This window comes from Callorhinus ursinus, unplaced genomic scaffold, assembly GCF_003265705.2.
Source record: "Callorhinus ursinus isolate GAN/ISIS: 27379988/994484 unplaced genomic scaffold, GSC_fseal_2.0 scaffold3, whole genome shotgun sequence".
Classification (NCBI taxonomy): Eukaryota; Metazoa; Chordata; class Mammalia; order Carnivora; family Otariidae; genus Callorhinus; species Callorhinus ursinus.
The window spans coordinates 22,238,372-22,815,087 of record NW_027397065.1 but is presented as its reverse complement, the minus strand read 5'-3'; the positions used below and the strand labels follow the sequence as shown (position 1 = coordinate 22,815,087).

General features: G+C 39.2%; 2 protein-coding genes and 1 pseudogene across 6 annotated transcripts; 2 read left to right on the top strand and 1 right to left on the bottom strand.

Moving 5' to 3' along the window:
* Positions 1–90,732: 90,732 nt before the first annotated feature.
* Positions 90,733–362,730, top strand: EFNA5 (ephrin A5). Of its 3 annotated transcripts, XM_073888917.1 has the most exons (6): positions 90,733–90,856; positions 91,710–91,839; positions 314,535–314,827; positions 352,416–352,481; positions 352,877–352,957; positions 358,221–362,730. In XM_073888917.1, the coding sequence occupies exons 2-6, from the start codon at positions 91,715–91,717 to the stop codon at positions 358,340–358,342; spliced, it is 687 nt and encodes a 228-aa protein (XP_073745018.1). In that variant the 5' UTR covers positions 90,733–90,856; positions 91,710–91,714; the 3' UTR covers positions 358,343–362,730. The 3 variants fall into 3 exon arrangements, with proteins under 3 accessions (XP_073745018.1, XP_025722394.1, XP_073745022.1); XM_025866609.2 differs by lacking the exon at positions 90,733–90,856 and having other exon boundaries at positions 91,569–91,839; XM_073888921.1 differs by lacking the exons at positions 90,733–90,856; positions 352,877–352,957 and having other exon boundaries at positions 91,569–91,839.
* Positions 362,731–407,573: 44,843 nt separating this feature from the next.
* On the top strand, positions 407,574–408,167 carry LOC112819683 (ubiquitin-conjugating enzyme E2 C-like). 3 transcript variants are annotated; one of them, XM_025866608.2, is made up of 2 exons: positions 407,589–407,724; positions 407,806–408,167. In XM_025866608.2, the coding sequence occupies exons 1-2, from the start codon at positions 407,589–407,591 to the stop codon at positions 408,126–408,128; spliced, it is 459 nt and encodes a 152-aa protein (XP_025722393.1). In that variant the 3' UTR covers positions 408,129–408,167. The 3 variants fall into 3 exon arrangements, with proteins under 3 accessions (XP_025722391.1, XP_025722393.1, XP_025722392.1); XM_025866607.2 differs by having other exon boundaries at positions 407,589–407,873; positions 407,946–408,167; XM_025866606.2 differs by having other exon boundaries at positions 407,574–408,167.
* Positions 408,168–575,155: 166,988 nt separating this feature from the next.
* Positions 575,156–575,938, bottom strand: LOC112819987 (lactoylglutathione lyase pseudogene; annotated as a pseudogene).
* Between the last annotated feature and the right edge of the window lie 778 nt (positions 575,939–576,716).

Genomic DNA, 576,716 nt, shown 5'->3' with positions numbered 1-576,716 from the left:
CTTGGTCTCCTTCAAACTTAATTCTTAAACCTGCAAACTTAATTCATACATGTCCCTATGGAAGGGCCTTGGAAATAACTGTCAACCAACCAGTACATTTTTCTGAGCCACGGACACCAAGAAATCCAGATGAAAAAGTAAGTCAATGTGGCATCAAGAGTAATGGCTGTTTTGTGCATTCACTTTGTGTGTTTTTGCCACAACAAAGAATAAAGCAAAAACTATAGGGGAATGATAAAATGTCTTCTTTAAAAATGTTCTCCATGAACTCTAGAAAAAGAGATAGCAAAACACCCCAAAACAAATATCTGTATTCTCTTCTACTCAATGGGCTATTTGTAAGGTGATAATGGAAAAGAGAAAGCTCAGAAAAGCCTTTGGAAAACCCACACAATGGAATTTCCAGCCCAAATTTCTCTCCTTTTCCCCAGTCCTCTCCGCCTTTCGCATCTCTCCTCTTACTTTGCTGAATTTGATTTATTTCGCTCTTGGTGGTTATTTGGACATTGAAGCATACTTCTTTGCACATTCTTATTGCAAATTTGTTTTCCTTCATTTTAAAAATCAGGCTGGGAAAACTAGTGTGTGTATGTGTGAGCTGCTATTACATAAAGGGGAGAGACGAGGAAGGGAGCTGGCGTGGTATATGAACTACACATGTTGAGAATATTCAGCATGGACTGTCTTGAAGCAGATGTGTTCGATGTATTCAAACACGTGCATATTCAAAAATCACAAGAGGTGTTAGGAAAGCTGATCAGTTCTCTCCATACTTCCTGCCCAGAATGTCAGAACAAAGGATCACTTGATGAAATTGAAGGGCAGAGATTTATGAGGGAAGGGGGTACAAAGTGAAAGGAAATTCCACTTCACATTACATTCATTCAACCTTCTGAATCTGCTTCTATGGAAAGCCCTGACTTCATACTGTAGTTGGATTTTAATAAGTTTAATTTTCTGACTGACTGTACCACTTGTACAAGCTTTTGCTAAGATTATGATAAAAAATAAGAAAATCTCTTGCTTTGGGTTATAGACCATCCTTGGAATGATTAACTTGATTCTGCGCATAGTGTTGGCAGAGTTATTTGAGGAAGAGTTGGATTTATTTTCCCTCCTCAGAAGCAGTGCTTTTGGATCATCATTGACTGGATGAACATTGTGCTTTAGAAAATCCTGTTCACGACAACCTGAAATCCACTTTGTTGAAGAGGCTGTTTCATTTGGTGTTAGCTGTCATTTTCTACAGCATTAGGGCTAGTCCCATTTTAAACATTTACTTTTTTTTTATTGTAAAAGTTATATATGCTCATTCGAGGAAATGCAGAAAATTAAGGAAAGAGGGAGAAAAAGTACTCTCATTCAGATATAGCTACTCTTAGCTTTCCAATAAATTTAATTCTGTATTTCCTCTACAAAGGAATTTTTTCCACCTTTTTTTGGCGGGGGAAAGGGCTGGCTGGCCGGCTGGCTTCTATAGTATATAATCATGCTTATTTAGAATTTTGCATCTTGCCTTTCTAACTACATTTTAGCATAAGTATTTTCTACATTATTGCATAATGTTTATAATCATTGCAATGGTTGTGTAACATTACACTGAGATCACAAACTGTGGTTTACTTAACCATTCTACTATTATTGGATATTTAACTTGTTTTCTATTTTTGCTATTGCTTAGAATTGTTTCCTTGGAGTAGTGGTGTTACCAAGTCAGAGAACATGAATATTTTAGAAGATCTAACTAATTTGAAATACAAATTACTAGAAAAAAAATAGATTGATAGGTTTGTTTGATTCCATGTTTCAATATTCAAACAGTAAGGGACCCCTTTAAGTAGAACAAGAACAAGGGCATCAGTTGTAAACCATTTTGAGTAAACTGATGTCTGCTTGTGTTAAAAATAGGACCTGAGGTCTACACCGTGTTTCAACACCCTTTATGGCTACCATTTCCAGCCAAGTGGCCACCATGTTTATGGGCCATCAGCTTCCAGACTGGTTTGTTGACTCTTCTTGGTAGCAATCTTTTGTCATTTTTTACAAAGCACATTCTCAAATTCCCTTTGTGGAAAACATCTACAATTGCTGCCCTGAAACTTCCTGGTGGTATTTTTCTTTCCCTACTTATGTAAAATTGAATTTGCTTTCTTTTGCCTCTCAGGTGACAGAATAAACTCACCCAGGCACACTCAAGGGCAAATCCGCTAACTTAAAGGGAGTTAGGTGCGTTTCAGAAAGAATATTTTAGAACGGGGGAAAAAAGATTTTAGACCATCTTAAGTGCATTTTTTAAGAAGGATAATGAGACCATTTTCAGATCTCTCACCCACAACTGCTTTGGCCTGAGTGCTCCTGTCAAAGGAACCAACATTCTACCAGGGAGGCACAGGGCAGGCGCTGTGACAGAGGGTACTAATTGTAGCCCTATAGCTCTAGGGGTCCCCTTATATTATCACAGCAGCAGGATCAGGAGGTCAAAATGCCCCTTTCTGTCTATGGCAAAATTGGGACTCTCCTCGTTCTGCCCCTGTCCCGCGCTCCTGCTCATCTTTTGCCCCGGGGTAGGCTTATACTTGTGTTGTGATGTTCCATCAGCACCAGCGTGCCTTGCAGGCTTCCCGTTGGGAGGGAGATGGGTAGGGGTTTTCAGCGCTTGTAGAGTTAAAGCAATGGGTGTCCTCTACTAGGAGGTTTTTATGAGAAAAAAATAAGGCCATCCTCTAAGGAAGCTTATAGGCAAGTTTCATTAGTCCAGTGTAGTTAAATCTGTTAACAAATTGCCAACATTTAAAAATTGGGCATATTTATATGAAAATTTAGGGTTTTTTTTAAAAAACATCTCATTAAGAAATCAAAAGTTAGCACTAGGCTGCATTTCCATAAAGCAGTAGTCTGAGGAGCAGCTACTCCCCACAGCATGTGCCCTTCATTCCTATTCACCGTGGTTCCCACCGTTGCCTCTTCACTTCTGTCACCTTCCCTCTTCAGTGACTCAGACTCCTTTCCTGGCCACTAGGCACCTGAAATGGTGACCTTCAAGATGTGAGAGCATGCCTGGGAAGAAATGTGGGGTATGGCATCCTAAATCAAGAGTGACAAAATCTTAGGTTTCTCGTGGATGTCGTGGTCTTTTGGCTAGGGGCCAGGTGTACTGGCTGCTCTACCCCGTTGACCATATCAACACTCTCCACAGCTGTGAGCTTTTCCCTCTATAGATTTTTGGTTGTTCACCTGCACAGTCACATACAGCAATCCTACTGATATTAACAATGAACCCGTCTTTGCATCATCTTAAAAGCACAGTATTGGAACTTCCCCTTTTTCGTTAACTAAAATTCTGTGAGATGTTTTGCTCATTGCTTTAGCGTGATGATAATTTAGTAAGAAAGTGTGGCCCAGTCACTAAAAGCTGATGTCTACAAGAAACCGTTGACATGGTTACTTAGCTCTGGGGAGCAAAACTGAGGTCTATGAAGGGAAGAAGAGTTCCTTCCCATCGTGTCGCATTTTGCAGTGAATTGATGTTTTTTTCCCCCATCATGTAAAGGTATAATTTTCATTTAAAGAAGTGAATGTTAATTGTTAAGTAACATGATAATGACATGGGAGAAGGGGTGTAATGTTGAATAAAAAATCAGAGTACAATATTGTGTATACAGCAGGAACCCAACTTTAGAAAAATGGCATTTAATGTGCAAAGAAAAAGCCTAAAAGGGAGTAGTTCACAGTGTTCATTGTGATTACCTTTAAGTGATAAGATACAAATAACTTTTCTTCCTTAAAGTATATTTTGATTATCACTTTGGGACCAAGGCTATTTTATGGGAGAATGTTGTTCTAGAAACTCTTATAATTATACAAATTGAAATAGCATTCTAAAATCTTTCTTGAAAAGATATCAGGTGTTAATATAATGAGACCATGCTCTATATTGGTGAAATTTGACGTTCATATCAAATACTTAAATATATCTATTTGTTTCTCCCCCTACAATAAGAGGAGTCATACTTGCTTTTGTATTTCCAAGTTGAATATGGGGCCAGCCTGTTTCACAGACAACAACAACTGAGGGAATGCCAGAAAATGGGAAGGAGAAGGGGAGACAGCATATCTGATATATGTTCACCTGTAATATTTTTTAGCCACCTGGCAATTCTATCTCACTCTGCCTTCTGGGTTTCAGGGAAGAGGGATACATAAAAATGGCAAAAGGAGTTGAACATAATTCATTCATTAGTATGGAAGGTGAGTTCTGTCTTCTCTCTTTATTGCCTGTGCCACGTGATGAAGCATTTCTAACAATACAGTGAGAAACCGGGATGCGTTTTACGATGAGAATATTACCAACGTGTGGACAGTCTTATATAGAACACTCTTATGTTTTATTTGATGAGGAAAAAAATAGGCATTGTGCTAATAAATTAGTCTTTCCCTTCAAACTCTTAGTAATAAATATTAAATTTCAACAGGACGACCAGACCTGAGATTTTCAAAAACCAACATCAAATTTAACAATATCCATTGATATTAATGAGTGGAGATGTCGAAGGGGAGAGTGTTCCAGAACTTTTCACTGATTTATTTATTCTACCAAGAAAAAACACTGCATTGGATCAAAGTTAAGCTAATTACCAGAATGTATTCAGACATCCCTAAACAGAGGCTGGGATCTTTATAAACATCTCTTGCATTCTTGTTTGGAAATGAAACAGGGATATACCATTTAGGAGCCCATGTAAATTATTTCTACTAAATCACTGAGCAAGTTTGAAATGACCTTACAGCAAAGTTTCTCCCTCAGGTATCAATTGTGTCCTGGTGCCCACAGAGCTCTGTGCCCCTGATCGGCCCTCTCAGTTCTCTGCCTGGCTTCATCTCTCTCTCAGCCCCTACTTCAAAAGCAGATGATAAAGGCCATTCTCTCAGGCATATTTTTTAGCTGCAACTATTAGCCTTTTCTTCTCATTCTTTTTTTGCAATTAGAAAAAAACAACAACAACTAGAGCTCTTTTCCAAAATCATTGCATTCCTTCCGGCTGAAGATGGGGCCACCTGCAAGTCATTCTGTTCACTCTCCTTTTCGACAGAGGGGGGAAAGGCAGCCATTGTGTTTTCTGCCCCTTGACTCCTCATCCTTGTGTCTATGGAAGGACACCCCAGAAACACGCTTGTCACATTTTAAGCAAGTGGGTGCAAAGTGAAATTTAGACATTTCCTACCTTTTTTTCTAATCAAGGGGCATTCTCTCTTGCCAGCTCCCCTCTGGTGGAAAAGGTGTTTGGGTCTGACAAGTGTCTCTCTCTTTATGCCAGGGAGGCCCAGGGTGATGCAAAGACGACAGAGATGGACCAGAGCTGACTTGTTCCTTCGTTAATTCAATGACCATGAAAAGTAAACTTTCCTGACACGGTGTTGTGGTTCACTGCTTTTATTCCCCCTGTCCTCCCTGAGCACAGAACAACTTTTAACATTCCCTCAGTAATTAGCTAGCCTCAGACAGCTGAAATTTAAATCCCTCTGAGAGGTGGTAAAAACATTTTAAAGAGCTACAACTGGGGGCGCCTGGGTGGCTCAGTTGTTAAGCGTCTGCCTTCAGCTCAGGTCATGATCCCAGGGTCCTGGGATCGAGCCCCTCATCAGGCTCCCTGCTCCGCTGGAAGCCTGTTTCTCCCTCTCCCACTCCCCCTGCTTGTGTTCCTGCTCTCCCTACCTCTCTCTCTGTCAAATCAATAAATAAAATCTTTAAAAAAAAAAATAAAGAGTTACGACTGAAACTGTTAGCCTATACCACATTTTTAGAAGCCTCTGAAATCCCTTCTTTTTCTTTCAAAAATCTTCCACTCTGAATTTGAAGAAACCTTGGCAGAGCAATAAATACTTAATTCTCGATAGATGGTTCCTAAATTGCTCAGGCCAACTTGTAAATAATCCAGCCTACAAAGAAAAATGAACTACTTGATCTGTTTACTGTGCCTGTTAACAATCTAATTCCTCGAAACATCACACTTTCAAAACTTCACCCTAAAAATCTATTGCTCTCAGGCAAAATGCCAGTCACCCTATTAAAAATCCTGAAAAACGGATTGGTGATCAAGACAAAAACCACGCTCTATATTAGGGACTAGCCTCTGACTTTCCATTTATTCCACAGGCAAAGACTGGCTTCATATGCGATCTATCAACCATGCTTTAAATGAACTGGGATAACACTGGCGGATGTCAAAATCACTAAGAAAGCCAACTTTGGAGAGAATTTACTGAGTAATGAACCCCCGTGGATTTCTCCGTGACTCCATTCTTCTTCCTCAAAAGCTCATCTCCTGGGTCTCTTTCCCTAAATCGGTTCCCAGCAGCCCAGGGCTTTCTTGTCAATCCTTCACCGGTTCTATTACCCTTGCTTCAAACCTCCTGCTTCTCCCTCCCTAATGCCACTAAACTCCCAGCCTCCCCCACCTCTCTTGAAACATACCCAAGATTCCTGCCACTCTCTTGATACAAACTACTAATCTAAGACACCAATCCTAATTCAAGTTCTAGGAGAGCATCTGAAAGGAGTCGGCTAGCCTTCTCTGTCTTCAAGGGTCTCCTAGAGAGGATACCCTGTCTTTACCCAAATCCTAGAAATGAGTCTAATAGTAGAGATTTCTCCCCAGCCCAATCACAAGAAGAAGGTGGCTGCCAATTTCTCCCATGTGGTGGGCTGGCCCCGGCCATAAGTATATGTGTGGGAAATTGAACTGAAGTTAGTAAACCTAGTATTTACCCTGACCTAAAATTATTTACTTGGAGGTCTTGTTGATGCTTCTTTTCTGTCATGCTTTATAAACACAATTCTCCAAACTATTTATGCTTGTTGTCTTTCAGCTACAGGAACTGTTCTCAGTGCTCTCTCCACACAGGTGTGTTGTGCTCAGTTGTGAGATGTCACAAGAAATTTGTTACCCGTAATAGTTTTTCTGAAGCTTGCAAAGTATTTGGTTTCTTTTTCTAAGAAGAGTTTTCCAGGCTATAGCAAACCATCTCCTAGTCTTGTTACAGCTAGAATAACCCTGACAGCACCCTGGAGAGTGTGTTGCCCGTGTAAAAGTCATCTACCGGGGACGAGAAGGAAGAAAAACCATTGACACCCTCCGTGCTACAGCACTGGATCCAGTAATTGAATATAAGGGAGATTACTGAATCATTTATTCCAATGGGCTCCTGTTCAATTAAACCATATGCCCAGAAGAGCAAGGCAGATAATTCACAGGGAGGAACAGGGCACTGCGCTCACCTCATGATCTAGAGAACATACCAGGTCAAACAAAAAGGGCAGTAGGTCCTCTGCTCTGGCTGACCGCTGCCATGGGAGAAATAGAGCCCAATGTTGCGAGCACTCTCAGTTTTTCCAAAGAAACTAGAAATGCAAATTTTAGTGTGGAATCTCTCCATTCATAAATGTAAATATGTTACACATCCAATCTAATTCACAATTTGTTAAATTCTGTTCGGGTCGAATGATACACAACCAGCCAGACAGGTCTGCAGGCCAGTTTGCAATCTCTCAATTCAGTGAAACATGAACTAGCAAGACTCAGCATTCAAAGATGAGTGTGACCCAGTCCCTGTTGCAAGGAATGGATGAGGAAGAGAGGGAAAGCGTCAAACGTGGGTAGCTTAAGCAACACACGGTAAACTGCTTTACAGGAAGCACGAAGTACCTTTTAGCCAGGAAGTAGAGCAAACAGAGTTGGGAGAGCTTGTGTGGAATCCCAAAGTTTGCTTGCAACTTAGGCTTCTGAACTGGGCCGAGAAAAGTCTGGCACCTGAGCCCTCCCCCAGCAGAGAAACCTCCTCCAGTAGATCCTGACAACACTGAGTGTTCTCTGAGGGTGCCAACATTAGCCTCAGCCCCACGTGCACAAGGGTTACAACGTGGGGGACATATTGACACAGAGCAGGATAAAGGCCTCCTCGTCTAAGCGGTTACAACCCCATGACAGGATGCTCGGCTTGGCCAACAGATGATGGGATGGATTTTGTTCCCCAGCCGTGCCTTTGGCTGGGGGCCTTTTCGCAGGACACAAAATGCGAGGCACATTCACTGAGCAGCCCAGCTTCTTATCAACCTAGGTGTGCGTCTCCAGATGTGCTTTTTCTGAGCCCAGTAAAATGTAGACTGTGTTGAAAATTATTTTCCTGCAGTCTTCCTACCTGCCGTGTAGATGGAAATCAGGAGCCCTTGGGATGTGGAGCTATTTAAAAATAAATGTGGCATATGTAACCATAGCAAGCGATTATATCAATTCTAAATGGACTTTGCCCTAAGAAAAATAAAAAGCCAAGCTTTGGGTTTTTATTTCATTTACCGAAACCCAAGTGAATTGAGCGTGATTGAAGTGCCTGTGTTTGGCTGGGCTCCTCTCTGTAATGCTGGCTTGTTGGACTGGTTTGAGTGGACCCAGCTGTAAAACTAAGAAGCCCCTCTGGACACAATCTCTTCCCAGATGCCAAAAATACCTCCTCTTTGAGAAGCTGGAGGAATAATTCTGCTCCAACAATAGGACATTCTTTCTTCTTGAAGGTTTTATTTTTTCAGGGAATAGGAATGGAGCAGGAGGTTATTCTCCACCACAAGGCAATGCCCAGAGCAGGGACAAAGTCCTAACCTAGTTAGGAGACTGGGAATTTGATCCAGCATCCCAAAGAGAAAGTCGTTCTATTTTTCTCTTTAGACACAGCACCCTTGTCCCTACGGTGCATTTACCGTGTGTGTGTGTGTGTGTGTGTGTGTGTGTGTGTGTGTGTGTGTGTGTGAGTGAGTGTTGCCAGATGGGGACGAGAATCACTCAAATTCTTGGAACCAGACTTTGTTTTTATTTCTGAGGGCATCTCACTCACAGAGTTCTTTCCAAAACCCCAGTGCAGAAATATTTCACCAAGCTGCATTACAGCAACATGGATTGGGCTGCAGGAGGCATGTACATTCTCTTCCTACCCATTGCGGATTGTGGTATGGCTGCAGCCTCCTATGGAAGCCTACCCCTCCTTTCTGTTTCTTTCAGGGTGTACTCAGCAGTTCTCCCACACAACCTTGTAAAGCGGATGTCTCCCGGTTTTATTTTAGCTCCCCACTTAGTTTGGAACTCTTGCTTCTTGATTCAATTTGAACAACTGTGAGAGTTCAGATTGAAACAAAACAAAAAAGCATTACCTCTCTGTCTGATGTTGACTTTCAAATTGGCTGGAGCGCTCCTGGGATTAAACAGAAGATGTGTGGTATCTTCTTGTAAGGATCATTTTTTCTTTCTTCCTTTTTAATAGAAAATTTCTGACTGAGACGGAGGCCGAGAGAGTCTGTTGAAAAATCAGAATATCTCATGTGGCTATTCCAATGGAAAATAAAAAAGAAATGCAAATCCTGTACAGCACCTCGGTCCCTATGCAGGAACCATGAATTTAGGAAGTTGGGAGTGGCAACTCACCTCACTGGGGAGCTAAAGTAATTAAACGGGTGTTGCAAAACCAAACTCTGAATGGATTTAAGCGTCACTAGGGACGCGCAGCCCCTTCCTTGGGAAGAAGGTGAAAATACGCATCCTGACGGCAAACAAGAAAGCCTTCCATTTGACTCTGTACTTACTGAGAGCGTTTGCTACCTTCTGTCACATCTGAGCTTATCTTCCCTCTTCTAGCCATACGGAAGCAATGTTACAACTTGTTATGTCGAAGTTGTGAAGGAAGTACGTACCTAGCTGAAGAAAGCATGTTGTTATTTTTCTTAATTATTTCAGAAATGTCATTTCTGATACCATCCAGTCTTTTGTAACTCTGAGAAGAAAATTGAATAACCGCCCATTTCCCGAGAACCACTTTAAAAAGTTTGCAGTCAATTTTTTCAGATGGCCATGAAACAATTCAATGATATGGGTAAGCTTGCAGGATGATAGGAGAGCCATTACATGTAATCAGGAAAAAAATATGATGGTGTATACAGGCAGACTGTTTCACATAGTTCAGTTAGTTTAGGTTAAGAAATGTTTTCTCTCAGGAAATGCCTCTAAACCAGGGCTACATTTTATTTAATGATGTGGAAAAATTCCACAAAATATCCTTATGAGAAATGTATTTAATTTTCTCCTTTTAAGCCAGTCAGCAAGTAAAGTGAGCTGCATATTGCTCGCATTACTAACACCGCCTGGCAGAGCACACTGAAATATGCCTGGTCATGCACATTCAGAGGTAATGTTAGTTGGGAGCACTTGGTATGGTTGCTTAGCACTTTCCAGAAACTGATTGACTTCAGCTGCTGGAAATTTCTACCGGGATATTGACAGATGTTGAAACCCAGAGTAGACTCCCTTTGCTTTTTTCTGTCCCTAAGTACAGAGGAATAAACAGATGTGCATCTTAGCATCACTACACAAGAACCTCACCTTCTCCCCGCTTACTGACTGCACTGAAGAAAGAGCATTTATGCCCTGATCCTAAAGAGCACTTATCAACTTGGCATCATCAGGGTAGGTGGAGGGATAAAAAGGCAATGGAACTGTGCTCTAAATGTGCATCTTTCTTCCCTCCCGCTCTGGCTGCTATCCTAACTCAATTGATCTTTTTTAGCAGGTTTAATTATGAATAGGTCACATTCTGTCCTTCACTGGATCATTTGGTTTCTCTCTCTGACCTTTGGTGGAGGTGGGCTTGGCTCCACTCTGCTCTATAAACACTGCAAAGCAGTAATGACATTCTCAAAATATGTGGGATTCGGTTATGAAAACCACTGAGTTGACAGCGATAAAACAGTGTGCTAAATTATCTTTTCCCCTCTATTTACAATTTGTAAACTCTAATTTTTACTTCAGGTAAAAAGTAAACGGTAAAAATAGGCTGATTTTTTTGATAGAGGTAAATGTGATGGAAAATTCTTGGTGCAAAATGAAATGTATCTGATTTGAGATTTCCTTTCTTATTTGACCTTCACTCTTGCTTCCAGCTCAAGGCTACTTGCTTGAGCACTACAAAGAGAATGTGTGTTTTTCAGAAGTCAGATATGCAAAGGAAGAATTGCATTGGCAGGGCTGTTTAGGCATTTTCATTCTATTAAAGCTGTCATAGGATAGTGTTTTTTATAGAATCGACTTCTACAAATTTTAAATATGTACACTGTCTCAAGTTCATACATGATCAGCAAATTAATAGAAAATTTAGTACTAACTAAGGATATGAGCACAATAAAACAGTAGTTCTTGACCCTGGTACAGACATTAATCACAATTGTTTATATTCCCCACCCCCCACCAAGGTTAATTGTTGCAAGTTTTCAATGTGCTAATAGCTCTTAAGGAGGCTGTCAGCTATCAGTTGAAAATGAAGTATTGTTGTTACATAGAAAGAGCTTCTGCCCTCCAGACTGTTGATTGACACTAGGCCATGGGTAAACGTTGGGATATAAGATAGGTGCAGGCAGTCACTTGAAGCCAAATGTCTATCTGATTTTATCTTAATCCAATGGGAACAAAAAGGAACCAGTGTCCTGCAACACTGTATATCATCTCTTTGACCTGGAGACAGATGTTATCTCATGCTTAATAGAGGTTATTTTACACAGAGCTTTCATTTCCCTGGAAAGTGTACTGGTCTTCCCAACCAAAGACTAGGAGCTTCTTTTAAAGAAAAATCTTGCAAGAAAAATAGGGATCTCCCATAAATGTTCAAATATATGGTCCCCAGACGAGGTGTCCTCTTTCATTCTTAGCCAATATCTAATAATACCAAAATAAGTGGCCATTGGCCCCATAATACAATAACCAATGGGTATGTGTGATATTGCTCAGCAAGGGAAATAAATGGAATCTCTTTTGTAGATACTCAACTAATATCCCCTTGCTTTTGATAGCTTCGGATTATGTATAAGAGATTGATAGAATAATTTTTTATACTTGTGGAGAAAAATACAATTAATGATCATAAAATATATACCTCCATGATTTTTCTACTGTAATCTTTGGCACAATATTCTATATTTTAGTTCTATGCAAAGTGAAAAGTAGTTTACATTTTTACTAATTTTTTTTGGTTATTAATTTCATAGTGTCCCTTTTCCTCCTTAACACAGGTTAAAATGCAGAGTTGCTTTGATTTCATTTAGGGTTTAAATAGCTCAATAAAGGCTCTAATAATTTTTCTCTATTCTAGTATAAAATAAGGCTAGACTGTTCAATTTCATACCATGTATTGGACCATCCATCTTACAGTCTCTATTTGGAGTCTTAATCCAGAGAGGTTACCTTAACTCTTATTATGCTTGACTATCCTAAATCTTTTTGAGTAAAGCCACGATGATTAATTATACTCTTAAAGATAAATATTTTAAGAAATGCTTTAATATTGGCATATCATAGTTATTTGTCTCAACCATCTCTCCTGTTATTATAGAAATAATACATATTCATAATAGAAAATTTGGGGGAAAAAGAGCAAAATATAAATAACTTTTAGAAAGTAATGTTGGATTAGTTATATTCTCCCCATTTTGTTGTACTTCCCCAGAAAGAATTTAAATTGAATATTGATTTCATTTTTTTGCTTCAGAATATATCAAGATTATAACTGCATATTGGTTCAATTAGTCTTTGAAGCAAGTGTTTTAGAATTCAAGAGGCTCAGAGTTCTTGCATCTCCTGAGGACAAAACACCTTTGTAATTTCCAGAAATAATCCCCCTGTGCTAATAGATGATGAGACCCAATTCTCAAACCTTTACTCAAGAAAAAACTCCCAGTGGAGCCCAATGTTTAGGTAAGAACGCGGCACTGAGGCTGTATTTTATGTCCTGACCAATGCTACGGCCATTCACATATGAGTCCTCCTGGGACCGCACAATGAATACCATCTGGCTTTGGAGAGTTGAAACACTTACATGTATTAAGTGCTACGTAATGACTTCCTGGAAGACTTTATTCTCCATCAACATTTTACGAAAAATGATTGCAGGAGAAATTTTTGTTTTACCTTAAACTTCTTTTGTTGAAATTTCATCTCTTGAATTCTCAGCTTTGTATCACATTCTTTGTGAAATTTATCTTTAGCAACAGACTTTTTCATCCAGCTTCTAAACTACAATATATAGTTTTCAAAAAGTTTCTCAACAATCTATCTTTTGTACCATCTGCTTATCTACCCCATCCCATCTGAATTTAATATATGTGCTTAATGCTATGATGACTATAATTAGAGCCAGGTAGGTTTTTATTTTCTACATTATATTTTACTTTATAGAATTTCTGTGTTTTTTTTTCCTGAAGAAATCATCTCTCTACTTCATCACACAGGGATTGCTCGTTCTTGCCCTTACACTTTACTTTTCAAAAGTAGAGTGACCTTCAGTGCCTTTAACTCAACATGTTTATACAATCTCAAGGCTGATTCTAGGCTGCTGAGTGTTTTTTATGTGTGTGTTTTTGTTTTTGTTTCTTGTGTGTACTACACTTGTCCACTGGGCTATTGCTGCTGTGGCTGACCATGCCAAAAATTATAGAATTATAGACTCTCTGTCACTATTGAAAGGCTTCTCTTAGGTTCATTTTGCACAGTGGTTCTTAATTTTGTGTATTTTTTGTTTTTAACCAATGGGAATAAATTATAAACTCCTTGAAGACAGGGACTGTAGCTTTTTAATATTAATCTCAACATTTGCAGTGCTTAGCACAGTGCCTGACATATGAAATACTCATAAGTATTGAATAAGAGACTGAATGAGTGTCCCTTGACCTTATCATGACTCAAAATGTTCACTTTTTCTCCAGTTGACTTTTATTAGCTTATGGTAATATATGTATTGTCTACAGATGGTTTTAAAGATATTAAAATGGCAAAAGTTCTTGGGAGTGAGCTTTAGTGCTTTTGCTAAAGCAAAACTAAAGATATTTCCATTTAGAGTATAGAAGTAGTCATGACACCGTTGCAAGTGGAAATAGAGATTACACAGAAGAAATTCTTTACGGGTCTTCTGAAATCCTGTGTCACCCTGCACTACTTCTCCAGCCCACAGGTGGTGTGCTGCTGAAATCCATCAGTCTGCCACCATTGCCCTGAGACCACATACAATTCCCGAGTAACTCTGGAATATTTGCATTAGATGGTGCTGCTGATATGTTGCAGACCTGTGGAAGAGATACATTTGAAATTAACAAAAACTGTCACCGTTTTCTAGGAGAGGTTTGTGATGTCAATGGGGTCACCACTAGACCAGGAACTATTGTAGAGATTTTGACACATCATCTCTTCGTGCTTGTTTGGTTTTTGGCTTTAAAAAAAAAAAAAAAAATCTACCAGTAGTAACAGTGCTTGCTGGCTTATCAGGAAGGTAAAATGATGAATTGATAATCAATGTACTTTAAAATGTACAAAACACCCAACGAATATTGTTATCAGGTAGGCTCAGTCGGCTAATCTCTTCCAGCCATGCTGGAGCAGCCAGGGATGGGGAGAAGTATGTGCCAATCATCTCCTCTTATATGTGTCACCAGGGCGTGTGGACACAGGAGGCCCTGGAAGTCAGCATGAGTATGAGTCTATCTTGTTGAAGAGACCTAAGTCTCATAAATTTCCCAAATTCCTATAAATTGAAGATTAGATAAGAAGGATCTTACCAAACAACAAACAAACAAACAAAAGCAAAAGCAAGTAAAGAAGCAAACAAAACCCTGAGAAGGATGTAAAGACTATGTGGGGGGAACTGTCCCTTTTCCTGGTATAACTAGTCCCTTCTGACAGGATAGACCTCCCCTAGAAGCTGACTCTGGACAACTGTGTGCCACCCCTTCTTTCCTGCAAACCTCAGCGGCTCTGAGTGTGGTCGTGGACCCAGCAGCATCGACATCATCTGAGATCTTACTAAAAATACAGATTTTTACTAAAAATACAGGCCGATACACACATACTGTATCAGACACCCAGGGAGTGGGATGCAGCAATCTGTTTTAGCAAGCACATCAGGGGCTTCTGTTGTGTAGTAATTGAAAACTACTGGTTTAAATCAAGGAGAAGTACAAAGACTGATCCTCCCAAACCCCACAACTCTATTCCAACAGTCTCATACTTGGTGAAAATGCCACATTTCAGCCTCTAAATGAGAGTCCAAAAGACATGGCCTAAAATCCCCTGAACAGTCTTTGAAATTTCAGGCCTATCATGTTGTTCCTTTTGCCTTTCTTTTATCTCCCTTGTTTGCATGGAAAACTCCTATTCACCCTTTACCCTGTTCAAATGACATTTCTTATGTGAAAACTTTCCTGACCTGCCTCCTTCCTACCCCAAAAGCCATAACAGGGTTATTTGTACCCTCCTCTACATGAATTTTGTCATTTGTACTTTTGAGAACCACAGCTAATTCTCTACATCTTTCCTCATTGGCCTCATTTGCTTTTTCCTCTTCCCCAGCTAACCCCTAAAGTGTCGGTAACCTCAGGGCTCTCTCATTTACGTTCTCTCCCTGGACAGTCTCATTCACTGGCATGGCTTCAACTACCATCATTTAGTTGATGATTTTAATGTCCATATCTCCAACCTAGATATCTTCTCTGAACTCTAGAGCCATATTACTAAAGCCACGTGGACATCTTCACCTCAGAGAACCACAGTGAACCTCAAAGTCAACATGTCTAATATGGAATGGAACATCTTTTCTCATCCCCTGCACCCAACCCCTCATTTGCTTAGTCTCTGTTTTCTGTCAGAGGCTGTCACTGCCATTCACTCTATGAACAATACCAGGAATCTGGGAGCCATCTTGAACTCCTTCCTTGCCCTCTCCCCCAATATTGAACTGTTACCAACTGTCATTTTATAGAATTTACCCTGTTAAATCTCTCACAAAGATACTGGAATAGTTTCCTAACTGGTCTCCTAGCCTGAAATTAGTTCCTACCCCTATGCCTATAATTCACCCTGTTCACTTCAGGCAGAAAGGTCTCTCCAAAATGTAAATCTGATTATAGCATTGCCTTCCTTAGAACCATCATGGCTCCATATTTTATATTCAACAGAAGAAGGACCAAACTCACTCATCTGGGTCTTGGCTACCCATTCAGCCTTAACTTTTCCCCCCGATATTTTATTAAGAAAATGTTCAAACTTATAGAAAAGTTAGAAGAATTTTACAGTGAACACTCTCATACCCTCTACTTAGATTACACCATTTACATTTTACTATAACTACTTTATCACATAACAGCCCATCTATCCATCCCTCAATGCATCTATCAGTTCATCTTATTTGTTGATGTGTTACAAAGCCAGTTCAAACTGACTCCCCAAACATTTCAGCATGCATATCATTAGCTGAGTTTCAGTATTTATTTACAGGGATTTTATTTGAGGCAAAATTTACATATAATGAAATGCACAAATCCTAAGTAAATGTTCCCTGACAAATGTATGTACTTGTTTAACCCACACCCCTACCCCAATATAGAACATTACCAACAACGCAGAAAGTCACCAAATGCCCATTCCCAGCATATTGTTGCTTAGCTCAGGCACTCACTTTTCTGACATTTTCCACTGTATATTAGTTTTGCCTTTTCTAAAATTTCTGTGAGTAGAATCTTTGTGTAAGGATTCTTTCCTTCTGCATTGATTTTGAGATTCATTCAATATAGTCCCCCACCCTTTTTTTTTTGAGAGAGAGCGTGAGTGGTGGAGGGGCAGAGGGAGAGGGAGAGAGGATCCTAAGCAGGCTCCATGCCCAGTGCAGAACCCACTCATGGAACTCTGATCTCATGACCCTGAGCTCATGACCTGAGCTGAAATCAAGAGTCGGACGCTAAAACGACTGAGCCACCCAGGTGCCCCTTAGTTTTCTCCCTTTTTATTGCTAAGTAGTATTCCATTGTAAGAATAGAGCAGAGTTCTTCTCTACATTCTTCTGTTGATGACCTACTTTCAGTGTTTAACTATTATGAATAAATCTATGAACATTATCATAGATGACTTTGTGGACACATGCTTTAATTTCTTTGAGTAAATACCTAGGAGTAGAATTTCTGTAAAATAAAGTAGCTTGTACCTACTCTAGATTGTACCATTTTTTTGCTCCTACCAATACCGTATGAGAGTTCTGATCACTCTATATCTTTGTCAACTTTTGGTGGTGTTTGTCTTTTTAATTTTAGCATTCGTTGTGGATATATAATGGCATTTCATTATAGTTTTAAGTTGCATTTCTCTGATGACTAATGATATTAAGCATCTTTTCATGTACTTTTGGCCATTCCTGTATCTTCTTTTTATTTATTTATTTATTTATTTATTTGACAGATAGAGACACAGTGAGAGAGGGAACACAAGCAGGGGGAGTGGGAGAGGGAGAAGCAGGCTTCCCACTGAGCGGGGAGCCCGATGTGGGACTCGATCCCAGGACTCTGGGATCATGACCTGAGCTGAAGGCAGACACTTAACGACTGAGCCACCCAGGCGCCCCATTCCTGTATCTTCTTTTGGAAAGTGTCTTCAAACCCCCTCCTTAATGAGTTGATTGACTTTATGTTACTGAGTTGTAAAAGTTCTTTATATACTGGATACTGGTCTTTCACCAGCTATATGCTTTACAAATATTTTCTCCCAGTCTTCAGTTTGCCTCTTCATTTTCTTAGCAGTGTCTTCTGATAAGAGAAACTTTTCATTTAATGAAATCGACTTTATCAATTTTTTTTCTTTCATGGTTAGTGCTTTTTTTATCCTATCTTAAAAAAAAATTAACCTACCCCCAAATCATGAGGGTATTCTCCTATCTTTCAAAATTTATCTTCTAAAAGTTTATGGTGTTAGCTTTTATGTTTAGGCCTAGTATCCATCTTGAATTAATTTATGTGTATAATGTGAGGGAAGGGCCAATGTTCACCTTTTCTCCATGTGGATATCCAATTTATTGATTTTTATTTATTATATCATTTATTGATAAGAATGTCTTTTTCCTATTGGAAGACTTTGGCATCTTGTTGAAAACCAAATGACCACCTAAGTGGGAATCTATCCCTGTGCCCTCTATTCTGTTCCATTGCCCTGTCAATCTTTTTGCCAGTATGACACTGTCTTGTTACTGTAGTTTCCCAGAATATTGAAATCAGGTAGTGTAAGTCCTCCAACTTTGTTCTTCTTTTTCAAGATTGCTCCGAATATTCAAAGTCTTTTGCATTTCCATATAAATTTTAGGATCAGCTTGTCAATTTCAAGCCTGTTCATTGAGCCTTAACTTTTGATCTGCCGCACTCCACTCTACTAGAGAGAGTGAAGAAACTGCTTTCTTTAATAAACTCTTAGCTATATAGGGTTTTAGCCAAAGGACAGAAGTTTTAAAATACTGCATTTAAGGTTTATTCTTAATTTTTGGTAAAAAAAAAAAAAATTCCTCTTTTCATTCTGACAAAACGCATATGGCCCCATTTTACAGTGACTATTTTTCTACAAGGACAGGGAAAGGAATGCACCTAAATGCTGCACTATAATACATTTTACCGTTAGTAAAAGAGGATTTTCCCATTTTGTTTTTACCAGACAGTTGTTTCTCAGGAGTCTCTCTCTAAAAATTTATTTATTTATTTTAGAGAAAGAGAGAGCACACGCACAAGGGGTGGGGCAGATGGCGGGAATCTCAAGCAGACTCCCCCTGAGCTCAGATCATGACCCATGAGACCATAGCCTGAGCCAAAACCAAGAGTCAGATGCTTAACCAACGAGCCACCCTGGTGCCTGTCTCAGGAGTCTCTTTTAAAAGGATTATAGATTTGGGTCTCGCTGATTTTCTTCTTCATTCTCTTCCTCCTTCCCCTTTCCATCATTTTCACCTTCATCATTACAACACCACAGTTGCCATTTATTGAGACCTTACTCTGTGCTGCCAAACCTGTGCCCAGGGCTTTCTTCATATCTCACTGAACTGTCACATCAGCCCCAGGTAGTTGGGCTTATTATTGTGTTCACTTTAAAGACCAGGAACCGAGAGCTCAGTGAGATGAAGGACTTTCCTGAGGTCCAGTCAAGGAAGTGGTGGTGCTAGGGCTTGACTCAAATGTTCCTTACTCCAAAGACTGACATTTTAGGCAAATTCTATAAAATAATGCTTTGCTAAATCTATGCAATAGTATTTCCCTTGTCCAGCCTAGGGTAATGTAAGACATGTATCATTATGGCTGCTGTTTCGGTAGCAAAATATAATGCATACCCTGAAATCTCCAGATACTCCTCCACCTTTGGCAATCATGCAGTTCTAATGGCATCTGGAAAACAAAGTTGGTTCAATTGGTTTTTGCATTACATGGGGTTTTAGAGCCAAAGTAATTTAACCTTCCCTTCTTCTCTTCCCAGTGGTAAACTATTTTCACAGTGATGAAGGATTCCTTTATACATCATGTATGTCTCATTCCAGTCCTAAGCTATCTTTATGTATAACTCAAAGGAAAGCTTATCATGCCCCACTGATTTCTATCACCCAAACATGTTGCTGAAATTCCAATTACGATGCCTCTTTCTCACTCAGCCATATAAATTCAATCCTATGATTTGGATTTTTTAATTTCACTATTAGCATAGAGATAGTCATCAATATATTTTCATATTAAGCTATATATAACAGTTTGTAGTGAACTCCTTGTTTTGCTAAGAATAGAACATATGCCTCATTATCCTTGTTCCTGAGAATCCAAACTTTCCTTAAAAAAGGAAATATTTATGTACATACACACACACATACATACATACACACACAAACTCTAATACAACCACATAGGTAGCATTCTCTGCTTTTTAACTGACTCTCAAATGGGGAATTGAAATCTTACCAGGTGTCTATATTGATATACAATAGCTACTGCCAAGATCAGAATGATGATGTCTTCACCTAATATAAACAGAGAAGAGTTAAAGGATTCACATACTGGGATCCTTGAGAAAATGGCTTTATCTGAAGGTAAATGGTAGAGGAAGACAGAAGCAATGACCGAGAGGAAAATATTCTTTGTTTATTAACTACTGTCTACAAATAGACCCTCTATCACAAGTTCATCAGGTGATGAGAAATACATTATAGCTCAAATTGAACATGAATACATTAGTTGGTATAAAAACTGTTTCTGAAGCTGTGAAATTAAATACAGGAATTTTTTCCTATATCCATTCATTTTGTTAAACAGACACCATATTTGTAAGCTTAATGGCTTCGGTTGAAAGCATAATGAAAAAAAGTTGGTACATTTTCAGCTTAATTTTATAAAGATCACATAATAATGGTGACAGGTGGAGCCACATGGGGGTGGAGGCAAATTGGTCTTCTGTCCCAGACGTCAAAGACGTGCTGCAGACATCAGGGAAATGTCTCATGGTTGGGAAAGGTACGGAAACTCAGCAGGCTGGTCTTTGATACCTAGGGCTTTCATTTTTAATTAAAGAACAGAACTCTGGTGAAAAGTCATCATATCATCCTATCTTATACAGGGCTTGGATGATAGCTCTGTAAAGGAGATGATTGGGAATATGCCTAATGTATCTAAAAGGTTCTACATATGTAATAAAATAATAAAAATTAACATTTATTGAATATCATCTCAGCAACTACTCATGTCTCTGTGAAGGAGGCACAACTGTTATCCCCGTTTTGCAGATGAGAAAATGGATTCTTAGAGCAGTTGAATAACTTTTCCAGAGTCACAAAGCTAGGAAGTGGGTGATCTAGAAGTAACCAGAATATCATCTTGAAGACTGTGCACCTACCCACAATGTCATATTCTTAGAACTTTCTCTCTTCCTTGAGGAGAGATTAGATTCCTAACTTATATTTTATGAAAGAGCTTTTTATATACTGTGAGGTAGAATTATTTCTTTCTCCATATGTATGACCTCATCAAAATACAACCCTAAATGAGCTTTATCTCCAGGATCTTTTCTTCCAGCCATGGAAAGATGTCTCTTCTTCCTTTCTTTGACAACATGCTATCATACCCCACAATTTTCCGAACTTTAGAGTCTTGGAGACTCTTCCTAATGTCTCTTTGTAATCTCTGTTGCAATAGCCCAAAGCATTTGTTCTCCTCTGAGTAGGAACATGAAACAGCTGCTCACTGTCACTCATATAATAGTTTTTTCAGACACTCAGAAACTAATTGCTAACATTTCCTGCCCCTACCTTTGCTTTTCTGAGTCCGATAATTTTCCCTCCTCCTTGTCTTTGTCCTCCTCCTCCTTCTTCATATATAAATTACTTCCACGTAGAGCCTATTTCCAAAATTGCTAATCATTTTTGTTCCGGTCCTCCAGACTCTTTCAGCATCTGGATGTTCAGTGGGTGTCATGAAGACATTGCCATACAGTACTGAAATTATGGCATCTGGGAAAAATTTTAAACATGTCCACGGGAATATTTTCTGTTGTTTTACAAATTACAGGCAAAACATTAAAGAAAATTATGGTTTTCCCAGTTCTCAGATGGTGTTTTGTCTAAACTAATGCGAGACAAGAAAGGTGGGGTGGTTTATATTGTTTTCACTGCGTAGAAAAAAATGTAGTCATTTTGGAAAGATGTTATGTTCTTTAAATTTAGTAATTATTCACATTTGTGTATCTGAATGTATAACATGAGGGATGCCAGTCAACTATAGAAATTTAGAGGGAAAAGAAGTTATCATTTAAAGGAACCCGGCAAGGCTTCACAGAAGTGGCATTTGTGATGGATCTTAAAGAATAAGTAGTATTATGACATAAAGAACTTGGAAGGAAGAGAAGTTCAAAGTGAAAAAGCAGCCTAAGCAAAAACTTGAAGAATTGAAAACATTTTCTTTGGAAAAGAGGAAATGATTCCATTTTGTGCCATCCACTGTGGTTGGTATGTCAAGGAACATTAGACAGTAAGGCTGGAAATGGATACTGGGGCTAAATTATTTAAGATATTTAAGCAAAGTTGAGTTTCTTTTAGGAAAATAACTCTGGCAATGGAACACATGATGAGTAGAGAGGTTATCAGTAGGGAGAACAGTTTTGAAGTTGACACTTTTATGATAACAGGACTGATACATATTGAGGACTTATGTGTCCAGGAGACAGTTAGGAATATAAAGTGTAACATGAAAAGGCTAAGTTTCCAAGAAAATGAAAAATAAGAAAAGGCCTTTGGATTTGATGATTAGGATATCATTGACTAGCTTTGAGTGGAAAGTTATCAGGAGAATGGAGAAAAATGAGTAGATAGGGGTGAAGCAAAAGAAAGTGACATGATGGCTACTTGAGGGTCAAGGGATGTTTTCTTGTTAGTTGGTTTGTAGGATGTGAAACTTAAACTTTTTTGGCTAACATCATAGGGCTAGTAGAGAGTGACACATTAAAGACTCAAAAGAAATGTTAAGTCCCGAAGCCGCTGAGAAAATGTGACAAAGATGAAGACATGGTCTTGGCAAGCATAAGAGGGACATCTTCTGAGGTAACAACAAAGAGGGAGTAGTAGAATCTAATTATGGAGAGATTTTGAGGTCAAGAAGAGGGAAGTTGAGAGAGCTCATACTGTCTAACATTAATACTTTTAGTTAAATGGATGGGGAGTCCCCTGTGGGGGTGGGTGATGGGAATAAATGGTGGCTGGATTTTAAGGGGTAAAAATCTGGTATAAGCTCCATGGGAAAACAATAAAGAACAGGTAAGAAATCAATTGCCAAGCAGCAGTGAGTGCCCAGCCAGGAAGGATGAATAGCACATATGCATAATGAGCATCTGTAGGATATTTAATGCAATGACAGCAAAACATTCGATAAATTCTTCATTTGCTTTGATGATAAGTTCATCTGTCATATATAGAGCAATTGACCAAGGAATTAGTAATCTCTTCTTAATTCTGATCATCAGGAACAGTGATTATGTCACCTGAAAGTATGTAGATAGTTGGACAGGTAGCCTGAATATTAAGCAAGGCAGTGTCTGGAAAGTTCCATGAGCTTAGCAATATATGAATATAAGAAGATAGGAGAAGCACATAACCATGGTAAATGTAGAAGAGAAGCATAAGTCTATTTTAAAACTGACACAAAGACCTAGCTAAGAATAAATTTGGGGAGACATGACTTAACAGGAGCATAAGTTAAATGATTTAAGGGAATTAACATATATCCCTTATATATCATTGACGTGATGTAGCCAATGTGAACTTGGACTGCATTACTAAAAGTAGCAGGCAGAATAAAGCACAACCATCCTATTGGATTGGGTTTTGGTTGCCATGTCCAAATGATATTAAATATAACTCTTCTCTTGTCTTGGATTTTAGTAACAGGCGTCAAAGACATGAATAATAGAAGAGGTATCAAGTTCTCCCATATCCCCATATCTCCCATATCCCAAAGGGATGTGCTAGATTACTTCTATGGAACATGCTGAGAAACCATAAGTCCAGTTTGGTCAACATGAGCCCCTCAGTAGAAGATAAGGGAGGAGATAATGTTGGGAGGGAACTCTACTGTCACTAGCTGTAGGGAAAGAGTAGTATCTTGGGCTACAGGAGATTTGTGAGCTCATCTCAGCAGGAAAACACAGAACTGGAGGTACAATGTGCCCAGAAACCTAGGGCATGACCAAGGTTGTAAGTGGTCAGCCAGAGGAGAGGAACCACCTTCTCAAACTTTAGCCTGCATTAGAATCATCCAGAGGGCTTATTAAAACAGATTCTCAGGCCATACTCCTAGAACTTCTAATTCCTTAGGATGGAGGGGCCCCAAAATGTTATTTCTAACAAGTTACCAGGTGATAATAACGTCATCATTTGTGGACCACATATTTGAGAAGTTTAGATGTCACCAGCAGGGCATCTCAGAGGAACATGTGAAAATACCACATATGAGAAAGAATAAGCTTTGCATATCCATTATGCCTAGAAGTCATCAACAGACTTAACTGCACCAACCAGTTTCCCCTAGTCTTTTCTCCCCCAGGGCAATCCTGGAGTGATTAAAAGCAGCAGCTAGGATGAAGGAGGAAGAGCTATGATACAGAAAAGGAAATAATCATACTCTGTCCCCCAACTCCACGTTTCAAAGACTGAGTTAGATCTGAGCAGGAGCAGGGGATAATCTCTTCTGGACACGTATGTGGAATTTTAACTAAACTGGGGTAGATTGGACTGGAGTTAGAAAGTTCTTAGATCTGTGGTGCCCAAACAAAGGAACTAATATTATTTCCAAAGTAGAAAAGCTATGGTGTCTGTTTCAGATTTTGTACCCTGATGGAAAAGAACTGGTTTGAGAAGAATGGATACAAGAATAAACTTAATTGAGGCAAGATTGTTTAATCAGTCAATTACACACATCTTAAGAATGGTATTTCTCAAACTCTTAGCAAATCCAGTAAGTACAGCTAGGACAACAGGACCCTGGAAACCTCACCAGAGAAGCATCCCTACAAGGTGATAGGGAGCCTCAGCCTGGAGAAGATTGAGGAAGCATAATGCCACGCTTAAAGTATTAATGGGCCATCTTGTCAAGGAAGGAGTAGCCTTCTGTGTAGTGGCAGAGGCCGCAATTAGCTTAAGTTAGGTGAAAGTCAAGAGAGGAGTCTGCTTAGGTTCCATGTAAGGAAGACATAACAAAGCCATATTAATGACACCAAGTGATGGACACTTGACTGGAATATCGAAGAGTTTTACACATGGTGGAGCGTAGTTTTGGATGGACTCTACGCATATCAACTCTCCAGCAACATTTTGCGGCAGGTATGGTGAAGGGCGGGGTGGGGTCATCAGGACCCACCTGGCTCCCTGTCCCTGCTTCCCTTCATGGACTTCAGCTGAGACTGCCTCAGTCTTCAGGACTACTCCCAAAGTAGCCTGGGGGTGACTCGGGGTTCTGATGAGGGCAATTGTTCACTCTTGGTTTTCGTCCCTGTTAGTTGAAATTTGGTAAATGGGCCTTTGCAGTCAGGCCTTTCTAAGGCAAAGTGGCAGACTGGTCAGGATGACTGGATCCTGCCTGGTATCCAAGGCTCTGCCCTGCTCTTGCCATTCCTCCCCCTGCCCTGTGCACTCAGGCATCTTGTTGAAATAACTGACTGGGGCCAGGGGGTGGGGGTGGGGCGGTCTAAGTATGATGAGACACCAGGGAAGTCAGAGACAAGAGGAGTTGACATGAGTCCTGGACACGTGGAGAGTCAAAGCGCAGGAGGGAAGCTGGAAAGACCGGGAGCATATGCAGTGACAGAGGTGGAAGGAAGAGAGGGTGACATGCTATGGCCCCTGACTGCAAACTGCAGAAGTTTATCTGTTAGGCCTGTTCGTACTATCACGGACAGGAACGGTGATGATAGTTATGCCAGTCAAAATTCTGAGCAGACAGAAAGGCATTGTGTCTCTCTTCCAAATGTTGACATAATCATATAATAATCCAGGATCAAGAAATTCCTAATCCTCCATCTAAAATAACTTCCAAATGCCCACAGGGGTGCAGGAAAATATTCATGGGGTCAGCTGACCACAGGTAAGTGATTGTGACAGCTGCAGGCCTTAGCGTTTACTCAGTGAAACTGGCTTTTAGACAGTGTCTTTCCGATTTGTTTTCAACATTGCAGCCAGAGTGCTCTCTTCAAAACACAAAGCTGATCATGTCACCAACCTCCCTAAAATCCCTGCATGGCTTCCTACTGTTCTTGGAATAAAGACCAAATCCTTAACAAGATGCTGCTTGGTCTAGGCCCCTGTGGGGGTTGAGTGTGGGGGTGGGGTCCTCCTCTGGGTATGCTCTTCCCCAGGTCTCAAGGGCTCCCCCCCTTTCTCTGTTAGCTTTAACTCAACCTTGCTTGTTAGATCTCAGCTCAAAGAGCCCTTTCTGCACCCCCACCTGGGCTCCTTTGTTCTTTACTTTTTATAGGACTCCATTCTTTTCTTTTAAAGCACTTATCTCAGTTGTAATTATGCATTCATCAGTGCCATGATTGGCTGACTGCTCTCCCATCCCCACTAGCCTCTCAGTTCCTTGAGTGAGAAAGGTCTCTTTTTGTTCATCTTCTAGAGCCTAACATTGTGCCTGGCTCACGGGAGGCCCTCAATGCCTTTTTTGCTGAATGAGTAAAAGCACTGCCTAAATTGTGCTTTCCTTCTGAAATTCTGAATTCTATAAAGGGAGGAAAGTGTTAAGCAGGCATCAGAGTAAAATTCTTAGTAATATTTCCTCTGCTTCCATGCAGTGATTTATTTTAAAATGCAGAACCCTCTGAGCTCTAATCTTCCTTTATATTATATAGAAATCAGTTCATCAAAATAACCCTCTAACTCTACCTGGTATTCTCATTTATTCCCCATTTTCTCTGGAATGAATTTAAGTAGTCTTTCTTAGGGTTCATCTTCTTTTGGGAACTTGTGTAGAGAACATTTTATTTTAGGTTAATTCAGTTGAGATTTTATTTAAAGGCACCCTAAGTTACAGACATTGACAGGTAAATGTTTATGAAGAGGTAATATACATACACTCTGTATTTGTGTATGTCTATCAATCCATCTAAAACTATGTGTTTGCACGACTTGAAATAGAAAAGATTGGATTTAGGTAAGGAAATCATTACAGTGTCGAAGTTTCCACCCCCAGACTCTTCCCCTCTCCAGCTAAATTCTGCAGGATTTGGTGGAATAAGCAGGCAGTCGTGATTTCCTGATGACTGACTGAGGGACGTGTTACTTCCTCTCCTAATGAAATCCTTAAATAGTGAGTCATAATGCCAGAGGCGCTGTTCTCCAAGATGCCATCCCTGCCTATTTTCTAATCCAAATTCTGAAAAGAGCACAAGCCTAGATCCAGCCCTTTAGATCTCTGTGTGGGACTGAAGTATACATTTCCTTTCCAACTTCTCATTTTCTTTCTGCAGCAGAACTGACAGCCATTGGGCAGGAGTGGTCAACGTTGATGACCATGATGGCAACATAGAATAAAGAATTCATTATTATTTGCTAACTGGGGCATGGTGGTGAATGTCTCTTTCAGAAAGTCACAAAAATGGACATTTACTGAGTCATGAAAGAGCCCAAGCCAAATAATCTAGACAAACAACCTCTCCTATGACTATCTACAAATGGCCACATGTTATAGAAATCTGGTTATTTCCTTTAAAGTATCAATCTGGTACATTTGCTCCTCGGAAAAGAAATTTTCTTAAGGTACATGGAAAGAGAAAACAATCCTTTGTTCGATTCTACAACACCCTCTAGTTATTGTCATATTTCTCGCCATGCTTTTAACTGCCAGGTTTCTTAAAGAGTGGGTTTACAAGCCCTGTCTCCTTTTCTTCACTACCTATTTTTTCCTCAACTCCTTGTTTGTCCTCCCCCTAAATGGTTCTTACAAAGATTCAAGAAATCCACCTAATCACTTTTTAATATTACTTCCTAACAATCTTCGGGAGTTGGCCATTCTCATTCTAGCCTCCCTAAAGCTTCCAGTTTCACCCACTCCAACTTGACCCTGAAGCTTCGGGGACAGTGCTTTGAGGAGATTCTCTTCTTCATCATGAGACAACTTTCTGGATTTTAGCTGTCTGTGCCCAAACACCATCCAACTTTAGTGCCCAGCTTTGTTTGGGTTTCCTTTTTCTTTCTTTCAGTTCTCATTCATCTTCACATTTTCGACTATCACCTTTTTCAAGTGAATCCCCAAATTTTCTTCCCTAGCACTTTTTCACAGCTTCAACCTCACAACTTGATCATCTAATTGAATATCCCTTTATAAATGGCTGTCTTGCTAACACTTCCCTATCATGTTCCCTGCATTCCCTTCCATCCCTCCAACTAATGTTTTCCCTTCCACTGAGACTTGAAAGCTCATGTTTGCCTTTGACTCCTCCTTCCCACACAATGTCTATATCCCATCAGTTACTGAAGTCTTCTGTTTTAAATTTTTTATTTCTATTCAAGTATAACTAACATCAAGTGTTATATTAGTTTCAGGTGTACAATAGAGTGATACAGTGATTCTATACATTACTCACTGCTCATCATGGTAAGGGTGCTCCTTAATCCCCATCCCCTATTTCCCCCATCCCTCGACCCACCTCCCCTTTGGTAACCATCAATTTGTTCTCTAGAGTTAAGGATCTATTTTTTGTCTCTTTTTCTCTTCACTTGTTTTGTTTCTTAAATTCCACATATTAGTGAAATCATATGGTATTCGTCTTTCTCTAACTTATTTCACTTAGCGTTATACCCTGTAGGTCCATCCATGTCGTTGCAAATGGCAAGATTTCATTCTTTTTTATGGTTGAATAATATTCCATTGTGTATATATACCACTTCTTCTTTATGCCTTTATCTATTGATGGACACTAGGATTACTTCCATATCTTGGCTACTGTAAATAATGCTGCGGTAAACATAGGGTACATATATCTTTTTGAATCAGTGTTCCATTTTCTTTGGGTAAATAAATGGTTTGTTGAAGAGACTGCTGTTGTCCCATTGTCTATCCTCTCCTTTGTCATATATGACTTGACTATATAGTCATGGGTTTATTCCTGGGCTCTCTAATCTGTTCCACTGACCTATGTGTCTCTTTTTGTGCCAGTACCATACTGTTTTCCTTACTACAGTTTGTACTACATCTTGAAGTCGGGGATTGTAATACCTCTAGTTTTAATCTTCTTTTTCAAGATTCCTTTGGCTATTTGGGGTCTTCTTTGGTTCCATAGAAAATTTAGGATTATTTGTTCTAGTTCTGTGAAAAATGCTATTGGCATTTTGATAGGAATTGTATTAAGTCTGTAGATTGCTTTGGGTAGTATGGACATTTTAAAATATTGGTTCTCCCAATCCATGAGTGTGGGATATCTTTGCATTTGTTTGTGCCATCTTCAATTTCTTTCATCAATGTTTTATAGTTTCCAGAGTATAGGTCTTTCACCTCCTTGGTTACGTTTATCCCTAGGTACTTTATTATTTTGGTGCAATTATAAATGGGATTGTTTTCTTAATTTCTGTTTCTGCAACTTCATTATTAGTGTATAGAAATGCAACAGATTTCTGTGTACTAATTTTGTATCTCTCAACTTTACTGAGTTCATTTATCTGTTCTAACAGTTTTTTGGTGGAGTCTTTAGGGTTTCCTATATATAGTATCATGTCACCTGTAAATAGTAAAAGTTTTACTTTTCTTACCAGTTTGGATGTCTTTTATTTCTTTTTCTTGTCTGATTGCTGTGGTATTACTTCCAGTACTATGTTGAATAAAAATGGTGAGAGTGGACATCTTTGTCTTGTTCCTGATCTTAGAGAAAAAGTATGAGTATGATGTTAGCTGTGGGTTTTTCATATGTAGCATTTATTGTGTTGAATTACATTTCCTTTAAACCTACTTTCTTGAGAGCTTTTATCATGAATGGGTACTGTACTTTGTCAAATGCTTTTTCTGCATCTATTGAAGTGATCATATGATTTTTACCCTTTCTCTTTTTTTTTTTTTCCTGAGAGAGGGAGAGCATGTGTGTGAGCATGAGTGGGGGTAGGGGCAGAGGGAGAGGGAGAAGGATCTTAAGCAAGCTCCACGCTCAGTGTGGAGCCTATGTGGGACTTGATCTCACCCTGAGATCATGACCTGAGCCAAAATCAAGAGTCAGATACATAAGCTACTGAGGCCCCAAGGTGCCCCTATCCTTTCTCTTTATAATGTGATGTATTACATCAATTGGTTTGTGAAAATTAAACCATCCTTGCATCCTTTGATTGTGGGCAATTTTTTTAAGGTATTGTTGAATTTGGTTTGCTAATATTTTGTTGACGGTTTTTGCATCTCTGTTCCTCAGAGATACTGACCTGTAGTTGTTTGTTTGTTTGTTTGTTTGTTTGTTTGTAGTGTCTTTGTCTGGTTTTGGTATCAGGGTTATGCTGGCCTCATGGAATGAATTTGGTATTGACTCTTTAAATGTTGGGCAGAATTCACCTGTGAAGCTACCTTGTCCTGAGCTTTTGTCTTTTGGGAGTTTTTTGATTACTGATTCAATTTCATTGCTAGTGATCAGTCTGTCCAAATTCTCTATTGCTTCCTGATTTGGGAAGTTAAGATGTTTCTAGGAATTTATCCATGTCCTCTAGGTTGTCCAATTTGTTGGCATATAATTTTTTATAATATTCTCTTATAATCTTTTGTATTTCTGTGGTGTTGATCATTATATCTCCTCTTTCACTTCTGATTTTATTTGAGTCCCCTCCCTCTCTCTCTCTCTTTTAATGAGTCTAGTTAAATGTTTATCAATTTTGCTGATCTTTTCAAAAAACTAGCTCCTGTTTCACTTATCTGTTCTATTGGTTTTTTTTTAGTCTCCATTTCATTTATTTCTGCTTTAACCTTTACTATTTCCTTCCTTCTACTGGCTTTGGGCTTTGTTCTTCTTTTCTTTCCTCCTTTAAGGTCTAATTTTAGGGGTTTATTTGAGATTTTTCTTGCTTCATGAGGTAGGCCTGTATTACTATAATCTTCATTCTTAGAATAGCTTTTGCTGCATCTCAAAGATCTTGGACTGTTGTGTTTTTATTTTTATTTCTATTTTTTAATTTCCTCTTTCATTTCTTGGTTTACTCATTCATTATTTAGTAGCATGTTATTTAACCTCCATGAATTTGTGTTCTGTCCTTTTGTTTTTTTCTTGTGATTGATTTCTAGATTCATACCTGGTGGTTGAAAAAGCTGCATGATATGATTTTAATTTTTTGAATTTGTTGAGACTTGTTTTGTGGCCTAACATGTGATCTCTTCTGCAAAATATTCCATGTGCACTTGAAAAGAATATATATTCCACTGTTTTAGGATGGAATGTTCTGAATATTTGTGTTAGATACCTCTGGTCTAATGTTCATTCAAAGCCACTGTTTCCTTGTTGATTTTCTCTATGGATGATCTATCCATTACTATAGTGGGATTGAAAGTCCCCTATTATTACTATATTACTGTCAATTTCTTCCTTTATGTCTGTTAATAGTTGCTTTCTGTATTTGGGTGTTCCCATATTAGGTGCACAAATATTTACAATTGTTATATCTTTTTGTAGAATTGTTCCCTTTATGATTATGTAGTATCCTTCTTTGTCTCTTGTTACAGTCTTTGTTTTAAAGTCTGTTTTGTCTGATATAAGTATTGCTACCCCAACTTTCTCTTTCCTTTCATTCATATTGAAATATTCTCCATCCCTTCACTTTCAATCTGTATGTGTCTTTAGGTCTGAAATGAGTCTCTTGTATGCAGCATCGATGGGTCTTGCTTTTGTATCCATTAATCACCCTGTGTCTTTTGGTTGGAGCATTTAGTCCATTTACAGTCAAAGTAATTATCAATGGGAATGTATTTATTGCCATTTTGTTACTAGTTTTATGGTTGTTTTTGTAGCTCTTCTCTGTTCCCTTTTTCTCTTGCTCTCTTCCCTTTCATTAGTGATATGCTTAGATTCCTTTCTCTCTCTCTTTCTCTCTTTTTTTTGTATATCTGTTTTAGGTTTTTGATTCGTGGTTACAATTAAGTTTATGCATAAAATCCTATGCATATTAGAGTCTATATTAAGTTGATGGTCACTTAAGTTGAAACCAGTCTAAGAGTACTAATTTTTACTCCTCCCTCCATGTTGTATGTGCTTGATATCATACTTTACATCCTTTTATTTTGTGAATCCCTTGACTGATGTTTATAAATATAATTAATTGTACTGCGTTTGTGCTTTAACCTCTGTACTGGTTTTTATAAATGATTAATCTACTACTTTTATTATGTTTGCATTTACTTGTGAAATTTTTTCCTTTCCTAATTTTCTTACTATTGATTGTGGCCTTTTCTTTCTACTCAAAAAATCCCTTTAACTTTTTTTTTTTAAGATTTTATTTATTAGAGAGAGAGCAAAGTGAGAGGGAGTGCACGAATGGAGAGAATGGGGAGAGTGTCAGAGGGAGAGGGAGAAGCAGACTCCCCGCTGAGCAGGGAGCCTGATGTGGAGCTTGATCCCAGAACCCTGGGATCATGACCTGAGCTGAAGGCAGACGCTTAACCCACTGAGCTACCCTGGTGCCCCCCCTTTAACTTTTCTTATAAGGCTAGTTTAGTGATGATGAACTTCTTTAACTTTTGTTTGTCTGGGAAACTCTTTCTGTCTCCTTCTATTCTGAATGGTAGCCTTGCTGGGTAGAGTATCCTTGGTTGCAGGTTTTTTCCCTTTCAGCCCTTTGAATATATCATGTCACTCCCTTCTGGCCTGCAATGTTTCTGCTGAAAAATCAGCTGATGGGGTGCCTGAGTGGTTCAGGTGTTAAGCATCTGCCTTCGGCTCAGGTCTTGATCCCAGGGTCCTGGGATCGAGCCCTGCATCGGGCTCCCTGCTCAGCGAGAGGCCTGCTTCTCCCTCTCACACTCTTCCTGCTTGTGTTCCTTCCCTCGCCATCTCTTTCTCTGTCAAATAAATAAATAAAATCTTTAAAAAAATCAGCTGATAGCCTTATCGGGTGTCCTTTGTATATATCTGTTTTCTTTTTTCTTGTTGCTTTTAAAATTCTCTCTTTAGAAACCAATATTACACTATATGTTAACTAACTAGAATTTAAATAAAAATTTGGAAAAAAATAAAATTATCTCTTTACCATTACCTTTTTGGACCTCCTTGAGCTGATTTTGGAGGGAGGGGGCTCTCTATGTTTCCTTCCCCAGATTAGAGTAGTTTTCATTTATTATTTCTTCAAATAAACTTTCTGCCCCCTTTTCTCTTTCTTCTCCTTCTGTAATCCCTATAATGCAAATGATTTTGCACTTGGTAATGTTGCTGAGTTTCTTAACCTATTCTCATTTTCTTATTATTCTTTATCCTTTTTGCATTCAGCTTGGTTGCTTTCCATTACTCTGTCTTCCAGCTCACCGATCTCTGCTTCCTCTAATCTACTTTTTATTCCCTCTAGTGTATTTTTAATTTCAGTTATTGAGTTTGACTCTGATAGGTTATTTTTTTATGTTTTCTCTCTTTATTGAATGTCTCACTAAGATCCTCCACTCTTTTTTTTTCTTTTTTTTATTATGTTATGTTAGTCACCATACAGTACATCATTAGTTTTTGATATAGTGTTCCATGATTCATTGTTTGCATGTAACACTCAGTGCTCCATGCAATAAGTGCCCTCCTTAATACCCATCGCTGGGCTAACCCATCCCCCCATCACCCTCCCCTCTAAAACCCTCAGTTTGTTTCTCGGAGTCCATAGTCTCTCATGGTTCGTCTCCCCCTCCAATTCCCCCCCTTCATTTTTCCCTTCCTTCTCCTAATGTCCTCCATGCTATTCCGTATGTTCCACAAATAAGTGAAACCATATGATAATTGACTTTCTCTGCTTGACTTATTTCACTTAGCATAACCTCCTCCAGTCCCATCCATGTTGATGCAAAAGTTGGGTATTCATCCTTTCTGATGGCTGAGTCATATTCCATTGTATATATGGACCACATCTTCTTTATCCACTTGTCTGTTGAAGGGCATCTTGGCTCTTTCCACAGTTTAGCTATTGTGGACATTGCTGCTATGAACATTGGGTGCATATGACTCTTCTTTTCAATACATCTGTGTCTTTGGGGTAAATACCCAGTAGTGCAATTGCTGGGTCATAGGGTAGCTCTATTTTTAATTTTTTGAGGAACCTCCACACTGTTTTCCCAAGTGGCTATACCAACTTGCATTCCCACCAACAGTGTAAGAGGGTTCCCCTTTCTCCACAACCTCTCCAAATTTGTTGTTTCTTGCCTTGTCAATTTTTGCCATTCTAACTGGTGTAAGATGGTATCTCAGTGTGGTTTTGATTTGAATTTCCCTCATGATCCTCCACTCTTTTATCAAGTCCAGTGTCTTTATGACCACTACTTTGAATTCTCATATCAGGCATATTGCTTATCTCTGTTTCATTTAGCTCTTTTGTTGTGATTTTGTTTTCATTTGGGACACAGTTCTCTGTCTCCTCATTTTGTCTAACTCTTTGTATTTGTTTCTATGTATTAGGAAAGTCAGCTACATTGCCTGATCTTGAAAGTAGTGGCCTTATGAAGAAGAGGTCCTGTAGTGCCCTGCACTGCAATGTTCCCTATTCACTCAAACGTGGAGCTTCAGGGATATCTCCTATGTGTGCTTCATGAATTCTACTATTGGGGTGGAGTCACTTTTGCCTTCAGTGCGGTCAGCTGCAATGACCCTCTTTGCCTGATGTGGGCAAGGTTTGGTTCCTGTGCTGTTAAGGGGTCAGTGTGGGGCCACCATGAGCTTGTAATTGGGTCAGACCTGGTGCCTGCCCTCAGCCTGTTTGCCAGGCCTGCAATTGCACTGAACTACAGGGCATTCTCCCTGTATTGTCCCCTGAGAGGCTTCTGTTAGTGGGCAGGGTGTGCAGTCAGGTCAGATGTCTGCCCCCCACCCCACCCCGCCGCAGCCCACTGCTGGGACTGCAGTTGAACTGGAATGTATGGTTATTTTCCCCTCTGCCTAGGGAAAGAGTCACTTTGGAGTGGGGCTGGTCACTGTTGGAGCTGCTTGCAGAATGAGAGATGTCAGGCATCCATTTGGAGGGACTCTTGCCAAATGGGGTGGGTTCAGTGGAATAGATCTGCAGGAGAACACAGGGGCAGGGTGTGCAGTATTGGCAAGCTATGTTGAGAGAGTTGATGTTGTTTCCCACAGGTGTCCAGGAGTCTAGGCTAGGGGAAGGGAGGAAATGGCACCTGCCAGACCTTCTCTTCTTAAAGATGTCTCCTAAGGATCCCTGTCCCTCCAAGGTACATCAGGATTAGTAAATAAATCTCCTTCCCATATACCCAAGGTGCTTTTCAAACTGCTGCTTCTATGTTGTATCTCAGAGGGGTTGTTTGTTATGCTGGCTCTTTCAGGGCAGGGACTCAGTTTCCTACCACTCTCCGGATCTCCCAGAGCTAAGCCCGCTGATTTGTAAAGTTCCCACTGGTAAGCCCCAGTAACTGTAAAATCTCACAAAGTTAAGCTCCTCTGGTTTTCAAAGCCAGATGTGATGGGGATTCATCTTCCCACGCAGGTACCCCATGTCTGGGGTGCCTGGTGTGGGGTCTGCTCCTGTCCCTCTTCTGTGCTTGTGTTGTCCTTCCCATTTGTGGTTAGTCTATCAGGTTAGTTTGGTTCCCACCTGGGACTCCGTCCTTCCTGCTGTTTTCAGTGTGGCCTCCTGTCTACCATTTACTGTGGAGTGTCTATTTTGTCAGTTTGGGGTTTTATTTTCTGGGTTAGTTGCACTAATATAGCTGTTGTCTAGGTGTATCCATGGGACAAATTGAGGTTAGAATCCTCCTACTCTGCCATCTTCCCAGGTCCCCTAAAGTTTCCTTTACATGCTTCTAATGTCTGCTCTGCTCCCCATGTCCACTGCCACCACTAAGTCTCTCACATCATGTCTAGATTTTGGCAATACACTTCTAACTGGCTTCCCAATAATGCCTTCTCCTCCCCAAAACATCCAAAGTCTATTATCGAAAGAATTATTTCACCTTATTGTCTATAAGGAAAATTTCAAATATCCAGGTGCAGCAGGAAAACACTTTGAGATATTAATTAACAGGGGTTACCCCATCCATTTTCCTCCTCCCCATTCCGAAAAGGCAGTCCAGGCTTTGGCTCTCTTCTTCCTTAGTAAGAAAGTTTGTATTAATGGGTGCCTGTAAGGCACTTCCTTAAAACCTGAGTTCCCTGAAGACTTTGAAGGTAGCTAAAAGAGACAGAGGGTGATTGCTTCAGATTTAGAAAAGGGCTTCAAGGTTACTGAGGTAGGGAATTGAGTGTGTCCTCCATGGCAACGGCCCCATAGGAGGTAAGACTTCAAAAACAACGGCTTGGGACACCTGGGTGGCTCAGTCATTAAGCATCTGTCTTTGGCTCAGGTCATGATTCCAGGGTCCTGGGATTGAGCCCAACATCAGCTCCCTGCTCAGCAGGGAGCCTGCTTCTCCCTCTCCCTCTTCCTGCCATTCCTCCTGCTTGTGCTCTCTCTCCCTGTCAAATAAATAAATAAAATATTTTTTAAAAAAGCAGTGGCTTTAGGGTCTATCTAGGAGGTGAGACCATGTTCACAGTCTTAGTAAAGATTCCTGTAAGCCACTGTGTCCAAAACAGGAGGGAGTCACAGGACTTTGAAGGAGCTATTATGGGCTTAGTAAATAAGAATGGTAGAATCCCCTCATACACATTTTTAATAGCATCTGTTAACTGTGTTAAGTGCTCCTAAGGAAAGGTAGTTTTACATTTATTTGAGTGATTATTTAATTTGTCAACTCCAACAAACTGTAAGTTCTATGAAGGCAAAAGCCATGTCAGTTTTTGAGCAATAAATGTTTGGAAGAAATGAAGGTCAAACTCAGGTGGGTCCTCAAAAGTCAGGTCAGGATCTTAATCAATTGTCATTTAAAAGACTTAGAAAAGACCTATAACAATGTGGAAGCTCACCTGGCATTCGTTGTTGGCCACTACTAGGGCAGTCAGGCAGGGAATGTTTGATGTTGACATTAAGAAATTGCAGCTGTGGCACAGTAATATTCATTTTGTAACCAAATTAATTAACTTTAAAGATTTTTATTTATATATTTATATGGCAGAGAGAGAAGGAACACAAGCAGGGGGAGTGGGAGAGGGAGAAGCAGGCTCCGCACTGAGCAGGGAGCCCGATGCAGGGCTCGATCCCAGGACCCTGGGATCATGACCTGAGCTGAAGGCAGACACTTAACGACTGAGCCACCCAGGTGCCCAAGTTAATTAACTTTAATATGATTATTTTTATTTTAATGGTAATAATAGCAAATACTTCTGAGAGCCTACTGTAGACCAGGCATTGTGCTTAGTGTTGCTTACATTATGATTGTCATGTTCATGTATGAGCATGGTCTATGATTACTTTCATTTTACAGATAGGGACCCAGATGGACAGAGACTTTATATAAGTTGCCTAATGTAACACAAATGATAAATGATGGGGTTATGATGTAGAGATAGCAGCCTAACTCCAAAGTCATACTGTCAACCACCTGGTCTTCAGCTTGATGCTGGTAAGAGATTGAAGAGCCAACCAGAGGGAGGTTTAAATACTGAAAGAATGTGAAGTGATGAGTAACTAAGGAAATTCCACGGATGAATGCAACTAAAATATAGAGCTATAGTTTCTTTTCATCAGGCAGGGAAGGACACAGGAGAAAAGAAATGCTCAAAAGCAAAGGCATTCACAATACCAAAACCAGAGCCATAAAGCAAATCCAAGACTCTTCATTCAGTTGTTTCACAGCATGGATTGAATGTCTCTTGTTCACACACACCCAGAAGGTCTGGCACTGATCAGTAGGAATGCTTGTTAATCTTAGCATATAATTGTTCCTAGCTACTTTTCTTAATTTATTTTAATTCCTTAAACTTTAATCCTGGAGTTGTGGCTCATTCAAAACACCCTTCAGAATTTCTGAAGGTACTCGCTTTCCTTCTTCTAAATACAGTATACAGTTTCACTTTATTGGGTTGTCTAATTTTCCAGTATGTTTCATTCTCCAAGTGATCTTTTTCATTATTGCACTGCTGGTTCTGTTGGACAGTCTGGGCTGCCCTCCAGTTACTGATTATTTGGTTAGAGGTCTTCTGGAAGTTGTTTGGAATGTCTCAGTGGCCATCCTCTGAGCAGCGCTCTGATGAGATCTCTAGAAAAATACACACCCACTTCCAGAAGACACATATTTTTAACTTATCAAGAGCACTCCCCAGTGCTTTTCTTCATCCAAAGACAGCTCCTACCATGTAGCTAAATCGGGGCTCTTTCACTGATATTATGTGAGTGCATGTTAGCTGAGGCCAAAAGGTGACCCTGTCATTTTCTTGACAGTTGAATTCAAATTCCAAAAAATCTCCCTTAGTTAATTCTACCCACTTGGAATCTCTTCATCTAGCTTGATAAATATCACATAGTGAGTTTGACTATGTAGCTCTCATGTTTGCTTTGAATATTTCCTAGATGATATACCTCTTGAAGACTAGAATTGTGTCTTCTACACCTTTCTTGTCTCTAGCTTTCTCATTACACTTGTGTAATAAAGTGTTCAATGGAAACCTGTGGAGCTGAAGTGAGTGGAGCTGATCTTTAAAATTGAAAGGGACAACCTTGCATCTGAATGGTTTTGTGTAGTTCTGCTATAGATGGACATCTCAAGACCCTGTTAGTTTCAGAACTCTAAAGTCTCCATTTCTCCCATGCATCTAGAGCACAGAGAACATTAATAGCCTCAAAAGTTTCAGAAAGCAACTTTAGCAGTAGCCACGCAGCCACGCAGATACTTTCTTTTATTCCTAAGTAGGAGCTATTGATAGTTTGGCCTCACATTAAAAATAGAGATTTTAAGGAAGTTCCTTGCTAAGTTTTGTTCATCTTTATTTGTGCCAAATGAAAACTTTCCAAGAATGTTCATTTAAAATCCAGAAAGATTTATTAAGTATGTATGTTTTAGTGTCAGAAAAATTAAATTCCAAAGAAAATCATTCATTATGTAATATGGAAAAAGAACAACTCGAAAGACAAAAGTCAACTGTATTTGAATGAATTATCCATTCATGTTGGGCTCTGTCTCCCTACTCGTCATTAAGAATTTATCAATTTCTTAGACGGAAAACCTACTATACAGTGATGCTATATCAATATTTAATGTAATAGTGCCTGGAGCACTGGATTGACTTTCTTATTGTGAAAATGGGAAAGGAAATTAAGACTCAGCCCTATTTTCTAATGGCAAGACACTCAGATAAATTACAATTTTGTTGTTGTTCTTTACATCCTAGGAGTGATAATGATCAGATTCTTTGTGTTCACGGATATGTTCTTGCTAGTTTCATTCTGTCAGACTTAACTGCAACGTTTAATGTTATTGATCAGTCTGGAAAGTGCTAGGATGTCCTAACATTCCCATGATTATATGGCTTGGCTCTAGCTTGTCCAAAAAAAGGAACAAAGTGGCTTGTTAGTCTTCTCCACTGCGTTCCTGAAATAGCCACTATTTTCCCTACATTCTCTGAGGGTAGTCCCTCATGTCTTACTATGCATAGCATATTAGCAAAATTCCCAATAGATTTTTGCTTTTATTTTCACATCTAGTATATTCAGTGAAAGTGTAATATATTCCTGACAACTGGCAGTCCTCTTGATATTTCTCTGCTGCTTGCCTACCTACCTTTCAAAATAAGATATAATGATTCTGCTACTATCCAGGTATGGACTCTGGTATAACATCAAGTTCACACAAAATCAGGGCATTCTATAAAGTAAGAACAGGAAAAAGACAGACACTACTCAGTATGTATAGAGGTATGCAGTTCAGGCCATGGCCATATTGTATTGTTTGGAGTAGTCAAGCAGGAGAAGTAGGGTCCTGATGGCATAGACATAAGAAAGCTGTTCTCATCAGGCAATCAGACCTGAAATGTCCTCATTTAACCATTGAGTCTGGTTACAAATGATTCTAGATCAACTCCATGATATAAAAATTTCCCAGATTTTCTCCCCCAAAAGCAGCCCTTAACATGTCTCCTAAGAGCATTTTCTCCAATGTTCACCATGGCATTTTCTCATTAGCAGGTTTGTACTAAGTGAGTGAGACTTCTCCATGGATTGAATGTTGTCAGAACATATAAAATTAAGTGTGTGGAAAAGTGCCTTGGTGAAAAACCAGTTAGACTATTACATGCACTTAGGGAATCCATCTAATAGTAGATCCATCTAATAATAGATTCTAATAGTTATATTAAAGCCAAAATACAGCTCTTATTCTTCTAGCTTTCAACCTGGCATTTTGTTTTGCTTTAAGACCACTATATTCTGGATCGTTTATTACCATTGTCATCCAAATGAATCAGGACCAAGAAATTATCTCTTCATAGCAGGACAGCTTGCCACAAAATGCGTACACGGTATCCCCATCCCTCATCTGTAGATGACTCTCTTGCCCAGATTTCTGTGGTGAGTGAGTTTGAGGTCAGTTGGCCAGCTGCAGAATGGAGAACACTTATTACTCATTCCTATAGAAATATACTTCTGATGGTACATTGTTTATCCAAGCAGAGCATCACTTCCAATTGCATAATAATTATGTGTGTGTGTGTGTATGTTTGTGTGTGTGTGTATAGTTATAGATAAATAAAATAACTGGCTATATAAATGTAGATATAATGTGAATGATCCTTGAATTGTGGGTAACAGTATGTTCAGGAGATAACTTTCTGGAACAATATGATCAGGAGGTACCACTGGGAAGTAAAACATTTTTCTTAGGTATAGGAAATATCCATTTGTTCTTCCTTTGATAACATCATTATCTTTGAGGTTTTCTCAGTTCCTATAATTTGGGTGGAGCAGATTCAAGTGACCCAGGGCTGGCCACTCAGATCATCACATCCCTGGGTTTGGTTTAGAGATGGGCTCATGACCCTGTCAGAGACAATGAGACTAGGTTCTCAAATGATAGAGGAGCTGTTAGGAGAAAAACCCTCTAGCTGCTGCTAGCCATCTTGATTTCAGGAATGGAGAGATGGCATAAGAATGAAGCCAACACAGAGGATGGTAGAGAGAACCAGTGCTCTGATGGCATAGAATATATAGTTAGGTGAACCTATAAATGATCTCTTTTGCCTAATCTAGTTTAAATTGAAATTCTGTCATTTGAAACTGAGGCAGAACTGAATAATACATGGATTTACTAATCAGGTAGGTCAAGGAAATGCTGCATACACCGTGTGTTAGTATTTCAGCAAGGAATCTGACAGTGTTTCTCAGGAAATCCTTGTGGATAACATGTAGAAATGTGGAATGGATGCAAGGACAGTCAGGTGACTTCATCAATAATTAAAGAGTCATGTCCAAGAATGCTAATTCCATGTCAACCTGGAGGAAATTTTATAGTGGTGTGCCTCGGGGTTCTTCCCTGGCCCTGTCCTTTTTGACATATTTATCAAAGCTTTGGATGAGTACACTGATGGCCTTCCTATCAAATTCTACAGATGATAAGATGATTGGAGCACTAGATAGAATGTTGGATAACAGAGACAAGTCTCTAAAACTCTTCATAAGCTAGAGCATCAGAATGGAAGTTTAAAAAGAACAAATGTAGAATCTTTGAATTAGATCCAAAAACTAATTATACAAATAACTGGGTAACCCTAGAAGTTTAGTTAAGTGTAATTTCAAAATGGATTAGCAATGTGATACAGCTGTCTAAATAAATAAATAAGGAAATAAAGCTACATTAGATTGCATAAATAGGATACAACAGTGATGGAGGCAGATGGCATATTGAACAAATCATGGTTAGGCTGGTAGGGCAGAAGCATATAGAGCCAAAGGAACTAAAGTTTTACAAGTATTTCTACCTGCATATCTAATGATCTGCCCCAGGGTGCTGAATCAGGTAAGCAGAATTACCAAATACAAATTACCAATGGGAACGTTCATCGCCCTTTTTCTGTTCCCACTTGTTATTTGGATATTCTGTTTTCTGCTTCCCAAAAAGGAAGGGTTGGTTGTTTTTCTCTGAGAGGTAAGTTATGCTACCTAATCAAGTAGGAAAGGAGGATGGGGAGAGGAAGAGACAGGAAAGCCAATGGGAACATGCTGAGAAAGAGTTTGGGGGTGTTTAAAGATAGCACTTTTTTCCAGAGCACTTTTAAGATGTAGGAGAATAGAGAGAAAAGAAGGAAGGGGACTCAATTTGGATTATGGTAACCACTCAGGTACACATAAAACCAAAATGCATCTTTACCGTAATTACCCAACTTTTGGTATGAGTCCCTGACTTTGTAAGTATTATTAGGACTCTTCATGTATTTCTTTCTCAGCCAGGTTCTGCCTCCTCCCCATTCCCTACCACAGGCATATGAAAGGCTTATGGGAAAAACTACCACATTCTTAACCAAGAATATATGATAGTGGATTTCGTGCCACAATATGACTGGGTCTGGAAGTAGACAAGGCTAATTTTTTCGAATGCTACTAAACAACATAGTACTGGAGGTTTTGGCCAGTACAATTAGACAATAAATTAAAATAAGAGGGACAAAGTTTGGAAGGAAGAAGACAAAATTGCCATTGTTTGTAGATTATATAATAATTTACATTTAAATGCAAGAGAAGTTACAAACTATGAAAATGAAGGGAGTTCAAAGTCAGCAAGGTTGAGAAATAAAAATATCATTAAACAAAGATAAATAGCATTCCTTTATACCAGCAATAACAAATTAGAAAATGTAATAGAAAATAAAACATTATTTACAATAACTCAAATGCTAAGAACTATGAACTTGCCTAATGAAGGTCCTTATAGAGGAAATTTTAAATTTAATAGAAGAGAGCAGATTTGAATAAATGGAAAGTCACACATATAAATGATGTGATAGCTTTACAATTTAAAGATTTGGATTTCCACAAATTGATCTACAAATTCAATGCAATTACAATAAAATCTTCAGCAGAATGTTTTGGGAAAATTTGATAAAACTGCTTCTTTTTTTTTTTAAAGATTTTATTTATTTATTTGACAGAGAGAGACACAGCGAGAGAGGGAACACAAGCAGGGGAAGCGGGAGAGGGAGAAGCAGGCCTCCCACAGAGCAGGGAGCCCGATGCGGGGCACGATCCCAGGACCCCCGGATCATGCCCCGAGCCGAAGGCAGACGCTTAATGACTGAGCCACCCAGGCGCCCTGATAAAACTGCTTCTTATATTAATATGGAACAATAAAGGCCCATAAACAACAAAGATAGTTTTGAAAAAGAAGAACAAATAAGGAGCTTGACCTAAGCAGATACTAAGAAATACTACATATATTAAGAAGAACTATAATAGTTAAAGCAATATACTACTGGTAAAAGAACAAATGACAAATAAATAACAGAGTTATGAAACAGACCCTGTATGAGAACACTTGAGACCTTAGGGTAGAAAAAGATGTTTTAAAATAGACCCTCAAAGTATAATCCCTAAAAAGAATTAAGGATGGAGTTTGGCTATATCAAAACAATGTGAAGTTCCTATTGAAAAGGGAATACTATATACAATATTTAAAATATTGTATATACATAAAATATTGTATAATACATAAAATATTGTATATACAATATAATAAAATATACAATATTTAAAAGTGACTCATATACTGGAAGATCTTTACAATATCTATAACAGACCATTAGTTTCTAGGATATATAAGGAATTCTCAACAATCTGCCAGGAAAAGACAGAAACCCAACAGAAAAATGGATGAAAGGTATGAATAGGCAATTCACTGAAAATCTAATCAGGAAAAAAAAAACATTTGAGATGTTTAATCTCACTTATAACTACAAAGTATTAAGACTATAGGAGATATCACTTGATACTATTCATATTGGCAAAATTTAAGCATTGAATATATCACCTGCTAGCAAAAATATGGAACCCTCTTGCAAACCAGGTAGGATCATAGGCTGGAATGACCATTTTGGATTGCCGTTTGGCAGGATTTAGTGATCCTAAGTATGTGTAAACCTTGTGATTCAGAAACTCCACTCCTGGTACAGTGGTGTACAGGGGCCATGCAAAGAGGACACTGCATTATTATTTTTGGTGGTGGGAGTTGGGGGCAACATGTGTGTCCTTCACTAGGGGAAGAATGGGACAGAGTACTTGTCTAAGATGGAATAATATGCGGTGGTCAAAAGAAAATGAGTTAGATCGTCATATAGTAGCACGGCTGGATCTCACAATGGTATATATGTACAATGCAATACTATTCAGCCTTTAAAAAGAAGAAAATTCCACAATATGTGACAACCTGGATGAACCTTGAGGACATTATGCTAAGTGAAATAGGCCAGTCATAGACAGACAAATGCTGCATGATTCCACTTACATGAGATATCTAAAATAGATTCATAGAATCAAAGAGTAGAATGGTGGTTGCAGGACTGGGGGGAGAGGAAAATGGGGAGCTATTAATCAACAGGCATAAAGTTTTTTTTTTTTTTTGAAAATCTACACTTTATTTTTTTTTAAGATTTTATTTATTTATTTGAGAGAGAGAGAATGGGAGACAGAGAGCACGAGAGGGAAGAGGGTCAGAGGGAGAAGCAGACTCCCCGCTGAGCAGGGAGCCCGATGTGGGACTCGATCCCGGGACTCCAGGATCATGACCTGAGCCGAAGGCAGTCGCTTAACCAACTGAGCCACCCAGGCGCCCAACAGGCATAAAGTTTTAATTAAGCAAGATGAGTAAGCTCTAGAGATCTAGGTACAATTCTGTACCTATAGTCAATAACGTATTGAACACTTAATTTGTTAGGAAGGTAGATCTCATATAAATGTTCTTACCACAGTAAAACAAATGAAATAAATGAGGTTCATAGCAAAATAACAATTGTGTAAATTTCTAAAAAACAATTTCACACATACCAAACAATATTTTTACAGCTACATTTATATACACGTAAACAAAGGTATACAAGTAGATTGGAAGTATTCACATTGCAAATAAAAGAATGGAGAATCTATGAAAGGATGGTAAATGGGACCAGGGATAAGGATGAAGGAAAAGAATAAATTAAAAGGCAAGAACTTGCATGGACCCATTAAGTGCTGAGAACTAGAGAGCATAATTAACTCAATTCTATATAGGCAAAGACCCCAGAAAAAAGGGAAAGTGGAGGGAAAAAAGACTACTTAAAGGATACCGACTTAGGATCTCCTTCTCTGTAAAACATTTAAATGAGGTTTCATTATCCAGATTTCAGGCAATAGCTACTTTTAAATATCTATGGAGGAAGTAGCCTTTTGTCCTGAGGTCCTAAGGTTCAAACTGTCTACACATCAAAAGCAATCAACTTAATTTATAAATTATGCATTCTCTCTTCCTTTCATATGTCTGTCCATCTAGTTATATCCTAAAGCATAATCATTTATAAGGTGCCATAATATATAAAGCATTTTCATGTGAACTATACCATTTTTTTGAACTATATGATTTGATCTTCACAAAAATATGTAAAGGTATTATTAAAGGTGAGTTAGGTATTATTATTGGTTTCTCCTTTTATAGATTGTAAGCACTCCCATTTTGCCCAAGTCACATTAGTGGAAAGGGCCAGAACCAAGGGTTGAATCCAGATTGCATGACATCAAAATCTCATGGTCTTTCCACTGAATCCGTTCTCCAGAGATGAATATGCCCGATACACTATTTTCCTCAATCATGGAGATCTCTGGGAGGAAGGAAATATTACAGAACAAGGAAACTGTAGCTCAGAAAGTTTTCTCCAAAGTCTGACATTAACAATTGCAGGACCAGAGACTCAAACTCTGTTTCTGTGCCTTAATCAGCAAAAGGCCAATGTTGAAACAACGTCAGACCAAAGATCTCTACAAAATGGGCTTCTCAAAAGTACAGAAGCCAGTGTTTAAAAATTTACTAGCAGCTCTGAGTCGTTTTGAGGGCCCACTGAGCCCTCCAGAGGCTCCTGCAATCTCTCAAACTCGACTTTGTCTTGCAAGGAAATGCTGTAGAGCAGTAGAGCTGGGCTCAGCACCAGGGTCACCTCCAAGTCTCTGTGCAGGGCCACCCAGCTCTCTGCTCCAAGAGCCAGAAATCAGGGATGATGTTTCCCTGGTATTGTTGAGCACATCTAATGGACAGGCAGGAGCTTAGACAGAATGTGTGTCTATATTTACAACATCTGACAGGGTCATTGAAACTTCCTAAATAGGTATTAACTCCTTAAACAGGGTTGGAAGGTCTGTAACCAAACACAGGAGCTGTGGTTCTCAACCCTAGCTAGGCAATAGAATCACCTGAGGAATTTACAAAAACGCTATGCCTTTACCCAGTAGACCAGTTAAATCAGAATCTCTTGAGAGTAGAACCCATTATCAGAACCTTGTTTAAAATCTCTCCAGATGGTGATGAATATGTTCTGTAATTAGATAGTGGTGATGATTGTGCAACTTTGTGAATAAGAACCACTGACTTGTACACTTTAGCAGGGTCATTTTCTTTTTTCTTGGTTTTGATCAATAAATGATTCTGCTTTCCACCTTCTGCAGCCATTTGAGAACGTTGTTGGAAAATCTTTGACATTTTAGAAAACACATTGTTTAGAATTTTGTTTTCTAAGTTTGTGATGAAAAACCTAGATTTAGGGCGCCTGGGTGGCTCAGTCGTTAAGCATCTGCCTTTGGCTCAGGTCATGGTCCCAGGGTCCTGGTATCGAGCCCCACATCTGTCTCCCTGCTCCGCGGGAAGCCTGCTTCTCCCTCTCCCCCTCCGCCTGTTTGTGTTCCCTCTCTCGTGGTTTCTCTCCGTCAAATAAATAAATAAAATCTTTTAAAAAAAACCTTACATTTAAATCTGTAGTGAAGATTTTAAGATAATTTTTTTCTACCTGCCAACCCACAGTTGTGAAATATGTTACTGCATCATTAATTATAGACTCTTAATGAAGCAGATTTCCCTAGATTTTCAGCATTTGTGGCAACCTCTTAACAATATTGATCTAAAATCAGTCTTTGAAGAAATGGCTACATTATTTGTCCTATGTTAGGTCACTTTGATATAAGGAAGTTGTTAATAATTTATCCCCTTAACACTAATTACTCCCAAATTACATATAGAAGACTCAGAACCTATTGTTAAGCCTAGTTTATTTGAGAGCATTACAGTATCTCTCTCTCTCTCTCTCTCACACACACACACACACACACACACACACACACTCACACACACCCCTACACATACGCCTCCAGGCTCATTAAGACAGGGATGACACAACAATATTTCTGGGGCCTGAATTCTGACCACCCTTTCATTTTAATAGAGAAGTTGCAAATCCAAGATTATGTCCTTGAAATAGTGCCTTAAATTTGACTTCCAAGGCCCGTCAGCATCAGAATGTAGTTTTGTATACCTCTGTCTACCTCTTACTCTCCCAACTAAGAAGACTTCAACTCATGCTGCTAGACATATGCCTCAGCCCTTGAGCCCTATGACATTCCCAGTGGGACCTTACCCTGGTACGCCATCACCATGGTGACATTCAGACATCCCTCATGAGGCCTGAGCAGGTGAGTCAATGCGTGGAGCTCATTATCCCACAGAGCCAGAAAAGAGAGTAATGCATAAAAGAGTAGTTGGAAACCATGGCAGATAAGTAAAAGATCGTTATTAGGACCATTTATAGTAATTCTTTAGATGATAGATAAGTAAAATCAGAAAAGAATGAGGTTGAAAATAATTGGAAATAAGGTCAGTGAATTGGGTATGAAGGAAATATTCTCTAGTGAAGAATGAATCTTGAAACACCAGATAATCATTTCTATAAATTTATTGGGAGTTACTTTCAAAAAATCCTGTGTGAAAAAATTCTCAGTGAGTTGGTAGGATCTTTCTGCCTTGGAGACCCTAGGAAGAACTTTTAAATGTGTTTCTCACTAGTTCTCAGGACTCCCTAAGTCTTGAAAATAGATTTATACTCATTCTCCATGGAGTTCATTGTCCAAATATTATTGGTAACATTTTTATAAAGTTATAATCACATATAGTGACTGATCCATTATCTTTCACTCATAACTCATCAATAATCTCCCAAAGTAGATAATTATATCATTATATGCAACATGATCTCTGAATATAACAGGTGTGGTTAGAAGGAGGCAGAGATGAGATGACAGCAAAAGGTCTGCTCAGGGATGAGCACTTTTTAAAAAATTGCCTAGTTTTTCACAAACATTACCACCTGAAGATAATAAAAAAATATAGCTGATAGCATATACTTTGTTTTTCTTCTGGTACTTGAATTACTCCTTCTGTGATAATTAAAAAAAAAAACACATTGAAAAAAATTTCATTATATAACCAATCTAAACACAGTGTATTATGTATTAGCATTAAAGTGAAATTACATACGGTTTTATACTCATGATAGCCTAAATAAAAGAGATTAATAAAATAATTGTTAACATATATTCTTTTTAGAGCCTTGGTAGAAATACCAAGAAGCTAGTTTTAAGACAGTTAATAAAATATTTTTCTCTCTAAAAATCATGGAGGATTATATAAAAATATGAAATGGAAATCTTTTAAATTATAATGGAAGAGGGTATATATTAACTCTCAAGTAGCATAAGAAGAGAATTTCTTTGTATTTCTGCTATGAAAAGAACTATTGCCTTAAGGCTCAAAAAATAAGAGACCTCGTGATGTTAATGATCCCAAAAGAAATTGAATAAAGCCATCTCTCTCTAGTTTTCACAGATAGTTCAATGTGTAGAGAAGATCTAAATATGAGTGTAAAAATTGGTATGTTTCCTGAAACTACTATTTTAAATTAATAAACCTTATTTTTTTTAGAGCAGTTTTAGGTTCACAGCAAAACTGAGCAGAAAGTAGAGTTCCAGGACACATTCTGCACCCTGCCCTATGCCACACAACCTCCCCTACTGTTGACTTCCTCTACCAGCATAGAACATTCATTACAGTTGATGGAATTACATTGATACATCCAACACATCCGTATCACCTAAAGCCCATAGTTTACATTAGGGTTCATTCTTGGTGATGTACATTCTATGGGTTTGAACAAGTGTATTATGACATGGGTCCATTGTAGTACCATACAGAGTAGTTTCACTGCCCTCAGAATCCTCTGTTCTTGGCCTATTCATGCCTCCCTCTTCCTTAACCCCCGGAACTACTGATCTTTTTATTGTCTCCATAGTTTTGTTGTCTTTTCCACAATGTCAGTCACATAGTTGGAAACACATAATAGGTAGCCTTTTCAGATTGGCATCTTTCACTTAGTAATAGACTTTTAGGATCCACTCATGTCTTTTTGTGGCTTGATAGCTTATTTCTTTTTTATTGTGAATAATTAATATTCAGTTGTCTGGATGTACCACAGTTTACTTATTCTTTCACCTACTGACAGATATCATGAATGCTTCCAGGTTTTGATGATTCTGAAGAAAGCTGCTATCAACATCCACATGCAAGTTTTTGTGTTAATATAAGTTTTTGGTTCATTTGGGTAAATACCAAGGAGAGTAATTGCTGGATAATATGGTAAAATATGTTCAGTTTTGTAAGAAACTACCAAATTGTCTTCCAAACTGACTGTATCATTTTGCATTCCTGCCAGCAATGAGTGAGATTTCCTATCGCTCCATGTCTTTGTCAACATCTGGTGCTGTCAATATTGCAGATTTTGGCCATTCTGCTAAGTGTGTAGTGGTATGTCATTATTTTATTTTGAATTAGTCCTGATCTTAGGGGGAAAGCTTTGAGTTTCTCACCATTAAATATGATGTTAGCTGTAGATTTTTTAGAAGATATTCCTTACCAAGTTGAGGAAGCTCCCCCTCTATTCCTAGTTTGCTGAGAGTTTTTATCATGTGTGAGTATTAGATTTTGTCAAATGCTTTTTCTACATCTGTTAGTATGATCACATGATACTAGAAGAAAAGAAAAATCACAAGAAAAATCATGTGATTTTTCTTCTTTAACCTGTTGACATAATAGATTACATCAATTGATATTTGAATGTTGAACCAAACTTGCATACCTGATATGCTAATCCCACTTGATCATGGTGTATAATTCTTTTTATACATTGTTGAATTTGATTTGCTTGTATTTTGTTGAAGATTTTTACGTTTATGTTCATGATATTGGCCTGTAGTTTTCTTGTAATAGTTTTGTCTGATTTTGGTATTAGGGTAATGCTGGCCTCATAGAATAAGTTAGGAAGTATTCTATCTGTTTTTATCTTTTGGAAGAAATTATAGAGAATTAGTATAATTTCTTCCTTAAGGGTGTGGTACAATTTACCAACAAATCCATCTGGTCCTGGTGCTTTCTGCTTTGAAAGGCTAATTATTGTTTCAATTTCTTTAATAGATAAAGGTCTTTTTAGATTGTCTATTTCTACTTGTGTGACTTTTGGCAGATTGTGTCTTTCAAGGAATAGGGTAGCCAAATTTGTGGCCATAGAATTGTTCACAGTATTTCTTTATTCTAGTGTCCATGGGATCTATAGTGATATCCCCTCTTTCATTTCTGGTATTAGTTATTTGTGTCTTCTCTCTTTTCTTCTTAGTTAGCATGGTTAGAGGCTTATAAATTTGATGATCTTTTCCAAGAACCAGCTTTTGGTTTTGTGGATTTTCTCTATTAATTTCCAGTTTTCAATTTCATTGATTTCAGTTCTAATTTTTTTTTTGGCTTCTTTTGGATTTAATTTGCTCTGTTTTCTAGTTTCCAGTTTCTTTTCTTTTTAAAGATTTTATTTATTTATTTGACAGAGACAGCTAGAGAGGGAACACAAGCAGGGGGAGTGGGAGAGGGAGAAGCAGGCTCCCTGCTGAACAGGGAGCCTGATGCGGGGCTCAATCCCAGGACCCTGGGATCGTGACCTGAGCTGAAGGCGGACACTTAACGACTGAACCACACAGGTACCCCTCTAGTTTCCAGTTTCTAAGATGGAAACTTAGATTGTAGGTTTCAAATATTTCTTCTTTTCTAATACATGTATTCAATGCTAAATTTCCCCCTTAGCATTGCTTTCATTGTATCCCGCAAATTTTGATAACGTATACTTCATTTCTGTTTAGTTAAAAATATTTTAAAATTTTCTCAAGATTTCTTCTTTGATGTCAATGTCATTTAGATATATGCTGTTTAATCTCCAAATCCTCTGAATTTTCCAATTATCTTTCTGTGATTGATTTCTAGTTTAATTCCATTGTGGTCTGAGAGCAGACGTAAATGATTTCTCTTCTTTTAAAATTTTAAGGTGTAGTTTATGGCCCAGAATGTGGTTTATCTTAATGAGTATTCCATGCAAACTTGCAAAAAATATGAAATCATCTGTTGTTGAATAAAGTAGTCTATAGATATCAATTATATCCAGATGATTCATGGTGCTGTTGACTTCAACCATATCCTTACTGATTTGCTGCCTGCTTGATCTGTCCATTTCTATCAGAGTGGTGTTAGTCTCCAACTAAAATAGTGGATTCATCTATTTCTCCTTGCAGTTCTTTCAGTTTTACCTCAGGTATTTTGATGTTCTGTTGTTAGGTGCATTCCCATTAAGAATTACTATGTCTTCTTGGAGGTATTAATGCCAGTGTCATTTATAGCACCCCTCTTTATCCCTAAAAACTTCCCTTATTTACAGTCTGTCTTGTCTGACTTTAAAATAGCTACTCCCCCTTCCTCCTGACTAGTGTATATCTTTCTCCATCCCTTTACTTTTAATCTATGTGTCTTTATATTTAAAGTGGGTTTTCTGTAAAAACCACACCATATAGCTGGGTCGTGTTTTTTAATTCATTCTGGCAATCTTTGTCTTTTAGTTAGTGTATTTAGACCACTGATATTCAAAGTGATAATCAATCATGGTTGGATTAATATCTACCATGTTTGTTACTGTTTTCTATTTGTTGCCTTTGTTCTTTGTGCCTTTTTTGTTTTCCACACATTTCCTGCTTTCTATGGTTTTAACTGAGCATTTTACATGATTCCGTTTTCTTTCCTTTCTTAGCATATCAATTATACTTTTTTAAAAACTTTTTTAGGGCGCCTGGGTGGCTCAGTTGGTTAAGCGACTGCCTTCGGCTCAGGTCATGATCCTGGAGTCCCGGGATCGAGTCCCGCATTGGGGTCCCTGCTCAGCAGGGAGTCTGCTTCTCCCTCTGACCCTCTTCCCTCTTGTGCTCTCTATCTCTCATTCTCTCTCTCTCAAATAAATAAATAAAATCATTTAAAAAAATAAATAAATAAAAAATCTTTAAAAAAAAAACTTTTTTAGTGGTTACCCTAGAATTCACATATATATTTGCAACTAATCCAAATACACTTTTAAACAAAACTATACTGCTTCATGGGTTGTGTGAGTACCCTATAATGACAAAAATATTCCTAATATCTCCCTCTTCTCTCTTGTTTTACTGTTGTATTCATTTCACTTATACATAAGCATACATAATCACATATGATACATACATAATTAAGTCTGATATATGTATATATATCCTCAAACATTGTTGCTATTATTATTTTGAATAAGCTGTTATCTATTAGATCAATTAAGAATGAGAAAAATAGAAAGTTTTCATTTTACTTTCACTTATTCTTTCTCCAATGCTCTTCCTTTCTTTAGGTAGATCCAAGTTTCCAACATACATCATTTTTTTTTTTTAAGATTTTCTTTATTTATTTGACAGACACACAGCAAGGGAGGGAACATAAGCAGGGGGAGTGGGAGAGGGAGAAGCAGGCTTCCCGCGGAGCAGGGAGCCCGATGCAGGGCTCGATCCCAGGACCCTGGGATCATGACCTGAGCCGAAGGCAGATGCTTAACGACTGAGCCACCCAGGCGCCCCTCCAACCTACATCATTTTTCTTCTCTCTGAAAAACTTTGAACATTTCTTGCAAGGCTGGTCTCCTGGCAAAAAAATTATTTAATTTCTGTTTGCCTAACAAAGTCTTTATTTCTCCTTCAGTTTTGAAGGACACTTTTGTAGGGTGTTAGGTGTTCTTTTTTCTCTCACACTTAATGTTTTACTCCACTGTCGTCTTGTTTGCCTAGTGTTTGAGAAGTTGGATGCAATTCTTATCTTTGCTCTTCTATAGGAAAGGTGTTTTTTTCCCCTTTCTTTCAAGATTTTTTCTTTACCTTTGACTTTCTAGTTTGACTCTTGTATCCCTAGGTGTAGGGGGTTTTTGTATTTATCCTTCTCCATATCTCTGTGTTTCCTGGATCTGTGGTTTGGTGTCTGACATTAACTTGGGGAAATTCTTAGTCATTATTGCTCCTTTTCCTTTTACTCTTTCTTCTCCCTCTGATGGTTCCATTATGCATATCTTACACCTTTTTTAGTTGTCCTACAGTGCTTGGATATACTGGGGTTTTGGGGGGGTTTTTTCTAGTTTTTTTTGTCTTTGCTTCTCAGTTATGAAAAGTTTCTATTGTCATGTCCTCAAGCTCAGAGGTTCTTCCCTCAGCCATGCCCAGTCTACCAAAGAACCTATCAAAGGTATTCTCCATTTCTGATACATTGTTTTTGATCTCTAGCATTTAAAAAATTCTTTCTTAGAATTTCTATCTCTTTGCTTACATTATCTATCTGTTTTTGCATGTTGTCTACTTTTTTCATTAAAGCCATTAGCATGTTATTTATAGTTTTAAAAAATTCCTTTCTGGTAATTTCAGCATTATTGCCATATCTTACTTGGGTTCTGATGCTTGTTCAGTCTCTTCAGACTTGTTTTTGTCTTTTAAATGACTTATAATTTTGTTGTTGTTGTTGAATGGTGGACATGATGTGCTCGAAAGGAACCGCAGTAAATAGGCCTTTAATAATATGATGTAAGGTGTAGGGGAGGGGAAGCATTTTATAGTCCTATGATTAGGTCTTACCCTCTGGTGAGCCTGTTTCTCTGGATTGTGTACTTCACCAGTGTTTCTCTCTCTCTCTCTCTCTCTATTCCCCTCCTTCAGTGGGGCAGGATAGCCAGATGGGTCTGGAGTTAGACATTTCCCTTCCCCCAGATAAGTTAGGCTCTGATAATACCCTAGCAGGTTAGGGTCTAATAAAATTGTTTCTCTTGAGGGCAGCCTGGATTAAGAACAACAGAATGCTTTGTTGTATTTCAAAATGATTACCTTTCCCCTCTCCCTGCCAGAAGCACAAGGGGACTTTTCTCTGATATTCACAATTAGGACCTGGTAAAACTCCTGGAGATACAAAAGTGTTGTACCACCTATGACTAGGTCTCTTGGAGTTTCTTAACTCTCAGACTTATCCACACTGAGCCTCCAGCAATTTGTGAATTACAATTTTGGTTTTCCTACCCTGGTACTGGTTCTGTCGAGGTTTCTGCTCATGAATTTCTGTTCCAGTATGTTGGGATTCTCTGTACCTTCCTGTCTGTCTCTCCAGTTTTGGGGCCAGTGGTTTACGTTATGATCTCACTTCTGTCACAAATAGGAAATAGGAAAGAGGAAAGAGGTGATGGGTCCCAAGCAAATCTCAAACCTAGCAAGGCAAATTCCATCAGTTAGATGTTCAGGGTCAAGAATAATCCCCTTTGGCTACATGTCCCACCTTCTAGGTCCACTAAAAGCCACAGCCTTGTCCCTGGACCTGTGGTAGGAGTGGCAGCCATGTGATCTCTGAATTGCCTTCTGGGTCATTCTTCCCTTACTTGAAAACTAGTGCACATTCATAGCCAAAAATCTCTACGGTCACATCATGGAGAATCCAAGAAATCTGACAGCCTGCCTTCATTCTGTTCTAGTTACTCTGTACCCTTTTGTTCAACCTGGCAGTGTCTCTGCTGGTATATTCCTATTTCTGGCCCTGGTTTCTGCTGCGATGTGCATGATTTGCACCTACAGTCTCTTTTAGCAAATGTTTGTTCAGCCACACTCTCAGTGTTCTCGTCCAAGCCACCTTTCTCATTTTTTGCTGTATGGATAGGCTGAGAATTTTCCATATCATCCATCAAGTTCTGGTTGATCACGTCTTCCCTCTCTCGTTTTACTATAAGCGGTCAGGAAAAACTGAGCCATGACTTCAAAACTTTGCTTAGAAATCTCCAAAGCTAAAGATCCAATTCCTGTACTTACAATTCCTACCTTCCACATAACACTAAAACACAATTCAGCCAAGTTATTTGCCATTCAGTAACAAGAATCACCTTTCTTCCAGTTTCCAATAACCTGGTCCTCATTTCTGTCTGAGATCTCACCAGAATGAATGGCCTTTAACATCCATATTTCTACTGACATTCTGTTTATAGAAATCTAGTCTTTTTCCTAGCATGCAATTCAAAACTTCTCCAGCCTCTATCTATTACCCAGTTTGAAAGCCGTGTCCACATTTTTAGGTATTTCTTATAGCAGCACCCCTTTTCTCAGTACCAAAATCTGTCTTAATCAGCTCAGGCTGCCATAACAAAACAGCATAGACTGAGTGATTTAAAGAACAGAAACTGGCTGCCTCAGTCGGCAGAGCATGCAACACTTGATCTCAGGGTTTTAAGTTCAAGCCCCATGTTGGGTATAGGGCTTACTTTAAAAAATAAAGAAAGAACAGATATTTATTTTCTCACAGTTCTGGAGGCTGGGAAGTCCAATTTATTGTCTGGTGAGAACTCCCTTCCTGGCTTTTAGACAGCTGCCTTTTCATTGTGTTCTCACTTGGCAGGGAGAGGGATAAAGGGGAGGAAGGGAGTGGAAAGAGGTGGAAGGAGGGTGAAGAGAAAGGGAGAAGAGATGGAGGGGAAGGAAATGGGGAGAGGAAAGAGAGAGTGATTGAGAGATCGCATATGCAACAAGTGCTCACCCAAGCACTGTTGTTATTTCTGGTGTGTCTTTTTATAAGGACACTGATCCTATTGGATCAGGATCCCACTGTTATGACCTCATTTAACCTTAATTACCTTCTTGTAGGTCTTATCCTTAAATGCAGTCACACTGGAGGGTGACTTCAACATATGGCTTCAACAAATGAATGGGTTGGGGAAAGCGCGCAATTCAGTCCCTAGCAACAGGGTTTTGACCTTGGCCCTTTTCTCTTTTGTATGTATATTAGCAGTTGACAACCTTCATTATTATTATAACCATCAGGGAAATTTTTTACAAATCCTGATTCCCAGACTACACCCCAGACCAATTAAACCAGATTCTCTGGGGAGGAAAACTAGACACTAATCATTTTTGGAGCTTTGCAGGGATTGTACTATGTAGCCAGGGTTGAGAGGCTCTGCCGTACTGTGTCATTGGGTGATCTCATTCATCCTGATAGGTTTAATTACCATCTATATCAGTGGCGGCTTATTAGAAATCCCTGGGGACAGATGTGCCTTCTTTTAAAATCACTGCTTATACCCCTCATTCCCAGAGCTTTACTTAGCCTCAGGTAGAGTATCCGCATGGGTCTTTTTCAAAGCTCTTCCATGTGATTCTAATGCGTAACCAGCGTTGACAACCACTGACCCACAGACTGTTGACTTCCCAATGATATATCCCCAGCCCAGATCTTTTTCCTGAACTTCAGCCTCTATGTCCAATTTCTACTAAACTGTACCATTAAATGTAATATGAGTGTGCCATTCATTTAGTAAATCCTCCTTGCTCCAAGATCCTCATGAAGCCATTCACCTTTGGTTCATCTTTGGCTACCTCCATTTCTGTGGATACAAGAAATGATTGCTCACCATGTCCTGTTAATTCATCCTCCTAATGAATTCAAAAGTTTATCTACTTTTCTTCATCACCATGCCATTATTCAATCATTTCAAAATTATTGCAACAGCTTCCTAACTAGTCATCTATCCTCTAGACTTGTACATGGAAGCTTGTGTAGTCTTGAAAAAGAGAAAAATTTGATCACTCACCCCACCCCCTTGCCTCAAACCCTTTAATAACACCCCTTTGTCTTTTTTAAAAAATATTTTATTTATTTATTAGAGAGAGAGCACGAGCAGGGAGGAGCAGAGGCAAAGGGAGAAGCTGCCTCCCCACTGAGCAGAGAGCCCGATGCGGAACTCGATCCCAGGACCCTGGGATCATGACCTGAGCCAAAGGCAGACGCTTAACTTACTGAACCACCCAGGTGCCCCAACACCCCCTTGTCTTAAAGACAAAATCCAAAGCTCCCACCTGTAAGTCTCTTTCTGTTCTGGTCCTGTCTATCTTCACCCCTCTTCACTTCCCATTTGTCATCTTTCCTCTATTCTAGGAAGTGGGAGGATGTCTTCCTAAGGGATACATAAGAATTTCTGGGATACGATAGTGTGTATTTTGAAAAGCCTGTAACTTTCTGATATATATTCCCTCATCCCTCTCTATGTGGAAATCACTGCTCTAAGCCTTAACTCCTTGGGGACAGAAATCGTGTAATTCATCAGAACATCATGCTTATCACATTACTTGGTACAACCAGCAAGATATTGTGAATGAATAAACATAATTAAATGAATAAATGAATGGCTGATTGAATGAATGTATCTGTTGTAGTTGTGGAAATCAGATGACCAAATATATTAGAAATGTGTTTGAAATAAGAACAAGTAGGCACTGAAAGAGAACCTGAGGAATTCTCTAATAAGTAAAATTAATTACTATTAGTGCATGGATTTTCTGATATAATTTGCCTGCTAATAATCTAATTTGCTTCCTTTCTGACAATTGCCCATATAATGTTAAAATGTGGGTGAGTAGCAGTCATATTTAAAAAAAAGAAACTTTATTTTTAAATAGACTCACAAGGAATGGCGGAATTAATATACAGAGTCCCATGAACACTTTACCTAGTTTCTCCCAATGGAGACATCTTTTTTTTTTAAAAGATTTTATTTATTTATTTGAGAGAGAGTATAGAAGGAGAGTGAGAGGGAGAAGCAGACTCCCTGCTGAGCAGAGAGCCCAACGACATGAGACTCGATCCCAGGACCCTGAGATCATGACCTGAGCCAAAGGCAGACGCTTAACTGACTGAGCCACCCAGGTACTCCCCAATGGGGACATCTTATTTAGCTGTAGTACAATATCCAAACCAGAAGACTGACCTGAGTGCAATACTATTCAAGACTGTAGATTTTGTTCAGTTTTCGCCAGTTTTTATGAGTAGTTATTTGTGTGTTTGTGTGTGTATATTGGTCTATGCAATTTTATCTCATGTAAAAATTTCTGTAACTACTACCACAGTCAAGATACAGAACTGTTCCAGCAACACAAAGAAACTCCCTTATGCTATCCCTTTATTAGTCACACCTCCACCCCTGATAACCACTAATCTTTCTCCATCTCTGTAGTTTGTCATGTCAAGGATGTTCTATTAATAGAATCATAAAATATATAACCTTTTGAGATTGGCTTTTTTTTTCACTCAGCATAATACCCTTGAGACAAATCCAAATAGTTGCATGTAATAGTGTTTTTTAAGTCAGAAATTGCAAGAGATATAAATGGAGTTCTGAAATTTGCATAAAACTTCTTTTATCTGAAATATATTGACTTGACTCTCTTAAAAGGCATCTGGGTTTATTCATCCTAGTTAGTGATAAAAAGTATATTTTAAAATTCAGGTGAGATTAATATTTACATTGTTGGAGAAATATTGATGGTTTCAGATATCATTTGGAAAGAAATATAAACTCAGATTGTGCAGTTTTGAAATTATGCTCTGCAACTTGATACATACTTTCAATATGAAAATTCACAAGGTAAACTCAATTTGCTATTGCTACCTACTACAAAGGGCCAATGAGTGTTTTATTGACTCTTAGGTTTGTTGGAAATACCAGTCTGGTAAGACTGATTTAGCAGCTTATTTAATCTGAAGAAAGTTTTCTTGATTTCCCTATTCCTGAGAATTTTTCTTGTCAGCCAGAACCTCTTATTATTGTCACCTCTCTACAAAATGCTATCATAGTTTTCATATTAAAATACATTTTCCATTTTATTCATATTTTTGAGCTACTGACAGCTATCAGTCTTGTGACAGGTAGCATTTATGATAATACACTCACAAATTGTTTGAAAGAAAAGAAAAGTGAGTGATTTATGTCTTGAGTTTAAGAGGTTAAATTTTATTTTATTGTAATAAGGCACTTTGAGGCAGACTTAGCTCTGCTGCTGTGAGCCTACTAGAGTTATTATGCCATTGAGTAAAAGCTTTTATCCATGTTTAGCCAAAAGACTTATTCATTCTGCAAAAGAAAGATTTCTATCATGGTTCAAAGAATTAAATTCTGAGTAGATTTTTGAGAGAGACTTTATCTTGTTAATGCTCTGCTTACATGATACAAATATATGGGGAACTCCCCAAAATACATCTTCTCCAGGAGAACCATTTTCTTCCAGCCTTTTTCCCCCTCTTGATTTGCTGATGCCATCTTCAGCTATGTTTTTCAAATGTAGCCTCATTAAGGTAGTATAAGCTTTCTGTCAATTCCTTCGACCCTGTTCTTCCACTTAATCTTTCTGTTCACAAACGTTCCTTCATGCAGACATGCATAATTCGTCAAAGAAAAACAACACAAAAGAGAAAAAACATTTAGACATCATTTATCTTAATAACCTTAATTTATTAAAGCTCTCACACATTAATAAGAAAAAGAAGGAAACCCCAAATGATACTTGGGGTAAATATCATGAATGGGCAATTCAGAAAAGAAGAAAATAAAAATACTGATAATCACACAAAGAAATGTCCAACAATATGATGAACAGAGAAATTCAAATTTAAAAAGCCCTGTTACTTTTTTTCTTTTCAATTGTTGAGATTTTATAAAAATGAACATTTCCAGATTTGGCTTGGGCTCCATGAAAACGACACTTCACTCAGAGCCTAATGTGAATGTAAATTTAGATAACATTTCTAAAAGGCAATTTGGCAATAAGAATCAGATGCCTTAAAAATGTACAAATGTTTTATGTTATTATCATAATTTATAGCACTTATAACATTTTTAAACTGACGCAAACTAAATGTCCCACAATAAGATAATGGTAAATAAATCATGGACTATCCATATGATGAAATATGATGAATTAAAAATGATTATATATATATAGAAAGATGACCACAATACATTATTAAGTGAAAAAAAGGCTCAAGCTTGTGTCTACAGTATGATCTCAATGCTGTCCCCCAAAATGTATTTATGGTGAGAGAGAAAGATTAGAGACTTTAAGAATTCCTAACTAGGGGCGCCTGGGTGGCTCAGTCGTTAGGTGTCTGCCTTCGGCTTGGGTCATGATCCCAGGGTCCTGGGGTCGGGCTCCCTGCTCAGCGGGAAGCCTGCTTCTCCCTCTCCCACTCCCTCTGCTTGTGTTCCCTCTCTCTGTGTGTCTCTCTCTGTCAAATAAATAAATAAAATCTTTAAAAAAAAAAAAGAATTCCTAACCAAATATCAATAGTGATTATCTCTGTGCAAAATAATCATGGTTGATTTCTCTATTTGTGTCTTACAGTATTACCCAAATTTTCCACAATGTATATGATTTATCTAAGGAAATAGGAAAGCGGAAATGATTTTGCAGTGATCACATACAGTATTCTAAAATGGATAATACAGAGGCTTAAATGATAAAAAGTGCTATGATATATCAAAAGACCTGTCTCTTATTTACAAAAGACTGTCTCTCTTACTGTTTTGTTTTTGCATTTTAACCACTAGGGACCATATTTATTATTTTCTCCCTCTCTAATTTTTTTTTCTTCAAATTTTTGTGTCAATGCCAGTGGGTTAACATACAGTGCAAGATTGGTTTCAGGAGTAGAAGTCAGTGATTCCTCACTTACATGCAACACTCCCTCCCTCTCCTATAGACTTCATGTTTTGAAATGTTTCATCTACCAAATAAAATTAAGTCAAGGTTAATTAACGTGTCTTCTCAATTTTCTTCAAAAAAATTATAGTTGTCAATCACTTTTCATGGGGAAATAGTTGTTACCAAGATGAGTTGATATAATCTTGTAAAAAAACCCTAAAAAAAAAAAACCCCAAAAAAAACAGTGTTGCAGTCACTGAGCAGCCTTGTTACCAAACACGACAGGTGCATCCCAGGCTCAGACTGAGCTTCTGGAAGGCAAGGACCTCTGTGGCCTGCAATGAGCACTTTTGCCTGGAGTGACTGAGTTGTTTAAACATCTTTTAACTTTTATTGACTATCTCCCATTTGTTTGTTCTGTTTTCTAGATAATTTCCTTAACTTTATTTTCTATGGAATTTTTACATTTTACTTATTTTTTTTTCTCAAAGACTATTTCTGGTTCTCTGTTCTTTGTTTTTTTGTTTTGTTTAGTTTTTAATTCCTGCTTTCTATTTCATAGATGTGTATATCCTCCTGACTCACTGGAAAAAATGATAGTCTGTTTTGTTTCATCTTGTTCTGTCTTAGAGATTTTCTTCAAATATGTCAAGATCCTTGCTGACACTTATTAAAAAAAACTTTCACATTTTTTTCATTGAGAATAACGTATATTCAGTCACGTGCACTTATATTAAATGTACAACTTGATGACTTTCTACACATGCCTGAATTCCCATGACCAATACACAGTCATGGTATGGAGCACTTCCAGTACCACAGATAAGACTCCCCCCGACCCCTTATTCTCACTGTAGTATCGTAGATACTTTGGCTTGTATTTAAACTTCATATACACTGAATCATGTAATATATACATTTTTATATCTGCCTTTCACTAAAAATAACTGTGAGATTTATCGATGTTGTTGCATACAGTAGTAATTTATTCTTTTTTTTAACTTTTTAAATAACTGTTTACTACTCCACCATATAAGTATACTACCCTTTTTCAATCCATTTTCTCACAAATGGTATTTTGATTATTTCCAATTTAAGGCCATTGTGAATAAAGTTTCAATATTCTTTTTTTAATGAAGATTTCATTTATTTATTTGAGAGAGAGAGAGCACAAGCAGGGGGAGCTGCAGGCAGATGGAGGAGCAGGCTCCCCGCTAATGCGGGGCTCCATGCTGGAGTGCTGGGATCATGACCTGAGCTGGAGGCAGACGCTTAACCGACTGAGCCACCCAGGCACCCCTCTATGAATATTCTTTTACATGTATTTTGATAGACATATAAACCCACTTCTTTGGGGTATATAGCTAGGAGTAGAATTGGTGACTTGTAGAATAAGTGTGGATTTAGATTTAATAGGTACAGCAAAACGGTTTTCCCAAGTGGTTGCCTCAATTTATACTTTTGTCAGTTAGTGATGTATGAGTTCAAATTGCTCATAATTCTCACCAAAACTTGATATGTTCTTTTTAATTTAAGCCCCTTTTGTGGCTTTACAGAGATTCCCACTGTCGTTTTAAATTATATATCCCTGATGACTGGTGATGCCAAGTGTCTTTTCCTGTGCTTACAAGATATTTGGATATACTCTTTTGTGATGTTTGTTTTCAAGTTTTCACTTAATTTTTACTTTAGGTTGTCTTTTATTTATTTGAAGAAGTTTTTTGCGTGGTCTCATAAGTATATTGTCTGATATCTGCATTACAGATATATTCTTCCTGTTTGTGTCTTTGTCTTTCACTCTCTTAATGGTGTTTCTTGATGAACCAAGTTCCTTAGTTTTAATAAAGTCCAATATATCTGTTCTTTTAGAATTAGGGCCTTTTGTGCCTTTTAAGAAATCTTTGCTACTATAAAGTCATGAATATATTTTCCTATCACTTCTAAAAGCTTAAATGTTTTATATTTAGTCTATGATACACCTTTAATTAACTTTGCGTGTGGTGTTAGGTAGGAGTCAAGGTTCATTTTTTTTTCCTATGGGTATTCAAACAAAATTGTCTTTAATCTCCATTGGTCTTCTGCATATACTGTGCCACATTCAGTCAAAAATCACACACACACACACACACACACACACACACACACACACACACACCCCAAAGGAAAAGCAATTTATTAACAAGAGATAAAGCAGTCAACAGAAACAAACATCAAGAGAGATGCAGTAAGATCTGACTCTAAGCTCTCATTATGTGGGTGGGATTGTAGACAGGCACAGGCACCACTGTGTGATATTGGGTGGCTATCTGGCTTTTTAATGGGAACCTACGATGTCAGTTATTTTATTTTTTCAAGGCCATTCAGTTTTTGCTGTTAAGAAGCCTCCAATCTTCTGACCCATTTGGGTGTTTAAAATCTCCTTTCACTTGGTGTGGTAAAGGGGAGCTAGTGGTCTAAATTTTTTCTCTCTAGTCTTTCAACCAGTGATTCAGTGCTACTTCTCACTCCTCTTAGATGGAGAGAATAATGCGACTTACCTCACAGTGTTGTGGGAGTTAACTCAATTAAATTATGTGAAGCTTTGGGCGCCTGGGTGGCTCAGATGGTTAAGTGTCTGCCTTTGGCTCAGGTCATGATCCCAGGGTCCTGGGATCGAGTCCCGCATCAGGCTCCCTGCTCCTTGGGAGCCTGCTTCTCCCTCTGCTTCTCTCTCTCTCTCTCTCCTCCTCTGTCTCTCATGAATAAATAAATAGAATCTTTAAAAAAAAAATTTTAATTATGTGAAGCTTTTATATAATGCTTAGCACATGATAAGTGCTCAAAAATTGTTAGCTATTATTAGCTTTCTCTATTCAACCCATTCAGTTACCATTCCATTTGCTTTCATCTTCCAAAAAATGAGTAGACATGTCTCCTTAGCTACTGTCTTCGCTCACATTCTCTTTGTTCTTTTAAGTATCTTTGTTGTAATTTTTACAAGATTTATGGAGGAATTTGATGTAAAAACATGTTCAATCAACGTATTTAACTAAAATTCCTCCAACTAAAAATTTAAAAATTTAAATTGCAGCACAGGCCCCCTATAATTTCTTAGACTGTGACCGTGTAATCACTGAGATAGATGATTCTAGTTCAAAGATTTCTAGCTCTAAGATTCCTTCCAGCTCAAAAATTTTTATGAATTGGTGACATTACAAATCATGCCCATGAAAATGGTGAATTCTATCTTTCTAAAGAAACCTCAGATCATTTATTTACATTTTTTCCTCCTTTTTCCAGGGTATTCATCTTCCTACCTGATTGGATATTCGTTGGTTGATTGACAGGTGTGAAAAACACTTCAGGGAAGCTCTTTGGCAAGGACAGGCAAAGCCATATACATTCCTTGATCAAATTTAAATACCCTTAAGCAACCTCCATTAACCTTGAATACCCCAAGCTGTTCCCTCAGGCTCTACAACTTACTCAAACCTCAAACCAAATTTAGAGTAAGAATGAGTCCATCCACAAAAAAAAAATGAGTCACTATTGTTTCAATGAGTGCAAAAAAAGTTTGAAAAAAAATAATTTCTGTAAATATATTTATGGCATTAGTACCTAATTGTGTATCCATATTATTTACACTGAATAAGCTATAGTAAACACGTTAGGAAAAGATCACATTATTTTACTCATTCACAATAAGTATAATATTCGCAAAGTGAAATAACATTTAGGTTTATTGTTTGTTGCTCCTTTATCAGTTAAAAGCAATTGATCATTGTTTCATTATAATAATTAGTGACCTAAAACTTAGGGATCTTTATTAATTTTTCTCATAAACATATTGCAGCTGTGTAATATTTTCTAATTGTGTATACGTGTGTACATATATAATGTGTATATGTTTGTGTGTGTGTGTATATGTATATTTAAGTGGGGGATTTGAGAGGAAGGGGGGAGAGAGAGAGACATTAGACAAAAAGACCGAGACTCAGCTGGGTTTGATTATTTAAATGTAGATTGTACCCATTTAAAATTAAATTCAATTAGCTTTAAGGTAGATTGGGGAAATACAAAATAGAATAATGGAAATAAGGCAAAAATATACATGGGGGGGCTCCCGTAGTAGTTAGCTACTTTAGACTGTGAAGTGATATCCCAGGAGAAGCCGAGAAGCCTCCATCACTTGAATCATTTAAAATTGGACTAGACTAAGCTTGGGAGAATATACCATTGGGAGTAATCATGCTTTGACAGAGAAAGACTGAGAGATCTTTTTCAATTCTAATTGCCATGATCCTGTGTAATTCAATTTGAAATGGCCTTGCTATTCTAATTCACAAAGATCCTATTTTTACTAACTCTTTTTCATAATCCTGCTTCTGGTATCACTACTCCTTTTTTAAAAGGAAAAAGAAAACCTCAAACTTGGTTCCCAAGTATTCATTGAATTACACTCCTTGTTTCCGTGGGGTGTGTGTGTGTGTGTGTGTGTGTGTGTGTGTGTGTGTGTGTGTCTCCCCTCCAGCCGGGCTGTTTTGCAGACTCAGGCACTGAGCTCACTCGGGGCTGGGCAGACAGTGATTATCATCACCCCCTGCTTTCATCCATTAGAGCTGGGTGTTAGCAGGTAAGGGTGAGGGCTGACAGAGAGGTTTTCAGAATGGGTCAGCATAAATGCTTCCAGGAGGCCAATTCAGGATAATCTATCGAAATATGGATCAGAAATATTGCCAGCTGAAGTTGAATACCTCTATCTGTGGCATTTAAGTCAAAGCAATAGAATGCTTTCATGGGGAAAAAATAACAAAAGCCACAATTACATGGGGAGAATCGTCTGTTCGCATCATTTGGGGGTTAATTTTGTGAAATGGTTGCCATTCTGTCTGGGTCCAGCATCTGTCTCAGCCACTTTATTTGTTTTGAGATGCTTCAGGGGTAAGGTCCCTGGAGACTTGAGTCCAGGAGGCCTTCTGGTTTCCAGGAGCCAATTTGTGACAAGATCAAAGGGGTCTCTAGTCCCAGGAGCCTGAGTTACACTTTGGAATTTATAGGTGCCCCTCATTTTAAACAGCACTTGCATGTTTGAAATGTATTGGAAAGTACATTTTAGTGAATTGAATTTTATTAACCCCCTCGCACTTTCAGTTGGCAGTGGCCTCTGATCATTTAATTAATGGTCAAAATTAAGAGGAGCCATTCAATGAATTTTTATAAGCTAAGAATGCTTTTGTGATATAGCTATCAGTGCTTCATGGCATTTCACTTCCCAGGTAATTTTTATTCAACAATTTCTGAAATGGAGAACTAAAACCAAAACCAAAAAAAAAAAAAAAAAGAAAGAAAGAAAGAAAGAAGAGAAAAACAAAACTCTGAAAATTTGAAGTAAAATTTCCACACATTGTCAAGACAGTACTTATAATTCGTTTAAATTCAGTTATACATAGGTAATATTTAAATTATAGAGTGATAACAATTTTCCCACTTTACCTTACTAACACCAATTCTTTATTTTGATATTTCAAACATACAGAAATATATAAATAGTAATATAATATTCATTACGCATCACTCAGATTTTCTTTATTGTTAAGAAAAATAAATGTAGGCACATACGGTTTAAGAATGTTTAAACCCTTTCCTGGTGTTATTTCTCTTCCTTTCTCTCTCCAGAATAACTCCTGTCCTGAAGTAGGAATATACCCTGCCCACCTATTGTCTACATTTTTACTACATGTATATGAATCCATAATTGGTATATGGATAGTATTTTTGTAAATTCTTAAAATGTTCATAAATGATGGTATCATACTTCAGTCTTGCTTTTTCATTCATTATTTTGTTTTTAAGTTCTATCCATATCAATGCATGTAGATCAAGGTTTAAATAAATTTAACAGGGCACCTGGGTGGCTCAGTCGTTAAGCGTCTGCCTTCGGCTCAGGTCATGATCCCGGGGTCCTGGGATCGAGTCCCGCATCGGGCTCCCTGCTCGGTGGGAAGCCTGCTTCTCCCTCTCCCACTCCCCCTGCTTGTGTTCCTGCTCTCACTGTCTCTCTCTGTCAAATAAATAAATAAAATCTTTAAAAAATAAATAAATAAATAAATAAATAAATAAATTTAACAGATATGAGAGTTCCATCGTTATTTACTTTACCCATTCCTCTACTATGTCTTTATGTTGCTTCCAATCTTTCACTACTGTGGACCATACAGCACATCTCCCTATGTACCAATGTTCAAGTTTCTTTAAAGTTTACAACAACAATTGGAGTTTCTGGGTCTAGAACACATGTATCTTCAGCTTTCCTGGATACTACGAGGTAGGCTTTCCAAATTTAAATCTCACCAACAATAACCTGAAATGCCAATCTTTTCCTTTATGATTTTTGCTTTCCGAGCTTGGTTTAAGAACTCCTTTCCTCTATAATTGATAAAAAGATATTTATTGTGTGTTCACATTTATGTCTTTAAGCCACTGGAATTCATTTAAATTTTTTTTTTTGGAAGTATGAGAGGTAGGATTCTAATTATATTGTTTTCCATATGGATAGTGAAGCTACTTAAAATGCCTGCTGGTTTTTAAGGTCACCTCTGCATGCATCAAAGTCCAATGTAAGATTGGGTGTTTTCATTCATTGATAGGTCTGGCTTCTTTTCCATTCATTGATAGGTTTATCTTCCCCTAACACCACATTATTTTAGTTGATATAGTGGTACACTAATCGTGATAGCTAATGGAACAAATCTTTGCTTCTTTTTTTTCTTCAAATTTGTCTTGGCTATCTTTGGAACTTTGTGGTCTTATATGAGTTTCATAATCATTTTTTAGAAAAACCTTTAAAATGATAAAGTGGTAATTAAAATGTATAATATAATCTATTCTTATATCAAATCACTAAATCTAATTTATTGCTCATTAGTCAATATTAATGATATCCTGCCATGTCCTGACACTTAACTTCTTTGAAAAATAAGCTTATCATGTTCCTTTTCTTCTACAAAATGATTACCATCTCTCGATTTCAGTAATTTTCATGTCATTCTCATTCGCCCAACTCATGGGCCTCTTAAGATCCATTCCTGCACCAAGTTAACAGATTCAGTCCTTCCTGATGCCCTGCTGTGAGAATGGCTTCATAAATGTAACTCTTTGTCTATCTTAGTCCTTCTCTGTCTATTTCCCATTCCAACACATTCTGCAAAGAGCTTGAGGAGCAGCTCTTTTCCTGGTTTAATCATGCCAGTTTTATGCCCAAGAACTTAAACTCTTATTTGCCACAGGTCTTGAGTGACCCTCAGAGACCACACATCCAATTTCACTGGTGAACAACTGAAGTCCCAGAAAGGATTTGCTCTGCCTGGAGTCAGAGTTATCAGGAGAGGAATTAAGACTTTAAGATAAAACTTAGTCTAGAACGCAGGTCTTCTGACTCCTGAACAATTCTCTTTCTACCTTTTGCTCTCCTCCACTGAACCTTCAGATACTATTTCCTAAACGATGTCAACAGTGCATTGATTTTATTTCATAAAATCCCCCAAAGGAACTTCCCTTTCTTAGTCTTACTTCAAAATGTGGCTCATTCTTTCCTACTGCTTTGGAAATACCAACTTTTACCTTGAAATCCTGTCTCCTTAATTTTCACAGAGCTATGTCTCGCCTTCTTGGAAACATGCACCTTTTTCAGGATACTTAACTATTGTTACCATTATCCCATCTCCTAATGATGATGATAAAACCACGACTTATTACACACCTACCATGAATCTAGCTCTTGAAAGACATGACCTCACCTTGCTTTGCTCCACAGATGCAGGATTTGAAAGCCAGAGAGGGGAAGTAACATGCCCAGGGTTCCACAACAGGGAGTAGAACCCCGGTCTTTACAGTCCAGAGCCCCCAGAGCCCACGAGTTTATGACCTTGTTCTGTGCCTCCTAACACTAAGGATTTGGCACTTTTTGCACTAGCTTACTCTTGGTTCAGTTGCATTTACTCTTAGCTGATTGGGTGTATTCTTAATGTTTGTCATCAATGAAAGCTCTTGCCTTTCAACTGGACTATATATCTTCTGAATATAGGGTCATTTAAAACTTTCTTTAGATTGCCCTCTTCCCTCAGAGCATCTAATGTGAAGCCCTGCTCTGAGCCCTCCTATGACTAGTAAGGGTCCAGTTAGCATGGAGAGCCTCTCACAACCAACCAAGAAGCTTCTATGTTGAAAAATCTCCCGTTAAAACTGGGACCAGTAGTTTTTATGACAGGGTGAAGAGAATGCCACTGAGCAAACATATTTACTCTATATTTTAGCACAACGACTTGTTTGCTGTTACATAGATAAAGTTCAAGAAAAAGCTCTCTGATTCATCATTATTTATAGTTTCCCTAGCCAATATTATATGCTGTTAATTAAAAACAAATTTGGCCTATCATGTGAAATGCATTATAAACCATTCTGAGTGAATTTTACTTTAAAAGTGATTTTGTGAGAAGAAAACGTAAAAGCATATGAAATTGCTGAGATGAAGAAAATGCATAAATATAATGCAATTTGAGGCCCACTATTCACAAAGCTCAAAGAGTATTTTCAACGAGTTTGAATGAGAGTACTCTGTGGCCAGGCGTGGACAAGGAAGAAAGCCTGGTCCTCCCTCTACTTCATCTTCAACAGTCATCTTCTAGCAGTGAATAAGTAGGGCATGGATCAATTTCCAAAAGGCCTAGTAAAAAAAAAAAAAAGGACACTTAAAGAATTTTAACATTGTTGGGCTTTTTATTATAAAATTTACAAGACAGGGGTGCCTGAGTGGCTCAGTCATTAAGCATCTGCCTTCAGCTCAGGTCATGATCTCAGAGTCCTGGAATCGAGCCCCACATCAGGCTCTCTGCTCAGCGGGGAGTCTGCTTCTCCCTCTCCCACTCCCCCTGCTTGTGTTCCTTCTCTCGCTGTGTCTCTCTCTGTCAAATATATAAAATCTTTAAAAAATAACAAATAAATAAAAATAAATAAAAATAAAATTTATAAGACAGACTTCTAACATTTCATAAACTTTATTTTTTAGAGCAGTTTAAGTTTTGTAGGAACAGTGAGCAGAAAGTTCCCATATACCCCCCTCCACCCACACACCTCTATGCACCCTCCCCAGATCCCCCTATTATTAACATCTTGCATTCATGTAATACATATTTTACAGTTGATGAGTCAATATTGATACATTATTGTTAGGTGAAGTCTATAGCTGACATTAGTGTTCATTCTTTGTATTGTACCTTCAACGGGTTTTGGCAAAAGGACATGTATCCACCATTACAGTATCATCAAAACAGATTTTATGCTAACAAAATATAAAAAGAAGGCTAGAAGATACCATTTTGAAATATTTAACTGGTGAAACAAGTTAAATAAACTCAAACTCAACCAAAAACTTAGTGAACTTATTCTTTATAGTTCCTACTAGACAGAAAAGCAATATAGTAAAAATTAAGTAGTCTTTTCTTTGAAAATTGTAGTTATTTTGATAAACAGTGCTGTCAAAACAGCAAACATGAACACCACAAACTCTAGCTCATTGTCTTTCGTGTACTGTTCTCAAGATTTGGTGTGAATACTTCATAGTTAAAGTATGTCTTCCCTTGAGGATCACATAGCCATTTAATTTCTGTTCTGGCATTTGGCCTATTGTGTTTATGAGGTTCTATTGAGAAATAGAATTGATGATTTCTTCCATAACCACAAAGAAAAATTGAAAGTTACTGTTTTCAAACCGCTATTATAACCTTTCATGTTTTTCTGGAAAAATGTTTTCTTTCCAAAATGGAAAAGAAAAAAAAAAAGAATTCCCTATTAAATGTCTAACCGTTCAATATCAACTCTTCTTTCAATATATTGAAATTCCACCTCAGACTTGGCCAGAGGAAGGCTGGAGTTTCCCATCTTTAGTTTGGAATCTACCAGATGTTGCTGCCTGGCCTGATAGATCTCTATTAGGTTCCTGCTTCTTGATGCATCATTGTCAAGGAAAAGAGTGGATTTCACATTTAGGGCCAACCCTGTCTGCCCCCCATGGCAACTTTCTTGTCAGTGTAGATTCACTGCTTTTGCCTCAAAGACTTCCCTCCCCAGCCCCCACAGTCCCTGAGGACTTAAATGAAGTCAGCAGTGATGCTTTTTCCAGTATCTTTCCCCTCGTGTGAAGTGCCATTTTAAGACTTTTTGGAAGAATCAAAATCCAAGTTGTGATATACAGAATTTCCTCTGAAGCAATGGTTCTCAGCTAGGGGCAAATTTGGCCCCCAGGAGGTATCTGACAATGTCTGGAGATACTTTTCTGTTGTTTCAAACAGGGGTTGGAGAGGGTACTGCTGGCCTCTAGTAGAGAGAGGCCAGGGATGCTGCTAAGCAGCCTGCAGTACACAGGACAGGCCTCCACTCAAAAGATTAACCAACACTAAAAGTCAATAGTACTGAGGTTGAGAAATCATGCTCTAAAGATTTAGTCATTCAGCCATTTTTGCCATTTTTGCATTTCAAAGTATTGCATTTGTTGAAATATTAAAGCATTGTGTCTTGATTAAAGCATTGTGTCTTGATAAAGTTAATGCCCAATAATAGTGGAAAGTAATGTGTTTTTTTATTACCTTGCTCAAGAATAAAGCTACCATGTTTGTAAAGTAGAAAACCTTAGTTGTCACTCAAAATGTAAACTGTCATAAGGGATAAGAGATTAACTGATTCCACTGCCAACTTTTATAATGTCATTATTTTCCCCTCTAATTACCTCCTTAATATCTTTACTGACGAAGATGTTTTAAAATGGAAGACGATTAGAGGCTTTTTGTTTATGAAAAATGAAGTGTTCAGGCACAAAAGCGTGCACAGTGGACCTCTTAAAGAATGTTTAAAATCTCCTTTCATTAAAAGATGTTCTTAAGTGGCCATTTGTCACTTAATAGGAATTCCTGTTGTTTCTACTGTTGTTTTTATGTATAAACACCAGCATCGATAGATTTCCAGGATATCCTCTACAATTTCACACCCCTTGATTTCACGTTGGCTTGATTTTGGCTTGATGATTTTTCCGTCTTAAAATCACATTCTGCATAAGTTTACCTGAGAATGAATGCACTAAAAAAGCCATTGTAAACCAGCAGCCAGAGAACCACATCCTAGGCACAGATGCATTTTGTTTAACCAGGAGAGAACTTAAATTTTTAAAAATTATTTGCCAGTATTTTTTTTTTTTTAAGATTTTATTTATTTATTTGACAGAGAGAGACACAGCCAGAGAGGGAACACCAGCAGGGGGAGTGGGAGAGGGAGAAGCAGGCTTCCCCTGGGAGGAGCAGGGAGCCCGATGGGGGGCTCGATCCCAGGATCCTGAGATCATGACCCGAGCCGAAGGCAGATGCTTAATGACTGAGCCACCCAGTTGCCTCTATTTGCCAATATTTAAAAAATTAATAGCTTGCTCACAAGAATCTGGATATCTCTTTTTTTTTTTCTTGAAAAATGGAGAGATCTAGCCCTTGGGACCAGTATTCCCGCATGGCAGCAGTTCACTTCAAGAGAACAGCTGCTGGACACTTTTGCCAGGCTCAGGTGCACGCCATCCATCCTACCTATTCATGCCCAGCCTGCTTCACTCGGTCACCCTGCCAGGCTGCCCTCAGCGACCTTTGGATCTGCCACCCCGGCTCCCTTACAACCAAGTTCTGCAAGTGCCAATGTTTGGTAGTTAGTAGAACCCAATCTTTGGCTCTTAACCCAGTGTAGCAACTCATATGTGAAGAAAGATGGAGAGCTGAGACAGTTCAGGAGGTTGCTAGGAAAGGTGACGAGGAGAATGGGAAACTTGAACTGTGACAGAATGCACGGGGAGGGAGGAGTCATGAAAAGAACTGTACTTGAAAGTGAAAACAGATTTGCTTCCTCAGATCAGCCCTGCACGGAAATCTTCTGAACTTTGGTGAGGAGAAGACAGGTCAGGTAGTAAATATGAAGAAAAATCAAGGACATTTATGGCCAAGTCAGAAGCTCTCTGTGTATCATCTTTGCTCCAAATGGTAGCTTCTAGTCCTGGCCTGCGTTCTTGAGGAATCACCAGAATTGGAAATGGAATCCAGGAAGAGCTCCAGGAGTCAGTCCAAGGAGGGAGGATGATAACGTGTTGGAATTATGATACAAGGCAAAGGTAGAGGGAAAGGCGAAGCCGGTACCAAAACACAAGGGGTGTCAGATACAGCATCAGGACCCACAGTATAGAGAGCCAAGCTAGGAGAAAGGTCAGGACAGGGAAGATGTAGATAGCAGTTTCTGGCCTCTGCGTTCCTCTGCGCAAAGTCTGTCATTTGGATGAATCTAGAAGACCCTGAGGGCTCCACGTTCTTCTGTCTGTAGTAGTCTGAGGTCCATGCCTTAGTGAGTCTCCATTTCTTTACGAATGTGGTGTTCGATAGACCTTTTTTTAGTCATCCAAGTTCTGGAGAAAAGCAAGGGGTGGTCTGACCACACAGAACTTTAGGTTACTTCCCTCTCTCCCTGCCCCCGAAGAGGACAAACAAGATAAAATCTTGAAGCTGCAGCCTCCAGCTGTGGTCTACAAATGTGAAGGCAAAGGGAAAAAATTCTTGGGGATATGGGGGTGGGGGGGTGGGGGGGGGGGAGGGAAGACTGAGGAAATGGACTGTTTGGAGGGTGTTTAAGCCTTATTTGATGCAAGAGAAAGAAGAAGGGACTAGGAAGAAAGACATTTGAGGAAGGAAGAGAGTAAAAGAATATTAAAAGTGTTGCTGGAAGGAATCTCAGAAAATACTACCCTAGGCTAGGCTGGGCTTTCCCTGTTCGTTATGTGTAGAGGGACCATATAATTCACCATCCAAATCTGTACTCTTCCAAGAGTGAAAGAGGAAACTCAGTAATTTTTCCAAGACCCCAGCAGGGCCTGGACTGGCTAGCAAATGTGCATCATGTCTCAATAGTTAAAGACAAAGTAAGGAACCTCCCTTGAGCTTCAGGGCCCCAGGCTACTGACTACATCCTAGGGGCCTGAAGGCCTCAGACTGAACCTGTTGTGTTATGATGTAGAAAGCAGAGACTCCATCTCAAGATGAAGAGAGAGTACTTCTCATTTCTCCCTAAGCCTCTCAATCACCCAGGAACTTTAAAAAATTACAGATGCCCAGAAATTCACTTTAATTATTCTGGATTGGGGCTAAACAAGGGTTTTTTTTTGTTTGTTTGTTTGTTTTGTAGTTTTTAAAGCTGCCTGGTGATTCTAATGTGCAACCTAACCAGAAGGCGACAGTTTCTCCCCAGCTTCTAGGGGACTGTAGCTTGCTCTTCCCTGTCCCCAGTGTTAGCCTATGCTGACAAGGTGGTGAGCATGCCCTACAACTAGGGAGTTTCCTCCCTGCTTCCCCACCCCCACCCACCTGCCCAGTTCTGGGTCGGGAGGAGGTAGGGGCTGAAGTACTGTGAGCTCGTGTATTTAAGCTGAAAATGTGTATTTCTTGCCAAGAACAATTGAATATTAAAAAATGAAACAGAACAAAACCTGAACAAAACCCCTTAACCAGGCGGATGACGGCTCTTGGCATCACACAACTGAAGACTGAAGAAGTCGTGTTTGGGCTAGTGCTTTATCACTACCTAGAGCCACACAGACACGGTTATTAAATTGGTGGCAATACCTATGTAGTGTTTGGAGATGGCAACATCGAATCTACCCTCAGACCACAAAGATTTCTCATTTAACCCATATTTCTGGAGCAAATGGTTGGGTTAGGGTGCTAGAGACTGCAGCTGCGCTCCAGAGGAACTCACAGAAGTCACTGTCAAGACAGTTACTGAAGTAACACATGGAACCCAGAGGGGGCCGGGCTGCTTTGAACTGTTAAAAGGTAAACTGAGGCACATTAAAAAAAAATTTTTTTTTTAAGAGTTTGAGCAGAAATCGATTGGAGAGAGGCAGGGCCAAGCCAGAAGTGGGTAGGAGCACTCTGTGGCAGGAGCTCGGGGAAAGACTTCTGTAAAGAAATTGCAGAAGCAAAGAAAGGAAATTCTTTGATTGGCTATAGCTTAAAGCCTGGCTGACTGTTCTTGATTGGTTGTCCTTAGTGTTTTTATTTCCCGAATGGGAGGCATTTACAGGCTTAGGTTTGGGTTGCTTCGGTAGGCCGCTGGGGCTTTAGAACCAGATCCATCTAACGGCCTCCTTGTTGAATTAACTTACCAGAACTCCTCTCACCAACATGTCCGTGGTGACACAACCAGGAGAAACACCAGCTGGACAGGCAAGAATTAATGAAAAGCATTTTAAATCCTCATTTCAGCCTCTCAGAAAATCACCGAGGGATTATATAACCCTCAGCCAGGCTTCAGTCCGCCTTCCTCTCTCTTCGCTCTCAGAATCTGTACCGCATCCTTTATCAATAGTCCAGGATTTCAATTTCATCTCACATCTCAATACCTAGCGCGGTTCACCAAGGTAACCGTTCTCTATTTCCTTTCTCTCTCTCCACTCCCCCAAACTCGGCTTCCCAACTCCCTCTTGGACGCCTTTTCTTCTCTCTCCTCTTTTCTGGGATCCGTTTCTGGGGCTGGGGCTCCTTTTCCTTTAAGATGTAAATCCTGCAGCTCAGCTCAGATTCTAATCAGCACGACAAAAGGCCAGGCCTGAAGCTGTCTGAGCAGCAAGACTCCTTCCTCTTAGAGCCTGGGGGTGGGAGAGCTGGGGAAATGCTGTGATGGCTCAAAAATGAACTTATTTGCTCTGGCTCTTGGTATGCAAACGTATTTGTATATATGCATATATACAAGCATAATTACAGGAGGGCCATAGATAGGTGTCGTGAAATACTCTGGAAGGATTCAGGAATCATCTTGTGTGAGAATGACATGTATGATATAGAAATACATGCCAGTGGAATGCTTTGAAAATAATTTTTGTTACTGACACATTCACAGTATCTTAAAAATGAAATTTTCACTGAAGGAACTAAAAATGCCTTTCAATATCCCACTACTGTTAATTTTCACAATAACAAAACAGAAATGATTGTTTCTTAATCTAATAAGGGTCAGATGTGGGGAGGTATGTACACATTCTTTGAAACATAATGTCTTATAGTTCCATAAGAATAACATAAATACAAAATATAAAAGTTTGCAAAATTTTTCTTTGTTGTTAATTCATATTAAGCTGTATACTCCTCATTACACTGGATTGTTTTGTTTGTCCTGTAACCCTAGCATCTAGTATGTGGCCTAAAATAAGAGAGGGAATCATTGAACTTATAAATAATACAAGCTAGCATTTACTGAGCATTTGCTAAGTGCCAGGCACTGTGCTATAAATATAGAATCCCAGGTTCTTAGATTTTCTGCCGTTGGTGTTATACATAGAAAGAACTTTTCCACTATAATATCTTTTAAGGCTTATATCTTTAAAAAAAAAAGATTTATTTATTTGAGAGAGCAAGAACACAAGCGGATGCAGGGGTTTGGGGAGAGGGAGAGAGAATCTCTAGCAGACTCCCAGCTGAGTGCAGAGTCATGTCATGGGGCTCCATCTCAGGACCCTGAGGTCAAGACCTGAACCGAAATCAACAGTCGGATGCTCAACCGACTGAGCCACCCAGGCGCCCCCTAAGACTTATATCTTCTAGTTCTTGAAGTTTCTTTTTTTTTCTTTCTTCCTTCCTCCCTCTGTCCCTCCCCCCCACCTCCCCTCCTTCCATTTCTCCCTTTCTTTCTTTCTTCCTCTCCTGTTGTAAATATTTAGACCAGTGCTGCCCAATATAAACATAATGCTTTCCACAAATGTGAGCAACAAAAATTTAATTTTCTTAGTAGCTACATTAAAAAAGTAAAGAGAAACAGATGAAATTCATTTTAATAATATATTTTATATAACCCATTATATACAAAATATCATTTCAATGAGTAATCGATATGAAAAAATTTTAATGAGATATTTTACAGTCTTTTCTTTCTACTGAGTTTTCAAGATCTGGAGTATATTTCACATATTAATATATCTCAACTTAAAATAGCACATTTTAAGTGCTCAATAGCCACATGTGGCTAATGGTTATTGTATTGGACAACACAGTCTTAGATCATCAAAGCTAGAGATAAAAATTACTAACCAGTAACTCCCAGCCATTCTCTGAAAAACCCTCTTTTCCCTACTTACATCCAAAATAACTTTCATTTATATACTGATATCTTTTATGTAGGCAGAGCACTCAATACACATTGTAGAATGAGTGAATGATAGGATGACATTATGATTTATTTTAGAAGGATAAGATATTAAGGAACTTCATTGAGGAGGAGGACTTAGCATTAATAACACCTACAGAGCTGAACACATGTTGAGTCCCTGACATTAGATCAGTTACTTGATACACGTTATCTCGTGTACTGCTCACCGCATATTTTATTGAGATTGTAGTGATCAGACTCACTTTCACAAAGAAATTGAAGCTTAGCAATGTTTAGTAACTTGCTCAAGGTTACAATCATAGTGAATTGCAGAGCCAGATTTGTAACTATGTTTGTCTGAGTCCAGACTGAAGCCTTCACCATCCCATACTGCTTTTGTAAGATAAGACCATCAGGCTAAAAAAATAGCAGAGTCTGTGTTTATTCTATCAAGTCAGAAAAAAGACCATCACTTATGGTAGTTGTTGACATTTTCTCTCTGATTTCACTAGACAGAATAATTTAGTTGAGAGTAGCAAATATTCTTTCATTTTCGCAAGGTTTTCAATTTGTTTCCAGAACATTTATTGGAAAGGCATTTAGAAAATCATTTTGTATTCCTTTAAAGATTGTGGGAGAGAGAGAGTACATGATTTACATTTTGTGGTTTGAAACCTTGAGTAATTAAATAGTCACACAAAGATAGTAGTAGTAGAACCAAGACGTTAACATCATTACATTTCTCTTCTGAACCTCCTCTAACCACCAAAAAAAGGCCTCTTTAGATTGAGGTTACAAATTAGGATGCTAAATTAGGTAAGAGTCTTCCTTACTTATTCTGTAAGGTAAGCTGCTTGTTGAAAGTCAGAAAATAATGCATTCCTGTGCATATGTAATTGTACAGATAATTGCCTCTATCATTTAAAAATATCATTCGCCAAAATGGTGTCTATGATTAATCATGTACATTTATCATTGAGTCGACTGGGGTACATTATAAAACCCTTTCCCTAAGCTCATGCATCTTTCCTCCCTTCTTGTTTTTTTCAGTGTAAGTAATTTAGTAGTTCAGAATTTTTTGTTACTCCTTGAGCCATAATGCACCTGTGCAGGAACCAGCAACGAACTTGCCCTTGGGCTGCAGAGGGCTTGTTTTTTGACTTGTGACGTCAAGGAATAAGGATGATGTTTAAAATCTCCCTTCTTTTTTCGTGGATGCTTCTAAAACTAAAATCCTGGAAGAAGGATCATTTATCAATATTAAGTATCTCCGTGACCATTTCCTCAGCCCAAAACTGTACCGTGTTGGACTTCAAAGTCAGATGGTACTAAGGAAAGAAAAAAATACTTAAGAAAGTAAATAGTAATCCTGAAATCCTGACATGTAGAACTTACCTAATGTAAATACAGTGTGCTTAGTGATAATAGCAACTGTCCGAGAACATTTTTGACATAAGGCCTTCTGACGGTCTGTTTCTGCTCTACCCTGGATTCTCAGAAAAACATCCAGACTGATGCTGTTGTATTTTTATTTGTTGAAGTTTAGCAATCCTGTTTTCCTGAGTAGGAAAGATGGTTGCTGTCAGCCCCGAACCTGTACCCACAGAATTCAAAATCCCCAAAGAAGTCCTCTCAATCCCAGCTCCATTTGTAAATCTAGCAAGAACCCCGGTTGCTTGATTGACCCCATAATGGTGATGGTGGTGTCATGTTGGTGCAGCACGCTGTTTCATGGCAGTGGATAGCTTCACCAGGATCGGAAGAATGAAAAAGGAGAGGTTCTCCAAAGAAAGAAAACAAGAGGTATTTGTCTGCTCTAGGACCCAAACTTTTATTGCTTTCTTGTCACTTGAAAAGACTGTATTTTAAGCTCTGTGAGGGCAGGGACCAGCTCTGTCTTGCTAACCACTGTATCCTCAAGGCATACTCATTATCAGATGCTTAATAAATTTATGAATGAATGAATGTCAAGCTACATAGGAGGAAAATTATTAAGTTTGTTTGGCAGCCTGAGAACAAAAGAGGGCACGATGTGGGTTAAATGGTGGTGTGCTGAGACAGCTGGGGGGAGCCATTTATAATTTGGATTTACCTGTCAACCCCTACCCCCACCACTCCTTGGGGAATAGAACTGAGAATGTGTCTCAGCTTATGTCACTTTCTTTGTACATCTTTGACTGGCTCCCTTTGAGGTTGGCACTCCCCTTCTTTAGAAGTGGAGAGACCTTGCGTTAGGTCTGGCTCTAGGTTGCAAATTCTTCTTTAAGGTTGGTTATATATATTTTCAATGGCGATTTGTTGGGTGCAGTTTCTCTGCTTAAAACTTCCCAGGGAAATCTTTCATTTCCAAATCTATGAGAGGCACTTGATTTCCTCCCTCTTATACCCACTGCCTTTGTATAACTCTGAAATCTGGTTCCTCATAGAAACGACATGGGAAAACACAGTGTAAAGTACTAGTATGGTATTTTCATTCATTCATTCCATTCATATTAACAGAGAGTCTACTCTGTGCTGTGCACAATGCTAAGCTTTGGAGAGGTGATCCGGAGCAATTGCCCTAGAAGAGGAAGCAGACAAAATGCCACACAAATACTCAATTTAAATCAGGAGACAGGTAGTATGAAGAAAAGGAGCTCAGGGCCATGTGGTTATTTAGAAGAATCCTCTATTCTACGTGATCCGAGGAGATTTCCCCAAAGAAGTGACATCTGAGCTGAGATTTGAAGGATGAATACAAGTTAAATAGGTGGGAGCCTAAATGTTTCAGGCAAAGGGGATAGCATAAGCAAAGACCCAGAGATAGGGAAACGTGTGGAAGAAGGTCAGAGTGGCTGGAGTTAGTGAGTGTGGGGAGGATTCTATGAGATGAGGTCTGAGAGGATGGTAGGGATAAGCTTATGTAGGGCTTTATAGCCATGTTGAGAATTTTATCTTTACTCTGCAAGGCATGTGAAGCCTTTAAGTGGTGAAGGATGATGTCTGTTTTCCCTCTGAATAGATCACTCCAGTGGCAGAATGAAGCAGATATTGGACAAGGGTAAAAATGGATGTCTGAGACCAGTTAGCAGCCAACTTGGTATAGAAATGAGAAATTAGGGGCGCCTGGGTGGCTCAATCGTTAGGCGTCTGCCTTCGGCTCAGGTCATGATCTCAGCGTCCTGGGATCGAGCCCCGCATCGGGCTCCCTGATCAGTGGGGACCCTGCTTCTCCCTCTCCCAATCTGCCAGCTTGTGTTCCCTCTCTCACTGTGTCTCTCTCTGTCAAATAAATAAATAAAATATTTTTTAAAAATTTTTTTAAAGATTTTATTTATTTATTTGAGAGAGAGAGAATGAGAGATAGAGAGCACGAGAGGGAAGAGGGTCAGAGGGAGAAGCAGACTCCCTGCTGAGCAGGGAGCTCAATGCGGGACTTGATCCTGGGACTCCAGGACCATGACCTGAGCCGAAGGCAGTCGCCCAACCAACTGAGCCACCCAGGCGCCCATAAATAAAATATTTTTTAAATAAAAAAAGAGAAATTAGGAAACTGATTTTTGCATTTCTTAACATAATACTGAGTCCTTTGTTTTATCAAGTCTGTCAGCTAGAAGTTCTCATCTGAGAACAGATGAAGGACTTCATCCTGACCTTGTCATGCTAGAGAGCACACCAGGAAAGAGCTGTCCGGGTGTGTTGAATGATCAGATGCACTTTTGGGGCTTGCTGTTTTGGAGGTATGAGAGTATAATCATGTAGAAAAATAAACAAGAAGGCTGGGAATATGGGTCTGATGATGGAAAAAAATAGATGCTAAAGCGGAAGGCTTGGGAGACTTCCACAAAGAGACTCTACTTGGAGCTGGGAGTATAAATGACTGTTCAAGATTATGTTAGGGAAGAAGGAAGAGATTGCTAAGGAAAACACCTATATTTAGGGATGGATATTCATTCCACAAATACTAAGTGTTCACTATATACCTGGCCCTGGGCTGTGACTCAGAATTGAGAGCCAGAAGAAGCTAGCTGGAGATGAAAAAAGAGGACTCTGAAAATGTGGAGTAACAAACAGCAAAGGATAAGAAAGTCTCAAGAAGGAAGGGTGGCCAATGGTTTAGTTCCTGTGGAGGATGGAAATACAATGAAGGCTGAAAAGACAACTCTGGGCTACTGGAGCAGTCTCCACCCGAGATGGTACACATTATAAAGCTGGTCTAGTCACCAGACTTAGAGGGAGTGCACATTAGGGACCTTGACAAAACCCTCTTCCCATTTAGAACTTTAAATTACAGGAAGATGAGACTCGATATATAAAATTTCACTTTGTATCTCACTTCCTTGAATCACAACTGTTCTATGGAAAGGGAGCTGTGCTTCCCCTGTCCTGCCATGGCTGTCAGCCAAAAGCAGAGATGTCACAATTTGAGGTTGACAGCAGGATGACCCTTACAGGGTCACTACAGCTTCTGTCCTGTGGCAGATCCTCCTGCTGAAATATGGAGGTGCCATGATGTTAAATCAATAGTCGTGAGTGATGTGGAGACTTGAGATGAAGCTAAACATAGCTTCCTTTGATTTTACCTTTTCATTTTTCCTGCTGGGCACCACATTCTTAGAAGAATGATTTACTGGGTAAATCATCTGCTCAGATTTGCTATTCTAACCAAATGATACTATCCTAAGAGGATCACAAGGGCCTGGATGTTAACTGTGCTCATTTAGGGTCCCATGTTAAATTTCTGGTGACAAAAAAAAAAAAATAGATTCCCCATGAAATTTATAAAGTAGTGGACACAAACATTTCTGTTAGAAATATTCAGGAAATTCTGATTGCCAATCACATATTTAACAGTGAGTAACTCAGTAATGGAAATCAAAGTTGTAAAAGAATAACATGTATTTGGGCTGAATATTCAAAATTTTATTCCCAATAACTTAAGAAGAAGATTGAGCTGTTATCTATTGCTGTATAACCACCCCCCAATTTATTGGTTTAAAACAAGAACCGCTGATTCAGAACATGATGCTGTGAGTTGGCAGTTTCGGCTGGGCTCAGCAGTACAGTTCTTCTAGCCTAGGCTGGGAATGTCTCACGCAACTTCCAGCAGTTGCCAGGCAGCTAGATAGCTCTGTTTCTGGGGATTAGTAGGGACAATGGGGTTAGAGGAGCTCTAGGTATCTCATCAACCAGAAGGTTAGCTTTGGCTTGTCCACATGGAAACTAGGCCAGCTTCCTAGATAAAGAGTGGAAGATAAAGAGTGGAAGGCATGGCTCAAAATTGGCACAACATTGTTCTGCCACAGTCTGTTAGCCAGAGCAAGTCACAAGTTCTGTTCATGTTCAAGGAGTAGAAAAACCAACTCCATCTATTGATGGGAGGGGCGAATTACAAAGTTATACTGTAACAGGGTAAGGACATTGGCCATTTTGCTATCTACCACAGATGATGCATCATTTTTATCTTATTTGTCTTACAGATAGGTAGGTAAAATGTATACTATTTAAATGATACCTTTGGAAGGGAAAGTATTTTCATTTTTTGCTTTGAGGGCCATATCAAACTAGAACCTCTCTCAAAGCAACCAGTTAGGATAAGATTGTGTTAATTGAATATCTTTGGCATCATTTTTATTTAAGTGTAAAGAAAATCCTCATGTTTTTAGTGGCTGTTAGTGTAGGTCTGTGTGACACCACTAATCACAGACAAAGCAGAACTTCTTAATGGAAAGGAACACTACCTAGCTGTTGGTCTAGTAATCCTACATAAAGATTTCACAACTGCCATTGGGAAAAGGCATTTACTTGACAAATGGTGCTATTTCTGTTTTTGTCTGCCCAGTTTTAAATTTCTTCTTATTAAAATGGCAAATTCAGGTCCCAGAATAAATTGAACAAATGAAGTACATAAATGGAAGATACACACTTCACCACTTCACTTTGTAATATGTAGACATCTTATGGATGCAAGGACATTTCATGGAAAGAGAGTTTTAAAATTACTTTGTATGCGTATAGAGAAAATAAAACTTTTTGATGTCTTGGCTCAAACTGAATAGGATCTCACTTAATAGCCCATGTAGTACTTTAAGATGATTTATTATTATGCTAATATTGTAATGTAATATTTATTAAGCATTGGAAGTGTGCAGAATACTAGATAGTCCACATAAAAGATCCTGGTGGATTTCAAGGAAAAGGGCTAAGAAATGCACTCTCCTAATCCACAGGAAAAGAGAGCAATTCAGAACCTAGCTGAACCAATGAATCCTACTTAATTTAGTATACAGCGTATGTCCAAAAAAAAGGTAGACTAATAGAAATGGAGGGTGAGCATCTCTGATTAGAAGGCTGTCATCTTAAGAGCACACTTTCCTCCCCAGACCTAATTTTCAAAAGGGTTAATTCAGTAAAATATTTCTCATTTAACAGAAGTTTTGGCCAATAATCCTTTTCATAATCATCTGATGTTCTAAGATCATAAGTTACAGTGGTTTCTATAGAGACCAGCTTTATAACTATTATCCCAAACTACAAGATGAAATGCTTTTAAAAAATTATACCTTAACTGTAACCTTACAGCATCACAATAAAATTTACAATGTTCGCATAAGGTATGTGGAAGTCTCAGAATAGAGTTATAAATTTGCTGTAAGAGAACAATTTCCCCCCCAAATTAATAGCATATTTAAGAATATCATCTTTACTGTGGCCAAGATAAATGGGGGGGGAACCCGAGACAATGATTTAGGTGACTACAAAGAAAAATGCACATTCCCAAATAGTAGGACCCAAATCCCTCCACTTTTATCTGAAAAAATGCACGTAATTTGAGGAAAGATTTTCTTAGTTTGCCATAATTCTACACTTTGCTTAGCCAGTTTAGATCTGGGGGGAAACGTAATGCCAAAGCTCAAAAGGGGCTTAGGAACATCATTTCCTATTTCATGAAATCATGTTCACTGACTAAGGGTTTTATCTTTTACTTGTCTTTAAATAGAATTCTCCCAGAAGTTGGTGAAAGTCTTGGGTGAAAATTGATTGGGGGTGCCTGGATGGCTCAGTCGGTTAAGCATCTGCCTTCAGTTCAGGTCATGGTCCTGGGATCCTGGGATCAAGCCCCACATTGAGCTCCCTACTCAACAGGGAGCTTGCTTCTCCCTCTCCCTCTGCCTGCCGCTCCCCCTGCTTGTGCTCTCTCTCTCTCAGATAAATAAATAGAATCTTTTTAAAAAAGAAAATTGATTGAAAAACAAGTTCTCTCTGTCTCTATATGCTCATATCAATGCTATGCATGTATGTGTGTATATATATACATATATATATAATATGGATATATATAATATGGATATATATCTAATATGGATATAATTATATATATATGGATAATATGGATAATTTTATATATATATAATATATATATATAATATGGATAATTTTATATATATATATAAAATGGCCTCAGTGAAGTAAAATATAGATATTCTAGCTTCTTTTGAGTCTCTAAGCAAGTAAAAGAATACAAAAATGCATACTTACATGCTTTTTGGTTGATGGTAGATAAAGCTAATGGGATAAAAGTATCCTAATTATTGGTCTGAATATAGAAAAAAAAGCACAAATTAACTTTATTTCTGAAAAGGTTCCTTATATTCTTTTTACTTAAATAAAGTTATACTGGTGTGCCTGGGTGGCTCAGCTGGTTAAGCGTCTGCCTTTGGCTCAGGTCATGATCTCAGGGTCCTGGGATCGAGCCCCGTGTTGGGCTCCCTTCTCGGTGGGGAGTCTGCTTCTCCCTCTCTCTCTCCCTCCACTGGTGCTCTCCCTCTCTCTCTCAAGTAAATAAAACCTTTACAAAAAATAAAATTATGCTGTAGATGCCTATGACTGCCATTGTAATAAAACATAAGTACAAGCTTCTTTTGGTAATATGCATTCATCTCCATGTATAGTCTTTTTTTTTTTTTAGATTTATTTGAGAGAGAGAGAGTGCGCGTGCGTTCACACACGAGCGTGGGAGTGAGGGGGAGGGGCAGACGGGGGGGGGAGAGAGAGAGAGAATCCTTAAGCAGACTCCCTGCTGAGCTCAGAGCCTGACCCTGAGATCACAACCTGGGCTGAAATCAAGAGTTGGCTGCTTAACCAACTGAGCCACACAGGCACCTCTACCATGTATGTTCTTTTAAGGAAAGAATGTAGTGTTATTTAATAATTCTCAAAGAACATTTTAGGACAGTATACTTTATGGTAGTTGATGGATTAGCTTTGTAAAATGCAGATACATTTTATTTGGTGATTTTTATTTAAAAGTTTGAAGAGGGGAAACAGAGCAGTGAAAAGTACATTCAGTTCAAGTAGTAAAGACAACATGAAACTTTCCTAGGGGAATAAAATCACTTACCAATTTCAGCGTTATAGTTAAAAACTGGTCACATAAGTCTATGGTCTATAGAATGAAGTTTAGACAATGAAAATGATATGGAAATTGGTTGAATCGACTAGTTCTTGTTGGCTTTTTAAATTACCTGTAAGCACATAGTCATCTGTAGTACATAGGAACGCAAAACGTATTTTCATATATGTCTAATTATAGGGTTAAGTTGTTTATCAAAATGACTGCCCAAGCTTCTGTATGTTTAAAAAGTTTGCTCTGTAGATCTTATTTAAACTATGTTTTCAAACAGGCAAAACAACAACAGACAGTTCATAAATGAAAAATTTTAAAAATGACTTTTTCAGAATATTGCAGCAACTTGTAAAACTCCTACTTATCCACAGACTTTCTGAGAAGGGATGCTGTGAACCAAACTTTAGGAAGCACCCAGAAAGTAAAGAAAGAATGAGCCAAGTAGAAAATTCATGATGGAAGTTGAAGGTCACAAGACAGAAGGTAGAGATGTGACTCTCTTTAGTAGATAGTTTTATTTTGCTTTGTTTTGTTTTTTTTCCCACTTTTAGGTTGTACACAGAAGAAACAGCTAGATCAGAAATAGAAAAGGAACATTTCCTTAGGTCTCCAAGGAGAGAAATGCTAGCAAATAGTTATTTCTAAAAGATTCTGAGAAACCTATTGGACAAAGGGGTGAGGAGGGGCAAAGGCTTTATTAAATAGTTTGGTGATAGAACCTGGGTTTCTTGGGGCTTTTGAATGAATTCTAAATGTTTTAGGAAGATAAATAGCAGGATTAGATTAAATGCCATTTTGTTAGTCATCTGTGAAAGTTTTGTGTCTAATTGTTATTTCTTTCATCTTTGTTCTTGAGTTTGTTTCCTTTATTATTTCTTCTGGGTATCAGTTCTAGTTTAACTACTGCATTAAACTACAGTCTGTGGACTGTGGGGTTTGATTCACCAGCTTGTTTCATTTCTTTGTCTGGACACCTGACCCAGCAGAACTCTACTTCAACCTGGAGACGACTAATGCAAAAATGAAGTTTAAACCTAGTCCAAAAAAGATTAACCCATATTTGAAAGCAAGCTTTACCCCTGCAACCCCATCTTGGAGATGGCATTCTCGTTAGTGCCATATGAAAACTACTTTTAAAGCATCACTCATTTTAATAAAGAGGATCATAAAGTTAAGTTCTCTAAAGTATCAACATTCTTGCCTTGACGGTTAATTGAAACATTTCAGACAAGTAAGTACAGAATTTACTTTTCTGCCTGAAATAGTGAAGTAATTAAGGTAAAAATAAATTACCTGATCAGTGATTCTTAGTTTTCTATGCTCCTTAGAATTCCCTGGGGAGCTTCTAAAAATTACAGATCCCAGGTCCCAGGTCCTTGACCCTAACAAACTAAAACAGGAAGTGGGGTCCTGGCATTGTTCTTTTTAAAACAGCTCCCTAGGTGGGGCACCTGAGTGGCTCTGCCTTTGGCTCAGGTCATGAGCCCTGGGTCCTGCTCAGCAGGGAGTCTGCTTCTCCCTCTCCTTTTGCCCCTCCCCCTTATTATGCTCTCTCTCTCTCTCTCTCAAATAAATATTTAAAAAAATACATAAATTAAAAAATAAAAAAGCTCCCGAGGTGGCTAATTTGTAGCCAAGGTTAGAACATCAATCTAGATAGTTCAAAGCCAAAAAATAATGAACAAATAAGTAAACAAACAAGTAAATCCATTCCTATTTGTATGTTGAGGCATAATGATTATTACCTCTATTACTTATCACTTGTTTTAAAACCACCAAAAAAAAAAAAAAAACCACCAGTGGGGGCACCTGGGTGGCTCAGTTGGTTAGGCATCTACCTTCAGCTCTGGTGGTGATCCCAGTGTCCTGGGATCGAGTCTCGCATCTGGCTCCTTGCTCAGCGGGGAAACTGCTTCTCCCTCTCCTTCTGCCTGCAGCTACCCCTGCTTGTGCTCTCTCTGTCAAATAAATAAATAAATAAAATCTTAAAAAAATAAAACCACCAGGGCATTTGGTTGCCTGTAGCTTTAAATTCAAACATTTGTAGATTGCAGTTAAGCCCTTCTACAGTCCATTCTTAACAGACTTTTCAGGTCTCAGCTCCCTACAACCCTGTTCAAGTCTTGTCAACTCAGAGCCTTCCAACACTCCCTACCCTTTTACTCTGTGTTTTTAGCTTGCTGTTTTCTTTCTCTCATACTTCAGCCTCATTCTATGCTTGGCAGAATGTTATTTCCCCTTCAAAGACCAGCTTAAGAGTCATTGCCTCTGTGACATTGGAGTAATCATAATATAGTTATTTTATATAATGCTGATTTGTATAAATTCAAATCCCCTAAATATTTTCCTGAAGAGACAAAGTCACATTGTCTAGCAATAAGTGAATGGTTAATAATACCTCCTCAAAGTCCATCTATCTAAGTATGTATCTATCATATTGCTGCTTAGTTATTCCAATATCAATAATTACCTAGGTATATGATCCCAGAAGGAGGCATTTGATTTAGGTTTATGAACTATTTCACATAGACATTTATGTTCTGAAACAGTTACAAATTCCAATGTCTTATTCCAACTCCCTGAATCATTTTAAGGAAGACCATCATGTATGATTTTTTTTCCTGCTTAAAATTGGACTATCCAGACTTTAAGAAAATTAGAGATATTGACAAGATTAGGACATCTATATTCTTTGATATGTTGAATTCTCACATTTGGAGTATGAGTTTCAAATAGGAACTAAGTGGATATAATTTCTTTTTCTTTACTCCTTTGGCTTTGATGCCACAGGAAGCCAGCTTGCTAACTCCCTGACACCTGATATTTCCCTGACTGAAAGGACTTTCTGATGAAGATCAGCATTTTCCCCAAGACAGGAGTGTGAATTCTCTTCTTCCTAAAGATACACATGTCCCTTAAAAGAGCCCGGAATATTTCCTGCAAAACTGCCTCAGTCATTTGAGCACTTATTAGAGCTACCATCAGAAAGGCTGAGGGAAGAAATGCGTCATTCCTGCAAAGGGAAAAACAAGTGCACCCTAAAATAGGCCAAGAACTTGAACATCAGCAAGATTACAGGCCAGAGGGTAAATCAAGCTTTAAATAAAAAATTGGTTTCAAAAATAAATACTTATCCTTTAGTTCCCTGGCTTAAGTTTTCCAACTTTCTCACTGCAGGAATTTTGTGAAATATACAAATGGTAGACAAGTAGTTGTGTTAATATTCTGAATTTACATTTTTTTAAATTAGGAATATGGTTGGTTTGTTGCGGTGGTCTGTTACGAGGTCTGTAATTATACAGATTACAATCTACACCTAGTCACAAATAGAGGAGTTACTCTCCTAGGACAATTTCAGGATCTCTTCAGGTAGGAAAATTCTCTGTAACTGAGGAACGACTCAACTTTTAGACAAGGGCTCATTATGTCCAGGTAATTCCATGCCGATGTGAGCTCCTCCTTTCCCCTCAAGTCTTTATTGATGTTGACCCCAGGTTCTCCGTCAAACTCAATCCTGACTGAGCTGCAGGCAACCCCGCTGGGTGTGGACTTCAAGCCCACCACTGGAGGGCGTCTGGACGCTTCCAAACAATTCCGAAGCTCCTGGAAAGTCTGATCTAGAAAACTAAAGCACAGGAGGGAGAACGTGATATTTGATTTTATTGGGCTAATAAGTAAAGGGGATAACAGGAAGGTTTGGGAGCAAAACTAAACCGCTTTCTTTCGTGGGATCAGCCCTTCCCACCGGGGCAGCCAACTCCCTAGAGGGCAGGAGAGACTAATGTTATGAAGGCCTGAGCCCTCTGAGCTCCGCAAGGGCAAGTCTCCGAGGGGTTGGTGCCCCACAGCGCCGAGCTCCTGGCTAGATTCCCGGGCGCTGGAGGACGGGCGACGCGTCCCAAGGCGCTCGGACCGCCTTGCTGTCAGGCCATTGTGCTTCCGAGGCCGCCGGGGGCAAAGTCGCAGCAACCTGCTCTATAAGTCCTAGAAGTCCGGGTACGCGCGAGTCATTTTCAAATAATAAAGGAACTCCCGCCCCGACCTGCGATTCTTGCCGCACCGGGTTCGTTGAAAGCATCTATCCTTTGGGGAGTGGGCAGTGAACGAACCTCCGGGTAGAAATGTAAAAGGTGTCATATATTTCTGATGGGCTCCCCTGCCGCATTCATTTCCTGCCTGCTGAAGGATCGCACTGAATTGCAATCACTTTACACTGATTTCCTCAATTTAAAAAAAAATTGTGTTTCAGAGCATCACTTTAAAGAAAAGTCTTGCTTCCTGCTCATGAACCTTTAAGTCCCTGGTAGGAAGAGGCGAATTTAAAGGCACAGGAGAGATGCTCAGGTTTCCAAGATAACCCAGCTCCGGGCAATGCGCGTCGCGAACAGCGCAGATTTACAAGAACACGAATTCATTGAGGCTCCCTGACAGCCTGTCTGCTGGGACTTCAAGTCACCTGCAGGGCCTCGGAGACAGATTTCGGCTTGCCGGCTACAAGATGGGAACCGGTTCCTGTGTAATTGAAAAACCTCACTCTCAGGTAAAAAGATGTCAAATCACTCCTCAGCCCAGACGGAATTCAGCATCCAAAGGGTTACGCGCGGCTGCTGGGTTCGGGCGGAGGAGAGGGCGCCTCGGCACTCCCAGTAATTCAATTAGTCAGGTTTCTGGAAGGTGGGGCCGAGGAGGGGGGTAGGAGGCGTGGGGAAGGGAGGAGATTAAGAAAACGCCTCTTTCTCGTGGAACAAACCAATCCTGTTGGAGTGAAGAGAGAGGAAAAAACCCCGACCTGTAAGCAAACAGCAGGCTGTTCACTGACTGGCTGCTCCCCCCCCCGCCCCCCCCCCCGCTCTCCCAGTAAACCGCAAGGGGGGGAAAAAAAAAAAAAAGAAAAAAAAGCAGCCCACATGACCCGGGCCGCGGCGGCAGCAGCGCTGGCTGGGCGCGGGCGGGCGGCGCCTCCCCCTGCTAGGTCCGGAGCTCACACCCGCGCTCGCGCAGCCCGCCTGCCCCGCGCCCTGCGCTACACGCCCGGGCACCGCCCCCCCCACGGCCGCACCGCCCACGTCCACGTTCACGCGCGTGGCCTTGCGCTCGGGGGCGGCGGCGGCGGCGGCTGCTGCTGGGTCGCCGTTGCTGTCGGCTTTACACGCAGGTCATTAACGAGGGGGCGTGCCCGAGGAGATTTTTCCCATAAAGCATTTTTTCTCTTTTTTTTTTCTCTTTTGCAAAACTGACTTTTACCTCTTTCCACTTCTCGCCAGTCATTTCAATCCCTCCTGGGCTGTTCGTGCTGCTGCACTCAAGTTTATTTTCCCGCCTGGTAGAGGTTTTAGGATTCGGTTGGTGCTTTTCACCTCTTGTTGCTGCTGTGCCCAAGGAGGGAAAGAGGAGCAGCTGCAGGAGGATCGGGAAGGTTTTCTGATGTAGTCATCGGGGAGGTGCCACTCGCTCCTGCGCGCTCTCTCTCTCTCTCTCTCTTTTTTTTCCCCTCTTTTCCCGTTTCAAACTGATTGATGCATCTCTACAAGTTGCCGGGCTTCGGGCAAGACCCGTCGGAGTCGCAGGGACACTTCTGAGCGCTCACCCGAGGCTCTTGGCACCGCGTCTGGGGGCTCAGTCTTGCTCCCGGAAGGCGATCGGAGACTGACATCAGCCCATCCAAGAGTTGGAGGGATTCATTTAAAAAGTGATTGTTTTCTCTCTCGCTCTCCAGCCTAACAGTTGGGTTGGCGTCGTCCTGCAGGTTTGGGCATCCCAGCTCCGCCTCGCTGGCTGGTTCGTAACCTCTGCTCTTCATTCACTCTGGTGCACCCACACCCGGCCAAGAAAAGCACGCGCGAGAAATCCCCGAGGCTCTGCCAGCGCCAGGGGTGTCGTCTCCCGCCGCCGCAGTCCGACTCCGCCGGGGGGACCTGCCGGAAGACACGGAGAGCCAAACTTTTCTTTGAGGTTTGCAAGGCAAGACCGCTCCTCGCCGGCTTAGCTGCCGCTTAAGCAGTTCCAGGACGCCGGCAGGGCTGGGTTTGTGGCTCCGGATCCCCACCCTTTTCGGCGCACCGCCCCGAACCCGCAGCACCTACGACTCCTCCGAGATTTCCAAGGGTCTCCGGGTTAAGGCACAGAGAAGGCGGGGGAAGGGGGTCCTCACACTCCGGGACCACAGGCGCGAAGCCCTCCATCCGCACGGAGCCCTCCTCCTGCAGTTTCTCACCCGCCGCCAAAGTAACTTGGAGCGAAGCGGGGCGCACTGCGAGGGCCCTGGGCGGCGGCGGAGCCGTGCGCAGCCCGCGGCGCCGACGCTGAGCCGGGCCCGGCGGGCCAGTGTATGTCTCCCCGCGGCTGCGGCGCGCAACTCCCGGTGACTGTGCAGCGTGCGCCGCCGCCTGCCCCAATCCGCGGTGCCGCCGCCCGGCCCGGTGCGCACCTCCTTCTCCCGGGGTGACCGGCCTGCCGCCGCCGCTCGAGACACAGCTTGGCACCCCTTCCCCCGCCCTCGCCGCCGCCACCACACACACGCATGCTTCTCTCCATCTTGTGATTCCTTTTTTCCTCCTGAACCCTCCATTGGGGGTGCGAGTTTGTCTTTGCCCCCTCCCCGACCACCCCCCCCGTCTCCTTTTCTCGTTCTCCTTCCCCTCCCCAGCTTGGTGTGCGCCTCTTTCTTTTCTCGCCACTCTTCATTCTTATTTATTCATATTTATTTGGCTCCTGCTCTCTTTCTCCCCTTCCCTCCCTCCCTCCCTCCCTCCGGATTCCTGTTCTTTCCCCGGAGTGGCTTGTCGGGGGCTCCGCCGCTGGCTAGGCGTGATGTTGCACGTGGAGATGTTGACGCTGGTGTTTCTGGTGCTCTGGATGTGTGTGTTCAGCCAGGACCCAGGCTCCAAGGCCGTCGCCGACCGCTACGCCGTCTACTGGAACAGCAGCAACCCCAGGTAAGGCAATAGGGGGAGCGGAGAGCGGGGATACTCGGGCCTCGGCGCCCTGCGGAAGAAGCGGCGGTGGCGGCGGGGACCAGCGCGCACCAGCCGCCGGCGGCGCGCACCCTCGGAACCTGCGTCGCCAGGGCGCTGATGGCTTTCGAGGCGCCCGCGGGAAGCGCTCCCGTCGCGCCTCTCTTTGTTAAGCTGCCTCAAAGAGACCAGGAGTCCTTGGGAGTCCCGGGGGCAGCCCAGACCCGCTGCCTCTGCGGAGCGCGGGGAGACTCGGAAAAGGCGGGAGCTGGGGAGTCGAGACTTCTCCGCTTCTTCACCGGGGCAAGCCGGCCAGCATCTCGATCCGGGCGTAGCGCTTGGGCACCAGGAGTCCCGGGTGCGCGCCGTCAGGAGTTCCCGCCTGGAGCGTGGTTGCGCAGGGGCTGCAGGGAGAACCCACCAAACATCCCCAAAGTTTTTTTTTTTGTTTTTTTTTTTAATTTTCTTCCCTTTTCTCGGTACGTTCAGGGAGCGCACGGGCTGGGGGGAAGTGAGGCGGGGGCGGGGGCTGGGAAGCGGAAGCTTTAGGCTTTTATTTTCTTCTAACTGCGAGGCAATCATCCGGCCCCAAGCCCAGTCTCGGCCCGGCGCGCCTGGCAGTGGAGAGGATTCTCCCACCTCCTTGCCCCCCGTGGGCTCAAGGTGCCAGAAAGTTTGATCTAATGCCGGATTACGTCATGTGTGCGGAGCGAGCTGCTGGAGTTGGCCGAGCCGGGAGGTGGGAGCCCTGTAGTTCACGGCCTGGCGGTGTGAAGCCGGAGGAACACGCGCAATTACCTGGAACCGTTTTGTGGGCGTCTCCAAAGCCCTCCGAGTACGCGGAAGGCTAGAGATGGGCGCCTGGGGCCGCCCTAGCGCGCCTGCTGGACTCTGGCCACCCGCAGACGTCCCTTGTTCAGGGATTCTGGAAGTGGGGAGGAGTGAGGGTTGTCCAGTGTGCCGGGCGAACCCCTCCGGATCCAGAGCAGCTCCGAGCCCTACTTTCTCCCCGGCCTGTGGGCAGCAGTCGGCCCCGCTGGGCCCATAATGTTCTGGCTCTCTGGGACTGAAGCCAGCTTCCAGGTGCGGGCTGGTTTCGGTGCCTGCCTAAGAGGGAAATAGCATCGATTATACCTGAAATCCCAGGTTTTTCTCTGGACTGGAGTGGAAGTTGGGAGGAGAGAGGCTGGAGACCGAGGGGATGATAGTTTGTGGTGGCTGCGCGCCCAACGTGTATGGGAGAGAGGGGGCTGGCGGGCGCCTCCAGTTCTTCCTATCCCTGGGTGGCCGTGTCCACTGGGTCCGTCCTTACCCCTTAATTCAGGCTTGGAAGGGAGTCCCCGCTTGAAGTAATGTCAGCTCAGATGAAGATGGGCAGATTTCCCCACCAGCGGTCGACCGGTTGCCGAAAGGAGAGTAGCCCCCCCGCCCCACTCCAGGAGAGAGAGTCACACCCAGGTAGCCCAAATTCTAAATTGCACCGCCTGGCAGAAGTGGAGACATCCCTGAAAGTTTGGTTAAAAAAGAAAAAAATGTCTTCTGGAGGTGGGTGGTGGGATGGGAAGCTATTTCTTCTTTGACATGCCACTTACCACTATTAGGAAAAGAAAGGGAAGCCATCCCGCCAGAGGAGATGCCTTTTATTAAAGCTGACAAGACAAATAGAGCAAGCTTTCCAGTTGGTGATGGTGTTAAAAGCAAGTCTCATTATGTTGGTTGGTTTTATACCCGCCCTGGGCTTTATTAAACAGCATATACGAAATACAGGAATTTATATTTCTAAACTTTAGTGCCCTATTAAATAAAATAACAGTGAACCTGGTTAGTTGAATGTGGGACATTTTGTGCTTAGTTGCTTTTCCTTCCCACTCCAAACTTCACAGTGTGATCTTTTCCTCACAGTTTTCATTTATTTGGATTCTTGGGTGTTCCAGTCATCCTAGGTTAAAACAGAAAGAATCAGCAACACCCCCACTTACCCTTCCTTCTTAACCTGTCAAGCTAGTCTGAGTTAGTTTGAGGACATTTTATCTTAGGTTATCTCTGTTTTATGCTTTTGATACTGTTGTTTGGTTTGAGATTAGCACATTGATTTTTGTCACAGGTCATGTTTTTTAATAGATTTGCCCTGCCTGTAGAAAACTCTGCTCAGGATGCCATGGTGGCTTTGAACCTGCCCAGACAAAGTTAATCTGTAGAATTTTAAAATACCAAGGGTATTCTTAAGTCTGTATTCTAATTCGAGGCTTGTGGAAATACCTTTTTATTTGATCGTTATCATTTTGATGATGTTCAAAAGAAAGGATAATGTACCCCTCTCCCAAGAGATTCAGCTCTAACTTTAGTATTCTTAGGGGTTTGTGGGTGCATTTATCTTCATATGTTGTCACAGTAAAACTTACTTTAAAAAAACTAACGTAACCGTGAAAGGCAGGCCTGGTAGGCAGATTTCTCTCTGAAATGTTGAATAAGATGGGGTTTTTTTTGATGTATTAAGAAAATTCAGCTTGGATGTGATTTAAAAACAGCCAATGCAAAATAACTAGTTTAGAAATAAGCACAGTTTATCTCAAAAGATAGGGAAGAAACATTTTAGAAAATTTTCAAGGGTTTACTAAATTTTATAGATTCAATGTTTTACATTTTACTTTCAGTAATGTTATTTTGTAAAGTAAGCTAATCATGCCTTCTGATTTTATATAAATCCTATTTTTTAGGACTTGTTAAACTAATAAGATCAGAAGACTTAATCTTTTGGAAAAAAGTTGAAAACTTTGATTTCAACTTAAACAGATTAATTTTTTTTTCTTAGGTAAGTTCAGTAGACAGGCTAATAAGGGATTCTGTGGCAAAATGAAGTAAATATATTTTTGCTTATACTAATGGAGGTGAATTTGAAATTATGTTTAAATACAATTAGAATTAAATATTACATCTTGATCACAGGATTTAAATATCTTATATTGTAACTTCTGTAGTCCTAGGAGTTCATTGTTTTCATTAATGACTCTTATTATACCATTAGTATCCATAGATCTGGATTAACAGAGAAAAAAATATTAAACTTATTTGCTATCAGATAGAATCTACTGTCATAGGTATTTGCTTCTGGAAAGTGGATGTTCAATTTTCAAATGCTGATAACTTTTTAGTTGCTAGTACTTATTGGGTGGCAGGCCAAAAACCAATTTTATGTTTTGAATTGGCACAAATCTCTGAAATAGCAACTGAGAACTATCAATCTGAATAGAAGTATATGTGATAACATTTGCCTAAATGCATCTTCCATATTTTAAAAATTTGGAAAGTTGTCTGGATTTCACCTAAATATAGTAATAGAGTGATCCTTCTAATGTTAGGCTGAATTCTGAACCAGCATGTTACTAAGTAACTTTGAGTAATGAATATCTAAATCAAGGAGAATATAGCTATTTGTCTTTAATTTCTTTAAGAATGTAAAAAGCTTTTAAGTAACTTTTAAAGAGACTTTCAGTAATAAAACTTTATTTACATTATCCCGTAGCAGCTACGCTTGTAAAGATAGAGATGACTCAATATAAGAACATGCCTCTTAATCTGAAGCATGTTGTAAACAGTTTGGTGCTTCCAATGAGAATATTCTTTTAAATATTGTGTGTATATTGAAAAGTTCTTGGTTTCTTTTGACCAGTTGCCAAAATGATAATAGGATAATTAAACGTTTCCTACTAATTGGCATTAACAGGTAGAAAAGTAAAATAATACAGTGGCAAATACTACCAGCATACTTGAAGAATATTGATTCTCCCCACTTAATGCTTTGCTTCTGCTGGGTTCTGAGTATCACCAATTTAAAGTGTTATGCTCTGATGGGAAGAAAAAATATCTCTATAATTCACCCAGAGTATACTAAATTTTAACCCAATCATATGTTTTCTTTGGACTTTTAAAATTCTTGTAGGGACTTGTAAATTAAACATTTCATGTTAGAGTAGCAGGTAATTGACACCATTTAGTTTTGTTAACATGTAATCTTGCAGTTGTGAAAGTGCTATGAATTCTAGGTCAGTACTCAAACCTTTCTGGTTTACAGATCATTTGTATGTGGCTAAATAGAGAGAGATAGTAACTCCCCCCCCCCCATCATAATCCTTTGGTTTTTTCCTTTCAAAATAAACTTGTTTTATTTTTTTAAATCAGAGTCATCAATGTTTTATTATGTATATACAATATTCTAGCACTGTGCCTTTTCCACTGACAAAGGAAATCGGTTTGATTTAAATCTAAGAATTTGGAAAGATGGAAAGTTGATCCTGGTTTTGAATGAATTTTATCACCAAACTTGTACAGGATTAACTTTATTTTTGAAATTTTAAATGTTTAAATAATAACTTATATGTTAGAAACTTAAAAGTTCTTCCAGTAAAAAGCATTATTTAGAATTTTTTAATTTTATTAACAGCCTCAATGTAATGTATTGATATAATTGGGTAATTTTATTATTTTGATCTTTTTATCAGAATTTATGTAGACATCCGGATAAAAATAAAGCAGTATGACAGATTTATATCTCCCGTTTTTACCCTGATCCATTTGCAAAAAACCTGAAGTGAATCCCCCCCCCCTTTTTTTTTACTTTACAAATTGGTATAATGGTTCTTGTTTTGGGGCACTTTTCTGTAAACATTTGAAAAGAAAAATTAGCTCCTGAGATGTTTGTTCCATCCATTTTATGCGTTATATATTCATAATAAGCTCTCAGAAATAGTCAACTGTCTTTTTTTTTTTTAGGTGACTGGAACATCAGTGCTATTTGAGGCATACTTGGCTGTACAGTCTAATTTGGCATTTCCAGCATGAGACCAAGGTCAATAAACTCCTTGTGATTAAAAGAATCAGAGAGAGCCTTCAGTTGTTCATTACTCCCTGTTAGTTGATTTTAGTGGTATTAACTAAACCATTGGCTCACTGAAGGAATATCTTGTTGCCATGTGTGTTCTGGCTGATAATCAATAGCTGTAGAGGCTTCCACCTTTGAAGGCTGAAGATCAGGTTTGGAAGGAGCACTTAGTTATTTGGGGGCAAATTAACCTTGTGAATTTCTTGCCATTTAATCTTGCAAGATGCCTTCTGAACAGGCATTACATTGCATTCTGTCCACTGGCCTGATTTCCTGTTGTATAGGGACAGATAAAGATGAGCGCCTTCTCTTCTCCCCTGTTGCTATGAACCACGCAAGCTACCAGCTTCATGCTGGGCCAAGAAAATGAATGAATACAATTAGTCCTTCAGGAGTCCTGGCCTTCGCAAGCTTGGGAGAAGAATATGCTAAAAGAATGTATCTTTGAGGAAGAGAATACATTAAAATACAAAGTGGAACAAAACTAAGAAAATATTAACAGAATTTTACATGTGGGTAGCATTTATTTATTGTTTAGTGGGTTTTTTTCCCAGTATAAATCATTTGCTTTAATAGTTTTTTAAAAAGATGCCATTCAACCCTTTTCATTTTTGTATTTGTTTTGAATAACTTCCAGTAGCAATGATGATTTTAAGTTACATTTTATTTTTAGTAAGGAACCAGTCTATGTCGACTGATTCCTTATTACCAATTTTCTTTTTAGAAACAGTATATAAACTGTTAAAATAACAGCTCTGATTAGAATGTTCATGTTGGAAATGAAGCCTGTGTGTCCCTAAGTACAGCGAGGAAGGCCCTGGCCACTTACCCAGGATATTTAGACAGGATCAGTTTTCCGAACTGAGAAAAAATTGCCTTTTGATCATTTGTGACGGATAACACCTTCATATTCAGGTATAAAAACCTCAAAGGGAGTATAAGAAATGAGCTATTAATATTCACTTTTAGTAATTTGTCTTTTGATGGTGATCTTAGACAACTAAACATCTACAGTGTGCTCTCTTTTAAGGGACTGATTTATATTATTAGATTTATATTTTCATTTGCTTCTGAACCTATATCCTGACCTGCTTTGTAGAAAAGTTTCTTGTGATTAATTTGAATTTCCAGTGTTTCTGAATGGGATGTTACTCACAACCAGGAGGTCTATTTCCTCCTAAATTTGTCTGCATTTAGGTCTTTAAAATTAAGTCAGTAGTAAACAAGGCAGCCCAAAGACAATAGAACCGCTCAGTTTAAAATTAAAAAGTAATATAGTGGTTTTTTTGTACTATAAGTATTATACATAGTTTGATTATAAATGAAAAAAGTTCCCTGTATCTTAGTATTTTTGATAATATCTATTCCTTGTTGCACTTTGAAGGATTTATTGTAAACTACTGAAATCTGTGCACTGTTTTGTAATGTGGAATGTGTGTGGATATAAACTCTTGGTTTTGAGGCTTTTGAGTATAGTTTTCAAACAGCCATAGATTTCAATAAAAACATTATTTTAAAATAGTGAAAACTCCTACTTAAGTTAGCTAGTTGCTGGGAGACAGGAGTGTACCACAGTCATGGTTACCTGAGCTTTCATTCAGGTAGAGTTCTATCATTTTCAATAAGGAAAAATAAACCTTTGTCATCTTTAGAAACATCCTTCATACAATTGACAGTTGACAGGTTGAAGAATATGTTACTGTCAGGCTTTATTTTCCAGTCAAGTGAGAAATAAAAATAGTTTTGAGTGATTTTTAAGAAAATCTATTTAAAAATTATTTCAAAATGTAGGGGAATGCTTTTAATATTTATTATGTATGTCATAGAATTAATCTGCCATTTGCTTCAGGGAAGGTCAGCAAAGTGCAATTCAAGGAGAGACTCTGACAGTTAAGTTCCTAGGCTGTTTACTTTAAAAAGTCCAATACAGTTGTTGTGTTTGTAATAAGATATCATTGGATGTTTTATGATGGCATTCTTTAAGAGATGTAAGTACATCAGTATTATTCCTGTAATTATTTATCAAGTGTCCCGTTTTCCATGACTGATGATCATGATTCTGCTATGACGTGGGAATTCTGGTCATGTGATATCTGTATGTTTATGCATTGGACAATTATGTTATTGGCACACAAAGATTAGACCTTTTTAAAAAATTGCTATTAATAATTTTAAATAACTGCACAGTGTAATGTATAGGTTTCCATGTGGAAATGTGTGAATACATGCTTGGAGATTAGGGAAAAAAGATGACTAAGTTTTTGCTCCCCAATTTAGAAAAGCTAGGTTTTTGGCTTTCTGTTAAATCAGAGGGGTTTTTTTTTTTTTTTTTTTTTTTTAGAAGCAGCCATCTTGTTTTAAGACCGATTTTATTTCTTTCATGAAAATGGTCTGGAAATGAATATGGATGATAGAAAAGGACTAAACCACTTTATAATAATTTTGGCAGGGCTCTACATTTAAAGCTCTCTCAAATTATTTGTTAGCTCATTAGAATGCTATCTTCTTGTATTTAGTTGAAAAAAAGGGAAGTTTTAATTTAGTAATAATATATTTTAAACCCAGGCATATTTTAATGTTAAATGTCGGGCTGTACCATGTTTACATATGTATTTTTCTTTTGTAGCTTACAATTTGTTGTTAATTTCAAAGTAGTATATTAATAGCTCCTATGGTCACCCCCCAAATCCTGATTTCCTTTTTTTGATTGTTCTAAGTAGGCCTTTTTATGTCAACCAACGTATTTTTTTTCCGTAAATCGCTCAGCGGTACCAAGAATCTTTCTCTAGTAAGAGGTGCTGATAAAAGTATAGGTATCTTTAAAAATGAAACATTTGGGATGCTTTCAGAAGCATTATATGAGATCAGAGCCTTTTTGTCCCTGAAATATAGGCTTTCATTCTCTCATTACTAAACTGTTCTTATGGGTTCTTATAATTTCTTAGAAAATTATATTGGAAGTAGATTCATATTTGTTATTAAAAATTATGAGAATATGTCAGCCGAGTCTGTTATATTTTCCACCACGTTTTGTATTTTTCAATAAATTTGGTAGAACATGTGGCCTAGTAAAGTTTACCAAAAATTTATACTAAACTTCTTGCTACTGCATCTGTTTGATGATGTCTGGGAACATTATTCCCATGAACTGCAGTAAAAACAGAACTTCCTTAAGATTAATTTCAAAGTAACCTGACTTAGTCAGTCTGATTAAACTGGGCACAGATTGAAAACTACTTATGTCACAGATTGCTTCAGTTCATTAGAAGTAGGATTTTTGGTGGTTGCAGATGCAATATAAAGGTGATAAATAAAATGCATGTTTTAAGAAATGGTATACATCTCCTAGACTCCTTATTTGAAGTCCAGGTATGAGCTGATAGTTTTTGTACTGCAAAGCTTTCCTCTGATATCCATCATCCGTCCATTTTTTTGTTTTGTTTTTTGACTGGCTAATGGATAAGACTAGAATATCTGAGTGTCCAAAGTGACCTTTTTGTTTTAAATGGACTAATAAATACTTTTGTTTTTTCTTTTTGCTTCTAAGCTGTCAGAGTGTCCATTCTAAGTCTTATTAGTGACTTATTTATGTATGTAGAAACTATAGTTAACAACTAGCTCTTGCTTCATGTTGTGAAAATACATATTAGGAAAGTATTTTGTCATATTAAAATGCAGTTTTATGGTTTGAATAAAATCAAGGCATGGCTTATTTTGGTTGGATAATTATAGTGCAAATTGTGATCTGGATTTTGATGGTGGTAGACATGATACTTGGTGTTTCATGTTCCATAGACACCCGTGGGACATACGGCTTTGTCACGTTTACCGAACTTTAATAATGTGTGTGTGTGGGGGGGCTTAACCTCTTGGTTAGGTTTTTTATAGTACTTAATTTTATGGAAACAAATGGGAATGGAAAGAAAAGGAAGACTAATTCTAAATATGGGGAAATGATCCTTTGTGTTTAACAATTAGGTTAAACAAAGTGGGAGCAAATGAGCCTCGTTCCCCTTCTATTGTTTCAGGGCAAGAAAATACAGACAGATGTCGGAATGTGGAAGCTGTGACCTCTGACCCACACAGCATGGCCGCTGCCATGGCACACAAGTGTCCTGAGCCACCATAGTAGCAGGATGCTTTTTTGAAGTGACTGACACTTTGAGATGGAGAACCTGAAACTGATTCTGTAGCTATTTGCAGGTCTCTGAAGTATCAGTCTTTTTAGCTTCACTTTTAAGTTCCTCACCTTACCTTTTATGAAAAATGTTTCTTTGTTTGGCTCAGACAGAGCTTTTGTGACTTCTGGATGGGTTCTGTATTCCTGTAGCCACTATCAATCTTTGCCTCCCAATAAATTCATTCGTCGGGTTGGGATAATGGAGGAGGCGCAGATGTATGGCTCTGCTGCACCAAAGCATTTGTCTGCTTTATTTAACTAATATCTATATTTTAAAGACAGATGAAAGCGCTGGTTTTATTAAAGGCCTTTTCTTTTAGTTTCTGACCTGCAATCTTGCCAATAACCCTTGGGTTCAGACAGACCATTAATGTTTTAGATACTGTGGCATTCAGTGTTTTCTTCATATATTTGTTTACTGTTACTGCTTCGATAAACTTTTATGCCTATTTCGGTAGTTTTCTGGCGGGGGCTCCATTTATTAAAATTTAGTGACCCAGCACTAAGAAGGGTACAGTTCAAATCGTGGTGCTTCTGACAGGGTTTTGTGTCAAACTAGAGAAAATAATAGGGAAATGAAAGCTGCCAAAATGTGTCTCCCAATTACTAATTAATCAGGCGAGAAAGGACCTCAGTGACAGATCTGGTGTCCGCCATGACAGCAACTCGGGGGGATGCTTTATTTTAAATACTGTATAAAACAAATTAAAGTAAGCCTCAGGGAATGGAGCACCCAGATATTTGATTTCACAAGTGCTAATTTAATTCCATGGAAAGCAAAGCAAAAAGCAAAATTTGAAACTGCATCTTTGTACTCTTCACTGATAATATCAAAACAAAGCTATTCTAAAGAGTATTTCCCTTATTAATAAACAATGCCTTTATTCTTATTAATATTTTAGCACAGATACAGTAGTATTCTTGGTTTTAGTATCCATAGAGCATTTTATACCTACTTTATTGTCAATAGAGACTCAGGAAAAAATTCAAAATTTTTCCATCATATGCCTGTCATCAGTATTTTGAGAATTGCTGTAATTGAAGAACTAACCTTTTTTCCTCCCCTGCAAATACACGTTTTTGCTGTTCCAGAGGTTCCCTTCTCTTCTGGCAATGTTCCCATTATGGTTGCTGGACCCATAATTAAATGCCTGTTATTAGTGTATTTTTTCCATAGCATTTACAACATAAAAAGAAAAGGGTCTTGTATGGAACTATAGCTGTCAGGGGAACAATGAAAACTAATTACACACTCAGCTATCACCATTGTCAACTATACTCTTGGGAAAACAAAAACATGACAAAGTGTGTGTGTTGGGTGGGGTGTGTATACATATATAGGGTATTCCATATGAATATATACGTATGGGGTCAGACATATCGGATGACCTAACTTGAAACTCTGTGTTCTCGGAAACAAAACAAAACATAAAAGACCATCTGATTCCGTTAATTAAAAAGAAACAAAGCAGTTCTTTATTAGGGAGAGAGTCCTTACTTTGGTATCCCTCCCTTATTATATGGACTGAGAGAACCAGCAGTAATTTTGACTCTGAATACCTCATTATTTTGAGTTTTACTTTGGAATGGTCTTGTTATTGATACATCTATAGATGCTGTTAATGTATCTGATTATTTCTTACAGTTACCTCTTTTATAAATTGTTACTTCCTATCTCTAGATTTTTGTCTTGATATCTGGTTATTTGAGAACTAATTACCTAGTTTGTTACTATGTAGATCTCTCTATCACAGTCTTTCCCTTTTGATGGCTTTGGCCATTTTACTATTTCTGGGCCTGTGCGATTGGTAGGTGGATTTGAGAAAGAAAATAAAACTAAAAAAATGACATTTCTGAAACTTAGAGCAGCTTTGGTGTGAGATTTGGTAAGAAAAGACTTTGAGGCTATTGAATAACATGAGGTTTTGGAATCAATTTTGGATTTCAATCATCCGTGCCATCCCTGTTCTCTGGTACTATGTGGAATTAGGATTTGGCCCTAGATAATGTTTTCCATTACTATCTTGATTCCTTGGGTGAATTCTCTGTAGTATACTTAAAATCAAAGCCAAATGGGTGAATTTAGGAATTATGTATTGATTTTAGCTTATTTTTCCAAAGTTTTCACATTAAAACAATATTATAGCTAATATCTAAGCATAATAATATATTCCTGTATTGAATATCTAAAAGTTACAATTGATGAAATATCTATTGAGTGATACGTACAAGCACTGGGAGGCACACAGCTGCCTCAGAGATGAAGACAGCAACTGTACCCTGAGGGAACTTGCAGTTTTGTGCAGTTACAACAATTTTATACACAGAGTAGATAGTACTATGAGAGATGTTCACACATGGATTTATTCAGCAAATATTTATTGAGTGTCCACTGTGGGCCAGGTATTGTCCTTGTACTGGAGATACCACAGTAAACAGTGTAAACAGCATCCCTGCATGAAGCATTCAGTTAGCAATTTCTAGATAACTGCTTCTCATCGTCTAATTGCATGCAGATCCTCTGGAGGTCTTGCTGAAATACAGATTTTAATTCAGTGGATCTGGGGCAGGGCCCTGCTAGTGTGCATTTCTTACAAGCTCCAGGTTATATGATGCAGTTGGCCTGTGCACCACAGTTTGGGCAGCAAGTTTCTAGATAAGTCAGTGGGGAGAGAGATTATTTCCGGCTCCTCATCAAGGACTCTTGGTTGTATTTGCCCTGAACTTCCTATATAGTTCTATAATTTCTAAAATGGCTTAGTATTTGCACAAGGGAAAGTGATTTGTCTTAAGACCTAGTAGTCTTCATTTTTAGCACTTTCCTCCAAATCTCAAATCAAATAGCTTTTCCTATTGAGGTGTATGCATCATTAAAAATCCACCATGAACAAGAGTACTAGGCCAGGGATTTTGTTGTAAGTTTTGCTTAGACAGATTCTTTTGGAGTGAAAATACTGCCTTGGTCCAAAAAGTTTTAGGAGGATCCTGTCATAAATGTCTCAGGATATTTATTTGCAAACCCTCCCCAGATGTATTTTATGTGGCAATGCCAGAATTACACCTCAGAAACAGATTTTTAACACTTTCCCATTTAAATTGGAATGCTTAAATGAACCCCAAATGTTCATTTTACATTCAGCAGAGAAGATGACTAATAGTGTGTCTGCTTCCACTGGCTGGGTGTGTTGTGGGTGGCCCTGACGGGAGCCTACGCTTCCAATGGGGTTATAAGAGACTTGGGGGGAAATTCATTCCTGCTTTAAAATTCTCCGATTCTAGTGTCCTTTGTGGGAAATCTTTGTTCCTCCACAGTCCAGGTACTATAAAGTCTGTAAATACGCTTCCACATTTTTCAGTCTGTATATCATTTGATTTGCAGAACAAATATCATGGGATGCTTGTATTAACAAATAAAGGATGGGACTAGTTAAATTCAGATTACTCTGCCTCCTTACCCTTTTTGTTCTTCACTCTGTGTGTATAAATACAATATTACTAATCCCCTAAGTGAACTTTAAAGTCTTTGAAAGCATCAGTGAGTTGAGTTACTTAACCAAAATTACCTCTATGGAACAATTGTAAAAAGGAAGATGGAGCTGTTTGTACTGTAAATCAGCTATATTTTAATACAAACAAAAAAAGAGGGAAAGGATGGTGAGCCCTCTTAATTCAGGTATCCTTTTATTTTTATAACAGTTTTTACCGACATTTTTTATAATTATCAAACAGAAACAAATCTTTTCATTTTTAAATCCTTGGTAAAATGGATTTAATTTAAAACACTGGGTAGCGTTTTATAAGAACTATGACTCTTATTAAGAATAGTAAATAAAGACGTTACCGTTTGGGTTTTTTTTTCGTAGGTTTATTCTTATGCTCACCATGGTGTAATACAAGTAAGCATTCAGACATAATGACTTTGAAATGACATCTGCTTAGTTTCTAGTTTTATGATTCTCACTGATACAGGAATTTGAGAATCTTCTGTGACTATGTGTGAATTTATGTGGTTCCTAAAAGTGAAGTATACTATGTGCTTAGAGGATTATTACATTCAGAAATAGGATATCTTCATTGATTAAAATGAAGTCATTTGCATATCTCTAAAGAATGGTTTTGTTCAAAATGAGTGGATACACCTCAGATTTGTGGTCATCGCCATCCTCAGGTGAAGTAGAAGTTGTTGAATAGTTCTAATTATTGTGTGTTGACCTTCATTTTAGAAAAAGGAGGAAATAAGTATATTAAATAGTTTTTATTTAACTCAAAGTTATTAACAGTGATTTTTCATCAGATTAATAGATTGTAATCAAGTTCTTAGGAACACTGATATGTATACATTTATAGATTGTTTTGACTGCATGAAATAAAAGCAATGAATTCATGTACTTTTTTTGTTTTGAGTTTTATAATAGCAGCTGTTGTGAACATGGCCTTAAGTGGGTTTGGGTGGTTTTGTATAGGCAAGAGCTCAGAGAGTGAGATATTTAAAAACCTACCATCAGATTAGATTTTTAAGTTGTCTTTGTAAACATTTTGTTGGTTGTATTTCAGATCTGGCTAAATTTCAGCTCTAGTTGATTCCTAAGTATGCCATTCATAGTGATGAAGCTGAGCCTCAGTTTCTTCACCCTAATCAATAAATGGGCATAATGAAAATAATGTCTCCCTCAGATTTGTGAAAATTCAAAGGAAAGTACATCTGTGACAGGACTTTGGAAATGGAGTTATAAAAACAGAGATTGAAGAGGCCACCTCCCTTTGTACTGGTGCATCTTTATAATTCTGTACATTCTTGTATGTTGCATAGAAAGCACAAATCAAAACTTCATTTCAGAGCATCATGGTAGAGTTGACTATTTTAAAGGTAGGTTGAGTTGTATTTTATGTTTTAGGCTTTATCTTGTGATTTCTACAAGGGTAATAATGTGCAGATAATGACACGCGAGAGGCAAGTCTGCCAGGCCCTTCTTCCCGGGAAGGAATTTTGGATCTCCTTTGTAACGTTGGTCAAGTTTATTTTTAATGCCCCCTCATCTCCTCTCTGTCTCTTCTATGTTGCTTCTTCTTGACTTTTAAAACCCTGATATTCTGCTCTGGACTTCACAGGTATAATGAGATATCTCCCATCTCAAAGGAGAAATTAATGAATACTGACACCCTCTTGGAGAATGCTTGTATTTCCAATGAGGGACTTGCTGAAGCAAATCAATTCCTGTCTGGGGCTGTTCCTTACAGGCAGCCTGGCTATCCCTGGGATCCTTGGATTCTTGTGAATCCTGCTGCCAGAAGAGCAGCGTTTAGCCTCTTGACGCCTCTGTGCTTAAACAACTCCTGATATCGACTGCTTTTAAACTTAGTACATATTAATCATACACACACTGATGTTAGGAACATAAATAGATCATAACAGCATCTAGCTGAGAAAGGAAACAGAATTTGTCAAGGAACACATATTTTAATGCATTGAAACCTGAGTAACCCATTACTGTCAAAGGGCCACTTTTCTGTAGAATTGTCTGGTGGTTATTCAAAGCAGGTTTTACTTCATATGTTTATAGTTATTTAGGAGAATAGCAAATGTGCCTGTTACTTGTTTTAAAATTGCAATCATATACTTACACGATTATTTTATAATGTTTTACTCCTGAAGGTATAAACCTCACTTAGACCAAAAAAAAAAGCAAAAATAGTAATTTATAAGGAAAATTATCAATGATCCTATGTGCTGTTCCCAGAGATTTAGTGACAACTGAGGGCAGCACTTGGCAAGTAGCAATAAAAGTAAAAATATTGAATAACAAATTATTTGAAAGAGCACTGATAACTGTGCACAACTGGTTTTCCTTAAAAGTTCAGTGTTCTGATATTTAGAATTGCTGTGCTCACTAGAATGTTAGATTGACCTTTGTTACTCTTGCATCATTTTATAGAAAAGCAGATTTCTTTTGTCCTCCCTAAATTGGAAGTTAAGATTTATCAAGGGAATGAGCTCGCTGTGTGTTTATTTCAAGTGTAAAACTTAATAATTTTGTGTTACTTGGATTCAGTGTCTGATGACTGATTAATGGTCACAATCCCTCTCTTGTTCCAGGCTTCCTTTCTTGGCAAAAGGGTACTCAAGAAGTTTAAATTTTGATGACTTACTTATTGACACTTTGTATTATTGAAAAAAAATTCCTTATACTCTTATATACCAGTTCAAAAATATCAGCCAGAGACTTCATCTCGGCTAGGCTGACTCAGTATATTCTTTCCACGAGAGCATGCTGATTGATGAAATTGAGTGTATGGCAATCCAGTAATTCCTTAAGATGTTGAAATGATTGAATTGAGTTGCATTTTAATTATTTAGTTTTTATTAATACAGTAAATAATGTAGTAAAGATTAGAGCTGAACATATTCCTGTGCATTTGATGAATCTAGACAAACATAACTGAACAAGCCAATCCTAGTATGCCTAACCTTTTACCTCATATTTTTTGGAGGAGGGGTGATTTGAATTTTCTTTATCTCTTTGTGAAATGCCAAATTATGTCAATGTATTTTACATGCTTAGAATATAGACGATTGTGATGACTTTTTTATTTGAATGCAATAATGAACTTTATAATTGGTTACAGCAGACAACTATGAATTTCTTTCCTCAGGTATCTAACTGGAATTTTTAGTAATTTTATATGGCCTTAATCATTTTAGTAAAATTTCACCACTGTCACTCCAGGTTAGTTTTATTACACTTGACTTTTTTTTTTTAATTAAGTCAACTGGGCAAATGTAAAACTATTTACAGTTAAATAGTTCTATTTTTAATTATGTGAGTATCTCTACATTTATCTCAACAAAAGGCAGTGTGAATCGACCGGCAAACTCCTTTGACTGTGATGTAGTATTACAGCCGACTATCTATCCCTCCTACCCATCTCCCCCTGCCATCCTGTAGTAAGCCACTTTCACTAGTTGGGGAGATTGACTTTTTTTTTTTTCCAGTTACTCTTTTCAAAGGCAAAGAGACCAGCCTTCCCAATATTGCCCAGATAGCAGACACATGCACTTATTCTGTGTAAATATCATATGGTATTTACATTAGCATACTCTTAGTTCACAGTGTTTGAGAATCACAACTTCATTTTAGGACACACTTGGATTGGTAGTATACATAAGATCTGGTTTGGAAGTCGGTCAAGGAATATGGACTAACCACGTGGAGTCCGTGCATTGCCGCTCCAGGCAGAGTAGGCAAATATTGGCAAGCTTTGGGTGCTTGATAGGATCAGACCCCTGCTCACAAGATATACAGGGGTCACATTAAGTGGATTTGCACTTCAGCCTGATACGGAGTTTTAAGACTGCAGTAATCAGTGTTGGAAGACGATTGGTTTTTCTTGTTATAAATTGCTAATTAGTATTGAAAGTTTAACCTGTTTCGTGGAAGAGCCTCCCTTATTTTCTCTGAGAAAGTGGTTTGGACAGTAATCTATTTACTCTGTCTCTACCAACTGCACTACCCCTTGCCCCTGTGTTAAAATAAAATCTAGAAGCCTCCGGGGACCCCCCCCCCCCCACTGTTGAGTTCTGCTTGGAAGGAGCTTTAAAACGGTGGCTCCAAACTGAAGTAAATATTGACTGGGTCTGGGGCTGAGGCTTGCTCAAAGCCTCCCATTGTTCCTCCTTAGTCAGCACCCCAGAGCCAGGCTCAAGTGCGCATGTGTTAGGAGGAGAAGAAAGGCTGCGGAGGGAAATTAAGCGGGCCCACAGCTGAACTCGTAAATGCGCGCCCTATGGAGGAAAGGGAAGCCGACTACAAAGCCAGCAGGAGCTTATGCTGGGTTACAGAGAATTTGAGAGACTGAAGTGCAGAAACACTCTTTGCCCTATCTGTTTCGGAGAAGTTTACAGTACATGAAGCTCTTGGTCTTGGTGAGTCCATCCTCCCATCTCTGAGTGAAACCTTCCTGCCAGTGATGGGGTCTTCTCAAGGGCAAATGAAATGTCGCATTCTGGTGGACTTGAAAGAAAGATGAGGGGTAAACCTGGATTCCAGAAGAATCCTCCCTCCCTGATACCTGTTCGGAGGCTTCTGTCAACCTTTCCTCCTTCAGCTGTCATGTCAGATTACACACTCTCTTGGGTCTCCTAAGTGCTTCGGCATCCTCCGGGGTATCAGATGGGTGCGGGGGAACCATATGCCATCTGAAATGAAAGTTCTGAAGTTCCGAAGAGGGGATGTTCTTATTATATGAAAATTTTTTACTTTTTTTTTTTGAGAAAAGAAAATTAAATCATTTAAATATGGAACAGATTCCCTTGTTTAAAGTGGAGTACTTTGAGTAAAAGCTGCCTGTATTTTTACCATTCAATTCAAGAACCCAAACAAACAGCTGGCTGACTTATGTTTTACTGAAAACCACCCCAGTACATTTACTAACTGGAAAAGTAAACATCCTTAAAAAGAAATCCTCATGTGTCCTGACTGCAAAGTGATTTTTAATAAATATACAGTAAAACCAACAGCATATTTGAATTGTTACTCATTTTGACTGATATTGTAAGCACCCCTTCATCTTAAATGCCTGGTCTTCTGTGATATTTGATGTGAACATGTCAGTGCTAAAGACCACATGCAGGCAAATGCCAAGACAATTAGAAAAATTCATTAATTGTCAAGGCAGTGATCAAAATGTTCTGCTTCACTCAGGATACTAATAATGAACAACAAAGCAAATGATGTCACAATAAAGCTGGAATGCTGTGGACAGAGAGAAAGAACATCTGTTCAGGGGTAAAAGGAACTACTTCCTAAAAGAATAATTTAGTCTTTGGATGATGGTTATGATTTTAATAGAGATGGGGGGAGAGGAATATTACAGAGATCCATAGCAACTGGACTAAAGACCTGCTGGCTAGAACTGTGTACATGGATTTGGGGGATACCCTGAAAGTAGTTTATTCAGAGTGAAGGGGATCTGGGGAAAGTATCTGAGGCAGAAGGGTGGGTTAGCCATATGGTAAGGTGTCACTGTGGGGCTGGGTTTCTAATATCAAGGGGTAGGGTCAGTCTGATGAATTGCTCTTTATAGTGGATGAATTAACAGGGTTCTCATATGTATTCTAATTGTACTGCATTGTTGTGTATCTTAGCCACGGTTTAATTGCTTTGTAAATAGTACTGATTACTGGAAATGCTTATGTTCTTCCAATTAGGTTTGTTTTGTAAGTGGTTAGATGGTAAGGTGGTACAAATCAGGACAATTTTAATATTTCCAGACAGAACTTGGGGGTGCTCTATTGTATCTGAGTTGTTTCACTGATTTATGGACTGAGCAGTTGTTTCCAAGCTTCTTTTTTAACCAAAAAAAAAATGGTCATAAAAATCATTAGCAGAAACCTATTATGTAAAACAGAGAAAGAAAGAAAGAAAGAAAAAGAAAGAAAGAGAAAGAAAGGAAAAGGAAAAACCACCCAATAAAGTAGCAGGTTATATTTAGGAAAGCTTGGGATCTGGGGCTCTGCCCACCTCTCTTCCCAAGCTTCTGAGAGGCCTGTGAAGACCCCGAATGGCTCTTTGAATAAGATTTTCCAAACCCCTAAATAGCACCTTGGTGGCTATTCGGAGGTGAGTCGGAGGGATTCACTTTTGCTTTTATAGGCCACAGAAGCACTTGTGTGTGCCCCTCTAGAAATGGAAGCCTTCCTGAATAGCTTCTATTCATTGAGCACTTATTGTATATACCGTTACCGACTTCACATTCATTATCATTTATTTAATCCTGACAACAGCGTTTATGAGGGAGGTATTATAATGATCGTTGTTTTACAGATGAGAAAACTGAGTTTTAAATGCTTTGAACTTGGCCAGGAAGTGGCCTGTGACCCCTTAGGTGGGCTGTGTGGAGTGACACACTTTGTCTAACAGAACTCAGCAAAATGTTAAAAGGTGATGTTGGGGCCAAATTTCCAAGGAGGCACAGTGGAGGAGAATGATGGAGGACTGTATGTATACTGATCTGAAAAGAGGGTTAAAAATGCACACTTACATTCCTCCTTGTTGAGCGTTTTAATGAACTGAGAGGTAGCAGACCACAACTTTGCACTCACACCAGGTAATCTGTACAACCAGAGGTTAAATGTTTCGTGGACTGGGTTTTTGGAGCTAATGGTGAGGCCTCATGTATATACCGTGTGTATTGTATGGGAAGAATAATCCGACTGCCAGGCCGTTCACACGTCAGCGGGTCTTCCTCCTCAGCATTCAGGTACGCTTGATTTCTGAGGGCTGGCCAAGGGATAGAGCTATTTTTAAAGAATTTCACAAGAAATTCGAATATTCCTTGAATAAAAGTTTCAGAGTTTAACAATCATGGTCAGGAAAATTTTGCCTATATTTAATCTAAATTTCTACTCTTTCAGTCAGTTTTGGTTTACATAGTAACAATATGGATTTATTTAAAAATTTTAAATGCAGCTTTGCCTACTTTGCAGTAAACACATCTTCAGCAAGAAATAAGTGTTTTTTTAAAGCTATAGGAAGCAGAATATGAATGCTTGAATTGACTCTGTGTTCTTTTGTGTTCCAAATCCACCCCCCCACCCCCCATCTCATTTCCCTTCCTGTTGCTTCCTTCCATCACAGGAGGTTTTGCCCTATATAGCTTAACAGCCAGTAAATTATTCCTGATTAGTTTCAAAGACAAAAGTCTCTTGATAGGATGTGGGTGGATCAGGTTCCCACCTAATCTCCAGAAGAACAACATGCAGGGGAAAGAAAGAGTTTTGGCACCTTATCCATTACGGACATCTGCTTTGTTAGACTAACCCAGGTCTTTGAGTTGAAACGTGTGCCTGGACATGTTAGGTGATCCACCCTTTGTGCACAACCCCTTTGTGCCTCTGTGGTGCATGTTGTCACCCCTTCTTCCACTTTAGTTGTTTGTATGAATGATGTTGGTATGTGGATAATAGTGTAGTTTGTGTACGCTGTCTGCAGTTTTGTATGTGTTCTGTTGCTTTCGCTCGCTCATAGGATTCTTGAGGTCAGGGATTAGGTGTACCTGCAGAAACACTATACACAAGAGCTGGCCCATGATGGTTAAGAGTCTGAGGCTGGTTCTGGGTATGGTTCTCAGCTTCTCCACTTACTAGATGCCGTCTGAGGTCCCGGAGAAGTTTCTTGACCTTTCCCTGCTTCATCTTCCTCTTCTGTAAATGAGACTAATAATGTATTTATCTGGTAGACTTATTGTGATGATTAAATGATGTGTTAAATTAGGATGGTGCCTGGCACAGAGTATGTGGTTAGTAAAATGTTAACTAGTAATGCTTTTGAATGAATTTCTGTATTTTTTTCATTATCTTTTTATGTACAAAAGAATTTTATAATGATACGGAAGTATGGCAAGGAGAGAGCACTGACTGACTGTGGAGTTGGGGTGACCTGGGTTCAAATGCCAACTCTTCTCTAACCCTCAGTTTGCACTTGTGTCAAATAGGGAGGATGTATAATTTGTGGGGATTCGGTGAGGAGGTAAACATACATAAAATGCCTGGTTCATAATATTCCCGCAGTGAAATCTAGGTATGATTATCATTGTTATTGTTGTTCTGATTAATTAATTTGGAGAATTAATCATTTGAGTATTAACCTATAACACATATTGTCTGCCCATAGGTTTCCTTAATTCATTTCATTTTCTTGCCTGCCTATTGCCAAATGTTTTGGTAACCTAGCTGAACTCATGCGTTAATTGTGTGAAAATTCTCCTTTCTGATTTTGTCAGTTTGACAGATGAAGTGATATCTTAAACAAAAAGCAAAAAACAAAACCCACCAAGGCCTGGAGTCAGGTGATGTGGATGTCACTTTTTCTTTTCTACCAACTAGATGTTTGACCTTAAGCAAATCACCGAATGCTCTGGGACTCTGTTTTTCATCTTTACAACAAGGTGATTGAATTAGTTGATCTCTTAGGCTAGAACATCTGATTCGGAAGATCTGCGATGTGTCAAGGCTTTGACACTACTTAACTGTTTGACCTTGGGCAAGTTACTTAACCTTGGTCAAGTTGAGTTTCCTCATCTGTGAAATGAGAGGATTGTTGTCCTTTGGGAGGTCATTTTCAGCTTTTCATGAATCTTTTTTGGTCTCCAAATTCCTTAGTTAAAACATATAATTTATTCCCTATCCTGTCTCCATTTGTTACCAGCACAGTGGAACTAATACATATGTACCTATAACATGTATAAACTTTTGAAGAGAACACACAGATTATTTTGCTTTTTTACCTTCAAACACTTTTTAAAAAGGCATTTTTTAAATGTTTTTTTTCCCTGTTATTTCTAAACATTATTTTAAGGATTCATCTGGAAAACCACACTGATGTTACAGTGAATCAGTAAGAGAAATAACATATGACATGTATCCAACTACCCAAACTAGCCAGCCACTCTCATCCAAGTTGATGAGTCCAATCCTAAAATTTAACACAGGGAAATCTTACTGAATTGTATCTGATTAAACTCCCAATTTAGTTTGGTTCTAAAAATTCAGAAGAGTTAAAAAAAAAAAAGGCTGTTTCATAAGAAGAGAAAGAAGAACATAGTATAATTTTTTTTTTTTTTTAGTTCACAGCTATAAGATTTACCATAAGTTGATGTACTTAAACTGTTTGGTTTTCATTTGTTTTTCCTTTGTCTTTGGGAGGAGATAGGAAATAGAATAGGGAAGTCTTTAGAAAACTGGATAAATGTATAAGTATTAGAACACAGCATACAATTATATAATATAAATCTTTATCATAAGTTATATAAATACTACTCCACTGTCACAATCCCTTGTTTTTTTGATAAAGCTAGTCTAATTTAGCATATTTATTTTTTTAAGATTTTATTCATTTGAGAGAGAGCGAGCACAATCGGGGGAGGGGCAGAGAGAGAGGGAGAAGCCCCCGGATGGGGGGGCTTGATCCCAGTACCCTGGGATCATGACCTAATCCAAAGGCAGACACTACACTTAATGTACTGAGCCACCCAGGTGCCCCTGCGTATTTATTTTATATATGATTATTAAAAATAATATCATCATGGTAGACTCTGTAATATGAAGTGAACATTTCAAAAATTACTTTAATAATCATTGTAAACCTAAGTGGACAAGACACGCTGAATCTTTAAAATCAGTTTTAAGATGCCAGTTGACTACACAAGCAAGAATGATTCAGTCAGAAAAATCAATTAAATTTTTAAGTAAGTTATTAAGTGCATTTACATCAAGACGATGGTAAATGTAGGGATAGGTAAATAAATAGTAATAAGTAATTATCACCTAACTCACCTATTCTGGGCTCTCCTTGCTTTGGACAGACCTGCTTACAGAGAAAAAATTGTCTCATTTATTTGGAAACGCCTGACCCACTTCAGGGTCTATTTTCTCGGCAGTTTCTAGTCAAATTATTCTTAATCAGTTTCATGGGTAGATTGGACTGGATTTACCCCATTTCCTGTGGCACTGTGGGTTTCCAGTGGACTCATCACAGTCACAGAGCACGAAGATGTGTCCTCTTAGAGGTGAGGTCTTGTTCTCATCCAAGCAGATTGATCAGTGAGCAGCCGCTGTTACCGACAGTGGGATGTGGTTTTGCCGGTGTGTTTCTGCATCTAGTAATTTGTTGGACATGAGCTTAATGCTTTTCACTTCCTTGTTCACTAATAAAAGCAGTCTGGCTAAATTTAAGAATCTGAGTTTAACTTTTATAGAATCTGTTTTTTTATATCAGCTTATACTTTTGTAATTTCTGATTTTCAATTATCAAAATGAGTATTAAAGTAGATTTATATTGCTGATATTTCTAGTTAACAATATAGTCAGGTTTATTGAAGTACATTCTTAAAATAAGAGCTTATTGTAGTAACAATGCTCATTATTGGACTGTGATTTTAAATTATGTTCCTTTTTTATGAATTTTGAGTTACTGTTAAGCCCTTATTGATAGTTGTACCTATGACACAATTGTGAGATGCTGAAGAAAGTGTATTTGCAGTAGCTGTGTACTTACGCTGAAGAGTTTGTCTGGTTCCCAAGTGTCCAGAATTGCATAAGTTAGAAACGTGTCAGTATTAGTTAATATGCAAAACAGAGAATTGTATTTAAATACATACATACTGCATTTTATCTTTCCTGCTAATTATCTTACCTGCTATATCATTTGCTTGTATTAAACACTTTGTTACCAGAGTAACAACATCACAAAGATCCTATTTTGGAAAAAAAAAAAAACCTAATTTCTATTATGGGCTATTATTATGCATATTATAACTATCATATATATATTTAACTTAAACATGCTTATTAGCTGCCTACAACGTGCTGGTAGTGATATTCAAAAATCCCATTTCAGTGGAATTTATATAATAAAATTACTATGTTTGGAAGAACTTGGAGAACTGATTTCCAACGTGTATACTTTACATGCACCCAAAATCCTACATGATGAAGCTTTTTCACTAAGATTTTTTTCACATTTCTTTGGAATCAAGGAAATTCCATCTTAAGAACCATGTTCAGTAACAGTACCCACTGGCAGTAAGTAACAGTATTCCCCACCCACCACCCCCCAAGTGAATACTTTATTTTTCAGAAGCTGTTGTTTTCCTGTTCTCTCAACAGCTACCTCTTTCAAAATGACATACACAGTGTGAGTGAATGTGCATGACCCTTCCTGTCTTTTTTCAGGGATACCTAGGAACTCAAGTAGATTTTGTAAAAGGAAGACTTAGCACCACCATGTTTAGTGCCCTCTCCCCATTACCCTGTGGTATCCTTCAGTAATAACTGTCTCACCTCACTAATGACTTTGGTGTCAGGGTCACACCTTCTTAATCTGTGTTTACTATAGTTAGCATGCTTGACACATAGTAGGCCCTTTGTAAAATTTTTTAAAATAGGAGAATGATGATGCCATTAAGCATATAATACCAGTTTAGATTCTGCTCACCTTTCATTTCACAAAAAGGAGCTCTGCTTTAGCTAATCCATTTTTTATTTAGTAATTGTAAGCCACAGCTAACCTATGATTATTCTTCACAGTAGAAGTGTAAATAGATCCTTATTCCTTGTTTTTCTCAGCTGATTATTTTGTCTTTAGTCTATTTGGTCTCCTAGATATTTGAAGAGATGGATTGATGATGGCAAAGCAGCTGACAGGCTTTCGGCCACAGAGAATGTGTGGTCAGATGAGTTTGGTTTTTTTTAATGTACTGAATCCTCCAGATTTATGTAGAGAAAACATTAATAGCTAAATAGCTGATTTGGTCAAAGCGTAGGATGAGCCTTTAATGGGGCTTATTGTGTTTTAGCAGTCTTCAAATCAACAATTACATCTTTAAAAGTGCCTAACACTTTGAAATATTTGGGGGTTATGCTGTAAAGACTTGATGACTAAGTATGTGCAATGTCCGCATCATACGAGTAAAATAGAGAAATTTCCCCCCAAATCCTTTTGAAGTGAGATTCAGGCAAAAATATTTATTTGGCCTGGTATTTTAGGGCAAATTTAATGATAGAACCAGGCTGACTATAAAACTTGGTCCAATATATTGTGGGCAAATTGGTTAAGATGGCGCTGAGTACACTGTCCGTCACACATATACAAAGACTTTAGAGACATTTGGTAGCGTGGTTAACATGTGAATAGTGAATGCCATTTAGGGGGATTTTTAAACAAAATTTCGTGAATGGTAGTATAAATTTAATTTAGTCAGCTGGGAAAAATGCTTTGGATAAAAGACAAACAGTTTAGTGTTAATGCAAGTTAAAGGTGGCGAAGAAAATGCTTCAAGTCCTGCAGAGCAGATTTACTCATCTTTCTATCCCCTTGTGTGGAGCTTGTCACGTAACAGACATTTCATAATTTTATAGGTTTTTTCTGGATGAATTTGCCTCATTCTTGCCTAGTTGAAAATATTTGCAGGTCTTGATGTTATATAGTTGGCAATTTTTTCATCTTTAAACAGTTTTTAAAAATTCATTTATGAACTCTTGAGCTTCTGCTGTGTGTTAGGTACTCATTAGGTAATTAACAAAAATATTTTTGGATGACAAAATAAACAGTTATTCATGAACAAATAACCAAGTTTATCTGCCTGCTTTGCTTTACAGCAAAAGGTACAAGTTTCTATTTGCATGTGAAATTTCTTTGGATGACATTGCTTTTTCCCTTTAATGAACCCATTTCTACAGGCTATGTTTTGTTCATTAATTTGTGTAAATAATCTTGGAAATGAAACAAAATATTCTCAGTGTACTTTTTCCCTAAATGTTTCTTTTTCTCTCCTTTTATTTATAAGTAAGCACTAAACTTTTTCTGAAGTTTACTTGGATATAACAAGTAGCAATATTATGTTTTTCTGACGAACCTGAGCCAAGGTGACTATTTCTCTCTAATGGAGGATGACAACGATGGATTTAAGAAGTCATCCCCCTTATTGTCTCCAGCACAAAAACCTTCCGCCTGCGTCTTTCAGCTTGTATCACCACTTCTAAAGGATCCATGGACAAACTGCTGAATTTTTATTAATCAGCTTAACTTAATGAGATGAAAAGACCTTTTCAAAAGAATGAAGAAGGGAGAGACAGATACTGAGAACTCCTCTAATGCTTTTCCGTGAAAAAACCATTTTCTTCCCAGGTTTTTAGGGAGGACGTATTCAGTCCTGTTTCCAGGTAATTCATCTAGCTCGTCTTTCTAATTTTCACACACTTGTGGACTTTGTCTAGCCATGTTCTGCTTTTACTATTATTATTTTTTAAAGCAAGCAGACAGCTATAAAAAAGAATTAATGAGAGTTGAGGGGGGGAAATACCTTTGGGAAAAGGAGGCAGGAAAGCTTAAGCTGATAAAACATGACTCTTTTTTGATGGGGGCTCTGTTTGGATAACTTGCCCTTGTCTAAATTCGTCTCTCTTCCCGTCCTTCCTGTTCCTCCCTTTTTTCCTCCTGCCTCTCTTGTCAAGCCTACTTCATAAACGGTAGCAGCTGGAGATCTTTTAGTGGCATTCAGGGATTACTTCCCTTCGGGGTTTTTAATAAGCCCTGATGCTTGAAACACAGTAAAGACGCTTCTGGAGACAATCACCATTCAGGCTAAGGACTGTGGTCCCTTTCAGGACCCAGATGGTTGTGTCCAGGCTTTACCCCAGGACGCGAGGGGCACAGAAGATCACTGCAGTCGGGAGTCCATGGGCCCCTCGGGCTAGACTGGGAAGAATGCGGAGGGGTGGATTTCTGTGTAGTCAGGAGAGGGTACTTCCCATGATTTCTCAACCCACTTGACTTGTGCTCCTTAAATGGCTGGATCTGAGTCTATGACCAGCCATCGCTGCCACCATTCAAGTCATATGGTCTAAGGCTTATCAGAACCTGTGTGGTGATGGGTGTGGGGTGGGGACACTAAGATGGCAGGAGACCTCATTCATTAGATCTCCTGAGGCATGATTTAAGAGCTGAGCCTACGGGACCTCAGGTGGTACAGAGTGCCTCCACATTAGAAGAGAAATGTGTTATTGTTCCTTAATTCTTTTGAAAGCTGCCTAGTAGTTTTCTTATATTACCTAGTCATTTATCCCAATATGTGTCTTTTTAGAGCCATTCAGCAAAACTGCATAAAGATGGTGTCATATTCCTCAAGATTGTCTAATTTAGTGTTTTGTTTTTAGGTGGAGGAGGTAGGAGGCAAAATGACATTTTTTTATTTTTTTATTTTTTTTAAATTTTATTTATTTATTTGAGAGAGAGAGAATGAGAGATAGAGAGCATGAGAGGGAAGAGGGTCAGAGGGAGAAGCAGACTCCCCGCTGAGCAGGGAGCCCGATGCGGGACTCGATCCCAGGACTCCAGGATCATGACCTGAGCCGAAGGCAGTCGCTTAACCAACTGAGCCACCCAGGCGCCCCAAAATGACATTTTAGATGTCACACAGAACATGGGTCTGTCTTCTATGATTTCTCAGATTTTTCTCCCTCCTCCTCTCTCCTATGGAATTCTGGGTTTAAAGTTATCCCTGAAAGGATTTCTAGAAAAGCCCCATGTGCCAAGGACAACTGTGGCCGCTCCCCCCCCAATCCTCGTTTACTTTTTGTATTTTGCACAGGTTAATTTTCCTTCTTTCTCCCTAACATTCAGGAAAGTAAAAGTACATTCATTTCAGAGAATGTTATGACTGCCTGATTATGTGACAGTCTTTAAAAGTCTCATGGGTTCTAGGGAGAGAACCCCTGTTTTAGAGGATTGGGAATTGGTCTACTATTCTCAACATTCCTTGGCCTTTTTACTGCAGGTGGGTAAATTGTCTCCTTAAGTAGAATTCTGGACACAGGAAGTAAGATGGAGTAGGATTTTACTAAAGTATTGAGTGCTGACAGTAGAAGGTGCCTCTCGAAATGCCGTCTGGCTAGGCCAGGTCCACTCTGTCTTACGTATACTTAGTCCAGTTTGTGGTTTTTAGATAGTGTCCTCTGTTAGTTTATCAGCTGGGGAAAGCAATGGTGTGGGCAGTTGTAGGCTAGTCACTGGGGGTTGAACATGGACTCAATGTGGAGCTGTAATATTAAAACAGCTGTTCTTTGTCTGGGTGGACAGTCATTGATTTTTAAATACTTGGGCCTCCTGATGGCATAAAAACCCATTTGTGCCTCTTCAGATTAAGGTTAATTTTTGTGGTAGTGAGTGCAGATGCAGTGAACAGATGCTGCACACTTGCTTTGGCTTTTATACATACTCTCTACTTTAAAATAAAATTTAATTAAAAACTAAATGCATTGTTAGGTCATAAAAAGAAAAAAAAAACCCTGAATAGGATGTATTGCATCAAATAAAATCATGATCCCAGGAATCATTGAGAGTTGATATATTAATCAAGTTCCTAGGTAAAAGTGAACTGTCCATCCTTGATTAGCTTTTTGTTTTGTTTTGTTTTTCTATCCCCCTAGTTCGTAGCCTACCATGATCTTGTTCTATTGCCTGAAATGGTATTGACCACATTCAGGCAATTACAAGGATTAGAAGTTGTTTATTCGTTTTCTCCAACACAATGAAAATCACAGTTTTCAAAGTATGTGTGAACCTTAGTTTACATACATAAATGTAAATCGGTATGTCTAGCAGGCTGCTGAGATTCACACTCAGAAAGTGACTGTGGTATTGCTCACTCAGGTGTGCCCACCGGCTCCCGCAGATCATCTTCTCCTGGGGAAGAAGGGACAGCCAGGTTGTCTGGGAGGTTTGTGACTGACCTTGCATGTGGCAGCGTTCTCCTTTGTCTTTCAAAGTACCTGCATAGTGGTTCTCTCTGTGGTTAGGAAATCATTTGTAACTTAGAGTTGTAATGCTGCGAGACAGTCCGCTCACCTGCAGATAATGTTTCATTAGCCTCTTTCAAATTGACAGGGCTGGCTGCTTCCACGTATTCCTCTGGTGAAGCTGAATGATCGCTCTGTTTGTTTTCTACTTTCTTGTTACAGGTCACTTTCAGTAAGGATTCTCCCCTCAGGCCTTATTACAGTAACAACCAGATAAACAAACAAACTACACTCCTAAATGGGGAAGAAGGAAGATGGGACTTGATACCGCTGATGCACATTGGTTTTATTTTTATTATGAACTCGTTTTCAGTAGAGAAGTAGCGATTATTTACATGTAATTCTACAACTCATGTTGGGATATTTCCATTTAAGCTGTTCTCATATGCTTGGCTATTAATTAACTGATTGAGTCTAGCCCTTTTCCCCTTAACCTTATATAATAAGTGTCTTCTCATTATTGCTGGAAGCAGCTAGGATAGTACTGAAGTTTATCCTTGTTAATGACTGCGTAAATTTTCATCAAGAAGATTAACCATCAGGGGCACCTGGGTGGCTCAGTTGGTTAAGCGACTGCCTTCGGCTCAGGTCATGATCCTGGAGTCCTGGGATCGAGTCCCACATCGGGCTCCCTGCTCAGCAGGGAGTCTGCTTCTCCCTCTGACCCTCTTCCCTCTCGTACTCTCTCTCATTCTCTCTCTCAAATAAATAAATAAATAAAATCTTTAAAAAAAAAAAAAAGAAGATTAACCATCACTTACTTAACCAATATTTTTTACTCCCTTCCGTGGCACTCTAGTTTAATGAGAAATAGTACATATTAACTATTACAATTAGTATGTTTGGGAAATTCTGGATTAAAGAAATGGCATTAAGTCTGAGTCAGTACCTTTAATATATGGATAATCATGGACAGGTCAATATGGAGAAATTTAGTTACATGTGGCATGTTCCAAACCTGCTTACTACCTAAAAATATTTGAATTATTATTTATTATTATCAGACATATACGTTGTTTCTGGTTTTTTCATAGTATAAATGACATAAACAGATTTTTCGGCTTAAAGCTTTCCTCATGTTTTGGTTTTTCTCTAGGGTAGAGAAGTAGGATTATTGGGTCAAACAACATAAACATTGCATAATCCTTGGTAATAATGTCAGATTGCTTTATAGTTTCATTATATTCTTACCAGAACCTAGGTATTTTATTTTTAAGGCTCTCACTTAATAAACAAGAAAGAGCCATTGTTTTCATATACATTTCTTTGATTATCAGTCAGTGAGGTGAGATGCTTGTTTATTTATGTGTTCACTGTTTATAAAGGAACTAATAACTGGGTAAAGCTTGCCCTTATTAACCTGTGCCACTAGAATAAAAGTATCGCTACTGGCCAGTACAGTGCCAGATTGGGCCCTTCGCTGAGCGCTGTGTTCACAGTCTGCATGGCAGTCTTCGAATAAGAAAACATTTCCATAGCCCTTGCCCTGCATCAGTCTCTTTTCAAGCAGGGTGCATATGTTAAGTCATATAATTCGGATAATGAGGCCGGTTCTATTATTGCCGTCTTCATTTTACAGAGGAGGAAACAAAGACCTAGATTAAATATGTTGATGGAGGGTACATGGTTAGCCAGCGGCAGAGCTGGGATGATAAACTCCGGCGGTCAGTTCCATAGACCAGTTTTTGCCTGGTGCCTGTGCAGCCACTGCTCCCACTTTTATTTAAACAGCTATATGTCAGATTATTAAACTTACCAGGCAGATACTGCTGCCCATCCCCTGCATTTTCAAAGTAGTCATATTCCAGAAAGCGTAAATTACATCCCATACTTAAAATCCCAATTTATGCATGTTATGTAAATATGTTATTCTTCTGTTTGTGAGGATATGGGCTGGAGCAAAGTGGGAGAGTGTTGAATCCCCAAAGTAACACGTTGTGCTTTCAAAGAAACACTTTCCGACTGAAGGCTGGCTTCTTAACACCTGCAGTGTAGGGTCTGTGCTTCAACAGTGAATATCTTTGATAAGATTTGTTGTATAGAATGGACAGTTGGAGCTAATAAAGGCAGTTTTATGATTAAAAGTAGTTGAAATGCAAAAATGACCTAAAAAAGTAAGCTGTTAGCTTAGTCTTTTTCTCCTTCAGGACTTTAAAATTTTAAACTAGATACACGCAAGTGTATGTATCTCATTCTATATCACATACTCTATTTTGAGGATTATCCACTAAAAATAACTTGTCCATCTGTATTTTTTAATTCCATAACTCATATTGAAAAGCAAAAAAAAAAAAGTGCTTTGCAGCACTGTGAATATTTGGTCTTGAACCTTTCTAATAATATGCTTTCTCCCTCTGAAGCATTATTCATCCCTTGTTAGCATTCTCCCATGAATTGAGAGTTAGGTCTGTGATTTTCTTGACAGATGCTGGAAGCAGGATGGAGTCACAAGACTTCTCTTGTCATTCTAAATATTATAGATCGAAAAGACTTCTTTTAGCCAGTCTTTTTTGGGGCGTGGATTAAGGACTGGATAGAATATGGCAATAATTTTATTTTTTTCCAGACTTTTAATTCCCCCTTATGAACCATAAAGGTTTTGTTTTTTTGGTTATGGTTTAACAAAAAGAAAGTGACCAATAATGAACTAATTTACTGTCGTTGGCTTTATAGAAGAAATTTAAGCCTCCCACATAAAATTTGGGGATAGAATCTTTGCTTCGTTCAGCATTTAGGTATTTGTCGTGGTCATTACTGGCCTGAATAAAATAAAATAAACAAAAGCAGGCGAATTTTAGAGAGATTTATAGTAGGATGTTCTTATAAAGCCAGAAAGTTTAAAATCTGGTTGATTTAAACCAGAAATGCTTGCTTTGCTCTCAAATATTTATAAAATGCTAAATACTTTTCATGCTCTTTTCTTATTGCCCTGTATCAGTATCATCATGCCCCTTCCTCTGCCAGAACCTTGTAACCTTCACTGCTGATTTTTATGGGACCATGGTTGCTCACGTTTCACTCTTTCCCTTCTAGCAGTCTTCATGGGGTTTGGCTTTTAAATTTTCTGATAGAAGTGGTGTGCATTGTAAGATACGTGGCTTATGCCATAAATATTAGAGAACATGACCTTACCCTCTGGAGCAAGAATTGGATAAGCTTCTAAGTTATTTTAGCCATAATATATAATGTAATTTGATATAGATAGAAACTTTTCTTGAAAAAAAAATCTTGAAGTAAACTTGATAAATCCTTTATTTCAGATTTTCCATTTCATTAACAACTTGAAGGTGCTGGATGGAACTTACACGTCATTTGGTTGAACCTTGTCTTATTTTTAAGATTTTATTTATTTTATTTATTTATTTGACAGACAGCAAGAGAGGGAACACAAGCAGGGGGAGTGGGAAGAGGGAGAAGCAGGCTTCCCGCTGAGCAGGGAGCCCGATGCAGGGCTCAATCCCAGGACCCTGGGATCATGACCTGAGCCGAAGGCAGACGCTTAATGACTGAGCCACCCAGGCACCCCTGGTTGAAACTTGTCTTGGCTTTCTGAAGTTACTTAGAGTTTTAGATTATTAATCTATAAAGGATGAGATAAAGCATATCTTTGTATGGAATTTGAACATGCTTTATACTTTGGGCACCATGAAAAATTAAATTCTGTTTGACATCTCTGCAAGCAAGCTGGGTAGGAAAACTTTTTTCCATGTGTGTGGGTGGGAAAGGGGTTGAGATTGTGACAGCTTGGTTCAAGGATTCGTCCCCCCCCCCTCATTTAACAGTAATGTTTACCTGGAATGTATTTTCGAGAGAGTCTTCTAGGTCAGAAATACATATACAAAGTATATACACACATATGTATAATGTGTTTTCATAGTAGTTTTATTACTAATGTTAGGTAAGAGCATGTGAATTGCTATTGTCTGAAACTATGTTCAGAATGCAGCAGCATGTAGCATGCAGATGATCTAATGTGGTAGCTTACACGACACATTTAAGCAAAAAAAGTTTAAAATCATAGGGAGGAAAAGGAAGAAAAGGGAATGATATTCAAATCATTGATGTTTTTAATAATATTTCCAACCAGTGTCCCTTACATTTAATTGTCCCCAAGAAGTCTCATTTGCTCACAATCTGGGCAGACTAGCATGACCTTGTGGAGTGTTGGCTCACTCATGAGACCATCCATCGTAAGGATGAATGCTTTTACTAACATGGACTTCACTGTCAGTGTGTCTGCACAGGACTGAATTGATACATCTACATTTCTTAATGAGGAGTTTGGTCTTAAATGTAGTGAACCCTCTCACTGTGAGGCTGTCTGTTACCTAAGGCTCAAAATCTATCATAATTACCATTTCTCTTAAACACCCATCATTAAGGAGTGCACAAAATGCTTGCCTTAAAAGGATACTTTCATGGAGATTGCTTCTTGGGTATGTGTCAGCACAAATGAAATCCCTGGGGTTAAGAAAAAAGAAGTACTTACACACTGAACAGTGGTGAAAAATCTACAAATTCAAATACTGCCCACTGAAAGGCAGTTAATGGAATGCATGTTGGTGCAACCCCAGAGGCAGCTAGCTCTGTGCCCTGCTGAACTGTTGGGGACAATTTCTTTCACTGGTGGTCGGTACCACCGACATTGAAAAGCAGGAACCCATTATATGAGCAATATCTTGCTTTGCCTAGACAAGAATATACATCCAACTTTGGGCTAAAAATTATAAGGAGTTGGCTCAAAGCAAAAAAATAAAATAAAAGCACTCATACATTAAAATAAAAACTCTGCATCATGATTTATTGACTTTGGCCCTATCAATTTGCTAAATCATATGGATGTGATTTAAGAAGAATGTTATTTTAAGAAGCTTTGCTCCCCTTTAATTTGACATGACTAAACCTGAAGCCTTCTGGAAACCACAGTTCAAAATGGTTTTTCCCCCTAGAGTTTTCGTCAATTTGCATTTAGAAATGTAATATTAGCTCTCATGTAGACTAAGGATTAATTTTGGAATATTTCTAGATAATGGGAGCCTCATTCCAAAAATGAAGTTGAGTATCATTTGACATGAATTAAGTGCTGTTCTCCTGAATTTCATATGTTTTAAGGTTAGCTTTTGATTTATCAACATCCTTACTGGAACCTAGTTTTATTCTTTCCCCTTGTACTCTTGCATGGACTACTGTGATTATCCTGACCCTTTTTAAGCATGAAAATGTTGCATTATATTTTGGTAGTTTTCTGATTTTTTTTTTTCAGTTTGAAATTGTCTTTGTCTGTTTAGGTGTACACCGTTAAAGACCCAGTTTTTGTTTGCCTGTGGCGGATAAGGAACAGTGTCCTTCTGGCGTTCAGATCCTGGCAACGTTGCTGAGTTTTGAGCTTCCCAGAGCAGTGTGGGGAGGCAACTTGTTTTCTTTACAGTTTTTGAACATATAACAGTTTCTTCTCAGCTGTGAACTTTCAAATTACAATTTAAAAAATAGAATAAGGAAGGATAATAAGGGTACTTGAAGAGTTTCTGAATCACAGTCGAGAGATGGTGAGGGTAGTTTTAAAAAAAGATGTGAGACCAGGAATCTCTACATCTGTTAATCTCCTGCTAGCTCCCAATTGTACTTTATCATCAAACGTATAAATTCTGTGGTAAAGAGCACTCCAGTTCTGAATTCATTCAAGTTTGAATAACTTTACATGAAAACAGTGTGTCCTTTCTCTTAAAATCTTTGTATTTGCCATTGTTTACCTTTCTCTGGAAGATGAAAGATGCCACAGACATCTCCAATATTGTTTCCTGCACTTGCTGGGCTGTACCTAGTGCCAACAGTACATGGCATTTGTTAGGATCTGTGTCTTCTACGATTCTTAATCAGTTTTTGCATGTGTGAGTCCCTTTGTGAGCAGTGGTTTTATTTTGCCCCTTTCCTCCCAGTGGACAGTGAACAGGAAGGTTCACTGGTGAGTGGACTGTCTGCTCTCTCCACACTCGTCATTTGATGCATTTGAATCTTTGGCGTGCATCACATGCCCCTGGCCTCCTATCAGTGGTAAAAGGAACATGGCACGCAGGTGTTTAAATTATTTATCATCATAATCGGCCTTTATGTTACACTGCCTTGCCAGGCCTCTGTTATTCTAGTGCATAATTGATGGTGCTCAGAAGTGGAAAAGTTAGAAAAGCGGAAGTAATGTGCTGCAGCAGTGCAGAGAGGCTGGGCCGAGTGGGAGCAGGGCCCCTGCCCATCACCCAGGACACCTCCCAAGTTCAGGGCTCATTTGGCATCTGGTCAGGAAATTTTTCCTTTCTTGCTTTTTCCATGCAGAGAGGAACAGGAAAGGTGGAAAGAGCCCATCAGATTTCTGCAGCCTAATTGCATGTTGGTCCTGGCTCTTGAGTAGAACTGGCTGGTTTACATGTAATTCATCATGAAAAACACATTTATGATGTTTTTGGAAGAGGAGTTCACTTCAGAAAAGGACCCCGAGTCTTGGCCTGTTTGGTACTGAGATTAACAAATGACTTACAAATAATGAAAGCAGGAAGAAGTTTTTTAAAAGGAGAGTGTGCATAAAAAATGAACTCCATTTAGACTGTTAAAAGTCTTTTCCTTTTTGTTATAACTCAGTATGCATTTATTAGAAAGCAAGAAATGGAAAATATTCTAAAAGTGTACTTGTACCAAGAACGAATTTAGTGCGGATTTCAAGGCAAATAAAGAGACGTAAAATACTGAACTTTGAGGTGAATTCTAAAATGAAATCTTGGCCAAATTAATTTGTTAATTTTCAAACTTAATTTAAATAAAATATTTTTGGATATGTGATTAGACTTGGAAACTATTTTCAGTGGATGTCTTCAACACCCATATTGGAGATTACCGATGGTGGGCTAAAAAGTTTGATACGTACAGTGTTATTTCTGTCCTAGGGGGGCATTCATTTGAGACACATGTTCTGGATTTTCTGCTATAGGCTTGCTAAGGAGAGGGGAAAGGATGGGTGAAGAATGTGTTTCCTGGATAGAATTTGGTGAAATTTTGTATGTATGGGAAGGAGAAGGGTGTGGAACACTCAGTTAACTGTGAAATAATGTTCTCCAGTGAGAGTAATAAAAATGATGAGAAGAACAAAGAGGAAAGAGGAGGGGGAAAGGACACTAGAGGAGAGGCTAAACAGGAAGGTAGAGAATAGTGTGCTTATAATGAGGGAGCGGGGCCTGGTGGCTCAGTCAGTTAAGCGTCTGCCTTCGGCTCAGGTCATGATCTCAGGGTCCTGGGATCGAGTCCCACGTCATGCTCCCTGCTCAGTGGGGAGCCTGCTTCTCCCTCTCCCTCTGCCGCTTCCCCAGCTTGTGTGTGCTCTCTCCCTTTCTGTCAAGTAAATAAATAAAATCTTTTTAAAAAATGAGGGAAAAAGTAGATAATTGACAAGATGGGGCTTGCAAGTGTAATGAAAAGAGAGAGGAAAGATCCAGTATTCGCTAGTCTGGCTCATGTACTGTATCTATCTATACTTTTCCTCCTGGAATTTCCCCAAAGTATCAGTATTTTGTGTATTTTTGCGAGTATGCTGAAGTTTTTGTGGTCGGGCATGGTTTACAACTAAGGGAAATACATTAGAGGAGAGAAAAAAATACACCGGAGAAGGAAGTAGTGGAAATAGTTCTCACTAGTGAGAACAAGAGGAGAAGGGAAGACGGGAATAAAACAAGAAGAGCCACAGGAAGATGGGAAAAAAGACAAGGCCCTTGAGAGGAGACAAAGAAAACAAGAGTGAGAAGAGACAGGCCAGAGTGAATGGGACAGGCAGTTGTTTGTACCGTGCTGTGCCTCATGGCACCCTGTCTGTCCTTCCTTCTCTGGGCCACGTGCTGGGCGCTGGTGGCCTGAAGACCGGGGGTGGTGAGGCCGCTGCCTCCCCAAGGCCTCTCGGGAGCTGGGGCAGGGCTTCCTTTCAAGAGGCTGGTTCGTTGCTTCCTTTAGGAACGGGGCCCCAGCCCATTATAGACTAGGGGAGAAAATCAGAGTGATACCTAAGACATTTCAAATAAACACAAAACATCCAGATGCATGTATTACTTGGTGAAATCTGATCCCAGCTAAAGCTTTGAAAAGCTCTTCTGATAACTATATTTTTCCTCTCCTTTTTTTCTCCAGGGGAAAATTAATACTTTGTGTCATTTCTTCTTAAATTGAAGATGGTTAAAATATTTTGTGCTGTAGAGATAATTTAAGAAGATGTAAATAAATATTTGTCTTCATTTTTTTATTAGAAAATGTACATCTCTGGATCACCCAATTATACTTCACTTGTATAAAAAAAGTAGGTACCAAATAAACATTTGATAGGAATTACTTATTTCATATCCATCAGTGTTTTATAAGAATTGTTCTTGTGTTTTCATATAAAATAGTGATTTTTTGGTGTCCAGGAAAACTGTGTTTGTGAGGTGCATGTCTACAATTACACTCTCTTAAAAATTTTACCACAGGCAAAATTTATATATATGTGTGTACTTATATACGTGTTTGTGTGTGATAAGTGTATATAAGTACACATAGAGATTTATAGCTGTGTATATGCATTCATATATATGCCTAGATATACTCTATACATATGGAAAGTATAACCCTTATGTATTTTTTTAAATATAGTTTTGTACTTTTCCCTCTGGCCTCTCGTTTTAGATGCAGAATATTTAGAATTATTTACTAATTATTAATTTTAAAAAATTAGATAGAATTTGCTAAATATCATTTTTTGATTGAGTATAGATTGACAGTCAAATTTTTATTTTTATTAAAGCATTAGGTAATAATTGCACAGAGTAATTTTTAAACAGTACAAAAATAGTTCAGAGGTACAGAATGAAAATGTCTCCTTTCTACCCTTGTTCCTTTCAGTAGAGACAAATAAGTGAGACTTTAAGAAAATCATTTGGAAGACCTAAAACTCACATTTTCAGATAATATTCTAGTCCTGCATTTTTTCTTTATATGCAGAAAATAATTATATGAGATGGCTTGTCTGTCTTTCCTTCCTCACGTCTTTCTTACATGATTCATTTTTCAGTATTGTATAATTAATCAGGAGTGTTGTCATTATCTTTTCCAGACCTCAAAAGTATTATTTTCCTTTGTCCTAAGTAAGGATTTCTCTCTTCACAAACCTCAGAAGGCTAAGGGACAGCTTGAATGGGACTCACATCCATTTTATTTTAGCGTCATATTTCATCTTTGAGTTACATTGTAATTTTGTTTTCAGTTGCTATTACTCATTGTCAGTGTAGTATTTAGTATTTATCAGAAGTTCTCTGGGTACAATATGGTGTGGCATTTTCAATAATGTATAGATTAGCTGCTTTTCCAGACCATGAATAGCTTGCAGCCTAAGTAGGAAACAAAAAGAAATAGTTTCAATATTGTATATACAAGAGGCAAATTTTCAATATTGTATATACAAAGTGGCAAATAGTTTCAATATTGTGTATAAAAGTGGCAAATTTTCATCATGAGTGGATCTGGGAAAGTGGAGCAAGAGGTACTGAATTTATACAAAGTATTTATTCAAGTCACTTTGTGATTTGAGTTTCATTTTTTATGCTAGTACATTTTTGAGGCTATGCCTAACATGAACTTTCTAAAGTACTACAAGGTGCATAACTTAATAAACCTACTAGTTTATTTTAAAAATCATAGTTTCCTTGGAGCTGGTAATACACAGCATTTGATTCATGTAAGACTTCTTAAGAGCCATCATGACATACTGGCTTATTTTAGAACTCAGAGTGTAAGCTCTAGAACTAATTATCTGCCACTTACTAGCGATATAGTCTTAGGCAAGTTCTTTAACTTCCTGGTGGATCATTTTTTCCTATCTGTAAAACAGGAATGATAATAGTGCTTACTTCACAGTGTTATTTTACAGATGACATTGAGTTAATGTATGTGAAGTGCTTAGTTTTGTGCGTGGCACATTGTAAGAAATTAATAAGCACTCATTTTTATTATTTGACTGGTGGATTACTGTAGATCTAGCCTACTTAATCTTGATGCTTTACTGTAATGTATTCTCATTGAGTAGTGACATATATTTTGAAACTATTGTATAGCTCTGATGGTGAAAATCAATGTATTTCATAAATTGACAGTGAGCAGTGCTAATGAATAGGACTTAAATTCTCCTCTAGTAAAAACAAATGTTTGCAGCTTGTGTAAACATCATTGTGGTAATGGAAGTTGAAATTCATCATAATATAAAATACATGATTTGATAAATGAAACATTGCACTTAAATGTATAAATGTATTTATAGCTGAGAATTGGTGACTTATGACACGGAAACAATGGCTCTTTAACTGCTAATGTGTTCTCATCTTATGTGGCATCTTCAGTGATTTTTGGTGTGTGTTGTAAATGACCAGGCACTATTTAATGAAGCCTTGGCTTGTGTTCTGTTGAGGCAGAAGGTAGCTCTGATACAGGCATTTGCATGCTAAACATTCCCTTGGTGACAATTCCTCAAGTGATAAAGGGGCTAATAACATTTATTATTTTATCTATGTGGAGAAAATGGATGTTTCATCCCCATTAGTTGGAAGAAGAGAGATGAGAGCTCAAATCAATTCATCCAGGTATTCTAACATCCCTCTTTGGTATTCTTTTAATATTAATTTCACCAAAGTTAAACAGAAAAAATAAAAGCTAGAAATAAGTCACCTAAGTATTACTATGACAAAAAGGCTGAAAAGGGGGTACACATCTATTCTTTAATAGAAAAAAGCAACAGTTAATGCAATAACAGGAACCATTACAGCATATTTGATGATGCTGTATAAAATCTAATCCTAGCCATGAAGAGAGGCATCTCAGCACTGTTTACAAATAAGGATGGCTTGAGAACTGATGCACAGCTTTGCTTGGGGAGGCAGGAGGAATGGTTTGGAGGTGAGGCAGGGGGTTACCAGATCCTCTCTGTTCTTAGTAAAGAACAGGCTTCAGGGCTCCATCAACTATGATTATCTAGGAAATGCTGTTAAGAAATATTTTTCTTTGAAGTTAAAAAATCAGAACCAAATCCAAATCCCAGTACATTGAAAGTAATGCCGAAACTGTCTGAGTTTAATAAATATGTTCTTTGAGGTTGTTGATTATGTGTGCAAACACCAGAGAAATGTTTTATCAGGACCAACCATCCAGTATGGCCTTTGGGGCCAACAAGGCTGCTGTCCATGGTATAGATTTCTCATTAGCAAATTTATGGAAAATATACTGTGTACTCTTCTGTTTTTTAGGATAACTTGTAAATTTTAACTGGGTGGTTCTGCTTTTACTAAAGTTATTAACCATCATTTGTACACAGTAACATATCTTAATTGGACTAGGGCTTCTATTTCATTCCAGGGCCTCTGTGTAGCCAGTGCTTAGTTACATAACACTGCTCATCAATTCATAAGATCTTACTTCAATAATGAGTGATCATCTGCCATGGTAGACCGAAAACAGGCTTGTGGTGCGTAAATTTATCAATTGTTTTAAGCTAGCCAAGAAATTGGCTTTCACTGTGTTTATAAACTGTAGTATTGAGATATTCATTGAGGCTATACCTAATCTCCTGTATTATAATTTAAGAAAACCAACTTAGCTATGTACGACTGAATTGTACACTTTATTAAAATTTAAAAATCATGGTAACAAGACAGGGATTTCTGAGTTATAATCAATAAGACTAATTTAATTTAGAGGTAGCTGAGGAGAAAGACGAAAATCAAGTACTGTAGTTTGAATTATGGAAAGTGTCACATTTAATTTCACAATTGGTTCTGGTGTGTTTGGGGATTTAGAATAATTTTATACCTTAACATTCAATCTTTATTTTACAGTGAATAAGCTAATTTTAGATGACTGCTCAACCTGTGTCTACTTGCTATTATGGAATATTAGCTTTGGAATAATCTGGTAATTCTTACTTAACACCAATTAATAAGGAATTAAAATTAGAATTTCAGATGTGAACAAAGTGCCTCAAATTATCACATTATGTAGTTTATATAAATTGGCATTAGTGACAGGAAAAGAAGAAGGCATGCTGCCTGAAGATGATTTTCTTCACTTGTCTTGGTTCTGCTTTGTACATATACGTTGGAAGAAATTGGCTAATTGTGAACTTCGATATCATGCTAACTTACTGGTGGTTGCTAGATACGGAAATGCACATGAGACAGTCTCAGAACACCTCACCTGTCAAGTTGGAGCGTATGTCAGCTAAGCTACCTACGGTCAGAACAACCAACCAGATTCACTCGATTGAGTTAACTGGTTATTCAGGAAGAAAAAAAAGAGCTCCTTTGTTAGCTCTGAGTAGAATTTTTTAAAATTGGTTGCTGCAGCAGAAGTTTGGAAGTTGTTTTGGTGAGAGTTTTTCTTCTCTCAGTTGATGAATCTGTCAGCTGTGTTTAGATGTTCACATTTTGGGTTGTGTGAGTGCCAGCCTTGTGCATGCTACATCTAAGCACAGAAAGTTTATGGAAACATTAAAATTAACCCAATATAAATCACTGTCATTACCTTTGAACTGTTTGGGACTATATTCAGTGGTTGGTAAGTGAATGTTTCTGTATAAAATATAATCTTTGTGAAAACTGTATTTTATTCCCTTAAATATTAGTGTTGTTTGGAAAGGAAGTTTGAAACAACTAACCACCTTGCATTTAGCAGCCACCAATTTTGCTGGGAGTATCACAGATGTCACATGTATAGGAACATTATAAAGTGACTTAGGTGAGATATTTGTGACTTTGGTGGGGTCATTTTCAAAATGACTGCTCTTTTGAGTTGGAATTATCCCATGACTTAACTTTCATACAGGAGAACTATTTCTGCTGCAGAAATTCACCACTAAGATGTTGAAATTTATGGAGGGAATTTTTTTTGTCAGCAAAGTTAGTAAAATTGATATGCAGAATTTGGCAAAGAAATACAGACAGTTGTGCTGGGACTTGGGGACTACATGTCTAGAAAGTGAGGGGAAAGAAAACCTAGTCTTTTTAAACTAAGCTTAAACCAAATGAGGGATCTACTTTATAGTGGTAAAAATTATGCTATCAGCACAATTATTATGTTAAGCTTAATGCACTGATAGATAAAACTTTTGAAATTTGTTAAATCTGTAGCCATAGAGTATTTAGTGAAAAAATGAAAATCATAAAAGTTCCATGATGTTCCTGGTTATCTGGTTGGGTTCTTTAAAGGAAAACACGTGAAGGGTTTTTCTTAATGCAAGTGGGAATGCTAAATTTGACCCAGATTTTGTCATTATAACTTTGTCTCTGGTCACTGTCAGCTTCAAGTTAATATTCCCTTTTATAGCATTGGTTATTGTTCTGACTTTATTAAAGGTAAGATGAATGCCTTGACAAAATTACAGTAGCTGTTTGTGGTATTGTAAAATCCAGTGACACTGGATAAAGGTCTCTTTCAGGCCTTATCTCTTTAGATGATTCTGGAGCAAAAGAAATTCCATTTTAAGGATGGGAGTTGGATAAAGTTAGGCGAGTCTCCCACTTGCATACTGGGAAAAAATTCTATGTTTTTGGTTTCATTTTATGGATGCCCTTTAAAATTGGAGGAGGGGGGAGATGCATTGGAAACATTACAACCCTTATCAAAGAAATACATTTTTAAAATCCTATAAGACTTTACCAAAAACTTCTTCCTTTTCATTTTTGGGTGGCTGGAGAAAGAATTCGCACATCTGCAGGATCATAAAGGATTTCTCTGCCTTTGTAGTTTATAGCATTGACAAAATAGTGAAGTACTTTTTTTGTAAGCGACTGCCCTCCCTTTAGCAAATGTTTTTGCAGGTAATAAGGCAAAATTACAAACGATAAATTATTGTAGTGGTGGCGTTTCACCAGCCTGCCCACCCATTCATGCTGTACAGTACTTCATGGAAAGTTATGTTTAATGTCACTTAATGAGTCCTTAGAACTGGGGTGCTCGCAGACACTTTGATGGGCTGTTAAATTTACAAATGTTCTAGGACTATAAATCATCATTAAATGTTAGGAGAGAAAGAGTCGAGTTTTTCTATGCATTTCACATGATTTATTTATATTTCTAAACCAGGAAGCTGAAAATAGGTGAGGATTCGGTGCTTCTGTTCACATTTTGGAATTTAATCTGAACTTGGTACAGTTCTGGATCTAGATTAGAGAGAAGTTTACATGAAAGCAAATGTAAACCTTTACTTAAGTAGCTTTACGTAATGGTTAAAGGAAAGTGATTTTCAGTTAGGTTCATTTTTGAGCAAATCTTAGGACCCAAGACGTAAGGTTCACTACTGGTTCTTCAGAGGAGACTGACCTTAAATATTACCAGTATCATCCTCCCCAACCCCCTCCCCCTCCCCCTTCTTCCTCCTCCTTCTCTTTCCACTGTCATCATTTTACTGCTCGTTCGCACCTTCCCTGGCACCCCTAGATGAAATGAAAGTGAGTAAAACACACATGGAGAGGCATTACAATGTGGTTAGGAGAACTACCTTGGGTTTAGAAAGTTCTGGGCTTGAACACTAGCAGGACTGTGCAGTGGTTAGAACTGCCTTGATTTGGTCAGTTCTGGGCTTAACTACTAACCTGTGGGACTCTTAAGTCAATTACTCAAACTCAGTACACCTCGGTTGTCCAGGAAGTAAAAATAAAATAATATTGAGTGTTGTTATAGGGATTGAATCAGAGAATGAATGTGAAATGATTTGCTTACCACAGTGGCAAAACGGAGGTAGTAATTTGCAGTTATTATGGTTCACAATGGCTGCCAAAGCTCCAGTCATCAGAGTCACCTTGTGGGCGTCAGGATAGAAAAAAGAATGAAGAGGAGCATGTCCTCTGACTCTAAATAAAGTCCTGTATGCATACATCTGCTGTGTCACATTGGTCATTACTTAATCATTTATCAGCAAGGGGGGCGGGGCTAGCCTATAAGATGAAGGGTTTTGTTTGTTTTCAGGCAGCCATGCATTCAGTTAAAAATTGGGAGATACAGGGATTCAATGGAAATTCTGGAAACAATATCAAATCAAGGGGAAGTCAGGTATACGAGGAGGTTATTATCTCTTATCTAAATTCGTCTGTCTCCAGTACCAGACTCTCTTCATTCGCAAAAAAGCTCATCTAAAACCAAACTCATATTAACTTGTTTTTTCTTTTGATTTAAGATCAACTCAAATCTCCCAAAATAGTACCTGTGACATCCTCTTCTCCTTCCTCTTTCTTATCCCCAATTTAATAATGAAGATGATAGTTACAGTGTTTTTAGTTGAATCCTCGTTTAACTCTCATAACAAACCAGTGAATTAGGTATTATTCCTACTTGACAGATAAGAAAACAGAACGGGAAGAAACTCCCTCATGGTCAGGCAGGGACGCAGCCAGCCGAGGTATTTGGTCCAAACACATGTTCTCAACTTTTGTCTTCCTTGGCTTTCTGCACATAATCAGTTTTTACATTTTGCGGACTTCCCCTTAGCCAGGGCACACTGTTGTAGGTGGGTTCTTTTGGTTGAGAAGACTAAAGTAGTAAGTTTGGACACTAATGTTTCTTTTGACCTTGACTCAGGCACTCATCTCTAGAGTGATGAGTGACCTCCCCTGGACAGAGAGTAGCCCAACCCTGCTTCCCGGGACAAGGACTCTTGTCAGTGATTCGAGGAGTGGAAGCAGAAGCCAGCTGAACACAGAACCTTGCTTGAGGTAGATTCTTTTTTTTTTTTTTTAAAGATTTTATTTATTTATTTGAGAGAGAGAGAGAGAATGAGAATGAGAGATAGAGAGCACAAGAGAGAAGAGGGCCAGAGGGAGAAGCAGACTCCCCGCTGAGCAGGGAGCCCGATGCGGGACTCGATCCCAGGACTCCAGGATCATGACCTGAGCTGAAGGCAGTCGCTTAACCAACTGAGCCACCCAGGCGCCTTTGTCTTTACTCCTGCCCCCTAAGACATTTCTACTAGATTTTTTCTGCTAAAGTTATCTTTTGCGAGGCTATCTGGCTTTACTAGTCTGGTTATCTTTCAAAAACATGTATCTGATCGCATCTTTCTTTCCTTTTTGTAGTTGTTATGTGTGTATGTGTGTGTTTTTAATTGAAGTAAAATTGACATGTAATATTACATTAGTTTCAGGTGTACAATGTAAGGATTCAATATTTGTATATATTACAAAATAATCACCACAGTAAGTCTGGTTAACATCCATCAGCATAAATAGTTTCAAAATTTTTTTTCTTGTGATGAGAACTTTTATTTTTTTTAAAGATTATTTATTTGAGAGAGAGAATGAGAGAGAGCGAGAGAGAGAGAGCATGAGAGTGGGGAGGGTCAGAGGGAGAAGCAGACTCCCTGCTGAGCAGGGAACCCCAGGTGGGACTCAATTCCAGGACTCCAGGATCATGACCTGAGCTGAAGGCAGTCGCCCAACCAACTGAGCCACCCAGGCGCCCCTGATGAGAACTTTTAAAATCTACTCTCTTAGGGGCGCCTGGGTGGCTCAGTCGGCTAAGCGTCAGACTCTTAACTTCCGCTCAGGTCGTGATCTCATGGGTCGTGAGATCCATCCCCACGTCAGGCCCTGCACTCTGGGGGCATCTGCTTGAAGATTTTCTCCCTTTGCCCTTGCTCCTGCCTGTGCGTGCGTGTTCTCTCTGTCTCCCTCTCTCTCAAATAAATTTTTAAAAATCTACTGTCTTGACAACTTTCAAATATCCAGTACCGTATCATTAACTATAGTCAGCATCCTGCATTCCCAGGACTTATTTAATCTTATTACTAAAAATGTGTGCCTTTTGATTCCCTTTGCCCCTGTTGCCCACCCCCAGCCCTGCCTCTGGCAGCTGCCAGGTATCCATGAGCTCTTTTTTTTTAAGATGCCGCATATGAGTGAGATCATACGGTGTTTATCTTTTTCTGCTGCATTTCATTTAGCATAATGCCCTCTAGGTCCATCCGTGTTGTTCTAAATGACAAAATTTCCTTTTTTGTGGCTAAATAATATCCCGTTGTATGTGTAGACCATATTTTCTTTATCCATTCACCCATCAGTGGACACTTAGGCTGTTTCCCTATCTTGGGTACTGTTCATTGCTGCTGCAGTGAAGTTGGGGTATTGCATCTTTCTTTTGCTTCAAAACCTTTGATTGCTCCACATTTCCTGGAAAATGACTCTACCTTCTAGCCCCATCTTCTCATGTCGATGTTTACCATTCCCTCCTACTCACTATTTTCTAGACATTCCACATTACTTTCCTTTCTCTTAAAGTTTCCTACTTTCTTACCCCCTTTCAAACATGGTGATCCAAGTCTGGAACGTTCTTACCCCTCTTCTCCCCATTATTGGTTCCTGCTTATACTTCAGGTCTCAGGCTGTATTAGTTATTCCTGCGTCCATGCAACTAAAGTTTTACAGACAAAACTATTATGTACTAATTATTTTATATTGTAATTATGTGCCTTTTTCTTTTCTTTTTGCCTGTAAGTTAAAAGTAGGGACTTTCCATGTCTGTTTTCCCCTACTCTGTTTCCTTAATCAAGCATGGTAGTGGCCACAGAGTTCATGCTCAATAAATGTTTACTGAAGAATATATATTTTGAAATAACTAAATCTTGGAATATGGTGGAATAAGAGACTTGCAGGGATGTGTTATGTAACATTATGTTACATTTGCCCAATACCGTGAAAAATACATTTGACTTTGCTCCTTTGAGAAGGAAGACGACTGTGAAGCCATGCTGAAAACACAAGACACATATTAAGTCAAAAAAGTGTATTTTTAAGATATCTTTTAACTGACTTGGTATCTCTCTCATTTGGGAGACTGTATAGACTTAGGCAATAAAGAAATGATTTTTAACTTTCAGTATGTAACATTCATAAATATGTAAATGTACGATCAACTTAAAGAGGATTTGGTAATTTACAGTACCAGGATTGACAGATTGCTGTTGAACTGGTAGTGAAAGTAAATGAAACATGGCCAGCACAATCAGGAATTGCCCAAATGGGTTCTTGTTTTTGTTTTTTAGAAAACGAGAGATGCCAAGTGGTAAAGATTTTGTCAATAGTCTTTGTTGTTGCAGATTTGTGCGACTTCATTTATAAATGATAATCAGATGTAGGTTGACAGCGTTGGAGTTGTTAGATTACTTGGAAGGGATGTGTGTGAATCAGGCACTCTGGGTCTCCTATTTTGAGATGCTCAGAGAGCTTTGTGATTGTCAGAGTACAGGCTCCTACAGAGAGCTCCAGCCACGCAGTGCCCTCAGGCTGACTTCTTTGGGAGATCTATTTACAAATGGGAAATTGGTGGAGTCAGGGTTTTGTAGCCAGAGGTAGATACGTGGGTCTTGGCTCTGTGCAGTGCCTTTTGTAGAACTGATTAAGTTGTTTCTTCTTTTATCCACAATTAGTAGAATATGATTGTATAAGTATGCATCTTGGGGGGATGGTGGTGGTGATGAAAGACAGAGGAAAGTCCAGCTCATGTAGACGTCATAATGGAGCCTGATGTATATTAGAATTCACCTGTGTGTGTGTTCATTGGCTTCTTACAATTTATTTTTATTTGCCAAGGCAAATAAAATGGTAAGGCAAGGGGACATGCAAGGTCCAGTAGAGGCATGTCATGTAATATACTCAGCTCAGTCTTGGTTTCTTAACATTGTTGCTCAATGTTGTTGATTCCTTCGCACATTCAGCACACATTTATAAAAGCAGCCAATTGGCACAAGGCACGTTGGGAATCTGAAGAGAAATGAAGCTGGGCACATCTTGAAGAGCAGGTAGGATGGTTTTCATAAGCACCCATACTAAAAGATACCTTAATCCTTTTCATCTTAGTGGACATTTTCCAAGTGGTATGTTTCATTAATTAGGCAGTCAGGCATTTTATCATATTGTCAGAGACTCAAGGGGCGTGTCATACATTTCCTCTTGTTGCGTGTAGTAGTTTTCTCCAAAATAGCAGACAAAAGTGTTTTTTCCCTCCTCGTTCTAACTTGGACTCTGAAACTTTGGTGTGCTAAAACTGTCAGGAAGACGGTGCCTATCCTATCATCGCCAAACCTGACATTTCTGAAGATTATGCCAAATGTATTTTCTGACACATTTCAGTTGATTCAAGCTGAGAGGTACTTCTTATCTTTTGATTTGTCAGTCTACTGGCCTGAGGAATGTAGCTACAGCCCCCAGGAATCATATGACATGCGGAAGCAGAATCACTGTGTTCAAGTGCTGTCAATTAGTGTTTGGAAATGGAGGGAAAAAAAGCAGTGCATGAGAATGTCACAAGTTCATATAATGAATTTTGTTTAAAATGAATTTCACACTCACACATTTTCTTACCAATACGAAGTAACCAAAATACGTCAAGATTTTATTTGAATTAGCACCGAAAACTTTAAGTTTTCCTTCTGTGGTTTTTACTCATTTAAGAGACAGAGGAAAATTTCTGACAGTATTAAATATGAAATCTTTGGATTGCATGTGTATCGCACACATAAAGATATTGTACCTAAAATGGGCTTGGCACATAGTAGGAGGTCAGCAAATTTGTTTAATGTGTGAAGGAAGGATTGTGGGTAGGGTGCTGGGAGATATGTATGTCTTTTTTTCTCGAAATGCATGATTTTTAATCTAAATATTTAATATGTTCACTTATTTTAAATGGATGTTTTTCTTTATGGCAGAAAATTAAACTGTATTTTGTTTTCACTTGTATTTGATTTCTCCAGGCCTCAGCTGAGCACTTCAGTGCTCATCCTGCATTATGTGTCTCAGAGCTACTGGAGATGGTAGAAAAGAAGAATGGCACTAATTTTAGTAATGGTTTTCAATTCTTCTTCCTTACTTATGAACAGATGCAAACTCTTTGGGACAAACTTGCCTTTATTATGAGGTTTTTTTCTTTTCTATTTTATTTTCTTTGCCTCTTGTCATCGTAAGGTCCAAAGCTGCAGATCACAGCTGGGCAAGTGGTGGTGCTGGGAGGTGACTTGGAACCGGCTTCTCTGATTAGGAGGTAAACTTCCCTAAGAGCAGAAAACCCATTTTACTGATTTTAGCATTTCTCCCAGTTTCTGGTGCAGTGACCAGCATCTCGTTAGTACTGAACACATGTTGTTTCTTAAATGGAACCTTAACCTTGATGTTTGAAGGAATAGGGAACCCTGCTCCCGATCTATTTTCTGTGTGTGTGTGTGTGTGTGTGTGTGTGTGTGTGTGTGTGTGAGAGAGAGAGAGAGAGAGAGAGAGAGAGAGAAGGATGGTCACTTGTGGGTTGAAATGTAATGGTATAGTAGGATAGATAGTAGTGGTATCTGCTGAGTTAGGGTTAATTTTCCCTGTGTTAAAGCTGGAGAGATGCAGTGTGCAAAAGCCTTTAGATGTGGCTCTTGATGATCCTTCCATAAAAGTACGTTGGTGGTGGGTCAGAGTTTCCTCCACAGGACCATGGATGTGCCTTCTGCCCTTGGATGTAAAGATCAGGCAAAGGGGTAGAAATTGATCCCTTATTTGGCTGCTGGAGGAGAATGAAATTGTTAGGTCTGGCTGTTCTCAAATATAGTCAAAAGTACCCAAATTAACATTTTTTAATTTAAATTTCATTTATTGAATAAAAAGAATTGGCCCCTAAAAGTTTTCTTGGTGGTATTTTCTAGAACCACAACTTGGAATGAATATAGTGGATCTTTATGTAAAGAAGCCTTTATTGGTGCAACTAACCGATCAACATGTTCAGCTTTCTTAATTGGCAAGATAACTTTCCATTAGCAACTGAAATATGGCTCTTTTCTTTCTTCCCTGTTTTAAAAATATATATATAAGCCCTGGAGCTTTTTCACTTTTTTATTTTTATTTTTTTAAAGAGGAATGTTTGTGGACTTTATTCATCTATATCTCCTACACTGCATTAGCTCCCAGTTACCCACATGTGGTTTATTCAGCCTTGGGAATTATCTGCAGAAATTTGTCAAATCCCGGGCTGCTCTCTGCTATCCTCATTTGTATGAATTATGTAAGTGTCATCAGCGTGTGCTGCAGTAGTAGAGCAGCCTAAACCAACCATAGCTGGGAAGGCAAATCAACCCATCCCCTCTATATTATATTCTAAGGCAAAATATTCATTATTTTTGTCAATCTTTTTCCCTTTGGGATCATCCTACTCGTTATTAACGCTGTTGACTGTGAATTATATGCGCTGTGATTAAAGATAAAACACCACATAATATGAAATCTTATAATTCACTTTAATTCTCCAAACTTTCTCAGTGAAATTAAATCCTTTGATTTGATCAAAGATGCTGTGTGGAAAGGTTGGATTGAACTTGGGTTACTGGTTTCAATATAATGCTTATTAAATCCAAACATAGTTTCTCTAATTACTTCTCTAACTCCTTGCTTAGGTAAAATACTTGATCTGGAAGTGGTGAATAATTTGAAGAATAATTTATAAATGGAAAATTATTTTTTGTTGTTTTGGATATTAACCATCTTTGAGGCTTTAGCCATATGCTCTATCTTTCTTATTCTGTGTTAGTAAGATAAGGTATATCCAGTTTCTGACCCATTCGGTGTAAAACATAGCCTACGGCATCATTGGGGGACATAGAAAAGATAGACAGAGACACCCCCCCTTGTGCTGATTATATCTCCAACAGACTGAGGTTACTGATCCCAGGATAGAAGAGTTTTTAGTCAGATTTTAAGTCAGCTTTTAGAGTACAAGACAATTTTGGGGGATGATTTTTTTTTCCAGCCTGCTCTCTAGAAACCAGAGAGGAAAGGATGCATAATGGGATGCTGTACTTGCGCATTTCGGCAAAGATCTAATCTTTTTGAATTCATTGCTTGTGAGTTATTATTTCTAATCACACGCTTGATTGACTCCAGCTAAATGACTGTCTGACTGCAAAGGCAGGGGTGTTAAATCCAAAACCGTAAGTGTGCATTTTAACTGAAAATAGGGATCATCATGGAATGCCTTCTCAATCAGTTGTGCCTGACACCCCCCCCCCGAATGTATTTTTAAATAGAAGTTCTCTCGCATCCTCATGTAGGAATAGAGCATCACAGTGCATGATTGAGCTCCAAGAGGGAAGATTGAAACCCTGGAGGGGATATCAAAATGGTAAAAACTAAGACTCCAATGGTGCCACGATGAGTGTAGTTAATATGCCACGTTAGTCTGACAAGCCAGTCAGGTGCCCCTTAAAATTTGAGATTACCTTGTCATTTTCAAGATTTAAAAAACAAAAGGAAGAAAAAGAGGTTAGTGGTAATATTTTTTAGAAGCAGGACTTGGCTATTTCTCTCAGTGTTTTTTTGCATGAAAATTGAGTAGATACCTGATTTTCTCTTGGCGGTTCACGTAGGTATTTTTCAACATTAAAATAGCGTGGCTCTTGAATAATTTGTTTTCATTCAAAATAGAACAAGATAAAGTAAAACCTCATGTGGAAAAAAAAAACAGCAATGAAAGTTGAGCTGTCTTCTCACATAGGGTTTCATTTTGTTTTTTGTATCACTTTTTAAAAAAAGTTGTTAGGGAGTTGTTAGAACATTTAAGTATATTGTTCATAATAGTATAACTTCCTAATGAGGTTTGTTGTTTATATTTCTGGGATTTGTGCCTATTTTGCTTTAGTATCACATAAATATTCAATAGTTGCTTCTGGATTTTTGAGAGAGAATATTTACAAAATTAGGAATCTCACAGGAAGCTGACGTGAATGTATCTGCATGGCATTCCTGAAAACTAAAATAACCATTGTTCTTTACTAGAGAAAAGGTTCTTATCTAGAATCAGCTGTAGGTTCTCAAAAGATTGTGTGTGTGTGTGTGTGTGTGTGTGTGTGTGTGTGTGTTGCCTTCACCATGAGGCAGAATTATAAATGAACACACGATATATGGTCTCAACACCTTTCTGCCTGGGAGAAAGCCAGTGAAAGGTAAGGTTTTCCACATATGGCTAGCCTGTTTCTTTAATCAGTATATTTCAGTGGCAACTTAAAAAATAATTGCAGGCTTTACATTAGATAATTTCGATATGATTTGAACTTCTTTAAAACTGATTTTGTGAAACTGCTTGAAATTTTAACACTCTCAACACCACGTTAATATGTTAAATATCTGGTCTTTTATAGTTTGACAATAAAATTTTTATTTCATCTGAACATCACAAAGCTTCCATCTGGAAGACCCATCTAGTTCTATCTCATGCCGAGGGAGGAGATTGAAGTTGCTGTGAATCAGTTGCAGCAAGAAGCATTATCTGCATAATTAGTGCAGCGACGGTGCTGTGGGGGATGTGGATTATGTGTGTAAACTATACAGGGTGTGATAGTTGGGTGTTAATCTTTTTATGAAGGTCATTGGATGGCTAGTAGGAACAGGTGCTAGGACTACTATGAGTTCTCTAAGGATCAAAAGGTTAGATAAACTGCTTTTAGGATTTATGCAGGGTAGTGATTTTCATGTCAGTTTAATTACCCTTATGTTTTACAAGACTGTCATTCAGGATGCCTTCGAAATCTTAAGGAATTGGAGGCCCTGAAAATTTTGAGGTCTTTTCTGATTGGCTTTATTTGATAATCATTCTTTTCATGATGACCTTAGTTGAAAGGAAGAGTGGTTAGGACTACAAGGCCTGCTTTAGTGTCAGAAGATTTAATCAGGACTCTATCATCCAGTGAGAAAAATGCCTTTCATTCTCTTTTCATTTATTTGAAATTGCTTCGTGATTCAGGAATCTCTCTTATTGGGGTCATTACTTTGATTTTTAACTTAGCGATGTAACTCTTGAAATACTTTATGTAAATGATTTCATTCAAGGTGCGCTGTGTTTAAAAAGCTATCAATCAGGTGAAAATTGTTTTTAATTTATTTCACTGCAGAAGCAAGGAAGAAATGGAGAGAGAACAGAAGTTCATACAGCAGGGGTCATGCTGTGCCATCCAATCATGAATTTATAATGGATTTTCACTGTTTTATTCCTTTTTAGGAAACTTGAAACATCTTGAAGATTGTTTATTTTAGTTTGGTGGTAGTAATTATAGTGGCCACATTACAGTTAATAACTTGCATGCCATTTCTTCAACCCCGAAGGCATGAAAATAAAAGAAACTTACATGATATTAAAAAATACCCTCAGCAGTTTTTCCAGGCCCGTTATTTTTATAAAACACTTGAGATTTTATTTTTATTAGTGTGAGACACTTAGAAATGAGTAACTAGCAAATAAACTTAGTGATATAATTCAAGTTTACATCGCTCCGTTAACAAGATGAACAAAATCACAGCTTTTCCAAGGGTTTACCTTCATCTTTCTTTTCTTTTTTTTTTTAATAGTAAAAGAAAAGTTGAAGTTATAGAGTTTCAAGTCTTGTAGGAAAATGATCTTTAGTTGTTTGTGTTACTTTATCACTGTTTGGAGAAAATGGAGCAAATTTCTGTGTCTTTTGCCAAAACAGTGAGTCTTTCTGAAATTTCATTTGTACAGTTTGTTTTACTCCCCTATTTTGCCCATGAGTTTCTATGTCTGGAAAGTTATTTCCTTTAACTTTTATTCATCTAAGAGGATTCTGGGATCTTATTGCCGATTTTACAGTCTGGTAAACAGAAAATGTATTCTCACAGTGGCTCTCCTCCGTTCCCAGCAGTTCATTAAGTAGGCTTCCCCTGTATTAATAAAGTGACTGACAGGAATATCACAACCGGGGCCTTTTCTGTTGGAGAGCTGTGTACAGTTTCGTTCCAGATCTTCTCTGTGTATTGCAGTGACCGCTTCTCTTTACATCGATCTCCTGATGAAACAAAGAGAGCAGGCTCTCCTTGATAACTTTTTAATACTAATTCTGTGTATTAGAATTACAGCAGCTACCAAGTAGGTTTGAGGCCCTATCAAGGTAAATCTTTAGGATGAGCTTTTATTTTTTTTTTAACTTATGTTTCAAAGTCTATTTTGAAAAGAGAATTTTCATGTTCTCAGGCAACGTTTTTGCTTGCCAACGTTTGGGCTATTGATGAATGCAGGTTCTGATAACATACAGGTTTTCCTGGTTGTAAGAGACCAGAGTCTATATATATATATGTAGTAAGATGGCCTTATTAGGCATTCTCAGTGATTCATGTATTTTCCTGATTCTATACAATCTCATTAAGCTATTATAATACCACTCATTATACATGGCATGGAAGTTACAATTAAACGAGTTTTGTATTTACCAGTAGAAGTTACTTCCTAAGAAACATCAGAAATGATTAAGAGAAATACAGTTCTAGTCTAATAACCTGAGACAATTTTCATGCAGGTGCTTGTATGTAACATATACCATAACAAAGAATAGCTTGAAGTTCCCTACAGAATGGTGATATTAATGTAGATGTTGAAATTCTTTGTTAACCTCTGAGAAAAACAGATATATTTGAAGGATGCCTGTTAATCATCCCTAACTCCCCACTTCCTAACCTGTGTTAATGTTATATGACTATGTTGTCAGAATTGTTGCATAGCTTGTGCAGAAGCAGCTACCCATTCAGTTTCTTTAAATGAAATTTAACAGAGAAAATAATTTGAAATAACTACACCTTGAATGTTCATTTATTCCTTGGTTTCTGCTAAAGTGCTTTTTGTTACTAATCAGTTCAGGGATGTAGATTCAGGCTGCATTTGACTAGCTAGTTAAATTCCTTTCCAAGGTTTAAAAATGCCTGTCCCAGCCCTGACCTGCTCACTCACCAGTATTTATCTTTGGACCCAGTTGAAAGATGATTGTGACTACAGCACCACAAACCCATATCCTCCTTAATAAAAACAAAGAAGTTGTAAGCTTGTGCACTGTGAACTGTTGTATTCACATTTCTGCAATTAGAACCTAGAATCCTTAAAACAAGCCAACCAGCCAAACTCATAGAAATAACCTTGACATGTCTGTCAATGAAATAGAATAAAGAAAACCCAAGGAAGAAAGAAAGAAAGAAAAAGAAAGAAAGAAAGAAGGAAAAGCTAATATATTTACGTACAAAATTTGAATGATCATTGACGTGACCTCAACCTTCTTTTCCTACATGGCGGGCCAAGTGTAAGTCAAAGCTTGAGCAAGTTGTTTTATTTTGTCTTCTATGGAATTTTTACACGCTTAGGTTTTTGTAGGTGATGCACAATTTAATATAGCTAAAAACCCTATGCTGATACAGCATTTGGTTCATTGTGGGTTAAGATATCTCCTAACGTTTCATTTGTACTTACTGATTGAATATAAACCTATTTTAAACACTCTCTTTTTGTGATAAGATTTTTGTTACATCTTGAACTATGGCATTTCCAGCTTGGTTTTTATGTCATTATTTCTGCCGATGGACTCTGGCCTCATATGTGTGGTGGAGTGATAAAGCTGTGTTGCTAGGCAGAGTTCTGCCAGGCAGTTCATGCTGGGCTTCATATCTGTCATTGCCCCACTTTCATGTTTCTATGAGGATGGAAATGAGTTGAGACAGAATATCATTGGGAATAGGCGCATAGTTAAGTGCCCAGGTCTCCTGATTCTCCATTGAGTCATCATGAGTGTCTCTGAACAGCACCAGCGGTATTCTTGGCACGCGAGGCTCAGCAGGAATAACACTGAAATAGCAAAAGATCGAAACCTGCGTTGCTGGAATATCCTCTGCTTGCCGTATGACCTTTTTGGTCTTTCACCTTTGAATATGTGCCTATGTCTCAGTGCCGCTACGGAAGGATCAGGGCTCCCATAAAAAGTGCTGGGGAGAAGGCAGGAAAAATGTGAATAAAATGAGCAGTTGGTGACACAATTGTGTTCATTTTTTTCAGTGTTCATGGAGTTTGTATCAGAAATGTGGGACTTGGACACCATAAGCATTGAAAAAGAATCAAAAGATCATTCTAGTTCTTCAATAGCAAAATTTAAGAAAGGATTTTAAAAAGAGACATTTTTGTGTGTGTGACGATTCAATGATAGCAGGACAATTCTGTAAAAAGTAGGGTGGCCCCAAATAGTCTGCGCTCATAAAGACAAGTATGTTGTGTCTTAATGGTTGACAAAAATAACTCATTTGCTTTTTCACACAAAGGGTTTGGTTATATGTATGTATAAATTAACAAGATCTTGTTGTTGAAGTGCTATGTGTTTATTAGGCTCTTCAAAATGTCTGCCAGGCTGTGGAGCCTCATAAAGGGAGGTGGGAGCTGCATGAGGCTGGTCTGCTCAGCATTTCTCTGTAAATGCTCCTCTCATGATATGCCTGAAAACCTTCAATATTATAATAATGCTAATAAAAATGGAAAACTCTGAATTCTTTATAGATGCATAAAGAAGTGTAATTTCTCTGTGACCTGAATAACTCTTCAAATCGCCGCCCTGGCCCTTTGAAAGAAGGCAGCTCTACTATACTGCTTTGTGTTTCTTTGAACATCTTGCTATCTGACTATTTTAAGGACGGAAATAATAGAGGAGAATTTAACTCAGGGTTATACTTTGAAGGACAGGTGGGATTCCCTCCCACCCACCCCCCCCTGCAGTTTTCCCCCTTCCCGTTCTATTGAACATCGCTATCTAGCCTAGCTTCTTAAATGAGACGTGATCTTGTTGATGAATAAAATTAAATGATAATACAATTTTTCACTTATTCAGACTCTACCACCTTTTGGTTTTGTCCCTTTGAGAATCGTAAATTGGATTTGTTATCGCAACCTTTCAAGAGGCACCGCTCAGTCATCCTGTTTTAATTGTTGGCCAGCAGGGGCCCAGTGGCTCGAGGAGTGCTAGGGTGGAAGAGCTGTCTATTTGGAGGCCTGTGGCTTTGGGAAGCAGGTAAATTTGGGGAGAAATCATCCTAACCGTGATCCGTTCATTCTGCCTAACGCTGTTGGTGGGATGGTGGGCACTGGGTGAGGCGACTGTGGTAGGACAGCCTCTGAGCCCCCAATGGGCTCCAGGGTGACTTCGCTTCCCCCGCACTGTGCGGATCAGCATCTGGGGCGCTGGCTGCGTTGTAAGCCGTCTCCTGCTTAGGAATTATTTTTCTTAGTGTGACGTGAATTTGCTACTCCTGCCACTAATGTTAATAACCAGGGGAGAAAGATCAAAGGCGGCCAAGCCCCAGGAAAATGGGAGGAGGCCAGCCTGGGCCGGCATGGCAGACCGTTAGTTTTAATGACTAGTTTTATAGGTAATTTTAGTAATGACAGATTTCAGTTGTTGCTGAAACGAATGGAAATTATTGATAGTAAATTTTCATTGTTTTTGTTTCTTTGTGTGATACTGAATGCTGGCATAAAACCTGTATGCAGCCATAAACAGTGACAACCAAGTGCATTTTATTAGAAATTTAGAGAGGACACCCTTTTAATTACACTGTGTAATTTTAGTTGGTCGCCTTCCAGTTTCCTTCTTACTTAATTTAACAGCCACTTGATTATTTGAGATTTCTTTCTTTTATAAATGAGTGTAGCTGCACATAGATGTGTATGGAATGGATAAAATCCATGTTTCACAAGGAGAAATACTACCCTCAGGATGCACTGTGTGAAGAAGACAACCAGGAAGTTTTATAGTGCCCATTTACTGGAGCATATCGCAATTAGAAAGCCCTGGTTAGGGTTAATTTAAAAAGCCTAGAGCCCTCCCAGTTCTAGTGAAGCGTTTTGTTGGCTGGGTATTTGGACATTCACAGATACTGAAGTCTTGGTTCAGCTTCTGGAATCAGCCGCGCCCAGAGCGGCCTACTCGTGGCCATGATTAGAGCCATGGTGGAGGAGGGAGGAAAGCTGTGACTGCGCAGGGCTCTGCTGCCATATTGTGCAGGGCAGGGTGAGCCACATGGAGGCATGACTGTGTCTCACTCAGCAGAGGGGGTAATGCCCAGCCAAGAGGTTGTAGCTGCCTCCCTTCCAAGTCCTCTGCTGAGAGCTGTGTTAGGCTTTGTGTGTGCCCAGAGGCTGTGCTAGGCCTCAGAGTCTCCATCTCATGCTCCGGGGAGCCCCTCGCTTGGGAACCGGGGACCCCTGCTGCTCATGGCCTCCTGGCACGGTGACATGCAGGGCACAAAGAGAACGTTTGGCAAAGAGCATATTCAGCTGAAATAGTCAGGCAGAAGCACCTGCGTGTATGGGACATAACATCGGAAAGTATGTCTGCATGGGTGAGAGGGAAGCCTAGGGTTTGAGCTGTGTATTTCTACCGTGAATGAGGCTTAACATTTTAAATTGTGTATAAGACTGAGGGGGCCCCAGCATGGGAATCTGGCTTTGTTTTGCTCTATCGATGGTTAGATCAAGCCTCCTAATAGGATTGCTCAGGAGGGGCAACAGTGTGAATCATGGACCGGGTGAGGCAGTGCCGAGCGCTTTGGGGACTGAACTGAGAAGCACATGTTCTGAGTGGCAAACAAGACACCTAGAGGCCAGCATCAGTCATTTAGTGTTTGTGAAGCCCTGGTTTCAGCGAAAGTTCCACATTTCTATATTACAAGTCCTGCTTCAGAATTAACTGCGGCAGCAGTGAGGTGCATGTTGCCAGCCCTCTTCAGACGAGAACTGGGTTTGTGTTCCTTTTGGCTTTGCTGATGCCATTTTCCTCTTCTGGTGCTGAATTTTAAAAACTCAGTGAAATTTGTGAGCAGATGGCTAGTAGATGGCTTGGACCACCAGGCTCTGACAGCTTCTCTGCATTTTACCGTGAAAGTGGTAGCTTGGGTGGGGGCAAGACGGGGGCCTGTTAGGGAGACAAGTCCACGTTGAGGGTTGGAACAGGTCTGGTCCGGGTCCTTTTTTAGATGTGCTTACCATGCATGGTAAGTAAGGGGAGGCCCTTTTTGACGCGGAAGATTTACTTGTGTTTCACTTTCTTCTCTCCTGTGTCCTCACCCTGACTCTTCTCCGCCCACCCCCAACTTTGTTGAGAGGTGAAGAAAAATAAGATCAACTTCGAATTTTCAGCTGAAAAGATGCAAGTTCAGCTACCCAATATCATAATCTCTGTCAAGATGAGTATTGATTTAAAATGTAACACCAGATTTTTTTCTTATTGTTTGTAATATAGGTTAGTAAAACCTGAAATCCATGGGGGAAGAAATCATCAGTTTTAAACATTTGTACATTAAATGGCCAGCAAGTGAAAAAGACGGTATTGTCTTAAGACAGTTTTTTTAAGATATTGATTAACTGGGCTCAAACTCTACTGCAAATGTTTGGAGACGGAGAAAAAAATGCATGTAACACCATCCCTAGCAGATAGCAGGTTAGCCCACTCACTGTTTTATTTAGGGATGTGAGCAGCCTTCCTTCCGCAGGTGGGAGAATACTGTAGACCTCTCCCATACTTTATCCTCATGTGTCGAAATATGTTATTAGTCATAGTGCTCTGGTTCAGAGCTGTTTTCATTTGAACTTGTGGACAGTCTCTTTTAGGACATAAACTTCATGTTGGCTTTCATGCAGTGGGAAGTTTTTAACATTTTAAACATAGCTTTAAAAGTCAGGGCTAATGACAGGAAGACTATATTCATGGTTTGGTCTCAAACTGGTATCTTATTAATATAGTTATATTAGATTTCTTTACATTTATGAAAGATTAGAGAAATAAAAATATCAATCCACTGAGAATACAGATTTATGAAAGAAGAGGTAAGAAGTACTTAAATAAGAAACTGACAATGGAAAGAAAAGCTTAGGACTTTTCCCAGCATCAGCAAACTCCAGAAGAAATCCTTTCTTATTCATTGATTTGTAAAATCTATATTTAAAGGACATTAAAGTGCACTGTGCCTGGGGGGAGGGGAGAAGTGGGAACAAAATCTTTATAGAGTGCCTACTATTGCTATGTAGTGATAGTATTTGGTATCATCTTGATTTTATGGAAGGAGAAAATTGAGGTTTTGAAGATAAACTAGGTAACTTGCCAAAGTCATATAGCCAGGATGTGGTTCTGGTAAAAAATTCTGCCACACCATCTTACTAGTTATCTGTGTGTGTGTGTGTGTGTGTGTGTGTGTGTGTTGTACGTGGATTTGTGTATCTGTGATCACCGTAGAGTAGCAGGGGCTGAAGCATCAAAGCAATGAAAAACAAAACCAAACAGGAAGATGGACAGATGGATGGATGAGAGGGAGGGAAGAAGGAATAAGTCTCCCTTTGTGAATCAAGTGGGTTCATTTACTCATTCACCCATTGGGAAGAGAAAAGCTACTTTGAGAGTTAAGACCAATGCTGTGCTAGTCTGTTCTTTATTCTGCATTAAAGCTTTACGTGTATGTGAATCATAGGAGCCAGAGAAAAGTCCATTTTGATGGATGTTCATTATGTTACAGGTGGTAATACTAGAGTTTGGGAAACTAAAAAGGGTTTTTTTTTAATTTCAGTATGATGTGGCTTAGTTGCATTAGACATTTGCAATAGCTATTTTCTGAGTACACGAAAGTGTTAGATTTGCTGTGTTTGAGTGGCTAGAGCATTGGGCAGAGGGCTTGCTTGTCATGCTGGGTTGATTTGCAGCATGTGGGCTGTGTTGTTTACTATTCCCAAGTGTAGTCTTCTGCTGTTGTCTGTTTTTGATCACCTTCTCACCTTGAAGTGACCTGAGTGATATTACGTAGGAAACAGGAGTTTTATTAAAATGGGAGTGATACTCCATCCCCTAGAAAACCATTTTATTCAGTGCCAAGAGAAATAGAAATACTTCCCTTCCCCCTGCTTCCTCTCGGTTGCCCATATTGGCTTTACAAGGAGGGAAGAAAGCCCGTTATTGAGGACAATATTGAAGGGAAGAGAGGTCAGGGCAGGCAGGGGAAAGGGAGGTTCTTGTAAGAACAATACATTCTTTGTGTTATTTTAAATAGTATGTGACATTAATTCTCAGTTAAAGCCGAAAGTCAAAGCCTCTTGAAATATGTATGGATCAACAGAACCACTTTTGCACCCAAGAGAGCAGAAGGGTGCTGGCAATGAGCCATACTGAAATCTTGGGCTGAGAATTTGAAGGTGGAATTGGGGGGGCCAGTGCAAAGGTCACAACAGCAACCGGATGCAGTTTGCAGACTGATCGGTCAGCCCCAAATCTCTCCTTAGCTCAGGTTTATTGCTCCTGTAGGGTTTCTCTTCGTTATCACGACTGCAGTCTGCTAGTGCAATTTTCTGCTGTATTACTGTATTTAGATAAGAGAGGATTTTGCAAAATTATCAAAGGTTTACAGCAGTTTACCTCATTCTCCTGGCAGGTAACTTTTGTCTCTAACAGACTGAGTTACGGTCTCCGGCCTCACGGACAAGGTACAGTCAAGAGAGGTTATCCTCTCCATTGGGTCATACACTCGCTTTCCTTCCTAATACCCGTAAAGAGGCTTTAGGGTAGAAGGAGAAGAATATAAACACAGAAACCACATCCTAACAGCTGTCTCTAGTTAGCTCTGTTTTCCCCCCTAGCTTTTAAATCTTGCAGCAGCCCCTAATTTGTCCCACATGGCTTTCCTCCCAGTGGAGCTGCTGTCCCTTTCCGGGCTGTCCTGTTGGAGCAAAAGCAGTTACGAAGAATCAGCTGGTCCTACCAGTTTAGGTTCACTGTCATTGGGTGGCTGGCTTGCATGTGCCAATGAATGGGAAGGAGATCCCATCTGTAGATTGGGAGAGATTTGTAACAAAGTCTGAACCCACTTTGGTGCCAGTCGACCTACCAAAATATCCCCCAATTAAGCACTCCATGAAACTAGTTGACCGAATAAATTAGACTTATGAGCCACTGAGTGGACTACTGTGATTTGTGTCGATACGTGGTTTGACCTAGGATCACATATCAGAATTATCTAGAGTGTTTAAAAAATTCGCACACATGCCCAACTTGTTCCCTTATGTTCGTCTTCTATTTTAACAAGCCTGGGAGTGAGGAGTGTAGACTTAAACAGATTTGTGTTCCAACATGTCTTCATGGGAAGTGGGTTTCAACTTGTACTATTATATTCATTTTTTTAAGTTCTAGATTATTTTGTGTGTGTGTGATTTATTCATGTCTCCATTCTCTCTCCCATGCTTTTTTTTTTTTAAATACAGTGAGGCCAAAAACAGATGCTTCTAGGGCAGGCAGAATACTGAATTAAGTTATTTCCTTCACTGAAACTAGTGTTCTGTTTCTCTCTTCCAGCTCCTATTTATTTCTTATGGCTGCTGAGAAGTAAGACATGAAATTCACACAGCCAATGGCTTTTTCTTGTGACTTTTAAAGAACAAAATTAGTCCAGTTTAAAAAATTTAAGTTGGGGTTAGTGACAGAGAACCGTCCTTCTCTTATATTTAGCTCTCGAATAATGACTTCCTCAAGATGTATTGATTATCTGAATTTCATTGCATATATGCAGAATGCTACTGGTTCGTGTCCTCTGAGATGAGAGAAATGTGTGCACCTCACCTTGAAAAAGGAGTACCTGAATTAGTCGAAACGGAATCACCCTTGTCCTCATGATTCTGCTAAAGAACTGATAGTCTTTTTTGTAAAGGAAGGAATAAACCTATCACAGCTTGCTTTAAAGGTCATTGTCTCTTGCAAAGTAGATTAGCTCACTTTGTTCTATGAGCAGGAACCATGCGGCAGCTCTGAGAAACTATCCATAGGAAGTAAGTTTCTGCTATCATTTTGGTCGCTCTCATAAAAGAAATTTCATGCCTCCTGGTTTTCACTTGCCTAGCATAAGTCATAACTCCTCATGGGTAGAGGGGGGCAGGACGACAAGAATGGGGTGGATAGTAGGCTTTCACTTGTAACGTTTCTCTGCATTTTACCAAGCCTTGGGAATGTGTCTAAAAACACTGATGACAAATTTGGTGATTTAATATTTTTGATGTTGTTGAGGCCAGTAGTTAGTAGGTGAGTCATGGCAGTAATTGAAATGACTAACTTGCATTTTATGGAAGTAGATGGCTGAAACCGAACTTTTCCTTTGGTTTGTGCATGGTGCGAATCAGAGCGCTGTTCTCCCGAGGTATGGCCTATTAATCTCTGTTAAGTTTAAGTCCTCATGTAACAGAGGCAGTGATTTATCCTGTTGCTTCGGAAACCCTGTAAATTTATGTGGAAGTAAGGGATAAAAATTGCCTTGATGTTTTCTTGAAGAATCGTAATTAAATCTGTGTATTCTTTTCCTTCTAAGCTAAAAATGGAATTGGTGGGGGTGGGGGTTCCACTAAAAAGAAGAGTGACTCTTAGATACACCTGAACTTCCTTATAGTAACTGATTAATCTAGAGTATTGAGGAAAGAGAAGTTCTGCGGAAATCTACTTAATCCCTTAAACAATGAAATAGTTATAACTGCTCTCATTGCAAATGGTTCTAAAATGTCACAGTCATTATCAGACGTTGTCCGGTAGAGTATGGTGAGTTTTCTCAGTGAACCAGGACCCTCATTAAGAACACCAGTTATTGAAGTCTTTGGTAATATTGGGATGCTCTTGGGAGCCTTTGAGATCTGTAGGTTTAGCCTGACTTTTTAATGATTTTTCCTAGATGGCTGGTTCTCTTGCCTCCTGCCAATGTTTAGGGCTCTGTACCCCCAAAACCCACAGCCTCTGGTTGCTGTGCTCTTCTAATTAGCTATTTTTTCTTTCTTTCTTTTTGCTTCCTTTTGATAATTTCTATTCTCCTCTGCCACTTTTAACTATTGGGAGCCAGCTCTTACTTCCATGATCCCAGGCTGGTTTTTCTTTCCTTTCTCTGTTTATAATCCCGGGAGCAGTTTGAGCATTTTTGGTTGAATCCTGATAAGAATTACCATGTAATTAAGCCAGATTGTTAGTCCTGTCCCCAACCTGGGAGGTGTTTGGTGAGGAGGAGGACCAGGGCTCACCACTTACCTGATAAATAGAGCCCATGGGCTTTGTAATGGCCGTGTTCATTCAGTTTAAACATTCCTTTGCTTTGTTTCTGATGTTTTGGGTTTCATGACTAAATTTTGACCCCCAAACAAGAAGCAATTCCACTTTCCCTTCTAAAACGCTCCAATTTCTGTCTTTGCCCGACAGTCTCTTGGCCTTTTCTCTTTCTTGGAATGGTGATTTGTTAGGACTTCGCATCCACATATATTAACAGGCCGGCATAGAAGTAAGGAAGCCTCCAATCTAGCCCACTAACCCCTCCACAATATTTGGAATTACTAACATTTAAGAAAAGGCCGGGTTTTCGATGGTTAAGTATCTGTCGATTTTCCGAATTTAACTCCTGTATTAAATACAGACTGTGAAAGGTCTCCTCATATTGAATATGTCTTTGCTTTGAATTCCGTTAATAGTGTGCACATTTCCTGAGTGATCATAAATTCTCATTCCTTCTTTGCTTCTTTTGAGCTCACATCTCTTTCCTAAGATTAATTGGAGTGTTAAATTCAGAGTAATGCTCATTGTAAGTATTCAGTAAATTAAGGAAATTTAAATACATGCATTAAGGCTAGAAAGGGAAAAATAATTAGTTCCCAGAAAGCTGTGAGTGACTCTGTCCACACACATAGGTTTTTGAGAAAACATCGAATGTGTTTAATGAGTGTTTTGGCATGCAAGGTTTATTGTTTCAGTGAATTATCACCACGCGGTCACATTCTCAGGACTCCAGCTTACCCCCACACATTATCTTGCTATTTTTCCTCCTTGTTTCTGTCAAGGTATTAACCCAAAAGTAAAAGGAGAAAACATGAAAACATCACGTTAAAGAGCTTAGAGTACATGGCACAGTGTCTAGCAACTAGTTAAGTGCACAGTTCAGGCACTGTCCCTTAGCTTAGGAAAGGTTTTTCACGTCAGTTGTGGGCTGTCTTTTCTGTAGTTAAGGCTTATGGACTCTTCTTTAAAAAGATGCTCACTGCCTTATTCTCCTAATCAGCTGAGAAGTTTTTCTTGTTCTTTTGCAGTCATCTTGAGATTAAACCATAGGGGTTTCCTAACCTTGTGAACTTGTGTATACTTGATTCATTTGGGTCGATTTTTCAGAGTGGCATTTATTTCTGCAGTCCTGAGAAGATGGGGCAGCTCAAGGCACTGGTGAGCAGACACTGGTAGGGAATTACCTTGTGCTCCTGTAATGCTGTGCTTTGTGGTTTAGGCGATTTCCCCTCTGTCCACCCTGCCAGGGGACCTAACCTCTGAGATAGAGGTGGGTGGGATTGCATGGTGAGTTTTTTGCTTGCCATCGGGGCCAAAAGATTGTGGATAAAGATTCTCTCCCTTTGATTATACTACAAATGATCCTTCCTTCTAGTAATAATATATTGTGAATGTTTCCCATAAAACCATCTAAAGCTTTTTAGAAGTTAATTTTAGATGCAGCCCGAACCTCCTCCAGGGGTAATGAGTTCTCTAACTTTTCCACGTAGTATATAAAGACTGCTTACTTTAATTACTCATATTTACCAGGTTTGAAGGTAGTAAGAACTTGATCACTGCTTTTCTCAGCTTGCATTCCTGTAGACAAAGGGATTATAATCTCTGTAGGTCTTGGCGGGCCTCTCCCTATCTTGATCGCCATAGGATCTCTCCTCTGAATTGTGTCCAGCTCTTTAGGTGGTAGGATCCAGATTTGAGATGGAATACCAGGTGTAAGCGTACTTTAGGTTTGTACTTTAAGAGGGAAACACTAGTAATTGAGCTGACTCCCCCATGTTATTGTTGGCCTTTGCACTCCAGCAGTATTTGGGGTCCTAATCCTGAGTGAATAGTTATCAGTGGTCAACAGTTCCTCTTTTTGGGTTGTAACTGACACCTTGTAGCCCACTGATCGTCCTCCAAGTGTAATTTATATTCATTTCCCTTAAATGCATGCCATTACAGTTGCCCACATCTCAGCTCCGTGCCACTATTCTGTCTCTTCACATAGCCCTCTGAAATCTTAACTGCAATTCATCTCTTGTCAAGTTGGCGTTCATTTCCCTTTTGTCACCTTCAAACCTTGGCGCAAATTCACTTCCTCTGGGAAGTAGCCTGTGATTAACCCTGACTGACACTGATCACTCATACTCATCATCCGGTTGGCCAGGGACTTCAGCATCCAAATTCTTCCATCATTCTGGGTCTTGTTGTAATTATTTCTTGAGTCTCTCTACTTTGTATTCCTTTTTACTGAGTTTGGAAGGGATTCAAGAGATTGGTGAGTCCTGAAGGAAAGCTGCTGCTTTGGACGGTAGCAGATCCTTTCAGGTTTCTTTCAGGTCTGCTCCCAGAGGTAGCTGTTGTTGAGTGGCCGCAAGGCGTACCCTGGGAGGTGCGTTTCTGCAAATGAGAGCTCTCACCGGAGTCTTTATAGCAAAGTCACTACAGTAAGATTTTTCCCATAAACATGCATTGGCAATTACCCTTCTGTCCTCACTGAATCTCCAGCGTCTTGTCACATGCTCTCTAGGTAGCTACTTTTCATTAAATATCTGATAAGTCCTTCTGGGCTGCAGTGCTATTTACATTTGCTACATATTGTCAAAAATTTCCTGTCAGTTTCTTAAAAAATTTCTTTATTGAAGTAGTTTGACTGTCAATTTCTAATTATCTATAGAACTGCTATTTTATTTTACTTTTTGATGGTTGATACATTCAGGGGTTTCAGAAATCACCATGATATAAAAAAGATATATATTGAAAAGTCTTGCCTTCCACTGCTGTCTTCATTCCCTTGTTCCCCACTATCCCTCTAGAGAATCCCTTTTATTAGTTTTTCAAATGTTCTGTTTTTGTGCAAATACTACAAGCACATCCAAATATCTATTTTGAAAATCCCCACATTCTTCCTCAAAGCATCTTATATTCAGAGCATATTATATGCTCTGTTCTGTACCTTGCTTTTTAAATTGGAGATCTTTCCATATCAGTACTAAGAAAGCTTCCTCATTATGCTTTATAACTTCATACCATTTTATTGTGTAGATGTGCTGCAGTTTATTTAGGTGGTCCCTGGTGATGGACCCTTGGGCTGTATGCAGTATTTTGCTGTATAAATAGTGCTGTAGTGAATAACCTTGTACACACATCATTTCAAATATATACCTACTGATTTTTATCCTGTTTCCTTGCCCGTTTCCTCGTAGACCTTGTAAGCCACTGTTATATTGAGTAAGCATGATGTTTTTATCTGCTTTAATATATCCACAGTACTTCCTGACTAGGGATGCAATGTCTTGAACTGTAAGATGCGTCCAATCCAGACTTCTTGTGGTTTCCTTTGAGTCTTAATTCTGGCCTCTTTGGGCATCTTTAACTCAGTGAATTGAGCTAAAAGACAGTGAATATAATTCAGAAGTAATCCATATTCAAGTGAATTTAAAGAGTTCAACTTTGTGGTATTTTGCCATAAAGGGAATATTAAAACATTTTAATTAGATTGTTGGCTACTTTAAAGAAAAAAAAACGAAAAATGTTCTATTGCAGTTTAAGAGTTGAGAATTTAACTGGATGAGCAACAAATTAGTGTCGTTAGTATAATGGTCAGACAGGGTTCATAATTCTGATTCTGAATTCTGACTGTAAACTTTTCAAGTGGATAATTCTGTTTTATTCTCCAGTTTTTCTTTTTTCCTGTATTTCCCATCACATCTGGTTTTATACAAAGAGTTTGTGGTCCATTATGAATCTTGATTTTTCTATATTTAAAGCATAGCTAGTCTTTCCCCAGAATTTAATTTCCATCATTCCGAGGTGAATTCAGTTTCTTGCTTACCGTCCATCCTTTTGGAGTATTTACTATCCCATTACATTTGGTATCCGAACCAGTCATTGTGGATAAGATGTTAAAAATAATGCAGAACCCAGAGCAGGATTCCAGGTAAGGAAAATTACTTACGTACTCTGATTTCTCACCTGTAAAATGTAAACTAACACTGCATCTCTCTTCCATGCTGTTGAGAGGTGGGTAGTGATGAGGGATGTAAAGTACTTAGCATGGTGTCCGACCGTGTGCTAGGTGCTCATTAAATAGTAGAAATGGTGGATGTTCTACATTATCTCCTACATATGTTATTTTATGAATTTCTGTTGTCTTTGAGGACTCTTAAAAGTTATTGTAAACGGTTGAATAAATTATTTGAATGATGTTTAATGATTTTCTCATTCAAAAATAGGAAAATGACTGTAGAAGTTGTTAGAGATCTAGGTTAGCATGATATAATCATTTGTTCTCTGCAGTTTGTTTAATACTTCTCCATTTTGCTGGCAGTTCATTAGGAATTCTGTTGGGGGATGCACTTCTATCAGCACATTATCAGCAGCTGAAGAATTTTCAGTTTTCTGCTCACTCAGTGGTTGTAAAAATTGAATATATATCGTTTCCCCTTTATCATGTTGAAAATCTCTGGTTCATGGTCTGTTGAAATTAATCTTGTTATATTCAAAATGCATCTCCTGGAAGCAGCAACAATGCATAAGGCTTGAGTACACTTAATTCTCAGTGTTTTTGTTTCAGTTCCTTTTTTACACTTCTAACTTGGAGATATTTTGTTTTAATCGTCTCTTCCCCTCTTCTCTGGCCAAGTTTTTTGTTTGTGAAAAGTAATATTTTTCCAAGCTATATTCTGTGTGATACAATATGGCTGTGTTTCAAGATGTTCTTCAGCTCTTGCATCCAGCTACTGATTCAGTTCTCTGAAAAAACTAGATGATGTTTGTGGTGATGGGTCAGTGCCAGTGGAAGGAAATAATTTTGTGGAAGATGAATCCATTTCCAAGTAATGTTGGCTGAGTAGAAGCTTACATTGGAATTTGTTAGGTTGTTTGATAGAAACCAAATTTGACCAAGATGAGGCTATATATGTTATCTGCCTTTGCCTACTCATGTATACCTTATGCTGTGTGTGTGTGTGTGTGATATAATTTCATTTTGATAGTTAATTTTAGGTTTTAAAAAGATTAAAATAGTAGCTTTTACTTCTCTCAGTGAATTCTTTTTTGGTTGGTGTTTTAAAAAACATTTTAAATCAAATTAGATTTAAACCAATGAGCTGTTCTCTAAAATAATTTTTGTGTGCCTGGCTGTTTAACTTCTCTCATTTAATTATTAAAAGACGTATTATTAACCCCAATTTACAGGTGAGGAAATAAGCACAGAGAAGTTAAGTAACTTACTGAAGGCCACTCAGTTAAATAAGTAGCAGAGCTAGATGTTGGGTCTTGGAGTCCTAGGGTTCTGATCTATCTGATCCAATTTTTGATTGTTTTTGTTTTGTTTTGTTTTGTTTTTTTTTGGTCTTTCTAGTGAATTGCCAGTGAGAGCTCACTTTAGGACTTACTTTTGTTGATTTTCCCAGAATATAAAGTCTCAGTGGTGACAAAAATAGAATCCCCAGTATTTTCCCCTTGTCTACTTTGGACAGGAGAGGTTGGAGGAGTGTGGACTCCTATTGCTTGGGAGAAAATGTCAATTTTACAAGCTGAATAATTTTTCAAACATTTTGAGGCCAAAGATAAAGTGGGCTCTCTTCCAAAGCACCAAAATTATTATTAACAATTAATAAAAAAGGGAAGACATTTGTTTTCACTTTTGACTAAGAAAATTACATTTTCTTCTAACCCAATAGCTATAAGTAAAATTGTAGCTTTTCTCCTTTCCCTTGAATTTTATTTCTCAATCTTGTTTTGACAAGCAGGAAGTATTTTTTCCTAGACAACTTAAGAAAAATAAATATTTGGAGCCTTCTGATTATCACCTGGTAGGAACAGAAGTCTTTTTGCTGATCACCACCTAGCAATGTGAGTGCCGTTTTTGTTTTGTTTTTTTCACTTTTACTTTCTAAGGTTTACATATCATTTTCTGTCAATAGGTATCATTTATTAAATATGCATGTTCCAAACCCTTGGAAGTACTTATTTGACCCCCGTTTTAGAGATCAGAGAATAGAGGATTGGAAGGCTTGATTATCTTGCCTGGGGCACACAGTTGCCAGTAGCAAAGTTGGGGATGAAATCTCAGTTTGTCCAATTCGGAATCTTGTGCTTTTAATCCCTACGCTGTGGTGTTGATACTGAGTGGGGTGGGTGTTACTTGTGGCTTTGGAGGGAGGCCACCCCGATGTGAACCCTTCTCTAAAATAAAGTTTTATCATTTCTGAGAAATTATAAAGTTGAGCTCATAGTAAATTAAGTATATTTTTCCCTTTCTCAGCTTCCCCCAAATGAGTTATTGCTTCTTTTTCTGTAAAAGATATTTATTGAATAATGGATTTAAAAGGGTACATGGCAATATATAACAACTGGGCTTTGTGTTAATCGTATTTTTAAGCTTTATATGATAGGGCGAGGTGGTGTTAATGATCGGGGTTTGGTACAGGCTTAGTCCTTTCATAACATAGTCCTTTCATAATGAGGCCCCAGTCATATAGTGAGTGCCTTTATTACATTGTACAGAGAAATTCCTTGGTAAAGTATGACTGACTTTACTTTCTCTTAGGAAGACAGATTAATAATTTTTCACTATTAATTAGGTTCCATCTGCTCATCCTGCCTTCCACTCTAAAGGTTATACTTATTACCATATTCACAAACCAACCCAACTGTGTAATCGAAGTTAAAAAAAAAATTTAAACCAAAGGTTCAATCTTGGTTTTTATAATGTACTTTCTTGGCTACCAAACAGGGGGACCAATGACTCCACTTCCTTCTTCTTCCCTATTTTCTTTGATTCCATTTTGTTTCTTCTTGTCATCCAGCCATATGCCGCAAATTGCACAAAATGAAACTAACTGATATGAGACACAGTAATAAGTGACCCACCCGCTCACTGCCATTTTGGCCAGAAGGGTCCTTTAGTATCCAGGTCACGAAAATGAACAGTGGAAAAGGCCTAAATGTCATCTGTATTTGGGGATAATGATTCGTGTTCCCTGATTTTCTGTTTTCCTAATTTCAAGCCACGCGCCTCAGCATCTACAGCCTAGCACGGGGACTGCCATTTGCCGAGGCCTACCACAGGCCTTGTCTGTGGAATGCTGTGTGAGGGGAAGGATGAGAAAATGGTTGGAAGAATGCTGGCCCTGGCTTTGTAGCTAAAAATATGAATAAATGAAGTTCCATACCACAAATTGAGTAAAATTTGATGATAGGGGATTACTGGAACATTTTATTAACTTGGGTTTTGCTTTAAAAAATTAACTTTTGAAAAAAGTTGAATCTCTGAGCTTATGTGTAAGGGTTTGGCTTGTGGATGGTGGTGATTACAGCAGCTGGCTCAGATATCCAAACCCCTTGCTGTCACACCCTGCCGGGACCCTGCTCATTTTTAACTCCCTCTCCTCCTGCCCTGCTTGCCTTCCTGTTTCCCTCTCTTGGCCCCGTGCCTCTCTCTACCACCACCAGATAGCCCCTCTTTTTACCCCCATTATAAGCTTGGAGTAGCTTTGATGACTCATCCAAGTACACATTATTTAGAAAGTAATTACCAGTGTGTCAGCACACATAATCTTTAACAAAGCACCTCACCTTCTGAATTGGTCTCCGGTAAAAGAACCTCACAGTCTTCCAAAACCCGTCATGGATGTTGTTGGCATATTCAGGATAGACGAAGCAGGTTGTATCAACGAGGCAAATAGACCCAAGCTTACAGTGCTATTTGAAAAAAAAAAAAAAGGATTTCTTTTTTCCAATTCAAGTTTCATTGTTCAGAGAGCCAGTAAGGGAAAGCCACGGGAAGATGAGCACATACCTTGTTTTACCTCTTTTACTAATCAAATAGCCATTTTATTAGAAGCAAGTATTTTCCACGAGGCAGGAGATAATTCTAGTTTAGCAGCTTTAAAAGAACCTAGATTATAAAGAACTGAAGGAGTTTCAGGAGGAAAGAGGCTGATAGCTGGGTCAGGAGAGGAATTTGATCTGAGCTGGCCTGGGAGACCAAGGGTAGGTTTGTAACTATTTGGTGGGGAGGGGGGCCTTTTCTAGTAACATTCCATGTTTTCATCTGTCTTTTTCTTCTGAGTTAGCATTTCCTTTCTGGTTCTGTTGCCTTTTCTCAGTTTAACCATCTAAGATCTGTGGTTCTCAATACTAGCTGCACATTCAGAACCTCTTTGGGTGGAGGGGAGCCAATGCTAGGACCCCCACACTTACAGAGTCTGATTTAATTGGAGTCAGGTGAGGCCTGAATGGTGGCAGTTTTAAAAGCCCCCCCAGGTGTTTCTAATGTGCGGCCAGAATTGAGAACCTCTGCTGTGGAGGTTTAAAAAATCTCTGACAAAGCAGGGCATGCTTTAAGAACCATGGGGTAGGTTGGATTGTAAGTCAAAGGCAGTGCAGTGTCCCCATCGTGGTCTCAGCATTATCGACACAATTAGAGTAATCACGCAGATTGGCTGGGAATCTCATCTCCTTCCAGAGAGAGCAGATTTGTTCTCCTGGTGCACAGTCACGGAAGGGCTGGAGGAGGAAGTCCAGCCCTGTGCTGGGAAGGTGCTGCCCCCGGGAAACAGCCTGGCCTTGTTTTCACCGTCCCGGATGGGTGACTGATAGCGCGGAGCGCATGTAATGGCCCCGTAAGCTGTCTGTGATGAGTATCTTCTCCCAATCATGGGTTCACGCAGCTGCTCTCGGAGCTGTTTCAAAACCGGCGCTAATGTACATCCTGGGACACCAAGGAATTACACAAGGAGTTAGCATGAGCAGAGATCACGTGCTACAACTTCTAGAGGTTAGTTTCTCGCATTCCTTTTAATATTTTTCGCTGCTGCTTTTGTGAAACATTACATTTGACAGATTTTACTTGATGTTTTCTCATGGCTACTCAGAAAAATGAGTCAAAAGAAGCTTGGTTTTTCCTGTTTCTACGATGGCTGGTGAGTTCGGACTTGTTCACAGAAAAACATGGCAGAGGGCCTTCTGGTTTGTCATTTTGGTGGGGAAATTAGGCAGTGTGTTGGTTCGGGTGCAGTCCCAGATTTCACTTTGCCTCCCTCGCCATGTGCAGCTCCCCAGCAAGTACTGCTCTTGGATGCAGACTCATTCATGTTGAAGGGGTTCTATCCCATCTCAGGGGGCCTCTCCATCTAATGGGGTCCTGTTCTGGATGGGCCTGTCCCTGCAGCTCTTTGGTAGTAGTGTTCTGACTGGGGTCTGGTGCTCCCTTAACCTGCGTGGAGTAAGTTTAAAGCCATCTGAAGGAAATCATATTGTCGGTCTGCCTCATTTCCTGCTACATCAAGACCAGCAAACGGGTCTGAGTATGGTCAGCTTTACAGATGAAAAGAATGAGAGATTCCTAGAGTATTTAAAGCCTGTCTGTGTTACAAATAACTAGGCAGTGTTGGGTTTAGCTTTCCTCAAGAATGAGGGTTGTGTTTGCATCCATCAACAGACTTCTTGGTCAGATTTGGGTACTGAATGTGTGCTGTGATTTAGTGGAGTTTGAACATCAGTGGAACTGAAGTTTCTTCTATCCAAACTTTTTTAATTTTTGGAAACCACTTTGAAAATATACTTTAATACTTCTATCACATTGAAAGTGGAAAAGGTAACTGCTTTGATAAATAAACTGCAATATATTTTGGGCTGGTCCACTCTGCTGTTTTTAAAGTTTAATTCTTCATTGACTCATTCACTCAATAGATCTTTATTAAGCACTTGCCATGTGTTAAACTTCTTGATCTCGATCTGGTGTTCCAAACTTGAATGTCAATAAAGGCCAAGTGGGTGATACAAAGAAGTGATGAAGATAGGGTGCTGTGGAAGGAAATGGGGACTGTCATCATCTGGAGAGGACAGGCCCTACCTCAAGGGGCAGCTTCTATTCAGCTCTGTGGCTGGGCATGAATATTAATCAGTATTGCCAGATGTTACCATATTTTTATGAGAAACTAGTAATCTAGATTTTTAGGTTAATTCACTACTGACTTTCAAGTCTTGACTCAAATTAAAAAAAAAAAAAATCTGTGCCAGCCAAGTGAAACATGTGCATAGGTTGAGGACTTCTTGTGACCTATGTAGCTCTGTCCCTACTCCCCATTCTACCTCAAACACATGGAAACTATTCGAACAGGGTAGCTTACTTTTAAATAAAATCTCAACACTGAGAATTTCATGTTAAGTAATTAAAAATCATTGAAACAACAGATGGTAATAAAATATGTACAATGATAGATTCACTCCACACAGATACTCCCCTCTTGACCCACCCACACAACTGTTAAAATTTTTGCATTAAGAACCAAACTGGTTCCAAGCGTCTATGATTACTGGTGTGGAAAATGCTCATAAATATGGGCACATAAACTATCCAAATGACTATCTAAACGAGTTCTGGTCACATTATTTCTCAAAACAATTTCTGAAAGCAGTTGTGGTGGCCGTGAGCTGGGTCCAGCCTTCTGGCCCTGGAACATGTGAGGTTCTTGTCTTAGGCCAGTGACTAGAGATCTCCAATCACTGACATTTGACACAAACCTATAAATTCTCCTCCCGTGGGATGAACTTCTTTGGAAGCATTTCAAGAATGTCATTCTCCTAAGGTTGTGGTTTGGAGGGTAGAGTTCAGAGTTCTAAGAAGAGGCTACCAGTCCAAAAAGAAGAGTTAGGCCTGTTTAGGCCTGTTCCTTTTAGCATTTTTATGAAGGTCTTTGTAGCCTTCCTTAGTCATTTACACTTACCCTCTTAACTGCTTTAGTAGAAGGCATTTTTGTACAGGTGAGGAAACCAAGATATGGAAGCCTGATATGTCTCTCTAAGATCTCTGTCTCCAAGGAGATCCCAAGGTAACATCCTTAAGACATTTCTGGGCCACCTCACCTGGGGTTCCCTCCTGTTGGAGCTGACTGTCACGCCGATATGTGTAACCTGGGGTGTGCAGAGCTGTGAACTCCAAGGAGTCAGGCCAGGAAGAATGAATGGCTATATGCCCAGGTTTTATATAAATACTGGTCGGTCATATATTTGTGTAAGACAAGGAAATATAGCCATTCATCATCAAGAGAAGGCAGAAGCATTGAAGGAATTCCTTTTCTGGCAGGGTTTATAGAGGGAGAAATTTAGGCATCAGGAACTACAAGCAAAGCGAGAACAACCCAAGTCCCTTAGGAAGGGGTAGAGTTCAAGCCAGCAGATGCCTTAGTACCTAAGACGATTCTTCCACAGAAGAAACCCCTCTCTTCTTTTGGAATCAACATTAATCACTTAGGTAAAAAGTAAACAAAGAGTGTTAAAGGGTGATCTCTTCTGGACTTTTTTTTTTTAAGATTATGATAAAATAACAAAGACACAAGCAGACAGCCTCCTTTTTTATTTCAAGTCCCATTTGGAATATGTTCCACTTACTAGCTTTGTACCTCTTTGCTGAAGAAGTTCCATGTAGTTCAACTTCATTTCACAATTTTAAAATACTTATTATGGGAAAGAGTATTCTCTTTACCGGCGTGTATCTATGTTGATCATTTTTCATTTTTTTTGGAGGCTCCCTAACTCACTTGGATATTCGCAGGGCCCTTGATTATATCTTTTCCCCTCCTACCCGTTTTAGGTCTTTCGTTCGCTTTGCTGTTTACAGTCTGAATAGTAGGCGACCTGGGAATTAAACTCAGACGAGAGCTTCTTGTTCCTGAAGCAGATGCGGGCTTAGTCTATGTGAAAGTGAAATCTATTGCTTATGTTTAGAGTTGGTGGCTATCTGTGGACTCAGTTTGATTGTCCTGCCCCTCCTTGTCACACACATCTCCTCGGGGTTCATGTGCCCAAACTCATGGCCATTTGCAGGTTCCTCTTTTGAGGGTGCCCTCTCTGCCCCACATTTGCAGCCTCTTGAAACGGCAAGTCTGGAGGCTGTCTGCAGGCCAGCTTTCACGCTCCCTGTGCCACAGACTTGGTAGGGGCTTTGCAAAAACTGTCAGCAATGTCTGTGCCAGGGACTGTTGGAAATTTTTTTCCAGAGCAAGTTGAGGACCCTTGGTCCCTTTCATAGAAGCCAGAGTGGTGTGTAGGCTTTCACGTTGCACTGCAGTCAGAGCACCTGCTCAGTGAGAGGAATCAGCTAAATTACGGGACGTAATTGATGTGTGTGCAAAACAGAGAACATTTGTTTTTCTCTCCTTGTGGTTAATGCTCAGCTTGATAATTGAAATGAGGCTTTCCCCCTCTCTCTTCCCAACTCTCTCTACGTTCTGTTACACATATTTTTTTCCCTTTAGCCTTTTTCTTGTGGGCACTAACAGTTGTTAAAAGTTGTCTTTTGGAGGATAATATATTTAGGAACCAATTTCCATTCAAGATTGTAACGCTACCTGGCCTCTTTCTACAACCCAAGCAATGGAATGCATATAGGATACAGTTATCTTCCCCAAATTGAGTCTTTTTCAAGTGTATGCACGTAATATATAGTTTTTAATAATCTCTCTGCTATAGAGCATAAACTGGTCTGTGAACAAGGACAGCGTGATGTAACTCGCTCCCCTGTAAACATGGCTTGAGCGGAATCAGCCAATTTCAAGGCAGATTAGTGTCAGTGCAGAGAGACCAGGATAAATAGGTGACAAACATCACTTGATGGAAAGACAAATCATGAGATTCTTTTCCAGGACATGAGGATACAGTTGAGGTGACAAGAATGGGCCTCCCTGCTCCCTCTTGTAACTGTGGAGCAACATGCCAAAAGGCCTAGTTGGCTGCCTCACTGGTTTGTTTTTAATGAAAATAAAATCTGGTTGCTTTAAAGGCTCATTGTGACCACAGAAGCAGCAAGTAGAATTTGAACACTCTTCCCAGACAGGGTTTGTCTGACGAATTTCTTGCCAACCCATATTTTTTAATGAGTTCCGACACGAGCCAGGGAAGAAGGTCACTGGAGTGTTGAACTTCATTGTTGCACATGTTAGATAGCCCTTGTGGTTTGTCCAGTTCTGGTGACTTTGTCTTGTGCGAGTTGGGCTGCAGCCTGATGCCTGGCACTGTGGGGCCTGTGGTCATGAGTTTACTGTCTTCTCTCGGCATCTCCTGCTGCCTACATTGTCTTTCCGGTCATTAGAGGGTGGCCACCCCAGAAGAGAGGCACAGTCCTCCTATCTTGAAAGGGTAGGTGGCAAAGACCAGGAAAAAAATGGATAGCATTGTCGGAGTGGTATAGAGCATCAACACTGCTAATAGACAGTTTCAAGTGTAAATGCTTGATTTTTTTATACCTCTAAAAACCTTACGGATTATTTCTGCTACCTTTCTCCCCTCCCCTTCCCCACCGACCCCTCCCCGCCCCCCCCCCCACCCCAGCATACAACTAGGTCAAGAAGTCTTCTGAGAGTCCTGAAATAACTTTCAGGTTTCTTTGGAGGCCAAGAGGCTTCTACTTTGACAACTTCCCTAATTTTCCATCAAAAGGAGGAGATGAAGGCAGAGAAGAGGAAGCAAGTGCATGATTTGGTTAAGCACGTTATCAAGCATTGGTTTGTTTCCAACATGTGAATCATTTACGTGGCTATTGAATGCTGTTAGGATTTTACTTAGAAAATGAATCCATGTCTCCTAATTTTCCCCTGCCTTCCACATTTTGGTAAGACACAGGTGAAAATAAATGTGATCTCTAAGACATTTGGTGTATCCATTTAATCTACATTGACATACAACTCTGAAAATGTTCTGCAAGAAATAATCTGGTTGATCCTTCCATGTCCATGTACAATTACACCTAGGCCTCTCTGAAAGGCAGTTGTTAACTCTTAAAATTATTTTTCCAGAAATAGAGACTCTGCAGTGTTCTTTGGTAATGCACTGATATGCTTAAAAGCTAAAAACTTCTAAAGACAAAGTTGTCTCTAATTTTTAATATAAATTCTTCCCTTAAAATATCTAAGTTTGGAAGGAGTGCTCTTGGTTCCCTTTCTGAACCGAGAGGCTTCACTTTATGGAGTTGATGTGTTCCTTTAAGATTGGTGCAGTTCTATAAATACAAGGCTATTGGAGCTATTTTCCCATTCAGTTGGATCGTAAAATTGAAAACCACCTTTAAACCACTCTGTACATTTAAGATGTATACATTAATGGATAATAATTATTTTGGGGAGAGGGGTGGTAAAAATAGTCATCAATTAACAACACTCTAGGGATGCCTGGAATACAGGCGCACTAGGTACATTCTCGTGGGTCTAGATGCATAGGTAGAGCACTGTGTCCTACATTTTTACATTCTATTCATGGTTCTAAGCCCTTCCTCAATCTCAGGCTTTTAGCTGTTCTTTCTAAAGATGGATTTATGAGGTCTGTTATTTCATTTTACTCAATAGCCCTAATTAGGGCTGGAGATGTATTTGTTTACCATCTTTTGTTTAGTTTTTTATAGGAAAGGCTAGCTTGCTTTTCCTGATTTCTAGGTATGAGGTGCCTTTAAAAGCCATTGCTGTGAGCAATTATTTCCATTATTGCAGATCTTTATGTAGTGAGTTTTATTTAGGCAGGCTCCACTCTTAATTAAGCATGATTGAATATAACAAAAATACCTGAATTTGAGCAATTCCATGAGTCAACCAAAAAAATTCAGAAACAAAAGGAAACACTGTAAACATACTATTTTTTTCAGTCCAGTGGCATGAAAAGTCACATTTAAAAAACTGTATTCATTCCAGCATCAGTTTGATGGGGATTTTCATGTCAGTCTGATTTTTCTCTTTGAGTGATCTGCTTTCCATGGCAGTCTTCATTTCAGCAGTTTTACTTATCATGCTACCCAAAGCGTTAAACATACCAGTGAACTAAACTGCCCCCAAAATGTAATTTCATTTTATGCCATATAATATCTTTCACTGATTTATCACCATCCAGATGTTCTTATGGGACTTAACTTCTAGCCACAGATCTGAAATATTTAGGGCTAGTTTGTGCTATGGGCACAGTCTCAACTTATCTCATGGAGAAGAGAATTATCTTTTTCATATTTGAGGTATTGATTTTATTTTATTTATTTTTTTAAGATTTTATTTATTTATTTGACAGAGACAGTGAGAGAGGGGACACAAGCAGGGGGAGTGGGAGAGGGAGAAGCAGGCTTCCCGTGGAGCAGGGAGCCCGATATGGGGCTCGATCCCAGGACCCTGGGATCATGACCTGAGCCAAAGGCAGACGCTTAACGACTGAGCCACCCAGGCGCCCCGGAATTGATTTGATTTTAAAGAATTCACTAAGTAAAATCTGCCACCCCCGCCCCGTAGTTCCTTTCACCTATCTTGGGTGGTGGATGTAGTATCAGGTTTGGTGTCATTGTTTGATTCATCCCAGGTTCATTATGAAACTGTTTTGTATTTGCAATTTTCAGGTACAAAAAAGATGCTATTCACAGATTTTTTTCTATTTTTAAATATGGCCTGATGCTATTTAGAATTTATCCATACCCTAACTTGGTGACTAAACTACCATTCTTTATTTTGGAAGAATTGATATTTCCAGATCCCAAACTGCTTTCCTACTTACGTTGCTGCTATTAGAAACGGGAAGAGGAGCGTTTGGGTGGCTCAGTCGGTTAAGTATCTGCTTTTGGCTCAGGTCATGATCTCAGGGTCTTGGGATCAGGCCCTGCATCAGGCTCCCTGCTCAGTGGGGAGTCTACTTCTCCCTCTCCCTCTGCCCCTCCCCCTGCTCATGCTCTCTCTCTCTCTCTCAAATAAATAAAATCTTTAAAAAAAGGAAGAAATTAAGGATATGAGGAAAACCATTTTTGCCCTCTGTGTGGCACAGCAGGATTGAGCCAGCTGCTTGGGTTCCTGCGGGAGAGTCCTTCCTTGACTTTTGTATTTTATTGAAGTTAACTTAGAATTTCCATTCAGTGGTTCATATTATAGGTGAGAAGCAGGAAATTGTACCCACTACCTATTGCGATGGATATTGTGTGAAGCTATTCTTCAAATCCTGTCCCGTTTTTGTCCACATTCATTGGAGGATGACTTCCTCCTAAACCAGGCAATATTCTTTATCTGATTAACTTTTTTCCCCCAACAGTAGAATAAGTAAAAGACTTGCTGTTACGATGACCACTCTGACCACCTTCTCACCATCACCACCACCTCTGCTCTACCTCACAGTCATCGAATGCCTCAACGTGTCAGACACCTCCTTACATTCTACATTTGGAGCCTTCTAGTATTCTAGCAGTAACTTGATTGATTGATTCATTCCGCAAATACCTACTAGATACTAGGAAATTCACACGAGGTCCTGTAGCTAGTAAGCAAGAGTAAATTCCTTATCAGCAGTTAAGTATTAGCAAATACTCTCCATTGGGAAGGAAAAAAAATCAGGCATTAATTGTGCCCATTAAATGGTTGAATTTTATACTACAAGAGGAGAGACTGGCAATGTTCAGAAGGTGATGAAAGACTCCTTATATTTGGAATAAAAATGTTCAGTTACTGCATTTAAAGGTTACTAATTCTTAAATAATTTAGGGAATATATAAATCTTAGGGAAAATGGTACAGCCAGCCACCTGGACTGTGCCTGGGCTGGGCTCCTTTTCCTGAAAGGACTGAATTGTAGACCCCCAGCTCAGCTGTAAGGACATCAGAAAGGGAGTGGTTCATTTTCAGTGAGCCCGACTCCCTGGTGTTTAGAGGCCATGGGTTTAGGAGAACATGGTGACTCCCGGATTCCAGTCACCTCGAAAGTTTGAGGTTGCTTCAGAAAACTCCAGCCGTGTTCTTGGCTTACTGCCCAGTTCATTGGTCTCCTAAGGACAGAGTTCTGTTTTGTAGACTTCCTAAGGGGATTCTGATTGGTTCTGTGGGGAAAATCCTAATATTCCCAGAGCAGCCTCAAACTCTGTAGTATTCCCATGGAACTAATTGGAACCTTTGGGAATGTTTGCATGTGGTCATTCCGTAGAGATGTGTGACTCCTCATGGACATTGAGGCTGCCTGGATCCATGGTGGACTGTCTTCTGGACCTGGGCCCTCACCTCTCCTCCGAGGTGTAGATTAAGTGTGCGGCTCAGTAGTTCTCAAATGATCGATCTGTATTTGACCTGCATCTGTCATACCTGGTTTGCTGTATCTTCCAGAGTTGGTGGTTAAAGGATTGAAAATACTCAATTTATCTGTGCCTCATTGAATCATCAAATGAAAGACATACTTCATTCTAATTAGAAAAGAGCTGTCTTCTCCCAAATAAGGTCCTTGCTGGTAATAAGCAGTTTCCGTGTCTATCAGATAAGGTACAAACTGATTTTCCATGGCAGTGCCGAGGTCCCACTATTCCTTTCCTCCCTTGTATCCGTTCTGCCTTTGCTCTCCAGCCCTGGTATGACCCATGCTGGGCTTCAGGGAGCAGGTGCTCTTAAGGGACCGTCCTACAGAGTGCCCTCCCTGTTCTTAACAAGCAACAAGCATTTCCATCAAAGTGCTCATTCATTGGAAAGACATCTGAAGAAGCAAGTTCACATTGAAAAGTGAGGAAATTATATCCCTCATATTCCCATTGTTTCGCCAATGCCTGGTACATAGTTGTGTACAATTATTATTTTGATGTCCAAAATACTGTTTCATCAAAACCTGGTATTTTCATATTTCCTTGTTTAGGTACTTAAGATGAACCAGCATTTTTGGCCAAATTAATTATTTCTACTTCATTCTGAGTTGTTTTGAACTTAGCCAAATTTATTTGGACATTCTCTTAGGCTGCTACATTGTGGGGGTGAGGGTCACTCTTAGGACAAGGAGTACTTAATGTGCCTTAAGCTAGCTTCTCACTTTTTCTCAGAAAATAGTTATGAGACCCTTGGATTTTTGCTTAGCTGAATTTTAAAGGATTAAAATTATTTATCCTGGTTCTTTATCATTAGTTCATATATATATATATATATATATATATATATATAAATCTTATATACATGACCTTCTTTTTAAATTTGATGTCCCGTTGTTTTCCTATAGGAGGGAATTAAAATTTTTGATCAGAGAAACTTAGGACTCCTGTTGTTTTAACCTTTGAGCCATAAGGAATTCTACTAACTAGATTATAGTTATTTACAGCTGTTTCCTTGAAAAGCTAATGTTCTATTCATCTGTTGTTTGAGGTAGAATGTGGAATTTATTGACATTGATCTGGGCGGAGAGTAGAAGAGGAGAGGAACAGAGAGGAAAAAGAGAATGAGGTCACTTACTTTCACTTGTATGTTTTTTGTGTAAGATCTTCCTAAATTTCTTAGAAATCATGCTTACTTTCATTATCATTTTATTCATTCTTGGGGGCTAGATGAAGATAAAAATAACGCTTAAAATTTAACTCAAAGAGCTATGTGAACAATAATGGGGGAGTCATTTGTATATTCCCAAATATTATACTCTAGGGCCCGTAGCAGAATTCAGTGGAAAATTACTAGGTTGAGCAACACCAAAACATTTTTGGCTTAACTTTCTCAACTGGTGAAAGATATGTAATATACAAGTCTTGAAGTCTTCAGAAGGCACATATTCAGCTCTCCAAACATTTATTAATTCACTTACTATCTGTTGTTACAGATAGTGAACAAAATAATCCCAGTCCCAGATGAACTTAAATTCCTATGCAGATATGTTGAAGGATTTATAAATACTACTAGTTTTAAAATACCTCTTCAACCCACCAATATCTGTTGAATACCTGCTCTATGCCAGGCTGGGTACTACGGTGGGTGCTTGAACATTTCAACGTCACATAACACTACACAAATTAAAAGTGAAAATGGTCTTGTAAGTGATACACTAGGACTCTGTGAGTGCTATGACCAGGCTATCTTTGCAGAAGCCTTCAGTTTGTCTTTTTCACCCTCATCTTCTACTTATAAATGACAAAATTTTTATTCCTGTACTTAAAATGAGACTTCTGTGCCCCCAGGGTTGTCCAGGTACAGGCAGAAAGTGATTCTTCTTCCTTTTTTTGAAGAGAGAGAATTTGGGGTGCTTTCTGTCTCCGATTCCCTTTCACTTGTTGGCATTGACCTTGACTGACAGAAGTGATCTAAGGAGAACCCACCACACGCCACGGGCGTCCTTTTCTGAATATCGAGCAAAGACGTTTCGGCTGCTAAAATGATACAAAGACTTCTGGTCCTCATGAGGCCTGGGACAACAAGTTTGTCTCTTAAGATCTAAAAGGATCTGTTTTGCCTGCGCTGGGGACCTCGACTCGACTCTCTGTTCCTACTTACACGCGGAGGCAGGCAGCTGTACCAGTGGAACCTGAGTCTAAATCACAGGGTGTTATAACATATGAAACTTGAATGTGGCAACTGTTATTGTCTGCAGTAGTGAACTGTCTGGGGAAATTCAATCCCAGCCCTGGGCCCGGCGGTGGAGGCTGCTGCAGCACCGGGTCACCAATGTAGATGGCTTTAGAACTTATTTTAAACAGTTTTCGTTGGAACTGAAGTATAATTCTGTCCTGCAGCTTAATCAGATATTCAAGGTGCTCTTGACTAGTGGAATGTTTTACTGTTTTTGGCTGTTACCATCCCTAAAGGCACAGTGTGTCTCAGTTGCTCTGTGTTATTTCTTCATATGTCTCAGGGGTAAAGGACCAGGATAATGAATAATCTCTCAGGATCGTATCACAGGGGGAATGAAACTTTAGCAGGTGGGGAAGGAGGTAGACTAAATTATTCCTAAAGTCTCTTTTAGTACTGTCTATGAAACAGTTTACCCTGGGTTCATTTGTTCCAAGGTGAAAAATGCAATGTCCTGGAAGCGATTAATGGAATTTTGGCAGATGAGCGTGCTGGGGAGGAAGGGGCTGGGCCTGAGTTACATGGGCTGGCTGGCTCTCTTGTTCACAGCCTGAATTGCTCAATTTTAGTTGGATCTTGCTATCACTGTAATAAGATCTATTTTGTACACAAACACACATCTTAAAAATGTCTTGTTTGAAGTCATTTTCCACTTTTACCCCAGAGCACACATTTACAGTAAAAATTTTTCTCAATATACTAGCTCAGTGCTGAGATTAGGAAATTCCCTAGGCTTTCTTTTCTTTTTTTTTTCCTTTTTTCTTTTTTCCCAACATGCTGATTTTTAAGGTCAAAGATGCCTACTATTTGGAAGGCAACAAATTGACCTCAACAGCCATGCGTTTGAGGGTACACAGCTAGTGGAATGGTACAACATATGTGTGTGCTTGTCTGTCTGTCTGCCTCTCTATCTCTTGTTTTTCTGGGAATGGGTATGAATTCTGTCTGCCTTTATGCTTTGCAGTTGCTCACCCCAATTTATCATCATTTCTCAGATAATCACATTTTTGTGTGTTGGCCTGAAGATCCCTGCAAGGGAAATAAATAGCAAAAGAAAATGAGTTTAAGGTATAGACCCTCTCTCATGCAGATGCCCTTAATTTTTAAATTCAAATACAGAATTTGGTGTATTATCACACTTCTCTCTAAATGGAACACTCCTCATGGTGTTCGTGTGGTCTTGTCAGAGATTTAACTTGTAGAATTAAGTGTCTTCAATTGCAGTGGCAGTTGGTAACTAAAAGGAGCTCTTTAAATTGTAATTTCTGTGTAGCAATATAGACTTGTCAAGTACCTTCAGAAGTGTGATTATGCCGTCCTCTAATACACCTTTCTGAGGGACTGAGTTATTGTTTAAAGTCCTCATCAAAGGCCTATAAAATCAGCCTTGAAGGTCCAGGGAACGCTATGGACAACTACAAACTGTTAAGCGATTTATGGATAAAGACTTATATGAAAAATATTCTGAGTTGTGGTTGATTAAACATTCTTCCTCTTCTATAGTTGAAATACTGTAAACAACTGGGAAGAGTTGGATTGACTAATAAGTGAAATCGCTGAATGACACAAAGGTCAAAAGCACAGCTCAGCGGTTAAGGCGGAGCATGTAAAAAGTTCTGCTGTAAGTGAATCAAGGGCACAGCCTCTTCGGTGGGTTTTGAAAGCATTTTAACTGAACAATTAATTTATGCTGCATTTTTTTGAACTGAAATTACCAAGTCCTATTGCTGATTTCTGTTCAGGAGGGGAGTGGGAAGGCTGGCACTATTATCTGTGGCTTTTAAATTTTTTTTTCTATTCTGCATAGAATGACTTTATTTAAGGATGGTATCTTGCTTTTTTTTTTTTTTTTTTTTAAAGACCTGGTCACATACAGTATAGCATTCTTGGGGCTTTCTTGTGCCTTGTGTGGGTCTAAAGAGGACACAGTGCCATAGAAACAAAGAATTCAGGGCATACCTGAGATGGAATGCTGGTTCAGCCACTAGCTATTTAACCTTGGGCAATAATAATGATTATGGTAATAGCCACTATTTATTACTTGTTCTGTGTCAGGCTCTTTGAATACATTTTATTTAATTCTCTTAGCTGGGGAAGGTTGTACCTTGTTCAGTATCTGTAGTTGCTTAATGGAGGAGCCAGAATTCCAATCCAGCTGTGTTGGTCTCTAAAATGCATGCTCTTTCTTCTGTGTCAAGATTTCTTATGCATTTTGCAGAGCAATATCCACATAGATAAAAGAGCGACGATGTTAATACTTCTGGAATTGTTGGGTAGAGAGGTTATGTAGAGTTCATGGCATCCAGGAGGCATGCAGAAAGTGGCAGTTGTGATCAGAGCTACAATAGGATTTACGTAGCCCCAAGCACTTCTGCCTTCATGGGCCCCATCATCAAAAAAAGTGTGTGTGTGTGTGTGTGTGTGTGTGTGTGTATGTGTGTGTGTGTATAAAATTCTGTCTTAGGACTGTGTTGGTGTAAAGATGAGTATAATCAAAGCTGGACTTTATTCATTTTTTTCTTTTATTTTAAAAGAAATTAAAACATTGTGTGGGCCCTAGGCACTGGGCCTACTGTGCCCAATTATAAGTCGGCCGATAGCATAGCAGGCTGGTTCTCAGCCTCAGAGCAATGGCTTTTTCTTTTGTGGATCATGTTGCTGTTCTGTCCTTTCACTGAAATGTGAATTCTGCTCCACAAGTGTGTTTGGGTGAAGTGTGTGTATTTGCTGGGAACCAAAATCTGTCATCGTTGGTATTAGCTGGACAGATGTTCTCAACAATGGATGCTCATAAGGATGGCTCTTGACTGATTAGTCTGGCTTATGCCATTTATCATTTATTTTTTCTGGTATTTGACATATCTTAGAACTTTCAGACCATTTGTATTCATACTGAAATTTATTTATAGACAGGTCTGGAGTAGTTTCTCACTTTTTTTTTCTCTCTACTGATGAGAACTGGCAGCTGGTTTTGGCCTCGTGTGGACCCCTCTGGGTCCTCACTGGATCAGAAGCTGGTTTCCAGAGCAGCTTCTTCTTGCCTGGTACTGCTCAAATCCACAACCAAAAACTGATTCTAGTCAGCATTTCTCAACATTCAGAATGAAACTCACGGTTACTTCAGACTCTGTGGATTTGTGCCCAGTCTGCATGAACAACAAGTTTGACTCCTAACTAGCTTAATGACTTGGCATTTTGGCTGGTTTGGATCGCAAACTTCTCTGGGAGAGGCCTCCTTTTGCATCTTCTCAACACCTAAGGATTTAATAAATTCTTGTTGATTGAATGAAGGAATGAGGGGCTGGCAAAGAACGAGTCAGTTATGTCAGAGGTGCCAATTTGATTATGTTTAGTCTCAAACCATGAAAAAACCAACCATTTGGGTAAGGCCCCTACTCTCTCTCCAAAGTTCAGAATTTGAGGGAGACCTTTTATAAACTTATCAGGATCCAGGCTATGTTCTTTGATTAGTTAATGGAAAAAATACCAACTGTCAGGCATAACCCAAGATTTTGGGAAGACTTCCACAGCCATGTCTGAACCCCAGTGCTCCAAAAAGGTTTTATCCCTCCTGTGGATGGCAGACAATATGCTTGCCGATGCAGCCTGTGATATAATTAAACTTTTGACCACATGCATGACTTTAAGCGAAAAAGTGGCTAAAGCTCTGTGTCTAACGTGATTGAAGGGTGGAATCCGATGCTGAAGCTCTCCCAACTAATCTCTCCTTTCAGAGTTCTCTAGAAACAGCCCTTCTGGGGGTCCAGAGTTTACAATAAGACCCTTTTATACTTAAAATGTCAGCAGAACACTACGACCGGCTCTTCCCGATACACGGGAAGGGGTAAGCCTGCCCATTCTTTCCTCTTGACATTCGGTCTAATTCTCTCTCAGATAAGTGGGTGTTGGATGTAATCCAGCTGGAGTGGGGCATCCTAAAATTTCCCCGGTGCGCTGTGCCATTTGGATCTAACCCTTATCGTTAAAACTTCACTGGGTTTTCCCTATCTGAAAGGGGAACATAGTTCTTCTTTTCTTGGCCTGCAGTAATAGCTGATATTTAGATTTCATAGGAACTACAAAATGTTGTTCATAGACAAAACAGCCCAGCCGAGAAACTGACTTCATCTGGGAATGGCAGATTTCCCATTTTCCCAGGCTCCTTTCTCAAGCAAGGTTTGAGTTTTACGTTCACAATCGACTTGCTTCAGAGTGACCAGGTGGCCAGAGTGCCTCTGAAAACCCCCTTAGGGCCTGAGGAAATCTGTATTGGCATTTATGTTAGTCATTTTGCAGGTGAAAGGTATTCTGATTTCCATTTCACAATGTGATCTGCTGCCAGCCAAGGGTGAAAAAACTGGTACAACTGGCCACTGGATCTTTTTGAACTAAGAGTGAAATATACATACTTGGTATTCTGGTAAAGTTCTCTGACTAATGCTTAGATAGGTGGGCAGGTTGAAACAGGATTCTGTGTTTTGGACTGGAGATAACCCTGGAATGTGAACCTATGGAGCAAGGGAAGTTGATGTGCACTGTGATGTAACTATCACGTGGGGGATCAGAGGAAGGGTTTCATCCCACTTAATTGTACAATCTAAGCAGTTCTCCTGAAATTCTGAGGGAAAGAGGCTTAGCGTTCAGGGGAGGGGTGGGGACGGTTAAATAACAGTAAGGCAAGTTTCTCTGGTCATATTCCCTCATCTTCGTGAACTAAAGAACTTGGAGATGAACAGCTTTATAAGAGCCTTTAGGAAAAAACATTGTTGTATTTTCCTATCGCTCAAGTCTTCTCCAACCTGATAGGTAAACAGATTGTTCATTGATAAGAGTTATCTATACAGCCTTTATTTTCAGGGGTAAGCTTATGATCAGGACAATAGCTGAATTAGTCTTTTCTAGGACAACTGAAAGAAATGTCAGCGTAGTTCCTGATGATGTATTTTTAATGTAATTCTTTTGTATTTAGCATGATTCAAAATTGATTTTACGAATATGGCTGCAGATTAACCTTTCTGTAACAGGCTGGAAAAATGATCACTTGAAAACATAGTGCCCCCTAATAGCATTCTTTGTAGCAATCAGAGATAATCTGCTTGTGTGCAGTCAAGTTATTAGCTCATTTCCTTAAGCCGTTTCCTAAACTTGTTATATGATTGCCAGGATGGTCCCACATATTGGATTGAGCGATAGTTCCTCTACTGGATGTAACTTTTCTCAGTTAAAAAGAATATGATACTGACCATAGAATGGACATTCTCTTAGAATACTGTAGTAAGAATAGGACACTAGAAAACATTCTTTGAAAACTACCCATTTTGTACCATGCCAGTGCCTTTGGAGAACAACACGTCTGTTTGAGACGAGTTCAGGGCTGTCGTCATTTTGGGCAGGTATTCTTGGGTGAGTGTCTAACAACGATCATTTAAGTTACTGCTTGCCTGGCATTTTCTTCCTTAAGGAAATGAGGCAGTTCACAGAAAAGAAATTAAATAAATTTCTTCTTTTTATTGCCTTGGAGATTTTCATGAAAACTTTTATTTCTGGGGACCGCTAAGTATATTTGCTATCGGCAAATGCTGATGTTCTCTTAACTAAATGATTTTGGAAACTGGTAGAAGTAGGTCATGCTAAATAGGCGGAATCCTAGACCTGTGTCTTTTTCCTTTTTGATCTCTCCTTCCCTGATACGTTGAATTTTTACTACAACTTTTAATTTCTTTGGTCCAGTTTTCCTGGTGGGCTGCAAAGTCCCTGAGGGTAGAGACCGTGTGCTGTATTATTTGTTTGCATTGTGCGTAGTAGGCCTAAAATAGAGTGTTTTATTGTTTTCAGGATCTCCGAGATCCATGACTCACTTGCATGGGGAAAAAAAAATCCAGCAAAAATTTACTACATTTTCACCAACTTATGAAAATATTAATAGAAATAATAAACTCTACCTAACAAAGTATCTCTAACATTTTATGAACTAATGGGTAAAAAGAAGTCTACATATGTTCAAAAGGTTCTTAGGAAACAGTTTTTTCCCCTTCGAAAAATATAGTATGTGTCCCGGGGACCTCAGAACAAGCCAGACTTTCTGGGGAGGTATTTAGTTAGCTTTATGCATTTTAAATGCAGCTGAATGTTCTTAAAAATTTTACTGGGGTCAATCTGTTTATAAAATATGATATTTTTCCTGATTCTTCAAGATCACTTCCTGTTGGGGGAAGAATTTCTTACAGATTAAGGGCTGGTTTTTACCCCTCGGATCTTTTTGATTAACCACTTGTTATATTTATACCTCCAGCCTGGGACCAAAGGAAAATTGTGTTTATTCTTTGTTGCATTTGAAGAATTAATGGGAAAGAACATCATGCGTTGTAGGAAATGATTTTTCATGTTAGCATAGCAAAGCAGAGCAAGTGCCCTCTGCTGTGGCTTTTTACCATATTAGACAGGGATGTCCTTCAACGTCTTTGGTGATGATGGGCATAAATCAAATTGAGAACAGTGGTATGTAGTGAATTTAGCACAACTGCATTTTTTAATATGTAAGTAGGCTTAGGTTTTTATCTCCCTTATCTTAAGCCCCGTCAAGATCAAACTCAAGCAAGCATTCACATCCACAATTGAATCTCACCAGCCTTTTTCTTTAAGTTAACATTGGTTCAAACTCTCCCCACTGCTTCTGTCAATAGATCTTTTAAAGGCAGGCATTAGAGTTAAGTTTGCCTTAGTCTTTTTTACCCCCTTCCACAGCTTCAAGCCCAAGGGCTTCTTTTAATAGGCATTAGTTAAGGCCCAGAATTGAGTAGACATTTGTGAAGGAGACTTGAAGTTTGGAACAGAATTGGCCTTTATAGTTTTTCCATGGGGGAAAAAAATCTTCTTATGAGAATAAAGGCTGCCTACTAATCTGCTACCATCTGGAGAATGGAGAAGGCAGAGGTTGTTGGCACCAGGTCACATCCCTTATGTAAACTGTCAAATTCTTTTCATATTAATGGCATATTGAGCTTAATCTAAAGGGGTTTGGTATCAGTCAGAGCTTATTTATTGATTTTTTTTTTTTTGCAAGGGAGGGGTCTTAGTATTGTGACAATATGAGAAAAAGACAGTATCCAAAAAAAGGGGTTTAGATTCGTGAAGGACTTTCCCTCATACTTACACGTCACTTAGCATTTAGTGATGTTTGATGCCATGATAAAAATCCTCAGAGTCTTTCCAGGCAACTTTTTTCTACTAGACCTTATTAAGAAAAGTTTGACTACCTCTTAAATTCAGTAAGAGGGCCAGTTGATAGCTATCATGCTTGTCCCCACACCTGAAATAAAGTAGTGGTGAGCCTGAGATTCTGTTTTTCTTCTAGATTATTTTGTACACATGTGCATGTGCGTATAAATATAGATGTGTATTTTTGTGCTTTAGGGTATAAAAGAACAGCTAAAATCATACCGAGTCTAATGAGGCTTCTGCTATTGGAGTGGTAAAGAATAAAAATCCCTTACGTTTTGATTATGAAATCTTCAGCCTCCTTGGACACAGGGCCAAACAGATTGCAAATGCCTTGACAGCTCCATTCAAAGCAGAGGCTTATTCCCCAAACTGGTATGGATTGATTTTGTTCATTCTAAAACAGTTCTGCTCTCCTCTCTTAAAAATAAAAAATAGACCCACATGCTCACTTTCAGACCTTTTGATAGGTAAAGGTTGAACTCTCTAAACCACAGCATGGAAGCCCAAATAATCATGTTATTCCTGGGGATAGACGTCTATAGTACAAGCTTTAAAAAAAAAAAAAAAAAAAAAGGTGGTGAATAAAAGCCACTGTTGTATTATATATTGTCCATATAGGGTATTTTGGCACAAACACGTCTAACAGTCAATAAATGTGCACTGAACAAATAAAAGTAAAAGAATGACTGCCAACCCTCTTTTTACCTGGACAATCATTTGGTTGCCTCAGGAACGTGAAGAAATGAAACCTAAAAATCTCAGCAAAGATGATTAAATAAGCAGCAAGCACTGAGATTTCCAGCTTTTGGAAATTCTTTTTAAATTCTGAAATGAGAGCATTTGTCCTTGGGTCCTGTATTCCCCGGGTACTTCTTACCCCCCTGGTTTCATATGTAAACCAGAAAATGAAAACCAGACCAAATGACCCAAAGGAGATGAAGCATGTTTGTTCTGCCCATTCTATTTCTCTGCTCACGCCTAGATGCCTCGCCTTCTCTGTCCCCTGTGTTTGAAGTTGAGGGCTTGGGAACAGACATGAGATTGAGGTCCCAGGGAGAAGCCAAGTTCAGCCTGAGCTGGTGAACTCACAGAGACTAAGGGCAGATAATGTGAGCTAAAGATACTCAAGTCTGACATTTGTGCCGGTAGGGGAGAGACCCAGTGGGCCTTTACAAACAGGTTCCTCTTTGGTTGTCTTAGCCGATGGAGCCTAGCTGAACGTGTTGCCAGTTTTCCTTAAGGAAGCGTCTCCAATTGGTGACACTGGAAATGAGCTTCCACAGAAGCCTGTGTTACCTAGGATTTTATGCTGAAGACCTTGGATGCTATGATTTCTGAGGGGAATCATTGCAGGGGCAGTGAGCCGATAGGACACAACATCAAGGTGATTTTTGTCAGAGCCTAACAGCAAAAGAAATGGAAAAAGCACCGGGTGAAAAGGAAGGGAAGTAAAAACTTGGGAGGAACGTGAAAATCAGTGTGTCTGGTAGTATCCCGTAAAATAGAAACAAGGGGAATGCAAAACTGACTTTCGTCTTCTATTTTGTTGGCAGTGAGTTCTGCCTTTAATGTTTGAATGCATTTTAATCCAGTGCTGCGGTGTCATGGGCCAAGGATTTAAATAATTACCATTAAGAATGTCATGATAAACTCTTGCCTTTAAAAGGGTAGTCAAGATTTCCTCCAGTGAAAAAGCACTTGTATATGCAAGTGACTTAAGACTCTTTTGATGGTCCCTTTTGTGTTCCCCTCCTCCTCCCTAACTTTCTAAACTTCTCACATGCAAAACAGCAATCAGGTTTGTATTCATTCTTTTCAGCCAGCCTGGAATTTATCTGACTGCACAGAACCGTGACTGGACAAAGATTGTGGCTTTGGGCAGTGACTGTGCTATGACGGGACTTTTTGCTCCCTTTGTGAGCCTTACAAGAGACTCGCTTTGCCTGAGCTCTTAGCCCCTTCCTGGCCTCGTCAGAAGTGATCGGCAGGCTGTCTGGAGCCGGCCCAGGAGGCGGAGTTCAGCGCAGCGGCCAGCAGGGGGTGCCCTTGCCAGATAAGAACAGGTTTCTCTGTGCCAGAGCAACTCCAAATCAGGTTCTCTGCCAAGCTGGCCTTTTTAGTCAATTTGGCCCTGGAATCGACCCCAGAAACATTTTATTTTGCCCTCTCAGGTCCTGGCCCACACCTGTATGACTGTGCTGTCCACATTGCTGTTTTCAATTTCTTTTTGTTGTGAACAGTAGGCTGTGTGCTTTGCTGTCGCTGCCGTCTGGTCGGTCACCTTTTACTTAGAAATTGGAGAGTGGTTTTCTTTCCCTCTCCGTGTATCTCAGGTCAAGTTGAAGGGCACAGTCACCTGCAGGGAACAGGACCGAGTGTGTTCATTGAGCATTTTGCTGTTTTACATGACCTAGCCATAAAGGAATGTCTATGGGAAAGGAAAAACCTGTTTCATAATGCAGTTGCAGAGCTTTGTTTTCTCTCATCAGGGTGACAACCCTTTGGTTCCTGCCAGTGGGTATGTGACGGGAAGGTGGGGAAACTGGATCATGAAAATTCCACGGGCTGGTGATTGCTCATTCTTTAGCCTTGTAGCCGGGAGGATACTGTCTGGTTCCCAGGGTGGCTCAGTACAGTATTTAATTCAGAGAGCCCAAACCTATGTGACTGGCATTTTATTCTTAAAAAAGAGGACGACCCTTGGCAATTTTTAAGCAGCTTCCGCGTAGTCTCGTGGTAGGGGGTGATTTGAGGAAGTGTTTTGTGTCTTGAATCCTGGATTCAGTGTCCTTGTTGACTGGACTGTGCTGGGTAATGCTTTCCCCAGACAGCGAGCCATCTGCACAGGGGAAGTTCACAGCACACACCCGGGGCTTGTAACCACAATGCGGTGCTTCATTACTGAGCCTTTTCTTGAATGCCTGAGCCACTAGGTTCCTGTGACCTCTGCCCCACTTTGGATTACAAGCTGCCCGGACGCTGGAGTGATTCCCACTCCGGCTGGGGCAGACACGAGAGCAGAAACTCTACAGCAGGTGCTGATGCTTTGCGCGTCCTTTTGTGCAGGCGTCTACGCTGTCTTCCCCACTCACTTGCTCCCTGCCCCCCAACCCCTGCTGCCCCGTGTTCCCAATTCTTGGATTAGTTCTCAGGCTGCTGCAAATACTGATGCACTGTCTTTTGAAATTGGTGGGGGGAAGGGGAAGCCCGTGCCACTGGTTCCCCCCCTTCCCCGCCCCCCTGGGAGGAATGTGAAATCACTGAGCTCAAGTTGCCTTTCAAAAGTCTGTGTGCAGTGAGTCTATTTTGGCTTATTTTTAGCTGAAGCTAGTTATTTAATGGCATCAAGTTTTCTTTGTTTTCAAGCCCCTTATAAGTAACTCTGTGGTGTTTCAGCTGTGTAAGGACATCGAATCCAAGCTCTTTACTATCTATTGGGTCCTACTTTTGTTCACATAAATTGACCTGTTTAAGCAAGTCGTATGTAAAATAGGGTTCTGACATTGAATTTTTTTTTTTTTGAGAAACTGACATTTTTTGGTTCTCTCTTCCTCCTCTTAACAAAATCATTTCATTTCTGTACCCCCAACCCCTTTTCATTTTAAAAGTCATCTTTGGAAGCTGTCTTTCCCAGAGCCTCAATTGTTCATGAATTATATTGTGAATCCATTTGGACACCGACCAGGAACTTGCTATAATTGCTCACAAGCAAGTAAAAGCTTTCTCTGTGTATTAATTAGTTGATACAAGGGATTAAGATGATTACATGAAAGGCATTGCTGCTTCCCTCTGAATAGTTAGACCAAGGTAGGTGCCAAGGCATCATTTGATCCCATTTGCTCAGCATGTTCCCTTGATAAAGGCACAGAATTTGAACAGTGAGGTTTCCTGAGGCAGCAGAATATGGGGATCATTTGGATTCACTGTTTCTGTTGATGTGAAATGTGGGATATTAATCAAGGCTAATTACATGCACTGGGTTTGGAACAAACTGAAGGCCAGTTCGGGGCATGGTTCTCCGTGTAATTACTGACTTTAAGGTACCAGGGTAATTACTAGAAATTAGAGGTCCTTCCTTTATGGGTCTTGCCTCTCAGAAAGTGGAAACAGTTTCTTTAACCATTAGGAGGTAGCTTTCTGCCCAGAGTTTGTGTTAAACAGATACAACCAGCTTTTAAATAGGTCTCAATTATGTTGCATCAAGTTTCTGGAGGCAGGGCAAGAATCCAGGTAATTCTGGCCTATTTTTCTCCCTGTCAGAGATCTTTTAATGTTTGAATTCAAAGTGAAAATTAGTATATACTCGGTTCGGGAGGGGAATTTAATAGTTCATTGTCCTTCTCTAGCAGACCATTTCCTCTAGTATTGTATTCTTTTAAAAAGGTCGTTGGCAGTGCTCTCCGTTAATAAGTTTAATACCACCCTTTTTCCTTGAAAAACAGTAGTGGTGAGTTGCTTTATAATGTGTAAGCCTCTAAGAATGCAGCTGTCACTTTTTTGTTTTGGTTTGGTTTGGGGGGGTGGGGCAGGGTTTGGAAGTGCCTAGCATCTCGAAGGCCCTTCTAGAGGTCTGGGACATCCGCCCCAGCAGACAACTCTGAGGAAATGAGGGTTCCCCTCTGGTACAGGAGGCTCCAAAAGCCCGATTCTTGTTCCCTGGGATCGCTAGCAGCCAGGGGCACAGGCAGATGGCCTACACTCACCAATTTGATGTCTCTGCCCGGGACTTGGCACCTAGAGAGAGGAATATAGAGAATCGTGGACACTTGAGAGCTCCCTCCCTTGGCAGCTGGCCTTGAGTGTCTGCTAATTGGGGGCAGGCATGGCAGTGGGGTCTTGAGTCCAACAGCTCAGCAGGCAGCATCCAGGAGTGGCCAGAGCTATTAGCTTCCATGGCTGCTTTGTTAGATTTGGGCCCATTTTTGTCTAATCCCCTAGTAGAGTGTTTGAGAGAGTCCATTTTCTTACAGGCAACACCATTTCTGCTTAAGTTCACTAGAGCCGACTTCTGTTGTGACTAGTAGAAGCACCGTCCTAAGTATCTGTATGCCCATCATGGGGTTAAGATGTGAAATATAGACTTAATCATATATGCTTATCTATATAACTAGCTATATATATGTAAAGATATCTCCCTATAGCTATAGAACACGTGCATACCATGGATGTCTATATGCATATGTGTATATATGTATATATGCATGTGTTTATTATGAGGGAAAGGACTTGGTCTCTAGGTGGAAAACAATCAGGATAGGAGGAACTAGTGACGGAAATCATACTTTTGGCTGTCCTGACCTTGTCCTTTGTAAGGACTCTTAGCACCGGTTGTCCTCACAGATCTGCTCCTGAATCTAGAAACCAAGATAGATTTTTTTTTTTTTAAAGATTTTATTTATTCATTCATGAGAGACAGAGGGAGAGAGAGAGAGAGAGAAGCAGAGGAGAAGCAGGCTCCCAAGGAGCAGGGAGCCTGATGCGGGACTCGATCCCAGGACCCTGGGATCATGACCTGAGCCGAAGGCAGACGCTTAACCATCTGAGCCACCCAGGCGCCCCGAAACCAAGATAGATTTGTAAAAACATGCAGGGCTTGCAATAGTCTTACGAAACTGAAGTTTTATTTTGTGGAAAAGATATGCTTTAGGTCAAGTTTTAAAAAAACATTTTTCAAGTAGTTGATTTCATCACAAGCCTCAAACTAGCAAGTTCTTGTCTTATTTATGTTGGCACTTGTGCCTCCGTCATGTGTTACAATTCACGTGTTCTCTGTCCAGGGCAGCCTCGCTCAGAGGCATTTGGGCACATTCCTGACCTGAGTCTGAGGACGGGCGCCGGAAGGAGTGACTGCATCTCTCGGCTGAGGCAGTTGAGGCCTGCAGCTGTGGGGGGCCCTTTCTGGTTTCCTTCTTCCCTTTGTTTCTATCTGTGCGGCGATGCTCGTGGACATTCCTCCCCCTTTGCTGCGGGTCTCAGTGTGTCCCCTCGGTGGGACTTCGCGGGCTCTGCCCCAGCCCAGCTGTCTCCCAGTCCCCTCCCCTGGCTCTCCCAGGGGCTGTCCTCTCCCGGTGAGCTTTGTCTTCCTTCTTCCGTCTCTCGCGCTTCTCTTCCCCTCCCCTGTGGGAAGGTGGGTGTATAGATTATATCCGTGGATAGGTATGTATATATGCAAAGGGATATATGCAAACTTGAATATCAGTGTTGGAAATACACTCTTCATTCTAAGCCTCTTTCTTCCTTGCCTAAGAGCGCACCCTGCCAGTGCCCGGTGCCACCCCGTGGAGCCTAGAAATTCCACATAGACGTCCACCTAGTTTTCCCTTGCATGCTCTTCATGGAGCCTGGTTATTGGCCTTTTAAGATGAGTGGTTCTGTTACCCTTCTGGGATCAGAGAGCATGCTGCTGGAGCTCTGTGTGGGAGGGTCTAGCCTTTGTCCTCCCTTTCTTGGGAGCCTTGGGTGTCTTGGTTTCAGGTATCCCAGCCTGGGACAGGAGTGGGGTGCTTTGTCTCAAACCCTCTTTAGCTGGCATGGTGTTCTCTCACCTTTCCAGGATTGGCAGATGACTTGTTCAGGTCCTAGGCCCTGAGTATGTGGATGCACACGTGTACAACACATACATTCCACTTAGAGCAGCAGGGTAAGCCCAAGGTCATGGACGTAAATGGCAGAAATGGAAGTCAGGGTTGTTAAATTTGGTATTTCTTTTTTCATTATTCCCTGCAGATTCCCCCCATATATTCTTTAAAAAAAAAAAACTGATTACACATTTTTTTTCTCCCCTGAAATTTAAAGATTTATTTCATCTTTGGCAATAAAAGAAAGGAAGTGGAATTTGGTCTGTGGGGACTTTTTTGTACAGAGTATCAGTGACATCATGGAATGACCAGAGTCCTGCTTTTTATTAAAGGACACATGGCAGGTTGTGATACACATAGGACAACCCTTTTTCATCCTGCCTACTTCAAATAACACGTATCTTGTTTTAAGTTCTTTTAAACATTTTGTAAAAGTTCAAGTAGCCATTGAATAAAATTCTGTGGATTTTTAAAAAGGCAGTATTGACTGATCAAATTCAAATGAAAACTTACACAGGGAAACTGTAGTCAGAAGTTTGTTGTGGCCCCTGAATTTCTTGCTATCATTATTCTTTAAGGATTAGCCAAGATTAATTAAGGGAATTACAAAGGATTGCGTTTAGGGATGTACTTGGAAGTATTTATTGTGTAGTAGGAATAAGGAATTTGATCAATATTCTTTTCCTTAATACTTTCACACTTTTGTAAACCTAACTGGAAGAGACCCAGAGCTTAAAAGTGAAACGATATTGCAGGCAGTGTTTATCGTCTTCTGCTTCCCCTATGGTTGATAAAAGTTGACTGATAGGATTTGAAAGGAAGCTGGGAGTGTTTTTTGGTACGTGTGTGAAATCTCTAAAGCTGCAGTAATTTTGGGCGCGCTCCCTCTTGTGAACGTTGTGTATGCGTGGCAAGGAATGCAGCATTGAGGTATTTGCATGGGAGATGATCGCTCTCTTTTGTTTTGTTTTTAAGCTAAACTATTTTATTGTGTTTTATTCCAAGCTGCTTTTAGCAAGCTGGGAACCATCTCCACTGACCTCGCCTTTTCCTTTACGTTTGAACTCTCCTGGCAGAAATGGCTTGTCGATAGAGTCCGAACTAGTTCATTCCCTTTGTGTGTGGAGAATTAGACACATGAATGCCACAAATTAATCAAATGTAAGTCTAGAATAGAAGGCTCTCACCCACTAACATGACTGTGAAAGCCGCTTTGAAAAAGAGGGAAAGGACCCATCAAATATACATGAAAAATAGTGAGGTTGTGAAGGCCCAGGGATTGTTGGGCTTGACTAGACCTGCGTGCCACCACTTAGGGGGGCAGGAGCAGAGGGTGGGAGCGGGAGGACCACCAGCCCTGAGGTGGGGTTTTCTTTTTTAAATGGTCTTCTTCCATTGAGGGAAGCTTCTGGGAATAGCAGTGAACCCCTTGCGGAGGCAGGGCTGGAGGTCAAAGAGCAGGGCCAGCTGCCAGCCTTCCTGAGGGACAATAGCAAAGCCCTTCTGTACATATGACAAAAGGATATTTCCAAACGGTGTTTTTAGACACTGAATGAAACAGCAGTTAAAATATGCAGCATCATGTAAAATTAACCTTTTCACCTCCCTCCTCTTAGTTGGTTCTGCTCTTATTTTTCTGATGTCACTCAACTATTTTGTGATTTACAGAACTTTAATCATTTAGACACTTACGTTATTAAAAAAAAATGGTGCCCCCTTTAACACTTACAAAAGAATGTGATGAAGGGAAAAGTTTCCTTGTGTACTTGTGTGTTCAATATACCTAGCTAATGCTTCTGTAAATTGGAAAAAATACCTGTTTCTAGATAGGCATAAATTATATATTAGATAGAACAAGTTTTCTTGTGCAAATGGTGAAAACATAATGTAGCAATATAGTAATTAAATATATACACACAGGTATTTCCTAGAGAAACACTAAAAATCAAAAAGCTGAGCTGTGAAAATATTGATAAGAATTAACCAAGTTATTTATGCTGAGATGCTCCAGATCTGGATTTGATACTAATGTAATTTATGTAAACATAAACAGAGTTGAAATGGGAGAAGTCCTAATATTAATGTAAAAACAAAATGAAAACTTGGCTTTTAAGTCGCATGGCATAGCTACATGTACTATTTTCCTGACTCTATCTCGATAGAATTGAAAGTTACCCATAAAAATACTACCCCGTGGTCTTGCAGTCCATATTTTTTGTTCCTGGTGTGGTTTAAATTTCATATTACGTTTATTTTTTTAAAAAATTCTCTTCGTCCTCACCCTGAAACCACAGAAGGTTTTCAGTGGGGGGGGGGGGGGGGAGAGTATTATATCACACTTCCTGGTTGCTGCCAGTTAGTTCCAGTGTGGACTTTCTTTGTGGCTTTCTGTTGGAATGATAATATATCATTGGTCTTCACGTTGGCCGGAATAGTTCAAGTTTTCCATCTTCTAGCACCAAGTCCCTGAAAAGGTCACATACAACCTACCTAGTGGCCAAGCACACGTGCTGGGGGGGGGGGGGGGCTGTGGGTGTGGCTTCTTGGGAAGACGCGAGGAATGGCAAGTGGGGGCTTTTTATGTTCAGTCCTTAATAGTAAACATTTAGGGAACTCCTCCAGCCAAAGATCTGATTCTTAGATCAGATGGTGATAGGAAATGAGTGCTAGATGCTTACTATCATGTATCCTTAGCTCATTAATAACGCCAGACCTGAGAAAGGACCCTCGAGGAAACTAGCAGAGGATAACGGTCAGGACAAGAGGCCCTACGGGGACCTGCCTGAGTCATTACCAACGGTGCCGTCAGAAGACTTAGGTCAGGCTATCATCTGATAGAGAGCAGCAGATCAGAAAACTAATTATGGCAAATTAAATAAGAGTATCTCAGCTGTGGTTTTAACCATCTTCAATAGCGAGACATTTGACAAACATTCACTGGGTGCCTACAATATTCCTTTGGGAGTACAATGCAGTTTGTATCCTAATAATGGGAATAGGACAAGTAGACTATCGTTCATTAAAAGCAGGACTAATATAATTAATGCCATCGAATATGTATCACATGCTGCTGGGATTTAAAGAAAGAGAAAGTCTCACGTGATGGGGAGGTCAAGAAAGATTTCCTAGTAGAGATGGGTGTGGAATACTAGGAATTTGAAATTCAGAATGGAAGGAAGGTTAGGAGCCCAGACAGAGAGAGACAAGAAGGTCTGCCTTTAACCATAGTTTGTCAGTTTGCCTGGAGCATCTTCCAGGAGGGGGATGGGATTAATGCAAGACACTTGGGTAAATAGACCCAGCTGCTCAAGGCTGGGAAGCAACAGGTCCTGCAAAATGTCCCTCTCCACCCCCCTCTCCAGAGTTGTAATCCTCTGGGAACACAGTGGTTGAGATGCTCTGACTAGAACATGGTGGAGGTAAACAGTGGCCCATTGAGGAAGTGCTCAGACAATAGACTGAGAGTTGTTTGCACCAGGAATGGAGTGTGGAGCTCTGCTGACTTTTGGGCAGGACTCTGATGTTTTGAGAATTGCTCTTGAGAAAGAATAATCTTGTAGGGAGAGACTGGACATGAAAAGCCAACTGAGGAGGCTGCTGCAGAAGTGCAAGACAGAGGCATGTGAGTTTGGATACCGGTCCTTAGAAAGGAGAGGAAAGTAGGGGTCCCAGGACTTGGAAGAGGAGGCATCTGCCCACAGATGGGGGCACAAAAGGAGCAGGTGCTGACGTCCACATTTTCAGGAAGAAGCTAGCTGGGGATGGGGGTGTTTGGAGAAAGTCAGACTTCAGAAAGAAAGCTAGGGACGAGGTGTTAGTGTGGAATTAATCAAAAATGGAAAATAAGAGCGATCTCTTTTAAAAGATTTCATCATAAAGAGAATGAACTGTTAATGAAGCCCTGTTTCTCCAAAGGACCATGAATCTGTTTTTTTTTTCACAGAGTTGGGTACATCTTTACGAGCCCATCTGCGTCCATCTCATGACCTCATCACGTGGTGGCGGAGCCAGAGGGAGATTATTTTCGTATCCCACCCACTTTCTTGTTGGTTTGTGAATCCACTGAAAATGAAGCCTTTCCCCTCACATTTTACAACTCAAACACTCAGCCCAGTAATTTAATGCTGGTTCTTCCAATATAAATATTACATTATGAGTATAATTTCCCATTATTACCACAAGAAATTATCTGGAGGCTAAGAATAATTCGGCTCTATAAGGTCACACACCAGTATATTCTTTCCAAGCTCAAACATAAAAAAACACAAAGGGAAGCTCTTCTTTCAGTTTTATTTCTTGTATGAGATTAAAAATTTCTTGATGAAAGAGTCAGTCTTCTGCACAGTCTGTACTCAGCAGAGGTTGATGCTCACTGTGGTCTAGTGAGTCTGGGTTTGGAAAATGTTTCTTTTTTTTTTTTTTTTGAATGTGGATGCTCATCTCCTTGCTATAGAATCTGTTCATTACTTTAAGTCTAACTCCAGTTTTTTATTATTTATAGAACCAGAATAGAACACACCAATTATGCTATATTCTGACACACACACACACATGCACGGTGACACATAGGCGCAGTGACACACATGTGCATCAATGTACACAGAGAGAAATCCACACACACTCAGCGACACACATACATGCATGCACACACACACATACACACACAGACCCACATACACAGTGACACACACACACAGCAGGAGACAGAGACACATACATACACAGAGACACAGTGAGAGACAGAGAGACGTACAGAGACATGCGCACACACAGAGACGCACGCACACACAGAGACAGAGACAGAGTCATAGAGAGACACAGACATCCATGGAGACAGATACAGAGACTCACACTGAGACAGACACACACATGCAGAGACAGAGAGAGGGTGGGGAGAAAGAACTTGATAGAATGATAAATGAAAATCTAAAAAGGCGGGCTTCATTTCACTGGTATTAATTTGGTAAATTATCTATAATTTATTAGAGCTTGTAAACATTGTGGCAAAATTTTTTGCCTTGTCAGTAATGAATTGCTCCATCATTAATTTTGTCAAGGGATCAAGAAACAACACTGCTGAGCTGAAAGAAAATACGCATGTAGTGTGGTCTCAAGTGCTGGTGTGGTTCATGTAATTCAGCAGTGAATCCACGGACTGCTTCCTGACTTGGGGAAGCCTTCCTCACTGGTGGCCAGGCCACAGCTGCTGTGGGTGGCAGATTACACCGGCCTGGGTGGGAAGTTGGTTCACACTGCCTTGGGTTCTTTGTCTTGCCACTGTTCTGAGCCTCATGACTCTAGTGTGCAGACTGGGGAGAGGACTGGCTGACATATTAGTATATATTTATATATCTTCACTTACTTCCAAGTATATTTTGAAGCAGTAGATGCATCTTTTTAAAGTGAGTTGAAATAAAGATTAGAAAAGAGGTTAGAAATATAGATGAGAATATTTTACGAAGAATCGAGTGGAGGAATCCAGAATATCTATTTAAGCATCAAATGTGACTCTTAGCTTTCTGGTAGCTATGGGAAAAGAGAAACCTGATCATTTATATAGTTGTCATTTTCTCATGACCAAAAGGTGTTTGTCACATGGGTCTTAGTATAAATGGGACCATATAGGCCAGCAGAGTTTACTTTAAGTTTTGTAATTGTATTTTATGCTGTTTCTTATTAATGACACTCTAAAGACCAAATTCGTGGCTTTTGAATTGTAATTCGGAGAAGACATTGCAGGGGAACAGGTGGTTGGAGTTTTCCAGTGTGCTGAGAATGTCCAAGTGGTCTTAACTGGGTCATCTGGCCTGAAAAGGGATGGAATTTAGGGAACCTGGAAGAGTGAACAGGGATTCAGTCCCTTGGACTACATCTGTTTATCTAACGCTTCATCAGTTTTTCATGCAAGGAGTTAATTGAAGTTGAGTCCTCATAGGGTCTAAAGCGGTTATCCTCCATTGCTTGAAAAAAGAGCATAGTCCCTAGAAACCTGATAAAGAGATAGCACTCCCATACATAACTGCAGACCTGGGGGCTAGGCCTCACAGTGATGGCTAACTCTGCTGCACATTTAAGATTCTCATCTCAGGGAGCCTCATTCCAGAAGCTGTCTAAGCAAGCAGCTGTTAACATGGGTGAGGGCTATCCCCACGTATTGTATGGGAGGGTGGTTGGGGACCAGGGCAAGGAGAGGAGCCCAGTTCTAATCCAACTCCTGTTTTGACAGATGATGAATCTGATATTCAAAGGCATCAAAGCCACACGTCCATGTCACCCATCTAGGGCGTAGCAGATATGAAACCAGAATGCATAAAAGTAGACAGCTTGACTCACAAAGGTTGTAAGCCACCAGCCAAAGGTTGAGCCACCTTCAAAACAGCAGGTGGGAGATGGCTCATGTAGTTGAGTAGAAAGAAAGACAAGTGGGTAATATTAAAAGTGTGAGTATTTGATTAATCAAAACATAGGAACAGAGTATTTTCACTTACGTTTTTATACAAAGAATGAAATTCACCTGCTCTTGATGGTGGAGACTACACAGTACCTAAACAGAAGAGGAAATTTCATCAGTTAACTGGTTACCTTGTTTAAGGAATCCAGTAACCATTTCTTCTCCCTGTCCCTCTCTATATTACTTGAAAAGCTTCTACTGACCTGTTATTTTTAACAACATAGCCAATGACTATATTTAAGTAAAAGTTGAAAATCTTTCATATACTGGCTGGTAAGCATTATGTAAAATTAGAAGTCAAAAGTAATTCATTCTTTGTTCAATGTAAAAGCGATCTTTTAAAAATAAACGTTCGACATAAAACACTTGAATCTTCAGTGTTGTAGCATTTGAGAAAATAGAGTATCTAGTTTTATGTAACTACTCTAATACTCGGAATACCAAAGTGTCTTACAGTAACAAGTTTGAGATAGGATCCAATATGAATATATTATCCTCACAGCGAGCCTGTTCCTTTAGTCAATTTCAGAGCACATATTAAGCAAAGCAATATATATGCACAATCCTTGTTTCAAAGTATATTCATGTTCTCAGATTTGGGGGGGCGGGGAAGCATTCAGAAAGAAGTATTTTTTTAAAGCAAATAAACTCCCTAAAGAATAATTGTTCTTCTAGAGGCATCAATGTATATTTCAATATTTATCTTTGCAGAGTGGTACATTTCTGTTTTCTTTCAGTAAGTTCACTGCTGACATCAGGATGGCTATAGGAAGACTCCTCCCAGAGATGTAATGAATGACCTTTAAACAGCTTGATTTAAGACCATATTTTCCTTCAGAGAAAATATAAATATTCTTTGGATTTGTGCAGATTACTAAAACTTAACTGTGTAGTGAAGTGAGCTTAAACAAATGTAATCTTGTCTTTGATCAAATTTAAAGTTACCCTTCTGTCAAGAATTGCACTGTGGGAGAGAAAAATCACGTGGGGGGCCTTTAGAGAGTGCTCTGTACAAACATCCTTATTGTCGAGAGGAATTCATTCATTCGGTCATGTTCTTCTGTCAGTAGATACTCAGTGCTCCTTATAGGCCTACCATATACGTGAGAGTTATGACCATTTAAGAAGAGTCACAATAAATGATCAGAAAATAAGTTCTCAGCAGAAGTCACCATGAAGAAGGGTTTTGGAGAACATGGGACAGAGCATGACTGTTGAAGTGGGGAGGTCAGGAGAAGTGGGTAGCCCCGTGGGGGCCAGAAGGAAGGCCTGCTGCTTGGGGAGTTAGGGCGTCTGGCCCAGCCTTGGCCATTCATGACCCCGGTGATTCACTGAATCTTTGTCTTGTCTACTCCTTCAGTCGTAAGATTATCTCTAACATCTTTTCTTGCCATTCTGCCACGTAGGTACCCATGTGGCTGCAGAATTCTCTCCATGGCTACTTCCAGTATTTTGCTACAACATAAAAGTCCCAGAACATCTACAAGGGGAAAAACCTATCAACCCACTTTGTGTTGTTTTCTTCCTTTAGATACAACCCAGATTCTTCGCCATAAATATTTCCCATTTAGAAAGTAATTACATCAGGGGAAAACTATACATTTTAAACATATATGGCTTTCATTGTTGCAGAATAACTGAGTCTAAATTGGATGATTCTCATTAATGAAAGGACAAAAAGCAAGTTAGTCAAGACATAATTAGGTCACAGCATTTGACCATTGTGACTTAACCTTCCCTTTGTCCTTATCTGCTAAAGCTTTGGCCTTAATATGGACAGAGAGCAATTTAAATCTCTTTCCATTTCTATCCTTTTTCTTAGAGCGGCTTCAAATCTAAACCTCAGATAAAGAGAGGGATAATAAAACAGTGCAGAAAATATAATGGGAATTATATTGACTCTCACAGAAGTTTTGGAAGAGAAATACATTCTCTTCCCTCAGCTCTGTAAAAACATAATCATGGTAAGATTTCTACTTTGCTAGACTCAGGACTATTTGGAAATCTTTAATGAATATAATCAGGGAATAAGCATTTAAAAATGACAATTTCCTGAAAGCCAGGAAATTATTTGCTCAGTGTAAAATGCAAAAGAAAAGGGAAAAAGAAAAAAGGCTGGTGATGTGTCTGTTTTAAAACAGCATAATCCATGTCTGATGGAGTCAGGAGTGGGGTCGAGACCTAAGTATTAGCCTTATCTTAGATAGCATCTTGCAGTGTAAACTTGGGCAAATCACTTAATCTCTTTAGGGCTCATATTTTTTTAAATCACAAAATAATGATCATAGCAAGCGTTTATATTTACCATGTGCCAGGCCCCTTTCTAAACACCTTATATTTGGTCACTCAGTCCCCCTCGCAACACTGTGCATTAAGTACTATCCTATCATTGCAATTCAGTTCTTCCTTTACCTTGCCTAACATTCAGTGAATATTTGAACCCAAGCTTCTTTGATTGGAAGTCTGCATTAGGAACCACTATGCTTGATTGCCTTGTTACTACATCATTATTCAAAGAAGCCAAATGTTTCAGTTATTCAAAGGTGAACTCATTTCTAAGCACATACGGTAGTAACAAAACTTTGATATACAGACTATTTTGTTTTTAACGGAACTCTGAGTAAGGTCATTTATTATTAAGCAAAATCTTTGATATTAAGAGGTTCTTTTCCTAGTCCCTAGAGCATGGAGGAGATCTGCAGCATGCAGAGAGAGGTCCTGGCAGAACATAAGAGAATTTCACAGCTACCGAGGACAATTTACTTCTGTGTGTGTCAGCTGACAAATACCATCATTGAGATAGGAGGAAACAAAATAACTTTTACCATATTGCCCTAGGCGGCACAGCTTCTGAATTCCTGTCAGCCCTCAGCATTAGCCACTGGGCTGCATGATTCTTGAGATAGCACTTGGTCCAGATTCATGCCAGGATGCTTGCCACCTGACCTTCATCCTTCCCTCTCCCATCCCTTCTCGTTTGACAGACATTTACTGGGCGCCTACCATATACCAGTCGCTGTGCTAGGGACGAGGGCTAAAATGTGACCGGTAACAAACATGGCAGCTGCCCTTAATGTGGCTGCAAATTTAGTAGGGAGGTGGGCATTAAGGAAATCATTACACAACGGGATGTAAAATTCCAGGGATCCTGAGATTAATAAAGGAAGGAGAGGTAGGTGGCGACAGAGGGGGATTTGGGACAGTCATTTAATTTCTTCCTGTGTCACCACCTTGATGAGACCCATCTCCCCCACAGTGGATAATTTAGGGCAGATGAGATGTGCTGAATGGATTTGAATAAGATCAAAATTTTGATCAAAATATGTCTTCCTGGGGCTTTTCATCAGTGGGATGTGGAGTGATGAATTGGCTTCAGGAGGGCATCGGTTCAGGTAACTGCCTCTTGCTGCAGACCACCAGGTTTGAGAAATGTATTTGACACTCTTGTGGGCAAGGGAAGAGAATTCCAGGTTGAACGATAGAAACTGTGAATTTTACTTTGCATTCTGTCACACCACAGAGCTTGTGTGATCTTTTGGTAAATATCTATAGGACTCTCATGATGATGAAGAAAGGCGGTCTCGTGATGATTAAGAAAGGAGGTGTGTATATATGGTTCCATATATATACATATACATATGTATATATATGGTTCATGCAGTGCCTGGTGTATAGAAAATACTGGTGAAATTTTGTTCTCCGTTTTACTAGTTGGTGTGGGAGAAACCAGGGTGGATAAGACACCATGAACACCAGGTTTTGATAGACATAGGATGTTGATCCACAAAAAGGCCAGTTTGTGATCTATGGGGGCCAAAAAGGGGCTATTGGGTTGATTTACCAAATAGGCGGTAAGTGGGGTAGGAGTTCAGGAAGGGAATATTCGAGGGGAATAAAGGTGTGACCAAGAAAGAACAAAATAAGTATGTCCAGCAGCAAAGACTAAGTTGTTTGATTTCCTGGAATGCTTGATTGTTATAGGGAGTGTTGACTGGTAAGGGGGATGATGATACTTAACAGGGGCCAAAACATTCACCCCGTACCGCAAAAGAAGCTTTCCTTCCTTTCCCAGCCTCCTGAATGGAAGAGGAGGAAAGACGGGAAAGAAAGCTATTGTTAACTCTCTTTTTAAGAGGGAGCTTTGCACTCTTTTGGTATCTTATGAAGAAGTTCCTTTCCATTATTTTCGGCTTGAGATTTAATGAAGAGTTGTCCTAAGGTCAGATGAGTTGCATATACTCCCATTCTAGAATGTGTGTATCTCACATCTAACCTGAAGCTCTTAGCCGTTCTTTGCATTCCTTTCTTCTGTCACAGGTTAATTAAACTCATGTGTGGTCAGCATTTACCTTATATGGCAGAGTGTTTTAACGTTCGGTTTAAGATGATTAGATGAGAAGAAGTAAACAGGTAGGAATTTAAATCGATAACTTTAAGACCCAGTTGCCGTGGAAAAAAAATGACTTTACGTTGAAAAATATGAGAAACTCTCCACTCCCCTTCCATACACAAAACAACATCTAACTACAGACACAAGGGCACTAAGAAAACCTTGAACATGGATAACTGCACAAACAGGATTACAAAGCTGCACGTTGACCGACCAAACAGATTAATGGGTGATGTGTATCTGGCTATCTCAAGGTTCGGAAGGTGTACCAGAGCAAGATAATGAAATTGCCTGTCAGGTAATCTGATTTGAGAATTCCAGTCATCCTGAACTGGTGTGTGGGCTAATAAGCCAAGAGTTTGCCAAGACTCATTATTTTTTAAGCTGCTCTACTCTGTACATCTGTCTCTGCAGGATTTGTTAGACAGCGTGTCCTGCGTAGAACGAGAGTTGGGAGACCCAGGAGAGGGCCGAGGTGACAGAGAATGACTGAGGCCCAGCACCAGATTGAGTTCAGCATTTCTCAGTTGTTCAGAGCTCAGCTAGAGAAATGCACAGCTGCTCGGCAGACAGCACACTGACCTCCGTTCCTCCCTGCTGACAGAAGCTGCTTATTGCAGAATCTCATGGCAAGTGTCCCTTCAGAGGTGTGCGGTGTAGGCATTTGAATCTTGGCTATGGAGAATGGTAGCACTTGGACACCTTGGCCACAGTATGTCATTTTTCTGAGACTCAGTTTTCCTATCTGCAACATGTGGATAATAGTGCCTCACTCAGATTGTTGGCATTAAAACTCATCTCACGGTATTTGGCACATGATAATTGGGAGGTATAATCGAAGGATTAGGTAAATCAAGGACTGTGCACATCACTGATGTTTTTCTTTGCCTGTCAATTAGTTTCTTCCCACCACGTTTTTTCTGAAATGATTGCAATTGTTCCTCTTTCCTCCACTTACTGTTTCTATGAGGATACACAGAGAAACTGCACAATTACCTAATATTAGTATGTTTTTGTTTTATTAGTATCTTACATGTATTATGCAAACGTTCATTGTTCCCATATCAGTGACATAGAAAAATCGCCAGCAGTAATACTTCTTTTATTTTGGGTACAGGTTTCAACTAGAACATCAAAATGGGAGGATTCTGAAAAAGATGCTCAGCGCTTTAATTATTTTTCTTTCTAATACAGATGAGATGCATGCTTTTAATATACATCTGTTTATATTCCAGAGTAATTAATTTCCCCCTTTTGTAACTTGTTAACCTTGAAATAATTTCTAGGAAAAAAACTAAGATGCCTCAGTAAATGAGTGGTTATTGTCCATACCACTTTAAACAGTGCTAACAAATTATAGGGTGACCAGCTGGCTTTCCGGACCTCAATTGCAAATTGCCTTTTCTTTGAAATAACTTTATTTTGCATATGAAATTTATTATAAAATCATTCTGCCTTTTAAAGGAATTATCTCTGAACTCTTAGGGTTAATTTTTTTTTTACAAGTTATTAGAGATATTTTCATATCCCAGATAAATAGCAATTTAAAAAACCCTGCAAAAATGGACAGAAAATATAATAATGTGTCGAAGAACCTTTTAGTTTAGAATAGTGTAGGATTGGTTTTTTTTTGTTTTATGTTTTTTACTAAAACATTTAAATGCTTTCTCACTGACTATAAAGAATTACTCCCACAGAATAATTGAAATGTGTATATATATAATTTAGAAAAAAAGTTAATATTTAGTATACTTCATTTAGTAGAAGGAAAACCATAAAAAAATCACCTTCTCCTTTTTGGTATGTATTGGGTAAATTCTGTAGAATTCCCTTGGATATCGAAGAAGATAAATTAATGTTAATAGCAATGGCCCAATGTATAGTACCCTGCCAGATAATTGCTCTACCCCTAGGAGAAGGCAGTCTGTTAGGCCAACAAGAGCTTCTGTTCAAGGTCAAGGTCTCCTCTGAACATTAAAACTACTATACCTTGGGGAGATGTGAAATGGAGATGGTTAGTCCCCTTTAGGGATATAAAATCTAATGGCTGGGTTTACCTTCTCTGGAGTTACCGTAGCCTTGACCTTTCAGAGTCGATGAGAGACATCAAGCTTAGTAAGCAGGAGGCGGCAGGGCATTGGTGGAGTAGGGATGAGATCTTTCCTGACTTCCATCTTTCCCCTTCCTGTTTCATAGACTCTTCTTCCCTGAGGTTCCAACCTGGCCACTGGGGATTGCGGAGCTGGCATTTAGTACTCACCCCATCCTAGTTGGGGCTCTGCCTGCCCACAGAGTAATAAGGTCCCTGGGGCAAACCAAGTAGCTGTCTTAAGTTTTGGGGTATTTAGCTGAATTGGATCAGTGGCAATTTTTTTCTTTTCCCCATCACTCCTTCTTTCTTGGAGTATTTATATTGCCTCATAGATTTCCCTTCTAGAGGGAAATTTATATCTAAAACTTAATTCCTGAGAGGAGCACTATAATAGTAATATAACTGGTTATTCATCCTTTCACACTTTACAAAGTGCCCTCACACACGTCTGTTTTCAAACCCAGACTAACTCTCAGAGGGAAATTATTACCACCCTCATGTTGCAGCTTATAGAGATTGTTGCTAAACGTGGTAGAGCCAGAAACTGGGCACTGAACAACTTTACCAAGATGTGGGGATTAGTTTTCTTCACTGCACCCTGCCATAGATGGTTATCTGTAATATCGGGTGCCCATGGACAACATCAAAACATATTTCACCAAAAATAGAAATACCATATGACCCAGTAATTCCACTACTGGGTATTTACCCGAAGAGAACAATAGCCAAGATAGAGAAGGCAACCAAAGTGTTCCTCCATAAATGAATGGATAAAGAAGATGTGGTGTATATGGGTATGTAATATTGCACAGCCATAAAAAAGAATGAGATCTTGTCATTTGTGACAACATGCATGGACCTAGAGGGTATTATGCCAAATGAAATTAGACAGAGAAAGACAAATACCATATGATTTCACATATAAGGGGAATATAAACAACAACACAATGAACAAGCAAAGCCTATTCTTTTCTGGGTTTTTAAGACCTTCATTCCCTTGGCTTTGTAAAATGGAGAACTTCGTGAAAAGAGTTCCATGATAGGGTGAAGCCCATTTATGTGAATGGTTTTTGGACTGCATAACTTGAGTTGCCAGCATTTTAATAGGGCCTGGTTCTAAGTAAACCCTAGCTACTATTTCATCAATGGAACAGTAAGAATGGGTGACCTCAGGTCTGGGAGCCAGCACCCTGAGTCAGGTCTCTTCCCAGCTTTTTTCTCTCTCATAAGTTACCCAGCCTTTCTCTGCCTCCATTTCTTCCTCTTAAATGGGGGTGGGACTGGTGCTTCCCTTCTGGGTTGCTGATGGATCAAATGACTTAACACATGCCTAGAATGATGCCTGCCTCATCACCAGCCGTCAGTTAATACTGACATTTATTCTAATCATTCTCAGTATCCTTATCATCACTATAGTTTTCTCCCCTCACATCTCTGCTTCTGCCATGCACCATGCACCTGGGAAGTGGAAAACTCTTGGGCATTTTCTCATTGTTTCCTGGCAGAAGTTCCCAAAGACCATGAGAACACTGCTCAGTGTTTGGGCCACAGTGAGTGGCTGGGATTGCATATCTCTGTCAGAGCCAGAGTAAAAACAGTAATTTTTTTTAAGGTAGATATATTTGGTAATATTAATAAATGTTTGGATTTCAATTAAAAAAATCAATCATAATGGAATAATTTTGGTGACAGATGTTAACTATAATATATATATATACACATACATACATACATACTGTATAACGGTGGAGAGCATTTTGTATATAAATGTCTAATCACTATGTTACACACCTGACTAATATAATGTGTGTCAACTATACTTCAATTAAAAATTAAAAAAAAAATTAAAGAGAAAGATTGTCAGGAAAGTACCCTTTTAGCTGAATGTGTTTGTCATAAGGGGAGAGTAGTAAGGGATTCTTTCAGTTTTGTTAAATCAAGCAGGCTTTTTTTTTTTTTTCCTTCCTTAGCTTACATATTTTGCTTAGAGCTCCTTTTCAGAGTTAAAAGAATTACGTCTTAGGAGATTTCTCAGTAGATGTTTTGTTCAAATTATGTAGGAAAATTTTAAAATAAGCATTCAGTGACCTCCGTCCTTCTGATGGGATAGAAGGATGGAATGAATCCATATACCGCAGAAGAGTAAAATGACCATCATCATTTCGATGACCATCATCGCCACTTTGATAATTTTGTTTCAGGAGTAGACCGTCTGGTGGAGAAGAGTATGGAGATTTGTAGGGAATTGGGGAGGTAGATCAGAAGGAGTCCTTGTATGGATGGGACCGTAAATCCAGAGTCCAGGCATGTGGTCTCTTGTGCCTGTTGGCTGCAGTAGCTGCTACTCTGTGGGGGACCCACATCGGGCCTCGGTTGTCTTGCTGACCGAAGGGAAACAATAGAACATGTCAGCACTATTGAAGACTGTAGTGAGAATCAGATGGGTTACACATAAAACTACTTTGAAAATCATCAAGCAGTTGAGGGGCAGCAGAGTGTAGTGCTTTCGAGCAGCAGTTGGCAAACTACACTTTATGGATTATTTGTGGTAGATCGTATGTCTTCCACAGAGCCAGAAGTATTTACTCTATGGCCCTTCAAAAAACAAAACCAAAACCTGGCTGACTCCTGGTCTACAGCATGGACTCTAATACCAGTTGGCCTGGGTTTGAACCCTATCTGTGCCGTCTCCTGAACGCTTGGACTGATGAATGAACCTTCTGTATCTCAGTCTCTTTGCGTGTAAAAAGAAGGTGATGATAATACAGTGTCGTAGGATGGCCAAGACTGTGAAATGAGTTCATACACATAATTATACATGTATCAACGGCTATATAGGGTTTACATGATATTATTAAAGTACTTTGCTAATGTAGGGTACTGTTGGATTAAATGACAACTTTATATAGGATTCTAATTCTATAACATCTGATATTTACATTCTAAAGCTTTTAAAATTCCTAAATGGACAGTTCCAGAAACTGACTATTTTCCATTGCACCCAGCAGGAATACTACTGTAGAAGGCTATAGCCTTCAATCTAGAATACTATACCTAGAATAGAATCCCTAGAACACCAGAATACTGGTATGGCTCAGAAGTATTCCTGAACTGTGGAAGTCACGTTGCAAATTATTAATGGCATTTGAGGTGGCTTCAGCTGACACTGGGCTCCCTTACGATGGCAGACAACTTGAAATAAAACTGAAAAGTTTGGTATTCTGTTTGCATCAATGTCTAATAAAATGCATACATTTTATTGCTAAATAGATAATGGAACAAAAATTCTGAGTGCCTTATAATTAAGGTACATCACATACATTTTATCATTTAGCTCTCAGGCCAGTACTACAAGGTATGTGGATTTTATTTCTTATTTGAGAAATGGAGGGAGAAATCAGAGCCCAGACAGAATAGCCAATTTGCCTCAAGCGTAAATGGTAAGCACATTAATCACTCCCCTCTACAGCACTATGAAAGAGGAATACCCTCCAATTTCCTGTGTTAAAATCCCTACACTGCCTTTTAATATGTGAAGAAACTCATAGATTATATAAATGATAAATTATTATTAGTACCATTGAATTCAATCATATTAAAATAAACATTCTGAATGAAGTTTCTTAAGTATTCCTGTGTTAAATTGATATTTGACATCTCTGAGAGGTTTGCTGACAAGAGTTCTGTGTAAGGACCAGCAGTTTTGTGTACCCATTGGAAATCAGAGCACATCTAAAAACATCTCTGCATTTAGTGGAATCAGGTGAGAGCACTTGGCCTGCAATGAGAGTCATTTTAGAGTATTCTTTGGTAATATCTTTTCTGCTCTAAGAAGACCCTGTAACAAGCAGTCCCCTACTTGAGTGCAGCTTGCCGTCTGAAGAATGTGTGTAAGAGGCAGAAGTCGAAAAGCTGAAAGGTAGGCAGATACCTTACAAGGACTGACTTCCGTTTCCAGAGCGCCACTTAGAACTAAGCAATCCCTATGTACATTTGAGAAAGGCACTGTTTCTGCCTGGAGCGGGCAGCCCTGTGGGTGGTGAGGATCTTGACAGTCTAGGGGGCCTAGAAAGGTGACTGCATGTTCCTCATGACTAGAGAGAACAAGGCTCAGGGTGGCCACACCTTAGTCTGTGGCAAGGACTCTATAGGACCACCTGTTCCTCTTATCACCATGAGAAACCTGGCACCCAGCCTGTTTTAGATGATGTCTGAAAAGATCTCATTTTGCCTAAGATGCTAAAAGATGTGGATGCTCAATGTGGATGAGCACGAAATATGATAGTCCAGGCCCATCTGTTCACGAAAACCTCAGTTTGCTCTTAGGCACTAGATGCTTATCTCTTACTTTCCATCTGCTCAAGGAGACTGTAAAGCTTGCACTTATTAGCTCTGAGTTTGGCAGTTATGACCATCCATGTCCTCACCTGTAAAATACGGATAATTCTTGGCTGGCCTTGTCTTAAAGATTTGGTGAGGATGAAATGAAATAATGCCTGTTTTATCTTAGTAGAAGGATTATGGCATGACATTTTCTCCTGATTAATTACCGGGCAAATGGAGATTGCTAAGGTACCTATATGCTCGAAAGCCTCAGTCCTTTTGACCACTGTTAATTGTTAATCAAAAAGAAAATAAGCCTTCCTAAAACTATCATGTGAACCAATTACCATTTGGGCTCACTTTTTTTTCTTTAAAAGATAATCAGTATTACTATTTTAAGAAACATGGTTTTTTGGCAAGCTTTGAATGAAGTTTTTACTCTCCTTGAGTTTATTGTAAAGAAAAATATCCAGCCTGCAAAAAAGTGTTAGGCACAAGTATGTATGTTTTCCCACTCAGTGTGTGAATTATGTCATTTTACTTAATTCAGCCACTGCAGGCTTGGAGATTTTTTTTTTTTTTTTTTTTTTATCTTATTTGAAGCACTTTCTCTCAAGGACTTTTTGGCTAGATCTCTGCCAGATTCCACTTTGCACTGTTGAACTTGGTGGAGTACTAGTTAAACCACCACAATCCATGAAAGCCAACACACTTTTGAAAGATCACTCACTTCTTACAGACGGGGAAATGGACATGTGGGCTCACATTTTACGTATCGGGTCCTAAAACAAAGGACTAATTCAACAGATAGTCAGCATCAGTGTCTTTACTTCTGCCAGAGACTACTCCTACTCACATCTCATGTCAGCTGTACATCTTAGCACTGGGTTATTTATGTGACAGTGTCTTGCAGTCCATGGTGTAATAGGAATCAAAGCAAGTATTACCGAAATTTCAAGTTTTACCTGTTTATCTTCTCAGAAATTTATTCTCTTTACAAAAAAAAAAAAAAGGTCTGAAGGTGTAGCCACACATTTCTTTATTTTTGGTTGTTGCCCTTTTGAAAATAATAATCATCTCCTGTTAAGTGTGAAGCAAAATTCTAGGAAAAAATATTTTGATTGCTAATGGTAGCATTTGCGTATGTGATATCCAATTTTCCCATACAGTCCAAGTGTGGGAAAAGAAGAGATTGTTTTAGAAGTCCATTGTTTCATAAAGTTTGTTGGTTCTAAACTTCAAAGAATTAAAAGGAAAGAAAACATGGCTAGCTTTTTGCCCCAACTAAAATAATGAGTTGCATTTTGAGGTTTGAGTTTGACTCTGATTTCAGCTACGCTAGCTGTGTTTTCCTGGGTGGGTTAGTTTGCTTCTCTATTTCTCATTTTCCTGATTGTAAAATCAAAGTTTAGACCACTTGACTTTTGTGGCTCTTTTAACTTAGCCTACCATCACAGAATTTTATAGAGACTGTCTTAGGAACTTGCAGCCTACTACATAAATAATTAACCACTTTCTCTGAAATGGAATACTGTTTTAGGGTATGATTTTTGTTTGTTTGTTCAAAAAATAGTGATTCCATCTAAACCAAAGCACTTACTTTAATAGTGGATTCTTTTAAACTATTCTACCAAAATTATATTACCATGAAATTTCTGGAGGAAAAAACCACAATTACACAGTCATATTTCGTAATCGTTCACAATTAGTATACATCATCATAAATGCTCTTTGTTTTTTTTTTTGTTTTAATGCCTAAAAATCACAGGAGACTTCATGTGAATATATAATCCATTTAATATCTTTTTTAATGTTCTGCAGCCAACTTTAACCAAAAATGTCCTGCCAGGAATAAACACTAATTCTGTATTTATTTGCACAGCATGCATTGGTTTCATGAGGTAGGCTTCTATTTCTTTAACACCATCAATATCTTGCCCTAACATTTCAAACTATAAATGGAAAACCTCTGACCATGGGAGCTTTGTTGTTAGAGGGCTTGGAGGATGCTGTATGATACCATCATAGCTTTATCCTGGTTCCAGGGGTTTCTGTTTGGGGGAAGAGCCAGCGTTATTAAAGGACAACAACAAACCCATCTTGAGCCTCCTTTAGAAAGTCAGATCTCTCACGAAGATGCAGTATGAACTTTGAGTTCTGGCGTCTCTGAGAAAATGCCTTGCCCAAACAACCTTCCTCTAGGGCCCTAAAGGAAGCTGTATCTTCTCTGCTTTTTTTTTTTTTTTTTTACTGCATTCCGATTTTAAGCCAGGCCAATGTACAGTATACCCATGATCTATGTGTACAGTAGGAGAATGAAGCCACAGTAAGTAAGACAAAAAGCCATTTCTTTTAAGGCTTGATTAAAACAATCTACTTGTAGTTGCTTGGTTGGCAGCTTGAGCTTGTCTCTGACTTCTCTACATCTTCCATCCATCGTGGCAGAGAGCATAGAAGGAGTATATATATAGTGTCCTGTGCTTGCTTAGGCCTTAGCAAATATCAATTCATCACCAACTTGACTTTGAAAGAGACCATTCATTGGCATGTTAGAACATGACAATTTACCCAGTGTTCTCTGGTGCCAAAGGAGTCACATGACCGGATCTGAAAACAAAAAGAATTCCACAATGTGTTCTTGGAGTTATTAATAAAAATAACTGCTGGTTGACAGGAAGGCATCTGGCACATTTAAGATGCATGACCACAGTATTTTGTTTAAAAAAAAAATCTTCCCTACATCAGGGATGAGTGTGTGTGTGTGTGTGTGTGTGTGTGTGTGTGTGTGTGCATATGTATGTTATGTGCCAGAAAAATCTCCCACCCTGACAAGCCATTGATGAGGTGTTTCAGTCTTCACTAGTTTCCTATTTCATTGCTCTGTCATGGAGCCCTTGTAATATTGCAATGAATAAATGTAATCAAAGCAATTGGCTGCCTGAGATCTTTTTTAATGCACTGCTTCGGACGTGGTACATATGCCGTGCAAATAAATACAAAATTAGTGTTCCTGTTGGAAGCGTTTGGTGAGAATGAGTGATTTGTCTTGCTTATGAAAGGTGCATACATTTCCACTCATAGTTGTTTATCAGCTGGCCTCTTTCTGCTTAGGGATTCAGAGATGGAATTCATCATTTGTCAGCACACAAGCAGATGTGCTGGAGACGACCAGATTGATCCGTGAGGATGAGCAGAGCAGCGGCGCTGGTGCTAGAGGGCGGCCCCTACAAATTGTGTTATCTTTTGAGACTGTTGCCTCCTAGCTCTTTCCTATACTGTGGGACAAGAAGCAAGTCTGCCTTTCTCTACTTTTTGTTTTTGTTCAAAAACAGCCACTTTGGGATAGCTTAATGGAAATGGAAAACAACCTTAGTCTCTCTGTGTAGTTAAATCTACTGAAAATCCATTTTTCCAAAGGTCCACTCTCTCTCTTTCCTGATCATTAAATACGTTATTTGATGTTGAGTTCCAACGTCACTTAAAAACAAAACACCTAATGTCAGGATTACAGTAGTGTCATTTGATCTGTTTTCAAACTGCTATGGACAGAATTTTTTCTTAGTTCATGGAAATCATTTCCGCAAGGACCACATTAGGAGAGGCAAAAGACAGGGTTTTACTTGGAGGAAACTAATGGCTTTCTGAAAGTTTGACTTGCTTTCAGTTCGTGCAAAAGGCCTGTTGAAGCTGAGTTGATTACAGAGCCATCAAAGGGCCTTCTTGCCAACAAAACTCCTTTGCACTTGTGTACTGTTGAAAATTACTGTCTGATGCCAACAGATTGAAGAGGCGAATACAAGCTGCTGAGGAGCTCCATGTGGCTTTCCAACTGCAGGTTCTTGACCCCGGCCTGAAGTAATTAACCATCTAGGAGCCGCATGGTCCTCCAAGGGCATCTGGGGAAGAAAATGAATCCTCCTTCTTAATGAATGGATGCAAGTGTAGAAGCCGAGCTAGCTTACCCATGAGACAGTGTTAGGACTGACATGCCCAAACCTAGGTGGAGCTGAAATGTTTTCCCTGTGCTTCTGTGGCCTCTGTTTTGCTCCCACAGTCCCTCCGTGAATATTTTCCTTCGGGTGATTTCTTTTTGATCATGGTAGAAAAACAATTTCATACTCAATATACCCAGTGTATAAGACCATCAGAAATACTGCATGTGTTCTTGAAAATGTGGCCTGTAGCCCTGGATGCATCTGGCTTACAGCCGATATTACTGAATCAACACTAAGGCCTTCGGCCAAGCCCTTGATGCCGTGGCAGGCAAGTAATGTTTGTGAAAGATGGGGCTTTGATGAATTAAGGAAAGTAAAAGATTTGATGTGTGACTTTGACTTCCTCAGTCAGCTGAGACCTGGGCAGGGCTTCTTCAGCAGGGAGAGAAGAAAACATTTGTTTTTACTTGTCATTCACCATTTAGAAGTTGTCTGTTATGCTTGACATTGGTGATAGTTTTACAAGTCATGTGGCTTCAAAGACCCCATCAAGAATGCAGAAGTGGACAGTAATATCTAAAATGATGTGTAGATGTTTTGTGAGTTGAGGAACAATCAGATGATGGTAGTCTTTTAGGGTTTATCACATATCTGAGAAAGTTCTTTGAGTTTGTTTTTTTACCATCTATTTAGCAATTAAAATGTGCCATGTATTGTGCTGAACACTGGAGGTAAGGTGTGAAAATGACGCTCTCTGCTCTCAAGACATTCAGGGAGCAGGGCAAATAAATTAATACCTGTGGTACTTGGGGAGTGCTGTAACAGGAACATTCCAGAAGCACTGAGGAGGGAATGGTCAATTCTGTGGGACCAGCCCCTGAGCTGCTCTTATCGTTTCACCTTGTTTGTGTAGGCTCTGAAGATAATTTTTAGAGCTTACAAGGATTTTTTATTTGCTTTTTCCAAGCGCTGCTTCTATGTGACTTGGAGTTCAGTGTTTTGTCTTCATTCACAGCACACAACCTCTGAGAACCAACTTGTTCCTGGTCTATGTCGAGGCTGTGTGTTTGATACCCACCAGAGGTCACTCCTGGAAAAACCGTCCCTGTTCTGCCTGGTGCTCTGGTGCTCAGGGACACCGCGGACCTAAGGTGACAGCTCTCTGATGCTCTGTGCAGGACCCTCTAAGAGAGTTTTCAGAGCCCTCTGTGGAGCTGAGCCCCAGCATTTACCCGGGTGCTTCATTCAGCAAATGCTGCAACTCTGCCATCCCAGAGCTGTCATTGAAACTGTCTGATTGAACACCAGCAAGTGCTCTCTAGGAGGGAGATCCTTATTGCCCATTTTCTCTGTTTCCTAAATGATCTTAATTGCTTGGGTACAGAGGCATCCATTCTAAATCTCCCTCCCACCAGGAGTGATTCACACAGTAACAAGGTTTAGATTACCCCAAATGTCAGGACCCCCACAGTTGTAATGGGCTTCCCTCCAGGGCCCACCTGACAAGCCTCTTTTCTCTCAAATACCTGTACTGCCCAGAACTCAGAGCCTCTTGGACTGTCCCCTGATTTCCTTCCCCCTTATGGGATGGGACCCAGAATTGGTCTCTGTACCTTTTGATTTTTGTTTTAATTTTCAAAAGGAATGGGATGCTTCTGTGGTAAGCATTTTTAATCCCATTTTAAAAACCTATTAAATATTAAAACACGTCAGTGATAGTCTAACCATTGGTAATATTTAGGATATGATAATTATAGTTGGAGTTTGCAATTTGGCTTAATGGCTTCTGAAAAGTTGGAAATTATAAGAAAAAAGCAATGATAACTTTGGAGTATTCACCACTTTGTTACTCTCTGCGCTCCATGTTCTTCATTTCTTTGAGTCTGTTGTATTCCCAGATGATATCCTCAGAAAATTTTGTATGGTCTCTCTATAAAAGTTTATTTAATCATAAGTAAATGTAAAAAAAGCTAAATTAAAAAGAACACTGAAAATAAAACATTTGAATTACTTAACCCTGCCAAGATGTTCTTTGTATGAATTTCTAGGTAAGAAAAAAACTTCCCCCTCATTTCCATCAAGCCCTGAGAAAGACTTAGGGGTAGAATAGCATTGTCATATTTGAAAAAGGAAATGATTGACAGTGTCACTTAAATTCAAATGTCTCCTTAAAATAAGTGTAAAAGGGCCTTTGAAGAAGTTGCTTTGAAAATCTTTTTTTTTTTTTTTTAACCTGGAGTCTTCAACTTCTTTTCCCTTCTACTTTGTTCTTTGAGACTGAGAAGTAAATTTGTCTTTTACCAGAGGAGAGGCTCCAGAAATGTGCATCACATGTGTCAGAAATCCTGGAACTCTGCTGGGCTGCCCCATCCAGGAAGGTCTTGGAGTGGATTCATGGATACTTCCTGCTGGCCTTTTCAATTTCCTGGGTGCACAGGCTTCTGGGGGCTACTAGGCTGTGTAGCAATAGTGTGAAATAGTGGGCCTGGTATTAGGTCACTGCCTCTGTTTTCACTTGTGACCATCGATCTGCCCTCTGAATGTTTGAACTTAGCAATTCCGGATAAAAACAATGAAGTTTCAAATGTGCTACCTGTTAGGTTGTGAGGCAAGCACGTTTACTTCCTCTTAGGTGATTAAAAATACTTCCAAGAACTGAACTACTATTGATTGCAAATGATTAGAAGTGCATTCAGAGTCTAGATGTTGGGAAAGCTGATAGGCATCTCTCTAAACACCAACTAGAGTTTCTGGATACTTTGGTGTTCTAACATGCCAAGAGGCGTGAGTCAGGCCAGGTGATAATCAGGTGAGTGCCTTTTTCCTCCTTCCAGTACACACATTAGTCATATTTGCCAAGAGAAAAGGCATGGCCCTCTGTACCTCACACACCCCCACCCCTACCCCACCCATGCTTTTGCAATGACACAGATAGAAAAATAAAGCAAAGTGGGTAGTTTCTGAGCAGCCTGAATGCAAGCAGCAAACTCTGCTTATTATACTTGAAAATCAGAGTTCATCATTTTTATTTTCAAAGGACAGACCCTAAATAACTATGTTCTCTCATCACCATCTTTTACTAATTTGCCACCAGCTGTACTAGTCCCTTCCATGGGAAATTTCTTATCGTGCCCACAGTACTAGAGAGAATGCAGTTCTTACCAGAGTTGACTTTATATTCTTTTTGGTAATTTTCTTTCTGCAAGGTTTTCGGGAGTTGGGGGTTCTCATTTCTTGTTCAAGACTGGAACTTTTTATAAGCAATCTTATGATACTAAGAACTTTTAAGTTAAGCAAGACTTAAGACTTGGTGCGATAGTATATTTGTTTTCCTTAAAGTATGGCCACCATTGTGTGCTCAACTCCTTGAGTATATGGGAAATTGAAGGTTTGGGTGGAATCAGATTTTAACAGAATGTTAATATGTTTTTGGAAATTTAATTTTTCTTGAATTTTCATTGTTAAATTTTTTTTCTATCTCATCTGCTTGAGAACATGTAACTTTAAAGGATGCTCACTCTATCCAATAACAACAGCAATTAAAAGAAGAAAGTACAGTCTACTCACCAAACATTTATAATACAAAAATAATTTAGGTGTCTGCAGATATCAGTAGAACAGATAGAATAATTAAAATGTTGGCTGGCCTGTTTGTATAGGTCAGCCATGAAAATTCCTCATGTGTAATTCAGTCAGGGTCCCAAAGAATAACTCTTATATTTTCCTTATTCCCTTTTCAAGTACAAAATCTATAGAATTGGCTTCCGGCTACTTAGAAAATTATTATTTTTTTCCTCATCACAGTTTTGGGCTTGAGTTTGAGGTTTCCCGCCTTAATGTGTGTGTGTGTGTGTGTGTGTGTGTGTGTAAACAAATGGTAAGACATAATGCCCTAGGCCTCTCTCTGTAATCTATTATCAATACCATTTCACATCAGTGTCATATTAGAGAAAATTGACTGTATCTGCTCTAATCCAATGTTTTCTGCTATTCCTTCATAAATAGTTCATGGAGTAGCTTTGTGGTAATTTTTATTGCTATTTTTGTAGTTGTGGACTTTGATTACATTTTTTTCTGATTATAATATTTATCGTTTGTATCTATTTGTAAAATTCTAGTAAGGTACAAGTAAAATAAGAATCCATAGGTTATTGCTGTTTCAGTGCATTAACATTCAGATTTTTTTTCCATATACATATGATGAAAACTTTGATTTTTGTTCTTTCTATATAGTTGTAATCATAATGGGAATATAATTCTGTCTTAATTTTTCTCACTTAAAATTATAAATATTTTTGCACATCAGTAAAATCTCTATAAAAGTTTTTTTCTTGATTACAACTTTGAAACAAGTCTTTTCCCATATTTAGGTGATTTCCTTAGGATAGATTCCTGGAATTGGACTTTCTTGGTCAAAATCTATGAACATTTGAAGATTTTGAGTGTATCTTGCCTAATTTGCGTTTACTAAAGCTCTTACACATTTATAGTCCTAAAGCATCTAAAAGTACTGAGTGATCTTTTCATTTGCTTTAATAATTTGTAGCAAAAGTGACTTTCCATATCTTTGATTACCTCACTAAGGAATATTTTCTTGTGTATTCTACATTTGCATTAGTTCTTCAGTGTTCATATTCTTTGCAACGATGTTTTCATAAACTTAGGGCAAAAAGGTTGTGGATAATCAACTTTTTTCGGTGACATTTCATTTTGATAAGTCTTTTTTTCCTTTTTTAATATGTGAAAGAATAAACAGGATTTTTTTTTTATAGTAGCAAACTGTTACATAAACAGGTTTTGTCATGCAGTCTCAATCTGGTTTTAGACTATGCATTAGAATGACTCCTTTTGCTTCTTTTGTCTTGACTATGTATTTTGGTTATAGGTATAATTATGTATGTTCATAAAACTTAAAAGAGTAGCATGCCCTTTGTGTTTTTCTTGTCTGCTTTTCGACTCTTGCCCCCTCCCTCAACTCTCTCCGGGATAGATCCTCTCCTCCCTTGAGTCCATCTGTCTGGTCATCTGTCTGAGGAGTTAGCATTCCCTCACCCTCCCAGAATCATCCTGAACAAATAGTCCATGGCTAAAGAAAAACTGATGAGCATTTCTGGGTGAAAGGCAGACTTAACCGCCTTAACAACCCCCGTGTTGTCTGCAGCAAGAAGCCATTGGCTAAGGTGTGATTTCAAAGGCCACATCCTAAAGCCTGTTCTGACCTCTAGCTCTGGTACTAGTGCTTCTTTCAGGGGGGATACCCCTCCCCCCGTCTCTTTTAACCAGAGTTTTCCTCCGATGGTATGTGGACTGGTTTGAATCCTTTTCAGAACTTTCAGAATCCCTTGATTTCCTTCTTCCCCCTTTAAATCTGACTTTTCTTCCAAACACTGTCTCCACACCTGTAGTGGTCAGATTAAGTACATTACCAGCAACCAGACCAAGGTTAGTGTTTTCCATTGCTCTACCTTCCCTTGGGTTCAAAGGAGCAGGGGAATCCCTTGTGGATGCAGAAGTAGCTCTTCACATTCCACTCCCCTTGAAAATGGCTCAGCTCTTCTTAACACTATAAATTAAATTAGCACATGTGGCCTTAAAACAGCCCAGGCATGGAAGGCATGGTTATCTTTCTGGGAAAATGATCAGGGATACATTCAAAGAGCCCAGTGTCTCCCAGGCAGCTCTCAAGGACATGTCAGTGTGTTGTGACATTTCTGGGCATGAATGGGATTTTAAAGATTGCCTTTCCATTAGTTTACTAGTATATATTCTGGGTACTATGCTGTGAAGGTTGTGACCGTGGCGCTCATTCAAATGTATACAGTTATTAATTGTATAAATCGGAAATGCAGAAACCATATCAAACAAAAGAGAAAAGTTGACTGTCTCAAAGGAACCACTACCCAGAAAGGTATACATTTTTCCCCCAACCCCTACACCCAGACTCAGACGTTCATAGGATGTCACTGCAGCTGAGTCAGGACTGAGGGAATTCAAAATTATGAATATAACATAGAGTAACAATTTAGTTTCTTGAACCTTCTGTTACTGCTCTACATTCCTGTAATTTTGTTATCTCCATTGCCTTCCACAGTTCCTACAGAAAGTAGACCCTGCTCAGTCTGTCAGGTGAGTTTACTGAATATATGTTATTCATCTCATCCTTGTCACCTTAGCCTGTGCAGTTAACTGGCCCCCATCCAGTGCATCTAAATCCCTTTGCTTTGTAAGGTTATTGTGCTTATTGCTCCAGCCATTCTTTTTTTTTTTTTTTTTGGTAAGATTTTATTTATTGATTTATTTGAGAGAGAGACAGATAGCAAGAGAAAGCACTAGTCGGGAGAAGAGGGAGAAGCAGGCCTCCCTCCTAGCAGGGAGCCGGATGTGGGGCTTGATCCCTGGACCCTGGGATCATGACCTGGGCTGAAGGCAGTGGCTTAACTGACTCAGCCACCCAGGCGCCCCTGCTCTAGCCATTCTTACATTCTTTAGTCATGTGGTAATTAATATGAGCATCTAAATTTTTGTGTCTGTGCTCAACAAGATGGTAAACTGTTAGAGAATAAAAACTGTGCTTTTGTACTTCTCAGAGTGGCAAGCATATTACCTTGCACATAGTAGAGGCTCAGCAAATACCTCAATGATTAATTCATTTTTTTTTTTTTTAAGAAAATGGATTTGAATGGATAACTCTGAGAGAAGAATCCAGGTGTTCCCTTGTATTGAGTAAACTTGGCTCTGGTGGTGAAATTTTCTTGGCTTCAAATTATATACTAAATGAAAATGGGTGATGCATACTTCATGGGATTATTTTTAGCTTGAACTTTCAAAATTGTCTATAATGAGACACATTATCCTATAGAGCTTCTGCCTCCCCTTTTCCTGCTTATTTAACTTGACCCATCCTTTTTAAGACTCAGCCCAGGGTTCACCTTTTTTTAAAAAAGCCTTCCCCATCTTTCTAATCTCAATCTGCTCCTTCTTTGCCATGCTAGAGAACAGCTGACTCTCCCCCATCATTTATTTAGTGTTTGCAAATACTGCAGTGTATTATATTCTCATCATTTGTGTGTGTCTGGCTCCCTTCCATAGCTAGATCACAACCTCCTTCGAGGTCTCAGGACCATCGTTTAATCCTTTTGCATACAGCCCAGTAATTAGCATGATGTTTGTCCCTGGATTTAGGAGAAGCATTTAGAAACTTGGTTTACATGCTATGTTACCCAAGAACTGTGTGAACTGAACAAATCACTCTGCCTCTCTGAACCTAACTTTGTCAATGGTAAAGTCATTATAATCTCTCACAAAATTATCACAAATGTAAATAAGATTACGGATGGGCAAATGTTTTAAAATTGTAAACCAGCATACCAAAGGAAAAAACCATTACCGTTGTTAATTGTTAACTTAAAAAAAAAATCTATTCCTTATCCTACTGAATGAATATAAGTTTCTTGAGGGAACACTCTGTGTTCTCTGTACCCCCAAACTGGGAATCATGCCTGGCATATAATGCCGAGAGATAGTTTTGTTTTGTTTTGCTTTGAATGATATATTAGTAGGCTGCTGGGAAGATTTTGGTGATTCAGTTTTACATATTTTTAACAAGAAATACTCTCTGACTTAAGAATTTGGGCATGTTGTCTTCATTTCAAGGTTGCTACGTTGACCATCCATTAGAAACGATAGATTATAGACAGTGTCCTAGGTGTGCTTGGAATAAATTTTTAAAATACAGAATAATTTTTATTAACAAGATACATGACCACAAGCAATATAAAGATGCGGTTGAGTGGCTTGTGGTAAGAAATGGAGGAAAGGATTTAAAAGAAGTTATAATTCTTTGTCAGTTATTTTCTACCCTAGTTATATATTAGAATCACCTGAGTTGCCCTAAAATTCAGATACTTGGGCTTTACCCCGATTAAATGAGGATTTCTTTTCCGTGTAGAGAGTCAGCCCCTTGTTGCTGTAGGTGAACAGTGTGAAATGAACAGACTCTTTGAAGATTTCCATGTACTGTCATTTAGTGTCTTACAAAAACTAGCTGCTTCTCTGGCAGTATGGATATAACAAAGGAATCGAAGAGGGGGTGTAGAACAACCGGATGGTGTCACCTAAGTCCTATTAGAAGCTCGGTGAATACCGCCTCCATGTGAGCTACAATGGGGCCTCTGTGCAGACTTGCTCAAGCAGCAGTCTCTGCTACTGATGGTGTTGGGTGCGTAAGAAGAGGAATGCAGAAGGTGCTGTGGGGTCCGAGGAGAAGATGGGGTGCAGTGTGCCCTGAAAGAGCAAGGAAGGGCTCCTGAGGATGAATTAGGAACTTCCCAGAGAGACCAGAAGTGTAGACGAGGCATCGGGTGAGGAATTCTGACTATTGGCAAAACAAGCAACGTTAGCATTTCCCCTACACTTTGCACACAGTGGCTGTTCCATAAATATTAAATGTGAGTAATGATAATGATGATCTTTATGACTAAAATTAATTGCTAATGCTTCGGTCCAAAACAGAACTTCAAGAGATAATGGTCATTGAGTAAGAGAATGGACCAGACACTATGTTCTTTGCATATGACTTTTCCAAATCTGGGATTTTCTTCTTCCAGCTAGGAAAAATTATTTGTGCTGCAATGAGAGAACTCTGTGTTTCATCCTTAATTTAAGGATGTCTGGTTTCTCTTTTCTGTACAATGTTTATGTCATGAAGATCAGTATTTTTCTATTCAAATTTTCTAATAATTTTACTAATGTATGACTTCTATTTTCCAGTCTTTGAAAACTGGTTTATTCTTGACTCCAGTTATTCTGTATTTTTCCTTTAGAATCATCATAGTTTTAGTAAGGGTCCAGAGGCAGGCTCATACATTGTAAGATAATGACATTAAAGTTGTTCAGTAGTAGTGATCATCTGATACTACTGGTAAATTACTTTCTTTTTAAACTGTACATGGTGTTGTTTGTTTGTTAGGTGGCAGCCATTGGGCCTCCAGTCTCTTTTCTCCTGTATCTACAAGTAGTCATTATTCAACTGGTATATGAGACATTATTTTTTGTTTCTCAGTCTGTAGTCCTCTGTCTACCTACCTGCTCACCACTGTTGAATGCCACTCTGCTGTTACCTCCTCTCTTGGACAATACACATTATTGTCCTCTATTTATACCCCAGGCATGAGAAGACAGCTAAATGAAAGAGGTTCTAACACCTTTCCCTTTTTCTCAGAAAAGCATACATATAGGAGGGCATTATATCTTTTTTGTTTTGTTTTGTTTTTTTGCAAAAAGTATGGAAAGTCATTTTTACAAAGAAAATGGAATATTTTCCTTAGTGACAAACTTCCATTATACTTTTATTTATTTATTTTTCATGAAATTCACGCTTTATGTAATCAGGCTCCCTTTGAAGCTGTACCACTCCCCTTTCTGTCAGTTTTGTTTTCCTTCAGAACATCATTTGGTTGATAAGTTTCCTAGTGTCCTGTTTAGCTGTCAGATTTTGATAAGCTTTCTGGGGAGCTCACATACAGTGTTCACGTCACCCCAATTCAGTGCTATTTTCCTTATCTGCGGTCTACCAGAAGTAACTTGGGGTTAAGGTTTGGCACTTCCTCCTGGTGTTTTGGCTTTGGCGCTGCAAACCTATCACAAAGCAGACATAATATGTATACAAACAGCTAAAAGACATTAGTAGAATCTTGTCAGCTAAAAAGCAGGAGAGCCTCAAATGTGAAAAGGAGAAAATGGTGCTGAGTGTATTTATGATCGCATGCTTGAGTCTGAGTGAAACCGTAACTGGTATTATGTATTAAAAAATGAACTAGATTTAGATTCTTTATCATCATTTACTTTCCAACACTGGCTGTAAAAGTAATTAATAGCTCATGCAATTTGCATGTATTGCGCTCTCTTAGCTCATGTGTTTACATGGAAACATCACCCACATACACGAAAGGAAATAGGCCTCAAGTAATGTTCCTTACATAAGGGAGATAGCATCAGACCTCTTAGAGTTTATGTATCCTCAACCTCTATTTATGGGGAAAGTCAAGATCTTGAAGTATTTGCTGCTCCCAGGTTTAATTGGTTTTATCTGCTGTTATCATAACAACCTTATCTCTGCAGACAGTTGCATGGATAATATTTGGAGATCAGAATTCAAGCCCAGACACACAGTGTCATCGAGCAATTAAATGTTATTTGATAGTTCTGTGTGTGGCTCAGGTGTGGGGAGCTCCTGCCTCTGGTTGACAGTCTTTATAGCATCATAAAATGGTTCTCAGGGGAAATCCGGATATGGAAAGCTTTCCGAATAGAAATGGCCAGAAAAGCCAGGGTGAAGTGTGGTTCAGGCTCTTGTGGCGGTTCCAGTCATTGACTGTTGCCTAATGACTGTGCAGTTCAGGTCTGAGAGATGTTTAATTATTTCTGTTATTGCATTTTGGTGAAAGGATAAAGAAGCTGTCTAGCTCCGTGACACAGATGCTGATGTGTATTTTGGGGGAGTCCATTAGGTGGATCAACTTTGCTCTCCACATGCCCAATTTAATCCCTCATATGAGAACTACATAAAACATACTTTATATAGGAGAATTCTTGATGGATGTTTAACTGCATAGATCTAATTAGATGCAGAGCAAGACTTTCCCCAAATGATTAACTGGCAAGATTAGGTAGACCTTCCTTTGTTTTGTTGGGATTTGGGCTTTCTTCCTGTAATATTCGTTTTTATCTCTTAAAATGAGTTTCTGAAAGCAGAAATGGAGGTAAAGCAAGCACTTGACACAGCTAAGATTTGAAGAGTATTATAGTTATTCTTTTGGGTTTTTCCAGGAGTGGATTACCTCTTTAACTTCCTATGGTCTGTATGGAGGAGATAGGGAGAAGCCCAATTCAGGCTTCTCTGTAGGTGAAGCACTAAAATGTTCTGCTCATTATATGTTTTAATTGCTCAGTTGTGCCTGGAATGTAGATGAACTCTCTCACACCTGAAAAAAGATTCCCCCTTCATAGGGAGAGCAGTGAAGATGAGAGACAATAGGATGACAAATGAGATTGCTAAGTGGAGCCCTGATCAATAGAGAGTGCTGTCCATTTGGGTAATGGACATCCCTGTCATCTCAGCTGTTAAAGAATTCAGCAGAGATGAGTCCCCAAAGGTCTGCAAAGTATAAGGCATCCTATACAGGAAACATTACCACCTCCTTTCCTCAACCCCAATAAATAAAAAGGTGCATCTCAGGAGCTCACTCTTTAGCTGCAGTAAGCTGTCGTGCATAGAATTTATTGTACTCTATTTTCAAAAATCTGTGCACAAAGCAGAAAGACAACCTGGAGACTGGGGGGTGGGGGTAGGGATGGTCTTTGTGTCCTCAGACCTTAACGGTGGTGTGAACACCTTAGGTAATCTTGTGTGTGGCAAGGAGAGAAGTCTTACGATTTAAAATTATAAGGTTGTTTAAATTGCTCTTTTAAAATGATTTAAACCCCACCCACCCACCCACCTGGCAATTTGAAGCCAGCATATTTGGCAACCAGGAAGCTTGACGAATTGCTTTTGTCAGACAGCCATATGGCAGATGGGGTGGAGGTCACTGTGGTGCCCAGCCTTCCTCACTCAGATCAGCGCCATTCGTCCACACGTCCAGTTCTGACAGAGGAGCGTTCATGGTTCTTCCTTTCTAAATAACTTCAATATGGTCAATCTCTACTTCTTAGAAACTCCAGTCTTCTTCTATCCCACATTACGTCGTGGAGGCCGGATGGAGGCTATTTCTTCATCTGTCTTGCCACTACTCATTTAACCCAGCTAGTTCCCAAAGGGATCCCTGTAACCATGGCGGCCAGACTTCCTGCTGGAATGTGCATGCGAGGATTTCCGGACGGTTGTGAAGAGGAGTGCCGTTTCACGGGGCAGTCAGGTGTGGGTCATTAATTTTCAGTGCTGTTGTTTAACTATTAATGAGGTCATGGCCCCAGGGCAAGACTGACTTTACCTATCAGATGTCTCCCCTCTCCCAGAAGGCTGTTCACCTTTAGTCAGAGCTCTCCTCTAATAATTGTCCTGGGCAGCGTTCACACGCCATTGCCTCATCTCTTAACCTCAGCTTCTTCTAGATAAGAAATAATTCCTCCTGCCCATCTCCCCAGTCATCCATCTTCAGTAGGGCCCATAAAACAAAGCCGTTCCCATTTTCCATTAACCTCTATGTCCTGAAACTTAGAGGCATATATGCTTTCTCTTCTTCCTCAGCAAGAGACATCTATTAGCCATCATTTTCAGGAGGCCTTAAATTATGCAGAAAAGGCAGGCATCACCCTCGTTGACCTAGCCACCTACTTTACCTTTTATTTCTCTCCTATTTACCATTAGAGTTGATAATTTGTAGAACTCAGTAAAGTAATTCACAACTGTCAGCATCTTTATTATATTGCAGCCAACAGCAGAAATAGTAACCTGAAGGGATATCTACTAAATCAAGATTTCTGTAGCATAAGCAGTGTAAATGAATTCCTGCACATTACATTATTATTTTTATAATGTCTTTATTAAAAAGGAAAGGAGAGGATGCCTATTTAGAACAAGTACATCACATCCAAAGGCTAATAGAAGCTTAGGGTTGGGAAAAAAGCACATTAAATGTTCTAAGCCCCAGCTCCTGCCCATTTGGAAGGGCTTCCACATCCTCAGCAGGTCAGCAGGTGGTCTCTACTTAGCCAGGATCTCACCAGCAGTCCAGGGGTAATTACTACCCCTTCTTCATCCTCCTCTTGTTCTCTAGAGCAGCAAAGAAAAAGATCTACTCTGTATGACAACCCTTCAGGGAGTGGAAAGTAGGTATCTTGTTTCCTGACATCATCTCTCTTCCAGCCTAAACCTCTCCAGTTTTGTCAGCTGTTCCTCACCTGTCATGCTTCTGGCAGACCCACCATCCTGTCTGCCCCTTGCATTTGTCAGTAGAGGTTTTCAAGGGGGGATCCCAAGCCCTGCAGTAGGAGTGATTCTGGCTATACAGAGTTTAAGGTGCAGGTCTTATCTCTTGATTCAGACTGTAGAGGTTAGGGCACAGCCCCGTCTCACTGGTTCATGGTGAGCTTGCAGTTAACCATAATCCCTCAGACTAATTCACAGGAACTTTACTTAAAGTAGAAACTTCCTCCCTTTTGGCTCTAACGTAGCTGAATTTTTTGAATCTTGAGTGCAGGATTTTTTTTTTTAAAAGGTCTTTATCTAAGAGCATCTTGTCTGATTATAAATCTGTTCTCTTTCACAGTTTTAATTCGTTGGCAAATTTAATTTTAAAATTCTCTGTGTTAAAGCATCTATACTGGTAAAATATACACATAAGGCAAAGGAAATAATACACCTGGATGCCTCTTCACCAGCAAGGCCATGCCAGCTGCCTTTTATCAGTGCATCCTATATGCCAGTCCCAGCCTGGAACCGTCGCACACATTCTTTCTCATCCTTGAAACAAAAGTATGAGGTGGACATTGTTGTTGTCCCCTTGACAGGTGTGGGAGCCAGACTGAGAGACGTGAAGTGACTTACATGAGGCCATGACAGCTAGGAAGTGGCATAACCGGGATTCAAGCCCGCATCTCTCACTCGGTCTCTCTTGCCATTCTTTCTGCCTTGGTGTCTGTGTTAAATTGTTTATTAATTTGCTTTTAAGATAAGTTCCCATATTCCTTGCTATTTGACAAAGGCCATTCAAAACTGCAGCAGGCCAATGGAAAACAGACCAAGAACAAAACATTCCTGGACTAGAGATAATTCACACCATACGTTATCTGCGGTGGTTATTGAGACTTTTTACAAAGGCTTTGATTCTCTTACCTTCCAGACATATGGTTGAATTGCACCCCCTAATCCACTTGAAATTCGGTGTGACTGTTTGCCATTCAGTTCTGTTTTTAAAAAAGCTGCTACCCACTAATAGGTCATGATCCACACTTTGAAAAGCCTAAAACATATCTCGTGCCTCCGTCTATGTATAGCAATTTATTGTATATGGTAATGTCATCCCTTTAAACCTAAATCTCTGTATACGATATAACAAAAATCTTAAGTTTTGTTGGCAATATTTTTGACCACAGTAACATGATTGAGAGAAATGCTAAACACTTAATTTTCGGATGGCTTTTATTGTTGTATGTAGGAAGAATATTCCAGCTGTGAGAAGATGGAGAGAGAAAATTAATGAACTATTAATGCAGCCAAGGATAGAAGTGCATGGAGGTTAGCTAGAGGGTTCCTTGTTTTTGAGACCATCACTTCAGACTTGTATTACATATATAATATGCCATAGTTGGAGTGGTCAAGCAAGTTACATCCTTCCATTTTTATTAAATTCTGAGTTTTGCCTTTTCTTTTTTTAACATGGACTTTTAAGAGCACTTAGGAGATGCTCTGAGTAAATTAATTGATGTTGATTTTGATGGCAATAAAACAAACACAAACAAACCCCCAGAATTGGTTCCTAATCATGAATAAGCTGTGTGTCTCTAGCTTAGTAAAAGCCATTGTTATTTTCACTTCATAACTAATGTCCCACAGAATAAGGACCGAGGTCCTGTTTCGGGCTCAGTTTCAACATTGAGGTCTGCAAGTGAGGAAGGATGTTTTCCTGTGTCATCCCAGTCATTGCCACAGCAAGCCTGAGAGGTGAGCAGGGTGGGTACCCACTGTTCCCATCTCACAGATGGCTAAGCAGATGACGCCCTCTGGCCTTTCTGTAAATTAACAGCTCCGAGTCAATTTAGAGATAAGACTTTGTGTTAACAGGAGGGACAACACTGTTTCCTCTAGTCCTCTACTCACCAGGCTTTGTTTCCTGAAAGTCCTTTTATTTCCTGGTTTCTGAAAGAACATCTGTGAAGAATGCTCTGAACACCATTTACTTCTGGGGGTGAAAGTAATAGCATCTTTCATGTTCCATGGGGGCGGAGAAGCCATGGAATCATACTTGGCTGCCTGATGTGGCCATTGTCAGTCCTTACCTGACCTTCTGTATACCCTGCACATTTCTCCACCTTAGTTTTCACATCTGTTACATGAAGTTATTATGAAAACTCCCTGCTTGCCACATATGGTCGTTGTGCATCTGAAATAAGAGCACGGACTTGAGAATACCCTGAAAAGGTAAATTAATTTTATCAATATAACGGTATTGAAATTGTTATTATTTTTCCTCCTTCCATTCTCCCACTACACACACACACACACACACACACACACACACACACACACACACACAGGTAGGAGAATCTTAGTCTTTTTAGAAGAAAATAAAGTTTATCTGAATAACCACAAGAACATGGGATGTTTGGGTTTTCTAGTTCTTAGACAAAATGTAAGGCCATATGTTTAGGCCAGAAACTTACAGGGGGGAAAAGGGGGCTACAACTGATTTTTCCCAGCACAAAATCTTTTTCTCCTGTGGAAAGCTGGTATTTTCTAGTGAATATAGCTGGCTACTCTATAGCGACAGTGTAACTATATGTGGTACCTATATTCATTATATTAAAAGAACAGTGTTGGTAGAGTCTCTTTTCTTTTCACTTTGAACTACTTGTCACAACTTGGAGACTTTTCTAATGGCTTGACAGTGTTTTCTTGGCACTCTAAGCTCTTATACTACTATAGCTGATGAAACTAGAATTTCACATTGTACTTCCACTTTACCCTCGTACTCCTCTTTTTACCATAACACCTTATTATTTAGGAATTTGCTTTCCTGATCTCCTTGGGATGACTTGCTACTCCACTGATTTAGTTGTTAGAATAAAATAATGTACTTTCACATTCAGAAGGAAATCCTGTTCTATTATTCTCTATGCACTTTTCACTTGGGAAACTATTTAATCAGAGAATCTATTTATAATCCATGACTGACTATAAAAGCACACATAAAGATGATTTCTAGAAAGTCAGAACTCATGTAGCTTTTGCCTTATGGGATATTGCAGAGTAACCCGTGCCAGAGGGTATCCATGTTCACATCGAGCCAAGTCTGGGCTATTTGCTTTGTCCTGTCAGAGTGAGCAAAAATCCCATGTAGAGCCCAACACTAGTTTCAGTTAGACTGTTTCCGTGTAAACCTTATGTTGGAATGAAGTGATGAAGAGAAAATATAAGTCTGGCCGTAGACTCAGGGAGCTACGACCGAGATCAGGCTTCTCTTCTGAGTTTTTGAGTCTTCTGGGTGCAATCTACTGTTATTGCAAAAAACCATGTCTTCCTTTCAAAATCAAGAATATTCAGTAATGATACAAATTCTTTATCCTATTAACTTCCTGGATGAACTAAATAACTTTCTATTGATTTCTGTGATCCTGTATTGATGGCTATAAGCAGTATAGTATCGTGTCTTTTGGTTGACTTTTTGGGGCAGTTTCTGGTCTTTTTGCATGCCCATTATAAACATTTTCTGCAGGGCAATATAAATTTGATTGCTAATGAAACAAAAGCATTGGGAAAAAATTTAGTAATAGGTTTTAGGAAAATCAGAGCACTTGGTATTGCTTCAAATTTGAGTGAAGTGATCATTACCTAAAAAAAAAAACCCTTGACATTGAAATATCCACATTAACATGTAAAAAGGGGAAGAGGAGATAAAGCAACGTACATTGAATATGCCACATACACCATGTTTGTATCCACTCTGTGTCTGCTGTCCTCATAGCTACTGTGTGCCAAGAACTGTGCTTTCTCCCATACATCTCCTCCTTAATCTTAAATCTCATAACCCTTGCAAATTGTAATATAACTATCTTCATTTTTATCTAAGGAACAGAGCTGAGAGAGGTTAACTTTTCTGTCTGAGGTCCCGTAGGCAGTGCTGGATAGGAGAGAAAATCTCTTCAGAGCGTCTCCAACTCCGAAGCTCGTGTTCTTTTCCTTTACCCTGTGTTCTTACTCAAAGGTTAATAAATATAATTCAAAAGTGCCATTTGTGTATCACACACACATACATGCCTCATCAACATTAACAGTGTGGATATAATTAAACACGGTGAGCTTATATGCTACTACTTCCTATGAATTTATTTACTACCATCGAACTTCCCCGCGGGACCTCCTGTGAGTATGGAGCACCTATCCAGAGAGTTATGAAAGATGTCACGAGGCGGCAGTACAGGCGAAGGTAGATACGGGTCCCACAGAAGTCTCTTCTGCGTGTGTGGATTTTCTGCCGGCTCACTGAGCATGCCAAGTGAAGTTACCTCTCCTCAGTTTGAATTATGAGGTCCAGCTATACCTAACGCACAGAATTCCAGTTGGGCTTTTCGTGAAGCAAATGATTTCCAAGTTCTTCTCTACCTTCAGTGTATCGTCAGTACCATGAGAGCTGCGTTCAGTTAAGTTTACATTAATGAGGTGAATAGTGGATGATGTGTAAGTTCTATAGAATAGTCTTTGGTTTTCACCTACCTTAAGCTTGTTGTTGCATTTTTAACATGCTCAGACGCTTGTCTGTTTTGAGGCACTTTGTGCTCGGCTGTGACTCACTCAACCTGTGTGTGCCCTGGGCCTTTTTCTGACCTGGCAAACAAGTGTTTTGCTATTATTAATATCCCTTCCCACCTACTGAGTAATTGTTCCTACTGGAACAGCTGATGCCAAGAATGGCCTTTCGGTTACATCCAGTGAATCTTGTGCTCACAGATCTGGTTCATTGGGAACATGGGCGAGTAACTTCCAGTTAAAGAGTCACTCACGGTAATTTTAAGTTAGAGACTGCACAGCTCAGTGACTACACCTATGGTAAGATTTGGTGTGGGCAGAAAGAGGTTAAGTAGTAGTACTTTGGTTGATTAACTACATGAATTACAAAACTGAAGAACCCAAACCAAATTGATTTTCAAGACTGAAACCACCGGCATTAAAAACAGCTTTTAATCACTGTTTGTGCCCCCTTTAAGATATTCAGAAACCAACCTCTTACCGTAAGTTGCTGCACAATTTAATTATTTCTTATTAGAAGAGTGAAAGGAATTGGAAGAAAGGAGATATATCTGCTCTTGTTAATTGCAAGTGGTAATCCACAGTCCGCTTCTGCTACCTGTCATTCTTCCCTACCAACCAAATGGGAAAGCACCCATGCATTGCTCATCTGCATAAGGAGAAGGAAACTCTTTGTTACTGCAAAGGGATTTATTTCAATAAAGAAATAGAGTGAAGGGATGACAGATAAGTGCACTTAAACCTTCTGAGCATTACAGCAAGCTTGTCGAATTTGGGTACTAAATATGATCTCTGTATTCTCTGTTAATGATGGAGTCTCTTGGTCAAACTGATGTTGTGCCTGGAACCATAATCCTTTCTTTATGCCACCTCATTGCTTCTTAGCAGGCGGGAGGCACAAACTCATTGCTAATTCTTTCGCTCTCCACCTGCTGGCCCCCTTGTGAATCGGAGCTTTGGAGTGATGTAGCCTTTTGGGCATTCACACAAAGAGCCAGGCACATTTGTGAGCCGTGTGCCTGCCGCAAAGCAGTGGGACAGCAAGAGTCTTACACACATTTTAGATTGTTTTGCACTTGAACGAATGGAAGACATACAAATCGAAAGTCTGAGACTATTTCTAAAAAGTAAAGGAAGGACACATTTTCAGTTTTCAGCTGATTGGTACCTTAGCCATTTCCTAACTCTAGGTGATAATAAGATAGCTGCCCTTCCGGGGGCCTGGGGTACGTGAACTGTTTCTAAAGCAAAGGAAGAACAAGCCAATCAATCAGTCAATAAATAAGTAAATGAAGGAAGGGGCAATATTTGAGGCTGTGTGAAGATTTCCCATTGTTGATTTAAAAAAGTAATAACATTGACGGAGCTTACTTGGTAAAGTAAGCTATTTTGTCCCTTTTCTTTGTCTTCTGGAATCTGTATCCCTTAGAAAATAAATGGTCTTAAATTCAGTGAGTCCTGTTTAGGTGTTGGGAATATCCTTCTTTCTGTTCTGTTAACAAGGCAGGGTCCCTCCCTCATGGAGTTTCATTTTGGGTGGTTAAGCGGGGGGAGGAAAACAATCTTCAAATGAATGAACAGACAAGAGAATTGGAGATAGTGGTGATATGACTATGAAATAAAGGAAATAAAACTCAAGGATGTGATAGAAAATAGGAGGTGGAGGAAAACTAGTAAAATGGCTTGGGTGGTCAGGGAAGATGATGCTGCTGAGCTGGTCATATTTGAATTGAGACCAAAAACATGAGAAAGAGCCAAAAGATACAGGTTTGAGTGGCTCTGCGGGGCAGAGAGCCCTCAGTGACTTGTAGGTGTTTCAGGAGGGTCTTCACATCCCCTTGTACCACAAAATGTGATGGTGGACCATGAAGTATGTGCATATGTGTCTTGGAGATAGACATATCATCATTTTGAAACAAATATGCATGCTGTTGGAATTAACAAAGTACGATCTCGTATCAAACTTACCGCATGGAGAGTAGTTTTTGTCATTCTGTATTTTTTAGTGTTGAGATCAAAGAAACACAACTGCTTTCATGTCGGAGTTGTCATTCTTGAAAAGATTGGGTGCCAGTGCTGTACAGTAGTTATTGAAAGATGCGTTCTGCTGCACGAGGCTGACTGGCCCACCCTTCTATCAGAACAAGAGAGCATAGACCAATATTAGGTCTAATGATAAAATGCATGCATTCTTGTTCCCCTGGATTCAAATCCCATTACACTTATCTGATAATTAATATTTATGGACTAAATTTAAGAGGGTGGGAAGCTTAGAAAATAGATAATAAGGGTGTTTTATTCGATATGATTCATTTAAATATTGTGTATGACTGTATGGCCAGGATATGAATTACTATTAACTACCCTGAGCTATCACTGTAAAGATAATTTTTTAAAAGAAATAGCAGAAACATTTTGATCTGTAGTCATTAGTATCAATTCACTGTGCTTTGGGCACACCTGAATGGTACTTAGTAGGCAGAAACATGATCTCACACATTCCTGAAAACCTGCTAATTATAGTTTGAAGGCCAGCTTTTCTTGTATGGTACCTGTTCAGAGCAAAGTCTTGCGATGACAGAATTATTCAGTTCAATCTGACAAACATTTATTGAGTCTTTTAAAAAACTCAGTAGGGGTTTTCATCTGCCTACCAGGTAAAAGACAGAAGAGTTGATTTGGACTAACCTGAACACAGGTACCAATAAGTGCTCAGTATTTTGTATCTGTCCTCTTGAGAATACTATCATCTCGAATGTACCGACCGTGTGCCCACAATTTTTTTTTAATATACTGTTTTAAAGTATTTTCATTTTATACCTGAGACAGTTGAGTATTTTGATTTTTTGGAGTAACTGGTTCCTTGGATTCTTTATTATTAAGAAGGCTTTATTGTATTATGAACAAAGGCCTTGCCCTTTTCTTGGGCGCGTTGATTTGTTGCCTGGATAAAGCTTCTAGTGACAAGCCAGATGTGGTATGCAAACAGACTCCACCAGTGAGTATGGCAGGAGAAAGCCTGGAGTACAGTACATGAGAACAGCTTTTGTTATACCAGAGTGACACGGTGATTTATGAAGTGTCAAACCCTCTTGCCTTTGAAGAATTCCGGCCTTCACATCTGTCTTTCGTGTTTATTTCAGTTGTCCTGGTGACACACTGTCCCTGCAAGCCCCGGAATGGTTCTGTGGACCTTGTGGCGCATGAATGGAGGGTCGTTTCCCCCTTTTTGGGATGGGGAAACAAAGCAGTGAATGAGAAATCGGGAGAGAGTGGGAAAGTGAGTCACTGTGCTTTGTTACACCTCACACCCCAGAGCAGTGCTTAGAGCTCAAAGGGGAAAGGGAGCTTTCCTGCAAGGGGTTTCAGTTTTGGGGGGTCTCAGAATGAAAAATGCTTGAACAACCCTTTCTTTTCTTAAGATTATTTTTTTAAGTGAAAATATTCAAATAAATGCACGTAAGCCAAGTTGAATTCTTTTTTAACTCAGATCGTCTTTGGAATACTTGCTTTGTAGTGTATTTATGGCATTCAGTTGGATGTGTAATTTTATATTTTTCTGCAGTGCGGGTTTTTTAAGGGGAACATATCACTCCGTACCCCCAAAGAAAGAACACTAATTTTTTTTGGATTTGGAAACAAAAACACTTTTTTTTTAAAGCCCTCTGTGTATTTTTTTCCCCTTAGATCTTCGACACCCTACATGTCTGTTTATTGTTTTAGTATCATATAGAAATTCTGAACAGGGCTTTCTACAGGATGAAGTAGATTAAGTGAGAAGTTTTCCAAAAGGATTAAGTTAGGCAAAACCTGGGGTGACCTTGTCAAGACAAGATTATTTTGATCCTTTGCCTTAAGGAATGGCTTGAGTTTTCAGGTAAAAGAGTCACAAAAAGGAAAATTTCTGTTTTTGTGAAAATCTACATTTCAGCATATATACTCCCATAGTTTCAATTGATATCCTATGAAGCAGAATCGGCAACTGGACCATGATTCTACTTACCAGGCTTTGACTGGTGAAATGAGGGTTTTTTGATGGTTAAAAATTCAAGTGGGCAGCAGCTGAAGGGTGGTCTCATTGCTAAGTGCAAATCTAGCACAGTGACCAGAAAACCCGTTTCTGATGGCAGCTGTGTTTGTGGACCTACAAGAGTGACCTCTTCCCTGGCTGAAGTCGCCTTCATTAAACTAATTTAATACCAGATCATGGAAGTAGTTTTGTTTTCTGTAACCACATATCCCAAACATCGTTATATCAAACAAAACTGGCGGGGTGTTCTTGTTAAATTTGGGATCTTCAAGTGTAAGGACCTTGGGAATAACTCATGGTTCCTCTTAGTGACTGGAAATATAGAAAAGACTTTTCATTGGGTTTCTAGGAATTCAAGAATGACAAGGAGATAAAGTTGGCTTTGTGACTTAAGGCTGTGGTTTTTTGCCTTTCAGATGTGCCTAATGAAATTAACATTGCCACACGTCAGAGAAACCAGTGTTGCTTTTCTGAAATGTCTGGAGCTTCAGCAGCTCATAAGGATGCTTTTGGGAAATGGGGTTACTGAAGTACACCTAATGGAAATGGCTACAGGGTGCCTTGCCTCTTCCAAAGGAAGATCCTTGCCCTGGGAATTTTTAGTTGTCTTTTTTTGGCCTGGTGTACCTCAGCTTCCCAATGGGTACTAATTGACTGGGAATGTCACTTGCAATCCTTGAACCTCCTTCCGCCCACCAGTCCCCCAGGCTTTGCCTGTTATATTGTTCTCCATAGTAGCTGCCCTTCTATTAAGTATGGTCAGGACTCTGGAGCTCTCCTCTCAAGAGATGTGTGTGCATTATCAACCTTTCTACCAACACCAAAATCCTGTCAATCACACGGACCTCCAGGGGCCTCTAGCAAGCCTGGTAAACAAGGGACCGATGTCTGGAATGACTTTTTATTCACTTTTTTTTTTTTTGGAGTGGGGCTTTCTAATTACTTGGTTGTGTATGCAAACACTGAAGGAGCATTAGGCGCATCAAGTGGGGCTCTCCTTTTATTAGGAAACTCTTTTATTTTCTAAATAGAATATGTCAAACATATTCTTTCCTTTTTAGACAGTTAACCTTTCATCTTTCCTGTAGCAGAAATTCCAGTCTCTGGGGCTTGCTAATTTTGTATTTGAAATATTCTAAAGCAGAAGGAAAATGCTGTTTACAGTGCCTTCATTAAAAAGCTTTTAATCGTGTTTTGTAGCTGCATATATAGTTTGGATCCCTGCTGGGTACACTTCATTACACGAGAAAAATACAGTATTTTTAAAAGACACACCAATAAACCCAACCCAATTGTACCTTGACCCTGACAATTGAGTAGACAAAGTACTTCTATAGTGTTCACACTTACTAGACTATAATGAAAATGTGAGTTCACTAGATCCTTAGGAATGTGTTTCTCAGTGACTTCCAACCTTCTGGTTTTTGAGAAAATCTTTTTATGCAACCCCCTTAATTTCTTTCTCACACGTTATCACATACATTGAGTAATAGTACCGCTTACAATATGACTTAGCATAGAAGATGATTCAGGCATTGTGCAGTTTGATCCATGTGCAGTGGTTCCCGACTTCTCTCCTATCTTTTCATGCATGGAAAACTCTAATATTTATAGTGCGCACTAGGCTAAAGGCAATAGTGACAATAGCAGACACCTGGGGAGTGTCTGGCACTTTAAATGTCTTCAATACTGAATTGAGTGCTTACAACAACTATGAGGTAGGTGCTATTATTATTTCTGTTAACAGATGAGGAAACTAAGCACAGGGTGTGCCTTCAAGTGACTGGCCCTGAGGTCACAGAACCAAGCAGTACGTTTCTCCCCCGACTGGACTCAGACCGTGTGGCCCAGAGTTCTGCTTGCACCTGTGCTGTGCCCGACACCCCTCAAACCTTCTCCTGGCTCATCATGAATACACAGGAGTGGGGAGAAGAACAGAAGCCATAATTTGCATGATGGACACATCAGTTCTTCTCATCTGTCCCTCCACACTATAAATTACACACTTTTAAAGATACTGGACCATTCCCCCTTGCCACTGTTTTCTTAAATCAGCTTTATTGACATGGAATTTACATACCACAAAATTCAAGGGATTTAAATGTGTAATTCAGTAAATTTTAGTATATTTACAGAGTCATACAATCTAATTGCCGCAGTCTAATTTCATAATGTTTCCCTCATCCTAATAAGAAGCTTTGTTCCTATTTACGGTCCTTCCCCATTCCCACTCCAGCCCCAGGCAACCTCTGATCTACTTTCTGTCCCTACATACTTGCCTTTTTTGTACATTTCATATTAATGGAACCATACAACACGTTGTTTTGGGTCTGACTTCTCTCACTGAGCATAATGTTTTTGAGGTTCTAGACGCTGAACTTTTATGTATGTAGAATGTTTCATTATTTTCAGACATCTTTCAAATGTCTTCTAAAGCTGCGTCCGTGGGAGTGCAGGGGTTCTAGTTTTACTAAATGCTGTGGTTTATAGCCGTCACGCCAGGGTTAGGTGGTCCTGCTGGAGCTATGAAGCTTACCATTGAGGGGATCATCATCATCATCACCACCATCATCGTCATCTTGAGCCTCCGAGATAATTAAGGGTTTGGATAAAGGCTTCGTGCTATTTACGACATCCTTTCATTTTACAATTGTATATGTACCGGATCAGCTAGACAGTTGGAGAGGCGCAAAAGTTGTTAATACTGTGAAAGTAATAAATTGAAGGCATTATTTCTTAAAGTTAAAACACTAGTTAAATTAACAGATTAGCAGAACCACAGGTTTTGGGGGGCATTGTATAGATACAAGCCGGACATTGGTCCTTACTTTTGAGAATTAGGCTCTTAATTCCTTTTATTCTAACTGCTTTAAAAAAAAAAAACAGGACTCTACAATGCCTAGGACTGTAGGTCATTTGAATTGTAAGGATAAGTAACACAACATAAAGGATAATTTAACAAATGGATGATATAACAAGCTACATAATTAAATCAGCTTTGTTCATTTTAAAACTACTTTGCAATGATTTTTAGTTGTCCTGTCTTGGATTTTCCTGTATACAATGTATCTCGTAGATGGATAGATACCTTTGGGGCATGAGCACCAGTAGGACCAGGTTATGAGATTAGGAAGTATCCAGAGTTCTATATTATAATTCACTGATTTGATTTGTGGAGTCCAGGTCTTGAGTAGATAAAAGAGAGCACTTCGAGAGCCACTGCCCATATCTTGCTCTCATGTGGAAAGTGGAATCACATTTGGGGAGATGCCCTTTTCAAGAAATAGTAAGTTTTCATTCAAAAATAACTTCTTCTTGAACACCTCTTCTGAGGCACTGTCCTAAGTGTGGGGAATGTAGCAGTGAGCGAGTTTGTGTGCTGCACAGCTGCGAAGTGAGGGCCATGGGACAGCTGTCTTAGTTTCATGGTCAGGAAAGTTTTCTCCGGTGAGGTGAAGTCTGGGGAGTCTCAGAGTAGGCCAGGAGTAAGTAAGTCATGCAGATATCTGAGGACAGACACTTGGAGGCAGAGAGAATGGTGCAATTAAATGCCTTGGGGCCAGAGCATGTTCCTAGTGTGGATGCAGTAAGGGGGGGGTGGTGGGTGGAGGTGGGAGGCCAGGTAGGAGATTGCCAGAGATGAGGAATGGAGGGGACTGGAGAGTCAGGTCAGGCAGGTCCTCCCAGGCCCACTGTGGAGTTTTAGGCCTTCACTCTGTATGAGGCAGGACCCAGCGGAGGGTTCTGAGCATTTCTCTTCCCCGTGTGAAGAATAATGGGTTTGGGTTTGTTTTTGTTTTGTTTTGTTTTGTTTTATTGTGCTTGTCAATAAAAATGGTTGGCACATTCCTGTTTCTAGGGTTACCACTGGCCATTGCATGGATGGTTCCTTTCTTAGGGAAAACTAAATCTCCCCTTTTATGTCTCTCTTAGGTCATAGAGAAGTTTGGATTAAACACAAGCATTGTCCAAATGTTTCCCATTCTAGGTAGGCCGATGTGAACTCTGCCTACCACGAGAAAGGGGAATTCACTTCACATGAAACAGTAACTTTGCATTCTCTCCACATTCTTCTAGAAGCAGAAAAGCACACAGATTTGTTTCTGATTGTGTATTTGTAATTTACCTTCAGATGGATCTCTGTTGAATTCCCAAGTGAATATTCCAATCAGGAAACCTCCCCCTGCTGGGGGTGGCGGTGGGCTCTGGTCTCAGCGCTGTTTCTTTAACCCTGAGAGATCAGGGGTGTTGACGACTTGGTGCTAGGAGAGAATGGAAGGTGACTTGGGGTTTTATGAAGGAGTGAGAAACAGCTAAGCTTGGGGACAAGGATGTCATTTAGCATGACAGACACAGCACAGCCCAGGACTGTGTTCTCTTGTGTTGTGACTCCCCTTCCCCCCACACTGTCCTGACTGTTTTCGGGTTGAGCACAGATGTTCAGGAAACGAGTTCTAGCACCAGCACTGATGTGACGCTGACCCAGGCCTGCTTTGCAACATCCTCTACTCTTACTGTACCTCGAAGATCAGCTTACATGCGACACTTACTCCATCTCCTCTCTGCTTATCCACCCAGCGTTTCTGTCCCTCCATCGGAGCGTTTGGAATGAAAGGGAATCAATATGGAGCACTGTCTCTCGCTGGCAAGTCTGTTTTGAATGGGCAGGTACCACTTGCCTCTCTGTGTAGAAGCATCTTACGAATCCGCGAGTGGAGTTTTGCAGGCTTCAAGAAGCAGGTGCCCCACAGCACCCGCCATGTAAAATAAATAAATGAACAGTTGATTTCAGTGGGGCGTCAGTGTCCTATTTTTAGAACACCATATTTTCTTCCAGGGCTGTTCAGGTAGTTCTCATTTTAAAACTCTAACATCTGCCCGGCATACGGCTTCTGACATCTGGCTTCCGCTTGCTAGACAATAGGGACACTTGGACTAATTTCCCCATCTTTGCAATGGGACAGTACTTGTTTCTGGAATGCTCTAAAAAGGGGGAAGCGGGCACTTAGGTAGCAAAGGATATGAAAGCATACTGGAAACGAAACCCACAGAACCAACATGCTCATCACATTTTATTATTTGAGCTCCCGAGTAAGCGTTTCCTTGTAAATCTCAACAGGCATTTTATTTTGATCCAGTTTAACACTCTCTCCTCTTGGCTCAGGAGGGTACTAAGCTGCCTCTCTGGAAAAAGGCTCCTCCCTTTTCCAGTCCAGAATTTCTGACTGCATTTATGTTTAAGCACAGCAGCTGGACCTGGCATGTGGTTGAAGTACTTGAGCTGCAGAAGCAGGGTCTTTTTTTTTTTTTTTAAGACTTTATTTATTTATTCGACACAGAGAGAGAGGGAGAGAGAGAGAGAGCACAAGCAGGGGGAGCAGCAGGCAGAGGGAGAGGGAGAAGCAGGCTCCCCGCTGAGCAGGGAGCCCAATGCAGGGCTCGATCCCAGGACTCTGGGATCATGACCTGAACTGAAGGCAGACGCTTAACCGACTGAGCCACCCAGGTGCCCCAGAAGCAGGGTCTTAAGGCAAGCGGAGAGAGCACACATCACCGTAGGTGGGTGAGGGTCCCCAGCCTGGTCCCTGGCTCCAGTCCTTTCTTCGGGTCCTGGTTTGGCTCCCAGCTACTGTGTACATAAATGCCCACAAACGAGGGGGCAGAGCCACTCACAGCAGAAACAGCCCAAAGGAGAGACATAATCAAAACTAGCTCACTTGGTGACTTCTTCACCAAAGCACAGAGACTTAAATTCACGGTTGGTTCTCCCTACAGCAATTTTAGGTCTTCAGAAAGCTTCACAATTATTTTTATTACTTAGTAAGCAACCCATGTGGAGGTAGTTCAGAACGAACAACTTGAGTTGTACAAGAGGTTAAGTGATTTATTCAGAAAGAGTGGTTGGCAAGGTTACCTTTGTATTCAGAACAGCATTGTTGGTGGTTACTACAGTAAGGTGGAGCTGTCACCCTGGAGTTAAGGTCTTGTACATACTTGGGTGAAAATACCTCCATCCTTGTGTTGGTTTGACAAAGCTCTACCTCACTGCTCGGTTTTAATGGAGTCATTAAGAATCTGCACGGTGTCCTCAACTTCTTCACCTGAGTGAGCAATTTCAGCTTTGTGCCTTCTTTGGCTTTCTGTATGATGGGCCTATAAGATCCTTAAGCTTCTAGAGAAGGTAGAAAACAGGGAAGAGCATTGAGTTCAAAGTATGTGAAGAAAAAAAAGGTTTTTTTCCCCCTCAGCTTGCAAATCAGTTGCTTCTACCTAGACTGTTGGAGCAATTTACACCCTACTGAGGAGGCTACGTGGGGTTCTTGAACTATAGAGCGTGGATTGATTGACAGCCGCTGTCTTCAACTACAACAGAGATGGAGTGAGCATTTACACAGACTCAGTGGGGTGGGACTTCCTGTTGAATGCTGCTTTAGGTCTTTTCAGCCAAATGCCATTTACATCTGCCCACCATTCGAAATCTCCTTTGACTTTCTGCTTCTTACAAAAGGAAGTAGAACAACTGTTGCAGGCAGCATAGATAGCATCATGGCATTTTCTTCATTTTCCCAAAAGGCACCTTTTGGGTGTTTGTGCACAGGAACTTAAGGAAAAGTGGGTCTTTTAAATGAAAATTTTGTCTTATGCATTGGGAGTGGATGGGGCTATGATTGCTTCTTTGCCCTTTGAACAGACCACAGCCCTACACAACAGGAGCCACGTTATAGTCAGCTTGGTTGTTGTTTTTGAAGAAAGTAATAAATGTATGTGCTGAGAGATGGTAGCTCCATTTTTGTGAGTTTGTTTTTATATGGACAGCTTTGATGTTACGTAGGCAGTTGTGGTAAGGATGAATTTAGAGCTATGCCATCAGACAGTTAAGGCAATTCACAGATGTAAATTTAAATTAAAGGAATGTGGTGCTTTATTGTGAAATAAAGGGCTATAGTGTGTTATAAATGGACAAGCATAGGAAGTCAGTACAGCAAAATACATATCAAAAGCAAATGTATTTTGCAAGATGGATTAAACCATTTAGGAGTTCAAAACACCCTTGATATCAACATCACTTTTCCATACTGTGTGAGAGGGTTATATCCAGGCATGCAGTTATGTTGAAATAATTATATAATCGTTGTGATGACCATGTAACCCACATGGTTGAATTTACCAATTAGTTTATCAGTTTTGGTATCTGAGAATACGCTAAATCAAGAAGAGTTTTCTGATCCTGACAGATTTCCTGACTGGATGGTTCATTGTCATTCTGGTCTTTACATATCATTTTGGAAAACCTGATCATAGCTTTTTTTGAACACCATGTTTTAAAGCTTGCGTCCAGGGAGGTTTATATGAAGTTTGGGCAATTCTGGTCTTCAGCACCTTTTTAAAATAACTAAGCAGTTTTGAAATCATGATGTCTCAAGGACTCAGTTTTCCAAACCCTGACCCGGTCTTTACAGTTTATTTATTCATCCATTTATTCAAGAAAACATATTAAGCACTTACTTGTCATTAACATTTAATAATTTCTGATAGCTACCAGAGTGTTCACATTGTAGCATACAGTGAAATGATGATCACATAGCAGATTGTTAATAACTAATGGCCTCACCATTACCATGAATTATTCAGTCATTAACCATTTATATTTTGACTATTATGTGTCATTCAATACAGAAATATTTAGTGAGCATCTACTGTGTGTCAAGAAGTCATCTAGGGTCTAGTGATAAGTAAAAATGTAAGAGGCAAAAATTTCTGCCCTGGTGAAGACACATTCCAGTGTTTTCAAATACATTTTAAAATCATTTGATAACCATACTGATATATATGAGTGTTTTTTTAATGAATGTAGAAAAAGTTGGCACCATGTGTATTCTTTCGTGTTGGTTCTTTTAGATGAAAAGAACTAGTAGTTATTAAAGAGTCTGAAAGGGGTATAAAAAGAGATCTAGTCTCAGATTTTAAAGGGATATAAAATAAGCAAAATTTCATTAAAGACTAACATGTCATGCTAGTCCACATTGTTATGTGACACAAATTCTGATTAGTTCCCCAAGAGAAAGCAAATAAATTTATAAGAATAGCACTTTGTTCAAATACAATTTTAAAAAAATTGAAGTTTGCTCCTAGATAATTGAAACTATAATACTCAAAATATCCATTTAATTGAGAGAAAGTATGAATATCAGAATAATTATGACATACAATAAAGAAATACTACAAAAAATAAACACATGAATGATTTAATGAAATGTTTTGAGAAGTGGAAAGCCTAATTCCTTAATGATACTGGAAATGAGAAAACAAATTAAATTAATTAAAAATAAATATTGAAACACCTTTAAGTAAAAGTGTAGAACTTTTTTCTCATTAATATAGAAAAACAGGATTTATTCATTGCACATACTTGTATTACTAGCTTTTCGTACACTTTTCTGTTGGAAAACTGTTGGTTCTACCTTGCTTATTTTAACCCTTAATTTTAAGAATTTGCTAATTAAGGGGCACCTGGTGACTCAATCAGTTAAGCATCCGACTCCTGATTTCAGCTCAGGTCATGATCTCAGGGTCCTGAGATGAGTCCCAGGTCAGGCCCCGTGCTCAGCAGGTAGTCTGCTTCTCCCTCTGCCTGCCCCCCCCCCCCCCCCCCCACGCACGGGCCCTCTCTCTCTCTCAAATAAATAATAAAATCTTTAAAAAAAAATTGCTAATTAAGGCTATTGCTGTTTCTCATTGGCCAAAGATGATCAGCAAATGGCAAACTTGACCTTGATATTTCAGCTCTTGCCACTTTGAGAACCATGAAGCCATTCTGAACATTTGTCTGCAGTTCGTGTGTTTGAGGCTGTCATGATATAGATGAGGCCTGGGCTTATATTTAAAAAGCATACTAAGCAACTGAAGAAACTATGCAGCATAAAACATACATGGAAATAGTGCTTTGCACGTAACAACTCTGTGATATCTATAGTGCCTGTGTGTGTGTGTGTGCACGTGCGCGCACGCGCGCGGCGTGTCCTCACACTTAAGTACTGAAATATCCAGAGAGCTGCTTCTGTAATCTGGTGACCTTGTGCCTGAGAACGTAGGATGTTCACATAGTAACTGTGGTCACTGAAGGTGGATGCTTTTTGAACATAAGGACTGGCATTTTTTCAGTTATATTCTAAGAAGCCTTCCATCTGCACTTCACTTGGCTCACGGTTCCACAGAGAACAGAAAGATAAAGTGCATGCTTAGTTCAGTGGGAGGAGGGAGGAGATCTGATTTGGCCAAAGGCATTCTACTGTGAAGTTCCACAGATGATGGGAGAGATTCCTTTCTCATGGGTAACTCCTCAAATTTTTTCCTGTGAGATAACATAAGCCCTGAAGACAAATCTTTTTTTTTTTTTTAAGATCCTTATCTCTACACTGGTTAGATTCCATCTCATCTCCTTTCCTGGACTTCCTAGGCATGCCAAAGCCCACAGCTGGTCAGTCTTGCTTATTCCAGAGTATCACCATCTGGTAGAAATATAATGTGAATGAACTACTATAGAATTCTAAGTTTTCTCATAGTTAAAAGTTTTTTAAAGATTTTTGTATTTATTTGAGAAAGAGCACAAGTGGGGGGGGGAAGTGGCAGGCAGAGAGAGGGGGAGAAGCAGGCTCCCCTTTGAGCAGGGAGCCCCATATGGGGGTAGATCCCAGGACCCTGGGATCATGACCTGAGCCAAAGGCAGACACTGAACCGACTGAGCCACCCAGGCACCCCTCTCATAGATTAAATTTTTTAAAGCCAAAAAAAGGTGAAATTATTTTTGTAATTAACCTGCATATCCAAAATATTATCATTTCACCACTCAATCAAAATAAATATGAGATGTTTTATATTTTTTATAAGTCTTCAAAATCTGGTGTGTATTTTACACTTAAAACATATAGTGGAAATGTGAACGTCCAGAGAGTAGGGCTTGCTTTGGCCTCTTGACTTACTTATTTCTGAACCCTCCTTTACCACTGCATTGCCTGGCTAGGTTTGTAATGTAGGCTGCTGAATGAATGAATGAATGAATCAATGTTCCATTTTCATTGGCTCTACTGCTTTAAACTTTTAAAGCTCATATAGCTATTACTGAAGAGTTAAAATTTGTTTTCTGTCAAAATATACTAGAAGTTCTTTTTGCAGTGTAGTCACGTTTATAGCTCCAAGAGATGGCAGAGGAAAAGCAGTTAGGAGACTAGGTTTATAATGCATATTATACTAGCAACCTTCTGTGTAACTTAAGGCATGATTGCATAACTTCTCTGGTCCTCTCAATCTAATCATCCGTAAAATGTTGTGGAATAAGGTTACTTCTCATGTCCTTTCCCATTGTGATTGTATAATTTGTTTTTGAACAAATGCATTTTTTCTTTTGACAGATGATATTATAGAAGAATAATAGCTCTCCTTTGCTGACCTTTGCACAAACAACCTGTGATGATTTTTATGAATGTCTTTTGTATTCCATATTCTGTTCATTTTCAAAACTTGAGATTCTATCTGGGGCACCTGGGTGGCTCAGTCAGTTAAGTGTTTGCCTTCTGGGTGGCTCATTCGGTTAAGCGTCTGCCTTCGGCTCAGGTCATGACCCCAGGGTCCTGGGATCGAGCCCCACGTCCGGCTCCCTGCTCAGTGGGGAGCCTGCTTCTCCCTCTGTCTGCTGTTCCCCCTGCTTGTGTGCTCTCTCTCTGACAAATAAATAAATAAAACATTTTAACAAAAATTGAGATTCTATCCCTGAAGATGATGGCATTGTTTTTTGTATCCTTAGCACAAAAGATCATAAAGTAGCAATGGATGTTAAATGAATTTTTACTTACATTAAAAACTGTTAGTTATAGTTTGCTTGGTGATGAAAGGTGGGATATTTCAGCAAGTAGTGAGTGTTTCAGCCGCCTTTTCTTCTTACTGAAGAAATTCTGAGTGGATTTCACCCTTAAACCAGATAGTGCATATTTTTCCTCATTCACCTTTAACTTTCCCTCAACTCAATGTTTTTTCTACCTTGCTCTTCTGGTCATGTCCTCCCCTTGCTTGAAACTCTTCAGTGCCCAAAAGAATACATTTAAGGCTCCTTAGCTTGGCATTAAGGGACTGGCTGCTCAGGCTGGCCCTTCGGCCTGCCTTCCTCATTTTTCCTTGCACTGAGTCCCCCGTGAATCAGCCATTTCTGATTGCAGATTGGTCTGCCCATCCCATCTAGATATGCCTCAGGCAATCCTTTCTCTCTGCCTTTGCCCATCTTCTCCTACCCCCCAGACTGCCTCTCCTCTCCTCCTGTTACCAGGATCATTCCCATCCTTTCAGGCTATATAGAATCAGTTTCGAGCCCTATCTTCACCCCAATCCATAATTTAGCAGCCTGTGCTGAAATAAGCCTTATTCTTATTTGTCATGATCACATGCTGCCTTTAATAAACACAAACATTTATTCCAACAGATTTTGGACTATTTCTCCCACTAAGTTGCAGTGTTCTAAGGACAGGTTAATCTTTTATTTACTGCCCTATTGGATGCTGGATTCGAGACCAGGCCCCAAACATAAAAAGGGCAAATAGGTAAGCAAGTAGTTAAAATATGGATAGGATAAGTGCAAAATTTGGAATGTGTGCAGGGCACCTTGAGGGACCAGAGGAGGGAGTGGACAACTGTTCCTGAGGGAGATCTGGACAGGGTCCACGGGGCTGATGATTTCTAAGCTGGGAGTCATTTAAGGTGGTGGGAACTGCGCGCATAAAGCATGAATGCCGAAAAGCCTGGAGTGTTTCCTGTGCCTCCTTCACGGTCCTCCTTCCCAGCGATGTGGTGTAGTGATGGTGTGTGCGGACTGGAGTCGGATGGGCAGGGGTCCAGTCTTGGCCCTGCCACTTAGCTCCATCAGCCTGAGCATGTTGTTGAGTCACTGTGTGCTTCCATTCCGTTCTCAAATGGAATATGGGGCGGATGGTAATTTACTTTAGGGAAAGCTAGAAGAAGAGAGAGTAGAAGGAAGGAGGAAGGCGTTTTAGATGAGTTAAATTCAGTAAAGAATTTAGAATACAAAGTTCTTAATTGTTACTTTTATATCTCTCACTATTGATTCTTACAGTGCCTTGCACATGGAAGGTATTCACTGAATATTTACTGAATGATTGCACGATGCCACCCATCAATTAGTTGCATTCATACCCTTTGTCTGTTATGGAAGCCTACGTTTTCTAGTGATACCTCTCAGTGATGTGACCTCTCAGTGATGTGACCTCTCAGTGCCGTACTGCTTGTTTGAGGGCATGGGAGGGATGTGTGTGTGTCAGTGATATGTGCTGGATTCATTTTGGCTCACGAGGGGAAATTTTTCAATTCTGAGATCAATGACCTGAAACTTCTTGTCTGCTGTGCTTTCCAGCTGCCTAGATTTCTGATACAGCATGCCCTAAGCAGTGCTTGCAGATTTGTTGCATGGAGATCAGTACACGGTGTGCCTTATAGTGGCCCGTCTTTTGCGTGGGACTTTCTTCTATAATGAAATGTGTAGGAAATTAATAACATGGGGATGCCATGAAGCTCTCCTAAGTCATTTTAACTTAAATCATTGGATACTATGTTAAAATTGTCATTCATATAATGAAGAGTGGGTTTTCTCCCCCTCACGGATATACAATGCTGCTGCTTCACAAATTATGAACTATGAATATTTGCTTAGTATATAACAGGTCCCTCATCTTAACATTCATAGCATTTTTGCCTTAAACTGAGATTATTGCCAAGTCCTTGTTAGGCACTTTCTCTTTACAGGACTTGTCTTTTATTATTAATGTCACAGTAGTGTTTCAGAACAAACTGCATTAAAAATACAGAAAACAAAGAGCTACTTCTTAATACATAAAGTAGCTTATTGAAGCAATAATTGAATAATAAATATGATAATATTTATAGAGCCATAATTTTACTACTAATTATATGGTAGGTTTTCCTGTTATAGCTATATTTTTTAAACATTTTAAAACAAACTAGTAAGAATTATTCTTAAAGATTAAAATTCAGAGTCTACTAGAATAACAATGAAAACCATTATAATTGTACTTCCACACATATGTGCCAGACCTTTTAGACTTGGTGTCTAAATAGGCTTCCTCAATTCTTTTTCCTGGGCTTTCACCAGACACGTTGGGGATAGGTAGGGAGCCTGTTCCCCTGATTTTACAGAAGGATGAATTGAATCACAGAGCAGTTAAATGATTTGCCCAGGGTTATGTAGTAATTAGATATCGTTATCTGTTTTGTTCATTAGATTATTCTGCTCAAAATGTTTACTCCTATAAGCATATATATATTACTAGTACTTCTATAATCCATTTTCTATCTCTATACAAGATGAGAGGATAGCAGATCAAGTTCCCCATAGAGAAGGTACATGTTTTGGTAAGGTATGTCTTGCACTTCATTTTTTTTTATAACATATCACTAGAAATGTGTCCTTCCTTGAGAGCAGAGACACATTTTGTCAAATTCATTAATGGGCTACATTTAACAAAAAAGTTAGTTTCATTTTAAAACAGCCACCTTTTAAAACAATTATGTTAAAAGATACTTTAACTGTTATTAGTCTGTAATGCAAACCTGAAGAATGAAGCTCTTATTCAGATAATTTTTAAAATATTCCCTTCCCCAAATACTTTCATCCTGCCACAAGACAGCCCTTTCTATTGGGATTCCTTTTCTGCATGGCACAGAGTTCCTTACAACAAAAATACTTAAAGAACCAAGAAAGCTCTTCAGACACTTCTCACATAACTGATGTTTGAAAATGTTAGTCTGACTGATGTATGAAAATGAAATTTTCCATAATGTGACATTTTAAATCATGAAGAATGAGGAGAATTGCCTGATTATTGGTTTAAAAATAGTTTCATGCATGCTGTCTTTGAAATCTTTAGTTTTTCTTTTAAAGGGTAAACAATTTTTTCTAGTGATAAATATCAGTGATCGTGAGGATAGCTTTAAAGTGATCGCTGATAGTTTGAATTCAAAATGGCCTTACCTTTTAAGACCTTATTTCTTTAGAACTTAACTGTCTTTACATATTTTGCCTCTTTTACTTTTACCGCGTCCTTCTACAGGGGTATGTGTGGGTGGCACAGTTCTTACTATATAGGTAGTGAAACCCAGGCATAGATGAAATGATTTACTCTTAATTTTATGCTGTCCTTTTTTTTTCCCCCCAGGCAATTTCGAAGGCTTTATATTGCCATTATTCTGAGCAGTGCATAATTCAAAACAGTGCGCAATTCCAGGGTGGGGGCTAGATTTAAGAACACCAGTGCTTAGATTAAGATTGTCCTGAGCTCTTCACGACACTTACCTTCTGATGCAGGAATGGTAGAGACTGTTGCCATTTTACAATGATGCTAAAATGAAGGCTCTGTAACTAGGCAAAACATATTCAAAATACCAGGTAGAATTTTGTTCACTACACATCTGATAAAGGCAGACGACTTCATTAGCTGGTGATTGTGGTGCCGATTCTGAGCGCTGTGATAGTAAGGGTGGTAGACAAGGTTTTCGGAAATAGAGGACCAGGTAGGAAATAGTGAAGTTTGCAGCAGAGACTTCTCCCCACGCTGGCCCTTTCCCAGTGTGATGTGACACATTTTGAGCTCCTCCATTTTAGTTCCCATTATCCACCACCCCAGCTCTCAATTCAATTTCAGACTCGGGCAAAAGCCTGTAATTCTATTTGTTTTGGGTAAATTTAGCAAGCTGCTCCTGATTACACCTTAGCCAGAGACCATCTGTTGACTGGCGTGCCTCTCGGAGGAGTGGTTTCTGTAGGCGATGAATGGGAAGAGGATTGGAACCCGCTGCTATTAGTAAGCAGATGCACCATATCAGGGATAGTCCTTCCCGCCTTTCAATCTGCCAGCTCTCTGTATTGATGGAGTGTCGTATGCCTGCAAGTCATTCCATCCTGAGGCAATGAGAAGTGCTCTCCTAGGGGCCATTTATCAAGTGCTTCTACTGGCATTTGATGGAAAGAAATTTAGAAGTCATAGTTTGATACACTTAAAGCACAGCCGCATTTTCCTTTGCACGCCCCGAGTATGCACGTATGTGTATATATATCAACCCCATGTACATGTTTTTCAGCTGCTACAGTCATGTGCTGTCAAAAGCCCCGCAGACCAAACAACAGGATACAGCTGTGCTGTGCTCCGTAATGTGATGCGTAAACCTCCTCAGTGTCAAGCTCCCAATTCTTTAAAGCCCTGCTTCCTCCACTGAAATTATTGCCGGTTCATTTGCATCAGATGGGGAAGATGTGCTAGATAAATTTAGAATGTTGAGGAACAGTTTTGATGCTGACTGCGCTATGATGAGGGTTCTTTCTAAATGATGATGGTATCGTTCGTTAGCTCATGGCTAAGAGGAGACTGGTCTAAACACCACCGAGACAGCAGCTTCCTGTTGCAGCGAGGCATGAGGGGAAATGGATAAAACGAACATAAATTAGCTTCGTCTCGTTTCCCGAAAGGATCGGAGGAGGAAGGTGAGGGAAGGAGGCAGCGGATTGCCAGGGTGCTTGAAAACTGCAATTAGATCAGTGAAGGGAGAGGATCCATTTCTACCCTATGTTGGGGGCGGAGGGGGTGGGGTGGTGCCTGGGCGCTAACCACACAGTTGGCGTCATTAATGGGCTTCCATAGGAGATGCCCAGGGTCATCTTAGAAACCCATCATATGAAGTATTTCTCATTGAGTTCAGCTTCTAATGTTGGGAGGAGGGGTTCAGAACTGTATGCCAGCTGCAGTACTTTAAGGCAAGAGAGAGGTTAAATTTCATAAAATCTCATAAGATATTAGATACACTACTTTTTTCACCTAGTTGTGCCCTATCATTTTGACATAATTTTTTTTTTTAATGCCATGAATTAAAGTGGGGGAATTTCTCTCCACCCCTGTCTCTCACGTACAAAATCAGCATTCTTTAATTCACGTTATGAAAATCCTTGCAGGTCCAGCAAAGTGAGGGTTCAGATACCACAACAGAAATGTAGTCTATAGTATGTACCTTGAATTTAGTAAATAATGACTGTGTTAAAGTATTATGATAATTTAAAAATTTTTGAACAAATAGTGAATATACAAGTACTGGAATAAAGTACTGAAATATTTTAAAGGGTTAAAATCACCAATCTTGAAAGAGAAAAAAATCATTTCTGGGAATTTCTTTGCTAATCAGGGCAATTTGATTCATTGCTACTGAACTGATGAATGTGAAGCTGATTTAATAAGCTATAATATTTGCATTTACATGTCATCTCTGATATAATAGGATATAATGTATTTAAAATGCAGATCATCACCAAACCACATAACAACTGTTACACAAATAGAGGAAGAGGCTTAATTTACAGATAAAGGCTACATTTTGCCCATACTATAGTTGATATTATGAAAGCAGTAAGAAATACCCTGCATGAGCAAAGGAATACTCTTAAAACATTTAGGAATCATATAGTTGATTCGCTTTCTGTGAATGAGGCTTAACCTATACAAATACATTGTTTTAACAAGGGTCTGTGGTCTTTAGGAAATGACACTTGATGGCTATGCTGAAGAAGGCTTGTAAGCATCTTCTCAAGCTAGTTTATATGGTGCATAAATACCTCCCTACCTAACCTGGCATGGGCTCGGAAACAGGAAGTGTAAAACTAAGGCGACATCAGATATGAATAAATAGTAGGAGTTGGAAACTGTACCTGACTCCAGTGTGAATTCTCCCACTGGTTCATAGGTTTCTTCCTGTAGGCTCCAGGATGAATGATCCTGGCCAAAACATTCCCAGCAAACTCTTTTTTTTTTTCCCCCCCCGGAAACATTTTTCAGGCTCTTTTCATGTGAAGAAACAGAGTCGAGGTGATTTAAGGACAAGGCAAATATCCCTTAAAGACCTTTGTCATAATATAGCTCTTTTATCATATTTGAATATATGCTTGGTTGCCTGCAGTGTTTCATGTTCCAGTCAGGGCAGAACAGGCTAATTTTTACGGGACGTGATTCAGTGGCACAAATAGGGAAATAAATAAGACTAACAAGTACGTGTGCAGGTTAGACGTAGAAGAAGGTGAGGAGTAAAACAGCCACACCCTGGGACGACCGTGCCAGGTAGACACAAGACCGGGCTACCAGAGAGCCTTGTCTCTTCTTGTCTGGAGGAAGTTGAATTCAGTTCAGTCAGTTGTGAGGCACTGTGGGAGAGACACGTATGTCATAGGTCTCTGCTTTGTACTGTGCTTACAGAGGGACTGAGCTGATGCTGGGGAAATCATTGAAGAACAAGAAAGACTTTGCACTGTAGCGCTGTGCTGAGGAGAATATGCAAAGCCACGAATGCATTCTTTAGGGGATATACATATAAATAGTAGGGAAGATAGATAATACCAGCCTTCCTGACTTCCAGATCAAGGTTACTAATAAATGTGCCTTAGTTTTGCCTCATTACAGATGATAAACAGAGCCCCACAATACAGATTATGACTAGGAATCAGTTTCTAGATAGAGATGATATTGCAGCGGTCTCCTTGGATGGGGGGATCTTGAGAGATGCTACCCAACGGTGGCATTTGGGAGAATTAAAAAGAATGAGAGAGAAAAGCTATCCCTGAAGCCTGAGTGAGAACATTGTCAATGTCAAGTCCCAACTGCTTTGTGCTGTGAATTCCTTCCTTTGGGCTGCAGATGAAACTTGCGCAACACACTGCAGAACTGGGCCCATGACCCGTGGGCTTTCTCCTGCTGGCCCCTCTCCCATACTCCAGTTGGTGTTGCCGGCTTTACAGTCTCCAGGGGCCTATTTACCTTGGTAATTTGCACCTGATGCATTTATATTGGTAATTTTTTTCTTCCTGGAACCCTGGGATCTCATTTATTCACTAGTGCAATAAAGTGGTGGAGTGAAAATCCTTCCCTAAAGCGAGGAGGGGAAGAATTGTTTAGGGAAAATAGCAACCATGCTAACTGTGACTCTAATTAAAACCCCAAAAGAAGCCTTGTTCTTACTTAGAGGTGGCTAATACCTGCATCTCTGTGTACATATAGGCCCACGACAGTCCATGTATGGGCATCACTACTAACTTTGGGTTGTTGCGTTTTTGTTTTTTTTTAATTTTAATCTGCTGTCAATATGCTTTTGTTTCAAAACAAAACAATAACAGCCCTAGGATTGTAACATAAGAATTCTTTGGCCACAGCTTGCAAAAACCATGCTTCGTTGTGTGTGGAGGGAAAATTACTTTGAATAACAAAAGCACAAACAAGAATTGATAGAATAATAAGCAATTAAGGTGGATTAACAACAGTTGCTGAATTCCAGCTGTTGGCTGCAGATGCAGCCTGGCTCCTTAATTCACACTGTTTGAAACCCATTGCTGATCTGAGACCAGAAGGGAGGGAGGTGTGCTCATGGCCATGCCTGTATCAGGACTGGCTTTCTTGCTGTCTTTCCTGGGGGACAGAAGTATCTGGGTTGTGTTCTACTTTCTTCTGATTTGTGAAGATATTTCTCCTCTTTCTTTGCCTACTGTTATTTCAGTATCTTCCTATATACTTTTTTGCATCCTTTTTGATGTCAGATGACTAACCAAAATCTATGTGCTTGCTCCTTGGTGATGGCATATTGAGACAAAGAGAAGAAAGCGAAGTATGTGCTTGTCTCTGTTACCAGTGGGAAAGAAGAGCTCACAGATTCCTTTGGCTGCTATAAATAATTATCTGGATTGTTTTCCTGGGCTAGCAGCTAGGCCACATTCTGAGCCTCCTTAAGGAAGACAGCTTTATATAATTATAGGCCTAAGCACGCAACCCTGGGAAACTGTATGAACAGGTAATTTACGGGTAATCACCATAGGCATTCAATCCCCTGCAGTCTTTTGTTGCCACCAACCCCAAGTCCTTGGAAGACTGTTATCAGTGATCAGGATAGACCCTCTGTGATAAACGGCCAGGGGGTCTAAGGTGCAGGGCCAGCATCATGGAAAGCAGTGTGTCACACAGGGCCCTGCATTCAGAAAGGCCCCATACTTGGCTTAACTAAGGCTTTGCTGTTACCATCTCAGAATTCTTAGTTTTGTCTTTGAGTGTTCTGTAAGGGGAGCATGTGTGTGCGTGAAGGGGTATATGAAAAATTTGCCTCTTGGGGGCACAGTTTACATATAGTGTTCACACTGCCCCATAAACACAGAATGTGATGTATGTGAGTTCTGGGAGACTCCAAGGCAAGCATGTCATCAAAGCAGCCCATTTCCATGGTGTGTTGGTAGAATATGTATGCATCAACAAATGAAATTGTAAAAGCTGAGTTAGCTTCCTGAGGTGTTTGCACTGCTGTAGTGAGAACACAATAGGTATGCTTATGTGAACTACAGCATACACGTTGTGTCATTTGATTATTCCATGTGCAAGTTTAATGCTTGTACATTCACATTTCAAACTGTCGTTATACCATATAAAGATGAATGGTAAAATTCATGCTAATAATTAAAGTTTAATTTTTCTTTATTTAGAACATTTAATAGCAAATAAACAACATCATGAGAAATAGACCATGGAAAAAGGAAAAAGCTTTATATTTTAATGCCTTTAATAGCACTTTTTCCTGCTTTTTGAACACGGGGCCTTTTTGATTTGGACTCTGTCCTGCAAATTCTGTGATGGGACCCACTCAGGTGGTCTATAGTCTCACTATAGGATGCTGAGATCGCCTAATGCTCCCCAGGTAGCCAGGGAGACACAGACACACCAAACAGACTACATCTGTGCCTTCTTTAGAGTCTCAGCTGATGCAAAGGATTGAACAGACAGATTCCCATTTAATTAGATCCTACCGTATTTCAGAGTTTCTACCTGTTCAAAGAAACTTTGGCAGACTTTATGCTCAGGCAGTATATCTTTTCATGACTCTTATTTTTGCCAGTGATGTGTGAGGGTCTTTTCACCTGCTAGATGTGGTTACCAAAAAGAGGAATTTTCTACCAGCCCAGTAGCATTATAAAATACCTCTCCCTGCTGGGGCCTCTGCCTCTGACCATCTCCTGACTTCTCCATTTCAGCAGAATGTGTACTTGTTCCTGCAAATGAGTTAGGAGATGTGGGCGTGTTGATATATTTGCCCTCATGAATGTCAGCAGTTCTCTGATAAACTCGTGCCTGCTACCACAGACAGAAACACTGCCCAGACTAATGCTGAACCATGATAGATGTCACGTAAGCCCATCTGCCCTCTCACCCAAGGCAACTTACTAACCTGCTTACTGAGTGTTAATAAATGAAAGCACCCTCAGGGAGCAGACATAAAACCACAGGGGCCCACTTTGGACCCGTGGGAGAGCTGGTCAGGAGGAGGGCAGACAGTGAGCCATTCCACAGGGGTCCAGGAGACATTGTCTCCCAAAGGTTAGCATAAATCCAACGCTCTAAAAGTGAAAGAACTCCCTCCTAGAAGCCAACCACATGGAGTGTCTACTGGATTCTTTCCTAAAACCATTTTATCTCAGCAGGAGAGATTATGGCCTGGGATGAGAAGGAGAAGCCAAAGGCCTACCCCAATCTGGTTTTTGTCATAGGTTTGCTGACCCAGATTTCTTTTCCGGCATGTTCCTCCCTAGGAATTGGTAGGAAGTTGCAGTTTTTCTTGAAGTGCATTCTATACCTTGGCAAGCCCAAAACTGTTGTCTGGAGCAGGGGTTGGCAACATTTCTCCAAGAAAGGCGTGTTTGTTTCTTCTGCTACAAATCTGTTTTGGTGAGAGCCGGAAGGAAGACCAGGGAGGGCCTACCTGTTGTGCAGGTAGGGTTGTGACAGGGATTTCACAACCCCTCCCTAGGGTAAATGATCATCCTCTGTTGAAATACAAACAGCCTAAAAATGGAAAAACTCACCAAGACCTTGCCTCTCAGAAACTTGATATGAACCAGATCCTGTCATCTTCCCTGTGGCAAAGAACTGTGGGGTTTTTTGGTTTGTTTTGTTTTTAAAATTAATTTTGGGGGGAATATGCTGAGCTTGTAGGAAGGAAAGAAAAGATGTGGACAACCAGTGGGGAGATGGACTTCCTGGTCTCACCTCAGGGCAGCACTCTCCCTCTGCCTTTGACATGTAGAGCCTACCTGCGGGGCTGTGCTAGAATTCACTCCTGCCTCAGCTCACCCAGCAACCAGTCAACACCAGGCTAGGAGCCATTTTATACCAAAGGCCATGTGTATTAGAAGAACCTGGCTCCCAAGAATGACTAGAAATGTGTTTTTTAATGTTTCTTTTTTTTTAATGCCTTTTTTGAAGGAGAGGAGGGGCCAAGGCGTTTCCAACTACTTGATGACACAAGTAGTTATTTGTTGTGCCTACTCATATTCTTCTCAAATATCTGACATGAGACTTTGCATGTTCTAGAGATTGAATAAATACTTATTAAAATGAATAATATTAACACGTAAGGAATTTGTGGATGTTTGTTGCCTGAGTCCGACATCTCAAACAAAGATTATTGAGGTAAAAATGAAAGAGGTTGTTTTATACTGTTTCTGGTCATTTTAAGAAAATTAAACTCTTTGCAAAATAGTGTTTACAATGCAGACTCTAGAGCCCGAAGGCCTATACCTCAGTCTCAGCACTGACTAGCCACATGACCTTGGGTAAGTATCTGTGCCTCAGTTTCTTCATCTATGAAATGAGGATCATAATCATCGGAAGCCCATGGATTGTTGTGAATATCAAATGAGGTGATACATGGAAAGCACTTAGAACTCAGCCTGTGTTCACTAAACATACGCTACTGATTATTATTCTGAAGGCAAAGTACACCAGCTACGGCGAAGGGAGTCAGAAACAAGGGCCAATAACTCTTTGTAGAGTTGGTGCATGTTGTTATGAAAGCTGATGGGTTTGCACGCAGAGGTCCCTCAAAAGTGCAAGTTAACATATCCAGCCACTTAGGAGTTGGCAGATCGAAATAAGTACAGTGTAAGTGTGACTTGGGTTTCCCAGAGTCTTGGTATTTACCTGGTTTTTCTTCCTGGAGAAGGAATTCAGGCCTTGGAACCATTCTCCTTGGGTGACTTCCTTTGATTGCCTGCACAACTGGCTGGTCAGAATGTGAGAAGTCGAGGTGGAGCCTGGTAGAACAGAAGCACGGTGTGGGGAGCACTCTGCAATTACCTCACACAGGCAGGAGTCCTTTAATTTTTCTTATCAGTAATTCACTTTAGATAACAACTCGAGATAAAATAGGCCTTAGGGGTTGGCTGAAGAGGAGGGAGAACAAAGGTTTTATTGGTCTTTTATCTCCTGTTTACTAAAAAGTGTTTGGTTGTAAAAGATAAAGACAAAACTATTGTGTCTGCTCCAGAAAATGAGCAAATAAAAGTAATTATTGCAGAGGGGCATTAGTAACAAAAAGGATATATTTACTTTTCCCTGGTTGGTGGCTTCAAATCTTGACTTCATTATTTTTTAGCATTTTTTGGCTCTCCAGTTGAAAATAGAACACAAGAATAGGCCTCAGGCTAATTTTCTTTCAGGCTGAAACTGAGGCACCTGACTTATCAGCCTAATTTTGTCTAGGAAGACCACCAACAGGTGGCTTTTTCCTCTAATGGGATCCTAGTGTATGAGAATGAATGATGTGGTAAAGCACATTCATGAAGAAGTTCTCGGGTCATATTGAAGAGAATAGGATGATCACAACAGATAAAGGAAATAATACATATTTGCTTGAAACAAGAATACCTTAGAGGGAAAAATAACATGCTTTGCTTTTAAAACACATTATCTCTTTTTTTAAACATCTAACTTTTATAATACTGAAGTAGGTAATGATCTTTCTAGCTGTGAGTAGTAATCATAATAAAAGGATGACATATGACTCTTTCTTAATAGTGTCCACCCAAGTGCAGCATTTTAGGTAAAAAGTCTTTGGAACATTTTTACAAAATCGGTTGTGAATATTGTATTGGTTTGTTTCTTAAGAATTTTTTTTTTTAAGTTTGTACAACTTTGTAAGATAGCGTGTTTTCCTTTAAACATAGTTTAGGAAATTTTTGTAGGTTTTTTTTGTTTTGTTTTTATTTATTCCTTTAAAGTTAAATTGTATTTTTTGAGTGTGTAGTATATGACATGATACAAAATTAAAAAGCTATGAAAGGGTACACAGTGAAAAATAAGTCTTTTTCCCACTCCTGTTCTCCAGCTATCCAGGTCCTCTGTCAAGTGGGAACTTTTGTTCATAGGTTTTATGGTTATATATATATATATAAAGACATAAAAATTGCAGACTTCCCTTATTCTGGTCCCCAAGAAAAAAGAAAGACTAATGGAAGTCTTCTGCATCCCTAACTGAGAAAATGCTAGAATTCAAGAGTCCTGTTGCTTGGAGCACAAGCCACCTCATGATTTTTAATATGCCCATAGGAAGAGCCTTGTCCCCCCACCACTACCCTGGAGGCAGTTTGGCTGAACCACATAAGACCCAGCATGTGTCCTATTCCCAATGGTGACAAAGCCAAGAGGCCCTAAATATTTGATAACTGAATTCTGGTAACACTTGTGCTCCCTAATTCATAAATCATGTCAAGATATGGTACGAATGAGAATAAATGTAAAACGTGTTTTTAAGCCTTAAGCAGGCATGCAGTCCATTTTGCTCTCCTGGAGCTGGGTTTTAAGATCATCGAGTAAAAGGGTCACTGAAATCTCATTCTGTTTTTGAGATGTGTAATGAATAGCATCCCCAAAAGGTCACGTGACACTGCCAGAGCATGGTTAAGATAATGTCATGTTAGAGTTTGGGTAACTGGAATTCATACTGTGTTTCTTGTCCTCAATGAATGGTAGCCCAGCAAGTGAAGATGAATCTGAGTGTCCACTGTAATGCATTGGCCATGTGTGTGCACATGTAGACTTACTTACCTGTATCAGCTTCCTTTACCAATATCGTGACAGACCTGAGTCAGCAGTTTGTGGCCCCTCCCTCCCCCAGCCCCCAGAAACCCCCATGTCTGCTGGGCTCTGGGGTGCAGATGGTGGCTGGCCCCAGGCCCCAGGTGAGGTGAGTGTAGCACCCCCTCAGTGGCATCTGAGTGCCGCAGAGTAAGGGTGCAGGAGATGCTTGGCTTCCTTTGAAATGGTTGATTTGGTGATTCCTTCTTAGAGGGTGTAATGCAGTTCATGGAGGAAGAATAACTTTAATTAAAGTGTGAGTGGATGCATTAAAAACAACTATCCTGGGACAGCGTGGGCCTCACCACGGGTGTGTCCTTTTCTCCTTTCATCACAAGTTGTTTGAAAAACTGATTCTGTTCGTTTGGAGGAATGAAAACATTGCTACTGGACCTTGTGGGGGAGTCAGATCAACCAAGAAATACTCAGAAACGTCAGGGTCCAATGAAAGAAGTTCTGGTTTATATTGGAATAATACTGCCTCAGCTGTTCTCTTAAGATCAACCCAAGGCACATTTAAATCTGTGAATTTTTGTTTAAGTTTTGTTTAGTTCAATATACGGGCTTACTGTAGATAAAATGACATACTGAATGTGTGAGTAACAATGGTAATGTTTAAGGTATTGACAATATATTATGTATACCCTGAATTCTATTCCCAATACATGATCTTCTTTGGAAGATTGAAGACTGAGTCCCTCAGATTCAGCTGTTGGGCAGTCTCTTAAGAGAGATAGTCTGTTTTTTACTCTTTTTTTTTTTTAAAGATTTTATTTATTTATTTGAGAGAGGGAGAGAGAGAGAAACAGCATGAGAGGGGAGAAGGTCAGAGGGAGAAGCAGGCTCCCCGCTGAGCCGGGAGCCCGATGTGGGACTCGATCCCAGGACTCTGGGATCATGACCTGAGCCGAAGGCAGTCGCTTAACCAACTGAGCCACCCAGGCGCCCCTGTTTTTTACTCTTAATATGTTTTTTAAGGATATAATTCCACTAGATCATTGCATGTGCACGTGTATGCTTGTGAATAAAACCAGGTATAGCTTCTGAATGGTTTCCGTTTTTGACTTGAGATTCATAAAATAATGAGATGCCTGTAGGACTAGATATTGACAGCCATAGCTTTCAAAAAAGTGTTTGAGCAAGAAGCCCCTGGCCCTGTCTGATAGTGAATAACTAGGGATAGTTGGGAAACCAAATGCCATAGAAGAAATAGGCACATCATTCTTTTACCTCACGCCTCATCTTTGTCCTTGCGGGGTAAGTAAAAAAGGTCAATGTGAAACAGACAGTAAATCCAAGTAGACTTTTGAATAAGCCTTGGAAGCAACATTGCCTTGCACAATGTAAGTAATTTGTAAATATTAAGTGAATGAACAAATGAATGAATCAATTAATGAATAAAGCTTTAACCACATCCCAAGATGGGAGATAAAATTTGCATACAGCAATTAGTATTTCTAGCTGCTTATATAAGCTAATAGTACTTTTTGTTTGTTTGACTCATTGCCACTTTAGAAGCTGCATCTTCACTGCTGAACTCATCTACTCTGTGGGAAAAACAAATCTTCCTCCCAACATTTGTGTTTTAAATATACCACAAATTTTTATAGGAACCCAGGCTCAAAACATTCATTTATATTAGAGATCCTGAAACTGGACAGTTGGAATTTTGACTCTCTTGGATTTCTATTTGCACATTTCCATGGGCACTACCCCCTTTAAATCCATTTCCTGATACTGTATTTAATACAATAGCCTGCTGGCTGGTTTCTCCAACCTCCCAGCATAGGGAGTAATTTCTCTAGCATTAAATTCAGCAAATATTTGTTGGCACCTGTTATACAAACACTGTGCTTGTTGCTACAGGGGATACAAATATGATTAAGGCACAACCCCTGTTTTCAGGGGGCTTTTAGAGTCAAAGGGGGATAAGAGCGGTACAAACCTAGCTGTCACTCAAGGCACAAGCTGCTATGAGGCTGGACAAAATTTTCATCATTTCTCTGTTCAAGAAGTTATAATGACTCCCTGTCACGTTTTGAATCAAATAAAAAATTCCCAGTCTTCATAATTTGACACCATCCTAGCTGCCAATATTTATGTTTTACTACTATCCAACAGGCCTCTCTGCGCCTGTCCTCTGCCTAATACTGCCATGAACACATCCATTCACACATTCCTTCCTTCCTTTACACATTCATTACGTCTGCAAATACCAACTGCTTGTCAGATACTGGGCTTTGTACTCTGGGGGAGACAAAAATGAATCAGTCCCTGCCTTGAGCAATGCACCGTCTCGCGGGAGGAGACAGAGACCAGAAAAAGAGTTTTCAAGGAACGGTGTGTTGTGTTGTAGCAGAGTGCAGCACGTGGGGGGAGGACACAGAGGGGTGAAGGCCTGGCGGAGGAAGGGAACCTTGCCAGAAGTTGATTAGGCGCTCACCGAGGAGAAGAGGGAGGGGAGAGCATCATCGACAGAAACAGTGGGAAGCCGCTCCGCCGAGATGCCGGTGGCAGGAATAGAGCAGGGCAGCGAGTGGGCAAAAACAGCACTGGCAAGGTCTGGGGAGCCAGATTATCGTGGGCCTTGCCTCCTGTGCCGGGGAGTCTGTTCTTTATTTTTTGTCAGGGAAATCGCCCTGCAGGACTTCAAACACAGGTATGAACGGATGCAGGTCTTAGGGCGCCCTGGCCGCAGTGTGGAGGGTTTGGGTGAAAGAGAAGGGAGGCAAGAGTGCTGGAATAGTCCCAGCCAAAGAGGAAAAGGCACTGAGGAGATCCTAAAGTCCTTCTCAGTGGCTCTTGCCCTGGATCGTCCCTGTCTTGGTACCCCTACGTCTTTCAGTCCAGGACAGCCTGTGCCGCTGTAACAGACAGCCCGGGATCTCAGAGGCGGCGCCAAGTTTATTTCTGACTGCAGGTAGCTGTTCTCCGTGCAGAGATTCAGTGATCATAAGCCTCGGGGAGGCTGCTTCAGTGCTGTGGCTTTGTCATCTCAACACATGCTTGCAGGCAGAAGAACATGAAGGTGTTGCTCCGGCCCCCAAGTGACCTGCTCCCTCTCGCTGACAGCTCTGCCGAACTAGAAGGTGCTAGGGTGCTCCAAAGGAGAAGAACGGGGATATTGGGTGAACTCTACAAACCCCTACCACTCCATCGTCTATTGTCTTTTGTCTTTTTTAATTTCCTTGGGATTTCTGCCTATTACCTGATACACTCTCTACCATGTAATAATGACTCTCCTTAGAATTATCATCTAGTGATTTCTTACAGGTGTGTCTAGTTTCTCTAGCTGCCTGAACCTGGTAAGTTCTCAAGGATACGGTTGGGTCTTCTCTATCTTTTCACTTTTACTGTTCCTCAGGGGTCCTGACACTGAAGGACAAGCCAGGAAGCTAAGTGGGTTGAATTTGGCAGATTTGACTCTTTTCCTGTCTGGGCCTAGGTGCTCTTTTACACACACTCGGGAATCATCTGATTTGCTCTTTTTGTTTGGGATTTCATGTCCATCAGATGATTGGAATTTGATTTGAACTAAATGAATCAATAGAAGTTGGGAGTCTGTTTTACTGTAAAGGCCTTAATGTCATTTTACCTGTGGGACCTTCATTTCTCATCCCAGCCTAGCAAAAGGTGTACAACCTTTACCCTGAATGTGACATTGCCTTGACACATTTTAAAGAGGAATCTGGAAGTCTAAGGGCAACTAAATATGCCATCTCTCTTCGGCATCCAGTTGGCGAGGTTCAGTAGAAAACAAATCAGTTGCCATCCCCTGTTAAAAATAAGCACACACAGATCCCGCTTCAAAAAAGGAATATTGCAAAATGAATTCATGTGCAGTAGGAGGTGAGGTCGAGACTCATAGAGCACTTTATCTGAAACAGTGTTTGCTTACCCATACTGCTCATTTCATCCTTTCTTGGTCAATCTTTTTGACTTTTTCTTCCCTACTAAGTCTGACTTTTAAAATAAGTTAGAGTCAGTGAAGCAAACCTCACTTCCGATTAGTTCCCCATAGAATAAAGACAGAATAAGTGAGTGTCTGTAGCTTTTGAACATAATCCATAGGAAAGGGTATGGCAATAATTATTTCTGGCCCAACACAAAAAGCTAACGGATCAATTCTTTCATTCTCAAGGACCAGTTCCATCACAAACATTTTCTGCCCAGAAAAAAAGAGAGATTCATTCAGTAGTAACAAGACTAGCTGTTGATTTGTCATCCTGCAAATGTGAAACACTTACATTGGACCCCACACCTCAGGGGGGGGCGGTTACTTGCTGGCTCCACGTCTGCTTGAGAACTCGCTTCTCTGAAGTGTGTGTCGTCCTGCTTTCTTTTCTACATTGAATTTGCATTTGGCCATTTTTTATCCTTCAGGGCTGAGAGGGAAACTTCTTTTCTCTAGTCCTTTCTGCCTCGGGATGGCCGCAAGGCAAAGCTGGGCCAAAGCAGCCACAGAGTGCAGACAGAGTGGGGGTGCAGAAGAGGGATTTGCATAGAAGGTCAAGGGAAAAGAACAGGGTTAGGAGTGTAAACCCTCTTATTTCCCACCCTATTCCTTTTTTTTTCTTCTACCTGGTCATTCCGTTCCTCCTGAAGTTTTTCCTTTCTTTCCCATCTTCTCTTTTGCTACTTCTTCATTCTCCTTGGTGCCTTTATTGTTCAGATATCTGTCCTTTTCTGTCTACACCTCCACTGGGCCGTTCCTGCAGTTGCTTGCACACACTGATGTCTCAAATGCAAAATAGTCATAACTGTCATGGCAGTAGCAGCTCGTCACATTCCTTGTGTCCTGCCTAGCTGCCCTGGGCTTTATTTTATTTTCTATTTTTTTTTAAGATTGTATTTATTTATTTATTTGAGAGTGAGTGACATGACAGTGGGGGGAGGGACAGAGGGAGGAGAAGCAGACTCCCCACTGAGCAGGGAGCCCGATGTGGGGCTCAATCCCAGGACCCCCGGGATCATGACCTGAACTGAAGGCAGACGCCTAACTGACTGAGCCACCCAGGTGCCCCTGCCCTGCGCTTTAGGAGCCCCATCTTTAATCTTTAACCACCGTCCTACTTAATTACAGTTGACCCTTGAACAACTCGTGGTTAGGGGTGCTGACCTCCCTTCCCCTGCGCAGCCGGAAATCCACCTGGAACTTCTGACTCCCCAGAAACTTTACTAAGAGCTACTTTGGTCTGGAAGCCTTGCCAATAACATAAACAGTTGGTTAACACGTATTTTGTATGTTATGTGTCATATATACTATATTCTTACAATAAGGTAAGTTAGAGAAAAGAAAATGCTATTAAGAAAACCAAAAGGAAGAGAAGATACATTTATAGTACTGTTCTGTGTCGGAAAAAAGTCCATGTGTCCATGGACCCATGCTGTTCAGACCTGTCTTGTTTGAGGGTCAACTGCATATCTCCTGGGATCATACAGCAGGAAAGGGGCAGAACTGGGTTTCCTAGCGGTCTTATTCCCAGTGCCGAGGGTCTTAGATTAAAATCGTGGGACGGTTACATAGTGTGTGTCACTGACTCCTGTATCTTAAACTCAGAATTCTCCAGAGAACATCTGGTGCCACTTGAGCTTTTTGACAAGTCCCTCCACATACCAGTGTCTACGTGCACAACGTCTGTTACAGTGGATTCATTTAAATCTTCCGTATCAGGAGTGCCTGGGTGGCTCAGTTGTTGGGCGTTTGCCTTCGGCTCAGGTCATGAGTTCAGGTCCTGGGATTGAGCCCTGCATCAGGCTCCCTGCTCCGCTGGAAGCCTGCTTCTCCCTCTCCCACTCCCCCTGCTTGTGTTCCCTCTCTCACTGTCTCTCTCTCTGTCAAATAAATAAAATATTTAAAAAATAAAAATCTTCCATATCAGTTCTGAGTCAGATCTTCAACATGATTGGGAGGCCGGGCAGTGAGAAAGAAATTTCTCCTGTGTTACTGTTGGTGAAACCTAGCAACTTCTTATGCTGACTCGGTTAGTAGTGGAAGCAACGGTTTGGATAACCAGGTATCTCACTGTGGGCACCTACTCCATAATTCTCTGAAGACGTGAAACCATTAACCTTGGTGGGGGAGCACAGAGAGCTCCTGAGCTCAGCTTGATAGAGATGCTAAAGGTGTTCAGTGGTTGCAAAGTCGCAGCTGTGTTTCCTGTTTTGCACTAATTAGGAGTTACCATGAATCTGCCTGACAATTAAGGACAGAGTGAACTTTAAGGTAGATCGGTACCATGGGACAATAAAGAGTTCTCAGGTAAGCAAAATAAAAATTTGCACCGAGTACTGTGTTTTACCAAAACTAAAACATTTCTTGAATAACGTAGCTTCAAATGTCTTAATTAAAAATCTGGAGTGGGTTTTCTGCCACCTGTAAGGGGTCTTTCTCAGAGAATAGCACTGCTTCAGATGGTTGATAGTGCACATAGTTGGGCAGCACCCACCAGAAGAATGATTGTTTCAACACTAGCCTTAACCAGAGCTTGAATTTCACTTGCCTGGTTTCTGACTCATATATCATAGCCACAGCAGCTTAGCAATTAAACAGCTTTCTAAACTAGGACAGCACAGAAGGGTTTAGATTCTCTCAAAAGTCATACTCGATGAGCCATATTTTAAGATAAAACTTTCCCAGGTTAAGGTTTCTGTACTTCCTTGATTTTCCCCCAACTAATTTGTGCACACATGTATCCATTTCCATTCACTGGGTTTAGGTCATGAGGTCCTTAAATCATGCTCTTGCAGTGGGCTGTAAAAATACCTGAGAGGAGATTTAGTGGGACTCTGTTCTTTAAGGGACCCAGTGCTTCGTTTCAGGCGAGGCAAAGATTGCCTTGTCATCATCCAGGATCGGAGAAAGACAGCAGCCTAGATGTGACTTACAGCCAGGACTCAGGAAGATGTGCAGGGTTTAGGAAAAACCTGCATGCCATGAGGTGTGGTTGAAAACTGTAAATATAATTAAGCCAGGTGGATCCCATGACAACAAAGAGGATTAGGGCTTGGGTGGATCTGGTAGACCATTGAGACCTATGTGAATAGATGTCAATTTATTTATATCCCTTCTCCCCAGGAAAAAACAACAACATAGTTTGATGTCTAAATGAAGTAATCTCTAGAAAGAAAAGGGAGATTATATTTGTTAAACTGTATAAAAAAATCAGAAGATAATATGGCTTTGTTCACAGTATTACATAAAGAAGATTAAAGACGAGAAACAAGCTGCTTAAACACTGTAAACTAATTAGTTCTACGAATTGTTTTCCCGAGGTTCATGAGATATGAAACATTGGCACCAGTGCGTGAAATACACTCTGCCTCAGTGCTCTTTTCAATTTATTTTTCTGTTAGTGTCATATGTATATAAAAAAAGAGCAGCCAAAAAGAAAGAGGTTATAGAGGGAGACCAAAGCCTGTCAGATGATTGAGGCTGACATTTTGTCATCTTAAGCCTGGTGCGGGAGGGTCCTCCTCTAATACCCTGTATAAATACCAGCTTCATTTTCTGCCATCACAGGCTACATTGAGCAACTGATGTCAGGACAAGGCCCAGAGGAACTCCTGCCGCTGCTCTGAGCACTCTGGCTGCTCCCACCGTGGTGAGGCCCAGTTTAGTGGATGCATCCTTAATTTGTTTCCCAGGGGCTGGGTCTTTTTGGAGAGCAGGCCAGGAGGACCCAGAGTTGGGGCAGGGCCAGGCACCTGCCATGCTCAACTTCTGATGCCCTTGTTCAAACAAGAGATTTACTGCTTTCTTGTCCTAAAATCACACGTTTTCTGGGTCGAGGACCAGCCAAGACTAAGTTGTTATTGCCCAAATAATAGATGAATGTATCTACTTAATGTAGACTAGAATAGTAAGCTTTTCTTTTTCTAAGGTGGCACATTTTATCTTTTTTTCAGAAATTTATCTTGACTTAGAAGTATGTTATTAAGAAAGTAGGTGAACTCTGCTGGAATTCTCACCATCATCTCTTTTTCTACCCAAGTATACTGTGCCCAAACAAGGAACATCCTCTCTTCCTCCCGTAAGCATTCGTGGGTTTCTTAGAATGAATCAGTACTTTCTCTGTATTCTCAGAGAAGCGGGTATAAAATGTTAAAATTCAACTGATTAGATTTAAAGATCAAATGGGCTTTATTCAATGATTCATGAATCAGGCAGCATCCCCTCTAGCAACTAGAAAGGAGGTCCAAGGAGCTGAACAAAATGGGAGACCTTTCTAGGCAGAAGGGGGCAGGGACAAGGAAGGAACAGATCACCTCATCTTTCTTTGGGGGATGGAAGGGGTCTCTCAGGTGGATTACTTCAGTGGTGCTGACCAGGAAATTCCAGATGGACTGGTTTAAGATCACATTCCTGGGAGAGGTTGAAACTGCAGTTAGTTTAGGTATAAGTCTTGGTTTGGTGATGTGGGCTTAGCACAAGTGACTCTATGTGGGGCCTGTTGTGTTTTCTTTTTTTTTAACAAAAACTATGCATAAAGATACCATCCTCTTTCTTTTTATTTTATCATCAAACTTCTGCAAGGCTCACTTGCAACTACTATCTCTTCCTCTCTGGATTCTGGCCCAGCCCTGGGGAGAAGGCTGTCTCCGTCGTAACTGATAACATCTTTATTATCAGATCCATTGATCTCAGTTCTCCTTGATCCAAGTTGTCACCTGCACTCCACTCCATCATTCAGTGTGTAACATGCTTATCTTCTCCCTCTTTGAAACTCTTCTGAATCCAGGAAAGCCACAGGGCTTCCTTATTTACGGTTGGACACTTCTCAGTCCTTATTCCTGGCTTTTGCCTCTCAGCAGGCACTGCTAACTCCCTGTTGCCTTCTGCACCTCTCTTAGGTCTGTTTTGTTCACTCTTGTATCCCTAGATTCTAGAACAGTGCCTGCTGTGTAGTAGGAGCTCAGTAAATACATGCTGAATGAATGAAGTTCCTGACTCTCCAGGATGGCCCCCATCAGCTCCTCAGACTCAAGAAGTCTGTCACCACACCTACTTCTCTTGTCTGCCCAGCTGACTTCTCATTTTCTGTCTTTTGGGGCCATCTTGCCTCTTTCCTTTGATTCAGATTTCAGTCATTTCCAAGTTCTCCTCTCTGCTCACTTCCCAGCGGTGACCCAGCCTGGGCGGTAGGCTTCCCCTCAACCCTCACCAGGCCTTCGTGTAAACCAGCAACTGGTCTTCCCTGGACTGCTTACTCCAGGAATCTTTCCCCCACCTCTGCTGTCAGAATTGCTTTCCCGGTCACAAACCTGAATATTTTGAAAAGCGTAAGATCACTTGCTGTTGTGAGAGAGTCAGGATGGTTCATGATTCATGGCAGCTAAAGCTCCTTTCAGTCTGGCCCTTGTTTCTCCGTCTCACTTCACTCTGCCCTCTGTCTCCTCCCACTCAGACCCAATCTTCCCAGAGTCCCAACAACTGGGTGCTGTTTTAATTGTGGCTGCTTCTGAGAAAGAAGGTCCCCAGGAAGCTCTCCTTGAAGGCTTTGTTGGGCTTTTCTGCTTTTCCCTTTTTTGTCAAAGGGAACCAGGTATTCATATAACGGGTTTATTGAACACCTGCTCTTTCCCACTCAGAAGCTTTGGAGGGCAGAATCTGCGTCCTTAGTCTCAATATCCATCACACAGTACCTTGGACATTGCTTTATGGATAGCCTGGTGCATTACATTAAGAATTAAATGCCAGCCTTTATTATATTCTACCATATATTATAGTTGAAATGTGATAGTTGGCATTAAACTCAGTAGGAACACACAGCATCTCTGAGACATCTTTGTACCATTTCGGAAGGCAAGAAGTATGTTCACACAAATGTGGTTGAATTTCATTTTAAATACAAGGAGTGAATGTTGAGCGGATAAAAATGCAGACAGTTCTAGCAATAAGTTGATTTATGGAAAAGTAATTCGAGCATTAGTGTACATTTCATTAAATAAACCAAAATAGTAGTCATGTTGGCTCTTCTAATTTGGCTAGAGCCTTGTGTCTGTGAAGTGTATCTGTAGGTCACTTGGGACATGGAGATACTTATTACTCCATATTTTCTAGTAACTTTTTTTTAAAAAACTGATATAAGCAGACACTTCTGGGTTTTAGTCATCACACTATAGAATTAAATCAGTACTATTTCAGTTCTCTGGAAACCGTATTTCCTTTATCTTGTGTTTCAAAATATATTGGCATGCATTTTTTTCCATTACTTTAAGATGGTATGCAACCTATGAATCAGGACTCTGGAATCAGATTATCTAAGACTTAGTTTTCTTATCTCTAAGATGGGAACAGGAATGATCTTACCACATCAGGATGCTATGAAGATTTGAGACAGTACCTGTAAAGCTCTTGGCAGAGTGTCTAGCACACATTCACTCAGTATATGTTAGGTAATATTATTTTTCTGCTTTAATTGGGATTTCTGTAGGGAGAGAGTTGTGTATTTGGTGGGGAAACCCCTGAAGACAAGTCTCATGGACTTTCTGGTGCTTTCTAGTTCATGAACAACAGTGGCAGTGAGTGACCCCCTAGAAAACTTAAGTCTCCTGGAGCCTCTAAACCCTGTGGGGACAGTGAATCACTTTTTATCCTGAATAAGGATAGCTGTAATTTAGGATTTTTTAATGTTTTCATTTATTGAGGTCAGTGCATTTGTGTCGAACAATTGAAATCTGACAAGAAAAATCAAGGGTAGCCTGGGCACTGCTCAATTATTACTCTGATCGGATTTTAATTAGCACCAGATGTAGAAGGAAGTGCTGTTTTTATTATCCATTACCATGCATTTGCTTACATATTTACCCTGGGGTTAGAGGCGTTTTATTAATTAATTTTGTTGGCAACCAAGACAGTAGTTTTGACTTCTGAATTGAAAGTTGCCAACCTGTTTAAACACTAATAACCATCATAAAAAATGAGCAGTGCTATTTACTAAGGATAAACAAATCGCTACAAAGTAGAGTAATTCATTGTTAAGATGAGGTCATTAGCCTTAGCTTTTATTTACAATGTTATTTCAGATCCCGTCACTTACAAATTATTTTAATTGAAATTAAAATTACTTTCTTTAATTGAAGGCATTTTTTCGGCTTTATTGAAGTGTAATTGGCAAAATTGTAAGATATTTAAAGTATACGGCGTGATGATTTGAGTCCTTTTCATCGATATGAATTGTCAACATGCATTTGCATCTCTTTTAATATAGTATACCTTCGTGATTGAAAGGTGAGCATTGCTTAATTATATTTTTGAAGCAGCGTTAGAGAAGTATAAAAACTTCATAAATAAAATGAAAGTTTTATTTTAGAAAGCAGACTAATGAAGTATGAACCAGTCTAATGGCAACAGTAAATGGGAGCTTGAAAAAAGTTCAGTCCTTTTACAAAAATAATTAAATACTAAGGGACTTCTGTTGGTTCCAGGAGTAAACTCAGGTGACCCTGTCTTATTCATTAAGACTGATGAGCTCTGGTTGTTATGTTTATTCCTTTGCCCCTGCCACTTTTCAGCATTTTTTACTTGCTGTCTAGAAGTTTGCAACTTTCATGCTGTATATTTTTTCCTGTCTGACTTTTATGACTTCCCCCATAAAATGTATTGGTTGTCTGAGTCTCACAAATCCTAAACTACTTAATGGCTGTGGCTGCATCCATTATGCTGGTCTGTGTGTTTGTGTGTTTTTTCCCAGACATCTGTGTAGATAGCTTCTGAAATTTACAAAACCTTTGTAACTAATCCCATAGGTTGACCTGAGCAGGGGCAGTGTTTGTTGCTGCTAATTACACAGTGCAAACCTTTGGGAAATAGGCCCTTTGTTAATGATGAATTTGAGCAAGCAACTAAACATTCCTGAATAATGCTGAGAATATTACTGGCCTAGGTCTTTATGCCTGCAGATCCCCTGCCTGCCTCTTCTTTCTCTGTGGATGTCTGGCCACTGTGCTTGATGTGCATATTAATTGGTAGATGAGGAAGAGAAGCAAGGAGTTTTCTTTAGCAACAGGGTGTAACAGACAGCTGGGTGATGAGGCACATGTGGATTATTAGGTATGACATAATGAGTAGTATCTCTATAATGGCATTATATATCTGTCAGGGTTTTGTTTTGTTTTGTTTTGTTTTTTTCGGTCAGGCTTTATCCTTCCTAGGGCTTGAAAACCTGTTCCTATATTGCAGTGGTTATCACTAAAAATGGCCAGAAATCCCACTGCTACCAATCAGTTATGCTACCTCTAAATATCAGCCGATGATTGATAGCTTGTTAAAGTGAATTTCAAAACCAAGGATAACTCTCTTTAGAGTAGGTATATATTTGATTTAGGGCGTATTGATTTGCATAATTTAGCAAATAAAGTACTATAATTAAAGATCTAGAGACATTTACTCTTACCTAAATTTTTTAAAAAATGCCATTCATATATTGTGGCCTAGATTAGTCACATAAGTACCATCCTGTAAAAAGGAAACAGTTCAGGTAGAAATTAGTTAAGCCACACCGTGAGACACCTTTCATCTGATGGCTTGGTTATTACTATCAGGTCCACCCAAAAGAAAGTAGGATTATATAGAGAAATTAAAAAAAAAAATTAACGTGTATCACCAGAGACACCTGAAAAACAAGGGAATGTAAGAAAGGCAATGCCAGAGATTCTTTTACTATTACAATAGAACATAGGCCATTTTCTAGAGCAGTAATACGTCTAGAAATGTATAAAGTATTACTTCTATTAATAAAGAAAGGCCTTTTCCTACATATGCCCTTTCTGCTGTTTCAGTCCCACATGCAATTTTAGGTATAGATTTGCAGCTGTAGACAGCCCAGAAAGACGAAGGTTTCTCCAGATGTTACTCTGTTGATTGCTTAGCTCAAAAGATTTCAGATTATCTCATCTATTTTAGAAGAAGAGAAAGCCTTTAGATACAAAAATATCTACATTTTAATATTATTATTATGTTTCGTAACATATATGTATTGACCTATTCATTAACTTTCTCTTCTTACCAACATTCTTGCCAAGTAAAACTTTATTGATAAGCTAGTAACCTCCCTTCTGAAACTGTGTGATACATTGCGTTTCGTTTTTTGTTTCAGCCATTTGGAAGCTTAGCTAGGTTTTGTGTCCAGTGGCCACACAGCCTCTCCTGTTCACTACCATAGGCCTGCAGCACCTAGCACATAGTAATACTTGCTCAAGAAATAGACACTCAGCCAGCAAATGTGTGACTCAAAGTCATTTTTCATTAGAAATAATTTCCCATTCTCTTTGTACTTGGCTTTTTGTCTTTGAGTTGTCTAAGGTTTAATGGTTTCATTAGGTCTGATTCTTAGTTGTGAACCATATCAAATCATTTTGTGAAGGACTCAGGATATAATGATAAACATGGAAAGAATATGCCTCTGTTACATGGTAATAACATGGTTTAGATGTTTGTCAGTGTGTGTGTGAGAGAGAGTGAGAGAGGCAGAGAAAATAGTTTTTAAAGCAGTTAAATGGACTAAGAATAAAATATTTATTTAGGGAGTTAGAGTTAAAAAAAGAATCCTGACACTGAAGATTCTAAAAATTGGCCGAGATGAAAAAGTAATGAAGTATTTCCCTCCAAAAAATTCTACTCAGATATTCTCCTTGAACTGGTCATTTTTGTTTATTTTATAGTTAACTAAAGCAGAAGGGAGAAACAGCAGGAATAGAAGGGTCTGTTTTGAAACTCTGAACTAGCCAGTTGATGGCTTTGTTTATCAGTAAAACAGCCCTGGATCCCTTCATGAGGGAGCTAGGAAAATAGAGACTTGTGAAGGTTTACATATTTTCATTCTAAGTTATGTACTCTGTTTTGCTCTCAAGAGTGTAGTTCCTTAAAAACTCTCAAGCTACCCTGATATCTTCCATCTCATGTTTTATTGATTTTCAAACTATACCATTTCAGACAGGTGCCATGCTGTGAAAAACATGCACACAGTTTGAAATGCCCTCTTGTAAAATATTTCAACATTACACATTTTAAAGGATCTGCAAAGTGTTGATATTAATTAACAACATCACATTGCTTCAGAAACCATTCAGCCTGGGCATTTTGAGACTCTGAAGTACTGTAATCTCAAGTAGAAGAACCTGAAGAGCTTTCTTACTTTGGGGGGTTGTAAGTGGGATGTTCTCATGAGAAATACGTAATAAGGTTGTGGATACTCTAGACAAATCTATCTTCTGTTGAAAAAGTCTTCGGCAAGGTCATAGTGTTGTTGACACAGGCCTTGAGCAGCCCTAAAAATTATACTGGCTTTTCAGGCTCTGTTCTCCTTTTAGCAATGCAACAGATTAAAATAACCCCTGAAACCCTTTGAAAATACTGTGCTGCCGAAAGCCTTGAAATCTCTTGACATCTGTCTCCCAGGATCCTCACCAAATCCTTTGACATGGGCAGGAGTGGCATTTTGTTTCTCCGGAGTTTCTTGGAAAGTTCACGTAAGCCACTTATCCTCCTCCAAAAACTTATCTTTTCCTGTGCCGAATTTTCATAGGGCGGCACTGAGCCCTGCAAACCATCTGCCGTTTCACACTTAGCTAGCTAAGGTCAGTGATACTGAGCTGGGTAAGTGTGAAGTGTAGGAGATGATTAGCCACCTCGCAGGAGAGGGGTGAGGTTACACCAGTACCTGTTTGAAAAGATCGTGTGTGTTAATTCACAGAGACAAATTAATTATTAACGTTTAATACTGTATAACTTACAGGAAAAGAAAGGGATTATTTATTCACCATGCCACTGTGACACCTTTGTTCAACTGGGAACGTGTTACAAATGCCACAGGTGGTCACTTGAGGGTATGTCCTTCGACTAGTCATTTCCCGGTCAAGTAAACATCTTTGCCCAGTTCATTTAGTAAGGTGTAGGCATGGCGCAGAAGCAGGAAGTTGCCTCACTTGCAATCACCGTCTTAATATTGGGGCAGAATTCTTGTAATAGACCTTGCTTTTTATGGAAATTTAATAGCCCTGGAATGCTTGTAGCCTAGACAGTTACGAGTTGCCATAATTTGTCCTTTCACTTGCAGTGGCTTTAAATAATCATACACGTACGTTGTCTTTGATCGGCATGGCTGGGCTTCTCCTTGACCCCTCCCACTGCCAGGTCAGGCAGCATCGTTCTGGAACAATTGCTGGCCTGCCCTCTGTCTTAAGACTGTGAGTGACTCTTGGCTGGAGCAGAGTGGCCTAATATCTGTAATTTACACTCCAAAACAGATTTAATAAGTTTGAAGTGCTGGTCCCTCTGTTAGCCAACATTTGATACCAACAGGCTTGGCACCTTATGACAAAGTCAGGGGCCTAGAGATATGCTCTCCGACATGTTAAAGCCGTCCCGGGATGCTATCATATCAGTGGAAGAATTGAGTATTCCTTGTTGCCAGGGCAAAAATGGATGGTTGCATGATAACACCTTCCTGTATTGTATTAGTCATGCTTGTAGGAAAACCCAACAAGGATTGCTGATCCTTTGGGGAATTTTTACATTCAAAATTGGAATTCAGACTGTCTGAGATCCTTGAAAACTCTATTCGGGCTATTCTATGCTGGTGAATATTTCTTAAAGTAGAAGACAATCTGTAAAATATTATTGATTACATGGCAGATTCTGAGAAGTGACAGAGGTTTTTTTGCAGGGGATGCAACCTTTCTGCAGAAGGTTGTCTACTGCAGCCAGGCACGAATCTACCGTCAGGCCTGGTGTCTAAACTGTACCCTAAGGGCAACGTAGAGTAGGGACCCTTTTGAGAGGGATGGCTGCTCACCCATTCTGGCAGAATATTTCCGTGGCTGAAGAAAACGGAACCAATGATGTCAGATCTTCTAATTTTTCCCAAGAAGGCAGAAATGCGTACTTCTACATGAAATCTTTGGATTTCTAAATATTGGTTCTGATTACTCTGAAGAAACCCTGTGCTGGCCAGAACTTCCACGTACGGAGTGGAAATTGGTCCATAGGCCACCAGTTTATAATCTTGGACGGAGATTCACGTGTAAACCTTGATGGTGGTATATTGACTCTGTAGATGAAGATATCATTGTTAATAAATTAAAACACTGAATCAAAACATGTTCTGGAGCTGGAAGAGTGTGTCAGGATATGACATCCACCCCACACCAAATTATAGATGATTAAGCTAACTGTATTTTCAGATTTATGGAGCTTTGAGAACTGGGTCTATCATAACTACAGTTCTTGATGGTGGGCATAGTTCTTTCAGCCTCTCTCATATGCTGTGTGTTGTTGACATTAACACAAGACAGCATCCTAGTATAATGGAGAGAGAACTGCCTGTTTGTCACAGGTGAAGACACCTAGCTCCTCTCAGTGTATGTATGCAAAGCAGAATCAAAGGAATCCAGTGGGATCTGTGAGAAGCTGGCTGCTACCATTTTGGTGAATTTAAGAATGATATCAACAGAGAAGACGACCAAAAGAAATACTTTAAAGACTCAAATCCTACTAACTTCAGTAGGGCCAGGCTGCTTAAAAAACAGGCCTGCAATGCAGCATTTGGGAATGACGGGGCTTTCTGAAACCAGCATTTGAGATACATAGAGTGTCAGTTCTAGAGGCAAAGTTTCAAAGTGTCAGCAGTACAAAGGCTACAACTTCAAACACAGCATGTCCCTGAGCTGTATCTCCCTCCATCAGTAACAACATCTTGGAAGAGGGCAGAGTTGTTTGCAGAAAAACAGTGGTCAGGGTCCTTGGAATGAATGTGAGCAACCCTGAGAGGTAATGCATAGGTGAATAAAGAGTTCAAGCAGGTGCTGGGTGGAGGGGTGGAGGGGGCTCCATTTACAGTGTTGAGATTCCTGCAGGGGCTAAGAATATCAAAGGTTTATTCAAATATCCTTCAGCCCTTTCATCAGCTCGACATTTGCATCCCTTGGTCCTACCAGCTTTATTTCAGCAGTGAGTATGCTCAGATGACTGAGCCGGCTCCTGTTACCGATTGCTATCTGCTTGTCATTCTAGCCCTCTCACGTCCCACGTGAGTTGTACCTTTTTGGTGCAAATAAGCTGCCAGGGCTAGCCTGGCTTGATCTCTGTGCTGCAGATGTCTCTAATTAACTTGATTGAGACAGGTCTGTGGGATCCTGTTACACAGTCTGACAAATCCCCCTGTCCTGAGAGGCACTGTCCCTTCACCTGATGCATGCTTCTTGCTCATGTCCTTTGGGTAGGGTTTATGGCGGGCTAAGGTCTTTAAGTGCCCATGCTTTTAATGTGAAAGCTGTGGAGTGCTGATGGTTGCTAATGGAGAACCAGGAATGTAAAAACTGTCTCATGCTCTCCTTCAGGTTCTGAGAGAAAAAAAAAAAAATCTCAAGGGATCTTTAACTTCTAGTGTTTTAACACTCAAAAGATTACAATTTTTATAATTACTAATACTTCTAATGTTATTATTTATGGTAGCTGAGAGAAACATGGTCTTAACTCATTGCAAGCATAGACACTTCAGTGATTATTGCGGGATAGTGATAAAACACATACTAAAAACAAGTGTTTGGAAGTAACTGGGTTGACTAGTTCTGAGATCTGCAAGATGTCCAATTACTGGGGGTGAAACTAGCCCCAGGCACTGTAAAGTTGGGATTTGTGTTTATTTCTTTCAACATCTACATTTCTTTTTCTTTTTTTGGAGTCATAAATTATTAAATTACAGGGTGCCTGGGTGGCTCAGATGGTTAAGCGTCTGCCTTCGGCTCAGGTCATGATCCCAGGGTCCTGGGATCGAGTCCCGCATCGGACTCCCTGCTCCTTGGGAGCCTGCTTCTCCCTCTGCCTCTCTCTCTCTCTCTCTCTCTGTCTCTCATGAATAAAGAAATAAAAAGTTTAAAAAAAAAAAGTAACACGGAAACCTTGATTTTTAAAAAAATTATTAAATTACATTTTATATTGTGCGTATGGTTTTGTGCGTGTGTGTATGTGTTTTTTATGAATAGCTATTACCTTTTTCTACAGTTTCTAGAACTTTTGTTTATGAGCCCAGAGTTAGGGCTATTTATTTTGACTTTCTGCTTAGGATATCTTATAGCGGTTACTTCTAAAATATCCTGACAAGGAAGTCACTTATTAAATGTTGAAAGAAACAGTAGAGCAATCTTCTGTATATAAAAACTATTTTACATGTGATATTAATGACTTCATTATTCCCTATAGATATAATGAGAAGCTGTGAAGGAAAATACTGAATTCTTTGGTTTTTAAATTCACTGGTTACCATTTACATCGAAACTGACCACCAAGTGCATCCCTTCAGCACCTTTTAATGGAAGGCATGCTGTCCTGAATCATGACAGTTCATGGTCTAGCACCACTTAAGAGACACAGCTTCAAAAAAAAAAAAAAAGAGACACAGCTTTGCCTTACCCATAATTTGCAAGTGGACTAATAGTAGAAGTGGTCCATTACCAGTTATCCAGGTTGAATTGTTCAGTTTAGAGGGCTGCAATTTCTATCCTCAGTGACCAGCATGAACTTGTAGACTATGTAGCCTAAAATGAAGTACAAAGAGAAGATGGAGACATGATCCTTATTGATCCTTATTGATGCCAAGGAATGTGAAGTGTAGTTGGGACCACGCCCCAGACTTAGAAAAGATAATCTCTATAAATACGTGTTTCCCGTGTAATAATGTTCTCAGTCCTGTTGGCTCTCAGAAGGGGAAGAGTCCTTTGTGGACTCTGAAAGTAGTGAAAGCTTTATAGAGGAGCTTAGCCACTGAAAAAAGCCCAGGGGAACAGTGAGAGAATTGGAGGCAAAGAAGCAATAGAGGCCTGAGGGTGGGAATTGGCAGGTCAGGCAAGAAGACCAGGTTGACAGAGCAGTCCTGGGTGTTGAGGTTGGAAAGGTGCTCACACATGGAGCCTGTGAAGGCCCAAGCAGGGGTTAGATTTGCTTTTCCAGAATAAGGAGTTGTTGGGGGTCTTCATCTGGGCAGTCCTAATGAACCGGGAGACGAGGACAGAGAAGGAAACGGGAGCCGTCTGGGAGGCAAGAACACTATCCACATGTGCGACAGCAAGGCATTACGTGAAGCTGCCATGTTAGAATGGACTCTGATAGCTCTGAGCAAGACAGTGAAGAAAGAAATCTTCAGAATTTGTTAACAGATGAGCCTGTGTTGAAGGAAAGAGACCAATAAATGAATAAGACCTCTTTCCCCTGATTTCATTTTGTCATTCTTCTGGACGAGCCCATCAGAAAGTAGGGAATAGAGAAGTGAAATTTCAAAAAATACATTCTATCCATTACTGGTAATGTTAATCTTTGATGAATGGAAGGGGAGAAGGATTTATGGGTTGTTGAAGGAAGGACTGCTGCAATCGAAGTTTGTTACGGAATTGAGAGGTAGATTTTAAACTTGCATCTGTGCGTTGTTAGGAGCAAACGTTAGCAATTGACTGATTCTATCAGCTTCTCTGTTTAGTTCTCCAATTTTAATCAAATAAGACTGAGACAGGCATTAATGGTTTATCTGCTATTATACTACTCTCTCTGGTCAAGTCTCCATGCTGACATGCATATGGTAATTGGAGATTAGTCATTTCCTGGGATACACTTTTCATCGTCCTTAGAAGCCATACAATGATGACTGGGTGTCATTTGCTTTGGGTCCAGCTGGGAGGCTTCAAACAGCATCTCTGACTATTCAGATAAGCTTTGTTCAGGACTATGGGGCAGCCCCAGGGGCAGTGAGTTAGTGGTCCCAGGACCCCCACCGCAGCCATTTTTTCAGGAACAAAAGCAGACGGCCAGAGAGAGAGAGAGAGAGAGAGCGAGAGAGCGAGCGAGCTTGCATTGGCACCGAGGGGTTATCCTTATCGGGAAAGAGAGGCTCCTCCAGCTGTAGGTGCGCTTCTGAGTTTCAGAGCCCCTCCTAATGAATTTTAGACGGAGAATCTCATTCTCCTAGAACTATCACTTGAGAATCTGAGTAATTATTTCCTATTGCCCTTTGTGGAATACAGTTATAATTGCATTACTGTTAACGGTGTTCGCATTAACACTTAATTGTTAATGTCCTCCTAATTTGGAGGAAATCATCACCTCTTCATATTTCATTCCCAGAAAGAGTTGTTAAACTCAGAGAGGATAATTTGAAGCTTCTAAATGGAGAAACAAGAAAAGATGCTAGAATTCAGGGGCAGAATTTGTAGAATGACTTCTCTTTCTGGGGTTTGCGTGTGCCTGGGTTTGTTTGCTTTTAAGGTATTATGCATCTGCAGCCTTTGGAGGTTAAGCCGCAACGCATAGTTGATCCCTGGAAAGTAACAGGGATCCCTGTGTGGCATGGAAACAGCTCTGGGGTTCATGGGAGGAAAAGGGCAGTTGCTTTCTCTCATAGCTGACATCCTGTTTGAGTGTTGAAAGACACATTAACAAGAAAAGAAAGACGCCACTGTGACAAGGTCATCCAGACAGTGGTGGGCTGCAGGCCTTGACTTTCAGATGATTGTTAACATCTTCCTTTACAATATACTGAACTGCCTGTTGTTCACAGCCACGCGATTCCCTGGCTTAGCTCCGCAGCAGGAAACGGAAATATTTTGAGAAGTCTTTATTCAGGGTTGAAGGGGGAAAAAAAATGAGAGAAAGAGGAAATACCAGAATTATGTCAATCTTTGATTCTGTTAAGGGAAATATCGTTTGGGGCGTTGGATGGTGTATTTTCATTCGAATGTAGGATGGGCACCTCTCTGACTCTGGTTTGGAAAAAGAACTTTTTTAGGGTCTGGAAGGAGGACTCACCGGCCGCCCGGATGTTGGACCTGCAGGGTCCCACACAGCCTGACACTTGAGGTCATGTTACGCTGCTGCCATCTTAAAATTCTCAATGATTTTTGGATAAGGGGCCGTGTTTCATTTTGCACTGGGCCCCACAAATTGTGTAATGGGTCCTGCTGAGCAAAATGAGTGCGGTTTGAATTTCACCAAGCGTACTAGAAGCCTGGTTCTCCTCAACCACCCATAAGTAATTAAAATTTACACTCTTAATCAACACACAAACTGGTTTGACAACATTGCAGGCTTGTTCCTTTAAAAAAAAAAAAAGTCATTTCGTTAAGTAGCTGTATTTCCTAGTGCTTACATGATACCAAATAACCTGTTTGACCTAATTTTTTTTTGACTTTTCAACTTGGTATTACTGTATGCAATGTAGGCTATGAATTTATGTTGAAATGCAAAGGATTAATAAAGAGTTTAGTTTCAGAAGCTTTAATGTATATTTCAACCAAAAGAACTGTTGAAGCTGGTGGAATACCAAAACTGGTGAGGTGTCAGCACACACCTTGGGGCGCATTCCTTAATTTCTACAGGTGAGATTGTTTAGACCTGGAAGATTTCAAAAGCACATTCTAAGGGAGGTCACCTGGCAGGGGTACAGAGCAGAATGGACCTTTACCAGTTCCTCTTGGCAGGGCTTGATTTCTTATCAAGTTATGCACTGACAAGTGAGGAACGACTCCATTCATTTTGTTTTGCTCTGTGACTCATTAGCTTTATTTCTCATAGACACTCTTCCCTCCCAAGTACAATCTAAAAAGTTCTGTCATTAAAAGCAATTTTGTTTTTCCTGCCTAAGGGAGATTGTTTTCAACAAAATATGTGAATTTTGACAATGTGGGCCTTGCCCATTTAAAGCTGTAAGTATAATTTCTTTTTTATTGGGTGATAAACTTTCTTTCTGACAAAACAAAGGACAGTCCAGATTTCTTCCCTTTTAGGGCGCCTGGGTGGCTCAGTCGTTAAGCGTCTGCCTTCGGCTCAGGTCGTGATCCCAGGGTCCTGGGATCGAGCCCCGCATCGGGCTCCCCGCTCAGTGTTCTCCCTCTCCCACTCCCCCTGCTTGGGTTCCCTCTCTCGCTGTGTCTCTTTCTGTCAAATAAATAAAATCTTAAAAAAAAAAGATTTCTTCCCTTTTAAAAAATTGTGATTTCACATTTCTTTACACATGTTTTAAAGCACATTTTATATAACTCTGCTTTTAAAAAGGAAAGTTATATGGTTTTGTGTATTATCAGTTCTACAAAGATGTCAGTGGTGTTGAGCATTAAATGAAGCATAAATAAGAAAGGAAGAAAATGCTGTTGCATTTCAAAATTTGGATTTAAATGTTTCATTCCTATGACTATAGCATGATTATGAATTTACTGTAAAAAAAAAAACAAAAGCCCAAGGTTGACGTCAGTTTGTATGTATGTGCACACAGGTTAGTTACTTTTCTAATTATTTTTGGTCTGCCATGCAAAGAAAAGGACTTTGGACAGTGAGTCACAGCTCTTTCCTGCCTCTTCCTGGGAAAGCCAACGTGATGGCATTGCTGTGCCTGCCTCTGGGTCCAGCTGCCATTAAATGCTCAGTGCTGGCTTTTCCTTCTGGTTCTCACTCTTGGGTTTTACTTCTGGGTCAGTAAAGCCAAAAGATAAAGCCGCCTTATGAATAGGCCATGAGACAGGGTTTCCCCAACTACCGTCATCCATGCGCCACCTTCAAAATGTTTGCTATGTGCATGTATTGCCAGGATTTACTTAATATGTATTTTTAAATAGACCCTAATAGTTTTCTGTGGAAATAGTATAGCCTCCTCAACATCCCTTTGCCATGAATAATAACATTACTTGCCATAAGTAAGCAGACAAAGCTCTACTCCTCAAGCCTACTTTCTCTTTGTTAAATAGAGATTAGCCAGTGTGAGAGAGTTGTTAAAGATCTGTTAGCACCATACTGAGATTTTCTCCTTGACTACTTTGAAAGAGGGTTCATATGGGAAAATTTTCTTATTATATGATTCATTGTTTGTTAATGCTATATCTACGTATCACCTGTAGTTCTCATAATACTGCTAGAGGTCTAGATCATTCACTTTGAAAATACTGCCTCAAATAATCAGATTTGATGGATGCTGAGAGGGCCCCTCACTTGTCCTGTTGTCTCAGATTCCACCATTATAATCATTCCTTTAGATTTATATTTCGATTTTGTTCAGTAATTACCTATTTAAATGTAAATTGCTCTGTAACCTCTTAGTAGTCTTCTAAAGATTGGTTTTCCTTATTAAGACTAAGGCCCCACCAAAGAAGGACACAGGCTAGAGATCCAGGCTGTGCAAGAATAAAAGGACTTGAGATAAACATATACTCGTCGCAATGAACGTGGGGCTGTAGTTTCTTCTTGGGTATCTCAGCCTGGGGAAGTCTCCCTTGTTTCCCCCAACTCCGGCTGTCATACTTTTACAAGACTGAACTCAAGTGCCCTTCCCTAATAGTCTACCCCCAAATGTCGATGGCTCTGTGTAACTTGCTTGCAGAACCCACCACAGTGATCTGCACTATAGCCAGTTGTGAGCTTGCCTTATCCCCTCTAGTAGACACCCCGGAGTGGTAGATGAACAGGAGACCTTACTTCACTGACGGGACAGAAACTAGGAAGGGCAAGTGTCACAAAGCAAGTTTTTCTAAGTTGATTTCGCAAGAATATTCCTGATGCAACACAGCTGGGGAGGGTAGCATTCCATTCACCCAAATTAGGCCCGGTGACATCAGCTGTGTTCCTATGTGTGATTCATGAAAACAGGCAGACACTGAGGCTTGCTGAGGTGTGGGAGGCGGGAAGGGATTTCGGGACAGAGAAACAGTTTCCCTCGTTTCAGCTTTGATGCGCAGCTCTGCTTGAGTTATTTTTCTCCAAGCCTAGCTGACTGGCTAGAATATGTGGACAGAGAGGATAAAGTATTATCTCTGCAAAGCATAGCAGTGACTCAGCATTTAATACCTGCTCCTTTGACACAGACTATGGCTTAACACAATTTATGAGCTGTTCATTGTCTCTGAATCCACAGTGGAATTTTGGTGTCCTAGCGAAACTTGGGTAGTGCAAGGATGAACTGTTTTAGCAAAGGGAGGCAGCTCAAAATACCTCAGCCACCATCTCTGGAATCGCGCTGCCATGAAAAGTGCTTTGGAGTCAGAAATACCGGGGTCGAATCCCTGTCCTGCACTTAGAAGCTGGTGACTCAGTGTGAGTTAGCCTCCTAGCGCTCCAGACCTTCTCAGGGAAACTGGAGGTGACAGCGAGGGAACAGTAGTTCCTTCCAGTTATTGCTGGGGGTAGTCGGGAAGAAGGCAGGGTTGTGGAGCACACAGCACAGTCTGACACCAGCAGTCATGAAACCTGGCTCGCTCCACTCTCCTTATTTTTTCATGAGGATCTCAGGCTCTGTTTTGCTGAGATTCCGTGTATACCTTTGGGAGTGCCCCCTCCTTTACCCGATATACTAATGGACACCATGACAGTACATATAAAATGAGGGAACATTTCTGCAAACAGAGTGGAACAGCCAGAGACGGAAAGAAGAGGATCATTATCATCGTTCATTACATTTTTTATGCCACTGTGATGGATTTGCTGGGGAATAAAACCTATGATAATTATTTAGCTACCTATTTATTTGATTTTCATTTGTGTTGGGCTTAAGTTCTCATAAGCTAACTACCATAATTTCCTGAACACCATCCTGGCTTCACTGTCATATTGGCTCACACTGTATGAGGGAAAGCCACATATTTATGTGGTATCTTTGGAATAAAACAGAACCTTGGTGTTCTGCCCTACTGGGAGTCATCCATGACTCATTTTTAGTATTCACCTGGACATATTAATTCTTTTTTTTTTTTTTTTTTTAGATAGAGAGGCAGGTTGGTGGGGAGGGGCAGAGAGAGAATCCCAAGCAGGTTCCATGTCCAGTGCAAAGCCTGATGTGGGGCTCGATCCCACAACCCTAAGATCGTGACCTGAGCCTAAATCAAGAGTTGGACGCTCACGACTCAGCCACCCAGGCGCCCCTGGCCATATTATTCTTCTAGTAGCCTACATATGTCATGACAGAGCAAGATCTAAGAAACAGAAGGAAATGACATTGAGTTGTGATTTTAGGTAACTGTCAGCCATTATCTTTAGAGGCTTAACTGTTGATGTTCACCCCTTCCAGATCTGCAAGACGAGATGGCCTTTGGAGGGGCTTGGAAGGAAGTGAAGATGAAGTCTGGTGTATTTTAAGTCATAATTTAGGTCACATTTGGGGGGGAAAAGAAGTTTTGCTATCGCTGTTGGTAACCATTGGCCTAAGGAAAAGCGGTGGTTCAGAAACTTGCCTTGAATTGTTTTTAAAAAATCTCACACAGAATGGAAAGTTTGGGTCACAGGTGTAAACCCTTAGGCCCTGCTTCCTCAGTGAGCTCAGTGCTGGTCTCAAGGACAAAAAAGAGAGAAAAAAGAAGTTTTGCATTAAAAACAGATTTACCTCTCCAGGCAGAGGGAAGGCTATGAACACGGTCTGTGTCAGGACCCAGAGTCAGGAGGGAGAGTTGGAAACAGCAGCTATGGACTTGAGATGTTTATTTTCTCCTCTTTTCTTTCCTAGCATGATGAATTTTGCTCATGGATTTGGTTTTGCTTCAGAGTTCTTTCTGTGTGATAAGTGAAGGTTAGCTACTTGGGGACTGGTAGTTAATTTGAGCCTATGGGCAACTCTCCTCTTGCCTGGGATTCTATTTGTAACATTCTGCTCTGTGGGTTTAACTAAACTGTCAGGATGGCAGAGGGCTGAGTTATTCGAGCTCACTGTAGAAAGCTCAGGCAGGAAATGAAACTGTTTAGCACCCCAGAGAAAGGAGTTGCAGCAGGGAAGGAGAGCATCTGGACCCAGAATTCTCTGTGATGCTTTGTTTCTCTGGAAAATTATGTGCAGAATGTCTCCCCCTCGTCCCCTGAGGATGTGCAGACAATAGATTTTGAAGCAGCATCACCTACGTGTTTTACCCCCACCTTTGCTAGAGCACAGCATTGCTCTAGTCTTTTCTGTGGTGGGGGCAGCTCACACCCTATTTCATCTTCAGCTGAAGGCATCCCGGGGCCCAAGTTGTGACAGAGATGATGAAGAGTGTAGGGACAGGCTGAGACACATCCCTGAAGGACAATAGAGTGGACCGACACTCCTGTTGGCCTTCAAGGGCGCTGATAAGCTGGCCGTGGGGCTGAACTGAAGCCTGCCAGAGTCTCCAAGGTGAGGAGGTCAGGGCAGGTGTGCCTGAGATATTCCCTGCCTCCTATTTCAACCTGATAGAGCTCTATCGTCCCCTTTCTGTAATCATGGCTTCTGGTTCAGAGATGGTTATTCCAACTTCCTCAAGGCTCTCCTGAGCTTTAAAATTACTTGCTTAATGCTTTCAACCCATTTCCCTTGCTGCTCTCCTACCAGGTTAGGCCCTTGATCAGGTATGAAGGGGTTGGTGGTACCTGCAACCGGCTCACAGTTCAGGGCTTTGGTACAGGTGGCCAGGGGTGGCCTTATGCCTTTGAAGTTAGCATCAGCAAATCCAGCTCATCCTCACAGGAAGCAAAGTGGTGTCGATTTTATGGAAAGAGAAGATACGGAAGCATATGAAAAGATCTAGAAAAGCCCAATCTTAATGAATTATAAGTTGATTAGAAGAGAATTCTCAGAGCTGGAGCTTCCCCAAATTAATTCAAGCAGTGCTTTTAATTTTTTTTTTTGACCCTGAGTTTAACACTCTATTGATTATCCAAATTCTTCCATGCCCTCTCACAGGTTTTAACTTTTGTTCTCTAAAATGTTTAGGTCACTTGTTTTTTTTCCTAAGTGTCACAGTTCCTCTCACTGAATCTCAATGCTTTTATTATGTACACACCCTCACACGTATATGGTCTGTCTGTCACAGATCTGTGTTGGGAAAATCTTGGAAGATACCCTGAAAATAGCTAGGTGTGGTGGCTTAGCTTTTTAATTCTAACATTATTTTTCTGATTTTCAGAGAAATTCATTGTCATTGAAGGAAATCAGAAATACACATTTTTAAAGTATGCTGATAAAAATGGGCTTTATTCCCAATACTACCATCCAGGGTGTTGATTTTCTTAGGGCTTAAGATATATATGTATGTGCATGCTAACATGACCAAAATTATTTTATTTTTGTTATCTGCTTTTTCATTTAGTGATATGACAGACAGTTATTTATTTCCTAGAGCAATGAGCAAACTCAAAATCTTTTGAGAAAGATTATGGTTTTATTTTGGAGTAAAATAAAAGGTATGCCACCTTAGAATTAGAGAATGTAGGACTAGAGCCCCTCAACTCTCCCCTCCCCCATCTCATTTCAGCACCCTCTCTTCACAGATAAGGAAAGGGAGCCCTGGAGAGTGTAGGACATGGGAAAGGTCACACTGTAAGTCAGTGACAGAACAGGGACTGGAATTCAAGCCTCCTGCCTCGCAGCCAGCTGTGTTTTCTCTCCAGTACACACCTTTGCACGGGTTTTCACTTTCCACACACGAATGAACTTCAGGTTCATGAACCTTTCGAATCTTAGCGCAAAGAAGGAGTGAACCGTGCAGAGAGCGGTTTTGGGAGCAGAGGAAAGAGGGACACAAACCTCGTTGCTTATTGGGCAGGTGGCCGAGCTTCTCAGTGATAGGAAGCTGCCATTCTGGGTAATTCTGTCCCTCCCAGCAGGACACAGCTTTATGCTTTGTCAGGTGTTGTCATCTCTGTTTTTTGACTGTTGCACAGTTGGGTAGGGATGGGTGTTTCCATTGAATTAGTGACTTAAATTCACTAAGTCACTTAAATTAGTGGCTCAAGAACATATTAGCTGTGTGTGAAGCTCCGGGTCTGGCTCATAGTGTGGCCTTGGGGCTATTGAGTATAGGGCTTCTTGCATTGTGAGTACATGTTGTGGGGCAGAGTTTCTATCTGGAACGGTGATAGCACGTCCTCAGGATAGCATTTGTCCCATTTGTTCACTTGGTTTCTCAACACAAAAGAAAGATCTCAATCCAGAAACTGTTGGTATAGACAGAAGATGCCGTCTTTTTCTTTTTTCCTCACTTTCTGCTTTCCTTGTCTTTCTCCCTCTCTGGTTTTTTCTTTCTGCAAACCCCCTCCCACACTGTCCTCCTTGTGAATTCTGAATTCTCTCACTCTTCACTCTGCTGTGAGGATGACAGCTGCCTGGGTCTTAGGACCATGGAGCTTCCAAGAGTGTGTGTGTGTGTGTGTGTGTGTCCTGGCGTTGTCAGAATCTCTACACGGATCCGAGGGCCTAACCACACACTCCACAGAAAGAACATTCTGAAGAGTTGCAGGAAATAATTGATCAAGAGGTTGCTCTGTGCGGGGCACACTAGAATTTAGTTAATGTGTAGCCTGAAGCAGAAAGTGCCTAACTGCATTCAAGGCCCTTTGAAAACGTGTACAAGTATTTGGTGAGAACTTCAGAACTCAGTTAAGCTGTCTTTGATTCCAAAGATATCCTTAGGGCCAAGTGAATAAATTACAGATGCCTTTTTTTTTTACTTAATGCCTATATTAAATAATTGATTTTTTTACGAACCAATGTGACTAAATATGTTAATCAAGTTATTGCTGAATTTGCTTAATTTCCCCCACGTTGTTTTAGAATGCCATGTTTAAAGAGGTAGTAACGGGATCCTTTGTTAGCCTTGTACAAAATGAAACCCTAGACTGGGGAAGTCATGCTGCATCTGTAAGGTGTTGCGGGTCCATTCGGTTGAGCGCAGTTCACCTTCTTCCCCCACATGTTCTTGCCTAGATTACAACTTGTAGAAAGGATTTTTTTTTCTCTGTGTGTAGTATCTGGCATGTAGGGCCTCTCTTTAGGGGTGTATCGACTGGCTTCACAAAGATGCTATTTGGGGCTTGAACTCGGTGACTTACTAAGTGGTACCTTCGTACCCTTAAAGAATTCTATTGAATAGCTTTCTCTCTACTTGGAGGCAAGTTCAGTCTCTACATCTGTATACTTTGTCTTTGCTTCATCTGACAATTGCATAGAGCTGCGTGATGTAATTATGGGTATTTTAACCCATGCTTTTACGTTCAGTCTCTCTCTTTTCAGAAAACCTTAACCTTCCTTGTTCTATCTTTGTTTTATTTTTAAACTTCAAGGTCTCCTGAAACCTGGGAATTGGAAGAAACCTTAGGAGTCCGGTAGTCTGCTTCCTACCTCTTTCATTTAAATGGGCATGTGGTGGGAATTTGAAATTTCCCTCCTCTGAAAACACAGGGGATTACCAGGCAAGTTTTTGGAGATCCTGGACTTGTGCCTGAGGTGGTCACTGTTCCCTTGGGGTTGTGACACCTCTCCCCACCGTATTTGCATGACAAATGGGGAATGAATGCAGAGTGTCTTTTTGTTTTTCTCACTGACTATCCTAGGATATTTCTAAAGGAGGGGTTAATAGGAAGCTCATTTTCTTGTTTTAATGACTTAGCTATATTCTCCTAACAGTCCTGGACACCCATACAGAGCCAAAGATGCAGCCATCCTTAGGGAATTTGAAGTTGATTAGCATCTCTGATGAGCCTTCAAGCTTTATGGTAATGGTGGTATCATTTCTCTTCCTCCTCCTCCCCTTTCTCCTCTTCCTCCTCTTTTGGTTAAGAAAGAGGAACTAGGTTAGTTCTGTGCCAGTTCAGTTTTTTCTATATTTAACATTATAAAGGGTCTAAGTTGGCTCAAAAATTAAAAAAAAAATTTTTTTTTACCAAAAAAGTAAAGAAACAGTTGATACCTTCTCCCAAGAATGAGACTTTATCCAGTCAAGTTTCGATAAATCAGTTACACTGATATGCTTGCTGTGTGACAGACTGCAACTGAACCTCATTATTCATACATGTCTGTGTGATGTTACCGAATCAATTTGGGCTGTATCCATTTTGCACTCATGGATAGTTCACGGTCCCTTATGAGCAGAAATAGTCAGCAGGCAATAATAGAAGACAAGGAGCACCAATGGATGAGGCCCATAATCCTTTGCTCCATGGTGCTGGGTCCATTTTTAACATTCATTTTGAGTGGGTTTGTTTGTTTGTTTTAATTCTGGTGTCATCAATACGAGGATGGCATCAGCAAAATCAAAAAGCAGAATACTTTACAAAGCTTGACCAGCCATTCTGCTTTAATTCTAATAGAGATTGTTAAAGGAGGGGACAGAAAGGGTCTCTGTGTCTTCTGATTCACAGAGCAGACCTTCTTGCATGCAGTTCTTTATTGGCTCTAGTAGCCATCTGTGGGGCACAGTCATCTGTCCTAAATCAAAAAGCAGGGTGAAACCAGAAAAGCTACAACTGCACTCGGAAAAAAAACTTTTCCAGGAGCTAAACAATCCTAAGGACCAGCGTTCGAGTTCCTGAGACAGGAGAAGAAAGCATAGGGAATGCCTGGCAGCACCTGTAGCCCCGAGTGTCCCGCAGGCTCTGGGGTGTGTTGGAACTGCAGGCAGAGTTGGGGCCACTGCAGAGGACCCCGGTGAAGCGACTGCAGGGCCCACCATCCGTCCAGTGTCTCCTCCCCTGAGATGCCAATGGGGCACTCCCACCCAGGAAGTGGGGTCAATTCCCCAGTCACACTTGGAGCTTGGAACGTTCTCCACCCTGTGGCATCGCTTGACAGCTCAATTCTGACCACTCCCCTCCTACACTTGTCTCTGATGATCTTCCTGTGGAAGAAGACATACACCTCACAGGGCCTTCAACGCCTCGGCGCTCCCAGAACTCCAGGAGGTCGTTTCTGCGACTTTGCCCTGGACCTCACTCTACTCTGAGCTTGGTCACTAATAAATTTAGTGATCTTCCCCAGTGACTCCACCTCTGGGGGTGTCACTTGCTCAGTTGTAAACCCTGGCAATGGGATGAGTGACCCCCAAGGCCCTCTGCACTTTAACCTTCCTTTTGCCTGTAGTTCTAGACTTTTGTTGTTCCTGGAAACATTTCAGGTTTTTTGTGTCCTGTGCCTTAAAAAGCAAAAAACAAACAAAACTCCATGTGTTTTAATGGGTTGTTGAAGTCCTAAAATGAAACACTGTTAATTTGAGAAGTAAATTTAAAGAAAAAGATGCAAGGGGTGCCTGGCTAGCTCAGTCGGTGGAGCTTGAGACTCTTAAAGAAAGAGATGCCTCTTAGGTCAGAGAACAAAGATTTGTCAGATGAGCATCTACCAAAAAGTGTATTTTCAGTTCAAGGTAAAAAGTAAGACTTATGCCTAGAGAGCCTTTATGAGAAGCAGACTTCTAAAAACAAACATCTGGAATGTATTCAAATATCAGTAATATCCTGAAATTTCCAAAGGAAAAAAATGAAAATTATTTTGTTTTCTCCCCTGAGGTAGAAGGAATGATAAGAGTTTCTGTTGCACATAACACAGAGGCAGCAAAACAAAGCAAAACTTCCTAAAAAGCTTAGTCTTCCACAGAGAGACTTGGTCACTTTAACAAGTGTTTTAAATGGGGTCTTGAAGCAGAAGGGAGTTCAGTGCTTAGTTTCTCTTATGATTTCCGCAAATAATTCATGATACTGACCTGCACTAAGGCTTTCCAGCACTCTGTTTTCTGCATCACAAAATTGCTGTAATAAAGTATTTATTTATAACCATGGTTTATTGTCTGCTTCCCAAAAGGCGTAAGGAGTCCATGTTCTGTGCATCCTTTTTCTCGCCTCTGTGCTCTCTGCTGGCCTCACGCTGTCCACCCTGCCCGGATTGCCTCTGCTAACTCGAAATAACTCTTGTTCAAACTTTGACTCTAGGAAGGCTTTTCTTATCTTCAAGGATCTATTTGGGATCCCATCTTTATATTTCAAAATATAATTGCAAGTCACCCTGACTAGTGTGAATTCTGTGAACACAGGGAATTATTTTATTCATCTTATCACCTCATGTCCAACATAATGCCTAATATAGGTAAAATTCGGTGAAGCCTTCTGAATGACTAACTGAAAGCTTATCACATGACACAATAATAATAATGATGATGGTGATAATAATAATTAAAGTGTAAAGTAGTGAGGGAAAACAAATATATCAAAGGTAATACCTTACTCTCTTGGAGCATCAAATTTAGCTCTAAGCTGCTTGGCAGCCAAGCCTAACAATAAATATAATGTGGCCAAAATACAGTAGAAAACAGTAGGGTTTGGAGGGAGCAGCATGAGATTTGGAGCGAGAGAGAAAGGGATTTGAATCCAAGCTCCACTATTTACTAGTGAGTGACCTTAGGCAAATTCTGGATTCTCTCTTCATCTCCTTCCCTGCACCTGCAAAATGGGAATAACGAACACCTACTTTATAAAGTTGTTCTAAGGCATAAACAAATTTATGTATGTGAAGTAGAATATAGTTGTTGCTCAAGAGTGACGTATTCCAGAAGATCACTATGGGGTTTTTTGTTTTTGTTTTTGTTTTTTTGGTTGCTGTTTTAAATTAATAGACTTTACTTTTTAAAGCAGTTAACTGTTGGGGTTTTAAGTTAAATTTGGAATTAATAGGGTCAGAAGCCAAGTAAAATGCCTTTATCTCTAAAGACTATTCGGCCATTTTCTGTCATCTCTATGGAGTACAGTATTAAGTGGCAAATGAACTTCCTTTGGGAGAAGATGACTTTAGACCATAACAAGTCAGCAATAAAAGTCAAAGCGGGGAAAGTCATGAAAGATGTGTTTCTTTCAATTTGGAATTTAGAATTTCCACGTTTTGTCTTGTAGAACAAAAGGGGGGATAGTTTTCGAGTGCATTTGAGTGCATCACCGGGGCTGTTCACTGGTAGGTTGACTGGAGGGCCTGTGAATTTGTGGGCCCCGTGGACCCAGGACGAAGGGGAAAGAGCGCGAGGTGTTGGACCTGCCGAGAGGGGACTCCCCCACCGGAAATCCACAGTGAGTGTGAAGGAAAATGACATCCGAGGGCCGAGCCACTGCCCATCCTGGGTCATGCAGATTCTTAGGAAACTCTCTGAACTCCAGGTAGCATTTGTTCTTAAAGCAAGTGGATTTTCAAACCGCAAAGTTCTTGCAGGGCCGTCATGGACCTGGGGAAAGCACGAGCAGCCAGGGCGCTCTTGTGGATAGGAGGTGAGCCAGAAGGAAGCGGAAGCGAGGGCAGTGCGGGATCAGCTCCGCTCCCCCCACCCCCGCCCCATCCTGCCCCGTGTCCGGAGCAGCGGGGAGACCGGACTGATTTGCTGGGACACGAGTGACGTGGTCACCTGCCACAGACGAGGAGCCCAGCTGCAGCAGTGCCTGGTGTCAGAACATCTCGGCTTAAAATGGAATATTTTGTGGCTCTCTGGAGGCTTTGCACGATCTGCAAAGATTTTGCTTCTGTGTGCTGGCTGCGGCACATGCCACTTTTTACGTCTTTACCTAGACGGAGAGCACTGGAGCCCACTGCTTTGTTCAAACAAGCCCACTTGGAGAGATGACAGTGTGGGAACAGGGGCTTCTTCAGGAGCTGATGTGCCCTGCCCCGATGTGACCTAAACAGTCTCCCCTTCCTTTCTTCCTTCCGTGTCAACGCTCAAGCAAGTTTCAGCATGTTGGAGAAGAAGTATGTAGGAAATGGCCTAGAGCACTAGGATAAAAATAGATGTCACACCCTAGTTAGGGGAGGTTAAATTAACTTTAGGTTGTAAATATGGACACCTTCTGTTAGGAGCCGAACCGCTCACTCCCCACCCGATAGCTCTTACTCAGCCTTCCTCATGTGGACTAGAGACCTGTAGCTAGCTGGTCACCGGGTTCCTAATTCTTTTTCAATTAAGGGCCCCAAGGTAAAGTGACAGTTAATGTCTGTCGTTTCTATTATGTCTACCAAAACTAAAATGGGGTTAGTCAAACAAAAGCCGAGTGGGGAGCATTTCCAGTCAGTGGATGGCATTTCTCTGCAGGAAGGATTCAAAATCAGAAGTTTGGTTGCACCCAGTCAGGATGGTTGTGCATTAAAGTTATTCTGAACAGATGCTCGTGCTAATTGGACCAAAGTGTTCGTTTTACAGATCATTATGATGCTTGTGAAAAAGAATAATTCACATTGAGTAAAGTGGAGAGCATTATCCGTCACCACGTTGCAACAGTGAGCTTTAACAATAAAGAAACAGAGGCATTTGGGGTGTCTTATATTACAAGCCTCTGTGTTGTTCTAGAGAGGTTAAAGACAGCGAGGAACTTTCCCTCCTAATCTGATGCAGTATTTTAAATAACATTTGTTAAAAGCAATGCCAGCTTCTCAGATATGTACATATATGGTATGATGGATCTCCTCTCGGTTAAAGATTTTCAAGGAAAATGCTGGTCCACTTTGAACGCCATCTATTCATGAGTTCCCAGTGTGGTTGGTTAGTAAATCCTTATCCCGCAAAGAATTTTAAAAATGTACCAGCTTAAGGAGGTCAGAGGCTAAAGCATGGAGGTGTTTAATGCGCATTTTTTTTCTATCTCACTAATAGACTGTTGACATGGGTCTTTTGTGAATTCCTTGGCTGACTAAATATGTTCATGATCTGAATGAGGGGAGGAGCAGAGACTGCTCAAGTTTCAGGATATAAGGTTTTGTTTAATTTCAGTCAATCATTTGTTGTTGGCAAGTACACCAGATGAAATGCATCCTCCGAATGCGCTCCGAGATCTTTGGGTCTGTGCATATAAATCATCTTGCCTGCCACAACACCACATCCTACAAACCCTCTTGACACTGACGGGGACCAGATGTGTAAGGCCATGGCAAAGACATTCGGTTTTGACATCAGCTGACTGACAGTTACATTTGGAGGCACGAGTTGAGGGTTTGAGATTTTGTCTAGTCCGTCAGGTAGATGAAAATCTGCATTTAATGTTATCACACGCCTTTAAGCACTTAACTGAAGATAAAACCATGGAGTTGAGCTTAAAATAATCTAGTTTTAGCTTTCTTGCTCGCTCACTCTTGTTTTCTCGCACTGTTTCATTTTTATAGCCACAATGTGAAGAGAGTTTAAAAAGTACAAAGTACATTTACAAAACAGGTGTAAAATATTTTTTTCCTGCAATGTTTTCTGCCCTATTCTATCCCTGCCCATCTCTAAAGATACTAAACATGATAAATTTGTGAGCAAATAAAGATATACATAATACATTTTACATTCTTACTCTAACAGAATGACCTTAGATTTATTATGGATACTGAAAACGTTAGTATTTGCCTATTACAAAATTTCCCTAAATTTTTACTTTTAGGAGTATAATAACTTCTGGAAGTTTTCCATTTCTAAATTTTGAGGTTTAAAATTTTCTAACATAAGAATAGTAGTTGAAGTAGATTTCCATTCCAAGTACAAAATTCTTTGCACAAAACTAATGAGAGGCTGAAGTCATTTTAATTTAAAATTGAAAGAAGCAGAAGATCACAAAGTAGGCTTCAAATGATGAGCTGATTTTAACGTAGCATTTTGGGTGATTAAATGTCTATTCTTCATCCTATTTAAAAATATATAGCTCTATTTTTATCAATATTTAGATAAAATGAGTAGAAACAGCAAAGGAAAAAGTTTTATTTATCTTAAAACAATTCTTCATTGAGTTTAGCACAAACTGTCTTAAAGTAACTACTCAAAAGTGGGTTATGGAATCGTATGACTTCAATTTTCAACCTTCAGAATTTCAGTGGCAAAATCTGAACACATTTTTACATTTAGAAAGCCTGAATATTGGCATTTGCTTTAGTTGGTATAAAAGCAATTGCAAAGTGACAGAGAGAAAATGTTTGCACTTATTATGAAGGGAATTATTAGTTTTGTTCATACTGGAACCCCTTTAATGTTTGAAGAGTGGGTTGATGGTGTTGTACCTTCATTCAGCTGTGCATCCATCTCTCTCTCTCTCTCACACACACACACACACACACCACACCCTTCAGTTGGCATTTTTGCCTACAGTCTGCTGAGAGCTGATTAAGTTCTAATCAAAACCATCACAATCAGGGGGAGACAATTAGCCAGGTTAGACCTCTGCTGATTTCGCATGTGGCCCTTAGCATCAGATGGCCTTGAGGACCCTTGAATCATATCAACAAGTTTTCAGTAGTACCTGCTCTGCTCCACCTGCAGCTGTTAGGGTCTGCCTTTCATCTCTAGAATTGCTTGAGTTTGTGAGTTCTTGTTTATTTTAAATTGAGACCACAAGGTACTGAAATTTTCAAAAGTAGAAACGTGGTGGCCCTCATTGCTAGTGCCATTTTAAAATCCCCTAGTCAATAGCTCCAAAAATCATGAAATCAATTACCTATAAATAGGTTTCCATTTGTTTCTGTACTTACATACTTGTGGTACTCAATTTATAGAGTTTGTATCCTATGTAAAATGCATGTCGATGTAGTATATAAGACAGAATCCCACATATAATAGGCCTACTGTATTTTAAGCCTTACTTAAATAAGAATGACATAAACCCATTTGGCAATAATACATTTTCATATATTTTTTAAAGATTTTATTTATTTGAGAGAGAGAGGGAGAGTGAGCATGAGCAGGAGGAGGGGAGGGGCAGAGGGAGAAGCAGACTCCTCGCAGAGCGGGGAGCCCAACATGGGGCTCGATCCCAGGACCCCAGAATCATGACCTGAGCCAAAGGCAGACACTTAACCGACTGAGCCACCCAGGCGCCCTGAAGATTTATTTATTCTATTAGTCTGGTCATTGTCTGAATTTACCAGATACTAGAAGTTTTTTAATCAAAAAGGCCATGTCTTTTTCTTTTTTTAAAGATTTCATTTGTTTTCTTAAGTGATCTCTACACCCAACGTGGGGCTTGAAGTTATAACCCTGAGATTGAGTCGCATGCTTTACTGACTGAGCCCACCAAGCACTCCCCAAAAAAACAATGTCTTTTAGCAACTCTTTTAATATCTACTATGTCCAAATAGCCTTCATATCTAATTGAGCATTCTTCCAGTTGGAGAACTCAGTCTAGAATATAACTATGCTCCAAGGTTTTATAGTCAAATATATACCATTTATTTCAATATCAATATCAATATCACTTTAAATGCTGTATTATCATTTAGAAGTAAAGCATCTTCAGAATGAAGCCAGAAGATTAATTAGAGATTTATTTTAAAACATTGTGAGACTTGGGGTGCCCGGGTGGCTCAGTCAGTTAAGCATCTGCCTTCTGCTTGGGTCATGATCTCAGGGTCCTGGGAATAAGCCCTGCATTGGGCTCCCTGCTCAGGGGGGGCCTGCTTCTCTCTCTCTCTCCCTGCCACTCCCCCTGCTTGTGCCCACTCTCTCTCTCTTCTCTTGCTCTGCTCTCTCTCGAATAAACAAATTAAAAAATCTTTAAAAAACAAAAACATTATGAGACTTCTTATATAAGGATACAACATTCATATAAATTTTTATAGAAAGAACAAAGGGAAATCAAACAAGAATTCTTTTTTGGTTATTTGAAAGATTAAAGTGCTTTATTAAAATATTAATTTTATGTTTTTGAGTTAGGTCTTTGTGTGTGTACATATCTGGGTGTTCATGGGTTATCTCTTGTGTATGCCCTCTAATTCTTATATTTTGACTCTAACAGGGAGGATCAATTAGAAAATGATTCTTTAAGGGTTTAATACATAAGGAGATTATAATTTGTTTTATATAAAGAGATTTTTCTTTCATCATAGTTCTGATCATTAAATGAAAATGAGGATTCAAAAATTGAAGCAATTTTAATAGGCAAATGTCAGCTTCATGAGTGTGACATTTCTTAAACAGGTCCAGGCTTGGGTAATTTATATAATTTCTCTATGCATATATTTATTCACTCATTTAAGCTTTCATTTTAAATAAGTGAAATTTAAATAAGTAAATTCATTGATTCATTCACCATCATTCTTCCTATGAAAATAAATCTGCAAATATAAACATATTGAGTATATATATATACAATATGATTCTCATATATTAATTCTCTGCCACCAAAACAGTAAAGTGGTTGATGTCTCCAAGTGTATTTTTAAGGTTTCTTTTTCTTTACATTTTGCAAGATTTAGATATACTTGTTGGATTTATTTGTGATTCATTTTTGCAGTTTATAGCTTGAACATCTTGCATGTTTTTTTGTTTTTTTGCTTTACACGTATGCAGAGACAGCTAATACAAACCAAAGTAGCTGATTTATCCAGTTGCTCTATGGGCAATTAAACCAGGAATATTATCTCAGCAGGAATAAGTGGGCAAATTACACATGTGAAGTAAAAGAGTCTTTGACTCTTGAGCACATAGGTATTACTGTACAAGAGGCTACGTTGAGATTCCTGTAGAGATCAATGAGGGTTTATTGATGAACACCAGAGAATAGAGAAGTGATGTCATAAATTTTTTAATAGTCTAAAACTATATTTAAGGTTTTCCATCTTGGTAAGATCTACGGCTTTTATGCAACAGAATAGTGTGATCCTCTGCACACTCTGAAGAGAGCTCTCTGGCTTCCCAAGGGATTAACCCTGAGGGATCAAGTGTCAAGGCCACACCACTCTGGGTTTCCTGCAGTTGTCTAAAGAAAATGAAAAGCCTCCAGATTACCTTGGTTCTCTTAAGAAAAGTAACAAATGATAAAGCATTGTGGCTTTTTAAATATTACTTATGATTTGCGACATATAAGCAGAACTCTCTTATCCTCGTTGGTTTGAGTGGTCTCTGGTTGACCTCAGTAAAAGTATATAATTTTAGAATTCTAAACACCCCCAGTGTGTCTTAGAAAACAGAGTCCAGTTCATGTGAAATAATGAATACTTTGTTGGAGGATTTAGTAGATGAACCACATACATTTAGTGCCCTGGTTTTTACCCTTAGCCCTCTAATTGCTCAGTCTTTCATGCTTTTATCAATTAGAAGCAAAATTTAAGGAGGAAAAGTAGAAAAAAAATTTGAGTTATGGAGCAGTACTTTCAAGCAATGTGCTGTCGTGAGCGTTATGTATGAATTACAACTCTGAACATGCTTAAAGACGTGGGGGGCGGAACACTTAGTCAGCAGAACTAGTTTAGGAAGAAGACGAGCAGGAGAATGGCAGAAGGCAGTTCACAATTCAAGGCCTGTGACTTAATTTAAATCAAGTCACAATTAAGCTGATAGTACAGGTTTTCCAGGAAGTGAAGACATTGCTGTCATCTAGAAAAGCCAAGAACTTTGCCTTTGGAATCCTAAACCCAAACATACAGAGGTCCTAGGGTGCCTGAAGAACCATTTTGTTTCAGTGAATCAAAATGACCAAAAACCATTTCTGTTTGGCATATCCCATTTCCTCTCTTATAACCCCCCTCCTTCCACCTAATACTAAAGTTGAGGCATATAAAGTATTTCAAGGCTTTCTGTCATAGGTAATCCAAATTTATTGCCAAAAATAACAGATCATTTGAAAGGACATGATTTGCCTCACCTCTGGGACCTGCAGGTCTATCTACCATGCATAACAACAAAACATTTATGTCAGCATACCCTTCATCAGAGAGCCAAAAGGGAAAGTTAGAGAAATAAAAGAAATGACCTCCATCTGCTTAACATATTGTCAACAGTTTTGGAGGGAGACAAAATCTTAAATTACCTCCTCACTTAAGGCACCTAATTACCTTCCAAAAGACTTTGGAAGAGAACAAGTTTTATCTGTCCGGAGAGGGTAATACAGATGGTTTTTTTCTGTCGTTTTAGTAGGAGGGAACAGGTGTAAAACAATTTTGATTAAGTGCACGTTATATATTTATATCCCTGTAACAGGGATGTTGGAATCCAGAGAGTTCCTCAAGGACTTTAGAAGTTAGGAGACTCCACGAAACAGTTCAGAAGATACCTGGTGGAGAGGATTTCTAAACGGTGACTTCACCAATTTTTCTCATCATTATGCTTGCCATTTCCTGTTGTGCAGCTTAAGCCCTTGGTAGGTTTGAAAGCTGGTGTGTGTGTGGGGGAATGATCATGTGATAACCCATAACTGTAGCTTCCCTTGTAGCTTTTCCTCAGTGGGGACGTTTCTGTCATTTGTTACCACCTAAATGATCTCGAGTTCTGCTACTTTCTGTGTGGGAAGAATGGAATCCTTTTCATGGCTTTGGTCATATTATTCCCCTTTGCAACTTTCCTTACCAGACACTAGATACACAATTATCATGACCTCCTTGGGTCCCCTGGGTGCAAGATGTTGTACCAGCTTTGAGTGTGTGGTTAGAGCTGCTCCTCACACCACTGAAATGGGTGTAATGAATGGAAATCTGGAGTGGAATTGGGTGTAATCTTAGCATTCTACCAAGTCTTGGCATTCAATTTCTGAACTATTTCAAATCCCAATTCTTCTGCATGATCCCTGTGCTGAACTGAGATAGCATTGTAGAACCTTGAGGACATCTAGTTTTCCACTTACATATTTTGAAAGTGAGGTACAAAGAGATTAAATAACTTGCCTGATTCACACCATATTTAAAGCAAAGACTGTATTTAAACCCAGATCTTTTAATTTCACGTTCCTTGTTCTTTCGGCCACTCTCCATTAACTTTTAACACATTTGGTCATATTTAAACATTGCAAAAGTAATGAACAAAAGTTAGCGATTGCTTTTAACCCTCTTTTGATGTTTCTGCCTCTCTGTTACTTATCTCTTGTTCATGACCTTTTTTTAATCCCACAAATGCTCTACTTCAAGCTCCTCATGCCTAGGTAGTCATAAGAAGCTGGAGTGAAGAGTTTGTATCTGACTTATTTTGTAGTTTCCACAACACAAAGTGCCTTGAGTGGAGTAGCATCTCTGCAAATAGTTGCTGAATGGGTGAGTGGGTGAAGAGTTTGTTGTTAGTGGCAGGGGAGTCAGGAAATCCTCAGCTGTAGCCCCACCTCTCTGTGTGTGTATTTGCCTGGTCTGTTGCCGTAGAGTCCTTGGGATCTTCCTTCTCTAGGTTTTCTTCCCACCCAGTCTGTCTCCTCTAGGGCTAAGAAAATCATCACTTAAAAAATATAAATCCAGGGACACCTGGGTGGCTCAGTCGGTTGAGCATCCAACCCTTGGTTTCAGCTCAGGTCATGATCTCATGGGACGCGAGATCGAGCCCCGCATCGGGCTCTGGGCTCAGCGGAGAGTCTGCTTGAAGATTCTCTCACTCTGCCCTTCCCCCAACACATGTGCTCTCTCTCTCTCTCTCTCTCTCTCACATAGATGAAGTGTTTTAAAAAAATAAGGTAAATAAAATTACAAATCCAATCATGTTCTACACCTTCTTAAAACTCTCTGGTTCTCAGTTGCCTGCCCAACTCCATTCTCAAAGTTTTCACCTCCTTTAGCAGCCTCATTTGCCCTCTCAGCAAACTCTTTGCTTTCAAGCCTTCTGGCTTTTCACCTGTCACCCTTGCCTGGAAAGCCCATTCCTTCCCCTTCTCTTGGGATAATTCTGTTCATCCTCCAAGACCTGGCTCCCCTATGAGGTGTTCCTGAACTCTTTCAAAGTCTGTTGCTGCTTCTTATTTTCCACAGCATTTGGTACACATTTCTCTTGGAACACATTTTACTGCAGTGATTTATTTGTGTGCCTGTCTCCCCCACTAGACTGTCAGTTTTTGTAGCCTGGGACTATGTCTGGGTTCGTCTTTATTTCTCCACCTTCAAGTACAGTGCCTGAGTTACAGGAAGCAATCAATGCATTGGACGAATTAATTAAGAAAGGCCGGGCATAAATATGTGAAAAGTCAATCAAATTAAGAAAGGATGGAAGGTCAATCTAACATCATATTGCTCAAGTGAAGTGTAATTCTCAAGTTTAAGTTAAAATAGACCTTCTTATGGAGAAATGTCATTTTTTCTAATGCATTGTGATGACACTTCATCAGTAGAGCTGACCTCAGCAGAATTGGGAAGTCTCAAATATTTCTCTAGGATGTCTTGCACTTCACTCATTCCGTCTGGTATCCCTTTCCTGAAGCCTCTTCTAACCCTGCAGTGGGTAGATTCCAATGAGAATTCTCATTGGAATTTACCCACCATGTGCCTTAGTCTCTCAGGGAGTTTTAACTCTGCAAGGTGACAGGTATTAATGAGTCAGGGAAATGAAAGTATGCTAATGCATTAGCTGGCAAGTATTATTCCCCTTCCAGGCAAAATAACACTTTACACAGATTTAAGAACTGAAATTCACTTTTGGGAAGGCATTTTTGTTTAAAGGTGGCTTTTGTGTCCAGAAATCATACTACAAAGGCCACTGCCCGTCTATACTTAGAGTATTTATATCTCCAACACACACAAGGCACCTGTGTTGTGTTTGCATATTCAGAGGCAGCCTCTCCAAAGAGTCAGCATATTCTCTTCCCCCATTTCTATAAACCTTTCAGAAATCACTTTTCATTACTTCAACAAAAATTTGTTATAATGACATTCTACCTACTCGAGATGTTGCAATGATTATCAGAATTTTTATTTCTAAAGATCTTTGAGATTCTTAAGATACTGTTCAAAGTAGTAAAACTCTGTCTTTGGTCAAAAAATACTTTTTTTTTTAGTTATGTAAGTAATGTAATCATCCCTCTTCCTCTTACTGTACTCTTTGTCAAGCCTCTGTCTAAGCACTTTCCATTCAGTCCTTGTTTGCTCATATAATTTATCCATGCAATCCTAAATAGTGTCCTAAGAGTGAGGTGTTATTATTCCAATGTTACAGTTGAGGAAACTGAGGCATGGAAAGGTAAAGTTACTTGCCAAGGTCACAGAGCTAATAGTAACGGAGCCCAGATGTGAAGCTAGGCGGATGGCTCTCGATCGCCCAGATGTGAAGCTAGGCGGATGGCTCTCAATCGCCCAGATGTGAAGCTAGGCGGATGGCTCTCGATCCTTTTCTCTTGACTTCTTTCCTGTGCTGCCTGCCACGCCGGTAAGATACTTGTTTCTTCTCCATTATCAGATGGATGCCTGCAAAGTCTGGAAAATGAAGATAAAGTTGAAATATCTTTAATCAACTCTGATTTCCTTGATAACCACCAGACATTAGCAAACTTTACAAACCATATGTGCTGAAAAAGCCAGGTGACAGGGGAGGATTAGAAATGAAATTTTCTTTCCACTCTGATTTCCACTTTTTATTAGTGACACCTCCCGAGTGGTTCAGAGAATGCCTATTAGTGCTTCTGGACATCTTGTACAATTTGCAACCATCCTTAGAGAGGTCTAGGTGGCTGAACTCCACACCTGCTAGGTGTCCCTCGGCCCCTGTCGAATATCCCTGGCTGAGCAATTCTAGAATGCTCAGTAAGCTGTTCAGAGGCTCAGCATCTTATGATTTCTCCATTGTCAAACCTGGGTGCCAGTCATCATCCCAGAGGAGGATGAGAGCAGACGCTCACTGGACTTCCACATTTCCCTTCTCTCTCTTCCTTTCTGGACTTGGGTAAATTAGCAAAGTGAAAACAAGAACAAATAGTTAGAAATCCTTCAGTAGGGCACATGAGTGCTTTGTACAAGATGGATTAAAATACTCTTTGGGTTTTAAAAATCATATCTTATAAGGGCAACTTTTGTACTCTCTGGTCTTATCAACAGATTTCGCATCACTTCATATTTAAATAAGTTACTTTATCATTAGTCCCAAGACTAAAATTAGACTTGAACCCATAAACGAAAAGCATTTAGACTAATAAATATTGAAAAATATGTGGTAATGTACAGTTATATATATTTTTTTCCTTCCAGAATGAAGCACTAAATAAAAGCATTATTTGAGACTCGGAACAAATAAATAGCAGACCATGTCTGAAAATCATTCCTCCTGGGATTTAGCCCTTTTGCTAGTTTTTGCAGTAAAGTCTATTTTACTTGGAGGTTTGACTATCTTCCACAAATGGATATGGAAAAGGAGAGCCATTCCTGCCCTGCATATGGCAGCTGTACTTACTGGTTTTATAATCTGTAATCTCAAATTGTGCTTCTATTTTAACTTGAGCGTGCCTACAGCACAGGATTCTTTTCAAATGTTCAGACATGACTACTTAAAAATGAAAAGAGAAGGTCTACCATTGAGTATTCTCATCATCGCTGAGACTCTCTTTCTGATGTGATGAAGTGAAATACTTTTTCATGTCACCCATAATTTCTACTTACACTGTTTGGCTTATGCAAACTTCTAAAACTAGATGTAAGAGCATATAAAAATCTGTACAAATTTTGTCTGGCTTTGCATTATTGTTTAGTCAGCAAGGAATCTAATGGAGTGCAGGGGATGAGACAATGAGAATCCAATCAATAGACACAAGAGGCAAATGAACTTGCATAAATTAGCACTCTAATAGGAAAAGATAAATGCAGGTTCTCTTCCATTTTTCAAGCAATACACATTATTGAAAGAGGTCTCGCAGATACCCTTGGTTTTTACCTTTTTGTCAGGGGTGCCGAAACTAGAAAATGCAAGTAAATTGAACATTGAGGTGTCTGTTCTAAACCACTGAAATCAGATCAGTGTATCAAATGCAGTACGTAGAACTCAGTGTCTTGTGTCCACATGAATGGCCTTGTCGTCACTGTTGCTCATCACACTACAAAATACAAAGATCTCCAGAAGAAGGTCTGTGGCCAGAGTTTGTCTTAAAGAGACTGACCTTAGGGCATTTCCAATGTGCTCCAGTGCATTTATACCGTATCCACTAAGGAAATGGCAGGAAGGGTTTGTCAGATGTGGAATGGCTGGCTGTCTAGGACCTGGGCAGTCACAGATCATCTGCCCCTACAGCACCTTACAGTAACTTCATTAACCGTCACCAGCTGGAGTCAAGGAATCCTTGGGGAGTGACAGCGGTGAGCTCTCTTTCCCATTATACCAATTACACTCTATCCGGGAGGTTGGGGGTGGGGTTGGGGGTTTGGTAGCTCTGGCACAAATACCAGAGAGGGGGAGCAAGTGTCTGACATGACAGCTTGTAGCCATAATATAATTCGTAACATCCGAGAATTTTCTCTACTCTTTTCTTTGTGTTGCCTCCAACTCTTGGTTTACTGCTTCTGTCTTTGGGAAAGGAACTGGGTATACAAGGGGCTGCCAAGTAACCTTCACTGCCTTTGCTAGAAGGCAGAAATCTCAGCCATGGATTTGCTATCTCACTCGGACAGCTTCAGCTCAGCACTGCACCCTGACCATTTGTGTTGCTGGTTGAATAAAAAAATACCCTTCTGGTTTCATAATGGCACTTCTCCAAAGAACTCACCTATAGAAGGGGAGAAATCTACACTCCAGGGAAAATTTGGATATCCTCTTTCGTGATATTAGGGGATACTCTGGTTTGAAGTAGGCATTTGTTAAGATAATGTGTAAAATTCATGGTGTTACTTTTTTTTTTTTAGCACCTAGAGAACTTTCGCTCTTTGGGAAATCTTCTAGAAATTCTATTTTAGGGGAAATACCATCTGTATTGTTGGAAAAGAAAGAAGAATTAATTTGTCAGTGTTGTTTTGATCTCAATCCAGAAAGCCAGAAAGAGTTTAAAAAAAAAAGATGTCTGTTGAGTATCAGCATTTCTTATCTTTTTCTGTGCATATTTTAAAAATAGGACTTTCCTTAGCTCTCTGCCATTATGGTTAACTGTAATCAGTACTTTATGGTTATATTCTATAGCTTTGTTTCATTAGGGCAATGAAAATGGTATTGAACAACAGCAATATAATGCAGGCAAACAGTTTGTAATTCAGTTGAAAATTGCTAATACAGTAGACAGTCAATAATACAATCAGCTTGACTTTCCTAGGAAAACTTGAGCTACTTTTCTTTTTAATCTTCTTACAGGGCAGGGGTGAGGAAAATGCTCTGATCGACACTGGAAGGCTGGATGCCCCTGAGTAGAGAATTTCCTTATGCATTGAATTTTGAATGACATCTACAGGTCCTGGGAAGAGCTACTATTTAAGACTCAAACTCTCCCTGGAGATTTTTTTAAAAGAGACTAGATAATTAACAGTCCTGAAAGGAAACAGCTGGAAGAGATGGTACCTCAAAGTTCCTTCCACTGGTGTGTCTCTCTATCGTCTTGATGCAGAAGCAGTGTTCTTGTGAAATTATCTTCAAGTATTGTGTACCCAGGGAGAACTAGAGGCCATCTCTTTACAAGCCTACGTCATGCGTGCTCCGTGACTTAAGGACTTTATAATTACTGTAGGGTAAGACTAGTAAATATGAGTAGTGTCTAGGAGTACAAAGGCAGATAACCTGGTGTTTTTAGGGAGTGGTGAGTTAGGATTTTGCCTCTCTTGACTCTAGTTACCTGATCATGGTTGTTGTTGAGTCAAAACCAATTATAGAAAGTTTTATGTGAGAGGAGTTCATAGATTCAATAGCGTACAGTAAGTATTAGCTGCAAATACAATGCTGAGAATTCCACTTTTAATTCCATGAATGCTTGGGGATGCTGGCTTGCAGTATGCCATTTAGAAAAAAAGGAGTGATGGGTCTAAATTTGAGTTTCCCTATAAATTTTTCTAGTCATGAGAACCAACACAATTTCCTCTCGTGTGATATAAATTTTTAAATATCGTAATCGTCTAACAGAGGACAGCAGTATTTTATGTGTCCATACACTTCCAAACATCTCTGACGTCCTTCGAGATAGTCAATTATATCTTGAAGCCACCACCCTGATTCAAAAAAAAAAAATAGACAACACTAAATTTAATATGCTACCAGGAAGTGCCGCTGTGCCTATGTAAGTGTATTCCTTCAACTTTTATCCTAGAAACTTGTATTTAAATGAAAAAAAAATTTTGTTAGAAAGCATTTCCCATAATCCCTAATTTTCAGTTCATTTCCTGTAGTGGCCTAGAGTACTTGGTAGCTTCTTAAGATTCAAAACCCTGTGGAGGTGTGAGTAAGCCTCAGATTGATGTCCCTCAGTCGTGTGTGGTATACACACGCCATTGCAGAAGGTAAAACGCATTTCTTTTTTCTTTTTTTTTCTTTTCTTTCAGCCTGGGCACCATCCCCATCCCCCTTCCTCCAGCCTCCCCTATCAGTATGTGCTTCCGGGCGGGCTGAAGAGCTCCAACAGTGGGAGTGCTCTCCATTAGCCTTGTAGACGGTGCTTCTAAGCTGCCCCCTCGGCCGGCGCAGGTCCTGCGTTACTTTCCCTAGTCGTGCTCACAACACCATAGTAACCAGCACTTTCAGTGACCAAGACTTAGGCTTTTCATTTAATGACTGAATTCTTAAAACATCCTTGGGTGGGTCTTAGCTGTTGCGAATCTTTTCTCAGCTACAGCGTGTTCTGTGACAGAAAATCCGGAGTGTACCAACATAAATTCCCGGTTTGCCCACACCCGTGTTTCCCACAGGGAGGGTTGAAAAGTATACTGTGTGTTTGTGGGATGAGAAAAAAAATCTAAGTTCCTTTTAGAATACAAGATGGCTTCTGATTTTAATTAAATATCTGGCATGCACAGAGTAGGTGCCTGTATGTTGAATTAAAACATCAATAAATGAAATTGTCCTCTTTTGTAAATCGATTATCAGTGAGATATCACGCCATTTGTCCTCACACTAGATACAGATTCTGTGCTGAGTCCTGGGCTCATCTAACAGCCCCTATGTGTTTCTGCCTGCTTTGTTGTTTTTCTGACCCAGCTCCTCCTTGCTCTGAGTCTGTAACTTACCCGCCAACTCACATTCTCTCTCTCTTTTGGACTTGAACAGTTTGAAGGGCAATAAAATGTTAATGTGCGTGTCAAAGGGAACTTCGGGATCTGGGATTGTACTACCGAGTGCTGAAGAAAGCCAGTGGTGACCCTGTCCTCTCAAGGCTCACGATGCTGAGTTGTCACCCAGCATGAAGTGCCCGTTATCACCCTCTTAGTTCATCATCTTTGTGTCTTGGCATTAACCATCCCTCTGAAACTTCACAGTCCCCGCAAGCGGTTGATTCAGAGATTATAGCAGGACCAAACATTCTGAAAGTTCAAGAGGAAGGTCATGCGCATTTGCTTTGAACTGTAGTTCTCTTCCAAGGTAGACATTTTGAAAGAGAGCTTATTAAAATGAAAGGGGAAGGGGAGAGACAACAACTATATTCTCTGGCATGGAGATAGACAAGCATTTAATAAGTAGGTAGAGATATAAGGGCACTTGAGAATCCCCTAAAGTGCTGAGATTTATTTCTGAGAAATAAATGGTGAATTGTTTATTTCTCTCTCCCTCTTATGTTTCCTTGGGATAGAACAATTAGTTTCTTATTTTTTATGATTACATTATTCTTGCATATATCTTTCTGTGGTCCAGGCTATAAAAGTAAATAGAGGATCCAGCTGTATGAATGAATATCCTTTTAATGAGTGTGGGAGGAAATAATACTACTAAGTAGTGCAAAACCATTTTTATGTGATGAACTGAAGTACCTTTGTTCCCCAGCTCCCCAGTCTTAAGCCACAGGCCACCAGTAAATGTGCATATAAAATGACAGTTTTATGTATTCTGGTGTTAACAAAGGTACCTCGTGGTTTGTTTTGTCCCCAGAATGCACTTAATATGATTTTTGAAAGGCGGTGGCATATTCTGTTTTAATTTCCAGGGTCGAGGAAGGGTAAAATAGAGCCTGTGACTTCTCTGTAACACCCTTCATTCTATCTTTGGGTGAAAACCTTGCTGAAACAGCGAGATTACACTGCTGCTGGGTGATAATACAGTCATTTTCATGGTGCCATGAGTTAATTTAAGAGGTGAAACTATCCTTACTTAGGAAAATAAGGTGCCTTCTCCCCTCAGACCAGCCATTTGCTCAGAATGGCAGATGGAGATTGAGTGTCTCCCACATGCAGGGTGTTGTGGGGAGTGTCGGCACTGGCTCCCTTCTGCTCTGTCCCCTCTCCCATCCCTTTCGTTCCCGGCCATGGTTACCTTCTTGTTCTTCATCAGTTGTTTTTTTTTTGTTGTTGTTGTTTTTTTTTGTATTTCTGAAGTCTCTGGCCATGATTTAATTCAATGCCGCCCCACCCCAAACTTCCAGTAATTAAATGTTAAACTACCCGTATTAGTTTGCTCAGGCTGCCATAACAGAATACCAGAGACTTGTTGGCTTCAACAGCAGAAATTTATTCTCACCGTTCTGGAGGCTGGCAGTCCCAGGTCAAGGTCTAGCAGGGTCAGTTTCTGCTAAGAGCTCTCCTCTTGGCTTGCAGAGGCACATAAAGGGGAGGGGGCAGGGGAGAGGGGCGAGGGGACACTCGTTTTAGAAGGACGACGATAATCCCTTTGGGTTAAGGCCCCACCTTTATGACCTCCTTTAACCTCAGTTACCTCCATAAAGGCCCTGTCTCCAACTACAGTCACTGGCATTGGAGGTTGCAGCTTCAACTTATGAATTTGGGTGGGGGGGTGGGGGGAGGTGCAAGCATTCAGTCGATAAGAATGCCCAAGGAATCGGGGGGAAAAAATCCCAAATCTCAAATACCGTTGCCTTTCCACCTTCCAACAGTGACCTGGAGTGTTTAGCAGAGGGATGGAAGGACAGATTTCTAACCCCCCGGGGAAGCCCCAGACAATGGATGGGTCCCAGTCTTCCCCACTAAGGATTCCGTCTGGGAACTTTGAGGTGACTCTGGTCGGTTCCTGAGAAAGCTGCTTTCCTCCCCTGACCCTGGCTTGAGGAGCAGAGACCAGATGTCCTGGTAGGAGGGGGCGCAGTCTCTACTCCCCATGACTTCTGCTGGCTGGAGCACACCCTGGGCCTATCCCAACCTGGGCTAGGCCTGGCCCGAGCAGAAGGGAGCCTCAGAACCAAAAGACCCTCTGGATTGCCAACTCGTGGTTGCCGGGACACAGCTCAGAGCGGAACAGTGGTTGGTGGAGGCTGAAAAGGAGCGGCGGATGTTGCTGCCAGTGTGATGGGCGGTTGCAGGATTTTGTGAAGCGGGCTGATGAACCCTCTCAAATGGAGGCACCTAATGCTGCTCAGCTGTGTAATTGGGATGGCAATGGGCCAATGAGAGGCGACAGTTTGTGCTTAACCTTTTGGGAGTCTTGTTCCAGGAGACTGTGTGTGGGGGGAAAAAAAGAAGCATTACAAATAATAAGCTTCTCCGCCTGATTTGTAATGAATTAGTAATAAATGGCCTACCGCTCTACGAAAGTCTGACGATTACAGAGCAGCTTTAGCTAAGTGCACGGGACCACATCTTATTTTGATCAGCTGTAGCAAAGCAAAGACATGTAATTATCATAATCTAACAATTAGCCTGGCATCACTTTCCAGTGTTTAATTACCCCGATAAATGGTAATTGAATAGAGGACTTAATGACAAGAGAGAAACTTTGATTCTGCCTTAGGTGCTTAAGTTGTCTACTCGGTAGGCATAACTTTCTAGCATTGCTTGAACAACAGTCCTGATTATAATTTTCCTTTTTGCAGTCGGCCATTATTTTGTTTTCTGATCTTGACCTTTGTTTAGAATATTATTTAGCTCTTCTCAGAATTTGATACTGGGACCCAGGACACAGAAGGAGATTGTGGGGCACTTTACACGGTTGTTCTGTTTTTAAGCATTGCCTCTAATATTCTTCAGCTACAGTTTCCTTCTTTGCACACGTGTCAAGTCACTGCTACATGCAAACGCTGTGCTATATGCTGGGGGTATGGAGATGAGTAAACACCAGCACTGTCTTCAAGGAAGTCTCTCTATTAAAAAAGGTCTACATAAAAATACAAGAATGATCATTATTTTTGTTACAGTGATTTGCTCAGCACAGTCCCAGTTTTCCTTATAAATCTACACGTTTACCTTGAATGAATTCACTACCTTTGATGACTGTACCCACCACCTCGTTTCTAATGGCCCCAGATCTCTTTTCTCTCACCTTGAGTTCTTTTCAGCCTCCAGATTTGTATCCACCTGCTCACAGGGTTAAAACTCACCAAATAAAAGTACTTCTCACATGCCAATTTGCATAGGAACGGCAACAGTGTTTGCTCTGCATCCTAAAGCTTTGTATGAAACACTACTATCATTATTGTTTTGCCCTAGCATTACCACATCTATGCTTCTCCTTGTAGTGTGAAGATCAAACATAGAGGCTGTTATTTCTTTTCCTTCTTATCAGCTTGGTTTTATTTGTTCGTTTGTTTGTTTAACAATAAATTAATAGAGATTGGTTCCTTGCCACAGAGGTTTCAGATACCTGACCCCAACTTTTGAGAAGGCAGGGCCAAATTTCAGACTTAGATGGTAATGAGTCCAGTAAGTTATGATCAAGCCAAATATAAATGTCTATTTCAGGGTTTGCGTACCGGTACTTAAAAACCACTAAATCGTTATTTGAATTGGTTAAGAGAAACGACATTTATGATAGCTCTTTGGTTATCGTTATTACTCTTAAAACTGGGAATAGCCTGAAATTCTGCTGGGTAACTCCATCCCCATAGGATACAAAAGGGCTACGTGTGTGTAAGCAGTTTGGCAGGTGGCTTATTTGTTTCATTGACTCCTGCATCCCCTGAACAGAATCAGTTTGTTTAATCCTGTTCTCCTAGGACAGTGGCAGGATAACCTGTTTGGTGATTTCCCGCATCTGCTTTTGGACCTGTGTGTATGTGGCAGGTGCTCTGTTCCGTGTGCTTGACATGATGTCGAACTCTGGATAACTTAGCGCGTGAAGGGCAGCTTTGTCAGGAAGCTCCTGACTAGCAGGAATCAAGAAAGAGCCTATTTTGCTTTGTGGAAGTGACCTCTGCTAGGACACACACTATATGACAGACAATAATTCTTTATTTTATTTTACTCCCTTTTGGAAAACTATTATAGTGATCTGCACTGTGTTGGGTGTGTAGCACTCCGCCTGGTTAATTCTTTGGCTGACTTAGCCTGTTGATGTTGACACATTCTTTCTTACTCCATGCCTGAGGCCGCTTTGGGGGCTTAGAAGCAATTAGACTGTCACCCAGAGCTCCCAGTCCCTTCCTGAAGGCAAGTCTTGTTTAGGCTCCGGCAATTTAATGCTTTGTTTCCTTCGGAGCTCCTCAGTCAAGCTAATAAAACAAACTCCAAATGAGTTAAAACACTGGAGGAGAGAAGATTTTGTGGGCCCTGTATTTGAAACAGGTGTTACTCTTGGGAGATAACAATTTTAAAAAGTCATTCAGACTGATGTGACTTGTACTAAGAAAGCAACAAATGAGAGCTAGCTGAGGTTTTTATCCATCTGTTTGATATGAGTAGTTGGTATTAACTGTGAAGTTTTTAGACTTTTTAAAACACATGCACGCCTGCACGCACACATACACATGTGGAAAGAAAAAAGGTGACAGGTTACTGTACTAAACCACTAATGAATTCTAAATATCTGGCCAAGTAAATTATGTCTTATTGTCATCACCAACAGTTACTGAATTCAAGGCAAAGCTCTTATGCTGCAGAATTTATGATTACCAAAACATGCATGCATAAGAACTAATCGGAATTGATATTAATGGATAGAACAGCAACCCTGGGTTCTAAATATTTTGTCACTATCTTGTGCTTCATTGGATAAAAGTGTATGTGTTTACAACATACAGCCTTTCAACTGCAAAAATAAGGTAAGAAACATCTCTGAAATTCATCCTGGAGTATTTTTTTTTAACTTGTAAATCTTCACTTCTTTGGGAACTTTAGTTGCGATTGGTATGTTCTAGAGCCTGGAAGAGCTGGATTGGACTGCCTGAAATGATGTGTTGCGGTCCTCAAACCTCATTCAGACTTTCCTCATTTAGCCTTAGCAACTGGCCTGGTAGTGGTGAAACTGTCCAGGACTCTATCTCAGAGCTGAAAATGAAGGTCAATTACCAATATATTTGGAAGACAGGCATGTTTCAGCCCATGAGAGAAGGAAGACATTAAAAAACAGCAAAACAAATCTTCCTTCAGCCCCCAGTGATGCTATTATTTATCTACCCTGTTTGATTTGCTGTTTGTATTTCATGCTTTAACCTCTGCAGGAAGACAAAACAAAACAAAAAGAGCATCTTCAGATTTAGGATATGAAAGCCATAAGGCTTGCATTCTGTGCTGAGAGAATAACAGAAGGAGACGAAGAGAGACGTGTTCACAACAGAGTCTTCTGTCCTGCCCATCTCCTTGCAAAACATATTCATAAGCCGACCCCCAGGTCTGTTGTGAGCCCGTTAGGACTTCCAGGACAAATGAGACATTCTTCTGGTTAGAAAGAGACATCTTACTCTGAAATTAGCCTTTAAATCAATAATGGTAGAGGCAAAAGACAGGCCTGCCAAGATATATTCACTCTAGATTTCAAATTTGGGAGGAACCCTAAGCTGATAAATTTGCTTAATCTTTGACCATAAATCATATCCTTCTTTTACATTTCAATTTCAGAATGTAATATATTAAGTTGCCTTGTAATTAAAGAAGTGACATTGTAGGTCTGTTCAAATAGGAATATTAAAACAATCACCTCTTTGACAGATTAAAATACATTTAAACTGCAATAATCAACTATCCAGTTCATGAGAAATAACATTTTCATTATTGAATCCTTTAAAACACTAAATGAAAGAGGGGAATAAGAGTGTCTTGCAGCTTCCTAACCTCTAATAACTACTCTGTCTTCTTTCACTAATGCTGTTTCTATATTTATGGAGTGAAGAAACTTCACTCTGGAGCTGCTTGATAAAATACCTCAGTACATATTTCCCTGGAAGCAGGCTCTCTGCTGTGCCAGCAACATATGCTAAAGGCCAATTTAGAACGTTTTAAATATGCACCATACCCTTCCTTTTCCAGCTCCTAAAATGAAACGCATTTTGGCTTTAGCAGATGAGGAAGGGAGGAGAGGAGCAACACCACAGGGGACAGTGGCTAAAGATGAACTCAGAGAAGGAAGGTTAGGATGCTACTCCTCTACAGCCCGGAATCCAGAGGCCCGGCCTGCCCGGCCTTTTGGGGTTGGCCTTCCTGGCAGTCAGGATCCACAGCCCAAGAGCATATGGGGTAGAGGAGGTAGTGAGGGCAATGACAAGAAAAACCACCCACTGAGAAAGCAAGCTAGGCAACATCCACTTGCCACCGTGGAGGAACCGAGGGCAGGGCCATAGTAAATTGAGAACTTCCACTTGAAGCTGGTCAAGGACTAGAGTATTCGAGAACTATATGTCCGTTCTTTCTGTTGGAAAATAAATTACCGAGTTTAGAGGGAGCCAAGTCTTCCTGGTTCTTGCTAACCGTGGTCAGGAAGCCATGTGTGGTCCCTGTCTGGGTAGAAAGCTGGGGCCCTGTTGATCACTAAGTGAAAAGGCAAATTGTTGACTGGTTACCTCATCTGGGTTTTGATTTTGTTTGATTTCAAGTCATGAATCATTTTCTGCAGACAGGTCAAATAAGGAGAGAGATGTTAAGAATTGTTTTAAATCTATAATCAAAACTGTAGTTAGCTGAGGGATGTCCTCAGGTAAACACTGAAGACAAACTGAGACAAACACACGTCTGCAAATAGACATAGACCTTCTAACTAAAATCCCAACTGCAGTTGTTACTTTTGCTGTATCAGCAGCCTTCAAATGTGCTTTTTATCCACCCTCCCAGGCAGCTTCTGGGGCATTAAGAACTATCATAAAGTGCATGATTCGTGCTTGATAATTGCATTGGTAACAAAGAACTAGTTGCCATACTGAGTTTTCTTCCTCTTCATTAACTAACATGACCCTTTCGTAATATGTATGAATGACATTGATTCTCAACCAGTCTACTGTCAAATTTTGGTAAATGTATACAATGTATTCATGCCTTCACAGAGTTATATATAATATGTTATATGGAGCCCGATCCCTAGTAGCCGCGTAGGTCAGTGGAGAGCAAGGGCCATCTTTCTAGGCATATAAGATGTTTCCTGGTATTTGAGACTTTTGTATAATGAGAACGCAGGGCAGTAATCATATTACTCAAACACAATCACTTTTCTAAGTGTGGTAACTGTGAATGCTTTTACACTGTAAACCACTGTGATAATTTAGTAGAGATTGTATTGTAATTATTGCTGGCTTGTTGGTGTGCAGCCAGAAATTCATAATACGCAATGATTTCAGAGAGGTAGAGCACCACAGATACAATGGATGGAATTAAAGATAAGGAGCAAGGGGGAAACCTTTACAAGAAAATTTCCAAGAAATTTGCAAATGTGCTTAAAGCAGCAGCCGTGCCACCCATGACATTTGTAAATACTGGCATATGGAATCATTCTTCCTAGATTTGAATTTGCTCTTTTAATAGGAATGAAAGCCATTTCCTGAAGGGGCGGGGTGGGGGAGATCCTTTATAGCTGCAGCTTCTGAGCCTAACAGCACTTCATTCTGTGAAAAACCAGACTGCTGTGCCGGAGTCAGGAGCTAACCCTGCTGTGTGAGACGCATTCTGGATGCCAACATACCCTTCAGTTTAGGCGTTTGGGACCAGTATTGTGGGGAGGGAGCAGGGCCCAGACACCTTGCACCCGCCTTTCCTAGAAGGTCAGTATAAACATAAGGTAACCCAGTGGCACCGAAACCCGTAAAAGGGCTCCTTCAGGTGAGGAGAATTACAACAACTGGTAAAAACTTTGGAACCATGGCATTTAGGAGGAAAGAGAATTGGCTTCAGGACCAGGTAAGACTAGGTCGAAATCCTAACTCTGCTGCTCATTTCCTATGGGGTAAAAATGAACTTAGAGGATGACAACCTCTCTGAATGCCATTTCCTCATTGGGAAAATAAAACCAACTATAACCATCTAATGAGGATTTCATAGGACAACACAGGTAAAGCCATAACACGGCAGATCCTGGATGCAGCAGGTGTTTGCTGCATCAGTGAATGAAGCAGAGAACTGGAACCCCATCAAGAACTAGAATTGTCCCTCTGTGGGAATAAAGAATAGACTTACGAACTTTGGCGATTTTCTCTCTCAGGAGGTAGAATAGTGAAGAACTTTAGTTCTGAGGTCTGAATGCTTGGGCTTGACTTCTGCCGCCACATTTTACTACCTGTGTGACGTTGGGCACATTGCTTGATTTCTTAGTCTCAAAACCCTCATTTTTAAAAGGCTGTACTAATAGTGTCTGTTCCATAGGATCTGTGATGGAGATTAAATCGAGGTACTGAATGTAACATAATAAACACTCAATTATATTAGCCATACACGTGTGCCTCTTCACAGTAGGGCCAGAAAAGAATGGTTCAGTACTATTTCGTAGCTAAAGAGCATGATCCGGGGTAGTGTTTAGAATATCTGACCCTAAAAACTTCTTTGGATTGTACTTGAGTATGTCCCAGGAATGCCTTTTATGAGTTCTAGTTTATCATTGTTTTTATGTTCACATTGTCCTATTGTCCATTCTTTGAAAATTGATTTAGTAAACTAACTTGTGCAAATGAAAGATCTGAAACGGGTTAAGTTGATTGTGTGGTGAATTGTCATCTTTGTCATATGGATAGAAGGGTAGAAATCACTGGGGTGATCACATGTTCACAGTAGGCTCCATGGTGACTCATTAAACACCCCACACAAAGCAAAATGTCATCAGAAAGGGATAAGGTCAACCCAATGTAAAATGTGTCTTCAAGCTCATGGCTTGTTTTATTACAACTTAAGCAGTATTAACAGGGATAAAAGTTGGGAAAGGGAAGCTAAATTCGAAGCATCAAAAAACAGAATGGGTCTGGACAGTGGCAGTTTTGATTTTTTTTTTTTTTCACTTTTAGGCAGTGTCAAGTGCTAATAGAAGCTAAAATGAGTGACACTTAGAGAAAGGAAAAACTTCCCCCTTGAATGTCTTTAAAATCTATAATAATAATATAATAATATAAAGTGCATCTGGGCATTGCCTTCTGCTGCAGTTCTCATCTGGCTCCAATCCAGAACCGTCAAGCTACTCTGAGTGCTGATGATTCATATCCCAGCACCCTTTTATCTGAATGTTGCAGTGTCTTTTCTTTGTACTTTGGCAGTGATGTTACCTTGATGTTCAGAAATCTTTTAAAAGCAACACAGGCTTTCCTTGCATCTTGACAAATCATCGTCTGCTGGTAATGAAGAAAAAGTAAACCTAGTTCCGTGATCATTGTAAATATAAAGAAATAAATACTTTCAAGGGTTTTTCTTTAAATGTTCATGCATTTTGGGGCACCTGGGTGGCTCAGTCGGTTAAGCATCTGCCTTCGGCTCAGGTCATGATCCCAGGGTCCTAGGATCGAGCCCCACATTGGGCTCCCTGTTCCACGGGGAGCCTGCTTCTCCCTCTCCCACTCTCCCTGCTTGTGCTCTCTCTCTGTCTCTCTCTCTCTCTCTCCCCCTCTCAAATAAATAAAATCTTTTAAAAAATGTTCGTGCATTTTGAGATCCTCTGAAAAGTGATCTGGTCATCTTTCCTTGTTCTCCTTGTATAAATCAGCATGCTGCTTTTCAAAAGCATTGATCAAATGAAGTTTCTGTGGATCATTTGATAGTTGAAGACAGAATTTAGGATTTTTAAATGATTTCCCATCTTTAGGGATTTTTAAAAAGGGAAACAGGGATTATTTTTATTGTTGTTGTTTACATTTACTGCTGTTGTTGAAAAGTTAATTTGTTACCAATTTTAATATGCTTTAATGTATCCTCATAATAATGCTGTGAATTCACATGGTGCTTTTCTTTTTTTTTTAAGGATTTTATTTATTTATTTGATGGGGTGGGGGGAGAGAGAGAACAAGCAGGGGGGAGTGGCAGGCAGAGGGAGAAGCAGACTCCCCGCTGAGCAGGGAGCCCGACATGGGGCTCGATCCCAGGACCCTGGGATCATGACCTGAGCCCAAGGCAGATGCTTAACCTACTAACCACCCAGGCGCCCCTCACATGGTGCTTTTCATACATTTCATCATCTCTGACTTGAAGTAGTCATGTGAGGTTAGCAAGGCAGATTCTCATTGTCATTCCAACTTACATTTGAGGAAACTGAGGCTCAGATGGTTTATGACTCTCGCGCTCAACCAATAGCAATCTAGTCCTTAAATCGAGGTCTACTCACTAAAATGAGCAGTTTCCATTTGTTATCATGTCCTATTTCAGAAGGGAATCTCGGCTTCGTCAATGACTATTTAGCATCCGGAGTGAAGGTGGTAGTAGATCTCCTGGGCTGAGCACTGGTCACAACAACGTGTCCGAAGAGGTGGTTTTTGGGTGCTGCATTTTAAGGAGAACACTGGGAAACTAGAGGACATGAGGAGAGTTAAGAATCTAGAATGTGAGGAGCCTGGGAGCAGAAATAACCAAACAAATCAGGATTTTCAAGTATGGAGAAAGGAGGACATAGAGATGTAGTTGACAACTCTAAGTGTTTTATGGACTGCCTGGTGGAAGAGGAGGTAGACTTGTTCTTTGTGGTGTCAGGCAGCCAGAGCAGGATCACTGGAGAGAAGCTGCACAGAAGCAGATTTGTGCTCAAATCAAAAAAGAAGAAACCTGCTAAAATTTAGAGATGCCCCAAAATGGAATAGACCAGCTCACTGCCCCTGGAAAGTGTTCGCACTGAGACCGTCGGACTCGAAGACTAGATGACTTGATGGGCGTTTGTGTTCTGGCAGTAACACCGTTTTATGATCAACCTTCTAAGGGCTCAGAGACTTTCCTCGTTAGCTGAAAACAGAGGGTTTTGTAGGCTTTTCTGTCCTGGTTTTAGAAAGTTGTATACATAACAATTCCTGTTTCACACATCATTAGTTCCTGAGAAGTCTGTTCAGCTGATGGGGAAAGGTGTTATTAGTTAACACAAATAAGCAAAACTTTTGTAAGGTTAGGAACTGAAGCAGATGGTGTGATGTATACAGTGGTGTGTGTGTGTGTGTTTGTGTGTGTGTGTGTGTGTGTGTGTTGTGTATTTTAACTCTTTCAGGATGGAAGTGGGCCTGGGTTTTGCTGTGTTTGTCTGGCTTGTTACTTGCACTACTCTTTAGTACGGCCCTGGAACACAAAGAAATGGGGGGAGGAGCTCATTTGATTTAGCTGGTTTTAATTTTCTTAATATAGAAAATGATGGGGCCTCAAAAGAGATCAGCTGAAATGTGTTTGTGACATAAGCAGATTCACTAAGGGAAAAGGGTGACTAGGACCCAAAGTCACTGCTCCAGATCTAGCTCAGTCACTCACTGCTCTATCATTGTGCCATTGTGCCTTTCTCTAATGTGGAAGTGTTCTAAGAATTTTCTTTCCAACCTTTAAATTTTATGATCCTAATTCTCTCAATTTTATGACTCTGCTTCTCTATATTTGCATAGGAAATTGAGAATGGTCTCAATTATAGCAAAAACAATTCAGTCATTCATTTGTTCTTTAAATGACTTATTCATTTATTCAGAAACACTCATTAAATGAAACGCTGTTTCGAAATATCAAAACTTTGCTTCAATAGATGTGATTTTAAGAATGAAAGGAACACAGCAAGGCAGTCTCTTCCCGACTGAAAATGAATGTGAGGAGTTCCATATTTAGGGTGTTTTGAAAACAATGTAAATGAATTCTTCTGTAAAACTCTTGTTGCTGAGATTTGGAAGAGTCACATATCCCACATCCTAATGGGATGCAATAAAAATTTGTCATAATAAATGTTAGCACCAGCGTTATTAAAATTATTCCACCACTGATGACTCCGAGCAGGAAGTCTTTTCTGTATGAATAATCTCATCTTTTTCTTCTTCCCACAGATTCCAGAGAGGGGACTACCACATTGACGTCTGTATCAATGACTACCTGGATGTTTTCTGCCCTCACTATGAGGACTCGGTCCCAGAAGACAAGACTGAGCGTTATGTCCTATACATGGTGAACTTTGATGGGTACAGTGCCTGCGACCATACTTCCAAAGGGTTCAAGAGATGGGAATGTAACCGGCCCCACTCTCCAAACGGACCGCTCAAGTTCTCTGAGAAATTCCAGCTCTTCACACCCTTTTCTCTGGGATTTGAATTCAGGCCCGGCCGGGAATATTTCTACATCTGTGAGTATACAGAGATTTATTGTGTTGTGGGGCAGCTGCGAGCGCCCAGACTAATTTTTTACCCATGTTTCAGAGAATTGCAGAGAGCTGGACTCTGCATTACAGACGTCTCCTTGTAAATGCATACATCAAGATCCCTAGATACATTAGCTGGGAATTGAGAGCACAAATTAGATTAAAGACACAGCTCCTCTCCCCCTATGAAATTGCGTGTCAGCCTGTTCAGTGAACCACTGCTGACTTGTATTTCTTTTAAATGAAAATTGCTAGGACTTCTCCAAAGCTGAGGAAAAGAAAAAGAGATTCCTGAAAAAAAAAATTAAAGGAAATAATTAAATTTACAATGCTTGGAGTCATTGGATTTCTTATTCAGGTGTCAGCAATATCCTTTCAATCATCCACACTTGCAGTGGAGAAAGCCAAAACTCCTGCAAATGTCAGCATGCTGACAATAAATACTCTCTTTGCATCAAGGAGAAGAGACAATTATTAAGAGCAGCTGTGTCTTTAAACAGGCAAGAGCATGAAGAAGTATCTAGAAAGGGTTCCAGAGGAACTGGTATAAGTGAGTTTCCCACCTCTGACTCTGTTCCGACAGAGCTCTAAAACTTTCTCAGCTGACCTGCGCATTAATCATATTGCTGTAGCCTTGTTTTCCGTCCGTGACATACACCATCACTGCTTCGGGCATCCTACTAGTCATATAATCTAGGTAAATGCTTCTCAAACTTTACTTTTCATAAGTCACTTGGGGATCTCGTTATAATGCAGATCTGATTCAGATGGTCTGCTGTGGGGCCTGAGGTTCCATGTTTATAAAGCGCCCATGTGACGGCTGATGCTGCTGGTCTATGGACCACTCTTTGAGTTAGGGTGGTTACAGGTGACATTTAATCTAGGCCGCTTGCTGTATATCTGGACTTTTCCTTCGCTAGTATCAAATATTTAAACTATCTGGCCTTTTCCAAATATTTTCACTATCAGCTGAAGGAGCTAAACATTTTTTGCTCAGAAGTACATTTTTTGAACGACTTTTCATGGCTCAGAAATGTTGTGGGGTGCAAGATCAAAAGAGATTCCTGTCCTCAGGGAGTGACCATCTGGTGGGGAGGAGAGGCAAATAAATAGGTGGTTGCTGAAGGAAAGTAAATGCAGGGAGCACTGGGTTCAAGGGTACACGTACCTCAACTCCTTGAAAGAATCAGGAAGTGTGGCTGCACGCAGTGGGGAGAGATCCAAGCAATACCACCCAGTGTGCTTGGCATTGACTTTTAACCCCTCCTTGCCAGACAAGCAAGATAAAGAACATTCCTGTTTTTCTGATTCCGTTTCTTCACCCTGAATGTCCCCACAGACTCCTAACCCATTTTTTTTTTAAGTCTACAAGGATATCTAGCTCCTCTTCTCCAGAAAACAGAATTTTATATTAAGCCAGATTTCACTATCACACGGGCACTCCCACTTATATTGAGATTGAATTTAAAAAAGGAAATTGAACAGTACCAGTTTTATTATCTCAGTACATATTTTAGTCATTAGTCATGAGAAAACACGTAAGAGTCTTGATACTATCTCACATTCAATCCATAAAATAAGAAAAGGAATATTGAGTCCCACGGATGGAGGAAACACTGACCTACATTGACTTCACATGTTCTCAGGCACCAGGCTCCTGCCTTTTCCTGATTTTTTACTCTGTGAAAGAATCTCATTCAGCAAATGGGAAAAAGGAAAGAGGGAGACGTTAGTGGCGGGACGGCGATCATTAATTGCCTAATTCTAAAATATCCTACTGATGTAAGAGGAAATCATTGCCAATTTCACAATTTACATATTGATTTCTCAGATTAAAACACAACAAAAGCAAAAACCAAAACTGAATTGAGAGCACTGAGATAGGAAACATACCAGCTAAGTAGTTGATTGCATGATTATTAGAAATTATAGAATCCATTGAGGTTCATAAGCAAGATGTTATTATTCAAATATACCCATAGTGCTTATGACTGGTTTTTCCTCATTTGTGGTTAAATTCAATATTTCACTAAAAATCATTATGTGTCTTCTATAACATTCATTTAACAGAGTCATTTAACTGTCAAGGGCTCCTGTCAAAGTAATTGTTCCAAAATGCTTCAAAATATCAAGAGCTTTTTGCTGTTCAGCTGAGTTTAACCTGAATTACTTTTTTTAATGAAAGGTAAAATAGCACAAAATTAGCGGCAAAGAGATGTTCATTTATAAGAAGCACAGTGGCCTCATAGTCAGTTAAATTGAACTTTCAACCATGTTTTAGAACCACAAGAGCATCCTTCCCTGTCTTTAGTAGGGAAAGGGTTTTCTCTTTTCCTTTCACTGCTGAGAGCAAGAGTGGCAGAGCTAACGTGGATGTCTTACAGACGTTTAATATACTGTGGTCATAATTAAACTAAAGGATTCTTAGGGGAGAATTGGCCCTCAGTTGAATTTTCCTCTCTCCTAATATGCATGGAATGAACAAGATGATTGGGAAATGGCTCTTTTCATACTTATTACCTTACAAGAAGCTCCGTTGCCTATCTCGGGAACAAGCCTGACTAGTCGCCCACCGGTCAATTTTATAAAATGTTCTTAGACCATTTCAGATCCTCGAGGGCTTGAAATCTCTAACAAGTCTTCCAAGAGAAAAAAGAAAGCTGTAGCCCTTTGGTGGACCTGCTTTACAGTGCTGGAGGAAGGGTTGAGTATAGTGGTGAGAACCCAAATTCAAATTCACACTTGGCCTTGGGGAAAGAGAGGAGGATTTCATAGCAGAAAATCCATTCATCACTTACTCAGGGAGGACACAATTTAGAACGTTCTGATCAAGTTCTGCTTTATCCTCAGTAACATTGATTTCCTTCTTCATATGTGTTTGAGTTATACAAAATTAAGAAAACAGAGTAGTTGGAAATATGTGAAATTTCCTGTTTACTTTAGGAAAATGTCCTTCACTGTTCTAGATCCTTTATTTGTCCCCAAGACTGACTCTGTGCTATGTCCTCCTTTCCTTGGGAACAGGCAATATATTAAATTGTTACAGTCGCTGGTACTGCAAAGGCAGACCAAGCCCATTCTTGAATATGACAAATAGTGTTTTTAATCTACAGAAGTTATTCTGGTAAGAGATTGGCATACTAAAGTAATTACAGAAAGTTGGTGGTATTTCTATCAGTGATAGATTTGCAGAACTGCCAGTCAATAGATTATGGCAATAGTCATTTATATAGACTTCCTAAGGCAAAGAGTTATTTTAGAAACTTCAGAAGTACTCATTTTAGAAATGATTCTCATAAATATTAACCTAATGAGAACAAGTTTGAAAGAAGTTTTGCTGCTGTTATTTTTAAATCAGAAGAGGCAAAGGGAAATAAATAGGGCACTTTAAGTTATTTTTATAAGTCAGTAAAACACTCATTTTGAAAATCCTCTTTTGTAAAAGAAGGAAAACTGCGGCCTGGGCCCTTCTCTTGGCCTCACTAACTGTATGATCTTGGGCAAATCATTTCATCTCTCTGGATTTCTACTTCCACAGCTGTAAAATGACGTAGTTGCAGTAGATGGTTTTTAACGTTTCTTGGGAGCCTTAATATCCTAATCTTACTATATTTTATCTAAAGGTCTGCACACCAGGGTAAGAAATAACATCCATAAAGTGTCTCAGCCCAACACTTTACTTAGAAGGTGATCAGTAAATGCCAGTTAAAGGGCTATGTTGAGGGCGAACGCAGAGCGGAGAGGCATCTTAACATTATTGAACTCGGTCTACCCCTGCCAACCTATCTGAGTCCCCGTCATCCATGGTCTTGACTAGTGCAGCAGGCTCCTGTTTCCCCCATTCATGTCACTGCCCTGGCAGAGCCCTCCAGTGACTTCCTGTCTGAGTAAGACAAAATCCTGAGTCTCTAACCTGGCCAACAGGGTCCTCTGTGGCGGGACCCTTGTGTTCCCCACCCTTGCCTCTTGGACTTCCTGTCCTCTCCCTCTGCCGTTTTGTCTCCACTCCAGCCCCACCCCCATCAGCCCTTCTTCCTGTTCCTCTTTCCTAGCTCGTGCCCACCCCCAAACTCCACAGGAGGGCCCTGGTGCCTTATCTTATCTCTGCCTGGGGTTCTCCTTGCTCCAGGCATCCACTTCCCTTGCTCTCACTTTCCTCCTGTCTGCTCTAAAGAAACGTCTTTATCGGAGAGGCATTCTGATCTCCCTTTTGTAAAGATAACGTCTCCGTAATCCTCTACATTCTTACCCTGCTTTAGTATCTCTCAAGCGCTCATCACCCTTGACACTGTGTATTTACCGGTGTTTGCTTATGCCCCGCCTGCTCTAGGTCCTGTACTACATTGTTTGGCACATAGTAGATGCTCAGTAAGTGAAGGTCCCCAGTGTTTACATAGCACTCGATTCCAAACACTGCTCTAAACCCCTACAATTCTCAAAGCAGCAGGAGGAGGCAGTTCTGTCCTGACGTCCCACTGTATAGGGGAAGAAACAGAGGCACAGTTAGGTAACTAGAGAAAAGTTTGCACAGATTAAGAAGTGGCGGATCTGAGAGGAAATTAAGTGAGTAAACAACTAACAGGAATTGAAGAGATAAAGTCCTATGGCTTCTGTGCTTAAAAAGGAAAAACATACCTTATTTTGTATTTTTTTTTTTACCAGAAGGTTAAAAACAACGAGCACTACTGTTTAGAGAATATTACTTTATAAACTCTGCCAGAAACCCCAACTCAGATAGTATAGCAAGATAGATTTTAAACACATGTATGCAATTTCAGCTCTCCAAAGAATACTCCTCCATCTCCAAGGGATATTTCAACTGTCTCTTCCCAGATGGGCGACCCTTTTAATATGATAACCTTTCTGACCCAGAATTTGGGACACAGAAATTCTTAAATCCAGTGAATATTCAGCCTCTAGACTGAATCATGATTGCACACTTGATTTAGGAATGAGAGACCTACAGTCAAGAAGACAAATGTCATTTTCTGAAAATGATGCCAAAAAGGCAGAGAAATCTTCTAAGTTAGAAACATCTAAGTTTCTTCAAAAGAAGGTAGTCAGAGTAAAAGTTTATAGTCCCAGCACCCAGAAGGAATCCAGGAGTTTCTGAGAGATGATTAGGGAACACACTCTTCCTAAGCTCACTGGTGAGTAAAGTTGTGTACACATGTTGTTTTAGTATTAATCCTTCATGTTGATATGGTAACAGAAGTATAGAGCTGAAAAAAAAGTCCATTTCTTTGAAGTTAGAATCCTGAAAACATCAATAAAAAGGTAATCAGGGAGCTGAAGACTTCTGCTCCAGTCTTTTTGAAATACATATTTTTCAAAATTAAAAAGAAAATCATGAGGACAGTCTATGTTACTATGGGCATCATTCTTCAATCCATAGTATATAACTACTCAAATGTATGTGGTTAACTGCTAATTCTCTGCTTTATGTGCTTTAAAGTTTACAGTCTTAAGCTATGAGGCATTTTTCAGATGTACTACACAATTTTTAAAACTGACAAAATAAGTAACCTAACTTCTAAAGAGATACCTTGCTGAAATGATTAAGATCCGCTTCAAAATCATTGATTGTACAATACAGTTATTGACTATCCTTTTAAGAAATATAAAAATATTCAGTAAAGCCAGAGAATACAAACATAAAGAAAGTCCCTCACTTGCCAACTGGTTATGTTCCAAAAGCTTATTTGCAGGTGAGTTGTTTGGAACTGAGAGTATAGTTTCTCACAGAAGTGTTTCTAAAATCAGGCAAGCTCTCCATAATAATGGGAATCTGCTTAACCATAATATTAATTTAGAACGCTATATTTTCATTGAAAAATAATAGAAAATAGCATCTAGAATAGGTGTTCAGTAAATATTTGTTGAATAAATAAATGCCATAATAGTAAACCAAGGGCAAAAAAGCAATTAAATTTTTTTCCTTATATGCTGATGTTTAAGAAAAGCAGATAAATTGGAAGCCTGGGTTTTACTGTACCCACCACTGCAATTCCGTGGTTTCTTATTAATGTTCTTTGATCTTATAATGAGGATACACTACATCAAAAGGGAGAGTGGAATATGGTTTTAAAAGAAAAAAGGCACAGACTCTGGTGAATGCAGCCTCGCCCTCGAATCTCCCTCTACTCTTAATAGCCATGTGACTGTGGGAAACTGAACCTTACTGAGCCTCACTTTCTTCATCCATAAAATGGGGGTATAATAGTTTATTATCACAATCTTTCTTATTCCCAAGGCTCAAATAAATATTTTTAAAGGACCAGTTGGACCACCAAAAAGATGACTTCAGCAATTCACGTCCAAAAACTTGGGTGTCCTTTGAGGGGTGCCTGGGTGGCTCAGTCAGTTAAGAGTCAGTCTGCCTTTGGCTCAGGTCATGATCTCAGGGTTCTGGATCAAGCCCTGAGTCCCTCCCCCTCTGCCTGCTCGTTCTCTCTCTCTCTCTTTCTCTCTCTCGTGCTCTCTCTCAAGTAAATAAAATCTTAAAAACAATAACAACAACAAAAACTTTTGTGTGTCCTTTGAAGTTACGGCATCTTGAATAGCCGTCGTTGATACTTTAGAAAAAATTTCATAAATGCCTAGTAAAGATTCATATTTTAAGTATGTGCCCTATATTCTGAAGGAATGTTATGCTAGGATTACATCTGCCTAAGGAAGTCTTCATTCCTCTTTGGATGTCCAGTTTTTCAGCAGCTTACCTTAGTAATATACATTAAGAATTATTTTGATCCTGTCAGTTCACACCAATCCGCCTTTTTTCTGAATTGTTCTTATTGAAATAGAAGAGTGTCAAAACAGCACATTTATCAAAGCAGGAGGTAATCTTTTCCATCTTAATCTTTTACTCTTGTAGGGGAGGTGACCTATGAGTACCATGTTCTTTTGTAAAATGAACAACTCAATATTTGCTCCAGTGTGTGTGTGTGCGTGTGTACACACACACACATGCACACATTTTGCTTTTATTATTGAAAAATGTTTTTGATTGCTGGTGTCTTAGTTTACATTAAATGCTCTAGCATATACTTCAGCTGAGATTCAACGGGTTTGGAACTGGAATTTCCAGAAGGACTGTGCTCGAATACTAGTTCATCTCCTACAATTTCTTAAATACGTAGACTCAGAACATAGTATTCATCAAGGCATATATATATTACTAGAGAAAGGAGTGGAAGGGCAGTGTGAAGAAATTGACACATTTTAATCTTTGCTAAAGTGCAGAAGAATGAATATGGCACAAACATCAAAGAGTAATTGCTCAGGTACAGAGTATATTGTAGTCACTCAAACCTATTTAGTTTAGTTTTTTTTTTTAAGTTTTGCTTTATTTTGAACATCCAATGGAACAGTTTTCCTCCACTTGGACACTGGAAGTTTGTCTAGAGTACATCAGATTTCTGTCTGAAAAGTTGTTCTATTTCCTTTGTGTACCTCAGTAGTCTTTAGTGAACCCGCGAGAATGCACCTTTTCATTTAAAGAATGAGTTTAGAGAATTGTGTCTGTTTCACATTGTCCCTAGCCATCTTTTAGGAAAGCATGAATGAATTTCAAGGGTTCTTAAATGAAGGTTAAATAAAGAACGTAAAAGAGGATATTTTGAGACTTCAGGATATTTTTCTATGTTAATTGTAAGTTTCTCTTACGAAAACGGTTGTTTATTGCCAGGAGCCCTGTTAACCTTCTGATGAAGAATGCTTGGCATCAGCTCAGGCATGCTTGGAGTGTGGATGCTTGACCCGTGTTTCAGACTGTCTGAGCAGAACCAAAGGTGGAGGAAGCAATTAATAGGAACATAGGATATTTTTAAACAATTTATTCTTTTTTAAAAGTTGGCAGTATTATTTGGTCAGGTGGGGAGAATTTTTAAAAAAGAAATGCATGCCCTGGTAAATGACTTGTCTAAAGGATGAGGTCCTGTTAAAAAGAATCAGAGAAATGAACGCCAGGTCTGTGAAAAAGGAAACTGGAACAAACATCCCTGCTTAATAGGTTTTGACTTTGCGAGCCGCCTTAAAGTTCGCAAAGGGAGCTTAAAAGCTGTTGAATAATTGGGGCTTGATGGAAATTCATGGTATAAGCCATAAGAAACTAAAGACTCATAAGTACTCTTTGCATTGTTTGAAGTTTTCAAAGCCTGTGACACTCAGATAAGAAGTTCAAAAACAATAATTTTTATTTGGGCTCCTTTTAAGAATTTAAAATGCTATTATGAGACTGAGGGAACACGTAGAGCTCTGACCTCCTAAGGGGGAGGAAGGAATTATGCCACCTTTTGCTTCCTTTTACCACACTGAGACTAAATGCCGAAGTGGAACAAATGAAAGGACTGGGTTTTTTTGGGGGGGCGGGGGTTAATCCCTAAATGTCAAAAGTGGCCACATCTCCCAGAGAAATAATGCACACCTGATTAATTGTGTAATTTCACAGGGAAGCAGTAATTCTCAGCCTTATAAACATGTAATGTACTAATTTGGTTGTAGAGTTAACTGAAAACAGTTTAATGAGCTGCTGCATTGCGTGTATGTGCAGTGTTACATAGAGCAGATGCCAGGAGAAATGGAAATAACACGCCAGTGACACTTGGAATAACAGTGTTTATACTTCATTGACTTCGGGTTGTCAACATGCTATTCTCTGTGTTTCCCTTAGTAACTTATTAAGGCAACTGAACTCCAGTGTGATGCTGTCTAAGTGTCGTTTGTTGTAAATTACACAAGCATGCACACACCAAACGCGCTTAGTCAATCTTTGGGAAAAAAAAAAATAATACTTTCTTGTATGGACGACCGAAATGTTATCCAGGAGACACACACACAGAGCGAAAGGTGAGTCTCATTGTGCATGCTGGAGGAGCCAGATTTTGGGCTTTCATCAGAAGACATACTATTTCTACAGATTTTCCCACTCATCTATTCTTGCTCTATTTTAACAGAATGGTCGTGTAACTCTTGGTTTGAAAGTTGTCATACAGCCTCACAGCAGGCTTATATTATCTACAGAGTTCTTTATGAGCAAATATAAATCACCACAAATGAGACTTTTCACAGCCAGAGATATGTAGAAATTTGTGTCAGTGCTTTGCTGGCTTGCTAAAAAATATCTCTAGGCTCCAAAGTGCTCTCACAGCTCATCCCCGCTCCCTACCCTTTTGGGAAGCAATTCTCAGAACCTGAGATTTATGGTTCAGAGAGCTGATAGTGGCTATAAAGTTTTCTATTTTCTCTTTTCTTTAATATTAATGCAGGGAACAAGGCATTATCATTCATTATTTTAGTTCATGAGTATCCTGTGGGCTTGAAATACGGTTTCTGGGGGATATGGCTTACCTCTGTTTAATAGGGGAAATGTGTGGACTTCGGCAACAGGCTTCCTTTACCATTGACTATTTTTAGGCAGTTTGTAGAAAATTCACATTAGGAACAGAACTTTAATGTATGTGCTATATCCAGGTTTGGTTTTAAAATTTAAAGCTTTACAAAATACTAATTCATTCTGAGCCCCAGAAGTGAAATATCACAAATTGGAGAATAGCCAGCCAGTCTGTTATTGTTAGAAATTGAAATGATAATGTCTTTTTGTTTTACTCTTTTCAGAGATGTACAGTATTTCCAGCTAGTTTGATCTACATTAATGTTAGGTGAGTTTTAGTTTATAGTTAGCACTCCCTTTTTTACACCCCAAATCTTTAAAACCAAATAATGTCTCTGAGTCATTAATAGGGAATATATATTGTTTTTAATTTAAACTTGACCAGTTTTTATTAGCTCTACTATCTGGTTTCTAATGTGAATTTGCTTTTTCTAATTTTTTTTTTACAAAAATTTGTTCAGGTTAATTTTCTCCTTAACTACATTATCACAGGCTCTGGCTAAATCCGAATCCATGCAATTTCCCTGTATGTTTTGCTTTAACAGTTTCAGTGGGTCCTCAACCTGAAATGTCGAACTTCTTGCTTTATTTTAGACCTAATTCTTAAGGAACAAATTTAAACAAGAAGAGTAAAATAAAAACCAAAAATATGAATAGGCAGTTTTTTGTTTTTTTTACTTTTAAGAGATTGCTTAAAGGTCTTGCGTATACATCAGGAAGTTCAGTCAGTTTTGAGACCATGTAATGAATACTTCAATGATTTAAGTGAAATTTCGTTCAGAGCAGTTATTATTGTAAAAGCAGCCTTTTGCTAAAGGCTTCCTCATACCTTGACTGATAGGTATGAGTTCTGATAACCCTAATTACAGTGATTTAGCATTTATTGCAATTTTACTATGTGCCAGGCACTATACTTTTCACTGGTTGACTCCTCATCTGTAAGGTCGGTACTATTATCATCCCCATTGTATAGATGGGAAAACAGGCTGAGGGAGGTTCAGTAACTTGCCTGAGATTATGTCCTTAGTAATGGAGTCAGGATTCAGAGCCACATACTTTGACTCCAAGTCTAAGCTCTTTACTCACTTAATTCATAATAAATATTTTTATTTTATTTATTTTTTAAAGATTTATTTATTTATTTATTGGAGAGAGAAAGCATGAGCAAGGAGGAGAGGGAGAAGCAGACTGCCCGCTGAGGAGGGAGCCTGATGCGGGACTCGATCCCAGGACCCTGGGATCATGACCTGAGCCGAAGGCAGACACAACTGACTGAGCCACCCAGGTATCCCCATAATAAATATTTTAAAAGAAGTTAAAATGAGGGGAGCCTAGGTGGCTCAGTTGGTTGGGCTTCTGACTCAGGTCATGATCTCATGGGTCCTGAGATGAACGGAGCCCTGCGTCAGGCTCCATGCTCAGCAGGGAGCTTGCCTGAAGATTCTCCCTCTCTGCCCCTCCCCCTGCTCGCACGCACGCGTGCTCTCTCTGTGTCTCTCAAATGAATAAATCTTAAAAAGTAAATAAATGAAAGAAGTTAAAATAAGACCGATTTCAAGCACTCTTGGCAAGTCTTTATATAAGTCCTACCTACACCCTGGAACTTAAGGCAAACCCAGTTCTAAAAATGGCTCGTGTACCTATAGAGGGATGTTTCATGTCCTTTAACCCTGAGCTTCACACAGTAGAGCACTATTGAGTGGCTTGTGGGGTCAGAACATGAAAACAGAATAAAATGTGTCATTCACTCTCCCTATTTCAATTGTGATGAAAACATTTAATGATTAGCAGGACTATTGAAAGTGTATGTCTCTTTGGTACCCTGAGTCATTTTTCAGAGCTTTAAATCTGATTAACAGAATCAGTAGCCTAGTGGAGGCATTGTTGAATATATTGCAAAGCCTTGTGACCAACTGTCTCCACATCTCAGCCCGTTAATATGAAATGTTCAGGATTGTTCTACCTTGTTTGTAAGCAGCACGGCAGCAAATTAGTGTTTCCATTACTATTCCTAGTTGTAGTGTTGCTATTATTTTTTAAAATCCACCATTTTCACAGACTTGGGGTTTTTAACACATTTTTGCAAATTTGAGGAGAAGGAGTAAAGATTCCACGAGGAGAAGGTTCCCTTGGAGAATTTATAGCATCTCTAGAAGGAAGGTGAGGAACTGCCGCACCACGTGCGGCCACGTGCGGCTGCGGGAGTTTACCGGGGAGGGGGGGGGTTGGCACTGTCTCAGGAGCACGGTTCCAGAGTTGGGGAGACCCCCCAGCAGCCCCCCAGAGAACCAGCTTCACAGCACTCCCGTGGCTTTCCTCGCTCTGCCGCCTCCCCTCTCCTGATAAGGAAATCAGAACAGCCAGACTCTGGGAATCAATGAAAAGACAGGTCTGACTGGAATGGAAAGTTTTTGAAAAATAACAGTGGGTAGGTAGATTGGGCCAGATTAGGGAGGGCTGTTAATTCTGTTCTGAGGAATTTAGCACTTACCTAGAAGGCAATAGGGTGTAGTATGTTTTTGAAGGGGAAACTCATTTGGGCCTTATCCTAGAAATATGTTGAAGTAATTTACTTCAGGGCTAGATGCTGGCTGGTTATAGAATCGGAGCTGGCCGGGGGCGAGCACTTACCCATTCCACACGTTTACGGGTACTGTGTCATCCATACGTTATCACAGCTCTGTGTTAGGCACTATTACTGTTCTCATTGTATCAGTGAGGAAACTGAGGCACAGACAGGTCAAATAGCTTGTCTGAAACCACGCTGCTCACGGGTGGTGGAGCCCAGAGTGGAGAAAAGGCGTTCTGACTCCAGTGTTCATGCTTCTAGCTCTTTTTCATGAATGACAAGTATGTTCGGAAGCTTACTGCATAAAAAGGACCAGTATTAAGGAGAAATTATTCTAATCTCAGAGAAATGAATACGCTTTACTTGAATTTCTGTTGTTTCTATATTGCCTTCTGTGTCTATTCAGCCTCTTTGTCATAGGAGCAGAGTTAATTTTTTTTTTTGCATAGGCTTTAGTGATGTTTTTATTAAGTAGAATTGCTACATCAATAACATTTGCTGGATTATTAATTTAATCAAGTAGAATTTCTGACCTTTTGATAGGATGTGTTTACCATTTTAGAAGATTTATTGCAGCTATTTCTTGAAATATTTATATTCAAAAATGCTATATAAAACCATTTATTAAACTCTACATGGGCTGTTGGTACTTGTACATCATTAATTTGTGACTACAGAAAAATCTACAGTGGCTATAGAAGGATATACTTGAGTATTATATATTGTTTTCTCATTAGTGAACCCATCAGTACTTACTGAGCTATGTTTAGCCGTCAGGGCAAAGCAGCAGACACCTTAAAGTGAGAATAGGAAGTACTCAATGTATTCTTGGTCCTCCAGGAGCTTGCAGTTGAATGTGAGCAAAATATATCCATGAAAATAACAGCAAAAAGAAATAAAGTAAATTATGAGATTGACACCATCCGTAAAAAAGAGAGAGGATTGCTTCAGGGGGAAGACATTAAAGACGTGACATGCTGACTTGAGGGGCAAGGTGAAATTCAGGTCTCAGGGTGTAAGACACCATGCTACTTTTAGTGACAGGGGGGTAAAAATGTTGCTTCTTGGAACCCACTTCCAGAAAGTCTGATTCATTAACTTTTATGAGGTTGCAGTAGGGATCTTCATTTTTAACACGCTCTCCAGCAGTTTCTCTTGCTGGTGATATTCATACCACACTTTGCGAACATTGGCTTAAAGTGGGAGTAAAGGGGTCTAAATTGAAGACCACAAAGAAGTAGATACTGGAAGCTTTGAGCGAATGGAACAACAGCTGAGAAAAGGCAGTCTTGGTCATGTGAGGGTTTTTATGACCCAGGGAGCTCTGGTTAGAAAGGGATCAAGCAGTCTAAGAATAAAGACTAAGACGGAAATCCTGGGAGGCAGCTCATTCACAATGGTCATAATAACAAATCCTTCCTTCTGCCTCAGTACACAAACTGTCTCATTTGCTTCATTCATAAATAAGATTCAGTTTTACCCCACTGATGAGAACAAGAACCAGTTGATCCTTTGGGGTTTTTTTATTTCTTATACAATTTTTAAAATTTTTGTTATACAATTTTTGTTATAAAATGAGTTCCTTTTGCAAAGTGGCAACCTGTGAAAGTGCAGATAAGAATCAGAAAGCCACATAAAAATAGGAAACAGGCATGATATCAAGCAGTAAGAAATACTCCTTTTGGACCAACAGTTCAGAAGGAAAATGTGTACTTGGGGAAAAAGGAAAGAATAGCGAGAAGTTCCTGTAATATTCTAATTCCATGACACAGGGTTTTGGAAGGTACATTGAAGAAGTGGGTGCTGCCTATTGTCTGTGACCTTTCGTGCTTGACAATTTGTTTTCTTCCCAGTGTTTAGTTAGAGTTTGATGAAAAAAGGAGTATATCTAAATGGAGCCATGATTGGGTTATGATTAAAGGTCAACAGTGATGTGTATTTAATCACTATTTTGCTACTTACATATTGGGTTAGACAGCAGTCATGTTTTTAACCATATAATATATCCTGGTTCCTAGAAAATAAGACCATTGTTTAATAGGTTCCTTTTTAAATATTAGTAAGTATAAAAAAGAGGGGACAATGGGGCGCCTGGGTGGTTCAGATGGTTAAGCATCTGCCTTCGGCGCAGGTCATGATCCCAGGGTCCTGGGATCGGGTCCCACATCGGGCTCCCTGCTCAGCGGGGAGTCTGCTTCTCCCTCTCCCGCTCGCCCTGCTTGTTCTCTGTCTGTCTCTCTCGCAAATGAATGGATAAAATCTTTAAAAGAAAGGGGGGGGAGACAAGAATGAGGAGAGCTGGATCTTGTATTTACTAGGTGTATTAATTCAGGCAGGGGGCTTCCACCCATACCTCACATTTCCCGTTTATAAATGAGTTAGAGTGCTAGTTTAATAAATGGTATTCTTAATATATTGATATTTGAAAGGCAATTAGTTACTCTCCTAGTTTCTGTCAAAATTAATGGTAGCTTCCATGACAAATTTTTATGGGTACTTTGAATTATACATTTGCATGTGTCAAAAATAGTTCCTATCATCAACTAGTTTGAAATACACTGGTGGGCAGAAATAGCTTACTGTCATTTACTCACAAGGGTATTTTTCTCTTTGCAGAATCAAATATGATCAAAATATATTGTCAGTTCACTGTGGTTTATTTAGGATGTTCTACAGTGGTGGAGATACAGAAATACCAGTCTATCACTTAGAGAACCATTCTGTGGGTCATATCCAAGACTGCAGTGGTCAGCCGAATTCCCACAGAATATTTTCCAGGGCTAACTGGAAAATCGCATTGCCATTGGCAGGTTTTATGCACCTGTTTTCCTTCCCCATGGAGTCTCATACCTGAGAAACATGGAAAAATGTTCTTTTCCTAAATTGAAAAATGCAGCTATAGTCTAAATGAAATGGGATAAATTATCTTTTTCACAATTATCCATTAAAGGGAGAATTAGAATTAATATTAATCACAGATGTTTCATCAAGTTTTATTATCAACCAGATTGACTGCCAAAGTGCTTTCTGGAAGACATTTTCTCTCCCTCCCCCACCTGCTACTGAGAACAAACTGTTATTATGGGTCCTTAGATAAAGATTAATGGTTTTGGCAATTCATTTGAGGAAATCTATATTTTACTGTACACTCCACTTCAGTTCAAGGCATCTCTAAAAAGCGAGGGTTGTCACTTCCTTGATAGAATTATACAATGAAGACACTAGATGGTATCATTCTTTCCACCTTCAGAAACAGATTAATCAATACACAGCCCTAGATTGGTATCATCAAACCCATATATATATATATTAATTTTGACACCTTGTTTATGGATAAAATAAGCAAAATGCCTATTTAATTCAGGTATTTTAGCAGCTATATTTTTACCTATCACACTTACAGTACTTTAATATAATTTTTATGTCCTCTCTCTTTCTGGGATAATTCATTACCAATGGTGTGACCCTTATAATAAGTATTACTATTTGGTAATGCCTCATCCATTTGCAAAGTGCACCATAGATGGGTACTACATTCATTAAGGTTCTCCACTTGCAAATATTTATCAGTTCTCGCTAACTTAAACAAAAATAGAGGAACTTTCTCCCTACTAAAGAGATTGATGCATTTAACTGAAGACCACAGGATGAACAGTAACTGAGGCAGTGCTGGGGGTCCAGAACCTAGTAACAAGTGGATAATTAGAATTACCTTGTCAAGACCCAGCCATTCGACTTTCTCAGCTCTAACATTTCTCCCTTCCTTGTGTCCCTATACTCAGGATTCCAGTTCCTGGGAGAAGGAATTTGATTGGCATAGATAGCTATCCTTGGAAAAGAATAAAGAGCCCCTTGATTGACAACCCCACCAAGACTGCATGCAAATAAGGAAAGAGTAGTTCTTCCAAGTTTTTGTGGTGGTGGTTTGATTTTTAGCCTCCAGAAGCTAGGCATGGATGCTGAATAAGCAAAAACCACCACTGGCCAAAACAAGGGTATATTTCATTGTTGAACGGTAGTGAAGAATATGTGGGATTGTTCAAAACAAGTAGAAAATCTACGTGGCAAATCCTTTAAGTGCAACAGGGGCAGAGCATCAAGTTAACATCTATATTTCTGGTTTGTTTTATAGTAAAAATATATCTTTGTCTAGTACTTTCGCACGCTTTACCATGTTCCAACAGATTAAAGAATGTGACTCATCTTTTTCAGTTAGGATTTCCTTCACATTCAATTGCTTTTTTTCCTTTTAATGGAAAAAGCAAAAACTCCAGACAAATAATGGGAAATACCCTTATGTGCTGATTTACAGCTTTCTTTCACTGACATCAGCAGAATATAAGAAATGGGCAGTAGAATGAGTTAAGTCCCATTCCGGCCCTGTCCAACGCTAGTCAGATATGGGATCAGTCAGGTAACTGAGTTTGTCTTCAAATGTAAAATGAAGGAGTTGAGCTGGATTGGAGATCCCAAGGAACAAGAAATTGAAGATGTTACAATTTCTGACATCGAGTTTAAGTTTGTGAAATTCTGGATTAAAGTTATTTCTTTTCCTCTTCTTTGGAAGGGAAGGCAAGGCAAGACATCTTGGGGCCTTAAATGTAATGCCATGCATTGCAACTCTTCAAAGAGAGAGAGAGAGATGATCTTTTTTCTTCACCAAACTTACAGACTTAGGAAACTCTTTTTCATTGGAGCATCTGGAGGGACCTGGCTTCCGTGGAAGGTGGTTAGATTATTTATAAAATCCCATTCAGCTTTAAAATACACTAAGTATATGCTTCTCCAAATCATGAAAAATGTGAAATCTATTTTATTTTATTAAGATTTTATTTGTTTATTTGACAGAGAGAGAGACAGTGAGAGAGGGAACACAAGCAGGGGGAGTGGGAGAGGGAGAAGCAGGCTTCTCTCTGAGCGGGGAGCCCGATGTGGGGCTCCATCCCAGGACCCTGGGATCATGACCTGAGCCGAAGGCAGACGTTTAAACACTAAGCCACCCAGGCGCCCCTGTGAAATCTATTTTAGTACCATTCATCATCCAGCCCTTTCTCTGTAGTTAGCACATGAGGCTTTCTGTATAGTTGAACCCATAGCCTTGCATCCAATCCTCTTTTGGGGTGAGCAGCAAACACAGGCTAGTTGTCTCTTCCTTCCAGGATTCATGTGTTTGTAGTGAATTGTGCCGCTTCAGTTCCTCTGGCTGTTCCTGTGAAAGTTGTTTTAAGTTTTTAAAATAACTTTTGTCACTTTCCTGAAGTCTTACTTTAAATGTAGATCCAAAACATGAAGACAGCACTTGATCAGATCTGATAAAGAAGTAGACCAGTATGATGCAAGTTCAGTTTTCAGCTTAGGTGGGTTTTATTTTTCCTAAGGTATACCTGTGCTATAGAGTCTGCTATTCTTCTCTTCTTCATTGATTGTAGTGAACTTGATCCCACTTTAGGCACCATTTCACTAGTTGTCTTCAAGAACTAGTCACCCCATTCAAATAATTCCACTTATAAACCTATTCTCAAATCTATCTCAAGTCCCTTGATGAAAAGTAAGTAATTACCCCGAAAGTGACTAAGATGGGGCAAGAGGAAGGGAGGCACTCCCTAATATGCCTTCACCGTTGGTCCTAAACATTGTTAGTCCTGTTTTTGCAACCCATAATGAAGCAGCTTTGCACTCCCGGTACTATGTCGTAATCTCTTCATCCGCCATGTTACTCTTATATAAAAGGCATCATGCCACCTACATGGCTGTTTTCGCTACATCATCCCCAGTGCAACCTCCTGAGTCCTGCTCCCCCATAGGCCTGTGTGGAAAGTGCCCCCCTCCCCCGTGCTTTGAATCATCAAGTTCTATCTGCTGGGCCCCAAAGGTCCCCAAAGCCTTGATATCTTTGGAAGCTACTCTAGGATGTAGCCATATAGGGGCTTCCTGCACTGATCATCTAAAAACAAGAAGTGAGACATAGTCCCTACCCTAATACATGGAGTTCCTAGGGTAAACGTGGCATAGGTATTCAATAAAAGCTTTTTAACTGCTTTGTGTCTGGTACTCTAGGTCAGTAAGTGTATCCAAACTGTCAAAAAGCCCTAAGTGAACTTGCCCCTTTGGAGGCTTTTAATGTCTTTATGCCCAAGTTTGATATAGAATTTAGCACATTGGACTAGGTCCTTTACTTCAAAATTGAAACAGAGCCTCCAACTTCTGTCTGTCACACTTCCTGCTTCTTCCTTCAAAATGATGATGACAATTTCAAATTTTGGATCTTACTGTCTAAAATGTAAGATCACAAGACAGCTGGCTGGCTCAGGCAGTGGAGCATGCAGCTTGATCTCAGGGTTGTGAGTTCGAGCCCCACGTTGGGTGTAGAGATTACTTAAAATTAAAATCTTAAAAAAAATAAAATAAAATGTAAGGTCCTGCAGGCAGGGACTGTGTATCTCTTTTTTCTTATCGTAAACAAAGTGGCACAAGGAAAAGAAGGGGGATAGATAAAGGATGGACCCATCTACCTCTGTGAGAATCCAGGGGATTCCAGTGGAGACCCCCAAAGTTTTGACAGTGAGGATTCCTGCTTTATGGAATTTTTGATCTACACATATTTAAAGAAAAGGACACGGCAGACAATGCTAAGTATTTTTACAATTCTCTCTATTCTAGAGGAAGTTTTCAACTGAAATGGGGTAGAAAGAAATAATTGGTGTTGATTTTATCCCCTTGAGGAAATCTGAACAGGTCTATGTCATTTTAAACAAGCATGACATACGAAAATTAGGATTTTACAAAAAATAAATTGCAGAGTGATCATTCCATTTACAGAAGTGGAATTCTTTTCAATAGCCCTAGAGCATTTTTTAAATGATTTGATTTCTAAAAATCTAGTTTATGTATACTTTTTAGAACCAAATTTGTTGCAAGGGGCAAAAGTAGTTGGAAATTTTGAAAAGATAGCTGTAGGTGAATGGGAAGAACATTTCCTGGGGAGTGCAATGAAATCTTCAGTGCTTGAGAATTGAGATAAGTTTATACATCTCTTCCTTACTAATTGGCAGCAGGGGGCGGGGGTGTGGGGGTAATTGTGTGTTGTATTGCTGAGGGCATGTTGTGGCAGTAGCTCCGGGCTTGACTGGAGTTGTACACAGTTTTATACTGTGCAGAGAATAGGGACTGGTAGCTACTTATGAGAAATAACAGTTCTATAACTTCATTAGTTTTTCAAATTAGTATCACAGACAGCTCCCACTTTTCACCACTGTGCTTTCTGGAAATAGAATCATAAAGCAGAGAGTTGTAAAGTGTGTCCCATTTTCCTCCAGGAGTAATATCTTAATTGAGACTGTACCTCTGACCATATATTTGAGAAAAAATAAATCATAACTATGACCAACCCATGTCAATGGCAAAGATGCAGTAGCCATAATCTTCCATGGTTATTTAAAATAGTAAAATTATACTCTTTTCTATAAAGGATATAAATGTATTATACACATTGATTTTACATGCTCTCTAAAGAATATGTTCAGCAAATAAAAAGTTCAACTAAACTATTTCATGAATTTTAGCAGAACTAGCTATACTATAAATTCATTAAATATTTAATTGTTAATAATTTGGTTCTCTGTATTTAAGAGGAGCTTTGGGGATGATTTCTTTGCCCTAGTTCTGTCCATGGTAGTTTGAGTGAACACTTTTCTTGTGATGAATGTCCCTGGGCCACATCAGCCTGTTCAGTATCCTTCCCGCCCCTCCCCACCCCCGTAAGATACACGTTGATGGGGTTTTTGGCGTCTCTGAAATGCTAAAGTTCAGGTTTCTAAACTTGTAAAACGAGGAGACTGAACTAGATTGTTCCCAGGGTTCACGCCCTTGAGTTTTGTGATTCCGTGACGTCAGCTTGCAGGTTGGTTGTAAGGGGGCAAAAGTGCTCAGTGTTTAGCGGGTGATAAATGATGGTGATGAGATTTGTCTCCAGGCTCAGAGTTACTCCCTTAGGCATTTTCAGGCTAATCGGGGCTGCTGCTGCTTAGCATTACTCCAAATAAAGGCCACCAGAAAAAACTGCCTTCCTTCTTGGACTTAATGCTTTGCTGATATTTTGCTGTCATTTGCCTTTACCCTTCACAGGAATGCCTTGAAAACAACCACCAGGTTATTAGTAGAAGCTTTTTCAAAAGTACTTTAAAATCATTTTGCTTTATACAAATATGTTTTAGTGCATCTTAATTGAATGTGGGGGAAAAAAACCCCCACTCTATCTTGAAAAATAAGCCACTTATTCACATTTATAGCAGGCTTAAGGACCTACTTAACATTGCAGGAAACTCACATGCCTACTCAGTTATTGGCTTTTTTATTTTACTTTTCTCCCCTAAACTTGTGATTTTGTGGGCATTTATACTAGATCAGTAAGCAAACAAGCATTTTCTTGGGGTGACCTTGTCTTTCATTCATTTATCCTTTCTTTTCCTTCATTCAACAGATATTATTGAGTGCAAGAGTGCTGGCCAGATGTATTTTGGATTCTGTGCGTACAGTTGAGAAAAAAAGAGCCAAAAGCCTTGCTTTAATAGAACCTACACTCTGCTGGGGAGCCAGGGGGTGGGGATCGGGATAAACTACTAAATAAATAAATTTGAAATATGTCAGGTAGTTGGTAAATGCTATGATGGAAAAATAAAATAGGAGCATAGGGACTATAAAGGTAGGGAAATTGCTATTTTATATATAAGACTATATAAATATATTAAAGGATTATCCATCTGTATAATTATAATATAGAATGATATAGAGAAGTAGGTAGGAGATATAAAGAGGTAGATCAGGAAGGTCTTTCTAATAGTTAACACTTGAGGAGGGATCTAAGAGAAGTGAGGACACGAGCCATGTGTCTATTTGGCAAAAGGGCTGTCCAGGTAGAGGGAACGGAAAAACACCGAGGGCCTGAGCAGACTTGGGTGCCTGCATGGCTGGAGCAGGATGAACCCCAAGAGAGCTCTGTAACTGTGTGTAAGTGTGTGTGATGGATTGGGAGGTGGGGTCGTGGCTGATCCCAGATTTCAGTGTGATGGGAGCTGTTGGAGGGTTTTGAGCAGAGAAGGAACATGATCTAACTTAGGTTCTACCACGATCACTCTGAACTCTTGTCTGTCTACCTGTCCGGAGTGGAGCAGAATCCCTTGTTTCTCTGGCTGGATGGGATCCTTTGGATTTGGCCCACTAAAGGGGAAGAGTTTTTGAGAAATAGATGGTGCAGGAAATGTTACATATGCTGTTGAGTAGACATTCGTGGATCAGATACCTACATTGCAAGAGAAAAAGAAAAAGATAGATACCAAGTCACCCTTCATGTATCTTATTAATGAACTCCTATCCTTATTGAATTTAAGGTAAAAATTAGTGAATCTGGTGCATCTGTTTGTTTTTTCTTTTTTTTTCCTGAGGCATCAGAAAGGCCATTGACTCTGTCTATATGTAAATACCAGGTGGTTTTGAGTTCAGCAGGCCCCTCCCCCAGATGGAGCCCTCTCAGTTGGGTTTTGGAGAAGAGGAATTTCTGCTTTACATGTTAATTTGGGTTCTTGTGCCACAACGTTGTCACCTAATTTACTTCTCCTCCAGACCAAGACTAAGGCACCATGGTGGGGGGCCAGGGGTGGAGGAGGCAAGAGCCACCCAAACCCCACAAGATGCCAGGAGGTCAGACACAGCAGTGCCAGGCTGAGAAATCTCTCCTGTCACAGGGGAGTGTGTACTAAGAATGCTGCCAATTTTCCCAGTTTTCTTTTTGGAACATTTGGTTACTATGTTTTGTTTCGTGTTTCCTCCTACAGTGGTGCATATGGGTACTTAGGAGTAGTACATCAGTTACAGTAATATAATATTAAAAGGCTTTTTCTTGACAAGCACCTGATTAGGAAATGTGGGTAGGGCATGTCTCTGCAGGCAAAACCGCACTTGGTTTTCTTACTAAAATCTCTTGCAAATGCTTAAGATTACGCAAAGTTCTACCAAGTTTTAACCTACTCCCAGACTTTTTTGGAAGGACTTTTAAGAGTTTCTAGGAAATTATGCAACAAGTATTTGAAGTAGGGCAGCCATGATTTAAGAAAAGTATGATTTATAATATAAACTGAGGTTGTACAGTTCTGGCATCAGAAGGACGTGCATTTGCATATCCGTTGTGCCATACACTAGCTATGTGTGTGTCATCGGCTCACTACTGATCCCTGTAAGCCTCAGTTTCCTCATCTCTTAAATGAGGATAATAACACCTGCCTTGCCAGAACTGTTCTGAGGATTAAATTTAATAAACTTGGCACAGTGCCTGCTGGGTAGAAATAGTAGATAAATGGTATATTATTATGCATCATGAAATGAAGTTCCCTCCCACCAAGCTCCATATCAATTAAGAAATAATTTCATGTTTCTAATTTGTATTTGGTCAAGTTAAATAGAGAAAATGAAACACTATGGAGAAATAATATTCTAGAGTAATTGGTGCCAAAAGAATCCTAAAATAAAAATATAGGTCTTGTTATTAATCCCTTATAACAATCATTTGTAACCATTCTGCGACAGATTTATTGACTACAGCATTCATTTAGAAATGCTAAACTAATGAGAACTTGGCCATTAGTTGTGATAATGGTCTATCATTTTGAGCTTGAACCATGTGTACTTATTTGGCCTCTTTTCAAAACAATAAATTATTTCACACTCATTTCTTCTCTTGAAAATGTCCTTATGATTTAGGTCATGCTTTGGATTATGTGAGTAGTATTCCTATAATCCATCATCCAAAATAAACTATGTTTCCAGGCTATTTTAAGATTGAGAAACTTCAAACATGTTTTTTTTTTTCAGAAATTGCATAAAGGGGTAACAGAGGCTCCTCAAGCCTCTAATTTATCTTTTTCTGCCTGTGCTTGATTGTTATTCCATATTAAGGTTATTTTCCTTTTAAAATAGCTCTGCACGAAGAGAATACACTGCTAAATACTATTGCAAGGGAATGTTTACAGATGCAAATGACTTCTATTTAAGGAGCTCATGATTAAAACTTGAAAGAATGTGGCACTAGAAAGCATGTGAATAACCTTTGAAAAATCTCACAATAGAACTGAATATGGGATATTTATAATCTGGGATTACAGCTATAAGGATATGTGTGAATATGCACGTTCAATATGCTGCAGAGGACCTCCAACTGAAACATGTTAATTTTACTTTAATTTAGAGAAATTAACTGTTTCATTATTGGGAACCTGTAATGTAGAATGAACTAGAAGGCCAGTGCAGAATACTAGAAGGAACTAGAATTACATTTGCCTGCAACAAGTACACCAGACGGTTTCCACGATGCCATCTTCCTGATAAGACTAGATGTCTTTTTGATAAGTTCTTCACTGGGCCATTTCAATCTTCTGTAGTTGCTTTGAGGCTTCAAGTGTATTTCATTATTTCCCTTTTTTTTTTTATTGCTCACAGAGCAGGCTGCTAATAAAATCAGGGGGGGGGAAAAAAGAAAAAGCTGTGATCATGGGCAGACCCAGTTTTTCAATCTGTTCCTACCCAGAGAAGATCTGCTCTTTGGTTTCTTGTTGTCAAGACTAACCTTCCGGGGTCATCCAAGAAATCAGTCCAAGTTGCGTGTCTCATTTTGGTGGAAATCATGTCTTTTACCCTCAGGTATACTAGGCAGTCCCGGCTCCTGCCCCGCGTCTGGGTTCTGGAGGATGGTGTGGCGCAGACCCTGGCTCTACAGAACTAATGAACATGTCATGCGCGTCTTGAGTTTTCCAGTCTCTGGCACAGCTGTGGCACTTTCCCCCCCTGCTGCGAGGCACAGCACGCTGGCCATTTGTTGGCAAGTTCATATTTCACACTGCAGGGAATTGAAATGATTGAACAGACAGAAGAAGAGTTTTATTTGCAGTAGCCTACGTATCCCCAGACTCTGATTTGGCATAAAACATCTGCTTCATGATCTGCTTCAAGGCCAGTTCCTTTCCTCCAACAAAGGTTACGACTTCAGGCAAGCTGTGCTTCCACTGGCAGGAGGAAATTTGCCCGAAGACTTGATTGAGTCAGAATCAAAGCCTCCTGCCACAGAATTTCTTTTTTCAATTATCTTCGAAGAGGCAGCCAGACTTTAAATGTATTGGTATAATAAATGTAATGAAATAAGGCAGACACTCCTTTCCCCCTGTTGCTGTCAAGGGAAGGTGCATATCCAGTTGTGCATCCACACCCAGAAGCCTGTGAGCCTCCCCCACTTACCTGTCAACACACACATACCTTGGCAAAGGCCCATTGGAGGTACGGCCCTTGGATGTGTTTCAGCCCATCAGCACAATAAATAAGCACATGCACTGGATGTACCTTCAGTGTTTACATCTTTCAGATGAGAAAAGCAAATTGGCCCGATACTGAAGGTAATTATTACTATTTTTCATAGTGAGGAAGCCTCATATATAGCCTTTGTTTTGTAGTGTGGTCCTAATTACTAATTATATTTACCCGCATGATTTTGTTGTGCAGAGCCATATTTTTTGCTCAAGACAGTCCTCGCTAGCCTTACAGACATATATACAAAATTAAATCCTGGCATTTTATTATGCTAGAGCAATTAGATGCCATCCTCATAATGAGAAACATGACATCTTCATTGTTCTCCTTTATATTTTCATGTTGTTTTAAAGCAGATATTTACCAGAACTGAATACAGTCTCTCTTTCTCTCTCTCTCTCTCTCTCTCTCTCTCACACACACACACACACACACACACACACACACACACACACACACACCCCTAATTGAATATATGCATATCTCCAAGGAGTCCTGTGGGTGAAACCATGTATTCATCTTCTTTAGTTCTTAGGCCACTTTGGTTTAAGAGTAAGAACTGTTGCTTTTATGAAGTGCCTTTTTCTATAAAGTCAAAACCTCACAGCAGTGCACAGAAAGCCAATGGTATAAAGGAGCTAAGTAGAGTCTTTAATAGAGAGAGCTGGGTTGTAAGTGTTTTTGTTCCTACGGAGCGGATAGATTTGGCTCCATCTGTTCCATATTCATAACAAAGGAGCGCACTTACAGGAGGGCCAACTTCCCCGGAGCCGCCTGGTAATGATCTTTTCACCGCAATGAAAGCATCTGAACCCAGTGTCTTGGCCCCACGAGAAGCAGCTAGCAGGATTGCCCGTCAGAACCCCGATTTCCTCATAACTCAGGTAGACATAAATTTTCCCAATATATGGAATGAAAAAAAATCAACTGATTTCTCACCTCACTGCAGCACTGTGTCGTTAGGGAGCTCAAAATACATGAATATAACCTCCCCCCTTCCACGACCACAAAAGATTTGTAATTAGAGCGGTTGAGGGGAAGTTTGCACTTGAAGTATCTGAAGATATCACAGGGGAGAGGCTATTCTTCAAACTTTTAAGTTGTTTCTATTCAGATTTTCTAATCTTTTTAAAACTGGGGTTAATGAATAGAAATATGAGTTATACCAAATAAGGAAAAACCCCTGTTGAGTTTTGTAATTAGCAAACTTCAAAGTCAATTTCGACTGAGACCTCTTAGATTAAAAAGATAAGTTGACCCAAGAGTACATACTTTTTCTTCCACTAAGCAGAAGAAAAATAGAATGAATTTTTTGCCCAAAATGCTAAGCTATACAAAAAATCTTCCTATTTATATGACATGTAGAGTCAGCATCAAAATGTAAATGATTCCTTAAAACTTAAATAGCACACTGGTATTAATATCATAGCTAGTGGTTAGAATGCTTGTATTTATATGCTAGCTTCACAGATTTCTTAAGAAACAGGAACATATTTTGAAGTATAGTAATCCTTTTCTCCATTCTGTGTACTCCTCAAATACGAGAAGCTCCTAAAAAATACATCACTGATTGATTTCATATACTTCAGGTTAAAGTTATACTTGTAATTTATCAAACCTTTTATTATACATCTTGGTACCATCTATGCATCATCTGCTTGCTAAACTAGGATTTCTGGCAAATCAGATAGTAGACAAATCTCTCAAAAAGTTTACCGCAGCAATAAAGTGGACAAGGTTTTCATCTAGCTTTGGAATTGCTCTGTATTTTAGCAAGAGGAAATATAAAAGTAATACTCACAGAGTGAAAAACATAGCCAATCAATCTGTGAAGATCTCGGGTTTCTACAACACCCTGGTTCTGTTGGTTATTTTTTGTCACGTGTGGACCTGAGTACTTCTGCTGTATTCGGTTTCTACTTGATTTACTTATTCATTCCTTTAAAAATGCTTTTTGTGTGCCTACTTTGTACCAAGCACTATATTAGGTTTTGGAAATACCATGGTGTATTAAAAAATAGTTATTGCTTCTGGAGCTTACAGTTTAATTGGGAGATAGACGATAAGCCAGGAAACAAACAAATCTCTAATTGCCAGTTACAGGAGGACCTATAAAAGGAGCTAGATGCAGTGACAGAGAAAAATAGAGAAGACCGCTTTCGGTCGGGTGATCATGGAAGGCCTCCCTTGGGAGGCAGCATTTGACCCAGGACCCGAAAGGAAGTATCAAGTGTGAGTTTTTGGTTGCACAGAAGATAGTTTATGTCCACAGGAAAGACTACTTAAAGGGTTAGTCTGGATTTCAAATTTGATATTTGACTTATTAAAATAACAAATTTTAAAAATTCGTAAAATTTCAAATGTAGCCTATTCAAATTAGTTTATACATCTTATTATTTTTTATATGTCTAGAAAATTTAAATATTTAGCTCCATTTACAAACTTGGCTCATTAAACTCCTTTAACCACTAAAGATAAAACATATTCTCTTGGCTTTTTATTTATTTTTAATTGAAGTACAATTAACATACAGTGTAATTAGTTTCAGGTGTACAATAGAATGACTCAGCAATTCTATACATTAGGGCTCACCACAATAAGTCTTTCCTTTTTAAGTCCTTAAATTGTTTAACTATAAAACCTTCCCAAGTATTTAAGTAATTCTTATAATTTAAAATGAAACATGTTTTAATTCTGGTAAATGTTTTAAAACTGTATGTAAACCTAAGATGTCATTTAGTCAAAAAGTCTAAATCAGTTGCTCCGTCACATATTTTATACTGGAATTCCAGGGCGCCTGGGTGGCTCAGTCGGTTAAGCGACTGCCTTCGGCTCGGGTCATGATCCTGGAGTCCCGGGATCGAATCCCACATCGGGCTCCCTGCTCGGTGGGGAGCCTGCTTCTCCCTCTGACCCTCCCCCCTCTCATGCTCTCTCTCATTCTCTCTATCAAATAAATAAAATCTTTAAAATAAATAAATTGGAATTCCATGTCTGACCAGTTCCTCTGAATGGCCAAAGCTGTCATACACTTTGAAAGCATTAAGGTTCCACATTCTCAGGTGTTTTTTCCAGACAAAAAAAATACTAGGTGTATGGTTTTGATGCTCTTAAAAATGCCTATACTTAGCTTTTAAACTCAGCCATGTGCCTAAGGACAGCTATATCCCTTAATGCAATGTTGAGATTATGTGTCATTTAGTGTTTGAGGTACCTTAACTTGCCAAGCCTTCTTAATGACTAGAGGATTTCAGCGAGGAAGGCTTCAGTCTTCACCTCTGATTACGATGGCCCAGTGTCACTTTTCTATCCTTAAAGGACCTTGAGGTCACCGGATTCTCGCATTGCTCTGCCTTTATTCTATTTCCTGGTGGGGCCTGCAACTCCTACCCACACTGGAGATTCTGCAGATCTTTGGCTCTAACGATGCCCACATTCCTTTCATTTGCATCTTATCTCTTGGCCCACACACTTGCAGATATAACAATAATACACACTTGACTTTTGTGTGTCCCCAGGTTTGGGCTCTTGGGTCACAGTTTCCAAGATGGTTCCATAAGAAGCAGCCAGCAGAGAGGAGGGAGGAGCCTTCCAGGAAAAAGGATTTTTTTTTTTCCTTGACCCCACTTCCCCATTTTCTTTTTTATTCTAATCCTGAGTTTTCATTCACGTTTGGTCAAGGGCTTCACAGATTTTTGTTGCCTCTAGACTCATTCTCCAAAGCTTTATGGAACACATGTTCTGAACAAAGCAGTAGAGTCCGGGGCACTGAGAATCCAGCAGTGCTCCTGCCTGCAAGGGGCTTCTCAATTCCAGTAGCAGAGATGCAGTGTTAACAGCCAGTGTGTGTAAGACACGACACAACAGGATGGGGGGCGTGCTCTTTATTACCTGACTGATAGACACAGGTCCATGTCAGAACCCAAAAGAAGGGTTTTGTGTTGCAGGAACGGGGAAGGAGCTCACGTGGCCCGAGAAAGGGGGGGTTTTGAGAGGCAAAGGAGAAAGGTCACATGAGAGAAAGGAGACAGGGAGGTTCTGGGAGGGAATGCTGTTGGGACTAGCTATTCCTGTGGGTTAAAGCAGGGAAGGGTGGGGGGAGTTAAAGAAGGAAATCAAAGTTGGGGCAGACGGTGAAAGACCGGCAGCTGTGCGGGTCTGCCCGGTGCCGCCCTGCAGTGCGCAGCCAGTAACTTTTTCCTGGAAAGGGTCCTGTTACCTAGAGACAACTAGAGCAGACCAGTACTTTGTCCCTTCCTGTCCATTAGCTTTTGATTTTATTCACTGTCAACATTAAAACCTTCATCAAGGAAAGCGTTTTTGGTGTGAAATGAAATGTGCAGTCCTGGTACCTAAAAGACTTCCTCTTTGATAGAATTTAGCTTTCTTTCTTTCTTTTAAGATTTTATTTATTAGAGCGCTCTCGAGAGAGCACTAGTGGGGGGGGGGGACAGAGAGAGGCGAAGAAGCAGGCTCCACCCCTGAGCAGGGAGCCCTACATTAGGGGCTTGATCCCAGGACCCCGGAATCATGACCTGAGCCAAGGCAGACGCTTGACTGAGCCATCCAGGCGCCCCAAATTTAGCTTTCTAAAGAGGGAACATGAATTTCTTCAGGCCTCTAGGGTTCCATGGGGCCTGCTACCCAAATGAATACACCCTGCCCAGATGCTTAATCTTAGCTCCAGAAACAGCAGACATCGGGAGAACATGGCCTACTGGCTAAGAAAAACAAATCATTGACATGTGTAAATAGATATTTACCCAAATATGATGCAAAAGAATATTGAAGACAGGCCCAGGCACCCTTCGCAGCCACACACTACCCCTGGCCTGGTGCGGGCCTGGCCTCTCCTCGGGGCTGCTCTCAGTCAGCGCTAGGCTTCGTCCGCTTCTGTGCCCAGCCTGCTCGCTGTTCATCTCCGGTCGGCAGCCCTCTACTGTAATAGCACCGTCACACTCCACGTGGATTGAAAAGAGAACTCACAGAATCTTAGCGTGATTTTCTAAAGGAACAGGTCATCCAGTGCCCTTTCTAATTCTCTGAACTCTCACCCCCGCCAAAGTGCACATCCTCACACAAAACCCCTTCGCCCCCCAGCGTCTGCCGCAGAGCTATGGTAGAATGCAGTTTTTCTCATTTAGGCTACAAATAAAAGGTCACACTTGTCCCCCTGGGTGTCCTTATGATGAAGAACTTGATCACCACTATCCATAACCTGGTTCCTCCCCTTTCTGTAAATGTGTGCTCAGAACTGGGGTCGGCTTGCTAAGGGAAATCCCGGAGCAGAGGGAGCGGGGCGGCGCTCATGCCGTCAGTGTGTAGACGAGTGAACTGATCTTCTAGATCTAAGGGGATCTGTCACCTGAGTTTCCAAGTGCAATATGACAGTCTACTGCCCCTCTAAAGTAGGTCAGACTTCATTTTTTCTTTCACAGGGAAAGAGAGGCCCAGGTAGGTTTAGCAGCTGGCTGAAAGGCACCACAGACAGCAGAGTAGGTGAACCAGGGAGAAAATTCAGATCATCATTATGCATGTATTCCAACCACTAAATCTTGTCCCTTCTCAGGCCCCTCACCAGGGAAGGTAAGGATGATAGTGGTTATGAAAGCTTCAGAGAAATAATAGCTTGTATCCAGGAGCTTCCTGTGAATTGTATTAACTTGATTTATTAGTAATTTACTGTCTTGCTACGTTTAGTGCTATAGGATAACAACACTGTTGCTGTTAATACTGTATAAATGAGTAATGGGATTTGTTGCTTTCATTGCTTACCAGTTAACAGAAACCCCAATAACAGACCACAGAGGTGGCACGAGGAGCTTGTGGAGAAGGAATAGTATAAATAGCTCCTCTCTGGGATTCTAAGAATTCTACCTTTTGTCTGAGTTTTTTTTTTTTTTTTATTACCTTTATTATGTGGCTTCTAGCTAAAGAAGAGTTTTGTGAGTGAACCATTCTGCATATCTGCATTATACTTCTTATACTGCATCATACTTACCTGGTACAGCAGGCAGAATTCACCAAAATCACCACAAACGAGAGAAAGAATGGCCTGACCTCAATGACCTGGGTCAGTCATTTCAATAGTGTGGCCTCAGGCAAGGCCAGCTCTCAGAAAATAGTTTTAACACCGTTTATAACAGGAAGCTTACTTGTCCTAACTGTTCATTTTTTTTTTGAAATGTAAAATATCCAATAAGGAACTTAACAAAACCTTAAACACAAGGAAATATAGTTAACACTTAAAATGCTATCTAAATAGTATCTTGCTTTTCTGTGCCTATGGGGACTGGATTGTTGCAATCACATCATGGCAGGAGATTAACTTAGGCTGACATAATTTTTTCTTAAAAAGAATTAGAAATGTTTCTCATATAGAGGATGCTTTTAAAAGCATTCTCTGAGGGGCGCCTGGGTGGCTCAGTTGGTTAAGCGACTGCCTTCGGCTCAGGTCATGATCCTGGAGTCCCGGGATCGAGTCCCACTTCGAGCTCCCCACAGCAGGAAGTTGCTTCTCCCTCTGACCCTCCCCCCTCTTGGGCTCTCTCACTCTCTCTCTCTCAAATAAATAAATAAAATCTTAAAAAGATAAATAAAAGCGTTCTCTGAAACTCAGGTTATTTTTTGGTCATGCCTTAATAGACCTTACGGTCTAAGGGACAAGTCATACCCTCTTGAATAAAGCAGTAGGAACAAGTTTGTTGTCCCTGAGCTTTAAAAGGCAAGTAAGAGTTTGCCCACACTTGAAATAAATGTGTACAAAAGCAGGATAATGTCCTATTTGTTTTCCTAGAAATCAGTGGAAAGAAACTTGTCCTCAGCCATTTATTTGAGGTTGCTAAGAAAACATAATTGATCTACCGAGGCTTAGCTCCTGGAATTTAAATAATACTTAAGTTAGCATTTGCAGTGAGAATTTTGCCTGAGGGGGTGGAGAGCAGGCAGAGGGGGAGCAATGGGTGTGAAGGGTGGTACCTCCTATTTTTCTCTTCTGTCTGAGGCTGCACAGCTGGAACTAATTTTACTTCCCTCTCCCTGAACTTTACTCTAATTATTTGTCCCTGTTACAGTTCCCTGGTGTTGAAACCCAAGTTTTAGCTCATGGAGTACACGAGCTTATTATATAGTGGGAAACACCCCTCTTCCTTTCCTAGGTTTGTTTTTTTTTGTTTGTTTGTTTGTTTTTTTAAGAAAATCCCCGGAGCCCAATCAAAGAATCTAATATTTACATGATATTTTAAGTTTCCTCAAGGCTCCTACCTTTACTGGGTAACCTCTTTTCCAAGTGTTGCATCTGCAGCTTTGACCTTAACGTGCCAGTGATTTAAGTGTGGAGACACGGCTGGCTGGGAAAGATGAAGTGTGTGCGCATCTGTACCCAGCTCCTGTAGTTGCTCCTAGGACAGAAGAAACCTGGGCCCAAGAGCAGGTTATTCAGACACGTGAGTTTAAATCTCAGAAGGTGGGACAGCGAAATGTATTCCATCCTAACTAGTCCTTTTGTTCTTGATATGAAAATTAGGTGTTTTGCTGCTCTGCTTTTTAAGAAAGGGCAGATAGCCAGTTGCAAATTGTGGCTGGGATATTCTTTCCTCACAAGAGGCCTGACGTTTAAGACTTTTTTCTGTAGGTCTGGTAACCATTTTCCAAGAAGCCCATATGGCTTGAGTGAATCTCTATGCTATACCTACCACTTCTTCTGTTTCCCGCCCCCCACCCACATATACAAAATGGATTTTGATTCATTATGTTCTAGAAGACATTTTCAGTAGTACTGTTTCTTGAAACGGGCTTTACTTCTTGAGCATTTATTGTGAAAGGAATATTAATGCTTAAATCTGCCGTCGCCTAATTTGCATGTATCTGTGTTGTGTGTTAAACTACATGAAAACCTACAGAGAAAAGACTAGGCTCTGCTAACAACTAATAGCCTATCTTTTCTTTTGACTTGCACAAATTGAGAAATATTGCCTGTGGCAAACATAATGGAAAACTGCATTTTTAATGCTCCCACACACTCATTTCTTTAAAGAGAAGAAAGTGGCCAGCTACTCTGAAAACTTCTCGGGGTACCCAGACTAGACTGGCAGGGGACACTGTAAAGGAGAAGGATTTTGGATTTTGGAATGAAGATTTGGGGATGAATAAGGTTCACAGAGATGTTGAAGTTGACTAACGGGTATGGTATTGGGCTTAAAAATACGAAGGAAAAAAAAAATACAAGGGCGTCAACCCCACCTGCTAAGTTTCTAGTTCTTTGTGAAGAAGGACGTTTGCTGCCTTGCCTATTTTTGAGTTGCTTGAAATCTCAAAATATTTGTATTTCATGTAATAGCCTGTGTATAAGATAATTGATTCAAGCTTCTTGACATGGAGAGAAGCTTTAACTTATTACAGTCCTTTTATTTCACGTGTTTTAAAGCTCCCCTTTACATTCTGTTTCTCCTGTTTGAGGAAGGGCATTCTCTGTCTTAGGATCTAAGTTTACATTTTCTATCAAAGCTCATTTAAGTTCACCCAGCAATTTGGAGTTAAAGTGAGACATCGGGATAATTGCACAGAGCCACACAGGTTGGCTGCATTAGCAAAAACAAAGTGGCCTGGGAAGGAAAATGAAAACCCGTTTTTAAGTGCTGGAGTGAAAACAAATAGATACATCCTGTAGTATTTCTTCAACAGCAGTTTATAATTACTTCTCTTCAAGGCCTATTTTAACTGGACTTAGAACAGTAGCTTGAAAAGTAAGCTAGCAAGCTATCCAGTTCTGTAGACATGGGGGCGGAACAAGGAAGGAGTGGCCCGGTGGGAACCAGGGCCTGGCGGTCCTTCCAAGAGTATGCCCCAAGTGCCTTAGTCTTTAGGTCTCCCTCAGGTCGGCCATGGGAAGCCTTTGATGGCACAGAGGTGTTTTTTATACAGCATTGTATCATTTAGCTGTTGAATTACAAATTACCCCCAAATGTGGGGCTAAGGCATTTAGCATTCACAGTTTCTGTGGGTCAGGGATCCAGGGGTAGTTCAGCTGAGTCCTCTGGGTCTGGGTCTCCCACGAGGTGACAGTCCTTTAAAGGCTAAGCATTCACTTTCTAGTTCACTCACACCAGATTGTTAGCCAGTTCAGGTCCTTGAGCATTCTTGGCTGGAAGTTTCCCTCAGTTCCTTGCCACCGGCCCTCTGGGTTGAGACTCTCACACTACAGCACCTTGCTTCATGAGCGAGAGAGAGAGAGAGAGAGAGAGAGAGAGAGAGAGAGACAGCAGGAGAGCGAGCACTAGCAAGAAAGAAGTCCCAGTCTTTTGCAACAGAATTCCAGAAATGACATCCTGTCACACTGGCTGTATTCTACTTATTGGAATGCAAAATACTAGGTCCAGCCCACTTTGAGGGTAACTGGAGCCAGGTCAGAAGCTACCTATCAAAAGCGTGGTGCCATCATATTCCTGCCACGTCCGACTAATAAGCCTGTAGTGAATGAACTGTGACGTGAATAGTGTGTATATTTACAACGCTGAATACAGCTTATGGAAGTACTGATTTGGGGAGGCATGGAATGTGGTCCCCTTTATGTAGCAAATTGGCTGAAAAGTGCTGAGCTGAGCTTCCCTGACCCCGGGAGACCAAGGAAAGGGGTTTTCAGGAATGGCTGGAGTCAGGGTGCCTGACTGAGGTCATGGAACGGAGTGAAGATAAGCAGCCTTCATGGCTTTATTAGCATGATACCCTAAACACAGAGACCAGAGGGCCCTCAGATTATATTTCATTATGTGTTGGGAGGTTTTGATTGGTACTTTGTGGATCATTAGGGGGAAGGGACCCTGTGGTTGGATTTATAAAGTTGCTATTAAGATCACGGAATGGGAGGTTGTACTTGTGTTAATGGTCCCGTGCCCCTACTCCCAGCTTCTGGACTCCAAATGTACATTTTCAGCAGTAAACTGTATAAAGGGATATGGATTTGGATTATGAGACAAATGGTTAAGACAGGAGTTGCATTTCACATTTTAATTTGACAAATTCTGTTAGAAAATCCATGCAGGTTTATGGGAAGAGTTCAAGTCTAGGTTTTCTTCACCTGTTGCAGGTTAATACTTCTTTTTGGTTGCTGAAGCTCCAGTGTGGGAACTTAGGGAGGAAATGTTTGAATTCTTTTGTCCCAGTTCCTGTTGATTGGCTTCTGCAGGCTCTGAAGCCTCGATAAAATTCCCTCTGATAGACATGTCTGGGACATCCTCCCCCTCCCGGACCAAGCTAAGTCCATGCAGACCTCAGTTACGGCAGCGATCCCTCATGTGGCTCACATTCATGCTCCCAGCTGGAGTAAGCACAGCCCGAGGACAGGAACCGTGTGTCTGACACACCTTTGTACCCCTGGTACCTAACAGAGAAGCTGAGCATAGTAGGAATTGTAAAGCTCTTGAACAGATGGGTGAAGCGATTAGTAATTATGATCAGTTTTCAAATCTTCCCTGTTAATTTTCTAAGGAAAGTAGCATAACAAGTAATAAAATTTGTTTTAACTAAGATAGTGTGGGTCATTATAAACTGGTGTGGCTCTAGAATTATAGGGATATTACCTATACTCCTGAGACAAGCCAGGCAATTTTCAGTTTTCTACTCCCTTGTGTCCATCTGCAGCTCTTAATTGATCCTGGGAGGATTTTCTTTGTAACCTTGTGGGACTGTTATTTTTTCAATTCCTCTGTTATTTGCTGCTCCTAATGCTCGGTCCACTGCTTTTTGTTTACTTGTGACTGGTAAAGCACTTTTAAGATTACCTTAGATCTTCAAATATTACTAATTAATAATCCTAAGTGTTTTGTTCATTGTATAAAGGCATCCTACATCTGTCATCCCGGGGGCCTGGGGTTAAGAAACCTGTAACATAACGTGGAATAAAGCCAGACTCCTAACTTTTTAAAATCTTGCATAAAAACTTTTTATGCTTTGTGGTTTGATTTTTGTTTCTCGGTATGGTAAATGAGGAGCCCAGGTTATACTGCCCTGGCCTGGCCTACCCTCTCGGGTTAGCTGTAGGGGTGAAGAATTGATTTCATGAGCTCAGCCCAGAGGTTGTGGTGTTAACTGATTTAATGTCACCTGCATTGTGTACTCACATTATGTGTTTTTATTCTTTGTTCATGAGTTTTTCTGAGGATTAGTTACAGCTTTTCTGGTGATAGGAGAGGAAGAAGTCATGGAGAAGTGAGATAGGCAAGAGAGGCTTTTATTTAGGTACATTATATTTTTATGTATGTTTATATTTTATGATCTTAATTTACAGAAGACTGTAACTCAGCCTGGAGCTAAGGCTAACTGTCCATCTCTCAGAGCTGGTGAGGGAAATCTCTGAAGTTTTTCCTAAAGAGAGCTTATCATTTGTTGCTGTTCGGTTATTCCAGTGCACCCTACACTGATTTTTATGTCCTGGGCTTACAGGATTTCTGCTACATATAAATCTGAAAGACCTGTACAAATTCCCAAGAAGTACCCCGACTTGATGCGGCCATGAGCCTATTATTGTATCTTGTGGTGTCTTTGGTACAGTCCGTTCTTGCATGGGGCTAATCAAGTTCACGCTTGAGGCTCAGGCTCCTAGGGAGTTCATCTCAGCTCAAAAATCCACAGACTGGCATGTAAATATCCATGTGTCACTTTTTCACACCACCTCTTGTGAATAATGAGACAAACTATCTCAAGAGCCGTGGCTTTCCTAATGAATTGGAGTCACCTATGTACTGTGTTTGTGACATGCACATTTGCAGTCGGGGTCCACAGGAAGGACACCATTTCCTGGATCCAACCACAGAGTGCAAATATTGTGCCCTAAATAACACACTAGTTACTGTAAATGTCAGTAGAGGGAGTTTTTCCGACTTTGATTTAATGAAAGCCTACAGCAAAGCCAGCTGTTAGCACTTCTTAACTGCTTGTCAGAGGGGCGAGAGGGAGGGGCAAAAACCTCTTTTCTGTGTACTTTAGTCTTAGAATTGAGGTTTCAACAGGTGTTGAATAGCGACACTGGGGGTCCTTTACAGCTTGGTATCTTTTAGGTGGTGAATTTATAAATTTCCCAGCACCGGGATCCTGGAGTTACCGGAGGAGATTCGTGTAAAATTAGCTTGGAGTTTGCATCTCGAATCCCCTCACCTAAGAAATAAGCATTTTCATTGTCTGGGCTCCCATGAGGAATAAGTAAAAGATAAAACTAAAGGAGAGCGAAAGCGTACCAAACTCAGGTCCTGTCTTTGTCACTGAAGGTGTCTCTCCAAACTCACTGTAAGCCATGTGAGTTTTTGTTGTCATCTGCATTTTCTGAAGAAACCACTTGAGGCAAACAGGAAGGAAAGTATGCAGCCCTCCTTTTATCATTTTTGCCCTCTCTAGAATGCCTTTAGTAAATGGATGAGATCGTTAAGGGTCTTACCGCCCATGGAAATCCCTTTGACATTATGCTATGTGTACTGAGGGGAGATAATCTTTCCAGAGCAGAGAAAGTTTACAGTCTTATTATCTTGAAGAGGAGAAGAAAGTTTCTTCCTCGAATTATACCTTGAAACATGTTATGTTTTGGTAAGCCCACTTTATTACTTCCATCCTTCTCTGTGGCAATTTTTTTTAAAAATAAATGTACCATTGTACCGTAGTGCTTTCTCAATAGCATATTGTACTTGTAATATAGCATGATGGAAGTTGCTGGGCTCAGTCTAGTCCTATAGAATGCAGAGCCAAGTTCTGAGTAAAACCTCTAATTGAATTACCTGCAAAGCACTGACAGACAGGCTTTCAGGACAGACAAAGCTTTGCTTTCCCCAGCAAAAATAGGTCATGTTTAAGTTGGCCTTGTAACTATTTGTTACTGGTTTTTGCCAGCACTTTCACCTTGGGCCCCTTTTCCTGCAGGAGACGGGGAGTGGGTTTCTGACTGCCAGCCGGAGGGCTCAAGCATTATCTTCTTATTTTCGAGAAAATTGATAACAGATCAAGTTAAATGGAAGAGCCTTTGAAATAAAAATCCCAAGTATTTTTCTGTAGATTATACCAACATTCTTGCATGAATCTTTACTGAAAAGAAAAGCCAGGGACAGGAAAGTAGCCCTTTATAGCAGTCTTTATCAATCTGAAAAGTGTTTTTAACTTCTGGGAAAAATTAGAGTATGCTCCTGTTCTTCATGAGAGAATGTCTTGTAGAGCATTTGCATTTGAAAATGAAGAATAATCAGTTGTTGCTCTCTCCTTTCTTTCTCTTTTTGTCTCATCCACAGCCTCTGCAATCCCAGATAATGGCAGAAGGTCCTGTCTAAAGCTCAAAGTCTTTGTGAGACCAACAAGTAAGTTGACTAGAATGAGCTTCAGAGGGTGGCTTCACCGCGCATGCTTTATCGTGTGGTCTGGTTCACCGCGGTACAACTTTTTTTACTGTTAAATCCTGTGTGGTACCTGTTTTGTATATCAGCATCCATGTTTTAGTTTTCATCATATTTTTTCTCATCATTCTTCATGATGCTTTTATTTTGAAGTACACAGCAGTTGCTAACTTGTTGTTTCTTAGACTGTTGTACGTGCACAGCAAATGGGAACAATATTGGCATTTGGATACATGCCATTGATTGTAAAACAATCTACATAAATTAAAGGAGACAATAGAGAGAAAGAAAAAAAAGAAATGGGAGTTTAAGGGTGTCTTCACTAACATATTTGGCTGTTATCTCTATTTTTGTTATAGATAGCTGTATGAAAACTATAGGTGTTCATGATCGTGTTTTCGATGTTAACGACAAAGTAGAAAATTCATTAGAACCAGCAGGTTAGTATGCTTAGAGACTCCTCTTTTAACAAATGCATCTCTCTCTGGTGCTTCCGTACTTTTTTTCCTTTCTTCTCAGCATGTTTGCATGTTATAGTTGCTCTGCTTTTGCTCATTGCTAGCGATGTTAATATTACTTATATTCTACCTCATTCCTCCAGTATCTTTGTCTAATGCATGTTAGATAAAATATGACCTTTCTTTTTTGGACATGGGTTTGATATAATGCATTATCCTAATATAGAAGCCCCATCAGAATGCTAAAATCTCACTACTTTTTACCATATCCTCTGAGCATGCTGGTGAATCACTGTGAATATTAATGGCTCTGTTTTCATAGAAGACAGAAAAAAAATTCTATTGTATATGTTTTAAAAATTTTTTTATATTATGTCCAGATCTATAGATAAAAGTAATTAAGACTATTGCACAAAATAGCAGCTAACTCAACGTATTTTTCTCTGGCAATTCACATGCATCATTGAACTGATCTAAAGACCTTTATTACATCTCAGATATTATTTGTGCTATTGATATCAATAGCAGTTGGTCTGGAGAAGTATAATCATGTTACCTAACACCACAAATTCACACACTCGTTACTCGCACAAATGAATCAGCAGTCTGTCCAACCAAATGTTATCCTTGACTGCTGAGGCAAAGTAAGTATTAAGGAGAATTTTTTTTTTCTACTGCTACGTTCCACACACCCAAACTTTCCTGTCACTGAAGAAACCTAAAACCCACACAAGCACTCATTGAAACATTTACACTGTAGTGTACTATGGGTGAAGTGGCCCTATACTATCCATTTGGTTAGAATTTCAACTAGACACTAGGATAGGAGCTCTCTATCTACTGTGCACTGAGGACCGTGCCTTGATGCCCCTGTATACCTACCTTCCTGTGGTTTCCTCTCTTTGCCCTACCTGCTTGAGATCTTGACTGGTTTCCTTACCCAACTCCCGCATCCATCTCAAAGTTTAGTGGAATTAAAATGATTTCTTCTTCACAGAAAGATGTGAGCCCCACCCCCCAACACCTTATGTGAACAGATTTTTTTTTTTTTCATCTCTTTGTAGCAGCGCTTCTCTTTTTTATGGCCCTAGAAATTAAAGGGTTGTGAAGTCCACTTTAACTTTTGAGTATTGTTAGCTAGGACACAACCAGGGAGCCTTAGGGAAACTTACCCCGAGTAAATGTGGTGCCTCAGGACATAACACTAGCTTTCACATTGTAACTGACAGAAAGAGTTAGGTTTTTTTCCCCAAGCATTCTTGTTTTTCTAAGGCAGGCACCTTACCCCAGCACAAATGGGAGGTGTGTACCGTAAAGCTCTGAGAGGCCTTCCTGACTCCCCAGGGATCAGTTAGCTGCTTTACAAAGTTGCAAGGAGTGAGTGCTGAGATGGAGATATTTTGAGTCCTGGAAATCTGGAAGCATTACTGGGGCTTTTCAAAGTACCAGACTCCTTCCAAAGCTTGAAGACTTGGTCCATCTTAGGATCTTTGAGTTAGATGAGCTCTCTTCTAAGGACCACAGAGTCTACACTTGCCCCTTGATAATTGAGACTTGCCCAGGCCTCATCACTAGTAAGAGACTGATCCAGGTTTAATATTCAAATTTCTTGACTCCCATTCCAACATGAGTAGAAAAGGAGGATTCTCTTACCATTAGTAGACACGTAGATCTTCGTAAAGAGAACTTTACTCTATTGGAAATGCTAATAAGTCATGTGTAGAATGACGGACAGAGTTAGGCGTGTTGTAAACTATATCCTGAATACCCTGAATTACGATTTTTTGATGCAGGCTGTGGTAGAATGTAGGCGTATCTTTCCAATAATCTTTTTTCCAGGTAAATTCCATTGCCTATCAAGAAAGCAAGAGGCTGTTTAGAAGCAACAGATTGCATGTTTTTCTTGGTCATCAAGAGCTACACTGAGGACTATTCTGACCCTAGGAATAATTTTCCTTTGAATTCAACTAATGATAAAATGCAAGATATTAAGATGCATTCATACGTGAGCATATGTCACTGTCTTTGGGAAATAGGCTCTTTTTCCCTGAGCATTTAAAATCCTTGATGGCTCCCAAACCTATGCCCATAGAACTGATGGAAGTTTGCAGAAGTCTGCTAGAATGTGGTGTGTGTGGGGTGGGGGGGGGAGTGGAAATGCAGGTGCACAGGCAGGAAAAGCTCCTCCAGTCAGTCAAGACTGGATTTAAGGGCTTTCTTGTGAGCATCTTCGCTAAAAAAGTAACACGAGGTTGAGCTACCATCCCTGGCTGTAGGAATGCAATAATAAATTCGAGTACTTTGTCCTATTCCTCACAAAATTCAGTCAGACGTGTGGCTTTACACCCACCACTGTGGTGGACGGTGGAGTATAGACCTAGACTTTAAAAATCCGGAAAGCCTGAAAGGATTCCACTGCATGTTCTCGGCAATGTGTACTAACTCACCTGTCTTTGGAATGTATTTGTCTTGTTTGCTTGCACACTCTGCCTGCCATTTTCCTATCATCAGGGATACAGGATGATCTCAGGGCAGACATATGCCACAGAATATGCTCCAGAATATTGCTAGTGTTCTCTCAATTAACCATTGAAACCCTCAGACTGTGGAATCCTGGAGGCAGGAGGCAAGACTTGACTTGGTTTCTGAGGAGGAATATTTTCTTCCTTCAAGCCACATTTACCATCATGAGTCTTAGGAACTCTGATGGTTAGATATAATTTCCAGTGGGCGAGATTTTGCTTATGAATTCTTCCTTAGGATTCTGAAATTGCTCAGATTTACCCAAATGACAGCTAGTTTCTCATTTTGCTTCTCAGGGGCTGTAGAATCTTCCAACATTGAGGCCCTGTTAGAATCGAAGGATGCTTTGTAGAATCCCGAGCTAGGACCAGCATGTTATACAGAGAGCAAGAAGAACTGTGAGGCCCTAGCGGGACAGATTTCCCCCTTTGAGGGTAAAATGACACTTACTGGCTGGTTGCTTAGAAGAGGGTTACTCTCAAAAATCATCCATAATTAGAAGGCTGAAAAGTACACGTAACCTCATGCTTCACTTGTATGAAAAACAAAAGCTTTCCTCCTCTCTGTGTCCCGCAAGGTCATTCACCCTGTCTTGTGCTGCCTGGAGCAATGGTTAGCCCTTGCTGAGCATCCTGGAAGGACAGGGAGGGCATCTCTCCCTCCAGTTCACACTGAGTACCTACTTAGGACCGGAATAACTTTTATCAGTACACATCCAGACTTTACAAGGAAGAGTACTGGGTAATTTGGTAGTAAAAATAAGATGGAGGAGAAGAACCCAAGAGCTGATGTAATTTCAGGTGTATAAATATAAATGATATTTCAAAATGAAATCTGGAAGCCTCAGGGTTTATGGTTTTTACAAATTAAACCCGAAGCACTCTATTATTCTGATTGACAACATATTGATGCTCTTAAGGTGATCTGGATTTTAATTTCAGGGCTATTCAGGACATTTATGTGTAATTCCTGTTACCTCCAGATCGAATACATTTGCCAGGCTGAAGAAGAGCAGAGAGAAGCGACCACAAGTAGTTGGCACCATGGGGGGTGGGGGGCTTTATAGTTTTTCCTCTGCATCCCTTTAACTTTGCATTCTTGCTCCCTAACCTTCTCTCTAGTCTGTTAAGCCAGTCGCCACCCCACACAGGTTTGCTCAGGTCCAGGCGACGGGAGCAAATCAGACACAGGAATGCAGCAGCTTCTACAGGAGGACAAGTGAAGAGCATTCCAGGGCAGAAGCCTTAACACAGAGCAGAGGGATTGCTCAGCTCATACTGGGGAGGGATGTGACGAACAGAGATAGCCTACCTGCGCATATTCAAAGCAGGGGCCAGCCTGTGTGCCTACAAAGTGGCCACTTTCGGACAAAGGATAGGGAGTGTGACAATACGTAGTGAAAAAGAAAGCATCCTTATTGTGACGTGTGGTGTGAAGACATAAATGAGTTTGAACTCAACAGTCCTTTAAGGGGCTCGAAGTGGGCCATGCAGGAATACTTAGGGATTATCCTTTGAGGTCTACAAGACGGGGAAACCTCACGAGGGTCTCACTTGTCTCCACTGTCTGATTGACCGGTGAGTGAATATAAGGTGACAGTCTCCTGAGTCTTTACAGGAAGGTCCCCTGATGCTGAAATAAAAATCTACCACTGAGCCCCACCCTGGGCCCCAGGAACATGTGGTCCAGAGAACATGTAGTCTGAAAGCACAAGTTAAGCCAGGAGGAAGGAAGAAGACAGGCAACACTGGAGCAAAGCATGGCTCATAGGCAAGCCCCCCATCTACCTTTGGGTACTAATTGCTGCAGAGTTCCTGTTTCAAAGTTAAGCCTGTTAATCATGCAGATCAGGAAGGCTATCCAAAGTCAGAGGCAGCCTGGCAGAACACTTTTTAGCTAAATAAAAGAAGCTTACCTCCCTTAATCCATTTTATTTAGAGGAAAATTTGCATCCACGCCGATAATTGATGTGCCAAGCTTCAGCCTGATAAAAAAAATAGTCAAGTTCAAGTAATTTAATCCTGGAGATACAGGGTTTGTAATGGAAATAGCACCATCACTGATTCCCAATTGTAGGCAAACTAGTGGGCACCACTTACTGAGGTCTAGTGGGCATTACATATAGTTAATTGAAAATGCCGTTCTGGCAAAAATAAATAAATAAATAAATAAAATGCGGTTTTGGCCTTTAATTTTTCTTAGTTGAAAATTCATGTAGGTAACCAACCACCAAACATTCAGCACTAATCCCGTGAAACAGGTGCAAAGAGGAAAAGGGGCAGCCCCATTCTGATCAACCACTAACATGCCAATGTAACTACACACACACACAAACACACACACACACACCCCCACCAACATGTCACTTGCTTCTCCATGGCATCTTGGGTTGAAAAGGGACCTTCGGACATCTCGGCTTTATGCAAGGTGTGTTTGCTAGCAAACCAAAGTCGTAAACACATACCAAAGGTTACAGTTTGTGTACAATTTTTCCCCTCAGTTTTTAAGGAATGTAATAATATTGCTGAAAAGGTCCAATTTTCTCTGCTTCTCCTTTGTTTGCTGTAAATAATGAGTGATTATGCAGACATGAAAGTCAATGGTGGCACAAGGTTCATTACCCTACTTTGCAGAGGGTGGCAAGGTCTGTTAACAGCAGGCTGCTGTGAGAGTTATTAAGGATGTGAAATCTCATTGGAATGTGTGCTTTCTATTTGAACAGATGACACCGTACATGAGTCAGCCGAGCCATCCCGCGGTGAGAACGCGGCACAAACACCAAGGATACCCAGCCGCCTTTTGGCAATCCTACTGTTCCTCCTGGCGATGCTTTTGACGTTATAGCACAGTCTCCTCCCGTCACCTGTCACAGAAAGCATCAGGGTCTTGGAACACCAGAGATCCACCTAACTGCTCATCCTAAGAAGGGACTTGTTATTGGTTTTTTGGCAGATGTCAGATTTTTTGTTTTCTTTCTTTCAGCCTGAATTCTAAGCAACAACTTGGGGCCAAGAGGGGCTAAAGTAGTTGCTGCTCCCCTGCCCTATTCCCCCGCCCCCAGCCCTTGCCTTCTCTCATCCCTTCCAAATTAAATGGACTCCAGATGAAAATGCCCAATTGTCATAGTGACACCAGTGGTCGTCAGCGCCTGTGCATTCTCCTCTAAGAGCCCACCTCCGTTAGCATACTGTGACAGCAGTCTATGGACAAGGAAGAACGGTGGCAGATGCAGCTAGTGATGGCAAGGCCCAGCGGGGTTTTCCTCTCCCATACAATATTTATGCCTTCTCATTCAGGACTGTAAGATGATCGTGTAGGGCATCATGTCACCATGTCAAGTCCAGAGGGGAGGTAGTAAGGATAGATATAATATTACACCCTTTCCTCTAGGAGTACATAAATCAACAGGCTTCCAAAAGGTTGAGACACTGGTTTTTTTTGTTTGTTTTTTGGGGGTTTTTTTTTTTTTTTTTTTTGCTTTTGTTTTTTGGAGTTATTTTTTACGATGACTGTCTTAAAGCACTCTTGACAGCAAAACTTGTGCTCCATGAAAGAAGCCTTTTTTTCTAGAAAGCAGGTCGGGTGCAGGAATGCTAGCTAGCACAGAGCAAGGCTGAAAACAGAGAAAACTAGGTTTGGTGGGGGTGTGTACGTGTGAGTGCCTCTAATTTTTTTGGTGACTGGGCAATGCACACCAGATTTTTTTTTTCCCTTGGAATACAGATCACCATGGTGCTACAATAATTTTTTTTTAAAAGAAACTCAAAGAGGCATTTTTATGAATAAAGTGACCTTCCCCAAGGCTGACAAGCCAGGGTTGATGAGTGTATAATGGAATAGCTCTGGATGCTCCTCTGGGGGACAATATGTACCAAGGAAAGGAGGTCAGTGGCCAGAGGAGATGTGATTTGGCTTTGCTGGAGCGCCGGTGTGCTGTGGCCTTTCCCCGACTCCCACCCTAGTACCCACGTTTTGCTCCACACTCCACAACTACAGGGGCTCGGACACACACCCCTGTCACCAGGAGAGTCAGTCAGCACTACTTGGGAGGGCTAAAGGGAAATTTGGAATAAAAATTCCAAAGTTTGGAATAAAAAATTCAAGTGTTGATTTTATATTCTTTCCCTTTCTGACACAGCCTGAAGCGTAGGGGGAACATGTGTTTATCTGTGGGAGATAAACAAGATGGAGTCCCAAAGACTTTAACAAAATATTTTTTTAAAAATCCGCTAGAATAGAAAATACATTATTTAGATATACTTTATGCTGAGAGTGAGTATATATGCTTGTCCTATTTAAACTTGTGAGAAAAAAAGTGGTATCCCTTGATACATTTAGAAATATAGGGGGCTATCTTGTTTCATTGTGGGGGTGGGGCAGAAGGAGAATAAACGCAAGACGACCCTGTTTGAGGAACCTTAGCATGGCCACCAAGGGCCATTTCCAGTTGACTACCAGGAAATACAAGCCTTGGGGGTTGCTACTGGGGAGGCTGTCACCTACTTGGAACTCCAAAAGCCTAGACAGGGAAAAGTATCAGACCAATGGAAAAGAAATCTAGCCTTTTTATATTGCGCGACGTGTCAGTAGGAACCATGCCTTTCCAGAACAGAGCAAAAAATAAATGCAAATGATCATGTAACATATGGAAAATTGGAAGCATTCCAGCAAAATAAGGCTTTTTAAAAATAGGTATATTTGTTTTTTTAAAATGTCTATATGAAAAAAAGAGAGGGGTCATATTATGGACAGACTTCATGAATGGGAATTTGCTACGAATTGTGAGTAGTTCTGAATTAGAAAAATGTGTGAATGAAAGGCAGCTGTAAAGGCACTTGCACCCTGGAGAGTTGTACACATGTTGGCATGTAATCTGGGCTTACCTGATCCACTTGGAGTGGACGTCACTGCTGGGTCTCTTTGCACTTGGAGCCCCGGGGGCGGGGTTGCCAGCCTCACAGACACAACCAGCGCTGCTTCCCCAGACGTCAGGGACTCCTCTGGAGTGACCGAGTCTTGTCACAGAAGGCAGCCACCATTTCACTGGAACAGAAGTTCACAGCATTGGATTCTTTTTTCCTTTAACTCTTTATGTGCTCAGTACTCTCAGTAATATCCAGTAATACTTCTTTTTATTAATAGTTACAGGCTTGTTGGCCCAGTGGGATTTGAGTGGGGGTGGGGGGAGGACACCTGCTAAAATGGATCAATAGTCAGAACCAAAATAATACTGCATGTTCTATAACCACGAGGAAATCAAATGATCCTGTAAAGATTCCCGTTAGTCATAACTACATTAGCAGTGCTAATTTCATTTTAGAAATGGTGACTTCTGTGGTTTTGCTAGCATTCGTCTCTAACAAATGATAAAATAATTACTCATGGCCCTCTCTGCCACTGTCTTTCATTTTTCACAGTGAAATTAGACCCCTTTACTTCATTATGCCACTACAAATTAAGTTTGGGGGAAAAAAAAAAAGGCAAGACTATCCACACCAGTAGACAGTGTGCTTCTCTACCGTTAAGTGATGGAATTGTAGGTAATGCTTGCCATGGAGTTTCCAAGACAATGATTGGTATCAGAGAGTTTTCATCTTGTCCAGAAAGTGCTGGTGGCCTTTTATGGTGGTGTTACAACCCTCCAGGGGCTTAGGAGGATGTCGATGCAATTTTGTAGCAGCTTTTAATTAAAAAAAGAAAACTCAAAGTCTGACGGGCAGCCTTAGCTGCCTCTCAGCCCCAGTAAGTCAAACCCCAGCGACCTTTGCCCCTGGTTGCCAAGGGCTTTGCAACATGAAGCAGGGAAATAAGGATCTGTCTGTTTAGTGGATACCGTGTATCCTTTAATAGACCAGGTAACAGTTCGTGTTAGTTTAGACTATTGTTTTGTACTGTACTTTCTTGGGTGGCAGAGGAAAGAAAAGTAAAACGTTAAAAAGAAAAAAAAAATGCGTTCTTTAAATTCTGTATTATTAGCGACCTCTGTTGTATATAGTGTTTGATAATAAAGTATTAATTTGATTCTTATGTCTTTTGTAAGTGAGAACAATAGTCTTTCAGGATACAAAACATGCATTGAGGCTTTGAAACATCCACTGTATACGTAGCTGAGACGAGTCACAAATGGCTAAGACACTGCTTCATACAGGACTCACGTGTGGTCATCGCCCTCCCAGTCTTAAGACTCCACCATCTTGGGACCTGGAACAACATGACTTTTTTGATCCATATTTTATCCTCAATGTTTTCAAGGTCTGATGTTGGAGCCCTGTGGTGTTTTTTCTCCCCCTGGCATGTTGGTTTAAAAAGGTTTAGGGAATTTGATAACAGAGTTCTGTACTTCGGTTTGGTTTTTCTGTTTGTGGTGGTTTTCATAGACAGTTTCATTTTTTCCTCAGGAAGAATTGCCAGTATCACACGCGGCCCAAGCATGGGAAAGGTTTCAAGCCAGTCCATTTAGGAAGGTTAAATGGGGGCTGTTTCCCTCTGCCATTGTGAAAGGAAGAGTCGTACAGTACCTGTGGATTTTCAGGGACTTTGTTTTTCTCTGGTGCCTTAGTAACGGCAGCAGCCATTTTTAGTAGTTTACCCAAAATTAATTAAACCATTTAAACTCCCCTCCATTCATTGCTCTCAGAGCTGTGGTCAGTCGTTTTTCTTTTGAAAACCACCTCCACCAACACCCCCGTTTGCCTACCACCACCCCCCTTTGATTTCTTACGTTTATTTTATTTTTTTGTCTTGCCTTCCTCCCACGTTTTATTTTCCTTCAGAACCGTGAATGGGCAGGTCTGTCTCTGGTTTGGCATCACTGAGTTCTTCCCATGCATTTGCCCAAGAGCTGCTCGGATGTGAGACAAATCTCCCTACGATGGGCTTGCTCCCATTGTCTGTACAGTTTAATAGATGCTGGCATGTTGGAGGTTACCCATAAGTCAAAATCCGCTTTCCATGCTTACTCTTGACACCCCATTGAAGCCACTCATTGTGTGTGCGTCTGGGTGTGAAGTCCAGCTCCCTGTGGTCCTGTGCTTGTACTGCCCTGCTTTGCAGTTCCTTTGCACTTACTCATCGAGTGCTGTTTTGAAATGCTGACTTATATAAACGTAAAAAAAAAAAAATGTAAAAAAAAAAGAACCCACACACAAACCAACCCATACAATCTGTATTTGTATATACACGTGTCCGTACAAGTATACCTAAATAAAAATTAAAGATTTTCATCATTTTAATTGGAGCCCTCCTTCTACTTCTTTGTTCCTTGAATGACGCCTTTATTTCAGGGGCTACTTATACTCTGCTGATTTTTCCAAATCTTTGTGGATAGAGAATACGTTACGTACAAGAGAAGGCCTGAGACAAACTCAAAGAATGCAGGGTTAGAAAATGGCCCAGTATCTAGGCACATTCCAGTTATTCTGATGAGAAAATGGTGAAATTCAAGGCTTGTCTTTGTATTTGAGCCTTAAAATAGGCACTATGGCAAGCCCTGCATCCTAAAACTGCTTAAATTCAAGAGTTACGTTCAAAATTATGTTCTTTCCCTCTGTAGTTTTTCACCCCATCAAGACAAAGACAAAATAAGCATTTTTCCAACAAACATCCCATACTTCAGAGAGAAATAATGACAGTAATAGTAATCACTTCAGTACAACACTGAAGGTTAGTGCTAGCAAGGAAAACTTAACTTACCAGTGTGTAACCTTGGGCAAGTCACACAGTATCTTTGGGACTCCATTTCCCTATCACTAAATAGTAAGAGTTATGTAAGTGATTTGGTTGTCTGAATATTGCCCTTGCTGGACACCACAAAGCCCATTTGGCATCTCAGTCATGTGAGTTTTTGTCTTTGATGATGACATTACTATAAGCACAATTTGAAAATCTCATTTGTAGAGGGGAAAGCATCAGATATCTGATATAATAGACACCTAATGCATTTCAAGACGTGGCTTTAATTATACCATGTTAACATTAAACTCACTGAAAGCTTTTTATTATACTTAATTATTTGACAGGACACTAAACACTAATTATAACTTACTGTAACCTTTTTTTGCTAATGAAGAATGACAGCTTTACAGAATGAGGAACAACTTATATTAAAAAAAAAAGAAAGAAAGAAAAAGGTGTGCTGGACTGCCTATGTGATATTTTCAAACCAGAACAGCATTACGTGGTCATTATCATCTTCACCTTCATCATCAAAAGCATTTAAGTGATCATGACATTGTGCTCAGTGCTGTGCAGAATGAAGTTAATGTTTACAATTTGTACTTTCAAAGTTTACAAAAGGCAGACATTATGTGTAAGCATAACATAGTAACTATTCATAGAGGAAATCTAAAGTTCAAACATTTATATTAAGCATAAGTAAGAGGGGATTGGGATTTGAAGATTAAGAAGCTTAGAGCGAAAGTAAATCATCTTTACAAATAGTCAAAATGGGGGTTAGGAGCTGCTTACAAAACAGGAAACTTGGTGAGTTAAAAACTGTGGGCTTTAAGAGAATGGTGACGCACACGGAGTAAGTTTTCATGGTAGCTAAAAGGTGAGTATGGGAATGAGAAGACACAAGACAACATGCTGAGTGTCACTGAAGCAAATTATGAAGATACTAGTCCAGGGAAATCACCCTAGTGCCCTAATGGAGGAGGGGAAGTGATGAAAAGATGACAATTTCAGATTCTGCCTTAAACAAAGCTCATGCTGCTCTCCTGAATCTGAGACAGTATCTACACCAGACTGTGAGAGGTCTAGGACCTCAGCATAAGGGTAGGCTACATAACACTCAGATTAGAGGAAAGGGATAAAGTGTAGAACATTCAACATCGGGGACTAATACAATTTCAAAGTGACGGTGAATCCCTGATGAAGAGGCCACTTCCCAACAGACAATGCTGAACACTCCAGTGGGAAAGCAGGCTGGACCGGAGGTGGGACTGTGAGCAGTGCTGCATGAACCACACTTCGATTTGTGTGGCAACCAAGTATTTAGAACACTTGAGTCATCAAAGGTGCTATATAAAAAATCACAGGGTGAATTTGAGTGAATAAAACATACCTGTATTTGGATCTATCTCAGTGATAATGATGAGAATCACCTCTCTTACTATGGGAATGTATGAAATCTAGGTGCCATAAAAATTTTCAAGGTGATTCTGATGGATTATTCACTGATTGTTCTAATAGTTTCTTAGGACTTGTTTGCAAAGTGTTTTCTTAGAGATCGTTTGCAAAGCTTACTTTCATATTCTGCTGATAACAGAAGCATTCTTCAGGTAAGCATTGGCAAAAGTGCTGTGAAAGAATTACGAGTTTTACACAGCCCCTCTGGAAAACAAGTGCTTTAGAAAATGATTATAAATAACTAATCAGGCCAATATCCTCTATCAGTTTTTAGTTTGACACATTCTGCTATATTAAGTCCAATCATTCAGTGGCTGAATATACATGTGTGCCTTTTTTATTTTTTTTTTTTTTGAGTAAACTCTACACCCAGTGTGGGTCTTGAACTCACAACCCTAAGATCAAGAGTCATATGTTCTACCAAATGAGCTAGCCAGGTGCCCCTCTGTGTGCTTATTAAAATGGAGTTGTAACTGCAGATAGACCCTGTGAGAAAGAAAGAAAAAAAAAGAAAGAAAGAAAGAAAGAAGGAAAAAGAAAGAGAAAGAAAGAAAAAGAAAGGAAAGAGAGAAAGAGAAAAAGAAAAAGGCAGGGAATCACATTGCCCAAGGAATTGGTTAAGGGCATCACCAAGGATTCCTTCGCTTTGAGGGAAGGGTGGTTAACCAAACTACGCTTTTAAAAAAGGGGGCTTACAAATTCTACTTCTAAGCAAGTCCTCTAATCTGAGCGTTCGATTAGCGGACTTGCTTAGAGATTCCTCTCCTTCCCAAAAGGAACATAGCTTCTAGGCCTTTCTCATATAGAATTTCTGGAGCCACCCCTTAGAAGTAGGCAGAAGAGAAGGGTCTAAAGGCCTCATGTTCAGCCTATCCCAGTGCAACGACTCTTTTGACGATTTCCATCAAAAACTATCACTCTCCTCCCAAGAACCTCAGTACTCTCAGTACATGCTGAGAGTAAAACACAATTTCACTACTTTTTATTGAAAACCATCCCCAGCTCCATTCCAAGTGTTCCATGAGTTCTGCCATCCTCCACCCAGCAATGGTATTAGTTAGAGTCCTCCTTGAGGCAAAGTCAACAGGATAGTCCACCCACCTCCTTTCAGTTCCCCTTCTTGTGGTCTACTTTTTGACTCGGTTGAACTCCTAACTGTGGGGTTTTCTGCAACATCAATTAAAGAAACCTTTTAAGCAACACAACCCATATCATAACACCCTGGGGATGAGGAAGCCAACACCAGAGATGGAGTAGGGACAAGGGAGGATTTGAGAGTTTGGGGTCCAAGTACTACCTCACTGATGCTATCAGAGTTAATTCGTAAGAATCCAATCTAGTGGGTGTCTGAGTCAATAACATGTTTTGAAATATCCTGGATTTTAGTCATGATTATTCAAGCAAGAACTTCATGTCACTGGGTAACACATGGATGCTTGTCAGTCTTGACAAGAACACAAAGAGAGGGACCAAAACAAACAAAAAAATCTTAGAGTGATTACAATGGGAAAATAGAACAAAATATTTTTGCATGCTGTTTTGTTCAGAAGTACCAGGTGCTCCCACAAACTGCACAGAACATTTGAGATGGAGATAGCCCACGTCACTTTCTTTCCTTCACAGCCATGAAACAAGACACTAAAATGAGAAAGAACATGTTTCTTCCTACACCCATCTTAGAAAATGCATTTTATCAACACCCTAGTATCCTCTCCTTTTTGTGTTCAAAGCTTGTTCTTTTGGACCAAAAAATAAACAAAAAACCAATTTGTGTAGCACAGAATGTGGAACATGTAACTCTCCTGAAATGTGTGCTTTGCTTTACTAGATCTGGACACATTTTCTGCATTAGACAGAACAAGAAGATCTGTGTCTTTTTTTTTATTTTTTCCTCAAGACAGTGTGCCAGCCAGAAAGCTGACTCCATTTATTTCTCCTGCAGGGAGCCAGCGTGTTCCTTCTCCTGGAAGATGCAGGTACTTAAAATAGTAATAGGCTTTGTGGTTTATCGAGAGTATTTCATCCCAAGATCTCACAGGCATAAAGAAGAAAACATAAACTAATGGCTCTGTCCAGCAGGCTTGGGAAGAATTAAGTGGAAAGGAGGATTGTCTTCATTCTTCCCTGGAGAAACAGAGAAGAAAGAAAGCAACTTAACTCAGGTAACCCAGGGAAAGAACCGAAGGCAAGTCGCTCCGAGATTTGGACAGAGGCCTCCAGTCTGTTCCTCTTCATTCAAGAACTTGATTGAGAGCTCCAGCTTCAGGAAAACAAATGATGCATTATCCCGGTCTTAAGTTTCCAAATGCAATGTAGTTGGGAGAGGGGCACTGGGCAACTTCCCCAATTTTTGTCTTCGAGTCAGTGGTTTTATTATAAAATGTAACTTTCATTCTGTAATTTCTCAGGAGGCCCCAGTTTCTGGGCATATACAAACTTATCTAAAAATTTAGGTAGAATTTAAGAGACAATTTGTATTGTCAGTTCTCTCAGTTTTTCCCTGCCCCACATACACACACTTACACTCTTACATGTTTTCTAATGTGATGTATTCACAGCATTTTTTTTCTTGGCATTGTCTATGCTCAGCAGTATGATACTTGGAAGGACACTGAGGGTCACTTCAGATACATTTAAACATCAGTCTGATTAATATCTAAAGCCATAGGGCAGAAATGTGGTGGTGAAAAGCAATCCAGCTAAGGGATGGCCAGCCAGGCCCTGTGGTGTTCACAGATGTGACTACAGTGTTTAGAATTTCCTAGAGCCCCATCTGTCAACAAAAAACTGGCTACACTGGTGGGCAGCAACACTTGGCATTCTGAATCCTTGGTGTCTCTTCCTCGACTCAGTTGACTTCCCCATCCACAGAGCTCCCCAGGGTTCGAGAACCGGGCAGAACCATCATTACAACAGGGTTTGGGCCCCCACCTTTCCTGATCAGTGCAGATCGCTAAGTGTGAGAGTGCAGACTCTGAGCACTGGAGTGCAAGGATCTGTACTTTCAAAGCGCTGGCCAGTCTGGACAAAAGGATCCACAGAGATGACAAAAATTCGTGTTGGTTTGGGACTTCCTTAAATTCCCTCTGTGGGTTTACCTTAGGCGGGACACTGGTGCAAATTACAAACCCCCAATTTACTTCTACTTCAGACTTTGAGGTTATCACAAATTAGAGTGCCCTGCATTCTGTGTAGTCCCTGCCCTTCTCTAGTCCCTGTCAGGATTCAACAAAGCAAGTTAATCTCCCTGGTAAGTGACAGCTTTGCCCCTTGTAACTGGCATGGAATCAATTTTTTAACTTGATTTGGGAAATGAGGAGAGTATCAAGAATTCAGTACTAGCTCGTGGATTCATTAGCAAGCTGAATCAGTTTTAGCTGGAATCTGTTTGGCCATCCTCATCTCTTAGTTCTGCTTTTGTCCCCTTCCTCTGATCATCGATCCTGCCCACAAGACTTATTATCTACTCTGTCTAGGGAGGACACCAACTTCCTTTACTATGTTGTTCACAGCGGGCTCACATACCACACTGCTCTAGCCCAAACTTTGACCGCTCCATAGAGAGGAGGAAGAAAATGTGGGTGAGCACTACATCCCCAGAGAAATTGACCACAACTGTCCCAAATGCTAGAAGGAAACAAACGAGGCAGTGGATAAAGAAGCAAAGGTAATTGTTATCAGGAGACCCAGTTACTATATGCAACAGGTATGTACAGTCTTTCAGAAGCACCTCCAAGTACTAGAGAGTTCTCCTTTCGAGCAATGTGGAAAGAGCCAAGAACCTACCTCAAAGGAAGCGAGATTCATTTTTTTTTGGTGGGAGATTTGTAAAAGGGACAATTGATTTTCCAATCACTACAATATTTCCTCTGCTTCTAAGGCCATTCTCTGCCCCCATCAGGTTTATGGATACACAGGCAGGAACAACTGAGTGATGACTATGTGATCAGAGGAACGTCCAGGCAGGAAGAGGCTCTTGTCCAGCATAATCCCATACTTGGTGCTGCACGTCTGCACTGCCCACTGTGGTTACAGAATCTTGGTGCTACTGTCATTTGGAGACAATCGTACTGGGAAATCTACAGAGGGTCTGGAGTAGTCATGCAGTGTGCCTGCAGTCCCTATGGGAGGGAGAAGCCATACGCCTCCTGTCCTAACCGGGATGCCCAACCTCTGCCATGTCTGCCCATGGCCTTGAGGAACTCACAGTTTAGTGGAAAGAGTTCATATTCTGAGGAGGGATCGCCAGCCTTCCCTCTCAAGAAATAGTCCCAGACCCACTTGAAACCAGAATACTAAGCAGTATTCTTAAAAACAGCTTTCTCCTGTGGAAGCTAGTGGGTTTATTCTGTAGTGCCCTACCGAGGGTGACTCTGGAGGGCTAGACAGAAGAGTTGGAGGTACAGCTAGTTTCTCATCTTAAAAGGCAAATTAGCCTTATTAGGGACTGCATGTTGGTGTCTTTCAAAATTCCTGTGTTGAAACCCTAATCTCCAATGTGATGATATTTAGAGTTAGGGCCTCTGGGATGTGATTAGGTCCTAAGGATGGAGTCCTTGTGATGGGAGGCCAGAAGAGACACCATAGACACCAGCCCTCTGCTCTCTACCACGTGAGGGGCACAGCAAGACAATGGCCATGTGTAAAGCAGGAAGAAAACTCTCACCAGAACCTGGTCATCCTGGCACCTGGAGGCTAGGAAGTCTGGGACTAAGATCTGAGAGAAAGAAATTTCTATTGTATAAGCCACCAAGTCTATATTTGTTACAGCCGCTCCAGCTGACTAAGAGAGCCTCATAGAACACTGACTTACTGTCTCTACCACAATGGCTTGATTCTTAGAGATCAAGGAAAAAAAAATCTACCAAAGAGAGGGAAAGTAAGATACCCCATGTCTTAAAACGAATATATAACCTTCTAATTCCCTGCTGTTGGCAAGTAGATGGTATCAAATCACATGCAGATTCCACATTACTTCACTTCACCCACAGCAGCAGGAACGAATATAAAGATTCATTTCTTTCTTTTTTTCTTTTTTTTTTTAAGATTTTATTTGTCAGAAAGAAAGAGAGAACGAGCACAAGGAGCAGGGAGGGGCAGAGGCAGAGGGAGAAGCAGGCTCCCCACTGAGCAAGAAGCCCAAATGCGGGACTCAATCCCAGGACCCCGGGATCATGACCTGAGCTGAAGGTAGACTCTCAACCAACTGAGCCTCCTGGGCATCCCAAGATTCATTTATTCTTTTAGCTATAAGTTATGGAGCACCCAATGTATGTCAGAACCTGTGCTAAACACTATGGGCATTTTTAATAGGAGACTGGCTTCACCCAGTTAAAGCTACCACTCATTATGGGGTTGTACACAGCAGTTCCGAAGCTTGTCACATACACAGTCCCTTTTAAAGACAAGAAAGGAAGCAGCCCCGGCAGCCACGTAATATACCACACCATCACATCCGTGCTCAGAGCTGATCGGACAGGGAGTGGGCACCTGACTCAGGGGCAACCAATCCACAGGCTCATCAGCACCCTGTATGTGTTCCGGCCAGGAAAAGATATCTCTGCTCTTACTTGCTGTTTTGTAATTATCCAGGACAATCAGCATGTCCCTCTTGAGAGGTAATATAAATAGAAAGTCAGAAGAGAGGGGGATAAACAATAAAAGGAACAGATACACAGAAAACCTCTTTGTCATCTTTCTTCCAGCAAAGCCCTAAGTTGTACCTGCTCAGTTCCACAGAGCTGTCTTTGCTGAAACCCAGAACCACTTTCCAGTTCCAGTCACTATAATGCCTGGTCATTATCTGGCTTCTATTTTAACATTTTCATGAGATTCTGACTCCATTATTGGCATAGGCATCCTTAAAATAATTTGAGTTAGCCTGAGTGAATCAAAGTTCCTTGTAAGCAAAATAGTCTATTAAACAAATATGACAGGGCGCCCGGGTGGCTCAGTCAGTTAAGAGGCTGCCTTCAGCTCAGGTCATAATCCCAGGGTCCTGGGATCGAGCCCCGCATCGGGCTCCCTGCTCAGCGGGAAGCCTGCTTCTCCCTCTCTCTCTGCCTGCCTCTCTGCCTACTTGTTCTCTCTCTGTATCTCTCTGCCAAATAAATAAATAAAATCTTAAAAAAAATATGACAGGACAAGAGGGTTATGAAGAGAGAGCAGTGGAAGCACAGAGGGAGTAATTAACGCTGCTAGAATTTAAAAACCTGATTTTGAATTTCACTTTGTTACAGTACTGAAGAAATTTGCTGTATTTCAAAGGTCACTACTTCTAAATCGACACAATGAATTATATAAAATGACACACTTGATTTTCTCGAAGATGCAGACTTTTTTTTCCCCTTGACAGCGTCAAATATAAAATAAATGGTGAGTAGAACCCCTCTCTCTGCTGGTCTCCCCTATCAGTTGGCACAGGGAGTAGTTACCAGAGTAAGACTCTAATTAGAGAGTATTCGAGATGGGCCGACCAACAATGAGACGAAGGCCACACACCACAAATGAGCTCAAGGATCAAACAGTGGAAAAACGGGACCCAGTCTAATTCCGCAGGAGTGGGGACCAAGGCAAACTTCCCTTAATTGGTCCTCTGCTTGGGAACCTGGAGTGCTCTCCCATTAGCATGTGACCTTTCCTAACGAAGTGATGTACCCGAGCAGCTAGTCTAATACTTGGATTGGCGGTAACTTGTTTCTACTTGGCATAAGCTCCTCGGGGAAAGCAGAACTTGCTGAGCAGTCTTGAATGTTACCAGCATTTTCCAGCACCTGTTAGCCGTTATGCCGGGAAGCCGTCTCATTATCAAACACAAATACCGTCAGTAATGGCATGGAGAAATCCTAAACAAGCGCAGGCAAGGGCCACAACACATATTGGTGTAAATATTTTCTCTCTACAAGCTCGTACCGTTTAAAAATTCCTTTTTAGTGGTGACAGTGCTCAAGCTGAAAAGACAGGAAAGCAACGTTTCAAGGCATGAATCTGTGGTACAAAACAAAACAAAAAGAATGCCCCCACTGGTTTAAAGCTGTGCGCTCTGAATGGGCGGGGGTGGCCGTGGGGAAGCACATTGTTGCAATTCCACTTGGCTGCCGGCTGCCGCAGTTTGTGGGGTTCCCTTTCACTCCCGTGAAAAGCTCTCCGTACTGAGGGAGAGTGCACGGTTTAGATAAACTGGATTAGAAGGAGAGAGAGAGATGTCTACAATTCGTCCTTCGACACTAAAAACAGGATGGCTGCCTGCCATAGTAAGTCCAAGAAAAGAGCCATGCTTATCTCAACTACAGCCTGACGTCAGTAATTATACAGAACATGAGAAGAGAGGTCCCTGTTAACCAAAGCAGGGGGTTTATCTGGCCTTTGTAGGCTCCTGTATAAACCCATTAGCATTGCAGCCTCCTGATTCCCTCTCTTGTAGTACAGTGTTTACCCTTATCTTTTGCTTGACACAAAAGCACAATCAAGACAAAGCCAAGGAATGTGTGGCTCCTCATTGCAAGGGAACGCCTCCCCTGCTTATCTCCTTTAATTATTATTTATACTCTACATTTGTTTTCAGGTTAAAATCAAATAACATAAAGTAGAAAAGCCACCCTGCATTTCCTGGGCTCTGGTCTCATTAGCCAGTTTTCTTAAAACTCTGGTACTTCAGAGAAGTTCTGCCAAGTGGCTAAATGAAATGCACACAATTGCAAAGTGTTATGAATATTTATGATGGTTTAATGATGGGATTTTTTTTTGCATCCATGAATAATAAAGATTCTAACAAGAACAGATAACGAGCTGGGGACAAAACAGTGAAGTAGTTAATACAAGAACTGCTCTTGGAGGGACCCCACTGAGAACAGCAGGAGCCAAGGGTCTCTTCTCCCTCTCTACCAGAACCAAGGGCAAAGCAGGGGCATGAGGGTTAGCCTGTTTTCCTCCCTTCTTTTAACAGATATCATCAGCTAAAATAGGCATTTTATCCCTACTTTGTGCCTAAGCTCATGGCCTCCTCTGGAGGCAAAGGAAGTTCAGAGGGACAGAAACCACCATCAAGCGACCTTCCCCTTCTAATGGCAGTATTGATTTCAGCCGTGGGTCACCGGCAGAATCTGCTGCTTTGCCTTTTCTACCCAGTTACTAGTTAAAAAGCAGCTGGTGGAGGCTCAAGTTGTTGGGCTGGCTCTGAAAGTTGCAGACTCTCTCACCAGCTACCAGCTTCAGTTTGAGGAGGGCCTTAAGCAGAGGTTTCTAAGTGGTAAACGTTCAAGTTGTTACCTCTCCCAATATTTCATGTATTAAAGGCAAATAAAGCCCTATGTCAGCCGGCCAGGCCCTGGTATGTAGGGACACTCTATGTCCCAGGTCCTGGTCTCCTGCAGCCCACCCTGTGAGCAAACCACCCTTCCCCATGAAAACCCTGGCAGGGCCTCAAAGGACAGCCACTGACATAATGGGGGGTTAGATCAAGGAGTTCTGGGCTAGCTGCCACCTTTGGCTTAGGTGATTTACTCATGTAAGGCAAACTTTCCCTGATCTCCCAAGATGATTCATTCAGTCAGTAAATATTTACTGAGCACCTATTATATGCCACAAAATGTTCTAAGCATGTATGGGGCTTCTCTAAAAAACAAAACAAAACAAAACAATGGCCCTTTCACAAGAATTTGACACGCTTGTAGGTGGAAAGACAACATACAAAACAAGCCAAACAAACACATACATGGTAGATCCTTAAAGTGACCCAGGCGACAAGAAAATAGTACTTCCACACTTTTTTTTTTATTTTAAAAGATTTTATTTTATTATTTATTTGAGAGAGAGAGAATGAGAGATAGAGAGCACGAGAGGGAAGAGGGTCAGAGGGAGAAGCAGACTCCCCGCAGAGCAGGGAGCCTGATGTGGGACTCGATCCCGGGACTCCAGGATCATGACCTGAGCTGAAGGCAGTTGCTTAACCAACTGAGCCACCCAGGCGCCCACACTTTTTTTTTTTTAAAGATTTTATTTGAGAGAGAGACAAGGGCGCGTGTGCACGCACGAGTGTGGGGAGGGTCAGAGGGAGAGGGATAAGCAGACCCCGCTGAGCACAGAGCCCGAAGTGGGGCTTGATCTCACAACCCTGAGATCATGGCATGAGCCCGAAAACTAGCCGACTGAGCCACCCAGGCACCCCTACACTTATCTTGGTAATAGGGTTTACTTGATGTGGTAGATGAACATTCCAGAAAAGTTAAATGAAAATCAAATTTGATTTTTAAAGCACTTCAGCAGTGTTTATATGAATGTAGTTCTTTAAAAGAATTATATGATGAATCCCTTCCTTAAGTGATGAGCACGTCCTGCTTTAGCTCCTTTGGGAATCTGAATTTCTACACACTAAGTATGGTTTACACACACATAAATGTCCATTTTTCATAGAGTATCCTTGGGATTAGAAATCTTTAATACCAAACCATAATACTGCTCGGATTGGTTTACCCCCATATTGGGAAGTACACAACCATGCTCTTAAATCTATTTGATGCAAATTTATGGGAAAACAATTCTTATCTGGAGACTCATTTAAAGAGTAAATTAGGTGCAGAGAAAGAATGTCCGCAAGGCCCCCATGACTGCTCTACTTGCTCTCCATCTCTATTCCTCACCCGTCTTCTCACACAGTCCAACATCCCTGCCTGCCAACTTTATTAAAGCCTGCTGTGCGGGAATTTCCTTTCTCTGCTTTACTAGCTACCAAGACAACCCCATCAACGTGATTTTTCACACATTTTCTCTTCCTGTGTTCTGCATCTCAGTGAAATTTCATCTCCCTGACTCACTGTTAAGTGTTTCTCATCTGAAATCACACTCACTCGTAATCTCAAATAAAGTGCAAAAAGAAGAAGTCACAAAAGGACAAAGACAGACCAAAGTCCTTCTCCCTCCAATTACTCAGACATTAAGCAAAAGCTACATGAGAATTGCCCAGTCAACCAAGACTAACTGAGTACCAACATCTACGGAATAGATTAGTCTTGGCACACAACACATCACATTCCACAGCACTTCTCCCTTAATAGGAGCACATACATCTGTCTAGGTATTAAAACCTGCGGAACTGACATAGGTGTTTCACAGAGCAAAAAAATCACAGGAAACTGGATTCCCACAGGGTAGACCCTGTATTGCCTCCCCAGGGAATTTGGAACAGAGCTAGAGCTCAAAAGGAAAAAAGCAGAAGAGAGACAAGAGGAAGGAAATCCTAATAGAAAAGAGACTAAGAAGTAGCCTGCGAAGGAAATCCCTGCCCATGCTCCCTTACTAGCAGCAAAAACTCAAGTCTCTTAGTGAAAAATAAGCAGTCTTCTATTTTTGATCTTACAATACAAAAAGGTTAATGGCAAGCAAAAGCTGAGATCTAGGTAGGTACATTCTAATCACAATGTATCTGATTCTAACAGACAAGGAGCCCCAACAATATACTTGTCCACTTTGTCCAATAATTGCTGATAGGACAAAAAAAAAAAAAATCATCACATGTTAAGACAAAGAGCAGAACCCGAGGCCCAACTTTTGCTTCTGGTAAGTGTAGCATGGTTACAATTGGTCAGTTGGAGGTCACTGCATTGTGTCAAGAGCTGTGTGTGATGCTTAGTTGGACGTGCGTTCTACTATCAAAGACTTGATGTCTAAATCCACAGATTAAGGATCCCTGACAGAGACTTGAGGAAACTGGACAATTAAAACAAGCTGTTTGTGTGGCTATTTGTGGTCCAAAATTTAGTAGAAGGAAGACTTCCTGCTTTCTTGTTCTTTTCATCTCAGTTTTCAAAGGAAGGGATGTGTAGGATGGTGGGGCGGGGGGAGGGGCATAGAAAACCCAAGGCAATACTGATCTATAGAGAAATATTAGTGCTCGTCTATGTCAACGATTTCTATCTGACAGGCATTTAATTAAGATAATTCCTAATGGTGGCCTGTCATGGCATAGATGTATTAAGGTCATGGGAATAACAGACATGGACCAACAACCTATGTAGAAAAAATTTATGCAGTTTTAAAAGCAAAGTTAATCAGGGGCACCTGGGTGGCTCAGTCGGTTAAGCGTCTGCCTTCGGCTCAGGTCATGATCCCAGGGTCCTGGGATCGAGTCCCGCATCGGGCTCCCTGTTCCGTGGGAGCCTGCTTCTCCCTCTCCTTCTGCCCCTCCCCCTGCTTGTGCTCACGTGCTCTCTCTCTGTCAAATAAATAAATCTTTAAGGAAAAACACAAAACAGAACAAAGTTAATCAAATAAAACATTACCATGTAGTACCACAATGGTAAACTGGTTTCAACCTGATTGTGATTCCCTTGATCTGAAGCATCTGCTTTGAGATCTCAAAAGATGGGCCAAGTCTAAAATACAAGTACCTGGTAGAATCAATAGAAATCACATGAGATAGGCTCAGTGTGACAAAAAATTTGTTCTGATCTCCCAAAAGAGTGTCTTAGTTATGTCCAAACTTGCTGTCTTCCTAAAAATCATGAGTGAGATGCTGGTTTCCGTTAGATTCTTGGTACAACTGCAGAAATCACTAACTTTGGAATCAGAGAAATATAAGTTTTAATCCAGTCTAAGCCATTTACTTACAAGAAAAAATTCCTCTGCCTCTTTATCCATGAAGAGGTGGTAAGGACACCTACTTTAAATGTAGTTATTGGAAGAGTTATAGAAGTTATTTTATGTCAAGTAATAAGCATGGCCATATGCTTATGGTAAATGCTCAAGAACTGTCACTCACAAGAACATATGAAATAATACCTCTGAAATATTTGAACTTCCCTCTACTGCCTTTTACTGTGTATCTTCACCTGTTTTCTCTACCTTCCTTTTTTCTCTAACCTGAGATGCAAATGTGTAACTTTCCCAAATTCTACCCTAGTCTCTATCACTTCTCATACTCCCTAAAATGGAGGAAATGATGAAAATGTTCCTGAGACAATCAGGAAGGCTCAACAGATGGTATACCTGAGATGAGAGCTTTATAAAAAGACACCCATCAGAATTTGTCCCTCCAAACTAGAGTCTCTTGCTCCGAAACAGTCCTCTGGAGGCCCTAGCCATACTCTCCATGTTGCTAACTTTGTTTAAAAAAGTTCTAAAAACAGGGGCACCTGGGTGGCTCAGTTGGTTAAGCATCTGCCTTTGGCTCAGGTCGTGATCCCAAGGTCCTGGGACTGAGTCCCACATTGCGCTCCTTGCTCACTCAGCTAGGAATCTGCTTCTCCGCCCCCCTCTGCTCCTTCCCCCAATAGTTCTCTCTTTCCCAAATAAATAAAATCTTAAAAAAACAAAACAAAACAACTTCTAAAAACATTCTCCTTTTGTAATTGCTTTAAAATACTTTTCAATGTCCTCAGTGATGATTAATTTTTGTGCTTTGGAGGTGCATTTAATTTTGAGAAAGAGCCAAAAGTCCTCGAAAGCAAAACTAAGTATAGGGGGTGACCCATCAGGGTAGTACTGTTTTTAGGCAAAATGAGATGTAATTTGTAAAGCATCTGTGTAATTTTCTTGCATGGGTTTTAAGAATTCCCGAGAGAAAGTCCAAAGATATTTTGAATAAATTCAATATTTCTGGGATCAATATGGGTTTCAAAAGTTATTCCTTTGAAGGACAACTATTTTGGCTGTTTAACTCCATTTGTGTTTGTTTAATATATATACATATATATACACACACACACACACACACATAATCATCAGTCATCACTTTATAGTCACCCTGATAAACCCAGAGATGGCAATGTTTCTCACATCTGTAGTATACCAAGTCATGAAAAATGTGTGAAAATTTAGCAATTAAGAATGTTTACTATGGAGTGGATTCGACTTCTTCTTTTCATCAGCTCAAGATGTGCATTTTATATGCTGTGCAAAAGTCCTTGTGACCTAATGGAAACATCTTGGCCTAGAAACTAGTTAGTAATACTTGCAAGGCACAGGGAAGCAGATCACATAGAACATAGCAAACTTCATTCCAGGGCATCTTATTAACCAGAAATCTTTGTTAAACGGTTTATTTGGGCAGTACAATGATAATCTCCTATAATCATGGTCATCCCAAGGTTGTACAGGATAACATACTTTATGACCCATCCTAAATAAATAAATAAATGATGGAGATTTTTGTTCAAGATGGCAACATGGGTGGGTTCTGAAGGACACACTGAATCTACAGGTGTACACTGAACAATTTCCTCTGGAAACAAAATCCAAAAACTGCTGATTGACTACTACATGTTGGGCAAATAAGACCCATATCCAAGTGGGTAAGAAAGGCTGAAACACAATCTCACCATAAACCCTGCCCTGGATGCTGTGACCCCAAATCAGAAGGGAACTGGACCTTGAGCTTTTCCCTGAGGCATCAAAGCTCTAAAGCACACATCCGGCTTGCTGACTTTTAGGACCTGCATCTGAGAGAAGGACCCCTGAAACCTCTAGCTTTGAAAGCCAACATGTCCATGAGACCCATAAGGCTCTAGTGAACTGAGAAACAGTGCTGAAAGGGCTCACATGGGTGGACTCTCCCACCTCAGGACCAAGGGCAAAGGCAGCTGACTGAACAGCATCCAGACATTCTATGAAAGAGGCTTATTTGCTTCTCTTAAAGTGTTAGCTTCAGTGTCAGAGAGCTAATGTAACACACAAAGAGGGACCAACTGAAATATTTTCCAGAGATAGAGGCCAGCATGTACCATCTTTGCACTCTCTCTGTCTTGCTCCAGGTTGCCAGTATTTTCTAGAAAGGAACAGTACCCTCATCTGGCACCCTGATTTTTACATTATCACCCAGGGGATACCTCCAGATCACATGGCTTAGGGGGCCAGCAGAGTTTACCTTTGCAGGTCCCGCAAGACTGTTAAAAAAATGAATAAAATTCTTATCAGCTACTACCCCCAGGGTGCAGCACAGAGGCAACAACCCAAGGCACCCAGTCCTTCTATCAAAAGGGCCTATCAGCTTATCTTCATAGCTGTATCCTGAGAAACTTCTAGTTTTAACACATATCTAAAGGCTGACCATAATCCTCTCTAGAGACCACTAGAAGGCAAGTGCTATCTTTGTTTTCTCCCTCTAACATGCTCCAGAGCAGCAGAAATGCCCAGAAAGGAGATTGTACCTGTACCTGGTACCCCCATTTTTATATATGGTACCCGGGTTTTTTGTACCACACAAAATCCCCTTGATTACCTGGCCAGTGGGCCTAATGCTCATGGATGTTCAATGGAATGGTAAAAAAGAAATAGTTCTTATCTGGTGATCACCCCATGGAACAGTGCAGGGGGAATATATAGAAATGCTCATCTCTCAGTTTTCCCCTAAAAGAGGTATTTTTGCATGCTTTTAAAAGCTGATGCCTCAGGGTCTGGCTTCCAATTGGCCTGAATCTAGGTGCTGACTGAGATCCTTGCCTTTGGGACAGGTCTTGGCTCACTCTCAACTACTGGGAGCCACTAAAAATAAAGTAGGCTGCTTAGACAATCACAAAGGTTTGAGAGACAACCAAGAGCTAGGGCAAGGTTGAAGCTAAATTTCATCTCCTATACAAGGCCACTCCTTCAAGACTGGGAGTGGTGGCTGTTTTATCTAATGTAGGAAAACCAACACAGAGAGTCAAGGAAAATCAAACAACAGGAATGTCCCTTTAAAAAGAACCAGCTAAGATTTCAAAGAACTAAAAACAAAGGTAAGTGATTTACCTGGTATTAGTTCAAAATAACAAACATAAAAATGCTCACCTTTAGCCTGTGAGAATAATGGATGAGAACAGTCAGAATTTTGATTAAGGGATAAAAAACAGAAGAAAGTATCAAACAGAAGTAACAGAGCTGAGGAATAACTAAACTGAAAAACAGATGGGTTCAACAGCAGAATAGCTGAAGCAGAAGAATGGAAAAATGAACTCAAGGACAGGGCAATGAAACTCCCCCAATCAGAGCAGCCAAAGAAAAAAAATGTAAAAGAATGAAGATAGCTTAAGGGGCTTATGGGATGACATCAAAGACCAACACTCACATCTTAGGAGCCCCAGAAACAAAGAGAGAAAGCGGCAGAAAACTTAGTTGGAGAAATTATGGTTGAAAACCTCCCTAAACTTGGGAAGTAAACCTTCATCTACATCTAGGAAGCCCAGAAAGTTCCAAAGAAGAAACTCACACCAAAATGTTCCCAAGATACTCACATTAAGTCACATTATAACTAACATGTTAAAAGTTACAGACAAGGAAAAAACCTTAAAAGCAGCAAGAGAAAAACAACTTGTTATATACAAGGGAATACCTATAAGACTATGGGCACATTTTCCAGCAAAAACTTTGAGGCAAGAAGAGAATGACAGGATATATTCAAGACTGAAAGGAAAAAAATGCCAACCAAAAATAACCTACCCAGCAAAGTTGTCCTTTATGTGGAAGCAGAGATAAAGAGTTTTTTTTGACAAGCAAAAACTAAAGGAGTTCCCTACCACCAGACTGGTCAACCAAGTGAAAATATAAATATCACTGGTAAAGGTAAATATATAGTAAAATTAAAAATAATCCAGTGTTAAAGGTGGTGGGTTAATCACTTATAAAGCTAGTAGGAAGGTTAAAAGACAAAGTAGTAAAAAATATAACTGCAATAATTTGTTAAAGGATACACACAATAAAAATATGTGACATCAAAAAGCATAAAACATGAGGAATTAAAAATGTACAACTTTAGAATGCAATCAAACTTAGGTTGTTATCAACTTAAAATACACTGTTTATAAGTTGTTTTATGTAAACCTCATTGTAACCAAAAATCCATAATACATACACAAAAGAAAAAGAAAGGAACTTAAGTATACCACTACAGAAAATCATCAAACCACAAAGAGAGCAAGAGCAGGAAAACAAAAACAAAAACAAAAACAACAGAGTAATTGCAAAACAACCAGAAAGCAACTAAAAAATGGCAATAATTCCATCCCTATCAGTAATTTTCATGCAAATGGACTAAATTATCCAATCAAAAGAGTGGCTAAATGTATAAAAAACAACACCATTTATATTCTGCCTACAAGAGAGTCACTTTAGATGTAAGGACATAGAGTGATGCAAAATGATAATTCATGAACATTGAACCAAAAAGAAAGCTGGGGTAGCTATACTTTACATCCCACAAAATAGACTTTTTGACAAAGAATATAGTAAGAAATAAATATGACTACATAATGATAAAGGGGGCAATCCAACAAGACAATATAATATTTGTAAATATGTATGCACCCAACCCAGGAGCACTTAAAAATATAGAGCAAATATTAACAGACTTATAGGGAAAAACAGAGAATGATATAATAATGGTAGATAAAGGACTTCAGTACCCCACTTTCATCAATGGATAAGACGATCGAGATAGAAAATCAGTAAGAAAACACTGACCCTAAAAGATACGCTAGACCACATGGCCTTAGATATATACATAGAACATTTAATCCAAAAACACATTCTTCTCAAGCCCACAAGGAACAACCTCCAGGATGTAATACATGTTAGACCACAAAATAAGTCTTAATAGTTTCAAGAAGACTGAAATCATATTAAGCATTTTTTCTGGCAACAATGGTATGAAACCAGAAATCAATTACAAGAAGAAAAATGGAAAATTCACAAATATGTAGAGATTAAACAACATGCTACTGAATAACCAATGGGTCAAAGAAGAAATAAAAAAAATAAAGTATCTTGAAACAAATGAAAATACAGCATACCAAAACGTATGGTATGTAGCAGTTCTAAGAGTTCATAGTGGTAAATGCCTATTTGAAAAACAAAAACAAGACCTCAAATAAATGACTTAACCTTACACTTCAAAGAACTAGAAAAAGAATAAACAATGAAGGCCAAAGATAGTAAAAGGATGGAAATAAAAAAGATCAGAGTAGAAATAAATATGAGACTAAAATACAATAGAAAAGATCAGTGAAACTAATAGCTGGTTTTGGGAAATAAGTAAAATTGACAAATCTTTAGCTAGACTTACCAAGGCAAATAAAAGAGAGGACTCAAAATCAGAAACAAAAGAGGAGACATTAAAACTGATACCACAGAAATACAGGAGGTCTTAAGAGACTACGATAAACAGTTATAAGTGACAAATTGGACAACTTCTAAGGAATGGATAATTCCTAAAAACAGATAACCTACTAAGAATGAATCACGAAGAAATAAAGCAATGGAAGAGACCAACTACTAATAAGATTAAACCAGTAAGAAAAAACTTCCCAACAAACCAAAGTCTAAGACCAGGTGGCTCTCATGGTAAATTCTACCAAACACTTGAGGAATTAATTCCAATCCCTCTCAAACTTTTCAAAAAAAAAAAAAAAAAAAAAACCCACACACACAAAAAAAAACCAAAACAACAACAGTAGAGGAGGGAACACTTCTAAACTTATTTTATAAGGCCAACATTACCCTGATACCAAGTCAGACAAGAATGCCACAAGAAAAGCAAATTACAGGCCCATATCTTGGCTAAATATAAGGATAATAAAATCTTCAACAAAATACTAGTAAACCAAATTCAGTAATGTATTAAAAGGATCATACAGCATGAGTGGGATTTATTCCAGGGATGCAAAGATGATTCAACATCCACTATCAATATGATACACCACATTAACAAAGTGAAGGATAGAAATATGATCATCTCAATAGATGCAGAAAAAAAAAACATTTGACAAAATTCAACATTCATTAATGATAAAAACTCGCAACAAAGTGGGTATAGAGGTGAATATAAACAAAAGCCATATATAACAAGCTCATGGGTAACATCACATTCAAAGGTGAAAACATTTCCTCTAAACTCAGGAACAGGACAAGGATGCCCTCCCTCCCTTTCCCTATCCCTGCTTGTGCTCTCACTCATGCATGCGAGCTCTCTCTCTCAAATGAATAAAAAAACAAACAAACGAAAAACTTTAAAACAACAACAAAAAAGACTCCACCCAAACTGTTAGAATAAACAAATTCAGTCAAGTTGCAGGATACAAAATCAATATGCAAAAATCAGTTGCAGTTCTATACACTAATGATGTGCTATCAGAAAAAGCAATTACAAAGACAATTTCACTTACAATTCCATCAAAATAGTATAATACCTAGGAATAAATTTAACCAAGGAGGTGAAACACCTGAACTCTGAAAACTGTAAGACAATGAAATAATTTGAAGATGACACAAACTAATGGAAGGTTATACCATGCTCATGGATTGGATTAATACTGCTAAACTGTCCACACTACCCAAAGCAATCTACAGATTCAATGCAGTCTCTATCAAAATATCAATAGTATGTTTCACAGAGCTACAACAAATAATTCTAAAATTTGTATGTATCCACAAATGACTGTGAACAGCTAAAGAAATTTTTTTAAAGATTTTATTTATTTATTTGAGAGAGAGAAAGAGAGCATGAGCAGAGAGGTGGTGTTGAGGCAGAGGAAGAGGGAGAAACACGTTCCCTGCTGAGCATGAAGACCAGCACGGGGCTTGATCCCAGGACCTTGGGATCGTGACCTGGGCCAAAGGCAGATTCTTAAACCAACTGAGCTACCCAGATGCCCCCAGCCAAAGAAATCTTAGTAACAAGCTGGAGGCAACACAATTCCAGATTTCAAGCTATGCTACAAAGCTGTAATAATCAAAATAGTATGGTACTCACACAAAAATAAATACAGATCAATGGAACACGATAGAGAGCCCAGAAATAAACCCATGCTTATATGGTCAATTAATATATGACAGAGGAGGCAAGAATATACACTGTGAAAAAGACAGTCTCTTCAGCAAATAATGTTCACAAAATTGGACAACAAAAGAATGATACTAGACCACTCTCTTATACCATACACAAAAATAAACTGAAAATGGATGAGAGACCTAAATGTAAGACCTGAAACCCCAAAACTCCTAAATGACCATATAGACAATACTTTCTTGGACAATGGACCTAGCAACATTTTCCTGTGTCTCCTCAGGCAAGGGAAACAAAAACAGAAATAAACTATCAGGGCTATTTCAAACTAAAAAGCTTTTGCATGGTGAAGGAAAGCATTAACAAAACAAAAAGGCAACCTACTGAATGGGGAAGATATTTGTGCATGATATATCTGATAAAAAGTAATATCCAAAATAAGAACTCCTACAACTCAACACCAAAAAAACAAATAATCCAATAAAAATGGGAAGAGGACCTGAATTCTACTGATGGGTATTTACACAAAGAAAACAAAAACACTAATTCAAAAAGATATATGTATCCCTGTGTTTATTGCAGCGTTACTTACAATAGCCAAGATATGGAAGCAACCTAAGTGCCCACTGATAGATAAATGGATAAAGAAGATGTGGCATATATACAATTAAATATCACTCAGACAAAACAAAAAAAAATTTTACCATTTGCAACATGGATGGACTGAGAGAATCATGCTAAATGAAGTAAGTCAGACTGAGAAAGACCAACAAATACCATATGATTTCATTTATATGTGAGATCTAAAAAGCAAAACCAACCAACCACAAAAAAACCAGGAACAGATTCTTGAATACAAAGAATAAACTGGTAGTTACTAGGGGTGGGATGATGGGCAAAATAAGTAGAGGACATTAATAAGAACAAACCTCCAGTTATAAATAAATCAGTGGGATGAAAAGTGTAGCATAGGGAATATAGTCAATAATACTGTAATAACATGGGCACCTGGGTGGCTCAGTTGTTAAGCGTCTGCCTTCGGCTCAGGTCATGATCCCAGAGTCCTGGGATCAAGCCCCACATTAGGCTCCCCGCTCAGTGAGAAGCCTGCTTCTCCCTCTCCCTCAGCCTGCTGCTCCCCCTGCTTGTGCATTCTCTCTCTCTCTCTCTGTTAAAAAAAAAAAAAAAACAACTTAAAAGACTTAAAAAAATACTGTAATAACATTGTACAGTGACAGGTGGTAACTACACTTATCTTGGTGAGTACTGCATAATGTATAGAACTGCTTGCTCACTGTGTTTAAAAAAAAAAAGGAAATGGGCAAAGGGCCTGAATAGACCTTTTGCCAAAGACCTTCAGATGGCCAACAGACACATGAAAAGATGCAAAACATCACTCATTAGAGAAATGCAAATCAAAACCACAACAAGGACTCCCTGGTGGCTCAGTCAGTTAAGCGTCCGGCTCTTGATTTTGGCTCATGTCATGATCTCAGGGTCGTGGGATCGAGCCCCATGTTGGGCTCTACACCCAACACAGAGTCAGCTTGCCCCTCTCCCTCTGCTCCCCCACCTGCTTGCTCATTCTCTCTCTCTCTCTCTCAAATAAATAAAATCTTTAAAAAACAACATAATGAAATATTACCACACATTTAACAGAATGATTAATATCAAAAAGACAGTAAGTAACACGTGTTGGAAAAGATATGGAGAAAAGGGAACCCTTTTGCGTTGTTGATGGAAGATAAATTGGTGTAATCACTATGAAAACCAGATTCTGAAAAATAGAACTACTATATGATCCAGCAATCCCACTTCTGGGTGTTTAGCCAAAGAAAATATACTAATTTGAAAAGATGTATGTACCCTTATGCTCACTGCAGAATTATTTACAATAGTGTGGAAGCAACCTAAATGTTTATGGATAGATGAATAGACAAAGAGGTTTATATATAAATACATATACATAGACACACATACATAAAACATGCAATGGAATATTACTCAGTCATAAAGAAGAATGTAATCTTGACATTTGAGACAACATGAATGGACCTAAAGGGTATTATGCTAAGTGAAATAAGCCAGAGAAAGACAAAGATCTTATGATCTCACTTATATATGGAACCTAAAAAACCAAACCAAGCCAAAACAAACCTACCTTAATTCATAGATACAAAGAACAGATTGGTGGTTGCCAGAGGTGGTGGGATTAGGCGGTGGGTGAAATGGGTAAAGGTGGCCAAAATATACAAACTTCCAGTTATAAAATAAGTAACAAGGATACAACATACAGCATGGTGATTATAGTTATTAATACTGTATTGTATATTTGAAAGTTTTTAATAGATCTTAAAAGTTTTTTTTTTTAAGATTTTATTTATTTATTTGAGAGAGAAAGAATGAAAGATAGAGAGCACGAGAGGGAAGAGGGTCAGAGGGAGAAGCAGACTCCCTGATGAGCAGGGAGCCCAATGTGGGACTCGATCCCGAGACTCCAGGATCATGACCTGAGCCGAAGGCAGTCGCTTAACCAACTGAGCCACCCAGGTGCCCTTAAAAGTTTTTATTGTAAGAAAAAAACTATGTTTGGTGATGGATGTTAATTAGACTTGTGGTGATCATTTCACAGTATACGAATATCAAATCATTATATTGTACCCCCAAAACTGCTATATCAATTATAGCTTAATTTAAAATGATGTTCATTATAGCTATGGCATTAGCTATATTTTATTTTAACTACATTCTCTCAAAATTGATCATTCACATTGATGATTCACGTACAGTATGTAGAACAAATTTCAATCATTACATATGTTTGATTGACCATCATGTCCCACCAGGGAACCATAAAAGGCACAAGAACATATGATTTTGTCTTTAAGTCTCCAACTGGTCTCCAGTTCTCCTCTTGCCTCTAGCACCTAACAAACTTTCAAGCCACAACTATGTGCCAAGTCTGTCCCTCATGTTGTCTCTCTCTCTGAGCCCCAGAAAGTTGGGGGTCCTTTGCCCAAAGTCTCCTAAGGAGTAAAGCCAGGACTTGAAGGCACCTGTGTGTGAACACAAATCCAGAATCTACCAAAAGGCCCTCGTGACTCAAACTGGGTTGAGCCAAAGTCACTGACTGACCTCTGGAGAGGTCTTAATTGAATAAGGGGAAGATTTGATAATACGCTGTGGCCAATCCAAGAGTTTCACGGCTGTTAATGAAACACTTTGTAGATTCGAGTAAGTCCTCTCATTGCTCCTTCGGATTATCATTACCCATGTTCTTTCTGGCAGTCTTTGACTCTGGCTTTCTTTGGAATTTATCATTTGGCCCCTCTCTAACCACACTTTGTTATGCTAAACAGGAAAAGGCAAAAGAGAGAAACTCAAAAGATACCACCTTAGTTGTTTATCCCTAGCTGCTACATAATTCACATTAGCACACTAAAATATTAAGACACTTTTCTTTGTAATTTCCTTTAAACACAAATTCCTGTCTTTTTCACTTATAATTTTCACAAACTATTTTTTCCATGTATGTTTGTCTACCAGCACAGAATTTGAGATTTAGAAAAGTACTTGGTTTCTTCATTTGCTTTCATATGTGTGAAACTCGACTGACAATTTAAATTTTTTTTTTAATTCTGAAAATTACTGTTTAATTTGGGCATTTCTCCAGCTGCCTTTGTTTGTTGTTACCCATGATAATCTAGTGTCCCATTACTGTGAAAAATTAAGGGTTGCCTAATCATGAAAGACTAATGAGCAATAAATACGCTCAACTGGATATTCTCAATAAAACCAAATAAGGAATGAGCCACATTCTTGATTATGGGACCATGTGTTTCATTCCATAGATTAACTACAATTCAGTTCTTTTAAAAAAGAGATGGGGGCCCCTGGGTGGCTCAGTTGGTTAAGTGTCCAACTCTTGATGTCAACTCAGGTCTTGATCTTAGGGTCATGAGTTCAAGCCGTGCACTGGGCTGCAACATTGGGCATGGAGACTACTTTAAAAAAAAAAAGGAAAAGAAAAAAGAGAGAGATGAAAGGGACCAACAGAGAGGACTGGGCTTGGACATAACTAAAGTAGGTGGGTAACTGTCAAGGAGTTTGCATTTAAGTGGGACAGCAAAAACTTCTAGTCACCTATCTAATAATTACACTTTTCCCCCTAATTTCAAAACCCTTGTATTTATTTTTGGCAGAGACATTCCAAAGCTAAAAATTACAGCTGGTAAGATGTAAGTCCAAATTGCCTGGGGGAACTTCTGAAGAAACAGCATAAAAGGGTACAGTCGGCTTGGACTCCTTTCTAGCTCCACACCCTGCCTGCCCTCTTTCCTGCCTGGATGTGGAATCACCACAGAGCCCATCTTAGACCATGAGGTCAACTTCAGGAAGAAAATTATACTTTCAGGATAAAGAGGCAGAAAAGGTCACCTGTTGACTCTGGAGCACCCAAAGCCCTGGTCTGCCTATCACTGGACTTCCTTTCTGGGAGAGAAACTCCCTTACTTAAGCCATTGTTATTTCTAATCTCTATTACTAGCAGTCAAATGCAGTTCCTAATTGAGATCTAAAGTAAAATACTCACTACTGTCTAAATTTAGAAGGCAATGAGTCTTGTTTGTCTTAAGCTTTGATCTCTCTCGAAGAGCAAAGTCCCCCGGGAGAGGAAACATTGTTGAGCTGAAGGTCATTTAGGTACAGCAGGTTTTGCAAAGGAGAGCAAAAGTAGAGATAAAAGTCCTCAGAGTGGAAAAAAAGGGCACTTGTAGATGTCACGGAGAGCACACCAAATAAACAACTAATAAGATAATTAATACATTGGGTCATTTTCATTTAAATGGAGTGATCAAGAGAATTTGAATTAAGATTTCTGGAAGATTCCAAAACAAAAAAATGTGGGTCGCATCAGCAGGACAAATTGTGCTAAGCAAAAGAAAAACAACACAATCCTGTTCATCTGACATGTTTCTCCTTTGAATTTTATAGTCACATTTTTTTCCCTCTAGGGACGCAGAATAACTAGGCAGGAAGGCTCCACCTGGGGGCACCTTCTTATCACCAGATAGAAGACCCCTCCCTCCCTTTCCCATCCATAAAATTTACTATGTTATTCTCTTATCGATCAGCCCCTGCTGATTTTAAGAGTCAGGAATTTTACAAAAATATTATAATACCTTTCAGTCTTCTTTCTCTTTGAAGTTCCAGCCATTATAATTCAGCTATTTCTTGGCTCATAAACTTGGCAAGGCTTTCTGGAAAAAAAAAAAAAAAGTCATCTCATTGGCAGAGAGCTTTCTCATATGCTGACAGTTTAGCTTATATGAAATCGCTGAGTAATAAGGAGGATAAAATAAGGCTTGTAAGGGAAACAGGAAGCAGTATACCCTCCACAAATGAATCCCAGACACTGATTTTTGCTTATCTAAGAAGATGAAGGGTCTTTCCTTTGAGGCAGCATTCATTGACCTCTTGCTGAAACTGTTTATTCGATGTGATTTCTCCACTGGATCCAGAGTGGTCTTGCTTTCTTCCCTAAACCTTTCCTTAAGTGCTGTTTCAGATGTAATTCTGTACTGTCACATTGCAGCAGTCTTTTGTAACCCCTTCTGCTAAGGAACACAGCTGGAAGCTTAGGGCCACTTAGGATGCTGCACTCTCAAGTAGCCCTTCATCTCAAAACAAATCTCTTAAAACTATTTCTTGGCGTGAATCTTTGTCAACTGTTCTATCTGACATCTCATGAAGACTGAAAAGAGGAAGCTTGTGCACCTCTGAAGAGAGCCCATCTCCATCTCCGCATGGCAAGTACACAGAGAATACTAATTAGCTAAGTCCTTGAGTACACAATGTAGGAGACATCTGCCCTTGCTTTCTCCATGCTAAATCCCTTTTCCATGCTTACTATTAAAAAAAAAAAAATCACAGGAAGTAAAAATCGTTCAAATTAAAAACACACTCTTTCACACAACATCCTGTCCTGCTTAACAGTGCCATAATTCTACTGCACTGTAAACAATTAGATAGAGATATTGTAAAATTAGCTCCAATTTGCATAATAATGCTTGATTGTTAAAATTTAGTGACTGCATTTGCACAAATTTAATAACAATTCAGCTTACTTTTTTTGTTTTAATGTATTTTATACAAATAATGTCAAATTTATAGATTACTAGTTTCCCAAAAGCAAGCCAGATGAGGACATTGCATTTCTACAAGTTTAATACACCACATGATATGGTAATTCTAGCCTTCTAAAATTAAAGGTCACCTCCTTTCCTGATTCTGTTTTTTCCCCCTGCTTAACAAAAAAATGTTTTTGAGACTCCTAATGATCTGGAACAAAGAAAAATATATCCAGGGCTCAATGACATCTAAATCAGCTCAAAATATTTTAAACCTATTTTATATCTCATAGGTATATCTCACAGATATAATAACCTGTCTATTCTATTCTCAACTTTACTTTTAGGGAACTGTAGAATTAATTCCTAAAATCTAATTTTAAGGATGTTTTTAGGTTTAAAATCAATCACATTTGAATCCTGGGTGGGCAGAGCAAATTGCATTAAAAGATGTTGTTATTGTATTAATTGTAATAGATGTTAATTCGATGGATCTAACCATTATTGTCTTTTGGACTTATAATATAATTACACCTGATAGAAATTGAATTGCCACATAAGCTCTGCCCTTATCTGAGGCTTTGTGCTCCCCGGCCACTGGGTCAATGACGAAATCATTTCAAGTCCTGAATCACTGCTCTCCTTGAGGAAAATTTCAATGATTATTGCCATAACAGGGCATCCCTTTTTCACAAGAGACCAGCAGTGGTTTCTTGTAAAAAAATAAAAAAATTAGGAGGGTTTTTTAGCATATATAAAGAGGTAAGTGACTGTTAAGGTAATTGGTTAACTACTGAAAAAAATTTTTGATAAAATTTGTTGTTAAACATTCAAACAAGCAGTCACAAAAGGGCACACAAATACGTATTTCTTTACGGTGGTTTAGAATTCTTTGGTTCTGTTCAGGGCTTCTCCATATAGTTAGTTGTGCACGTTACTGGCTAAGGGAGGGACTAAATGAGGGCTGAAATCCAGCTTACACCCCACTTGTCTAGGTGAGTGCTGTGAAACGGAGCTGTGTAAACCCATTGGAAAAAGTGCCATTGTCTGTTTACACAACGGCATTCTAGGCGTTCATGGCAGTCCTTGGTCTCTCCAGGTTGGTATAAATGTGGTTTGGCTTAACAAAACAAACAAAAACAAAAACAAACAAAAAACTACTTCCAAGGGTCTTTTTCACAATTTTGTAATTTTAAATAAGTGATTCCAATTTATATCCTATGAGGGTTTAAACTCAAAATGCTAATCCCACAATAATTGTTATAAGGAGGTTATGGAAACCACCCGTAGCAACATCCAAGTCAATCCTGGTTCAGTGTAGGTCTTCTTACTCAAGGTTTCATAGGAAGTTGTGTTTATATATGTACTAGAAAAATGATGTCAATACTCGTCCAGTGAATTTGATCACCATCAATAATTGATTACAATAATCAGGCCAAATATCTCATTCACTACTTCATCCTTCATCTTCTTCTAAGTGATGGCAGTTTTTCTGTTATTTTGTCTAGACTCTTAGAAGTACTTCAACTGTTCCCTTTGGTTTTCCAAATAATCCATCTATCCTTTAATCTTGCCAACTCTGAGGTGGTTTATAACACTGACTAAACTGTTTCTTTATTCACGGAGTTGTCTAGATTTACTGATAAAAAAGTTGTTTGGTTCAGGCAGATTTTGCACTTCATAAAAATTTGTTTCTGTAATTATTTGCTATGTGAATAACTATTTGCCATGTATTCTGGTCTATTTAAAGACATCTGGCATATTTAAATGACCAGATAGAAGACACATAACAAGTAAGAATGTAAATTTCAAACAAGGAGAGAAATAAAAAAAAGTGGTTAAGGTAATAAATAAATACATGTTTGGTTTAGCACATAAGTTTGTATTTTGTATGTGTGTTTTGCACATAGTTATTTCATTAGTGGTCTGGAAAAAAAGTATTTGAATTAATCACCTCTCCCTAACATGTTTTTCTATACCAGCTGGTAGCTTGTGAAAATTTCCCTTATTATTTCATATTAGCCTCTGTAGATCTCTGTACATAAATTGTCAGAGTGCAAAGAAGACATAGAAAGAAAAATGATAATATGTATTTAGGTGTATATATTATAAGCACAATCTTATAGATTAAAGAATATGATGGAGGTCCTCATCCAATTAAGCCTAGAGTGCCAGATGCATTCCTATTCTCAATTTTGTCTGATGCACATCAATGAGGTGCTATCCTTAATAGATGCAATCCATAAAAGCTCTAACTGAAAACTCTCTAAGACTGATTTGAACACTTATGTATTTGTAAATGCTAAAAAACCTTATTTTTCTTACTACTCATGTTAAAATTTGAAACAGCCATAGAAAACAAGGAAGACTGCATTCATTTACTTTCTAGGCCAAAGAACAAGGTAGCACAGGCACTCTGCTGAGGTCTACATGATGACTCTCAACTTCAGTCCTGGACTACTTTCAAATTTTTACTTTTAAAATCTATATACCATCTGTATTATTTGCTTATTTTTTCCTTAAATGGCCTAGTTAAAACATCTGGATATGGAGATTTTATATATATTTTGGGGCATATATTTTTTAAAGGAAAATTTATGTTACTACTATAAAGGGACAAATCACTATCACTTGTCTTGAGATAGTATAAAAGTAAATATAAGGAAACTAAACCAATTTTAGTAAATTCTAGCTGGGCAGTTTTGCTGTCAAATGCTCTAAGCCCCAGCTTTACTATTTGTTAAAAGAGTAGGAGGAAGGAAGGGGATAGGAAGGAGGAAGAGAAGGGGAAAAAGAAAAAAGGAGGGGAGAGAGAGAGAGAGAGAGAAATTGACAAGTTTGGAAGAGACATTATAGTCTCATCTGTTTTTCTAAAAGCCTAAAGACCTTTTTAAGGGAAATGCATTTCTTCATATGGCATTCAAAGTTATTTAATGTCAGGTTTATCTACCACTTAGGAACATCTTTAATTATAGTAGGGGTATGGGTCCCAAATTTTTGGTAACCCTGTGCAGAGTTTTCTGCCATGCCTGTTATGCCCTTTACATGCTTCTGACTTAACATTGTTTCCATCCTTTTGCCACTTAATGAAATGACCCCTAACCATAAAAAGCATTTGGTATCAGCCCGCAAAAATCATAGCATAATCACTCAATCTATTTATTCATTTTTTCAGTAGACATATAAAAGGTATAAACTAAAGCAAGCAAGCGAACATTGCTACTAGGTGCAAATACAAAGATTCAGTCCCACTTCCATGCTTAATCCAATGGAGATTTATTACCCAAAGTTTTAAAATTGTAATTTAAAAAAGAATCAAGAGGGTGCCTGCGTGACTCGGTTGGTTAAACATCCGACTCTTGATTTTGGCTCAGATCATAATCTCAGGGTCATGGGATTGAGCCCCAAGTTGGACTCTGTGCTCAACAGGGAGTCTGCTTGAGATTTTCTCTCCCTCTTTCCCTCTCTCCCTCTGCCCCTCTCCTCCGTGTTCTCTCAAAAAAATAAATCTTTACAAAAAATTAAAAAAGAAAAAAGAATAAAGAGAAATTGTTCCATTCCTGATATTTTTTGTTAAGCACTTCTTCTATCTGCCTCAGAAAAAAAGTGGGGGGAGGAGTTGACTCAAGATGGTGATGTAGGAGAATCCAAAACTTACCTCTCCCAGAAGGAGAAGAAAGAAAGAAAGAGGCAGAAAACACATTTGGAGAAATAATGGTAGAAAATTTGCCTAACCTGGGGAAGAAAACAGACATCCATTTCCAGGAAGCCTAGAGAGTTCCAAATAAGATGAACTCAGCAACTCACATCAGGACACATTATGACTATAGTGTCAAAAGTTAAAGACAAGGAGAGAATCGTAAAAGCATTGAGAAAAACAACTTGTTACATACAACGGGACATACATAAGACTATGTACAGATTTTTCAGCAGAAACTTTGAATATATCATGCCAGCCCTCTGGCCTGAAAAGTACTCCAAGAAAAAAAACTGCCAACCAAGAATACACCACCAGGTAAAGTTGTCCTTTATTTGAAGAAGACAAAAAGTTTTACAGACAAGCAAAAGATAAAGGAGCTCATCACCACTAGATAGGACTTACAAGAAATGATAAAGGGGCTTCTTAAAGCTAAACAAAAGGGTGCTAATTAATAATAGGAAAATACGTGAAAGTATACATCTCACTGGTAATGGTAAATTTATAGTCAAATTCAGAATAATCTGATGTTTTAAAGTGGTGGGTTAATCTCTTATAAATCTAGTATGATGGTTAAAAGACAAAGTAGTAAAATAACTATAATTATAGTTACATAGTTTTGGTTATATAGTTAGAACTATAGTTTTAGTTGTTAATGAATACATATTAAAAAGCAAAGAATTCAGAATAATCTTCTAAAAAGAAGTTTTATAAACTACAAGAACATAGATAACAAAATGAAATTAGCAAACAATGCATGAAGAATATGAGAAGTTCAACAAAGAACTAGAAACCATCAAAACAAAAAACAACCAAACAAATCTTAGAGCTGAAAAATACAATGACTGAACTGCAGAACTCAGAGAGAGCTTCAAAAAAGATGCAACCATGCAGAAGAAAGAATCAATAACCTAGAAGACAGGACATCCAAGATTATTCAACGAGAAGAGCAAAATGAAAAAGAGTGAAGAAACCTGATGGGAACTATTGGACACAATAGCCGGAAATACTACACATATTATGGAATTCCAAAGGAGAAGAAAGAGAGAAAGACACAGAAAGTATATTTAAAGCAATAATGGCTAAAAATGTCTCAAGCCTGAGGGGAAAAAAATGGTCTTCCAGATCCATGAGGCTTAAAGGACCCCAAATAGGTTGGATCCAAATAGGGCTACACTGAGACACATGACAAACTGTCAAATTCAAAGACAAAGAATTTTGAAAGAAGGAAAAGAGAAATTAAATACAGGGAGCCCCTCTCCCCCCGCCTCACATGAAGGTACAGACATGTTTCGCAGCAGAAACTCTTCAGACTAGGAAAGGATGGGAAGACAGATTCAAAATATTGAAAGAAAACAACTGTTAACCAAGAATTTTAAACTCAGCAAAGCCATCATTCAGAAATGAAAGCAAGATGAAGATTACCAAACAAAGAAAAGCTGAGGGAGTTCATCAAGACTAGATCTTCCTTACAAACATTTTCAAAGGAGGTTTGTTGAGAACCAAAAGGATGCTAATTTAGGTCATGAAAATTTAAGAAGGTAGTATAGAACTCACTGGTCATGATAAATATATAGTCAAACTTAGATTCTGTAATGTAGTAATGGTGGTGTGTAATTGCCCTGCAACTTCAGTTTAAAAGTTAAAAACTAAATGTAGTAAAAAATAGCCATAACTATCACAATCTGTTATTAGACACACAATAAAAAAAAAAAAAAAGTAACCTGTAACATCAGTAACCTAATATATGAAGGGGAGGAGAGGAGAAGTGTAAGGTATAGAATTGTTACCCAAGTTAAGTTTGTTAGTTTAAAATAGGGTGTTATATTTTTAACATATTTTGTGTAAGCTTCATGGTAACCACAAGGAAAAAACCTGTAGAAATTACACACAAAAAAATAATTAAGAAGTCTACATACTGATACCAAAAGACATCAAAATACAGACATGCAGGATAAGAAGAAACAATGAATCTAAAACAGAGTCAAAAACAAAAAAAATGACCATAATTACCTTATATAAATGGATTAAGTTTTTAAATCAAAAGAAATAGAAAGGCTGAAGTGATTAAAAAACAAAATCCAGAGATATGCTGTCTATGAGATATTCATGTTAGCCTTAAAGAGACTTACAGATTGTGAGCGAAAGACAGAAAAACATATCTCAAGCAAATGTAAGAAAAAAAAATAAATAAATAAGCAAGGGTAGTTAGACAAAAAGGATTTTAAACTAGAAATGGCAAAAGAGACAAAGGTCATTATATAATAATAAAGGTGTCAATCCATCAAGAATATGTAACATTTGTAAGTATTTATATACACAACATTAGAATACCTAAATGTGTACAGAAAATATAAAAGAGCAATATGGAGAAATTATCAGAAATACAATAATGACTGGGAACTTTAATACCCCTTTCTCAGCTCATCCAGACAGAGAATCAGTAAGATTTGAATAACTCTATAGGCCAAATGGACCTAACAGACATACACAGAACATTCTATCCTACAACAGCAGAATACACATTCTTCTCAAGTGCACATGAAACATTTTATAGGATAGATCATATGTTGTATTAGTGAATTCAAGAATACTGAAGTCATATCAAGTATCTTCTTCGACCACAGTGGTATGAAACTAGAAATCCATACAAGGAAGAAAACTGGAAAACGCAAAAAGACATGGAAATTAAACAACATTCTCTTGAAAAATCGTTAGATCAATGAAGATATTAAAGGGGAAATAAAGAACTCTCCTGGACAGTGAAAATGGAAACAATATACCAAAACATGGGGAGCAGCAAAAGCAGTCCTAACAGGGAAATTCATAGTGTTAAAATGTATACATCAAGAAACAAGAAGGATTTCAAATAAGCAACTTAACTTTACACCACAAGGAGCTAGAGTAAGGAAAAAAAAAAAAAAAAAACAGCCCAAAGATGGAAGGAAGGAAATAACAAAGATCAGAATGAAAATAAAATAGAGACTAAAAAGAAAATAGAAAAGGTAATTTAAACAAGAGCTATTTTGGGGGGCTCCTGGGTGGCTCAGTTGTTAAGCATCTGCCTTTGGCTCAAGCTGTGATCCCAGAGTCCTGGGATCAAGCCCCACATTGGGCTCCCCGCTCACCTCCCTGCTCAGAGGGAAGCCTGCTTCTCCCTCTCTCACTCCCCTTGCTTGTGTTCCTTCTCTTGCTGTGTCTCTCTGTGTCAAATAAATAAATAAAATCTTAAAAAAAAATAAACAAGAGCTATTTTTTGAAAAGATGAACAAAACTGACAAACCCATAGCTAGATTCACCAAGAGAAAAACACAGTATCAGAAATGAAAGAGATGTTACAACTGATACTACAACAAAAGAGACTACTATGAACAATTATATGCCAACAAATTGGACAATCTAGAAGAAATGGATAAATTTCTAGAAACATGCAACCTATCAAGACTGAATCATGAAGACAGAAAACAACTGAACTGACTAAAACTACAAGGAGATTGAATTAGTAAGAGAAAACCTCTCAAACAAAAGTTCAAGACCAGAGGGCCTACTGGTCAATTCTACCAAACGTTTAAGGTATACCAATCCTTACCAAATTCTTCCAAGAAGACAGAAGAGGCAGTAACACTTTGAAACTCATTTTAGGAGGCCAGCATTACCCTAATACCAAAGTCAGTAAAGGACACTATAAGAAAACTATAGACCAGTAACTCTGATGAATATAGATGTAAAAATTCTGAATAAAATAGTAGCAAACTGAATTGAGCAGCACATTAAAAAGATAATGCTCCAAGTTCAAGTGGGATTTATCCCTGGGAAGCAAGAATATTTCAATATCTGCAAAATCAAAATGAACATATCACATTAATAGGATGAAAGGGAAAAAATCACATTATCTCAATAGATATAGGAAAAACATTAGACAAAATTCAATACTCCTTGATGAAAACACTCTTAAATTAGATACAGAAGGAAGATACCTCAAAATAATAAATGCCATATATGACAAACCCATAGCCAACATCATACGCAATGGTGAAAAGTTGAATACTTTTCCTTTAAATCAGGAATAAGATGAGTGCCCACTATCACTACTCCTATTCAACTGTTCGAAGTCCTAGCCAGAGCAATCAGGCAGGAAAAGGAAATAAAAGGCATCAGAATTGGAAGGGAAGAAGTAAAATTTGCTCTATTTGCTGATGAAATAATATATATAGAAGACTATACCAAAAAACTGTTAGATCTAATAAACAAAGTTGTAGGATAGAAAACCGACACAAAAATCAGTAGCAATTCTATCCATTAACATGAATTAGGAGAAAAAGAAGTAAGGATAATGATCCCATTTACAACAGCATCAAAAATAAAAAAATACTTAGAAATATTTGGGGTGCCTGGGTGGCTTAGTCAGTTAAGTGTCGGACTCTTGATTTTGGCTCCAGTCATGATCTCAGTGTCATGGGATCAAGCCCCGTGTCCAGCTCCATGCTGGGCGTGGAGCCTGATTAAAATTCTCTCTCTCCCTCTCCCTCTGCCCCGTCCCCTGCTCTCTTTCTCTCTCTCAGGGGAGGGAAAAATGAAATATCTTTACAAAGGAAGTGAAGTATCTCTACACTAAAAACCACAAAACATTAATAAAAGAAATTAAAGAAGAAATCCTGAGGAGGAAGAAAAGGTAGAGGTGTCACACTTTCAGATATCAAGCTATATTATAAAGCTATTGTAAACAGTATTATAAAGCTATTAAAAACAGGAGGGTCTGAGCATAAAAACAGACACATACACCAATGGAACAGAACTGACAACACAGCAATAAACCCATGCAAATAGGATAAGCTAGTATTTGACAAGGGAGGCAAGAATACTCAATGGAGAAGAGATAGTCTCTTAGATAAATGGTGCTGGGAAAATTTGATATTCACATGTGAAAGAATGAAACTACACCTCTCTCTTACATTACTCACAAAAATTGACAAAATGGATTATTAAGATTTAAATTTAAGATTAGAAACCACAAAAGCTCCTAAGAGAAAACATATGAACCAACTCCTTTATATGGGTTTTGGCAATTGTTTTTTGATAGGACATGTAAAGCACAAGAAACAAAATAAAAAAAATAAACAGGTCGAACAATATCAGAGTAAAAAACTTATGCACAGCAAAACAAATGATCGACAAAATGAAAAGACAACCTACAAAATGGTGAAAAATATTTGCAAACCATGTATCTAATTAGGTGTTAATATTCAAAATTAGAAATAACTCACCAATAAAAAGCATACAAATTGGAAAAGTAAAACTGTCATGACATTTGCAGATGACATTATTTATATATAGGAAACCCTACAGACTATATCAAATTGTTAGAATGAATTAATTCTGAAAAGTTATAGGATACAAAAACCAGTATTAAAAAACCTATTGCATTTTTATACTCTTATAACAAACCATCAAAAGAAATTCACAATCCTGTTTATAACTGCATCAAAAAGAATAAAATACCCAGTAATAAATTTAACCAAGGAGGCAGAAGATCTGTACACTGAAAACTTTTAAGACATTGATGGGAAAAAAAAAGACACAAGTAAATGGAAACTTATTTTAACAGATTGGAAGAATATTGTTGGTATATCCATACTATTGAAAACAATCAACAGATTCAGTGTAATCCTTATTAAGATTCCAAAGGCATTTTTCACAGAAACAGAAGAAACAATCCTAAAATTTGTATGGAATCACAGAAGACCACAAAAAGTCAAAGCAATCTTTTTATAAGTAAGTTTACACTTGAACTCATGACCTCAGGATCAAGAGTCACATGCTCGACTGACTGGGCCAGCTAGCCATCCCTCAAAGCAATCTTAAGAACAAAGTTGGAGGCATCATGCTTCCTGATTTCAAACTATATTATAAAGCTATAGTAAGACAATATAGTACTGGCATGAAAAACAGATACATAGATAGTAGAACAGACAGCCCAGAAATAAACCTACACATATACAGTCAATTAATTTATGACAAGGTAGCTAAGAATATACTATGGGGAAAGGATGGTCTCTTCAATAAATGGTGCTGGGAAAATTAGACAGCCACATGCAAAAGATGAAATGGGACCACTATCTTACACCAGATACAAAAACTAATTCAAAATGGATTAAAGACTTCAGTCCAATGCCTGAAACCATAAAACTCCTAGAAAAACTTACTAGCAATAAACTTCTTTACATCAAATAACAAAACCTGCACAGCAAAGAAAACCATCAGTAACACAGCAAACTACCGAATGGGAAAAATATTTGCAATTCATATCTGATAAGAGGTTAATATTCATAATACATAAAGAATTCTTACAACTAGGCAGCAAAAAAAAAAAAAAACACCCAACAATCTGATTAAAAAACGAGCAGAGAATTTAAATAGATTTTTTTTTCAAAGAAGACATACAAATGTTCAACCATTACATGAAAATGTGCTCATTATCACTAATTGTCAGGAAAATGCAAATTGAAAACACAAGGTAGCACCTGTTAGAATAGCTATTCTCAAAAAGACAAGAGATAACAAGTACTGGCATAAATGTGGAGTAAAGGAACCCTTGTGCAGTCCTGGTTAGGATGTAAACTGGTACAATCATATGGAAAACGGTATAGAGGTTGCTCAAAAAATGAAAAATATAACTACCATACGATCTAACAATTCCACTTGTATTTTTCTCAAGAAAATAAAAATACCAAGTTGAACAGATACGTGCACCCCATGGTCACTGTCACACTATTTATAATGGCCAAGATACAGAAACAATGAGAGTGTCTACCAACAGATGAATGGATAAAGATTTTGTGGTACACACTTACAATAGAACATTACATAGCTAATAAAAAGGAAACCCTGTCATTTACAACAAACTGGATGGATCTTGAGGGCATTAAGCTAAGTGAAGTAAGTCAGACAGAGAAAGACAAATACTGTAGGATTTCAAATAGTCAATATATTTTTTAAAAAGTAATAAAAAAAGATTGGATATGTGGTTATCAGAGGTGGGGAGTTGGAGAGAGGGAAGTGGATGAAGATGGTAAAAGGTACAAACTTCTAGCTATAAGACAAATAAATACAAAGAATAGAATGTACATCATGATAGCTACAGTTAATACTGCTATATGGTGTATTTGAAAGTTGTTACGAGAGTATATGCCAGGAGTTCTCATCACAAGGAAAAAAAAAACAAAAATTTTTTTTGGTATCATTATAAGATGATGAATGTTAGCTAAACTTATTGTGGTAATTATTTCACAAAATATGGGAGTCCAATCATAATGCTCTACACCTTAAACTTATAGAATGCTGTATTTCAATTATATAGCAATAAAAGTGGGGTAAAAGGAAAAAAATGGACATCAAAAACATGAAACAAGGGTGAAAGGAATAAAAGCGCAGTGCTTTCGAATGTGTTCTTTAAAAAAAAAAAAGATTTTATTTATTTATTTGAGAGAGAGCACGCAAGGAGCACAAGCAGGCGGAGGGGCTGAGGGAGAGGGAGAAGCAGACTCCCCACTGAGGGGGCAGCCAGACACAGGGCTCCGTCCCAGGACCCTGAGATCATGACCTGAACCGAAGTCAGATGCCCATTCCACTGAGACACCTAGGCACCTCTAGAATGTGTTCTAACTTAAGTAGTTATCAACTTAAAAGAAACGGTTTTAAGTTGTTTTATGTAGGCTTCATGGTAACCACAAAATAAAAATCTATAGTACATACACAAAAAAAACAAAGGAATCTACACACAACACTAAAGAAAATCATCAAATCACAAGAGAGCAATAAAAGGAACAAAGGAGTTAAAAAACAGCCAGAAAACTACAAAATGAGAGTAAGTACATACCTATCAATAATTAATTTAAATGTAAATGGACTAAATCCTCCAATCATATACATAAGTTTGGCTGAGTGGATAAAAATAAGACTGCAAACATATGCTGCCTACAGGAGATCACATCAGATATAAGGACATACACACAGAAAGTAAAGGGATGGAAAAAGTTCAGCAACACTGAATGAAAAGACAGCTTGGATAGATATATTTATAACAGACAAAATAGAGTAAGGCAAAAATTGTAATAAAAGACAAAGGCCATTGCTGGACTGACCTGTTTATCAACATTGTAAATACATATGCACCCAACATATATAGCAGATATTAACAGACTTATAGAGAGAAATAGCCAGCAGTACAATAACAGCAGGGGACTTTAACAGCCCACTTTCATCAATGGATAGATCATCCAGACAGGAAATCAGTAGGGCAACCCTGGCCTTAAACATCACTTTAGAGTAGATGAACTTAACAGACATATATATAGCATTCTATTTAAAAGCAAAAACATCACATGCTTTTCAATTACATATGGAACATTCTCCAGGATAGATAAGTTAGGGCACAAAACAATCTTTTTTTTTTAAAGATTTTATTTATTTGAGAGAGACAGAGCACGTGAGCAAGCAGAAGGAGGAGCAGAGGGGGAAGGAGAGGGACAAGCAGACTCCATGCCTAGCACAGAGCCTGATGTGGGTCTCGATCCCAGGACCCTGAGATCATGACCTGAGCTGAAACCAAGAGTTGGGCACTTAACTTAATGAGCCACCCAGGCACCCTGGGCACAAAATGATTTTAATAAATTTATAAATTTATTAAATATTAACAAATTTAAGAGAAGCTCTATCAAACATCTTTTCTAACCACAGTGGTATGAAACTAAAATGCACTATAAGATCAAACTTGATAATTCACAAATATGTGGAGATTAACAATATGTTACTGAACAACCAATGGGGCAAAACAGTTCTCAAAGTTCTCAAAACAGAAATAAAAAATTTCTGTAGACAAGTGAAAATACAACATACTAAAACTTATGGGATGCAGCAAAATCAGTTCTAAGAGGAAAGTTCATAGTGATATAAATGCCTTCATTAAGAAACAAGATCTCAAACAATCTATGTTTGCACTTTAAAGAACTAGAAAATGAAATAAAGATCAAAGCAGAAATAGAGACTAAAAGAACAATAGAAAAAGATCAATGAAACGAAGAGGTGGTCTTTTGAAAGCATAAGCAAAATGGACAAACCATATGCTAGGCTCATTAAGGGAAAAAGAAAACCTCAAAATTGGAAACAAAAGAGAAGATGTTACAAGTTATATCACAGAAATACAAAAAGATCGTAAGAGATGACTATGAATAATTATATGCCAATAAATTGGACAACCTAGAAGAAAATTCTTAGAAACACACACCTTATCAAGACTGAATCATGAAGAAATAAAACATCTGAATGGACCAATACTGGTGAGGAGATTGAATCAGTAATCAAAAACATTTCAACAAACTTAAGTCCAAGACCAGATGGCTTACTGGTGAATTCTGCCCAATATTTAAGGAACAGTAATCCTTTTCAAACTCTTCCAAAAACAGTAGAGGACAGAATACTTCCAAACTCATTCATGAGGTCAGCATTACTGATACCAAAACCAGGCAAGGATGCCACAAGAAAAGAGAATTACAGGCCAATATCCCTGATAAGCATAGATGCAAAAATCCTCGACAAATATTAGCAAATCAAAATCAGTAATATATTAAAAGGACCACACACCATATTTAAGTAGTATTCAAGAGAAAGGGATGGTTCAACATGTCCAAAATCAATGTAATACACCATATTAACAAAATGAAGGATAAAAATTATATGATCATCTCAATAGACAGAAGAGGCCTTTGACAAAACTTTACATGTATGCAAAGACTCTCAACAAGGTGGGTATAGAGGGAATGTACAAAACAATAAAGGCCATATGTGACAAGCCCACAGCAAGCATCACATTCAGTAAAAAGCTGAATGCTTTTTCTCTAAGATCAGGAAAAAGACAAAAATGCCCAATCATGCTGCTTTTATTGAACATAGTTCTAGAAGTCCTGGGCAGAGCAATTAGGAAAGTAAAAGAAATAAAAAGCATCTAAATTGAAAAAGAAGAAGTAAAACTATCCCTATTTTCAGATGCCATTGTATTATATATAAAGACTCTACCAAAAAACTGTTGAAAATAATCATAGTTCAGTAAAGTTGCAGGATACAATATCTATAGACAAAACAGTGTTGTGTCTATACACTAATAATAAACTAGCAAAATCAGAATAAAACAATCCCATTTATAATTGCATCAGAAATAAAATGTCTAGAAAATTTAACCAAGGAGGTGAAAAACCTGTACACTAAAAAACTCTAAGACAATGATTGAAGAAATTGAAAAGGACACAAATAAATGTAAAGATATTCTGTGCTCATGGACTGGAAAAATGCGTATTGTTAAAATGTCCAAAGTGTCCAAAACAATCTACAGGTTCAATGCACTTCCTATCCAAAATCCAATGGCAGGCCTCATAGCCAGCACCACCCATCAGTGCACCTGCAGCACCCATGGCCCTGCCACAATAGGAGACCATGCACAGCTCACATGGGGAACATCTCTCAAACACCTGGCTCTGGTGGTCATAGGGGATTACACTTCTGGGCTCCACAGGACATCCCCTATATAAGACCACTCTCTGAACACCTGGAGACATAGTTGAACTACCTAATACATAGAAACAAACACAGACAGCTAGGCAAAGTGAGGAGACAGAGGAATATGTTCCAACCAAAAGAACAAGAGAGAATCTAAAACAAGAAGTAAATGAAATAAATATAAACATTCTGCCTGGTAATGAGTTCAAAGCAATGGTCATAAAAATGCTGACTTGGAAGAAGAATAGATGAATATAGTGAGAACTTCAACCAAGAGATAGAAAATATAAGAAAGTACCAATCAGAGCTGAAGAATACATTAACAAATGAAAAATACAGTAGAAGGAATAAACATCAGATTAGATGATGCAGAATAGATCAGCAACCCTGAAGACAGTATGTTGGAAATCACTCAAAATGAACAGCAAAAATAGAGAAGAGTTTAAAAATCTGACAATAGGGACAAGATCAAGCATATCAACATTTCCATTAGAGGGGTCCCTGAAAGAGAAGAGAGAGAGAAAGGGGAAGAAGATATTTGAAGAAATAATAGCTGAAAACTTCCTTAGCCTGGTGAAGGAAACAGACATCCAGGTCCAAGAGTAAAGAGTTCCAAACATGATGAACCCAAAGAGATCCAGGTCAAGACAAATTTTAACTAAAATGTCAAAAGCTAAAGACAAGGAGAGAATCTTAAAAGCAGCAAGAGAAAAATCAATTAGTGCTGTATAAGGGAATTCCCATAGGACTATCAACTGATTTTTCAGCAGAAATTTTTCAGGTCAGAATAAAGTGGCATAATATAGCCAGTGCTGAAAAACAAAAACAAAAACAAACCTCCAAACTTCCAACCAAGAATTCCCAGCAAGGTTATTATTCAGAATTGAATGGGAGATAAAGATTTAACCAGACATGTAAAAAAAAAAAAAAAAAATCAAAGGAGTTCATCACCACTAATTTGACGTTAGAAGAAATGTTAATATTAAAGAAATACTCTTAAGCAGAATAGGTCATAACTAGAAGAAAATATATGAAAGAAAAACATCTCACTGATAAAGGCAAATATATGAGAAAGGTAGTATATCAACCACTTAAAAACCTAATAGTAAGGTTAAAAGAAAAGCAGTAAAATCTAGATCTACAATTATGAGCTAAGGAATACACAAAGAGATGTAAAATAGGACATCAAAAACCTAAAATATATGGGGGAGTACTCAAAAATCAAGTATTTTTTGAATGTGTGTGAACTTAAGTGACCACCACCTTAAAATAAACTACTTATACGTAGGTTGTTATATATGCACGTCATGGTAACCACAAATCCAAAACCTGTAATAGATACACAAAAATAAAGGGAAAGATATCCAAAGATAACACTAAAGAAGTTCTTCAAAATACAAGGAAAGAGATCAAGAGAAGAAAGAAATAGAGAAGAACTACAAAAACAATCCGGAACCAATTAAAATGGCAATAAATAGGGCGCCTGGGTGGCTCAGTTGGTTAAGCGACTGCCTTCGGCTCAGGTCATGATCCTGGAGTTCTGGGATCGAGTCCCGCATTGGGCTCCCTGCTCAGCAGGGAGTCTGCTTCTCCCTCTGACCCTCCCCGCCTCTCATGTGCTCTCTCTCTCATTCTCTCTCTCAAATAAATAAATAAAATCTTTTAAAAAAATTTAAAATGGCAATAAATACATATCAATAATTACTTTATTACTGAACTAAATGCTCTAATCAAAAGGGGGATCAAAAGATAGGGGAGTCTGGGTGGCTCAGTTAGTTAGGCATCTGCCTTTGGCTCAGGTTATGATCCCAGAACCCTGGGATCGAGCCCCACATCGGGCTCCCTACTCAGTGGGGAGCCTGCCTCTTCCTCCCCCTCTGCCTGCCACTGCCCCTGCTTGTGCTCTCTCTCTTCTCTCTCCTCTGTCAAATAAATAAATAAAATCTTAAAAAAAACCCCAAAAGAGATAAGATAGTTGAATGGATTAAAAAAGAAGACTCTTCTATATGCTGCCTACAAGAGACTTGCCTCAGAACTGAAAACACATACAGACTGAAAGTGAAGGGATGGAAAAAGATATTCCATGAAAATGGAAATCAAAAGATGGGATAGCTATACTTTTATCAGACAAAAGAGAATTTAAAACAAAGGTTGTAACAAGAGATAAAGAAGGACATTACATAATGATAAGGGAACCAATTCAATAAGAAGATGTAACATTTATAGATATTTATGCACCCAACATAGAAACACCTAAACATATAAAGCAAATATTGACAGACACAAAAGGAGAAATTGGAAGTAATACAATAATAGATAACTTTAACACTCCACTAGTAATCAATGGCATAAAATGACATCCATCAGTGGAACAGAATAGAGAACCCAGAAATAAACCCATGCTTATATAGTCAATTAATCTATCACAAAGGAGGCAAGAATATTCAACAGGGAAATGACCGTCTTTGATAAACGATATTAGGAAAACTGGACAGTTATATGCAAAAGAATGAAACGGGACCACTTACGCCATGTACAAAAATAAACTCACATTTAAGTCTTTGATTCACTTTAAGACCTGGAAATATAAAACTTCTAGAAGAAAATACAGGCAGTAAGCTCTATGACATTAGTCTTAGCAATGTTTTTTGCATGAGACATCCTCATGCAAGGACAATGAAAGCAAAAATAAACAAATGGGACTACATCAAACTAAAAAGCTTTGACACAGCTAAGGAAACCAATGAAGCAAAAAGGCAACCTACTAAATTGGAGAAGGTATTTGCAAATGATATATCCAATAAGGAGTTATTATCTAAAACATATGCAGAATACAACTCAGTATCAAAAAACCAAACAATCCAAAGAAGACATGGACGGCCAACAGGAGTATGAAAAGATACTCAACATCACTAACCATTAAGGAAATGTAAATCAAAACCACAATGAGTTTTCACGTCACACCTGTCAGAATGGCTAGTATCAAAAAGAGATAACAAGTGTTGTCTAAGATGTGGAGAAAAGGGAATCCATGTGCACTGTTGGTGGGAATGTAAGTTGGTGTAGCCACAATGGAAAACATTATGGAAGGGAGCCTGGGTGGCTCAGGTGGTTAAGCGTCCGCCTTTGGCTCAGGTCATGATCCCAATGTCCTGGGATCGAGCCCCGTATCAGGCTCCCTGCTCAGCAGGGAGCCTGCTTCTCCTTCTCTTTCTGCCATTTCCCCTGCTTGTGTTCTCTGGCTCTCTCTCTGTCAAATAAATAAAATCTTAAGAAAAAGAAAAAGGGAGGGGCGCCTGGGTGGCTCAGTTGGTTAAGCGTCTGCCTTCGGCTCAGGTCATGATCCCAGGGTCCTGGGATCGAGCCCTGCATCGGGCTCCCTGCTCAGCAGGGAGCTTGCTTCTCCCTCTGCCTCTGCCTGCCTGCCTGCCTACTTGTGCTCTCTCTCTCTCTGTGTCAAATAAATAAATAAAATCTTAAAAAAAAAAAAGAAAAAGAAAAAGAAAAAGGGAAAACATTATAGAGTTTCCTCAAAAAAATTAAAAATAGAACTATCTTATGATCTAGCAATTCCACTTCTGGGTATTTATCTGAAGGAAATGAATGAAAACACTCATCCAAAAGACTTATGCACCCCTATGTTTATCACAGCAATATTTATAATAGCTAAGATATGGAAGCACCTAACTGTTCACCAACAGATGAATGAATCAAGAAGATGTAGCACACACACACACACACACAAACACACTGGGATATTACTCAGCCATAAAAAAGAATGAGATCGGCAGTTGCAGTCGTGCTCTCCGAGTTCCTGTCTCTCTCCCCGCACCGCCCGGAATGGCCTCGCAGAACCGCGACCCAGCTGCCGCCAGTGTCGCCGCCGCCTGCAAAGGAACCGAGCCCAGCGGGGGCGCCGCCCGGGGCCCCGTGGGCAAGAGGCTACAGCAGGAGCCGATGACCCTCATGATGTCTGGTGACAAAGGCATCTTTGCCTTCCCTGAATCCGACAACCTTTTCAAATGGGTGGGGACCATCCATCGGGCAGCAGGCACAGTTTATGAAGACCTGAGGTATAAGCTCTCGCTGGAGTTCCCCCGTGGCTACCCTTACAACACGCCCACGGTGAAGTTCCTTACACCCTGCTACCACCCCAACATGGACACCCAGGGAAACATCTGCCTGGACATCCTGAAGGACAAGTGGTCTGCCCTGTATGATGTCAGGACCATCCTGCTGTCCATCCAGAGCCCGCTAGGAGAACCAAACATTGATAGTCCTTTGAACACGCATGCTGCCGAGCTCTGGAAAAACCCCACAGCCTTTAAGAAGTATCTGCAAGAAACCTACTCGAAGCAGGTCTCCAGCCACGATCCCTGACTGTCCAGCCTCTCTCTTTGTGTTGTCTTGTTATTTTCTCCTTAGACAGTCTTTCTCTTCATTTCTGTCTAGGACTCTATCTTAAGCTGTGGTGTCATTTTTGTTTTGTTTCTGTTTTTTAAATTAAGTCTCTGGTTGAGCCCTTGTGATGAATATATTAAATAAATACACTGGGTTTAAAAAAAAAAAAAAAAGAATGCGATCTTGCCATTTGTGAGAACATGGATAGACCTAGAGGGTATTATCCTAAGTGAAATAAGTCAGACGGAGAAAGACAAATACTGTATATGATTTTACTTCTATGTGGAATCTAAAAAACAAGTCAAATGAACAAATAAAACTGACTCATACATACAGAGAATAAAGTGATGGTTGCCAGAGGGGAGGGGGGTGAAAGGGATGGACAAAATATGTGGAGCAGATTAAGAGTTACCATCTTCCAGTTATAAAATAAGGCCCAGGGATCTAATGTACAATATAGGGAGTATAGTCAATAATATTATTACAGCTTTGTATGGTGACAGATGGTAACTAGACTTATTGTGGTGACCATTTTGTAATGCATATAGTGAATCACTAGTACAATATTATATGTCAGTATTGTAAATCAATTATCCTTCAGTAAAATTTTAAAAACTCGAAACAAAAACCAAGAAGCAATAAATGTGGCTGTGGAGAAAAGGGAACCCTTGTGTACTGTTGACAGGAATGTAAGTTGGTGCATCCACTATGGAAAACTGTATGGAAGAAAACAGCATGATTCAGCAATTCCAGTTCTGGGTATTTATACAGATAAAAACATTAATTCAAAAAAGACAGCTGCACTCCCATCTACACTGCAGCATTATTTATAATAGCCAAGATATGAAAACATAGTGTCCATCATCAGATGAGTGGATAAAGTAGTGTGGTATATACATATAGAATTGGAATATATTCTGCCATAAAAAAGGAACTCCTGCCTTTTGTGACAACACGGATGGACCTCTAGGGCATTAAGCTAAGTGAAGTCAGTCACAGAAAGATAAAGACTGTATGATTTCACTTCTACGTGGAATCTAAAAAAAAAAAAACGCCAAAACAAAAACCATACATATCCACTTGTGCGTGTGCACGCACACACACACACACTCAGATTGCTGGTTGCCAGAGGCAGGGGTTGGGAGTGTGGGGTGGGCTATGGGGCAAAGGTGGTCAAGAGGTACAGACTTCCAGTTATAAAGTTACTATGTCCTGGGTTTGTACAACATGGACTACAGTTAATAATACTGTATCATGTATTTGAAAAAATATAGCATGAAGCAAAAATGAAAATGTGCATTTCAGGTAATCACTCACAATCTTTATTATGCTTATCTCATTCTCATACAGCTATTCAAAACCCTTTCTAATGTGTTAATTGCTAACTTATGGAACTGCCCTCAAGTCTGAAGGGGAAAAAAGCTCCCACATAAGCCTACTATACCAAAGCAATAACTTTAACACTTTCATTTTATCATTTTCAGAAAACAACCATCATTATTTTCTCATGAGGTTTAGCTACAACTCAGAATTCCATTCTATAAAGTAAAGAAGTTGAATATCCAAAAGGTTGCTGGTTTGTTTATGGCCTCACAGCTAATAGAGGGGAAATTTTAGTCATTTGGTGAGTTTATTCTCTCACCAAAACACTTTCTCATGATGGACAGTTCTGGTGCATTCCTTCCTCTGTTCCAGTTTTCAGCTCCATGTCAGTTTATATTTATTGGTCACCAAATTTGTGGCAGGCACTCCGATAGGTAAGGTTATAAAAATGAAGGACATACCTCAATACCATCTATTTAACTTGGGCCTTTGGGCCTTATCTGCCACTGTTGAGAGGGAGCATGATCCTTGGGATTAAGAATGAGGGATGGGGGGCAGTGAAACAGGGTAGGAGGGGGAGAAGTACAAGGAAGTATTACTGAGTTGGCCAATGTTAAGTGTAACTGATGATGCCCCCTCCTCCAAACCATCCTTTAGGGGCTTTATAACCTTTGTTTCAGCTCATTACATGATGAGGTTTGGAAGGTTGTGGAGAAAGGGGGACAAACTCATTTACCAAGATTTGCCACTTGGAACGTTGACTTCTTCACACTTTGGGGTGTCTCAGATGTGAGTGCCGAGGGAGTCTGCCTTATCCCTTCTCTCTGGGTCATCAGGGGGAGCCTCAGGTGGGAGGAAAGGGGCTTATGGTGTGGACTTAAAGGGACATGCTGCTTGGTGGCGTCAGGAGAAGTTGCAAGTTGTCCCCCAGGGGGATGATGGAATGAGAGTCAGGATAGGCCAAGTGGATCAGAAGTGGTGCATGAAATGAGTCTTAACATTAGTCATTGTGAAGATGTTAGCACTCACCATCGCCATTTCCCGGCCTCACGATGGCTAGCGGCAGACTTCCTACAGGCCTCTCTCAGTGTTTCCCATCATGTACGGTTCCCAGCTAGAAGCCTTGCCCTCTTCCTCTTCCTCTTCTAGTAACTCTTCTCCAAGACAAAGAGTAACAACAAGATTTATCTTCACAACACTGAGAACTACCATTCTCTGTATTAGGCTTTGTCTTAGTAGGTGCTGGGAGGCAAACACCATTGGCCCCTGCCTTGGAGAAACTGACGACCTGGGCTGCCTTTGGAATTCACCTGGGGAGCTTTAAAAGGACTACTGGCCCGGGTGACACTCCTAGAGACTGATTTAATTGGACTGGGGTACAGCTCGGGCATTAGGATTTTTAAAAGCTCCCATGTGATTCTTTTGTGCTGATACAGTGTTGCAGCCTGTGATCCAATGGCAGAGAACAGGCTGCAATGTAGCTAGAGGATCAGAAACTTCAGTGCATCAGAATCACCTAGGAAGTGGGATAGGCATGCTGATTCCCAGATCCATAGCCTCCTGGGATTATGACTCACTGAGTCTAGAGTGGAGCAGGGGAATCTGCATAGTTAACAAGCGCTCTTAAGAGAATTGTGTGTAGAGTGCTCGGACCTTCCAGTCTCAAGAGGATAATGGCAAGAATGGAAAGATTTCAGAGGAGGGGACAAAGGTTGTCCATAGATTGAAAACAGTATGAGGAAGTATTAAGATTATTTATTCCAATGACAGCGCCAAAGAAGGATTTTTTTCTAAAAAACGAGGCTGGAGACTGTACCTCCTGAGGAGGAAGTGTGCTGTGTGGTGACCAGCTGTTCTTTATCTCCTCCAGGACAGATGAAGAGCAAAGGCCTTTAAACTGTACCACATGGGCTTTAGGTTATACGCAAGAAAGGAATTCCTGGCAGGGAGGGTTGTTAAGCACTGATTTAGGTTATTAAGGAAGGCTGTGAATTTTTTTTTCTCTGGAGGTTTTCAAAACTGGTATATATTCTCATCCATCTGGGCTGGCTAAGGTATTACCCTGCTCAAAGGCAGAAGGAATAGACTAGATAAATTTTTAAGCTCTTGAATGGCTTATGACTCGTGGATTTGTAACTAACAGCAACTGTAGTTAAATGTGAGTATAGGGGAACTTCCAGAATGGCAGAGTGAGGAGACTAGCAGACCATTTGCCCAGGAAAACAACCATTTAATTGATGAAAATTATTTTAAAAAAATCAAAGCTCTGGGAATTATCTGAAGGGCATATAGCAAATGGAGAAACATTTATTCAAGAAAATCTACTAAATCTCAGTAAGAACAGTGGAACTCCATGGCGTTTAAATTATGGCTCCCTCCTCTTCCTCCTCAGCTCCGTGTTTAAAACTTTCCTGGGACTTCTACACTGGGTAGTATGGCCAAGAAGACAAAGGTGTGTAGGAGTGGAGAGGAGGGGGCTCCCTCTTCCCCCAGCTCCCAGTCTTGGGCTACGTTTCCACCCTGTGAGTGGCAGTCTGTAGGTCCCGGTTATTATCTTCCCCACTCCGTGCCCCAGAGAACCCTTAGTTAGGGCAGGTGTGGCTGAAAGGCCTGAGGCTCCCATCTGCTACTGGCCGCTACTCATAGTGCACAAGCTCTACTCTGAGTGTGGCAAGCCGGGAATACTGGGGCCCCATTTGCCCGGGTCCCAGCGGTGTGGAGGTTCCATGCGGTGGGGGTGGGCGGCGAGCTGCCCCATCACCCACTCATAGAGTAGAGGTGTCACTTAGGGAGATGCGGGTCACTGTCTCCTGTGCAGCAGTGTAGAGGTTCTGCTAGGGTCAGAGGCAGCCTGTAAACAGCTCTTTGGGAGGGGACAGACTGGTATCTGAAAGAGAGCTTGCAGAATTCCAGGCCTAAGGGTGTTGTTGAAAACAATGGAGATACTGATGCAGAACAATTACAAGGGTTTGGTAGCTCCATGATACTGGCAACAAGAAGTGAAACCGCAGAACAGCCCGAAGTTTTATAAAGAAAACCATAGGAAGAGCCAAGAATAACCTTCCTGGAATCACAGTCAACCCTGGGGGTCAGAACGGCTGTGCGCCCATAAACTACATACTTACTCAGAAGCAATCAGAGGAGGAGTTGAGGCTTGATTTGAAACCATTCCCCAAGCTGCACACTGATCCATCAACACAGGGTGGAAGCCTTACGGGCACAAGGGGATTAAGCACAACCTCTGACCGAATAATGGCTGAACAATAAGCTGTTCTGGTCCAGGGGCAACTCCCAGGAAGCCAGGCTTAAAATCACATGCATCCCTGGTAGTTTGGAAGACTGTGTGTATGCCCCATACTACACCATCTCAGGAGCAGTTGGAGAGGGACCTTCCAAGCTACTAGTCCCTGGCTGATTGTGGGGCAAAAAAGTAAACCCTGAATTATGATAGCGGCCACATCCAAACCCCACACAGATCCAATGGTAAGGGGTAAAATCTAATTGACCATGGGGATTTAAATAACCTTTGACCAATAAGTAGACTCAGAAGCCACCTGTAGGAAGCTAAGGTAAAAGATAAAAACAAGGGGAAAATAATCTGAGCAGAGACACTGGAGACTGTATATTACAGGGGAAACAGACTTCACAGAGTTATCAACCAAGTCACTGAACAAATAAAAAATGATCAAGCAAACAACCATCACCACCACCTCCTGGGAGATATCAGCATCCAGAGTTGCTACAATATATTACCTAACATATCCAGTTTTCAATAAAAATCACGAGATGTACGGAGAAACAGTAAAGCGTGACACACATACATACAGGGAAAATAGCAAGCAACAGTAACTGCCTTTGAGGGGCCAAGATATTGGACTTAACAGAAATAGACTTCAAAGCATTATTAAAAATATGTTCAGGGAACTCAAGTAAACCATGTCTAAAGAGTTAAGGCAAAGTATGATGGCAATGTCTTATTAAATAGAGACTATCAATGAAGAGATTGACAATTTTAAAAGAATCAAATGGAAATTCTAAAGTGGGAAAGGACCTAAACAAATAATTCACTAGAAGGACTCAAAAGTAGATTTGAGCTGGTGGAAGAAATAATCAGTAAACTTGAATGGGATCAACAGAGAGCATACAATCTGAAGAACCCAGAGCAAAAAGAATGACAAAAACATAAACAGAGCTTCATAGAAATATGAGACATCATTCATATACCAGTGTATGTGTAAAGGGAGCACCAAAGGAGGAGAGAGAGAAATTTCCAGAAAAAAGTATTTGTTGAGCTTTTTGGACATGTAGTATATTTTTCATCAAATTTGGAAGTTTTCAGCCATTATGTTTTCAAAATCCAAGTAGTACAAACACAGAGATAGCCATACCTAAATACATCATAGTCAAAATGTCAAAAGCCAAAGAAAAAGAGAAAATCTTAAAAGCAGTAAAGGAAAAATGACTCATCATGTACAAGAGAACTCCAATAAGATTAATAACTAGCTTTTCGGGAAAACAATGGAGGCCACAGTGGGACACCATATTCAATGTGAGAGTGTGCAATAGGAGACTGGAATTTGTAGACGTTATTCTCCAGTGACTTCACATCATGTTTGTTTTTCTCTCTATATCTTATATGATTTCCTCATTATTAACCACATTGTCATTTCCTGATAGTTTCCGAATCTTTGTGCAGGACATATTTTACTACCTCAATTAGTACAAATTCATGGACACTTTCAAAAATAGTTCTGGACCTTTCATCTCGTTGAGGATTAAATATGTATCTGTGACTCTCATTTCAGGTTGTGAGGACAAAAGTCTCTATCACAGATGTCTGTTGTTATTTGCTCTGCATCTACTCCTTCTTAGGATGGTATACCTGGTGTTCTTTTGGGGAACCATTCTCCTTCCTTCTTAGAGCAAATGGTTTATCTGAGGCTGATCTAAAATTCTGGCTTTATGAGTGGGCATATAACAGAAATCTGCTCAATCAGAGATTTTCTCTAGCCATACTGAACCCTGATAGGTTCAAGGATGGGCACACACCAAGCCATGTTACTGAGACTTAATTTCAGGACTTGGGCTAGAACAGTTGAGAAGAAGGAGATGTCATTTCATCAGCATTTCTCAGCTGTTAAGATGTAAGCCTGGAGCTGTCCATGGGCCACCAGGAGAGCAATGCCTTTGAAGATACAGGCTGACCCAGGGAAAAACAGAACTGAGAGATTGGGAGAGAGAAATCTCATCCTTACGGAATTAATTTGAACCATAATGAATCCAGTTGTGCCTTAAGCCACTTCCATCTCTGATTACATAAACAATGTATCCCTTTTTTGTGTATCAAGTTTGAGTTGAGTTTCTATGAGTTGAAACTAGAGGAGTCCTGAGCAATGATGTGCCCTTCTTCTACACTTTTCATGTATCTGTGAATGGGTTCATTTTACCACCGAAAAACATAAACCTGATACAAGAGCCAAAATAGAAATAGGTACACGGAGATTCAGAAGTCTCTTATGATGATCTCTGAGAAAGCAATTCTCTCTTTTTTGGTGAATTTTTTAAAAAAAGCTGGAGTAACTTTAATAATGAACTGAAGACACCAATGCCAATTTGAACTTCTAATAGCTCACGTGTCGGACAAGGCCCAGTAGGTGATGTTGACCTAAGTGTGAACACACCACAAGTGTGCCTATTTCTCGTTAACCCTACAGGCCTGGAGAAGTGGTTGAGGTTAGGGTTGAGGGCAGGGTGGGCAGAGGTGATTAGCAAGGAAGCCCTGAACATTAACTGAGGGCCTTGTTGAGCTTATGTAGGCCATACTAAAAGATCCAAGGAGGCCACATTTAAAAATAGCGTAATGAAATTAGTACACTGCAGTCTGCCCTGAGGAGCAGACATGACCTGACTTGATGAAGCTTCACATACAAAATGGATTTTATTTTTAGGGCATTCTATCTGGGATAACAATGGCTCTGCTGATAGGAAGGTGGTGGGTATCGTTTGTCTTAGTGGCTGGCACTTATGCTTGAAAAGAACAAAATAGCATATTTAAACTGTCAAGCCCTAATTGTTTCATTAGACGGTGGTAGTCTCTGACAAAAGGCGCCAGCTAACTGCTGAAAGCAAGAATGATGAGCAGTAATCCTGGCAGGGCACTGGGGCGCTGCACTAGCTACCTCTCCTCCTTTGTTTCTTCCCAGTTCATCTCTGTTACAAGGGGAAGTCTCATTTTCTAATGTAATGACTGCTATTAAAATCAGTTAAAAGCCTTTCATGAGCTCTGTGGTAGATCTTCTACATATTTTTAGATATGAATGAACCACGGAGGCAAGTTCCAGCGTTTACATTCATCTGTTGGGTCTACGGCATCCAGTTTAATATCAGTTATGCTAACGACGGATATTTATATATTTATTTAGGCCTCTGAACCCAGCAGGGTCCTAAAATGATTTACCCATTTCATACCTCATGGATGAGATGTTTTGTTTACCTCTCACTTGCAACCACCTCTCCTTCGATGGTGAACACCACACTGCCACCAACTGCCTCTTCTCTGTGGAGAACGGAGACCCTCTTGTGTGGCAGAAATGAAGGCAGACTTTTTGGTACGCAGAAGGCAAGAACACAGCTTAATATCTTGACCGGGCACTGTAGAGAAAGCCCCAGGCTAGGCATTTATGGTAAATAAAGCAATTTCCACATATTAATTTTATAAAGCATTTATGCTCTTCCCTCTAACGCTGCACATCTGTGAGGTATCAGGGGAGAGACTGAGTGGGGGTGTCAGGAGGGGAGCGTTCTGATTTATTTCTTGCTGCTCAGTGGAATAAAGACCCACAGCATGTTTTCCATTTACACACATTTAAGAATTTAGAGGCTGCTTAGAATGAGAGAGTGGGTATATTTCATCAAGAGACATCATAAAAGCTTTCTCTAGTTTGAAACACAAAAAATCAGATCCCAGAGATTGCTATTTTTTCTCAGGTACAAGGAACCAAATGTGATTAATGCCTTTTACAAGGGCCGGAGCCACCTTGCCGCATCCAGAGAGGGCTCACTGAGGACGCCTCCTGCTGCCTGGGCCTCTGTTCTTGGCAGGGAGGGAGGGAGACTCCTTCCTCCGCTGGGTGGGCTGTGTGGACCTCTGCTTTGGAGGCTGTGCCTCTAAGTTCGGAGAGCTGATTTATCTTTGATTTGGGTTTTTAAATTAGCCTTGTTTAAAGTCTTTTTCTAAGGGCAGCTTTGCTTTTAGTCAAGCTTCACACGGCGCACTGTATATAAATTTCAGCTGAGCTGTTTTCCAGATTCAAGAGTTTAAAATGTTGAAATCCATGTTTATCATCATCCGAGCTGAGTTCCAGCAAGCTTGTCCTTGTCCGACATTGGTTTTGAGCCTGAATGGGCCGTCTACTTTATTGGTTCTTGCTCAATATTGAAGAGTAATGATTTTGTTGGAGAGATGCTCACCATTTAAACCCATCTTTCCTAACTTAGATGGGTGTACATAGATTAGGGGTTGCAGTAATTGAAAAGCTCCAAGTGAGAAGAGACCAGTCAGAAAATTGTGGAAAGTGTGTTAAAGAGGAAAGAGACTCCCTGAGCTGACCTAAAAACTCAAGAGAATGGACAATGCTGGTGGCCCTTCTGCCTGTTCTGGTGAGGAAGTAATTGCAAAACATTCCAGAATCCCAGAGAAACTACCAAGGAAGAAACTGCTCTTTGGACATAGTATGCCTTGTAGTTTAGAGAATGAGCAGGCAAAAGCTGACCTTTAGTCAGCAGGGCTAACTACCAGGGTGTGGTAAAACAGTTTTCCAGTGTAGTCTGTCTTACTACCAGCGTGGACAGGAATTCAGCTGCCGCTGTTTTGGGCGTGTGCTGACACAGGGCTTCCCTTACTCTTATGACTCATGGCCGTTTTCACAGACTCAGCTGCTACCCAGCAAGTGCCATGGAGATGTGAAATGTTCAAAGGCTGGAGATGGGTCCCTTGTCATTGAGAACCACTGAGGAGAGGGAAATACAGAATCTCATTTTCAAATGTTTCTTTGGTCTGACACATGTAAGAATACACTTCAAGGGCCTAATTTGGCAATCTGGTTTTCAAGGCAATGAAATGAATAAAAAAAACTTCTAGTGACGATTACCATCCCTGATTTCTATAATTTTCCCTAGAATATATTAGTAGATGCAGGGGAGAAGGGGGTTTATTTAACAATTACAGAACCAGGGCGCCTGGGTGGCTCAGTTGGTTAAGTGACTGCCTTCGGCTCAGGTCATGATCCTGGAGTCCCGGGATCGAGTCCCACATCGGGCTCCCTGCTCAGCAGGGAGTCTGCTTCTCCCTCTGACCCTCTTCCCTCTTGTGCTCTCTATCTCTCATTCTCTCTCTAATAAATAAATAAAATCTTTAAAAAAAATTACAGAACCAGTGGTTTTGGTCCTGAAAAAAAAAGGAACTTCTAGGAATTGAATAATTGAATATATTCCCAATTTGCTTTTTTCCCTAAATGCCAACAAATAGCCCAGAAACCTGCAAGCTATAGTTAGCGATATGGTTTGGATATTGAAACAAATTGCCTCACTGAAAGTGAAATTAAAATATATGGCAACAAGTTCCTTCTTAGGCCTGCATAGGACTATATATTATTGATCAAAATTGCCATCTGTAGGTTAATAGACACACTTAATTTTTACCAGCATGCACATTGTTTTCATGGATTATTATATACTGCTTATGAATTAATCAAATGTTAAATAATGTTTTGGATAGCAGCTTCTCTAAGTTTCAGGAGTTATCATCGAAGCATTGACAGTAATTCACATGCCCATAAAATTGCCAAATTGTAGTCTTGGCGATAAAGTGAATCAGGAATCTGCCATCATAAACCCTTTTGACAGGTTCATGAAACAGTCTGAGAATGTGCATGGAATTATAGAATGTGGGTGCTAGATATGAACTTAAGAGCACCTAGCTCGGGCGCCTGGGTGGCTCAGTTGTTTGGGCAACTGCCTTCGGCTCAGGTCATGATCCTGGAGTCCCGGGATAGAGTCCTGCATCGGGCTCCCTACTCAGCGGGGAGTCTGCTTCTCCCTCTGACCCTCCCCCCTCTCATGTGCTCTCTCTCTCTCACTCTCTCTCTCAAATAAATAAAATCTTAAAAAAAAAAAAAGAGCACCTAGCTCAATGGAGGGGAGAAAGACCTAGAGAGGCTGAGCAGGTAGCTAGCTAGAGACAGAGCTGCCCTGCATTTATCCATTTGTAGCCAGAGTTCCTTCCAAGGCCTTCTAGGAGTGTCAGCTATGAAAGGGAACAAGGATCTTACTGATTCTGTTCCAATTTTTGTGACCTCTTTCTTTTTAAAAACCCTTTTGAGTTTCATTAGGGAAAAGAGTGGTAACCAGGACCTTGTAGTGATTTTTGAATGTTATCTTTTCCAAATACTCCAATACAAAGCCTAACTTTATGTCCCAAAAGTGGGAGCAAAACAGCACAGGAAAAATATTCCACTGAGAGAATCCCTGTGCAATTGCCCCAGACCGAATCTTTCCTAAGAAATGTGAGCACTGGAGGATCTCCAACGTACCCTTCAGCCCAGGAGCCCAAGATTCCATGGTAAAGCATGTGGGGAAATGTTATTTGCCAAAATGCTTTACTTATGGTCTGCTCATAATGACATTCTTCTCCCCAATCCTTGCCCACATTCACTAAATCCCCTAGTTTGCTTTTACCCACCCAGGGCATCCATCTCTGATTCTTCTGAGTATCTAATAGAAGTTCAAGTAAATTGGCCAGGATTGGAAAATACAATATAGTTTTAAATAATTCTCTGTATATTTGGGGATTACACATTCTAGATTTTAATAATAGGGATGTTATTATTATTTTTTTAAGATTTTATTTATTTATTTGACAGAGAGGCAGCAAGAGAGGGAACATAAGTAGGGGGAGTGGGAGAGGGAGAAGCAGGCTTCCCGCTGAGCAGAGAGCCCGATGTGAGCCTCGACCCCAGCATCCTGGGATCATGACCTGAGCCGAAGGCAGATGCTTAACGACTGAGCCACCCAGGTGCCCTAGTAATAGGGATGTTATAAAATGGCTTCAGCATAACTGCTAAGACTCAAAAAATATGAATAAGAAATACTAAAAACATGGAAATTTTCTTGTGCTTTAATATATTTACATGAAATAATAGCGCATGTAAAATATCAATGCTTCAGAATCACACTAGATGAGCTGATAGTAACATGCCTGACATCATAGAAAACATAAAATCTGGCTTATCTAATGCATGATATTGAAAAACTCCATGGGTACTGGGCGAGAGGGATATTTGGAAAAATATGGCTTGATTGGCCATAATCTGCTAGTTAAAAACTCTGGGTATAGACAAAATGTAAATAATTTCAGAGTGGTAGGATGCATCTCATTTAAAAAAAAGTTACTCTAATATTGTTCAGGGCATGGGGGAAGATACTGGAAACTATTGAGTAAGCTGCATATACAGAGTTTTTTATTATACTTTTCGTCTTATGACTCCCAGGTCTCTCTCCCAAAGTCTTCTCAGTATCGCTTCCCTTTGTGTGCCAGACACTAACAATGAGACATCTTAATTGTCATCTCAGCTGAAATATTTTTATTTATTTATTTTAAAGATTTATTTATTTTAGAGAGAGAGAGCGCACACAAGTGGGAGGGGCAGAGGGAGAGAGAAACTCAAGCAGACTCTGCACTGAGCACGGAGCCTGATGGCAGGCTTGATCCCATGACCCTGAGATCACGACTGGAGCCTAAACCAGGAGCCTGATGCTCAACGAACTGCACCCCTCAAATGTAGTATCTTTTAAATGAAACTTCTCTTGCCTTTGAGCTCTGTTTTCTAACTCCGTTCATAAAGGTCTTCTCCAGGTTACCCGCATTTGAAATCGTGGAGTTACTCCCAACTTAGGCTTTTGTTTAATCAAGGAAACCAGAGAATTTTTCTAAGAATTGACTCTATTCTTTACTCATCTTTTGAAAATGTTATTGTTATTTAGACTGATCTCTTAAATAACCCTATTGGCATCTCATGTCAAGAGACATTCATTGTTCACCTTTCCTCTGAATCCGTTAGTTCAGTTCAAGACATTTCTCCATGTAATTTTGCTGAATTTTACCAAACTTATGTCCTTGCTCTTCTTCTCTAAACCTTGACAATAATTTATACCAGAAAAAACTCCACTAAATTATCGCCTACCTTACGATGTTTGATGCTGTTTGTACGTAGTATAATCTTCCCGTGGAAATGTAAGCTCCTGGGGTGCAGAGATTGCCTCTCATTGTTATTCTAAATTTCCTGCAGAACCTAGATGGTGCTGGGGTAGTAAAAGGTACGCTAAAACAGTATGTATTGATTTCATATTTACTGAGTTATCAAAAACAGCATTTAGAATTTCCATGAAAATGGTCTTCATATCTAGTTTGAGAAAATTCAGGGTGGACTACACATTGAAAAAAATGTATGTTTGAACTTTGACTATTTTTGCTATTTTCTTGTATTCTTTGCTGAGAGCTGAAGATAACACCTAAGGAGGCAAATGTGAGGGACTAATGCAAGTTTGGTGAAAAAAATAAAAGTTTCGAATTTCTGTGATATTTGAGAACCCTCAGACAGTTACATAAATACATTTTTGTTTTTATCTTGAAATCTTTGGCATTTTGGCCACTTCAAGCATGGATATTATTGAGGTCATGTCAGATTACATATTGAGGGACCAAGAACTGATATATGTCAACAAGATTCCTGATAGATGAAAATTGAAAAACATAGTGATAATGCAAATGTTTTCAAATTCTCTCATGTCCCATGCTGCGTTGAGGTTGTCTCCTATAACTGATTATGTACATTAACACAAACAGCTTTATCAACATTTTAAAAACTCAGTTCAGTGGTATAGACATCCAGAAAGAGAAGATGATCAATGATGCATCCAATTCACAATAAATCTGTGTGAGACTTTGAATTTTAGGCAATAACTATATTTATTTTTATTGTATTTTTTATGAGGAGCCTTTGGAAAAGCTTATGTTCCACGATCTGATGTTTATGGTCAGTTCAATCTTTCTTTGAGGCTGAGCTACACCCATAAAGTAAGCCATGACTCACCCGGATGCTTATGACTACATGATGCTCATTTGTAAGGTTCAGATCTTTACAACCTTATGGACACACCTTTTCTTGACAAGCCTGAGATGGCTGGGCTCAGTAGAGATGTGAGGATATGTCACTACAGGCTCAGGAATGAGCACGCTCTTCCATTATCCAGGCTGACCTCAGTGTCTCTGGCTATATAAACTAGTCTGTCTGCTGTGAATATTAATCACGTGGGCTTTAAACTTGGGAGTCTTTTAAAAGAGAAGCTTCCCACTCCTCAACAATAACAAACAATTTAACATTGTGTTTAGCAACTTGTCAGCTACTCCATCTCTGTCAAAGGCATCTCTTTGGTGATTATATCTCAATTATGGCTGGGCCAGTTTGCAGTGTGCATTGTATAGAAGTGAGGTGTCCATAAAACAATTTAATAGCACTTCTTAATTGAAGAAAAAATGAAGAGAGGGAGAGAAAGGGAGGGAGGGAGAGAAACAGAGACAGAGACAGAGAAAGGAAAAAATAAAAAGATTATAGTCAGCAACCCTTGGGCACAACCTTTTTGCCAGGAGCTTCTAAGAGCTTCATGTGGATTGACTCATTCAATCTTTACAGCAACCCTATGAGACAGCTACAATTATTATCTTCATTTTTTTTTTCTGATGAGGAAATTGAGGCATGACATGTAAGTACAGATTTAGAATTGGAGCCCAGGCAGTCTGACACTAGAGCCCAACTTTGCAACCTCTATGGCATATTTCCTCTCTACATAAAAATTGCCGATTGCTCTTTTAAAAATAGTCGTAGCACAAATAAATAGGGGTTTGAATTTTCTGTCTGTTTAGGCATGGTTCCACAAAATGCTTAGACAATCTATTGAACGTTGAAATATTTCCCCAATCATTTGATCATTAGTCCACGAAATGGAGTTATTTCGTTGGTGGCGGGTGGAATGAACTGACAGTTTTCACACAATGGGGAGACAGTGAGTGTCATCTGAAATTTCATAATAGTTAAGAAATGCAGGGGCGCCTGGGTGGCTCAGTCGGTTAAGCGACTGCTTTCGGCTCAGGTCATGATCCCGGGGTCTTGGGATCGAGCCCCGCATCGGGCTCCTTGCTCTGCAGGGAGCCTGCTTCTCTCTCTCCTCCCCACTTGTGCTGTCTCTCACTATCTCTGTCTCTCTCTCTCTCTCAAATAAATAAATAAAATCTAAAAAGAAAAAATTTAAAAAAGAAATGCAACTATTTTGTGGGTTCAATTGGCTTCTGTTCATCAAGATCTTATTCTTGATCACTTTCCTAATTTTATTTTAGAGTTTCATGCAGATGTGCCCAGTCTTTGTAAATGTCAAAGCATTAGCCAGCAAATATTAATTGATTAAATGTTCACTTCCCCTCCTGATGCACATGTCTAGAGAGTAGGTCATGCGGGTGTTTTACTGAGGGTTGATCGGTAGAATTAGTTATTCAGCCAAAAGTAAAGGCTAAAGCATGAATATGAAGTGTACAATGTTTTATCTACAGCTCATTGAAAAAATGGTTTGGTTTTGATAGTTAATATCTGTTCATGTAAGCTTAGAAGAGCAAAATCAGAAGATTAAAGATTTCGTTGTCTTGTATGAAATTATTTCCAGGCATCCAACAAAAATGAGTACAAAGTCAACTATGGTGAAAATCTGTTGTTTTGCTGCTTAGCATCCAGGTTATACATTGGTAGAACTTCCTCTCACGCGATTTTAGCTCATGGGAACCTGGTAGAGTTGACTGCATTCTCAATTCTAGCAGTAGAGTATGTGACCCAAACCTAAGCTAATCAACATATCACATTCCTTTAACACTTACATTCAAATGCAACCTATATCAGTCCATCAGGATTTTGAGGAATACGTGGAATACTTATGAGTCTGTAGCCATGGGACCTTCTGGCAGGCAGCTTGAAGTCATGAGAATGGAGCCAACATAGAGAACATCGAGTTGAGAAATGATGAAAAACAAAAACGAAAACAAAGCTACTAACAAAGCAATCATGGGTAAAACCATCCCAGCTCTGCAGCATTCCTTGCTTAAATCCAGAATACCTCTGTCTAATGCAATTACGTGAGCCGGGAGATTTCATTTTTTTGCATAAGCAAATTTGAATTGGGGCTTCGATAATTTGCAATGGAAAGGATCCTAAAGACGAAAATAAGTGGAAAAGGAAACAAAGCAATACATTTCTTAAAAGATATTTAACTTCCCTATTGTGACATCAAGGCGTCAAAGTTCGGTGGGACTATTTGAAGTCATCTTCCTTGATGTTTTATTGTTGCTGTTGTTTTTAGCAGACACTACTTGGGCCCAGCAGGAGCTCTACTTTTAAATTGCCACGAATCTCCCTGATGACACCTGCCAAAGACGTGGACATAGAAGGCTATATTGGTTCCAAGTAATACTGAGCTCCTGGCACCTCTTCTGGGGACCTGAGAAAGGCTGAGTCAATCCAGAGGCTAAGCTGAGCCAAATGTTTTATCTCACTTGAGTATTTACACTACAGGATAGAATTATAACAAGAGAACAATGAGCACTTGAACTGCAGGTGGTGTTGAGTCTGGAGATAATTTTCAGCTATGTTCAAAGTGACTAATACACAGAAAAAGCAAGTTTGCAGAAGGAACATCAAGAAAAAAAAGGAGAGAGAGGAAGCAGCAGCCCCAGAAGGAAGAAGACAGTGACGACCACCACTTGGGGCTCTGCAACAGATGAAAGAATCCATCTCAGTTTCTGACTTCCCAGTTTCACTGCTTCGGTAACTTGACTGAGTGTCCTGCTTGTCTCTTCACCCATTCGTTCACTTGTTCATTTGTCCATTTAACAAATAATCATTGAGCAACCTCTTTGGGGGCTCTGTGTTGTTCTGTTTTAGGTTCTACAGATACAGTGGTAAACAGACAAAGTTCATACATTTGTCATGCAGCTCAAAGAGAGAGAGAAGCAGAACTGCTTTGAAGAAAAATGTAGAATGGTCAAAGGCCAATGACCCGGAAATATATGTGCGGGCGATGGTGTTTTTATTGGCTACTGAGATTTGAGTTTCTTTGGTGACATTCGACAGTTGAAGGCAGTGAGAAAGTAGGCTACCATGATAGCTAGAGAAAGGGAGTTCCAAGGAGAGAGCCCAGAAAACGCCAGGACAGGAACAAAGGCGAAGAGCAAGAAAGTCAGCATGATTGGAGCAGACTAAGCCAGGAGACTGGTAGAATTTGAGATCAGTGAGGTATGTAGGTGGGAGAGTACGCCTGGCTTGAAAAACCGTGCTAAGGACATTACGGACAGGCAAATTGAAATTGCTTGGGTTTTCCAATAATGGTCCAGTAATTGTTTCTATTTACCTAGAGCTAGCTTGGGTAGGTTTCTGCTTCTTGAACATCAACAACCCTGGACTAGAGTAGTTATAAAACATTTTTCATAAAAGAATCATTTCTTTCTAACTCATTATCATGTAAAACCCCTTACATACATAAGAGGTGAGAGCAGTGCTACTGTTGAAAAATTATGGTAAAAGTTCATTTTTGTAACATTTGCTTACTATAAAGCCAAATTAAGAGAAAAATGATGCTGTTTTAATGATCACAGAAATGTGAACTCTGGGTTATAGATGATAGATGCAGTCTCAGTCTTCAGTTTTATTTTTGTATTTTGCTTTGTTTGCACAATATTAAAAAGAAAATCTTGACTCACACCAATAAATAGGTGCAAAGGGTAATCAATTTTAACAGCTCACCTTGAAATCTCAGGATTTTCCTCAATAAACTGACCTAGAAACTTGAAAGTGGGGCAATGGTTAATTATCTTTACAAATTTGGATTCTTATCAATATCTAACATACTTGCATTCTTTATGATGAATATAAAAGGAAGGCAATAAACAAAGAAAATGTGAAGATTACTTACGTTACAGTATGACATGATGTGTGTTACGCTTCTTCATCATTTCCTAGCTGACGCATGCTGTGGCTGGAATGTACATCCCAGGTACCCCAAACGGATCTGGCTGAGTCTGGGCTGCCATGGACCGAGCACAGACAGCCTGTGCTACACTAGGTATTTCCTCAAATCATTTTTCACAAAGTGCATGTAGGAAGGAACAAATTTATTGAGAGGCCAGGTCAGAGCTACAACCTACTTTATCAATAATCCAATTTCAAGAAGTTCAAATGTATGCACAGAGATCATTATGAGGCCTGTACAAACATTTGTTAACCTGTATGCATAAATTATCACGTTGGCAGGTCATTTCCAACGGGCTAAAATTTGGCATAAGACATTATTTGACTGTATTATTTGCTTTACTGTATCTTTTTTTTTAAAAGATTTTATTTATTTATTTGAGAGAGAGAGAATGAGAGATAGAGAGCACGAGAGGGAAGAGGGTCAGAGGGAGAAGCAGACTCCCTGCTGAGCAGGGAGCCTGATGCGGGACTCAATCCTGGCACTCCAGGATCATGACCTGAGCCAAAGGCAGTCGCTTAACTAACTGAGCCACCCAGGCGCCCATGCTTTACTGTATCTTAAAAAGAGTTTCAAAGTTATTTGAAAAATTAAGTTTTTAAATAAAAAAACTTGCACAACGCAAAGCTTCTCTGAGGAATATCCGAATAATTCTTTGAAAATGATGAATCAAATTAACCCTCAGTATCACAGATGATGAAATTATAAGCCCAGTGAGGGAATTTGGGAAGACAGAAGAGGTCTAAGCTGAGAACACAGGTCTTCCTGTCTCATGGCTTGTGACTCTTTCCACTTGAAACACTGCTAATTTTTTTTCTTGGCACCAGATAATGAAAACATGTCAAAATTTTTGACCTTTTAAGATTATTTTTCAAGATTTCCAATATAGTTTATGAAACATATTGTAACATCTTTACATTTATTTCTATGGTGCCTATAAAAGGATGCTGAAGTCCAGAATGAACTTCTAGTTACTAGAAATAGCTTACATTAAAATACTTATGTAGTAGGAAAAAAGCCAAAACCCCCAAATCTCTTTACACCAAATCAGACACCTGTTTCTGAGATGAAACATACTGGTCGGTGTCACCCACTAGTATGTAATCTCCACAGGGTAAGAACACTTTCTGCCTTGTTTCTTTTTGAATCAGCAGCTTATAGAACGGTGTGTGGCACATAATAGGTACTCAAGTTTTGTTGTCTTTCGGCAATGAAACCAGAGAAAGCAGCTCAGGACTTAATGTCCAGTGGCCTTAGCATGAATGAGTTCATAAATTAAAAACTATAAGGTCCAGCTTTATTGAAAGTTGGGGGGTCAGCCTAAGTTCTTACAATATTATCAGTTAATGTGTAGATTCAGATCTTAAAGATTTTTCCTATCCAATTTTAAACTGTTGAGAGACCACTCTTACCTTTAAGACCTTTAAAGTTTCTCAGGTTTTCTAATTTAGGTGTGATGAAACTGCATTGTTAATAAACAATTCTGATTTTAATAGTACCTCCATTTCACTTAAGAGTGTTGTTCTGAAACTTCCACTGTTAATGGCTAGACATCTTTAATATTAAGGAGCAGTAGACCGATTTGTCTTAGCTGATTGTGGTTGGTGTGGATGTGTAGGTGTATTAAGGCTGGCCCATTTTTTTTTTTAAGTTTTTATTTTAATTCCAGTTAGTTAACATACAGTGTTCTGTTAGTTTCAGGTGTACACTATAGGGATTCAACACTTCCATACATCACCCGGTGCTCCTTGGTGCTCATCGCAAGTGCCCTCCTTAATCCCCATCACCTGTTTCACCCAACCCTCCACCATCCTCCCCTCTGGTAACCATCAGTTTGTTTGTAATCAAGAGTCTGTTTCTTGGTTTGTCTCTCTCTCTTTCTTTTTAATTTTTTTCCCTTTGCTTGTTTTCTTAAATTCCACACAAGTGAAATCATATGGTATTTGTCTTTCTCTGACTGACTCATTTCACTCAGCATGGTACTCTCTAGCTATGCTGGCCCATCTTCAATGGATGCCATGGATAACCCGAGTTTCATTTATTCAATGACTAATTTATTAATTAGTTTCTTTGCATTATTTGGAAGCCGGGTATATGTATAGTAAAAATTAAAGATGGGAAAAATTATAGAATCAAAACTATATTTACATGTTAATCATATCCAGTTGTTACCCCAGGCTGTCAGCTTATTCAAAACCTATCTCTCTTTCTTGCTTAAAAAACAAGAACCTGTCTTTTAAGCCTCCCTTTGTTTGGTATTATGGATATCACTGATTTAGTGTGCAATTTACTTTGCCTCTGAGATTAGCTCTTCCCTTTCTTCCTTATTCCTCGGCTGCCACTCCTCATCCTAACAATGGTCCTTCATGCCTCTGTGCCAACAATGCCTTACTGTTGTGCTCATGGGTTGGATTAGTGCCACGGGTGAAACTCGGAAAACTTTATGGAAGTGCTGACACCCGTAAAGCTCCAAATGGAAGAACATAATAAGAATATGGTCTTACATTTCTAGGGGCTGTTCAATCTCATAATGACAGTGCTAGTTTTCCTCCTTGAGTGAAGTGGCCACTGCTTCTCTGGTGAATGATCCCATCTGAACTGTGGGAAGGCTGAACTTGGGAAGAATGATAGCCAACGCTTAAATATGGTTGCTTTTTGGGAAAAGCCCATTGTTGTGAGTTGAACTGTGTCCCCTCCATCCCCAAAAGATGTGTTGAAGTCCTAACCCTGGATACCTGTGAATACGAACTTACAGGCCAATAAGGTCTTTGAAGATGTAATTAAGTTAAGATGAGGTCACGCTCAATTAGCGTGGGCCCTGATCCAATGACTCGCAACACCAAAAGATAAGAAAAAGGCCTGAAACAGATTCTCCTCTAGAGCCTTCCTTAGACAGAGCTGGCCTGGCTGGCCTCTTGATTTCAGACGTCTGGTCTCCAGAACTCTGAGAGAATACATCCCACCCAGTTTGTGGTAATTTGTTATGACAGCCCAAAGAAACGAATACATTCATGAAGATAAAAATGTGGATAACCTGAAGATAATGAATTTTAATGTTTTTAATCATTATATTCTGATCTCTTTCCCAGTAAAACTTTAGAATGAGTTTCACAAACTGTATATGTTTTCCATGTATTTTTCCTTTCTTCCTCTATTATCTGGCGGTCAGGAGCAAAACCCTCCTCTCCCCACACCCACCTAGCTGACTTACGTGGCACCCTTCTGGTGGCCCTTTTTGGAGTTGTCCTCTAGACCCTGATGGTCCTCTCCCTTAGCGATGCCCAAGCTCAGTACTGCATGTGCTGGCTGGCTCCCATTACTCCCCTTCTTCCTTCTCCTCTCCCCTCCCTATCAAACAGACCTGCCTGGCGTCACATTCCCTCAGAACCTGGAGCTCTGCCAGGAAACATGTTATCTGGTCTGTTAAGCAAACGTTGGGTCACTGTATAAATGACCATTACTGAGTTAAGATTTAATACCTCACAAGTAATGCCTTTGGTTGAATAAAGTCCATCTTCAGACATGACTTTGGCAGAAAAAGTAAGGCAAGTAGTAGAAATTTCATGATGGGGAGAGTGTGGGTGACAGGGAGGGCGGATATCTTGGTACAAACATACCTGTCATATCTTTTAGGTTATATCACGCAGCTAACTGCCTACTGTCCCCTGTTTTTGAACTCTGCTGGTGGGAGTTCAAGTATTGTCCCAAGGGCAGGCTTACAGGAAGAAGTGCCCAGGAGCCTAAATAGAACACACTCTGATAATTGCCTCCTGAACAGTAAGAGCTTAAATTGAGTTCGCTGTCCTTGTGCTGTTTTTATTTTACTTTCTCCATAACTGGACACTTTTTTTTTTTTTTTACAAAATTTCTTCTCTGTGGGGTGCTTCTCTCTACCACCAAATGATATGAATGAAAGCACCCACCCATGTAACGATAACATATGAAACCCCCTGTAGAAATGATATTCTAAGTTTCTTTAATTTCTCAAACACCCAAATAGTTACAAAGTCTTGTGAATAAACATATATACACATCTATCTATCTATATCTATCTATCTATTTATCATCTATCTTATTATGCTTATATGCCACTAGTCTATAATTTTATACTTTGAATTTTTTGATTTGAATGAGCAAACTAACAGATTTTTTTTTCTGCCATTGTATAGACAGACCAATTCAAGGGATAGATGTCCAAAGCTAATTGCTTATCTATTGTGACCAAGTCTTACACAACTTTGCATTTTTCACTTCTGTTTTCTGGGGTCCAGGTGATTGAATATCTGTCTTTCCTCATTGAGCACCCACTCAGGAAATAGCTCCATGAGTGTAGTGCCTCAGCAACAAGATTTAAATAATGACAACTCCTACTGATTTTCTGCCAGAGTAAATAGCTGTAAGTAATTTTTGAAATAATAGTGCGGGACTAAGTGATCACCCTCGGTTAATCAATGTGAAAACATCCTAGAACTTACTCAGGTCTAAAAATCCAGAAGGTATCAATCTTGAAAGGAAGGTTTTTTTTTTTTCCAGGTAAAATGCTAATTTCCTTCTATTTTTGTTATAGCCGACAGCAATCCTAGGGCTACTACAAAAGAGCGGATAAAACTAGAGTCTTCCATAAAGGCAAATGTGTAACAGCACGGACTCTGGAGCTAGAATGTTTGAGTTCAAATCCCAGTTTCACTATTACAGGCACTGTGTCCTTGGGCAAATGACTGAACTTCTTTTTCCTTGCTGTCCTCATTCGTGAGATGGAGATAATAATACTGCTTACCCCACAGGGTTGTTGTAATGATTAAATGAGTTGATATACAGGAAGCTCTTAGTATAGTATCTGGCACAGAGTAGCACTCAGTAAGTGGGAGCTGTTGTTTTTATTAACATCCTGAGTTTTTCTTGATTCAAAAGGGAAAACCCGACAGACTCCTGGGTAAAGCTGGAACTGGGAGCTGAAAGACGATGGTCAAGTGCATTCTTGCTGCTGAAAATGAAGGCTGCTTCTCGCAAAGGAAGGTTTATGGTAAGATGTCCTGAGGGCCTTGAACAGTATGGCAGAGACCCAAACGGACAAGAGCAGAGCAGCTGATGAGGACCCTGCAGCTGCAGCCAAGGAGTGGTTTCTCTTCTAGTGGTAGTAGCCTGAGCTGATCTCCGAGATGGCTCCGAGCCCCGGGGCTACGCCTGATGTGCATACAGCACCATCGACACCTCTGCTTTAGACAAGATCTTGCCATTCTGTAGGAAATGACTGGCTTAGAAAACACTGGACAAAGTTTAAGTCTTTGCGGGTATATTGTTTTACACAATGCCCAAACCAGGCTGTCAAACAAAAGGACTGTCCAAAAAGTGATGTTTGTTTCTGAGTTGGAGATGGGCCCAGGATCAGGACAGAAGATGAACCAGCAAAGAGATAACAAGGTCAGAGTGCAGGGAGGCGGAGTCAGGAGGCAGGTCAGGTGCAGGAAGGAGATTACTGTGGAATTGTATTTTACTGGGGCATTAGATTCAAAACCCCACACTTGTAAAAATTACAGTCAAAATTGCCCTTAAAAAGCCCTTCTATCCCTCATGAAGTATAATATAGATGGTTTTGTGCATGCAACCCTACATAGTATATTTATGATATATGGAAAATAAATAGTATATAAAAATAGCACAAATGCAAAATGTAATTTTACAGCATTTTCTAGTATTTAAAACTGATTCTTCAGTGTGGATACTTGAATTCACTTAGGTCAAATGCACCTATTATGTGATTCTTAAAACCATGGCTAGACCTGGGCTGATTTCTATTCTTTGGGCCGCATGTTCTATCATTTTTTCTTAGCCTGCAAACCTTTTCATGCAGGATGACACCAAAAGACCAATGTGTTTTTTCAGAAGAAAGGGAAGAGGGAAAAGGTGATGTAACATGTGGCTACTTTGCTTTCCAACGTTTTTAACACTATAGCCAGTTGAGTAGCAGTTTTAACAAAGGTACCTCTAAGAAAGTAAACACAGATATTCTCATACCCGTATCTGTTTTTAAGGGAGACTGGCAGTGTTTCCACATTTTAGGAGATTAACAGAAAAAAAAAAAAACAAAACAAACTACATATGCCATTACTTTAAGAGAGGTCACCCAAATAAGTGAGCGTCTGTGCCCAGTTCTTGATTATTTACTTCCCATGAGACTAGAGATAGTTTATAAAGGAACAGACTTAAATATTGAATGAGAAACCAAATGACTGTGGGGTGATTGAGAGGATGTCAGGAAATCCCTTATCCCCCAAATCTGGTCCATAATCAATATGGAGTTTTTTGGATAAGATAGTAATTTCTTTATTTTTAAGGTTAGTCCTGCCCTGTTGTACTCGACTGTAGCCAGATGAACCCCCATTTCTCCTTTCTGGGTAATGTAAACCCGCATTTCCAACCTTCCTGGCAGTTAGGTGTGGACCAAAGAAATGTCAGTAGAAGGGATGCCTACCACTTCCAGGCCTGGACCTAAAATACCCTGCTCAGTCTTCCAAGATCTCTTTCCTATCTTGGTGATTGAGAAGGTTATGTTGAAGATGGTGCCATTACAAAACGGAAGCAGCCACAATCCCTGAGAGCTCACCCTAGGAAGCTTCCCACTCACATCAGACTGTGTGCAGATGACAAATACATGTTTCACTGTGAAGCCTTGGGGATTATGAGGTTGCTTATTATAGCAGCTACGTTTGTTTTCCTAATAGAGACATTTATATCAGAAGTTAAGTACTGCCATTAAAAAGCTAAACTAGGCATTGACTTAACTATGGATAGGTAAGTAGTGAAAGAAGTCTGTCCAGTGACACAGGGGCAAAATATTTATACAACTGTCAATAAGCTGGAGGTCAGAATGAGACCCTACTCAGCCTGCAACTCCACGGGTGATAGCTGAAATGAATCAGAGCATTAGTGTGGGCTGGCTAGATTAGGCTGTATTTTCCAAGTCACTACAAAAAGAGGTGGGCTCAGGAAAGAACGGTCTGGTGTACCAGCATAAATGAAAGGGATTAGATGGAGTCCAGAAATGTTTGGTTGGAAAAGCTGCTTCTAAATCCTAAACAGGAAAAATTGCGTTTAAAAAATTGTTAGCTGAATTAAGTAATTTAGGGCCACAGATCAGATTAAGTGCCTCCCTTAGCTATCAACTAACTGTGGCTGGTGGTTTACTGATAAGGAAGATGACCTCATCCTCCAGGTGGCAGATAGCCTCAAGATAGCCGTCATTCATTTGGAGGAGAGAGGTACAGGGTGAGAAAGCCAAGCAACAAAGCCTGTTGAGGAACTGTATTTCAGAAAGAAAGTTACAAATTTACCTATTCATGGCAAGTGTATGGGAAGCCTATTAAGTCGCTGAGGGAATTGTATTGCCAAAGAAACAATGAATCTACACTAAAAGATCCCTTTGCTGAATTTTAAGTAACTCTTGGGACCTGTAGCAAGCAGATGCTGTCATTGCACCAAGCTTATTTCCTTGGCCTATCCCGGGACACAGCAGACACATCCTGTGACTATTATCTCTCTACTCTGGGGGACTTCTTTGCCTGCAGGACTTTTTGCAATTAATGCCCCAGGAACCACCTTAAATCAATGACAGGCAGGAGTTTCTGCACCTCTCATGGAAATCATGTTCCACAGTTCCTTGGAGGGCCCCCAGAGGTCTTGAGCTCCAGTTTCTCTACAAAAATCTCTCCAGTGGCCACCTACTCCTAAATGCTCCCTTTACTAACTTTCCTTCCTTCCATGTCTTACTATTCCACTAGTCTATTGTGCTTCTCGAGATCACCTCTCAGATAAAGTACTTGCAACTACATCCTTGAGCAAGGGTCTGATTTTTAGGGAACACATATTAAGACAGATTTCCACCTTCCACGAATAGCAGGCAAGGCTTCAAATGTTCTCCAGCCTCCAAAGAGGCCATGCTCTGGAACATCTCATCAGATGTCTTCAAGGAGGACAAGGGGGAGAAAAGGTTTCCCAGAGGACGGAGTCAGGGGCCTTGGAGATCAAGCCACAAAGAAGTTCGCCCAGTGAACAGAATCCAAGCCAAATTAAGGAACTGCCCCATCTGTTTAGCAGAACTTTGGGACTGGAAAGGACCACTGAGGACTACTCTCTGATTCCTGTTCTCCCTCTTTCTCAAGGGAGTGTTTATTGCAGTGATCCTGCCCCTGTTCCATCACTGTTTAGGGAATGTGCCTATCAGGAACAGATAACTTGTCTTCTCAGTTCATATGTGGCAGCAACTAGATCAGTCATATCCAGCCTTGGGGAGAGGACTGCGCTTGCCCAGAGACGCAGCATTCTGCCCTTGATGCAGTAACCAGAAGATACTGTGGGAGGAATACTGAAATGGCTATTTGATTACACAGAAGAGGAATCTGTGTAACAGACTGATTAGATGTTCATCAATCCTGTTTTGTTCTCCTAAGCACAAAAGAAAAATACATTTTTAGTCTCCCCCGAGTCTCCCTTGAGGTTATTTAGGGGCCATAAAATGTGGGCAAATATGATGTGTGCAACTTCCAGCCCTGGCCATAAAATCTCCTGTATTATTGTCCAGGTTCTCTCTTTCCTTGGCGAAAATGGAAGATCGTAGCATAACAAAGATGGAAGGAACTTTGATCCCAGAGCCACTACTCAGGGGACACCTGCCTAGGGAAGTTCCCCAACTTTTTTGGACTGTGATGTGAACAACCAATAAACTTTTATTTTGTTAAGCCACTGTGATTTGGGGATTTTTTTTTTTTTTTATAGCAGCTAGTATAACTCCTGAAGACTCAGAGACATCTATATTAATGTATCCATTCTTCTCTTGTTCTAAGACTTGTTTAGAACATGCTTTGATGGAGAAGGAGGCAGCTAGATCGTGATGGGATCAGTGAACACTTAGCAAGGGAGGCATTGCTTATGAAAGAGACCAGAAAGTGCTAAAAATAGACCATACATTCCTGCCTGGAAGTGACTTTGGTTCTGCACTGGGTTCTAGAGCACTCTATGTGGTATTTGAGTGTGTGTATGTGTGTGTGCCCACAGTAGAGGACCCAGACGGAGCCAGCTACAGGTAGTGGAGTAGAGCAGGCCACTTCCTTTCTACCTCTCCTGGCAGTGACCCCTTCATCTTTTTCTTTGCCCACTACTAAGCCTTCTTATTTCACTTTCAAAACTGCGCTGTTTATGACATCCGTAGTCCTAAGTATAGCTATCCAGGGTTGCTCTGATGAATCAGGCTGGCTGGGCAAGCTCTGCAAGAAGTGAAGAATTCAAAGATAGGGAAGGATCATTCTGGGTCAAGGATTCCTCTCATTCCCAGCTCACTATCAGCTAATTCTTGCAAACATGTGCCTTTTTCCCCCAGAAGCATTTACATTTCAAGTGGAACTTCCAGAGGACTTCCACAGTTTCAAGAACATCTTTTTTTTTTAATTGAAAAAATGTTATTTTTAATAGGTAATATATGGTAATACATTCACATGGTTCAAAATAAAAATAATACACACCAAGAAAAATTTGTATATATTCTATACCACCTCCTACACCTCCTACAAGTAAACACTTTTATAAGGCTCTTATATAAAATCAACCTTTAATGACAAAATTCCAGGTGCCAGTAGCTGCTGGGGAAATATTTTAAGACAGAGAATGCTCCCTTCAAATTATACACTTTCACAGTTTTGTGGCCATTGATTCCAACTATTACAAAATGGTCTTGAAATTGAGAAACAAACATTGAGAAGTTGTCTCAACCCTGCACCCCACAAAAGACCAACCACTTGATTTCTATACCATCAGATCAAAGTAGTTTAATTTAAGCTTTTTGTTGCTGAGCTAAACATCCAAACATTAACTCATAGCAAATTTTAACTGAGTAATTTTAATCTTTGTAACAAAGGTTTACATATTTATCTTATCCCTTCTCTTCAGACATATTTCCTATCCTTCTGCTGGTATCCAGGAACAAATATGCTATAGCGATCATATAGGTAATAATATCACAGCCCTGCTGTGTTTCCCCAGTGTGAATGCAATCAGCTGCACCAGACCTTCCTAAATTTCTTTCCTATAGATTTTTCCTATTACTTTTCTTCAAGGCAACAGCTTCAGAAATTTAACCCCTCTTTTATATAGAAAAACCAATTTGATTTGAATATAAAATCCTGAATAAATTTAGTCTTAAAGACATATTTGATATTATCTTTTCTTTGAATTTTATTTCATGTGATAGTTTCATTCCAAATTATAAGTAGTAAAAACGAAAATGAAGCTCTGGATGCTAAATACTAACCATGTGTTTGGGATGGTTGGAGGGGAAGTCAGGATCTTGGAGCTTTTGGAACTGTACGACAACAGATGTAAAGATCAAAAAGGGAAAATTAGGAGTACGAATGTAGGGAAAATACTTTGAAGTGTAAGTGTTTTTTACCAGAGGAAGCCAATTTTCCCAATTTACTCACATAACGCTGGGGTGAATAAACCCGTGGCGTACATGAGCCGACGCTGAAACACTGGTAAACAGACCAACAGATGGGAGCGTGTGCTGGGCGTTTTCTGCCTCCTCATTCTCTTTTACTATACGAGGAGCATACAAAACAACAAAACAAAACAATAAACAAACAAAAACAAAGACAGAAACAGGGTTTGGGAAGATCAATCGGGACTATTTAGAATTCGGAGTCAAAGGACAAATGGGGCCTTCTGAATTAACTCTGTAGGCGAACGATCAATTCACCAGTATCTCTAAATCTCTAAGCTTCTTCACGGCTTCAGCATATTACGCAAGTACACTTATGACATATGACCGTTTCCGTCTGAATAAAGACATTTAAATTCATTTATGGGTTAGCTCTTATGACTATTGCCCAAAATTTTTAGCAGTTTTGTTAGTGCCTTTATTTAATGAGTAATAATAACTATTTGGAGATCTTCAGAGGTTGCCTGACCTAAGAAACTCTAGGGAGTTTTAGGGCAAGGGTATCATGTGGTTTTCAGAGCCCTTTGCTTTTCATTTTTTATTTTTTTAAGAGGTTTCGGGATCAATCTGTTTCCGCTGGCTTTTCGTGAACGGCTGCACAACTTTGCCTCTTCCTTTGGTATATGTGTTCTGATGATCTCAGCGAACAACATGTTGGACTCTGTGAATTTGCTTCCATATGGAACAAGTTAGCAGCTATTTAATTTCTAAAAATGTTTATGAAGTCCACAGCCCATTGTTATTTTTAGAGAGGCTTGTTCAGATCTTTGCCAGACAGTTATTTCAAGACTCCAGAGATTCTTTATGAAACTTCCCCAGAAAACACACCACATTAAAGCTACACGAGTTATTGTAAAAATTAAAATAAAGGTATTGATTTCTTGTCTCATTCACATTAATTCTCTTCTAATAGGAGTTATTTTGTATTTAGCCACATGACAAAGAGAATTTTTTTAAGTGAGATTTGTCTATAAGCTTATGTGGTTTTATAATCAATGAGTGAACTGTATTCATAATTGACCAAAAAATGTATATGATGGTTTTAGGAATCTTGCAAGTCTGTAGATAAACTTAAAAAAACAAAGTTGATTTCAATGCATCTGTTCTTAGCATGTAAACTGAGCCTTAGAGACAATATTTCACTTATGCTGTTTCCAGGTTTCCAATATCATGGTCCTTAGGTGATTTAATTTTTCTTCTTGGCCTATTAGCTCAGAGTTGCCCATTTATTCAAGGATTTGGCACTCTTTAGTATTCAGCCTTCATCACTCTTTCTGAACACTTCTTGTGGTTGAATGTCAAACACTCACAAAAGCTGAGAGGTATTTAAATGTGAAAATGAATTCTTTTAATTAGATTTACTCTTTAATCAAGGATGCAAAATACTGTTTCTTGTTCTCAATGAAATTTAGGGGATTAAGTTGAGAACATGTAAAAGTAAATGCATCTGTTTCTGACTGTTGGAAAATCTGCATCTCTCTTCAATTGTTCTTATTTGATATTGTTCTTCTTCTTACATGATGACTTAGTAGTTGCTGTAAAGGAGTATGTGAGTTACAAAACTGCCAGGCTGGCGGCATTAGAGAATTGTACATGACGCTTATCTCTGGGTGGCAACTTAGGGTAAGACAATTGTGGAAAAAGGAAAAGCCCTGAGAAAGGAAGTGGGAAAGGAAAATGATTCATGTAAGGAAGTATAATGTGGCTCCTGATAATTTTGGAGTTTTAGGGACTTTAATAATTTTTTACACACAGTGCCTGTGGTGGAAGATATCATAGGCAAAATAGTAAATTGTAAGCTCTTTTTTTTTTTTCTTTTTAAAGCTAGTAGGGATTCAATGAAGATTTTTTTCTTAAAACATTAATTTTAAAATAAAATGAATTTGTCAGTCTCAGGAACCAGTCTCTCTAAGATGAAAAATAATTTTGTTTTGATTTATGCTTTTAATATTTCACACTGGAAATGTAAAACTACAGCAGTTATTTTATAGTGACTGAGATCAGGAAATATGGAGGTAATTCATTATATTTATTATTTTTCTTTATAAAACTATAAATCAATGTTATTGAAAATTAAATGTATGGTCTACTGTGAGGGCATTTTTGAGGTATAACAGTACTTTCCATAAAGCTTTCTAGGATCTGACAGAAACTTGAATTATTCATAAAAGCCTTGGATTTTCCTTCAACCTAATCAAATTAATAAAACAATTTCAATTCCAAAAGCTATTAATGCTCTATGGAAGAGAGCAAAAAGCATGAATTTATCTTCAGTTTCTTTTTGAATTTTGTATACTTCTGGGAATTACCAAGACCAAAAAAATAGATTAAAAAAAAAAAAGGGCATGGTACTGAGTATTATCATTGCTACTTGGCTGTATAATACAGTAGTGGGATAATTTTTGTTCTTCCATTATCACTGTACTTTCAGGGAAGACTATTACTTGTAGTCCCCCGGAGGATCTTCTGAACTCCTTTTTTAAGGAAATAAAAAATAGAGAGAGAGGCATTCTAGTTTTTGAGATTGATTACCATCCTATATGCAAAATATTTTGAAGACCCTTGTAAAACAGAATCATAACATGTGATAAGACAAATATGGACAGCTATATAAAACAAACACAGAAAGGAACAGAGGTGCTATATCACTGGGCATAGGTAGATAAACAAATTCTTTAGTTGGTCACCGAACTGAATTGATCTGAAATTTTTTGGTATCTAAGGCAAGAGGGAAATAAGTTCATCACCTAACTTTCATTGCCTAATCCACAAGCAAGCATACACATGGAGAAAAAACTTAGGATGTAAATTCAAAGAGAATTTTTTATGTGGATCCTTGTATGGGGACTTTAATAATAAAGTAAACAATGTCTTCAACTCTAGCTTCATCTAGAAACATTGTTCAAATTGACCCTTCTGGATTCAGTCCTCTTTGAAAGCTGAGGATATATTATTAAGCCATTACTCAACGAAGGCATTCCTTAAGGGGGCTCAGATAATAAAGTGTAAGTATTCTACTTGTTGAAGATCTGGCTTAATACAGGCATAGAGCTGGGGGAATCTAGAAAAGGAAGTGCTTTCAAATCCCCTGGGCAGTCTCTATCAAATTTCAGATGCTTTAAGCAGGCCATTCCTAAGTGCTGGATCACAGTCAATTTCAGGATACAATTCTGAACCAGAAACCCATAGACGGGAGTGAGACACAATTGTTCTGTTATGAGAGTCTAGCTTACATTCTCATCCAGTCAGAAAGCACGGTGTGCTTTAGCAAAGTCATGGGCAGCTATAGTGCTTGAAGATAGGGCCAATATATTTTCCAAATCTTGCTATTTGCCTAGCTAATGTAACCGCAGAGCATGATGGATTTGAATTAGCCAGAAAATGTTTATTCTACCTGTGGAAAGTCCAGTTTCTAAGCAGAACTACATTTTGATAACCTTGCCAGCAAGAGTGAGCTGCAAAATACACATAACATACCTAAATCTGTTGAATGGTATTATTTGAAAATGTCTTTAAAACATTAGAGGATGCCTACCAGATGTTACCAATTTTGATGTAAATGAGACCAAGCAACCCTTTTTGATTTTTATGAACTGATGAGTCCAATGCTTAAGGCCTTTATTTGTTTTATCGACAGAGAAAATTCAACTGTTTGGCTAACATAAAGAAGGATGTTTGGCATCTTGCTTGCTATAGCAGGAGGGAATGCAGTGTATTCATCGAATAGCTCTCCCATATTGTGTAGGTAAAAAAAATAAAAGCAGTGAGGCCAGGATGTAGCATTCTTGAAGACCAATTTCAAATTAGACAACTGCTTGTTATGATGCCCATATGTCTCTCGTACACTCAGAGTCTAATGATCATATCAAGTTTGGGCTGTTTGTCCCACAGGCTGAAGAAAGATGGGTGAGCAAAGAGGGGCAGGAGCCAAGATACTGGAAGCTGAATAATGGTGTTAGAAATCAGTCAGGCTTTGAGCTTAAAGGGCATTGTTCATTCTTGTTCATCAAGAATGCAAAGAGTGTCTATTTGTAAAAGTTGGCTATTCTGGGGTGCCTGGTTGGCACAGCTGGTTAAGTGCCTGACTCTTGGTTTCGGCTCAGATCATGATCTCAGGGTCCTGAGATCAAGCCCCACATCCAGCTTAGCACTCAGCCCAGAGTCTGCTTCGGAATTTCTCTCCCTCTCTGTCTGCCCCTCCTGCTCATACTCTCTTTCTCTCTCTCTCTAAAATAAGTAAATAAATCTTAAAAAAAAAATGTTGGCTATTCTGAAGGAATCTAATTTTACAGGGAAAAAAAAACCCACAGCAGGAATAAAGTAGAAATAGTTCTCGGGAAAAGAGTGGGGTCTTTCAAAGTTATTAAAGTAATTTTATCTAGGACTTTGTCTTGAATACTGTCATTGGCTTCCACCAACTAAATAAAATATGCAGTTATGTGAATTTACTTATTTTTAATTTTTAAAAAAAATTAAAAAAATATTTTTATTTATTTCTTTGACAGAGAGAGAGAGAGAACCAGAGAGCACAAGCAGGGGAATGGCAGTGGGAGATGGAGAAGCAGGCTCCCCACTGAGCAGGGATTCCCAATGCAGGGCTCAATCCCAGGCCCCTGGGATCATGACCTGAGCCAAAGGCAGACGCTTAACTGACTGAGCCACCTAGGTGCCCCCGTTGTGTGAATTTAAATGGAGATTTATGTTTCTTTTTTTTAAATTAAAGGTTTTTATTTATTTATTTGACAGAGAGAGACACAGTGAGAGAGGGAACACAAGCAGGGGGAGAGGGAGAGGGAGAAGCAGGCTTCCCACAGAGCAGGGAGCCCGACACAGGGCTCGATCCCAGGACCCTGGGATCATCACCTGAACCGAAGGCAGATGTTTAAAGACTGAGCCACCCAGGTGCCCTGAGATTTATGCTTCCATTAATTCCTTGTCAAAAGTGAAATTATAAATAACCATTTCTCCAAATTTTCATTGTTTTTCTCTATGCCTGAATCCAAAGCTTCTTCTTGAAATCTTATACTCTATGTTTTATGAAATACTTATGAATATTTTTAACATGTTATATAATACATCTTATGTATTTATTATATATATATATTTATATACTCTGAAAATATTTTGAATATGGAAATAAAAGGAGGAATGTGAAGACAAAAAAAGTGTGATAGGTTCCCAGGGCTGTCATAATGAAGTACCACAAAGTGGGGGCTTTAAACAATAGAAATTTGTTCTTTCACAGTTCTGGAAGCTAAAGTCCAAAATCAAGGTGATGGTAGGCCTGTGCTCTCTACAGTCTCCAGGGGAAGATCCTACCTTGCTTCTGCTTACTCCTGGAGGCCCAGGTGTTCCTTTGCTTGTGGCCACATCACTCCAATCTCTGCTTTGGTCTTCACATGGTCATCTTCCTTCTTTCTGCCCTCCTTCTCTTCTTATAAGGATAGCAGTGGTAGTGGATTAAGGGCCCACCCTACTCCAGCATGACCTCACCTTAACCTGACTAATTACATCTGCGACCATTCTACTTCCAGGTAGGTCATATTCTGAGGTCCTGGGGGTTGTTAGGGCTTCCACATATCTCTCTGGGGGACATAATTCAACCCATATCAAGGGGTATTTTGTTCTGCTTGTTTGGTGAGGGTGTGAATCTTTATAGAATCAAGAGTCGTGTAAAACCTTTGTTTTCCAGTTAAAAAAAAAAAAAAAGCCAAGCCTGGGTTTATTTCTCTATTACCTGTGATTTGAAAAAGAAAAGATAGAGGTGAGTTAAAGAATTGGTGAAATCTCCTTCTATCTTTACTTCACTGTGCTGTAATTTCATATTCTCACCCACCCAGTTATGGAGTCCGACTCAGCAGTAATGATTTTGAAAATCAAAGCGTGTTTAAGGAAGGACACAATTTCAGCAGAGGCCGGAGTACCAATTTGAAGAATAAAAATAAAATAAATAATGATATTAATTGATCATTAATGCTGATGTCCCTCAGATAGCCCAGAGGATGCCATTTATGGTATAAAGTTACAGAGAATCAGTTTCACCAGCTATTTTCATCGAAGTTTCAAACATTTATCTCCACAGAGTGAGCCCATGGGAAAACGATTTTCTGATCTAAATTTTCTTTGCATGGAAGGAGATGTGGATTCACCACTCATTAGTTTAATGACCTTGGTAAATAAGCCCATTAATCTTTGAATTTTTTCTGCATTTGTAAAACAAGAGTAATAGTAACTTAACCATTAATTTAATAGGGCATTTTAATATAAAAGCCATTTATAGACTGTAATGTTATATATACAAATGTAAGAATTTATTTTTGGACAGTGTCTTCATGGAGCCTTTAAGAGGCACTATGACATAGCAGTTATAGCACAGGACCAGAGTGAGGCTGATTTGGATAGAATTTCAGCTCTATGATCTACTAAGGTGTGATCTGGATCTCTCAGTGCCTCTGTTTACTTGTCTGTAAAATAAGGATGATAGTATTTACTTCCCAGGTTGTTAAGAAAATTATACAAATTAATAAGATAAATGTGAGGCAACTAGGATAGTGCTTGTTATGTAGTAAACATTCAATAAATGTAAACTAAGGATGATGATTACCATAAACTCTGGCATTCAAGTCTCCCCAGCAAATGCTTGGAACATATACTATTTAGAAGACAATGAAATTGGTTCCAGAAGAACAGGATGTTAGTTAATATATGTAACATAGCATACCTACGTGCGCGTGCGCACGCGCACACACACACACACAATGGTCTGTATAGGTAGCTATGCAGTTTGGAGGTATATAGGTGGTGGGGAGTGGAGAATGGAACCTGAAAAAGTTCACATAGGACTGGACAAAGATGAGGGTGTAGTGGTGACCTGAAGAGAGTCAAAAAAATTGTTGAAAATAGTCACTGTGGTGAGTGATTAAGAAATAATAATGAAAGACTGCTTTAAAAAATTACAGCAATATTGTGGGTCTAGTTAACGCTGAGCTTATGGTACCCCAGATATGGTAGCACCAATCATTTTTGTGGGTTTCAGCACTGCTGTCTGGCTTAGCTGAACGGGAAGAGTGCAATGGGAGAAGAAATAACCTTCATATGTTGATTGTGAGCCTAAGGCTGTCAGCTTTAGAAACAATGGATTTTTTATTGAAACTGTCAAAAAAAAATTTTTTTTACTCTTGAATCTCACACTTAACTTGTGAATCTTGTTGAGCTTAAGGGTTAATAATCATTTGATTAGTCAGTAATGTGAAATGGTTTAAACAGATATGTGTCAGGTAGGTCATCTTCTATCGTAAGTGGGACATAATCCAATTGAAACCAGCTTAAGCAAGGCGAAATGACTGAATTTAGTGCCCAAATAATGTCAGTGGTTTCTTTCCCTCTCTTAGGTTTGCCTCTTCTCTGCTGCCTTCTTTCTCAGTTCTGTCTGTGTCCAAAGAGCTTCATGGATTTCAGAGTCTTCGTCAATTCAAGATAAACCCAGCAGAAAAAGAACTTTATCAGCAACTCCCACACCAGATCTAAGTTGCACCGATAGAGCAGTTTTGGTCACATTCTATCCTTCAACCTATCACTGTGACCAGGAATGGATGATGTGCTGAGTGACTTACAGTGGTTTAGAGACTGAGATAGAAGGAAGGGTGGAAGCCCAAATGAAGTTTAGGGTTGTTGAAGAAGGGAGGCTGAATGTTGGTGAAGCAAGTACTGGATACCCATTGAAGGCCAACACATCTTAAACAGTTGCCTAAAACGCCCTTGCTATAACTAGGATTGAACTAATTATAAGAAGATTGTATAGAATGGAAGCACAGAGGGATCCCTGGGTGGCTCAGTCAGTTAAGCATCTGCCTTCATCTCAGGTCATGATCGCAGGGTCCTGGGATCGAGCCCCACGTCCGGCTCCCTGCTCAGCGGGGAGCCTGCTTCTCCCTCTGCCTGCTGCTCCCTCTGCTTGTGCTTGTGCTCTCTCTCTCTCTCTCTCTCTGACAAATAAATTAAATCTTAAAAAAAAAATAGGATGGAAGCACAGATTTTATTCTGGGTAAGTACAAGGAGATGATGTACCTTGAGTTATTGTAAATAAAACTCCATTAAGGCAGCTAAGCTAGTGCTTTTGGTTGTTTAGATGAAGTAATGAGTAGGTCTCTAACCACCTTTACCTTTATTCTTTTTTATTGAAAAATTGGATTCAAGCTAGGCACAGAACTGAAAGGCTAATTTAGATGACTGCTTCTTGTCTAAGAAGCAACTAAAATTTGTTGTTCTTTTCATTTTAATATGATAAATAGGAATGTTTAAAATCCATTTTTCAAGTGGTTTAAGCATTAAAATTGGCTTTGATCTTTTAACATGTTTTCATCCTTAAATTTGTGTTATAGTGTTATGTAATAGGAAGGAGATACTTAAATTGAATTAAAAACTGGGCTTGACAGCTAAAAAGGAATAACTATGATTTAAATACAAACAAAAGCTGTAGACATGTATTTTTGTGACTACAATCTTAGAAACTCACTTTGGTGATTAAAGACTTTATAAACTATAATTTTAAAAAGTGTCTACGATTACATTTACATAAAATATAATGAATACAAGGAAAGTGTATATAGTGCCAAATTTCCCACACTATTCTAAAAACAAAGGGGTTTTACGATTATTACTTTTCTTTTGAGAAAAAGAAGCCTTAATGTAAAAATATTAGATAGCTGGAAAAATGTTACAAAAACCTTAAAATTAGGCTATTGTAACTGGCTTTCCTAGTTCTTCCCTGAAAGGGAGAAACACTAGCAACATATTGAAATATATTTGAAGACATCACAAAGCTAGATATTGCATTGATCTATGAGGCACTTCCAGCAAAAATATGTCCAAAAACACCATGAGAATCATCTTTTAATGCAATAGTTTACTTTGTGTTCTACAAATCTAAATGTTCCACTGTATTTTGATATGATTATTTATATGAATTATAATCACTTAAGGACACTTGAAAAGTTATATGGTTTAAGGATTTTAAAGATGGAGAGATGTCTTTGACTTTTACCAGAAATTTTTTTACTGATTATTTCAAACTGGGGTGTAGGTATTTATAAAACTCCTTGAGAGAAAGAAATGTTCTTCTCACATGACATCCAAGGTAGATGTGTGTTGCTTAGTCTTCAAGAATAATAACTGTGAGGATGCCAGATAAAATGCCTTTATTACTTAATTGTTGCCAACCAACTAACATTCACTGGCAAACTATCGTCTATTGTACTATATGACTTGGTGTCTGCATGAGGACAACAGTTTGGTTCAAGGCTGACCAGACTGAGGTGGGTGGTGTTTTCCTAACAGAGCTGGTTTGGCCCAGCTAGCTACTCCAGCAAAAATGTATTGTGGGAATCAGTTTGTTCTCCCACAGTGAGGGGAATTTTCCAGCCAATACATTCGATTGTTGTTGCGTGAATAGTGCAAGTATTAGAAGGGGAGAACTGACATAACTTTATGTGAAACCAGCTCCTGCCTGTTTCTGCTGGACACACCCAGTTCAGAGTGCTGTTAATGTTAACCCAGGGCTTGGGAGAGAGGGCAATGCAAGACAGTAATAGCAGTATGGCCATAGAAGTTGTTAAAATACTGACTTAACTTCTGTTGGTTAAGTAGCCACTGTCCTGAGTAGCCTTCCTCACCAACAACCCCAGGCCATCTTCCCCTAGACCCAGGACCCCTACCTAGACCTCTCCATGATATAGCAAGTCAAGGCAATTACTGGCAGAGCAGAGGGCCTCTCCAGGGCTGTGGGCAGTACCTGTTCTGATTGGCTGGTGTCTGTGTGCTTCCAGTTCTTGACTCTACCGAGTATCACCCGACAAAGAGCTAGTGAAATGTCATTTCAGCACATCAGTTGAAGAACAGAAACTTAAAACCTCAGGACAACGACAGTGATCACAAGAGAGGAAAGGGCCCCTGGAAGGAAACCAGGTGGGCCTTCAGATCCTCATGCTTCGTTAAGGACTGCCTTGGTATTAAATGTGATGTAGTTTTGTCCTTCCTCATTCTTTCTGCCTCCACTTTTGAAACTGGTTCTGTTTATAATTCTTCCTAGGACTTACAGCAATTGATCTCAAGTTCCATGGTGGAGCATTTCTGCTAATGAGCATATGCCGGAAATGTGTGGGTAGGATGATAACAACCCACCCACTTTTAAGCTTATTTTAGAAGATGCAATCATTAGAAAATGAAACTTAATTAATGAGCAAATTAAGACAAATGCCAAATATCATGGATTAGAGATTTCTATATTTCCTTTTTTATTTTACCTAGAATCTTTAAGAAACCTAAATGATCTTGTAACTCTGTTGGTTTAAACCCTCTAATGGCTTCTCATTGCTCTGAGAATAAAATCCTCACCCTTATTATGACCCACAAGGCTCTCTATAATTTGGCCATGGCCCTTCTCTCTGATCTGATCTCATTTGGTTCTTCCCCATTCTCACTCTGCATTTGGCATACTGGCCTTACAAAGATACCCTAAGCTGATCCCTTCCGATCCCTTGCCTCAGGACCTTTGCACTTGTTGCTCCCCCTGGTGCAAATATCTTCCGTGGGATACTATCATTCCATTCTTAGCTCCTTAGAGAGCTGTTTCTTGATTGTACTATATGATATTGCCCTCCTTTTTGGCACTCTGGCTTATCCATAGCTCTAGTCACTATCAGAAATAATTTCATTATTTGTTATGGTCTGTCTCCCTCCTCCAGAATGTGAGTTATGTGACTACAGGAACTTCGGGCTTCTTCACCACTGTAGCCTGGTAGCTAAAAGAATGAGAAGCAGTGTAGTGTAGAAGAGGCAATATAGACTAGTGGTTAATATGCAGGCTCTGGAGCTAGAAAACTTGTGTTAGAAACTCAGTTCTACTCCCTATGCCTGCCACTCCCTTGCTTGTGTTTCTCTCTCTGTGTCAAATAAATAAAAATCTTAAAAAAAAAAAAAGAAAGAAAAAGAAAATGGCAAGATTTCATTCTCTGGAATGCCTGGGTGGCTCAATTGGTTACGCATCTGCCTTTGGCTCAGGTCATGATGCCAGGGTCCTGGGATAAAGTCCCACACTGGGCTCCCTGCTCACCGGGGAGCCTGCTTCTCCCTCTGCCTGCCGCTTCCCCTGCTTGTGCTCTCTCCCTCTCTCTCTGACAAGTAAATAAAATTTAAAAAAAACAAAACAAAACACAGTTCTACCATCTAATTGCTGAATGATTTTAGGAATCAGTAGCATCCATGGTGTAGTGTTCTTGTGAAAATTAAATGAGCTAATAAGTTAAAAAATTCACTTAGAACAGAGTCTGGTATATAATGAACACTATATAAATATTTGATAGCTTTATTTCTTATTTTTTCATTAGAATATAAGCTCCATAAGGGCTGGATTTTACTGTTTTGTTTACTGACCAATCCTTAGCACCTAAAACAATATGTGGCTCATTGTTGGCACTCAAAAACTAATGTTGAAAAAAGTGTTAAAAGTATCCTTTTTGAATTATGTTAACCATAGGAATTAGAGAGTAAGCTTTTCTAATTTTATCATTTCCTCCACATCTGTAATCACATAACACCATGGTTAAATATTGGGTTTACTTATGTGTGGAATTTCCCAGTTCTGGTGACTAGAGTCTCTGTAAATAGTTACAATTTGTTAATTAATGATAGGACTCCTTCTTCCTCAGCCTGGCTGGGCCTTAGACATTCCTCTCGAGCCAGTGTTTCAGGATGATGATGCCAATCAAGAGTAAGCATGCAAGGCAAAACCCAGTTACTATCTTAACGTATAGGGAATGTATGTGTTGTAAGAGTGATACATAATGGAGTTTATTTCTATTCTACATTCACCTGAAAGACCTACCTGTTCCTGTCTCTCCTGGTCACTCAGAATGATGGGGATAGAGAAATAAAGAATGCTATTTCTCATTTCTTCCCAGGACACCAAGGTACTTTGATTTATTTTTTAGGGGTTGAAGTGTACTCAGATCACAGGTAAGAGGACCATAAGAAATTATTAAATCTCACTGCTTAAATAAATGTTCTTCACCTGACTAATAGCAGCAGAAGAGGTCTACACTTTTTAGGTGTTAACATTGTCTAAATATGAAAATTAAGTACCACTGGTTTCTCTAAGTTAAAGAAAAATAAAACAAAATACATGACGTATATATGGAAAATCTCAGAGATATTGATAAGGTTATGGCAAACATTCACAGAAGAAAGCAACTACTATTTGAAAGTCTTAATTTTCTTCACAATTTAGTGAGATTCTATTTGTAATATTGAAGCTGCCTTCACATTTGTTTCTCGCTTTCTGACCCAGCTATCATTTATATTGGTTGCTTGGAGCTTGGCGTTAATGAGTTCATAGTCAGAGGGTTCAGTTCCCTGTCTTCCTGTCAGAATTAGTTAGATCAACACAAGAGAAGGCTGTTCTGTGATCACTGACTTTACCATGATTCTGGTTATTTGTCCCAGGTGTGTGGCCAGTTGTTTATAAAGTAGGGGCTTCGTTCTTGCATTCAAGTCAACAATATTTACTGAACTCTTATTATTATTCCCTCAATTCCAAGATATGAATGATGAAAAGGTATACCATTACTGTAATATCGGGAGTAAAATAAACCTTATTTCATTAGGCAAACCCATGGATTATAATACGTATAGAAACTTAAAATAGGAGAAAATATATTTGTCTTAGAATTTGGAAAATATGGTTTGGAGCATAACCCCTTGCCATTATAAGAAAAGAACACAGAAGTATATATTTTGTACTTTTGATGGCTACACCTTTAATTTAATGCATATTTTATTAGCTCTAGAGCTCATGCTCTCTATGAGATTAAACTGCTTGCCCTATATACTGAGATACATATATGCCTATGTATGTTATTTTAAAAATATAATGTATTACATCTCTATATAACTATTTATAAAATACATATTATAAATATATAACACCTATAATATAGATACATAATAATCATATAATATAGTATAATAATATATTAAATACATTTATGTATAGCTACTTATAAAATACATATAACTATATATTATAAATGTTAGATACATAATTATTTTATATACAACTAAAATACAGTTATACAGAAATATATATTCATACATATGTGCATAAATATGCTAAGATATAAAATATATATTATTTTTTATTCCTACCATTTGTACATCATTCAGCAAATATCTATGGAGCACCAAGTACTGTCTAAGTTTGGTAAAAATATGCAAAAAATCAGAAAAGGTCCCTGTTTCTATGAAATAGTAAGGGAGAAACATATAAATATAAAATTAAAAGATAGCGATAAGGCCACAAACTCTAAAACAGGATAATCTATTAACAAGAGTCTGGGAAGAGAAGCAGTCTACTTTGGTCGAGGAAACCCCTGGGAAGATTATGGTTGAGCTAAGATCCTGAAGATGAGATGCAGCAAGCAAAATGTAACCATGGGGTAGAGCGTTTCATGAAGAGAACAGAGCAGAAATTCCAAGGTGGAAAGGAAATTGGTAAATTTGAACAACAGCTACAATGACAGCTAAAGCCAATGAGTCTGGAGCTAGAGACTGAGACGGAAATGATATGATACGAGCTCAGGATAGTAGGAAGGGTAGTGATGGTAGAGTGGCTTGTAGGCTACGGTAAAGAGTTTTTATTTTATTCTATGAACAGTGGGGAACATTGGGGGAATAAACACAATCACAGTGTGTTTTGCTTTACATTAAAAAACATTTTTGGGGGGTGCCTGGGTGGCTCAGTCAGTTAAGTGTCTGCCTTTGGCTCAGGTCATGATCCCGGAGTCCTGGGATCCAGTCCCACGTTGGGCTCCCTGCTCAGCGGGAAGTCTGCCTCTCCCTCTCCATTTGCCTCTCCCCCTGCTCATGCTCTCATTCTGTCTCAAATAAATAAATAAAATCTTTAAAAAAATAAAATAGAAAACATTTTTTGATAGTAATGTCTGTCCTAAAGGGGTCAGGAATGGAGGTGGGGAGACCAGCTTAGAGGTTATTGGATGATAGAGATGATGGTAGTTTGACAAGGGCGAGAGCAGTGATGATAGGGAGTACTGGACAGATTCAGGATGTTTTGGAGATAGAAGTGTCAGAACTTGCTTATGGACTGTGTTTCTGGAGTGGAGAAAAAAGAATCAAATACAATTTGATTTAATCAACAATGTGGGTTGATGCTACTTTCTGAGATTGGGAAAGAATAACTTTTTTGGCAGCAGAGAGAAGTCAAGTCTTCTGTTTTGACCATGATAGTCTTGAGAAAAGCCCATGACATCTCTAAATAGAGATTCTATTAGTCACAGAAACAACATAAAGCAAACTGATAACATAAAAATGTTAGTTTAATGTCACTTTTGGAAATGTGGTATATTTAAAATGAAGAAACTAAGGTTATTGAGACTCAGAATTATCTAACAAGTTGATCCTGGAAAACCATCATGTCTGATCTCTGAATTCTTATCTTTAATAATAGTTCAAAGAAAAATATGGTTCTCTATTGATGGGGCATTATATGGTAAGACACATTTTAAATGTATATTTTAAGAAATGTTTATAACATAGTAGTAGGAAATTATAAAAGACAAGATTTTTTTCTGTAATAATGGTATTTGAGCTATTGTCTGCACACCAAAGTGTATTTCAAGCACTGAATCCAAGATAACTAAAGAAAGATGGACAAAAATACAACAGATTCTATTCTGGCAAATATTCACAAGAGTACACGATACACGATAAGTTCTTTGTAAAACATGTTAGATTGTGATCCAGACAGAATATACCATATTCTTTGGAGTTCTCGCAGGTGTATTATATTTTGTTACTGTATAAATAGATTTAGACTTATTTAGAATAATGAACCAAAAGGCTCAGTAACCTGGTCTTGTTTACAATACCAAAAGTACAAGGTATTCAAACTTATGTAACTGGGGATACCAGAGCTTTCATTTATATAGTGCTGTAAATGTACAGAAGACTTTATAATAGGTTGAACTGTGCCCCAAACCAAAAAATTAGCCAATTATTATAATTCGAGCTCAATGGGAAGCTGGTTCTGCAATGGAGATTTGTGTGCAGCTGGTTTATTGGGAGTGGTCTTGGGAATGACACTATTAATGGCAAGAGTGAAGCTGGATTGTGTAGTGGGAGAAGTTGAATTGCAATGCAGTTGTAACAGAACTATCAGCTAAACTCACGTGGAGATCTCAAGCTAAGATGATGACTCTTTTGAGATGTCTTGGACTGAGGAAAGGGGTCCTGGCTTTTTGTACCTGCTCATTGATTAGTGGGTTAGTGTGGGTGTGACCTTGGATGAAGCAGCTTCCTGCAGCTGGGGGCCATCCCTGAGGAGAGACTCAAGCTGTCATTAGACAATACAAGCAGCAGCTGGGAAATGAGTGCCTCAGTTGTGAAAGGGAATGCTAGAGTCCACCACTTGTGCTACTCAGATCCATTAGCCTCCCATAATAGGTACACCCTATCTGGCAATGACTCCTCTAGGATTCCAGTTGATCTCTTTTCCTGGGGAAACTTACTACAGTAAGATGTGTAAGAGAAACTATAGCCAGCACCACAGCCTTAGGGTTGCAACTGATACCATCTCCCTTTTCTACTTTCCCTTCTAGACTTTTCTTAGCTTCAGCAGGCACCTCTGCTACTCTAGGTGGTTTACGTGGTGGGTTGACTCAGACCTTAACTCTAGAGTGGTCATCATGCCCTTCTTGGGTCATAGTTGATACACTTGTCCATTTATTTTCAAATAAATGACTCTTCGAGGAAAACGGTTCCTTTCCTGACTTGCTGGTCACTTGCCTCAAGTAGCCTACAGTGACTGGGCAGTGGCTTAAAATATGGTAGGAATCTTGCTATCTCTACTCATGGAAGCATTCTACTTCAATCAGTTCCAGGCAAGATGAATTGCTGCCACCAATGAGACCAACACTGAACTCGATATGGCACAGTCCCTTGAGGAAATGAAACATTTTTTTGGTGGCAAGGCCATTACATTGGACCTCTTTCATCCTGGAATTAACTGTATTATACCGTAAATCAATGTAATGGACTGGCCACCATTTGATGTTTTATTTCTCTAAGGGAGGATGCCATAGTGGGGGTTTAGTTTTGTTCTTTATTAGTGGCAGATTGTCCATTTGGGCAGAGTAATTAGATAAAACTTAGTGAGTGGGGAGTCCATGCTGTTTGGACCATCATACCCTCCATTCTTGCCAATGTGATAACTCTACAAATACTCATGCAAATATTGTTCCAGTGTTGGGGTGGCTGATAACATAGGCTTTGTAATATCCGCTGCTCAAGTCATCTTATCTACTTTGTTGACTAGTGCCTCTTCTGGGATGGGTCATCTCTGGTGGGCATTAGCACATGATACAAAGATCTTTAGACTATGTGCCCACGCCTATATCCACGGATCTCTTTGCCTCATTGTCCCTATCTTTCAGTCTTTTTCCTTCCAGGCTCCTGCCCAACCAGCCAAGCCATGTGCTACTTTGGGTAATATACTTGCCTCAGGCCACTTCTTTTTTCCACACAGAGTGGATGACTAGCTCCATTGGGAGAATTTCCTCAATGACGTCTTTCAGGGCCCCTCTGAAAGTGAAGTGGTGGATCATTTTTGGTTTGCACCTACATACTAAGCTAAACCATCCATGATATTCTCCTCCATCTTCTCCTAAGCAGACACCCTACTTCCCAAGCAGTCATAAGTGTGAGATGAGGGAGAGACATTGTTGCAATAGTGCTGGATGCCTTCTAAGGAGATATGGAAAATAGGGTTGGGCAACAGAAGTTGAACTTATGACTCAGTTGCAAGAGAGCCTTTAGCAGACTCCATAGGGAGCTGGAAAGCTAGTACAACTTGATAGATACATATTGAATCTCAAATTGAAGCCAGAGGCTGGACCTTTGTACTCTTGTGTGGACCAGTCCTTGGATGTGGACTGCCTCTAAGGAGAGAATGTAAAGCTTGGGTAAGGCAGTACCCTTCAGTTTATTGCAATTCCTGGTGTTGGGCTAAGCTGTGACTTCTTCAAGCAACACTCCACATAGCTGGAGGAGTAAGCACCTAAGTCTTAAAGTGGGGATCTTGGTATATACCAAAAATCAATGATATCAACCCCAAACGAAGCACATTTCCCCAGGATAGTTTATAGCATCTGAAGGAATAAGATAAAAAAAAAAAAATACTGGACTGGTTGAAGCCAAAATAATATAAAAGTAGCACTTTGAATTTGGGGGACTATTGGGCATTTCAATCATCTCAATAATTGGGCCTCATACAGGTAAGTGAGGAAAGTTAAAAGGCAGAAATGAAGGATCAGAGTATTGGGGTCAAAATGGAATGTGTCATCTATGTCCATTTGAAGTCTGATCCACCTCCCCTCATTTTCAAACTCAGCAAAAAAGCACTTTAAGAGGCAACCCCATGTATGCAGAGACAAAAACCTGGCTACCATCTTTGACTCTATTTGCTTCCACATTAGTTTCAATCACCATTCCCTGTGGATAGGCACACTGAGATTTCTCTTGAACTTGCCACTCCTCTTTATATATATTGCTTTAGTTCAGGTTATAATCAATTTTACCTGGCTCATAAAAACAGTTTATTTCCTTGCCTTCAACCTCACAGCTTCCCTGGGCATTATATATATATAGAGAGAGAGCCCCCAGAAGCAAAACAGCTCTGCTGATGTCCTCATTTTGGCCTAGGGAGACCCATTTCAGATTTCTGCCCCCCCTCCCGATTGTAAAATAATAAATTTTTGTTATTTTAACCCACTAAATTTGCTGTCATTTTATATACCACCAATAGGAAACTCATACACCTCCCCTGTGATTAAATTCCATTAAGTGTTTAAGACTCAGCTGAAGCAACAATTCTGGTAGAGGAGATTCTCCTCCATGTTCCAACAGCTAACACAGCATTCCTTCTGCTCTCTGTAGTTATCTAGTTATTGTCATCCCCCACTTCCCCTGTTCCCCTTTTCCACCTCTTACACCTACTTGAGAGCCATAACTGCATCTAAATGACTGTGAGCCATGGCAGACCAGAAGTTCCTGTTTTGTTCTGTGGGGCTGGGAGTCTGCAATGTGGTGTGCTCATCTTTCTTCTTCCCCACAAAGGTCTCAAACAGCTTAGATGGGAGGCTGAATGCAATGACTGGACCTAATTTTTGCTATTCAACCATTTTTCTTGATCTTCCTGTCTGACTCCATACATTCCAGACTGTTCAATGGATTTGTAATAAACTTCCAAGATGAAGTGTCCAGTGCACGGGTGCAGTGAGGTTGTAATGTGTCTCCTGCCACTGCCATCTTGTTCTTAGGTCTCCCTCTACGCTTTGAAGCCATCACTGCTGTCCGGCTGTAGGCCACTTTGTTTTCTGTGTTGAGAGCTTATGCTTGTTTGGAATTTGTGCAAAAAGAGAGGAGGGTAGTTCATGCGAGTCAGCTCAGATGAGCTTGGGAAGAGGCAGAGTGATGGGTTCTTTTGCAGAGCGTTCATGGAGATGCTCAGGCAACTGCTGAACAGAGGTCCTTACTTCACCACGGCACAAAGAATACTCCATATATGAATCTCCCTCCCACCTTTAGTGCTGTGTTCCTAGAATCCTGAGAGGTGGTCTTTAGGCTTCCATGAGGCCCCTGGCACTGGCCAAGCAGCTCTCTACAGTCTACGGGGACCTCTTCCTTTCTGGGGTCTTCAGGCTTTTCCTGCCTCAACCTCCATCTTGCACATTTCTCCATTCCTCTATTCTTTTACCTGTTCTATTTTTATGGCTTGAACTTACTCACTTCCCTCAGGCCCTCTCTTCTGAGCCTCTGGAGACTGTTTTAGAAATTAAAAACAAATATCCAAAATAGACTTTTCCTCAAGGCTATGTGCTTGACTCTGGCTGACTAGGGGTAAAGTCACAGGAGTTGAGAAGAAAAACACAAATATTCCAAAAAAATTAACTTGCTACATTCCAGTCTCTTTATAAATAAATATTCGTGAAATGAATGAGTAGAGAGAGGGAATGTAAGAGAATATCAAGGTTTTGGTTGGGGAAGTAGTGTTCAACTCTAGACTTCCTTCTGGGTTCCACCTGGTGGTCCTTATATCACTGGTTGATAACCACTGTTTCAGGAAACTTTCAGGTTGAGCATTTTGGCTAGAAACTGAATAAGTTGGAGGGTGCTGTCAAATGTTACAGTGAAGAAAACTCTGATTTTTAGGTAACCAGATAAGAGAAGATAGAGTGTACGTAATCCAAGTATGTACCTCTCTTCCATTCTCTTTCATGGGTCACATTTTTCCATGAAATAGGAAAGAGAATGATTTTTGTCTTAGGCTTCTCTGTCCTCCTCAGCACCAAGAGGTCCTCTCTCTGTCACTCCCTTTTCCTCTATGGGCCAAAACTTCCTTCGCTGTGGTTACCCTCTTGAACTCCTAGAATCAGGCCCCATGGCGACCTAATGACATCTTATTCTTTGCCAAGAATCAGGCTATGGAAAGGCCACACCTCCCTTCCCTGTCCCAAACCTTCATATTCCACACCAGTGCTGTACTAGGAGTAGAGGTGACTGATGTTAAGATGGATTGAGTTAACTAAAGGCAGCAACAACTAAGTAGGGGAAAATCTGAAGCTGCTGTATAATAGTTCCCATAGTCCCTCAAGGAGGTCATCTTATATCATTTGTTTGTAATCTCGTTTTCTTCAGGTCTCTTGGTAAAACCAAGTCCTTTATATGTCCATATGTCCATCCTGGGTCACTCAACCAGTTTTCAGGGAATCCTACCCTGTATTCATAAGGTTTGGTGTGATCTCAGATTCCATCTTCCTCCTTCTAACCCCTTCCCTTCTGTAATGCAAAGATCCCTTCCCATGACTTTGAAATGACAGCCTGTCAAGTCTTCATTACATTCTTAATCTGGGGCTCCCAGTGTCCCAATCTGTCTCTGGGGAAACAAGGGGAAAAATTCAGTCCTCTAGCTACATCTGTCTCATTTGTAGATGGCATAAAGTCCATGGTCATTGCCAAACCTCTATTAATGGTTTTTAGTGGGTGATAGTTGAAGTTTGCAAAGGATTTCTCATCATTACACTGGAGGGAAGAGGGTGAAAAGTAGAACATAAAACCATGTTTTACTCTGGTGAAATCTTTATCCTGAGGTGGGGGGAGGGGTCTTTACTTGCCATAGCTCAGGAAGGGCAGTTTTATTCTGATGGCTGTCTAGCTTTGTTCCCACAGTGAATTTCTTGTACTCTCTTTCAAGATGATGGGATTAGATATTGAGTGACCCTCTCACCACCTTCCCTTTCCCTTCCCCTACTGCCCGGAAGCCTGGTTTGTAAAAGAAGCTCAGGTATTTCACCCAGGGAGGTGTCCCTGGTGAGGAAAAGTCACAGTTTTATTGATTAAAATCTTAGTATAACATCCATAATTGGCATTTTCCTGTAATTTGGTGCCAGGTGGCCTCACCATTTTCTCTAGGGACTATATATCAAATGCTATTTTTCATGCTCCTGTTTGCTGATAAGGGCTTGATAAAACCACTAGTTTAACCCGATGTTAGATTTCCGGAGATGAAAGAGCTGGTACAGAGTGCCAAATGTTCTCAAATACACTGACAAGCCATTCCAGGACTTTAAAATGACTCAGGAAAAAAAAAAAAATCTTTAGTTTGGGTGTGTGTTTATGTTTTCATTCCCTACCTTCGGCATGTATTTTTGTCCCAAACAATTTCCAATCAATAATTAAAATTGGTAAACAGATCTACAGGGGAAAAAATCCTTCAGTTTGAGTTTAATAGATTGCCTCTCAAAGTCACTCCCTGACACAGCAAGTTGCTGAGGGAGTTTGTGCCAGTAAGTAGGAAAGAATGGGGTTGATTAAAAAGTGAGACAACACAAAACCTGACATCCTGTTGTGAGTTTAAAAATAAAGCAAAATAACTATTAGCAACCCATGTTGATTTCTGTCAAACTATCTTTATCTGTGCAGTAAGACAAAGGAATAACACAGGGCTTCTTGTCAGAGTAACTTTGGGCTTTATGGGAATTAGTGATTTTTTTTTACCCTCCAACTTCTGTCTTTTTTGTCTTCTTCGGATGTTTCTTCTCCTGCGGAGACTCATGAGACACCTATTAGTAGTCTGGAGCCTACAGGTAGTGTCTGAGTTGCTGCAGGAGGAGAAATGGGATGTCTTTTGGCTTTCTTTTTGTGTAGATTTGTTGCATGTTTACCAAGGTGAAAGGATTAGTGCCCTGGAGATCATTTGCTTTCATAAGCTTTAAACTAGAGCAGCAAAAGTTTCATGCCTTGATTCTCTTCCAACAGCTCTTTCTCTCAGCAAGGCATAGAGGAGCAAGCTGAGACCTACAGATTGCCAGCAGACTTTTCCAACAAAATTGCCCTGTCTCTATCGGTTAAACTGGGTGGGAAGGGAGAGCCTCTGCCAGTTTTCGCCCATCTCTTCCACCTTGTGGAGAGACACCCGAAGCATTCCACAGGGCTTTATAATCAAGATGAAATACTCCAGATTTCTAGGTCTCGGTGATACCCAAGCCCCAGTCCATATGTATGGATAATTCACGTACTTTCTAACCTTTGCGTTTTGCATATAACCTCCCTGTCAAAACACTGGTTTTCTAGAGATTCATATAGACTGAAAAGTTAAGTAGAAAACTGAAGCTAAGCATGATTTCCATTTAATGTAAAAAAAAAATAGTAGTTGGTATAGAAACTAAAAATTTTGTTCTCCAGCAATTTACAGCAGGTGCTTTCCCATATGACTGGCATCTAAAAGATAATGGTTTAAAATGTTGGTTTTGAAATGGAATATAATAGATGCTAGAATGACAGCTGCAAAACAAACAATAACCCCAAAGCCGGATTGAAACAAATTCAAAACCAGGTAAATGTAAGCAGCCCCTGTTCCCAAATTACCTTACTTAAGAAAATATAGTAAGAAAAGAAAAGCAAAAGAAAGAAGTTAATTTATACTCTTCATATTGACCCTCCCCCCGCCAAAGTAGGATGTAGCAGCAGGAGTGACTATGCCCTTTTACAGACAAATATATATGGTAATGGACATCACACTCTTTTCTAGGAGGCAGTGGTCTAATTCCCAAATGAACTGATTAAATGACCTTCTCCATTTTGAGCACTGGAAACAGAGAAACTGTAGAAAAAAGTAAAATAAATTTCCACTGTTAATTCTTCTAAGTGCTAACTAACTTCCCATTGGAGTCTGATTAAAGGTAACTTATATACACATATAAATCACACTACTTATTCTGAGGAATTTTAAAATATGTTTGTACCTAGTTGTCTAATAGTTGTCTCTTCTCCCTATTTCTCAGCTCCTTCACCACTCATAGCTCAATCCACTTTTGGCTGGCTTTTACCTCCATGTCCAGTGAACTGGTTTTCTCTAAGGTCATTAATAACCTTACTGTCAAAAAATCCAGTGGATATATTTCACTCCTCATTTCACTTAACTTCTGGTTGCATTTAGCACTGTTGGTCACTTCCACTTTCTAAATACCATACTCTATAGGTTTCTTTCTTGCCCCACTAAGCCATCTTAGCTTCCTTCGCTGGCTCCCCAGGCAAAGAAGATAGAAAATGAGCAGAATGGTTCATTTCTCCTGGACAACTTCCTCGGTTCACCTCATAATTATTATCTATTGCTCCCACCAGAAGATGATAAAATAACACAGAGCCAAGCTCTAAAGTGTTCTAAAATCCAAGGTTAACTAGATGTCTAGGAACCAAGAAAGGAGTCTAAGAAGGACTGGTCAAGGAGATATGAAGAAAACCACTACGGAGTGGAGAGCAGGGAGCATGTTTCAGGAACAGAGAAATAGACAACCAGATTAAATGCTGAGAACTCAATTAAGATGAAGTCAGAAAAGTGTTCATAGAATTAACAATGTGGAGCTTGTTGCTGGTAGTTTTGATAACAGTATCTGTGCAGTGATGGGGACAGAAAACAAATGCCTGGGGGCAATAAATGGGAGATAAGAATGTGAGATTTTCTCTTGAAAAAAACTGTACCCTGGAGCAAAGAAATGGAGTGACAGGTAGAGGGGAAATGGGGTCATTGGAGAATTTTTTTTAAACATAAGCAAAACTGGAGCACGTTTGTATGCTAATGAGAAAGAGCCAACAGAAAGGAAGATACTGAGGACATAGTAAAAGGAGTGTTAAATCCTAGAGAGGATGAAGGGGGCGGGGGTTTTTACAACACTAGTAGAGGGATTGGCTCCTGATAGCAACAGAGCAGTCCTTCAAATGCAGTAAGAGTGAAGAGAGAAAATGGTTAACTTGGTAATTTTAGAAGTGGGATGAATATGGGTCTAGTCATTTTTTTTTAATTTTTTATTGTTATGTTAATCACCATATATTACATCATTAGTTTTTGGAAGGGTCTAGTCATTTTTAAAACTACTGGGATCTTCAAATAGCTAGAAGGAGGAAGTTTTGCCTTCTGTCAAAATTAGGTCTAGTTAACTCGTCAGAATGCTGGAGGTGGGTTGCTACAAGTGCTCCTGGAGAAAGACTTTTCTTATAACATAGAAAACTACGATAAAGAATATCAGGTGTGTGTGCGTGTACGTGCGTGTGTGTGCACATGAGCGTGCATAAACACACAGGATGTGAGATGTTGTAGATTCTGGACTTTGATATGACTGGCTTAAGATATGCACGTTCCCATTATTAAAACCTTACGTTTTACTGTATGATTGGAAAGGAAACTGTTCCAGTGGAAGATAATAGTAACAAAGATGATAGTAGCAAATCACTTTTGAGTCAATAAAGTCACTCCTTTAACTGCGAGGTCAAAATGATAGCAATGGTGATACCATGTTGATTGACTGACAGCCTCCTGTCCACATACGAACAACCCTGGCAGCTAAGTGTGGGTTGGTTTTATAAGAGGAGTGTGCCTTGCTCTGTCTGTGAAAACTTCAATTCAAAAAGATGAAGTACAGTGTTTTGCAAGTTTATAAACAAGTGGTTTTGCTATGAAGTTTACTGCTGTCATCACATAGGACTCTCTTGGGGCAATGCTTTTTGAGGAGAAATTAAAAACACGGTCACTGGCCCCTCCACTGGCTAAACAGTCTCAGGCAGCCTCTTGCTCTCAACTTTTTCTTCATTTTCCCTTTAAATAGAAACAACTCTTGAATTTTGCAAAAACATGAGGTTTTTACTACCATTTGGGGGAAAGAGAGCCAGTGTTTAGATTGTCACGCATGAACTTCCACTAAAGTATTTTCCCTCAAAGGTAACTAGATAGTCATGTTACTACTGCTTTTCCTTAGAAACGGAAGTCTCTCAATCATAATTACAGGCTTAGAGCAAAGGAAACAGTAGAAAAGAAACCCAGGGCTCTGTAAACGTTACTGAAGGACCATGCCAAATATATGTGTAAGTTCAGGTATGGGGAAAACTCTGGGTTTAGCATTCCTACAATGATATTTGAAGAGTATTTCAGAAAATGAAGTTTTAGAAGGGCTTTTAAAATTTTGTTTGTTTTTAAAGGAAGTTTTAGCCTGTCTGGTTGCGCAGATAATCTTCCCTCCCTAAATCAGTGCCTGGCTGTTTTGTTAAGTCCATGGCCCAGCAGACGGAAACAAAAGGTGTGAAGTTCTTCTCATCCATCTTAATGGGGTGTTAATGACTGTAGAGGATGACTGTGACCATTTAAATGTGAGCGCTATTAATCACCTAGAAAAAACACAAACACCCAGCTGAAGCCACTGAAATGTAACTGCGAGGGACAGTAGGGTCCAATTTTGCTTTTTGAATGAAGACCTGTATTGAGAAAAAATGGGGGGGGGCATGCCAGCTTGTCAGACTTAAAGCTAAGCCAACAGGCAAAGGCCTTCTAACCTCTCATTGAGATTGAAAGAGCTGGTTTCTCCCCCGAACTCGCAGTTTAGCTGTTCTGCATCCAGTGAGTAACTTTTGCCAGTAGTGTAAAAGCAGTGTTTCTTCCTGGCAGTCCCTTGCCAATTTATATCACTTTAAGAGAATTTTTCCGGTATCTTTGGATTTGGAAGTGTGTGGTGTGTGTGTGTGTGTGTGTGTGTGTGTGTGTGTGTGTGTGTGTTGTAAATGCTTCAAGGATATTTAATTCAAAGTTTTAAACAATTTTATTTCTACAACTTGCTCACTGACTCTTCCTGCAGGGTGCTTGTCATATTTTGAACTGTTATTTTTCTGTTCTTTTTTTTTGAAGAGGGGACAATGATGGCTTTATCACTGGCAATGTTGACAATATTTGTGCAGAAATCTAAATTAAAAATCCGGAAGAGAATGTCCTTCATTGTTGATGTTTTGCAGGGTGGGCTAATGGAAGAGTGAGCATATTCTACTGTCTAGAAAATCAGAGGCACCTATGTTAGTACTTCTGTTAATATGTTAAATCAACGCAATACAAGTTGTATGCCGAGAACTGTGCAGGTCAGTGTACTCTGGCCATCCCATTTGTATGCTGCCTGAACTTTGAGATTAGTCACCAAGGGGTGATTTATTTCTATTTGTGTTTCTACAGATAGCCTGAAGACTGTAGCCTTCAGACTCTGCCCAAGTGCAACATCTGGCTTTGGGGAAGCAGGAGAGGGGAGGCAAGGGGCCCCATCTGGTCCCATGTGACATGATGCCTCCCTAGCAATAAACTACCATTGGGAGTCACGGCCCGGCCGGGCCTAATCTGACCCTGCTTGGAGGGTCTTTCTCTCCACGGCTAGACATAGTGTTGATTTTTATTTTTTGACAGGAGCAGCCAAGCCACTTTTTGTTTCACCACTTCTTAAATTCGCCCCTTGCTTGTTGCCTAGGGCAAAAGGCACTTGGAAAGTTCACGAAGGAAATAAAATACTTCTTTTGCCTCTAAAGTTAAATAAAATACTCATCCAGGGGTTAGATGAGAGAGGCAGAAAAGCTGTGGGTTTTAATAAGGCTAACATTCTAGGTTTGGAAAAGGTCAAGTGACCACGAATGCCTGATAAAGTATTTGCTTTTTTTCAGTATAATATTTGAATTTTAAAATATGATATTTAAAGCAGTTATTCTTCGGAAGTTCACTAACTTCAAATGAGTTGGTTCTAAGGGGCTAAAAATGCTCCGCGCTCTCCAAGTGTTGTCACTGATGCTGCCACTGGGACCTCAGGGAGGATCTGAAATATAATACATTTAAAATATTGCTAGCCCCTTCCCCAATACTTGGTGGGTGGGGAGAGAAGGCAATCTGAGTCGGGACCAAATAACATCAATGTATACGTCAAATACAAGTTAGGTATTGTTGTTTGTCTCTTTCAGTTCTCCATTCTGAAAGCTGGCTGCATCTTTGGAAAAACCACGAATGCTACCAGCATTCTCTTCTTCTCTTCCTGTCCTATTGTGACTTATTCCTTAGACTTTCTCGAGTCTCTCTAACCTAGGGTATTTGGAAGACTTAACATGATTCTACTACCTCTTCAGTTGATTTTTAAAACTCCTGAAGTTCCTTCGCTAAGGTTATCTGTGTGTGACGACAGCTCTGTAGGAGGGAGAGTGAGGGAAATGGACTGATTCAGTTTTTCCACCAGGAGCCCTGGATTCAAGTGTTAGTTGGCTTCACGGCTCTGCAACTGTCTTACTGTGTGGTCTTGGCAAGATATTTTTGTCCCGATTTCCCTACCTGTATAAAAGGGAATAATTACACTAGCTTACTCAGTACGTTATAGCCTTGAACAACAAATGAATGATTGCAAAGTACTTATCACACTACAGGAGAAAGTAGAAATTCTAAGTGTTAGCCTTATTCTCTTATAAAGGGTGATAAAGTAGAAGTGAGGTTTAATTAGTTACTATAAGCAAATTGAAATTCCCAGATGAAAGGGGCTGGAGAAGTTCTAAGTCATTTTATTATTATTAATAATAGGTGTTGTACCTCTCTTTTTCACCTCCCTCATCTAACCAGCATACATCCTTGGTTTAAAGGGAGTGTTCTCTCTCCAAATGACTTTTATCTACAGTGTTGAGACATTCCTTATCCTGTTTTATGGATATGGAGTTTTAAATGACTATAAACAACTCCCTTTTTCATAAGCTCTTCTTCTTTTTTTTTTTTTTTTGTAAAGAAGAGGAGGCAAATTGGCATTTGGTTCATCTTTGTAAGCGTGTGAAAATGTTTATAGGAGTCTCTTTTACGGATTCTGTTTCTCTTTGTGATACCAAAATCTCCTTGCTTGCAGGTCCATGTTGTTCACCTCATAATCATTCTTAGGCAAGTTTTCCTGTCTATGTGGAGAAGCTTTTGTTTATATATTTTTTTATTTATATATATAATATATATAGTCTCAAATTTTAACACAAAACCTCTAGGTCAGAATAATAAGTAGGGGGGCATATATACCTAAAATACCTGCAAGAGTAGAGAATAAAAAGTCAAAATTTCTCGGGTGAAAGGAACTTGGCATGTCTCTGACAAATGTGAGCCTCCCCTGGCTGAGGGGATGTGATGATATGGAACCAGCATTGGGTTTAGTCAGAGTAAGAATTGGCAAATATAAATGCTTGGCTTCAGGGGCGCCTGGGTGGCTCATTCATTAAGCGTCTGCCTTCGGCTCAGGTCATGATCCCGGGGTCCTGGGATCGAGCCCCGCATCGGGCTCCCGGCTCAGCAGGAAGCCTGCTTCTCCCTCTCCCACTCTCCCTGCTTGTGTTCCCTCTCTCGCTGTGTCTCTCTCTGTCAGATAAATAAACAAAATCTTTGAAAAAAAAAATAAATGCTTGGCTTCCAACCACTGTAGTTCTGGGTCTTTCACCGGCCTAGTGAAAACCCTATTGAATAAGTATGCACCATTTTATTCGCCCAAAAGGGTAAATGGTACCTTATCAAATAGTATCTTGTAGAAGTTCATTGGCTCTTCTATTCAAAACATCAATAAGGATCTTTTTTATCACACAGAATGATGCTGGGATTATGAAGAACAGAAGTTTATTTAAAATCTAATGATTACAACCTGTCTAATGACTCTAAAAGATACAGTGAGCATTTAGATGACTAGAGTTAAGTAAGGACATTAGTGTTCCAAAGCAGATGACGACACGTCTCAGGAGAGTGGCAGCCAGTGAACACTGTGGGCTGACCTAGAACACTGGTATTCAAGAAACCCTTTAGAATGAGTTCACAGGAAGGAAATGTCACGGAGGGTAGGACGGCTGCGAAGTCTTCATGGCAGATGTAATAGCTGAGCTGACTCAGGCTTAGAAACTGAGGGGGAGAGGATTTTAAAAAGGCTTTCTAAACTTTCGTTTAGAAGATGAATAAATTCTGGAGATCTAACGTACAGCCTGGTGGCTATGGTTAATAACACTGTATGGGATATGTGAAACTTGCTAGGAGAGTAGGTCATAAGCATTCTCATCGCATGTGTGTGTGCCCATGCGCACACACAGGAATGGTAACTGTGTGAGGGGATGAATACGTTGATGGTGGTCAACATTTCACAATGTATACACATATCAAATCATCATACTGTACACGTTAAATACATACAATTTTATTTGTCAATTAGTTTTCAATAAAGCTGGGGGGAGGGAAGGCATTCCAAATTGGAGGATGGGTGGGGAGAGTTACAAGGAGGGGTGGTTACTGTGTGTTCATGAAAAATGAGAAAATCTGGGACTGGAGCAAAGGCACTGCGACTCTTTAATAAAGAAACACTGCAATGTGTACATTATCCATGTACACTTGTATACTTTCTAAGTACTTTATAATTTCCCATTAGTTGCTGAAGGTGAAAAACCTACACACTGGGCCAGAGTGATTGTCTTTTGGGAAGCTGAAGCTGTGTGGCTGGTACTTAGCTGGGAGATGGAGTCTGGGGACTCCTCTTCAGAGAAGTAATAGCTAATAATATGCAAGTGTTGGTACTTAAACAGGATTTGAAGCCTTAAGCTAAATACATTCCTCTTCTAAGGCAGATTTTTAAGCAATTATAAGTGCAAACAAGCGAGCAGAGCAAAGTTGTGGTAGAAGAGGCAAGAACTTGGGAGTCTTTAACTTTGCTGTGACTAAAATCATACCAGAGTCAACCTCCTACAGTTTTAAGGATCTAGAATCTTGCCTCAGGGCCCCTGTATGAATGAAGAGCTATTGGGGAAATAGCTGTTAAATGGAATCTGAAACCAGAATGAGGAATGGCTTTTCAGTGACCAGCTCAGTATGCCTGTGCTGAGTTGATTTTTACTAACTGAAGTATTATAATCTCATTAATGATTTGTTAAAAACAGTGACCTGAAAAACACTGCCTTGTTTCCTTTCATGGTTCTGTGTAAATGTAGCTGCCATTTAATGCCTGTTACCTACCAGGCTTTGTGTCTATGCTTTCAGATGTTATCTCTGATCCTTCCAGACATCTCCAAAGGAGTGCTGCGATTCTCCTTTTACAGCAGGAAAACTAGGAAAACGGAGCCTCAGAGAGGTCAAACAACTGCCTTATGGTTACCCAGCCAGGATTCAAAACTATGTATAAGTCCAAGTCTGTACTCTTTCCACTGGCCACACTGATTCTTCTCTGCATAAAAATTAACTTAAGAACATATTATTACTCCTCTAAAATCCGAAAGTAATACTGCCTAAAGTACTGTAAGGTTTTATTATTATTTTTGATTCCTGTTATTTAATTCTCCTTTACGTACGTCTGAGGCATTTTCACACAGAGGCTAAATGCACTTAGAGCCCGCACATTATATTTATGCAATCTGCAGTTGCTCTATAGGTGGAGATTAGAGCCATTCACAAAGACCCCCTTGCCCATCTCCGTGGTGACTCTGCTTCCCCCAGCCTGTTGCACTGAACAGAGGCTGCCAGAACCCGTGTGTCCAATGCAGATATCAGTCTTTAATGCAGAAGTTGGCAACGCCTGAAGAATGGAAACGGCTGCAGATGTGGAGGGCTGGGGAGTTCAAAAGCAGCCTTGCTATGTGGAATCCCACACTGGAGCCTCTTTCTTTTGGTTGGGAAACTAATAACCTTCCAGTTTTGAGTTAAAACATTGTGCTTCTTTCAGCAGAAATATAAAAGAGCACTTGCCTTCTCTGTCGAGGCTGAGGCAGCCCTTACCCTTTGTGGCTCATGAACCTGTGCTTCAGCCTTGGCCCCAAGTTCACACCTCCTCCTTGTGACTGGCACTGGTTGAAAGGAAGGATTATGGCCAAGATGTGATCTGGCTGAACAGAGAAGGTTGTGGTGCCAGCATGGAGCCCCTCTCTCATCTCCAGTCCCCGTCACTTCATCAGACATAAGCTATTTCTTTGGTTTCCAATTCTTCCATTATTATTTTTTTTGTTAGACTTGGTATTTTTAAACTCAACAGCATCCTCATTACCTATTAAGTACTATTCCTTAAATATGAAAACATCAATAGATTGCCTATTCTCCACCTTGTTCCTTTTTCCCTCTACCACCACTCCCTCATCCCTCAGGAAGAATTCATGATCCAAAATCAATTGAACAAAACTTGATCCTGTTATACTTTCCAGCACACCCACATGTTCTCCTGAAAATTCTTTCTCTTAATTAGGTATTGGCCAGGTATATGTACTGTCTTTGTGGAACCTCATACCCTGTGCCTATACCCTGGTCAATGAGATCAATCTCTCATCTGTGTGTCGATACATTAACCACACCACCCACTCATCCATTTTTCTTTTGAGTTTCAGTCTTTCATTTCTCAATTTCTCACTTATGTTCAACTGCTCATATGACCCAATGAATAATTCCTTTTGTCTCTCTTCTCAATCACCTTTTGTCCCAGGAATAAGATTGGAGGCTGTGACTTGGCCCTTGCACAAGCTTCAGGGCCATGTGGTAGAATTAGATGAGAACTATGGAATGAGAGTCTGGATGCAAGAGTACTTCTGGTTCAGCAACTTGGGACTTTAAACAAGTTTGTTTGCCTTTCTGAGCCTCAGTTTTCTCTTCTGAAAGGGGGCTGGATGAGTGATCTCTAATGTCCATTAATTCATTCAAGGAGTGGCTAGTAAGTGTCTATGTTATGCCTGCCCCATGCTAGGTGATGTGGATACAACAGTGAGACAAAAGACGTAGTTTCTGCTCTCATGGAGCTTATAGTATAGGGGGGTGTTGGCTGTCAATGAGTAAGTCCACAAATAAACATGGATTTGTCAACCATTATAATGCTATGAAGGAAAAGCATAGCATGCCACAGGAACACTTAATAAGAGTTTCTGACATAGGAACAGTAGGGGAGAGGGCTATGTCAGGAGAGGGCTATGTCAGGAGAGGAATATGGGGAGCTCTGAGGGGTATGGTGCAAGAGTTAACTAAGCAAGGAAGAAGAGAGAGAAGATTCCAGGCAGAGGAAATGGTAAATGTAAATACCCTAAAGCAGAGGGGAGTAAGGTATATGGGAAGAAATGAATAAAGACCAGCAAGGCTGACGGAGACCACACTGGGAACAGGGCTTTACAATGAGGCTGCAGAGGTAGAGAGAGGCCAGGTTGGGGAAGCCTTGTAAGCCAAGTTAAGAACCTTGAACTGTATGCTAAGTACAGTCAGAGAGTTTGAAAACAGCGGAGTGGCATGAGACTTGTATTTTAAAAGGTCACCCTATCCGCCTGAGAAGAGAATTGATAGGAGGCACTGGGAACAAAACTAGGGCATCTTTAGGATTCCCAGGCGAGAGAAGAGTATAGCTTAGAAGGGAGTGCTGGCAGAGAACAGAAACAGACCATCATTCCAAGCTCGACTCTGATGCCTTTCCTTGTGATCTCACCCTTCCAGGCACCCTGGGAGTGATCTTGACTCTTCCCGCACGAGGTCTTTATTTCAACCTCACATATGGCACGTGTCTATTCTACTTTGTCTTGGTTATTCGTTGTTTTGTTTCCCCAACTGGATTGGAAGCCATATAGTACTTATGTCTTACTTATCTTTATTTTTTGGGGGGGGGGCTCTCCAACCACAGATGCCCACAAATTCTACCACAGCACAGCAAATGTGTGCTCAATGGATCTGACCCTTCCAGACTCACGGAGAGGAGACCCTGTTATCTCTCCTTGGACCTATGCCTTGCTTATCTTTTTATCCTTAAAAAAAACCTAGCCTTACATATAATGGGTAGAGAATGGGTATTCAGGTGGGGTCTATGCTTTTCTTCATGGGCAACTTTGTGAGCTGGTATGACACCTACTCCAGAGGGAAAGCCAAGGGATTCTTTGGCAGGCCTGAGTGGTCTTTAGCCTATATATCAGTGAAATTTTCTCTGCCTTCCCTGAGGAAACAGAGAAAGGGGAGGGGCTGTGGTAGGGGGAGGAGGAGGAAAGAGAAGTTCTCTTTCAAGATCCTATTTCAGAGTCATCTTCCCAGTTTCATGTTCCCCTGTGGTACACTGCCCACAAAATTCTCACACACACAGTTGCATGGTTGTTTCAAGTGTTACACGACACAGGGTGAAAATTCTGGACTGTCAGGATCATAGGCTGAGGCAGATAAAGCTCCCTCACTTGGTGCTGGTTTATGGTTTAGTTCCTCCCAGGAGGTGCTGCCCCTCATGGTCAGGAGTCCTGTTAGAAATCTGCTCACATCGTTCCTATCCTCTCCTCTAAGGCCGAGGTACCTTTGTCATCTCCTTTGCGGCCTTTGGCAGAGCACAGTCCTTTCTTATTTGGATCCCAGATCTAGCCCTTTGGTGTCTGGTTGAAGCTCTTATTCGAGCTGCCAGTTTCTTCAGCTCTCTGCTGGATTCTCTTTCCGTGATTTCTATTTGTTCTAAGTTTCTTCTCTTTTGTATTCCTTGCGGCTTATATTAGTCATTCCCCTAAATTCTGGGACTTCAGAGCAGCCCATCGTAATTTTTTTTTCCTTTCCTTCATCTGCTTTGTTAAAAAAAGAAAAAGGAGAAGAAACCTTAGTTTTCCTCAGCACCCTTCCCTTTTCCTCAGAGCCCACTTCTGATGCCATCTACTACAATCTTTTTATAGGACTCTGTAACAGATAATAATGTGCTAAAAGCAATCTCTGTAAGGCTCTGGGAAGTCCTTATAGTCTTCAATTAGACTCTTTGTAATTCTTGAGACATCCCGCCCCCCCCCCCCCCCACAGCACGTTTAAACTTAGAAAGCTGAGACCTTGTCTGAGATTACCCTTTATTCCATATTTATTTTCTGATGAGAGTGATATTTTTCTCTGACTGATAGTTTTTCAATCTTGAATTAGAAAAGACTAGCATTAGAAGTAACCTTAGAGACCATCTAAATTCTTATCCATACTCTCATTCTATTGTTGAGAAATCCAAAGGCCTGGTGAGTCAAGCAGTTTGCCCCAAGCCATTTCATTATTTAGTACTAATGACTAGAATCTTTGTCTTCAAAGGCCTAATTCTCTGTGCTTTATAATTCTCTTCTTCTCTACAGAAAATCATCTAGCACAACAAAGACAATGTGTGTTCATAGGGCATTGCATCATTTATGCCCTCAATCATTCACCAGGTATTTATTGAACACCTATATTAGCTAGTCACTGTGCTGGTACATAACCATTTCACATAAACAGCCTGATTTAAATGTAAACCACATACAATTAATTTCCGTTAACCACTTATACGTTTTAAGTTCTTTTCCTAAAAACGGAAGAAGTTAAAAACAAGAAAAGAATTGTAGTTCTATTAGATACAGAGTGTCATTTTAGGAAGGATAAGGAGAATCCCATCCGTTTATTGTACTGAATTATAGATTTCTTGTGTTTTATGTAAAAGTTTTTGTACAATAGGAGACAGGTTAAGTTTTAGTGTTTATAAAAAAAAAATGGTGGGAATTAAGGCCATTCTCAGAATAGCTACGAGGTGAAGAAGAGGTTGGGAAAATTGAGATTTAGAAGGAAATTGCCAAAATGTTAATTCTCCCTGAGAACTCGGATCAGGTTGTTTAGTTATTTTACAGGTAGCTTAGTATCATAGCTTGGAAGGACTGTCTGGAACTGCTCTTGACTTCACTGGAGGGAATATGGAAAGACGGAGGTCTTTTCTCAGCAGTCTGCTTATTAACTGCTCCCTTAGGATTTAGCTGTGTGTGGTCATTTTAAATAGCAAGCCCTGGAGACAATAACCAAGTTTGACAGTAATTGCAAAGATGGAAGCGACTGTGCCCAAACCACAACCCAGGGTCAAAAGGATCTTCATCCATTTGAAGATAAGAATCCTGATGTGATGTTGAACGAGCACCAGTGCGAAGTCAGAAGAAGGAAGGGTGCTGACCCTCGCTCTAGCTCTCCATCGCCATGTGACATGGGCAGGCCACCTAACCTCGTGGGAAATCTCCTGACCTCTCAAGTGTGGATGAAAACTCCCATCGTTCCATGACATGGTGTTGTTCGAGGATCATATAAGATCACTAATATAAAAGTGCTTTGAAAACTCAGAGACCTTTAGAAATACACGGCAGTTTTATTCCAAAACTCCAGAATTTTGGCCAGTTACTGAAGTTATTTACCTTGAAAAAAATTAATGTTTCCTTCTTTTGTACGTGTTGGGAGTCTGCATGCATATTTTACTCTGTTGAGGGACTTCTGTTACCCCTCCTTTGAAGCTGGCAGTGCTGGTGGAAAGGGCAGGAAAAACCGAGACGAAGACTGATGTTTATTAGAGAGCCTCCGTCAGATGGGCACAATGGCGCGGCAGCCACGGACCATCACCCGTCACCTCCCATTCTCACAGGCATGAGAACACTTCGCAGACAACGGATGTGAGGTTCTGAGTTGTGCCTGCAGTGTTTCCAGGTGGGGGATGGTACCAAAGATTTTTTTTGCCAGTGCTGTGGAGTCTGTTGTATCATAGAAGAAAGGACTAAAAATCCCTTTGTAATGTTGAATTGCAAAGAATGTGCTTTTTCACATTCCATTGGTTCATTCAGTGAAAATTCGTTGACTGGGCACCATGCTGGGTGCTAGAGATACAGGCCAGTGTGGTTGGGAAATTGCCATGGAATAATTACATCATATGGTGATACAGTTCTGGCCCAAGGTGGTTAAGTTGGAATCCATCCTCCACATCGGTGTCCCCTTACTTGGCAATTTTTTTTTTAATTTTTTTTTAAAGATCTTATTTATTTATTTGAGAGAGCGAGAATGAGAGAGAGAGAGAGAGAGAGAGAGAGAGAGCATACGAGAGAGGGGAGGGTCAGAGGGAGAAGCAGACTCCCTGCTGAGCAGGGAGCCCGATGCGGGACTCGATCCCGGGACTCCAGGATCATGACCTGAGCCGAAGGCAGTCGCTTAACCAACTGAGCCACCCAGGCGCCCCTTACTTGGCAATTTTAGAGGGTATGTATCCCAGAGAGTACAAGATGGAGGAGATTCTGCTAGCTTGACCTCTGTAGAACACATTTTCCACCCCCACTCCACCCTGCTTCTGGCCAGCATTCAGCATAGTGAAGATAACGGAAGTGAGAAATACACTCGAGCGTTGTCTGAGGTGTCAGCAAGTAGTTATTTACTTCAATACATTTATATGACAAATATATAATGAATAAGCAAGATCTTTGTCCTCAATCAGCTTAAATTCTAGCTAGAGACACAATGGTCATACAATGTAGAAACTCCTAACCTGGGGCAGAAATTTTATCATAAAGGCCCTGCAATAATATACCAAATACAGCCTGAACAAATGATATCCTTTTACATATATATGCTACTATTCTATAAATGCATGTAGGAGCTGTTGTGATTAATGAAATACAATTCATATAAAAGTTACTAAATTCATTCTCTCTTTATCATTTTGAATTTTACTTCTGCCTGTGTGATTATTTTATTACATGTCTTTCCCCACCAGAATGTAGGCCCCATGATTCTGTTTTTATACTCCATCAAGTCCCTGGGTACTCAAAGAACGTTTGTTAAATGTTGATTAAGTGTATTTTCTCAACCAACAGGTTGCGGAATTACAAATATCATGGGCTGCCCCTTGAAACTTTATAATGTTAAAAAGGTGCCCTCCTTTGGGTTGAGGTTGAGACTCTGAGTGTGGGTCAATAAATGAAAGATAAATTAGATACAGAAAAAAGACCCAGATTAGAAGGGGCAGGGGACAAATACTTAAAACTGATAGGTTAGAGATAATTAGCTATGGGATGTTACCTCTGCCTTCATCTTTCATTGTCTTGTACTACTCCATACTTTTTACATTTCCAAAAATTCTGACAAATTGCCTCATATATGAGCTTTACATTAACATACCAGGTGAGAAGGGGGGCAGAGTGGCTGCGGCCTGGTTCTTTTCTCTTAAGGCTTTACAAAGATGCTTATGCTTTGAAGGACAGAGCTGGAAAGGACTGAAGAGATCACGTCCTACCAGAGTCATTTTACACTGAGGACACAGAATTCCCCCAAAGCTAAGTTTCCTGTCCAAGGTCATACAGCTAGATGGTGGCAGAGGCAGGACTAGAATCTAGACTGACTCAGACTCTTTACAATACACTTCGCTGTCTCTTTGTTGGGGTCAGGCTCGTCATCACTCAAATGTTTGATTTGGAAGGAAAATGTGATAAAACTTATAAACGAAGGAAGTATGGATTCGAATTTATAGTTTATGTCATCGGCCTTCTGTTTTCACTCAATCTTTCAAAATATATGCTGCACCAAGCTAGCTGCTGAAGAGGCAGCCAAAAATACAACTTTGATTGTAAATTTAATGTTAACATTTATCTAATTCTATGGAAGATCATAATCTTTAAGCTAGCATGTGTTTATTCTAATTCATTATGAATATGCTACTCACCTTAATATGAGTGAGTAAACATGTTCTCTCTTCATCATTTGGGTATTTTTTCCATACAAGAATTCCCTTCTGAAGCCAATATCATTGCTAATTCTGTATTAAGAAAGATAAAGACATAAAACACAATGTTACAATAAATATCTGGCTAGCCACAGAGATACTATTTTAAAGGAAATTGTCTCAAGACACTTTAATGCTTTCTATTGCTACGGTTGCAGAATTACTTGAAGGGACATTGCTAAGGGGACCTCCATTACATCTATTAATGAGATTTATAAGACTCCACTATTGACTCCATCAATAGTGATGCAAATTAATGCAATTCTTACTATTCAACTTGGGGTTATAAATATTTAGGCAAGTTGTCTATTATAATAAATACAGACCTCTGCCTTTCTAAATGTGTGTGCAAAAGAACATGTTGTATATGTGGGCATCATGACAAAAAGCACACTATCAAAAAGCACACAGAGTGAATATGCTTATCTCGGTTAAACATACCACCTCTAGTGACACATGTGCTCTTATTGTTGGAGAAGTGTATACTACCAATGAGAGATTTAAGGACAGGCAATTCAAATATTTTCTAACAACTTTCAATGCCATTGACTCATAGTTTTTGTCATCAGTCCGAGTAGTACTTGGAAGACCAGCTGCTGAGTTCAGAGGAACATCAGTCATTTGGTGAAGAGTGAGGAGATTAAAAAATGGTACTGGAGAACATCTCAGGCATGGAGAAACTGGAAAAATGTATCATGGCAGCATGATTAATTAACATTCAGAGATGTCTGGAAGGAGAAAGAAGTCTGTGTAAGTGGAAGTAAATGTGAGTCCATGCTATTAAAGTATGTGATCACAGCACCGAATATCTTAGTGAACTTTGCCATCAAATGCTTTAAGAAATCTGTCATTTCACAAAAATTTTTTTTTATGAATGCCCTACTTTATAGCTCTCCTTGAAGGTTCTGCTTGATCAACAAGATTGCTTCATTATTGAGTCTCTGTCATCCTCAAATATGAAAATTCGTTTAGGTGAAGATGAACACAAACCTGATTTTTAATTCCATTGTCACATTCAGGTTTTGAGGTGCTTATTTTAAAGATTTTATTTATTTATTGAGAGAGAAAGCGTGCGAACGCACACAAGCCAGGGGGAGGGGCAGAGGAGGAAGAGAGGAATGTCAAACAGACTCCACTCTGAGCTCGATCTCATGACCTTGAGATCATGACCTGAGCCAAAATCAAGAGTCAGACATTCGACCAACTGAGCCACCCAGGCACACTTGAGGTGTTTATTTTATTTTATTTTATTTTTTTATTCATGAGAGACAGAGAGAGAGAGAGAGAGAGGCAGAGGAAGAGGCAGGCTCCCAAGGAGCAGGGAGCCCGACGCAGGACTCGATCCCAGGACTCCAGGATCATGACCTGAGCGGAAGGCAGACGCTTAACCATCTGAGCCACCCAGGCGCCCTCGAGGTGTTTATTTTAAATACATGTTCTGTTGCTCTCTGTGGCCTCAAAGAGTTAATACTTTTTTTCCAAGTCAGAATAATTAGGAGAATATACTCTATTTGCCAGGTTTATTAAAGAACCAAGTTCATTCATTATCTGTTTTTAAGAATTTTAAAATTATTGAATAGTTTATTTTTCTTTCTCTATGGATTATTTTAAATAATTTAAAAATCCTAGTTTATGTTATTAATAAGATGTGATTCGTACTTATTTAATGCTTTGGTCTGTGTTTTGCCTCCAATAGCCCAAACTCAGATGGAGTTTTGGTTTCAAAGGTAGCCATTGGTCTTGATGCTGTAATGAGCACACTCAAGAAAAGCCATGTTGGACTTGTAAATAAACACCCTTAATTAATCACTTGATCTGTGATCATTTTAATGTGTGTTTGTATGGTTTTTATATGTAACCATTACTTTCTTTTTATTTTATATATTATCATCTCCCTCCTATTTCTTCTGAAAATGTCTTGTTTTATCTAATGTTCCATCAAGGGCATCTTGCTTTAGAGATGCAATCTAGCTAATATTATATGTACATAATATTATATGTACTTCTGCTTCAGAGGGCTTCCAACCCAGGAAAGGAATCTTTCTCTACTCATGACAATATTCCTTGTAATTCTAATCCATAAATATCTGCAAATCAGATATTTATGAATTTAGCCAAACTACCTAAATGTTAGGAAGAGACATAAGAAAATGAGGGAGAGCCAACTAGTTAAATCTTTTCTTACCCTTAGATTTTCCACACCTAATAATCACCACTGTCAGTTTAAATAAATTTGACTGCAAAATGGATTATAAAGAAGTAACCTTTATGTCTTTCTCCAGAGTTCTTTCAAAGTATGTCTTTTTAGTTTTAAAAATATATACATTGTACAGAAACAGCAGCAGCAGTTCCAAACCAGAAAAAATTATGGAAAAGGAATAATGAGATATAGTGAAACAATCCCAAATCAATACCAGACGCTGAACAATTATGTTCAACTGCTAACAGGTGTGTGGAAGAGCCCATGTACAATGTTACCCTCTGTCAATGTGCCTTCCAAATGTGCCTTCCAAAAGGACTCATGGTTGTTAAATTCCCAGTGTGTGTGTGTGTGTGTGTGTGTGTGTGTGATTATCCACCTAAGATAAAGCTTATATTCTTTATAGATCTCTTTTTACATTGAATAGAAATGAAATATCCATATCATATAGGTCATGGAACTGTGGGGTGGACGATAGAAGGGAGTGTTGGTATTTACAACCTGTGGTCCTTGGTTCTGTAGGTTTGCATGGAGGGCTTCTGGGATGATAAATCCTTCAAAATGCACGCAAAAAATCTTTTTTGTTAATTCTTGGATGAGGTTTCAAAGTTTTCATTGACTTTCAAAAGAATCTGTGACTCCCCTCCTCCAGTTTAGACTGGTGTGGTCAAAAATGTAAGAACTTTTAAGTTAGTCAGCCCTGTGTCAGAATCTGTGCATATTACTTGACCCTTCCGAACATGTTTTTTTCATTTATAAAATGGGGATAGTGCCACTGACCTCTTTCACTTATTTGGCTGTTTAAAACAGTGTTCTTCAAATGTGGGTGTGCATGTTAACCACTTGGGGGCTTGTTAAAATGAACAGTGTTTCAGTAGGCCTGGGGTGCCACATGAAATTCTGCTTGTCCAGGAAGCTCCCAGATGATGTTGATGCTGTTGGTCTGCATACCACAATTTCAGTGAAGATTTCAAGCACTGGTTCTTGAATTTGAAAGCACATTTTAATTACCTGGGAAGTTGAGAAAACAAACAATGATATCTGGCCTCTACACCCAAAGTTTCTTTTTAATTGGCATGGGGTGTGGCTTGAGCATCAGGACTTTTTAAAGCTTCCCAGATGCTTGGAATGTGCAGCGAAGTTTGAGAATCACTGATTGAAAACACAGTGCCTGACTCATGTTACACGCTCTACAATCATTAGTTTCCTTAAGAGGAACCTAAATTATTGGGGTAGGGTAATGAAAAATAAAACACTGACGTATTCTTTTCAGTGGTATAAGAATGGAAAGATTGCTAGCGACGAGGGAAGTTGAGTTCCATTCTGCAAAAGATTTGCTCTGAGACTAGGGGTGTGGTTTCTTATTGTTTCTGTGTTTCTTATATTTAAACAATTGGGAGGAAAGGGATAATTATACTCGAACCTCACATATTTGTTAGGAAAATTAATGTTTATAAAATACTTTGAGACTCATGGATGAAAGAGTATTCAAGACATTTAAAATATACAAAGGGCAAGGATGGATACTCCTTAAAATGTTCAGTAATTTGCTCAAAACAAGGGCAGAAAGTGTTGGAATGATAAGGAGGAAGGATAGTGGTGAAGGGAGTCTTGACATTGGAATGTTTTCTTCAGATATTTGGAGAAGGGACCCAAAAAATTTTATATTGGTTCATTTTACTGGCCCTGATAATTTTTAAAGGTTTCTTTCCTAATGAGAGCCTAAATTTTAACTCAAAATCTAGGTTTCTGAAGTCTTCTTATCCAGACACAGGCTGTGGGGAGCCACCTTTGACTAAGCTGTTATTATTACCAATCCTTGCCAGAAAGAACTCCCAGCCTCTCCTAAGAGACCCTTTGGGAGTACTTTCAGCAAATGCTTTGAAATTTGTAAGTGTTGATCTCATTTATGAGTGTCCAAATTCATTGAAAGTGAAGTTCTTCGCCATTACTATAAAACATCAAATATCTGGAAAGGCCATTTATTGGGGCGGGGTCCAACATGGTGTATGTAAAAGGGAGTGTGCTCCTTTGTGCACTGGACTCAAGTTGATGGAGTGCAGAGATCGGATGCCCAGCCAGACATCTTCTATTCCGCTCCAGATCAAGTCCCGACTCTGCTTCACCCTGCTCTTAGAGTTGGAGGCTGACCTACATGGGTTCCATGAGTGGTTCCCTTGTCTTCCGGCCTCAGGTTGGATTGGTCAATGGGGTGTCCCAAAAGAGGAAACACAGGGAGGAAGGAGAGAAAGTGGGAGTTTTTATTCCTCTGGTTCTCTTCCTGATTATCCCCTTGGGCTGCCTGTACTCCTTGACTACAAGTCACAGCTTTTGTCAAATTGGCCCTCTCTATAGGGCACTCTCCTTCTTGGTTCTAGTGTCTTTCACTTTACCTACTCTTTGAAGATCTAATAATAGCTGTATATTACTGGACCCAGAAAACTGCACTATTCCTTCTAGCTTCCCTTTATTCTGCCCATGGTTTTGTAACTAGCCCTCTATTAAACCTTCCTTAGATCATTCTTATTTGGCACAAATAGAAATACTGTGAGACCAGGGTCCTCATCTCTCTCATTTGCTGTTGTATATTCATTTGTGTTTCCTGAAGGAAAAAAATAAATAAAATGTTTGAGCCTCTTCTTCATTGCCTGCCTTTGTACACTTGACTTAAGGGTATTGATTACTTATCAAGGGAGCAGCTCTGTGAGCAATGGTAGTCTACCTGTGGTTAAATTTATCTAAGAATTAAGACCCATATATAGGACTTCTCCATGTTCCTTTTGCTTAAATTTATTTTTAAATTCTAAAAGTTATGTGGAGTTTTGAAAATATGCTGTAGGAATTACACTAAAACAAATATAAACAAATATGTGTTTTTAACATTCCTCTCACACACTTAATGCAGTGGGTTACCCTCAGACACAAAGCAGAACCTGCAGCAGAAATCTGCTAAGCAGCATCATTCAGTAGGCAGTGAGGCCACATCTCTTAAACCCCATTCTTCTTAGTTACCCCTTCAGCTTCTCCACCTCTTACTTTTTTTCTCCTTTAGCAATAAAAGTTTTATTCACATTCTGAGATCATCATCTCAGAATCATTGGTATGCTTCGTTTACCCATCTTGAGATGAAAACAAGTCACATTTTCTTTGGTGTTCCAATTGAGTCTCCATTTGTTCAAGTTAACCAGAAATTCTCAAATCCAGTAACTTTCTTCCCAAATTTTTCTAAGGAGCAGCTTAAGCAAGTTTGTAAGTCAGGGCTCCTCCAAAGGAGCTTTGGTGCACTCAAGGGGTCAGGTCTCTGTGGCTGCTGGATTTTGGACAGCCCCCTCTCTGTTGCTGTTTGCCTCTTCTAGCACTTCTTTGCTGTTGTCACCACAAAAATTTCTGTTGTCCATTGCTGGAACCTCGTCTTGGGTGATGCTGACATTTGCAGATAAACCCAGTTCATAACACTATATTGTGTGTGCCCAAATTCATATGCTGAAGGCCTAAACCTCAGTACCTCAGAATGTAATTATATTTGGAGAAAGGACAATTGAAGTGGTAAATAAGGTAAAATGAGGTTGTATGGGTGGACCCTAAACCAATGACTGGTGTCCTTATATAAGAAGAGGAGATTGGGACACAGATGTACACAAAGACCATGTGAAGACAAAGAGAGAAGATAGTCATCTATAAGTCAAGGAGAGAGGCCCCAGAAGAACCCCAACCCTGCTAACACCTTCATCTTGGATTTCTAGCCACACCAGAACTGTGAGGAAATAAATTTATGTTGTTTAAGCTACCCAGTGTTTGGCACTTGGTTATGGCAGCCCTAGAAAACTAATGCACCCAGTATCTTTAGGCCTCTATGATCATGAATGCCAATCTTGGCCAACTCACTAAGACTCAGATGGCACCTTCAGGAAAAAAGATGTGTACCATGTTACCCTTAGGCAGAAAACACTAGAACCCAACCACTATGGGCCAGCCACTTTAGTTCAAGTAGGTGAATTTTATAAGGCACTCATAAGAGCTTCTAGTGTTAGACACCTGCTGTGCCTACTCTTGACATGGCCTTTGTTCTTGGGGTGAGAACACAGATCCATTAATGTTCAAGATACTCATGGGGCTAGAACTTAGATATTACCCCCTTGAAGGTGGAACCTTGATTCACAAATCAGTTTTTTCCTGCTGCCATCCCTAATATTGTGAAGCCTCTATTTCTTGGAATCTGAATCCCAAACAGGAGTAAGTCCTTCCTCCCCCAGCCCTGAGGCCTGCCGTATTTTCTGCCCTAGGGTTTACCATTACACATGGTGACAGACAGGGTGAATATATCCATGTTCTTCAGGGGAAACTCCTACTTACCAAGGTATCACTGTTTGATACTAGTGTAGTTCCTAAGGTGTAGAACTTTTTATAGACTTTTAACTTCCACATTTAAAGGTCTTTAAGGTCCACAGTGAAAAAGCATGAAATCTTCCATTTTGTCCTTGGAAAGAAAATCCAATAATTCCTACTTTTAAAACTGATGCTTTTAATGGATTCCAGATTGATTTAATTAAGAAAAATTCTTAGTTATTCTATCTTTGCATTCTACTTCTCCACCACATTCTCTCTTCTCATCCTATGAAATTTCTATCAGACGATGTTTAGATTCTCAATTTATGCTCCACAGAAATTAACTGCTCTTTTTCTTGCTTTGCTACATTCTGGATGAATTCCTCAATAATGTCTTGTAATTTATTATTTTTTTTGAAACTTTCTAGTCTAGAGCATAACAAGTCCACTGAATTTCTTACTCTAATAACTATAATTTTCATTTCTAGGAAATTCTGCTTTTTATATCCATTTGTGCATTTTCATAATTTTTTTTTATTAAGGAGAGTGTTCCTTATCTCTTTAAGGTTTCTAAGATATTCCTAATTTAAAATTATTTTCAGATTGCTCTATTATTTTAATTTGGGATTGAGTAAATCCATCTTCCAATTGGTGATTTGGTTAGTTTCATTTTTTGTATTATTTTTTGTTATGTGTTTTGCAAATTTAGTGTGCAGGCTCATCTTGAATGGGATTCTCATCCCCCACCCCCACCCTCTTCTCTCTGGACATCCCTATCCTGCCTAGTGATTTTGTGGTTGTATCCAACCAGCTTCCTAGGAACGGTTTCCTCAAGCTAAGAACCCAGGTCCATACAATGTTAGGGCTAGTACACATTCAGTAGCTGACTAATGGACAGCTTGACTTGGAGCCTGACTGTGGGGCTGCTTTTGTGTCATTCTGCTTCTGTAGACATTGTATTAGTTTGCTAGGGCTGCCGTAAAAGGGAACTGCAAATTGTGTTGTTTAAACAACAGAAATATATTTCTTCACAGTTCTGGAGGCTAGAATTCCAAAATCAAGTTGTCAGCAGGGTTGATTTCTTCAGAAGGCCTCTCCTCTTGGCTTGTAGATGGCCAAATATTTTTACATGGTCTTCCCTCTGTGACTGTGTATCTGTCCTAATCGCCTCTTCTTATAAACACGATAGTCATGTTGGATTACGATCTCATTTAAACTTAATTACCTTTTTAAAGACCCTATCTCCAAACATAGTATAAGGTACAGGGGATTAAGCCTTCAACATATGAATTTTGGGAGAATGCTCAGCCCAGAGCAGGCACGATATTTTATATCAGTTTTAACCTCAGAAAATATTAAATTTCAGCTCTTTTCAACTTCCTTTCATGGGCACGGAAACCTATATTGGCCCTGTTTTCAAGCAAAGAGACAGGCCTCAACCCTCACATCCAAATGGATTTAGTTCCATTGTTCTGTGGGTACCATAGTCCTGGTTGTCGCTGCCTGTTTCTAGATAGAATCTACCATGACTGCCATTTCTACCCCATCGACTTCTTTGTGCCTCTAGTCCAGAAAAATGATTGCCTTGTTTTGAGCTTAGCTATAATTTTTTTTATCTTTCTTTTATTACATTTTATATATCATTTTTGTAATTTTGGATTGTGGCAGAGAGATGTCAATGTATGACTTAATAGTACTATTACAATGAAGTTCCCAAAATTATTTTTTAAAGAGAAAAATAAAAATGTTTTGATACCAAACATTCACTGCAAATGCAAATGTAACCATTGGATCTGGTTTGTGGTTAGAAGCATATTTAGGTATCTTACCAAACCAACATGATTACCAATAAACATAGAAGATTAACTTGAATCCAATAGTGTTCTTCCAAATACATATACAATTATCGAAATACAGAGTAGTGCAATTTAAAAATTTCAAGCATAGGCCAATTTTAAAACATTGCATAATGTAGTCAGTTATTGTACAATTTGAACAACTGGGGCACAAATCATTTTGGAAAGTTTGAATTATTTATGCTAATGGGGGGAACACTGACAAGGGTAATGCGAGAATGGTAAATTGCAAATAATTTATATTTTGTTTTGCTCTGTATTTCTGTACTCTATTTAATCCAGGTGTTTGATGTGTTGGGAGTTTATACCATTTTTCATTCACATGATGAAAACACATTCTGAATATCTGATTTGAAAAATTCCCCAGCTTCCCATCCTGTTTTATCACTTGCCAAAGTCTTTCCTGTTAGTGATTCCATGCTCAAGAGAGATGCTAGATTTGTTCTGACTGATTCACAACATCTGGAGCTCACCATATCTCTTTCTAAGCTCATCCATGGTCTGACTCACATCTTCCTTAAGGAGCATATTGGAAGGTAATGATGTGTTTTGCCTTCCATGTTGTATGCAATGTCTGACCCTAAAAGAAAGAGAGAGAAATGTTCTAAAATCCTGCAGAGGTTATATGTAGACTAAGTCAGGAGAACATAAAGCTTATTATATCCTCTGTGAATAATCCACAAAGGGGCTAGTTCATCTATGGATATGACTGCTAAATTGCTGAGAGTTTATTGTGATGCTTTTGACAAAGACTTCGAACTGTTGTCAACCTGCTCCAGTTCATCTGAACAATGAAAGGAAAAAGATAAGTGAATAAAACCATACTTGGAATTACTGTGATGCCTGCAAACATTACATAACATCTTGACATGATTTACCACCTTATATTCAAAAACCACCGACAGGCATCTTCTTGCACATAGAAGAATGGATCTACTTGACTCTCTCAAACAGTGCACAGTCTTTGACCTCGATCTACAAAAATTTACCAATATACTGTACACTCTTACAAATATATACTAAGCTCTTACTACTTGTGAGAACTATTCTAGGCACTGAGATACAGCAGTGAATAAAATCAGATTCCAGTCTGGGAGGTGCTCAGAGCTTGATATTTATGTTTTCCAAATGAAGTATGACCAAACATTTGGAACCATTAATAAAAGAGCAACCTATACAATGCTTTTCCATAAAAATGCTTCTTAAGTGCTTTAAGATCTGAATTTTTGAATTCCAGCTGAACTACTTTCATTCATATATAGATGAGTTGTGGTCAATTTTTCTGACAGAACTTTATGATGCTGATATTATTTTTCTGTCACACACAGGTCCAGTCAATGATAAATATAATGTTTTTTTATATTTAGGTTATGTAAACTGGAGAATCAAAGAAATTACCCAGACAAGTTAGAAGAAAAAGATGTTAAGGAAAATCAGATTTTCTTACTCAGACTCAAGGGTCCATTACTCAGATTCATAGGATAATTACATAAATTTACATTTTGCTTTATGCAAATGGACAAAGCCACTGAGAAAAGGTTGAAAAGGCAGAGGATAATGTTTTACTTTTTCTAATATAAATAACTACTTTTTTCATAACCTCAGTTTTATTACTCAACACTATGCCAATAGTTTACTGTAGTAAATTTGTGCTATAAAAACAGTCCACGTGGACATTGGTTTCTTAAGTTAAAAATGCACAAATAAGTTTAAGAATAGGCTGACCAAAGTTTGCATGGAAATTTTATGTGGTTCTGAAATTGTGTATGTGGATTTAAAATTTGATTTGCAATTAGTAATCTTTTAGGATATTATGTATGCAAAAAATTGCTGAAAAATATCATGTATAGTTTTTAAAAAATTTTTTATTGTTATGTTAATCACCATACATTACACATCATTAGTTTTGGATGTAGTGTTCCATGATTCATTGTTTGTGCATAACACCCAGTGCTCCACGTACAATGTGCCCTCTTTAATACCCATCACCAGGCTAACCCATCCCCCCACCCTCCTCCCCTCTAGAACCCTCAGTTTGTTTTTCAGAGTCCATCGTCTCTCATGGTTGGTCTCCCCCTCCGATTTCCCCCCTTCCTTCTTCCCCTCCTGCTATCTTCTTTTTTTTTTTCTTAACATATATTGCATTATTTGTTTCAGAGGTACAGGTCTGTGATTCAATAGTCTTACACAATTCACAACACTCGCTATAGCACATACCCTCCCCAATGTCTATCACCCAGCCACCCCATACCTCCCACCCCCCACCACTCCAGCAACCCTCAGTTTGTTTCCTGAGATTAAGAATTCCTCATATCAGTGAGGTCATATGATACATGTCTTTCTCTGATTGACTTATTTCACTCAGCATAACACCCTCCAGTTCCAACCACGTCGTTGCAAATGGCAAGATCTCATTCCTTTTGATGGCTGCATAATATTCCATTGTGTATATATACCACATCTTCTTTATCCATTCGTCTGTCGATGGACATCTTGGCTCTTTCCACAGTTTGGCTATTGTGGACATTGCTGCAATAAACATTGGGGTGCACGTACCCTTTCGGATCCCTACATTTGTATCTTTGGGGTAAATACCCAGTAGTGCAATTGCTGGATCGTATGGTAGCTCTATTTTCAACTGTTTGAGGAACCTCCATACTGTTTTCCAGAGTGGTTGCACCAACTTGCATTCCCACCAACAGTGTAGGAGGGTTCCCCTTTCTCCACATCCCTGCCAACATCTGTCGTTTCCTGACTTTGTATAGTTTTATATACCATAAAGTTTCTCCAGTTATTTGGAATTAAACCTTAACTCAGTGTTTCACAAACTGTGATTTCCAACTATTCTGCTTCAGAATCACTTGGCCAGATGACTGGGTTCCACATCAGACCTTCTGAATCAGAATCTTCACAGCTGTACTGAATTCTGGAATCTGTATTTGCAATAAGCTATCCAGATGATTCTAACATATACTAAAGTTTAGAACCCTTGTCTTAACCTCATCATTTCATAAGACACTTAATTTTTTTAAATTGTCTTCTGGCTTATATATCATTTACATTGTTTTATTAATTAAAAAATGTTAACTTCCATTTAGGCAATTGAAAAGCATCAAAAACTATGCATTATTGAAGGTTTTTTACATATTAAAGAATAGTTCACATGTGAAAAAAGGCTGCTTAACTTCATCCATGTTTTACCAAGGTTAACTAATTCTAATAACTTAATTTGTAAAAAATGGTTTTCTTTCTTTTTTAAACATTAAAAAAAAATATTTACTTATTTATTTATTTGAGCAAGAGAGTGAGAGCATGAGCGGGGGGAGGGACAGAAGAAGAAGCAGACTCCCTGGTGAGCTGGGAGCCCGATGCAGGGCTTGATCCCAGGATCCTTAGATCATGTCCTGAGCTGAAAGCAGATGTTTAACCGACTGAGCCACCCAGGAACCCCACAAAATGGTTTCTAAACTAATATTAGAATTAACCTCTTAAAGCATGAGACTACTTTCCTTTGACTTGTGTAACAAAAGGGAAAGCACTTTAATATATACATTTGATTAGAGTATTTAAGCTTATAACTCATCTGTTTTTTAGTCAATTACATTCCTTTCTAACCCGAATAAATCTTGGAGCCTCATTTGGCACAATTTCCATACAGAATATATTCAGAATAAAGTCAACAAATACAATTAAAAATAAATTCCAATGTCTACCTACTTCATAGTACATCAAAGAGAATTCCTTAATTATGTTTCTAAAAAGTCTTTCCTGAATTCTCCAGTTCTGTTGCTACCCTGAAGTTGTTACTGAACATCCTACTCACATATTTGAAACTCACTTTCCATCACCATGAAACATGATTATCTTTTCTTCTCTTTCTTCCTGATTCTTTCTATTATTTAGATAGATATAGTCTCTGTGAATATCCTCCTTTTTCTCCTTACTTGTATCTCATGATTATTGTAAGTCAGAAGATCTGAGAGCCTAATTGATAGATGATCTCTATTACTTACTTCTAATGTGAATAATTAGGAACTGACTGAAAATATGATTATACACCTGAAAGGTTTGATGGTGGTTTGAGATTTAAAAATTCCATTTCCATCAGTATGTCCTTAACATTACTGTTGCCAAATGAAACTAGCTGTGTGAGTTCTCTGAAATAAAAAATATTTTCATTTTGTAATTTTGGCACCTAATAGGTGATATAAAATTTTGTGGTCTATAATTTCAAAATCTACTATGATATATGATGTTTAATTAAATGCAGAATGCTACACAGTACAGATTCATTGTTGATTCCAGACCAGAGCAAAAATATTTTCATATTAATGTTGGTACTTTCACAGTTAAATGTGATCTAAGCACCATGGAACCATACATGGACCTCAGGTTTTTTGCCACAGGGAAATTTTTATTACATGCTTTGCCTTTGATATACTTTAATAACAATAGTAATACATTGCATTATGTAGCACCTTTTATCCAATGATCCCAAAGCAGAATATAAACATTAATTCTTAAAACTCTCTAGAAGATCAGTATTTTTAAACTCATTAAAATTTTTAATAAAAATATAAATGCATGCTATAGTTGAGGCTAACATATTAAATGACTTAGTTTGCTAGAGAATAGGAGCAGTACAGTTTTAGCTCCTGGATTTTGAAATTCAGTGTTTATTAAAAATAAAAGTTTTTTTTTTCTTATTGCACAATAATATATATTCATTGCTGAAAAATCTGGAAAGTACTTAAAGATATGAGGAAGAAAATAAAAATTATCCACAATCTTACAACATAGGGGTAAGCACTTTTAATATTGTGTATATTTTCTACAAATCCTCTTTACATGCACATATACAAATATACTTTTTACAGCATATTATTATTAAGTGCATGAGTGTATTTTTTTCACCTAATATTTAAAGCATTTTCTAATGTTTTACAGTATTTTTGAATTTATGATTTTTCAATGACTACATAATAAACATTAGGTGAATACATAATAATTTATTTAACCATTCACATACTTTTGGATTTTAGGTTATTCCAGGATTCCAAAATTATGAGTAATCTGGTAAGGGCCATTCCTATGCAAAGCATCTTTATCTTCCCCTCTATTTAATAATTTCCTTAGGGTACATTTTAGAAGGGGAATTACTGTGTCAAATAGCATTAAAGTAACTTAGGCTATTTGTATGTGTTAAGAATTTAGTTTCCAAAAATATTTTTCTGTTTTACGTAACTATTTGTCAAGTCTTTTACTCACAAAGTTAAAAGTGGGCTTAAAACTCATGATATAATCTGAAGCTAAAGAAAAATAAAATAGTATCACAATGATTAAGAGAGTTGGCTTCAGAGTCAGTCATTCTGAGATTTGAATTCAACCTGTCTGGCTTCAGGCAAAATAATTAATTTCTGAGTCTCAATTCCACATCTGTAAATTGGAGATTATAATGCTTATTTTATAGAGTTGCTGTAAGCTTTAAATGAAATGAGATATATGAAGCAATTAGAATAATTCTGGAAATTTCTTGCTGGTTAAATGTCTCATCCACTCCCATCGCTTTAAAATTTACTTATATGCTGACAAATCACGAGTATGGAATATAACCCCAGCTCAGACCTGTTTTCTGAGTTCCTGACTTGCATATCCAGTTCCCTATTTGACATCTTCAGTTGACTGTCTCACAGGCACCCCAGTCATAAAACTTCCAAAACTCTGATTCTTGGTATATTTTTTACAAGTCTTGTTTACCTGCACATATGCAAATATATTTTGTTTTACAAGATTACATCATTACGAACTGTATTTTTCAGGGTTCTCCAGAGAAGCAGAGAAATCTTTGTCTGTGTCTATCTATAGAGTAAGAGAGAGAGAGAGATTTTTTTAAAAATCGGTCCATGTGAGTGTAGGGTTGGCTAACCCAATATCTACAAGGCAGTTTAGCAGCCTGGAGACTCAGGGAAGATCAATGTTGCAAGTTGAGTCTGAGGCATAATTTCCTCTTCCTCAGAGCTCTCAGTCTTTTTCTCTTAAGGTCTTTGGCTGATTAGATGAGGTCCATTAACATTACAGAGGATAATCTCTTTTGTTCAAAGTCTACTGATGTAAATGTTAATCTTATCTAAAAAATGCCTACATGGAGATGGTTGAATAGGAGGACCCTAAGCTACAACTACGTAACACCCACATCAGTGTAAATAACCAAGACAACCTGAAGACTGGCAGAAAAGACTCTCCACAGGCAAATGTAGAGAAGAGGCCACAAGGAAGAGGGTAGGAAAGGTGGAGTCCTGACCCACCAGGCTGTCCACTGGAGGGTGAAACACCGGGGCCCTGGAGAGGGGAAAGGCATGGACCCTCATGCCAAGCACCCCTAGCACAGGGAGCCCACATGGGGGAAGATAAGTCCCTGTGGCATTTGGCTTTGAAAACCAGAAGGGCATAATTTTGCAAGTTCTTATAATCAGTGGGGCTTAACAACTGGAACTTTAAAAATCAGCAGGCTCAGCTCTGGGAGAGCCAGGAGGGTGAAAGGAAACCGAGTCTCTGCCCTTACAGAGACAATACAACAAACAGTCCTGAAGAGATAGAGCATAGAAGCAGCAGCTTGAAAATTGCCTGGGGTATATGGGAGGGAGATTTGTTTACTAATCTCAGTGCTAGAGATCTTTGGGAGACTTCTCCAAGAACAAAAGAGCTGACTGGTGTCATTTCCCCTCCCTGCCCCCCACTTTAGAAGCATAGACACCTGAGGGAACCAGTGCAGTGCCAACACTATCTGACTCACTAACAGTGAGCCCTGCTCGTGTATTCTCCTACAGACATGCCCCCTCCTATATACCCTGGACCAGAGTCCAACCAAATGGTGCTGCAGCCTAGCAATGTGCAAGCAGTCTGACAGGAGCCAGCACCACTCCAAAGTGACTACTGCCCCAGGGAAAGGGGGAGATAACTACACATAATCTGACTGCAGCCCCAGCAGTGGACTGGGGGCAGACATCTGGTTTAACTGCAGGCCCTACCTACCAATAAAAGCCTCTTAGGGGACAACATAGGGAAAGCACCCTCCAGTATGGTGCTATTGCATCTCTGGCAAATGCCTGGTCTGATTCAACTCAAACTCAAGGCAGCCCCAGACTGGCATACTAACAACATAGGGACCAAACCCTGCCCCTAATAGTCAAAGAGAGCCATGCAGACAACTGGACTGAAGGCAAAAGCAGCTCAGCCACAACAGCAAGGCATATGCAACACACGTAGGAGATACACCTGAAACACCAGATTCTGGTGAACTGGGGCATTGCATTGCAGGGCACTACAGCATCTCTTCTTCATAAGGTCACTACTTTCCAAAACAGGAGATATAACTGACTTTCCTAACACATAGAAACACAGAGAGTTAGACAAAATGAGGAGACAGAAGAATATGTCCCAAATGAAAGAACAGGACAAATCACAGCAAGGGAGCTAAATAAAATGGAGATAAGTAATATGCCTGATAGAAAATTCAAAGTAGTCATAAAGATACTCACTGGACTTGAGAAAAGAGTGGAGGACCTCAGTGAGACTCTTACCAAAGAGACAGAAAACATAAAAAAGAATCAGTCAGACATGAAAAACTCAATATATGAAATTAAAAATAAACTAAATGGAATAAATAGTAGACTAGAGGAAGCAGAAGAATGGATCAATGACCTGGAGGACAGAGTAATGGAAAGCAATCAAGTTGAACATGAGAAAAATAAAATGAAAATTGACTTAGGGAACTCATTGACACCATCAAGCATAATGACTTTTGAATTATAGAGATGCCAGAAGGAAAAAAGAGAAAAGGAGGCAGAAAATTTATTTGAAGAAGCAATAGCTGAAAACTTCCTGAATCTGGGGAGGAAACATATACCCAGATCTAGGATGCACAGAGAGCCCTCAACAAAATCGACCCAAGGAGGTACATACCAAGACACATAGTAATTAAGATGGCAAAAAGTAGTGATAAAGAGAGAATTTTTAAAAGCAGCAAGAGCAAAGAAAACCGTTATATACAAAAGAAACACCAGCTAACAGATGATTTTTCAGCAGATACTTTGCAGGCCAGAGGCAGTGGCACGATACATTCAAAGTGCTGAAGGAAAAAACTTGCAACCAAGAATACTCTATCCAGCAAGACTATCATTCAGAATAGAAGGAGAGATAAAGAGTTTCCCAGACAAACAGAAGTTAAAGGAATTCATGACCACTAAATGAGCTCTATGAGAAATGTTAAAAGGGACTCTTGGAATGGAAAGGAAAGACCATAAGCAGGAGTGAGAAAAGTAGGAGGCACAAAAGAGGTAAAAATTAAGTATATCTATAAAAATCAGTCAAGAGATTCACAAATTAAAAGGATGTGAAGTATGACACCATATATCTAAAACACGGAGGAGGAGAGGAATAAAGAATGTGTTCAAACTTAAGTAACCATCAACTTAATATGGACCTCTTATGCATATCTTATGCATAACTATCACAACCTACCACGAATTAAGAACCAGTAATAGATATGGAAAAAATAAAGAGAAAGGAATACAAGTATATCACTAAAGAAACGCAGTAAACCATGAGAGAAGAGAGCAAGAGAAGGAATAGAGAAGAACTACAAAAACAACTATAAAACAAGTAACAAAGTGGCAATAAGCACATATCTATCAACACTTACTTTGAATGTAAATGGACTAAGTGCTCCAATCAAAAGACATAGGATGGCAGAATGGATGAAAAAGCAAGACCCATCTATATGCTTCCTACAAGAGATTCATTTCAGACCAAAGGACACATGCAAATTGAAAGTGAAGGGGTGGAAAAGCATTTATCATGTGAATGGAAGTGAAAAGAAAGCCAGGCTAGCAATACTTATATTGGACAAAATAGACTTTAAAATAAAGACTATAATAAGAGACAAAGAAAGACGCTATTAACCATAAAGGATTGAAGATACAACAATTGTAAATATTTATGCATCCAAAATGGGAGCACTGAAATATATAAAACAACTTATAACAAACTTAAAGGAGGTAATCAATAGTAATACAATAAAGTAGAGAACTTTAACACCTCACTTACATCAATGGATAGATCATCCAAAGAGAAAATGAACAAACAAACAATGGCTTTGAATGATACATTGGACCAAATGGATCTAACAGAAATATTCAGAATATCCCATCCTGAATTAGCAGAGTACACATTCTTTTCAAGTGCATATGAAACATTCTCCAGAACAGATCACACTTTAGGCCACAAAACAAATCTCAACAAATTAAAAATCACCAAAGTCATACCATGCATCTTTTCCAACCGCAACTCTGGCAAACTAGAAATTAACCACAAGAAAAAAATCTGGAAAGAACGCAAATACATGGAGGCTAAATAACATGCTACTAAACAATGAATGGGTCAACTAAGAAATCAAAGAGGAAATCCAAACATACATGGAGACAAATGAAAATGAAAACACAATGGTCCAAAATCTTTGGGATATAGCAAAAGCTATTCTAAGAGGGAAGGTTATAGCAATATAGGCCTACTTCAAGAAGCAAGAAAAATCTCAAATAAACAACCTGAACTTACACCTAAAAGAGCTAGAAAAAGAGGAACAAACAGAACCCAAACTAGTAGAAGGAAGGAAATAATAAAGATTAGAGCAGAAAGAAATGAATTAGAAACTAAAAAAATAGAACAGATCAATGAAACCAGAAGCCAGTTCTTTGAAAAGATCAACAAAATTTATCAATAAACCTTTAGCCAGACTCATAAAGAAAAGAGGGAGAGAAGGAGAGAGAGAGCGAGCGAGCGAGAGAGGACTCAAATAAACAAATCAGAAACAAAACAGGAGAAATAACAACTGACACCACAGAAATACAAAGGATTACAAGAGAATGTTACGAAAAATTATATGCCAAGAAATTGGACAATGTAGAAGAAATGGATAAATTCTGAGAAACCTATAATCTCCCAAAATTGTATCAGGAAGAAATAGAAATCTGAACAGACCAATTACCAGCAATGAAATTAAATCAGTAATCAGAGAAATCCCAACAAACAAAAGTCTAGGACCAGATGGCTTCACAAGTGAATTCTACAAAACATCTAAAGAAGAGTTAATACCCATTCTTCCCAAATTATTCTAAGAAATAGGAGAGGAAGGAAAGTTTCCAAATTCATTCTATGAGGCTAGCATTATCCTGATATGAAAACCAGAATTAGACACCAAAAAAAAAAAAAAAAGAGAGCGAGAGAGAGAAATACAGCCAATTACCTCTGATGAAAATAGCTATAAAAATCCTCAACAAAATATTAGCCAAAAAAAAAAACCCAACAATACATTAAAATCATTCACCACAGTCAAGTGGGATTTATTCCTGGGATGCAAGGGTGGTTCAATATTCACAAATCAATCAACATGATACATCACATCAACAAGAGAAAGGATAAAAATCATATGATCATTTCAATAGATGTAGAAAAATCACTTCACAAAATACAACATCCATTCATGATAAAAACCCTCAACAAAGAAGGACCATACCTCAATATAATAGAGGCCATATATGAAAACCCACAGCTAACAGCACACTCAATGTTGAAAAACTCAAGAGTTTTCCCCCTAAGATCAGGAACAAGAAAAGGATATCCATTTTCACCACTTTTATTCAACATAGTATTGAAATTCCTAGCCACAGCACTCAGACAAGAAAAAGAAATAACAGGCATCCAAATTTGTAAGGAAGAATTGAAAGTTTCACTATTTGCAGATGATGATACTATATATAAAAAACCCTAAAGACTCCACCAAAAACTACTAAAACTGATAAATGAATGCAGTAAGGTTACAGTATACAAAATAATATGCAGAAATGTGTTACATTTCTATACACTAATAATGAAGTAGCAAAAAGATAAATCAAAAAAAGTAATCCTATTATAATTGCATCCGAAATAATAAAATACTTAGGGATAAACTTAACCAAGGATTTGAAAGACCTGTACTCTGAAAACTATAAAGCACTGATGAAAGAAACTGAAGATGATGCAAACAAATGAAAAGATAACCCATGCTCTTGGATTGGAAGAACAAATATTGTTAAAATGTCCATACTATACAAAGCAATCTACAGATTTAATGTAATCCCTATCAAAACACCAACAGTATTTTTCACAGAACTAGAACAATCTTAAAATTTATATGGAACCACAAAAGACCTGAATAGCCAAAGCAATTCTGAAAATGAAAAACAAAACTGGAGTTATCACAATTCTAGACTTCCAGGTTACTTCAAATCTGTAATAATTAAAATAGTATGACACCAGCATAAAAATAGACACATAGATCAATGGAACAGAATAGAGAGCCCAGAAATGAACCCAAGATTATATGGTCAATTAATCTTTGACCAAAGGAAGAATATGCAATGGGGGAAAAAAAAAACAATCTTTTTAACAAATGGTGTTGGGAAAACTGGTCAGCCACATGCAAAAGCAAGAAACTAGACCACTTTCTTACACCACACACAAAAATAAACACAAAATGGACTAAGGACCTAAGTGTGAAATCTGAAACTTTAAAATTCCTAGAAAAGAGCACAGGCAGTAATTTCTCTGATATTAGCAGTACCAACATTTTTCTAGATGTCTCCTGAGGCAAGGATAAATAAAAGCAAAAATAAAGTATTGGGATTACATCAAAATAAAAAGCTTCTTCTCAATAAAGGAAACAATCAACAAAACTAAAAGGCAATCTACTGAATGGGAGAAGATATTTGCAAATGGCATATCCAATAAAGGTTTAGTATCCAAAATATATAAAGAACTGATACAACTCAACCCCCCCAAACCAAATAAGCCAATTAAAAAATGGGCAGACGATATGAACAGATTATTTCTCCCAAGAAGACATACAGAGAGATGGTCAATGGACGCATGAAAAAAAATGCTCAACACCACTCATCATCAGGAAAATGCAAATCAAAACTATAATGCAATATCACCTCACCTATCAGAATGCCAAAATAAAAAAATCAAGAAGCAACTACTGTTGAGCATGTGGAAAAAAGGTACCCTTGTGTACTGTTGGTGGGAATGCAAACTGGTGCAGCCACAGTATGGAAGTTTCTCAAAAAATAAAATAGAACTACCATATGATCCAGTAATTCTACTATTGGGTATTTACCCAAACAATACAAAAACACTAATTTGAAAAATACATGCTCCTCCATGTTTATTTATATAAACTCTTTTTAAAAAAATATTTTATTTATTTATTTATTTGAGAGAGAGGGAGAGAGAGAGAGAGCACAGAGGGAGAGTGAGAGGGAGAAGCAGACTCCTCACTGAGCAGAGAGCTGGATTCAGGGCTCGATCCCAGGACCCTGAGATCATGACCCCAGCCAAAGGCAGGTGCTTAAACAACTGAGTCACCCAGGTGCCCTTCGTCACCCAGGTGCCCTTCTTCTATGTTTATTGCAGCATTATTTAAAATAGCCAAATTACGGAAGCAGCCCAAGTGTCCATAGCTGAATGAATAAAGAAGAATGGTGTGTGTGTGTGTGTGTGTGTGTGTGTGTGTGTGTGTATATATATATATATATATCTCATGGAATATTACTCAGCCATAAAAAAGAATGAAATCTTGACTTTTGCAGCAACATGGATAGATCTAGAGTATAATGCTAAGTGAAATAAGTCAGTCAGAGAAAGACAAATACCCTATGACTTCACTCATATATGGAATTTAAGAAACAAAACAAATGAGCAAAGGAAGAAAGAGAGAGAGAGAGACAAACCAAGAACCAGACTATCAACTATAGAGAACAAACTGATGGTTACCAGAGGGGAGGTGGGTGGGGGATGGGTAAAACAGGTAGAGGGGATTAAGAATACACTTATTGTGGGGCACCCAGGTGGCACAGTTAGTTGTATCCAACTCTTGATTTCAGTTCAGGTCATGATCTCAGGGTCATGAGATCGAGCCCCATGTCAGGGAGAGATTCTCTCTCCTCTCCCTCTACCCCTCCTGCTTTTGCTTTCCCCTCTCTCTAAAATAAATAAATAAATCTTTTTTTTTTAAAGAGTACACTTATTGTGATGAACACTGTAATATATAGAACTGTTGAATCACTATATTGTACACCTGAAACTAATATGACACTGTATGGTAACTAAACTGGAATTAAATAAATAAATAATGAATAAAATAAAAAAGAAAAGGAATACCCTAATAGATAAATTATTCAATGACCAACAGGCAAATCACCAAAGAAATAAAAAAGGATAATAAATGTATTAAATGTATTAAAATATTCAATCTCATTAATCATAATCTCATAAATAAATGTTAATATTTCATTCCCCCCCACCAAATACCTTCATAGCAACATCTAGACTGGTGGTGACCAAATATTTGGGCACTATAACCTAGCCAAACTGACACATAAAATTATTCATCACACTAAATGCATGTATACAAATACTAAATAAATGACTCCTTACTCCCTAATCTTATGCTTTTTGCAGCTTTCTCCATCTCACTACATGCTCTTAGCATTTATCCACTTGTATAAGCCAGGTACCCAGAGTTGAGAGTCTTCTCCCTTATTACCATATCAACTCCTTCACCAGGTTCTATGTATTTCACTTTCTAAGTGTTGCTCCAATCTACTTCCCCTTCTCATCCAGGGCTACTGCCCTTAAGCCCCCACTGCCTCTAGTCTGGACTACTGCACTCTGGTCCTGTCCAATTTTCAACCTAGCAAACCAAGTCATCTTTAAAAATCCAAGTTTCTACTTAAGAAATCTTCAAAAGTTTCTTATTTATCTAAGAATAAAAATTGATTCCTTACTAACCTACAATGCTATGCAGGCTCTGGCCCCTGTCCACTCCTCCGAACACATCTCTTGCTTTCTTCCTAAACTCACTCACTCACTCTCCAACACTGCTGTCTGTTTTAGTTCCTGGAAACTGCCTCACTCCTTATTGCCTGAAGGCCTTTTTATAAATTGTATCTTCTGCAAGTTACCTTGCTCCCTAATTCTTTGCATACTTCAGTCTTTCAAATTCCAAAGTCTTAGTTTAAATCTTCCACTAAGATCAGCCTTCCCTGGATACTCCACCTACAACTACCTTTGTATAGTACTTTATTCTTTTTCTCATTTAAGTGGCCACAATATGTTCTGTGTAAATTTGTTTATTGAATGTCTTTCATACTAGTCTGTAACTCCCAGGAAGGCAGCATGGACCATGGCTGCTTGATTCATTGCAGTACATCCACTGCCTAAAACACTGTATGAAGAAGGCATTTGTTCAGTATTAAATAGATGAAATAATGAACACAGACTTACTTAATAGGTAAAAGCTGCTAGTTTTCATAATTTATTATTATTAAAATTACAAGATTATAATATAATTTGTTATTGGTTATAATGAGGTGGCTGGTGCCCCTAAAGAGAAACGTCCATGTCCTGATTTCCAGAACTTGTGAAAGTGGCTTTACTTGGAAAAAGGATTTTTGCAATGTAATTGAGATTCTTAAGATGAGATCATGCTGGGTTCACTAAGTGGATCCTAAATCCAATGACAAGTGTCCTTGTAAGAGAAGAGGAGAAGACACAGACACAGAGAGGAAAAGTCCCCCATGTGAAAATGGAGACAGAGATTGGAGTGATGCAGTCACAGGAATGCCGACAACCACCAGAAACTGGGAGAGGCCGGGAAGGATTCTCCCCTAGAACCTCCACAGGGAGTGTGGCCCTGCTGACACACTGACTTTGGACTTCTGGACTCCAGAACTGTTAGAGAATAAATGTCTGTTGTTTTAAGCCATCTGGTTTATACTAATTTGTTTGGTTTATAGTAATTTGTTATGGCAGCCCTAGGAAACTAATACAGTGGTGAAGAATCTAAAAGAAGAACCTACAAGTTTCTACATTCTGGAAGACTGGCATTTTGAAATTTTCAGCAACCTTTTAGTATGAGAATGTTCACAGCATTCAAGCCATTAGAAGTGTTATATGTGTAAAATCCTGACATTATTAATTCAGAATATAAACCACTGTGTTGTAATACTCATTATCATCACCACACACAAAAAATTACTACTTATTTGCTGAGATGAAGGCATGTTTGCAAGTGATTTCTACTTTTATAGATTTTTCTTCCCTACAATAAATGCATCAAATATAATTATGAAATGGGTTCCATTTTTCATTGTGCATAGAGGGAAGTTTAAATAGATTTAGCCATAAGTTGTAATGAAACAATGATTATTGCTACTTAATACAACAATCTAAGGTTAGTATTTTTGCTAATTATACGAGAAAGCAGAAGCTCACAGATTTAAGTAACCTGTAAAATCCACAGCACTACGTCAGTAGAGAGTGGCACTTGGATATGGGCCTATCTAATTATTCTGTGTTCCAAGACACCATAATCCATGTGGGGGATGCTGCTATGTCTCTTCCATAACACATAAGAAGGGACTTGAAAAACCCATTCATTTTAATTGGTTAGAAATTTAATGTAATAGTTCCTCTAAGGAGACATTTTGATTTGAAAGAATACCTGAGCACTAATAGCAGAACTTTTAATAGGGGAGGATACTTTTAGGACATTTCTCTTGAATTAAAGCCAGTCTAGGATATGAAATTGCTTACTGTGCACACATAGAAGGATGACCCTGAATCTGTAGGATGTGACTCACTTGAAACAGATGGAAAATTGAAACCTGATTCAGTGATCTGGGCTGATTGTACAGTTTTATTCAACTGATTAGCTTTATATATATTTGTATGGAACATCATCTGTTCTATTCAGGGGGAGGAGCTTAGAGATATTGTGCCTATATTATAACGTGGGCTGCCAAAGACCCTTATGTGACCTGTGGCTGCAATGATCAATGCTGCATAGCTCAAAGATGAGAGTCTAAGAGCCTTCTACCTTTCCAACCATTGAGGATCTCTTACTTAGTACATTTTTCTATTGGCTGAAGCAACAAATAACCTCACCTTGCCAATCCAAAATCTCATTTGGAAAAAAATTTTTGATTAGTGTTCAAATTCTCACTTTGTTACTTACTAGCAGTGTGACATGAGCGGGTGAATTAACTTTGTGGAATTTTGGTTCCCTCATCTTCAGCGTACTGATGAAAAAATATCCTGGTGTTGTTGAAAAAAAAAAAAGGCCCAAACACATAGTGCATTGCCTAACATGTATTATGTACTTAATTCACATTAACTTCAATCTTTGAACCATTCAACAAATGTTTTTTGAAAACCTGCTATGTGCCAGTCAGAAAGAAAGGATCATTAATCGACTTTATGTGGTTGATGTGAAAATCTAATCAAACCTTTTAGAGGTACCTGTCCTTTCTTTTGCTATCTCTAACAACCCAGCTCTGGGGAAGTTGGAGGAAATAAACTGGAATTCAATGGCTTCAGTGGAAGACTAGCCCAGTAGGCTGCCATCAGAGGCCCCAGAGTCCTCTCTCTGCCAAGCCATCAGTGGGCACTGCTCTAGAGACCAACTAATGAGAGTGTTTGACATCATTTTGTCAGTAATGCCTTTTGACAGCTGTCAATTCTTAGAGAAGCCTAAATGGACAGGAAACTGTCTGTGTAGGCCAAATTATGTGGGATCAGAGACAGAGTTGTAAATGACACCTCAAATCACCTAACCATGTCAGTGGAATGGAATTGGAAACAGTACTAAAAGACGTTGGCTGGCTTTATGTTACGATAGCATTTTTTGCTTTAATGTTCTTCTTTGGTCAATGTGTTGGCTAGCTATAATTCCAACCCTCTATTTTGACTAAATCATATGATTATATCTTCTTTAGTTACATACATAACTTGGCCAAAACAAAAATATTTACATAAATTACTAGAATTGCTCTGTGATAATAGGAAGCTCAAAATTTACAAAACCCAAATAGGTATATATTACTAGCAGGTATAGAGTTGGCTTATCAAGAATATCAACTGAATGAGTAGGGCATATATTTAATGAAAGAAGGAACAAGAAGCCTGTCCTCTGGGAGCTTGCAACATAACACTGGCATCAAGAGAGTCCCATAAACATATATGTAGCCAATGATAACTTTTTCAAGGGTAATGAGTGTTATTAGAAGGATAGGATAAAGGCGATGTGAATCTGGGAAGGCTTCATGGAAAATGTGAGTTTTGAATTAGGGTTTGAATGTTTTGAAAGGATAAGCCTTGGCAGAAAGATTATTTTGGGCAACACAAGCAATGACAATGTCGTAGGCAACCTCTTCTCATTTTACACCCTTTCGACATCTCTAGGCTATATCATGATTTCAAGTACTTATATATCGAATATCCCCAAATTTGCATATACAACCCAGTAGATCCAACTGCCTACTGACATATTTACTTGGCTTCTCCAGAAGACTCCTAAATGCAATCTATTTAAAATGAAACTCATCAGTATTCCCCCTCCCTGCTCCTCTTCCATACTGCCTCTCTCAGTGAGGGGCATTACTAGCCATCTATTGGCTCGAGGAATAAATCTATGACTCATTCTTGACACACCTACTCCCTCACTTCTCTAATCAGTGGGTAAAGTCTATCAATTTTAATGCAGAAATACTTCTATTAACTATCTTTCTTTCTCCATGCTCATAGCCACGTTTCTAGTCCAAGCCACCCGCAAGAACCTCCAAATATGTCTTTATGTAATTACTCTGTCCCCTCCAGTTCATTTTTTACCTTTTACCCAGAGTAATCTATAAATGCAAGTCTGATCATATTATTCTTCTGCTTAAGACCCTTCTCTGACTTTCCATTATTAGTAGGTTAATATCCAAACTTCTTACCATGGACTTACAAGGTTGCTCCACAATATGGCTTCACACACCTCTTCACCCTCATTTAGTGCCATGCTACTTCTCACTCTCTTATCTCAGTTACACTGGATTCTTTCCAGTGTCACAAATGGGCCATCATCTTTCTCTCCTCTGATCTTTTGCAAAAGCTCTTCTCTCTACTTGGAAACACAATTGGGAGTATTCATTCATTCAGAACTAAGTACTTACAAACCACATTAATGGCAATGAAAGAAAAGTACAGAGTGTGATAAGGGAGCCTAATGCGGGCTGGTGGAAGCTGAGTAAGTATTGGCTAGTGTGGGATAAAGAACATTCCAGAAAAAGTGACAGAATGTTCAAAGGCTCTGAGGTAGAAAGAACTTTCAAGTTAGGGGATCTGAAAGGAAGAAAAAGGATAGTGAATCAGAGGGTAAGTGGGATGAGAGTTGAGCCTGAAACAGATAAAAAAGGGTCAGATAATAAAGGGTCTCCTGATCATGTTGAAGATTTTAGGTATGTGGAAATATCAGCTGTTCCTGTGTGATGGGTAGTTGGGATCAGGAGAATCTGGAAATAAAGACATTTGTTTGTAGGGTCCCAGTATTAATGCTGGTGGTTGTCATTTAGCTAGGGAAACAAAGAGGCAGAGGTGTGAACACATGAACTCCAAATTAGGAAGGATGAATTGGTTGAATTGGTGCTGGACCTTGGGAGCAGGTGAGAGAGGAGGGACTGAAGAGGGCTTCATAGTTCTGTTGCTGGTGCCCAGGTGGATAAGGGTGCTCCTTGACCATAGCAGACAAGTTGAAATGAGGCAAGGGTTTGAGGGAAAGGATGCTGGTTCAATTTTGTCATAATTAGTTTTAGATCTTGGCAGATCACCAAGGAGAGTTATTTTGTTGACAGCACAAAATACGTCATGAGAAAGACGATAAGGGGTCAAGACCTGAGGTATTGATCTGAGAGCCGTCTGTGGTCAGGGAGGAGTAGTTATGTTGCTTTGCAGTAAGCAAGACAGTGTGACAATATAGAATTTATTAGACCAGGTCAGCTGGGTTCCTGGATTTTCATTAACAGTGCTTAGTTGCATCAGCATGGGGCAGCAGTGCTTATAAGGGAAAGGCAAAGCTGAAGGAAGGGAAAGTTAAAAAGAATGAGAAACACACACAAACCTAGTATTCACTGCCAGGGGTCAGTTTTGGGGAACAACTAAAGAGAAAATTGGGTTCACATCAACATTTAGGAAAGCCTTGAAGAGTAACACAAAGAATGGCAAGATCAGAATAGGACAGCACATGGGCTGAAAAGTGTATGCAGGTGGGAAGAATGGGCTGGTAATCAGACTTTGAGTCCTGATAATGTGTTGATTTTATAGGAGGGCTATATGTGTGTGTGTCTGAAGCATTATGGGCAAATGCCTCTTCCTTCTTAGGTTTTTTTCTTTGTTTTTGTTTTTGTTTTGAGTGAGAATCTTGCAAAGACATCTGTTGGCTTGGTGATCTTGGGCAAGTCACTTAACCTTTTTGTATGTAAGCTCCATCCACTTTCCTTATTTTAAAAAATATTTATTTGTTTATTTTAGAGAGATAGCATGTGCTCAAGCATGGGGACAGGGGTGGGGGGGGGAGGTGCAGAGGGAGAAAAGAAAGAGGCAGAGAAGCAGACTCCCTACTGAGTGTGAAGCCCATCGCAGGGCTCTGGATCCCAGGATCCTCAGATCATGACCTGAGCCCAAACCAAGAGTCGGAGGCTTAACCGACTGAGCCACCCAGCTGTCCCACATCCATTTTAAATTAAAGAAAAGAATGCTATCCTCTTAGGTGGCTACAGGCTCTAAGTGAGCTAATGTATGAGAAAGTGACAAGCAGGGTGTCTGCCCCATTCTATGTCTGCCTCCAAGTTCCAGCAGATCACCAGGGGAGTAAGATCATTGCTTCTAGTTTCTACTCCTGCTGCTTGCTGCTGTTGGAGCCCTTACCCTATTTTACAAGGCTTCTTCATTTAGGAGGAAATCAGATGCCATCTGCTTGACAACTTCTTAGATCTATTTCCATGAAAAAGATTATTGCCACAATTTTTGAATTCATGAGAATTTCATCGATGCAGCAATGAGCATCAGTGTCCTTGATAACTCTTTCATCTCTAGGTTACACAGAGTAAGACGGCACCTGTAAACTCATTGTAATTTGCAGAGCTGTATATACCTTTGAAAAATGATTTGTAATTCTCATGGCTAGCTAGCTCTCAAAGTATTTTTTAAATGACTGTGAGCTGAACAAGGACAAGCCAACCATGTAAGGCTTTAAAGAGGCAGCTGACAGACACAGATATCACACATCTGTTTTGATAGTCACTGGAACACTAGGAAGAGTTCTAATTCCACTGATCACAAATATATTTCACAAGGACTTATACTTGGATTTTTTTTCATGTCCCTCATGCATTCTATAAAAATGTGTTACTTTTAGTATTTTGCTTTCCTTAACTTAGGGGAAAAATAAATTAAAAAAAAATCTTAGCTCTTTTTTTTTTAAAGACGCATGGATTCCAAAAGCACTTATAAGCATAATAACAATGTAAATAGGGATAATGTTATAAGGCTTGCTATGAATGGTTGCTCACTTATTTCTGACTACAGCCAAAAGATGCCAACTATTAATCCCCAAATGGCCTAGCCACAAAAGTTTATTTTTTTTCTGGGAACATGTAGAGTTTCTACATTAGGATGCTGCAAATACATTTTATTTTTTTGAATTTGAGATCAGGACAAAACCATATGCAAATTACAAAACCTACATCCTAGAATGATCAGGACACATGTAATATGTGAGTGGGAGTTACTGGAGAACTTGTTCTTCTAGAGGGTGAGAAATGGAGTGTTTGATGGCCATATTTTGCCAAGGCCAGGGGCTGTACCTGACCTTGTTAGGTCGGGCTGGGGTAGGGAGTGGGGGACAAAGGCAGTCTTAAACCTCACCTACCTACAAATAATTACCCTGTAATTGGCCCACGGCAAAACTGGTTGTGCACTTCTTCAGAGAAGCCTCAGGCAGCAGATATAGGCTTTGTTTATATTTCTATTTGAGGTGGTCTCTCATCAGTGTTGCACTCTGGGTTCTCTTATGTTAAAATGTTGGAAGGATGATGAGAATTAGCAACAATTAACTGTCAATTTTAAAACAAATGGGATTTTTACCTTGAATATTATATTCATTCTCAGCAATAAATTGTAACACTTTGACTTGAAAAATATGGATTGATCACTATTGTCTCACTCTCAAAGTGGTAACTTTGGACTTACTTATAATTAGTACCAACAGCCATAGTACAAAATCATAAGAAACACAAGAGGGTCACCCACATAAAAACTTCTTTATTTTTAGCTTATAAGTTTTAACCAATTAAAAGTCATTTTGTTACTAAAGATTCTTTGACCAGCTCTATTTTTTCATTGTCTTCCTTTGTAATCTGTTTTCTTGTTGCTAGCTAAGTAATTTATTTAAAATTCAGTATTACTTAAAGCATATGATATTAGCATGATTTGCTCTGAGGGTGTTAACCTAATTTTAAAAAATTTTAAATTCAGTTCTAATATCTCAGTGGTATTATGCTTTGTTAAAATCGCATTTCTGGAAAACCCCACTCATCTGTAACAGTTTAAACATGAACCCTTTACCTATATACTATATTAGCTGAGTAAAAAATGAATTTCCTTTTTACTGTTTTTCTTTTCAATACATCTTGTGAAATCATAAGAGAATTCTGCAATTTATATAGGGAAATTTGGCTGCCATTTGCTTGGACTGTGACATATGACTATAATTTGTAACTTTCCTTCCAACACTTGGTTATTTGTTATCTGAATATCTGAGTTTCAGAAGTATGAATTAGTGTATGAACAATGGAAAAAGAAAAAAAGGTATTCTATAATTCTCAGCGGTATGGTGTGCTACCGTACTTAGAAATATGAGCTGAGAAACACATTTAGGTACAGAATTTGTATTCTGCTTATCTTAGTGATTTACATGACTTTGTGTGACTTGCATCTTCATTTGAGTTTTACATCTTTTTATTGGTATGTTACTCATTCTGTTTTGTGTTTGGGGTTGTGCATGTCTTTGGCTGTTTCCAAGTGTCTTTGAAACTATCAAAATCACAAATTTATTTTCTGGGTGCCTTTGAAAGAAAAATATATTAAAGGCATAGGGTATTTATTCCTTTAACAAACATTTATCAAGTTGCTGCTATGTGTCAATTGCTGTACTGGGCACTGGGAACACATATTTAAACAAGGCAGACATGGTCCTGTCTCGGAGACAAGGGCTTAGAGGATGTTGCAGAGGAGCAAACAGGTGATTACAAACATGACGTAGTGAGGGGATAGGTGGCAGCACTGAGGCACATGGGAGGGGTACCTGTCCCAGAACTGGTAAGTAAGGGAGGGCTTCTGGGAGGAAGTAGCTCCAACTTGATACTTGAAGGATGAGGAGGAATTGGCCAGACAAAGGGAGTGTAGGGTTTGGACAGGGCTAACGGGTGGGAGGATAGTGCTCTAGTCAGAGGGAACAGCTTTGTTATACAAGACTAGAGGCAACCAAGAGCATCATGATGCCTCTGAAATATTAAAATTAGTTCACTCTGGTAGTGGCAGTGGAGCACTAAGGATGCAGTTATGAGATATTTGAGAAGTAATATTCAAGAGAAATTGTAATTATTGATTGGATATAGGCCTGGGAAAGGTAAAAATTAAGGGTGACACCCTAGTTTATTCAAGCAACTGGATGATTGAAGAAGAGTATGGGAACAAGGCAGGCAAAACTCGTTTGGACATGATAAATTTTAGCAACACTAAAAAAACATAAAACCACTGGGACATTTAGATGGAGATGGGTTAGATAGACATGGAATTCAGGAGAGAGATCAGGCTGGACTTACAGGGCTGGGATTCCTTAGCCTATATATAAGATGGTATTTGAAGTGGTGGGAATGGGCTTTATAAAGAGTTTTGGGGGTCAATATAATTCAATGGCATTTAAGCCTAGATTATAATGTATAAAAGAGCTGGTTCAGAATCTTCCAAAACAACTGAGGTCCATGCTTTAAGGGACCATGCCTTATGGAGTTAGAGTAAGTTGTCATCAAAGAGCATGTAAGAAAACCAAAAACCAAAAAAACTCACAAAACCATGGGTGCCCGGGTGGGTCAGTCAGTTGAGCGTCCAACTTTGGTTTTGGCTCAGGTCATGATCTCAGGGGTCATGGGATTGAACCCTGAGTCGGGCTCCACACTCTGCATAGTCTGCTTGAGATCCTCTCCCTCTCCTCCTTCCCCTCCCCCCACCTCGTGCTCTCACTCTCTCTCTAAAATAAATAAATAAAATCTTAAAAAAAGAAATCACAAAAACCAAAGAGCATGTAAGAAGCACAGAGGTCCTCTGATGGCTCCTGCTTAAAGGTCCACATGAACAGGAATTTTATAGCAGTATAGTCTTAGCTTTGGTTTACGTTACAAAGGGAAACTGTCCTTAAAGATGGAGACACAAGCATGATTTGAATTGAAGTTTAGAGATCCTATTGGACAGGTCCATCAGAGTATCTGCCATACCAATAGCTTCCTTCTAAGGGAAAGTGACTTACCCACAAGTGGGCTGTGGGAGCTGTCTTGGGTGGTCATAAGTCCCCTTCTTAAAGATCCATCTGACTGGACCAGGGTGGTCCTACCCCTAACCAATGTCTAGGCTGGCCAGTGTCCTATGAGATGGTTTGGCATGAAAAACTGCCCAAATAGGCAAAATGGTGATTAGTTGGGTCAGATGTTCCAGCTCAGGAATTTGAACTAGGGCATCTGAGGAGGGAGTCAATTAGTTGGTTTGGGGAGGGAGTATAAGCTAAAAAGAACCACAAAAAGAGGACTGTGGTAGCAAGAAAGATGAGTAAACTGATGGTATAAGTAAACAGAATTTATGAGTAAGCAAAAACTGAAACAGAAATGACAGAGAGTAGAGGCTAAGGTGGCTAACTGATACCAGTGGGAGGAACAGATGCAGTCAGAAAGGAGCTGAGTCACCACTAAAAAGATGAGAGATCAACAAAATCCTGCTTTGAAAGGGCCAATAAGGTAGCCACTGGAACCATGTTGGATTTTTCTTATTACCGAATATTCTCATCCCTAAGGGTGTTCCACTGACACTTGTTGTGCCCTTGAATATACTTGGTTCTTACAAATGAAGGTAACCAGGGTGAGTATTTATTGGAAACAAGTTGCTTTACAAACAGAATCCTTTAACCCCAGAATTTCTTGCAGACCTGCCTGACATACAACATGATGAAATACACCATTAGGAACGCATTCCTTTGGGCTAAAAAATTGGGGTCTCAAGATTCTTCAGTAAAATGTAAATGTTACTGAATGGTATAACATAGAGAGCCATTTTTCAACATAAAGAGCAATTATTGAGCCTCTATGATGTATTGAGTATTTGTGTGTGTGTGTGTGTATATGTGCTTGTGTTGTGATGGAGGTGGGGATGAGGCTCATAGAGGTAGAAAGAATTGAAGAGTATTAAGTATGCATAAGACAAAATCCTTTCCTTTTGAAGTTTAGAGTTCAGTTGGGGATATACTCAGGACTGGGAACAACTTTAAAGATAATCTAGATTAGGGATTGTAAACTCCAATGTCCACAGGTATCAGGTTAGTAGAGAGTTTAATGAAGTGGGCAGAGGAGTCCTGGTGAACTGCAGAATGGGCTAGTTACACAAGGGTTTCTGGGCAGAAGACCTACCCTGTGTTTACAACAAAATTTTCAAAAGAGGCTCAGTTTTTACATAAAATACCCTAAAATTTAAATTTTGGTATTTACTTCAAGTTAAAGCAAACAAAACAAAATCTCTGGAGCCAAACAAAAAAACTCTGCAGGCAGGATTTGGACCATGGGTCAGTAGTTTACGATCTCTGTTTCAGTGGGTTTCAAAATGTTTAAAGATTCAGGACCTTTCTGCAAAATAAATTTTATGGCTAAATCTAACATAAAAAGAGGGATGCAGAAGTATTGGGATTGAAATTGGGTGAGAAGATCGAGCTTTGCTACCCTCATCTTTCACTTCCATCCTAATCAGGCCCAAAGGGAGTTTGACTAAATTTTGAAAACCCACTAAGGTAGTTCAGTCCCTTAGTTTTATGGGTGAGGGACAAGGAGGATCCAAGAGTCACTGGCCTAATAACAATATTTTGAGGATAATGCAGATAATGTCCGTTTTTACACTATGGAATGTGAGCTCCTGTAAAGAAGTTAAGTGCTACAGTTCTAAAGTACATTGCTTGGATTTGAACCCCCTTCTTAGGAGCAAATTTAAGAAAGTGGCATTCAATTGTTCTGCCTAACTTTCCATACCTGTTAGATAGGAATGATAAATACTACTCACCTCATTAAGCTGTTGAAAAGATTAAATAAAATAACATATGCACAGCATGTAGTGCAGTCCCTGGCATACAGTAAGTGTTCAATAAATGTTAGCTATTTTTACTGTAGAGTATCTTTGCTAGTCATTAACATCATAGCAAGATTTATTGCATGTGACAATTAGCTGTCACCTGCAAAATAGTCTTGGAGGAAGGACATAAGTTTTGATGAGGGCACCTTACATTTGGAGCATGGGTTTTTTTTTTTTTTTTTTTTTGAGAGAGTGTTAGTAAGTGTGTGCACAAGCTGGGGTGGGGAGGGGCAGAAGGAGGGGGAGAGAGGGAATCTTAAGCAGGCTCCACACCCAGCAAGGAGCCCAATGCAGGGCTCGATCTCACAACCCTGAGATCATGACCTCAGCGGAAATCAAGAGTCAGACACTTAACAAACTGAGCCACCCAGGCACCCCAGAGCATGGGGATCTTATAAGAGATAACAGACAGTGGTGGTGGCTTTAGCCCAGGAGATTTCTGTTTTGTTTTTCCCCTGTAGCTCTGGTCCTTGCAACTCCTTAGACTTGCAGACTTTACAGGTTACTGGTAGGCTTCTGATGTTCATATAAACACACAACTCACCATTATGATCTAAAGGGCTGCAATGGTATGCAGAATGAGATTAGATAAACTGAGTAAGTTTAAATATTTGGGGATTAAGTCTTTATAATGCAAACAGTGTGTAGTGTAACCTAATTTGTGGGTCCACCTCCCTTTTCCACCTACAGTGGCACGTAAGGTCCATTATACCCCTTGTCAAGCACCTGTGGGAGAGAACTATAATTGTCTAGGAGACCAGTTTAGAAGCCTTTCTCAGTAGAGGTTGTCTCTATTGTCAGCCTCCTTGGGATAATAACCAGTCTGGACATTCAACAAGTAATTCCTGAACACCTGCCATGTGCCCAACTTTAGGGTTCAACTGTTTTCCAGGCAAGATGGCTTTGTCAGCCCCTAGAGCTGGTCTGGATGGTGATTCCGAGGCCCAGTAGGCACCACCCTGCACCAGCCCCCTTCTGCAGCGCATAGTCCTTTTCACAGCAGGCACTTTAGGGGCATCTGGTCAAAGAAGAGATTGGAGTTTCTTGGCAGAAGGAAGCCTAACAAACAACCATAAAAGGATTTTCTAAATATGTCCACAATCCAATATAACCCTCGGTAATTTGATTTGTAGGAAATGGAGAGCAGAACATTACACACAGAGTGCTTATCTATAATTCATAATAATCACTGTAATGGGGAATCTATCGTATAGATAGATGTAGGAACACAAATTACACCCCCAGAAGACTGCACTTCTGGCTGACATAGCCCTTCACGCCCTCCTAATCTGCCTCCCTTTAGTGCATATCACTTAGTTGTCCAGATTTAAAGCTTTGGGGGACACCTGTTGAAAGCTGAAGAGTTTCTCCTTTTGGTTAGAGAGATCACTGACCCATTTTGGAGGAGGAACTCAAACACTTCCTGAGCCTAGTTGTTCTCTAGTATTTTGAGTTTTGAACAATCACAACATAACGTTTGAGAATTTATTTATTTCTATGGGATATTTGCGATCTCGTGTTATGACAGGAATAGTTTCCCTTCAGTGGAAATGATAGGGGCTCTTCAGTTGCTTGTGCCACCGAAGGTTCAAATTCAACTGGGCTGAAGGCTGGTATGCTATTAGGGGACATGGCCCCTTGAAAAGGGTCTGCAGGGAGAAATATATTTGTGACGAACAATAAAAAAAAATGGAGAGGTAAGTAACCTTTATTTTGAATGCAGACTTCAGAACTTCATCTTTTACTATACAACTCCACTTTGTTGAATTGTGAGCTATCTGTACATATCTATAAACAAATATATATTTTCTGAGAGTAAGGGTAGAGTATGCCATGTATTTCACATGAAAATATTTGTGGTATCTTTTTTCTTTTACTTTACACATTATTTTCATAACTGACATCTCTCTTTCCAGATGCCCCTTCTGACCCTCGCATTCCACCCCAAAGAGCTTTCTGTAGCTGCTACTTCAAACACTGATAATAGTCTCTTTTAGTTTTTCTTTTTACAGTTTACAATTGTCCATCATCATTTGCTTTTGGTCTGTCTGGGAGACATTCAAAATCTGGCCACTACTTTATTTTTAGTGGCAGAGCGTGTCTACTCCTCAGCTGTTGGGAATGCTGGTCCTGGCTGCGAATCTTGTTTGCTTTAAGTTGCAATGCTTTCTGCCCCATGTGTTTTAGTTTTTGGAAGCAGCTGTATTGGTAAAGCTTCTGGCTGAATTACCGGACAAAGCCCACATTATAAAAATCCTCAACTTGTTTGCTCTTCACTTCAAAAAGACTGCGGGCTGCCAGCTTGTCACACTCATATTACCCACATGCCTGTTTAAGTCTTCACCAGCAGGCATGAATCTCCTGGTCTCTGCTTTTTTTTTTTGTTTTTGTTTTTTTGCAATTGGTTGGCCTATAGCGATTTGGTTTGATACTGATCTGTCAAAGACAAACCATGAAGGGGCTGGCACAAGATAGCTGGCAGTGGATGGCTCGCCCATTAGCAAGGAGAGGGTTTTGGAGGGAAGATTTTACTTTTTCCTCTGGTCATCATCTTCAGACTAGAGCTGAACCTTGCATAGAAGACTTCTGTTGGCTTTTGCAAAGCTGACTGCTCAGTCCTTAAATGTGTGTGGGGTGAGGGTGTGTCTGCATTTGTCAGCATCAGGGGCCCTCTGGCAATAAAGCAGGCTCTGGTAGGAAATAGTCCTATGTGCCTAGACATCAAGAGGAGGAGGAAGTTTCAGTTGGTTGGTGGCCCATAAAAGCACTGGGAATTCCACGCTATGTAGTTGTTCAATTGCTTGAATTGCCACCATATCACTGCTTTCATTACCCCTAAACTAATCCTTCTGTTTCTCTAAATGTCATCATGCCTCCTGGGCCTTCACTGCCTTTTCTGATTTTTATTATCATCACAACCTGTCTTTCATCTCTCCTCATGATTGTTTTGTGTCTTGGAGGACTTCTGAATAGCTGGAGAGTTCAGTGGATGGAAGTTGAATTGATCTGCAGTTGGTTATTGGTATTTATATTGCTTATCAATGGATTCCATCCTCCAGTGTTCAAGATAAATGATAGGTGACAAGAAAATTAACTTCCTTTAGGTCTTTACAGAGTCGGGTCCTGCCAAGGGATGTCAGTGCAGACTTAAATAGCAGAACTCAACTCTAGATTTAGCTTTTGGAAGTGTTCTCAGCATCAAAACCTTAGTTCAAATAGTAGTAAATCTTGTGCTTGAATTAAAAGCAGAAAAAAATGATCTGAGCATTGCCAAGACTAGAGGTGCAAACTCTCAGCCTTTGGAGCTGATCTGGTTTGCAGATGAGATTTTGTTTAGCCTGAACATTTATACTTCACCAAATGACTGTTTGTTTGGTTGTTTTTCTTTCAGTTGAGTTCACTGTCATCACTTAAAAACTTAAAAATTGGGAGAATTCACATAAAAATCTTAATTTCCAGCTTCTTGGGAACCTAAGTTCTGGCAGTACTGGGCTTATATTCTTGCCTGCAAAACAACTGATGGAACTTAACAGCTGTTGTCCCTTTTAAAATCAGCAAGTTCAGCAAAGGCTGCATGAATCCCTGCGAATTCTCTGTTACTGAGGCCAGTGTTAACTGCCACTCATCTATTTGCAATTTTGCTTTTAGAAAGATAGTATTAGGAATCTTTAACACTGTGCCCATGTCACCTTGCTTTCCTCTCCCATTGTACTTACCTTCTCAGCTCCTACAAATATTTGCCTTTGTGGTGTCTGCCTTCACCTTTCTATGAGACACAGGAAATACAGAGTGGAAAATGACAAATCCTCTTATCAAGACACTCATGCAATAGGGTCTGTTGAATTTATTTTGTGTGATTTGTTTTTCTAAAACTCTCGTGTCTGAATACTTTCGGTGTCAGGAATAATGTCTAAGCCAGATGCAAAAGAGACTTTGTTATCTCTGTTAGATATAAGTGATTCAGGATGGTAGTAATACACTGGGTGAGGAAGGAGTCTGAGAGGTCACAGGACTGTGGAAAGCTTAAGTATAATGAACTGTGAATCCTTTGAAGAAAAACAAGCCCTTCATATCCTTCTCTATGCTGGAGATTACAAAAGAAAACCCAGGCTTGAACCCTACCTCCTTTCCAGACTGCATCAAATAAGGAAATGTGAGAGTCATTGTGTATTGTGTTGAGGCTCGCTGCAGTACAGACTTCCCAGCTGAGTTCTACGTGTGCGTGTAGGGAGAAGGCCGTGGACGGAAGAACCTCCTAAGAATTCATTCACTATACTATGTGCCCCTTGGATTTGGGGCATTCAATGCCCATTCAGCATTTGTGGGAAGAGGCACATCAAGGAGAAATCACATAAAATATTCTCTGGCTGCTTGATATATATTTCTAAAGGAATGTGTAGCACGATGTTTGTTTGTTTGTTTTTAACAAGGAAATCAGGACAAAAAGTGATCAGCTCCCGGGTTTTTAAAGATGGGCTCCTTAGGAAGACACTGCCATTTGAAATTACTTAACATTTTTACCCCAATATAAATGCTTAAGGCAAGAACTAGATTTTATACCTAGCAAATAGCAATGTAAATGTCAAAGAACATATTCCAGAGCATTACACTTACAGCTCTTAAAATGGCATCTTAGAATGGTATTAATCACTGTCAGTTTTGTGTACAACGTTTCATCAATTAAATAGCAAGAAGACCTGTCCTTTCATGGAAAGCAAATAACACATATGGATTTCCTCTTAGCAATTAGCTGAACATTTTGCATTTCCTTCTTGCTTGCAAAAAGGGTTTGGACTGAAACCATCAACATGTTTGTGTTCTTCATTGGTAAAGCAAAGCAGATGTGTAACAGCTTCAGTAGAATCCAGATTCATTTATAAAGTATCTTGTGAAACATCTTGATGTGGAAGCATTTCTGTATCGTTAGATCTTTTAGAGTTGGATAGAGGGTGACACCCTATAAAAGTTGTGAAGTGCTTTAAACTTTGTCGTGCCTAGAGCTGAGGTTTTCAAGATTGTGTCACTCTGCGTATGTAGAGGGGAGTTTAAAACTTTTAAGCTTAATGTGAAAAATTTGTTTCCAGCAGGGACTAGTTTCAACTAGGTCTATGGATTTATAAAATGATGAGGCAATTTTATGCAGCAGAGACTGATGATAGAAATGCAGTTTACATAAATGGCAATGGATTAGCACTCAAACCACTCTCCACGTATGTTTAAACAATCTTCCACGACCCTCAAAAATCTCCTTTTATAAACTTCATCATTTATCTGGGATTAAAAGGGCAATGTTTTGACAACATTGTTGATTTACATGTAACTCATCATTTGTTTATCATTTATCTGCAATGATTAGTGCCTGAACTTCATATGCCTGGAATGTGTATTACGCTTGTTTACATTTTTGGTAAATGATGCCCTTTTTAATGTACTTTTTAGGGCTCAGGACAGCTTGGTAACTTTGATGATCCTTCTAGTAATCAGTCCCATCTAAGCCTGAGGGAAGTTGAAGATTTATAACATTTCAGCACAGTTGAATTTTAGTGATAATCCATCAAAGTTTTTAGTATTCTTCTCAGACCCTCGTCTCAAATCTAGTCCGACAAGATGCATCGGTCTCTGAAAATTGGCCCTCAGGGCCATGAAATCCTGTAGAGAGTCAGGAATACAGCACCAGGCATAAGTATCCTCAAATGTGTAGATGTAAGTGAACAAACAGAAATGTGGCTATCAATACAGCAATGAAACTCTATACTGGTAAAGCACACAAACATAAATATACACAAAAACACATATATTTTAAGCAGGATGTAATTATCATACTTCAATACTGTCTGCTCATCTAAAAGAGCTTTTGCATTCATGTGCACTTCCAATGATAGACTATGCCTGTTGCCAATTATTTGTTATTATTTTCCCCCCATCTAGGTCCATCTTAAATTGATTTTATAGCTTAAAATAAGAAGACAACATTCAGAGGAGGTGATTGAAAATAATTTCTATTTGTAGAATAATTTCATTGGTTGGGCCAGTGATTGTACACTTCATAAATTTCAAGTTTAACAAGGTGGCAAATTTGTTTTTTTATTCAACATAATCCCTGTGATAGCTGTTTGTTATAAGAAAACGCATTCTGAGCAGAAGACAAACTCTGTTCCATGGGTACTGCGGAAGTATGGGGATTCACATGTTGGGAGCTCTAGATGTTTTACCTATGCTGGGAAAAGTAGGAAGGAGAAGAACATGGCAGGAGGTGAGCATAGAAAGAGAACAAGAGGCAACTTCCATGAGAGCAGTGAAAGATGTCCACAAATAATTTTTGGGAAGAATTCCTGAGACATTTGCCTAAATTCTCCACATTACTCATTAAAGTCAATTCACAATCTGCCTATAGAACATATCTGCACTAGGGATAGCTAGATGCAGAGGTTTGGGAGAGATTTGGGGGTAAGCCATATAGTTCTAGAACTAGATCAAAAACAAGAAGAATTGATCTGTACCAATATATACAATGTCCAGGTAGAATTTAGAGCCAATGGTATCTTCTTAGATGATGTATTAGCAAAATTATCAAGAGAAGAGCTGACTGAAAGGATTCAGTCTCTTTATCTTATAGAAGATAAAACCTCTGGATGAGAAGGTCATGAGACATCAATAAGAAAACAGTAAAGTAAGAAGACTATTCAATAGCTAGAACTTAAGGTCATGGGGATAGAGTAGTAAATTGCTGGAGGAGAAGTGAGGTGAGAAAGGGCAGAGAACAATTTCCTTCTATTATTATGTATAAGCCAGATCATTCACTGTGTCATTGGTTCTTGGCCAGATTCTAAGTGGCTAAGGATTGCTCTTAAAGATAAAGCTCTTAGATGAGATAAAGTTAAGGCAGTCCATGTAACGGCTATGGCTTCTCAAGAGGGAAGATGGCTGCTGCATCTGGCTCCTTGGCAACAGTTCTCTGCTGGGGGTGGATCTGGTGCTATTAGTCTGTGTTCTACAGCATCATGTTGGTTGGTTTGAGATTAATGGCTGAGGATCAACAGAGGAAGTCTTAAAAATTCCCTTGTGAACAAACAAGCTAAAAATTGATTTTTAACTTAGACTCAGTGGACACCCATTTACTGAGAAAATTGGAGTTGCTCTTGGGAAGGAAGAAGAGGTCAGTGACAGCCATGCCTGAACTTGTTCAGTGCTTTTGAGTTACCTCAGTGGACATGAACAAATCCCTGGGGGCTTGGCTGCAACTGTGGGACTGGAATTAAGCAGCTTTGAGCCCCTGGGTAAAGACCAGCTCTCTTAGAAACTTGAGAAATTAGTAAGGAGGTGCTATGCCAGGGACTGGAATAAAGGTCTCTAAATGTAGTTAGAAATGCCACTGAAATGGAAAAAAGATAAATAGCTCCAGAGCAGAGAAGCGTCACCAACTAAGTGAGAGTGTATGGGCTTTCGGGTCATCCAGAGATTCAGATTTACCAGGAACTGCCCTGGAGAAGAGCTGAGATTTACACTCTGAATTGACAGCTATGAATCAGTGAGACCTCGGTGTTCAGCCTGAAGCAACTGGAACTGTGGGCAATCCACCAGGGGGCAGTAAATTGAAGCATGGTCAACCTGACTCTTGAAGCAGATTTGCTATTCATAGGCAACTTTTTGGATTTTATTACCAAACCAAGGAGCCATCACGATTCTTTCTGGAGGAAAAAGAGGCAACTCTAGCAAACCTCCAGGAACACAAAGGCCTGACATGCTGGCATGATTTGGGCAGCTGGAATGATATAGTTATGCTTTAGTTTCATGGAGCCCCATTCTCCTGCAAATAAGGTTGACTCAGGCTGGGACAAGCAGATTGCAAACCCTGAAGAGGCTAGTTATGATCAGGTTGGAGGCTTGCCTTCTTGTTTTTTTCAGGAGAGGCAGGGTGATCATACGAGAAGTTGCTTTGGTTCTCTAGCTACCCACTCCTCCGGGTTTTGCAGACCTCAGGGCACAAAGATTGCTCAGAAATTTGGGCAGGGGGAGGGCAAGAGATGATCCTATCTTTGCTTTTGTTGTTTTAGAAAGGGCTTCTAGTGGCTGTCAGCTCCCTGAGGGAAAGAATGAAGTGAATATACCTTTTTTCTTATATTACCAGCAACACAGACTCTGCAGGAGGCTTGGACTGCCTCAGAAAGCTGACAAGTTTTGCTCCTTGGACATGCTAAGAGAAACTTCAAAGGGTGACAGTGCCTGAGAGGAATCATGGCCAGCTCAGTAAAGGAAGGTGAAACCAGAAACTGAGTATGAGATTTCATAATGTGAATAGGAAGAGGCCCAGAGTAGCACATACAAAGATTAGGATAGTCTTTGTGGAATACTACCATGATATAACCAGAGAGATGCTGTAACAATACATACCAGCTAACATTTATGTTGAATCTGCCATGTGTTATGCACTATTCTAAATGCTTATGAATAATAATTTATTTAATCCACACAATAACCCTAGAGTGAGATACTATCATGATTGTATTTTGTAGGTGAAGAAACTGAGGCACTAAGAAGTAAGATCCCAAAGCCGGACTCAGTGACTATGTTGTTCTGCTTCACAAATGGGGCAGACAATTTGCTCATCAGAGTTTCAGGGGGCAGAGTGCCAGAGTTGTTTATTATTAGAAAGGCAGTTGATGTTGAATGCTATGTATTCCCTGTCTCTCACAACCGTATACTTCAGTTTTAAGAAATTATGACTAAAAAATCTGTATTATTCTTCAAGATTTCTGGAATTGAACTTCTCTTTGAATGCAGCACTGTATTTAAAAAATGGTGCATGATTCAGGTTACAATGGTTGGTCTAATTTTGAAGAAATTGTGTCACTAGTTTTGCAGTTGCTATTTTCCTTCTTTTACATAAGGTCTTTTCTCAAAGTTATGAAAGCTCTTTGAAATTTGGAAATTCAGAATCCTAACGACTGAGGCATGAGGCGGCATCACTCGGGCATAGCGGCTGTAAGCAGTGTGGTGTCTTATCCTGTTTCGTGTCTCAGTTCCTCTTCTTAATAGTTGTGTGACCCCAGGAAAATCACAAGAACTCTCTGAGCCTTAGGATACCTTCTGTAAAAGGTGGGAAAAAATCTTTACTTAATAGGGTTTTTGAGAGTATTAAATGAGATTGTGATTGTAAAATGGTAAAATGCCTGGGATATAGTAAGAATATAATGTAATATATCACTCTTATTATTAGCACTTCTCTTTTTTCATTGCTAATATCATCTCTAGTCGAAACTGTAGAACGCATCAAGTTAGTCTGGATACCAGGTGATCTGACTGTAGTAACCTATTGCTATAGCTAGTCATTAATAGCTATCGACAGTACAAGCCATATTGATAATCCTCCATTTCCGAAATAAGTTTTTCACCTGGCTTCTGATGTCCCTCCTACCACACTGGCCACTTCTCTCATTTCATTCCTAATTCCTGTTCATCTTCCCATCTTCCTAACACTGAAGTATGCCAAGGCCTCGTCCTTGGAACTCTCCTTTATCTGTACTCACTCTCTTCATCTGTCTCTTGTTTTTTAATTTGAATACCTTTTAAAAAATTAATTAATTAGATTCCAGTATGATGAACATACAGCGTTATATTAGTTTCAGGTGTACAATATGGTGATTCAACAATTCTATACATTACTCAGTGCTCATCATGTTAAGTGTACCCTTAATCCCTTTCACCTATTTCCCACCCACCACCTCTCTTGTAACCATCAGTTTGTTCTCTATAGTTAAGAGTTGGGTTTTTGTCTCTTTTTTACTTTGTTAGTTTGCTTTGTTTCTTAAATTCCACATATGAGTGAAATAATATATATGGTATTTATCTTTCTCTAACTTATTTCACTTGGCATTATACCCTCTAGGTTCATGCATGGTTGCAAATGTCAAGACTTCATTCTTTTTTGTGGTCGAGTAATATTTCATTATATATACATATATAGATATAAATTGTGGTATATATATACACCACACAACATCTCCACTCAGATATCTAATACACACATCAAACTAATCATGCAGAACCCTCGACTTTCCTCTAAAACTTTCTCTCTCTCTCTCTCTCTATATATATATATATACATATACACACCACATCTTCTTTATCCATTCATCTGTTGATGAGCATTTGGGTTGCCTCCATATCTTGGCTATTGTAAATAATGCCGCAATAAACATAGGGGTGCACATATCTTTCCAAATTACTGTTTTTGTCCTTTGGGTAAATACCCAGTAGTGGAATTACTGGATCACATGATAATTCTATTTTTAACTTCTTAAAAAGATGTTATTTATTCATTTGAGAAAGAGAGCGAGAGAGAACAAGTGGGGGGAGGGAGAGGGACAAGCAGACTCCATGCTGAGCACAGAACCTGAGGCGGAGCTTGATCCCACAACCCTGAGATCATGATCTGAGCCAAAACCAAGAGTCAGACGCTCAACTGACTGAGCCACCAGGCATCCCTATTCTTAATTTTTTGAGGAATCTCTGTACTGTTTTCCATAGTGGCTGCACCAGTTTGTATTCTCACCAACAGTGTACGAGGGTTCCTTTTTCCACATTCTTGCCAACAGTTGTTGTTTCTTGTGTTTTGACTTTAGCCATTCTAACAGGTACAAGGTGATATCTCATGGTTTTGATTTGCATTTCCCTGATGATAAGTGAGGCTGAGGTTTTCACGTCTGCTGACCATCTGTATGTCTTCTTTGGAGAAAGGTCTGTTCTGCTGACCATCCATATGTCTTCTTTGGAAAAAGGTCTGTTCATGTCTTCTACCCATTTTTTACCGGATTTTTTTTTTTTTTTTGGTGTTGAGTTGTATAAGTAATTTGAGTATCTTTTTAACGTCACATTCACATTGACTACTCCCAACTATATCTCCCAACTAAAACTCAATTTAGACTCATATATTCAATTGCTTATTAATATCTCCACTCAGATGTCTAATACACATATCAAACTAATCATGCAGAACCCTTGACTTTCCTCTAAAACTTACTCTATCCACACTTGTCCCTACTTCCAGTTTCTAAAAAAAAAGAAAAATCAAAAACAAAAAAAAAAACCCACCAGAAAACCTGAAAATATTCTTGTTTCCCCTTTTCCCTCATGTACTACATCCATTCTATCCCATCAGAAAACTCTGTTGACTCCATCTTCAAAATAGTTCCAGAACCTTATCACTTCTCACTCAGTACCTCCTTTGATACCATCTAGGTCCAATTTACCATCATCTCTTGTCTTCATTTTTGCAAATGCCTCCTAACTAAATGGCTTTACTGTTCCCACCCCTGCCTCCTTCAGTCTGTTCTCAACACAGTATTCAAAGTAATCCACTTAAAACTTAACTAAGATCCTGTCATATTTCTGTTCACATCCAGTGTCACTCAAACTGAAGCCAAATTAAAAAAAAAAATAATTGAGGTCACTTCCCCCTCTACCTCTCTGATATTTTTCCATTGCACACTCTTTCTCTAACCCCAGTGGCTTCCTTGCTTTTCCTTGAGTATGTCAGACTCACTTCTTTCTCAGGGCACTGACTTTTCTCTCTACCTTAAATACTTTGCTCTCAAACACTGGTAAAACTTACCTCACCTTGACCACTCTATTTATAATAGTAATCCCTCATTATCTCTATCTCCCTGTACAAAGTTAAACTGGACTAAGACACTTGACTGCATTCTTTTTCTGCAGAGCCATCAACACCTATTAATATACTCTATATTTTATTACTGATTTTGTGTCTCCTGTCTGATTCCTCAACTTGAATATTTCAGTTCCATCAGGCCAGCAAATTTTGCTCTTATGGCCATTGCTATATTCCTAGTGCTAAGAACAGCAGCTAGTTTTGGTAAATCGTAAAAATAGGCCTGGGTGACATGATAGACATTCAATAAGCACTTGTTGAATAAATGAACGATTTGTTTATTCATCATGAATTAGACAGTGGTTTGGTACCTTATTGTACCAATTACTGCAGTTAACAGCTATGGCTGTATGCTATATGTAAATTTCAGTTCTTTTACAAAGCTGATTTCCAAATTTTGGCATGTAAATGTGTATACATATATTGATCTTGGCCTCTGCCATCTTAAATGTTTACAGTAACATCTCCTTCTGGGGTGTGTAGTTAGGGAAATCATCTTGGTTCTCATTCCCCACTCTCCACCAAAAATAATGGAAAATGCCTCAGGTGAGGGAAAAAAATGGAGATGTATTTGCTTTTCTTCTCATTAGTGTTTATAATTATTTTCTTTTCATTCTCATTTGTGACACCACTGGTATTGCAAACCACAGAACCCAATACTAAAATTTTCCTGCTGTTCAGAATTCAGGCAATAGATGCCTTCACCCCTGCTCTTTTCTTGCCAACAACTGGAGGGGCTATTATATTACATGCATGGACTGTCCAATGAGCAGAAGGCCAGGTGTCACTTTGAGTGACAACCTTCCAGGTTGCTAAAACTGTAATTCTGTTCATTCAGTTGAGTGATTGTGTGCCTGTATGTCACTTTGCCCTCAGAATATCTCCTCTTAACCTCCACTGTTTTGACTGAATTCTGGAGTCGATGTTGTAAGGAGATGGTGGTATAATGCAGAGAGCACTGACAGTTTGAAGCATGTGCAAGCTGCAGCGTATCTCCTGCTGCAATGTTTATATCTTTGGCTAATAGTGATATAATTCCTCTCTTTTTCTTAAGTGACAGGTAGTTGGGATTTGTGCTTTTGTTCTTCTATAAAAGGAAAAGCAGGTTCATGTGGTCTGTTAGGTAGGATTCATCTAGTTTTAAGATTTGGGTCTAATTCTTCAACAGCATTCCTATATTAACTTAGTTTAATGGAAATAATAAAACTATAGTTGTGCTTAACTGATTTTGTCATCTTACTCAGAATGGAGATCATTGTGTGGCTGATTTAACTGCAGTTGTTCTCAATTGATATTACTGAGTGTCAAGACCACCACAACGATGGGCTTGGAAACGAAGCGATCTGGTTAACTGGCCACAGGTGATAGTCAATGGAACGGTGTTTTTCTTAGCAGCATTTAGCTGCCAAAAAAACAGCAGGGCTGTTTTTTTCTCAATATCAATCCCTGTGATATTAAGTAAAAACATCTATATTGCCACTGACCCAGATAGCCGTATGGTTGCTTTGGTTAGCTCAACAATTTCATAAAAATTGGGAAGACTTACCATTCTTCAGGGTCAGATCTTGAGTGGGTAGAAAAGGCACCTCTCTTTGTGATATAACTGGATTAGGGCTCAGGCAATCTCTTCTTTATCCAAACAACAACGGCATCATATTATGAAGGTCTGGACACCTAGGATGGGGAGTTCATTCTTTTGGAGAAGACTCTTCTCTGGCTCTGAGTCCTAGTTTAGAAAGATACATGAATGTGTCAGAGATTGCTATGCATTGCCAAAATTCACTTTTTGCTCTTCCTGGAAACACAGCTAGACTTAATTCCCAGTCTTTCTTTGGTTATGTGAAGCTATATGATAGAGTTTTGGCCAATGAAATTTGAGTGGAAGTGATGTGTGTCACTTCTTTGTCAGAGCGGTTAAGAAGTAGTTCTTTCTGCCTAGATGTCCATCAATGAATGAATGGATAAAGAAGATGTGGTATATATATACAATGGAATATTATGCAGCCATCAAAAAATGAAATCTTGCCATTTGCAATGACGTGGATGGAACTAGAGGGTATTATGCTAAGCGAAATAAGTCAGAGAAAGACAATTATCCTATGATCTCACTGATATGTGGAATTTGAAAAACAAGGCAGAGGATCATAGGGGAAGGGAGGGAAAAATAAAACAAGACAAAACCAGAGAGGGAGACAAACCATAAGAGACTCTTAATCTCAGGAAACAAACTGAGGGTTGCTGGAGTGGACAGGGGTGGGAGGGATGGGGTGGCTGGGTGACAGACACTGGGGAGGGGATGTGCTATGGTGAGCGCTGTGAACTGTGTAAGACTGATGAATCACAGATCTGTACCCTTGAAACAAATAATATATGTTAAAAAAAAAGTAGTTCTTTCCTATCTGCTGGCTAAATGGAGGCACTTCAAGGACCTACATATGGGTGGGGTCATGAGACAGAAAGATCCTGAATTCCCGAATTGAGGTTGGTTGACTAGAAACACCTGTGTTGGAGTGTAACAAGAGTATGTATGGGTGTTTTCAGCCACTGAGATTTTAGGATTTACTTGCAAACAACAGCTAGCATTATTGCCCTCATTAGCCTGTCAGTGACAGAGAGAATGAATAGGGAAGGGAAGATTCTGGAGTAAATAGGATCAGTTGGACTGCTCTTGCAGAGATAAAGTAATATCAGCTGATTCTAGAGTCAAGGAAATAAAGAATAAGAATTTTGAATAAATAAAATGTTAGATGTAAAGGACAAATTAGAGACAAGACAACCTCAATATTTTAAGCTGAGATATTAGAATAGTAGTTACCTCACATAACCTCAATATTTTAAGCTGAGGTATTAGAATAGTAGTTACCTCAAAGAGTGATAATTGGGAAGGACACCTGAAGTAGGTGCAGTGAATGTTGTTTGGCTTATGAATAATATGAGGAGTTGGAAAAACAGAATGGGAGACTAGGTGAGAGGTCAGGGTGCAGCTTTAAATTTATGAGTCATTAACGTCCGCAAAGATAATGAGAGGAATGGTAGATGAGAAGTGTAATGGTAGCAAAGATGAGGATCCTACTGTTAAAAGAGAAATAGGAATCAGTAAAGAAGGCAGAAAAATAATCACTAGACAAATGAAAGAGCAATATAATAGCAGAGAAGAGAGTTTGCTAAATAACTTTTAAAAATTATAGACAAATGATTCGAGTACTCAGAAACAACAAGGAATGAGACAGAGCCATTTGTTTTGAGTTTTTAAGGCTCCTTCTTGGGCACATAGCTTTATATGACTATGATAGATCTATATACCTATATATTGCTACTTTGTAATTTTGAAGGGATGGCCACTGGGCTGGCCTACTGTAAGGCTGGGGCAAAGGAAGCTTGGAAAGACATGAGACACATTTTGCATTTAGTATGTTTTAATATCTGTCAGATATTTGTTGAGCATCTTTTATATACTAAGCATTAAATAAAATGGATAGAATGGGAAATGGTCAGACTACCAGCCATAATACAGTCTTAGGTGCCCTGATGTGCTTTGGGGACACAAGGCTAGGTTTGATGAAGTTTTTAGAGAATGTGATATCAAAGCAAAGTAAATTTCAAACAGAGAGTACAGAATGAGCAAAGGCAAACAAGCACATGGATGGGAAAGAATCGGGGAATGGGGAGAGGTCATGTGTGGCTCCTGGGTGATAAGGCAGGAAAGGAAGGGCCTTTGGGACTTGTTCTGGAGCACTGTAGTTCTACTGAGGGTTTTAAAAAGAGGAGGGACACAGATCTGTGCTTTGAAAACACGGTTCTGGCAGCTTTGAGGAGGCAGGATCAGATAGATACGGGAGAAACAGGAAACATGGAAGCCCATTAAAAGATTATAACAATTGTCAGGCAGGAAATACTGAGGGTCAGAAAGTAGAGCAGGAGGCACGGGAAAGAAGGAGGGAACAGATATGAGTATGTTACAGAACTGGAAATGGTAGAATTCTCTGACAGACTGGATGTAGAAATGAGTGGAAAGCTTAAAATTCAACAATGCTGCCTAAATTTGAGGAAGCCATTACAGGTATAGGGGGTGGGGAATTGGTATTATATATTTAGATTATTATCCACTACATCTAATCTGGGGGGAGAAATTGCCTTCAGCCTCAAGGAATATCCAGAATCCAACTGCTTCTCATCACTTCTTCCTCTACTACTCTAGACCAAGCTGCTGTCCTCTTTTGCCTGGATTACTGCAGTGCCTTCTAGTTTTCCTGCTTCTACCCTTGGCTTTTGATAGTCTATTCTCAGTGCAGCAGTCAAAATTATTCTGCTAAAATAAAAGGACAAGCCTCTCCTCTTCTCATTATCTTTCACTAGCTTTCTATCTCTCTCAGAGCAAAACCAAAGCTCTCATATGATCTACAAAGAATTGTCCAATCTATCATCCTTTCTGCCCTGCCCCCTGCATCCATACATCCACACCTACACACCTATTATCTGCCATCTGACTTCCTTAGCTCCAGTTTCATTGGCTTCCTTGTGATTCCTATAATAGAACAGGTATACATTTGCCTCAGGCCCTTTGCACTTGCTTTGTCTGTTGGGAATGTTCTCTCTTGGAAACCTGCTGCATGGTTTTACTGTCTCACTTTTTCAGGTCTTTACTCGAATGTCATTATTTGCAGAGAGGCCTTCCCTGGTTATTCTTTAAATGTAAGCATGCCCCTCTTCTTCCCCTTCTCTGCTTAATTTTGATTCTTAGCACTTTTCATTGTTCAACATTCTTGATTTTTACTTAATTACCTTGTTTACTGTGTCTTCCTCACTAGAATGTAAGGTTCATGAGGGTGGGATTAAAAACAAAGAGTGCTTGGGGGCACCTGGGTGGCTCAGTAGGTCAAGCTTTGAACTCTTGATTTCAGCTCAGGTAATGAGCAAGTTAATGATCTCAGGATCAAGGGGATCAAGCCCTATGTTGGGCTCTGTCCTGGGTGTGGAGCCTGCTTGAGAGTCTCTCCTCCCTCTGCCTTCCCCCTTACCCTCGCTGGTGAACTCTTTCTCTAAAAAAAAAAAAAGAGTAAGTATAAAAACAAAGAGTGCTTGGCACATAGCCATTGTTCAGTATTTGCAGAATGAATAAAAGTTCCAGGGAAATGCAAATAGAAATGAAAAGGCTAACATTGGGGAAATTATTTTCTTAAGAATAAAGATCATTGAGAGATATTCCCAGATCTCCATCAGGCAACAATGTTATTCATCAATATTTCTTCAAAAGGCTTTAAATAATATTCAAGATATATTACCTAAATAATAAAGTAATAAAATTATTATTGCTTTTAAATGTTGAAACTGGGATTACAGAAAGAGTTTTGCAGACATGTATAGTAAAAGGTATGGTCTAGAAATGTGTCTTTTAAATGAGATGAGGACTGGAGTCTGAGGATCAGCCATGCCATCTCTGTGAATTCCACATCTACATTGGGAGGCTTGATGCATATGATTGGTGAGAGGTTGCAAGTCACTGAAGGGCTCAAAGATCTCCTTATATTTATACATCTTTGAGACAGTAAAAAGGAATTAATTCTTGCCTGTTCTCCATTCTAAACCATGACACTGAAAATCATAAGACAATATACATCATCATTCTTCTAACTTCTACAAACAATTCACTAATAATGTAACCATAAACTGTCAGCTTTAGATAAATGTGTTTTAGACAATAAAGGCAGTGTAAAAGGAGAACATTATAAATGTATAACACCTGAACTAAAGAAGTAAAGGAAGTGAAGGTAATAAACACTTGGCCATGGAGGTACCATGATCGCCTCCCAGCGTAAGGCTCATCCACTGCACTCAGGTTGTGTTGACCTCTGCAATTTCCCCAAATGTGGGAAACTCGACTGCATAATATGTTAGTAGGAGTTATTGGGGTGCTTGGCTGGCTCAGTCGGTAGAGCATGTGATGCTTCATCTCAGGGTCATGAGTTCAAGCCCTATGTTGGGTGTGGAGCCTACTTAAAAAAAAATGTGAAGATAATAAAGCCAGTCTTAATTTTTGAATTGCACTATTGATTCATCTGTTTGTCAACACTGAATTTGTCCTTTGTGCTAAGCACTGTTTGGGAGACAGGGATGCAAGATTAACAAAAAACAATGCTCACTGCAGATAAAGTTCGCACTGTAACTGGGAACACAGGCAGGAAAATGAATAATTATTTTACTGTATAAAATATTATGATAGAGTTATACAAAAGATGCTATGGGAGGCAATGAGAAGAAAATGTCCAATCACAAAGACTTTTGTTTGCAGAAATCCAGGATGTGATTGTGAGGAGAAAAAACAATATACACGGTTTGGTGCATATATATTTATAGTAATATTAAATATAAAAATAAATACATGGAAGTACAAGTTTAAACTATTTTTAATTAATCAAATTGATAGCTGAATTTATGGATGATGCAGCATCCTCATAGATGATTATGTGTATGGCAGTTGACAATTTGAATCTGAAGCTCAGGATAGAGGTTGGGGCTAGAAAGCAGCATTTTGATGTTGTTGAAGTAAATAAGATTACTCAGAGAGTAGAGCAAGATGGTTCAATTATCTATCTATCTATCTATCTATCTATCTATCTATCTATCTATCTGATGGGTGGGGGAAAAGAAGCCTGTGGCAGAAATGGTGGAAAAATATCAAGGGAGTTGGAGTCAATACAGGAGACCCATTTTAAATATCAAGGAGGAAAAATATGGAGAAAGAAATTCTCAATCCTGTCAAATGCTTTGTAACATCAAATGAAATAAAATATTATTAAAAGAAAATACTGCAGATAGCTTCTTTAACTGATGGGTAGACTCAAAGTTTTAAACTGGTTTTATTACTCTTTAGAATATTAGGTACCTTCATACCTACAAAAAGTAACTCAGGAACTAGAGAAAAAAAATCATTAAAGTTTTCAATGTGGTCTTTCCATTGTATCAGCAAACACATTACCTGGTTTTTATTAGTCCAATAAAAGCTATGGCTTTTTCAAAAATTCAGGTTTGGATAAAATCCACATGATTTCTGGATTTTCAAAATCTACTCTATAAGACCATAAGGAGGATATCGCATGGATCCAATTTTATGGTATCTCTATATTTTTTCCAGGTCATTTGTTTCTTGCCCTCTTCTTTCCCAGTATTTCCTATAGAGTTTCTCTGTGGTTTTCAAAATCCCACTAGCATATTTTTGTCATACCCGACATTCATCTTGCTGTGGGCTTAGATATTTCTGGAAGATCAAATCATAGAGCCTAATAAAACACAGATAATGGCATTTTTGACTATGTGGTACATCCACTTCTTAATGAGTTTAGGGGCACGCTATCTGGTAAATGGAAGAGTGGGCACTAAGGCATTTTGGGTCACTGGCGGGCGTCAATGTGATTACTGGCTGGCAGAAATGTGGATGAGTTGGTCTATGTCTAATCCTTTTGTGGCTTCCTGTGTGACACACTGTAATGAAAACATCACCGCAAATTACAAGAGTTGTCAAAATGGGCTACTAGAAGATTTTTTTTGCTTTAGAGTTTGCTAACCAAAAATATACAGTGCATTGTGTCATATCTATAGGCTGCTCATGCTCAGTGGATGTACACAGGAGCTGAGCAATTAACGCGTGATAAGAAAGTTAAACCCTCTTTGAAGTCAATGGACTGGGGTCTAGAGGATAACTGTTTCATCAGTTGGAATATAGAAGTAGGTTGAAAGTCAAGTTTCACTCTGGGCTAAACTCATATTTGCTTTTGAATACTAGGTATTTAGTTTGAGTATTAAAGAGAGTTACACTGTTTCTATACTTACTATTTAAGATTTGGGGTGTATGATGTAACTGTTAAAAACACACAGACAGGGGCACTTGGGTGGCGCAGTTGGTTAAGCTAGTGACTTGGTTTTGGCTCAGGTCCTGATTGAGCCCCACATTGGGCTCCTGCTCAGTGTGGAGTTTGCTTGAGACTCTCCTTCTTCCTCTGCCTCTCCCTGCTGCTCTCTCTTTCTCTCTAAAATAAATAAATCTTAAAAAAAAAAACAGACTTTCTTCTATAAAACTAGTTAATCAAAAAATAAATAAATAAAACTGTTTAATCATTTAGGTCCTCCCAGGAAATTTATATATTAGTATATTAATTGTTTGCTTGGGCCATGCAATATAGATTAAGATTCTTGGGAAAATTAAAAGATCTTAACCAATTCACTACTGAAACCACATAACTAGAGTAATAATAGATACAGTGCGAAGTGCTTTTCAATGATTTTCTCACTTCTTCCAAGAGCTTTAGAGATCTGTACTATTACCTTCCCATTTTACAGATGAAGTATCAGAGACAGGCATACATATGGAGCAAGGGCGACGTCATGATTCAAACTCAGGGAGTTTGACTCCAGACTGCATGCTTCTGGCCACTTGCCTAGTCTTTGCCTATACCTTTGCGTAGTTTGTGTTGCCACATACTTTATATCATTTGAGTTTCTCAGTACTAGGAGGCAGGCACAGAAGGACAACTATTCCTCTTTTGAAGATGAGGTTCAAGACAATTACATGATTTATACAGGGTCTCATAAAAAAAAAAGAAATCTGTGACAGAGTAGACTAAATTCCAGCTTTCTTAACTCTATTTTAGTCACTTGTTATCTGTTAATCAACTCACTTCTTTTAGGGAAACTAGAATTTCTCCTATAAAAAAATAAAATATTCTAATAGAGTATATGTGTACTTTAAAACATGTCATTAACATTTCCCTCAAAGATAAATATGAAAGTAAACTAACTTTTCTTTGACGCATTAATTCAACAGGTAGTTGTAAGGCAGTTTTGAAGGGCCAGAAATAAAACTGTGGAAGTATTTGGTTCAGAGGTAGCAGCTGAAGTCATCAGAGAAGAATGGGCCCCCCAGGGTGAAGTATTATGAAAGTATCATGTTATGGCCAGCAAGGAATGGAACCCTCAAAAAGATTTTGATGTATATAATTAAGTTTAAAGTAGTTCAAGACTATTACTCTATTATAAATGGCTCCTCCGTCCAAACCTAAAAGACCAAATCAGTTAAGCCCACACTTAATGCATGTTTAATACGTCCAGAACAGTAGGCAGAGGAGGTCAACGATAACAGGCTGAGCCCCAGCTTTCAGGGAAGGCCTTGTAAATAACGACTAGGCAACATGGCAAGTTTTGATATGAGACAGAATGTGAGATGAGAAGTGCCACAAGAAAAGTAAAAAATACAATGGGGTTCAAGGAGAGGTGAGAGCACATCTGGCTGGGGGCAATCCAGAAAGCTTTGTAGGAATACATGTTGTAGGATGGGTAGGGTTTCAACATGGGAAAGAAATGTGTGGGGTGAGGGTAGTGGGGGAATTTAAACAGGGTGACTCTCAATCTATAAATTGAGAAAGAGAATGGAAGGAAGATTATATTTTACCCTAATTTCTTAAAATCACACCTATTTTTAATGGTTCTCTGAAAGAAGAGAAGCATGAAATGTACTATAATTAAATCTAAAACTTCTAATTGATAAGGCTTTTCTTCCAAGGAAGTTGAAGAATTGTGCGATCAAGATAATCTGAATGATTATCTTTTGCAGTAAGTAGGGACTAAAAAAAAAAAAATCGAGTGTCTAAGTAATTGGCTTTGCAAGAAAAAGTCACTGGTAAGTTAAAAATAGAGCTAGCACCATCTTTGGAGTATCTTCTACTTCTCCACTTCTTAAGACAAATGACAGAGATTATAAAAGCTTAATTCTGGAATTGAGAAATGGATATTAGTGAAATGAGTAGAAAAAATGTTTTCTAATATAGTTGCAATCTACAATTTTTTATAACAGTTTCTTCTTAAATATGGGAAAGTGTACAAACGTCCTCTGCTCTTCACAAACATCCAAAAGCTATATTCTACCAGATAAAAATCTCTCAGCTCATCATGCTAGAATGTCTGAGACTCATTAGAACATACCAAATACATTCCACTTATCAAATGAATGGAAGTACCAGAAGGTTGCTCTGTTGAACACAACCTATATAACAAACATGTGTGGCGACTCCCCAAGGACCTATTGGAGTGTGGTGGTAACGGCAGTGAACTCAGTCCCTAGCTAACAGTTCGAGACTCTTCGTTCTCTCAGGGAACAAAGCATTTCCTAGGAATTCTTACCCAAAAGTGTTTAAATTGTTAGCACTCAAATTATGTTTTAGCTAATATAGGCACCATTCCAGTACAGAATAAAAGAAACAGGGGGATGGGAAACCTGTGATGAGTAAATTTGAATTTGAGAATGGCCAAATAGGTTTTACACAATACTGCCAGACTGATTTAGGTGAAAGTTGAAGCTGTTTTACCGGACTCAAACTTCAACTCCTGGAAAGGAAGAATGGAATTTTCTTCTGAGTGAAGATCATGTTCTAGTCACATGATTTAGGGCCCTTCTAATCTGGCTTTCTATTTGATTTCAAGAATTTAGTGTACACTGAGAAAGAACTGATTAAACGATGATAATAGAACACTCAGAAAGTCCTATGTTTAAATGGCTCAAGTTCATTAAGAGTTTAAGAAAATTATTTAAAGAGAATTTGGGAGTATTTTGTTGTTATTTCCATATTCAGTTCCTATTTTGCCTTTATTTAAAGACAGACTTTATTCTTTAGAGCAATTTTAGGTTTACAGCAAAACTAAGCACAAAGTACAGAACTCTCATATACCCTTGTCCCCCCCCCCCCACACTACTTCCCCCACTATAGGCATACAACACCAGAGTGCTGCATTTGTTACAATGAGTGAAGTTACATGGACACATCACTATCAACCAAAGTCTATAGTTTACATTAGGGTTCACTTTGGTGTTGTACATTCTATGGGTTTAGACAAATGTATAATGATATGTATCCATCACTCTAGTATCATTCATAATAATTTAACTCTCCCCAAAATCCTCTGTGCTCTGCCTATTCATCCTTCCATCCATTCCTAACTCCTGGCAACTACAAATCTTCTTACTGTCTCCACAGGTTTTCCTTTTCCAGGACATCATATAGTTGGTATCTTACAGTATGTTGCCTTTTTAGATTGGCTTCTTTCACTTACTAATGTGCATTTAAGTTTCTTCCATATCTTTTCATGACTTGATAGCTCATTTCTTTTCAGCACTAATATTTCATTGTCTGGATATACCACAGTTTATTCATTCACCTATTGAAGGACACCTTTGTTGCTTTCAAGTTTAGGCAATTATGAATAAAGCTGCTACAAACACTTGTGTGCATCCTAAGTTTTCAACTTCTGTGGGTAAATATCAAGGTGCATGATTGTTGGATCATATAGTAAGAGTATGTTTAGCTTTGTAAAGAAGCTGCCAAATTATCTTCCAAAGTGGTTTTATCATTTTTCATTCCCACTAGTAATGAAAGAAGAGTTCCTGTGCTCCACATCCTGGTCAGCATGTGGTGTTTTCATTTCTGGATTTTGTCTGTTCTAGCACAGTAGTATAGTTCTAATAGGATTTTGTTCTAATTGTTTTAATTTGCATTTCTCTAAAGACATATGATGTGGGACATCTTTTCATATGCTTATTTACCATTGGTGTATCTTCTCTGGTGAGGTATTTATTTAGGTCTTTAGCCCTCCCCCCTCTTTTTTAGAGAGGAAGAAGGTGGGGAAGGGGCAGAGGGAGAGAGAGAATCTTAAGCAGGCTCCACTCCCAGCATGGAGCCCAACATGGGGCTAAATCTCACAACCCCGAGATCACGACCTGAACCAAAATCAAGAGTAGGACACTTACCCAACTGAGCCACCCAGATGTCCCTCTTTTGCCCATTTTAAAAATCGGATTGTTTGTTTTCTTATTGTTGAATTTTAGAGTTCCTTGTATGTTTTGGATACAAGTACTTTATCAGATGCGCTTTTTGCAAATATTTTCTCCCAGGCTGTGGCTTTTGACATTATCTTTCACAGAGCATAAGTTTTTAATTTTAATGAAGTCCAGCTTATCAATAATTTCTTTCATGGATTATGCCTTTGCTGTTGTATCTAAAAAGTAATCATCATACCCAAGGTCATCTGGATTTTCTCCTATGTTGTCTTATAGAAGTTTTATAGTTTTGCATTTTACATTTAGTCTGTGAACGATTTTCAGTTAATTTTTATGAAGGGTAAAAGGTCTGTGTCTAGATCCATTTTTTTTTTTTTGCACATGGATACCCAGTTGTCCCAGCACCATGTTAAAAAGATTATATTTCTCCATTGTTTTGCCTTTGCTCCTTTGTCAAACATCAGTGGACTACATTTATGTGGGTCTATTGCTGGGCTCTCTATTCTATTCCATTAATCTATTTGTCTATTAGTTTGCCATTATGGGGTAATATAATTAGTTGTTATTCTGGATTTATGAAGACAAAAGAAAAGCTCTTCTTACAAGTTCTTCTTGTAGGTCAAAATATTTTAGTTATACTGATTAATTTTTTCAACTCTGTGAGACACAGTAGGAGAACAAAACTTAGTTTTCTTTCCAAAGAGTTGTAAAATGGGATACTTAATTTCTGGAGGAAAAATTTGGAATTATGAGTCTTTTTAATTTAATTTACTTTATTTATTTGGGAGAGAGAGTGAGCATGGGGGGGGAGGAAGAGGCAGAAGGAGAGGAAGAAGCAGACTCCCTGCTGAGTAGGGAGCATGACCTGGGGCTCAATCCCAGGACCCCGATATCATGACCTGAGCCAAAGGCAGATGCTTAACAGACTAAGCCACCCAGGCGCCCCTGAAATTCTGAGTCTTGGAAGGAGGCTTCCTTGTCTTTTCTTTCCTCTGCTGATACTCAGACTCTGCACGGGATCCATTAACTTTCTCCCATTCCACCTACTCCTGCCTGGGGCACAGAAGGTTTCCAGGCCAGGGGCTGGGGCTTGCAAGGTGAATTTGAAAATGTTAAAGAATCTGTTCAGCTGGAAAGAAGGGGTGTGGTGGGAAAAGTTTCTTTACTCCTGAGGCTTGCTGGAGGGCAGAATCAAGTGCTCAAATACCTCTTCCTTCACTACCTTTTCCTCTCTTTTTGCTCTCTCTTCCATTTAACTAAGGATTCCTTTGCAAATACACTCATTGCAAATGTAGTGGCTCTATGATTTAAGGGTTCTTGAAACCTCTTTTTCAAAACACAGATTCCCAGGCCTCACCATCCAGAAGTTAGGATTCCACGGGTGTGGTTGGGTCACAGGAATCTACCTATTTTTTTTTAAAGATATATTTATTTATTTGACAGAGAGAGAGAGAGAGACAGCAAGAGAGGGAACACAAGCAGGGGGATTGGGAGAGGAAGAAGCAGGCTCCCCACTGAGCAGGGTTCTATCCTAGGACCCTGAGATCACAACCTGTGCCAAAGGCAAACACTTAACGAGTGAGCCACCCAGGCACCCCAGGAATCTACCCTTTGATCAAGCTCCCGCCAGCTGTTCTAATGTAGATGGCTCCAGAATGCACTTTGAGGCATTTTGTCATAGAGGTCATTAAATACTAATAAATTGAGTGCTGGAGTGTTAAAACAAGTACATTAAAAAAAGCAGAAAATATGAGCTAAATACCATTTAAAATTCAAGATTTCACCAATTATAAATGCAAATAATCAAATAAAATAGCTGCAATGCTCCTGAGAGGTTACTGCTTCTAAGATTCCCTATCACAAACAATAAGGATACAAAGATGTATATGCCTATTTATGTAACTAATGAATCCAGATTATAACAAGGCTCATGAGAAGGTGCTGCAAATGGTGTTAGCATTTATTGACATACTTTGACCATGAGTCTTCTTATTTGATATTGCTTATTCCCCCAAATTTATGTTTTCTATGCAAACACATAATTAATGGGTCTAAAATAGAAATTAAATTTTTAGATAATTTGTTTCCAAGTGCAGGTACTTTCTAGGACAAAATTTATGTTGAAGCAAAAATTGATAGAACATGAGGGTGGAGCTCATTTCACTAGTTCATGAGCTCATTTTGTGATTGTGAAATATTTTCTGATTTCATTTTTTTCTATTTGTTTTTATTAAAATTCCACACTGCCCATGTCCTAGGTATCTCAAATGTACCTCTTTCCTTGTGATCTATGTGGGTTTAGCTAACATGTATTTCCAACCTAACGTAGGATCTAATTTTTCACTGAGATGGTACTTTTTTTTTTTTTCAACAACATACTGCCTTTTCTTTGAAAAATTATTTTGAAAGACGTTAAGAAAAATGTGGTAGGGCCAAACTTTTTATGTGTCAAATTGAATACACTGAATACTCTCCTTTTAAAAAGTTAAACTCTTTAGTATTTTTCAAGGAATATATATATATGTATATATATACATATATATATAAAATCTCTCCACCAATGATTAAATATATAATTTAACCTATTTTGGTAACAGTTAATTTTATTATTAGCTTTTTAAGAACAATATGAACAGAGCTTTTTTATGATTTGTCTCTGGAAAGCAACTGTCAGCTGTCAATTCTACCACAACTCAGATCTCTTTATGGGTGAAATCCAACATTAGTAACTCCTCATTCATCTCATGGACTAAGATGTTCTGAATGTAGTAAGTTGATTTATTCATTTAACAACTGTTTATCGAGAGCCCACCTCAGGCAGGGCATTCTTGTAGGTACTTCACGCAAATGAAGACATTTCCATCATTCAGTTCTAATAACTTTTTCTATTAAAAACATTTACAAGGGGTGCCTGGGTAGCTCAGCCGGTTAAGCGTCTGCCTCAGCTCAGGTCATGATCCTCGGGTCCTGGGACCTGGGATCCTGGGATCGAGTCCCGCATCAGGCTCCTTGTTCCGTGGGGAGTCTGCTTCTCCCTCTCCCTCTGCCTCTGCCTCTCTCTCTCTGTCCCTCATGAATAAATAAACAAAATCTTAATAAATAAATAAATAATAAAAACACAAGAGTGAATCTTTCAAACAATTAAAAAATTACACAATGTGCTGTTGTAAATAAAGTCTTCTAATCTTACCCTGTTTGTATCCAATTCTGCAGGATTAATCATTTTCTCAGGTATTCAAAGGTATACTTATAATTTTCCATGCACATCCAAGAATATACATACAGACACATTTGTATACACTGTTTATAACAAGATGGAACAACACTGCAAGTATTGTTTGACAGTTTGCCTTTAAATTTCAGTAAACATAAAATGAATATTTGTATATACCAATCATCTTGCTCTTACTAGTAGAGAGCCTCCTATTACTGGACATTAACTTCATAATAACAGTATAGTGGATGTAGTTACACATATAATCTGACACTCTTTTGCTAATATTTATGTAGGATAAATCCTAAGGAATCTTAGAATTGTTAGCCCTGAAACAGATACATATAAAAGTTTTAATACGTAATATCAAATGATGTTACGTTTTCTATTGCTATCTGACAAATTACCACAAATTTACCACAATACACATTTATTTTCTCATAGTTTCCAAGGAGCAAGAGTCCAGCATGGTTTAGCTAGGTCCTTTGCTCAGGGTCTCACAAGGCTGTATCAAGGTGTCAGATGGGTCCGGGGTCTCATCATGAAGAGGCTTGGGGCCTTCTTCAAACTCACGTAGTTGTTGGCAGAATTCATTTTCTTGCAACTATTGAACTCACACTGGCTTGCTTCTTTAAGACCAGAGGAGAGATTCTCTATTTCTGACTCTGACCTCTAGACTTTCTATTAAAGGGCTCCCGTGATTAGAAGAGACCTACCCAGGATATCCCTCTTAATTAACTTAAAGCTGGCTGATTAATTATACCTGCAAGTCCCTTCACTTTTGCTATCTAATGCAATATAATCACAAGAATGACATCCCATAATTTTTGCCATATTCTATTTGTTAGAGCAAGTTATAGGTCTTACCCACACTAAATGTGAGGGGACTATACAAGGGCATGGGCCATTGAAAGTCATTTTAGAAGTCCGTGTACCACAGTATTCTAAGAGTGTTATAATAATCTCTATTCTCCATAAAGCAGAAACAGACCCATAAATACAGAGAACAAACTGATGGTTGCCAGAGGGGAGGGGCATGGGGGCATGGGCAAAATGGGTGAAGGAGAGTGGGAGATACAGGCTTCCAGTTACGGAATAAATGAGCCACGGGGATAAAAGGTACAGCATAAGAAATATAGTCAATGGTATTATAATAGGGTTTTGGTTTTATGGTGACAGATGGTAGGTATGCTTGTGGTGAACAGAGCATAATGTAGAGACTTATTGAATCACTATGCTGTACACTTGAAACTGATGTAACATTGTGTGTCAAGTGTAATGAAAAAAAAAATCTATATTCTCACCAAACTTCTTGAGGAGGGTTTTAGAAGTCAAGATTTAGTCAGGCAAACAGAGACTACTCTATGAATTCCATAAATCAGAAATTTTAGTACTTGGAATTAGAAGCTTTTATAACCATGGAAGGGCTAGGGAAACATCTAGATAGCTGCCAACAATGATTTCTGGCTGTAGCAACAGTGTGGGTGGTTCTTTACAACTTGCCAGCAAGTTGATAAAATCTTCCAGAATCTCTGGGAAGCTCTGACCGTCAGGAGCCCGGAAATGGGTGGGTCTCTAGAGCTAATCAGAATCTCACAACTGCACATTTATCTGGCTGCAGCAACCTCTGGAGAATGACGGTCCTTCCCTCTTTTCAGCTTCCTTAATCTGGCACAAGTGTGTCTTAATAGCATGGTACCTGGAACCATGCAATGAAAGGGATTTGGAGAAAGGTGATTCCTGGCTTCTCTCTCTCTCTCTCTCTCTTTTTTAAAAGACTTTATTTATTTGACAGAGAGAGACACAGCGAGAGAGGGAACACAAGCAGGGGGAGTGGGAGAGGGAAAAGCAGGCTTCCCGTGGAGCAGGGAGCCCGATGCGGGGCTCGATCCCAGGACCCTGGGATCATCACCTGAGCCGAAGGCAGACGCACAACAACTGAGCCACCCAGGCACCCCTCCTGGCTTCTCTCTTAATGAAAGGGACTTTAAGAGGGAGTTTGGTGATGCTGAACTACACCGACAATCTAGTACCCATTCCCCACAACTATTTCAACACTAAAAATGATCAGTCTTTTAAAATTTTGCCATTCGAATAAGTGAAAAATAGTTGGGTGTGGTTAGTTTTAACTTTCATTTCCTTAATCAGAGTAAGGTGAATCACCTATTTGTTCTAACATTTTAATCCAATTTGAGTAGGGGCGCCTGGGTGGCTCAGTTGGTTGAGTGGTAGACTCTTGATTTTGGCCCTGGTCATGATCTCAGGGTCGTGAGATGGAGCCCCGCACTGGGCTCTGCACTCAGTGTGGAGTTGGCTTGAGTCTCCCTCTCCCCCTTCCTATGCCCGTGTTCTTTCTCTATCTAATTAATTAATTAATAAATAATAAATAAATAAATACATACATACATACATACAATCTTTATAATCCAATCTGAGTAGTGTGTATTTTATATCTTAGAAGACACTGATACAAACTTGGGATATCCAAACCTGTTTCTACATAAAACATTCAGACTGACCCCAGTCTCCTCATTCAACCACTGATTTAAAAGGAAAAGAAAACAGAGCCAATTCTGGTAATTAGCTTCATCTTTCATTTTCAGGCTTTTGTTAAAACTACTCTATCATAAAGAAAATGCTTAAACATTGGAACATGCTCAAGGATCAGATGGCACAAATAACTCTAATGAGTTATATAGGGAATGATTAAAGGGAAATAACATTTTTTTAATCAGTGTCTTAGTTTTAAACTTAGAAGATATCAATATTGATTGTTGTACTTTACATTTAAAAGCTTGTTTGAATTTCTTCCTTTTAACTTCATATCTAGCGATAAACCATTGTTTCTAGACACAAGTGGGTAATACACAAAAAATGTTTTATAGCCAAACCCCTATGTCATCAATAAGTCAAAGGCTAAAAATGGGGCCTACTGGCAATCACTGCTATTTAAAAAAAATCATTATGTTTAATCTCTACATGCTACTCAGTCAAACTTGGAAAGCATATACTAATCTTTCTTTTATGTGACATTTTTTTGTTTCACATATACTTTAGGCTCATTTTAGCTATTAAAATTATATGTTGTATCCTATCAAGCTTTGCTTTTATTTTAGAAATGTCTATTATGGATTCAATGTTTAATTTGATCAACAGAAAACTAGGTGAACAGCAAATAAATTGCATTTCTTGGCAAGCCTGGAAATGATTATTTTTCATTTTGTTCATTATTGAATGTGTTATATGTACTCTACAAGAATACTATCTCAATTACTATCCACTGAGCAACAATTCAACCCAATATATCAATAAAATACAACATTTTTAGAATGGTTCTGAGCAATTGATTACGTAAGGTGGAGAATTGCTAACTATAGTAAGAAATAAATCCCTAAAGCTCAATGGCTAAAAACAAAGGAAGTTAATTTTTACTCGTAACAGTCTGATGCAGGTGTTTCTAATCTGCAGGCATCTTGATCCCCATGTGGTGATTCAGGGATCTAGGTTTCTATTATCTTCTTCTTTTTTTAAAATTTTATTTTATTATGTTATGTTAATCACCATACATTGCATCATTAGTTTTTGGTTTCTATTATCTTCTGTATATATAACCTTTCAGAACATGAAAGATGTCCTCTGCATCTAGCTTGCAGTGGGAAAATTCACAGTAAAATCTTTCAATTCATTAAATTGCCTCTGGGAGAAGGCCAGACTAAATGTATGGCACCCAGAAAAACCATTCAGTTGGACAAAATAACTCAAGGAAAAAAGCAGATTAAAAATTCAGCTTTCTATAGCAAAGCCTGCAGTCTCAAAGAGCACCCCTTAAACTGAAAGAGAAATATGGGGTGTGTGTGTGTGTTGCAGAGGGAGGGGATGATGGTAGTAGTGGTGGTTCTGAGAATAGAAAAAACAGAAAGAAAAACAGGAATTGTGAGACCATATCTTGAAATGAACTATGGTCACTTCATCAAAGAAACATACCACTTTTGCGGGATAAAATCCTATTGCTAAAGAATCCATGAGCCTGGACTAAAGGGCTGTGACTGCTCAAGATTTAAAACAGGTCTTGGGAGTCTATCCTTCTTATGTGCAGGTGACAGAGAAATCTATGCGGTCCACATGGGGTTTATTCTAACGATCACCTCAATTGCAACCAAAGAGGACACTGAAAAGGGGAAAAAAAAATCTCAGGATGGAACCAGGGAGATCTTCCTAAGGTGTGAAATTAGGGCTTAACAAAGGAATAGCCCCGTACTCTTGACTGAAAAACCTCACAATATTTGCCTAGTAGGATTTCAGAATTGTTACAGGCCAGTGGGTTCTGGTTATCTAATAACCATCCTATTTTCACTGTAGTTACTATTCCCATCACTGTGCATTGAGTGGCTGTAGGACAGATGGATTCACATTTGAAAGTGATTTAGAGGTGAGTACACATCCCTCACAGATAATGGACTTTGATGAGGATGCCAAGAGAGTGGGCCTTCTGGCTTTCTCCCTTGAGGAGGACTTGAATGGGATCCATGTGTGGAAAGAAGGGAGCAAAGGAATGTTTGGTGCTTGGGAAGGCAGACTGACACACATATTGATGTTCTCCCAATGTTCCATCTGCTCCCCCACATTTCCCAGCCTGAGTCCCTCATTGTATAGAACAGAGTTCCTTGCAGAGTGCCAACTCAGGGCAGGGCAGGTAGCCTGGAAGGTAAGGCATAGAACTGAGAGAAAAGATAAAAAGTAGAAAAGCTGAAGATGTTATAACACATTTTGCTTATATTAAAATTTATCTAGGAATAATACAGAATCCATCATCCATCTGATAGAATAGTAGCTAACATTTTTTTTAAAGATTCTATTTATTTATTTGACAGAGAGAGACACAGCAAGAGAGGGAACACAAGCAGGGGGAGTGGGAGAGGGAGAAGCAGGCTTCTCGCCGAGCAGGGAGCCCGATGAGGGGCTTGATCCCAGGACCCTGGGACCATGAACTGAGCCGAAGGCAGACACTTAACCTGAGCCACCCAGGTGCCCCTATAGTAGCTAACATTCATTGAGCATTTATGTATGCCAGTTTCTGTATCAACTCATTTAGTCAGTACAATTATTGCCCTGTGAGTTGTTGGTCGTACTCTTATTCCGTTTTCCAAATGAGGAAAGTGACACAGAGTGAAGGTAAGCAGCTTCTTAGTGGCACACAGCTAGTCAGTGGCAAAGATGCGATAAGTGACTTCATGCAGATTTCTAAACAGAGCAGAAGGCCAAGTCAGTGATGAGAAATGTAGAAAAGGTTAGAGTACCAGAAGGCTCTGTTGTTAAAATAACTGTGTTTGCCAGAAAGGGCAAAGTTAAGGGCGGGAAGCACCAGAGACTGGTTATTTCCAATTCTACTCTGTGGATTTGTCTAACTAGGTGACAGTTACTTGAGGAGAGAATTTTCTGATAAAATTTTATTTAGATTTTTTTCCCTTTCTCTCTTTCTCTCTTTTTTTAAGATTTTATTTATTTATTTGAGAGAGAGAGAGCACAAGTAGGCAGAGCGGCAGGCAGAGGGAGAAGCAGGCTCCCCGCTGAACAGAGAGCCCAATTCGGGACTCGATCCCAGGACCCTGGGATCATGACCTGAGCCGAAGGCAGACATTTAACTGACTGAACCACCCAGGTGCTCCTCCTTTCTCTCTTTTTGCATTTCAATTATGAACCTATGTGGAACGTGTTTAGTTGAAACACACACCAGGTATTTTATAAGTGAAATCTCAAATTCTAAATGCCAGTTTAACACTACATAAAATTAGGACAGGACTTCAAATTGTACTTAAAAAACACTGTATGTGTAAGATACACTATTCTTTGAAACTGGCTCTTTCAAGTTTCCCTAAATATAACACTTTTAAAGAAAAAAAAGGAACAAACTATAGCAGTTTACATTGAACTGGTGGTGTTTGGTGATTTTTCGCTTCAAGTTGAACGTAATACCTTATTTTTGAAACTGATTTGCTCTTGGTGCTACCAAACCCTAAATGCCATCACAAATGATGAGGTATTATTGTTACATTTTGTTAGAGGAATCACCAAATTTAAATATGTCATGGATGGTATTTCCCTTTTCAATAGACACTTTGGTGTCAGAACCCTTATTTTATTTTATTTTTTTAGATTTTATTTATTTATTTGACAGAGAGAAACACAGCGAAAGAGGGAACACAAGCAGGGGGAGTGGGAGAGGGAGAAGCAGGCCTCCCTGCAGAGCAGGGAGCCCAATGCGGGGCTCGATCCCAGGACCCTGGGATCATGACCTGAGCCAAAGGCAGACGCTTAATGACTGAGCCACCCAGGTGCCCCACCCTTATTTTATTTTTTATTGCAATAGTAATCACCCATTAACTTATTGCTCTGAATTCTTCTATTTTTAAATTTCAAATTCTACTTTTCACATTACTAGAAATTTAAAAAAAAAAGTAAATAAACTACAATAACACTGTGGTCAAGTCATTCTTTTGTCTGTCTATACTTTTTCATTTAAAAATATACATAATTAAAAAATATATGCAACCTCTAAAATATATATATACATAATTTATGCTGCTGCTATAATAGTATTAGTTTTCTTTTCATTTTCCCAATGAAAGATGATGCACACATTGAAAATAGAACCTAACCTAAAAGACATGGCTTAAGATAAACATCTGAATTTGAAGTAATCCTTCCTGAAAGCACCCTAAACTTCATGAGATGCCTTATAGCACCAGACACAGATTCTCTTGTGATGGATGAAAACATTTCTACCTTTTTAGTTATCAAAAGAAGTTGCTCACTCTAAGATTCATGTTCAGAACTCACAGTGCCAACCAAGAATAATACCTATTTTAGTTCAAACAAGTACCTCTTGTTTCAGAAATGACTTAATTGATGTGACCTAATAGGCATACCATGCCCAATGGAGCGATCTCATCTTAGCATGGTTTTTTCTACATTTCTCATCACTGTTGCACAAGGGTTGACTTGTGTAATATTAATAATGTTTTCAAAGTCTATGCAACAACGTAATGAACTCAGAGAAGGCTGCACTGGCATAAAAAGTGCTGAGCAGGCACACTCCAATTAACACGGGAATCTTTTGTGATTCACATCAGTACTTCAAAAGCAAATTATATGCGTCATTATTTTGCATTTTATTCCCTGGGATAAATCTAACAATATTAATGAAATATCCAAGGAATGCCCTGAAATTTTAAAGGATAGATAAAATGTTATCTTGCTTTTTTGCATATAAATTTTGTTGCATATGCCCATGGAAATCGTGGCTTTAATGAGTGAAGGACTTGTTAAAAAAGAGTTCCATAGCTGCATTTTGAGCCTGAAATTACACTTAATGTTAGGTGACTGGTAACCCCCATAAAAAATAAGAGGTTAAAATTATCCATCTGACTGTTCAAGAAATACATTTTTAAGTTTCCTGTAATTTTTAAATAATCATATATAAAATGAATATTAAAGAGAAAAGATCTTGATTAGTTTTTTACTTTTTTAACTGTAAAGTTCATTATGAAGTAATAGTGCTCTTTTAAAATATCTTATTACTGGATAGATAATAATTTTTAATTTTTCTTAATATTTTAAATAATTCAACAGGAGATAATATAGGTAAGCTTGATGAACAAAAGATCATGATGTATTTCATTTATCTAATCAAGACAAATGAATAAAATATGAGTTCATCCAAGTAAACATCCCAGGTAGACTGTAAACTTTAGCTGTAAATAGATTTTTTAAAAAGTGAATTAAAGAAAAAGCTAAAGGGAATGGAATATTACAGTAGAGATAGTATGGGACCATTAACTGCTTGAGTGATCAGCACTAAAAATAATAAAGCAGACAAAAAGATTTATTCATTGCGTCTAGAATATTAAAAAATATTTGGTGACACAGAAAAGTAATACTTAAGCTTGTGAGCAGGTGTCTGATTATTAATTTTATAAGCATATTTTTCAAAATGTATATTTTGATCATGAAAACATACATATTTAAAATGATGTCATAACCTTTTCAATGTCTGCCTTCACTTCATGAGAACAGGATCTAGCTGTGAGTCCGCAGATAGGGGCTGACCCTCCCAGAGGGTCAGATTTCCAAGGTATGATGCTTGTGATCAATGCTTTAGCACACTCTATTAAGAGAATGATTATTAAGAACACTGGCTGGAATGTGCATTTTGGCAGAATTTATTATAGATAACATTGTATTTCTGGTGGCATTACAAGGGATGAAAGCTCCATTAACCTGTTAAGCACAGAGGGTATAAAAATGCTAATAAGTAGAAAATCATGGAGACTGGGAAGGAAGATTTTACTGCAGTGCTGTGTTCTAAATGGATGAGAGAGATTCAGAAAGGGAAGTCTGTACACGGAGCTAGGTCTTAATCTCTTTGTCATAGAAGGGGAGGGACTTTCTGAAAATGGACATCTGCTTAATCTCCTCCCTCCTCAGGAAGCCCTCTGGCAGCAGAACAAGTTATGTGACTCCAGCGTGGGCATGTAGATGTGGACGTTGGCTACACTTCCCAGCACATATTGCTCTCCGCAGAAGTCTATGCAGTCGTATGGTTGTCCCTGGGTGGCCATCTGTGGCCATTCTGCAGCATGTCAGTACTCAAAGTGTGCCTCAGATGTTATTCTAGAGAACTGGCAGGTTCGTTTCCATTCATGCACTTTGGGAGGTAAATGTGCAGAGCTGTGTAATAGAGACAGGGACTGCTCCTGGGCATAGGTGCAGCAGACGTCAACCTGTGTGGTGACATCTGAGGGGAAAGAAGCACTCACAAATATCCAGTCTTGCTTCAAAGGTGCCATGAAGAATGAGAATGAATAAATATGTTCTCTGTGCTGATGTGTAAAGGCAAATTACGCTGGCTGATTTCAGGGCAGTCGGGAATGTTCACTGATCCAAAATCTCACCCTTTTCTGACAGCCTTGCTCCTGAACTCACACCAATCAAACATTCATTCCTGGGGAGTAAGGCTTTGCGCTTTCTAGGAATAATCTTTGGAAAACTACGTATTGCAGTAAGGGAGAATTTTATTTTTTTTTTTTTAAGATTTATTTATTTGAGAGAGAGAGAGAGAGAGAATGAGAGTGAACATGAGCAAGCGGGGGGGAGGGGCAGAGAGAGAATCTTCAAACAGACTCCCCGCTAAGTACAGAACCAGAGGTGAGGCTCCATCCTTGGATCCTGAGTTCGAGACCTGAGCTGAAACCAAGAGTCAAATGCTCAACAACTGAGCCACCCAAGTACCCCAAGGGAGAATGGTTTTATATTAATTACTTTTCTTCATGAAAGACAGGAATTTGAATCAGTAATGATGGTTTGAGAAGATGAGGATAGAAGAAAATAATGGTTCCATTTGTTTCCACTCATTTATTCAGTCATTCATTAACAAATGCTAGTTTTTGTGCAGGAGACATGGAGATTAAGGCTGTTCCTGACTTCAAGTTCTTACCATACAAAGAGGTATTAATAAAAGTATTTGAATAATAATTCAAGGCAAAAATAGAATTATTGGTATAACCTAATGGTTGCCCCAAACAGGTCCAGTATCAAATTGTTTGCTACCTACCACCAAGGATGCTCTTAAAATAATTACAAAAGGTAACATGCCTTTTACCCGGTAACCACTATCCTGAGTTTTCCTTGGATTAGCTCATTTAACTCTCACTACAGCTTTACGAGATAGCTCTATTTTACGATCACTATTTTACAAAGAAGTTAAATAATTTTTCCAAGGGCACCCCACTAGTGAGAGAGTGGGCATCTGAGCCATGCCCAAACAAAATGCTCCAGACATAAAAACAGAAATAGAAAGGAAGAAAATAATTGGAGCACTTGCCTGAGAAGACCTAATAGCTGGTGCTTTCAAAGTACCCAAATATTTGATTGTGTTAAACTTTTCTCTCCTAAATTAGAATTATAAATACGTTCTTAACAGCCCCTTTTGTTGAGGTCAGTTTGATCTGTCTAGTGGGGTACATTTCATTAGGGTCATCTAAGACCTCTCTGTCCATGTGGAAGGGTTCATCTTCTGCATTAATAAAATTAAGTCTATTTGCTGATATTTGAAGGAAATAAATATTTTCTCCATTTCCTTCTGTGTCTCTTTCTCTCTCCTGCACCCCCCCTCATTTTCCTGTTTTTATTACTGGATTCTTCTCTTTTTCTTTCTAGAATTGTTACTCTAGATTAGGATATTGTTTTAAAGTCCCTACCAAATGGTTTTAATGTATATCTATTGCTTTTCCCTGCTCAGAATCTATTTCTGATAATAACACCTTATTTTATCTTTGGGGAAGCACATCTTGCCAACTTCTAGTTGAGGTAGTTTGGGGTGGGGCCATACTCATTCCCTAGGGCTTTATGATCCAGATCTGGACAAACTGCTACATTTTTAGGTTACCCAGGCCAAGCCAATGGCACTCAAGCCTGGGTTTCTCGTCACAATTCCTGGAAAAGAGAAATTCTTTCCTTGGTATTTATAAACAGAGTTTGAGGTGAGATTGTAGCTACTGGTGGTCATCCTGCCATTATGTTAGAAGAACCTATAAGAGAATACAGCTGACAGAGGAAAGTAGAAGCCAGGGATAAGAGATAACTTTCTGACAACATTGCTAGACTACCTGAATCCAGCTGTACCTAGAAAATCTCTATAGTTTTCCAGTTACTGCATAAAAAATTCTTTCTTTGTGTAAGCCAATTTGCATTCTTTTTTTGCCTTGCACTTAAAAATTCCTGACTGATACAATGATCATAGATTTTTGCAAATGTAGCCCCTGAGACCATTAGAAGCCATTAGCAAAGAAGGGTTCAGGTTTGGTAAAATGCACTAAGAGAGTGGTTTGTCAAGAGCATAGAAGAATCAGGATATTTTATTAACAAAGATGGAGTAGTAGAAAAATCTCCAGATCATGGGCTTCTGGTTAGGGGAAGTAGGACCTAGTATGAACAGGTGTAACCCTAGATTTATACCACCATGTAAATTCTATGGGAGCAGGAACTTCATTTTACTCATCGCTATATTCCTATCACCAAGCACAGTATATGGCACTGAAAGGGAAGTCAATACATCCCTGGTGCATGAACATAGAAGGACATGGTGCTGAGGGACACACTGAAAAGTTCATTCACTTCACCAGGCTAGGTATGGTTGCCCTAAGTATTGTGAGGAAGGGAAGCGAGGTTTAACCTACAAACAATGGAGCAACTTTGTAGCTAGACTGAGTGAGTCACATTTGGGAGGTTGGAGGGTAAAGTGGTTAGAACACTTGCTTAAAATCAAGCAGAAAATTTGGATCTGGGCAACATAATTTACTTGTTCTATGATCTTAGGCAATCTAATTTAATTTTCTTGAGACTTAATTTCTTCAACTGTGAAACTGGAAATATAGTATCTCGTGTGTTGTTATGGAAATTAAATGTGGTAATGAATGTAAAATCTTAGCACACTGTCTGGCACGTAGGAAGGGCTGCTATCATTTTTTCCCTTTTTATTGTTATTCATGTCATCATAATTCTTATTACTATGAGTCAGAATAGTAGAGTGGAAAGGCTCTAGACATTACAAAAATACCCTTCCTCTCTTCCTGATCCTTTGAAAACATTTTAAACTATATTTCTAACCTTGGGCCACTCGGATCTTTTACGTATTGTCTTCTCTGTAGGATACACTTGTGGAGAAATGAGCCTACATGTAAAAGCACTTGGTAAATTGCAACACATAATAAAAATCCAAAGCAGTATTATTTTCTCCTTTTGTAATCTGTGCTTTTGGTATTTGTTATCGGGTCATTTGACCTTCGCCCTCAAAACCCGAAGTATTCATAAGAAACACCAAGGAATTTTAAAAATGCAGTTTCCTGGGCCTCACCCCAGGAGATTCCAATTCAATAGGTCTGGGGTGGGGCATGAAGCTGCATTTTTAACAAGCTTTTCTATTGATACCAATGCAGGTGAACTTTGGACATCTTGTAGGAAGGAACAGTCTGTGACGTGTAACTCATTTGAAGACCACCATGGGCGCTCTGGACTTCTAGACCCTGCTTGGTCCTGAAGCAGTACTTGATGAGGGCTACTATGAGAACTGTGGCCCACTGTGCATCATCCTTTCTATTTGTAGCCGAGTGGAGTTGGCGGCAGGCACAGGCTGGTGGCAGCTTGCAGCGCACTCCTTGTCAAAGCACATACTGTTTCTGCAGCTGGTGTCTATTCCCCGTACATGCCAATTATAACAGTATGACTGAGTCTTGTGACAGTCACACATTTCATCACCTTAGGGGACTGGGCAGAGCAGGTTTGCCAGAGCATGGGCGCCCTGCTCCCTCCGTTCCTCATATTCATCATTGCTTAGGAATCTTGTTGGTCTCGTTTGGCACCGAGTGTTTGCTGTTCCTCACTGGGGATGTTCTGAGCCCAGACCAGGTCAGAGATTATGTACAAGCTGCAGGTTGTGGAGAGTCTGCCTGCTGTAAAACACTCATTTTTGAAGCATTTTTTACTATTAAAGTTGTCACTATTACAATGATCGCCATGCTTCTGCCCTCCTTTGCTGGGCCTGTATGCCTCAGCAAACCATTCCTACCCCTGGATGCACATGGCTACCTCTCTATAATTTGATAGAACTATACGGTGCATTTCACTCTACCTGCATAATGGAGAGTTTTGACTCTTGCATAGCTTTTTCCTCTTAAGGGAAGTAAAGGGACTTAATAAAATTGATGTTGCACTACTGTATGAAATATACTATTGATATATGATATATACTCAAAATTCCTCTATTTAGTAACCTGGTTAAAAAAAAAACAGAGTAGCAAGTCGATTCACGAAGAAACGTGTTGAGAACATCCATCATTTGGATTATTACTGACAGTATGTTATATCTAAAGGTTACAATTAAGCAAGGTATCAAAATAAATAAGCTTTCTTCTTTTTATTTTTTAAAGCTACCCTGACATGTATGTGGGATCAATAAATGTTCATGATAACACCTCCTCCTTTACATCAGTGTAAATTTTACAAGCTATTTGGTATCAGTTGGGAAAAAAATGATTGCTTATATTAAAATCTGAGATAAAAGCCTAAATATAATTGATACAAATAAGAGGAACGATGGGCAAATGTAAATATTGTCAATAAATGTAGTAGTAGCCACCTTTGAGACACAATGAATCTTAAGCTATACATGTCTGTACTGCAATATCCCTCATAACAAATATTAGCAATGGTCCTAGAATGTAAGAAGGTGCAGAAATAAAAGAATTAGCTTATTTGAGTGTTCTGCCCTCTATAATTTAAAGGAAATAGGTGGAGTTTGGAAGAGAAAAAGAAAATGGTCATGGGCTTCATAAAAATAGAAACTCAAACTTAGGTGTTAAAGTTCAGAGAATCAGAGTTCTCTGGCTGTATGAGACAGCTAGGATCTGATATCAATTTAGTAATGGCTTTCAAAAACTGGATGTAAAAAATTAATACAGAAGGTGATCAATTGTTGACTCCATTAAATTTTAGCAAGAGCAAAGGGAAATGTGCCTTAACAGGGTCTGATAGATTTAGATCTGAAGTTGATATTTCTTAGAAGGAGAACAATTCCTGAAGGATGGAATATTGAGAGACAGCTTTAAAAGACAACACAATCTCTATTGTTTGTTAGGATGGTTTTCGAGTGGCTGTGGCTAATGCTGGAAAGGTCACAGTGTTTTGTAAGGTCCCTCAATCCTAGAATTCTATGATTAAACCTAGTTGTAGCATGGTACACAGGAGGAACAGGCAATTGTTGTGAGAGAAGTTCTTAGAATTGCCTCCAACTCAAAGTTTGAAAGAAATGACAGGGAAGTTTTCAGTTTAACTTGGAGCACATAGCTAGAGCTGTAGGAAGACTAGTGACACGTACTGATCTGAGGTAAACTTTCTGTTGGAGAAATGCCACATGGACTGTGAAAGAGTGGCATGACTGAAAATACCAATTAGAACAGTCACAACCCAGGAAATTGATAAGAAAATTCTCATCCTAATTTTTATCCATGATGATGAACAGTCATTTCTTGGAATACAATAGGTACCACTGATTTCCTTATTCTTTTAAAACACTGATAAAATTACTTTACCCTAAAGTTAATTTTTTTATTGTGGTAAAATACACATAGCACAAAATTTACCATTTTAACAGTTTTTAAGTATATAGTTGGGTGGCATTAAAGACATTCACATTGCTGAGCAACCATCATCACTGTACATCTCCAGAACTTTTCAGATTCCCAAACTGAACTGTGTACCCATTAAACAATAATTCCCCAACCCTCCTTCCAATAAAGTTACTTTTATAATCAATCATATTAATAAACTGTTGATTAGTGGGTATATAGTAGTTTTGTCAAGAGGAGAAATCTAATTATGGTTATCCTATCTCAGGGAAAAAAATTGTGAGCATTTATTACCATCCAAAGGATATGATCATTCGTGGTAACAAGTCATAGAACTGGAAGAAGATAAATCTATTACAATTTTTAAAACAACAAATTTAAAAACAGGGAGCATTTGAAACTACAGGGGTCATTCTCTCCTCCCCCCCAACCAATTTGTACACATATGAATATTCAGGTTTTGGTTGGAAATACTTTCTCATCTGTAACTACACTATTACTAGGTTGTAGCTATAATATAGTTGATGTTTGGGCTTATATTAATAAATCATTGGCTCACAGACGACAAGATGATGAATTTTATGTTACAGCAACACATCTCCAGATTGCTGTGCCTTCCAAGTGGTTACGTTTTGGTTTCTAATGACCACACTTTAGTAATAGATTCAAAATATTAGTAATTTTTATGTAGAGAATGTAACATTCTGGATTCAACTTTATTTTAGCTGCTGTAAAATGTTTGTTATGTTTCTAAAAAAAAATACCACTGCTGTTTTTATCTTTGTTTATTGGCTATGAGATTAAAACAAAACTGGCTCCATTAACATATACAATTGTCTGTAGGATGTGCACAAAAATAATTTAAAAACTGGAATGGTTATTGAACCATCTAAGTAAAGTAAGGTCTATTCAAATTTCATTTTTTTTAAAGTTATCTGTCCTCACTAACATTAATATCTTCTCTTTATCCTTATTGTTTTGCAATTTCACTACACTGTACCTAGATTGGGGCTAATTTTATTTACATGTTTTGCATTTTAAATCTTGGGAAAATCTCAGTTCTTAGCTCTTTAAATATAATTTATCTTAATTTCTGTTTGGTAGACCATATCAATTTATGTGTTGGTGCCACATTCTGAGTGGGTTGGTTAGTCCTCTTTCCTACTTAATTGAATCTGTGTTAAGAGGAGGTTTTTAGAAAATTCAATAAATACTTTTGTGTTAAATTTCTGTCTTTTTTTTTATTAACATGTAATGTATATTTTGTTTCGGGGGTACAGGTCTATGATTCAACAGTCTTACTTTGTGTTAAATTTCTAATTGGTTCTATTTTTTATTTATCTGTTCTTTGTTTATGCCTATTTTGGTTTCATTCTTATTTTTCATCTTTTAAAGATAAAATTATTTTTATAAGGAACTCAAAGACTTTTTATTACACTCATTTTGAAACTTACAAAAATTCCCACTTAACTGGTAGTGATAGTTCCTAGGGCTTTGGAATAATCACTCCTAACTTTATCATGGTGAGCTGTCCTCCCTGAACTGCCTGCCTCCTCCTGTCCCCAAACTCATTACTACTTGCCCTCTAATTTTGGGCAGGATCCCCCTGTCCTGGGATCTTGAACCAGACCTTAACCCTGAGCTAGCTGGTGAGTAGCACAGCCCAGGCCCTGCCTAAGAGAAGTCTTTTGGTATTCCAACTTCTGAAGGGTCACAGCTTTATTTAAGGGTAGCCTCAGGCAATGGAGGGTTTTGACAGCATCCTTTCATTGGCCAACAACCTAGTTTAATGATCCCTCCTTGTGTTTCTCCTTGAATCTGTGCTGGCCCACAGATTCATCCTCTACTTTTTTTTTTTTTTAAAGATTTTATTTATTTATTTGAGAGAGAGAATGAGCTAGAGAGAGAGCACGAGAGGGAAGAGGGTCAGAAGGAGAAGCAGACTCTCCGCCGAGCAGGGAGCCCGATGCGGGACTCGATCCCGGGACCCCAGGATCATGACCTGAGCCGAAGGCAGTCGCTCAACCAACTGAGCCACCCAGGCGCCCCCATCCTCTACTTTTAAACCTATTTCTGGTCTGTTTCTGGTACATTCATTTTTCATTTTAATTTTTTTTAATGTAGCAGTTTTTTCTTTCTCTTTCTTTCTTTCTTTCTTTCTTTCTTTCTTTCTTTCCTTCTTTCTTTCTTCCTTCCTTCCTTCCTTCCTTCCTTCCTTCCTTCCTTCCTTCCTTCCTTCCTTCCTTTCTTTCTCTATCTATCTATCTACCTACCTACCTTTCATTATTGCTATCTTTGGAGTAGAGGAAAAAATTTGACTTTGAACTGATAGTGTTAACCTGCCTATGAGGCCAAGGTCTGTGTGTCGAAGAAATTAATGCTAAAATCTGTTTATGAACTTAACAAATCAACTAGTTTATTTGAGCTCAATATTAAATAACTTTTTGTGTATGCTCTAGCTTGAAATTTGGGGGGTATATCAGCTGATTTGGAACAAAACCCCTCTAGTTATTAAATGATTATTTCAATGAGAAGAGAAGGGAGACATGACTGATAAGGGTTGTATGGCTTCTAATAGCTAGGTGATTCATAATTACAAATCTACAGCCCATTATTTTGATATTTGTGTATAATTTATGTAAAAGCAATTTTTAGTCTTGAATGACTTGGACAATTATCTCAGATAGTCTCAGAAAAAAAGTTAAGTGGGAAAAAATACTTGGCGATGCACATAATAAGGGTGAAAATGGAAATACCTATAATAATCTATGATATTAATACTGTAAGAAAAATTGAAATAACTTAGTTTGAAATTTGAAGTGGGTCAGTGCCTTGAGTCACTAACTTTGCAAAGTTTTCCTGAGTATATTTCTTTTTCTAATGAATTGTCACACATGCTTAATGTCAATAACCAGCAAGATGCTTCTTGTGTGATGCAAAATGGTTGCATTTGTCCTAAATATTGCGCATATGAGTCGTTTGTAAAAACTTGCACAATAATTAAATTGGAGTAAAGCAATGAGGTATAAAGAATACACTCACAAGCTAAATTTAAGAGTGATGTTTTGTTGAGCTGCCAAGAAAATTAAAAAAAAATTCCCATATAACTATGAATGATATAGAAATCTTTGACAACAGTATAAGGCTGTTACCCAATTTTAAACTGAAAGTTCAGCCAGATGTCAGCAAATCTGATGAACTGGAACTGGAAAAGACCTGTGTCTTTAGCTTTATTTTATTTTTTTAATTATTATTTTCATCCTTAAAGACTCAGTTTTGCTAAGACACGATTCACTCAAATCTTGCCTAAAGGAAACCTTGTGTATGTAGAGCAGAAGATAAGTGAAGAAGACCATGCTTTTCAGCTGATCTGCACATAAGAATATCTGTTCTGGGAGTGGACAGAAAAATAGGGGTTAGGTAAACGTGTCTCTTTCTATCCTTGATGAGAAGGCTGGGCAACTGGAAAAAAATTTTTATGCATACTGCTGGCAGAGAAATTCTAATGGTATTTTAAGCCTGATTTGGCACACCACGCAACTCTTCCAGGCACAAAGCACAATTTCATAAACAGATTGAACTGAAAGATTCCCTGCCATTGTTTTGCCATTCAGCTGACCCTGAGTGTACTATACAAGATATTTTAGCCTAGGTTCTAGGCAATATTTTTACAGAAAAAAGACTGATAATTAGGGATTCACAAAAGCTATGGACATGATTTATAAAAGTAATGATCTATCATTTATTTTTAAGTGTTAAATGGAAAAATTGCTAAATATGTTTCTTTGGAAATCTCTATGACCCAAATGGCTTTCATCAAACTAGTATAATCTATCTTTTTAAGAATTCATTAAGATGTTCAGAAAATCCAGTAACCATGGATTTGTGAAATAAATACGGTTTGTGAATTCCCCATCTCTTCTGGTAAAAGATCAGTAAAACTTTTTGATCTGTTCTTTTTTCTGTTTTCACTGGAAATATTCGTGTTTCCATTATGTATTTTTTTGTGTGCAGTTCCACAAGATTTTTTTTTAAAGATTTATTTATTTGAGAGAGAGTGTGCAAGTGGGGGGAGGGGCAGAGGAAGAGGGAGAGGGGCTGCAGATCCCTGCTGAGCATGAAGCCTGAAGTGGGGCTCAAGCCCAGGATCCCCAGATCAACACAAGAGCTGAAACCAAGAGTCAATCGCCCAACCCACTGAGCCACTCAGGTGCCCCCAAAAGGTTTTGTTCTGGGAAAGAATTACTTTTTTTTTAATGTTCTTGACTATGTCAAGCACAATGAATGTAATCAAAGGGTAAATAAAGATAACAGTTTTACATTTTTCAGTGGAGAAATTAAGTGTGCCAACATTCCTGTATGCTTCTAAAGAAATTCAAGAACTTGGCAAGCAAGGATGGTGGGTGGGATCTTGAATAGCGATTGGCTCACTTTGCTCATCTAAGGCATGGGCATGATAAGGAGCTCTCTGATTAATAATACATTAATAATAATATTAATAACTAAGCAGTTCAATTTAAAATATTCTTCCCATTATGTCTATGTTATTCTTTTTTCTATTTTTTATTCATAGGATATTGAGCTCTGACTAGGAACACCAACATCTTAGTAACATTTCTTTAAATGTCTTTGTTCTATCAAAGAGTGTTAACAAGAATTTTTTAACCCTGGGAGAACCACACAAATCAGTGATTATGTTGAATAATTATCAGAACATAATGCTATGTTTACAAGAATACAATAAAAAATGTGTTTACAACAATGCAAATTTCCAGTTGCCAAGAGACTGCACTGCAGTCAAATGCTAATGAATTTTAATTCTTAATCATTCTATTCTAAATATTATTTTCATATAAAATAATGTGAGAGAAAGATTTTTTAGTTTCCTGATCTGAGATTGTATCAAAACCATAAGAACCTACTTTCATATATTTTGCTTTCTTCGAAAATTTAATTAGAAATGTTTAAAAACATTCAGAAATGAGGGATGCTTGGGTGGCTCAGTCGGTTAAGCATCTGCCTTCAGCTCAGGTCATGATCCCAGGGTTCTGGGATCGAGTCCTGCATTGGGCTCCCTGCTCGCAGGGAGCCTGCCCCTGCCTGCTGCTTTCCCTGCTTGTGCACTCTCTCTCTCTCTCTCTCCCTCTCTCTCTCTGACAACTAATTAAATGTATAACTCTTAAAAAAAATTCAGAAATGAAAATCAGCATGCCCTGATGCACCTACCATACAACCTAAGAAAGAATACATTAGAATACATTATCTATACAATTAAAGCTAAAACTTGAGGGCTGTGTACAATGACTAAGTAATAACATACTTATAATGGGAATATTAGGAGAAGAAAAAGAGAAAAAAAACAGAAGAAATATTTGAAACAATAATGACTGAAAAATTCTTCAAAATAATGTCATGTATCAAACTACAGATCCAGGAAGCTCATAGAACACCAAGCAGAATAAATGCTTGGTATATTTATTCATAATATACCTAGTCATATTATTTTCAAGCTATAGAAAATCAAACATAAATTAAAAATCCTGAAGGAAGCCAGATTGGGGGGAAACACCTTTCCTATGGGGAGCAAAGGTAAGAACTACCTCAGCTTTTCCTCAGAAACCATGCAAGCAAGTAGGAAGTCGGGTAAAACATATTTAAGATATTGAGAGGAAACCCTCAAACCAACCTAGAATTGTGTACCCTGTGAAATTATTCTTTAAAAGGGAAGAAGTACTAAAGACTTTCTCAGACAAACAAAAGTTGAGGAAATTTGTTAGCAACGGAACTGACTTGCAAGAAATGTTCATAGTTCTTTAGAGAGAAGGAAGATGATACAGACCACAAATTCAGATCTACATAAAGAAAGGAGAAGCACTGGAGAAGTGGTAAGTAAATAGGCAGTGGAGAAAACTGAAGCAGAGGTACCAAAAAGAAACCTAAAGCAAACTAGATGGACTCAAAAAAGTGCAACCACATCTTTCAGAGAAGCTCCAGATATCTGTATTTCCTGTAGCTGAGGTCATTGTCAGAGAAAATAATCTAAACTTTTTGCAGACGTCTGTAGTCTTTCTTGGTTGTTCACTTCAACTACATTGCTGTAGAGGGAGGAAAATGTGGATAGAGAAATGGAGATTCTATACTCTGGGGATGAGGCTTTTTCTAGCTAGTGTTCCTGTTGTCTCAGATTGGAACAGCCTTTATTTCTTGCCAATATTTCCTGTACTGATGCAGGGCTTCCCTTCTCCAAACATATGGAAAAAGAAAGTGGAGTCAATATGGGTCTCCCAAGCCTCATTATCCAAAAAGTGAGGGAGATCCAGATTTTTTTATTTTGAACTATTTAAGAAAATTTTATTGAGGTATAATTGATATGCAATAACCTATATGTATTTAAAATGTACAATTTGAAAAATTTCATCAATCATATAAACCCATGCAACTATCATAATCACAATATAAGTAGGAAGAGAGGAGAATTTCCTCAATTTGGTAAGAATATCTACAAAAAAACCTATATCTAATGTCATACTTAATGCTGAAAAGCTTGAAGTTTTCCCACTAAGATCAGGAATAAGACAAGGATGTCCACTCTCAGCACTGCTTTTCAATATTGTACCAGAAGTCCCAGAAAATTAAATAAGACAAAAAGAAAGAAAGAAAGAAAGAAAGAAAGAAAGAAAGAAGGAAAGAAAGAAAGAAAGAAAGAAAGAAAGAAAGAAAGAAAGAAAGAAAGAAAGAAAGAAAAAAGTATACAGACTGAAAAAGAAAAAAATAAAACTGTCTTTACTCACAGATGACAGATTGTGTATGTAGAAAATCTGAAAGTAATGACAAAAAAAGAAAAAAAAAACAACACCCAAAAAACTACTGGAGCTAATAAATGGTTATAACAAAGTTGCAGGATACATTGTTAGTATAAAAGGCCAATTACAGGGCACCTGGGTGGCTCAGTCGTTAAGCATCTGCCTTCAGCTCAGGTCATGATCCCAGGGTCCTGGGATCGAGCCCCACATAGGGCTCCCTGCTCAGCAAAGAGTCTGCTTTTCCCTCTCCCACTCCCCCTGCTTATGTTCCCTCTCTCGCTGTGTCTCTGTCAAATAAATAAATAAATAAAATCTTAAAAAAAAAATAAAAGGTCAATTGCTTTTCTATAAACCCACAATGAAAAAGTAGAATTTCAAATTAAAAAGACAATATAATTTACAATAACGCCCTCCTCCCAAATGAAACATTTAGGTACAAATCTAACAAAGTATGTATAAGATTTATATGTGGAAAACTACAAATCTCCAACAAAAGGTATCAAAGAACTAAATAAACGGAGATATATTTCATGTTCATGAAAAGGAAGACTCAGTATTTTCAAGATGTCAGTTCTTGGGTAAAATAGGTGAAGGGGATTAAAAGTACTTATCTTAATGAGCACTGAGTAATATATGGAATTGTTGAATCACTATATGGTACACCTGAAATGAATATAACACTGTATATTAACTACACTGGAATTAAAATTTTTAAAAAAGTTTTACAAAGAAAAAGAGACCAAAAAAAAAAAGTCTGTTCTTCCCAATTTGATCTAGAGATTCAATGCAATCCAAATCAAAATCCCAGCAAGTTATTTTGTGAATATTGACAAAGTGATTCTAAAATTTATATGGAGAGGCAAAAAGATCCAGAATAGCCAATGCGATATTGAAGAGGAAGGATGAAGTTGGAGGACTGATACTACTCAACTTTAAGACTTAGTATAAAGATACTGTAATCAAAACAGTGCAATATGGGTATTTTTCAGATTAGCTTTTTCACTTAGTAATATGCATTTAATTTTCTTCCATGTCTTTTCATGGTGTGATAGCTCATTTCTTTTCAGCATTGAATAATATTACATGTCAGGATGTATCACAGCACATTTATTTATTTACCTACTGAGGAACATGTCAGTTGCTTACAAGTTTTGGTAACTGTGAACAAAGCTGCTATAAATATCTGTGTGCAGATTTTTGTGTGGACAAATTTTCAACTCCTTGGGGTAAATACTAAGGAGTGGTCCTTGAGCTCTCAATTTTTTTTTAACTATCATATTTTCCTGGTTATAACCTTTAAGTACAGTGTTGAATTAATCATAATGGGCAGGTTCCCCCCCCCCAGCTTTATTAAGATATAAGTAGTTTACTACATTTTATAAGTTTAAGGTATACAACATAATGATTTGATATATGTATATACTATAAAATGATTACCCCAATAAGTTTATTTAACACATTCATCACCTCACATACTTACAATTTTTAAGATATACTTTCTCAGCAACTTTCAAATATACAACACAGTATTTTCACCACGCTGTACATTACACTCTTAGAATGTACTTATCTTGTAACCGGAAGTTTGTACCTTTAGATCATCTTCACCCATTTCTTCCATCCCCTGCCCTCTGCCTTTGGCAAATACCAATCTTTGCTCTATTTTTACAAGTTCGTTTTTCTTCAGGTTTCACATGTAAGTGAGATCATATGGTATTTGTCTTTCTTTGTGTGACTTATTTCACTTATCTTAATACCATCAAGTTTCATTCAAGTTGTCACAAATGGCAGGATTTCCTTTTTTTATGACTGAATAATATTCCATTATATATACATTTTCTTTATCCATTCATCTATTGATGAACACAAAGGATGTCTTGGCTGCTGTAAATAATGCTGCAATGAACAGGAGTGTAACTATCTCCTCAAGACAGTGATTTCATTTTCTTTGGATATACATGTAGAAGTGGAATTGCTAGATCATAGAGTAATTCTATTTTTAATTTTTTGGGTACCTTTATACTGTTTTCCATGAGGGCTATACTGATTTAAATTTCCACTACAGGCTACAAGCATTCCTTTTCCTCCACATTGTCACCAGCGCTTGTTATCTATGTCATTTTTGATAAGAGCCATTTTAACAGGTGTGAGGTTATATCTCATTGTGGTTTTGATATACATTTCCCTGATAATTAGTGATGTTAAGCATCTTTTCATGAACCCCTTGGCCACCTGAATATCTTCTTTGGAAAAAATGTCTATTCAGGTCCTTTGCCCGTTTTTTAAAATTTAATTATTTGTCTTTTTGTTATTGAGTTGTATGAGTTCCTAATCTATTTTGGATATTAACCCCTCATCAGATATTTGCAATATTTTCTCCCATTCCATAGGTTGCCTTTTCATTTTGTTGATCATCTCACTTGCTATGTAAAAGCCTTTTAGGTTGATGTAATCCTACTTGTTCATTTTTGCTTTTGTTGTTTGTGCTTTAGATGTTATATCAAAAAATCATTGCCAAGACCAAGATCAAGGAGATTTTTCCTCTATGTTTTCTTCTAGGAGTTTTATGGTTTCAGTCTTTAATCCATTTCAAGTTATTTTTTTTGTGAGTGTTTTAAAATATGGGTCTAGTTTCATTCTTTTGCATTTGAGTATCCAATTTTCCCAGCATCAGTTATTGAAGAGACTTTTTTCACTGAGGATTCTTGGCTCCTTTGCTAATATTAGTTGGTTGTATATGCATGGGTTTATTTCTGGGCTCTCGATTCTGTTCCATTGGTCAATGTGTCTTTTTTTTTTTTATTCTGGTACCATATTGTTTTGATTACTATAACTTTGTAATATAGTTTGAAATTAGAAAGTATAATGCTTCCAACTTTGCTCTTTCTCAGGATGCTTTGGTTATTCAGGGTCTGTTATGGAATATGAATTTTAGGATTTTTTTTTCTAATTCTGTTAAAAAAAAGCCACTGGAATTTTGATAGGGATTACATTGAATCCATACTATGTTTAATATGGACATTTTAACAATATTAATTCTTCTACTCCATGAACACAGAATACCTCTCCATTTATGATATCTTCTTCAATTTCATCAATATCTTATAAGTTTTCAGTGTACAGATTTTCACCTCCTTAAATTTATTCCTATGTATTTCATTGGTTTTGATACTATTGTACATAGGATTGTTTTCTTTATTTCTTTTCCAGGTAACTCATTGTTATGGGCATTCTCATCTTACTCCTGAATTTAGTGGAAATTTTGCTCAAGCTTCACAAGTAAATATGATATTTGCTGCAAATTTTGTTAGCTATACTTTATCAGATTAGAAATGCTCCATTATTGTTGAGAGGTTTCTCAAGAATGAGAGTTGAATTTTATTAAATGCTTTTCTTCATCACTTGAGATAAACGTATGGTTTTCAGATTTAAGCTGTGAATATGAGAAAATCATAACAAAAGATTTTCTTATGTTAAATTATCTCTGAATACATGGAATAAGCCCAGCTAAGTTATAATTTTTTGAAACATTGTACTTATTTTGCTAATATTTTGTTTAGGATTTTTGCATCTGTGTTCATAAGTGATTTGTTTTCTATATTTTGCTAGCAATCTGATCTCAATGATTTTTTCCAATAAGAAATACTTCCTTTTGTAGATTAGTTTTCATACATTCTTCAAGGGAAAGGTGAAAGAACTTTGGTGTCTGAACATTGGGAACACTTATTTTTAAAGGAATTCACCAAGATTTTATGTATATTTTCTTTTTTTTCTCAAATATTAGAGCTATTTTTCTTCTTACATTTCATAGTTTTATTTTCCTTTCCAATCTCCTAGCATTTATTGACTACAGAATTCAATCATAATTTATACATAACTTCATGACTATTTTCTATTGCTATTTAGAATATTAGTTATATGTGCATTTCATGTCTTTCTCATATATGTTAAAAACAGTTCTATTCACATTTTAGTACTTTACTTTGAATTTTCTAGGATCTCAATAGTTATTTTAATTTTGATTTGAATTTATTAATGATACTATTACCTTTAATTAAAGTAATACTTAGTTTGGTGATCTAAGTATTTTGGGAAAATTCAAAATATCTTTTTAGTCTGTAAGTCTTAAAATTTTTTTCATTTTACCCTTTACTCTCATTTTTGACAAACTTTACCTCCCCAGCGTACTTTCTTTTCTCCCAGAAGATTGTAGGTTGACACTTCTACATGGTCAGGTTTTCTAAGTCATTGACTGGGTCTTTGAGGTAAGTGTCAGAAGAACAAACGATGATTTTTGGCAATAACATCTGATTATTCTAGTCCGTGCCATATTTGCTTATTCTTAAAAGCATGGTTGTCAACAAAATTTCAATGAATCCTGAATAGCTTCTGAAGGTATATTGAATTCTTTCACTTTAAAAGGCAACACAAATCTTCTCAGTGGGAAAATAAATGATCAAATCTCACCTCATTCCAAATGAATTAGAGCTGGCAGGCTTGTGTGTCTGGAGCTGACTTACAGTACTTGATGCTAAAATGTAGCCCCTTGTAGTAGTTATAATAAATTAAGGCTTCTGTCAGAGGCCGAAGTCATGAAATTTAAAGGAAAAAATATATCGCTACCCTTTATATTTTGGGCTCTGAAAGGAATTTTGGTCTTCAGCAAGTTGACAGCACAAAATAGACAAATTCAATATTTTTGGATACTGTGCCAAATTTCATGTGTAGAAGCCTGTGAGTGCCTTGCATTAAGCAGTGAGTTATAGCAGCGAAGGCCTAGAAAGTGAGAAATGGCATATTTCTTGAGGCCCGTAGGGCATGCTAGTTCCACAGTTCTCCCTCTTGAATGACAACATGGTCCAACTTCCTAGTGAGAAGCATGCTGGTGTGTTTCTCTTTCGTAGTCTCTTCTGAATTATGTGAGGTGTTGTTAATTTAAAAACTGTCACTCACAGGGCATAAAAATGTTTTTCAGTTAAAAGTCCAGTGACAAGCAGAAGACAACAGCAGCAATGGGTACTCTGAAACAGGTGATAATTTTCTGTAGCTAATTATCATTATTTTTCTACATGAAACATTGTTAAAAACATACTGAATAATGTATGCTTTGATAAAGTGTGTTTGGAAAAAGTGGCATTCCACATTAACTCTACCAAATAACTTGACATTAAAAAAAAAAAGTCACTACTGGTCTCATTCAGAGTTGTAATATCTATGCTGGGATTATTTTTTGTCCTTTTATCTATATTATCTTTCATAATACGACCAAGTAAAAACTGGAGAAGAACCTACGGATAACCTGGAAATGGTTTCAAAGTATTAGTGTTATGAAATTGGATCTATTTGGCCTCCCCATTCCTTTCCTTTCCTGATAAATTTCACAGTAACCCCAGACTCTTTCTGCTACAGAACACTGCAGTAGCCGGAAACTGCCCAGACATCTTCCCGATGTCTGTAGTAGTCCATTTGTCAGTGGACTGAAACTAATTTCAATGATGTGACTCACTTGTCTGCCCAGTTGTTATTTTTAAAATCGTTACAAATTAAGTGGGCATCCTCTGGCTTCAAATGGAGAGCCTGAAATATTAGCAGTGGAAACAATCTAAAAAATAAAATAAAAATCTAAGAATGGCTCAGATTACCTAAACACACCACACAACCAATAGCAACGGAAAACAGTGAGAGTTCATACAGCTTCTGGTGCTGGGCAGTAAAGGGTATGAAAATGGAGATTAATCTCCTGATTTCTGAGGATAAGTCAAGAGAAATGATGAACAAAAACCAATGTATCAATACAGAACCAGAAAGTGAAAAGAAAGCAGATCTATTCCAAATGTGATTTCAATTTCATTGTATTTTGAATATTCAGTGGGAAACTCCTAAGGTTTTAGTTTCTCTTTGGGAGTAAAATGGGTTCTTAAAAGTGCATTCATCTATGCTGCTAGAGTATCGTTTACTAACAAATGATTGCAGCTGTACCCAAGTGGCCTAAAAGAGTTTTAATGTTGCTTCCAGATGTGCCTAATTTATTTCCAGGGTATAATGTTTGCCTTGGGAGCCTTGGGTGATTTTCTCACTTATCAGTGCCAATTTCGTGGGGGTAGGTAAAATTTTAGACTTCTTCTAGATGGGGAAATGGGACAGGAAGGTATTATGGCTTCATTAATATTAAATGAGAAACCTTTAACAATCCTGGATAAAATATTAAATCTAGTGTGTATTTCATGAGCTTACACACCTGGACTTGTTTCTGCATGGGTTTCCTAGGACTCTTCTTGCCAATATTCATATTATATAAATGATGGCTGTCAGGAATTTGAAAAATTGAGAATTTTGAAAATTGCCCTCTAAGTTTAGCTTTCAAAAACTCTAGTGGTTGCTTTGTTATTAAATGTTAAGAGGATGAAACATCTAATTTTCAACTACTCAAAGGACAGCTACTAAATTGCAGCTATGACTGTTCTCTGAATATTGGATATGAATAATAATATAAGGTATTTATTGTAGAGCAATTATATAAATTTTATTATGGAGCACATTCAAATGAAGACCAGTTTAAATGTAAAATCCACAATGTTTCTAGAACAACCGGGATACTTATTAAAGCTACGTTGGTGATGAACATACTATGCAATTGGATTTTAAGAAGTTTTTCACAAATATAAATCAAGTTGTTGAAGACATTTAAATGTATTCAGCTGAGTTTAAATGCTTGCTAAAATAGATAATCTAATATGTATCAGAAGCATAGAAATCATCTTGTGAATGGTCACTTAGTGTCTGTACTGGAACTTAAACCTTGGTCTCATGTCCCACACTTTTAGTGCTCTTTTAAAACAGAATGTTGATCTTTAAAACCAATGAGAACTATTTTCTCAATACCTAAGTAACACATTTTGGAAGAACTTGTATATTCAATTCCTTATTTCTCGTGTCAAAGTTACAGGAGAGTGTAATCTTCTCCAAAGGATTAAGTACTTTAATCAATGACTAAAACAAAAAATTGAAATATTACATATTGCCAAAATTACCCTTGAAAATCTTGAAGAAACAAACATTTTCCTTCTTTAACACTGGTCAGGAAACCCTTAAAATTACCCACACACTCTTCACACAGGTTTGCCAAACATAAGCACTGCTTCAAGATTTCTTCCATTCAATAACTGATTAATACAAACGACGTTCAAATGCTTTCTATTTTCAGAAGTAAAATTCTCAATGATACAACTAGAGTAACTTGGTAGAATGTAAGATCATGAGGGCTGAGAATTTTGTCAGTTTTGTTCACTGTTAACTCAGTCCCCTCCTAGTTAATTCAGTCCTCTCCTAGAACAATGCTGGCCACAGAGTAGGTGCTTAATAAATACTTTGAATCAATAAATAAAATGTGAATTAAATATGTTGAAAAAGTAAATGAAAGAAAGGTAAACGAATATGTCTCATAAACCTAGTTCATGGAGGTTTTAAGTTAACACAAAAATATCTAAAGAATTGGTTACATGGAGTTAGATTAAATAACCGAGGTTTTTGGCTTTCTAAATATTTCTTTTGGCTGGTAATAATCTTGTATATTTTGGATCAGGTGATTAATTGCAATAATTTTTAGTTGTTATATGTTGACAACTTCATTCACATTCAGGTTATTTCCTGAATTAATCAGATATTTTGACATCAGCCAGATATGGTAGAAATTTGCTATCGCAAAGTTCCTATGTAAAATAAGATATATGAGATATGAGAAATAAGTTGTTGTATAAGAAACTCTTATAGGAGCCAAATTTCTCCCTTTCTTCTTTCTTTCTTTCTTTTTCTTTCTTTCTTTCTCTTTCTTTCTTTCTTTTCTTCTTTTTCTTTTCTTTCTTTTTCCTTCCCTTTCCCTTCCCTTTCCCTTTCCTTTCCTTTCCAAGAGGGAGAGAGGGTGGGGCAGAGGGAGAGGGAGAGAGAATCAAGCAGGCTCCATGCCCAGCGTAGAGCCCAAAGCAGGTGTCAATTTCATAATCCTGAGATCATGACCTGAGCTAAAATCAAGAGGCGAACGCTTAACCGACTGAGCCACCCCGGTACCCCCCCATTATTTCTTTATAACAAAATTTCTCACAAAGCTGTTCAACCTTTTGAAAGCTGAATATGAACATTTATATATATATATATAATTTTTTTTTTAATCTGATGGCTTTCTCTATCTCAAAGATTAGTTAGAATGTTATTATTAATTCAAATGCTCTGGAGACACTTGCTCTGGAATTGGGTTTTCCCTGCGAAGGCTGTCTTTAGGATTCATGTTTTCAGCCGACTGGGAATGCCTTCTCCATTGTATGAAAGTTTTATAGATTTCTTGTTTCCCCCTCTTCTTCTTTTCCTCTCTCCCTCCCTTTCTCCTTTTCCTTTCCTCCTTCTTTTTTCTTTTCAATTATTTAGGGTGGGGTTACAAGTTTACTTATATTACTCTTAGATGTGCAAGAAAATAGCATCTCTTTACTTTTCCGTAAACTGATTTCCCTGATAAAGTCCCAAATCATGAGACTTTCCAAGTTGTGGGGAAAAAACAGATTTACTTGGATAATATCAATGCTATTAAATAAACAATCCTTATCAAATATACAGCCTTTTTGCCTAGGTGCTTTTTATCTTTAGATAGTGTTTCTTTAGAGATACCTGCCCCTCTCTCCCACCCTTGTCTTTCCAGCATGTTCATTCATGAAAATGTTGAAAGACTTGCAGCTGAGTATGAAGGGTTAAGTTTGTGGAAGTAAATTCTGTTGTGATGCAGCTCTGCCTCTTGCAATTCACACATCAGCTCCTCAATGTTGATATACCTGATTAGTTACAGCAATGACTTCAAGGGTCTAATAAAGGAAAGCCTCCAAGTTTTAAATCATTAAAGCTCCATTTGGTTTGGAAATAGTCTTGTATTAATTGGATAACATAGTCAAGACGGATCAGCTATTTAACACCTGTCATAGTAAGAAGATAAGGGCCAAGACTGAAGTGGTGGCTACGCAAACAGAAAAGAAAAGAAAAACAAGGACTTCCGGAAAGATGTGCCCTAGAGCAGAAAAAGCAAGGTGGGCAGCTGGCCTCATCGGTCCAGCAGTTCAACTCTTAGATCTCCTCCCTCTTCTGAGGAAGAGATAATCTTTCAGCTTTTTTCCCCAAATAGCAGCAGAGTAGGAATTTTCCTTTTTTGGTGTTAGACCCTCGATTCATTCGTTACTGGCTTGGTGGAGGAATTATGTATTTTGTTTTTTAAACTGCTCCAGTGAGGGATACATGGAGAACTGTAGGAAGCAGAGAAAGAGCTTACATGTTAGCAAATAATTTAAAAGCATGGAGATAATTATGTAAGAAAAAAATCAAACAAGAAATTGTAGCTAAGTACCAATACATTGGATCTGATCCTGAGTTTCTAGGGTCACAGGATGTTGGTCAATATTGTCCCTTCTCTTACAAACTTTATGGCTTCATTTTAACTGCTAAATTAAGTATATTCTCCATGTGAGTTTACTAAATTATTTATTTGCTTTTAATTTGAAGTCTTCACATTTCTACACACATATGTATATATGTATGCCTTAAATCATGGAATCTTGAGAGAGAAAAATTCTACCAGACCTTTAAACTGTACAGAAGGAACACTACTTTGAAGCTAATGAAACTTGTTACTTCTAAGGTAACAGAAGAGGCCCTAGCAACATGTCTACAGGGTCATACAGTTTGATCAACCTGGCTAAAGTAAGGTGAGATGTCTCCGTCCACTGTCACTTCTCTTCATTCACTTCTTTTTTGTCAGATGGCCTTGGAATGCTATCTCAAAGCAGGTCAAGGGCAAGCTGAATTGTGGATACACTAAACTTGGGTTTGGTGGTGTATATTTACATGGTTTCAACCCCCTCTCTGCCCAGGTATAGTTAGAATACTCCAAATATCCACTGGGCTGTTTCCCTTAAGTGTGTAGGACCAGAGGTTTATCATGACACGAATGTATCTTACGTGGACACCACCAGAAAGATACAGGTGGAAGATGAGAAACAAGGTCCAAAGCATATAATTCCAGAAGCTGGTTTATAGAAAGTATTCCATCATCAGATGTTTGAAATTACAAGGGGAGGATTCCATTAACATCAACACTCAGTCAAAATAGAAGTTCTTACCTATCGTGAATATACTCAGTAACACATCTTATGAAATTCAAATGTACTCTACATTATTTTATCTTTTGATGGGGATTTTACAAAATGGAATTTATCAGAACTTCTGTGTTATAGGACATAAACTTCTAGCAGTTCTATCCATGGTGATTATGTCTGTGTTGACATTTCATGTTTTATGCATCTCACTACTACTAATAAAAACAAATTTGATCACTATGTTAGGAAGACTGAATTATCTTATTTTTTTATAGAAGAAAATTACAAATTTGTTGTTATGTTAAGAGGTGATCAAAGAATATGCAGCCAAAAGTGGAAGAAAAGCATTACAGGGTGTGTCAGGGAGTTTATTTAGTAAAAGTCTTCTGTATTATTTTCTGCATTTTGTAATGTTTGCAGTATTTTTCAAATTTTTTAGATTTGATTTTACTGTGATTTTTCTCATTCTAAATAAATATTCATGCTCATACCTAATTTTGTACTCATAATATTATAACATTTTTCTGAAAAAGAACGACCTAAATTTTATATAGTTCAGGCTCCACAAAACCTGAGTCAACCCTTGTAAGTGAATTCAAAACACGGGTGGGTACAGGCAGGGAGTGGGGCTGGAGTAGGGGTGGGGGTGAGGGTAAAGGGTGTTAGGTTCATGAGAGGAGGAAGCTTTATCTCCATCAGATCATTTTGCTGTCCTCATTCACTTTCTCAGGAGATATAATGGAAAAGTGAGGTCCATCACAATTTTTAGATGAGAGTGGGTACCTCTAAATGCATCTGGAGGTTAGTAAATGGAAAGACAAGGTATCTTATGGAGGCCAAGTATAACTTTTTCTTTGAAATCTGGCTGTCGAAATATGGCTTCATTTGTCATGAAATGTTATAAGTTTTGGAATCTTTTCATTAATTTTCCATATCCATCATTGGAGTAGGTCTATGCTGCTTCTTACATACTGTATTTGGTAGAGTCCTGATTCTTCTGTAACTCAGAACGCCTTGATGCCAAAGAGCCCCAGCCCTGCTGCTTCACTGAGGAACCACACTATCCATGCCACTCCATAGCCTACCACCAGCCCTGACTTTTTGGCCATAATTCTCTACACTTAAAACGGCCAACACTTTCCTCTATAGAAGTTGCCCCCTAGAGTTTGAGAACTCTTTAAAGGTCTGATAGAAAGCTAGCACAAATGTGTCATCTGCTTTTGATTTGTGGGTTCTAAGCACATGGCTTCCAAATGTCACATTTGGAATGTGGAATTCAGTAATTCGTAAGCATTTTGATCAAATCATTGATTTTTTTCCTTTGTCTTCTATAAATGGATGATACATGTTGTCTGGTTCTTTGCATGAAGCCCTCTTTCTTCCTCTTATATATGTTATATAATTTTATTTACCTGACATATTCTTTCAAAGTTAGGAGAATTGGGAATTTCTGTGTTTTAAGAGAAAAGGCAAACTCATTAGATTCCCTTTCTAAATATTTTAATAATGTTACTGAAGCCTGGGACGCCATCTTTATCCAGCTATCTCTTTTGTTTTTCTGCCACAACTTAGCACTTATGGTGAATGGCAATACATATTAATAAGCAGGCAGCTTAATAAGACTCAGGTTAATGATGATAATTATTCCTACATGGTGTGTGCTGACAGTGTGTGCAAAGATATTCACTCTTCAAAAAAGCCCCAAGGCAGTACAGATAATTCTGACACTGAGTACGTTATCTGAGAAGAAGGTTAACAATGTTATGTGATACTTGGCTTTTTTTTTTTTTTCTGTAAGTGAACATTTTAATTACCTGGGGATAATGTCCATGGCTAGAATTCAGTGAGTGGGCACAGGGCCAATAACTTTTCAGGAGATCCCTGAGAGAGACTTAGAATTTTAACCATTAAAAATTACAGGCTTACAAACAAGGTCACTAGAAATAAATAAGCATAATCAAGAATTAAGAAAAGGTCAGTGTTTTAACTCTAATTCTCATAGTGGGTTCCTAGTTTGAAGTGAATATTTTTTGATTAACCATGGAAAAAGTATGAAATTGTGAAGCTCTGCTTCCTTTATTCTAAGTCTACCAAATTCTTCACAAAATCAAACACTCTAATGCTTAATGATCTTGTGCTCTGTTTTCCATCCCTCTAGTCTAGGTTGCTCTCCAAACCTTCATTTCCACCTGAAGAATTAATGACAAGTGACTGATTAACAGTTCAGAGCTACATTCCATTTTTTTTCCTCCAGGGTCAATTGCCTTTTCAGAAGTATTAAAACCTTAAACCAGGCATCTCAAATAAAACATCAGCTAGGGCCTGTCAAGTAACATTGATGAGTGAAGCTGGCCTAGTGAGCACTGTACTAAGGCAGGCTTCTAGAAGGGGTGGGGGTGACATTGCATGTCTCTACCAGATTATTTCCAAGTAGACATTCTGGTCCAGATTTGCTCAAAATGTACTTTTTCAAAAGAAGCTTGAAATCTGGATTTTTGTGAATTCTTCCCATGTTTACATTTTGTCCGTGAAGCATGGTCTAGGTCAAGCACAACATGTCCAGGGCTGAAAATGGTCTGAAGGTCACAAATTTGTAACTTTTGCTTTGAACCGAAGGGAAGAAACTGGAGGACCTACATCCCTCTGCCTTTTTTCACGATGTTCCATTTGCTCTTTGCCCATGCTGCCCTCTACTCCCTGGTGACTTACTCACTTTTGATGGCCTTGGTTAAATGTTACTCTCTCTGTAAAGCTTTCTAAGCCCCTTCTCTTCTTCCAAACCATTTCTCCACCATCTCCCTTTCTTGTAGAATGAATCCATTTTTTCATTATGCTGCTAGGACATCTGGCACACACTGTAATTAGCACTTACCATAGTGGGTACTAAATATTTGTGAATGTGTTGGTCTTCCCAGTTACAATGTGTGGTCCATATGGGTAGAGTCCTCTTTTTATTTTTTACCAGCATCACACGATATCTACCTCATGATAGACAGTAAATATTTGCTGAAAGAATGAATGGATCAGTGAATGAATTTTAGAAAGCTACTTGAGGGCTTAAGGATACTTGTCAGCCTCTACCCCTAGCAGAGGATATAAATATGGAAGACATTCAGTATATATTTATTAAATGAGAAATGAATGTGAACCAATGGGGGAGAATTATTTTTTGAAGAGTTACAGAGTAGCACATAGGTAAATTTCAGTGTTGCATCCCCTATTTTGCCCACTGGGATAAAATAGGCTCTTAAATTCTCTCTGATCCTAAAATTCAATTTAAAATTAATATAAATTATCATATATATATGATGGAGACATATTCATTGCTTTTCATGGTGACCTTTTAACAATTCCCTAATGCTTCTAATTAAGGCAACTATATAAAGGTTTCAATATCACAATTGAGCAGATAATACTGAGGCAACACCTTACGTAGGGTCTAGTCGTTATAAATTTTTTCAGAAGCAAGTCAGGATGAATTTGAATAGAAAAGCCACCTGGCAGTACTCCCTCAATTAGTATTTATTATAAATATGCACTCAGTTACTTACATATATTTATATCAAAGATGTTTAGTCTGCTCATCACATTAGTGAAAATCTGCTTGAGTCCTTCTGTCCTGAATCTTCTGCTTGAGGCTTCTAGAAAACTGCCTTACTCTAGCCTGATTTTAATTAGGAAATCTCAATTAATTTAGAAATATGTTAATGATTAAGTTAACAATCTGGTATAAAGGCATCACCAAGAACTCTATCCTACATGTTCACCAAAGAAGATTATTAAAGTTGAAAGAAATGACACTTTCTCTATAAGAGACATCTGCCATGCTTACGGTCAACTCTATTTTTGCACGGATAGGTATCAGTAGAAGACTAGCTAACTGTTCTGTAGATGAGTCTAGCTAGCTGAATAGTTTTAGGGACACAACCAAATGATGCAGGCTAGTTGTTTATTCACTTGTGCGACTTGATAACAATTAGTTAATCAGTTGTGTGAGATTCAACCAGTGAATTAAAGACCTAAGTTTGCAGACAGCTCTGGCATTGTAGTTGTTCTTTTAAAAGAAAACAGAAGTTGTTAGGTGGTGTTAGCATGCTGCATGCATAACATATTATGATACTATTATGGAGCTTGTGCCATTTTACCTGACATTGGACACACTGACAATGAGCAGATATGAATCATGAACACTTTTTCCACTGGGGCAATGTATACAATGCAACCAAATTCAAATGTGATTTTCAGAGTGTATCTGAATCTCTTCCTGGGGCTAAGATAGACATGCCACTGGTCTCTCCATTTCCTTTAGTAAGCCCTTGTATATTAAGCAGTGGAAAATAAAACAACCAAATGTTATTCAGCAGAAAGATAAAAGCCCAATCTATGTAAAGTGAGACAGAAGAAATGGAAACATAGCATGTGGATTTTGCATGCTGAGCCTCATAAAACGCAAGCGTGAATTTCCTCTCATAGTGAGTGTGGTCCAACATTAAACGAAGCATGGGGCATGATTATGAGAGATAAGATCAGTAGTTGGAGAACATACAGCAAGCTGTTTTACCCACATTGAATATAATTTCACTCCTCTGATCTATTAGGCCCTCTTGGTGCACATCTTTGTAGATTTTTGCTAGTTCTCAGGAATGCATTAAAAAACCCTACAGGCTATAACTAAAATTACTGAATATTTTTTAATGTCTCACATGTTGACAGTCCTGATTTTCGTTATAGAAGAAATAACTGTCGATAGTGCCATTTAAATCCCTACTCTTTAGACTTGTGACTGCTAATGGCTGGGCTGTCGAACTTCAGCTTTTCCTGTAATCGTTATTCCTGGTTTCCTGTGGTGGATATGTATCGAACATAAGAAATTAGCTGCAGAGAGAATTAGAGGGTGTAAGTCTGAGTCATGTAAATGCCAAAAGCTTTTTGTGACATTTTTCAGACTTTAAAAATGGAAATATGTTATTTGCACAGTAGCTCCTGATGGAATATGACATACTGCAGTGATGTGGCGAGTTTTAGATTCGGCTGCAGGCCATTAGGAACCCTCTGTGTGAGAACCTGGGGCTTGAGCAGAGGAATGGGAGTGAGCTATTTGGAAGAAGCATGGCATTTGCTGATGAGCCAAAGAATCCTTGCTAGATCAAGAACTGCTAATGAGAATTGAGAACTTGCTTGAACCTGTTACCATAAGTAAGGCTTAGGAATATAATTTTCAACTAGATGTAACTTTTGTCTTTATTCCAGATGGTCTTACATCATCATCATTATATCAGCACATGAAAAAAATCATAAGGCTAAGTACATACCTTAACTCTTATGTTTCAATTAAGGCTGAGCTCTTTAATTCAGTTAAAATAAGAAATCCCTCTTAGATTCTGAACCTTTATTGGGTCCTGAGATGCATGGAGGATGGGTATGGGTGTGCAGAGCAGAACTTTCTACAGAGGAAAGCAGAAGACTCCCATCTGTCACACTGTCCTTCACTCCTGTTCCAACCTCTTTTTGCTTTAGAGGAAAGCTAAAAGGGAGTTAGAAACCATCTCTGGTTTCACTTTTGGTTATCAGGGTAGACCTCCTCAGACGCTTATTTCCACTTCAGTGGATAGTCTTGCAATTCACTGAGCATGGGAACATGGGGACATATCTTTTTGTTTGTTTTGGGGGACAAAGTAACAAAGTAATATTTTGCTAATTTTGATATTTTCCTACAGGGTGTAAAGGACTATGATGAGAAACCAGCTTCTCTGCTTTCTATTCTAGAAAATTCAGTGTTCAGTTTTTGAAAGATATGGAATCAGGAAAACTGATAGATGACATTTGGAAGAAGAGGACACAGCTGACCAAGAGGAAAATATATGTAGTTAGTGAAAAAGACAAAACAAAACAAAACAGGAGATAGGGGTCTTGACTGTTTTTCTTTCAAGAATGGGTCTCCTGGCAAGCCTCTCTCGGACTTCCCTGTGCTCCCCATAAATGCAATTCTACTTTTCCTTTTAAATTCTCAGTGATGCTTAATAATGCCATGAAGCCTGTTCTCCCAAAGCAAAGTCCTAGCTGTCATCCTTGACAATGTCCTCTTCATCTTTTCCCTCCAACTCATCATCAAGACATGTTGGTTTTATTGCAAATCTCATTTCTCCTTGCTTTCTCCCCACTGCTTCTTTTTAGTTCTGATCCTTATTTTACCTCAACGACACTAGGCAGTTTTAACTGGTCTCTCAGCCTCCTGTCTTACCCCACTTCTCTACCTTTACCGTTTATAACGATACTTTAACGTATTTTTTCCTTCTCTAATGATGCCCAGGCACCTAGCAAGTATGTGTGAGTCGTGTGAAAAGAGTAGTTCACTGTCTCCTGGGAGCCATGAAAACCTGCAATCATGTTCCTCAGTGGAGGAGCTCTCCATCTACTGTCTATGGAAAGAAGTCTATTATCAACAGTCAAAGCTATTCACAATTTGGTCCTTCCTTACCTCTTGAGTATACTCATCATTTCCCCTGTGTTCCACTGCCCACAGACTGAGCTGACAGTAGTATGACTTCATGAATTGACATTCATTTTCTTAACTTCATACTTTTTCACATTCAGTTCCCTCTGCCTGAAATGCCTTTCTCCATCTGAAATACCTAGTCATGCTTCAAAATCCCTCCTAAATGTCATCTCTTCAATACTTCCTGACACTCTCAGGCTGAGTTAGGGGTTTCCTAACAAAGTACACCTTCATACTTTGATATGTATTTACCCCTTTATATGTCTGACTTGTCTGTGATATTACAAGCCCCTTCATGACAGCAACTTTGTTTTATTCATCTTTGGATTTCTATCTGTTAGCACTGTTTCCACAGAACAAAACAAAATATACTGTTGAAATGAATAAACAAATGAATTGGAGATGTAGCTCCTAATGCTTTCTCCTTGCATCAATTTTCAAAAGCAGTGGAAATCTAATACATTGAATATCCTATACATTGCCTACACCGAATATGATCCAGGGAGCAGTAAATTCATGGAATGAGCATCTGCATTTTTCCTTGATCAGAATCTTTGCTCACATCAAGGTTTACTCATCAATGCCATTTGAAGAAACATTGTTCTGCTAACAATGCGCTGCTTTATTGAATTCTATTAGAGAATTTCACTACAGGTTTAATTATTGCTCACCTTGGTGTCAGGCTGCTTTCCCTTTATTAACTAATCATCTACTGGCCCAGTGGGGTTCCTGTAGCCCCTAGGCTTCTCAAGATATGTCAAATCAGATTATCTGATCTTACTTTACATAGATGAAAATTTAAGTTTTTTTTTCTAAACTCAGTGAAGAAACAATCTCCCACTGCTTAATATATGCAAACTATATGAAGGCATGCATTTACATAACCTGAGCTGAGTTAGTCATTTGAGCTTTGTCAATTAGCTTTGGAAAAGAAAGTTAGTTTAACCGGAGTAGTAAAGAGATACATCTGATAAAATTTTTATTTTACAATGATTTCTAAATACCGTTTATGGAATAGAGATCACGAACCAACCTATGTATATGCTATCATGACAACATCATAGGTCAGAATTTATTTTTGCTTCAGCAGCTCTCAGAAAGGAAGATTCTATGAACTGGGTTGGCCTTGAAGTAATAGTTATTTGTAAACTGTTTTTGTTGATTCCAAATCGATATGCTGAGAATTACTTTTATAAAGCCTAGCTTTCTACAAGGCTTTCATGTTGAAATCTTCCGAAACTTAAAAATGAGGTATTTTAAAATATCATGAAGTGCCACATGACATAAAATACGTCAAAAGTATCTTTTGGTTTTTAATCAGTTTGAAAATGAGAGTTCAGTGTCTTATGATTTTTGGAGTATACTTGAGTTCTTCCAAGCTTATATTCTATGAAGCCTAGTCATTACGTGTTATAGATAATAAAACTAACACTTTTTGTCTTGGGGTATACATTTTACATGCAGGTCCAGTATATAGTTAATAAGGTGTTAGATCTTTCCTGCTAAGAATATATGATTATTAAAATTCTTCACAGGATCAGGGAATCTAGAAGTTGCATAATTTACTCACCTAAACGACATGTTAGGGTAGAATTTGTGATTTCTCTCCATTCCAGATCTTACTTTATTTAACAATAATTAAAAATTTAATCCATTAAATAATGGATAATCAGAAAATATTTGCTTTTCCCCATATTTGTAGTAGTTCTGACATATTTTCTGACTTTTGGATTACTATTTTTATTTTCAACAACAAAAACTAATTTCTGACAAAATTTCAGTTTTATAGCAAACTTGTAAGGGAGGGCCAACTTAAGTAGAAAATATACTGGAGTTATAAATTCACTCCAATTTTATTGCTTCACTTTGTTATTCACTTTGTTATTGTTAGATTTAGTTATCTAACAATTTATAGTCTATAACTAATAGAGAACTTTCCAGTTATTTCACTGATGGGTGAATTCCCTTTTAGTTCTATGCGTGTATTTTTTGGCTTTGTTATTTGTATGTATAGTATTTTAAAATCTTTTTAGTGAAGATTTGATTTCCTTTTCTTGTGCTCTTGAATCGGTCATCGTTTAAACAAATATCCCAAGTTATACTCAGCATCTAAAAAAAAGTCAATCTTATTAAGATATAATTTTGTATAATGAAATAGATTTAAAAGTAAATTCTAATAACAGTTCACAGATATGTACGTACATGTAACTCGTCACTCCAGTCAAAATACAGAACATTTCCATCACCCTAGAAAGTTCTCTTGAGCTCATTCGCAGCCAGTCTTCTACACTGCCTCTCATCTCAACAACCAACAGTTTGATTTCCATCCCCTTTGATTAGTTTTCTTTTTATTGCTGAGTAGTATTTCATTGTACAAATGTACAATTGATTCACCCATTCAACTGCTCTAGGACATTTGAGCTATTTCCGTTTTTTTGTTATAAATAAAGCTGTTCTGAATATTCATGTACATGTCTTTTCTTTTTATAATTGCTGTTATATAAATATATGTTTAATATTATAAGAAAATGCCAGCTTGTTCTCCAGATTGGTTGTACCACATCACACAGCAATGTATGAGAGTTCCTCTTACTCTATACCCTCGTCCACACTTACCTTTGTCAGTTCAAAAATTATTGGTGTGAAGTAGCATTACGTTGTGATCTTAATTTTAATTTCCCTGGTGATTAATGAATTTAGCATCTTTTCATGTGCTCAGTGTCTGTTAGTTTATCTTATGATGTGTGTGTCTTTTGCCCATTTAAAAAAGATGTGGTTTTTGTTTTCTTGCTGAGTTCTAAGAGTTCTCTTTTATATTCTGAATATGGTCCTTTATCATATACGCGCATTAGAAATGTTTTCTTCTAGTCTTTGGCTACACTTTTCACTTTCTTTTTTTTTTATTTGAAATTTTATTTTATTTCCGTCTGTAAGTACTGCTATTTGTTTGAATTGCTCACATAGTCCGTTCTATCCAAAAAGGAAATGTCAAGTGCTTCTAGCAGTGTAAGCACCGTCGGCACAATCTACCCAAAGGTCTTCCGAAAATCGAAATGTTAGGCAAACCACAAACTGGATGTTATTTCTCTGGGCCATGAGATTGTCAAAATCAGTTTGATTTTTTAAAACCCATCAAATATCAATCATGGCAAGGAAGACCATTGAGCTGATTCCTGATAATTAAGTAATGTTATCACTGAACATCATTTATCCTAAATGATTACTGGCATCAGGAAGACCTTGGGGTAGGGGCTCTTCACGAGTGACACAGGCACGGCTTGCCCAGGAATGAGCAGGTGTCCCCAGAACAGTTGTGTGCTACAGACTTCCTCTGCTGCTCCTTCCCTCTCCGCAGTGCTCAGGCCCTACGTCTGAGAGGACAACGTTCGAACTCGCCAAAAGTTTTCACAGCAGAGGCGAGTGGAGGAGGTCTTGTGAGGTACTCATTTTTGAAGTGCAATCTAAATACTAAAAATGAGAATCAGATCTCGAGTACTTGAGCCTACTTATATTGCCTCAATTCATTAAAGTTATTTTACATGTCTAGTCTGCCTTCTCTCTCACAGGATAGAGGATAGCTGGGAGGATTAAATGAGATACAGTATGTGACAGCCTAGCCCAGTGTCTGTATACCCAGTAAATATTCTTCCCATCCACCGCCGCATCCCCAAATAAAGAGGTTAGTCCTTGAACTTTGAAAGTACTTTGTAAGTAAGAAGAAATTAGTTTTGCTATCAACATCCTTGTCAGTCTGATTCTGACTTGCTTCTCTTTTGTAAAATAAACACTTTATACTATTTGAAGTATACATGAGGTTTCATTTTTGTTCAGTGTTCTTTACTTTTCATTGGAAAAGTTATTTCTGAGGAACTGAAACCCCCGAAGGTAACCACAACAAAAACTTGTTAATTTTTTTTTTTTTTTGGAGAATGATGATTCAAAGGCAGACTTGTAGAGAAATCATATTTAGGAGAAAGAAGGCAAATGCAGCCTCTGAAGGGAACTGTTCTAATTATTACCTTAAAAAGTAAAGTTTTTTAACTAAATTCAAGGACATAAGACAAAGCACTACTTTAAAATCACAATGACTGAACAGTTAGGTGAAAAACAGCTTAAATAGGAAAGGGGAATGGACTTCAGAATAATCTTGAATTGGGACAATGATTCTTCAGTCCTAGATGTTTCTGTTATCTGAATGTCTTGAATCACACCATTTCCTTTTTTACCTCCCGCAAGGTCTTCACTGAAATCGCAAAGCAGTATTCTCACAGAACTAAATAATAGTTGTCATTTTGTTAGGATTCAAAATTTCAATCCAGTAGCCATAGGGATCTTGGATAAATGCCAGGCCTTTCATTTTACCATCATCAGGTTTCTTCACAAATTTGACTCCCAGCTCTTCAAATCTTTTACAAGCACCATGTACATCAGGAACAGCGATTCCAATGTGACCAAATCCTCGAGGGTCTGAGTTGCCACCGTGGTAACTCTGGGTCTCATCATCTTCCGTGCCCCAATTGTGTGTCAGTTCAAGGGTAGCTTTCCTGGAGAATACCCATGCTACTTTTTCATCTTTATCTTTTGGGATGTCATTTTTTTCCTCATAAGCCAAGAAATACAGTGAGAATTTCATAGTCGGAAAATCTAATTTTTGGAGTAGCGTCATTCCAAGAACTTTGTATAAAAATCCAATGACTTCTTAGGATCCTTAATTCGTAGCATGGTCTGCTGCAACAGAAAATCCTTAGTGCTGGGATCCGGGTCGGAGCAGCAACCGAGGGCAGCCTCGTCGGTGAGGCCGCTGGATGCGGGCTGTGGTTCTGCCATGGCCGCACTGTTGTTCCACAGACTACAGTACGGAGAACACCGCAACCACCCACACTCCTCCCGGCCCGGTTGCAGCCTTTAACTCGCGACGCAGCGAGGGCGCCGCGCCCACTTTTCACTTTCTTAAAAGGGCCTTACGAGTAACAGAAGGTTTTAATGTTGATGAAATGTAGTTTACCAGTATTTTATTTTATGGTTTATGTTTCCTTGTTCTGTCTATAAATACTTTGCCTAACCTAAGGCCATAAAACTTTCCTCCTTGTTTTTCATAGAAATTTAATATTTTTAGCTTTTGCATCTAGGATTCTGATCCATTTTGAATTAATTTTTATGTATGGTACAGGTGCAGTATTCATTTTATTATCTAATATCTGGTTGTTAATATTTAGAAATATATTTGATTTTTGTGGACTCGCTCCCTGCAAACTTATAAATTCACTTAATTCTAATAAAAATTAAAAAAAAATTTAACACAATTGTGTTGTTTGAGAACACAGAAAGTTTTAATTCTTTGTTTCCAACAGTTATGGCTTTCATGTATTTTTCTTGCCTTATTGTCCTGGCTAGAACCTATTGTACAATATTGAATAAAACTGGTGAGGGCAGAATCCTTGCCTGTTTATAATCTTTGGAGAAAGCACTTAATATATTACCATATTGTATGAGGCTAGCTGTAAAATTGTTGTTGTTTTGTAGATGCGTTTTACCAAAAAGAGAAATTCCTATGTATTCTTTTTTTTTAAAGATTTTATTTATTTATATGAAAGAGAGAGAGAGTGCACACACAAGCTGGGGGAGAGGCAGAGGGAGAGAGAGAGAAGCTTGCTCCCTGCTTAGGACTTTGAGATCATGACCTGAGC

Coding starts and splice junctions, on each gene's coding strand:
- EFNA5 (XM_073888917.1), top strand. CDS start 91,715: ATGTTGCACGTGGAGATGTTGACGCTGGTGTTTCTGGTGCTCTGGATG. Junction 91,840..314,534: donor TGGAACAGCAGCAACCCCAG/GTAAGGCAATAG, acceptor TTCTTCCCACAG/ATTCCAGAGAGGGGACTACC. Junction 352,958..358,220: donor AAATTCATTAGAACCAGCAG/GTTAGTATGCTT, acceptor CTATTTGAACAG/ATGACACCGTACATGAGTCA.
- LOC112819683 (XM_025866606.2), top strand. CDS start 407,589: ATGGCCTCGCAGAACCGCGACCCAGCTGCCGCCAGTGTCGCCGCCGCC.